General features: G+C 39.9%; 3 protein-coding genes across 3 annotated transcripts; 2 read left to right on the plus strand and 1 right to left on the minus strand.

The window, feature by feature from the left end:
• Window positions 1–22,228: 22,228 nt before the first annotated feature.
• Window positions 22,229–25,047, plus strand: GPHB5 (glycoprotein hormone subunit beta 5; the record flags this gene model as incomplete). The annotated part of the gene is made up of 2 exons (XM_080674321.1): window positions 22,229–22,432; window positions 24,859–25,047. 2 exons carry the CDS (start codon window positions 22,229–22,231, stop codon window positions 25,045–25,047), a joined length of 393 nt encoding a protein of 130 aa, XP_080530447.1.
• A 10,537-nt stretch (window positions 25,048–35,584) lies between these two features.
• Window positions 35,585–119,787, minus strand: RHOJ (ras homolog family member J). Its single transcript, XM_080659794.1, has 5 exons — window positions 119,165–119,787; window positions 59,121–59,179; window positions 50,403–50,567; window positions 48,858–48,953; window positions 35,585–38,513 (listed from the first exon to the last, which is right to left on the minus strand). Exons 1-5 carry the CDS (start codon window positions 119,403–119,405, stop codon window positions 38,370–38,372), a joined length of 705 nt encoding a protein of 234 aa, XP_080515920.1. The 5' UTR covers window positions 119,406–119,787; the 3' UTR covers window positions 35,585–38,369.
• Window positions 119,788–211,815: 92,028 nt separating this feature from the next.
• On the plus strand, window positions 211,816–477,862 carry KCNH5 (potassium voltage-gated channel subfamily H member 5). The gene is made up of 11 exons (XM_080646145.1): window positions 211,816–212,126; window positions 229,585–229,708; window positions 239,048–239,154; window positions 243,796–243,924; window positions 251,350–251,465; window positions 256,146–256,538; window positions 275,034–275,460; window positions 365,863–366,062; window positions 397,219–397,471; window positions 412,044–412,240; window positions 475,933–477,862. The coding sequence occupies exons 1-11, from the start codon at window positions 212,054–212,056 to the stop codon at window positions 476,878–476,880; spliced, it is 2,967 nt and encodes a 988-aa protein (XP_080502271.1). The 5' UTR covers window positions 211,816–212,053; the 3' UTR covers window positions 476,881–477,862.
• The last annotated feature ends 98,854 nt before the right edge of the window (window positions 477,863–576,716 follow it).

The raw sequence follows: 576,716 nt of genomic DNA on the forward strand, positions 1-576,716 counted from the left end.
TTCTTTATTCTACTCTCATGCTTGATTGAAAAGATGCCTGGGTATAGAATTTCCCAAGATGAAAATAATTTTAATTAGAATTTTGAAGGCATTGTTCCATATTCCTGTGAAGAAACTGTGGTGGAATACTACTATATGTTCACCAATGTATTTCGTCTTCTTGGGCCTGCAGGACAACCTCGTTCTTCAGCCTCATTTGCAGTTAGGTCAGGGTCGTCCAACTGAGTTATGGCCAGTGGATGTGGGTGGAAGGGATGTACCCACTTCAGACTTCCACAGTCCTCCAGGCTCTCTTTTACCCCTCCATGGCTGTCTTAACAGGCCATACCTTGGAGATGGTGGCACCACAAGATGAATTCTCTGTCCCTTAATGTTTGCAGAGCCCATCTCTCTGCTTTTTTTTTTTTAAATTTAATAAATCTTTATTGTTCAGATTATTACAATTGTTCCTCTTTTCCCCCCCCATAGCTCCCCTCCACCTGGTTCCCACCCCAACCTCTGCCCTTACCTCCCCCCCACTGTACTCATCCATAGGTGTATGCTTTTTGTCCAGTCTCTTCCCGCACCTCCCACACCCCTTTTCCCCTGAGAATTGTCAGTCCACTCCCTTTCTATGCACCTGATTCTGTTATATTCACCAGTTTATTCTGTTCACCAGACTTTTTATTCACTTGATTTTTAGATTCACTTGTTGATAGACATGTATTTGTTGTTCATAATTTTTATCTTTACCTTTTTCTTCTTCTTTCTCTTCTTAAAGAATACCTTTCAGCATTTCATATAATATTGGATTGGTGGTGGTGAACTCCTTTAGCTTTTTCTTATCTGTGAAGCTCTTTATCTGCCCTTCAATTCTGAATGATAACTTTGCTGGGTGGAGTAATCTTGGTTGTAGGTTCTTGCCATTCATCACTTTGAATATTTCTTGCCACTCCTGTCTGGCCTGCATAGTTTCTGTTGAGAAATCAGCTGGCAATTGTATGGGTGCTCCCTTGTAGGTAATTAACTGTTTTTCTCTTGCTGCTTTTAATATTCTCTCTTTGTCTTTTGCTCTTGGCATTTTAATGATGATGTGTCTTGGTGTGGTCCTCTTTGGATTCCTCTTGTTTGGGGTTCTGTGCACTTCCTGGACTGGTAAGTCTACTTCTTTCACCAGGCGGGGGAAGTTTTCGGTCATTATTTCTTCAAATAGGTTTTCAGTATCTTGCTCTCTCTCTTCTTCTGGCACCCCCATAATTCTGATGTTGGTACGCTTGAGGTTGTCCCAGAGGGTCCTTACACTATCTTCAAGCTTTTGGATTCTTTTTTCTTTTTGCTTTTCTGGCTGAGTGTTTTTTGTTTCTTTGTATTTCAACTCTTTGACTTGATTCTTGTGGTCCTCTAGTCTGCTGTTAGGTCTCTGTATAATATTTTTTATTTCAGTCAGTGTATGTTTAATTTCGAGTTGGTCCTTTTTCATATCCTTGAGGGTCTTGCTAAATTTATTGGCCTTTTCTAGGAAATTCTTGAGAAACCTTATAACCGTGGTTTTGACCTCTATATCCAGTCATTTGCTTTCCTCCATTTCTTTCATTTGTGATCTGTTTCTTTGTCTCTGCATTTTCACTGCTTCCCTGAGTTGGTAGAGTAGCTTTGTGTGGTAGGTGTCCTCTAGGGCACAGTGGATCAGCCTCCCCAGTTACCTGAGGTGAATACTCTTGGTGCACCCCTTTGTGGACTGTGTGCTCAGCCTTGTTGTAGTTAAATCTTAATTGTTGTTGGTGTCACTGGGAGGAATTGACCTCCAGGCCAATTGGCTGTGAGGATCAGCTGTGTCTATGCTGGGAGAACTTCTGTGCTGGAAACACTCTTATGAGACAAGACTTGCAAAATTGCAAAAGCCTCTGTGCTCAGCTTGGATGGAGTGGAGTTTCAGAGCGGAGCAGACAGCCTTGGCTTCCCATCAGCCCTGCCCTATGAGGCCCCTGGGTCTCAGTGTCCCTTGGTAATCGCTGCAGGCACCTCTGAGAGAAAGCTGTCCTTGAGTTTTGCCCGCTGCCAGACAGTCCAGTTTCTCCCCGAATGAGTCGGGGTTCCCAGAAACTTGCCCGGAACTGGAGTTCAGTGCAGTTGGGAGCTTTTGTCTCCCTCCTGCTTTAGAAAGCCAGCCGCGCTCTTAGCCGCCCGTGGACACAGCCGCCCGTCCTCTCCACGTGCGAGTCTCCATACCTCAGCCTTTTGCAGCTCCTCTGAGTCTCAATGTGCTTTCCTCTTTACTTCTAGTTGTAGAATTTCCACTCAGCCAGCTTTCCTGTGGTTCTGGATGGTGTCCGTTTTGTCTTTTAGTTGTAGTTTTGATATTGTTGTGCGAGGCAGCAGTATAGGTGTTTACCTATGCTGCCATCTTGGTTTCTCCTCATCTCTCTGCTTTTGCTGACTGTGACTGATTTTATTATCTTAAGTCATTGAGATTTGGGGGTTATTGTTAGCTGACCCTGATTCATAATCAAAACTTATGCCATTCTGATTCTAGGTCCCTTTTACATGACTTGTTTTCCATATGACCTGTTTTTCTCTTTGGAAGATGAATGAGAAAAACACAACAAAGATATGTTATTTGAGCACATTTCTGAAGGAAGTGTCTATTGAGCAGAAGGAACAGTATAAGCTAGGGTACAATGATATAATATAGTGTGTGTGAAGAACAGTGAAAATCTGCATAGGAATTCATTCATTCATTCATTCACTCACTATTTATTCAGTGTCTATTACTTGACAGGTACAATACTAGGGTATATAAGAAAAAAATGACCTTTATGAGTTAGAAATAGAAATGTAAGCAAACATTTATAAAATAATATTTAAACACTGTAAGAACAATATAACATATTGACTAAAGGCATGGGCTCTGGATATAGACTGCCTAATTCAAATTATGTCTCCACCAGTTTTAGATGTGTGACCTTGGGCAAATTACTTGCCTTTGGTTTCTCCATAGGTAAAATGGAGATAATAACATTTTAACAATATTCTTGTTGTAGAGTGCTTCACAGAGGAAGACTTTAAAAATATTACCTGTTATTATTATTCAGTATGTACTCTATAGGGTACATCTCAAACACTTTGACATAACAGATCCTTCCCAGCCAAGCATCAGCCTACACCTACATACTGAATAATAATAACAGGTAATATTTTAGACATTAGTATAGACATTAGCAATTCTTTCAACTCAGAGATAAAGGAGAAATCTATTTTTTAGTGCCTTGTCATTCTACTTCCTTCCAAAACTCAATTTTAAGGGAACAGCAATTTTCCTAAACTTTTATAAGCCTTTTACATGGCTACCCTCAATAGCATGCTTGGGGCATGTTCACAAGTTCTTATTTTTATTAAACTGACACTAGTTTCAGAGTTCATCATTCTTTCATCATATACTAGTTCGGCATGTAATAGTTTTGATTTCCCAAGGCCAATGTGAGTCAAATTTCTTCCTTCCATAAAATATCTGAGGCTACTGTGATTTGACTTACTGATTCGAGACATTTGAATGTCAGGGCTGGAAGGAGGCTTTGGAGATGCTCTCATCCAACCTCTTAGCTTTCCAGATAAAGAAACTGAGGGCCAAAGGGGTGATGGTGATAGATTTTCCTATAGTCAACAATGCTCCTGGGAGTAATTGTTAATGTTTGGGGGTGATAAGTAATCACGACCCTTTCCTTGCTCTGAGCTGCAAACTAATAAAAAATAAAATAAAAGTAAGAGCCCTAGCTGGTTTGGCTCAGTGGATAGAGTGTCGGCCTGAGGATCAAAGGGTCCCAGATTTGATTCCAGTCAAGGGCACATACCTCGGTTGCAGGCTCCTCCCTGGCCCGGGCCCTGGTCAGGGCACATGCAGGAGGCAACCAATTGATATGTTTCTCTCACATTGATGTTTCTCTCTGTCTTTCCCTCTCTCTAAAAATCAATGGAAAAATATCCTCAGGTGAGGATTAAAAAAACTCCGAAAAACACAGATATCTGACAGGAGGAGGTAAAAATATTGGCTTTCATACTGAATGAAGTTAAATTAGAGAGCACACTTCATATGTAGTCACATGACCTTTGCTCTGAATTGAACCAACACGTTTGACAGGCCCTGGTGGCTGTCTACTCTACAGATCTCCCTTGCCTTTTCCCATGATGGCAGAGCTGCTCTTCCACTGTAGAGGCTGTGAATGCTAGAGACCCCCATTGCAAGCCTTCCTTACAGCTGCGACATGGCCATGTGGCCTGATTCTGGCCAATGTGATGAAAGAGGAGTTGGCAGGAAACTCCTATAAGAGCTTTCCTCTCTTAAAAGATAAATGCTTGTGATAAGATACTTCTCTCTCTCTCTCTCTCTCTCTCTCTCTCTCTCTCTCTCTCGCTTTTGGGCACTGTTGCTGAAGGACATTAAGCTTGGAGCTGCGGCAGGTCACAAAGGGATGTCACAAAGGGATGCATGCCAACATGCTGACTATGGCAGACCAGAAAAGGGAAGCAGCAGGTCCCTGGTGGCATCTGCAGAGCCACACCGACAGTCTCTCCCCAGCTCTGGGCTTCCTGTTACTTAAGCCTAAGTACGTTCATGCCACCTGCAGTGGTTTGTACTTGTTATTTGCAGCCCAAACCATCGTAACTGACAAATCTCCCTGAACCCTAACCTTTCAAGGTGTGGAGTCACCATGTTTATTGACCAATCTCATCAATCAATCAATCAATCAATCAATCAGATAAGGATCTGGGTGAGAGTGTCTGTGGAGAGCGGCTACAGTATTTGGACAGGTTCAAGCCTTGGGCTAATGAGAGGGCACAGTCCTCTCATTGCCACATGCAAGTCCCAGCTTGGAGGGCAGGGCCCTCCCAGCACAATTATAGCCAACAGCTATAGTTGTAAGCTTGAACCTATGTCCGAACACGTGGCCCCACGTGCCTGAGTGATATAGGCTGCAAGTAAACAAAGCTTGATCAGGTGCATGTAGTTGAGTAGGATCGAAACCCACGAGAATGTTGTAAACATCTTGACCACACCCTTACTTTGCCTCATGGCATCTGGCTATAAAATAAAGACACAGCTTGTAGTCTGTGGCGCTATCTCTCCATCAGAGAAGCAGTGTCCCACCGAGACCCAGCTTGCATTCTCTTGTCTGTCTTTTCTCAATCCTTCACCGCCCCCTCTCAGGGTCACTGAACCTGGCTGAGCTGGCGTGGCACATAAGGTTCCCTGGGGCTGAGTATGCCATGGCTGTGCCAGCTCGCCACAGTGTGGAATAGAGAGATGGAGGCCTGAGTGTCCCATAAGACTTTTTTCTCTTGTCTGCTACAGAAAAATGAGAGTGGGAGATAAATACCCCCTCCCCACAACCAGCTCTGATCATAACAGTGGGAGGAAAAGATTAGACTGGTGTCTAAAAATGAAAGGATCCTGTATCTTGTAATTGTTTAAATTGAGAAATCAGACCCATAATTTTATGTGATGAACAGAGTTGATCTGTGCGTATGTGTATGTATGTGTATTCTGATAGTGCTTCTAAAGAGTCACGCCTTTGGCTCAGTCTGCTGTGGGCCTCATGGATCTTCAAGGCAGTTCAGAAAGCAGAGCATCAACCACAGTGTTAGGCTGGCCCGAAATACGTGTCTTATTTCCAGAGTCCTAGGCATGAACAATGCAAAAAGGATGAATCTAGTGATTACATCTTTGAGGCACAGTAATTTCATTATGAAGTTTCCTTCTTCACTTTTGAAGGGAACGGATTATTAAAATTATGTCATTACCTATTAGGCTGTCAGAAAAGGCCAACTCCTTTAGAGAGCTCTGGAATAACAGCAGTGATGGAAATGAATAGCTCTCTGCCAGTCAAATCTGATTTCCATACTCTCCACATTACTTTGAGGAGATATTTCAAGCTGCAAAGAGGGAAAATATTTCCCCCCTCTACAAGTAATTAACTTGGAGAGGGGGGAAATTAATCATAAAACCCAACCAGACCAATGTGCCAAGGAGCCGATGTGTGCCCTGTTCAAATTGGTGGGGGGTGGAAACCATGAGGTTTCCTGTCCTGTGATGGGCGAGAAAATAATGAGGAAGTGGACAGTGACCCTGCTCCCTGGGCCTAATGCTTCTAGGATTGCTTGCTGCCTGGGTCAGTCCACACCCCCACGTGTGGCCCCACATGGCACTAACTTGAAGCTTGAGGCATTTCATGACGGTGCCTGCGCGGACCCACTGAGTTTTCACTTAGATATGAGGAGGCAAGTCTTATTGAATGGACTATTTGCTCTTCTGGATATATTTGCTACACTTTAATGGAGACTGACAAAGTTCTGAGTTGGAGGAAAATGCAAATGTGATATTTGCTGTATTTAATTGTTTATTGCCTACCACATGTGGGCATTGGGGATGGAAGGGTGAACAGATGATCACAGTGCAGCTACTTGGAGCTAACATCTGGAAGCGGTTGGAGACAAGGGAACTGTTGATGAGGTTGCAATGTGAAAGGAGCTGTGACAGGGAGGCACTAGCCATGATGAAAGCACGTGACTTGGGCACCCACCTCCGACTTTGAAGATCAGAGGAGGCTTCCTGAAGGATGCAGTAGCTAAGCCAAGTCCTAAATGATGCATGGGGTGAAGCTGAGGTAGGGGTTAGGGAGGGGAAAGGGCAAGTGCAAAGACCTGATGGGAGAGAGAGTGGTGCTTGGCTCAATCTGTAAGTCCTGAGCTTGGAGTGAGCATGGGGAGAGGCAGGAGGAGAGGCGGCGGGGCTAAGCAGAGAGCTTTGGTGAGGAGTTTGTATTTTATCCTGCGTGCCATGGGGAGCAGGGCAGAGTTTCAACCAGATTATACAAATCAGGATTAGACTAACATTTACAAAAGACCTCTCCATCTACAGTGAACAGAGAGGAAGGAGTCAGAGGCATCAGTAAGAAGGGTCCTCAAGGATTCTGAATTAGGAAACTGAGTCACAATGTGTTTGGAGATAGAACTGACAGAATTGTGTGTGTAGGGGGGTGTAGGGTGCGGGAAGGGAGGTGCCTAGAATGAATCTCAGGGGTGTCATTTAGAGATGGGGAATGCCAGGTGAAGGCCAGGGAAGAGCCTGGAGAGAAAGATAATGAACTTTGTTTGGGACATAATAATGTTGGGGTGTTTCTGTGATATTTACATAAATAGGTCATGTAGATAGGAAGGAAATCCATTAGATATTTATATGGTAACATTCAGACTGTTTCAGCTTTGTGTTCTGGGCTTAATTGGCTTATTATACATGGCTTGTTAACTCAGAATCATGGTTTAGAGACTTTGACTATACTCAGCTCTGAGGTCCCAAACTACATCTCGAATCCTTGGCTAGCATTTTGCAAAGATGAGTCAGAGGTTCCAAGAGACAATGGGTTCCAAGAGATGCCCCGGCCCCAGAGGCCACAGCTAGAGAGAGAAATGGGCCTTAGGTCCGTCTACCCTTTATTATGAAATTCCTCCAGCTCCAGATTATATTAGCTTCCCTTCTCTCGATCTGATTACTCTCCTAGCTCCATTGTTCAGGAAATGTCAAGGCCATCTCTGCTTTGGAGAAATTTCTCCTCGTAATTTATTTTGGTGCAGGCCCTTCAGTGACACTAGGTAAGAAGCCGTGCTTAAGTCAGGCAAACAACACATTCCAGAAATCTAGACTCTCAGACAACGTCATTAGGCACAGCAGATCAGAAATCAGGTTCTGGATAAACAAGCAATTTGACAAATTCCCAAACAAAAATCTTTTGTGGGCTCTTGGCTGCTTTAAGCTTTGAAATTTCCCATGCATCAGCTGCACGGGCTCAGCTGGCGAGGACTCAGAGATATCAATAAGGTTGATCTAATAATCCCTTCCCCGTAGGCCATGGTTTCTCACTGCAGGAACATAACAAGTAGCCATGGCAGCCGAATACAGTAAAGATCAGTGGATTTGAATCCTAGCTCCACCATTGATTAGTCAATTTGTTTAACTTCTTGGGTCTCAGTTTCCTCATCACAAAGAGTAGGTAATAATACTTCATAGGATGTTGTTGTGAGAATTAACAGGCATGCCACATGAAATAGGGCTAGAAAGAGTTCAAATGATTACTCCTTTCCACTGGGTGGTAAATCTATGCATCTGGCCTGCACTGTAGCTCTTGAACACGTGAAGTGTGGCTGGTTTGAATTGAGATGTATTGTCAATTATACGTGTTATCAATACAAATCAGACCCAAAGACTTAATGTAGGAAAACTATGTAAAAAGAGTATAAAATATTTTATTAGTAACTAGAGGCCCGGTGCACAGATTCGTTCACCAGTGGGGTTTCTCATCCTGGCCTGTGGGGATTGGGCCGAAACCAGCTCTCTGACATTCCCTGAAGGGTCCCAGATTGCGAGAGGGTGCAGGCCAGGCTGAGGGACCCCACCAGTGCACGATTGGGCTGGGGAGGGACTGCAGGAGGGCTCCAGGGCGTGTCCAGCCCATCTCGCCCAGTCCCCATTGGCTGGACCCCAACAGCAAGCTCACCTACCGGTTGGAGCATCTGCCCCCTGGTGGTCAGTGCAAGTCATAGCTACTGGTCAAACGGTTGAACAAACGGTTGGACACTTAGCGTATTAGGCTTTTATTATATAGGATGTTTTAAATTGGTTACTTGTTAAGATATATTAAATAATATTAAGCTAAATATAATGTTTTATTTGTAGCACTTATCATACTGGAATTAATTATTAAAATTAATCTCACATGTTTTCTTCTACTTTAAAAAAATATATTTTTTTTATTGATTTCAGAGAGGATGGGAGAGGGAGAGAGAGATAGAAACATCAATGATATAGAGAATCATATCTATATGTTTCTGCACACCTCCCAAAGGGGATTGAGCCAGCAACCCAGACATGTGCCTTGACTGGGAATCAAACTGTGACCTCCTGGTTCATAGGTTGACGTTCAACTACTGAGCCACACCGGTCAGGCTTCTTCTACTTTATTAATGTGGCTACTAGAAAATTGGAAATTGCGTATGTGACTTGAATTTCATTTTTACTGGACACCCCTGTTTTGGACATAGGACTTTTTCTGAAGGGCTTCCAAGATCTGAGGTTGTGAGTAAAGTGCTCACCTGGATCACCACTGCAATCCCCCAGCTGGCATCTTTGCTCTAATCTGTCTCCTCACTATGCCCACAGGGTCTTTCTAAACACAAACTTGGTTCCCACTTTATGTTAAAATAAAGACAGAAACATTCATAGTACCTGTCTGACAGCCTACCTGCTGTTACTCCTCATCCCTGTCTCTCTTCCTGGACACACTCTGTTCTCAACCATGACGACTCCTGTAGCTTCCCAAACTCACCACAACCTCTTCCATGTCTTTAGTTATTCATTCAACAAAATGGTTTTTGATAATTAACTCTGAGCCAGGCAGTGTTCTAGGCATTGGGGGAAATAGAGGTAAACAAGACAATGCTTCTGCTCTGAATTCCAACAGTAGAGTCCACATGTGGATTCCTCTGCCTGGAATGAGTTCTCTCCCAACTCATGGAAGTCACCTCTGTAGGAAGTCTCTCCTGACAACACCCCATCACATACCCTCTCATAGCATCCTACCTCCATTTTATGAGAATACTTATCCATCTAGTGTTATATTGATTTATTTATTTTTAAGTTTCTAGTTGTTTTAATTCAGTTTCTTAACAGTAATGCTTAAAATAATCTTATTTATCTTAATACATAATAATAACTATATTATCTTTTAGAAATGGAGATATAACTGATATATCATATTGTACTAGTTTTAGGTGTACAAGTTTGTTTTTTCCTGTGTTGAGAACTTTTAAGATCTACTCTCTTAGCAACTTTCAAAGATACACTATGCAGTATTAATTGCAGCCACCCTGCTGAAGATTATGTCCCCTGGACTTATCCTATATAATAAAAGGCTAATATGGAAATCGAACAAATGGCGGAATGACCGGTCACTATGATGTGCACTGACCATGAGGGGGCAGATGCTCAATGCAGAAGCTGCCCCCTGGTGATCAGTGTGCTCCCACAGGGGGAGCGATGCTCAGCCAGAAGCCCGGCTCACGGCTGGTGAATGCAGTGGCAGTGGCAGGAGCCTCTCTAGCCTCTGTGGCAGCATTAAGGACCCCTCTGAAGACATCCCCTGAGGGGTCCCGGACTGTGAGAGGGTGCAGGCCAGGCTGAGGGACCCCTGCCCCCACACCCGCAGTGCATGAATGTCATGCACCAGGCCTCTAGTTTATCTTATAAGTCTGAACTTTTTTTTCCATTTCTTTTTTTAATACATCTTTATTGTTCAGATTATTACAGTTGTTCCTCATTCCCCCCCCCCCCCCATAGCTCCCCTCCACCTGGTTCCCACTCCACCCTCTGCCCTTACACCCCCCCCACTGTCTTGTCCTTGAGAGTCTCACTATATAAATTGGCCTTTTCTAGAAAATTCTTGAAAAACCTTATAACCGTGGTTTTGAACTCTATATCCAGTCATTTGCTTTCCTCCATTTCTTTCATTTGTGATCTGTTTCTTTGTCTCTGCATTTTGGTTGCTTCCCTGAGTTGATAGAGTGTGCTAGGTGTCCTATAGGGCCCAATGGCTCAGCCTCCCCAGTTACCTGAGGTGGACACTCTTGGTGCACCCCTTTGTGGGCTATGTGCACAGTCTTGTTGTAGTTAAGCCTTGATTGCTGTTGGTATCACTGGGAGGAATTGACCTCCAGGCCAGTTGGCTGTGAGGATCAGCTGTGTCTACGCTGGGAGAACTTCTGTGCTGGAGATACCCTTATGGGAGAAGACTTGCAAAAGCCTCTGTGCTCAGCTTGAATGGGGCGGAGTCTCAGGGCAGACCAGACAGCATTGGTTTCCCATCAGCCCTGCCTTAATAGGCCCCTGTGTCTCAGTGTCCCGTGGTAATAGCTGAAAGCACCTCTGAGAGAAAGCCGCCCTTGAGTTCCGCCTGCTGCTAGACCAGCCGTGGGCAAACTACAGCCCGTGGGCTGGATCCGGCCCGTTCGGCTGTTCTATCCGGCCCGCGGAGCCGAAAGAGCAGAGGGTTCTCTTGCTCTCCCCTACGCTCCTTTACTTTGAATTTATATTAGTTCACACAAACACTCCATCCATGCTTTTGTTCCGGCCCTCCGGTCCAGTTTAAGAACCCACTGTGGCCCTCGAGTCAAAAAGTTTGCCCACCCCTGTGCTAGACAGTCCAGTTTTTCCCCCAGTGAGTCTGGGTCCCCAGAATCTCACCCAGAACTGGAGTTCAGTTCAGTCAGGAGCTTTTGTCTCCCTCCTACTTGAGAAAGCCAGCCATGTACTCAGTTGCCCACCCTCTTCGTGTGCACGCCTCCATACCTCTTCCTTCTGCAGCTCCCCTGAGTCTCAGTGTGCTTTTCTCTTTCCTGATAGTCCAGTTTCACCCTGTATGAATCTGGGTCCCCAGAGTCTCACGCGGAACTGGAGTTCAGTTCAGTCGGGAGCTTTTGTCTCCCTCCCGCTTGAGAATGCCAGCCGCGCACTCAGTTGTCAGTCCTCTCTGCGCACACTCCTCCGTACCTCTGCCTTCTGCAGCTCCTCTGAATCTCAGTGTGCTTTTCTCTTTCCTTCTAGTTGTAGAATTTCCACTCAGCCAGCCTTCCTGTGGTTCTGGATGATGTCCGTTTTGTCTTTTAGTTGTAGTTTTGAAATTGTTGTGCGAGGCAGCAGTTTAGGTGTTTACCTATGCTTCCATCTTGGTTTCTCTCTCATGTGTGTGTATTTTACTTCCATGCAATTTTATGACATCTTTTGTTCATGTATTCATTACCACAGTCAAAAGAACATTTCCATCACCACAAAAAATCCTTCATGTTGCCGCTATATGACCACATCCACCTCCTTCCTACACAGGCAACCACTAGTCTCTTCTCCATTTCTATAATTTTGTCATTGCAAAAATTTATGTAAATGGATAATACAGAATGTAACTTTTTGGGATTGGCTTTTTTCACTCAGCACAATTCTATGGAGATTCATCCAAGTTGGTGTGTGCTTATTTCTTTTTACTGCCGAGTAGTATTCCACACTATGGATGTTCCACAGGTTTTGAACCATTCACCTCTTGAAGGTCACGTGAATTGCTTTAGTCCTATATAATAAAAGGCTAATATGTAAATCGACCGAATGGCGGAACGACTGGTCGCTATGATGTGAACTGACCATGAGGGGGTAGATGCGCAACACAGGAGCTGCCCCCTGGTAGTCAGTGTGCTCCCATAGGGGGAGCGCTGCTCAGCCAGAAGCAGGGCTCATGGCTGGTAAGTGCAGCAGCGGTGTGAATAAGGCTGTTATGAACATTTGTGTACAGGTTCTCGTATGAACGTACATTTCCATTTCCTAGGGATAGATGCCTGAGAGTGCAATTTCTGGGTCATATGCATGTTGGTATATTAATCTTCCACACTAGATTATTGACTTTTTGAGGGCAGGTCTTAGCTCTATTCACATTGGCATCATGTGTACTTGGCATGTATCTGACATATGGTAACACTCAATAAAACATGGAAGGACAAAAAGAAGAAAGAAGTGACAAAGAAAAGATAGAGAAGAAGGAAAGAAATCTATCATTATTGTCAATTGTTAGCTATTCTACCCCCAAGCCTCCCTATATCACCTTTTTTATTGTTTTTAAGTGAATCTAGTGACTCCAGTGCTAGACAGTGCCTGGCACACAACAGTTGCTTAATAAACATGTGTTAAATTATGTAATGAATACTCTGGGGAGTGGAACAGCTCTCATTGTCTCCTCTGTACCCTCCTACCACCTTGCTCCTTCACCCAAGCACAAGCACGGGCACACGCAGACACACACACGCACTCTGGGGCCATAATCCTAGGAACATGTTTCTGGAACAAGCCAATAACTAACAAATGAGGTGCTGTTGCTTCGTAGCTTAGCTAACGACAACCTTGGTCTTGTCTGTGAGACTGCCTGGGGAATTACAAATGAAGGATTTGGGGACCCAGCAGCTTTGTGGACTCATTCCAATGAGAATACAGGGTGCACTTGAAATAAAGAATGCCTCTTTGTGATTCATTAAGCTCTTCTCTGTTCCTCTCTATTAGGCATGTGTCTGCCATGCCCTGCAAAGCTATGACATTCAAAAGTGGAAGAGTCAGGCGGAAATAAAAACATTCCACTTCAGTGCCTAACTGTGTGCCCTTAATTTGAAATAAATCTGTGACAATTGACAGATACTTCTTTCAGACAGCTGTGGAGGAAGGCTTGACTTGTCCTAGTAAATCAGACACAGGCTTCATTATTTTTAGTATTGTTAAAAAAAAGTCACCATAGCAACTGTGCTATCATCTAGCAAATGCTATCTCTTTAAGTCAAAATGAGGAGCTGTCCCGCAAATACCCAGCGCTGCGAAAGGAAGAAATGACTTTTCAGTAAAATAATTTCTTCCAAGACTTCGCCATTCATCTTCATTTGTAATCCTAGAATTTCCCCCTCTGTCAATAAGGGATATTACAAGCAACATACAACTTTATAAAATCCAAGGCTAACCTTTCTTGTATCTGGTTTTGGAAAGTCATTAATTTTATTACTTCCTTGAGACACGTAGCTTCATTTGTGGCTTCTTAAATTCATGCACAGGAGGCATAATGCTGATGCATTTGACCCTTGGACAGAACATTGTGTATTCGGAGAGGACAATGGGGAAAAACATAGGGGAGCAAGCACATCTTTTCTCAACTCTCAGGAGAGCACTCATTGTAAGGGATGCAGCCAATGGCTTCGTTCTCTGGGTCCTCATGTTAGGGTCTGTGGACCAGAGAGGGTTCGCAGGGCGTGTTTATTGGCTCAGTTAGTTTGACTCCATTCTTGGTCAGAACTGAAATTGTTTGGAAGCAGTCATGAAGATTTATTCATATATTGAATTTTGCTACTATGGTAAACCCTACACCCCACAAAGTGTGATTTATAACTTAACAATTAAATCTAACACTTCAGCCTTTTTTTTCCTACTGCAAAACATGTTAATTTTAGTGTCTGATCAGAGCCCCACAGGCTGACTTTGTTTGGTGCCCAGTCTTCCAGTTTCAGAGCCCTGATGAGGTCTCATCGCCCCAAAGACTTTGCTTCCTCTATTCTCAGACACATTTTTCTACATTTAATACCTTTGATATCAGGAAATGCCTAATAGCTAGTGGTATGACTTATTTTGTTTATTATTGTTATTATTTTCAAGAAAAACAATTTTATTTTTATTATTTTTTATGTATATTTTTATTGATTTCAGAGAGGAAGGGAGAAGGAGAGAGAGATAGAAACATCAATGATGAGAGAGAGTCATTGATTGGCTGCCTCCTGCATACCCCCTACAGGGGATTGAGCTCGCAACCCAGGCATGTGCTCTTGACTGGAATCGAACCTGGGATCCTTCAGTCCGCAAGCTGATGTTCTATCCACTGAGCCAAACAGGCTAGGGCAAGAAAAAATATTTTAAATAAATAATGTTACACGCAATAAACATTAATATTTCAAGAAAAACGATTTTAAATATAATAATGTTACATGTAATAAAAACCAGTATTTCAAGAAAAAAATTTTAAATATAATAATACCCTGTTTCCCCAAAAATAAGACAGTGTCTTATATTAATTTTTGCCCTCGACACGCTAGGTCTTATTTTCAGGGGATGTGTTATTTTTCCATGAAGAAGAATACGGTACACATTTATTGTTAAATGAAAATAAAGGAAATTTATTACCTGTATACGGTATGGTAGTTTGGTAGTTGTCAACACAAACCAGACAAACTGTGAATCCTACAGTATCAAGAATTTACTCATTTATTCAATGACAATCATGTCATCATCTTCTGGAACATCATCATAACAATCCAATTCCTGAATTTCCTGGTGAATTTCTTGTGACTCCATTTCTTTCAGAATCAGTGGACCAAATCTCTCATGTTTAGCAATAGCACTGTCTTTAAATGAGTACTTCTTGTCAAGGCAGCCTGCTCGCAGTGCATTTGCAATGCAACTGTCAGTGATTTTCTCCCATGAATTCTTCACCCAAGTCACAACTTCTTGCAGTTTAGGTTTCACAAAGTTTCCACGCTGATTTCTCTCCATTCTATTTTCAATGTAGTCATTAATTTCCATGCACAAATTGTCTTTGAATGGCTTGTTTATTGCAATATCAAGAGTCTGGAGATAGGCCGTCATTCCTGCGGGAATCATTATCTGATCTATTTTCCTTTCGTGAAGAAATGTCTTCATGTCTTTAGCGCGGTGAGTGCTGGCTGCATCCCAGACTAGCAGACCTCTTTGGCTCCCTCGCATAACAAGCGGCAGCATTAAATCGACCCACTTCCTTATAACTGCTTGTGTGGCCCAGGCTTTTTCAGTTTCAAGAATAAAAACACCCAAAACACGTTCAATCTTTTCCTTCTTGCCCTTAGAAATGATTAAAGGTGGGATTTTAGTGCCATCCAGACGAATTGCCAAAATACAGGAAACACGTGCACTTTCATAAGCAGTGGAGGGAATGTACGCTAAGGAGGCACCCTGCTGTTCAATTGTTGTTTGAGATGATTGGCCCATAAACACTGCAGTTTCATCCATAGCAATCATGTTGGAAAGATTGTATTTAGAGAAGTCAGCATCATCAATAAAGGACTTGAATGCAAGTGCTCACTTAATAACTTGAGTATCTTCCAACCTAAACAATGTTGGTAGATCTTCTTAAAGACAGTTCACTTCGCTGAAGGAAATTATCCAGCCAGTGTTGTGATGCTTTGAAGTCTTCAGGGGCTATGTCAAACTGTGGTGCCATTGCAAGGGCAAATTCTTGAATCTGAGCCCTATTCACAACCAAAGCCTTTGCTCTCCTGTCAACAACCCATTCACAGATCAGGTCTTCCAGCTCGGAAAATAATGGTTGCCGACCTGATCCACACTTGCGCTTTTTAGCATTTCCCTTGTCCACTTGTTCAATGAGGTTACCATACCCTGCTCGCCATTTTCGGACCAATCGGATACTCAACATCTTCTCTTTGCAGAAAGCAGTAAGATTTTGGCCCCAAGAGTCTTCCACGATTCCTTTCTTGTACTCCATGGAGTAGCTTTTTCTTTTTGTGCTCATTTCTAGGGGTAAAAAAAAGGAATTGGGGTATCAAGGTGGGGGGAGGGGGATCACTCAAAATGACACAGGGGGGATCAGAGGGGGGAATCAAAATGGCACAGGAGAATCAGAGGGGGGATTACCATTTTAGTAACCCATTTTGATCCTCCTGTGTCATTTTGATTGCCCCCTCTGATCCTCCTGTGTCATTTTAAGTGATCCCCCCCCACCCCTGTGCCACTGAACACCTTCACCAGACACCCCCCTACCCCTTTATCAGACATTTCCCCCCTGGGGCCTGCCTGGGGACTGTCACTGGGCTTGCTGGGGCCTGGATCTGGGCTGGAGCAGGGTCTGCCATTGACTGAGAACCTTCAGTCATCATGAAGGCGACCGCGAGCATCAGGCAGTGTCACCAGAGACAGACCAGCACTCACCACCTTCGCCACGTCCCGTCCGCTCTAATCCTCCTGTTCTTCTACACGCATCTGCGAAAGTCTCCTCCTCTCACCCGCCCCGCGCTCACCGCTCACTCCGACCTCCGCTCTGCCTCCACACAGCAGTGACGTCAGGACTCCGTGTAACGTCACTGGTTGCTAGACGCCAGTCGGGGCGGCCCTAGCGACCAGTTTACGGTAAATTAATTTTCATTCTGAGACAGAGCCTGGGGCCTTATTTTCAGGGGATGCCTTATATTTCACTCAGAAGGAAACCTGTAAGTAGGTCTTATTTTCGGGGAAACACAGTACTAGTGGCTCGGTGCACAAAATTCGTGCACGGAGGGGTTCTCTCAGCCCAGCCTGCACCCTCTCCAATCAGGGACCCCTTGGGGGATGTTCAACTGCCGGTTTAGGCCCGATCCCTGTGGGCATCCTGGCTCCTAACCTCTCACCTGCCTGCCTGCCTGACCGCCCCTAACTGCCTCTTCCTGCCTGTCTGATTGCCCCTAACCCCTCTGCCTGCCTGCCTGATCACCCCTAACTGCCCTCCCCTGCTGGCCTGATCTTGCCCCCAACTGCCCTCCCCTGCTGATCTGGTTGCCCCCAACTGCCCTCTGCTGCCAGCCTGGTTGCCCCCAATGGTCCTCCCCTGCTGGCCTGATCTCACCTCAAACTGCCCTCCCCTACCAGCCTGGTTGCCCCCAACTGCCCTCCCCTGCTGGCCTGATCTCGCCCCCAATGGTCTTCCCCTGCTGGCCTGATCTCACCCCCAACTGCCCTCCCCTGCCGGCCTGGTTGTCCCCAACTGCCCTCCTCTGCTGGCCTGAACTCGCCCCCGACTGCCCTCCTCTGCCGGCCAATTTGGTTCTGATTGGCCAGTTTCTATGCCAGTCAGTGTCAAAAGCTCCACCACCTAGGCAGCTGTTGGCACCTCACACTTCACCCAGATTTGGTTCTGATTAGTTGGTTTCTATGCCAGCCAGTGTCTCTGGGTCTATCAACGGGGCCTGATCAGAAAGACAGGGCTGATCAGCAGCCCCAGTGGAGGCCTGGAGAGAAATGGAGGTGCGGCTGCTGGCCCACCCCGGAGAGAAAAAGAGAGGCAAGTGCTGATCAAAAGCTGCCACACAGGCTACGGATCAGACCCTGCTTCTCTCTTCAGGCCTCTCTCTGGGCCTGATTTGCAGCCCCCTCAGCAGTCAGTGCTGGGTCACCAGGCCTGCAGCCACAGCAGTCAGTGCTGGGTCACCATGGCAACCCAGCACTGACTGAAGGACTGACTTCCGGTTGGTCAAGACTCTGGTTGTGACGGACCCAGGGTTTTTATATATTAGGATTACCAAAACTAACATAGTAGTGTATAATGTCACAAAAATTGTTGGAAATATTAAAAATCTGAAAATAACAGGATTACTTCTATTATATTCTAAAATTTTTTCCCCCTCTGGCTCTATTTTGGTTCATCAGTTTATGTTGTTCATTATATTCCACAAATGAGTGAGATCATGTGATATTATTATTTTTTTAAAAAGAATATTTTAAAAATTGATTTCAGAGAAAGGAAGGGAGAGGAAAAGAGTGATAGAAACATAAATGATGAGAGAGAATAATTGATCAGCTGCCTCCTGCATGCCCCCTGCTGGGGATAGAGTCCAAAACCCGTGTGCCATGTGCCATGACTGGGAATTGTACTGGAGACATCCTGGTTCATTGGTTGACGCTCAACCACTGAACCACACTGGCCGGACATGACATTTTTTTATTGGAAGCTTTTTATTTCTTAGGGGTTCATACAATGGTGATAAGATAAGAAAGAGAAACTACATTTATTGCCTATTTATCACGTATCAAGAACTGAGATAAGCAATTTTTGGACATTATTTTGTAGAATCCTTCCATGAACCCTATGAAGGTGGCATTTTCAGTTTTGTGGGAGGCTTAGACTCAGAGGGTTACAAGACTTATCCCAAGATCACAAGTTGGCAAGTGTCAGAGTTGAGATTTGAACACAGATCAGGATGGCTTTATTGTAATATGAGCCTTTGGATTCTCCATCTGACTGTCCCTTAGCTTGTTATGGTCATAGAATAGTTTGCAAACCTTTAAATTCTGGTGCTAGGAAGGACCTTATGATCACAGGATCCAATTCATCATGTTACAGAGGAGGCAACTGAGGTCAAGAGACGTGAGTTTCTCCAGGCAGTCACAAAGGAAGTTGTGGCATTGAGAATCAGCATGGCCGATTGGACCAGCCTCGGTTGCCCATCATCTCTTTGAGGCACTAGCACTGAGCTCATTCCTCCCCTGTTGTCCTGCTCCTTCAGATCTTGGGAGAGTAGCTCACTCATGTCCTTTCTCTCCTCCCCTGACCCCTAGAGAACCTGTATCTTGTGACTCACCCTCCGAAGTGATAGTGAATGCTTATGAAGATGATAATGGAAGAAGATGAGAGAGGATTCTCTGGGGCCTGTGCCTGGAGACATCACCCACACCTTTGTTTCTTACCTCAAGAGAGTGACTTTAATGGTAGAAATGCCAGCAGAGATGGAAGGGAAAGTGGTGGATGTATGGTGGCGATGCTCTATAGGGATCAGAGCCTCAAGCACCTTTGTCTCACACAGCGGCCCCTCACTCTGCCGGTAGAGAGGCAGGTGACGGGCCTAGTGTAAGGATTGGTTTCCATGCACCGTTCCCCTTCTCTATACCCACGACGAGGCTGATGGGCCTCTGCCCTCCACTGGGAATGGGTTCAGAGGCCTTTTTAACAGGGTTCCAGACAGAACCTTTCAACTGACCCCAGTTGGTTATAGGGATGAAACACCTATCTGCCATCCCCAGTGTCATCGAAGGCAGATTACAAAATAGCTGAGCCTCCATTTCTCCCAATGGGTAAAGGAGAAAATAATCATGGATGCACAGAATTGTTGTAAGATTTAGAGAACATATGTAAGAGCACAGCAGATTTCACGGAGCCTGGTACTTAGTAGCTGCTCAGCGACTATAAATTGTCATTATTATCACATTAATGCTGGGGGCGGGGGGGAGGCGGGGGAGAGGCATGATGGTACAACTGCATTATAAGGAAGTTAGCGGTTGTAGAAGAAAGGTACTCGCGGCCTCCTTTTGTTATCTTTCTTTACCTTGTGACATTGCAGACACAAGTCCAGATGTTTCAGGTCAAATCTAAAAGGGTTGAACAGTTTTCTTGAGAAACCCAGTTCAGGATGACAGCTCACAGCCAATTGGCTGGCTCTAGACCCAGTAAGTTGGGAAGATCACACCAGGTAAGCAGTCTGTCCCCATCACACCCAAGTTCTGATCATGCTACTCACAGGCTGAAGGTTGAAGAAAGTCCCTTATTCCCAGCCTAGTTCAATTTTCTATGAAACCCATATAATAGTCTGACTCTAGAAATAGGTATATTGATACAGTGATGGATTCACTGAAGGTTGTTATATGTTTTGAAAAAAAAAAAAACCCCACACACTTAGTGAGTAGGATGTATGTTTAAAGAACACTTTTTATTTTGCAGAAATTGGGAATGCTTTAACTTATTTTGTTTAGTATCATTTATCCATTTAATGTGCATCCTAAATGTCTCTGGCTATGTCATTATTTTCAGTGATATGTACATTCTAAAGGGCAAAGATGATGTCTGCTTCATTTATTTTTTAGAGCATCCAGAACAATACCATGAACATGAGGTTTTCAATCCATTTGTATGCTGCTGTTGCAGATTTGAATACAAACTGTGTCCCATACTCATAAAGAACACTATTTCATTCTTAGTTTAGACTTTTAAGAACCAGAAATCATATCATTATATGTAGCACAAATGTAACTTATTGGTTTATTTTAATTTTTAAAGTATCACTATTCATTGACTTTCTATTACAAAAGTCTGCTCAATGTAGAAAATGTGAAAAAGGCCAAAAACCATGTAGAGGACATCCAATGTCATCATTAATTCCCATGCTGGAAGATAAATCGCTTTGAACATCTTGGTATTTTTTCCCCTAAATGATTCATTTTCAAGTGCTATTAATATTATCTAATCCTTAACTCATTTTAAGACTTTCAAAATGATTCTTCTCCCTGTGATTTCCATCCTTTCAGCTAGTGATCCAGTGTTCTTTCCAGGAAGAATTATTGCTTTGTTATTTCTCAATGTATTGAATTGTATTGTGAGTTAAGGGAAAGAGTTTGCCATGAGCTACTAGTGACTGACTCCTGTTTCGAAGGAAAGTTGTGGTTACCATGAAGGAAAGTTTAATCCATCTTGCCCCAGTGCATTTGTTGTCCCTAGAGCTAGGTGAACTACCTTTGACTGTTTCCCTAGGATTATGTCACCCACCGAGGTAACTTTCTGTTTCAGTAGGTGATGTTAAGAAACAAAACAACACCCTTTAAGTTGATCAGTTTTGGAAAATAGAGACCTGCTTTATATCCCAGGTCTTTGATGTGTTCAGTGGTTCCTGTAAGGATCTGCCTCTCTTTTGTGTTGATTGACAAGCCCTTTCCTATATATTTGAGCAGTCAAGCAGCCCAGTAACAGAGGGTAGAGACATTTACCCAGGGCGAGCTTCTACCACTCATCGTGACTTGCTGAGACTTTGGGCAAGTGTGAGCTCTAAGAGAAGAGTTGGCTCCAGCAAGAGCAGGTGAGTGCATCTCATCTCTGTCACTTCGTTCCTCACAAGGGGAAGTCCAAGGAGCCCTGCTCAGGTGACAGGTCAGAAGCAGGAGCTGGGAGATCAGGTTTGGAGATAAATAACTCTGCAACCTGTTTTAAGTGACAATGAATCGGGGGTATTCCATAAGTACAATGTCCACTCTCACTTTAACACCCAGGTATGGTCTGTCTAGTGGGCCGAGCGTGAAGGGAGAGACTCTGGCTCCCGAAAGAGCCAGGAAATGACCAAGATGCAAAGAGGACAGACTGACAGGAGACTGGGATTATGTTTTAGCACCTCCGAGCTTTCCATCATCTGGATTTAAATGGAATCACAACGAGGTGCCATTACAGCAGAGGCACAGGGCGGAGGCATCGGGCAGTGAAGGGGGACACACTGTTATGGATGGCCACCAAGCCAGGTGCCAGGTTTCATAACATCTGTGCATGTCCAGGCTTTGTGGAGGGTTGGGCTAGTAAAAATATAGAAGGGCGTACAGTTGTTATTTACCTACCTCCCCACCTTGATTCCACATCCATGACACTGAAAATATAATTTTAAGCCAACATGTAACATGGCACCAAATACAGTGGATCTGAAGAAAAATAATGTGTGTGTATCCATGTATTATGTTAGGATATGCATAATTTGGGGTGTGATTCATATTTTGTGTTCATTGGAACAGCTTTTTTAAACACCCAAGTCCAGTCCAGCAGTTGCGCCATGATAAGGAAAAGCCTGAGGATGCCCTTGGAGGGCTGGGTGTCCAGTGAGCACATGGGCCCATGGAATCCATACTGGAGTCAGTGAGAGGAAACTTAGGGCCCTGTGGTGGAGTTCGTGGGCATCTGCAATTTCTTGGCTTATTTCTTCTGAAATGCTAAGAGCCAGGTCCCTTTGGTATCAACCTCGTTGGCTGCCCCACGGAGGGCAGCTGGATCAGCTAACAGACTCTCTTTCCTCTCCCTCTCCCGGGGAGCAGCATGAAGCTGGCATACCTGTTCCTCGGCCCCATGGCCCTCCTCCTCCTGGCTGGCTGCTGCTGTGTCCTCAGCACCTCCAGCGGGAACCTGCGTACCTTTGTGGGCTGTGCCGTCAGGGAGTTTACTTTCCTGGCCAAGAAGCCGGGCTGCAGGGGCCTTCGGATCACCACCGATGCCTGCTGGGGCCGCTGTGAAACCTGGGAGGTGAGTCCAGTACGGGTCCACTGGCCTGATTTCTAAGCATCTGCTTTTTCCTGCAGATTTAAAAAAAATAACAATTATCTTCCTGGCTGGTGTGGCTCAGTGGTTGAGTGTTGACCCATGGACCTGAAGTCTAGGTTTGATTTCCTGTCAGGGCACATGCTCAGGTTTCCGGCTCGATCCCCAGTAGGGGGTGTGTAGGACTTAGCTGATCAGTGATTCTCATCATTGATATTTCTATCTCTCTCTCCCTTTCTTTTCTTCTCTCTGAAATCAATTAAAAAACTCACACAATTATTTGGCATGCTCCAAAAATCCTGAAAGAAACCCGATCTTGTCCCTCTGACAATGCATTGATAAAATTAATAATTTTACTTGCGTGTATCTGTGTATTTGGGAATCATCTCTGGGAGGTTAGGACGTGCTATTACTCTACCCACTTTACAGATGACGTGGAGGAATTTGAGGGCTAAGTAACTGCGGAGTCATGTTTATTCCTGTAGTGCAAAGGTGGGAATAAATTCTTGGTACAAGCATGTAACCAAAACGCTCACAGTGTTCTCCCTGCTGTGATGAAGCCAGCCAAGAGACAGCCCTGAGCTGTATAGCGGGCGAGGGTGGGTCTTCAGTCCCTCCTCAGTGCCTCTCCAAAGCGCTGCCCCCGCCCCACCCACCCACTCAGGATTATCACTGGCAGAGCCATTAAGTTCCTTTATATTGAATTATATTCAGCCTTTTCAGTGGCATTGCATTTAAAATGGGGATAAAAATCTCAAATTTAGAACCCTATAGGGCTGTGATGAGGATGTGTTTGCTGGGTGAGAAGAAAGAAGGCCATTCAGCACCCCATCAAATTACACGGAGTGACTGCTAACTCTTCCCCCTGAGCTCTGAATTGGTTATAATGAAGGACCAGCTCTGATCTTGTCACCATCTCAAAAATCATTAAGGACCACCCACTACTGCCAATTCAGTGCCCAACTTTCAAGGTCCTTAGCAATGTGACAGCCTGGCTGTTTCCCCAGCGGTTATCCATAGCCTGAGGCCTGGCCTTGTCAGATTGATTTTTAAAGGTTTTATTCAACACCCTTCATGAGATCTCACCTTTGGTTCTTTTTGTAGCCTTTCTCATTCCCACCTGTCATGATCAGACTTCTTCTTTGAGGCCCATCTCCAGAGCTGACTCCCTGGCCAGCCTATGACTCTACCCTGCCTTGCTTCTTACTTCCTTGCCCACAATACAACTCCAGATTTGAAGTTTTTTCAGGGCATAGGTAAATTCTTGCACCTTTTACAGCTCTTGTCAAAGTCATGGACGAACAAGGCATTCATAAATACCTGTTGAATTACATGGGATGGACTCTCCCTGGAGTTACGGTGTTTATCCTCTGGCTTAATCAACACCAGCTTAGAAGCCCTGAGCACCACGAGAAGACACACTGCCATTAGGAAAGCTGTTCAGGGACTAAGACAGCAATCTGCTGTCACTTAGATAAATGATGGCCCCACGACGGGGACTGGGTTATGGTGATGAAACCTCCGAATTAAATGAAACACGAAATGAAGTTTTATTTTTGCATCCTTTAGGGGCTTGAGACCGAGTAGCCAAATGAAAAGTAGTTGCTAAGGATACTGTGGCTGTGACTTGACATCACACATACTCAGGGAACTTTGACACCTTCTCATATTCAGGGTTTGGCCTGATGGTGACCCCTCTGCTCCAATTCCATTTGTGGGTTCTTTGGAGGTCTTTCTGGGCCCAAGTCTCAAACCACCATTTTCCTCAATTCTGTCTTCTCTTCTCCTTATTTATTGATGAATGTCTTTAATTGGATCATGGTCACCCAGAGGAGGTCCCAGGAGAAATGGAGGCAGCAAGGCCATTAGAGACAGGATTCTCCTTGATGCTAGGTAGCTTTTATTTATGCCTTTATGGTGCTGTGAAAAGGGAGGTTACTTATAGAAAATAAATAAAAGGATGAGATTTACTTTCCCAGCAATCTGAAAATTTCTGAGATAAAAAGCACTTATTTTTATCTGGGAGCACATCTGAAAATAGGATGTTCATGATGAGAAAGTGGCTGCATTTACTTTGAAGGTCGAACATTGCTGAAAATAGCCTTTGCTCATGGCCTAGGTTTAGGGTTTCCAGATTTAGCAAAAAATAAACCCAAAACAGAACAAAACCACAATGCATTAAACTTGGATGCCAGATAAAAACAACTTTTGGAGGGGGGGGGGGTAAAAGTCTGCCCCATACCGGATGGCTCTTGTTATCTTGGCTATTGTCATTCTTTTATTTGACCATAAGGGAAAAGAGGCCAGTGCCCTGACTAAATAGTCAGGTATTGCATGTTTAAAAATTCTTGCGGCACCTCGGTTGAATATCGCTGTTCTAATGGTTCCCTGTTTTCTACCTGTGGGGACAGAAGCCTATTCTGGAGCCCCCCTACATTGAAGCCCACCATCGAGTCTGTACCTACAACGAGACCAAACAAGTGACAGTCAAGCTGCCCAACTGTGCCCCGGGGGTTGACCCTTTCTACACCTACCCCGTGGCCGTCCGCTGTGACTGCGGGGCCTGCTCCACGGCCACCACTGAGTGCGAGACCATCTGACGCTGGCGTGGCCTGCAGCACGATGGCAGCCTTGAGCCTCGCAGACCCCCCGGCATGGGCAGCACCAGCAGCGATTACCCCTGGATTCGAGGACTGTTTAACTTGGACCACACCGCGGAGGAGGTTGCCTGTCTCCCTTGGGTCCAGCTCAGGCACCAGGCCCGGAGGCAGCACACAGCTAACGATGCAAAGCCATATTTGCGCCTTCACTAGAATAATTTCTCCGGGTCACACACCTGCAAATTAATTTTTCTCTACCGTGAAGCTCAGGACATAATTTGTATAGCACCATTGTGGGTTGATAACATGCCAATGGTTTAAGTGCAGTGGGGGGAATTAGGCAACGGGGCTAGAAAGTCTTTAAGTTCTCATGTCCTCCTTAATGACTGGCCTCCAATAGATTGATGACGAAAGGGCCAGAAATCAATAAAACCAATGCTTTAGTCCCCATGCCTCCACCCCAAATCCTACTGCACGCTTCCTTAGAGAAAGTACTCCCTCTCCTTTGAACTGAGCAATTATTAAAGAAGGTAGGGAAATGGTAGCTCAAAAGGAAAGGAATCTGGATTTGGGTGATTCATTTTTCAAGCAAAATTCCCTAAGTCCCCTCAAGATCCTTGCTAAAGAGGTTCCTTCTAAACAAAAGGTCTGAAATAATAGGGAACGGCAGCTATCATTTACACTTAAACACTTACAAAACGGAACTCATGTTTTTAGACTCATGGGATGCTCTCCCAAAGCTAAGCCCAAAATGATGAACCACAAATATTCTTTCCCATTTAGCCTATTTTAAATGGAAATTGTGATTTCTTTTTCAAACTCAGAAAAAATGTTTGTAAGGGGTAAGACTGCATTGCTGGCTCGGGGAACGTGATTGTGTAGCTTTTGCCCTCTCTGAAGCCTCTGGCAGCTGGTTCTCTGGGACTCTTAAAACTCTAGTGCTTTGCAAGTGTCTTTAATTCTGACATTTTGGGGGTTGACATTGACCTTGTTCCTTATCCACAATATGCCGTAAGAATCTTATTACTGCAAATAAAGCATGTCTTCTGTCTTGTGAATTGATGAGAACTTTCCAAAATAGTTTTTAATTCACCTGGGATAACAACAAACCCTCTTTAAAATGAACCAGGAGGTTACTTTTACATGAATGTCGGATGTCGTGTTTAGTAAGGAACACGGAGGCAGCTGGGTAGCATGAGTCCCTGAAGTGGCTCCGTCTGTGTTCCTGCCGCTGACGCATCACAGCTGGGAGCCAGGAGTCCTCTGTGAGTGGGGGAACAATGAGTCCCCACAAGAACAGTAAAGCACAAGTTGGGACTGATGGTCAGGGACTGGGATGCTGAAGTGGACATCCGGGAGCAAAATCCACCCCACTCTTTAGTGCAGGTCTGTTTGGGAGGCAAGAAAGTCAACCCTAGCATGACAAGTAGTTGAGTGCCTGGGGCCTCTGCAGGGGCGGTGGGCGGTGACAGGAGATAATTCGGGGTAACACCACGCAAATGTTCTCAACCCATCCCGGAGAACGTCCCTCGGGACTTTTTGAGAGAAAGGGCTGCTTCTTAAGGAAACTTAGGGTGAAGAGGCAGAGGTTATGGCTTGCCAGAATTTGAGAAATTCATCAGTAAGGGTCCTGGCAGTAAACAAATGATGCACTGCAGTGGGACATTGAGGACAGTTTGAGCAGAGTTAGGGAAACCAACAAGGGCTGTGAAACACTTCTAAACACTTGTTTAGAAGCAACAGGCAACCCTAGGCTAAAGGAACAAGAAGGGGGAAGTGACCATCAGACCCCAGAGAGAACTGTAGGAGAGGGATGCATAGGAAGATGCAGCCATCATCAAAGTGAGGCTTGGTGGGGAGGGAGGCTGGCACATCCCTCACCTCACTCTGCTCCCATGCCTGGATCTCCTGCTGAATCAAACGGGAAGGCAGAGAGTGAGGGAGCCCATGGATTCATTCCATAAATGCTGGCCTCCTGGGAATCAGGGCGCTACGTTCACCTGGCGGGTCCTGTGGACACGCCCTTCAATAAGGCAATATAAGGAATGCACAGGTGAGGGGCGCGTGCCTCACAGGAAAGCTGGATAGTGGCGGTCCTTTGTAGACTGGGGGTGATGGCAGGAGAAACTGCCCTGAGACTGAGCTTCTCGGTGTCAGGGGAAGGGAACGGGGTTCTGGAATAGCAGACCGGTGGTGACACGTGGCTGTAAGCGGCATGGTTGCTGTACCAGGCAGCAGAGCGCCTGGCAGCCAGGGCACTCCCATCTGCAGGGTCTCTGGGGCTGTTCCTAGTCCGTGGTGTTCAAACACTTCTATAGTAAATACACATTGTAATCACAAAAGTTATTAAAAGGAGACGATCTCTGTCAGTGCTAAACTCAAATCTTTTCAAATTTCTCTCTTCACCTTTCCTTTCTCCTTCTTTCACTCCTTCCACTTCCACAAATATTTATTAACTCTAGTTTTGTGCAAGGCACCGTGTTTGGGGAATAAAGCTATAAATATTACTGCATTTTATGGATTTCTGACCATAAGCAGGACCCTTTATATTAATTTTTTGTAATTCTTGTGTCAACCACACTCAGAGTTGTTGTTGTTACCCTTCTTCAGATGATGACACCGAAGCTCAGAAAGGTCAAGCACCTTGCCCCAGAGAGACAGCTGATAGACAGCACGCGCCAGGTTTCTCTGACCCAGAACCAAACTCTCCCTCCGGGAGCACGATGCCTTCTCGGAGAGCTCCTTCCGAGTCATTCCTGCCCGGAGAAGCCTTTACATTTATTGCTGTCAGCCTCTCTCCACACTGATGAGCAAGTTGCAGCTTCTGCTGGAGGTGCTTAATGCACACTGGGGTTGTTTTATAGAGGTTGCAGATTTTCTCTAGTTTCCTGTATAACCTCTAGGAAGACAACACTTTACTGTTGCTCAAATCACAGCTCACACCAGGAGAGACGGAGGGGGGAAAGGAGTAGGGCCTCTGAGGGGAATTCAGAGAGACTGCTGCCGAGAGGAAGGTGTGTGCTCGCAACTCGCTGCCCAGGTGATGCGAACACTGGGTGTAGGGGAATGATGGCCCCGTGCTTGTAGGGGAGCTCTGGATAAAACCAACTCTCAGCAGCTCCTTACTCTTGGAAATACGTTTATTTTGCAATTAACAAAAGGTAAGGGGAATTTCCCGGATTCCCCCTCTTGAGAGCATTTTTGAATGGAGAATATAGATTCTCACAGCTCATTCTACTTTTGGGTTTATTAGCTTCATTGATGGAAATGAATGTGATTGTTTGAAGGTCTAGGCTTAATGGTTGGTTGTAGCGATTCTGGAGCGAAGGGGCTGCTAAAGGCCTCTGGGGAGATGGTTTTTATTAAAGGAACAAGAAACAGGGAAAGGATGAGAGCAAGAGGAGCACATGAAAGCACTGTGATGGGAGGGTAAGGCAGAGACTTGTCTCCAATGGAGAAGAATCCGAGGGCTCATTCTAGTCTCTGTTCCAGGTCCTCATTAGGAGGCGTCCAGTAAACAGTTCCTAAGGTTTTGGCTTTATATTTGACTCTAAGTTCTTCCGGCTGTGCCACTTCTTTGGCATACTGGGTAACTGAGTTAACAAAAAAGACTTCCTGATACACAGAATCAATTACATGCTTTGTCCTTGATTGTTAAAAAGTTGGGGCTTTTGGCCCAGCCAGTGTGGCTCAGTACTTGAGCATTGACCTGTGAACCAGGAGGTCAGTCATAGTTTGATTCCCACTTGGGGCACATGCCCAGGTTGTGGGCTTGATCTCCAGTAGGGGATGTGCAAGAGGCAGCCGATCAATGTTTCTCTCTCATCATTGATGTTTCTCTCTCTCTCCCCCTCTCCTTCCCTCTCTCTGAAATCAATAAAAATAAATTAAAAAAAATTGGGGCTTCTGGAAAGTCATTCACACCTGCAATACAACCACCTCCCAAAAGTCAACCAACCAACCAGACAACATTCCCCGAAAGAGAAAAAAGCATTTTATTTCAACAAAGAATACCAATATTACCAAAATGAGAATGATAACTTTTTTTTTGGATGATGTTGAAGATAGGATTTCCAGCAAGGAACAGATGAAAATATCCCCAAGTTGCAAATAATATACAACTTAAAATCATTTGAAAGAGCATCTGTTCACCTAAAATATACTCTACCACAATAAAGGATGTGGGTGTATCGTAAATAGTCATTATCCTGAGAAAGTGTACATGCAGGATTACGCACTTAACATGGAAATTTAACCCTGCTTGTCTGCACGTTCTCTCTACAGGAAACGCATGAACAGATCATGCCTCACTGTGTTGGTTACGCAGATCCCTGAGGTGTCTACAACACGGTGAGGTGCAGCTTCAAAGGAAGGTGAGCTAAGCTTCGAGGCTCTTTTAAACCTCCAACTTCCATCTCCTCTTGGAATCTGCACATTGAAATGAAAATATTTTGGGGGACCAATGTTACTGTGTGGAATTAAGACATCCAGCCTTTTAAGATACGTGGGAAATTTTTTAAGTTGAAGATTTTGCTCAGCTTTGGGCTCCTGCTTGAGCAAGCTCAGAAGCTAATGCTGAAACGTCTCCCCCTTGAAACATAAGTACCAGGTAATGAGAACCGAGTCCAGCTGGAATCGGCTGCAGAGTCCAGCATTAACAAATCCCGAGCCAGCTTCAGGACACAGCCAAAGGAACCACTGCAGCACCCGTCCACTCACGCCAACCTCTGGAAGCTGCAGACAGGCGGAGCGACAGAAACCAGTGGGTCCTCTTCTGTAGCACTTAACTCTTTCTTTCTTTTTTAAAAATTTATTTCAGAGAGGAAGGGAGGGAGAGAGAGAGAGAGAGAGAGAGAGAGAGAAACATCAATGATGAGAGAGAATCATTGATGGGCTGCCTCCTGCACGCCCCTACTGGGGATCGAGCCCACAACCGGGGCATGTGCCCTTGACCGGAATGGAACCTGGAACCCTTCAGTCTATAGACCAACACTATATCCACTGAGCCAAACCAACTAGGGCTGCACTTAATTATTTCAATGTGCTTCATTCAGTAGAAACATTTTTTATTCAAATGAAGAGAGGCTCTCAGATATCTTGGACTGGGATTTCATGTTATTGTCATAGTAAAGGGACAGCGAATCAAACATTTAAAAATTACAGGTGAATAGATTCTTGAAGGGAGATTGATTATTGATGCCAGTTCTCTCGCCTTATTCATTTCTCTTGAAGGAGATAAAATAGACTTTACTGTATGGCCTGGGGAAGGAAGTGGATGTGTGGGTGTGCAGGGCTGTGGCAGGCTGCAGGAGGGCAGGCAGTCCCCGGTGTGAGACACTTTTGGCAGCTCGCACCAGTGGTTGTGAGCAAGAAATCAGGGGTGCATCTGCAATAATGAACATAATCCTTGATAAGACTCTGTTTTTGGATTTGATTAAACCCTTCCAAGAACGCCAGCCACATTGGGTAGCCAAGCTGCTCCCAGATATAAACACTTTCCCAGTTTACAAGCCTTCCAGTATAACAGCATCTTGAAGACAAGTGGGTTCCTGCAGCCTAGAGAGGGAAGGCAGACCTGTCGGCAGGGCCAAGGGAAGCTGCTGCAGGGAGCTGAAGCCGGTCCTGGGCAGAGGAGGTGACACCGTGTGGACTGGCTGTGCTCAGTGACATCAGGTGCTTATTCTGCCATTTCCAGGTGCAGAGGGAGGGGCAACCCTCGTGCTCTTTCTTCACTTGTTTGAAGGGAGGTATGATTTGCCTTCAGAACTTCTCCGGCAACAGTGGGACTTGAATTAGATGGCAGGCTTCAGTGTGTATGCGTGTGCGCGCGCACAAGGGTGTACTTTCTTAAAGGGCTCTTGTACACAAGGTGGGATGTGGGTGCGAGAACAAAGCTGGTCCCCTGTGATGGTTAGTAAAAACCTGTTGAATAGGTGACTACAACTCTGGTCTGCGCTCGGGGCCTGCAAACAGAAAGAACTCTGTTTAGAGGGCAAGCTGTTTGCAGTTCATTCTTATTCTGGCATCGAGAGTGCTGTGTCTTAATGACGTTTCACCAGAAACTTTATGCCTCAGAAATGTGTCTTATCTCCTTTTTCTAACTTCCTGTGATATGAATCTCTCTTATTTCTTCATGGAAAACCATTCTAGGGAGCATTTTTTAAAATTTCCCTTATAAACACCAGAGAGGCTTTCAGAATAGCAGTCCTTCAGAGTGAGCAGATCTTTCTCTTTTGATTCCAAAACTTGCCTTTTCCTTTTCTGCAGCTGGGCAGCACATGACAAAAAAAGAGAGGGCTTCCAAAAACCTTTTTATCCATCCAGTAAATGAACAACTCAAATATTAGCTTAAGGAACACCCAGAAGGGAGCATCTGAGAGGCAAGCAAAGCTGATGGTTTCTTCAGCAGGTAGTGATGTGTCTGGATGTAAAGGCGGTGACAAACTTGGCTGTCTCATAAATCAGCATTCTCAAATATTACTGTGCACATGAATCACCCAGGGTCTTAGTAAAATGCAAATTTGGGCCCAGCCGGCATGGTTCAGTGGTTGAGCGTCGACCTATAAACCAGGAGGTCAGGGTTAAATTCCCAGTCAGGGCACATGCTCAGGTTGCAGGGTTGATCTCCAGTGTGGGGTGTGCCTCCAGGAGGCAGCCAATCAATGATTCTTTCTCATCATTGATGTTTCTCCCTCTCCCTTCCTCTCTGAAATTAAAAAAAAAAATTAAAAATAATAAAATGAAATGCAGATTTGGATTCACTAAGTCTGGAGTGGGCCTGAGGTTCTATAGTCCTAACTAGCTCTCAGGAAATGCTCATGCTGTTGGTTCCTGGATGACACTTTGAGTGGCAAAGGGCTAGACAATATTCCCATTTTTACAGAGGCCTGGGAAGGCAGTTTCCTTAACTGGTTGCTGGAGACACCCTCAGACTATCCAGAAATGAAAATAGGAGAAAAGACTAATGACTTAAAAGTTAGAATATGGCACAAAACAAATTGCAAGGTTACAAAGGACATGAAATAATATTCCATTAATTATGATAAGTAGACATAGAAAAGTCATTACGTAAGAAGAAGATTGCAAGAAAGCCAACCATGAGCAGGTCAGCCATCCTTCCCTTGTCAGATAGTTTCCTCTGTCGAGATTACACGGGGAGAAACAGGGACTATTTCAACTGGGATAAAATTCTGCTGAGATGTCCTTACACAGCAATTACTGTTTACTCAGAACAAAAAACAATTTAAGTCAGGCGATGAGAAGAATGTAGAATTTTGAACCTTCTGGCCCAGGGCTCCTCTAGGGAGAAAAAATATCCAATTCCTTAAAAATAATTGATTTAGAAAGTGGTAGTGGGTGGTACTTTTAGGTGTGTATTTACAAAGCTGCCACAAACTTATCGCCTTGCCATGAAAGGGTTTTTATTATTTCTCCAAAGAATTAACATGAACTTAAAAGACTGACTCGTGCAGGGCCCCTGGGAGGCTAAGTGGGCTATGATGGCTTCTGGGCAGGAGTCAGTTCTGGGCCTTGGGGACCCTCTCCTCAAATTGCCCCAGACATCATATTCCTAAAACAGGGATCAGAACCTGTTCACCAATCAAGATAACTGCATATACTGGAAGGCTTGGAGGACGTGGCTGAAAATGCAACAAAATTACTTCAGCTAGAGAGTATCCTGAAATTTCTGAGTCACCACAGAACTCAGAACAAAATGCAATTACCAGGGTAGAACATGTTTAAAACACACACACACACACAATGACTCTGGATTGTGATATAATATTCCTTAAGGGGAAAAAATAGATTGTGACCAAGATTAATCATGCATCCCTTACTCTAATTTCCTGTGGTGGAAGTTGAAAGCCAAGAACTGTTGTTGGACTTGCATCCTGCAAATTCAGAGATGAGCCAAACCCTCCTTAACGCAGCCCAGAGAGCTCTCCGGAGAGATGAGGCAAACCCTCCTGCCCTAACCCAGAGAGCTCTCCGGAGAGATGAGGCAAACCCTCCTGCCCTAACCCAGAGAGCTCTCCGGAGAGCAGGGCCAAGCCTCTGCTGCCTGGAGTGCCTCTGTGTAGAGTGTGGCGCTTTACTCTCCTTTCTAATCTTTGTTGGCCATGGAAGCACCATCACTTGTTGCTTTGTCTCATATTTTTGTACTCCATTATTGCTGCTGTGCATTTTACATGCAATGTTTCCATTCAGATATATTTCACTAAAGGTGATTAAACATCATTCATACAAAGAACTGTCTTTACAGATATCCCAAAGTCATCCATTTCAGGTTTCGAGTCATGTCCATTCCCAAGGAAACTTTCAAAATGCTTTATTTATTCAGATTTCTCGGCGAGTTTCCATTGACTGCCTATTCTGTGTTAGCAGAGAAAGTGTGAGGGTTATGACTTGCCCTGCTGTTAAAGAGCCCCCTGCCCCTCAAAACCCCAAAGAGCATTGTCCAGCATTTTGTCCATTTTTAATGCATTGTGGGGTGGGGTTATCGAGAAGTATCACACAATTTACCCTGTTGGTTGACGCTGCTTAGATACTGAGAAATATGGAACGCTCTTCCCATTGACAGCTCTCCCTTTCTCCCTGTGCCTCCAGAGGCCAGGCAGAGAGGTGCAGTTCTCTGGGAGAATTGTCAGGTATGTGTTTGCACCTTGTGTTTGGTTTCACCTTTCTCTCCATTCTCTAGACATTTCCTTTAAAAAAGCACTTAACTTCCTTTGTAAGAAACTCAGTTTCCCCGACCTTCTCTTTTCCTCTGTGTTCCTAATGGTCCTGGAAATGAAAATACTTAGTTGAGTTTCCTGATTTGTACTTGTCAGCCTACACAATGGCTCTTAAGAGAATACCTGGTGACCGGTGGCATTCTCTGTTGAGAGAAAAATGCACATTTTGCATTCTGGCGTCTAAACATAGGGGTAGATTTAAAATCAAAGACATACATGGTTAGATAATCATCTCCAGTATGGTATCAAACAGTCCTTCAAAGCAAAACCTCAATCTCTAATCTTCCATCACTTTGGTGTCACGGAGAGTTTGCCTTTAGGAATGCAATGCTGCCTTGTTAAAGGCTTACCTCAAGTCAAGTATTTCTTCTTGAAGACCTTCCACTTTGCGAGATCATTGCTCACAAGAACTTAATGCTCTAAATAACGACATTTTGGGGCTTCAAATTTTGGGTTTAAATTTTTAAATTTTCTCCTTAAATTGTGAGCATGGTTGTGATTTATTCTTTAGTACTGTTTAAGTTGTATTTCCTTCGTGGTGGTTCTGTGAAAATAGTGTATGGTTATATCCACTTCATCTGGCACTTACAGACCAGGATTTTTCAAATGGTTCTTTGCATATCATGATCAGACATATTGTTATTAAAGTCTCATAGCTAAAACTCCCTTCTTTTCATATGTGTATGACTTATTTTTTGATTTCTCAGTTTAGTGCTTCCTGTTTGGGGTTGCTGTAGTTATTACAGTTATTGAGCAACTGTTCTTTTTTTAAAAATGTATTTTATTGATTTTTTTTACAGAGAGGAAGAGAGAGGAATAGAGAGTTAGAAACATTGATGAGAGAGAAACATCGATCAGCTGCCTCCTGCACACCTCCTACTGGGGATGTGCCCGCAACCACGGTACATGCCCTTGACCGGAATCGAACCTGGGACCTTTCAGTCCGCAGGCTGACGCTCTATCCACTGAGCCAAACCGGTTAGGGCAAGTAACTGTTCTTTAAGTATAACTTTTCTTGGCAGAAATCAGCCCAGATTTATTCCTTTGATATAGCTTTGACTTGTGTCTTAGTACTTTTATGTTTCTAAAATAGTTCAAATAGTCCATTAATTCTACCAAACAACCAATCATCTTATTGAAAAAAATACCTGTCAAACTAGTTATTTGAACCATTAGAGTTGGATTATATTACTGTATACTGTGCAATTAAAGTAGGATTATATTACATTGTATACTGTGGATTCCAGGCATATCATATGTTGATCAAATTCTTGTCTCTAGGTTTGATGGATTACCTTTGTATAGTGACCTAAGTCATGTGTTTGAAATGTGGCTGGGATCTATAGGAAAAACAAATGCATTCCAGTAATATACCTACAAACATCCAACTTATTATCTGTGATAATGATATAGTATGGAGTTGAAGGGCCCTGGGTGGGAAGTAGAAAAGCTGAGAGCTGTACCAGCTCTGTTACAAAATGTCTTCTTTAACCAGTCTAGGCTTAAGTTTCCTCATCTGTACAATGAGGGGATTGGACTATAGTTTCTGAGACCTCTTCTAGCTCTGAAAAGTTAATTTCTACCAGCAAATGGAGATGGGTTGTCCCTTCTTGACTTTGGAAAATGATATAGAATATGAAAGGACACCTCTTCAGATTTCTATGCCTCTTCTTATCATTGGTTTTAGGATATAACTGTATTCAATCTTCTGGCAGAAAATACTTTTTCATGAAATGAACTACATCTTGCCATGAAACGGGATAAATGGGTAATTGGTGTAATGATAATAACTCATTTAGATTGCTTTGTTCTTCATTATTTTATTCAATCATTAGCTCATAAGACCTCTAGGAGCCTATGTCTCACCCACACCTAACAGTCCCTCCAGGTTCTGGTTCCAGGAGAGAGCGAGTGTGATCTCCCCCCTATGGCCGAGGTAATCCCTGTTGCCCATGAGGGAGGGAATGGCCTGGGAACCATTTGCCTGTCAAGTGTACACATCTGGATAATTCTCCTTGGCTGCGCAAACATACTGCTCTCAATTTTTCATTCATATCGGTGAAAGGTGAGGAGAGGCCCTCTCATAAGATGTAACTATGCAATAATGTAACAAAACTGGCTAATGGCACTTCATTTATTACAGGGCTAAATGCTCATTATTGTTTGTAAAGGATGAATTTATAACTTCAGTAGAGTTAAGTTTATACATGGTTGATTTCTTACAAAGGTAGAAAGTCCTTGTGTTCTTGTCAAGAACACAAAACTTTCGTTTTCTTTTAGGTTGGGGTGTGTGTGTGTATTTAAGAGAATGTTGAGCAACTAGATGGGGGAGAAGGGATATAGAATTTGAAATGTGGAAGAAGGGAAAACACATTTCAGAAATTGTAAAAAAAACCCCAAAAAATCCAAAACACTGAGGGGGTGTCATGGGAGGGCTTAACAGAAAAGCCCCACACCATAAGCTCCTGTGTTTATGTGCTTCCTGTAGGGGCTAGAAAGACTGGATTTTCCTAATGGAAGGAGTGTCAATCTGGAAATTCTTAAACTAAAAGTGGTGTAATTTCATGCTGCAAAGAGGCACTTTGCTTATGCAATTGAAATAAAAAATAAAGTGCCTACCTGGGTGTTTCTAGGGTAATTGTAAGCAAATGAGACTAATTAGAAGCCTTTGCAGTCTGTAATTAAAAGCTAAGAAGTAACGAACTCTGTGATAAAAGATCCCTGGATGTTTGGGAGAGTCATACAGAAAGAACACTAATCCTTTTTGGGGGTTTTTACTTCCCCAAGGCCAAAGTCCCTGTTCTATGGACACATTATTTTGAAAAGCAGAGCTTGGTCCTCACAGATCTAGCCCCTAAATACACATTTGGGACAATGAGTGTAGGAAATAGGGAGAGGCAATATTTTAGTACCAGTTATACTTGGAAAATGACATTTAAATAGAATGGGAGCTTACAAGGGGCAAGCTGAGAAGTACAGTTGTCCCCCCTTATCTGTGAGGTACATGTTCCAAGACCCCGAGTGGATGCCTGAAACCAAATCCTATACATATGCTATGTTTTTTTCCTATACTAGTACACACATCCCTTTTCACTTAAAGGAAGCACTTTACAGCTTCTCTTTGGCATATTCAAATTGCCAACGTCACTACTCTTGCGCTTTGGGGCCATAATTAAGTAAAATAAGGATCACTTGAACACAAAAACTGCTCTGTCATGGTAGTTGATCTGATAACTGAGATGGGTACTAAGTGATAACTGAGATAGGTACGCTGGACAAAGGGATGATTCATGTTCTGAGTGGGACCGAGTGGATGGTTCGAGATTTTATCTCACTACTCAAAACAGCATGAAATTTTAAACTTATGAATTGTTTGTTTCTGGAATTTTTCATTTAATATTTTCAGATGGCAATTAACCATGGTAATTGAAATGGCAGAAAGGGAAAGCACAGATTGCGGGGTGGGGGAGGGGGGGAAGACCTGTACTTTCAGTTAAAACAATAGGAAAAATTAAGGCCCTTTGCTTAATTTTTGGGGACTTTTAACGCTTACTTTTTCACGCCCCATGGCCAGACCCTTCGTTTAGATCCGGTTATTATTGGGCATGGGAGAAAGTGTGAAAGCAAAGGAGGTAAAGGGAATGCAATGGGGAAGGGAGGGAGCAGGAAAGTCCACTTTGCTGAATAAAGAGTATTTCATGTGATAAGTCTGCCATATTCTCCCCCCAATCAATTTGATTGAAAAGCAAAAATACTACTTTGAAAAACACAGTTCATTCCTAATAAGGCTACCTATCAACATAAGCATTTCCAGGGTGAATCTTTGGAGAAAATAAGGCTACCTATCAACATAAGCATTTCCAGGGTGAATCTTTGGCAAAAATGTAACTGGCAACAATTCATTCAACCAGGCTCCAAAATCATGGCCCTGAAATTTCCAAAAGTTTTCACTCAGAAAGGTTTTCTTGTATCTTCGTATGGTCAGGCATTCAGAGGTCCAAGTTGGTTCTAATAGCTTTGGTAGAAACAGGCTGAAGATGGACATGAATACAAAATACTTTGTCTTTAGGCTAATTTGGTATGGATTTGTAAGGCCCGAGTACACTGGCAAATGAGTAAATTTCTTAAAATAATACCAATGACGGTAAGCTACACAGGTAGAATAGCCGATGCAGTAAAAGAGGTCAGTACTGCACTCCCATGTTTTGTAAAAGACATTGCGTAAGGCCACCAGGACAGGAACCAAGTGTCTCTTTGGGTTTTCCTGTGATGATTTCCCATCAGCTGCACGTTCACGGGAGGGGGAGATGCAAGACAGTCTTGGACTTTGCTTCCACGCTGTCAGCAGCAGCGGCGCTGGCTGAACCCGGCTCCGCATTCGCTACTGTGCGCAGTGTGGGCGCTGTGGCTGGCAGGGAGGACGTGGCAGTGGGCTGGCTAGTGGCTGTGCGTGGGAGGGCTCAGGGCGCAGAAGCCTGCGGGTGCAGGGACTTCCTCTCAGTCCGCCCTCCTCAGGGGCTTGAGCTTGGTCGCAGAGGCGGGCTGCCCTTCTGGCCCTTAAATAGGGTGGGGGTGGGTTACACCACCTCAGATAATCGAACAGCAGCGGTGACACCCGGAGCAGCGTTTCTTTTTCTTGGGGTGGAAAATGGTGAAGATGGCTTCATCGAACACTGCCTTGAGACCTTTCTGAGTCAGGGCCGAGCATTCCAAGTAGCACTGTGCTCCGATCTTAAACAAACAAGAGAGACAGGCATGAGAGGAGAAACAGAAAGGCACCGCGGGGTCAGCCCTCTGCCCAGCCAAGGGCTGCTGCAGCTGGTTCCTCTGCAGCGGGGGTTTGGATTTTTGTTTGTTTGTTAATCCTCACCCAAGGATATGTTTCCATTGATTTTTGGAGAGAGTGGGAGAGGGAGAGACAGAGAGAAACATCTACATGAGAGAGACACATCACATTGATTGGTTGCCTCCCACACACACACCAACTAGGGCCGGGAATTAAGCCTGCAACCCACATACATGCCCTTGAACATGCCCTTGACTGGAATCGAACCCTGAACCTTTCAGTCCGCCCATAGGCCAATGCTCCATCCACTGAGCCAATCAGCTAGGGCAGACTGTTTTGTTTTCTTTTGCATTTCACTTTGCCTCTGCTATCCTGATTTTTTGTATGTTTATATTTTTTACTTTCTACCATTAACAATACATGGTTATGAATCACTTTTGGTAAGCAATGCATTCTGAAAGTCATCCATAACCATTTATTCCTTATATAAAATTATGAAAATAGAGGATTGTATTATGGTCTCAGTATATTTTGTGAACAACAGGTGTGAACATACTCTCATTTGTACCCAGAATGTATAAATTTGGTACAAGTGAAATATATTTATCACCTTTTGTACATGGTAAGGCAAAGTGTCAACTTGATTGATAAAACATGAGAAGAGAGTGGGTCTGTGGTTTTACAGGTCATTCTTGAATACAATGCACTTCTGATAGGGTATCACTCAGCAAGGTAATATCTAATTGATATTATTATTATTTGGTTTTAAGATACTTTAAAAGGCATATTTTTAAGCAGTTAAAAAACCCAAAGCATGAAAAAATAAAAATCATAAAATGCACTTATTGACAGAGCCAACCTCCTTGTCAGTAGATAGTCTATGCATATTTATAGATAAAATAGTTTGTGCTTGCTTAGAGCTTTATTTCAAAGCTTTTAATGACTTCATACTATGGTATACTTGATAATCACAAAATCCCTATCTATATATATAAAAGCCTAAGTGACCGTTGGACCGCAATGACCACCAGACACTTAACACACAGGCATGGAAACATGGAACAGACTGATGAATCTCAGAGGGAAGGGGGGAGGCGCGAGGGTGGGAAGAGATTAACCAAAGATCTTATATGCATACTAGAGGTCTGGTGCACAGATGTGTGCACCAGTGGGGTCCCTCGGCATGGCCTGTGGGGATCGGGCTGAAACCAGCAGTCCAACATCCCCCGAGAGGTCCCGGATTGCAAGAGGGAGCAGGCCAGGCCAAGGGACCCCACTGATGCATGAATCCATGCACTGGGCCTCTTGTGAGAAATATAAAAACTCAGGCCAGAACTATAGATTGTCATTAGAAAAACTGTAGGGCAAAGCAGACCATGTTTTACAGTCAACTTCATGAGATAATTCATGAGAAGGTGACCCAGAGTTTTAAGTTCTCACAACCTCAGTATGAGCCAACAGTTTGATGAGGGCCTTTTAATATTAAGGACATATAGAGAAATGATTCTATTACATGCTTCACATTACAAGAATAACTGAAGAATTAAAGCAGGTTTAGAAGAGGGTGGCTGAATGGTGAGATCCTAGAAACCAGAGCAGATAAATGACTCAACCAGGGTAGCAAAACCACATGTCTATTAGGGCCAGTAGCTTATGCCAATGATAAAGCAGGGCTGGTGCCAGACGATAGGGAATGGTGGGGATTGTGGTGGGCTGTGAAGTGCACACCACCTCTAGAGTTGGCAGTATTACTCAACTTTAGGCAATGTTGCCATGCAGGAATGTTGGTTCACTGTTGCTCAGCTTTGTATTTTTCAAGAGGAGTTGGACATTTGGATTTTTAGTTAATGTTTACCAATTTTCAAAATGCTCTGTGGGTCAAGCAAAACGCTGATGTGGGATATCTTTGGCAGCAGCCAGCCAGTTTGTAATGCGTGGACCAAAGAAATTTATGGCTTAGCTTAGAACAGAGTGGGAACAGCTCCAGAAGGTAACATGAATTGTTTAAGGACACCCAAACAGAAAGCGAAAGAGCTAGACCCAGAATCTGGGTCTCTTTTCTGTGTGTTCTTTGCCTTGTTCCAGGACAGAAATTGTGACCCTTATCACTCAGCCAGAAGCTGGTCAAGTAGACAATCAAAGAAGTGAGGTTGTGCACTCACTCGAAAGCCCACAGATATAAAACTAAGCGTGAAATAAAATTGTTCTGATTGGGTTCAGATATTATCCACTTTGTGTGTGTGTGTGTAAAGAATGGTTACTGTCTGAGCCAAAGGAGAATACCCAAAGAAAAGTTATTGGATCTTGAAGATCGATTCTATGGCTTTCATTTGACCATGGCTTGACCTCTGAGTTAGAACAAAACTTTTGTTTTTTTAATAACGAAAAACAGTTTCAAGAGAGGGATAAAAGGTAGGGAAAATTTTCTTAACAGTGCCATGAAATGTCATTTGTCACATTTTGGGATTGTGTCCAGTGCTCGATATAAACACCTGTGAAAAGCACACTACCCTAGTGAACGTGTCAACCGAATGACTGCTTGAAGTGTGCTAGCTCTTGTCAGTCATCCTGAAAAAATGCCCAGAAGGTGCCGTGGGGCCATTCTCTCTGGAACACCTCCCCACTAATGATCATGAGCCTCAGCAGACTCTGGAAATTATAGGAGAGCTGGACTGAGCTCAGCCTACACATGGGGTTCTGGGCTGTCTGGTCCTACAAGATGGGCCAGGGCACTCTCTCCTTGTCCTCCCTGCACGGTGCTGCTGAGTGTGTCACAATTTGCCTTTTGATGGTGCTGGAGGAGCCCAAACTTGTCTTTTCCAATTCACACATTTCTGAAGATAATGAAATAGTAGATCAAGGAATTACTGTGTCACTGGGTTACTGTAACATTATTTTGTACTCATAGACCCAGGAAGAGTAGCAAGGAGATTAGGGGGGTGATTTGGGAACTGTGTGTGAGAAACAGAACCCAGTTATGAGGTGAGTACTGTTAACCACGTGTCAAGTGCTCTGAGGGTCAGAGGGAAGAATGCTTCCTGGTGCAGGGAAAAGGCAGAGCCAAGTTATAGGGATTGCTAACAAACAAAAAAACAAACACCCCCACCCCAACTAAAACAAAAGCACATCATTTGCACCCTCAGAGATGTGAAATGGAATACTGATACTGTCTCAAGGAAATATTGCTTTTCTTCTCAAAAAATATTTTTATTGATTTTCAGAGAGAAAAGAAGAAAGAGGGAGAAAGAGAAACATGGATGTGAGAATGAGACACCTGTCAGCTGCCTCCTGCATGACCCCTACTTGTGATGGAGCCCACAACCTGGGCATGTGCCCTGACTGGGAATCAAACCAGCAACCTTTTGGTGCACAGGACGATGCCCAACTAATGAGTCACACTGGTCAGGGCAAATATTGCTTCTCTACAGCTACGGCCTCTGCTTCTTGGAGCAACGTGACCTACACAGACAGGTATTTAGAACCAACCTATAAGAGCTCAGGATTTGCAGACCCTTGTTTAGATACACATCCTAGCAATCTGGAACATGCCTCACCAAGAGGATTTCTTTTCAAGAAAATAAAAGAGATTTAGGAATGTAAACTGAGCAAAAACTTTTCTAATAACTTTAAAATAGCTGAGATTCATTGTCTCAAAGCTGGGACATTTATCAGAGGTATGCAGAACTTAAAGTATCTGATAAGAAGAAATTGAAAAGAAATAAACAAACCCACAATGACTAATCAAACGGAAGAAAACAGTCCTCCTTCCAGGCTGTCCTTGCTGAGGTGCGACAGGGTACAGAATAAGGGTGTGACTGGAAGGAAAAGAGGCAAAGAGGTTTTCCCAGCTGTAGACATGTCTGAGAGGGAACACAGATTCAACAACACTTTGCTGAGCCAGACCTTGTGTTAAATTAGCTAATTTAATCGTCCACAAGAACCTCATGAAGTAAATCTATCACCATCCTCATTTGCAGCTCAGAAAACATGCCCAGAGAGGTTAGGGAACCTCCGTCAGGCCTCAAAACTGAGATAATGATGGAGGTTTGAGTTTGTTTGTCTCCAGAGCCAGAGTCTTAACCACTCTGCTGGGCTGTGTCTAGCCAACGTAAAGATGTGGCTGAAAGAGCACAAGTAATGAACAAATAGAGAAGGAAAGGAAAAGTAAGGCGTTTCCTATAAAAGGAGAGGAGAGGTTAGTGGAATAAACAGAGTAAGCTGTAATCTAAAGAAATGGCTAATAGCAGGGAGGTTCTTTATTTCTTATTTAAGAATTAGAAATGATACACAGAGAGGGCAACTTGAGCGCCAAGAAACAGAAAAAGAACCGAATGGCTTGTGTGAGAAAATCCATCTCCACAAATCAGCATTATAACCAAAATGCTGAAAGAGGAAAAGCGTTTGTAAGCTCAGTGAATCTGCTATTGATTTTTTTTTTTACACTATAGAGAAGAGATTGCCAACTCAAGGGTGGATAATGTGAGTGCATTGCTTGAGTGTAGGTAATATGCAGTGGTAGGGATTGTGGCAAACTGAAGACTCGCATCTTGTCTAAAACACTGTTTAAAACTTGTAGTTGATCTGGAAATGCTGGCTACTTTGGACAGACCTGATTTTTTTTAGAAGCCAGAAATGCGTATATTTATGTAAAGTTTTCAAATTGTTCAACGTTGGCCACTAAATGACATTAAAAATATCTGTGTGGACTGATCAAAAGATTTATAGGTGAAATTTGGCCCATCACTTGCCAATGTGCTCCTTAGGCTTTAAAGGATGCTTTTGCACGTACTGGTCCCCCTATTTGAAAATTTTCTCCTCAGTCTCCTATCTTTGTCCACCTGACAAATATCCTTATCCTTTAAGCCTGGCTCAGATACCAACTGCTCCAAAACTTTTTCTCTGAATTCTTCTCCCCTGAATGTGTCCGTTACTCCCTTTTCTCCGGTACATGTGTTGTATTTATTCAGTTGGCATGCTTTTGTTTGCCTGTCTCTCTGCTCTTCTGGCCTATGGGCCTTTTGAGGGCAGGGGCTATCTCTCTCATCTCTGTAATGCACAGCTCAGCGATGAAGTGACAGGCTTCAATGACAACAGGAGAAAGAGGACATGGTTGGTATACAAAACCAACCACGGAGGGTAGCAGTGACTTTTGCCATCAGGGGGAGAGTAGTAAAGCCTGCAGTTGATGATCGTGGCTGAACATCGATGACAGGATTTTTGCAGCAATTTTGCTGCTTTAACCATGCTCCCCTCCCCACCCAGTGCCTATTATAAACCCAGCAAGCAACAGTGCTGAAACAAAGAGAACAACAATATATAGGCACAAGGTGAAGAAAATTGCAGGAAAGGGGAAAAAGAGGCCAAAGACAGAAAAAGGAAAAGTGGTAAGTGTTTTAGTAAGAAATACCTTAGGACGACTGAGCTTAGAAAATCATGTTTAGGTTGTATCAGGTAGAATTGGGAAAAAGACGCACAGAGAATTATAATCTTAGAGCTAAAGTGTGGCAAAGCTCCTGGCACATATTGGATATTCAGTCAATTATTGTTGAATATATCTAGCAATGTGGGCATACACCAATGAGCAAAGAATGGGAAAAGTAGGCTGAAGATGAAAAAATGCAATGATGAAAAGAAGAAGGAGGATCGAACAAGTACAGGGATAACAATGAATATTTATTATAAATTGATAGAAAGTACTTATGTAAACGTGATTGACTTTGAAGTATAAAAATTTAGAAATATATATGATGCAAAGATGTCCTTTAAAAATAAAATGCTATTGAGAGCAATAAGAGATGGTAGATGAAAAATGCTTTGGAAAGTGAAAAATACTAAACAAAAGGAATAGGATATGAAAAATCTCAACTTGCAAAGTGTTTAGGTATGGGGAGAATATGCACATTAAAATACGGGCCTTAAGTCTGGCTGGTGTGGCTCAGTGGTTGAGCATTGACCCAGGAATCAAGAGATTGTGGTTTGATTCCTGGTCATGGCACATGCCCGGGTTGCAGGATCAATAATTGGAAGGGGGCATGCAGGCGGTAGCCAATCGATGATATTTCTCTCATCAATGTTTCTATCTCTCTATCCCTCTCCCTTACTCTCTCTAAAAAAAATAAATAAAAACATATTTTTAAAAAATATGGGCCTTTAGCATATAAAAAGAAGCTCTGAATCTAAGGATTTCTTTTCAGATTAGGGGAGGGGGCAAAGGAACGTTATGGTTAAAGCCCACTTTCATATCTCAACCCTGCCACCTTCCAGTGGTGTGGCTTTAACTACTCTGAGTCCCAGTTTTCTCTAGGAAAGTGGAGATAGTAATATACATACCTCAAGGGGTTGCTATGAGGATTAATGAAGACATGGCATGTAAAGTGTTGGCACCAGGCCTAGCACACTGCGCACACTCCGTAAATGCCAGATGTTATTATAAACTGCTTGACAGGAAAGTGAGGGAGCCGAGAGACTTAAAGCATCTCTATAATTACATGAATTGTGATGAAACCAGTTAAGCTCTTGTTTGGTTTTCTTCTAAATTGGATCTTGTAAGCTAAACATGATTCTCTCTGTATCTGGTAGCAGATTTGTATGGAACCACAAAATACCCCAAAGAGCCAAAGCAATTCTGAGAAAAAGGAACGAAGCTGGAGGTATCACACTACCTGACTCCAAATTATTCTACAGAGCTACGATAATTAAACAGCATGGTATTGGCAGAAAAACAGACACACAGACCAATGGAACAGAATTGAGAGCTCAGAAATAAAACCACACATATAGGAGAAAATAATTTTTGACAAAGGAGCCAAAAACACACAATGGAGAAAAGAAAGTCTCTTCAATAAAAGGTGCTGGGAAAATTGGAAAGCCAAATGCAAAAGAAAGAAACTATTACAGTTTGTCCCCAGGTACAAAAATTAATTCAAAATGGAACAAAGATCTAAATATAAGATCTGAAACAATAAATTACATAGAAGAAAACATAGGTACTAAACTTTGGACCTTGGTCATAGAGAACATTTTATGAATTTGACCCCAAAGACGGGGAAGTAAAGGCAAAAGTAAATGAATGGACTATATTAATCTAAAACGCTTCTGCAAAAGAAACCACCAGTAAAACAAAAAGGCAACCAACTGAATCAGAGAGGATATTTGCAAACAGCAGCTTCGACAAGGGGTTAATATCCAAAATATATAAAGAACTCATACAACTCAACACCAAACAAACAATCCAATTTTAAAAAAATGGGCAGAGGATATGAATAGACACTTCCCCCAAGAAGACATACAAATGGCCAACAGATATATTAAAAGGTGTTCAACTTCACTAGCTATTAGGGAAATGCAAATCAAAACTACAATGAGAACCTGCTAGAATGGCCATTATCAACAAGATAGGTAATAACAAGTGTTGGAGAGGTTGTGGAGAAAAAGGAACCCTCACTCACTGGTGGTGGGAATGTAGACTGGTACACCACTATGGAAAACAGTATGGCAGTTCCTAAAAAAATTAAGAATAGAGTTACCATATGACCAGCAATCCTGCTTCTGGGTATCTAACAAAAAAACCTCAAAAACAGTTATTTGCAAAGATATATGCATCCCTATGTCAACTGCAACATTATTCATGGTGGCCAAGACATGGAGAAAACCAAAGTGTTCTTTGATAGAGGATTAGATAAAGAAGATGTGGTATCTATAATAATAAAAGCATAATTTGCTAATTAGACCGGACATCCTTCTGGACGACCTTCCGGACAAAGCCGGGGCTTCGAGGGAAGCCCAGGTACCGGGTGCCAGAGGGAAGCTGGTGCTAGCAGCCAGGGGAAGGAAGGCCTACTCTTGCACAAACTTGGTGCATCAGGCCTCTAGTATATACATTATGGAGTACTACTCAGCCATAAGAAAAGATGGAATTCTGCCATTTGTGACAACATGGATAGACCTTGAGAATATTATGCTAAGTAAATGTCAGACAGAAAAAGCTAAGAACCATATGATTTCACTCATTGTGGGATATGAAACTCATAGACACACACAAGAGTATGGTGGTTACCAGGGGGAAAGGGGTGGAGGGTAGTAAAGGGTAAAGGGGGCCAATATATAAAAGGGAAAAGAAGCCCCAAACCTAAGGGTTTGTTTTCAGATTAGAGGAGGGGGCAGAGGAACTTAGTGGTGGTTAAAGCCCACTTTCATATCTCAGCTCTGCCACCTTCTAGTGGTGTGGCTTTAACTACTCTGAGTCCCAGTTTTCTCTAGGAAAGTGGAGATAATAATATACACACGTCAGGGGGTTGCTGTGAGGATTAATGAAGACAAGGCATGTAAAGCGTTGGCACCAGGCCTAGCACACTGCGCACACTCGGTGATGCCAGAGGTTATTATAAACTGCTTGACAGGAAAGTGAGGGAGCAGAGAAACTTAAAGCATCACTATAATTACATGAATTGTGATGAAACAAGTTAAACTCTTGCTTGATTTTCTTCTAAATTGGATTTTGTAAGCTAAACAGGATTCTCTCTATATCTGAGAGCAGTTGCTAGGAGAAGCTGGCAAAAGGCAATAAAGTGGTGAACTCAGCCATTGTTCCGAAAATAAGTATGAAATGAGATGGGAGGCTCTGGAACGACTTCTTTTCAGAGGAAAAAAAAACAACTTCCCAAATGAGAAGTCAGGCTAGGATGCTGATGATGGCGGGAGAGAGGCCTAAAGCAAGGGATACAGAAACTGCGCTCCTTGAAAAAAACCCGCTGGTGCTGAGCCTCGGGGACCTTGTTGTGAAAAATGTGTAGCTGGGAATCACATACAACTATTGGTGGAGGTATATATTTATGCACCTTCGTAAGGTCATTTAAGCTTAATGTTTGAGGAAAAGGTAGAAGAACCTATAGACGTATGTACCTATTTTACAGGAGGAAAAGTAAATGGTTGAAGGAGACAGTTTACACAATGGTCAGGTGTGCAGGTGTGACGTCCACAGAGCTGGAATAGAATTGTTGATGTTATTATCAGCTGTGTAAATCAAACATGTTTGTCTTCCTAAGACTCTGTTTCTTCATCTGTAAGATGGGACAAACCCTGTCTACTTGGAAGAGTTATCCTGAGGCTGACATGAGACAGCTTGTGAAGTGCAGAGTGTACTAAGAACTGCGAGAAAGGCTCACACGGGTAGTTCTGACATTACCATTCACAGAAGTAGGAAGCATTCAGCCTCTCAAGTATTTGTGAGATATTCTCTTGCATCACACCCATAAAAACATATTGTTATTGAACTGATTTCTACTCAAGTGTATCGTGATTAGTTTTGGTACCTCTAAGAAAGTTTTAGTAAGAGGACTGCATATGCCTTTGTTAATGAAGTATTTGTAGTTAATTCATCCTTCATCAGTTTAAAAGGGTGACTCCTCACTCTGCTTGGGGCATGCATTTGGCAGGGTTAGTTTCTTCAGAAAATAAAATAAATTTCTGAAACCGCTGGCCTGGGTTGATGGGTTTGTGGCTACATTAACGAAGGGTGGATTCAGGTTATGAAAAATGATTTATAATCCTTTTGCCTATTTTAGTGTCTGTTTTTGCACACATCTCAGTGGTTAATCGGGAGACAAAGATTTGGTGTCTGGCAAATACTTTTTAAAGTATTCCCCCCCGCCCTCAACTCCCCAAATCACTATTCATGTTAAGAGTGAAGAAAGGTCTGAGAAAACAATCCAGCTGTGAGCAAATTGCTATTATCTGCAGCTTGGACGCTCCAACTAGTTACCTTTTGGTCTCTTTTACTCCACTAGATGCTGTTTGTGACACAAGCCAGCCTCTCTAAGTGGCTGTGCATTATGTGGTGAGAAATACTGAACACACGTAACCCTGCCAGATGCTTTACCTAAGTTTCTCCCAAGAAAACCACAAAATGCTTTTTATGGGGTCATTTAAATGAGTTACACCGAGAATAAGCAGTGGGATTTACAAATACATATCTAATGACTTTCTTTATTCATACTAAATATGGCAAATGGATATTCTAGAGGTTGCTAAATCACATGCTAAGTGCCTCAGCTGTTTGAAATTCACCAAGTTTCTTTCCTTAATGAAAAACAGACAATGCTGGCTGACAAGAATGCCCACCAAATGGTCCCTTCTGGCCTGACTGGAACAGAGGGGAGAAGAGGAAGCCGAGAGGAGGTTCTGAACACAGTGCACTGTAAGCGCAAAAGCCTACGAAGCGCATGCCTTCCAAAGTGTACAGCAAACTCTTCTCGGCGTACATTTAAAACGAAATTCAAACCTGACCCTACCGCCTTTGCAAGCTTCACGCCGTGCTCGTAAGTGAGAGGTTTCTCTTTCATATACAGCAAACGGGCCAAGGTTTTGGGGTCATCCCGGAGATCAATCTGGCAAAAAACACACATGTGATAAACTCCTTCTTCTTCTCAGGCATGACCAGGTACTTTAAACTGCGACATCATAGATCCCTCCCCTCCCCCCTTGACATCTATGAAGTGGATACATTTTCTTTAAGGAAGCACACACACATGCCCATATTAGGTCTAAACATTACAGCAACTTCCTTGTCAATGTACGCACCAGGCTTTCCCTGTCCTCTCCCCTTCAAAGCAGTTACCCGGGGGCTGAGGACTTTCTCCGACGATTCGGTGGCTGTCTCAGATGTTTTTGAAATTTTCTATTTATTTCTAGAGCATTCTGATAGGACATACAAGATAATTTACAGTGATGCTTAGTTGATCCCACACTATATTATTCATTTTTAATAGTTTATTTCCTGGCAAAAGAGATATATGTTGGCTTTTTAAAACCAAATCTCCCCCCCCTCATAGGGATGAGGGTTTGCCCACTGGGAGGATATTCTAACAAATATGCTGCGGGCTCTGAAGGAAAGTCCTAAGGAGAAATTTCCAAAGGGTGTGTTTGCTCAAGGAATAAGCATTCATCTTTTCAAAGGCAAAACGACTCTGAAAGTAGCATGTATGTTTGGTTAGGTTTTATAATTTAATTAAATATTTTAGTTGCTATAAAATCTCACTGTGTATGAGAACCCATGCATACATGAATGGGTGTGAACGTGGGCCCATGCCCTTCAGCACTTTTCCTTTCTGTATCTTGGGGCTAGTACTTTGGTTTAACACAAAGAACAAAATCTATTTAAAACTATAAAAAGTTGGAACAATATTTAACACCTTTGTGCAATTACTGTTGGAAATCCAAGCAGAGGAACTCCATTACTTTCAAAACACTTTAAACGCGTTCACAGTCGCAGTTTTCTTTATCAGGAATATCTGTCTTCACTTTGTCCTAAGATCTGGAAGACCCAGGGGCTTACAGGTAAGAGGGAAGAGTGAACCTGTTGGCAGGAGTGTCACCAAGGCGTTCCTGTCGTAATATGACCGTTCTGATTGCTGGGGTTACTTTGATATTCACACCTATTTTGTGACTTTCAAACAATCATGGAATTTAGATATACAAAATATCAGCTGGTAAGTGTAATTGACATTTCCTCTTCAGTTTTCTGGCTCAGGGCAGGAGAAGGGTGCCAATTTCAAAAATTACTTGGTTATTTAAGAATAAAAAGCCAAGTGATTCATTTTTAAAGGTCACATTAAAACTTTCTGTTTCGAATTAAAGAGCTCTATTCTTTTCAACTATGGCTAAATAATTACGCAGACCGTAAGAACGGCTGGGCTGTTCTAGGATTGATCTCGCCGCGATCCTCTTCTACAGTGTTTGGTAGAAAAAGGATGTTCAAGAGATCCCCAAAGGGCCTTCCCTTTTTTGCCACCTCCCACCCGCCCAACCCGCCCTGCCATCGCCGCCTTTTATTTAACCTGGGTCCCGATGAGGACGTAAGGCACATGAGGCATGCAGTCCTTCAGCTCTGGGACCCATTCCTCTTGGACATTGTGGTAAGAGGCAGGATTTACAACTGAGAAGCAGATCAAAAACACATCCGTGTTGGGGTAGGAGAGAGGCCTCAGCTGGTTGTAGTCCTCCTGTGGGAAGAGCAGAGATGTTGTACAGCCTGGTGAGGTGGGTCCCGTTTGGTGCAGTGGAATCCTGACACAGGCAAGATTCCACAGACCCCGTTCTGTCCCCTGCCCCGGAATCTGGTGCTTCCTTATGTTACTAGAAATAAAGGAGCCATCAGTTAGGAAACACCTTTTTGTTGTGTATGGAAATGATAAATTGCTCCCTTTTAAGATGAACTTTAAAAAATATTTTTAACAGCTTAAGTGAGATAATTTACATACCATAAAGTTCACCCATTTAACGCGCATACTTCAATAAGGATTATTGCAATACTGTCACATTGGAACTGTGTTGTACTGAATATGTTTTAAAGTTAGTGGGCCATTGGCCAAGGCACAGAAACTCTCTCCTTATACACTTTTTAAAAGTTGCATTTAAATTTAACTTAGAAAAGCTAACTGAAATGCAAAACAAAGAGTTGAAGAATTATGCTGTGTGAAGGTTTAGAGCTCAGAATTTGGGATTTGTTTCTAAGTCTATCATAGGGTGGCCTAATAAATAAAATGCCAGTTTAGTTGTTTTCTCCCCAGAATATGCTCTGGTAAGAGGCCCACACACTAAGAATGCTCCTTCCAGGCCACAACTGACAACTGTTTATGAAACCACCTGCCCTTTTCACTTATTCCTCACACCCGGGGTGTCATAAATGGAGCAGGACCTTGTTGATTTTTTCCTCATGCCCCACTTGTGCTCTGTTCATGGCAAAAATTCCATAAATGCTGTTGACTGGTAAGATGACATTGGTCTTCAGTGACCTGCAAAGGAACACATGGCTTTTCCAGGGGTCCCTTACTGCCATAGAATCACCTGGGGAGTTTTAAGACCATCGTGATGCCCTGTTAGCAACTACCTGCCCTTACCCACTCTCCTACTCTGGGGCCAATTAAATCAGAATATCTGGCCCTAGCCGGTTTGGCTGACTGGATAGAGCGTCGGCCTGGGGACTGAAGGGTCCCAGGTTCGATTCCGGTCAAGGACATGTACCTTGGTTGCAGGCACATCTCCAGTAGGGGGTGTGCAGGAGGCAGATGATCAATGTTTCTCTCTCATCGATGTTTCTAACTCTCTATCCCTCTCCCTTCCTCTTTGTAAAAAAATCAATAAAATATTAAAAAAATCAGAATATCTGGCTTGCATATCTGGGCATTTGGACTTCCTTGGTCTGGAGTTGAGAACAGTTAATTACATCATCATCATCATCTTCACCATCAACCATATGTATATCAAGGACTCGTTCTTAAGGGCCAGGCATTGTTTCAAGCACTTACATGCATTATCCTGTCGAATCATCACCACTGGAAAGATCGTACCATCAATGTCCACATTTCATAGAAGAGGAAGTTAAGGTTGAGAGAAGTTCAGTAATCAACAAATGACACAGAACTATTAAATATCAGGATGGGATATTTAGCCTGAATCCAACTCTAGCTCTTAATCGTGACTACACTATTTCCTTCAGAATTTTAAGGGGCAGACTAAACATTTTCTTGAAAATTCAGTTACCCAGGAATCTTAATATAGACTCATGCTTTACCCAGGGAGCTAAGAAACGTAGAGACCACAGGGTATATATAGTTATCTACTTCATGGCCTGCATCTAACAGAAAATACCACCAGATGGCAGCAAACACTGTATGTTTAAAACCTCAAAGCCAAAAAACAAAACACAACTGGGAGGAATGTCACAGCTAGATGAGGTAGGAGCAAATAAAGGGTAGTCGGAAAGGATCATGTTTATTTAACTTTCTACCCAGAAGCTATCAAATGAGTCCCTCCAGCTGAGGGGCTTCTGACCGTGTCCTTCATTGGACCTTATCCTGCTCTGTATTCTGATCTCTCTTCTGTGGAAACGTTAGTCTTGCTGGGTTATTCCCTTTAAAAAGATGTATTAATTGCCTCCTGAACGTCTGTCACTGTTAAGGATGCTATATGAACTATAGAAAGTGAATAAGAATTGTCAATCCAGTTGGGGGAAAGAAAGGAAAATACGGGAAACAATTCAATTTATGTGGAAGTGAGACGGGTGAAGTATTTCTTTTTCTTTTCTTTTTTAAAAAAATTCTTTATTGATTAAGGTATCACATATTTGTCCTCATCCCCCCAGGGTGAAGTATTTCTTGTTCTTTGTTAGCTCTACGATCATAGAATAATGAGAATCTTGATTTGACAGAATGATCTGACCGTCAGAACCATGGCTCCCAAAAGCATGGTCCCCGACCAGCAGCATTGGCATCACTTGGGAGCGTGGTAGGCATGTCCACTCCAGGCCCCAGCCATCCCTGCCGGAGCTGAGGCTCTGGGGGAGCGGGTGCTGCACCCTGTGTGTCTCTGTGTGCCCTCCAGGTGACTCTGTGGCATCACGTTTCAGAAACACAGGTTACCATGCTTCCCTTTCCCCTCAGCCAATTTTGTAGTTTAAGAAACCCAAGCCTAGACAGAGCAAACATAGCTTTAAAGAAGCCTCACACCTGGGCCACCGGGGCTCTTTCAGCCCCCAATTGCCACTGGCCAGAGCTGTGAAATGTGGCAGGGGCTGGGGGTTAACAACAGGGAGCATCTCCTGGGACTGAGAGCAGGGCAGTGGGAGGTCGAGGGATTTGAATGTGTACCAGCTGATAACTGAAGTGATTTTTATTTTTATCTGTGATGGCGTACATTGTGAGCCTGGATTGGAGGTTGAGATGGTGTGAAGGGGCTGAGAGGAGTGGGTAAAGTCTAGCTGGTATTTGAAATTACTGGTAAGAGTGGAAGACCAGTGCTTGAGTGCTTCTTGAAGGGACAGTGTTTTAATCTAAAAGAACAACTCAGATGGGGCTTTGGAGGGTTAAAGTGAACAAAGAGGCTGGGGTGAGGGTAGGGGTGGGAAATTGGGGGAAAGGGATGTTAGGGAGAGATTTGGGGCAAGGTAGGCTTTGTACTTCCCACCTAACTTCACCCCAAAGGCAGGAGAGTGGTTTGAAGGCACGCCTGGTGTTCTGGGAGGACTATGGGTGAGTATTAGAAAAGTTCAGGGACCGCCTTAGCATCAAATGGTACAGGTGGTGAGTGAAGCCATTATACCAGCCCTCCCCAGACTTTATGTGCATTTGAATCCCCCGGGATCTTGTTAAAGTGCAGATTCTTATTCAGCAGCAGGTCTGGGATGAAACCCCAGAGTTTGCATTTCTAACCACTTTCTAGGTCACACTGACCCTGCTGGTCCAGGGCCCACACTGGGAGTGGCAAGGACAGTGCATCGCACATTCCTTCCACCTCTCTTATCCCCCAGTCAGTTGGAAGTAGGAGTCTGCTTCCAAGTCTTCTTGCGTTTAGTGACATTTATCCCAGATTTTCAGCACAAGTCTCATTTTCATATTATCCCATAAACACACTCATAGCTGTCAGGCTTGGCTTGCAAAATCTGGGCAACATACCTAGGGCGGGCGTGTAGCACAGCACTTAAGAGCATGGGCTAGGGAGGCACATTCTCTGGGTTCAAATCGCACCCTGCCGGTGACTACTGAGTAATCTTGGGTAAGTTCTCTCTGCCTCCGTTTCTTCATCTATAAAATGGTTGGCAATAGTGTTGGCCTCATAGGACTCTGATGGGTATAAAATGTGTTAATATTTGTAGACCACTTAGAACAGAGCCCTGAATGTAGTAAGCTCTTTAGTAGCCAAGAGTCCATCCTGCATCCCATGCCGATGATCGCTGCAGTGTCCTTATCCTCATTGGATAGCAGGACTGAATCTGAAATGAGCTTTTTCTAAACAGAGTAGTAACGAGACCCAAATGTTTACATGCTCTGGTCGAAACTCTGATTCAATGTCTCTACAGATTCATTTTCCAAAAATTGGGGGGAAGTAAGATCATGTCCTAAGGTTACTTGTCATGTGGGGAAACTTGCTATCTAACCCCCAATTTGCACACTTCTAAAACCACAGTAAGATGCGTGTGATCAAGAAAGGGTGAGTTACTCATTGAGGAAAAACAATTATTTTGAGGTTTTAGGCAAATTTTCCATGGAGGATTGGTGCCAGGTTCTGTTCTCCAGATGGCCCCACTGGGTGAGCCAACAGTGAAGGGGAAGACTGACGTCTTTCCAAGTAGACCCTGGGTTGCCATTAATGAACCCCAGCTGTACTTGCCCCCCAGCCTGTCCCATGTCTCTGCAGCCCATTGGGGAAAGGGGGCTTCAGAAATCAGGGCTGGTGCAGCCCTGGCTGAGGCGTGCAGCTGACGGCCTTCCTGCTCCCACGCGCCCGTGGTCACTGGTGACGGATAAGCTGCCGTGGGCTGCGTTTCTCAGTGACACACCCATTCTGTGCTTGCCCACATGCCGATCCTGCGGGGCTTGCATGAGAACCAGACTCCTGACACCAAAAGATTCTTGTTCCTCCCTGGCAGCGCCACTAACAGCCACTTTTGCAGATGTTGCCTTGAGATATGTCCATCCTGGAGTTTGGTCCGAGAGGCCTCAATGTGAGCAGCGCTTTGCCCATACGTAAGCCCGGGCCTACTCAGAGAAGGAGGCAAGATGTCTTAGTACCATGGCTGGCTCCACTCTGGGTGGTGGGAAGGGGGTGGGAGGACGCTGGGCGCAGAGCCATGACCTGGGAAAGACCCCTCTCCTGGCTTGGCATTCCTCAGCCTGTGAAGGGCCAGGCGTTGCTCCAGCGTCCCCACCCCAGCATCCTGCTCTCCATTGGTCTCTCACGATGCACTCTAAACAACTGGCCTGCAAGCACGTCATGGAAAAGTTGGCTCTCAGATTCTTTGAAGCTGAGCCAAAGACCTGAACTCTAAAGATCCCTTTCAGAGAGACGCTCAGAAATACACTCCTAAGGGGCATGTGCTGGACAGGATGAGGCGGCAAGACCTAGGGCAGTGGTCGGCAAACTGCAGCTCGCGAGCCACATGCGGCTCTTTGGCCCCTTGAGTGTGGCTCTTCCACAAAATACCACGGCCTGGGCGAGTCTATTTTGAAGAAGTGGCGTTAGAAGAAGTTTAAGTTTAAAAAATTTGGCTCTCCAAAGAAATTTCAATCATTGTACTGTTGATATTTGGCTCTGTTGACTAATGAGTTTGCCGACCACTGACCTAGAGGGATCTGGCTCTCAGGCCTGGCCTTATTGCCTCCCCAGTGTGAGCTGAGGGGCAACGTGCAGAGTCACCCTGAGAAACAGCCCTCATTTCATTGTCTAACCCAGTGATTTTCAACTGGTATGCCGCAAATATTTTTAAAACATGCAATACCTGACTAGTTAGTCAGGGGTACTGACATCCCTTAGATTGTCAAATAAAAAAGCGATAAAAGCCAACACAACAATAGCTGTCCAGTGTAGCTGAATCAAAATCACACCTATTTTTTGTCAGATCGGCAAAAAGTATAATATAGTCTTCGGTGTGCCGCAGAATTCTGGTAATTAGCTTATGAGATGAAAAGGGTTGAACATCCCTGGCCTAACCTAATATTTGGAATTCTAACAGACGAAGCAGAGTTCTGAAAACTGTTTGTAAAAGGCTCTACTCCAAGTCCAAATATTAGTTTGTTTCAGGCTTTGGGGAGAGAGCTAATGCCTAACAGCAGCTGCCATGTGCTGGCAGTGTATGTGTGTGACTTCATTATGAACTGTCTTTGTAAAGCAAATGCTTGGCTGGCTTGTCAGGGCTGGGTTAAGGTCTCAGTTGTGCCCAAGGCCAACGAAATGCGGCCAAGTGGTGGAAACCAGGTCAAAATATTTGTTCAGGGGTAACTTTGAGGGTAGAAATAATGAGTTCCTATCAATTTACCTTTCAGAACATGTGCTTTTTGAGGTTGGTTTCATTAATTCTGACCCAGAGTTAGCTCAAGCAAAGATGAGGGACGCTGCTCCTTGGTTTATTCATGAAATAAAATTATGCACAGCATGCCATCTTGCTGGGAACTCTATAGCCAGGCTCAGAGACATTTCCTTTTTGTGGTTCAAAAAGGAATCAAGTTTGAGATCACGGCTCTTTCTTACTAGCAACTCTGGCCAAATGAGTATTTTTGAGTTTGTTATAGATGTTCCTTAACCACATGACTGCAGCAACATTATTAGAATATAACTGAGGAGGGTGACTACTCTATCTGAGGCAGGGAGTGGAAATTTTGGGACAATGCTTCTAAATTAAATTTGTTATAAAGACTGATTGGCAGTGTCATAGAACCATGGGAATCAACTCAGGTAATATTTTTCACCACCTCTTCCTAACACTAGGGACCATGCCTCAACCACCAATGACTTCCAGAGGAGTGCTTCTCAAATTTTAGTGTGCACATGAATCACCTGGGGATATTTTCCATTGATTTTCAAAAGAGAGGAAGGGAGAGAGAGAAGGACATTAATTGGTTGCCTCTCGCACGCACCCCTGTTGGGATCACACCCACAGCCTAGGTCCTTGCAAATGCCCTGATTGGAAACAGATCCCACAGCCTTGTGATGCACAGGATGACGCCCAACCAACTGAACCACTCAGCCAGGGCTCTTGGAGTCATGTTTTAAAGTTCCTAACCATAGAATGTGAGGCCTAGAGGAAAATGTAAGACATGTTCTGATTCTTTTTCCTCGTGTTTTATGTTCCCCTATGAGCCTTGTCTACCTCCGAGCTTTCAAAGTAGCTGCTGGAAAACATTAAAGTGAAAGTTAAGTTGAAGAAATACCTAAAACCATTTGTTGTTATATTTTATCCGTGCTCATCACTTTCCCCTGTGTCAGAGGTTTAGGTCATTCTGCTTTCTTCAATTTGGTGTTTAAAGATATTTTTGTACTGCCTTAGAGCTTCAACTCCTATAGTAGTATTGTCTAAATTTTTTTTTTTCTAAAAAGGACAGAGCAGTGGGAGAGAAGAATTGAACTTCACACGAGCTTTTAAACCATTTTATTGAATTTGAAATTAAATAGAGGCCTGGGAAGGTTGTTCTGGGGACAATTAATGCACAGAAGCTAATAATTGCATGGACTGCTATACAAAAGGGAGGGCATGAGGGGCACAGAGAACTTTTCAGAAGGCACGGGAAACAGAGGTTTCAGAGTCAGGCAATAATTCTTGCTGTATAGAACTTTTCAAACTGGATTTATTATCTATAAAATCTGACTATAGGGGAGAAGGGTGTAAACTCCTCTTTCTTTAAGGCTGTGAGTCCCTGATGAAGGGGGACACCCCAATGATTATGTGATTGAGTTTGGCAACTCCAGACCAAAGAGCAGTGTACCCTTCTTGCTGGAATGCTTTCTGGTGGAGGAGTAGCCAAGTATGAGCTGCACTGAGGCCCCTGTACTTAGCTCAGAGGGGACGAACCGATTTTCCCATATTGGGCATCTGGGGGTATCCTGTCCTAGTTCTGTGTCTTGGTATTACTGTGAGTTCCCACTTCCTGAGAGTACATGGCCCAAATAGCCCTCTGCTGATGAGGGGAAACTGGATGCTCTTAGAAGCCTTGAGTCTAGAGCTAGATTTTCTAGGTCCCCCATTTCCTAGACCTGCCCAACATTAGCCTTTGACATTTATACAGTGGTCCTTGCAAATGCATACAGAAATCCCAAATATAATTCCATTTACTATTTTTTTTCTAGTAAAGAGCTTTCAAGTTGAGCAGAAAGACATATAACCAGATAACTGGGTGGGGGGGGGGAAGGCCTAGACAAATGTATAACTATAAATAACAATTACCAGGAAACTCACAGTGGGAAAGAGCATGGTCAGATGTTCACTCCAAAGGACTTAAGATGTAAAACTAAACAACCCACTGATTTTGACCTTAATAAATGGATCCAAGACATATGGTAACAAAAGCTCTATCAAAGAAATTGGCCCACAGCTATCAATTGCTTAACCCAGTGGTCAGCAAACTCGTTAGTCAACACAGCAGCAAACCGCGGCTCACGAGCCGCAGTTTGCCGACCATTGCTTTACGTTAACGGTTGGCCAGGTTTTCCAATTTGAAGAAACATATCTGACAGAGTGGGAATATTTCAAAAATCTTAGAGAATTGAGAGTCAACTTTCAGTTATTCAGTTATTCACTTTTGGCAAACATCTAGTTCTGGCTTTTCTTTCTCCCAGCACTTACTCTGTCTTCTTCCTACCCCTCACTCACTATCCCCTATCCGAACCTTTTCACAGCTCATTAGGCAATTCAAATAAAGGGTGGGAAAAGAATATAATGCAAAAATATAATGGGTGAAACTTAAACTTGAAATTGACTCAGTAATCCCAGATCTGGAATTGATACGGGTAGGAAGAACTTGAGAGTCTTGGCCAAATACATTATTTTGATTATTGTCAGTCATCAATCAATGAATGAATTATTATTTGCCTATTAACATCTTGAATCATGTAATGGCTTAGTTCTTCGTAATTATAAATATTTTTAAGATATTAAGAATATGCTTTGGTTGTTATTTAGGTAGGTAATAAATTTGCCCCCAATGATAAGAGGTAACATCTATTGAATGAACCAATATAATAAAAATAAATCAAGATAATAATAAATCAAGATAATAAAAATATACCTGTCCTGCCGTGTCATACAGTCCGAGCAAGTGTTGCTTGTCTCCCACGGTCACAGTAACTAGGGGAGAAGAGAAGAGGAGAGTCCATAAGCACAGCTTTAATTCGGAGCCTTCACATTTCTCCATGCCAACATCTCTTTGGGCAGTGAGGATAATCATATGCCTCATCCATGTATATTCTAAACCAAGATGACAGCATGATTTCCAAATGAAAGACATCCTTGGGCTGCAGTAAGAGTGAATGGGCTGAACCAAGTCCAAATTTTTCAAATGAGATTGTTATTGGGAGAAGCTGGGGTATCATTTTCCCACTGACTGCCAGGGTTGGGGTCCTTATGATATCTGGAGAAAAAGAATTTTCTGAGACTTGCATGTGAAGATGAGTGATGTTTATTTGCATGGAATTACATCCCTGGGTTTTAAGTCCCATTTCCCTTAATCCAGTCCTGGAAGAAGTATAATTGGGGTTTTAGTAGAGCAGAGTTTCCTTTCCATGTTGCAGCCGGGTCCAGTTCAGCATCAGGCTAGTTTCAGTCCATTAGTTCATTGTGTGTGGGGTCCCCATGGCCATGTGGGCAAATGCAGGTGAGCCAAGCGGGCCCCCCCCCCCGCCCCCTCCCCCTGCCGCAAGAGAGTCCCAAGAGAACAAAGAGAGAGAACTTCTTTGTTTAGGGGATAAAATATTCCAAATTTCTTGCCCTTGCAGTGGCCACACCCATTCTGGCCAATGACCTATTCCAGGTGTGACTGACAGGAAAGTACCCTCCTTATGTCACCCCAACTTTACTGGGCATTTGTCTATCTTCCCTTGCTGGACCCCTGGGGAGTGTAAAATTGTAGCTTCCTGGCAAAGCTGCCCAAATGACATGCCTATAATACTTGGCCTTCCCTTTGCTCTTTTCCTGTTATTAATAACTAGGTTAATTACAATGACATCAAGATGAATATTATTGGTGACACTAAGGCTCTCTGTAGACTTCTCATTGATTCTTATCAAGCCCTAGAATATCAAGCTCCTGAAGGAAAAAAATGCTGAACTTTTTATTGGTTAGGTTATTTTTTTCATTTTATTTTTTTGAGCCACCTTTCAGGACACAGAATTGTGTAAGCAATCTCTCTGTTAGACATCTCTGTTTTTATCTGTCTTTGAAATGTTAACAAAACCCCAAAACAAAGACTATTAACCCACCTGCATATTTTATAATCTATAAGGCAAAGCAAATAATGAAACAAGATGGACTTCATATTTATTTTAAAATGTTTCTTAAATTGAATATTCCTGTGCTTTAGCTCAACTGATTCAATACAATTTTGAACCTTAGTTGCAGGAGGACATGTTGTATGGGTTCAGTTTCACATACCTAAAGGGTGTATGTAGAGTGAAAAGTGGAGAGTTTGATTTACCCAGCAGGCTTACTGCTTTGCCAACCAATTGTATCCAAAAATGAGAAGTAAGAGAGGGATTCCATCCACTCTGTACATGTCTGGAAATGAAATAAAGTCTCAACTTGAAACTAAACTGAGATTGAACAGATTGAATGCATAATACACTTCTCTTGGTGAGTAGAAAGAGCAAACTTAGATTTCCAAAAAAAAAAAAATATATATATATTTCTCTTTGGAAAAAGTATATAATAAAGGGGAATGTGATTTTTCCTAGTTGATTAAAAACTGCAAATGCAATGTAAAGATGCCCCCTACCATTAGCTATGCAGGAAATGAAAGAGAAACTGAATTAGCCATCTTTTATTTTTTATTTTATTTTATTTTTTATTTTTTTATTAAGGTATTATATGTATACATATCTTACCATTGCCCCCCCCACCCCACTCCCATACATGCCCTCACCCCCCAATGTTTTGCATCCGTTGGTTACTCTTATATGCATGCATATAAGTCCTTCAGTTGATCTCTTATTTCCCCCTCTTTTATTTTTATTTATTGATTTTAGAGAGAGAGGGAGATAAAGCTAGAGAGAGATCTATTTGTTGTCCCACCTATTTATGCATTCATTGGTAGCTCGTTGTATGCACCCTGACTGGGGATCAAACCCACAACCTTGGCATATCGGGATGACACTCTAACGGTTACAATCTAACCAACTGAGCTACCCAGCCAGGGCTGAATTAGCAACCTTTTAACCAGTTAACTGCCACGATATTTTGAATTTAATTAAAAAAAGGCCCACCGCTTGCGTCTATAGACGGTTATGGCGTGCAAATGGTTAAAAACCTGTCTCCAACATATGCCAGCCAAATTCTCTAGTCTGCTGCTCAGTTGCTGATTTGGTATTGATTTTACTTCTATTTGTTTTCAGGTTGATGGGCTACATGTATGCAAAGTACTTCTTAAGTGGCTCATTCTTTGCAAAGCACTTGTTTAAAAGCTCTGCCTCCACAAACACTGGGAATTTATTTTAAATCTACACAGGTCAACATGTGTTAAGTTTGATAACATCGCTGTAGCCACTCAGCTTTTAAACGTGTACTTTAAAGTGGTGAACCCGGCTCCATCCAACCCTGGTGACAACACTGACAGAAGGGATTTTAAACATTTTTACTTCCTTTCAAATGCCAGGCTAGTGATGGAAGTGAAGGTGAGTCGGCATGGCCTGGAACTCTTTGCCCAGCTCTGTGTTTCTTTTCCTGAATGCTTTTGCTTAAGTCCAGCCATATGTTCCTGAAATCTGCCTAAATGCTTTCTTTCGTGGCCAATTCACTACCTAGTCATGGGTCAGGAACAAAGGGAAGAAATCCAGCCATTTCCAGGAATTTCCTACCTCTACCAAGCCATGCAGGTCAGGGGCAGCTGTTCCAGGACCCCCTCGGACCATGCCACGACCTACAGTCCCACAGCCTCCTGTGGCGCAAGCCCTAGAAGCCGAGTCACCCCCAGGCTCCACCGAGAACCGCAAATATGCCTGAGCAATGGCTCCGACCTTTGCCACTGGAGCCCTGAAGCTCCTGCTCGGGTTTTCTCCGAGAACCATTCCCTCCAGCCTGCTTGTCCTCAGGCCTCACCCTTTTCTCCCCTGGCAGCTTTGGTGCCAGCGCCAGCCCAGGAAGGGTGGGCTGCGGGCAGAGAGCCTTCTTTTCCCTCTGGCCTTCCCGCCCTCCAGGGGTTTTTGAGTTCCCGGTCCTCTCACCATTGGGAGTAGGAAGACTGTCCGAGCGTGGAGGGGGGGTACCAGCAAGGCGTGGGCACACTGCAACATAGAAACGCCATGCCAGGGCAGCGTGGAGAGGCGTGGGAGCTTGCAGGAGGGGTATCACTGTGCGTGCGCACGTGCGTGTACGTACATGTGCGTGTGCGTGCTGTGGGGCGTGGGAACACCAGAGGGGCACTGCTGGGTGTGCGCACGCGCACTGCTGAAGCTCGGTCAGAGAAGGCTTTCCAGAGGAGGTGTGTGAGCTCAGCCCCCAGGATGCCACAGGTTACCCAAGGTGCATTGGCAGAAGGGACGAGGGCGGTGCAGGAGCTACCAGGGTGTGCTGGGGGTGGGGCAAGGCGCGCTAGCTCCCTGGGGTGCATGGGGAGATGGGGCAGAAGAGGTGGGCATGCAGGGTGGGGCTAGGCTGATTCACTAATGTAGCCTTTATTCGGAAGGCTTTGTTTATCAATGGAAGCCCCCAATTCTCTCTCTCTCTCTCTCCCCCCCCCCCCCCCCCCCCCCCAAGAAACTGAAAGAGAAGGAATGAAAACAATTTCCTTGGGTTCTGGCAAATGGCGGGAAGATGGAGGGGGACATGTTAGGGTAGAAGTGGTGTGATTTTCAGCTCTGCTGTGTAGTGTCTGTCTCCTCTGTGTGCTTGGCCATCCCTGCTGGAGGAATCGAAAGGAAGGGAGCAGAGCTTGTGCCCCTGTCTCTGGAAATCACTTTTATCCTCTCTGCCCTTCATTTTCTTATTTTATCGGAAGGGAGATAAGTGGATCGCCTAGTTGATGCTAGAGAACATCTGGGGACAGCCAGAGACGGAGCCAAGCGTTAACCACAGATGTGGGTTATCCAAATGGCTTTGTGCGCCCTTATCTGGGACTAGCAGTGGAGGCCTTATTGTTGCCAACAGGCTGCAGGGTCCTCTGAGGCCCCTCAATTTGGAAGTGAGTCAGCCACAACAGCACAGAAGGCAGGTGTGCCCTAAAATGCTAACAGTAAACGTAGTGAGGTCGAAAGAGCAGGATCTTTTAAGTCAGGTGGCTCTCATTACAATCCTACCTTTGCTATTCGTTGTCTGTGTGACCTTGGGAAGTCACCTAACATCTCTGAGCCCCTGTTTCCTTATTTGTTAAAAATGGGGATAACATTGCCTACCAAGGTGAGGACTTGTGAGAAGGAAATTAAATGAGAAAATGCCCCGCACACAGCCTGGCCCATCCGTAGTGGGTGACGAACAACTGTTCTTTTCTCTCCTTCAGCAAATGCTTATTAAACCTCTTCTGAGGACAAGTATGTCTTGCTCTCCACTCTATACCCAGTGCACATTAACTGGCACATGGTAGGGTCTTAATGTTTGTGAATTACTGGTCACTTTCTACCTTAAACAGTAGCTATTTAGATCTTTGTCTTATATCTCCCACTGGACAGGAAGACCCCTGAGGACAGGATTCCCATACCCCATGTCCCACACAGCACGCAGCACAGATCCTGGCAAGTGTAGTAGATGCTGAACACAGAAATGGAGCACCAGGGGCAACTCAGGCAGAGGAGAGGCCTTCCAACTGCGCAGACCTGCAGCTTGCGGCTCCCGGCAAGGCCCTAACTGCTGGGAAGTGCCTGCGGCCAGCGAATCTGCCTGGCAGACAGTGGTCAGGCTGAAATCCCAGATCACCTTCTCTTCTCAGACTATTAGCCCTGTTTCCGAGTTTAGAGAGGTTTTAAAGAGAGTGGGTCATCTGACATGCTCAGACGGTTCTCTCCACCAAGTGGGAAAAGTTGTCAGTGACCCGTTGAGGATGTAAAATGAAGGCCTTCTTTGTAAACCTTCTGCTACCTTGTGTTTCTTCTTTGTGCAGATTGAAGTGGCCTCTGTGAGTTGGAGTGAACTCTAAGTCCTGGCTTTGATTTTTTTCACCCAGAGAGAACTTATTCCCCTCAGCATGTCGGCCACCTCACAAACTCCGTGTCATTTGCAGGATGAGGATGTGTTGGTCATTCCCTGTAAACCAGCCCAGCCCACCCGTCTAGCCCATCAGCAGCAATAGGAACCTGGTTCAAAGCCCCTTCCTTGCTGGCCCATTCAGCTGCCAAGAATGGGCTTTTGAAATCAATATTGTGAATATATGATGAATCCTGAAAACTCGAAGGCTGGAAATGTCAGGCCAATTAGGAGGAAGCCTCGAAGTGCCCTTCCATTCCCAGCATAGAGCCAGCTGACTGCATCACTCATCTCGAGTGTATTCTATTTGGCAGGTAGAATGAGGCAGGCCTGATGAGGTGTGTGGATGTAGTACCATAAAGGTGCTATTTTGGAGGAAGAAACACTAGATTACAGACATAGCAAGAAATAGAATTTTAAGAAAGTTAATAACAAGACTCTCATGGAAATATAGGATGAGGGTATGTCAAAGATTTATGAACTCAATAATGAGAGGACCAGTAAGATGATAAATCTTGTTCAAAGGGCATTTTGAGGAAGCAGGCATAGATAGGTACTTAAAAAGCAAAATGTTAGAATAAGATGGCTACATTCAATAAAAAACTGGTTATTGTCCTGTGGAAAAGATAGCCTTTTGTGTTTTCTTTTATACTAAACAGTAACTATTGGCATCTCTACCCAACAAGATTTACAAGTTAGCATGCAGCTCAGGAAGTCTAAGCTTTTAGTTAATAGTAGAATCAAATGAAGGCACACTGCCCTAGATTGTTACTTCTTGGGGGAGGGAGTTAAACACTGCTCCAGCATGACATTGGACATTGGAAGGACAATTGCATGCTCTTTGCCTTATATCCAAGTTTCAGATAATTTTTCTCCATGCCTGAATTCAGGTCCCTACTTTGCTACTCATTTGGGGAGATGTTGGGCAACTCTGTATGTCTCCCTCTCACCTGAAAAATGAACAAATCATGTTTACCCTAAAGGTACATAAAAACTCTTTATACGTTATTCAGAAGTCAGGGGGTAATCATCACAGCAGCTTGTCTGTGTCTAGGGGGTGGCAAGAAATGGGAGTTTAAATGGAAACCCACAATCCTGACCCTCATCATACTTGCTGATTGGCTCTCTTCAGCAGCATCCACTTACCTCCCCCCACCCCATTCCCCTCTGAACTGACCCTCATCTGCTGCTCCGCTTCCTTCCTAGAAGATCTTGTCTGGGACTGACTCACCTGGCAGCTTGTGTGTGTTTGTGACCTGGTTTAAATCTCCCAAATATGCATGCACATTTTATAAGGAACCATTTTATAAGAGGCCTCTGGGATGAGAGTCCCCTCAAGTTAAAATAAGTTAGGAACCAGTATGAAACTAGAAATAAACAATACATTTTCATAAACAGGAATGGTGGCTAATTCCTTCATGTTGAGGTCGTATCCATCGCACATACGTGGTCCTCTTAATGTGGCTTGAAACCCTTCTTACTCATCTGCATGGCTCACCTCAGCCTGCATTTTCCCCTTATTTGCCAAGAATGCTTCTTGTTTTCTGAGCAGCAGCCTGTGTGTGTGTGTGTGTGTGAAATAAAAGTTGCTCGTGGCTCAGGGAAATCTCTTGTTTGATAGGCTGACACGAGGTCCTGTTTCTGTAGGACAAAGAATGAGGCGAAAATCTCATAGGCTTCCTGAAAATCTGTTAGGACTCTGAGCTGAGGGCTTGCTTTTGTGAGGTCTGTGTATTCATCCTGCAGTAACGAGAGTCCATGTGAACAGGATAATGCATCTGCCATGCATCTCCCTCCCTGGTCATGTTTCTTTGATCTGTTAGGTATGCCTGTTGTGACAAGGCATTTGGTTTATAGTTATTCCAAGTTGTAACCACCAGGAATTTAAGACAGAAGAACTGGTTGGAGCCCTCAGCTTATTGTGAAATAACTCTGGGGCCTTGAGCAAGCCACAGCTTCCCTATGTCTCCATTTTTGTTTTTATTTATTTTTTATTTTTTTGTTTTTTTACTGGCAGAATGGAATTTACTGAGGAGCAGAGGAAATCATGAATATGAAAATTTTGTTCACCAAAGCTTACACAAATGTAAGGTGGCATACAGAGCACATGGCTTCTTAAATAACAACACTTGGGAACAGAGGTTGCTGGAATGAAGTTGCACTGGTTCTGGGTGTGGGAGGCTGTTCAGGAAAGATCTTTCTTTGCCGGTACTTGTTTGATGATGGAAGAGGAGGAGGGAGGGGCATGGGGAAAAGAGAAGGGGAGGTCTTGGAACTGACTGGGGATGGGGCCAAACCGAAGACAGAGCCATGATTCCATGACATCCACATCCTGGAATTTCAGAGGCTTGCTTGGCCTCACCCTTCCTCAACATTCACTTGGTCTCCATGCCCTGCCAATTCTGCTTGCTAAATATCTCCAGAACCTAACTCCTCTTTCCCATCTCTGTAGCTATTCACTGCAACCCCTTACCCCTATTACAGAGGGCTCCCGGTCCACATTCGTTCTCCAGACTACATCTTCTGTGCTGCTTTTCCCTCACTGCCACCAGTCCCACAGCTGTGGCTCTGTCGTCTCTAAGATCCAATTCAGATACCTTCAAGAGTGTACACAATCTTTGTAATCTGGCTTCTGGTTTACCTTTCCAGATCTCTCTTATTTTTTACTGTCCTACAATCCAGACTGATTGCAGTCTATCATACTCATGATGCCTTTGCTTAAGCTGTTCCATGTTCTTGGGAAAAGAAATTCTAGAATGCTTTCCCTATACTTGTAAGCATAGAAAACTCCCATGACCTGGAAAACTCACTTCCATAACTCCTCTTTGATGCCCGCCAAATACCTTAAGCCCCTTTTCCATGCTTACTTGCCCACTGGGCCATAAAGTGCTGTGCGTTATTTATTCTCATGTTCCAGCATCTAGAATGGACCCTGCACGTAGCTCCATAAATAGGGATTGAGAGACTGACAGTGCATTAAACTCCAACCAAACTGGAGGTTTTCTCTGAGGCATCTGTTTTCTCTAGATTAATCTTTGGCATTTCCTAAAGGAACACTCACCATGAGTGTTCCTGGACACTAAGGGGCAAGATGGAGTCACCAGTGATGACATCCTGCACTAATGCTGGCCTGCTTGTTGTGAGGGGATGCCATGGAAACGTGGCTGTCCTGAATGGCCTCTGTGCTTGGGGCACTTTCCCACTTTTCCAGGCAACTTTCACCAGCTACAGGGCTGCCGACTCCAGGCCAGTGAGGCAGGGCTGGGGCAGGGCTACTGCCACGGTGTCCTGTGGATCACTGTGACTGCAGTTATAGTAGTCAGACTTCCTGGCGACAGCCACAGAGCACAGTCTTTTCATTGAGACTTTGGGAAGAAGTGACTGCATTATAAATGAAGCCTGCATGTGGAGTCTTGTCTGCAAACCAGAGCATACTTTTTGCAAGATCCCCTGAATAAAGAAATCTTAAAAAAATGCAAGCTCCTTAAGTCACGTTCATATATGGCTAGGAACTCACAAGAATCCAGCTGCCATTGAGGGATGGTAGGATAAATACCTAAATTAGAGGCAGAAACTTTAGGTTTTAGTCTGCACTTTGACTTGGTGATCTAAATGCACCATGGCAGCCACCAGGGGAGCGAATTAAAAACACAGATTCCCTGATTGCACACCCTACCCCTAAGATTCAAAGGAAATAGGTGTGGGGTAGGGTCCAAGAGTCTGCATTTTTATCAGATTCTCCAGGCGAATGATTCAGATCTGAACCTCAGTTTCTTCATCATTAAAATAATGATGAAGACTAATAACTCAATTACTCTATAGTATTCCATCCACTTTAGACAGGTTTTGTGAATAATAGATGAAGTGACGTAAAGGAAAAAACTTAAAATTTATAAACTCCTACAGAGAGATTATCTTTCTGATTATATCTGTCTCACAGTACAGAAGTAGGCCGTCTGTTTGTAGCAACTCTCTCCCCTTCTTGTCTAGAAATAATCACAGAGGAAATTCAAATACCAGGTGTTGATAAAAGTGGAATAGTGTGTTCCTACCAAGAGTTTTTAAAGAATTATTAGGCTCATAAAAATTCTATCAGGTACCAGCTATAACTACTTAGAAAAAATGATGGAAAGTATTATTTTCACGACAACAACAAACGCTGTAATGTGTCTAGTAATGTGCAAGACCTTTATGAGAAACAGCACAGGAAGCACTTTGTTGAGATACATAAAGGAAGACAGATGGGGAAACAGCTCATGGTCTTGGGTGGGAAGCTCTGTGTTGTAAAGATGTTACACCTCCTCAATTAATAAGTTTAAAGTAATTCTGATAGGATTTTTGAGTTTGGGAACACGACATAGTGATTATATTTGATACATAAGCGTGCTTACTAGTCAATAAGGATAATAATTCAGAAGCAAATAAAGAATAAAGACAACTTATAAATAAAAAAAGGGCCAATAAATTCTGGAGTAAAAAAATTCAAATTAAACAAGAGGAAATCTTTGGCCTGTCAAATTGACAAAGACAATGAGTGATAACCAGTGTTAGTGAAGCGGCATTCACATACTGCTGCAGGAAATATAAACTGGTTCAAGTGTTCTGGCAAACTGTTTGGCAGGATAGATCTAAGGCCTAAACGTGGGTCTGTCTCTGACTCAGCAAGCCTATTCTGCAATGTACTCCCGGTAATAATCATATAAGCGCACAACAATATATATGTAAAGGCTGTTCATCAAGTGTTTATTATAGCTGACAGCTGGACACAACCTAGCTTTTCAAGAGTTGGTGATTGGTCCTCATCAGTTATGGGGAAACTTACTATGTAACTTTTTAAAAAATATATTTTTACTGATTTCAGAGAAGAAGGGAGAGGGAAAGAGAGATAGAAACATCAATGACAAGAGAGAATCATTGATTGGCTGCGTCCTGCACCCCCCCCACACTGGGGATTGAGCCTGCAACCCAAGCATGTGCCCTGCCCAGGAATCCAACCGTAACCTCCTGTTTCATAAGTTGACATTCAACCACTGAGCCATGCTGGCTGGGCTATGTAACTTTTTAAAGAAGATTGAGGAATGTGGTAAAGTATTGAGGATATAATGCTAGATGGTAGGAGATAAAATTCTACATTGTGTATGTAAATCAGAAAAAGGATATTTGGGTGCCCAACAATTGTGGTTATGTTGTTGTTATTACTGTTAAATACAGATATGATTAAGTGTCATCACATTTAAGTTAAAGTGTCTCCCATCACTTCTACCACTTATTCTTGGTTCTCTCTGACTTTGTCTTAGGCCTGTCTAGATTTACTTTAGCCTGTAGGGCCAACCTTGTGTTTTTATGAGTAGAACATGTGATGAATAGGTCTGCTGCAGTGCAGATTTATAAACCGTATATTGCAGAGCAGCTTATCTTTTTCAGAGAATTATGATGAACCACTAATGCTTTACCAGGTACCAAGGAAATATTGTGCATCTGAAGATGCTAGAATCTTCCAAAAACACATTCACTGCAAACTGAAAGAAGTATATGAGCTGTAAAGACAACAGCAGTAAATTGGTTTTAAATATAGCCCTTTATTGACAATGTCTAGTCCTAGCAAGATGAACTAGTCAAGTGAATATTTGGAGTGTGTGTTTTTTCTCTCAATAACTTCTTTTCCACAGTATTATAAGATTAATTTGGAGAATGTGATGAGATTGTTTCTAGTTGTGCGTGGTGATTATTCTAGATTATACTTACTTGTCTGCCTGATTGTTACTCAGGATCCTAGCATTTTATGTATTTGTGAGTTTTTTCTTTTTGTTTCACTTATTTTAGTCTAATATCCCTAACCAGAATAGGTGTTCTTTTCTGTAACTATATATTTTTTATTTTTTAATATTTGCTGGTTAATTATGATTCAAGAAGGATGTATGTATGACAGTTTGAGATAAAATAGTTCTTGGGTTCTTCCTGCAATGAATACTTGGGAGCCCATCTTGTAACTTTATTTATTTTCTCAAAGTTTATATAAGGTAACATCTACCACTTTTATGTCCTTGTTTACATATTTTCCCAACAATTGTTTTCCCCCCAAACATCTACAAATAAAAGTATAATTTTGAGATGCTTATCAGCAATGTAAGGTTCATGGCTAGCCAGTCCTATTAAGGAGAGCCAGTGAAGTGTTGGCTACCATTAGAACCTATGTTAAGTATTGTCATTCAAAGCTAGGAGGCCTCATGAAGTGCTTGGTACCTGGGGTCAACTGGGTCAATGAATTAGCAATATGAGGCTTTGAATTCTTATTCTTGGTTTTGCTGATGTTTTTTTTTTTCCTGTTAGGTTTTAGGTGAGGTACAATTAACCTAGTAGAGTTTCTGTGCATTTTCAAAGATTTAAAAAATATAATAGGTAAGTGGGAACCCATATGGTATGGTCTCAATATAGCTTCACATTCAAGGACACAACACTAACAACCCAGAGTCCTTAAAACCATTCTGACTTTAAGAGAAAGAGAAAGACACCAACGGGGGATTCAAACTTCTCAGTATTTTTCATAGACTAGTTCAGCCTTGACCCAGCACATCTTCTGTAAATATTTTAGTCTTCTTTCTGCCAAACTGAGAAAGACTAGGACTTGACTGGTGCTCTCCTTTTGGGCTTTGGAAGAGAGGGAAGCTGAGTAGCCAGACACTTTTTCTACGCATCAGAAGCGGGGAGGGTTTGTGGGAAGGGAAGGATTATAGGCATTTATAATTTAACTAGTGGCCTGGTGCACGGATTTGTGCACATTGAAAGGAAATTAACTAGAAGAAATATTTTAATATCGCTATTCACCCTTTCTCTATAATAGAAGTGTCAACCAAATTCACAATTGACAATGACAGATCGAAACACATGTGTGCTTTTGGCACCAGTGATACACACACACACACACACACACACACACACACACACACACACACTTGCTTAACACATTGCAGACGGATCATGAGAATTCTCGTGTTTTTAAGGCTTGTGGCCAATCACAAGGATTCTTTAAAAAGATATTAGCTTGTAATAACATGTAATAAATAACTTCAAATGCAATGGGTATTTAATTTTAAAGCATGCCTTTAACATTTATGTAAATTTTTTTTTGTACTTGTTCAATAGAAACTTACCTGGCCACTGAGTAAAGCTAGCAATAAAACTACTGGTTTGCAATGTATTAATTAGACCTGCTTTCTGATTTAGCTAAACTTTTTCCAGCCCAGTGAAGCACCCCAACTTCTCTTTTAGGTAACTGTCAGCAACACAGCAGTAAATATCAACACGAAGCAGATTATTATTGTAGATCATGCAGGGAGAACAAAGGGTAAAATATTTAACTGCAGCAGTGGTTGACTATATTCTGTGCAGTGAAAAAACCTGAAGCCATTTTCAAGGTCCACCATTTCTTACTGCTTTTCAGTCGGGTCAAGTTTCTAAGCTTTCTAAATCTCTGTTTTCCAGCTAATGAAAATAAAATAGGATTCCATTGAGTCTCCTATATACCTATTTCTGTGAGGATCAAATGAAATGAGGCATAGGAAAATGCTTCATAGACATTTGGTTGAACTGTAAAATGTTTGTACCTGGCTATAAAGCAAATCGTGTTCCTGGGCTGAAGAAACTCCCAAGGAGGCTAGTCGCTAAGGAGAGGAAGCCAGGTGTTGCTACATGACATCGTTACCTGGTGCCCACAGCCACCAATTCCGCCATGGGGTCTCGTCAGTGTTCACTGCGATTTGGTGGGGTGTCACTCCGGGGTCATGGCAGGGCCTGTGTCCCACTTGGGGGAAGCCGAGTGTTGTTTTGTCGGCACCAGTTCTGCAGTGCCGTTTCTCTGTAAATGGCCAGTACAAGTCATGGCAGCTCCTGTGTTGAGCGTCTGCCCCCCGGTGGTCAGTATGCATCATAGCGACCAGTCAGACGGTCGGACACTTAGCATATTAGCCTTTTATATGTATAGATACCCTTTCTTGTGTCTCCAACACATTTTTTTTTGCAGGCCAAGGGGTCGTTTGCCAAGCTCTCTTAGCATACTAGCATCATATCTTTTTCCTGGAACCTAAAGACACTCAGCAGTTTACACTACCACATTGTCAAGGACCCTCGGGTAGTTGGGACTGCAGTTCCTACTAGACCAAAGGTTCAAGGTTCAAGAGTAGGAAGGGAAATTTGAGATAAGATGATGGCCATCCTGAGTTATCACCAATTGGTCAGTAGAAGATTGAGATTGTACCAGTGGAAGCCATGTGGACATGGGATGGGGAGTGCATGTGTGGAGGTCTATAAAATCTTAACTTGAACAGCAGTGCCCTGTTAAGTTAGGCATTCAGGACCTCATGTGGCTGTGGAACTGTGGAGGAGGGGTATTCGGTGGCTTTGCCAGTAACTGCAGAGAAATTGTAATATCAAAGAGGAGAAATAGAAGTTGGATTTGCTGGAGACAAGGAGTGGTGGTGGAAGTGAGAAAGAAGATGCAGAAGAAAGAAAGGGGACTTGGGAGGGGTGGGTTACTGTAATTGGAACCAATCTTTGGAAGGCCCATTTCAGGGCAGATTCCAGGAGCTGGTTTAGTCTAGATATCTAGGTTGTTTGGGTCTAGCTCCGAACTTCCATGATATCTCTAGGGTTGCCCTAAACTGGCCTTCACCCAGATTGCTTTCTGACCTGTGGCCTCTCTGTACTTTTCTCATTCTTGACCTATCACTCTCCAAAGGGAAAACCCAAACCTGTTCAGAAGGAATATTAAAGTCTTGGTTTGAACTGGCTGTGGCAGGAAGAGTGATTGGGCCTGGACCTGGGCTTAGCTCTTTCATGAATAGCTGTCAGGGATGCCTGGGAATGGGTGATAAAGAGATGCTCATCATTTCTGTCTAGCTTATTCTTTTCTGCATGGAATTATATGCTCCTGAGCCCTGGCCTCCATTGAGGTCACTGGTAAAGGGAAAATGGTAGATGAAGGATGTTGCAGAAGACCTAAGTGTTGGCCTAGTAAGAAAGGATGCACCAACATGTCTATAACCTTCACTGTGTTCTGGTGACCCACCTTGTGATGCTGGTGCCTCTCCCTCCCCTTCCTGTCATGAATTTCTAATAAGGCTGTGATAGTTCATTTTATATGTCAACTTGATTGGGCCATGGTGTGTGTAGATATTTGGTCAAACATTATTTTGGGCATTTCTGTGAGGGTGTTTTGGGATGAGATTAAAATTTTAATCAGTAGAGTACAGCAGATGTCCCTCCATAATGTGGGTGGGCCTCATCCAATTATTTTAAGGCCTGAAACAGGAAGAAAAAAAAAGACTGACCCTCCTATGAGTAACAGGGGATTCTCCACCAGATTGCTTTGGGACTCCATTGGTACCATCAACTTTCCTGGGCTTTGAATCTGCTGACACAGCCACACTGCAGATTTGGACCCGCTAGTATCCATAATCATGTGAGCCAATTCCTTATAATAAAAGTCTCTTTCTATATATATTCACATCCTATTGATTCTGTTTCTCTGGAGAACCCTGACTAATACAAGGGCTGTGTGATAGGACTGCACAGTCTGACCTACAGGCTCTCAGCTAGAGGACAAATGTCTAGCACATTGTTTGGCCCACTATAGGGGTTTAACAAATAAAAGGATATGTTTAGTCACGGAGCTTTTTAGGTGAGAACTGATGCCAGTGCCAGTTGATGTATAGTGTGGTGGGTAAGGGACACAGGGATGAGCTGTGGAAGCATGAAGCTGATGAATGAGGTGTGAAGATGATTTTTAAATGCCTTGCTCAACAATGACACAGACCACCCTTCTATTAATGATAGAGGAGGCATCCTTAGTGAAACCAATGCAAGAGGCACTTCTTCAGCCACCGAGAAATGTGGCTCCAAGACAGACAGAAAAGATAGCACGTGGAGCAGTGGCCCTTCAACTGAGTGGGAGACAGGAGAAAGCAGGACTGGAGCTGTTTCATCCCCTGCTGCCATTAGAAGGTGCATTTGAACCATGAGGATGGTGGTTAGGGATGGGCGTTGGGGTTGGGTGGTGATGGTGGATCTTGTTGAAGTGCAGATGCTGATTCAGTTGGTCTGAGTGGGGCTTGAGAATCTACTAGTACATTTCTAATAAACTTCTGGGTGGTGCCCCAGTTTCTGATCTGCAGGCCACACGTAAGTGACCAGGCTCTCATCCTTTCTTTACATGTGGCTTTTTGAGCCCCTCTGGTGGTTGACAGATGTGATGTCTACTCCACTAAAGCAGTGCAGGAGGAACAGACTCTGAGCAGTAGCAGGTGTGCTTGCTCTCACCGGCCCACTCACTGGTCTTCAGAAATTAAGGGGTCCAAGCCCAAGGCATCTGCTCTCAGGGAAGCCTGCAGAGAGGGCTGCCGCTTCCCGCAGCGGAGATTTGAGGCTGGGGAGGGACTTGGGCCAAAAAAGAGGACTGTAAACGGACGAAATTATAAACAAGTAATCTTGAGGCCCGGAAAATGTTGCCTCACTCCCCTGGGTCATCACTGAGGGGAAATTGACCTCAAAATGTGAGAGCATGAGTAAAGGAGGGAGGCAAGCAATTTGGGCAAATGAGACCATAAAAAGGGCTGATTTTCTCGGTCATTTATTTCAATATTTCAGTAGGTTGTATTTCAATATTTCAGCAGCTTGGAGCATAATAAAAACTAATGTGTTTCCTTCTATATGGGGATTTCTGAGTATCTTTCTGGAGTTCTGTGACCTAATTTACAAAAGTGTGCTTCTGGACCTTAGGAAGCACCCACTGCTTGTCTGTCTGCCTCCTAAGGGCCTGGGTGGACATGGTGAAGTCAGACTAGTTTGTCTTCTTGGGCAAGCACCCTTTACCCCAATTTCTCCTCTCTGGCACTGTGATTAGTCTCCTTTCCTTTTTCTCCCTTATCAAAATCCATCTTCTTTGCAGTTCCCTACACACCAAGGTTCTACAAATGATTAACTGTGAACTCCTTACACGCATAGACAAACCTCTAAGGCCCAGCATCCTGTCTTGAAAATAATGCACATTCAATGGATACTTGTTGAATGAATGGATAGCTTTAGATGACCCCCACCCCCAAGGAGGATATTCATTTTAGAGGATCATGCCAAATTGCTACAGCTCTAACTGGGATCCCAGGAGCAGCTGGCAGGCTGGGGAGGGGAGGAGTGGGGAGGGGGAGGAATTTGTGGAGACTTGCAGCTTTCCTAGCACTCAGGAATAACAGCAGGAGGTCCTGGAGATACTTTCTGGCATGGATGCCAGGATACAATTGCAGAATTGAAAGTGATCAGTTCTAGAAAACAAAGAAAGCTATTGAGTCCATGGCTTGGTCACACTCTAAGACAGACAGTGATGGAGTCTGGCTAGTTCCCAGCACTGCCAGTTGAGATGACACTGATTCAGTCTTGAGGGACAAAAGCAGCCATTAAGGGTGCCAATTTCAGGGCCCGAGGGGAGCAGCCCAAGCCCTTGACCCTAACCTCTTCCAGGGACGGGCTCCATCATCACTCGAACTGCCATGCTGCTGGGAGGACTGTGGGGAATATTGTGAGAGCGGCAGACTCTGCTTCCAAATCTGACTTCCCAGCCAAGCAACAGAGAGAAAGATAGCAAAGCACAACTGCTAAATACGTTATAGTAAAAACAAAAATCAAAATTCGTGAGAATAAAGGAACACTAACCATACCTCTTCAGACAAATCTAGCTTTGCTTAAAAAAATAAATAAATAACGTCATCACATTGGCTGATCCTTGAGAAGTCAGCAAAAATTTTCTGTTTTAGACTTTGGTCTGAGGGTCAGGTCCTTTGGTTCGCCATGAGGTGCTGCATTTGTAACTAGTTGTCTTAGATATATGACCCCAGGAAGAGTGAGAAGAGAGTAGCCCATCAATAAGTGCTGACACACGTAAAAACAGAAATGGCTGGGGGGAAGCAGAGATAGGCGGGAAGGGGGCAGTGATCTGAACCAGTGAGAGAAAAGACTAAACAAATGATTTAAAATATCTAAAACCTACATGCTTTTGAAGTACAGCTGACCCTTGAACAATGGCAGGGTTAGGGGCCCTGATCCCCACACATTTGAAAATCTGCCTATAATTGTTGACTCTGTAGTTAAGTCTCTGCATCCAGGGATTTAACCAACTGCCAATCAAATGCAGTATTTTTGATCTGCGGTTGGGAATCCATACTTGGGAGTGCGAAGACACTGTTTTCCATCTGTGGTGAGTTGCATCTGTGAATATAAAAACCTTGGATTTGAAAAGCCACGTGTATTTATTGAAAAAAATCTGCATATATATGGACCTATGCAGTTCAAACCCCTGTTGTTCAAGGGTCAACTGTACTTAGGTGAGTGTACTTTTAGAAGATGTGGGAATTAAGAATTACAGGCAAGTGGCAGCTGAATGCTCCTGATCTATATATATAAAAGCCTAAGCGACCATCACAACTGAATGGACGACAGAACAGGCTGCGTGGGGCGACTAGGTTGGCAGGGGAGTTAGTGAGGGGTGACCAAATGACTGAGCAGCAGGCTGTGTGGGGCAACTAGGCTGGCAAGGGGGTTAGTGAGGGACAACCAAACGACCAAACAGCAGGCTGAATGGGGCAACCTGGCCCTCAGGGGGGGCACTTGGGGGTGACCAGGCCGGCAGGGCGTGGGCAGTGAGGTGCGACCAGGCCGGCAGAGGGGGGCAGTGAGGAGTGACCAGGCTGGTGGTGGTGGGGGGGTAGTTGGAGGTGACCAGGCCGGCATTGGGGGCAGTAAGGGGTGACCAGGCCAGCGGGGTGGCAGTTAGGGGTGACCAGGCCAGCAGGGGGGGCAGTTGGGGGCAACCAGGCTTGCAGGGGGGGCAGTAAGGGGCAACCAGGCCAGTGGGGGGGGCAGTTAGGGGTGACCAGGCTGGTTGGGGGGCAGTTGGGGGCAACCAGGCCAACAGGGGGGCAATAAGGGGTGACCAGGCCGGTGGGGGTGTAGTTAGGGGTGACCAGGCTGGCAGGGGGGCAACTAGGCTGGCAGTTGGGGGTGACCAGGCCAGCATGGGGGGCAGTTAGGAGTGATCAGGCAGGCAGGCAGGTGAGCAGTTAGGAGCCAGTGGTCCCGGATTTTAAGAGGGATGTCCGATGGCCGGTTTAGGCCCAATCCCCGGGATTGGGCCTAAACCAGCAGTCAGACATCCCCTGAGGGGTCCGGGATTGGAGAGGGTGGGCTGAGGGGACCCCTGACCCCCTGTGCACAAATTTCGTGCACTGGGCCTCTAGTTAATAATAAAAAAAGTTTTGTTATTTGCATGACACTATGCTGGATTCTGAAGGGCTTTCACCTTGAGAATTATAGAGGTCTTGACCTTTTGGTCAAAAGTAAGAAAAGGCAAGAAGAATAAACAATATGTATAAAAAAAAAATCTACAGCTAGCAGTAAGACTAGAAAAATTGTCTAAAAATCCAGCCAAATTCATCTTAAACAGTTTTGGGGAATTTCCTAATTTCTCTGTCAAATATTACCTCATCACCTTCCTGTTGTTAAGAGATGCTTCTCATCCCATCCTCATATCCCTGTTCAGGGGCTGCTGGAGTTCTGGGGATGGGAGTGGAGGTATGAAGGGAAAGGAGGAGAGAGAGAGAGAGAGAGAGAGAGAGAGAGAGAGAGAGAGAGCGCGCGCAGTGGGCAGGGAGGGTCTGGGGGATCATAGAGAGGGTGGTGAGTTCCAGGCAGGAGGATTAGCAAATAGCTTCTTTAATCAAAGCTGCATGCCAGAGGGCTATTGATTAGGAAGCAGTGACATTTTTCTTAGGGTTAAAATCAATTGTAGAAATATCCCTGGACTACTTTTCCAGGGTGAAAAAGTATTTTATATCATGTCTTTGGAATTCATGTTAGAATACATGAATTGGCTTGAATGGATGGTACTGGACTGGTAACAGTTCTTTGATAATGGTTTTAAACACATGCCTAATTCATACCTTGGCATTTCACAGGCACCTAATTACTTAGCGTGACAATGGTAGACAGAATAATCCATACTCACTCCCCCGCCCGCCCCCCAACAAAATAATTATCCACCTTCCAATTATCCCAAACTATGAATAGGTAACCTTATATAGTAAAGGAACTTTGCAGATATGATTAAGTTAAGGATTTTGAGTTGAAGAGATTATCTTTGATTACTTGGTGGTCAGAATGGAAGTAGGGGTAAGAGGGGTGTAAAGGAGACCAAGAATGAGGGCAGCCTTTAGAAGCTGGAAAAGGCAAGAAATAGGTTGTCCCCTAGAGCCTGTAGGAATGCAGCTCTGCGTACCCTTTGACTTTAGCCTAGTGAGATACGTTTCTGATCTCCAGAAATGTAAGATAACAAGATGTGGTGATCTGTTACAGCAGCAGTAGGAAATGAATACAGGGATGTTTATATGATAGAATATCTACCAGCTGAAATAAATGCTTTGAAGTGGATGATGTTTGAGGAAGAGGATATCCTTTCCCTTGGCTTAATGTTTGCATGTGAAGGGCATCACTTAATGTTAGCACTCGGACCTGCTTGCTCCCAGGAGAGTGGAGACGATGGAGAATGGTCTGCTTGGTAAATTTAGGAACAGTAACTGGGAAAACATCACTTTCCCTTTGAAATCTGTCTGCCCAGGGAAGTAAAAGCTCTGCTCTCTCTCGGTGGGTGCTTAGGCCTTTGTTTTCAATGCTTTTTGTGATGGATTAGAAAGCCTACTGTTACTCATGGTCCTAAGCCCATCTGGTCTTTTTCTGTTTGACTCTTTTTTCTCTCTCTCAAGCAGGGAAAAAAGTGTTATTTTTTTGACTCCCCTGAAACACATTTCATCACATAGATATTATCTCTTTTCCTTGAGTAACTTATTTGTCACTATTTCATTTATTTACTATGTCTTGCTTAGTTCTAGAGAGTAAGATGGCTTATAAGTACGTTATAATTAAAAATGAGCAGAGGGAAAACAAAGGAAGGATTTATTGGATGCAACTGGAGTGAGATTAGATGCAAAATACATATCGTGAGAGTGTTCTGGTGCTGGCACGGGTGAGCTTGGGGAGGGCCAACATTTGGCTCTGAGCTTCTTATCAGTCAAAGCAAAGAGGGACGCCTAATCGGGTAATGATTTGCAGAATCATAGAATCAAAATCAAATGATTTATGAAATATGGCAACAAAACACCAACTGGTTAATCAAGAGAAGCATAACTATTCCTAGAACTGATACTGTGAAAAACTCTCTCTTAAAGGTTTTTGTAAAGAGAACACTTATAGAATGTAGTTGTTTTGAGTAAATAGGGCTATCTTCTTCATAAGCTATTTCTGACAGTATTCCTCAGTGTAAGTAACTGCTACAATAAGGACATGTCCCCTATTGCATTGAGAATTTATTGAAAATCTACTCTGGGTTGGGGCAAAGGTTGGTGCTGGGGCATACATGGGTGAACAAAACAGAATCATCATTGTCTTCAGGGAGCTTATGGTTTAGAGGGGAGCCAGATACCCTACAAGTAACGCCACACGATGAAGGTATAAAATCAGGCACTAAGACAGTGTAAGACAGGGGACTCACTTTATTTTTTTTAAATATATTTTATTGATTTTTACAGAGAGGAAGGGAGAGGGATAGAGAGTTAGAAACACCAATGAGAGAGAAACATCGATCAGCTGCCTCCTGCATACCTCCTACTGGGGATGTGCCCCCAACCAAGGTACGTGCCCTTGACGGGTGTCGAACCTGAGACTCTTCAGTCCGCAGGTGGACGCTCTATCCACTGAGCCAAACCAGTTAGGGCAGGGGGACTCACTTTAGATTAAGGGTGAAGGACAATGTCTTTGAAGAAGTTACATATAAGTTGAGACCTTAGTAGTAAGTAAAGTGAGCAAGCAAAGAATGTTTGTGTGTGCAGTGAGAAGAGATCAGGTGGTAGTGTGTGTGTGTGTGTGTGTGTGTGTGTGTGTGTGTGTGTGTATATAATATTTTAGACAGAAGAAACAACACATCCAGAAGCAATGAGATGGAAAAGATGGAGGAAATGAAAGGTCAATGTAGCCAACATGTACTGAACAGGGTGGTGGGTGGGAGTGAGCAGACAGTGGCCTGGAGAGCTTGTGTATTTTGTAGCATAAGCAGTGGAAAGCCTTTGAAGGTTTTTGAGGAAGGATATGACATGTTATAATTTATATTTTAAGAAGCTCAACTCTGGCTGCTATATGACAGCAGGCAGGAGAGAATTGGGAGACTGTTGCAGGGGCCCAGGGAGAAGGTGATGGTGGCTTAGGCCAGGTGGTGGCAATGGAGATGGGATGTGCCTGTGGTGGCGGGGACAAAAGCATGCACAGATAGGTGCTTGCTGTTGATCCAGAGAACATTTCTTCCTATTGCTGAACTTGATTGAATCCTAAATCAATTTTAACTGTTTCTTAATGGATTATAGCATTTAAATTAGTTGCAATTGCAAATTGGGCATGTTTCCTAGGAGAGACATATCTGTATCTCTAACAAGGTTCTACTTAGAGCAAGGGCTCTCAACCTTGGCACACCCTGGACCAATGAAAACAGAATCTCTGGGGCTGAGACCTAGGCATAGATATATTCTAAAGCTCCCCAAGTGATTCCATTATGTGGCTAAGATGAAGACCCGCTGATTGAGAGCAGTAGATTGATGATGAGGTGTAACATGTGAGTTAAAATGAAATCCAACATTCAAGATGATAAACAAGCTGGAGAAGGAATATTACCACTAACATGAGCCAACTATTTACAGTTTTCTCTAGCCAGCTCTACACGGGAAAAATAAAATCGTAATTAGCTGAGGAAATGAACATCCTTGCAAACACTGTATTTCAGCATCTCCTGTCAAATTTATCTGAAACCTTGAACTTTATAAATAACTGTGAATTCTTAGGCACTGCATGAATCAACGTGCGGGCTAATTGGACTTGAAAGGTTTCATCTCTAAATCACCGCCAGAGGCCAGCAGTTCTGAGCATATGGTGGTTGCTCAGTGGCAGTTTTGAACAGAACAGTCGGCCTGCATCCTGTTGCTATGGAAAGATTCCCAGGGTTACAAACTTGTTAGCCTTCATGTATCACAACTGATTCATGCATGCACTGAGCTGGTGGGTTCCCATCATCCTGCCAATTCTTCAGAGGCTACCAGTTCTGTAAGGACAGGGAGTATAGTGTATGTGTCTTGTTCCTTCCAGCATCCATTTCACACCTTCCTCTGTTTTCTAAAAGTGCCCTGAGCTTCTCAGCATTATGCAGTGGGCTCTGACTGGTTGTAGCCATGAGCTGTGATTACTGTAGGTCTGTAACGTATATCCTGATCACATTAGTTGGCTGGGAGTTGGCTCATGACCCAAGTCAGACCAGTTGGAATCAACAAGACTCAATTCAAGGTCCTTTATTTGAGCTACAGGGGAATGGATCCTCTTTCTGGTTGGAAGTGAATGGGCAAAGAGGTAGGCCCAGGAGCTGCTGGTAGCCATTTAGGAACTGTGAAGAGAAATCTCCCTGAGAATGAGCCAGTCCTGAGAAGGCAGGGCTGAAAGATGTGCAAGTCATGTACAAAGCTCCATCCGAAGCTAGGACTACCCCTGTAACTTGCAATGATATAGGGACTGTGGCTCCAGCATGACAGCAAATGTTTGTTGAGTGAATGAATGGTAAACAGAGAAAAGAGAAGAATGTTAGGAAATAAAAAAAATCAGTGTTGAGTTTATGTAATTGCAGAAGAAAAGTCCATTATCTAAGAGGCCAAACTTTCATTGTTTTTCTGACTCTGAAATATACTTAAAATAGCAAAATATGGAATTTCCTTCTGACTACCTTCAATGACAAAGGGAGCTAACATGGGAAAGATCAGTAATAAGTAATAAATCTGGCTGTGGGATGGACAGGAAGGAGCAAATTCTTTTTCCATAACACTAGTATCAAGGGAAATCTGACTCAGATTTAGGCATGGAAGTCAGTGACTTCCCAAACTGCAGTATTTTATCATTTTCTCAGCTTTACAAATGATTCACTTCATTTAATCACCTTTACTTTGACTTAAATTATTAACACTTTGCCCATATTTGAATTTGTAGAATCACCGTATCATGAAAGAAAATATGTTCATGTGTTTCAATACACTTATCAAAAGATAAACATGTCTAGTCAATGAACTACATTATAACTTGTTATATCATAAGTTGTTGGGGGCTACAAAGATACTTTATATAAGAAATCTGTCTCATTTCACTCATAACATGTGGGTGAGAAAACAGCAAAAGAAAGATCTAGCACTGACTTCTCTGATGACTTTTACCCAAGGATGTATTCAAATATGAGAAAGAGACAATTCATTTTTATAAATGGGAAAAAAGATAGTTTGTATTTGCCAATTGAAGATTATATAGTCTCTTCCCAGACAATATACAATGAAAATATCATTTCATCCTTTCCTGATTTCTCTCTCTCTATTTTTAACCTACTCACTAGAACACACTAGATTCTAGGCCTGCAAGAAAGAGGGAAGCAGAAACAGAATGATAAAAAGTGGGTAGAGTCTGCAAAGAATAAAAATTTTAATTTCACATTTCATGCTTTGGAAGTCCAGATACATTTGGCGAGCAGGTAATCACCATTGGAGATGCTGCCTTAGAACTCTGTAGAACTGGCCCTTGTAAGTCCACTGCTTAGGAGACTTGTTGAGGGTCTAAGGGGACAATGTAATCCTGAGTGTCCGCACTGAGAGAACCTCAGTGTATTATTTCAACACAGTTACATAAACTTTTGCTTAGTCTTCGATGTGGTTACTCTATCTTCACTTCATCAAACTATACGGGCCAAGAGCCATATAGCTATTGGGAGCCTCCCTGATTATCTCTAATTCTTTCTGAGCCCAGCCTTGTTCTGCATCCCCTTCTAATTCTGTCTCCGGGCCTGTGACATGGACCTTGGGAGCAACCCAGAGGAAAAGTTAAAAGGAATTTATCACTCTATTTCCACAAGGGCTGACTCTAAATCTTCTCTTATAAACCTGTAAACAGATTGATCTGAATTTATCAAGCTGAATTTGCAACTTGGAATTTATTCCCCCTCATCCCTCAATGTTTAGGTTTCTAGACTAGTCCACAACAGAACATAATAAAGCTGAATTCTTATGAATGTATATAAAAGCAGTAGAAAGTTTTCTTTTTTAAAGAAAATTGAAGTTATTTGGGTGATATTGCTTAATAAAATCATATAGGTTTCAGATGTAAAGTTCTATAATATACCATCTGTATATTGTATTGTGTGTTCACCGCCCCAAGTCAAGTCTCCTTCCATCTCAATGTATCTCCCCTTTACCCTCTTCTACCTTCTTACTCTACATACTGTTATAGAAGGAAATTGTTAAAAATGTACCTTGAATCTTAGTGGCGAAAGAAAAGTGAGGTGCGGGAAATAGGAGGACGGTAACAGGATTAATACTAGTTAACATTCCCTAAATACTTGCTATGTAGGCACTGTGCTGAAGTGCTTTACCTGAATTATTTCATGTAACAGTTAAGGAAAAAGAGTGTCAGGTTATACAATTTTTCCAAGAGTCAGAGCTGGGAGTGGAATGTAGGTTGGTCTGATTTCAAAGCCCAGGCTTTATGTAGTATGTGGTTTCTGTAGAGATTCTGAAGAAAATTCTGGACACTTACCAGGCTCTTGATGTCATTGGCTTATTATTAAGTCCAATTTTCCTAAACACTTAAGACTTTTTTGATTTTTTTATTGCATGCTGTGCTTTTTTAAAGCTTATACATGAAATGTTAGAGGAGAGACTAAAAGAGAAATATTTTGAAGACCAAGATGAAAGATGGGGTAAGAGATGAGTGGTGAGAAGTAAGAACATGAGGAGAAGGCAGGAGGGGAAAGTGAGTATGTGAGAAGGTGATAGTAAACAGACATGGGGTTGGGCGCTTTCCCATAGCTCAGCCCAGTTCCTTTGGTTGTTGCCAGCAGAGAGCTGGGGGAGGGAGGAAGGAAGGGTAAGATTGTCCTAAACTGGGTCTTTGAAACATGGGGAATCCTTGTATTAACTATGGATCCTTGCACTAACTATGAGGCCTCCTTTGGGTTTATGAAATGGTTACATATCATCTGTGTATAGCTACACAGTGAATTGCTGATTAAACCAGGATTAGAATCCAGGTCTATACAAATTCAAAGGCTGGACTCAACCCACTTCCTTCTTTCGATGTCTCTGATGGTCTGAGCTACTGTGTGTGACTGTGGAGATCTGGATATCTTCTGTGACATCCCTCCCATTGGTGGATATGGATCTTACCTTTTCCAGACCCTCTGGCTTATAAGCATTTGCCCATGAAGAGATCATAGACCCGGATTTATACACTGGTCTATACTTAGGTCAGACTTGGACAGTTTAAAAAATACATTTTTCTCAATAATATATTCTGTATATTAATGTAGCCAATTGAGTCTTCTGCCTTTTTTTCCAATGAAGCAAAGCCATCTTGAACTTTTTCCCATTGTTGAGCTTACACCATGATGACTCAAAGGTAAGAAAAGTAATGTTGACAAGTGACAGCACTGAGAGAATATAGTTGCTTTAGTACCTTAATGCATATGAAGTTCTTTAGAACACGACGGAAGCCCTTTGGGTTTAGTGTTTCCATAGATGTGATTGAGGTGATGAAGAAATGTTTTGTTTTTAGTTAGTTATTCAGTGAGTTGATATTATGTTGTGCTGGATCAATTATTTATTAATAATTGATAAGTTGTTCAATTTTATTCTTTTTTTAAAATTTAATAAATCTTTATTGTTCAGATTATTACAATTATTCCTCTTTTTTCCCCATAGCTCCCTCCATCCGGTTCCCGCCCCACCCTCTGCCCTTACACCCCCCTCACTGTCCTCATCCATAGGTGTACGATTTTTGTCCAGTCTCTTCCCGCACCCCCCATACCCCTTTCCCCCCTAGAATTGTCAGTCCACTCCCTTTCTATGCCCCTGATTCTATTATATTCATCAGTTTATTCTGTTCATCAGATTTTTTATTCACTTGATTTTTAGATTCACTTGTTGATAGATATGTATTTGTTGTTCATAATTTTTATCTTTACCTTTTTCTTCTTCTTCCTCTTCTTAAAGAATACCTTTCAGCATTTCATATAATACTGGTTTGGTGGTGATGAACTCCTTTAGCTTTTTCTTGTCTGTGAAGCTCTTTATCTGCCCTTCAATTCTGAATGATAGCTTTGCTGGGTAGAGTAATCTTGGTTGTAGGTTCTTGCTATTCATCACTTTGAATATTTTTTGCCACTCCTGTCTGGCCTGCATAGTTTCTGTTGAGAAATCCGCTGACAGTCGTATTGGTGCTTCCTTGTAGGTAATTAACTGTTTTTCTCTTCCTGCTTTTAATATTCTCTCTTTGTCTTTTGCTCTTGGCATTTTAATTATGATGTGTCTTGGTGTGGTCCTCTTTGGATTCCTTTTGTTTGGGGTTCTCTGCACTTCCTGGACTTGTAAGTCTATTTCTTTCACCAGGTGGGGGAAGTTTTCAGTCATTATTTCTTCAAATAGGTTTCCAGTATGTTGTTCTCTCTCTTCTTCTCGCACCCGCATAATTCTGATGTTGGTACACTTGAAGTTGTCCCAGAGGCTCCTTACACTATCTTCATATTTTTGGATTCTTTTTTGTTTTTGCTTTTCCAGTTGAGTGTTTTTTGCTTCTTTGTATTTCAAATCTTTGACTTGATTCTTGTGATCCTCTAGTCTGCTGTTGGATCTCTGTATATTATTCTTTATTTCAGTCAGTGTATGCTTAATTTCTAGTTGGTCCTTTTTTATATCCTCGAGGGTCTCACTAAATTATTCGGCCTTTTCTAGAAAATTCTTGAAAAACCTTATAACCGTGGTTTTGAACTCTATATGCAGTAGTTTGCTTTCCTCCATTTCTTTCATTTGTGATCTGTTTCTTTGTCTCTGCATTTTGGCTGCTTCCCTGAGTTGATAGAGTGGCTTTGTGTGCTAGGTGTCCTATAGGGCCCAGTGGCTCAGCCTCCCCAGTTACCTGAGGTGGACACTCTTGGCGCACCCCTCTGTGGGCTGTGTGCACAGTTTTGTTGTAGTTAAGCCTTGATTGTTGTTGGTGTCACTGGGAGGAATTGACCTCCAGGCCAATTGGCTGTGAGGACCAGCTGTGTCTACGCTGGGAGAACTTCTGTGCTGGAGACACCCTTATGGGAGAAGACTTGCAAAAGCCTCTGTGCTCAGCTTGAATGGGGCAGAGTCTCAGGGCAAAGCAGACAGCATTGGTTTCCCTTTAGTCCTGCCCTAATAGGCCCCTGCATCTCAGTATCCTGTGGTAATCGCTGCAAGCACCTCTGATAGAAAGCCGCCCTCGAGTTCTGCCCGCTGCCAGACAGTCCAGTTTCTCCCCGAATGAGTCTGGGTCCCCAGAGTCTCGCCCGGAACTGGAGTTCAGCACAGTTGGGAGCTTTTGTCTCCCTCCCGCTTGAGAAAGCCAGCTGTGCACTCAGTTGCCAGTCCTCACCACGCGTGTCTCGGTTCCTCTGCTTCCTGCAGCTCCTCTGAGTCTCAGTGTGCTTTTCTCTTTCCTTCTAGTTGTAGCATTTCCACTCATCCAGCCTTCCTGTGGTTCTGGATGATGTCCGTTTTGTCTTTTAGTTTTAGTTTTGAAATTGTTGTGCGAGGCAACAGTTTAGGTGTTTACCTATGCCTCCATCTTGGTTTCTCTCAATTTTATTCTTTATATGTTCAATATTATACTTTTTCCAGAAAGGTCTAAAGGGGCTGGCCAAAACAAATACAAGATTTTTTCAAGTGAGGAAATCAGGTTAAAATAAAATTAATGAAGAAAAACTTAAGCAAAGGCAAACAAAATGTTATACAAAATGCACCATCTAAGATCCTGTACCCTGACTCATGAGTGGTAGACATAAATTTGGTCCTGCACTTTCCACAGTCAATGTGAAGAGGGGGGTCATAGATGACTCTCAAAGTTTGCATAGGTCTATTATGTAGTTAAGGACACGGATGTGCAAAGAGGGTCACATAGCTAGTAAGTGCTGGACATTGTATTTAAGTTTTTGTCTGTCTGACTCCAAGGCTCATGCTATTTTCAGTAAGCTGTGCTGCTTTTGTGTACACACAAATACCCATGTGTGAGTGGACTCAATCAGAGACAAGAATGACATCAAAGCTAAGGCTTTGCATGCCTGAAAAAGCCTTTATTTGTTGAAAATTAATTTTTATGTAGTTTTGTGACCTTGGGAAAATTAATTAATATATTTGAGTTTGTTTCCTTGTTTTTGGAATTGGGATCTAAATACCTTGTGCTACTGGTGTAAGGACTAGAGATAATGTGTATATGTATTGCTAATATAATGCTTGATTGAGATTTGACAGGTGTTCCAAAATGATAGCTGTTAGTAAGTTCCAAAGCTGTGCATTTTAAACCAGGCATTACCATGGTTTGATCACATCTCTAACAGTGTTACCAATGCCAAAAATAATAGTAATAATAGCTAAAATGTATTGTCTTCTTGTGCTAATAGCAAAGCATTTTTTTTCTGGGTGTGTTGTATCTCAGGTATTCCACCCAAAAGCCCATGAAGACAGAGCTCTACCATCCCCCTGTTAGAGGCAATGAGACTGAGGATGAGAAGTTAATAAAACCATCTGTTTTGGAAATGAATGTTGTATGTGTTCTGAACAGGAATAGGTGCTATTAATCGATTGATGCTATTCAGTTGTAGGAGTTCACCTATAAAACCTGCTTGTTATGATACTACCCTTTTTAGCATCACGTCAGTGGTAGCACCTTTTATACAGCTATGTAAATGATTATGTTGTCTTAGAAGAGTCTGTGACTCTCACAGCCCAATTCAAAAGATCACTACTCCAGAGTAGTTGCTGTTATTGTTGTGTTTCCCACGTCATGTTTTTTTTATTGTCTAAAGTTTTACATATGTCTTCTTTTTCCCCAATGGACCGCACCCCCCCCAGCCATTCCCACCCAGGCAAGCCCCCACCGCCCCAGTGTCTATGTGCATTGGTTACCGCATCATGTTTTAAGGAGTCATGCATTAAGCCTTCCTCAGTTGCTGGGGAGTTGCTTCATGGCAATATTTTTCAGGGTGTCCTTGCCATTTAGGCAAAAGATGATGTGGGTCATGGGAAGAATTCTTGGCTAGTGCATCAGAAATACCAAGTTTCATGCCACCATGTCATTCCAAAGGGCAGAGGAATGGGAGGAGCTAGCCTTGGTTCTCATTAGTGGGTCATTCCAATTGAGAAACCAGTTAATGATGCCATCTGAGTTACCTCAAGACATATAGGGAAGAAGTAATTTTCTTTTCTTAGCACTTGTTCAGATTGGCAGTAGGGAGAGACTGACAGTATATTTCATCACCTTTTTCTTTGGAAGTTATTTTTCAGATTACTTTAAGTTTAAATTTTAAAAAAATTCCAAGATACATGGAACAGACTGACACCTGTCAGAGGGGAGAGGGAAGGGGGGACTGGATGAAAGGAGATGAAGGGATTAGCCAAAGAACATGTATGCATAGCTCATGGACACAGACAACAGTGAGGTAATGGCCAGAGGGAAGGGGGTGGGGGCGGGGGCTGGGTGGAGGTGAGCAAAGGGTGGGGTAGAAATGGGGACATCTGTAGTCATGTCAAAAATAAAAATAAAGAAAAATTACAACAAAGTGCGATTACTATAGTTCTCCATTAGGCCACCCTGTCATTTTGAATATTTCTCTACCCTGGAATCCAGAGGGTTCTTTGTGTTTGGCGATATCGATAACATGGCATATGACCTCTATTGATTTGAACTGTAAAACTCAGTAGAAAATGAACCTTTATTTTTGTATTATTTGTCAGAGTTTTTCATTTATATAAAAATAATGTATATAGCAAATAATTGTGGCTATTTCATGTTGTATCTCTGAGTTATCTGTCTTATATAACCACAAACATAACTGCTTGCATGGGTCTGTTGACAGTTGTATTTTCTTCGGATAAGAGCTTATGGATTTTTCTCACAAAATGGGAGTGGGGAATGGCTTATTTACAGAGAACGATAGCGATTGCTTATGTATGCCTTTCTCTCAGGACCAGGCTTCTCAAACAGGCAGAACAGAGATACTTCTTCCTGCAGCATCAGCTCCCAATAAAGCAACCAAATAACACTTCATTTTCATATTAAAGCAAGAAGGCCATTATGGGGGAGAATATCAAATTCATATGGATATTAGAGATAAAACATGGAACTTCAGAAAAATCTTTTACTTGCCATTGCTGGGTATACTCTCCTACATTCCTCTCCTGCCCCCCCCCCCCCCAAAAAAAAAGACTACATTTGGTGGAAAATTTTGAGAGGTACTGGTGATTTTACTATGACCCTTTTATTCACTTGAGGGTAATGTGGTTTTTAAAAATAGTAAATAGTATCCTTATACCATTTATTCATTTAATACCATGGGATCTCCTGGTCTGAATATAAATGAGCTTGACATTTAGCTACTGAATCAACCAGTGCCTGCAGGGGATCTGTTCCTGCAGACCCCCTGCAGGCCTCAGGCTAACTTCCTAGTTCGCCCTGGATGCCAGCCTGCCCTTTTTTCCTCTTCAGCTCTTAACAGCATAACTAACTGCTCTGCAGAGTTAACTGGGCATTGATGTCCCTGCCAGCGACAAAGCTACAGAAAGCACATAAAGGCAGTTGATGTGAGTGTCTTTTGCTTGTACTTGCGTTTCTTTATATCAATAAATCCTAAACCTTCCCTTTGAAGTGACCCCAAACAATCGGCAAGTCATTCTTCTGAATGTGTGCCTAGAGACGGTGGTGGCGGGGGGGGGGGGGGGGTGCGCGGCAAGGATCTGTTTAAAAATTAAAAATAGACCAGCTGGTGTGGCTCAGTGGTTGAGCATCGACCTATGAGCCAGGAGGTCACGGTTCGATTCCTGGTCAGGCCACATGCCCAGGTTGCAGGCTGAATCCCCAGTGTGGGGCATGCAGGAGGCAGTCAATCAGTGATTCTCTCTCATCCTTGATGTTTCCATCTCTCTCTTCCTCTCTGAAATCAATAAAAATACCTTGAAAAAATTAAAAAATAAAGCTGACAAGTCATTGATGAGATTAGAAATTTCTTCTTTTCCCCCTCTTTCTCTTGAGTATTTCTGACTGTATCAAAGACCTGGGAGGATGCTAATGATTGTTGGTCCTTACTTTCTCAGAAGCTTAGAGGACAGAAGATCAGTACTGTTAGGATGGTATTGCATTTTGACTCCCAGTTTAAAACTCCACATTAAAAAAAAATAATGTCGATGGTCAATGACCGTGAAAAGAATGCACATGTGGCGTGGCCTCCCTGCGTGCTTGCCCGGCCCCTGAGCAGCAGTTTGTGAGCCACTGGAGAACTGGTAATAACTTCACGGAAACTTCCCTGTGCAGCCCGGGCTAGCTGGGATTTATATAGATGAGTCATTGTTTTTCATGAGCACCCTGGGAAGAAAGCAAGTGAAATATTGAGAGAGGACTTGCCATGGGTTGAATCAGAAATCAATAGCTTTTGGTACTTAGTTCACTGTTGAACACGCTCTTATCAAAATACAGTTTTTATCTCATGGAACCATTATGACAAATGGGAAAACAAATGCGGTGGAATCCTGTGACAAATGTCTTAGTTACAAGAACTGAATTGAATAATTTTCCTTGAACATGGTAATTCCATGGGGAATGTCCTGATATAACTTGATCTCATTATTTTTCACTTGTTCTGTAAAGCTAGTAGGTGTTTATGAAGTATCCTCTGTGAGGCTTAATAACAAGATTCTAAAGTGGTCCTCTAGTCTGTGGGCTTGTTTTCTTGACAGCTGCTGCTGCGTATTGATCATCTGCTCCCTCCCTCCCTGCTTCTGCCGCATGTCCCATGTAAATATTCCAGTATCTTTCATTTATTCACTATTTCTATTCTGTTGCCTGGAGCCCTCCATATCTCCAGTCACATCATTTCCCCCCTCTATGATCAATCAGCCAGCAAGTATTTATTTGTTATATTGTTGTTGTGGCAGGCTCTGCAGGAATTAAGCTCTAATTTCTAAAGGAATGGGGAAGACTTCAGTTCAAATTGCTTTGCATAGCACCAGTATAGTAATATTTCATGCCAAAAAGTACTCAATGGGCCCGGACGGTGTTGCTCAGTGGTTGAGCATCAACCTATGAACCAGGAGGTCAGGATTCAGTTCCTGGTCAGGGCACATGCCTGGGTTGTGGGCTCGGTCCCCAGTAGGGGGCGTGCAGGAGGCAGCCAATCAATGATTCTCTCTCATCATTGATGTTTCTATCTCTCTTTCACTCTCCCTTCCTCTCTGAAATCAATAAAAACATATTTAAAAAGTATTTAATGGTTTTGATGAAAATAATAAATACATACTGTAGAAAAGGATAGGATCTTTAATTTCTTTTAAACACAACCACATAAAGCCTATTCTAGAGAGTATATTATACTCTTAATATTAAAACATTTTATGACTTTTAAAAATTTCTTTATTGATTAAGGTATTACATATGTGTCCTCATCCCTTCATTACATTTTATGATTTTTTAAACCATGAGTAACATTTATTTCTTCCTACTAACCAAATTCAACTCCTTTATGGTTTTTTCAACGGCCCTATTTTCAATATTATAAATTATTCATTTTATCATTCTTCCATACTTTCATAGTACTTACTATACAGAAAAAATTCTATACACTTTATAAAGGAAATGCAAGTCAGGGCCATTATCCCTGAGGACTGGAAACAGTGACATTCAGATGGCCACAAGGTTTCTATTTTAGTTCTTCAGAATTTCACATCTGGTCTTTCAGCATAGAGCCAATTTGTTTGATACTCTCCCCTTTCTGCTGCTCTTAATTCCAGAAAATATAACACAGGTTGGCGAAGAACCTTCTCATTTCCTTCCCCTACTCATCTTGAGAGGTCTGTTTTCATGTCTCTTGTCCTGCAAGTAGTCAGCAGTGCCCATCTCAAAATTATAGCCACGGCACCCTGACCTGACTCCCTGCACCCCTGAAATAGAGAAAAGTCCTTGACAGATGCAGTGGGTCAGATTCTGACAACTAAATTAGTGGTTCTGGTCAAAGCAACTTTCAGAAACAACATTTAGCCATTTTAATTTCCCAAAGGAGTCAGTAAAAGTATTTGGACTGCTGACTTCTAATGTTCTTAGAATGATATGGGAACCACAGAAATTCTGTGAGGCTTGCCCAAAGTTTCTCTGGTAACATGGGTCAAATTTGTTGGATGAATTCTTCTTTCTATTTCTACTTTAAAATGATTTGTTATTCTTTGAATAAGTTATGGTCAGCAGTGTGCAATGACGTAGAAAGACCATGGGCTGAGTTTGGGTTCCCAGACCCCCAGCACGCAGCCTAGGCTGTGATAGGCAGTGTGGTTTTATGGTCTGAGCGTGGGATGGAATGTCAACTCTGCTGCTTGCTTATGTGTGATGTGACCAAGGACACATTCCTTAAGTGTGCTTTATTGTCCTCATCTCCAGAAATGGAAAAATCAGAGTTACCTCCCAGGATATGTATGAATGTCCCCATCACAGTTCCTGAAGCAGGAGCCGTGTTCCATAAACCCCAGGGTGATTGTATCATCATTCTAAGCATGACTGAAAGTACACAGCTTAAGACTTTCCCTGGCCTTGATTTCTCAAAAGCTCACGTTATATGATCTGATAATTACTGCAGCTTGAACAATGTCCACAGCTTCCTAAAGGTGGTCTGCTCTGAACTCTGTGATTTTCCTATGCCCCAGGAAAACAAAGAAACAGGTTGAGTAACCAAGCAAAATATTGGAATGGCCTTTAATAACACTTCTAAGATGGACTGGACTCAGCTTTCTAAATGTACCTGAACGCTGCAGTTTTCCCCCTCAGGTCTTACTTATGAGTTATCAAGAAAGAAGTTTTTCCTACATGAGAGATTTGTCATGCTAAGCTGGAATCTACTGCTGGTGGACACCAAGGCCAAGAGAGACCCATTAGAGTGGATCTAAATTGTGTGGAGCACAGTCTGGAGCTTGCCAACGCTTGGCAGCTATAGGACCAGCAGGACAAAGCAGGGTGGGGGGCCCAGCCAGGCTTACGTGGCAGGGAAAATTCCTTTCATACCTAAGTTGTACTTGCTAAAGACCGAGAAGCATGTGAAAAATCCCTTGACCTCACTGTGACGTGTAATAACAGGACCAGATGTGATGGAGATGGTTCGATGGTACGCATCAATTAATTCAGACTAACCTGCAAATTCAGTAGAAGGTCATAATAAAATCTGACTTACAAAATGTACATCTACATTTCATCAGCATTTCTGTCACATCTCTTGTTTCTACCATATTTGAATACAACTTTGGAGCTGAATTAACCTGAAGCTTAACAAGTGCATACTTGGAGGTTTTGATTAATTGATCGCTAATTGAATGCTATGTTACACAGCACTCTCTTGCTATTGGCCTACAAGGGAAACCAGGAAAATTTAAGAAATACTAATGACTCTCAAGAGCAGATCTGTTTTAATGTTTAAAATGAAAGTTTCCAGGAACTGGTAGTGATCAGACATTCATACTGTTTTAAGTGTTGGGTAGAAATGCTTTGGAAACTAAAGGAAATTATTCTTTTTAAGTTTTAAAGTTCTTTTTTCTCATGAGATAAACCGAACTGGTTAATGTTTTGGCAGATCATACTTTTGAGCTTATGTCATCTTGTTTCCTGTTAGCGCCAAGCTCTTTCTTAACAATAGAGAAACTCTGATTTTTTTTCCTCTTGCTCATATTTTCTCTCATTTCTATAGACAAACTATATCTCATGAAACACCCTCTTTTGTCTACCCAGTGTTTATTAAAATAAGGTTTCCCACTGTGTGTGTGTGTGTGTGTGTGTGTGTGTGTGTGTGTGTGTTTCAAAGTTCTTTCTCCAAAGAGAAAGTTCCAGACCCTTCACCGCTTTTTGGCCACCAGAAAACATTCCATGACACATACAGACTTGGGAAAGAATATCCCAAAAGGCATTCAGCTGGGTCATCTACCATCACAGCTGGTTCACGTAGCACGTTTCGTTGACAAGGCTTTTTTAGAGGCAAAGGAACTATGTCAAGTGCTTCATGAGACTTGCATCCTCTCAGGACCTGCAGCCTCTCTTGGAACTTGCTGGCCATTTAAGAGACTTTCTGGAGTCACAGGAGAAAGGACGTGGAAGTGGAGATTTGATATATGTAGAAAAATGTAGAAACAATTTAAACTCTTTGTGAGTGCTGTGTTTAGCTTTTAAAACATTGAAATAATGAAGAAATATGTTTATGAAGGGAAATTTCTTCTATGTGTCCCATAAGCAGACTTTTCTCTTGGGAAATTATTTAAGGAAAAAAAGATATTTTTAAAGAAAGTAATACATTTCCTTTCTGTGTAAAAATAATTCTAAGCTGAATGAAGTCTTTTGGTAGGTTCTAGAGTAGGATTAGGGAAATTAATAATCTGATTTAAACACAGGTCCAGATATAATAATCAGAAACAAGCCTCCTCTGTAGTGTCAACTTCAACAACACACTGATTTATGTCTAATCCCAAATGACCATCTTAATTTGAAAAAGTGTGTGTTGTGGCACAGGACACAATTATCATTAAAAAAATCAACACACAAAACTTCCTTTGAAAAGGACTTTATCTAAATGTTTTGTTTTGAAAAATTTGAAACATACTGAAAAGTTGAAAGAATGAACTCTATCACCCACCTAGATTCAACAGTGTTAACATTACATCCATATGCTTTATTTCTCTCTCTGCACACATCTCCTCCCCCCGCCCCCGAACCATTTGAAAGTGAATCGCAGACATGGTGACATTGCACCCATAAGTAGTTTAGCAGCATCTCCTAAAAATAAGGTCAGTCTCCAAATAACCACTGTTATTATATACTATAAAATTACCCACAAAACTGTTATCATATACTAGAAAATTAACATTAATTTTCTCATAGAATGGAAAGTAATTCATATTAAAAACTCCAAGTTTTTCTTTATAATCAGAACCCAGTCTGGTTAAAACATGGCATTTAATCTAGAGTGGTATTCACCTTTTTCCCTACCTATAATAGTGCTACTTTATTTTTTTTAAATAAGAGTCCAGGCCAGTTTTCCTATGGAAAATATCACATTGTGGAACTAGTAATAGTTTTGATATGCCTTTCAATAATTTAGAATCACAGAAGCAGCAGCCTAAGAACTTAGTTTAGTATATCAGTAAACAGTTACCAAAGTGGTAAATGCTTTCACAATATAGAAACCACAGGAGATTTATATAAAAAAGAATACATTTGGCAGGAAACATCATAGTATCTTGGGATCACAGTGTTGACAAGTTTCCTGGTTTTTAAATATTCTATAATCAAAAGAAAGGGAACTAATTTCTTTACCAGGCCATCTTCCCTCAGTGGATATGTTTAGCAAATGGCTAAGAATGCCAGTTTGAAGCCTGCAAGAAAAACTGGCTAAAGAAAACAGTTATTTGTACAGCAGATAGAGATCTGTGGGAACAGGAACCTTCACCTTCACCACATGTACAGGTTCACATACATTTTTTTAGAAGTGGCTCTAAGAAGTAGACTGTTTTTTTTTGTTGCCCACTTCCCAGGCACCCCAATGCAGCTTTCTGCCTTCTGCTTTCTCCCTTTGCTGTTGTCTGAATACTCCTTGAGATGATAATCTAGCAAAGTGTAGTTTGGGGGAAATAAGACAGCTTTTCCTATCCATCCTGAATTTAACTGTAATAAGCACTTTTGAAAATTAATCTTTTCAAGTATCAAAAAGGAAGAAAGTATGGCCAAATACCCAAGAATGTAAGAATTTACTTGAGGCAGGTAGTAATAATTCTCTAGTTGAAAATGATTTAATGAAACCTATAGTGTGGGAAGGCTTTACCAAGAAAAAGAAAGTGTAGGTTTTATCTAGAAGGGACCCCAGAAAGTCATTTCATATCATCCACTGCCTCAAGGCATGTCAGTGTTCTAACCACCCAAGTACTGTCATTTTCTGTTCTCTCTACAGAGAGATATTCATATACACACCCTCCATAAACTCCCATCCTCATTTCAGTGTCTCATGAACCAAACCAAGTTAACATTCATTCGATACTGGTTTAATATGTGGACATTTTGTGTTGTGTACTCTTCCCTGGATATTGGAAACTGACCAGAGTCAGGGAAAATGCAGCCTAGGAGATCAGATGTTACAGAAGAACACAGAAGTTGGATTAAGTACCTCTTCCGCATGAAAAACACACACAATAATAGCAAAGCCACTGATAGTTATTCAACACTGATGCCTATGTTGACACATTGGCTCACCTCATGTCCTTGAGGAATTAAGTCCTTATTATGTCCCCGTTTTACAAATGAAGAAACTGGCTTAAAGAATGTAAGTGAAGCCAAGACGAAGCTACCACTGAAAGACAGAGCCGAGTGTCTAATTTAGGTATATTTGATCCAGAGCACATCTTCTTGACTACAAGTGTGTGCATCCATTCCTACCATGGCTGTGCAACATAGTTATAGGATGAAATTTTATAAAAGCATGACTAGTTCTTTGCCCAAATAACCAGGAAAAACAGTAGTTCAAGTATGGCATGTTTTACGGGAAGTAATTTTGATTTGTTTGACTAGTTGTAATATCACCCAGCAAGATAGTTGGGTTCACTGAATTATGAAATTGTTTACATTTTCTGTGCTTATTCATAAGTATGCTCTAATATCTACTATAAAGACTCAAAAATCAGAGGGAAAAGGTAGATATTAATAAAAATTTAAGGAAAAACCAAGATATAAAAATAACTAGAAAGTGAAAACCCTTGTAAACTTTAATCATTCACTCAAAAGGTATTTATTGAGTACCAAGTATTCTTTTAAATGCCAGAGATATAGCCCTATCTTAATGGACAGATGGTAAAGAAATGTGCTGTGTGAGCGCATGCATATGTGTGTGTAATGTATTATGTGGTGATAAATTCTGCAAGGTAAGTGGAAGTAGTTCATTATTATATAGAGAGACTGGGGAAGACCTTGCTAATTAAGTGACATTTGAGTAGATCTCTGAAGGAAATGAGCAGGCCAGTTATATGGCTATTGGGGACAGAGTGCCAGGCAGTGGGAACAGCAAAAGCAAAATCTCTAAAAGAGAAACTTACTTACAAGGAACAGCAAAGAGACCAGAATGAGTGGAGGAGAGAGAGTAAACTTAAAAAAAAAATACCACTAATATTTTTCTTTTATCCAAGTGCATCATCTTGTAGCTCCCATAAGGTGTTAGATAAAAATGGTAATATGGGAATCCTTACCTTATTTTTGACTTCAGTGGAACTATTTCTAGCCTTTTCCAGTTAAGCATTGCCCTGGCTTTTGGACTGAGATAGACAGATAAGCAAAATACCCATGTGTAAGTAGTCTGTTGCTGTATGAGAAACCACACCAGAATTTAGTGACTTAAAACAATAATCATTATCTCATGTTTCTGTGGGTTGACTGGACTTGGCTGGACAGCCTTTCTGCTTTACAATATGTCTGTTTGGGCTCTAGTCTTTCTGGAGCTTGACCTGGTTGGAGCTTCCAAGACGGCCCACTTCTATGTGTGGTAATTGGCGTTGACTTGTCAGGGAGCTCAGCTGGCACTGTTGATCAGAGTGTTTTAGTTCTAATTTTTTTTTTTTTCATATGGCTTGGACTTCACAACATTGACAGTTGGGTTCTAAGAGAAAGGAAGTTCTGAGTTTTGATGTATCAGAAAATCAATTCCTCTTCATTCTCTTGGTCAAAACAGTCACAGGACCAGTCCAGATTCAAGGGTTGGGGAATGAACTTCACCTCTTGAGGGCGGATGACATAGTTATACAGGGAAGGGAGAAATTTGACAATGGTCATCTTTGGGGGCTATCATATCATCAATTCCCTATTTTGTTGTTATTTAAATAAAAGTGTAAGGATTAATTATTATAGTTCTTTTTCAATCCTCATGAAGATGATCATACTACTTTTCTCCTTAGGCCTATTAATTTTATTAACAGATTTTCTAACGTTGAAATATCCTTAAATACTTGCCAGAAACCTCTCTTGCATCTGCCTTTATCTGACTTTTCATGAAGTACTTAGCTTCTGTACTCTGAACCAGGTCTGTGGCGGCTTCTGACATCTTCAGGTTATTCTCTTTTCTGGACTCTTTTATGTACATGGGCTATAGATCTTTTCTCTTCTAGGTGTACCCCTCACTTTCTTCAAAAAGCATATTTTTTTGTTGGCAGTTTTTGAGACCTATCACTAATAGGATCTCGCTCAGCTTCTTACTACTCCCTTTGTTTCTTCTGAGAATTCTGTTGTTTTTGGCATCCTTTAAAAAATATTTTGGAATATATGTCCTGATTTTACTGAAAATACAGTTTGTATTTTTGTTTTCTATTTTTTTTTTCTTTTGGAGGTTTACAGGAAGAGGAAAAAACTAGATTTTTGCAATTATGTTTATATGAGAAGTCTCAATGAAATATTACTAATCTTACAGAAGTAAATATTAAAATATTAAATTGATTTTCACAAGCTCTGAATAAACATTTTAGAGTTGAAATTGCTTGAGAAGGGAAATATTTTTGGTATTTATGGAACTTAGGGATGAGGTTATTATAAGTTAATAATTTATCTTCTTTGTTAGCAAACAGCCCTCTTGTAAGCTAGAGTCAATTTATATTGCTCAAGGGAGAATTTATCTCCTGCCTCAACATCCAACTATAGCTTAAAAATGTACCAGTGATAGTTATTTAAATGAGAAGAGTTGTTTAAGTGATAGTTGGATGCAATTACCAAAAATGCTTTTTCTTGATGGGGTTCCGGGGTTGAGGAGGAACAAGGCTGGGAGTTAGTGAGAGTCCCCAGGTTGTGGGTGTGGGATAAGGGTGATCTTGAACTTCAGAAGTCGGAGAATGCTAGGGAAATCAGAAAAGAAGCAGACAAAATCTTCTAAACTACCAACTTCTGCATTGATCCCAGTAGGGACTAATTGCACTTATTAACTACTTAGAATTTGGTATAAAGTAGGCCTAGATTTTTCAGTAGGCAATAAATTGTTTGAGGTATATTACCAACAGTAAACAGTAAAATTACAATTATGTCTTTAGAATAGAGTGCTTTAATATCCAAATGTTCTTACTGTGTGTCTTTTTAAGGTAATAAAAATGGATTTACATGCTTGATTAGAAATGATTTTTTCTGGTATTGCAGCTGGATGGCTTGGGCTGTGGAGACCCTTACGCTCCCCTCCCACGTCTGCTGCTGAGATAACGCCAGCAATTCTGAGGCGTTTTCCACCCACAAAAGGAACAAGCAGTCTGTGTGCATGAGGTGCAGCACACGAAGCAGAGATCTCTGGTCCTGAGCCTGATTTCTGGCACTGGAGCATCCATGCTGCTTAGGCATGTGTAGAGGAACAAATAAGGATTGGTTGCATTCCTAGGGATGTGGTCCTGGGGAAAGAGGATGTTTGGTCTCATGCCTTTGCTGTACCTTGTGGCTAATTACTTCTTATGTCATTCTATACTTGAAGTGCATTTAATAAATAAAGTGATTTATTACAACTAAGAAAAAGTAGCATTTGATAGTGTTTTATAGCACACAAAATGCTTTCATGTGCATTATGTAATTTGTAATTTCTTAAGGATGTTTGGCTAATACAGATTAGTTGCCTGGGGAACCTTACAATATTGTTATCAAGAAGACAGGTTACTTCCTAGATAACTTGTTTTCAATACAAAATTTCATGTTAGAGAGAGTTATAGTGATAAATTTGCTCAACAAGGTATTTTTAGAGGTACTCAGGGTAGAGTAAAATTGAACTATAAAATGAGACGATAGAAGCTTTTAAAGAGTGTTTATGAATAATACCATCTTCTCTTAAAAACAAACAAAACATGTTGCAGTCAATTTGCAGGGATGAGATTGAACCCTAATCTGGAAAAGCAGAATTGTGTAAGGGCAATACCCGAGGAATATTAATATACTAGTATCCTGGTGCATGGATTTGTGCACATTAAAAGGAAATTAATTAGATGAAATATTTTAATATTGCTATTCGCCCTTTCTCTATAATAGAAGTGTCAACCAAATTCACGATCAACAATGACAGATCGAAACACACACGTGTGATTGGTGCATGCGCCAGTCAACTTAACCCTTTATATATATAGAATAAACTTGCTTAATTAGACCTGCTTTCTGATTTAGCTAAACTTTTTCCAGCCTAGTGAAGCACCCCAACTTCTCTTTTGGGTAATTGTCAGCAACACAGCAGTAAATATCAACATGAAGCAGATTATTATTGTAGATCATGCAGGGAGAACAAAGGGTAAAATATTTAACTGCAGCAGTGTTTGACTATATTCTGCACAGTGAGAAAACCTGAAGTCATTTTCAAGTTCCACCATTTCTTACTTCTTTTCAGTTGGGTCAAGTTTATAAACTTTCTAAATCTCTGTTAATTTGCTAATGAAAAGAAAATGGGATTCTACCGAGTCTCCTATGTACAGACTCCAGGACTTCTGTGAGAATCAAATGAGATGAGGCATGGGAAAATGCTTCACGAACATTTGGTTGAACTGCAAAATGTTTGCATCTGGCTATAAAGCAAGTCGTGTTCCTGGGCTGAAGAAACTCCAAGGAGGCTAGTCGCTAGGGAGAGGAAGCCAGCCATTTCTATGTGACGTCATTACCTGGCACCAACAGCGACCATTTCCAGGCTGGGCTGAGCTGGGCTGTGGGCCTCATTTTGCGCCACGGCAGCATCAGCTGCGATTTGGTGGGCTGTCACTCTGGGGTGGTGGCGGGGCCTGTGTCCCACTTGGGGGAAGCCGAGTGTCGGTTTGTCGGTGCCAGGTCTGTGGTGTCATTTATTTTTAAATGGCCAGTGCCCATCATGGCATCTTCTGTGTTGAGCATCTGCCCCCTGGTGGTCAGTGAGCATCATTGCTACTGGTCAGAGGGAAGGACGGACACTTAGCCTTTTATATATATAGAAAGATATATCTCCTTTCTTCTTTTTCCTACCAAGAGAGTTGGGATCTCTCTCTCTTTCCCTCTTTCTCTCTCTCTCTCCTTCCACCTCCCCCTCTCACACACACACACTAAGAACATCCAGTTTTCTCATGTTACATGCCTACACTGATCCAGTGGAACAGGACTCCAGGCAGATCCTGCTGTTAAACAGCACCTCTCTTGGGGAGTAAGGTGTTGTTACCTTGTTAGGGATTTCAGGGAGAAGGTTTTCCTCTATTAGTCTTCATCCCTAGAATATAAGGATCTTGTTGTTTCTGAGACTTGATATTAAAACAAGAAAAAAGCAGAAATTTGAGAAATAATAGAGAAGGATTATTGTCTGTACCCAAGAAAGGATTCTGATGGATCCTTGTGGAAAAAGTACAAGGATTTGAGCCTGAAAGAATGTTGTCCTTGAAAAAGCACAGAGACAATTAACATAATTTTCTCTTTCCATAGATTTGATAGACATCGCTCAGGGTGGACTTGCATTCTTCCTTCCGAATCACTGATTAATTCACCAAGGAAGAAACACTCAACTCTTCTTCATTCCTCTTCTATCACAATGTAATTTCTGTAACTGAATTTCTATGATTCTCACATATACCTTTAAAATACTTCTTACACTTTTCCCTTAATAAAGGATAACATTTAAATGGTATTAGCATGAAATCTGGCTAATCAGGAGCTGCTTGTCAAGTTAATACGGCACTGCCTTTCTTTTAGAAGAGGGGCCTCCCTTTCCTCAGAGGGGAAGCAAAGCTCATGTACATACCAAAGCAAGTTTAGGGTCCTTAAAAAAAGAAGTAGAAAAACATGAAAAGACTAAATATGAACCAAAACCATTTTAGTGTGGCTCTTTCTTGAATATGTCATATATCTTTCAATAGCAGATTATTGATTTTAAGAACCATGAAAAGAAAAAAAATGTGCATTAAGTCTTCCGAAGTCACCATTTTTGGTTACTTTGTTTAAAGGTCATTGGTGCCCTTTTACAAAGAAAGAGAAAAAATGTGAACAATTTTTAATGGGCCAAATGGGTCATTCTGTGGGCTGATTCATCTCAACCTGAAAATGCTTTACTTGGTGCTCCTTTTCTCTGGGCTTTGAGTTAATTGCAGGGTTTGTGACAGTAACCAGAAGTTGGCTGTGAAAGTGGAACTAAGTGTCTCCATCAATGGAATAGAAATTCTCTTCCTCGTTTCATAGGCAATGGGCTTCTTCACTGTTCACGACATGGTGACAGATGGGAGAGCTGAGCAGTGATTATTTCACATAGGAAAGCTACGAGGGATGTACTAGCACCTTGTTACAGTGAAAGCAAATAAAATGTGTTTTTTCAAATGATGTGTGGATCCTTTGAAAGCTATGCATCGATTAATCTATATTCTTGACCCCCTTCCACAGCTTCCCTACTACTGTAAGCGCTAACACTTGGATATCAGTTGAAATTTTGGAAATGACTACCCATATATATAAATAGGCACAATGTGAAATAACTTCTTTTACTGAGTACATCACTATGCTTCAGGCTAGTTTATAACATGGTAGGGTCCAAAATAACTTATGACCTCTTGTAGATACTTCAGGGTTTGTGTATAGGTTGGCATGAAGATTTCTTTTTGTATCCAGAAAAATCCATGGAGTTCTAGATGACCTTGGACTGAGTTCTAGATTACCATGGAACATTTGTTTTTGCAAAACTGGAATTCAATCTGTGGTTACTGGTGAAATTGCTAAATAGCATGTTTGGCTTATGTACACTACTCTTAAGAAGGTTTTACTATGTTAACGGGTAGGAAGTGAATGAAGCATAAAAGTCAGGATGATTTGTAATCTGCTGCATACTAAATCCCAGTAATACTAGCTTGTCTGTTACAATGTCAGCATGAGTATTCACTGCTATAAAACACAGTGATCTATGGTAACCACAGGGACCAAAATGTTTCCTGTAATACCAAAACATGTGTCAACCTAAGAACACATTATTTTCCTCAGAACAAGGGGAAAAGACGTAAGATAGTGGTGATCAAAAAGATTATTTAGTCTAGACTTCTATATCCTGTTAGGGCTGCACCTAACCTGTTGACAAGATACCCATTCCTGCCAAACAATTATAAAAGCTACTGTGCACTGACTATGGATTTGAAATACAAGTTGTTTATGATGGACTTGAAGTGAATTCTTGAAAGCTTCCCATTAAAAATGGGAAAAGAATGGGTCATATATTTAATGGGCGTTGGAAAGGTCTGGATGTATTTATTATCTCAGGATGACAAGGATGAAAATTTCCTTGATCTTCAAATACATTAAGACTCATTATTCTGTGCATGATAATGAGGATTTCACTATCCTTGCTGAACTTGCATGAGAGGAAGTGGCTTTGATCTGCCACCTGATTAGTTTCACCTAAAAGGGAGGCTGGCATAGAGAATTATTAGGAGGGTAAATGAATAAAAAGAATAGTGTAAAACCTCTACAGCAAAGTTTGTGCCTAATATTGACAATTAAGATTGAATATTTACTCTGTCTCTTTTGAAAATTTTGGTTAAAACCTGTTTATTATTGAATATTCTTAAAACTCTTATTTACCATCTTGAACTATTGCAAGTGCCATATGAAATTCATTTTAGTTGAGAAAAGAAGCATTTAGGGCTCATAGTACAAGCTAATCCAATATGATCAGAGGGGAGAGAGAGCCATTCTTCACCTAACAACTCTTACTTTGACAAGTATAAAGTGCCCCATTATTAATATATATGAATATGTTCATTGAATGTCTTGCTAGCATACCAGCTGAAAATTAGTACACTTTCTAGAGAATGAATGGCTGCAATTTATAAACATCACTTATAATTCTTAAGAGGTTCATATCTGATATACATTAAGGAGATTATTGACTTACTGTTTTTTCTCTTAATTTATCTCATTATTATAAAAAAAGTGGTACAGTACATACTTTAAGGATTTAAATTTTTCTTTTTTTGCCTGTAGTATATGACATCTGAAAAACAGATATTAAATAGAAATCTTTAATATAATTGGGAAAACAACTTTTTTGCCTAAATTATTCAGAATTCATAAGTTTGAAATTTGATTGGAAGCAAAATGTTTTGGAATTTTTTTCCTAAAAAAATAAAATTGTTTTATATGTTTTAAACAAAGGCAGTACAATATTTCAGAATGTATGTTCATGATGCTTAGGATATATCCTTTTAGGATGTGGGAGGGTTAAATTCAACATAGAAAATTATCCTGACACTTCACAAAGGCTTCTAACTTTAGTGTAGTGCAGTGGTTAAGTCTGTGAGATGCTTGGATGTCATTCATTCATTCAATTAATCAGTCATTTATTCAGTAGATATTGTGGGGTTGTAGCCTCATTCCCAGGCATTGGGGATATAAGAGTAAATGAGACAGAAAGAACCTTGCCTTCATGAAGCGTGCATTCTATGGGGAGATAAGCAATGGGCAATTAAACAAACAACATAATAACTATAGAGGGAATAAGCAGGTTTTGAAAGGGAGCCAACTTAATCAGGGTGGTCAGGCCTCACTGTGGAGGTGACATTTGAACTAGGTAGATAGGGATATCCATTCTGACACTTAGCCATGTGATGTTGGACAAGCTACTTCTCTGAGTTTAAGTTTTCTTGTCTATGAAATGAAGATACTTATTACCTGGAGATAATGTTAGGCTCAAGAAAGATAGCAGTGGTAACACAAGGCTTGACACATATTAAATAACTAGAGGCCCGGTGCATGAAATTCGTGCACGGGGGTAGGGGAGAGTTGTCCCTCAGCCCAGCCTGTACCCTCTCCAATCTGGGACCCCTCAAGGGATGTCCGACTGCCCGTTTAGGCCGGATCCCGGTAGGATCCGGCCTAAACGGGCAGTCGGACATCCCTCTCACAATCCAGGACTGCTGGCTCCCAACTGCTCACCTGCCTGCCTTCCTGATTGCCCCTAACCGCTTATGCCTGCCAGCCTGATCACCCCCTAACCACTCCCCTGTCAGCCTGATTGATGTTTAACTGCTCCCCTGCCAGCCTGTTTGCCCCCAACTTCCCTCCTCTGCTGGCTTGGTCACCCCTAACTGCCCTCCCCTGCAGGCTTGACCGCCCCCAACTGCCCTCCCTTGCAGGCCTGGTCCCTCCCAACTTCCCTCCCCTGCTGGCCATCTTGTGTCCACATGGGGGCAGGATCTTTGACCACATGGGGGCAGCCATCTTGTGTGTTGAAGTGATGGTCAATCTGCATATTACTCTTTTATTAGATAGGATAGAGGCCTGATGCATGGATGGGGGCCAGCTGGTTTGCCCTGAAGGGTGTCCCGGATCAGGGTGGGGGTTCCCTTGGGGCATGGGGCGGCCTGGGCAAGGGGCCTGTGGTGGTTTCCAGGCCGGCCACACCCCCCGGCGACCCACGCGGAGGCCCTGGTATCTGGGATTTATTTATCTCCTACAATTGAAGCTTTGTAGCCTGGAGTGGAGCCAAGCCTTCTGCTCGCTCTGTGGCAGCAGCCATCTCTGTTGGGATTTATTTATCTTCTGTAATTGAAACTTTGTATCCTTAAGTGGAGGCCTGGGCCGGCCAGGGTGTGCGGAAAGTTTGGCTTCCTCCATTGCCGGGGAAACCCAAGCCTCCCTCCTGCTCTCTCAGTGGCCGCAGCCATCTTGGTTGGGTTAATTTGCATACTCGCTCCTGATTGGCTGATGGGCGTGGCTTGTGGGTGTAGCGGAGTGGTGGTTAATTTGCATATTGCTCTTTTATTAGATAGGATTAGCTGATTACTATTTTATTAAGTAACTGTAAATATTGCTGCAAAAGGACCAGGAAGCAGTTTTGTTCCTTATGGTGCATTCTGCTTCAGCCGCACAGATCGTTGTTTCTGTGTTGTTGGCAAGTAGAATCACATTCTAAGTCTGATTTACTAATTTGCTTTAAAATAGCTGGAGAGGCTCCAAAGGAAGGCTTGGTTCCCCACTAGCAAGAGCGCTTATCAATTGGTTGTTGAGATAAGGTTGCCTGAGTCCCAGTTACGCAATTTCTGCCTCTTACATAATTTACACGCTGTCTCTTTCAGGAACCAGATTCTAGTCCAAGTTGAAACTTTTTGGACTCTGAGAAATTGAATTTTAGGCGACTTTCCATTTTTTTTCTCCTTTTCCCCAAATGTTAGGTCAAAGCATGAAGAACAGAAGGATTTGCAGAAGGGAAACAGATGTTTCTGTTCATTTCACAATAGTAGAGTTGGATGGATATGGAAGAACTATAACAGCGTCCAAGACAGAACCACCCCAAAACACCCCAAGGATTTCAGGCTCTTTCCTGTTTTTTAAGACTCCTTTGCTGCAGAGGGTAAGTGTTCTCTGATTTCCCTCAGTGACCCCTCTGAAGGCCTGACAGTCTTGCTGATTATTGTTTTACAGGCAGCAGGCTCAGCCAACAGCCATTCATACTTATAAAGCTTTGCTAATAAGGACTGAGGCCTTTCTCCCAGCAGCTCATGCTTGGTGCACCCAAGGTAGCCTGGTTAGTCTCCTTCCTGTGTGGTGTCCCCACATTAGCCTGGTTAATCTCCTTCCTGTGTGGTGCTCCCACGTTAGCCTGGTTAGTCTCCTTCCTGTGTGGTGCTCCCACGTTAGCCTGGTTAGTCTCCTTCCTGTGTGGTGCTCCCACGTTAGCCTGGTTAGTCTCCTTCCTGTGTGGTGTCCCCACATTAGCCTGGTTAATCTCCTTCCTGTGTGGTGCTCCCACGTTAGCCTGGTTAGTCTCCCTCCTCCTTGGTGCACCCAAGTTAGCCTGGTTAGTCTCCTTCCTGTGTGGTGCTCCCACGTTAGCCTGGTTAGTCTCCATCCTGTGTGGTGCTCCCACGTTAGCCTGGTTAATCTCCTTCCTGTGTGGTGCTCCCACATTAGCCTGGTTAGTCTCCATCCTGTGTGGTGCCCCACGTTAGCCTGGTTAATCTTCTTCCTGTGTGATGCCCCCACGTTAGCCTGGTTAGTCTCCCTCCTGCTTGGTGCCCCCAAAGTAGCCTGGTTAGTTTCCGTCCTGCCCTGATTTATAGTCCCCACTTATCTCTGTTCTGAGTCTCTGAGGCTTTCCCAGCCTTGCACCAGCCTTCTCCCAACACTTTCTAGTTCTCAGCCTTGTATGTTCTCTTTCGTTCTGGGTCTCTGTGGCCCAGCCATGGGTACAGATCTTTTTGGCAAGCCCTCTGGTTCCTCATTTAGGAATTTTCTAGCTGTTTTTGAGCAGCTCTGAAGGCCTCTTCTGGTTTTACACATTTTCTCCTGTTAGAAGCTATCAAGTCAAGAAATTATAGGTATAAATTATATAAATTATATATATATATATATATATATATTAGTAATTACATGTTATATTTATTTGTAGAAATAAATATAAAATTTGTTGTTTTATATATATATACATAATTGATATATAAAATTATATATGTATAATTTATATATTTTAAATTGCTTTTTTACTGATTGATGGTTGATTATAGAATTGTTCCTCTTAACTTGATTTATAGGCACCTTTATGGCATAAAGAAGGGTTTCCTGAACTTGCTAAATTACATTAGATCAAACTATGAACTTACAATCTCCAAATGGTTTTGAACTCTAACATGGGAGTTTCATAGGGTTCATCTGATCAGAAATGCCTAAGATGCTTGAGGAAGTTTGTATTTGCAGCTCTATTTCTTAGTGGGTCTGGTGTAGCAGCCTTGGATGTCCAAAGACTGCATGTTTAACAAGCAGGTTTTTCTGATGACCAGGCAAACTCAAGAAATACAGGCTTGTCATTTGTAGTTGAGTAAACATCTAACTAAATGTGATGCTTAGGGTAGTTTATATTGTTATGTGGGTCTAGTGTGTTTAATGTAAAATCTATTAAAACTGGTTTGCTCTTTCTTTGGGCCTATAGCTCACCTCTCTTACAATTAGGTGTGGCCGAGGGTCTAACTTCTCTGCAACGAAATGTGAACAGAACTGGTGTGTAAGCAGCTTGTGGACCTGGCCCATCCATTACTCCTTGCCTTCACTACTTTGTATTCTTTCATCTCTCACTCTAGATACAGAGCACTACAAAGTCCTAGGCAGCAGCAGAGTCACAAGATGGAAAGAAGTCTGTCTATGAATGACCACGTGGAACGAACCATCTCAGGTCTGTGATCTGAGCAAGAAATAGAATTCTAATAGTTTAAATCACTATATATTAGAGCCTATTTGTTATAGCATCCTATCTTGTGTGCTGCTCTCATTAAAAAAACAACAACAACACTTAAAAAGTGTTGGCTTAGCCATTAAGTGGCAGGTGATAAAAAACAAACAAACACAGAACAGGCTGGAAAGATAAAGATCTATGTCATTCTGTGGCAAAATATTTACAAGGCTGTTGTCTGTGAAACATGGAAGATAAACCTAGTTCCTACAGAGTCTATAGCACTCAAAGGAAAGGTTGGGAAGTGCCAGAATTCTTATTGTATTTAGCAAGGTGTTACAAGGAAGAAAAGAGCTGAATTTGTTGATTTTAAAGCAGAGATAAATAGAACACATATTAATGGCCTCATAGAATTGGAAAATTGATTATTTTAAAAAGATATTTATTTATTGTCCTGACTGGTGTGCTCAGAGTTAGAGCATCATCCCGAGTACCAAAGGGTTGAGGGTTTGATTCACGGTCAAGGGCACGTGCCTGGGTTCCGGGTTTCCTCCCCCTTCCCCTCCTCACAACCTTGGCATATTGGGATGATAATTTGGCCAACTGAGCTACCTGGCCAGGGCAAATTGAATATTTTAGATTCCACAAATAGGAGATACAATTAAAAAAGGGTTTGAGAAAAAAAAAAGATTTGAGCAACAATATTCATTTCTTTATTTAAATAGGAGAATCATCTCTGTGTCAAAGATAAGACCCAACAAGTATTGCCCTTCCATCTAAGCCTACTGCTTCATATGGCCTCCAGGTAGCCAAGGTTAATTTGAGAGCAAAAGGCATTGGTTAGAGGAAGCAGACAAATAAAGCATGTTTAAGAAATTATGTCTAGGAAAGACACTTCAGTCTTAGATGTGGTTGCTGACACATGGAACTTACCAGAAGCCTCAGTAAATTTTGGAGAGTTGTATTTCCAAAGAAATGTCAAGCTTGGATTAAATATGCTATGACTACAAAAAAACCACTTGAGCCCCCAAACTGCACAAGTAAGAAACAGGCTCTGAAGTTGTGCAGCCCCCAAGGAAAACATACCCTCTAAGGTCCAATTCAGATGTGAGTCCTACAGGATAATGGGTGAGTAAGAAACACCTCCTGGAGAGCCTCGCCAGGGAAAGTCAAGAAGAATGGATGAAGGAATTCCTCTCAGAGAACAGCATTAGGATCAATTCCCCCCACTTCCAGGGCAGGGTCTTCCCTGTGTTTGCCTTCAGGGGTCTGTTATTGCTATGTGTCACCCATTCTTCCCTTTTCTGAAAGGGGACTGGAATATTTTAGTTATCCCATCCCCATCTGTCATTGTCCAGGGGGTTACTGTGTATATAGGACAGATAATTAGTCTTCCATTGGACCACAGGAGCCACATCTCCATCAAATGGAAAGGACAGTGTGCCACCTGCAGATGCTGGACTTTGACCTGCTTCAGTGACAGAATGGGACGCTGGGTGGTTCCTCTTAGGAAAGGGGTGAGTTTGTTTTGCATGTGGGAAAAAGTGTGCAAGGATATCTGGTGACTGGAGAGTTTGATGCAGGCAGAGATGGCTAGTTTCCATCAGAATCCATTCTTCCCTCTTTTGGCCACATAGATGGGCTTCATTTCCCAGCCTCACTTAGAGTGAGGTGTGGCCTTGCCACTAAGTTATCCCCTCGGAGTGCTACTAGAAATGATGTCTGTCACTTCCAGACCTGGCCCATAAAACTTTCTATTCAAGTTTCTCCATGTTCTTTCTCATTAGGCTGCTTGGATGCAGATAACTGGAGATCCTAGGGGATGGCAGGGTCACAAGATACAAGGAGCCTAAGTCCCTAGATGACCACGTGGAAGAAAGCAGCCCCACTGACTTAAATGCCCGCCCAAGACCATAAAATTAGCAAGGAACAGCCTTAACTGCGGTGTTAATCCCTTACATGTTTGGGTCTGTTTGTTATAGCGGGCTAGCTAACATTGGATTTTTGATTAAAGTTATTAGCTTAAACCGATACACTGCTTACTTGTTTGTTTACTGTTTCATGGCCTTCCCTTCTTCCATTACAAGGTATCTGACCTTGGGCAAATTAGTAAATATCTTTGGGCCCTGATTTCCTCATTAGTAAAACTGGGAAAATAGTAGCACCTCATAGGGTCATTGTGAGGAGGCAACCATCAATGTATGAAAATACAAGTGTGACTGAAGGACTATAGGAGTGTACAGTTGTCGTTATTGCTATGAACACACATTCTTGTGGTGTTTGGGTTTCATGATTAATACTACCACATGCTGAGATTGGGAATGATGAACACCCTGAATAAAAGCTGTATTGTGAACCAAGACAAAATGCTGAGTGAATACACATGAATCAGCTCTTTTTGTTTCGTGAACATTGGGCAAATCCAAAAGTTCAGAGTATCAGGAATGATGCCAGGCTCTCCGTGACTCACGGACAGTCCCTACTGAATTCATGATGGGATTTATCCTGACCGCGCTACACCCAGAAAATTAACTGTTTGGATTCTGCTAACTTACCCAAGGGGTGGCGTGGATTTTTGTTTGTGGTAAAGTAACTTTTCTGCCTGATCAGAACCTGTATCCTCACACAGTGGGCAGGGCCTCCACAGACCTTTGTGATCACGTGCTCATGATCGGTAAGAGAGACAGTCTCTGTTTTCTTCCCTGTCCTTTCCCGAGAGGCCTTGTGTTGCCCACCTTTACCTACATTTGTAGAACAGGCCAACTGTGTCAAAAAACATAGACGCCCAGTGTACTAAGCCCAATTCGCTATTTGACTCACAAAAAGAGGAGAGATGGCAGATTTTGAGAAAGCTATCCCAGAGATAAAATACGGTTTACCTGAAGCTCAACCTCAACGGGCAGTTAAGTAGTAAAATTTATGAAGCATTTCCTAGCTGGTCAGCGAAGAAGCCAGGATCTGTGGAACTAGAAGCCACAGTTGCTGGGAGCCTGTCCACGGCAGCCTGAATTGGCCACAGTCCCTGGTTTGTGGGCGGCTAAGGCTGGGAGGCAGGTGGATTCTGCAGGTGCAGTTTCTAAACTTGGGAGCATGGCTTTTCCTGGGTCACTCTGGGCATAGATACTTAATTTTCTTTCTTCTTCTTTTTTTATGTTTACTCCTGAGAGAAGCAGTTCACAGCTGACCACCTCTGCACTATACCGTTGCTTTCTGAGTGTAATTCCTACCCCTGGAGCCTCTGATCAGGATGGGTCTCATAGGCATCGCGGTGTAGAATGAGGAAGGCACTAGCCATATATTCCTGTCACTGTGCCTTTGGTGTAGCCTCCAAGAGTCCAGAAAAAGCATTAGACACACATCACAGTGCCGCAAAAAAGAGATATTGGGGGTTGGATACCTACGAGACTGGGTTTTGAGCAATCATTACATTGAGATGGAATAGAGTGAATGATTCCACTTGCCCATTCTTGTCTCCCCTTTCACTAATTTCTTTTAGATTTGTGTCTAAAGTTAAAATCCCGGTGATTTATTTCAAAGTCCCATGGGAGTTGTTTTAGGTTTCCTTTTGGCTTACAAAACATAAGTCGGATCCATTCTCCAGAGACTCTCAGGTGTCTTCAGAAGGAACAAGAGAGAAACTACCGAGTAAATGTTCTCAGACGGGCAGAACTGTGTCACAGCCCTGTATAGGCCTGGAGCTTTTAAAAATTTCACTTTTTATTTTATGTTATTCCCCACCCCCAAATTGGACCCCACCCTCTGCTTTGGCCATTAATGTTTTGATTGAATCTACCTTGGACCCATCACCATTTAATTAGGTAGAAAAAGTTAGAATTGACTTTGCAGCTCTCTGTGAAAACTTCCTTTTACATATCACTCAGTTGATAGAGCAACTAGATTCCTCCCCTTTTCCATGAATTGTGTTAACTTCCTGCATAGGCAGCCTGGGTTTGCAAATAGTGGCTTAGAATGAGTTTCCAAACACAGGTGGTTTACGACAAGCTCTAGGAGGGATGGGTGATAGAAGAAAGAGCCACAGACAAAATGAATTCTGATTCTGAGAGTGATGGAAATGGTGAGGTACGTCTTTTCCAGATTTCAGCTGAATGGGCTTATTTCACACACCCACACACATAAACATACAAACCATGGTCACAGTCTGACTCAACATGCACTCTGACTAAACTCAAAATGGAAGTGCTATCCTTTTGTCATGTCATGTGAAATATTATTTGCTAGTACTTTCTCAGTGGCGGGTCTGCTACAAAACTCAAGATTAGACAGGCAGGATAAAAATAGGATTGGAGAAGAAATGTGGTTGTTCATGGTAAGATGTGAAAGCTTTAAAGGTTGTTAGGGCATCTTGAGCCATCCTGAGGGGAGTGGGGAGCAGGGCCCAGAGGTATTTCTTAGGTACACCTGTAAAAAGCATGAGTGACCTTTTCTACCATCATTCTACTGCCCCCAAATTTCAGTCCTAGCCCTTAGTTGAACTTGGGGCTACCCCGGAACATGCTCTTTATATAAGAACTTAAGTGTTTGAGTGTGCCATCCAAAATTTAGGCAGGTTTTTGGATATATGTAGGAATTTTAATACATCCCATTTGTTACCAGATGAAATTTACACATTTAGATGTACATATTTGCTAGATCTGATATTGGCTACTTAGGTTAAGTAAATTCAATGATGCATTATAATTCCAGCAGAGATGAAATGATTATTTAATATGTGAAAAACATAGTTCACATGTTATGTAACAAATGTATTAATTTTATATGTTCATTACTAAAGAGATACCTATGGGATCAGCAATTTGTTCATTTATTCATCAAAGCTTTAATGGACCAGGAATTATCTTGGCACTAAAGGGCCCAAAATGAGGAGGGAATACTAATTCATTTATTCAATGCTTATCTATTGAGGGCCTATGTTGGGCTCTATTTTAGAAGCTGAGGATAGAACAAGACAAAGTCCTTACCCTTATGGAGTATACATTTCAGTGTGGGATACAAATGGTAAGCAAATATAAGTATAATGCCAGGTAGTATTAAACATTATGAAGAAAGACATAGTAGGGTGAGAGATTAAAGAGTGACTCTGCAGCCCTAACTGGTTTGGCTCAGTGGATGGAGTATTGGCTGTGGACTGCAGGGTCCCGGGTTTGATTCCAGTGGAGGGCACATGCCCGGGGTTGTGGGCTTGATCCCCAGTGCAGGAGGCAGCCAATCAATGATTCTCTCTCATCATTGATGTTTCTATCTCTCCCTCCCCCATCCTCTCTGAAATCAATAAAAAAATTTGAAAAAAAGAGTGACTCTGCATGTGTATGAATGTGTTAACTAGCATAGTCAGTTGAAGTTGAGGAGGATCTGGAGAAATAGTGTCAGGCTGGATACTAGAGGAAGAGCAAATACAAAGTCTTCCAGGGAGAACAGAGTTGAGTGTGTTTGAAGAATATCAAGATGGCTGGCGTGGCTAGAGCAGAAACACTAAAGAGCAGAGTTGGGAGATGACGTTGGAGAGATAACAGGGACGAAGTCATGGAGTTCCTTATAGACTATGATAAATGATGGGGTCTGAGTGTGATGGAATTGGAGGATTTGGGGCTGTGGATAATCCTCCTGCCAGCCATGTGCAGAACTGACTATAGGGGACAAGATTAGAAGCAGGGAATCTGGAGGTGTTTACAGTAGTTTGGATGAGGAATGATGGTGGCTTGGATAAGAGTGAAGGCAATGGAAGTGGGGACAAGTAGTCAGGTTTGAGATATATTTTGAATGTTGAGCTATTGGCAGAGTTTAGATGGAGAGGGAGAAAGGCACGGTCAAAGGAAGAAAGAACTTAAGGAGAGTACCAGCTTTTTTGTTCTGAGCAACTGGGTTCATGTACTTCTATGGGGAAGCCTAGGGGAGAAGTAGATTGGGGGAAATAAAGAAGTTCTGTTTTGGCCAGGTTAAGTTTGAGATGCCTGTTAGATATCCAAGTGGACAGTTGGATATCTGAGTCTGGGTCTCAGGAGGTTATTGGGGGCGAAGTACATATTTGGGAGTCATCTGTGTCTAAGTAATATTTAAAGCAATGACACAATATAATCAACCAGGGCATGAGTGTAAACAAAGAGGGTCAAGGACTGAGCTTGGAGGTATGCCAGCACTAAGTGGCTGGGAAGAGATGGAGGAAGCAGCAGAGGAGATGGAGAGAGATCTGCCAGTGAGGGCAGTAAAGACCAGGAGAATGTGGTGCCTCTGAAACCAAGTAATGAAAGTGTTTCAAGAAAAATAGCAAACTATAAGAAAAGCCTCCGAGAGACCAAGTAAGGGGAGGACTGAGCACTGAACACTGATTTGGCAAGACATGACCCTTTCCCTCAAGAGCTCACAGCACAGTGAAATTGGGAACCTAAGGAAATGGATAAATTGTTATCCAATGGTGGAAGTTGTGTTCTAGAAATGTTAACATTTCTGGAAATGGGTTGAAGATGGAGCAAGGAGCTCCCCTTGGAGAGGCAAGGAAAGCGACGTGGAGAAGATGTACCTTCGGATTCTGGTACATGAGGAAAGGGGAAATTATTGAGATTCATAAAACTGAAAAAAAATTTTTCTACTTGGTTATTGATTTTTCTATAATCACTCATGCACAGCTGATATTTCCTCTCCCAAGTGAATATCCCACTATTATAACTCTGTGTGTACATATTTATCAATTATCAATACTCATGATAAGTATAAGGACAGTACACATACTTCATCACACCCTCCTCGATTTGGAGGCTACTCTTGGAATTATATTTTTTTCTTTGTATAGTCTTTATCTTTTAGTGATATTTTAATTCCCTTTTAAAGGTGTGTGTGTGAAGAGACCCTATTTTTAATTATAATAGCTATGATGCACCTAGCACCTACCATTGTAAGGCACTGTTGTAAGAACTACATGTATTAATTTATTCCCTCTCCCCACAAAAATCCTAATACCTCTGTTATCCCTTTTATTACATTTGTGATAATTGAGGCATCGAGAGGTTGAGTAACTTGCTCAAGGTCACATAATAATGGCAGAGCCAGTATAAGAACCAGGCTATCTGGCGTCAGAGCTTACCATTTTGAGCAGTATGCTGTACTTCCATCCTTCCTGTTTTATCTGTACCTTCCTGGGATGGCCATCTACTGGGGAAACATATTCAAGGGATAGGCTTTCTTTGACTTGAACTACAATTTTTGAAAGATTCAGTAAATCAGTTGCATCCAGGTTGACATTTCAGAATAGTCTGGTAGGACCCAGGGACTGGATACTGGTTACTCCACATGGAGAAGAGAGCATTAGTTTTGTTTTGTTTTAACAATTGGTTATAGGTTCTCATGTGTAAGAATTTATCTCATAGATTTAGAGGACAGTGTTAAATAGGGCTAGAGTCTTTGTGATGGAGCAGATCCCTTTATTGATGGAAAAGTTCACTTCATTACTATCCTAGATGTATTTGTAGTCTAGTTGAAAGCATATGAAAAGACTGCCTACTTAAAAAGCTACAAAGTGCCAGGACAGTACGGTTCAGTGGTTGAGCATTGACCTATAATCCAGGAGGTCATAGTTTGATTACTGGTCGGGGCACATGCCTGGGTTGCAGGCTCAATCCCCAATGAGGGGCATGTAGGAGGCAGTAAATCAATGATTCTCTCTCATCATTGATGTTTCTATCCCTCTCCCCTTCCTCACTGAAATAAAAAAATACATATTTTAAGAAAAGGTACAAAGTATAAATTGGAGCAACAATGTTTGGCAATGCCTACTATGTGCAAATGATTGCTTTGGGTATAGTGGCTGTGATTTCTTGAGAGCTAAAATCATTGAGTAGCCAAAATCTTTAAGATGCTTTGATGTTCAAATAACAATAAGTATATGCACAATCCTATATAATAAAAGCCTAGGTAGTGTCACGCTCTCGTGTGACATCATCACAAGATGGCCACCACAAGATGGCCATCACAAGATGGCTGCCACAAGATGGCTGGCAGGGGAGGACAGCTGTGGGTGATCAGGCCAGCAGGGGAGGGCAGTTGGGGGTGAACAGGCCAGCAGGGGAGGGCAGTTGGGGGTGATTGGGCCAGCAGGGGAGGGCAGTTGGGGGGACCAGGCCAGCAGGGGAGGGCAGTTGGGGGTGAGATCAGACCAGCAGGGGAGGGCAGTTGGGGGTGACCAGGCTGGCAGGGGAGGGCAGTTGGGGGCGAGATCAGGCCAGCAGGGGAGGGCAGTTGGGGGCGATCAGGCTGGCAGGGGAGGGCAGTTGGGGGCGATCATGTTGGAAGGGGAGGGCAGTTGGGAGCAATTGGGCCAGCAGGGGAGGGCAGTTGGGGGCTATCAGGCCGGTAGGGGAGCAGTTAGGCATCAATCAGGCTGGCAGGTGAGCAGTTAGCAGGTGATCAGGCTGGCAGACAGAAGCAGTTAGGGGCAATCAGGCAGGCAGGCAGGCGAGCAGTTAGGAGCCAGCAGTCCCGGATTGTAAGGGAATTGGGCCTAAACTGGAAGTTGGACATCCCCCAAGGGGTCCCAGATTGGAGAGGGTGCAGGCTGGGCTGAGGGACAACCCCCCCCCCATGCACAAATTTTGTGCACCAGGCCTCTAGTTGAAATATAAAATAAAATAATTTGACTCTAGTGGAATTTAGTGGTGGTTCAACCTTTGATCTCTAATGTTTTTGATTTTGTTCGTTTTTTATTGGCTGACTTTATCTGTAAAGATGGTCTTATTCTCTTCTTTCTGAGACTACACTGTAATTGCTTCACTCAAGGATGGGGATGGGATACATATGTTTCAAAAACACTTGAAACCTCTTCCTTTAGGAGATTTTGAGTTCCACCTTTGATCGAAACAGTTTTAAAATTAGGTACCAGCCAGTTTTCCTTTTCTGGCAGAAAGAGGGTGTGGAATAAGTAACCTTACAACAATCCTAGTAACTTTAAGTCACAGACCCCATAGTTTCATAATTTGTTCTTTCCCCTCAAGGTGAAAGCCTACCTGTTCTTCTCTTTATCTTATTCTCATTAAAATATTCTTCCCTGGGCATAGTCATTATCCTATATAATAAAAGGCTAATATGCAAATCAACTGAACGGCAGAACGACCACTCGCTATGACGTGCATTGACCACCAGGGGGCAGACACTCAATGCAGGAGCTGCCCCCTGGTGGTCAGTGTGCTCCCACAGGGGGAGTGCTGCTCAACCAGAAGCTGGGCTCACGGCTGGTGAGCACACTGGCAGTCAGACATCCCTCAAGGGCTCCAGGACTGCGAGAGGACGCAGGCTGGGCTGAGGGACCCCCTACCCCCCCGAGTACATGAATTTTATGCACCGGGCCTCTAGTATTTTCAGAAAAGCTTAAGGGAGCCACCATTCAAATTTGTACCAATTGTTCTCTTAATTTCTACAAACACAGGAAAACCAGCTGGGAAATGGACACTGCGGCTCTGTCCCTGTCTGCTCTGTAATATTGCCATAAGCCATGTAAGCTGAGGAGGGGCGGGAGACTTAGGTGATTGTTTAGCTCTGGAAAGAAGCTACTTCCTGCAGAAAGAGGCTTCCAAATGGCCACATAACAAAGCCAACACTCACACAGGGTTCCTGTGGGCCGCTTCCCCTCTGGGGAGTCTGACCAAAGCCAGGGGAAGGAAAGTCTCCTCTTACCACATCCCAAATCTCTGATAACGCACCAAACTGATCACTGTTTTAAAACGTTATAAAATCAAGGCTATTGTGAAGTTCTGAAGAATTTCATGAACTTGCTTTTAAGAAATTAAATAAGATTTGTTTTGGAAATTAAGAGAAAAAGAGTAAAGTGGAAACATTTAGATAAGATATCACATTGATAAGCAGTCACACTACGAACTTTAGAACGCTTAAAAATACACATACCTGGAAGAATTAAGTTGTGACTAAAGTATGTTAACTATCATGCTTTAAATTATTTTATCCCCAAACTTGTCCTTTTGGGACATACTTTAAAAAGTTTTAGATTTTATTTTTTTCTTTATTTTTTAAAACCTATCAATTAAAATATTTCTTTTTCTTCAAGATACAGATTGCGTAATAGATATTTAAACCCCTTTATTACTTTCCCCCCACCCATAACCCCAGGAAAATCAAAGTACAGTAGTACAGCACCAATTGTTATATCAGCATGAAAATTCTGATGCTTATTATCCTCAACATTTTCATTTCTGAATGGCCTGTGGTGAATATAGGAAAAGTGGTAAGAACACTTCTTTCACCAGTTGTGTGGTTAGTGGTAATTTTTTTAAAAAAAAATTGTGCTGCAATTACACTACATTTTAAAATATTCACAATAAAAAAAGTTGATGAATCTCAGGCACATTTCAGGGAATTTCCCCTGTATTATTCATTTGATTTAAGGAGGAGGGGGGAGTGTTACAATACAAATCGATGTACCAATTGTTCTCCTAATAATTCCAGCAAAGTCCTTGATTGTATGTTATGCTAAGTTACCTGGGTATTGCCAGGCCCGCACCCAATACTGACATTAGAAACCAGCCAGGCTCCTGGGATGTCGGGGTGTCGCCTCCCACCTCACTCACCCCGCAGGCAGGGACCAGTCTCCCACCTTCTCTTACCTGCATAGTGGTCAAACACGGTGGGCACGTACTCCTCTGGGAAGGCGTCGTTGGCGTAGCTCATCAGCAGGCAGGTTTTCCCCACAGCACCGTCCCCCACCACCACACATTTCAGCATCTTCTTCTCCTCGCTGCCCCCGCAGCCGCAGCTGCTGTCACTCTCCTTGCAGTTCATTCTCGCGGCTCCAGCTGCTGTGCCTGAGCTGCTGCTGTGGCTTCTCCCGCTTCTCCCAAAGCCCATGAAGCTGCGGGAAGTGATCTCAAGCACCAGGCTTGAGATCACTTTGCTTTACTTTGGGCAGTTGGGATCCTACAGACTTGTTGGAGGCAGCTGGCATATGCCCTCTGGCTTACCATACTGGTAAAGAAAGGTAACACACACTTGGGAGAATTACTGATCCCTTTTCCCTAGCAGTTTGAGTCCAGAAACCCTCATTTTCACTGAGTACTAGGGGCTTCCTGGCAGTCTGGAAATTTCAGCAGCCTGCGGGTTTCACTCTGCTCTCCCTGTCTCCAGCCTGGCTGCAGACACGGGATTTTGCTGAATCTTCCCCATTTTCCACTTCACAGCTAACATGGAGGAGAGCTGGGCTTTTTAATGGAGTTTCCCCCTTGCTTCCTCCAGCCTGCCGAGTGTCAGGAAATCATGGGTTTCCTGCTGCATTCCATATTAGGATCCGTGGGCTGGGGAAGGCTGCAACAATGGGAGCTCTGTGTGCGTGTGTTTGTACTTCTGGGGAACGCTGCCAGGACCTGGAGTGGGAAAACACTAGGGGTCCCACTGCAGACTCAAGCTGTCAGACTTCCTGTTCGTCCACTGCTGGGGAGGCTGTTTGCCTGTGGCTGGCTGGGAAGAGGCTGATGAAAGGATGGAAACTGGGGAGTACTGTCTGCCACAGAAACAGGGGAATGGCTTAAGTGAGCAGAGAGAACCACACCAGCCGTTCTAGGATAACATATGACATCATCCCTCTCTGAGTCACCAGTTGAAAGCTCTGTAAATTAAAAATGGACAGTTCTTCACATACTTAAATGAGAAATCTTAAGCAATTCCTTCCTGCAATAAAGAGAAAAAAACCCGTCCGGGGTTAGTTACAGTGTTTCAAAGGGAAAGGTGGACCATAGGTGTAACGCCTGTTCAGGATTATAAGTTGCCACAGTTGAGCACAACGTTCAAACAAATGTGTATTCCAGACACAAGCATTTTTATGGACGTAGCACATAAGAAATCAATCAGATGTGGGACATTTGCATCTTCTTATTAGTGAAGAAACACACATGCTCACCCTTACTCTTGGAAATGAGTGTGTGGGATGGCTGTACTGATTTGGGTTAGGCCCCCAAATGCTGCTTTTACTCGGAGGGTTCCCTTTTTGATTTAGCCCCATCCCCTTGGGTCAGCCTGGTTCCCTTCAATTACAAAGGAACCATTGGCAGCTAATTTATTTGTCTGTTGGATCACTCAGAATGAAGCCCCTTTGAAGCTCTGCGTTTGATTAATGTACTTGGTCTTAGAAAAGAAGTGGAACTCGGCAAATGATTTTGACAAATGAGTCAAGTCCTTTTTTGATGGAGTAACTGTGTTTCTTTGAGATTTTTGAGCACTGATTTTTAAGTATTCAGAATATCTAATTGATTTGAGGAGGTTTCTTTCTCTGTGTGTGTGCGTGTGTGTGTGTGTGTGTGTGTGTGTGTATGAGAGTGGGAAAGAAGTCTCTGTATATCCACATATACACTGAGTGGACAGATTATTATGATCTCTGAATGCATAATAATCTGGCCACTCAGTATATATATTAGAGGCCCAGTGCATGAATTCATGCATGGGTGGGGTCTGGCCAGCCTGGCCAGAGGGAGGGGACATGGGCAGTTGGCTGGCCTGCCTGCTGGTCGAACTCCTGGTCGAGGGGACAATTTGCATATTACCCTTTTATTATATAGGATATACACTGAGTGGCCAGATTATTATTATTATTATTTTTTTATATTTTATTGATATTTCACAGAGAGGAAGGGAGAGGGATAGAGAGCTAGAAACATCGATGAGAGAGAAACATCGATCAGCTGCCCCCTGCACACCTCCCACTGAGGATGTGCCCGCAACCAAGGTACATGCCCTTGACCGGAATCGAACCCGGGACCTTTCAGTCCGCAGGGAGTGGCCAGATTATTATGCGTTCAGAGATCATAATAATCTGGCAACTCAGTGTATATACTACTGTGTAATAGATACAGCCCAGATTTCTTCTACAGTTACATTTGCCATAGTGCATGATGTCCCAAAATCTTTCCTATAAAGGCCTGGTGTTTTAGTCAGGTTATGGTATATTTACTAGGTTATATTGCCATGATAAACAGCTCCCAATGCTCAATGATCCTATCTAATAAAGAGGGAATATGCTAATTGACCATCACTCCATCACAAAGATGGCTGCACCCACAGCTGAGGCCAAGTTCCCGTAAGGAGCCTTAACAAGCAATCAGCAGGGACCTGAGGCTACGCCCTCCCCCGCCCCTGTGGGGCTTGACAGGGGACCTCAGGCCATGCCCCCCACCCTGGCATCAGGCTGGGGGACCTCAGGCCACACCCCCCGCCCCAGTGCCAGGCCAGGGGACCTGAGGCTACACCCTCTCCCACCCCCATTGGGCTTGACGGGGACTTCAAGGTGCTCTTCCCATCTGGTGCTGGGCTAGGGGACCTCAGGCTGCTCCCCCTGCCCCAGTGCCAGGCAGGGGGACCTCAGGCTGTGCCCCCCACCAGGTGGGGCTTGACAGGGGACCTCAGGCTGCACCCCCACCCCCCGCCCAGCAGGGCTTGATGGGGGACCTGAGACTGTGCCCTCCTGCCAGTGGGGCTTGACGGGGGAACTCAGGCCATGCCCCCCATCCAGTGGGGCTTGAAAAGGGATCTCAGGCCGTGTTCCCCACCTGGTGGGGCTTGATGGAGGACTTCAAGGCATGCCCTCTGCCCCGGTCTGGGCTGGGGGACCTCAGGCCACACACCCCCATCCTGGCACCGGGCCAGGGGACCTGAGGCTATGCCCCCTGCCCGGCAGGGCTTGACAAGGGTGGGACTGGCTGTCTGGATCTAGCCCAATGGGCGGGGGGAGCAGCCGGGTCTGGGTCTCATGTGATTTTGAGGTGCATTGACTCTGGGCCCCATGGTGAGCCCCAGACTCTGACAGGAGGAAGGTTTTCATATACATTTTACTAATTTTCTTTCATCTCTGACACTTCTATTATAGAGAAAGGGCAAATAGCAATATTAAATTATTTCCTCTAATTAATCCCCTTTTAATGTGCACGAATTCTGTGCACCGGGCCACTAGTATAGAATAACAGGCATGTTTCTTGCTTACGCATCTGTAGTGTGTCTTTTTGTCACCTTCATTCTGGGATCTAGGCTGATGGAGCAGCCACACGGAGAACATGGACGATCATCTCCATGGCAGAGGAAGAAATCAATGTGGGATGTGGCATTGGCTTTTAAGGCTTCCTTCTGGAGGCCACACTCGGTTGTCTACTTGTCAAGTGCTGTGCCTATGGGTTTACCTGTGTGTAGACGACTGCCTTTTCCTAAGCTCGTGTTAAAAGGTCCTACACAGGCTGATAACCCAACCTGACCCCGTCTCAGGGCTTCAAACTGGGACCACCTCTCTCTCAGTTGCCGGGCTGGCAGCACCCAGGTCCAGGATGGCTCCATTCGGACTGCAAACCAGAGAGCATTTGTGGGACTCTTGTCCAGGGGTCACAGGTGGTTTAGAAAACCAGAGATCACTTAGTTGAGGTGGAGTCAGCAGTGTAAAAGTTGAATTGTTTATGCTTTGTGCCATTCTGAAGCATTTGAAAGCTCCCATTACTGCATGTGATCTATATACTTGTATTTTCATCCAGTCTACCTGAAACATCTGGAATATGGTGTAATGAAATTGCAATTTGAAAACTTATATTTTTCTTCTAGAAAATGGGCTCTAGTGTGGAAGTGGCAGCCTGATAAATCTGTGCAAGTGAAGGAGTGACTGACAGTGTTGAGAACTCCATCCTGAAGATGAACAAGACCACTTTGAGCACAATGTGATGATACGTGTTTGGCAGACCATTGAGGAGTTCTGCCTTTGACCTTGTCCCTGAGACCAGGCAGTGAATGTGGCCTGGGGTAAGTACACTGTTCATATACCATGTGCTCAAACTGGCTGCCCAGCCTGAATTCCTCCGTTACAAATAGGCCCCAACCCACTAAACACTTGGTCTGGAAAAAAATTGAGAAGTTGGATCGGGTAACATTTTGCTACATCCATATATAACCTAAACCTTGCGCCATCAGACACAGATATTTAAGTTCGTGTCCATTGCTATGTGAACTGCAACTTAAGAGACAATTAGGAGACTTGACACAACCAATTATGGGTCTTTTACCTCTGACTCAGAGGTTTGGTACATCTGCCAGATTGGATCGTATGCAAACATGGGCCAAGGCTGTTGGCTATATTTCTCAAACTTGTTTCATCATTCTTACTGGATCTCCCCCCCACCCCCACCCCATTGAATTTGTACAGGGAAAAATGTTTGAGACATTCATGTAAAAATGGCAGAAAAGTTAAAAATTTAATAATCTGCATATTATTATATAGACCAATTTGTCCATGTAAGAATAAATCTTTTTAAATATTAAAAGATATACCTGAAGCAGAGTAACAGAATTAAAAAAAAAAAGATAACTCATCATTGTCCTTACAGGTTCACGAGTTTAAAGAATTGTGATTTCTTGCCCCGGTAGAATGGTCAAGAATGTACTTTAATTCCAGAGATTTCTAGGTATGAATTTAGAAGTGCTATGAAGACCGTTTGCTAAAATGTTCTTTACCAGATGCCCGTCCTTCAGGATCCTGGCCATCTGAAATGATTGGGGAGTGGTTTCATAGCCATTAATTATGTGGTTTACCTCAAGCACCAAGTTTACACAAACTTACCAGCACATGGTGAAGTCTTGTTGGGCGGCATTTCCTGCTTTTTCTAAGAGGCCTTAATTCCTTGGCTCCCTCTTGTCCTCTGAGCTTTGGCGTCACATGAATTTTGCCAAATGCCAACAGAACATGTTTGTATATAATTCTGACTCCTCTGATTGCTCCAGTTTTGGTGTGACTTAAAAAAAAAAAAAAGAGCTCAGACTTCCTCCTCTATTTTTCTTTCTTTTGTATTTGAAATTCGAAGCTACGCAGGGAAATAATGCAATAGGATCAGATTGCTGGTTCTGGATTAGCCTCTGCCTAGGAGACTGCTTTAACTCTAATCTTAGGAATGTGCTGTGTTTCCTAGGATTCCGGATGCCCAGCCAGTCATCATGCGTCACTCCCATTCCAGTGTCAGGCCTCTACTGGTGGTGGGAATGATGTGAGGCAGGAGGGGCTGCTAGTTGTAGGAGTTCATTCCTGAATCTCCCACTGGGCCCAAATCTCAGGATCTGTTGGTCACTGTTAAAACTTAACATACTGTCCTAGGACTAGCCTGGACAGGAACCGCCCTCCTCAGGGGGACTGAGTCATTGCCAGCAGGGACACTCATTCCTGAACCTCAGAAAGCTGGAATGGATGCTGATGTAATATAGCTCCGCTCACAGTTATGTTAGAAAGATCAAATGAGCATTTTGAGAAGCAGAGGTTCTTCTGTGAGGCAGGAGGGCAAGCCATTAAATCCAGGATGTTCAGATGCCACCATTCTCCCCTCCATTACCAGGGTAAATGTCATCACGGCACACGTTCTACCTGGATCTGGACACGGCCACCAGAACTTCTCAAAGCTGTGCTCCAGGCATCTGTTGCAGACTCATCAGCATATAAAGTAAAATCCTTTTCTAACTCTGCTCAACCTTCACCAGCTACAGAAAGTAACTCTTCCTATTATAATCAAGGAGGAAGGAGAAAAGGCAGATGGATCTCCTAACATTTAATGAACAGCTATTATATGTTAGACACTGTGCTAAGAAAGTTTGCACACTTATTCCATTCAATCCTTTCAATAATCAGGGTGGCAGGTGTCACGATTTCCATTGTTCGTAAATGGGAACAGTCTCAGGCCTGAGTCACAGAGGTGGTAGGTTAAGTGATGAAGCAGGTGTTCAAGTCTAAGTCTGACTCTGAAGGCCATATCACACTTGCTCTTTAAGCCTTTTTATAGTCATTGTTAATAACCACTTGTTTTTATGATTTTAAATGTAGTGTATACGTTTGGGGAAATGGCTGAAAGTAGAGTTTACCATGGATTTATTAGTTTCTACAACAGATGTTCCTTGAGTACTTACCAAGTACTGTGAATATTGTGGTGAACAAATCAGATTTAAAAATTATTTTCCCATGGAACTTACATTCTAGTGGGAGAAAGTAAATAATAAATAATGTACAGAGTAATATGTAAATTATCTTCATAGTGCTATAAGAAAATAAGAAGACTGTAGCGAGATAAGGATAATTGGCTAGAGAAGAGGGCTGGGTTCTCAGAGACTCTAGATGTCTGATATGTGGGGGAAGAGTGTTAGACAGAGGGACTAGCTAGTTTAAAAAGCCCTAATGTGAGAGTATCCCTAAAATATTTGAGCTCCAGTGTGCCTCAAACAGAGTGAGCGAGGGATAAAGTGATGGGGGGAAGGGAAGGGGAGGGGGCGGGAAGCACAGTGCCAGACTGAGGATCCTTTTAGGTATGGACTTTGGCCAAGAGTGATGGGGAGCCACTGAAGGGTTGATATGAGCAGAGGAGTGATATGATATGATATGATTGGGTGTATTTTAAAAGGATCACTCTGGCTTCTGTGAAGATTGTAAACTGGGAGTGAGGGGAGGATGAAAGCAAGGAGCTCAGCTGTAATAATCCAAGTGAAATATGGTGGTGGCTTGGACCAGAGAGGAAGTGGAGAGAAGAGGTCATACTCTGGGTATACCAATGGTCTAAAGGATAGGATGTAGGTTATGAGAGAGTAAGAGGAGTCATGGATAAATCTGAAAGACTATTTTCCCCTGAGCAACTAGAAAGATGGAACTTCCATTAACTGAGGCTGTGAGTAGAGATTTTGGGGTAGGAAAGACCAAGACTTCAGTTTTGGGGATGGTGTGTCTATTAGACAAACAGGGACATATATGGGCCTGGATTTCAGAAGAGAGCTGGCCTGGAGATGTAGATCTGCTTCCCTGAAGAAAGGAGAAACCTCTTCAGGTAAGAGGAGCAAAGGAGATCGAGGAAGAGCAGGGAGAGTGCCTCCAGGAGGAACCCCAGAGAGTGTGGTGTCCAGGAGGCCAAGTAGGGAAGGTGTTTCCTAGAGGAGGTAGTGACCAACAGTGCCAAGTGCTGCTGATCAAGCGGGAGGAGGATTGACAAGTAACTATAATATGAAGGTAATTGGTGATCTTGACAGGAGTGGTTTTGATGGAGTGCGTGGGTACGGAAACCTGACTGGAGAGGTTTAAGAGGGGAATCAGAAAAATTGGAGATACTTTCTTTAAAAGTCCAGAATAAGAGCACAGTTTTGGGCTGATGGGAATCTACACTAATAAAAGAGTAAGATGCAAATTGATGCACCTTCGCGATGCCCACCAGCCGATCAGGAGTGAGTATGCAAATTAACCCAACAAAGATGGTGGTTTAATTTGCATATGCAGGCACTGAGCAGCTGGGGGCAGGGTGGGACGCAGGCATTCCGCACTGCCCCAGCTGCTCCGGGCCTCTGGGCAGTGTGGGAAGGTGGGAAGGTAGAAAGGTGGCTCCGGCTGGAGAGAAGGCAGTGCCGGCAGCCACGGGAAGGAAGGCCCATTCTTGCATGAATATTCATGCATCAGGCCTCTAATGTCTTAATAAAAGGAAAAAAATTGATGTTGGAGATAGGGAGAAAATTGTGGATGAGAGGAAAGGTGTTCACAAGATTTTGCAATGAGGGAAGAGATGGAAGATATTTCTTTATGATGATCTAATAATGACAGTTTTGTATCATTGAAACATTTTCAAGTGGCTTGCTCAAGTGGTATATTTTAGTGATATCAGAATCTCAAATAGCCTGATCCATTACTTGAAAGCTGGCATATCAAGATTTTTAATGTTAAGGATAAAATAATGGGATTTGTTATAAAGAGAATGATCTTCAGCAAAAAAGGCTTCATTGTTATGAGTTTAATTTTTCCCTCAGTCCATGATGATGTTCTTCACTCGTTTCAGCAAGAGAAAAAAGATTATGTGCTATTGGGGTATTTTGAAAATCATATCTAAGTGCTGTAGGAGAAACTGAAGAAATGCTGTCAGAATTGGATGCTGTAAGAGTGGACTGGGAATTGGTTCAAATTTCTAAACTTTCTTTCAGCCTTATGTGTGATATGTTCCTTGACTTAACATCTGACAGAGCTTTGAAAGCGATCTTTAGTGAAAAATCATGCCATAAGTTTTGGATCGTCTCCTTAATTCAGTTATGGGGTCTCTGAAAGATCCATTCTAGATGGCCATTCCTGATATCCACATTGTGGTTTAGGATTTTAAAGTTTATTGGAAAGAAAATATCATAAAATAAACCATCTATATGTGGATGGAAACTGATCTAAGTTGACATGGAATTGGGTGCCTTGGTGAAAAATTGTGAACAATATTCTACTTCTCAGTTATACATAACCATTATTGTTTTTATTTTTAAATTATGAATTTAATATATAATATTGGGATAAGCCTTTGTTTCTTTTCCTTTTTAAAAAAATATATTTTTTATTGATTTCAGAAAGGAAGGGAGAGGGAGAGAGAGAGAGAAACATCAATGATGAGAGAGAATCATTGATCAGCTGCCTCCTGCATGCCCCCCACTGGGGATCGAGCCTGCAACCCAGGCATGTGCCCTGATCGGGAATCGAACTGTGACCTCCTTGTTCATAAGTTGAAGCTCAACCACTGAGCCACACTGGCTGGGCTTTGTTTCTTTTCTTAACCTAAAATTCATAACACTGTGTCAACTGACTGCCCGTCATGAGGTCTTCAGGTGTCAAAAGTTGGGGAAACTCTAGGCTAGGCTAGGTCATGCATATAGCCTTTGAACAAAAATGTTTGGATTGTATTTAAGGGCCACGGGAAGCCACTGGAACATAGGGAATGACAAGCTTTTTTTAAAAAAATATATATTTTTATTGATTTCAGAGAGGAAGGGAGAGGGAGAGATAGAAACATCAGTGATGAGAGAGAATCATTGATTGGCTGCCTCCTGCACACCCCCAACTGGGGATCGGGCCCACAACCTGGGCATATGCCCTGACTGGGAATTGAACCAGTGACCTCTTGGTTCCTGGGTTGATGCTCACCTGCTGAGCTACACCTGGCTGGGCAGGAATGACAAGCTTTTGTTAGTGTTTTTTTTTTTTTTAAATCCTCACCTAAGGATATGTTTTTATTGATTTTAGAGAGAGGATGAGAGAGAGAGAGAGAGAGAGAGAGAGAGAGAAACATTGATGTGAGAGAAACATTAATGTCTTGCTTCTCATACATACCCTGACTAGGGATCAAACCAGCAACTTAGGTATGTGATCTGACTGGGAATAGAACCCACAATGTTTTGATATGTGGGACAATGCTCCAACCAACTGAGTCACTGGCCAGGGCCTTTGTTAGTGTTTTTAATAAAGATTCTCCAGTTGTTGTATTGGGGAGAGGTGCAAATGTGGAATTAGGGAGATTGATCAAAGGTTGGTTTGTCTACTTGAGAGATGATGGTTATTTGGACTGCTGTGATGGGAAGGTAGACAGTAATATTTATCAGTTATTGAGTACTTACTATAAGAATCCTATGAAATAGATACCATTGCTGGTCCCAATTTTATAGGCAAGGAAACTGAGGCACAATGAGGCAAAGTAACTTACCCAAGGTCCCATGGCAATGAGATAGATATTGAAATCCAAGTAATCTGGTTCCATAAATCATGACTTTAGTCACTAAACTTACTTGCCTCTCCTAGATGGAGATGAGAAAGGTAGATAAAGATATATTAGAAATAGGAACAAGAGGACTTAATATCTGTTTGGCTATGAGTGGCGAGGAAGGTGGATGATACTGAGATGACTCCTGGAATCAACTAGAAGGATTCAGTATTAATTGAAACAGAAGAAGACTGGAGGACACACAGAGTTGAAGGGGAGTTTGACACGTACAGGGTGATGCCTGTGAGACACCCAAGTGAAGACATATAGTAGGTCTTGGGCCATGTGGAATTCAGCTCAGGAGAGTTCTGGGCTAGAGATATCCATCTGGGAACTGGCAGTTTACTGGAAACTACACTAGAGCTTTGAGTTGGCCCACAAGTAGTGCAGTATTTGCTATAAAATGGGGCTCAGTGATATGCTGAAGGAATGGATTTGTAGAGAAGCCATGGAGCTTTGGATTTGTAGTGCACCGTATCTATATATATAAAAGCCTAAGGGACTGTTAGACAGTTCGACCGTTCAACCTCAAGACTGTTTGACTGACCGCTGGACCGTTTGACCGGTAGCTATGATGAACACTGACCACCAGGGGGCAGACGCTCAATGCACAGGCATGGAAACATGGAATAGACTGATGAATCTCAGAGGGAAGGGGGTGGGGAGAGGGTGGGAAGAGATTAACCAAAGATCTTATATACATCCTAGAGGCCCGGTGCATGTGCACCAGTGGGGTCCCTTGGCCTAGCCTGTGGGGATCGGGCCTAACCTGTGCACTGGGCTCTAACATCATCCAAGGGGTCCCGGATTGCAAGAGGGCGCAGACCAGGCCAAGGGACCCCACCGGTGCATGAACCGGGTCTCTAGTATTATAATATGGATATTAGGTGCTTAATAATGTGCACTCAAAATAGTTTCACTCCTCAGAACTTTCCAATGAAACAACTATGAAAGAAAAGCACCTGAAAAATATCCATTTCAAACATGAGCATTACTACTTAAAATGTTTAATGAATAGCTCTAATGATCTGTATTCTTATTTTACTAAGACATAAACATCATTTTTTTAAAGTTATAGACTTTACCAACATTATTAATCAATATGGTATTGAAAATAATAATTTCTAATTTTATATTCTAAAGTATTAATAACCTCATATTTTAAAAGAGTTATAATTAAGCATTTTAAAGTTTATTAAATTTAAAGAAGAGTTACAAGAATAGTACAAAGAACTCCTATAAATTCCTTATCCAGATTCACCAATTAGTAACATTTTGTCACATTTGTTTTATTATTCCTTGTCTCCTTATATATACACTAGAGGCTTGGTGTACAAAATTCATGCACAGGGGTGGGGGGGCGGTCCCTCAGCCTGCACCCTCTCGCAATCTGGAACCACTGGCTCCTAACTGCTTGCCTGCCTGCCTGCCTGCCTCATTGCCCCTAACCACTCGCCTACCTGCCTGATTGCTCATAACCACTCACCTGCCTGCCTGATCATCCCTAACTGCTCATACCCCTAACTGCTCACATGTCTGCCTGATCACCCCTAACCACTCGTCTGCCTGCCTGATTGCCCCTAACCACTCACCTGCCTGCCTGATTGCCCCTAACTGCTCATGCCCCTAACTGCTCACATGCTTGCCTGATTGCCCCTAACTGCTTTCCTGCCTGACTGATTGCCCCTAACCTCCTCTGCCTTGGCCCCTGCCGCCTGGGTTTGTCCGGAATGATGTCCAGAAGGTTGTTCGGCTGTCCAGTCTAATTAACATATTACCTTTTTATTATTATAGATAGCATTTCCTGAACCTGTGTTGCAGACATTATATATTCTTACTTCTAAATACTTAAGCGTGTCTTTCCTAAGGATGAGCTCATTTATCAAATTCAGGAAATATAACATCTTGATAATTTGCAGTCCATATTCAATTTTCTAAATAGCTGTAACTGAAAAATAACCTTAAAACCCACAATTTCTTCAGAGCAATTTCCCCTTCAATAGAGGATCCAACCTGAGAACCTGCTTTTCATCTATTTATCATGTCTTTTTAAACCTCTTTTAATTTGGACAGTTTCTCAGCCTTTGTCTTTCAAGATGTAACTTTTTAAGAATATAGACCAATGTTTTGTGGAATGCTCCTCGCTTTAGGTTTATGTGATGTTTCCTCAGTGTCGGATACGGGTTATGTGTTTTGGGTGGGACTATTGGAAAAGTGAGGTGTGTTCTTTAGTGGATCATGTCAGGAAGTGAAGATGCCAGCTTACCTGACTATTGATGATGTTAACTTTGGTCACTTGGTTAAAGTGGTATTTGCCAGATCTCCCTCATAATTCTATCTAATAAAGATGGAATATGCAAATTGACCGTAACTCCATGACAAAGATGGCGGTGCCCACAGCCAATAAGGAGGGGATATGCAAATTGATGCATCAAGGCAAGATGTGGAAGGCGGCTCCAGGCAGGAGTGAAGGCGGTGCTGGCAGCCAGGGGAAGGAAGGCCTATTCTTGCATGAATCTTTGTGCATCGGGCTTCTAGTAAAGTTATAATTTCTTCCTTTATAATATTAAATTATCTAAAAGAGTTAAATTTTAAAGTAAGACTTGCCCCCTAAAAGCTATATCTACAACTTGAGATCTGGTTTGTTAATTGCCACATCCCCAGGAGGAAGATGTGTTAGGAATCTAGCAGCTAGCTCACGGCATCTGGCATGCGGCCAATGTTAATTTGTTCAGCTTCTAATCTTGAGTTGGATCTCTCAATCACACCAGAGGGCTGAATGGAAGGGTGGTGGTCTGAGATCATCTTCACAATGTGGTTCCAGCCCGTTTGTAGGCAAAAGAGAGCATCTGGTCTTTGTACCACTCCTACTTTCCCTCACAACCCAGTTCTAAAGAGAGGTTGCTTGATTTTTATTCAATATGCATCCAGATTATTTAACATACATTTCCATTGCCTTATTTTCCCCCTTTACATGGATTTTAATATTCTTAATATCCTAAAATTGGGTATTGGCTTTTTTCCTTATCTCCCCCCCCCCTTTTTTTAAAGAATATATTATTGATTTTTAGAGAGAGAGAAAGGGAGAAGAGAGAAACATCAATGTGAGAGCATAACATCGATCAGCTGCCTCTTGCACGCTCCCTACCGGGGATGGAGCCTGCAACCCGGCATGTACTGTCACCTGGAATCAAACCAGCAACCTTTTCTGGTACATGGGTCGACGCCCAATCAACTAAGCCACACTGGTCAAGGCTTCCTTGTCTCTTATTCCTTACACTTAGCAATCTTAGAATGCCAAACAGACCTTAAAAACATCAAGAACCTACTCATCTATACTAATAAAAGGGTAATATGCTAATTAGACCGGGAGACCTTCCGGGAGACTTTCCGGACGTCCTTCCAGACAAAGCCATGGTGGCGGGGCCGAGGCAGAGGCGGTTAGGGGTGATCAGGCTGGCAGGGATAGTTGGGGGCGAGCAGGCTGGCATGGGGGGCAGTTGGGGGTGATCAGGCTGGCAAGGGGGGCAGTTGGGAGCAAGCAGGCCAGCAGGCAGAGTGGTTAGGGACAATCAGGCAGGCAGGTAGGTGAGTGGTTAGGAGCCAGCAGTCCCGGATTGCAAGAGGGATGTCCGACTGCTGGTTTAGGCCCCACAGGGATCGGGCTTAAACCGGCAGTTGGACATCCCCCAAGGGGTCCCAGATTGGAGAGGGTGCAGGCCAGGCCGAGGGACACCCTCCCATCCCAGTGCACGAATTTCATGCACTGGGCCACTAATATAAATATGAAGAAATATACAACTGAGCTTATTTTCATTTTATTCTTGAATTAAATGGTTATTCTCTCAGGCCTGTTAGCATCAATTTTAACACAAATTCTGCAGCAACCATTAAAAACATGAGAAAACAACATATTTGTGTAAAGCTTTATGCATATTTTATCCATTCTTATTTTATAAACTTCAATGAGTCATCCAGTATGAATTTTGGCAGACTAGTGTGAAATAGTACAGTTCCGTGTTTTTTCATTTGATAACATTGGGACACATTTTGCCTTGTTACACATCTGTTCAAAGCTTGCAATAAGTTTACCAAAATTCTTGCTGTATAAGGGCAGCTCTAAATGAAATTTCAGAGAGAATTCCTTTCAAACATAAATATTTAAATAAAGCATTTGTGCTTAATTCTCTTTCATAAAAATTGGCTTCCCAGTCCTGTGTTTCCAGTTATTTGACCCTCAAATGAACTCCACTGGGTCAAAAACAATAAGGGAAAATTTGTTCCATTTAATCATATTGTTTTCATGATTGATCCCCAATGCAATGGAATGAATGAACCACAGAATAGAAAGTATGTCTATGCTCTTAAGTAGTATATCAAATTTGCTAAAAATCAATTGCCTTATTTACTTTTAAGAAATTAAAAGTATTGACTATCCAAGTTGAAACAGGAACCTCACCTCATTCGGTCAAGAATTAAAATTGGAAACTTCAGACATATACATTGCTAATCTGAGCAACTAATCCTAGTCCAACAGTAGGTTGGATGCTTTGAGTGCTCTTAGAATCCTTTTCAACTAAAGTCACAATTGCACGAAATATTTTTTTCATAGCCTTGAACACATTGTATCTTATAATAAGTTACAAGAAATTTCCTTGCACAACATTGTTTTAGACTGTCTTATAGTATTCAACTGCAGCAAGATACTTTTTCTGTAGGGGATTATTGAAAGGCCATAATAATTTTATAATATTCCCATCATTTCCCCTTTATGAAAAGAATATAAATTAATTCCAAATTGACCTCAAGCATTATTTAAAACTAAGGCATAGAGGGTATATTAGTTAGATTAAGATTAAGATACCATAACAAAGAAACTGAATAACAATGTGACTTTGAGAATACAGAAGCATATTTGTCTCGTGTTGTAGTCTAGTGAGTCTAGGCTGGTGGGCAGGTTGGGTCCACATACTGATTCAAGGCACCATATTCTTTTCTTTTTGTTTCTGTACTATTGCCTAGGATATTGTCTATATTTGCTTGGGTGAGGGTAGGTTTGGGGCACATCCATGTTCCAGTCCTTTATAAAGGGAAGAGAGCATGAGGAATTGTATTTCCAATGACTTTAAGGTCCAGACCAAGAAATGGCACACATTTATCCTGATCACCTTCTTTAGTCACATGGTCACTAAGTGTAAGGGAGGCTGGGAAATGTAGTCTAGCCGGGCAGTTGTGTACCCAGTGGAAATTGTATTACCATGAAAGAAGGGGTGGACATCTAGCTCCACAGAGAGGATGGATAACTTGCCTAAGGTCACACAGCTAGTAAGTGGAAGAGTAAGTGGGATTTAAACGCAGGTTCTTGAAATACTGGGTTTAAATATTGTCTCAGTTTTTATTGTTGTATAACAATGATCTAAAAATGTAGTTATTTTTCGTGATTCTGTGGGTTGGCTGGGTGATTCTCCTGTTACCTGGAGTCACTCAGGTGGCTACATTCAGCTGGCAGGATTGGTTTAAGACTGGGCTCCACTGGAGTTGCAAGTGGGGTGCCTTGATGTTCTTCTTTTGGCTTCTTGACTAGCTTGGGTTTCTTACAGCGCTGTGTTCTCAAGGAAGCAGTCCAACCGGGAACGTCTAGGAGCATGAACACTATAAGTTCCCTGAAAGCCGGGCATTGGAGCCACACATCTTCACTTCTTCTGCATCCTTATAATAGAATCAAGTCAGAGAGCCAATGCAGATTTAAGGGGAGGCTCCAGAGCTTTATGAGAGTAGTGGAAAACTCGGACTGCAACAGGTATACGGGATGGAGCTACTGCTGTGACCCTCTTTCTAAACAATTTCTAACAAATACTAGGCAGTTCTACTTCTCAAAACCTAGGACTGTAGGAAAATTATAGCCCAAGAGATCCTCTGATTCAGGTCTGAAATTCATATAACAGATAGGATCTGTGGTCTTCCCTTTTCCATTCTGCCCTAAGGGAAGATCATGAGAGAAAGTGCAGAAGATTAGATTAAGAGACTGAAAAAGAATGTCTGGTTTTGAATGGGTGATACACACCACTGGCTTCCTGTGGCATAATGTTACATTTTGGGGTATATTCAAGGAACTAGGAGGCTTAATGAGTTGATATGTCTTAGAGGGCACTCGAGGTTGGGAATAACTTCATCTGGGGTATGACCAGGAGATGTTCCCTAAATAAAAATACCTGGATCTTAGGGCTAGGATGCCTCTGAATTCAGAGGCAGAGTCTGTGAGAAGCAGAGAATCTCTCTAGAGCAAAGTAGAGGGGCCAGAGTTGTTTCAAGTAGGAGTCTGGGATCTGGAAGGCAGTCAACAGTGGGAAGTAAAGTTCATTGGGGATACTGGGCAAGGGGATCATTTAGGGTTGGGAGCATGGAAGAGGAGGAGATTGAGAAGAGCTGAGACCTCAGATGGGAATCTGAGATAAGTTACTCCTGAAATTTTTAAGAGTAGTGAGTATGTCCCATTTATCCTTAGAGGCAAATGAGTGTTAAGCATTTGGTAGATATTCATAGATGTTTATTTAAGTAAAGTAATTTTATACTGAAGAAGTGAGAAAATTCCTAACTAATAAGTCTAGTAGTAGTGGGTGCTAACAAAAAGGCCAGGAGGCTAGTTGGTAGTGAATGGTCAGAATTTGTGATTTTGAAAATCAGGGGGTGCTTAAAAGAGCCCTGGTACCTCTCTGCTATGGTCTCTTATCTGATGGGAAATACAGCCTCTATGTGTCCATTCATGGGCTCTTGTAGGACTCTCAGGAAAAACCAAATTAATGTCATAGTGGGGCATTTTAAAAAGGTTTTACTAAATTGTATAGCTAAATTCCCAAATCTTGAAGGTGGACCATCCCAGTTGTATTGAATTACTGATTTTCAACAACTGGTTCCACATTTTTAAGTCTCTTTCGATATGGTGTGCATCAATTCTGTAGTTCTTTTTTTTGTCCTTAGTTTTACATGCATTATCAAATCTAACTTTTAAATTTCCTCCCTTTTTTGTCACTGTGGCTGATCAGTTTAGGCAAAGTAAAACTCATGTAGATTTCAGTGACAGCATTGCTAGCAGCTGTCAGTTGGCTCTTATGTATACTGTCTAGTGTTTAAGATTTGTTGATTATATTAGAAGGTTCTGTGTGGTTGAACCAAATTTGGACATATATACCAAAGAACAGTGATGTAGCCCTTGATTTTTTGTATAAATTGCCTTTGGAGTTTCTACATTGTAGGGGTATAGATGAGAATCAGGCTAGAAAAACCTTCTCCTTCTGGTTATGATATAGAAGAATAGGAAAGATATTTGCTCCTATGGTAACAAAGACAACTAAAAACCCAGATTAAATTAAAATTATTCTTGTATATAGGATAAATGATGAGGAGTGAACACAGGGTGCCTTGAAGAACTTTCTGGAAAAAAGTAAAAACAAAATAAATATCTTATATTCAGTCATTGTATTATATTCAGTGATATATTATATTAAATATACTATTATATTTAATGTCATAATGCAGATATATTATTAAATATCTGTATGTTTTATCAGTAAACCCTGCTTGTAATAACTCTCTTTTTTAAAAATATTTTATTGATTTTTTACAGAGAGGAAGGGAGAGGGATACTTAGAAACAGCGATGAGAGAGAAACATCAATCAGCTGCTTCCTGCACACTCCTACTGGGTATGTGCCTGCAACCAAGGTACATGCCTTTGACCGGAATTGAACTTGGGACCCTTGAGTCCACAGGCCGACACTCTATCCACTGAGCCAACCTGCTAGGTCAACTCTGCCTTTTTATTGCATAGTAATCTATGTTGTAGTGGAACAATTAGAAAGCCACAGATAAAGCCACAGGAATAATAAAAATGAAGCCCTGTGGCTATCTTATTACATAATTCTGGACATAATCATGTATATTAACCAACCATGTTGTAGTGTTCTGAAAATGGGTATACTACTCTATTTCCATGTCACTTAGTACTGTATATACTATGCTAGTATATATTACTTTAAAGGTTACACAGTGAACTGCTACACAAATATAATAATTCAATCCTGAGTCTTGAATAACTAGATTGTTTTCTACTCATCATTATAAACAAGTACACATCTTTGTGCTCATCCCTAATTATTTTTAGGATAGATTTTTGGAGCTTAAGTTCCTTTTGATATATATTCATTAATCTTCCCAGTGTCTGCACCAATATAATGAACTGTTGTAGTGTAACTTTTTCCTGTATAAAAATTACCTGGAAAAAATGATGGTCTTTCTATTGTTTTGTAGGCACATTCTGAACCGGGAAATGTGCTGTTTTGGATTTTAGAAAATTCAATCCAAGACAAAAGCATTGTTTGAAAAAAAGAAGAAAGGTTATGCTCCAGTGGAAAAGTCATGGCTCAGGTTGACCATCATGCTTCCTTCTTCCTGTTGACTGGGTTTTACTGGAATCATTACATGGTGTATTATGAGGGGAAAAAATGAGAAGGAGATAGTGGATAGTGGCTAATAGGATGAAGGGAATGCATGGAGCCAGAGTCTAGGAACAGGGCAAGGCAAATTGAATGAGTCTGCCGTGGAAGGAAGAATAATGGCCCCAAAGACGCCCACATCCTAATCTCCTGAACCTGCGAGTATGTTACTACACGTGGTAAAAGGGACTTTGCAGATGTGATTAAGGTATGGATTTTGAAATAGGGATGTGACCCTGGGTTATCTGGGTGGGCCCAGTGTAATCACAAAGGGCTTTATGAGTGAAAGAGGAAAACAGGAGAATGGGATTCAGAGACGGAGACAACAACAGAAGTGGAGGTCAGAGCCATGCCATTGCTGGCTGGAGAGGCAGCCTCTAGAGAAGGCAAGTAACTGAGTCTCCCCAAGAGCCTCCCGAAGGAACGCAGACCTGCCGACTTCGTGATTTTAGCCAGGAAGATCTAATTTGGGCTTCTTACCTCCAGAACTTTGAGACAATACATTTGCTTTGTTTTAAGCTACCAAGATGGTGGTAATTAATTATAGCTGAAGTAGGAAAGAAGTACGGATGCCAAATTTAGTGGGGGGAGGGCGTTAGGAAGGTATGTGATTTGGAAGAATGTAAGATGTTAGCAAAATGAGTTTGATGTTTGAATGGAGAGATAGTGATGAAGAAGATAAAGTATATGTGAAATGGCAGGGAGGGGGTAGAGCAAAAGAAGGTTGACTCCAAGATGCGGTCACGACCCCATTTTTTCAGCTCTGTGATTTTCCTTCAGAGCACTGCCTGAAGGTAAATATATGTTTATGTATTACTTATTTAATCTCATCTTTCCCTCTAGATTGCAAACTCTATGAGGGAAGAGAATTTTTTGATCATCATAATTCCCTGAGCAGAGCTGAAATAGAAAATAAAGAATAATAAAGACTGGAGTGAATGAGTGAATTGGGAGAAGAAACCAGTGGGTAAATAAGAAAGAATAGAAAATCTAATAAACAGGGAATACTGAAGTATGTTCCTAACATACTTAAATGTGCTACTTGTCAGATAAGTTGGGCTAACATACAGCAAAAGGCTGCATCCATCCGACCATCCATTTGTCCATCTATCCACCCAGTTCAGTGGTTAGGAACACAGTTATTGAGGCAAGGGTTCAGCCAATTACTGTGTGACCTGGGGCACGTTATTCAAATCTTATTTCTGATCTGTGAAAGAGGGACTTTGATAGGGTTGTTGTAAGAATTAGATATAAAGCAATTAGAATAATTTCTGACACATAATCATTGAAAATATTATCCATTATTATTTTAGTTGAATCAGATACATTTTGTTGTACAAAGAAGACCAGGCCCACCACTTTATCACTGAGTGTCTGTGGCAAGACTTCACTGTTCTGGTTAGGGGAAGGGATTGTTCTAAACCAGGGGTTCTCAGTCTTTAATGTGCATGTGAACAACCCAGAGGTCTTTTGAAAATGCAGATTCTGCATTTCTGAGAAGCTCCCAGCCGATGCTGATGCTTGTGGTTTGTGGACTGCACATTGAGTAGTTGGGTGCTAGACAACCTCTAAGGCCCCTAATAGCTTCAGGATCTCTGCTATTGATGTCACCCTGCTGTTTCCCAGGCTGTGCATACCTTGCAGTTTGCATCAACTTTTCCTTCCTTCTCTTTGCCTAAATCCAATCCTTTTTCACCGATTCTGTTTCCTCTATGAAAATGTCTCTTAAGTGTCCACTGAATCTAAATTATGTTACAATGATTTAGAAAATTGATAAAACTACTCAATGGTGGAGCCTTTAAAAACTGTAAAGAAGTGTATAAGTGTCTAACCACTATGCTGTACACCTAAAACTAATCTAAAATAGTATTGGATGTCACCTATAATTGAAAAATAAAATTAAAAAAAGAAGCATTAACATGATAAAACTTGTAAAATTTGTAACCCATGAATATGCCCTGGCCAGTGGGGTTTACTTGGTTGGGTGTAGTCATGTGCGCTGAAAGGTGGCTGGTTCATTTCTCAGTCAGGGTACATGCCCAGGTTTTGGGTTCGATCCAGTGGGGGGAGTTTAGGAGGTGGCTGATCTGTGTTCCGCTCCCATGTTGATGTTTCCCTCTCTCTCTCCCTCTCCTTTCCCCTCTCATATGATCTATACACACTTATATCATGTATGGTTATATCTAGAAAGGAACTCAACCCCCCCCCCCCATTTTATATACAGGGAAAAGAAGGGCAAGACGGAAATGCTCCACACAGGCTGAGTTTGGATGGAAGAAATACTGTTCTCTCTAGGTATTATTATTTTCTCTTTTCTTTTCTGTAGTTTCTTTAATGAGTATGTTTCATTTGGAAAATGAAAACATTACTTAAAACAAATTATGATACTGGAATTCTTCCAATTTAAAGGTGTTTCTGGGACCCTTGGGGACTGTTGCTCTCCTTTCTCTCCTAAATATGTATGCCTCTTTTTCATTCTTTATCTTCAGGCTTCACTGACACTAAAGTCCCTACTCTCCGAAAGGATTTTTCACTTCATCTCACCTGTGAACGGAGACTTATTCTCTCCCACCCGCCTCAGGTCTAGCCTGATGGAAGGAATTAACCTCTCCTAAGTGATAACATGGGTATGGAAGGCCAGTTCCCACACAGCCAGGTCTCACGTCCAGTGGCTACTGAGGCCTCGCCCCAACTCCTTTAGGGTTGGCCTCACGTAAAAGGAGAGGGGGAGGCAGTGGAAGGAAAAAGTCAGATGTCCAGAGACAGCTTATGCCAGAAGCAACTCGAGATGCAACTCCACAGCCGGGAAGCAAGCCAAGCAGCCAGCCACGTCCAGAGCCGCTGAGTCTCCAAGGGGAACAGAGCTGTAGAGCCAGATGTTACTTCCAGAAAAAATTGCTGCGTGAGACTTGGCCTCTGAATGGTGCATCTGTCCAACTTATCATCTCCTTGGTCATAGATAATGAAAACTCTGCTAGGAGGGCCTGGAAAAAAACAAAGCAGGAACATAACTCGACAATGAAGAGAAAGTCACGGTATATACGTTTTTGCCAAAGCATTTATTTTGGAGTTCCTCAGATTTCTCAGCTTGAATTCATATTGACATACCCTTTCTGGGAGGAAAAATGTCTGTTGATCAGCTTCGAATGCACCCTCTGCTTGATTCTACTTTTTATGTCCCGTAGGGTATAAGAAGGAGACTTGGTCATACCTCAGAGGAGAGAAGAAAAACCCTTCCCTTGCCCCAGATTCTAGACCTTTCCAGAATAAATCTTCTCTCACTGTTGTGCCACTGTACTTTCTAGGTCTGCTGGTTTTGGTGGATCGGGTTGTTTACTGTCTGATGAAAAAGGAGGAGGCTAGAATCTTGCCCGTGTTCCACACACGAGGCTGTGCCCTGCGCAAGTCTGTGTTCACCTGGAGTGGCATCTTTTTACAAATAATACAAAGATGCTGTTCACTTGCCAAGCGCTGTGCCCACAGGCTTACCTCTGTGTAGATGGATGCCTTTTCCTAAGTTTGTGTTATAAAGTGTTATACAGGCTGATAGCCTTTTCTTATTTTTCTGAGCTAAATTGTTAACTCAGACACATGCCTGGTACCTTGGTCCCTTTAGAGAGGGGGACCTGTCTCAGTCTGGTCATTGACCTACCAGGGGTTCAGCAGTGATCCTGTTCCCCAGCCTGGCTGGTGCTCCTACCTTTCTGCTTAGATCTCATCAAGTGACCCTCTCTAGGGCGAATCTCCTCCTTATTCTACTTGCCTGTCTGGATGCTTCTGTGATTTTGTGCCATGTTCTGGAAGTCAACAGCTGCCTGCACCACTTCATAACCCTGTTGCCTTAAATCCTCTGGGTACCATATTCTGTTTCATGGGCTGAACGAACTGTCCTTGAGGTCTGGCTCTCTCCATTGGTTCAATGTCTTTTCTTTCTGAGGCTGCCTCATCCTGCTGAGGGATGAGGGCACATACCTGGCCATCCTCTGAGAAGTAGCACTTAGCTCGGGGAGGGGATAACTTTATGTGAGCAAACAACTGCTTATACGTTATAATGAATGCACCTTCCTAAAAATACCTCTCTACCAGGTGTGCAGTTCTGAATTCTACCAAAGGTATTGCCCTCTCCAGGAGCCCTCTGCAAGGGTAAGGGACAGTGACCAGTGAGTCACAATACCTATGGCCATGAATTAGTAACACCATTGTGTGGAGAGTGGTTACAGCATTTGGACAGGTTCAAGCCTCGGACTAATGAGAGGGCACGGTCCTCTCGTGGCAAAACCATGTGCAGGTCCCAGCTTGGAGGGCAAAGCCCTTCCAGCACAATTATAGCCAAAGACTATGGTTGTAAGCTTGACCTTATGGTCCGAACCTGTGGTCCCAGGTAGCCAAGTGATGTAGACTGCAGGAGGTGCAGCAAGTGCTGCCAAAACAAAGCTTGATAGAGTTCTCAGGTGCATGTAATTAAGTAGATTAGAAACTCATGAGAATGTTGTAAACATTTTGACCACACCCTTGCTTTGCCTCATGGGATCTGACTATAAAATAAAGACTCGGCTTACAGGCTGTGTCATTGTCTCTCCATCCAAGAACGGTGTCCCACCTGTCCCAGCTATATTCTCTTGTCTGTTTTCTTTAATCCTTCACCACCCCTCCTCAGGTTCACCATTGTCTTTCCTAACTATAGGAATCCAGGGTAGCAGGCTGGCACAGGAGGTCTAGGAGAGCAGAACAGAAGAGACCTGTATAGGAACAACTAGAGGTAAGTGCTGAGGACAACTTTTCCCATTTTCCTACCTTTACCTGGCCTCAGCCTTGGGTTGGCAGCTCACATACCTTTAGGCTTTTGTGGTTTGGCACATCATGGGCATAGAAGATTGGAGAAAAACATTGTCCTTTAGGATCATTGGAAAAAGAAACAGAAACAGGATTTGGGTATTATTTGGAAGTGGGCAGAAAAGCTGAGGAATGAGCCACAACTGCACCAATTCAATAGATTATAGTGTAAAATAGGGACCCAAAACATGGCCATATCTGACATGAGTTAGGAATAAAGGTAGGGGAAGGATGCAGTGTCACAGGTAACTGCACTACCAATTAGTTTGCACGTCACTCACATTAAACTTGTAGGTCAGTGTTCACACTCAGACCTTCTGATGGCAGCTCACCTCTCCAGGACAGCCTAGAGCAGCAGTCGCCAACCTTTCAGACCTCACAGTGGTTCAAGGACCACTGGTTGGCAACCGCTGGCCTAGAGCACCTCACCTCCTCATGTTCATAGGGTGATACAGGCCGATGGGAAGAGCCTAATATCTGATAGGTTGCTAAATAGGAGTTGAAAACCATCAGGTGGTTTTCATCCTGGGAGGTGGTGACCCAGAGGGGCTGGAACCTGGCTTTGGTGTCAGCCAGGACTGGGTTCTTTCTGATCCTGGATCACCCTCTTACTAGTTGTATGTGCTTGAGTACTTGGCCTCAGCCTCACTTTCCTCATCTGTGAACTGGGTACTATGTCAGAGGGTATTGTGAGGATTGCATGGAATCATGTTATCACATGATAAGATACTGCAATGCTCCACATAGAATGTCCAGAAGAGGGTTTCTGAATGGTGCTTCTGTTTTGGAGGAATTACCTGTTTTCCCACAAAACAACTTGGTATTCCTGTCAGCAGTTTCTTGGATGTCCAAAGAGGTCAGAACACTTTAATTTTTGAATCTTCTGGCATACGAGGATGTGAAATACAAAAGTAGATAGATAGTTTGCATGATTACATTTAACACATCAATGCTGTTAAAACACACACACACACACAAACACACACACACACACAGCATCATCCAACATGAATGTGTTATTCATATGATCCTGTTGCCGTACAGGGTGGTCTGGAAGGGACCCAAGTTTAAAATTGGGTGGGGACTTTCAGTTCTGTTTGCATCTTTCTATAACTGAATGTTTAACCTTATTTGGAAATAAGGTGAAAAGTCTAAATTTGAGGCTTGGGCTATTGGCCCTCCTAGGTCCTCATGTGATGAACCCCAACTGTCAGAGAAATCTGGGCTGCAAAGACCACTGTTCCATTTCTGCTGGTAGAAAGCAGAGAGTGTCTGCTGTTTTCCTGCCAATATAACAGACACATGTGTTTTAGGCTGAACTCATCTTTGTTTCAGGAGAATCACGGTGTGTGGCACAAGCCCTAGTCTGGGAGTGGTACTGCTGAAGGTTTGAATCCATGGACCAGTGTTAGGAGACGTGGGGAGGTGCTTCTCTCCTCCAGGCTTCAGTGCCCTGTCATTCGAAAGAAAGGGCTAGGATTAGATCTTCCTCAGGTCTCCACTCGGTTACTGTGATCTCATTTGTGCATGGAGTTTGCAGTGTGCATGAGGCACACTTTAAGGTTGACATGATCTAGCAGAGTAAAAGATTTATCTCACCATTTTCAGACCAACTAAGTTAACTATAGAAGGTAATAAGTTGGTAGTTAATCACTAAGTTAATTATAACGACGCCTTGGAATAATCAGTTAATGGTTGCTTTAGGTCTATTGATATCTTCACAAGAACGAAAACATCAGGGAAAACAATGAATCTGGAAATTATAGGAGTAAGGAATCAAATATGAAAAGACCTATGGTTAGAAAGGGACAGATCTGGGGTAAAAACCAGCAACCCCCAGGTCTTCAGATACAACTCCAGACCGCATCAGATGTTTCTCCATTCAGTCCTTCATTTATTTTCTCAGTGGGTTTCCTTTTTAGCTTTATCTTCCCCTCCATCTATCTTTGACCATCCATTATTCCAATTTTATCTTTCTTTTTTGTTATGTTACTCCTCACCTGAGGATATTTTTTTTCCATTGCCTTTCAGAGAGTGGAAAGGATGGAGGGAGGGAGAGAGAAACATAGATATGAAAGAAACACATTGACTGGTTGCATCCTGCATGCACCCTGACCACGGGTGGTAATTGAACCCACAACCCACGTACATGCTCTTGACAAGGAATAGAGCCTGTGACCCTTCAGTGCATGGGCTGATGCTCTAACCATTGAGTGACACCAGCCAGGGCTTATCTTTCCATTTTTTTATAAGTTCATGGTATATATGGAATGACTTGACTTAAATATATTGTGTAATGATTACCACAATAGTTAATGCCCATCACCTCATATACTAGTAGATGCAGGGGAAAAGAAAAGTTTTCTCCCTTGTGATGATAACTCTTAGATCTACTCTCTTACATTTTAAAATTTATATAATATAAGGTTAAAGTGGCAGATATTGGAATATTCTTGCACAACAGGAAAATCATATTTATGAAACAGTTATGACTTAATTGTTTCTCTCTGCCAACAGTGATCAGTTGGAAAGTAGAAAGATATTTTCTAGTAAATAACTTACATACTTGGACGTGCTTAACTATTTAGATGAGGGAGGAGAAAAAAGTATATAACTTTATTTAAAGAGAAAATTAAAAATCTATATTTAAGGTGTTTTGTGAAAGTAATATATTAAAAATAGGAGAGATGTGTACTCGGGGAAAATCATTAGAAAGAAAACAAAAATTATGCTGTGATTTAGAAAGTTTGAGAGATAAAGAATATAACCAAGGGCATTTAATAGAGTTAATTTCTTTAGTTTAATTGAATAAAAATGTCTTTTAGCTGGAGGAACAGATTTTTTTATAAAATACTGTTCACATAAGTTTTTCAAAGATAGTGGGACATTTACTATGATTCCAGATCAAGACAGATCTTACAGTGGGTTATAGGTGTGTCAATCATGGCTCTCAGATTTCACCCTTAAGACTTTTATTCCTTTAGATTCCTGGAGGGTATGGTCCTTTATTTTTTATTCTTTACTAGAGGCCCAGTGCACTAAATTCATGCACTGGTAGGGTCCCTAGTGGCTGCTGGCTGCTGGCTGCCGGGGCGTCACTCCCTTCCCCTGGCCACCTCTGCCTCCTGGTCAAACTCCCAGACAACTCTTGGTCGAGGGGACAATTTTCATACTACACTTTTATTATATAGGATGCTTTTGAGGGCAAGGCAGGGACTGGAGGAGGAGACAAAGGGGCATAATCCCCTCTATTTCACCAATGTAGCTAGAGAGCTGTTAACAGGAGCTCTGTAGAAGGCTAAAGGCGGAGAGGCAGAACAATAACTTGTTAATTCAAATTCTGAGGGTTATCTTGATCAAAAGGGCAGGGAACTCATTCTTGGAGAGTGAATGCATAGATTCCAGGGAAAGGAGTAATGACCCGAAGTGCATGGAATACTTGGCATCACCATTCATAGAGATTTCCTTTGTTCAGAACTGAATCCAACCTACTGTCTAGGGGAAGTCACTGAGTGAATGTGGGGACCTAAAGATTCAGTTCATGCCTTTGCCTAGGGGGTCAGTGGGTATCTCTCTCCACCTAGTGGCCAGTGCCTCCCAACGACAAAACTAAAAGACAATTGGTTATTATGGCAAGGACACAAGGGAGGTTTTTTGTTTTGCGATATCAGGCTATCAGATCCTAGAATGAAGAGGATATTTAAGCATATGTTTGGTAAAACCAGTAGGCAGATTGATAATTAGTTTGGCTGGCATGGTTTCCATTGTTCAGTGACATGCTTTGCATTCTAGTGGAGCATGAGCAGTGAGGGATGGTTGCTGATTAAGTAATACTAATGGAATTTAAGCTTGTGGTCAATTTCATAATATCAGTTATTCATACTGTAAAACCCACCTTTTAAGGATAAAGATGAGAAGAGATTTAAAGAATCTTTAATTATTAATTTGACATGAATTTTTAACATGAATTTTGGATAATCAGTCTCAATTACTGAGCACACTAGAGGCCCAATGCATGAAATTCGTGCAAGGGGCTTGGCTCTCGCAGCCCCGGCTGCCTTGGCCAGCCCTCGCAGCCCTGGCTTCATCCAGGAGGTCATCTGGATGGTCGTTCTGCTGTTCAGTCTAATTATCATACGAGCTCTTTATTATATAGTATTGTAGGTGCTCAATAAAAGCACTTATTGAATTGAATTTGATAGATCCCACTGTGCCTCAATTTTTAAATTGCTCTTATTGTTTCTATTTCTCTCAACTAAAGTCATATTTCATTAAAAACAAATATATCTTTTTATAATATGCATGTAATGAGCATTTTTCAGTTGTTTTCATGCTGGTCTTGGCAGACTTTGACACCGCTGAATACTCCCTTCTAGAAACTTTCCTCTTCCCCTCTCCTCTGGTGGCCATGACACCACCCTCTCCTGCTTGTCTCCTACTTCCCTGGCAGGGTTATTTTTAGTGTGCTTTCCAGGGTCACCCTCCTTTCATGGCCTCTTAATACCACTGTGGCCTGAGGGCCTACTCTTAGCCTTCTTCTTTTCTCCATTCAACTTGTCTTCCTCCAAGATCACACATGAATATTTGAACTCTAATGCAGATACTGGTGGTTCCCAAGTCTTCATTTCCAGTTCTCACCCATTCTTTCCCTGAGTTCCAGACACAAACTCCTGTCTGTTACATAGCTCTACCACGACATCATGCAGGCACCTGGGACCCTGTGCAATCCTAACTAAGCCCGTTATTTTGTACCCTTCTGCTGCTTGCACCCTTGCCTGCATTTCCTATCTGATACGTGTCATTGTTCAGAATTCAGGACCCAAAGGACAATGGTGTTTGTTTTCTTACAGCACAACATAGTTTCTGATAACAAAATTAATATTAATAGGAGCTGTGCTTTATTAAGCAATTTTTTCCCATGCGTTGTACTTAGTATTTCACACATTGTACCAGATAATGTCGGAATCCACACCATTCTGCCAGCGTCAGCTTGATTTTAATGTAGCTGTAGTGAAAAGTTCCATTCTTGTTGCCACCATCTCACTTCAAGAACATACTCCAACTTTCCTGCCTCTGGGCTTCATCTGAAGCTGCGGAAGGTGGGTCAGCCAGTGAATGAGCCAGCTGCCAGGTTGTGAGGAGAAATTAAAGCTTCCAGGAGTGAACCTCCACAAATGAGGAGTGGGAGTTAATGGATCAGTGCCCCAAGCTTCTTGCAGAGGCAGAGTTTCGAGTGCTATTCTTTAAGGTACGTCAGAAGGCCCCCTGCTGGATTGAGCCCTGGTTGCCCAGGCAATAACGTATGGTTAGTGGGCTTGGTATTTCTCCCTGTTTCCTGGCAGCACCTCCTAAACAAGCTCCCTGAGCCTGAGTCCTGTCTCAGACGCTTGTTTTTTGGAGAACCCAAACTGAGGCGTACATGTGATCATCACAACAGGCCTTCCTTTGTGATAATATTATCTGTAGCCCCATTTTATAGATGAGAAAACTGAGGCACAGAGAAAGTGACTAAACTTACCCAGGGTTATTCATCCTACTAGTTGAAGAGCTGGGATTTGAGCATAGGTAGTCTGACTCTGGAACCTTCCATCTGCTGAAACAGATCGAAGGGGCAAGTGAGAGAATAGCTGGGCAAGTGTAACTGATTGGCTGTGATGTCCGTAGATCACTGTTCCTTCAATGTCAAGAAAGTCCCCCCCCAACTCAGCTTTTTCCAGTTTGGTGATAAGAATTCTCAGGAGATTTTTGGTTTTATCTAGTAGAATGGGAAGATTCACGATTTTAATGAACAGCGCTTCTGAAAAGAAAACAAAATAGATGGCGTATTTTGACAACTTTAAAGGATATTAATGTTGTACAAGGAAAATATGCATGATTTCTGAAACTTTTGATATATTGTACGCTTGAAGTTAATGCTTGGATGTTCTTATGAATCTCTCTGCTTTAAAGGCAGAGGCATCCAGAATGTTTCCATAAAATGAATAATCAGCTTCATTGTTAAAAGGCCTTTTTAAATGTAGATAAATTGTGATCATTTATACTAATGTGTGATAAGAACTTTAGAAACATGAGTGGTTCCTTACAAAATCTTACTATTTCATTCAAAGGGAGAAATAAAAAATGGGAATTCATTTTACTTTAAAGTAGCAGATGGGTTTTGAAATATTATTTGAAATTGGAAATAGAATTAAGAAACAGAACCGTGTGTTGCCCTAGGTGCTTCAGATACGTGATCTCCTTCCACTTTCTTAAACCCTGTAAATATTATTATAATTTTTCTCATTTTGTAAACGAGGAGTTAAGTTTAAGGATTGGACACACTCCCTTTTAGTCATACAGTTATTAAGTGGGACAGTTGGGATTTAAACCCAGTTGAGTGGCTATTTAAACAACACTCTCATTACATTGCCTGGGAAATAAAATATATGATCAGGAGGCAAGGATTTTGTAGATGCAAATTTATGGTGAGAAATCAAAATGTGGAAGTCTTTCCAGGTTGTATGATATGACACCTGAGGCAGAGGATGTGGTATAGAATATGCACAAGCACCATTTGGGTGGGCCTTGAATTAATGTAGACATTAATTCCCTTGGAATAGCTACCTTTAAATTTCCTCCAACATTCTTCCCAGCTTATAGCTGTTTTTAGAGCACAGCATCTGAGTTAAGTAGTGGTGACAGAGACCATATGGCTCTCAAAGCCCAAGATATTTACTCTCAGGTACTTTATAGAAAAAGTTTGTTGATCTTTGTTCTATACGATCTGGTGGCTGGGGGTGAGACTTAGAGCATTGGTTTCCTATGGCTTTGTTTGCTCAAAATCATTACAATGTTCAATGCAATTACAATGTACACTCAAATACTAATGTGCTTGTACATTTTTTTTGGTACAGGTTACATTTTCTTCTCCACTTTCAAGATCACACTATCTTGAAACTTCTATCTTTCAGAGTCAGCTCCAATAATAGAGACAGGGGTGTGAAAACAATTCATACCAGGGCTGAGTCATTCTTTGAAAGCAATTTGCCTGGTAGGAATCTTATTAACAGTGGTAATGATGTTGTTGTTTTAGGTATTAGTTTTTATTGATTTTCTGTTTTAATTCATTCACTTCTGCTTTGCCTTTGTTAATTCCTTCCTACTGCTTTTTGGGGGGTTTATTTTGTTATTCCCTTACAAACTTTTGAGCCCTATGCATTATTTATTTTCCTGTTTAAATGGTTAAGTATGTTGAAGTTAGGAGTTTCCTCCTATTCACTGCTTTAGTTGTAGCCTATAGGTTTTGATATGTAATTTATTTTGTTACGATTGCTTTCTAAAAGTTCTGTAATTTCTCTTCATATTACCTGTTTGTCTTATGAGATCAGGAATTTTTTTTCTGGGTAGAAGAGTTTTCATTTTCTGAATTTGTAATTAATTGCCAGTTTTCTTTCATCATTATTAGCTTATATTATCTATGTTCTGTTTATTCCTTGGGGATTTATTAAGATGTTCCTTGTAGACTAATATGTAATCAATTTTAGTGAATGTTCCATGGGCACTTGAAGATAAGATATATTTTCTATTTCCAGACAGAAAACTTGGTAACATATCAATCAGATCTACATTATTGATGATGTTGTTTAGGTATTCTATGTTCTCCATTTTGTTCAAGTTGATCTTAGACAAAGAGAGATAAATTTAAATCTCCTTTTGTTAGTACCTCATTATATCCTTCTGTAATTTCTGTTTTATGGAAAGTAGCTACTCTGCTTTTTTTTGTGTGTGTATGAATATTGAGGAAAGTAAGAGCAGATAATGGGGTGGAAAAGCAGCTCCTGATAGATTGCTGACAATTGGTATCTTGCCTGCCTCTTATACGTAGTTAGACAATGATGTTCCGCTTTTGAACACATATTTCACAGGGTGCCAACATCAGACCCATGTTGACCACGATAGGATTGAGTATGACCAAATAAGACCAGTCTGTAATCATATGTGAGCAAAGGCAAATGTAAGAACTTGTACAAATCAGAAAAATGACTACACATGTCTCCCCTCCCAGCTATCTTGAGTGACTGCTGCTTCATTGCTGTGTTTATTAGTCAGAGTTCTCCAGAGAAACAGAAACAGTAGGATCTACATAAATGTGCAGAAGAAGGTTTAGTATGAGATATTGGCTTACATGATTATGGAAGCTGAGAATCCTATGATCTGCCGTTAGTAAGGTGGAGGCCCAGGAAAGCCGGTGGTATAGTTCTGGTCCAAATCTGAATGTGAAGGCTGAAGAATGGGGCTGGGAGGGGGGCCAGGGGGAGTGGAGAGACGGTGCATGCCAGTGACATAGTCCTGGTCTGAGTCTGATGACCCAAGAACCAGGAGCACCAGTGTCAGGGGGCAGGAATGTATGTGTGCCAGCTCAAGCAGAGAGCAAGTCCACCCTCCTTCCACCTTTGTGTTCTATGCTGGCCCTCCACCTGCATGGTGAGAGTGCTCTTGACTCAGTTCACCAATTCAAATGCTAATCTCTTCTGGAAATACCCTCACTGATCCATGTACCCAGAAATAATGTTTACCAGCTATCTGGGCCCTCATTAGCCCAGTCAAGTCAAATAAAATTAACCATCACCATTACCAATGAAAGCTTTAGCCCCACTGTGTAGTCTCACTTCCTAGATAAACATCAGTAAGATACCTGGTCATAGAATTGTTCCTCCTTGCAGACACCATCCGTCCAGAGCTAAACCATACTTCCCTAAACCCTCCTCCTAATCACCCAGCAGGCATTAATCCTATAACAAGCCCCGAATAACTTGCCGGGACACTTGGGGTGTGGCCTTCCTTGTTTAAACAGTATCACTAAAACCAGCGTTGTTGTTATGTCTTCATTGTGAATTGTACCCAGTGGCAATATGGTCCCATTCATATTACAGTCACAACCTCTGCTTTTTTGGTATGTTTTTCTTTATTTTAATTGTTTAAAATTAGTTTCAGGCATGTCTTTTGTATATAGTACAGAACTGGATTCTGTTTTGGGAGACTATCTGAAAATCTTTTCCTTTTAATTGCTTACTTAAGCTTCTGTACATGTCTTGATAGAAAATGTGTGTTTTGTCTTAGTTCTGTAATTTCATATTATGTTTTCTGGTTTGTTTATAAAAGTTTTAAAAACTTTTACTATGTGTACCATTTTTCTTCTTCCTTTTCCGATTACACTCTTTTTCCTCCTTGATATTTAGGAAGTTTTAATTTTAAATCTGGGGACTGCCTTTACCTGATACCCTCATTCCACTTTTATTTAAAACAATAACTATCCCCACATGAGAAGCAATGAAACCAATCTCTGTTCCCTTGCCCAACCCCTCTATTCACCTCTAATTTTAATTAATCTAATTTACCTCTCAGTTTGCTGGAGTTTGCCCTCTATAGGTTTTGTAAAGAAACTTCCATATAACAGTATATGAATCTGCAAAACTATGGTCAGTTCTGCTTGTTTGCACATTATGTATTTGAGAGTTGCTTACTCGCTAAAATTTACTAGTAAACCAAAATCCATGCTCGTGGTGATTTTCGGTCCCTGGGGGATGTGTGCAGGGGTGAACATTTGTCACCTGGTGCACACGTCCCAGCCAAGGGCACACAGGGCAATGCTTCCCCTAATGGTTTGAGCTTTCATCATGCAGTCTACTTAGCACCATTTTATTTTTTACTTTTGTTGGTGAGTTCAGTGTTTAAAATGGCCCTTCAGCTGAATGATGAAGTGCTGTCTAGTGATTTTAAGTGCAAGAAAGCTGTGAAGTACCTTATAGAGAAATTACATGTGTTAAGCTTCATTCAAACATGAGTTATATGCTGTTTGCTATGAGCTCAATGGTCTAATATGACCTTTTAATACTGACTTAAAAAATAAATGCTTTTGTGTACTCCTTTTTCCCTCCCTCTACTTTATTTTGCATTTTTGGTTTTCTCATTTCAGTCTTCTATATCTCCTCTGTGCTTTTTATGGTGTCTAGTCTTCCTTTTATTCCATATCATTTAGTCTTCATTTCTGAAAAGGCTTTGTTTTTTTCTATTTCTTTTCTGATTTGAGTTGTGGTACTGCTCCGTTGTAGTCCCAATTGTGGCATAAAAGTTTAACATTCTCAGTTGGAATGTTAGGTTGTACTTTTTATCCACTTTGTGTCAGTATTTTTCTGGTCGTTTTCATTGTCTCTAAGAAGGCTTTCTTGCTCTTTTCATCTTTTTTACTTTCCTGGTAGTATCTTTGTGTGAATATGGAGAATGTCTCTTTGTCATTACTCATAGTTTAGTGAGGTAGTTTTGTGATGTTTAGCAGGAGCTGTTGTGGGAGCTGAGGCCAGGGTAGATTTCTAGGCTCACAGCTCAAGGGCCTCCTCTCTGCTGCCCTAGCAAACCATTTAAAGCAGGGCCTCTTGTGTGGTCCCCTCTTTCTGGCATCAGCCTTGGGCTCACCTAGAGATAATCAACAAGAGATAGAGCCTTCTAGGACGACCCATGCCTTTGTAATTTTTATATGTGCTGGCTCTTTCTGAGATGATTCCTCCTCAGGCCTTCTCTGCACCCTTTATCCCTCCCTCTGGTTCTGCTCCATCTTTGGGCAACACTTATTTGAAGTTTTATGATGTTTCTTTCTTCTAGGTTCATTGAAAATAAAATTTATGAGTTCAGTTTTCATTTTTCTTGCTGTTCTTTATGCTGGGAAGCTTCGGAACGAAGCCACAGTTGTGTGCTTACTGAACTCTCTGGGTTGATGGTTCACTTGAATTAGAATCAATATGATATAGTGCTTGTTTGTCCTCAGATTCATTTGGGTTCCAGTCTTGATTCCCGGTTTCCCAGACCTGCAAGCTTGTTCCAAGGCCATAGCATAGATGATGAATAACAGTTGTTTCGAAGAAATGTAGAGCTAACAATTGAGACGAAAACAGATTACTTTTGATTTTATATTTATTTCTTTTTTATGCTGAAGATGTTGCTTCCTAGTGACATTTCTTATTTATTGTACTTAAAAAGTAACACTGGCAGCATTTTCACTAAAAAGAATACCGCTAAATGCCGTTAGCGATTCCGTGGCCCTTCTTTCGTCTTTCATATACTCGCCCAGAGAATGATACACTCAAAATATGTTTTAGAGTCACTCGAAGTAATTTTTCTTCATATGTTCCTATTATCAATTTGGTAAACTATTAGGTACATTTGTTTCAGTGTATTTATGCAATGTATAATTTTTAACATCTACTTTTTAAAATTATGTAAAAACATCTACATGGTTCCAAAATCAAAACAATAAGCCAAGTACACCATAGGTAACACTTTATTCATTTTTGGTTTATTCATCAATTGTTGCTTTTTTGGTAAACACACATATTTGTATCTCTCCATGTTCATTCTTAGATAAAAGGTATCATATAATAAATACTGTTCTGTGATTTGGTTTTTCACTTGACAATATATGTTGTAGATCACACCACACCATAGCAGTATATAAAGTTTCCCTCCCCCTCTCTCTCTCCCTTGCTTTCTACCTTCTTTAAAATTTAGGTATAACAACAAATATATAGTAAAGTGCACAGATCCTAGGCGTTCAACTCATTTAATTTATTTCATATATGTATGCACCTATGTAATCACTACAAGATCAAGTTATAGAAATTTATCACCACCCCAAAAGGCTCCCCTTTGGTCTCTTCCCAGTCAATATTCCTAAAGAAAACCATTATTTTGATGTCTGTGATCATGGGTTAGTTTTACCTATTCTAGACATTCATAAAAATGAAATCATACAGTATATAGTCTGTTATACATGTAGGCTTCTAACACTATGTCTGTGACACTTTATATTTTTGAGTATTTAGTAATATGTTCTTTTTCAGTACTGTGTAATATTCAATTGTATGAATATACTACAGTTTATTTATCCATTCCATTGTTGATAGGGATTTAATTATATCTAATTTTTTTAGAGTATTTTATTCTCATGCACATGACCGATTGTTTAATAAACGATGGCTTCACTGAATTGCCTTAACATCTTTGTCAAAAGCCTGTATTCCCACGAGGCTGTTTCTGGAATCTTTATTACTTTGGTCTGTGTCTGTCCTTTCACCAGCACTTTATTGTCTGGATTACCAGAGCTTTATATTGTCTTCAAGTCAGGTAACAGGAGTTTTCTAGCTTTGCTCTTCTTTTTTAAAAATTGTTTTGACTGCTTTAGTTCCACTGCCTTTCATATAAATGTTTGAAGTAACTTGTATTCTACAAAAAAAAAAAAAAAAAAAGGCTAGGATTTTTACTGGGATTGTGTAGACTCTACAGATGAATTTCGAGAAAGTTGACAATTATTGTTTTCAAATCCATAAATAGTGTATATCTTTCCATTTATTTAGATCTTTTTAACCTAATTTTGATTTCTTTGATAGAGCTATGTAATTTTCAACCTAAAGTACCTGTACATATAATGTTAGATTTGTACCTGAGGTGCTGTTATAAATGGAACTGGTTTATTTTATTCTGTTTTTTATGCTTAAGGATTTATTTTTGTTGTTTTTTTTCAATATAAGTTAAAATTTTTAAAATTATAGTTGAAATACAATATTAAATTAGTTTCAGGTGTACAACACAGTGATTAGACATTTATATAATTTACAAAGTGATCACCCTAATATGACACCATACAGTTACTGCAATATTACTGACTATACTAGAGGCCCGGTGCAAGGGGGCCGGGGGGTCCCTGCACCCTCCCCAATCCGGGACCCCTCAGGGGATGTCCAACTGCCGGTTTAGGCCCGATCTTAGGGATTGGGCCTAAACCAGGAGTCGGACATCCCTCTCACAATCCAGGACCACTGGCTCCTAACTGCTAGATGATGTGGTAAAGCTTGACACCTGTACCTTCCTTCCTTTATGCACCAAAGCCCCTCAGACCCTGCCTGTACTCATTGCCTGCAGTTATTTTTAAATATTTGTCTAGGTTTTGTAATGTTTTCAGTGGTTAGAATGTCCCAAGCCGAACCCCAAAGTATGAATATGCTCACAAGATACCCAAGCACTCTAGGTTTTCCTGGAATCTGATAATATGAGTGCTTAATGTCAGTATTTTTATCTTTGCTCCTATAGTCTGGTCCAGTTATTTTGACAACATCCTAATCTTTTATTGCCCCAGGCAATGACTCAAAAGCACTATTGAGAAAGATTCTAACCAAAAAGTTGCTTATTCCTGTTTCTAGCTGAAATTTCTATTGCCAATCAAAATTTTTATCTTCAGCCTTGAGACTCTTGCCCTTTTTTACACAATGCCATAAACCTGCTTCCATTTGTCCAATTTTCCTGCTAGCCAAGTTTCTCCACGTTGCCATACAGGTTTACTGCTTTTCTGGCTTGCTTCACACCTTCCTTTGATGACTCTCAGTGCTTACATTCCCAATTTGATTTCAGACTAGTTTGTACCTGTCTCTTTCAAATTACAATTTAATCTCCCATGTTCTGGGCCCCATGTAGAGTGGACATTTCTTCGAGGAAAAGACTTTGTCATCTATATATTTTGTGCCTACCTCAGATCTTAACAGAATCTATTGGTTCAAAGCTACTCCATAAAAGTTCTCACCAGCTAAACCATAGCTTTATAGAATATCGCCTTTTAGTTGCTTTATGTGTAGTTTTCCAAGATTATTTTTTTCAGATGTCATTGGTGTTGAACCTAAAATGAACTCCTTCTGTCAACAGTCTGAAGCACTGAAGCTGCTGCTAGGGCACCATGAATAAGGTTGGTGTCAACTGCCCAGCTGGTACTATAGAACAGACTTTACTGACCTTTTCTCTTGACCTTTAACATCCGGGGTTTATAATTGCAAAAGTGAAATAGAATGCAAATTCTATTTCAGAAACTCATAATGCTGTTTTGGAAGCAGTTAGTAGTGCAGTATGTGTGTTGCAAGTTGTTGTAGAAGAGCTAGGCTCCTGGGTCATTTGGTGTCATGACTGAGGTGATGGTGATAGTCATTCTGCCATGCAAAGGAGCACTCCTTTGCGCTCCATTAATCTTTTGCCATTGGCCGTCTTGTGAGCAGATTAATTGTGGTAGAAAAGTGGGGATGCTTTATAATGAAACTCAATTTATTCTGGAAATGAAGACCATAAATGAATTTTTTTTTCTTGTAGTTCTGATAGGACTTCAATGTGAGAGACAGAAATAAATGTTAGGAATATCTAGAATTTGGTCCTAGAGATTGAAAATGATCACAAGCTCTTTGATTTACATTTCTGTTAACATTGAGGCCTGTTCCCTGTTCTCTCCACATTGAGGCTTCCCCTGTTGTCAGAGATTAATGTTCCCTCTTTATTCATGCAAAAAATTTAGGAGACATATAAATATGAAACATGTACTTTTCATTAATCAAAGTTTTAATTCATCTTCATCATAGACACTTCATCTAAGACATATATTGCTGGTGAGAATTAGAACTATCTGATACAGCTAATATGAAGTGGTAGGTAGCCTTATTTTATTTATATTTTTAAATTTTATTGTTTAAGGTATTACAAATAGTAGTACATATGTCTCCCCCCCCCACATTGACCTCCCCCCGGCCTCCCCTAACCCCAGCACTTGCCCTCGGCCCCCTGCCTCCAGTGTCTTGTGTCCATTGGTTGTGCTTATATGCATGCATATAAGTCCTTCGGTTGATCTCTTACCTGCCCCCTCAACCCTCCCCTACCTTCCCGCTGTAGTTTGACAGTCTGTTCGATGTTTCTTTGCCTCTGTCTATTTTTGTTCAACAGTTTGTAATGTTCTTTATTATCCATAAATGAGTGAGATCATGTGGTATTTATCTTTCACTTAGCATAATGCTCTCCAGATCCATCCATGCTGTTGCAAATGGTAAGAATTCCTTCTTTTTTTATTTTATTATTTTTTTTATTGTTTGAAGTATTACAAATAGTAGTACATATGTTTCCTTTTTTTTTCCCCCATTGATCTCCCCCCCGGCCTCCCCTACCCCCCAGTACATGCCTTTACCTGCCCCCCCCCAGTGTCTTGTATCCATTGGTTATGCTTATATGCTTTTTTACAGCAGCGTATTATTCCATTGTGTAGATTTACCACAGTTTTGTAATCCATTCATCTGCTGATAAGCATTTAGTCTGTTTCCAAATCCTAGCTATTGTAAATTGTGCTGCTATGAACATAGGGGTGCATATATCCTTTCTGATTGGTGTTTCTGTTTTCTTGGGATATATTTCTAGAAGTGGTATTACTGGGTCAAATGGCAGTTCCATTTTTAATTTTTTGAGGAAACGCCATACTGTTTTCCACAGTGGCTGCACCAGTCTGCAATCCCACCAGCAGTGAAGGAGGGTTCCTTTTTCTCCCCATCCTTTCCAGCACTTGTCATTTGTTGATTTGTTGATTATAGCCATCCTGACAGGTGTGAGATGGTACCTCATTGTTTAGATTTGCATCTCTCAGATGATTAGTGACTTTGAGCATGTTTTCATATGTCTCTTGGCTTTCTGAATGTCCTCTTTCAAAAAGTGTCTATTTAGGTCCTTTGCCCATTTTTTGATTGGATTGTTTATCTTCCTTTTGTTAAGTTGTATGAGTTGCTTGTAAATGTTGAAGATTAAACCCTTATCGGAGATAACATTGGAAAATATGTTCTCCCATGCAGTAGGCTTTCTTGTTGTTTTGTTGATGGTTTCTTTTGCTGTGCAGAAACTTTTTATTTTGATGTAGTCCCATTTGTTTATTTTCTCTTTAGTTTCCATTGCCCTAGGAGCTGTATCGGTAAAGATATTGCTACGACAAATGTCTGTTATTTTGTTGCCTTTGGCTTCTTCTAAGATTTTTATGGTTTCCCATCTTACGTTTAAATCCTTTATCCATTTTGAGTTTATTTTTGTGTATGGTGTAAGTTGGTGGCCTTGTTTCATTTTTTTTGCATGTATCTGTCCAATTTTCCCAACACCATTTATTGAAGAGACTGTGTTGACTCCATTGTATGCTCTTGCCTCCTTTGTCTAATATTAATTGAACATACTGGCTTGTGTCGATCTCTGGGTTCTCTGTTCTGTTCCACTGGTCTGTATGTCTGTTCTTGTGCCAGTACCAGGCAGTTTTGAGAACAGTGGCTTTGTAGTATAGCTTGATATCTGGTATTGTGATCCCTTCAACATTGTTCTTCTTTCTCAAGATTGCTGCAGCTATTCGGGGTCTTTTTTTATTCCAGATGAATTTTTGGAGAGTTTGTTCTAGGTCTTTGAAGTATGCCATTGGTATTTTAATAGGGATTGCGTTGAATTTATAGATTGCTTTGAGTAGTATGGACATTTTAATGATGTTGATTCTACCAATCCATGAACATGGTATATTCTTCCATTTGTTCATGTCTTCCTCTATCTCTTTTTTTAGCGTTCTGAAATTTTCTGAGTACAGGTCCTTTATCTCCTTGGTTAAGCTTATTCCTAGGTATCTTAATTTTTTTTTGTTGCAATGGTAAATGGGATTGCTTTTATAATTTCTCTTTCTGTGAGTTCATTATTGGTGTATATAAAAGCCATAGACTTCTGGGTGTTAATTTTGTATCCTTCTACATTGCCAAATTCATTTATTAAGCTAGTAATTTTTTGATGGAGTCTTTGGGGGTTTCTATGCACAATATCATGTAATCTGCAAATAACGACAGTTTTACTTCTTCTTTTCCTATTTGGATTCCATTTATTTCTTCTTCTTCTCTGATCACAATGGCTAGTATGTCCAGTACTATGTTGAAGAGGAGTGGTGAGAGTGGGCATCCCTGTCTTGTTCCTGTTCTTAGGGGAAATGGTTTTAGTTTTTGCCCATTGAGTATGATGTTGGCTGTGGGTTTGTCATATATGGCTTTTATTATGTTAAGGTATGATCCTTTTATTCCCACCTTGCTGAGAGTTTTTATTAAGAAAGGGTGTTGGATTTTATCAAATGCTTTTTCTGCATCAGTGGGTATGATTTAATGGTTTTTATCTCCCAGTTTGTTTATGTGGTATATCACATTTATTGGTTTGCAAATGTTGTACCATCCTTGCATCCCCGGAATAAATCCCACTTGGTCATGGTGTATGATCTTTCTAATGTAATGCTAGATGCAATTTGCTAGGATTTTGTTGAGGATTTTGGCGTCTATGTTCATGAGGGATATTGGCCTGTAATTCTCTTTCTTTGTATTGTCTTTATCTGGTTTTGGGATTAGGGTAATGCTGGCTTCGTAGAAAAAGCTTGGAAGTGCTCCTTCCTCTTGAATTTTTTTTAATAGTCTGAGGAAGATAGGTTTTATTTCTTCTTTGAATGTTTGATAAAACTCCCCTGTGAAGCCGTCTGGTCCAGGGCTTTTGTTTGTTGGAAGTCTTTTTTTATTACTACTTCAATTTCCTCCATAGTTATCAGCTTAATCAGATTTTTTTATTCCTCCTGGGTGAGTTTTGGAAGGTCGTATTTTTTTAGGAATATGTCCATTTCTTCTAGGTTGACCAGTTTGTTGGACTAGAGTTGCTCATAGTATTTTCTAATGATTCTTCATATTTCTGTGGTGTCTGTTTTTATTTCACCTCTTTCATTTCTGATTTTGTTTATTTGGGTCCTCTCTCTTTGGTTCTTGGTGAGCCTGGCTAGGGGTTCATCAATCTTGTTTGTCCTTTCAAAGAATCAGCTCTTGGTTTCATTAATCTTTTGTATTGTTTTTTTGGTCTCTATGTCATTTATTTCCACTCTGATCTTTATTATTTCCTTCCTTCTGCTCACACTTGGCTTTTCGTGTTGCTCTCTTTCTAATTCTTCAAGTTGCAGAGTTAGATGGTTTATTTTATTTATTTATTTATTTTTTGAGGTAGGCTTCTAATGCTATGAACGTCTCTCTCAGGACTGCTTTCACTGTGTCCCAAAGATTTTGGATTGTTGTGTTTTCATTGTTGTTTGTTTCCAGGATGTGTTTTATTTCTTCTTTGATCTCTTTGGTAACCCACTCATCGTTAAATAGTGTGCTATTCAGCCTCCAACTGTTTGAATTTTTGTGATTGTTTTTACTGTAGTTGATTTCTAATTTTATGCCATTGTGATGTGAGAAGATGCTTGATATGATTTCAATCTTCTTGAATTTGGAGAGACTTTGCCTGTGTCCCAATATGTGGTCTATCTTTGAAAATGTCCCATGTGCGCTTGAGAAGAATGTATATTCTGTACTTTTGGGGTGGAATGTTCTAAAGATGTCAATTAAGTCCATCTGATCTAGTGAGTTGTTTAAGATTGATGTTTCTTTGCTAATTTTTTTGTCTAGAGGATTTATCCAGTGATGTTAATGGGGTATTAAAGTCTCCTACTTTGATTATGTTGCTGTCAATCTCTCCCCTGATACCTTCCAGAAGTTTTTTTTTTTTTTTTAAATGTATTTGGGTGCTCCTGCATTGGGTGCATAAATGTTTACCAGAGTTATATCCTCTTGTTGTATCGATCCCTTTAGAATTATGAAGTGGCCTTTATTGTCTCTTGTTATGGTCTTCACTTTGAGGTCTATTTTGTCAGGTATAAGTATTGCTACCCCAGCTTTTTTTTCCTTTCCATTTGCCTGGTAGATATTTTTCCATCCTTTCACTTTCAGTCCATGTGAATCCCCTGTTCTGAGGAGGCTGTCCTGTAGACAGCATATATATGGGTCATGTTTTCTTATCCATTCACTCACTCGATGTCTTTTGATTGGAGCATTCAATCCATTTATGTTTAATGTTATTATTGATAGATACTTGTTTGTAGCCATTTCTGTACTTTATGCCAGTGTTCCTTCCTCCCTGTCTATTTCTTCTTTTTTACAGCATTCCCTTTAGCATTTCTTGCATTGCTGGCTTGGTGGTGATAAACTCCCTTAGCCTTTTTTTTTGGTTTGCAAAGCTCCTGATTTCCTTTTCAATTTTGATTATAGTCTTGCTAGATAGAGTATTCTTGGATTCAGTCCTTTGCTTTGCATCACTTTGTATACCTCCTTCCATTCCCTTCTAGCTTGATGTGTTTCTGTTGAGAAATCATTTGATAATCTGATGGGGGATCCTTTGTAGCTAACTCTCTGTCTCTCTCTTGTAGCCTTTAAGATTCTCTCTTTGTAGTTAACATTTGCCATTGTAATTATGATGTGTCCTGGTGTGGGTCTTTTGGGATTCATCTTGCTTGGGACTCTGTACTTCTGTATCTTGTTTCTTCCCCATATCCAGGAAGTTTTCTGTCATTATTTCTTCAAATAGATTTTCTAATCCTTGCTGCTCTTCTTGTCCTTCTGGAAGCCCTATTATACATATGTTACTTCGTTTTGTGTTGTCCCAAAGCTCCCTTAGCTCTCCTCCTGCTTTTTAATTTTTTCCTCCAGTTACTGTTTAGATTGAGCTTGCTTCTCTACCTTATCTTCTAACTCACAAATTTGGTCCTCTGCTTCTTCTAGTCTACTGTTGAAACCTTCCATGGTATTTTTGATTGCAGCTATATCACTTTTGATTTCTTCCTGATTTTTGCATAGGTTTTTGATTTTCTCATCCATCCGGTGTATGAACTGTACAACCATTACTGTGAATTCTTTTTCTGTCATGTTGCATGCTTCAATTTCACTTATTTCCTTTCTTGGTGGTGCTGTGGCCCTGGGCGAGGAGGGGGTGGTCTAGCAGTTCCTATGGTGCTGCAGCAAGCCTGCGGGGAAGGGGATGGGCTCTGTGATTCACAGAAATCTGTGCCAGGATGTCTGGATTCTTGGTGTCTGTGGGTCTGCAGCTGTGGTCGCAGGTCTCTGTCCCCAGTGGCTGCAGGGTCCCGTTTTGCATCTGAGACCAGACTGGGTGGTGCTGAAGCCAGGATCCTAGTCTCAAGCAGCTCTGTTTTTCAAGATGGCGTGGTCTCTGTGCCCGTGCTGGTCGCCCCCGGAGTGTCCGTGGTGGCAGCAGGGCTCCGCCATCTAAGACTCCCCAGTTTGGCAGCCCCTTGGAAGACCTGCAGGATCTAACTGTCCCTAGCTCATACACACACACCACACAAGTCTACACACTCCTGTATCGCTCCCTCAATCTTTCACACTCTCTCTCTCCCTACCTTCCTTCCAGTTGCCATCTTCAGAATCGTAGCCTTGTTTTAAATATGTGAACATTTTTATGGTAATCTTTATTTTCATGCTAAATGAGGAGTTGTGTGATGGGTGATGATACTTTCCCAATAAGAATCACTCTGTTGTTATTTTTAAATGTAAGCCTAATCTTTCCTTCTCTTTGTGGGAATTGTGGGATCTCTTAACACGTTGGGCGCCAGATGTGGGAACCCCTTTCACGTCCCGTGTGGTTCAGGGTTCCAGTTCAGGGTTCAGGTTCTGGAGAAGGCCGCACACAAATGAAGAGAGAGACTAGAAGAGTATTAATTTGGGAATATGGGGGGCCAGGCGGGAGCCCACCTCTAGTGGGAGGACTACCGCTAGGCTCTGGCCTTGCTATCCCTTTTATTGAGGCTATGGGATACACCCATTACCCTTAAGCAGCTTTGGGAAACACCCATAGCCCTTAAGCAGGTAATAAGCGGATTATCATATCAGTAAGGATTTACATGATTACAAGATGGGGAAGTTGCCTCAATTACCATTGTCTCAATTAGATAGGGAGTGGTTGGCTCTGACCTTTCAGAGCTTCAAGGTTGACCAGCCTTCCAAGGTTCCTTGTCCACACCTTTCTAATTAGTGAGACAATGATCGGTTTCCAGCAGGAATAACAAGAGTATTTTTATTGTTATTGTTGTTGTTTTTTTGTTAATCCTTAGCAGAGGATATTTTTCCACTGACTTCTTTTTTTTTTTTTTTTTTTTTAGAGAGAGTGGAAGGGAATGGGAGTGACACAGAGAGAGAAACATGGATGTGAGAGAGACACATTGATTGGTTGCCTCCTGCACATGCCCCAACTATGCCCCAACTGATAAAAGTGGAAATACAGGCAACACTAGTTCTAACACTGCTGAATTTTGCTGACTAGTGCCAGATGGTTTGGCATTGTAAATAGAGGCAAAGTGGTCAAAAGTTGGGGTGTCTGGTATTTAAAAAATCTGTGGAAATTACAGAAATGATATATGGTTGAAAACATTTAAATATCACCAAAGAAATCTCTTAGTCTACCCTCCCTTCTTTGCTCCATGGTACCCACTGGCATCAGATTAATGAGATTCCAGCTTTTTCTATGTGTACAAAAACAAAAGAGTTGGTATTTTATTTTGTTTTTATAAAAATGAAGCTTCATTATGCATACCTGATTTCCAACCCCCTTGCTCCCAACATTTTTTTCTTGGATTTCACTCCATATACGTACCCGGCTACGTAAGAGTCCATAGTAGTATTGTGACATTTCTGTGTTTAAGGGCATATCATTGCCTCTAATTTTTTTTTTTTTTTACTTACAAATAAATACTAGAATGAATATAGCATTTCCTTTTGCTAAATCTGTAGAGGTTGAGTTTTTTTGGCCAATGTATTTAGACATTTAAATTTTTCTAGATATAGTCAGTTCTTGGGGATTTGATAAACAGGTGAAAAACAAAGTAATGGGATAGATCTATGTAAAAGGCCCGAGTGTTCTGAGTACCAGAACATCTATAGGTAGAGAGAAGCTAAAATATTTGGCTTCTCTCCTTCTGCACCAGAGCCCTTCAAGACCAGACTCAGACTTGATGATTTGCTCGGAAGACAAAGAAGATTCAGAAAAGCTGTTACAATCAGCACAGGTAAAAGGCAATTAGTGTGAAGTCCTGGAGAAGTGAGCTTGAGGTTTGTCCTTTCCCAGTGGAGTCACCTGGACACCCTTAATTCTCCCAGTTATCTATGTGATAACATGTGCAAAGCATTGCCAACCAGGGGACTTACCTGAACTTTGGTGTCCAGGGTTTTTAGCTTTATGTTTCTGGTCAGTCTCATAGGAGTGCAGCACCCATCTGATTCACCTCAGTGACTCAGTTTCCAGTCCCTCTGAGGTCAAACTGGTACAGCATGACCCAGGACCTCAGGCATACACAAAAGGGCATTTACCATTAGTCACATTGTTAGCACAAACCAGCTGGTCAAATGGATGCAGCCTGGCCCAAGGCCTCAGGAACATAAAATCACTCTTATCTGGCAAGCTATTCTAAGGGCTCTGAGGTTGTCTCCTCGGACAAGGGCTGGTTGTCCTGTAGTCACGCCTTTCTTTGGAATGTGCAGGTGTCGGGCAACCAGACCTGAGTTAACCCTCTACTACAGAGGCTCCTTGTACTTTATTGGAGGGATTCTGTCATCATAGGTCCTTCAGATCATATTAAGGCTTGAAGAGGAATTATTAAGGCTACTTGGAGGATGTTTTAATTTTAGGACTGAGTAATTCCTACTGCTTCATAAAATGGAACTACATAGTGGGGCCAGTGTCTGACCAGGGCTGACATACTTGGTTTGAGTTCTAGTCTAAGCAAATCCTGAATTTGAGTCTGGAGAGACTCACCATTTCAATACAGATCAGGGATTTGCACATGGGAATAGAGTAAGACTTTTCAGGGCTGGAAGGAAGTGATATGAATCTAAGGGAAGATGTGCTTTTGGGGTATCGATCCTTGGTTTGGTGCAGAAGAAGTGATATTAACAAATGCTCAATATCCAACACTAGTTATTCAAAACCCACAAGCATTTGTTGTATACTTTCTCCCTGCAGATACCATGAAATCTAAGGGTTGACAGAAACAACAACTGGTGAAGGTGTTTAAGCTACCCAGTCTGTAACAACTTGTTACAACAGTCCCATCAAACTAGTGTACCTCCAGTACCTGCCTCTTAGGGCATTTCTGCACTGTCCTCTAACTCCAAGGTATGGACCTTTGTACCTTTTATCTTTACCTTATAATTTCCTATTCACCAGTCACTCCATAAAGTAAATGTATTTGAGTCAAAACAATAGGTCAATACAAAGTCATGTTAAGAAAATAATTGGATAGGTGGCATGTAAACTGTAGCCTAGGAGTCAGTGAAGAAGAAAAATAAAGAATACAATAAGTAGAACAATGTCCATTATGAAACCACAGAACGTTCAAGACTATTCAGTTTCAAGTAGGTCACTGGTTGGGATGATAAAAAAGGAGAGAGAGAACTGATTCTAACACCTTTGTCCAGGGGTAGTTTGTTTCTTCAATGAATAAATGACTAAAACAATCCTCCATTATATTAACACTACCTTACTGATAAGTTTTGACATGTAGTGATTTTATTTTTGTTACTGTCAATCTGAAATAATGTTTGTGATCAGTTTTCTGTCTTACAATATTTTATGCTTTATATAGTTGACATAAAGATTTATGGTAGTTTGTTTCTCTTGTCAACATAAACTCGTCTCTGTGCCATTTAAGTCTTTGTCTGTAATTGGTATGTGTCCCTGGCTTACTTTTGGTTTCTGTATACCTGACAACTATATTGTCATCCTCTTGTTTTTGGTGTGAAGTTCTCCCAGTTTGATTCCTGGTGTCTGGTAGGCATTCATGTGATGTGGTCCTGCCTCGCTGAGGCAGGATCTTATTGTGTTTTTACCACCTCTGATTCCATGAATCATTGTGATACATTAAAAATTGTAATCCCCAGCATCTGCTTCACGCAGAGCTGCTCTTCCTTTCTCTACTAACCTCCAAGGTTTTACACTCAGGACGATACCCCTCAGGATGAAATATGCTGCCCTCGTGCTCCTTTTCTCCAATTTCCTAGTTAATTGTTTCCTTGAAACTGCAGCCTCCGACGTGTGTGGAAAGCGATGTAGTACTGTTTGAGCCATCTGCAGAGTAGTTAATCTGCAGAGTGGTTTCATTTTTGCATTAATGAAATTTTTGACCCAAAGACAACAGTGGATATAGTGGACATTATTTTTGCCATCCCATTTGATTCTCTCTTTTTTTCTGGTATCAAATTCAATTTTTTTCTCTGAGAGAAATACTTCTCTATTCTCTGATCTGTGGTGGGAATAGGGAAACAATTATTTCACTAGAGCACATTTTCCCAAAATGATGCCTTCTCAGAAAATTAGATACATTGAGAAAGTGGCCAAGGTGTAGCTTTGCATATCCTTATCCTGCCTGTTGGTAGAACCTCGCAGTAAGTGATGCTGTTCCACTGTCCCTGTGCTTTCTAAGGAGTTCCTCCCCCCTGGTTCTAGGGAGGAGGCAGGTGGCCATGGCATGGCAGACTAGAGCATTGCATGCTCCCCTGGTCACAGTTACTCATTCAAAGATGGGATGTGACCAAGGCAGAGCCACTGAGACATAATGTTCCTAGGCTGAGAAAGAGATGGATGTTTTGTTCTGCACTTGAGCTCAAGAGAATAAGATCCTGGAACTACCAGGGGTCACCACATGGAGCCAGAGATCCTTTAGATTCAGCTAACACAAGAAAAACAGCCAAACATGAAGAGGACTTGAGTCTTAATGATATTACACAATCCTCTAGCTTAATCTTGGCCTGAAATTTTATGCTAATTTGAGTTGGATTTCTCTTGTTTGGAAACAAAGAAGCATTGGCTGCTATAGTGGCAGAGTGTCTCTGTACCTTGTTTTCCGTCTTGTGCTTATGCTTCTGGTAGCAAAGCGTGACCTATAAGTCACCAATTATTTCTCTTTCCTCCTCTAACAGCCTCACAGTTACTGAGATTCCTTCCAAATTCTTAGCATACATTATCAGTCAGCCCCGGGTTTCCCTTTCTGGTCCTTGTAAATATTTAGTGGGAGGTTAGTGAGAGTTAACGAAGGACTCTTGGATGCATTTTTAAACTGGAATGGTGATGCTGATGGTTGAGCTTTATCAAATTCTCATTTAACAAACTTTCCCAGTTATCTAATGCTGGTCCCTTATTAATTAGGCTTTTTTTTTGCGGGGGGGGGGGGGGCAGGGGGCGGTTTGGCCACATGTAACAGAAAAGCCAAGTGAGAACAACTTAATCTAATTTTCTCATGTAATATGGAGTTGAAGATAGGCAGTGTATGGAAGGCAGGGTGTCGTTAGGGACCTGTCTTTCTGCTCAGATATCTCAAGTGTGGATTCTCAGTCTTAAGGACGCAGGGCCTTGACAAAATTCCAGACAGAGAAGAATAAGACCAAGGAACAAATGTCATGTGTCAGCTGAATGAATCCTTTAGGAGAGCCTTCTTGGAAGCCCTACTGAATGACTTCCACTTATTTCTCATTGGCTTAAATTGTCACATGGCCATTCCTAGCTGCAGAGGCTGGAAAGTACATTTTCTTTTTTTCTTTCTTTCTTTCTTTCTTTCTTTCTTTCTTTCTTTCTTTCTTTCTTTCTTTCTTTCTTTCTTTCTTTCTTTCTTCCTTCCTTCCTTCCTTCCTTCCTTCCTTCCTTTCTTTCTGTTTCTTTTTTTAAAAAGTACTTTTATTGATTTCAGAGAGGAAGGAAGAGGGAGAGAGAGACAAACATAAACGATGAGAGCAAATCATTGATTGGCCACCTTCTGTTCACCCCCTACTGGGGAACGAGCCTGAAACCAGGAATGTGCCCTGATCAGGAATGGAACCATAACCTCCTGGTTCATAGGTTGACACTCAACCACTGAGCCACTGGCCGGGCGAAAGTACATTTTCTTAATTGGGTACACGGATGCTTTTAATAACGGTATTCTTTTAGTAAGAAGGAAGGGAGCTATGCAGCTGGCTATCTCATCTGTAAGGAGAATAAATATTGATTGAATAGGTAACCAGAAGTCTCATCTATGGAATCCTTAATGCAACAACCCTTTCTGACATATTAACTGCCCTGTATCTATTCTTGTATTTTTTGGTTGTTATAAATATTCTCTGAAATTTTTGTTGTTGCTTTTGGCCTTGTGTCTCTTTCCTTCAGTGCCCCCTTCCTTCTCCGAAGCCTCTAAAGCTCACACTTAAGTCACATGTTGAAGGACATCAGTGGGTTGCAAGTTACTCATGTTCAGGATGGTATTTTACATACTTAGGCTGGACCAGTGGTCTGGATGGAGCCAGCTCTACTATCCTCCGAGAGTTGGTTGTTGAATTGCTAAGGAATTTTGCAAGCTGGCTGTTAAAGCCATAATTAATAATAGATTATGTAAACTTACAATAAAGTGAATTACATTAAAAATATAGGGAAATATCAGAAACTCATCACTTCTTAATTATTTTACTCCATAATTATTATCTGTGTTCTTGATGTTATTTGTTTATTTTACCTGTATGGTGAAAATTAAATAATAGTGTGGTAATGTGCATTTCTTCCCAACTTTGGATTTAAAGACATCATGTTGGTAGGCACCATGGTGGGAATTTTTATATCATGGAAATCAATAAATCCTGAGTTAGTGTTTTGTTGATTGTCTACTGAGACCTAAAAAAGTGATGGAGAAAATGTTAATAATTCAGATAAAACTGAAGTGTGAGGTGTCTTTAGCTGTTTCATTGTGAATAGCACAGATAAACTGAGAAAATATTATTTCAGTGTTAGGAAATTGTCTGGTTCAGCAAAGTTGTTCACATAAATGACAAATGTGAAATTTCAATATCTTAATTGTTTCACATTTGTCCTACTCGCTAATAGTAACCAAAACATCAACTAAAATCCTTGTCAGAATTACACCAAGAGAACTAGTTGTTAAACATTAGACAGCACACTGTGGCTGCAACCTAAAGGGGAAGGGAGTCATGTTCTTGACTGCTAGAGTTGGTTTATGTTAGAAAGAAACATCAACGAGCCTGCCTTACTTGTGGTGCAGAAGTCAACACAACATCACTATACCTGGGCTTTACCTTCGACCTGCCTCTTATGCCCAAATTGAACCTGCCTTGCACCAGGCTCACTGAATCACTTCTCTAATATTCCTTACTTTGTGTGTGGCTTTCTTAAATCAAGTTATCCTTGTTTAATACTTTAAACAATATATAGTTGGTAGATCCTATGTGACCACTCAGGCAGTGTGCTTCTTGGACAATCACTAGTGTCCACACGCTCAGTATCTCCCAGCTCCTCTTACCTCTCACTACTCACTGAGAGGTTGGCATTTGCAGAACTTCTTCTCAGCTACATTTTCAGACACCCTGAAGAGCAAGCATGCAAGTTTGCATTGCATCCTTCATATTAATCTGTATCCTTATTACAGTGTACCTGGGTATACCAGCTTCTCAAAGAGTTGTTTCTCTAAGGCCGTGGTTGGCAAACTGCGGCTCGCGAGCCACATGCGGCTCTTTGGCCCCTTGAGTGTGGCCCTTCCACAAAATACCACAGCCTGGGCAAGTCTATTTTGAAGAAGTGGCATTAGAAGAAGTTTAAGTTTAAAAAAATTGGCTCTCAGAAGAAATTTCAATCGTACTGTTGATATTTGGCTCTGTTGACTAATGAGTTTGCCGACCACTGCTCTAAGGAAAACTAAGTTGAAGTTTGTAGTTAGCTATTCTGAAGATAAGAGATGCAGCGGGAATCTTTAGAATACTGGGTAGAGAAAATAGGACATGATCCACCAGCTCAGTAAAATGATTTTACTGAGTCACTTTTCTTGCCAGCTCATGATATTGTTGATTACTACACTGGTGGTGTTTTTCAAAAATTAATAGACGCAAATCTCATTCATTGTAGATGCCACTAATTTGAACAAAGGCTGGTTTGGAGTTTACCTGTGTGCCATTCCTAAAGAACAAAGATTACCAAATGAAGAGTCAAACAAGAAGAGTGAATCAAGAGTACAAAACATTTTCAACTAGCAGGATACTTGTAAGTATCATATATTATAAATTATAGCTTGTAGTCTGGAGAGACAGTGAGAGTTAAATCATGATGGGGCTTTCAGGGTCCCCTGAGGAGCCGAACTTCATCCTGTAGCTGTGGAAAAATTGTTAAGAAAGAAAATAACTTTGGAGGTCTGTTTTAGAAATATTGTCATAGTTGTAGGAGGGAGGATGAACTATAGGGGCAAGTTATACCACCAAAGGATTTACTACAAAATGATGAGGGTAGTTTGCAGGGAGCAGGGTAGAAAGGAGTAGGATTGAAAGAGATCTAGGTGTTGAAAGTGACAACATTGACAACTTTTTGATGTGTAGGTGAGGAAAAGAGAGGGTAGAACATGACTAACCAGGTTTCTGGCTTGGGTTCTTCATGGATGGGGAGATATTTCACGTGGGGAACAACTGAGAGAGAGCAAGTAGGGGGTGAGTGAGGAGATGCGAGGTGCTGGCTATAATTTTTAAAGGCGTGGATTTAGAGGTGCGTGTGGAATATTTAATTGGCAATCACCAGTGAGTGATTGCAAGTTCAAATCTGAAATGGGAGAGAAGTGCTGGGGATAGAAATTTCTGTTCATTAGCAAGTTGGTAGTCAAAACAAAATAAATAAAACATGTGAGGCAAAAAGTATAGAAAGCAGAGAGTGTAGTAAATCAACATTTAAGAAGCATGTAGAAGATGAGGCCACAAATAGATGGAGAAGGGATGTTAGGGAGAAGAGGAAAACCAAGAGTCATAGGACAATGACTGCCTGTCTCATTCCGTGAACACTACCTTCTGACCAGGTGTTACTTTCACCTGGAAGCTTAGTGCCTGCTCTTTCTTAATTAGAAAACTTTTAGAGATTCATATGGATGTGAAAAATACATGCTAGAGCTCAAATAAATACTCAAAAAAAAATTGGGGCCCAAGCAAATTGTTACCAAACACCCTTATCTTTGGTTATTGGTGTCTTGAATCTGGTCTATTTCTTTGCCTTGAGACTTGGGTTCCTGAAGATGGTCTTAGGCGACCCTGCTAGCGGTTCTCAACCTGTGGGTTGTGACCCACAGGTTGAAAACCGCTGCTGTAGAGCCTAAGACCATCGGAAAACACAGATATTTACATTACGATTCATAACAGTAGCAAAATTACAGTTATGAAGTAGCAACGAAAATAATTTTATGGTTGGGGGTCACCACAACATGAGGAACTGTATTAAAGGGTCACGGCATTAGAAAGGTTGAGAACCACTGGTTTAGACCTTGCTAGTTGGATCATCCATACTTGCAGCTAAAAGGATCATAATGGATCCCGTTGCTCTCTGGTATAAAGGTGATGATCCTCAAAACCCATTCATCCTTTGATACATTCAGTAAGCATTTATGAGCATTATGTGCTAAGCATTGCCTAGGTGTGGAGGATACAGTAGTGAAGGGCACAGGGATGGAGTTGACATCATGGGATGTTGTAAAAACAGAGAGAGGCTTAGTGTAGCCATAGCATAGTGAGTAAGGGGGAAGAACACTGTGGATGCAATCAGGGCAGGGGACATTCTAAGAGGAGGAGTTATGTGCAAAAGCACAGAAGCATAAGATGATATTGGTTTGGGGAACTAAAATTTAAAAAAGGAAATAACAGTAATAGAATATAATTAGAAAGGACAAATAATCTGCTTAATATTATACAATCAGTTCTTGAAAAATAACATGGTACACTGCTATCTAATCCACGTGGCTAGAAATATGTAAGGATTGCGCACATAGTTTGGGGTGGACGGAGGAGATTAATGCTTAGAAATAAGGCTGATTCTGGGGCAAGTATATGGTTAATCATGTATGCTGCATAAGGTATTTAGATTTTGTGCTGTAACTCAGTTTGCTTGAACCCATGTCAGAGGAAGCTTGGATACTGATGAGAGAAGGACTTTAGTTTAAATTCAACAAATAATTATTCAGAACCTATTATGTAAGCTCTGGGTAATAAAAAAATGAGGCCAGATTTGCTCTGACCTTGGAGATGATCATCTTGGTAGTGAACACGAGACATGCAAACTAATAACTACAGTACGAGGTGGAATGTGAAGCCAGAGGACTTTGAAGCCAGGAGATGTGGGACATGAGGATGTTCCAGGGAAGGTGGGTGCAGAACGAAAGGCACAGACAGAGTTTTTGTGAATATGTATTCGCGTGAGTTTATTGTCTATGAGATTGTCAGCGAGCGTGGGGTGGGGTCAGAAAGAGATGAAGACCGAATTTGTGAACAGATGAAAGTCACTCTAGGAAACTGAACAAATGAAGACCTAGATGTAAAACAGATACATTAGAGTAAAGGTAACGATGTCACCAAATAACATTTGGTTTTATGAAAGAATTCACCATAGAATAAGTAGGCAGTGCTCTCTTCAACGACCAGATAGAATGTTATTTAAGACCTTTTCTTTATACGACTCTACAGCTCTCACACAAAAAAGGCCTTCTGTCAGCTCCACACATATGACACTAGCATTTTCACTTCACAGGTGCACGTGGCTCTGCTGCGACATCTCATTTCCTAGCCTGTAACTGTCTGAAACCAAAGACCAGTAAGGGACCGCACCGAAGAGGATAAAAATGTAGGTAATGAAAAGAGATTAATAGCTTGAGCAGGTAGTTGAGTGGCTGCTTTAGGGGAAGCTGATCACTTTACTTCATAGGATAAAGATATTGTGATAATGTTGGTCAAAACCTGCCCCAGGGAAACCAACCGCTTTTATCTGTACTGCTGTTGGTTGGCAAACCATTAGACTGCTTTTTGTGTTTGTTTATTAATTCTCCATTAAATCTGGATAATACTATGAGCATAAAGCAGCAAGGTTAAAATTAGAAAAATTTTTGAATTTACTTTGAGATCTCATGGCACTATATCCTAAAGGAGAAGGAAAAAGCACAATTGAGTTTTGCCAAAACTTAGCTATTTTGCTAGAAAAAGTTGGGAGATCTCATAATGTAAAAGAGAGGCATTATATTTTTGATAGTCTGAAATTCAGAGCACCTGGGAGAAAAAAGGTCTAAAGCTCTTAATACCCACTTAATAACTAGTTCAAAGTGTCTAATTTTTACATGCAGAATTAAAAAGTGCGTTGGGAAGTGATACGGTTTTGGGGAATTCAGGTTTTGTTTCTCACCTGGCCCTTTTTCCCCAGGAGCTGTATAGATCGGAGGAACACTGCATCGTGTGTGTGTCTGTGTGTTTAAAGCTTCTGCTAAATTGGATTTTTCGTACAAATCTCGCAGAGGGATTTGTGGAATCCTTTCCAGATATGATATTCCATTATTGTAAAAGCTTTACTGCTCTTATCTTTGTGGGCAGAGGGTCAGAATGGACTGCATATGAGGATTAAAATCAGCCAGCCCAGGAGCAGAATGAGCTGGGATGGATTACACAAAACATTTTAACAAATGCTGGAGGTCCTGGCTTGCCTTTATCTTTTACCTCCGAGATTTGAGCAAACGTTCCAAGAACATCATTTGGAGGAAAGCAGATATCAGATACAACATTCCAGTAGCCATGAAGGCTGAACTTGCATAAAACATTGATCTTATTTTCAGGAACCACTTAACTTAAAAAAATAATAGTAGAAATATTTTTTAGCTCTTCCTGCATTGGAGAAATAGGGCACCCCAAGGCTCTGCCCTATACTCTACGCTTCCCCTCTCTGTCTCAAAGGAGCTCATTTCCCTTCCCCAGCTTCCTATGCAATCTGCAAGTGAGGATGTGGGCAGCTTCCAGCCACACCTCTGAGCCTGCCTCAGGTCCTGGGGCCATCCCACTGCCTGTGGTGCTCTGATAGAAAGTTCTAGAGCTGCCGCTCATCCCATGTGACTAAAACCTGGACCAGTCCCTTTGTTACTAAATTGTTACTGCTAAAGCTTTTGTGGGAAAGTATAACTCAGGATATTGATAGCATGGTCTGGGATTAATAGAATACTTTTTTTCTATGAAATGTTGCAACTTAAGAACTGTATTGGCCTGCCAGTGGCTCTGGAGAATTAGTAAGAACACCTCTTGCCACCTCCATTCAAAAAGACAGATGTTATCTGTGCAGTTAAAATATTGGTAAGTTATAAGTAATTAAGGTTTTAATAAGAGACAGTTTAAAACAAACAAACCAACCTCAAATTACAATGAGCAGCATCTGATGTTTGAAGTTGGAAGCATGATTCACAGAGGTGGGAGAAATAAACCTCTGCATGAGAGCTGATGGGGGAGAGGGAAGGAAAAGAGGAAAACGGACCCCTGTCCTCTGGGCACATAAATCGGGAACCTAGAGAAGGTGGTCCATTACTGAGCCAAGCCACAGGGAGCAGAGGGCTACCGTGTTTTGCAAACGAAAGAGGGGGGTTGGGTCTCCATAGGATTCCATGAAGAGGAGAGTTGGGGAGCAGAGAAGCATGAAGCCTTTAGGGAATATCTAACGCTTAGATTTTGTTTGCCCTGCAGTACATAGCACTCGGCCTTCATGGGTAGAAAACAAAGAAAAGGGGATTATGTTTTTTCTCTGACACAAGACAGGAAGGGCAGAGTAAGTTACTAGAAAAAACAAAGCGGCTTCTTCTACCACTTCTCGGCCCCTGTCCTGCCTCACTTTGGAGAATCCCTGGCAAGGATGGGCAAGGGAGCCCCCCCTTTCACTGCAGGGGAGGGTGTGTGTGTGGGGGGGGGGGGGCGGGGGCGGGCAGAAAGCATCTTCCTAAGCTCCGAGTGCATCTGAGTTACACTGGGCTGTAGATGCCTGCTTGTTAGCCATTTTCAGAGGGAATTCTAGAAATGGGAATGAAGACGATCCTTAGAGAAGAATCTTTGGAGCCCCCCTGACCTGGGCTTGAATCTTGGATCTGAAAATATAAAACTCCGTATGACTACGGTTACATTTTAAGAGTTTTTTAAAAAAAGTTTGACTTCTCACCTATGAATCAGGGATGATGATACTTTTCCAACAGTGTTGTACTGAATTCTGTAATATTTGTCAAGCAAGTGGCGCTGAGTCTGATACATGACAGGTATGCAGTATATGGGACCTTATATTAATGCCAGCAGGTTGGGTTTCTGTACTTAAATTCAGGAGTTGCTAGAGCTGAGGCAGGAGGAATCATGGGAGGTGGCTCACCTGTTTCTCTTCTCCTTTCTCTCCTCCTTTTTCATCTTTATGATCATCTGTATTCCCTGCCCTGGCACTGACATGGAGCAAGAAATGAAGTCGGGAGGTAGTTCCAGGTGGGGAAGGAAGAAAGGAAAGGGGTGCTTAGCAGCAGAGAGGAATTTCCTCGGTCTTCTTGTCAAGGCAGCACTTGCCTCATTTGACTGACAGAGAGGGATGCTCCCTCTACCTGACCCTACTCCAATCCACGTGTCCCCTCTGGCACCTCCATCTACCTTTGTCTCGGGCACTGTGCCTTTCTAACAGATGCCTGTTGGACGGAGGGGTGAGGAAGGACAAGCCATGCCAAGTTATTGGTTCCCCGGAGCTGCTACTGATTTAACACACACAGCGCGTCCATGGTGCCCACTTCTGCTCTTGGTGCCCGTTTCCTGCCGCTGCTGGGTCCCTGGTTCTATCTCCACGGAGGTTTCCCATGGTTTTTGGCCTTCTGAGTTCTGTTAACTTCTTCCTGGTGTTTGGGCATCTCCAAGGCTCAGTTCAAGGATGAGAAAGCCAACTCTCTGTGTTTGTCATCCTTTCCCCTAACTCCTTTGGGAAGTGTTCTTTTTTGCATCTCTGATTCTGTTCAGATGGTACTCAGCCGGTGAAAACATTTAATTTTGTAATCAGTCTTTTAAATTTGAATGAGTCTCAGTATTGTGGAACCGTGGCTACATTGATTAGGTTGGAACGGAGGGTGACTGATTTCAGATAAGGAGGAACTCCATTAGGTGCTCATTCTGTGTATTAGAGAGAGATTTTTTAACTCGTGAAAGGAATCATTTTTGAGAAATATTTGCACATTGTCCTGCAGTATAATTTGAGAAAATAGCCAAGTGTCAAGCTTATCACTGGCTCTATAGGATGGGCATTGTCCCAACCATAGAGGTGGAGACATTGTTTCTTCTTATTTTAAGATCACAATAAAGTATTCTAGATTCAGGAAAGAGTCAAACCCAACGGGAACCTCCATCACAACGTGGTGGCAGAGGAAGAATGTGGCAATTTGGCTGATTCTGTTTCCTCGCTCTAAGGGAGAATTCGATCACCGAAGGCACCATGTGAAGCAAAACATTGTAATTGCAAATCATGCTTTTATGAGAAACATGACAAACCTATTGAAATCGGCTTACTTGCTACATCAGCTTCTCTGTGCTCTGAGACTTAGAAATGTAATTACTGGGCAAAGCAAAGACAATGAATTAAAACAAAACAAAACAAAAAAGAGGCCAACCAAGCGAGAGAGCACACTTCCCAGGGTTTCCTTGGTCATGTGTAACCTGCACTGCTTCCGCAGAATAAATAATCCTGTGGGTTTTCTAAAGCTTTGTTACTATTACAGTAAATTAACTACCACTAGAGAGTGATTATTTTCCTTTAATGAGTAATAATACTTGTTCTGTGCTGGCCTCTCATGCTACTACTAGGGGCCTGGTGCATGAAATTCGTGCACGGCGGGGGGGGGGGGGGGTTGTCCCTCAGCCCAGCCTGCACCCTCTCCAATCTGGGACCCCTCGGGGGATGTCCGACTGCCCGTTTAGGCCCGATCCTGGTGGGATTGGGCCTAAACGGGCAGTCGGACATCCCTCTCACAATCCAGGACTGCTGGCTCCCAACTGCTCGCCTGCCTGCCTTCCTGATTGCCCCTAACTGCTTCTGCCTGCCAGCCTGATCACCCCCTAACCACTCCCCTGCCAGCCTGATTGATGTCTAACTGCTCCCCTGTCAGCCTGTTTGCCCCCAACTTCCCTCCTCTGCTGGCCTGGTCACCCCTAACTGCCCTCCCCTGCAGGCTTGATTGCCCCTAACTGCCCTCCCTTGCAGGCCTGGTCCCTCCCAACTGCCCTCCCCTGCTGGCCATCTTGTGGTGGCCATCTTGTGTCCACATGGGGGCAGGATCTTTGACCACATGGGGGCAGCCATCTTGTGTGTTGGAGTGATGGTCAATCTGCATATTACTCTTTTATTAGATAGGATAGAGGCCTGGTGCATGGGTGGGGGCCAGCTGGTTTGCCCTGAAGGGTGTCCCAGATCATGATGGGGGTTCCCTTGGGGCGTGGGGCAGCCTGGGTGAGGGGCCTGTGGTGGTTTGCAGGCTGGCCACGCCCCCCCAGCGACCCACGCGGAGGCCCTGGTATCTGGGATTTATTTATCTTCTACAATTGAAACTTTGTAGCCTGGAGTGGAGCCAAGCCTTCTGCTCGCTCCGTGGAGGCAGCTATTTCTGTTGGGATTTATTTATCTTCTATAATTGAAACTTTGTAGCCTTAAGCGGAGGCCTGGGCTGGCCAGAGTGTGTGGAAAGCTTGGCTTCCTCCATCGCCGGGGGAACCCAAGCCTCCCTCTTGCTTTCTCTGTGGCCGCAGCCATCTTGGTTGGGTTAATTTGCATACTTGCTCCTGATTGGCTGGTGGGCGTGGCTTGTGGGTGTAACGGAGTGATGGTTAATTTGAATATTACTCTTTCATTAGATAGGATTCTCAGAAGAACTGATGGTCTCTGTACTTCTGTTACACTTTGAGGATTTTATTTGTGATTTTAATTTTTATCATATGATAGTTTAAACGAGATAACTAAATATATCATATATATGCCATTCAAATGAATTTGTGAAACTAGAGAGCACACCATTAAATGCTAGCTGTGCCATTTACCAGCTGTGTTATCTTGGTCAGGTTAATTAACATCTTGTACATCCATTTCTTCATCTGTAAAATGGGACTAAATAACACTGAACATATGGCGTTTATAGGAGGTGTAAAACAGATTATGAATGGGAAAGTAGTTTTTAAAGCATGATGCCAAATACAGATATTTTAAAAATTATTCATAGTAAGAGAATAATTACTATTACTTGATAAATGTGTTCCTACCATTTACTGGATACTCTGGTTTTTAGAACATTTTTACCAGCACTTAATGGAATGTTGACGAAAACCCCCACACAGCGTTAAAAGTACTTGCTTCTAGTTTGAGCTTCCGCAGTAACTTCCTTTTTATAGTTCAGGGGTCTATCCCCCCAATGAAGGGTCTGAGGGAAGAGGAACTTTCACACTACTCCACATACCCTAGGCCCCATCCCTGGTATGTCAGCCCTTTTGTGTGTCTAGATTTGGGAAAACCTCTTTTTAATGAATGACCTTCATGCCAACAATTTGTTTACTTTTATGACATTGATCTAATTTATTTGACTTGATCTGTCATCAAGACTCCAGCTTGGGCTCCACACTTCACGTTCACCTTGAAAACTCATTTTACCACGTCAATGGGTTTCACCTTCAAGGTTTGTGTGGTCCCCCATGTAGTGTATTTGCCCTTATCTGTGATCACTGTTTAAAGAAAGTCCCCCAAAGGCTCAAGTCAGTCTGTCAAGAAGGTTAACCTTGGTTCACTCCTTGAATTTGTTTGCAGGACAACTGGCCTTTAAGGGATGACTATACCAGTACCAGTTGCTTTATTTAGTTCAGGCAATCTTCAAAAAGCTTGTTCTATGAATTTTGTGGCTATGATTTAGGATTGTGAACCACTAGAAGTTATAACAATGCTCTTTTTTTAAAAAAAAATCCTCACCTGAGGATATGTTTTACTGATTTTAGAGAGAGGGAAGGAGAGGAAGAGGGAGAGGGAGAGGAAGAGGAAGCGGGAGAGAGAGAAACATCAATTGTTTGCCTCCGGTATGCACCCCACTAGGGATTGAACCCACAACCCAGGTTTGTGCCCTGACCAGGAATCAAACTGGTAGTCTCTGGGTGCACGGGACGATGCTCCAACCCACTGAAGCACACTGGCTAGGTCATAACAGTGATAGAGGCCCCATCTATCTGCCATGGTTTAAGCCACTCCAGACCTGAGTGCAGCAAGATTCACAGTAGCCTAGAGACACTGCCTGGCCTAACAATGATATGATCCTCTAAATAATGTCATACTTAATTAGAAAATAAAACACATCACAGCACCATCATATTTTCCTCATAGTTTTCTTTTATGTTCTATATTCTGACTTTGTAGAATAGTGTCTCTCGTTGATCTATCTGTAAAAATATATTTATAGATAAATCCCATGTGTTCGTGTTGGAATTTAAGAGGTCAAATGCTATAAGTCTCAAGTTGATGAAATATGAGCTCTTCAAATCCGTGTCTTAAAATAAAATGTCTTAAAGAGATAAATTCCAAAGAAAGATGCACATTAAACTTCAACTTGTAATTTATTTTTTTGTAGGAAGACAGCCATGGGTTATTTCGACTTTAGATCATTTTAATCTGAATTTCCAAATATTCTCTGGTTTTCTAGGCACTTTGTTTTTGACTCCATATATTCTTCAGTATTTTTTTAACTATGAGTTGGTGGTCTACTTACTTTTGTGATGTCATACCTTTGTGAACGTAATAGTGTCTTTCATTCTTCTTACACAAAGGGGTCTTACATTCACTGAGTATTATATGCAAGGTACTGTGCTAGGGCCATTGCCTACATTATCTTATTAGTCCATAGGAAATGCATTCTTCTTCTTTTTATACAAATGAAGGAAAAAGGAAAAGAAAAGGAGGTTTAGCAACTTGTCCCAGCATAACTGTAAACAAATTAGTATATCACAGCACTTGGATTTGAATTTAGATGTTGGACTCTGACATTTATGACATTTATGAACTTTCTACTAGACCCAGTATGGTAAGAATGTTTTAAAGAAGTCATCAAGTTATAGCAGTGTTCATAAATCTGGTGTGTGTATTTCATTATAACCTGCCAACTTGCAATAAAGATTCGAGGCATCTCAGAGTCCTGGTGTGTCTTGAGACCACAGTTGCAAAACCTGAACATGGACATGGTCTGACATGTACCTGCACCGCTGCTTAGACAGCATGGACATGCTTCCTCTCACATGACTTGGAAGCAGATATTTCATCTTTAGGTGTTTTCCTCTGTTGACATCTAGTGCAGTGGTATCATTGCTAAAGAATGCAAACTGGAATTTAGAAAACTCTAGGTTACCATGAAATTCTGTCCTGGTGGTGTGACTTTTAATCACCATGGTGTTACCAGATAGGTCTGCCCGTGGGATGGCTGGTAGTGTGTAGGTTCTTGACTTTGTGTAGGAAAGATTTCACAACAAGAATCCAGGTGATTTTGAGAGTATGTTTATTAAAACTGGGGACAGTGAAACAAAGGAAGGGCTTAAGGTAGAAGAAGCAACAGGAGAGAGAATATCAGAGAAAAAGAGGGCCTTGGAGACAGGTTCAGGGGTGGGCCTGCCCACTGCTCCCCTTATTGTAAGTCTTATGGGGTCCCTTGGAGTTTAGGAGAAAGGGAGATGCAAGGCATGGGTATGCTATTTCTTTGAACTGCCAGAATCCTAGGGAAAGTCTATAGGGGAGGGTCTTAACACAACATTCATTAGCTTTTCAGGTGTGTCCTTCAATATGTTGATTCATCAAAATGTGCATCTTTAGGGGTTAGGGGTTATTTTCTGGTTAGTTTCTTGAGGAAGGACCAGGACCAAGGCTTGCCACCCCAGGATGCTTTGGAATGTGTAAACCATTTGCTCATAAGTGTCCTTGATTAGGGAAGATAAAACCTTGTGATTCATTAGTTGCTGTAAATTGCTCAAATTGTTTAGCTTTGTTTAATTATTTTTTCTCAGTTTCCCTTAGTCCACTTATCAAGGAATTTCCCAGGTTTCTTACTACCCTGCCTCGATGCGACTTAAAGTACATAAAGTACATCAGCATGCGATGACGCCAATGGTCTTGTTTTAGACAGTTTTAGAAGTCAGCCCTCAGGACCCACTTTTGGCAGTGGTCCACATCTCTCTTGGAAGCAATAGGAATCAGGAGTGTGGAACAATGGCAGGATTAGGCCTTTTCATGCTCACTCACATTTTACACAGAAGAAGATTTTAATTAAGGAGGATTTAGGAAATGGAGGCTTTTTTAGGAGCTCCAAATTAGTAAGGTGGTATATAGGTAAAATAACCTGGACAATACGTGGCTCTACAAAATTATTACAAATCTACCTTTGCCCGAATGAGGAGGAACTGATCACATAAAGTGTAGGAACTTCCTCTGCAGGGGAAATTATGCATGCATTTAGATGGGTAGAGAAGTAGATCTATCCATCCATTGATTTCATCAATCCATGTGTAACATGGAAAATTTAACAACTGCAATAGTAAAATGGAATAAGTAATACCAGGAACTGGATAAGAAATTAAATGACCTTGATACTTGCAGTGACTCCAATAAGGAATTATCCTTGCCTTAGTCTCTTTTGTGCTTTTAGTCCTTCATCAGTAGAACAGTGGTATTCCTGTTTTTATAACTCTCAAAGAGTCAGGAATCAGAAATTCTACTTTTATTCCTAAAACTTTTCCCACATGTAAACAAAAGGGTAAATCAGAGGATCACTAAGATCCCTGTAAATAGTACAGGATAAATGGAAAGAGCTAAGATTTAAAAATCTGACCTATGTTTGAATCCTGGTTTTATTCCTTTCTAGTTATGCAACTCCTCTGTGCCTTGGATTTTGTGTGTAAAATGAGAGTGTAATATTATTTCATATGGTTGATGGAAATAGTAAGTTAGACTAACAAAAATGGCTTAGTGCATTGTTGATGAACAAGGGATTTTTTTGGTGCCTTTTTTATGACTCTAAGGACTAATTGAAATACTAAACATTAGTATTATTATTGCTCTTGACTTTAATAGTTCAGATGAAACTGGTCAAAACATTTAATATCACATGGGCCTATGGACAAATGCATTGCGATAAGCCTTGGTTCAGAGAGAGATATCTCAATGGGCTGCTGTGGAAATTAAATAAGTAAAACATTTTAAAGTCATTTGTTGATTCCACCATTCAAAAAATATTTAGTGCTGGTACCATGCTGGGTACACACTGGTGTGTAAAACTGGACGAGGCTCCTGGTTCCAGGAAGCTTAGACTCTAGAGGGGGGGCATTTATTTTCAAAGTAGCACACTTCTCTAGCCCCTTGTCTTGGAACTTAATTAATTTGGAGAGTTAATCCACACTGGTTCCTAAGAGATACTGGGTATGGTAGGTTTCTGGTTACTCAGTGGTGCGTCAGGGGGAGTGCATGTGAAGTGAAGTTCTTTTGATTTAAGGAATCAGGAGGTTCACTGGAGATCCTGCTTACCCCAGTTTATCTTGAAGATATCTGTGAGCTGAAAAAGGAAAGCAGCCAAGAACTGAGGTCACCTTAGAGATTTGAGGACACCCTCTACCTCCTCATGACCTGCCATTATCTATCAGCTCATGGAGTCTTGTTTCTAGCTGTGGGTTTTTTGTCTCATAACATTAACTTCCCATGACCCACTATGACCCTAGCAAGACTCCATGGCTTTGTCCCAGCTTTTGCTCACATTAGCAGCCTCATTATCTTAATAATGCCTACTTAAAATTTCTGAGAGGCAACTTGGATCAACTCACCTTTTAGCTTCAAGTTACACCAAAGTCTCTGACCAACATGTGGAATGCTGCTCTCCAGTCACTGGCACATTTTTTATTCTCTCAGTTGTGGCCAGGGCTGCTAGACTCTCAGAGAAGCAGTGAGTAGGAAGACCCTGGGGTGTCTGCTGTGGTTTATCAGTCCTCAGCATAAAGCCTAGATATAATATTTCTCCAGACCATCTGCTTTGTATGCTCTGTTAACGTACGTCTGTTCAGGTACCTGACTTTGGAAACATGAGGCTGTGAATAAGTTACCTATGGAAAGGTTGCTGAAATGTAATGGTCACTTCATTGGAAAGTAGTCCATGGATATTTGATCAGTAGATTCTATCTCTTGTTGGTTAGTGGCCACCAACTGACTAGCGTTAGGTATAATGACAAAACTGAATGTGCAAAGTGGAGGATAAATACACTGGGATGGTAACCCCTCCGAGAACCAGGTTTGTTCTTGGGATCTTACTCTCCAACCTCTCCATATATGAGGATGTTCTCACTATTTCAGTTCAGACTTGAGAATTAATTTGTTGAGAATAATATTGGAAATCACTTCTTTATATAAAAGCAAATATGAAATGAACAAACAAAATATAGAAAATAAAAATAGCTCTAAATCTGCCACTGAGCAATAACCACTATTTAAATCTTTGTGTACATCCTTCAAAAAAGGGGGAAAGAATGTGTGCAAAACAGGTACTGCAACATTCATAAAATTGGATTATACTTTTCATACTTTTGTGTCCTGTTCACCTCACAATATTTCTGGAATTTTTTTCCATTTCTCTAAATGTTCTTCTATTATATCTTTAACTAGAGGCCTGTTGCACGAATTCGTGCACAGGTGGGGTCTGGCTGGCCAATCGAGGCCAGCCGGCTGGGGGGGAGGGGCCGCGGGAGGTTGGCCAGCCGGCCCCGCCCCCATTGGGCTGGTTGGTCGGCCGCAGTGCGCGTCATAGTGACTAGTTGTTCTAGTTGTTCCGTCGTTCTGGTTGCTTGGCTTTTATATATATAGATGGCTAATGGCATCCTGCTGTATGAATAAAACAAACACCTCCTAAACTGTTGGGAAATCAAGTGTAATTCTTGCTATCACAAACCATATTGTAATGAATGATTTTAGCTAAATAATTGCCAATCCCCATGAGAACTTTTTGGGGGTACCTAATAGTTTTGGTTTATGTGCTGCCCAAACTTCCTGTAATAAAGGAGTGCTTCCATGCCCCAGTGGCTGTGTTTTGGCTGCTAATGACTTACAACTACCCATTTTCACCAGCTAGATAACTGCTCTCAGCTAATAGGAACCTGCTTTCCAAAACGGTTACAACTCCAACCACTGGGGTAGCTGCAGTCAAAAACTGACCAATACAAGGGCACATAAAGACCTGCATTCTTCATTCCAGGTGGGGACGTGTCTATAGAGGCAATTTAGGCCCCAGAGCTAAACTTTATCCTGGCTTCACTCTTCCCTCTACCGGAACTGCAGTCCTCACTCCCTGAATACATTATACACACTAGAATCTGAGACTCTGGCTCTGTTTTCAGGGAACACGACCTAAGACAATGATGGAAACCTAGATGGTATGTATAAGGGCGTACGTGAAGAGCCATTGGTTTTATAAATTACATCTTTATTGATAATAAAATTTATATCCATACTATTCACCCCTTTTAAGGGACCACATCAAATGTTCTAGAATAGTCACAGAAATGTGTGAGCATCATCACAATTTTTGAACATTTTATCACCTCGAGAAGAAAATTCTTTTAACATTGTAGTTATTATCCTCTATCCAACCATCTTCCTCAGCCCTAAGAAAGCACTAGTCTACTTTTTGTCTTTACAGATTTGCCCAATTTGCATATCCTATATAATAAAAGCATAGTATGCAAATTGTCCCCTCTACTGGGAGTTGTCTGGGAGTTTGACCAGGAGGTAGGGCCAGCTGGGGAAGAGAAGGAGGTCCCGGCCAGCAGCTGGCAGCTGCTAGGGACCCTACCAGTGCATGAATTTCGTGCAATGGGCCTCGTTTCTTATAAATAGAATAATATGTAATAACTAGAGGCCCGGTGCATGAAATTCGTACACAGAGGGGTGTGTCCCTCAGCCCAGCCTGCACCCTCTCAAAGCTGGGACCGCTTGAGGGATGTCCGACTGCCTGTTTAGGCCTGATCCTGGTGGGACTAATTATATATCCTGGTGGGATCTGGCCTAAATGGGCAGTCAGACATCCCTCTCACAATCCAGGACTGCTGGCTCCCAACCGCTTGCCTGCCTGCCTGCCTGATTGCCCCTAACTGCTTCTGCCTGCCAGCCTGTTCACCCCCTAACCACTCCCCTGCCAGCCTGATTGACACCTAACTGCTCCCCTGCCAGCCCAGTCACCCCTATCTGGCCTCTCCTGCCAGCCTGGTCCCCCCAACTACCCTCCCCAGCTGGCCTGGTCCCTCCCAACTGCCCTCCCCTGCTGGCCTGGTCCCTTCCAACTGCCCTCCCCTGCTGGCCTGATCACCCACAACTGCCCTCCCCTGCTGGCCATCTTGTGGTGGCCATCTTGTGTCCACATGGGGGAAGCCATCTTTGACCACATGGGGGTGGCTATTTTGTGTGTTGGAGTAATGGCCAATTTGCATATTACCTCTTTATTATATAGGATTTATGACTGGCTTCTTTCACCTAGCATAATGTTGTCAAGATTCATCCATGTTCTTATTGAAATTTCATCAGTTGCCCAAGACTGATACTAATAAGTTTTCCTCATTCTAATCCAGATTCATGTAGTGCATTTACACATTTAGGATTGCTATGATTTCTTGATGAACTGATTTGTTTACCATTATGAAATGTTCCTCAAATATATATATTTAAAAGTTATTATTATATTATTATTGAGTTTGGAAACTATATATTCTGGTTACAAGTTTTTGTAAGAAATTTGTATTGCAAATATTTGTTTCTGGTATGTGGCTTTTCTTCATTTTTTTATAGTATCTTTTGATGAGAGGAAGTTTTCATTTTGATAAATTCTAATTGAATATTACTTTTACTTATGATTTTTCCTTTCTATATCCTAAGAAATCTTTGCTTATCTCCATGTATCAAATACATATTTTAAAATTTTGTTTAACAGCCTTTCTTCTGTCCCCTCCCCCTCCCTGCCCCAGGCCCCTTACCTTTAGCTTCCTCACTCCCAAGTTCCAAGGGCCCTTCCTTTACTTCTATAACTTGTTCCCTAAGCCTGTTTCTTCTAGGAATTACTGCTTCTACCTCTGTGATTTACCAAATCAGTGTTCTGTAAAAAAAAGTTTTTTTTGTTTAACAGCTTTATAGTTTTATCTTTATCTTCAAATTAATCCATCTCAAATTATTTTTGAATAAGGGGTTGAGGCTTAATTTTTTTTCATATGGATATTTACTTGTTTTCAGCACCATTTGATTTTAAAAAAAAACTTTTCTTTGCCTATTGGGTAGCTTTGGCACTCAAAACTTGGGTCTATTTCTGTGTTCATTGTTCTTTCTGTACAACTCTTGCTTTATTCTTATGCCAGTGCTATAGTCCTGATTATAACACTTCGTAGTATGTTTTAATTTCAAGGAGTTTTAGTTGCCCAACTTTATTCTTCCCTTTCAAGATAGCTTTGGATATTCTAGGTCCTTTGCTTTTTCATATATATTTTGGCAAGAGCTCACCAGTTTCTACAAAACATCAGCTGGGATTGTAATTAGAATTGTGTTGAATTGCTATATCAATTTGGTTATAGTTGACATCTTAATATTATTTCCAATCTTGAACATGATATATTGCTCCATTTTAGTTAGGTATTTTTAAATCCCAGCAGTAGTTCAAGTTTACATTGTATCATATATCTTTTGTTAAAGAGATTACTAATTATTTAATTTTTGATGCTATTGTAAATCATATTTAAAAATATTTTTGTCCCAGTGGTTTGCTGCTAGTATATTCACCTTATTTTTGTATGTTGACTTTCTACTCAGAGACTCACTAAATTTATTTATGATCATTAGGATTTTCTATGTAAGCAGTCATATAATCTGTGAATAGATTGTTTTACTTCTTTTTTCCCTAATCTTTCTGACTTGTTTTTATTATTTATGTTTCTTTGAAATATTGAATGTTCCTCCATATAGTGTTGAGTAGATGTGGTGAGAGTAGAAGTCTGTGTCTTGTTCTCGATCTTGGGGAGGAACATTCAATATTTCAGTTATATATAATGTTAAGGTATTAGATGCCCCTTATTAGGTTAGAAAAGTTCCCTTTTTTCTCATTTACGAGATACATAGCTATTGAATTCCATTAAATGCTTTTCTGCATTGATTTATACAATCATGTGTTTTTTTTCTCCTTTATTTTCTTTAACAATATGAACATCAGCAATTGATTTTTGAATGTTAAACCAGACATACATTTCTAGGGTGAACTCCACTTGGTCATGCAGTATTTTAATTTTTATGTTTTGATGGATTTCAGTTGCTAGTTGTTTTTAAAGAAGTTTTGTAACTATGTTCCTGAAGGATATTGTTCTTGATAAAGCTAAAGAAGACAAATTTGAGGCCCTTTTATAAGTTTGTAATGCCTACATCTAATAATTTGAAAAGCAGCCAGAAAGGTGTTGAAAATTTTGAAAATTTGTATGCATTTATACATAAAGAAGAAAAGGCCTACAAATCCCCTATTGCAAATTATCACATAGATTAAACTCACAAAGAATCAAATTAGAATTTGAGGGATTTTTATTTTCTTTTATGTAGCTAAATTATTCTGTGTTTTCTTGACTACTCTTACATTATTTTAAAAAAAGGATTACTTATTTTTTTTAAAGTTAAAATATTAATAGTTATGATTAGTTTTTAAAAAATATTGCATGTAACTATTTTTTTATCATTGGACTTATAACTTACGTTCTTATCTTTTCTGACAAGTTTTCTTGATTTTGCCTTTCCTACATTCAAACCCTACATTCATAATAATAAAATTATTAAGATGGCCTTTATGTCTAAATAATCTTTGAGTTTCCTGGAATGGCCATCAGGAAACACAAAGATTTTCTCCTAATTTATCCTTACAAAAGAGAGTGTATAGAAATAATTATGCTTGCTTGGCATTCTCAACATTTTAATGAATTAAAAACTATTGTGGGAGCTCTTCTGTTGATCAAACATTGCATAAAGGAGCAATACATGAAACCAACAAATCAAGAGAGAGTTTCAGCCTTCCTAGGTATTTACGAATGGATAAAATGTGTTAATATGAATAGATCTCAATGATTGCACATCTTCCATATGAAAGTAAACATTATCACGTTCATGTACAATATCTCCAGAAAGGCTTTGTTTCTAGGTTTTAATATTCTTGTAAATCAGGGACGATCATAATACAGTTTATGGGATAAATTAAAGGCCTTGGGGTTTGTCAATTTTCCCACTTTTCATAATATAATCTTTCTCCCAGCATAATCAGTGACTAAATCTTTATAAAATTGTGTTACAGCTCAGTAGAAGGTTGTATTCTCCTTCATTCTGGTGTTTTTAGTTATGATAAATTAACTAGAGCACTTGATTTTATCATTCACAGGGGTTTCTGCCCCTTCTTTACATTCACCTAAAGACCTTTGATGTAAGATTCAGATCTGGAATGTGTCTTCTGGAAGGAATACCAAGAAAATCTGAGTAAGGACTGTAACAGGTTCTCTCTCTTTCTCTGTGTCCCCTCCGCTCCCCTTTTTCTCTCTCTGTTTCCCTTTCTTCCTCTATCTTTCCCCCTCTCTCCCCCTCTCTGCCTCTCCAACTCTCTAGGCCTCTCAACCCTCCCTCACCTTCTCCCCGCCCCCCCCCCCCTCTCTGACCCTCTCAGGATGTTCACTTTTGGAAACATGTGACCATGTTGTGAGGAAAACAGGCCTCATATATCCAATATCTGGCCACTGTCTTCAGCTAAGTTCTCAATCCATGACCAGCATTAAACATTGGACAAGCGACTGTGCAAGCTTTAAAATTATTCCAGTCTCCTTCAGGTTGTCTCAACTGATGCCCAGTAAAGCCATGAGCTGTCTTTACCAAGCCGTGCTCAGATTATAGATCCAAGAGCAAATGGTGTTGTTTTGAACCATGAAGTGTTGGAATAATTTATTATGCTGTCATAATAACTGGAATTGATTTGAGTTCTGGAATATAGCAACGGGAGCAGATATAGGGAATACGTGTATAGGTATCACTGACATCACGATCCCCACAAGGTGCCTGAGTCAGGATGTCCAGAGTTATTTGGTTTCAGAAGCAGAGAGACAACATAAAGCAGGTTGCTTCCTTCCCAGATCGATGGCACATGACTTTCAGATTCCAAGAGCCACTGATTGCCAGGAGCTTCTGTGCATGTTTTTTATCCTCTTTTTTGCTGTTACACCTTTAGGAAAAAATACTAGTAGGCAGCACTGTTCTTTAATTACAGGATTCTCAAACTCTTTATCCTTGACAATGACCAGATATGTGACTAATTCTTTAAATACTAGAAAGTTGAACAACTCATACCTAATTGTTATCTAAGGAGGATCCAAATAAATTAAGGGAATATTTGGGATATGCTTCAAACTTTAATTATAATCTTTGACCCTGGAAGAAGTCTGCAAAAATGGCTTTGGTATATTGGAAAATTATAACCCAGGGTAAGTACCACAAGAAATCTGTGGAGGGCCATTTCTACATACTGGAATAAACATGGATTTTTCATAAACTAAACATAGCTTAGCCAATCTGATAAATACAAACAGGTATAAATATTGTTGAATTTGAATTTAGTTGATTACCCCCTTCCCCAACGACCCTCTCCTCTGCTCAAAGCCAGAGACTGGTCTGAGAACTAGAAATGGCTCCAGCCTTTGCCCTCCCTCTCTCCTTCCCTTTCTCCCTCCCTCCCTCCCTCCCCCTCCCTCCCTCCCTCCCTCCCTTTCTCCCTCCCTCCCTTTCTCCCTCCCTCCCTTCTTTCCTCCCTCCTTCCTTCCCTCTTTCCTTTCTTTCTTCCCTCCCTATCTTCCTTCTTTCCCTTCTTCCCTCCCTCCTTTTCTCTTTCTCTCCTTCCTTTTAGGTACCAAAATAGCTGCCTTAATTCTAGGCTTCATAATCTACCAACTAGGCGAGAGAAAGAAAACTTCTTCCCTGGAGTGTTCAGTCAAGTCTTTTCACATCTCTTTAATTGTAAGTAATGTGGTCATCTTTAAACCAACCATCATGGACAAAGTGGAAAGGGAATGCTGATTGACTAAAGCAAAATAGACTCCTCTCCTAGAATTGGTGGCATAGTGCAGTCCCTAGTACTGAGGTTGGGAGATGGATGCTGCCAAAGGAACTTAGGGTACAATTGAGAAAGGAGAGGTGGCTACAGGGGGATACGTTTTAGAGAAGGAACGAATAGATGCACACTATACATCTACTGAGTATTTACTCTGTATCTGGCACTGTGATGGAAAATGCTGCTACTTTTTTGGCAGCCCTGCTGGCTTTCTTCCTGTTTTACATGTAGAATCTTGGACAAAAGAGAATGCAGAGAGAGTAAGAAGAGGATTCCCCCGCTCCCCCCAAGTATGTTAAGGAGGACATGTTGCTAGCATTATCCTGAAGATTGCTGTGAGAGAGGGAACCTGCTTGTAATTTAGAACAGAGTCTTCCATTTGATTTTTGTTACCATGGACAGATAAGTTATGTTAGTTGTTTGTACTTTGGACAGCCACCGTTTTCTCCAATTAGACGGTGCTTTCTGTTCCCTTCCATATGGAATATAGTTTAAAGCAGAATGGATTTTGAGCATTCCTGAACAAAGCGAGTGGAATTTTTGAAACCGACATATGGAAAAATTATTTTAAATCTTGTAGGTGGTTTCAGCTTTTTAATCCCTGGTTTTATTTGAGCCTGATTCACCTTATCACACATAAGGCAAAGTGATTTAAGGAGTTATTAATAGATGATAAAGCTCTATTGTGTTAACCCATATAATCTCACTCTCTGGAAATTTCATTCCAAGTACCCCTTTCCAAGGTTCCATAGGTGCTAGAATGAAGATTTCTTCATTTTTTTAAAATTACATTTTGGTCAATCTTTCCATATTTTGAATATAAATCATAAATGTGTCATATAGTATCTGTTTTATAAGAAGATAAGAGTAGTTTTCTTTACGTTTATTTTATGATTATTAATTATTTTGTAAGGTATTTCTGAATATCTGGTTCAGATTTCACAAAATTTAAGAGACATCAATAGTAAATCATAAAATAAATAGGAATCTTACTACTGACAGTTTAATTTTGTGGATTCTTATTGTAGGCTGAATTGTGAGCCCTCAAAATTTATATGTTGAGCCCTAACTGGTTTGGCTCAGTGGATAGAGCATCATCCTGCGGACTGAAAGGTCCCAGGTTCGATTCCGGTCAAGGGCATGTACCTTGATTGCGGGCATATCTCCAGTAGGAGGTGTGCAGGAGGCAGCTGATCCATGTTTCTCTCTCATTGATGTTTCTAACTCTCTATCCCTCTCTTTCCTCTCTGTAAAAAATCAGTAAAATTAAAAAAAATTATATGTTGAAGTTAATAACATCCAGAACCTCAGAATTATGATTGTGGGCCCTAGTACAGTATGACTGGTGTCCTTATAAGAAGAGGAAATTTGGATGTGTGCACAGAGGAAAGACCATGTGAGGGCACGGTGAGAAGGTGGCCGTCTGTAAGCCAAGTAGAGAGGCTTCGGATGAAAACAAATCTGCCAGCCGACACCTTCATCTTGGACTGCCAGCCTCCAGAACTATGAGCAAATCAATTGTGGCATTTTGTTACGGCAGTCCTAGCAAAGTGACATAATCTTCTATAAGTGTATCCAAAACCAGGTTATTTCCTTGTGAGTTTAACTGAGGTCAGGGAATATGATGGATTCATCTGCGCTTCATCATCTAGGAGGAGTCTGGCCCAGGGTAGAAAATGTTTGTTGAATTGAATAAACACAAACTACGTTTTGATCACGGTGGCGGCAGAGCAGCTGGCCGCAGCCTGTCTCTTTTCGGCTTCCACCTGAAGTTTCCGAACTGTTGTTTGTCTGCTTCTTCCTAAATGAAAGTGGCTGTTTTCATTCTTTCTGATTATAGAGGCAGATGTAAAAACACATGCACATATATAAATGTGTGTTCCTAGTAAAAATAATCTGCTAATGCATTCAAGTGTGATTACTTAGTTCCTTGACTAAGTGAAACCCAGAAGCCCACCACTGAAAGTAACCGCCATTCAAATTTTGGTGTATATATCTCACAAGGTGGGTTTTTTTTTGGTCATATCAATATTGTTATTAATTTATCTCTCCCTAACAAGTAAGTGACATTTTATATAGCATTTGTTGTTGACATCACTTTGTGTTCTTCTTCCCCTTATCACTTCACTCCCACCTCACTTTCTTAGGGTTTCTTTAGCTTCCCAAATTTCCCCACCCGAGGCCTGATACCCGAGCTGTTCCTCTGTCAGGACTGCTCTTCCTTCTACTCCTTTCGGGCTTAGCTTCTTTCCCTCCCCTAATTTGCAGCTTAGATGTGACTTCTACAGAGGGACTTCTGAGCACTTTCTGTAAAATATGTGCTCCTTCTTTCTTTGAGCTCAGTCTCTTGTTTCTTTGTTTTTTCCTTTCTTAGAACTTCTTTGACTTGCAAATATTTTGCTTTTTAATTGTTTTCTTGTTTTGTTTTGTTTTTGTTAATTCTCACTCTGATATTTTTCCATTGATTTTTAGAGAGAGTGGAGGGGAGTGGGAGAGACAGGGAAAGAAACATCAATGTGAGAGAGACACATGGACTGGTTGCCTCCTGCACGTGCCTGACCGAGCCTGCAACTGAGGTATGCACCCTAAACTGGGAATCGAACCCCTGACCCTTCACTCCACAGGCCGACACTCTAACCCAGGGGTGGGCAAACTTTTTGACTTGAGGGCCACAATGGGTTCTTAAACTGGACCGGAGGGCCGGAACAAAAGCATGGATGGAGTGTTTGTGTGAACTAATATAAATTCAAAGTAAAGGAGCGGAGGGGAAAGCAAGCGAACCGGATAGAACAGCCGGATCCGGCCCGCGGGCCGTAGTTTGCCCACGGCTGCAACCACTGAGCAAAACTGGCTAGGGCTTGTTAATTGGTTTTCTTGCTTATTTTCTATGTCCTCTTTCTAGAAGCCATGGTTGGATGCCAGTGCTGAAGACCCTTAGCCTGTAGGTTTAACTCCACTCAGAGGCAGTCCCAGGACCCACGGAAACATGTCCCCACCAGATATGGTCTTACTGCCCTACAGCCAAGGTGCAGTGACTCTGGAATGCGTCCTAGGGGCTTGCAACATGTTGAATCATAATTTTCATCTCATCTCTTCTTCCCGAGCACCTATCCTATATAATAAAAGCCTAATATGCAAATCGACCGAACAGCAGAACGACTGGTGGAACGACCCGTTGCTATGATGAGCACTGACCATCCGAGGGCAGACACTCAACACAGGAGCTGCCCGCAGGCCCCAGGCCAGCCAAGGCTGGTGCCAGCGGGGCCCCCTGATCGCCCCACTGGTTGCCCCACAGATTGGCCCTGATCACCAGCCAGGCCTAGGGACCCTACCCTGAATGAATTTCATGCACGGGGTTTCTAGTTCCATATAATGAGGCCTCTACCTCCAGTTTGAGTCTGAATTTGAATTTCCAGCCAGCACTGATGGTTCCTTGACTATAGATAGCCATGCCACCCTCTGTCCCTGAGCCGTGGCTTGTTCCCAATCCCATCCCCAGCCATTGGCTGGGTGCTGCCTCTAATCAGACAGAGCCCTTCTCTACCTGTCCTTCTATCCCTCCCTGCCTGTTTGACCCACCTGACAAAATATATTGCCACTATCTAGAGCTTTCCATCCTTCACTCACAGGTACACGTGACACCTACACTGGAGCCAAGCTCTCCCTTTGGCTGTTGGGATTTGGACTGTTCGCTCTCCGGTTTCATTGGAGCCAACCTATGGAAAGAGGAGTTTGTAGCCAAACAGTTCTGAGTTTGAATTCTGGTTCTGATGCTTACTAGCTGTGTGACCGTAGGCAAATTATTGACTTCTCTGTGTCTGTTTCACCATCTGGAGTATGTGCTAAATGATATCTGTCTTGAGGAGTTGTGAGGATTAGGGATTACCTGTGACAAGCAGCTAATGCAGAGCCTAGTACTCAGGCCTCACGCTGCCAGCGGCAGCCCCTGTTCCTCGCCTCTTTCTCCCCTGCCATTGGCCTGGGATATGGATTCTGGCCCAGTTCACAGAGCTACCATGGGCTGTTCTTTCTCTCTTGATCTGAGCTGAGCTGACCTCTTTAACTTTCCGAGTTTCTGTTTTCTTCTTGGCCCATATTCTTTAAACAAAAACTATTTTTTAACCGCCTCTGGTGTACACATCTGAGCTACTTTGATCTATTCTTTCTAGCATAAGAGCCATTTGTTCACTTTTGAATGTAAGATGTATTCCATCGTGTTTTCAAAGAACGCTATAGACATTTCCAGAGAAGATGCTGGTCTAGTCTCCCAGAGATGCTGCACAGAGTGGATGGCATTCGTTACCGTCACACGCAAAAAAATGTTTTTAGAGTAGCGAACAGTTCTTGCCCAATTTTAAGGCTATTACAGTGTTTTATTCTGCAAACAGAATGTAACAGAATGGCCCTTTATGATAAGAATCTTTTTTTGGAATGACTTTTTAAATGCAGCATTTTTTTTTTTTCAATTAGAATTACATGACCATATGACTTCTCTGGAAGGCATAAAGCTGCTCTCTGGAGCCCAGCCCCCCTCAGACACCTTGGCATGAATAATTTGAAAAATGGCTGGGATCCCATATATTTCTTCATTCCGCCTAGACAGAGCTGACATTTGGGGATTTATTCTTAGAGTTTGCTTCTTTGAATATGTTTGGTTCAATTAGTCTACTGAAGCTGAGGTGGCATAAACTGTTTCTTAAAGAAGTGGTATCATCTTCAGAACAGGATGTATGAGACACAACAGATGGGCTTGTGATATGGCTAGATTACCATTTATCAAATTTAGAGTAAACCTAAGTGGATCCACAACATCTAACCCAGTTCATTAGAAAAGTAGATGCTCAAGCAATGCTAGTTAAAAGAAAAGGAATAATAAGCAGCTAATGGCTGGTACTCTATTGATGTTGTGGGGAAAGGAGAAAATTTAAATGAGTTGGAAACTATTTAATTTGATAATGTCAGATGTACTATAGAGTAAACTATTGCTAATTTTATTTCCTGAGATGAAAGGTCATAACTGCTTTGCTACCAATGATAAAGGCTACCATTTTTGAGTGTCTACTGTTACGGCTGTCTCTTGTTTTTATTTGTCCAGCATCTCTGTTCTTTTTGGGGAACTATGCCTGTCTCCATTGTCAGTGAGATTATAAAACATGGTTGTGCCCAGCACACGCTGCAGGCTGAATCAGGTCCTGTATTACATCCCCCCTCTGCAACTGTTCTCAGTGTGGCCATAGACATGTAGACGTGACACAGGTAGGTCTTCCTCTGGATTGATAGCTAGCTATTGAGAAGTTTCTCTTTGCACTGGATGGTCAAACCCAGAGTTGATGAATCTGGGAACTAGCATATATTTAAATGTTTAATGGCATGCATCGCATGCATCTATATATATAAAAACCTAAGTGACCTTTACCACCGAATGACTGGAACGACTGGTCGACCAGTTGCTATGATGCGCACTGACCAGCAGGGGGAAGACACTCAATGCAGGAGCTGCCCCCTAGTGGTCAGTGCACTCCCACAGCCAACCTCCCATGGCCCCTCCCCCCTGGCTGGCCAGCCCCCGATAGGCCTTGATCGCTGGCCAGGCCGAGGGACCCCACCCATACACGAATTCATGCACTGGGCCTCTAGTACACATATAAACATATTTAAATTTATTATAAATTCTGCTCATATAAAATATATGTAGCACTTAATTTTTAAGTAATATTAAACTATTCAGCATCCTTTATTGTAAATTCCACATAGGCCATTGATTCTCACAGTATACTTTCACTGATTTTTGCCTGACTCTTGAGTCTGTGGCCAACCTATAGTTATCATTGATGATAATGCAGTTCCAACATAAACATTGGTTGGTATTTTCATTTACTTTAATGATAAGAATGAAACAGTGAAGATGTGTGCTAGAATTTACACACCTGCCAATGATGTGAGTGACTTCTTTGTTGAATTGGATAATAGTTTTTGAAAACTGGTTGAATATTTCCTCAACTATTTTGTTGCTATTTACAATGTACTCACTATACACATGAATACTTTTAAGTTTAATCTGCATTATTTATAATCTGCATTTTCTCCATCACTTTCTTAAGTATAGATAATCAACAAAACAATGAATATAACTCTTTTTTGTAGCATTAGCTGATTGCCATGGCTGACTTCCTGTTTCCAATGTGACATCACTGAACATGGGGTTGGAAATTGGTATGCACTAGCACACACTACAGAGACTTTACCCCATACAGACATAATAGACGCAAAGAATCTCAAGAACATAGATAGTAGTAAAATGTGGTAACATAATTAGGAAGTGATAAGTTTTGAGTATTTATTGCCTTCATTTTTAATACAACTTATTTAATTGCCAAATAACATAATTTAATGCTTATTAGTGATTATGTTTAACAAGCTACTTACAAGATCTCTGAAAATCTAAAAGTTGGCTCTCACAAGCTGGTCCCAGTGCACCACTAAACATGGGTGGACACTGTTGTTGGGTGGACACTTCCCTCCCCCACAAATTGGAGAGGGCCTGTCTGCGAACAAAGGCTTCTCCCAGGGAAAGCACTGCTGAGAGAGACCAGCAGATGGGATCATGCCCAGGGATTATATCAGTTTTTCTTTTTGCTCTTGCTAGGTGGGCCACTGAATAGTCCTGAAATGTGGAGGGCTCTGTTTATAGTACTTACTTCCATGTCTTGAAGGTATTGTCTCCATTTTACAGGTGCAGTATTTTGTTTGTTAAATGCTGTCTCATTTAATCCTCAGAACAATTTATAAAATGTCTGGATACCTGTTTTTCTTTGTTCTAATTTTTCCGAGAAGCTGGGAGAAGTTAAGTGGCTTGCTCCAAGGTGGGATTCAAGTTCCGCTCTGTCTGACTGCAAGGCAACTTCCTCAGCCTGCGTTTTCGGCAAATGCAGGGTTACTCAGCAGTGAATAGATCAGCATCTATACAATGACTAAGCTTTAGGTCACAGCAAAATCTGCTCACTGGCTTCTGCTACCTCTCAGCTCCCTCTCCTGTCTGCCAGGATTCCTTGGTGCCCCTTTTCTGCATTTCTCAGGTACTTCACCATTTAATCTTTGTGTTCTCTCAAACCTAGAGATAAAAAGTGGCTCCTTCCCACTTAGGGAAATAAAAAGTGGCTCCTCCCCACTAAAAAGAGTCAGTGCTAACTTTCTTTCACAGATGAGCACACTGAGGCATAAAGTCTCAGGCCTCAGGCATGGAGGCACCTGGAGCCAGACTCATTGCCCTGCTTCCTAACTGATGCTCATTCCCTCTGGCTGACTACTGATAGAAAAAGTATTTAAAAATACCACTGTGTCTCCCCAGATGAATTCTTCAAATGCCAAAAGGAAGTTATGCTTTGGCCATTATTAATGCCCCATGACTCAAAGTTTAGGGGGCATGATAACCACCTGGAGAAAGGCGATTTTATCAACCATTCTGTCAATACCCACACAAACGTGCCTGAACTTTAAAGAATTATCCTGAGTGAAAGAAGGCAGAGAAATAGGAGTACACACTGCATTATTCCATTTATATACCATTTTAGAAAATGTACACTAATCTATAGTGACAGAAAGCAGATCAGTGGTTGCCTATGGGCCGAGAAGGAAGGGTGGATTGTAAAGGGGCGTAAGGAAGATTCTGGGGGTGATAGGTATGTTCACTACTTGACTGTGGTGACTTTTAACATTACAGATGTTAAAACTAGTCAAGTTCTACATTTTATTTTTTTAAAATTTATTTTAAAAATAATTTTCAAATTTTTAATTACTGTTGGGTTATAATATAAATTAATAAATAGTATATTAATTTCAGGTGTACAACATAGTGACTAGACATTTATATAACATATGAAGTGGCTACCCCGATAAATCTAGTACCCATCTGACTCTATACATAGTTATTAAATTATTATTGACTATATTCCCTATGCTCCAATTCTACATTTTAAATATGTGCAGTTACATATCTTTTTTTTTTTTTTTTTTTTAAAAAAAACACAAGTTGCTTTATATTTATTTCCTGGACGTTTTATGTGTGTATGTGTGTCTTTTTTCTGGCCAGACTTTTGATTTTTAAAGATCTATTTAAACAACTGACAGTGAATATTAAATAGAAACATTAATCAGTAGTAACATGAAATATTAGTAGATGAAAAGATAAAACCCCAATCCTGTAACTCACTAATGAGTCATAAAATCTATAGCCTTTCCCCATGCTTCTACTTACAAGTCAAAATATATAGTGTAGAAATCAATGAATATATATTTCCCATATATTTATGGGGAATTTTCCACTGACCTGTATTTTAAAGATCTTTTCTAAATTTCTACACAGTCCTTGAATTTATCAATTAAAAAATTATATTGCTAGGCATACATGCAATAAAAATACATTCATTTGCTTTGTGATCGACATGTACAAGAATGTTAGAGCAGTTTTATTCATAGTAGCCCCAAGCTGGAAACTTCCCCAAAGCCCATCAATAGTAGAATGGATAAATTGTGATATATTGACACAATGCAATACTATAGAGCAAAGAGAATAAATGAGCTATAACTACACTCAACAACATGGATGGTTTAAAAAATTTATTAAGTGTATTGGGGTGACATTGGTTAATAAAGGTATATAGGTTTCAAGTATACAATTCTATAATACATCATCTGTATATTGCGCTTACAATTAAAATAACATACCATGATCTAACTGTTCATTTATTCATATCTAAATATTTGGGTCATTTAGATTTACTAGTATTAATTCATAATTTAAGCCATTTTTGTAAATTTATTATTTTTTTCATTTGAATTATCCCCTGGCCCTATATCATTGATATTCCAATGTGATGTAGGGAAAGGACACTGGACAAGATGTCAGAAGCACTGAATTGGGCCTTGACTTTCCACTTACTGGCCGAGAACCTTCTAAAAATCACTTAAATGATCTGGGACATTTAAAAGATGTGAGCAATAGGAATAATTATACCTGTTCTAGTAATCTCACAAGATGCTATGAAAATAATGACGGATTTTCAATGATGATTACTATCCATCAATTCCTTTGGCCATGTGCTCATTAGGTTCTTTATAGATCTTATTTTGTATAGCTCTGTATTCATACCAAGTAGATTCTGAAGAAAGAATGTCTTCTGATCATATTATGAATGATTTTTTCTCATTCCTTCAAGTTCTTTATCTACATTATGCTTTTTGTATTGTGCAGGTGATATAGTTTTGATGTAATCGAACATGGTAGCCTTATTATTTATCATTTCCTATGCGCCAAAAATAATTTAGATACCAATTTTAAGTGTTTAACCTGGTAACTTATTTGGAATTTATTGTAGTGTATGATGTAAGGTGTGGGTAGAAATTAAAAATTTCAATTCAACACTAAACATTTCCCAACAGTATTGAATAATTAATAAGTCTATTTATTTTGTGGCCTGCATGTTCTGGGCACTGAATCAGGGCTAAACATATATGCAGAAGACACCATCTCTGACCTTAGGGAGTTCACAGCTGTAGATGTGATATAATTTCACTGGGTTTCACTTTCTCTGCTTCCTGGTGACCTCCGGGGCATGCAAGAGTCATTTTAGTATGTTCACATCCACATGCCCACCGAGTGGTGGAGACTTTCTCTATGCTAATTGACATCCCATCTCTGTGGCCACCCGACTCAGCCTTTTCTTCTCTACAGTCTTATTGTGTCCCTTGAGTTCTATCCAGGAGTTGGGACAGATGATCCTGTCTTGACCCTCATAAACCTATTGGGTTTATTTTGTTATTTTCTTTGGAAATCCAGGACGGTGCCCACCATAGCAGCAGAGACAGGACTTTCTTACTCCGCTTCCTCTCCAGCTTGTCTCCCTTCCCATAGCACTGCGAACTTTTTTCTCATTAAGGCTAAAAGTGGGAACATGTGAGATAGCTAGTTCTGATTAGTTTTTCCCCAAAACTTTTGGGAAATAGTATGATGCAGTAGTTTAACAGGATGATTAGGAATCTACGCTCTGAAGACAGAATACATAATCCTTGCTGCATCACATACCAGTTTTGTGACCCCATGCAAGTTTCTTCTGTGCTTCAATTTCATTTTGGTTCATTGGGAATAATTTAAACACATACTGTAGTGCCTGGCACATAAATGCTCAATAAATATTTGCTGAACTGAATGAAATTCAGTTTTACTCTATTAAAATTAAATGAGAAAAATGCATGTACTTAGAATAGTATGTAGCACCTGGTAGAGTATACATAGCCTTTATTATAACAACTAGAGGACCGGTGCATGAAATTCGTGCACGGATGGGGTCCCTAGGCCTGGCCAGCAATCAGGGCCAATCAGGTTCCCTGCCTCCCTGCCTCCCTGCCTCCCCACCTCCTCCTTCCCGCGCTGCCCACTCACCGCCACCATGTGGTTCCTTGCCTCCCAGCCTCCCCAGCTCCTCCTTCCCTTGCTGCCCGCATCCGCTGCCACCTACCTCTGGTTCCTCGTCCCAGCCCAGGGCCCAACCATGATCAGGCAATCGGGACCTGCAGCTGGGGGGAGGGACAGGGAGGTTGGCTGGCAGGCCCCTATAAGGAGATCAGGGCCTACTGGCCATGGGGAGGGGCCAACCGCCACTGTGGTGGGCAGGTGGAGGGCTGATCAGGGCCTGCTGGCCGGGGGAGGGATAGAGGGAGGGACCTGGGAGGTTGGCCTCTGGCCCCAAGGAGGGAGCCAGCCTTCAGCCCCTCTAGGAAAGGGGCAATGTCCACTGCCCCCACCCCCAGTTCCCCATCCCAGCCCAGGGGCCTGGCCCCTATCAGGCGATCGGGGCCTGCCAGCCACGGGGAGGAACCAGGAGGTTGGCTGGCAGGCCCCATTGGCGATTGGGGCTTGCAGGCTGGGGGCAGCTCCTGTGTTGAATGTTTGTCCCCTGATGGTCAGTGCGCGTCATAGCGACCGGTTGTTCTGGTCATTCCGTCTTAATGGTTGCTTAGGCTTTTATATATATAGATTTCCTTATTGTACTTCTGTTTTTCCAATGCTTAGATTTTGAAATTCAAAAGCCAGGAAGAGGTAAGCATGGCAGGGAGCAATGGTGCAATGATAGCAAAAAAGGAACAAAAAGTATGAGGGTAGGGGAGCATTTATTAATATTTCAAAAATATCATCACCTCATACACAGGGTTCTCTTACCTAGTTTATTTTCTCTCCCCAAAGCACCTTTTATTTTTTTTTCTTTAAAAGAAATTGAAGTGTAATTGACATATAACAATATCTTAGTTTCAGAACACAAGGAAATAATTGGATATTTGTATATATTGTAAAATGATCAGCACAATAAGTCCAGTTAATGTCTGTCATAATACATAGTTGCAATTTTGTTATGCGATGAGTTCCTAAAGTATCTTGTACACCAATTACACAGAGATTCCATCTTCTAAAATACCATGTCACTTATTTACTCTAAACATGTCTTTCATGGCTACAGAGAAGCCCAGACTCATTAAATTGGTCTCATGAATTCCTAATTGTGCCTTAAATTCTATCTCCCATTTCTCTTTGTTAAGTCCGAATTATCTACGTTCTGTCATATATCATAAGCTTTTCTGTTATTCTGATTTTCCTTTTTTCTAGTTCTCCCCTTAGAAAGCCTCCCTCCTTCTTCCCACCAAGGACACCCATCAAGGAGGCAAATAGAGGCTGAAATAAGTACATACTCATCTCACCCGCGGGTGTCCCTCCCTTGGCCCAGTGACTGTCCAAAGGAGACATCTCCCAATTCTCACAAAGATGCCAAAGTGGCTAGTGGCAGCTCTGGTGAGGTGACACCAAGGGTTTTAGTGGTATTTGTTATTTGTTTGTTTGTTTTTGTTAATCCTCACCCGGGGATAGGTTTCTATTGATTTTTAGGGAGAGTGGAAGGGAGAGGGAAAGACAGAGAGAAACATCGATATGAGAGAAACACATCAATTGGTTGCCTCCTACATAAGTCCTGACCAGGGCCAGGGCCAGGGCCAGGGAGGAGCCTGCAACCAAGGTAGTGCCCTTGACTGGAATCGAACCCGGAACCCTTTGGTCTGTAGGCCAATGCTCTAGCCACTGAAACAAACAGGCTAGGGCTATTTTTTAAATTTATAACACTGAAGGCAGTGCTGCAGGAGAGAAAGAATATGGTGACACTGGAAGAAGACACAGGAAGGGCTCTTTACTGAAAGTCTTGGAGAATCAAAGAAAGCCTTTTGGAGAAAATATCTAATCTGTGGTCTGAAGAATATGCTTGGTGATATAGAACATACGTGAAGGAAGAGAGAGAGAGAGCATGGTAAGCATAGTTGACCCTTGAACAATGAGAGGGTTAGGGGTACTGATACTTCCATGCAGTTGAAAATCCATGTATAACTTTTGAGACCCCCAAAACTTAACTAGTAGCCTACTGTTGTCCAGAAGCCTTACTGTCAATTAACACATATTTTGTATGTTATATATATTATGTACTGCATTCTTATAATAAAGTAAGCTAGAGAAAACAAAATGTTATTAAGGATCTTTTATCCTTTAGACAGCATGGATGGACCTGGAGAGCATTATGCTAAGCAAAATAAGCCAGCCAGAGAAAGATAAGTATCACATGATCTCACTCATATGGAATCCAGTGAACAAAATAAAACTGAAGAACAAAATAGATCCAGAGACATAGAAGCATGGAACAGACTGACCAATTTCAGAGGGAAGGTGGGGGTGGGAGATGAGTGGGGAGAGATTAACCGGGGAATTTATATGCATATATGCATAGCCCATGAACACAGACAATAGTGTGGTGAAGGCCTGGGAAGGGTGGTGTGGGGTGGAGGGGGCCAGTGAGAAAAAAAGGGGGACATCTGTAATACTTTCATCAACAATAAAGATAAATTAAAAAACAAAAAAAACCAAAAAAAATCTTAAGGAAGAGGAAATATATTTATAGTTTTTATCTAGAAAAATCACATAAAAGTGGACCCATGAAGTTCAAAACTGTGTTGTTCCAGGGTCAACTGCACAAGGAATAGAGAAGAGTGTAGGGAGCAAGAACATATGAGGATGTGGGGTTATAGTGGAAAATGAGAGTTGAGACTGAATAGATAAGCATGAGTCATACAGGAAAGGATAAAAAAACAAAAAAAAAAAAGAGTAGCTAAGGGTTTTAGACTTTCACCTCAGGCCAAAGAGAAACTTAGGAGGGTGACATAAATAGATTTTTGTTTTAAGAGCTTTAGTTATAGTGCAGGGTGAGGAATGAATTGGGGTGGAGCTTGGAGATAGAGATTGAGAGGAATATGGCAGGAAAATATAGGAAGCAGGGAGACAAATTGGAGGACTCTTGCAGTAATCCAAGTGAAAGATGAGATTCTGGCACTGTTTGTTACTGTGCCATAACCTAGTCTATCCTGACTGATACAGATTATGAACTTTCCTTATGTACAGGGAATTAGGGGAATAATAATTCTCAATCCTGACCGCGTAGGAGGGGCCTTGCCTTCGAGCAATGCCAACAGTGATAGTGAAAAGTAAACACTTTTAAGAGATATATGGGAGGTAGAATGTGCTGGATTGGAGCTGGGAGGATCTTTAAAGAAGCATTGAGGTTACTGACTTGTACAACTGGGTTGATGGAGATGGTGCTCCTGAGATAAGAATCACTGGATGGGGAGAAATTTGGATATGTTGAATTGCCACATAGAGAGAGCCAGTCAGCACCCAGATATGTATGTGTGTCTAGAGTTGGAGGAAAGAGACATATTTTGGAATTCAGAAATTTGTGGATTTCTGTATATTTTCATTTTCCCTAACAGGATTAGGGCCAGCAATCTGTTTTCAAACACATTACTATCTATGCAGCAAAATATATCAGTATTTGCAGCAAATGGGATAAAGAGGACAAATAGCTGCATAACAATTCCGGTAAGGCTTTTCTGATGAATAAGTTTGTGACAAATTTATGAAAAAAAGTTTAGGATTTCAGAGTTTTCAATTTCAGGAATGTAGGTATAAGAGTATCCACTTGCACTATCTCATTTAATTCTTATGTTGGCCGTTTGAGGTAGGCACCATCACTATTCTCTTTTTATAGACAAAGAAACTGAGGTCACATAATCAGTATTCTGATTAAAATGCTGAGGTCTCATAATCAGTATTCAATACCAGGCAGTCTAAGATAGGAGAATGTTTCAAGAAGAGAGGAGTGGTAACATGGTTACATGTCATAGGCAGGTACAGTAAAATTAAAAATGAAACTGCCTCACTGGATTTGGCAGTTCAAAAAATGGCCTTTGGGAAGACAGTTTCAGGAAAATAGTGGGGTGGAGGGCAGTTTCTGGTGGGTTAAGGAGTATGTAGGAGACAAGGGAAGGGAGACAGCTACTACAGATTACTCTTCTGAGATATTAACACAAAGGGGTGGAAGAGATGGAGCAAAAGCTAGAGCAAATTAAGAAAAAAATTATTTAAAAAATGTATATTTGTGTTGATTTCAGAGAGGAAGGGAGAGGAAGAGAGAAATAGAAACATCAACAATGAGAGAAAATCATTGATTGGCTGCCTCCTGCATGCCCCCACTGGGGATTGAGCCCACAACCTGGTCATATACCCTGATTGGGAATAGAACTGTGACCTCCTGCTTCATAGGTCAGTGCTCAACCACTGAACTATGCTGGTCTGGCAAGAAAGCATTCTTAAAGCTTACAAAATGTTGCAGAGAGAGGAGTCATGGGACAGCCAGTAAAGTGAGGTGCCTTCAGAGGTACAAGAGAATAGGATTCAGAGCACTGGTGAAGCAATGGTGAGGAAATTACTTCTTGCTCATCCAGAAGAAAAGGAAGAGAGAGCCAAGGCAAGAAGTTTAAGATCGACAACATGACCCGTTCTCTGTGAGTCGTCTTCTGAGACTGAGAGGTGAGAGGGTGACATCTGAGGTGTGGAGAGAAGAAGCTTTGAGAAAGCTACTGTAGAGCATGGAAGAGCCATTGAGTAGGGATGGGTAGAAGAATTAGGTTTCATTGAGAGGGGCAAGCTGAGTTTGGAGACCTTGAATTTATTGTGCATCAGTCTCAGAGGTTTTGCGATGCTTTCCTGAGATGCTTACCAACTGCAAGTATGGAGAAACTCACAAATGGATATATTAGGGTTGGGTCTTTGCTGAGTAGGTGTAATCTACCTGGGAGTTGAGACTCTTGGCACAGTATCTAAACCCCAGAGTGCAGCATTGCTCTAGAACAGAGATTTTTAACCAGTGTGTGCTGCAAGACTTTTTAAAACATCCAATACCTGATTATTTAGTCAGGGGCACTGACTTCTTTTCCCTTAGATTGTCAAATAAAAAATGACAACAACCAACACATTAGCCATCTGGTGTGAATGAATCAAAATTATACATACTTTTTTGTCAGACTGGCAAAATATATATATATATTTTTGGTGTGCCTCAGAATTTCAGTGATTAGTATAAGTGTGCCATGAGTTGAAAAAGGTTGAAAATTGCTGCTTTAGGACAGTGGTTCGCCACCTTGATGCACATTGAAATCACCTGGGGAACTTTAAAACTACTGATGTTGGAGTCACATGCTCAGAAATTCTGACTTACTTGGTCTGGGAGCTATGGCCTGGATGTGGGGATTTTTATAAGCTCCCGTGTGATTTTAATGTGCAGGCAGGGGATTATTATTCCCCTAACTTCCTATACCAAAAGCAAGTTCATAACTTATGTTAGTCAGCATAGACTAGGTTATGATACAGTAACAAATAGTGCCAGAATCTCGGTGTCTTAGCACAACAGACATGTATTTTCTGCCTATATAATGTCAATGGCAGGTCTAGGTAACTCTTCTGGGCAGCTGCTCTCCTTGTGTTGTTCAGCATTCCATAGTCACTGAGGAACTGAGTACTTGCTCTCATCTGCTTTCACACATTACCTCCATTCACATTTCATTGACCAGAACTAGTTTTTGGCCACAGCTCATTTCAAGGAGCTGCAAAAGGCAACTGGATATTGGTGAACATTATTCATGACCAACACCTCCAGCTTTTGTTGTAAATGAAAGTAGGTGATAAAAAGGCTTATTTACTTACAAACACATAGTGCTTGTTACATGCCAGGTATGACTGTAATGGCTTTCAAATAGGAACTCATTTAATTCTCGTAACAGCTCTATTAGATAGGTAATTTTATCCCCATTTTATAGAGGGGGAAGTTGAGGCTAAATAATTTGCCCTAGGCCATATAGTTAGTAAGTGGCAGATGCAAAATTAAGTTCTAGGCAGTATGGGTCCAGAGTCCAAGCACTGAACCTCTCTCGATACAATACTACATCTTTATCCTGCTTTCGCTCAATTTAGATTCAGGGAGGGGTGCAGAGACGGGGGAGGAAGAAGGTTATAAGTGTAGGTGTGGGTCTTTGCATGCAGAGGAATTGAGTAATGTCTGGATATTTCACTGTGAGAGCTCAGGTAGGGCTCTGGGGGGAGGTAGAGAGTGAGACTTGGGGAATGGGCTGGGGAGAAGGAAATGGTTTGAACTGATACTACTGCTAATGAGACCAACCCTGGAGGCCAGAATGGAGACCAACTTCTGGCACTTTCCTTTCTTCCTTCCTCTCTTTCCTCCCCTATCAGAGCCACCCATTTAGCATTCAAAGATTGTATGTACCTCATACCTTTCTGAGGCTAGCTCAGAAACAAAGCAGGGATGGGGACAAAAATCATTCCCCTGGAGAGTTGTGAGTAGGCCATTTTCACAGAAAGGATTAAACATCAGACTGTACCTATTTCTAATGCATTTCTAAGAGTTTACATATATTTACAGCAATTGACAAATAAACTATATTTAAAAATTCTCTAAGGAGGGGTGCTTGATAAAAGAATCCTTCAGCAAAGCAGCAGTAGTTAGAAACCATCACTGCTTAATATCGGAGCTTTCTAAGTCTTCACTTTTGTATTAGCTGCTGTTAAATTGGAACACACCTGCAGCTCAGCCAGCTTTCGTTCATTTCACGGCTGTGACCTAGGGGTCAGCGAACACCTCTGGGTACTGGAACTCTTGGTTCTCACAGACAACACCACTCTAATTGCAGTTTCTCAAGAGAGGAAGAAAGGACAAATGATTCTGTCTTAAAATGGAATGTTTGCCCTAAACAAACAAAAAGAAACCCTCTGTGTGACATTGAAGCTTTTAGATTCCTGTCTCTCACCTGTGAAGTCCTGCAGTTTGGTTATAACATATGGACTCTTGTCTGCAAAATGCTTTTGAAATGCTGTATTGGCACCTTGCTGCCATCTGCCAGCACATGGGCAGTAAGTCCATACTGTGCCGCTCCATTTTCTTAAATTCTATTTTGATTATGAGCTGTTGCAAGTTGTCAAGGGTTTCTCTTCCCTTTAGTGCTACAAAATGAATGATGACAATAGAGGTCACTGAATGTTGCTGGTTATTACCACATAAGCCAAAAATCAGATCATTTTTTATTATTTACAAGGAGCTCTGGCTACAGGGTCAGGAGACCCGATTCTAGTCTCATTGCAGCCTCTAAAGCACCATGTCATCTTGGGCTAGGCACTTCATCTCTGAGTCTGTTTCTTCCTCTGTGAAATGAAAATTTAAAACAGAAGATTAAGAAAAACGTGTAAACCAAGGATTTGATATTTATAATTACAATTTTTACAACAATTAAAAGAATCCAAAAGTTATAATGCTATGCAGTTATTAAGGACAAAGAAGAAAGGATAAATGTCATTTTAATTAAATCTGCAAATGGAAACGAACGGGAAGTTCTACCAGTAACTGTGTGACTGTGTCTTAATGGAGTCCAAAAGAGTTTCCTCTTTGGGAAGTGTGAGCTAATACACCCACAGAGGAGTGATTTAGAACAGGGATATTTATACTGGATGGGAAATGCTGGGAAGCCATTTTTATATCAATACCCAGAGGCAAGAGTGGGCAGCTGATGAGGTGCAAAACAACATATAGATTTGAAATATTTCCTTTTAATGTTGATGATGGATTTATCATATCACATTAGAAACCTAGGATAGCAATCTATAAGTTATATATGTATATATACATACTTTAAAAAGATTATCCTGCCTGTTCACCATCCCAGTCTGTGAATAGTTGATTAGTCTAGGATAGCAATTTTCAACCTTTTTCATCTCATGGCACACATAAACTAATCACTAAAATTCTGTGGCACACCAAATATATATATACTAGAGGCCTGGTGCATGATTTCGTGCACGGGTGGGTCCCTTGGCCTGACCTGCGATTGGGCTGGGCTGGTGGGGGTAGGGGGGAAGGGCCACGGAAGGTTGGCCCGCCCCTGGATCGGGCCGATCACGGGGGCTGGCTGTCTGGGGGAGGCGACATGGGAGGTTGGCCACTGCCCCCCCCCCCCCCCCAATCTGGGCCGATTGGGGCTGGCTGGCTGTGGGGAGGGACCGGGGGAGGTTGCCCAGCCACCGGAGGTTGGCTGTGGGAGCCAACTGACCACCAGGGGGCAGCTTCTGTGTTGAGTATCTGCCCCCTGGTGGTCAGTGCACATCATAGCAACCAGTCGTTCCGGTTGTTCGGTCATAATGGTCACTTAGGCTTTTATATAGATTTTTGCCAATTTGACAAGAAATAGGTATACTTTTGATTCATTCACACCAGATAGCTATTGCTGTGTTGGCTATTGTCCTTTTTTAATTTGACAATCTAAGGGAAAAGAGGTTAGTTCTCCTCACTAAATAGTTTGTGCCCCTCACTAAATTTAAAAATTCTTGTGGCACACAGGTTGAAAATTTCTGGTCTAGGACCATGATGTCTGTACACTAAGCTAGTGGCCATAAACACAAGTCATATAAACTTACCTGAGGTTTTTTTTTTTTTTTTTAAACATTTTTATTGATTTCAGAGAGGAAGGGAGAGGGAGAGAGACAGAAACATCAATGATGAGAGAGAATCATTGATTGGCTGCTTCCTGCACAACCCCCCATGGGGATTGAGCCCACAACCTGGGCATGTGCCCTGACAGGGAATCGAACTGTAACCTCATGGTTCATAGGTGGATATGCTCAACTACTGGGCCATGCAGTCGGGCAACGGAGGTTTTTGATTTGCATTTCTCTGGTGATTAGTGATGTTGAGCATCTTTTCATATATCTATTGGCTATTTGTATGTCCTCTTTGGAGGTTGGGTGGGGATGATAGAGGGATTGAGCAAAAAAGAAAATAAAAAAAGAGAACAAACTCATGGACATGAACAGCAGTGTGGTGATTGCTGACGGTGAGAGGGGGCAGGGAGAGGTGGAGGAGAGTATAGGGGGATAAATGATGATGGATGGAGACTTGACTTGCAGTGATGGACACATAATACAAGTGTACAGATGATGTGTTGTAGAATTGTGCATCTGAAACCAGTATAATTTTGTTAACTGGTGTCACCCCAATAAATTTAATAAAAAGGGGGAAAAAAACACCCAAAACTCACCCCAGGGGAAAATCCAACTGTTTAAGGACGCCTCTCCAGCTCCCCCCTGCTTACACACACCCTGTCAACTGCAGGGAAGGAGCTGTACCCTCAGCTACATCTTTGACTCCTGCAGGAGGCAGGCGAACCACAAGGACCCAGTTTGTGCCTCAGTCCCTTGTTATTCAACTGAAGACACCCTGGTGTATTGTGAAGGCATTCTAGCTGTAGGGAAGATACTGGCACAGTGCGCCACCAGCAGTGCTTGGGTAGAAAGCTAAAATAGCCTACTGTTATTCCACAGAATCTCTTGATTTTTTTGGTGGAAAGAATCCTAGCAGAGCAAACTGCTGTTTGCCTCCAGTCAACCTTCTGGGTTTGCTCAGCTGCCCTGCTCTGGGCAAACGGATGGACATTTGTGAGAGCAAAGGGAACAAATGACCCTCAGCTAAAGCCAGGATCCTGGTTATGCATATATGTCTCAGCCACAGGCGAGGGCCCTCACTCTGGGGTGCTCAGGAGACAGAGTGATGGTAACTGGAGCTCCGTGGCTGGTAATCTAGGGGGTTCCAAAGTCAGACACCGCCCCTCCCTTCTTTTCCTTCAGGCTGTGGTCTGGCACTGAGCAGGAGACATTTCCTTGGACCCCCGCCTGGGGATTCCCTGTGCTTCCGGGCAACGTAGCCTTGACCATTTCTAACAGGCATTACCTATCATATTCTGACCACAGGAAAGGGGACACCCTGCCCAACGATCCCTTTGCCTTCACTGTTTCATACTTTCCCCCGCCAGCAGCCTCTGACCCCGCCTCAGTGCACCTCCCCCCCCTCCCCCCTTCTTGACCCTGCTTATGCAATCGTCGGTTCTCAACAGGTCCAGGTGGAGAGGAAGCCTCCGGTCAGTGCTCCTCAGACTTGAGCACGCAATATTTACCTGGAAGGCTTATTGAAACAGATAGTTGGCCCTTGCCCCTAGTTCCTTCTCTGGGGTAGTAGATAGTGCCCCATAATTTGCATTTCTAACAAGTTCTTGGGAGGCGCTACCAGGTGGGACCACTTTGAGAACCACTGTCTTGGATAAAAGAAGATGCCGAGGCATGAGCTCCTTTTCTCTCCTCTCCCCGCTCCATTCTCACCTATGCCATTTCCCCCTCTCCGGCTTTTGGACTGTGTTTCTAACAGTTGCACTCCTGTCCCCGGGTACCGGCAGATAGAGGGTTGTTAGAGACGAATCTTGTGGGCACTCCCAGCCCTGCTCAGCTTTGCTCCCACCGCGGTCACTGGTTTCCACCGCACACGCTGCCCGCGCCCTCTCCGCGGTCGGTCGTGTGAATTATTCACCCTCTTTCCCTACTCCTAGCGTTAAGTGCAATCTTTTCAGCAACTTCGCAGCGGTGGCCGGGCTCGCCACGCGCTCCAGCGCTCCGCAGCCCTGGGAAGCTCCCCTGTGCGGCGGCAGCTCCCAGCGCCAGACCAGCCTGGGGCGCAGGGGCCATTTGCGTGCTGGCCCTGCTGGCTCCGCTCCGCTGCGGGGTCGGGCGGGCGCTGGAAGCTCCCGCGTTGAGCTCCGCGAGCCGGAGCCCCCAAAGGGGGGAGGGGTGTAGCAGCGTCAGGTGGCTGCTCTGCGTCCCCGCGCGCGCCGCCCAGTCAGTCCCTGCTCAGCGCTCAGCCTCTGCGGAGCACCTCCAACCCGGCAGACGCGTGTGGGGCTCGAGACCCCGGCGGGAGAAGCGAGATGTGATCCCTGCGATTGCCCATTGCCCTCCGTGGCTCCTGCCTGCTTCTCCCACTTCCTCTCCCACTCCGCGGCCCCTGGACGGCGAGTTTTTGCCTCGATCTCCAGGGAGAGAGGAGTGGACCCAAGGCGCGCAGCCTGGCCGAAGTTGGGCTCGGCGGGCAGCGTTGATCCAGCTGCGCGAGAGGGGTGGGCTGGGGCCAGGGGACAGGAAGGCGCAGTGAAGGGGTCTGGGTCTGGCTAAGGGAGACTGGAAGAGAGGCGCTTGAGTTGGCTCTTCCCGCTCCCCCGCCCCGGGGCGCGGGGCAGGGGGAGATGCTGAGCCCGCGCCCAGGCGACAGCCACCGCGGCAGCAGCCTCAGCAGCAGCTTGAGCATCAGCACCGGCGGGACAGCGACAGCGGGGGCGGCGCAGGCGCATTGTGCCCCACGGAGCCTGCAGTTCCCGAGCCCCGTGTGCGGCACCGCCACAGTCTGGGCAGCGGCGGCCGTGGGAGCGCTACTACCATGAACTGCCTGGTCCTCCTCCCCAGAGCTGCTCATCCGGGTCGGGCTGGAGACACAGTCTGGGGACCCCGTCGCCGCCGCCGCGCCCCCTCTTCTTTCGGCTCCATCTTCTCTTCCACCTTTTCCTCCTCTTCCTCCACCTTCTCTTCCTGCATCCCCCCCTCCCCCGCCGCGGATCCTGGCCGCCGCTCTCCAGACCCAGGATGCCGGGGGGCAAGAGAGGGCTGGTGGCACCGCAGAACACATTTTTGGAGAACATCGTCAGACGCTCCAGTGGTAAGAAGAGTTGCAGTTCAAAACACCCCACTGCTGTCCTGCCCACGCGCGCCCCCCATCCTCCCCATCCCATCCCTCTCCCAGAGGGGGTGGGGGATGCAGACAACCCTACCTGGTGGCTTCAGTTCCTAGCCGGACCTGATTTGGGGTGGGGGCCGGAATGAGGTGGTGGTGGAAAGTTAGTTGCATACCCTCCTCTCGACAGGCGCACCCCCCTCCCACCTGTCCAGAACCAGGAACCGGAGGGAGCTAAGGGGGAGCTCGTAGGGGGTCGACACATCTAGAGAAGAGAGTTGAGTTTCAGTTTGGTGAGGGATGTTTTCTTGTTCATCCTCTTTCCACACCACCCTCCCGCACCCAAGTAGGTTGCAGAGACTGAACGAATCCGTAGAGTTTAGTTAATCTCAGTGCAAGGGTTTCCCTCAAGTTGGGAATGACTGCGAAAGTGGCTACTTGGTAAGATTCAGTCTCTGGATTTTAGGCCCAGTGGGGACCGCTGAAAGGAACCTTGGACAAGGGAGAGTAACTGAAGTTGAACCTAATGAAGAGAGTACTTGAAAATGGGAAGACAGTTACCATGGTCACATTTATGTTGAAAGTTTCTTTTCTTTTTTTAAATTGTGCATTGACCTATAATGATTCATATGATATTTGATTTGACTTAAACAGGAGCAATGTAGAAGGGAAGCAATAGCGTCTGTGCTTTTTTATAATAACTGGAGAAATAATTTTAAAAATGCCATTTTATCTTGCTACTGATGTGACGGTTTTCTTACCTTATAGTGTCTTTAAAATACCACCATTTATGCATTTATTTCCTCCACGATGCTCTGAATGGTGATGCTTATATATTTCACATTTTAAGACCTTGTAAACTTTGCATTTTACTGAAATCTCTACATCTTCTACTTGTTTTTAATTCTTTTACATAATTTTCAAATTTTATAGGGAAGATATGCAAAGTATCCTTTAAAGTGTCCCCCCCACCCCCCTTTTAGAGGCCTGTATTTTATTTTGAGATCCCTTGCTTGGAGAATTATGAGAGAGACATTTCTGCATATTGATTAGTGTAGAGCTTAAACCAAAGCAATTGAAATACTCTCTGTATTTCCATAACTGTTTATTTATTCATTTGCTCATTCATTAAAACAATATATTTTGGGGTTCCTTATACAACAGACACTCTGTGGGTTCCTTTGGATAAAGAAATGATTAAGACACTTCAGTTCTCAAGAAGTTCCCTGCCTAGTGCGTAAGACCAAAGCACACTCAAATGACAATAAATCATTAACTATAATTATACTTTCCCTGAATTGGTAGAATATATTACATTAATTCTTATATTAGGATCCTTTCTGAAACTAGGCTGGCATGTATTTCCCCTCATTTTGGGACTATATATGTTTAAATGTCCCAAGCTATTTTTCATAAAGTTCTGAAGAGTGACTTTATTTCTTCCACTGTGGTCAGTACCTGGTACTATACACAAGTCTAGAGTAGACTTTCTGGGTTGAAAAAAAAAAAAAAAGCTAATCAGCATGATCTACTTTAAGAAACCTATAATATTTTTTAGCCATTCCAGTGTAATTTCAAATGTTGATGATGTAAAATATAAATTTACAATGGTAGGCAATGTCTATGTTTGTCTACTACCTTTTTGTATTCCTATTATTCAAGACCTCAAGTACAAGGTCTTTTACTGTTAAAACAACTAGTTTTGGAAATTTAAAGGTTATTAGAATCAGTTATTTAAGATACGTGAGTGTTGTTATTTCAGCTTTCTCATCCTCTTGAGTTATTTCAACTCCTTGTAGTTTGGTCTATGAAAGGACTTTTCAGAATAAAGAATAAAACCATGGGCTCTTGGCTGCTCTACAGGGTACCCAGAAGGTCACAGTTCTTTGCTGAAGTTTACTAATACAGCATCTTTGAAACTTCGTATACAGGCTGGAACTATGAGCGGGTTTTCAGATAACCTTTTGTTTCAGATACTCCATGAAATTGAGACTTACCTTGTGTGGCTTAGAAATGTCTGCTTCTGTTGCCTCCATTTTACTTCTTCCATCCAAATGAGTGACTGTTCTGTCTTTTCCACATGTCATGTTATAATGCTTCATTGGTTCGGTGGTTCTTGCCATGGAAAACACCTAGTGCAAATGAAAATTTATCTGTTTTGGCATTTTACATACCATCTCCAATTGCTTATGGATAACTTTAAATACCACGACTCAAAAGCTCTGAGCTTTGTTTGAAATGTGTTAGATACTTAGGTTAGTATATGCACATGAGTATGTAATAAGTACTGGAAAGTCTCAGTACCACTTATATAGGAAGAACCCTGGAAAATAAGAATCACAGTATTAAATTGGTCTACATATTCATGTGAGAGTATCCCATAGTTGCCATTTCTATATGATTTGGCAGAGAAATAAATTCATGCTGAGAAATTGTTTAACTGAGATTAATAGAGAAAATGCTCTTCAGAATTCTCACAGATCGAGTTTGTCACAGTGAAGATTTCACTATTCTCTAAATCAAGCATGTCAAACTCGCGGCCTGTGGGCCACGTGTGGCCCACACGAATATGTTTGCGGCCCAGCCAATATAACGGTGTGAGCAGTTATTTACAATTTGAAAGGAAATAAGTCTCCTGTCAGATCCAGAATTACTGACATTCACTTTGGGTCAGTTTTGAAAGTAATTACTGTGAACAAGACTTCCCCCGAAGTAGGAAAGATAGTAGCAGAGAAGAGATGCCAAGTGTCAGGAAGAAAACATTAATTTTATCATTGCTCTTTTTAAAAAAAAATATATATTGACTTTTTACAGAGAGGAAGGGAGAGGGATAGATAGTTAGAAACACCGATGAGAGAGAAACATCGATCAGCTGCCTCCTGCACATCCCCCACTGGGGATGTGCCTGCAACCAAGTTACATGCCCTTGACCGGAACTGAACCTGGGACCCTTCAGTCCGAGGGCCGACGCTCTATCCACTGAGCCAAACCGGTTAGGGCTATCATTACTCTTGTTCTTTTTTTTTTTTTTAATGCTATACTTTTCTTTCTTTTTTTTTTTTTTAAATATATATTTTATTGATTTTTTACAGAGAGGAAGGAAGAGGGATAGAGAGTTAGAAACATCCATGAGAGAGAAACATCGATCAGCTGCCTCCTGCACACCTCCTACTGGGGATGTGCCCGCAACCAAGTTACGTGCCCTTGACCGGAATCGAACCTGGGACCTTTCAGTCCGCAGGCCGACGCTCTATCCACTGAGCCAAACTGGTTTTGGCTATGCTATACTTTTCGAAATAAACCTACGTTTCTATGAAAATTGAAGCTTTTGTTCTTTTGCAGCCCACATAAACTTAAACCTTGTTTATTTGGCTCGTGTTAGCCTTTGAGTTTGACATGCTTGCTTTAAATTGACAACATTGAAAGTGAAGTGTTGGTAGAGTTTTAGTGGAAAAAGAAAGAAAAGGAGGCAGTACTCCCAACATATTTAAGAACTGGAGAGATAGCCTGGGATTGTCTGTTTACCTTTACCCCATGAAATGCTTCTCTTTCTGATACAACATCATTTCTTTCTTATGAAAAGATCAGGTCTTTTAGTGAGAGTCAGACGAAATAGAAACATATACATAGAGATGCACACATATAAACATATGGACCAGCATCCACCTAGATACAAAGATAGATGCAGAAGAAAACCCTCTCTTTCTCACACACCCAGAAATGCAGAAAGTAACAGAAATACAGAGGGAGGGTGGGAGGGAAGGAGGAAGGGGGAGAGAGGAAAGGAGGCGGGGAGGGAGGGACGGAGGAAGAGAGATTAGACATGAAAGGGAAACAGACACAAAGCAAAAACAAAACAAGCTTAGTTGTCCATGGATATCACTAATGAGCTGAAATCTCAGCCAATTAGAAATCCATCAGAGAACTTCTTGATGATGCAGAACCAAAGAGCAAGGAGCGTGGTATATTTGGGTATACTTTTTAAACGTGAGGAGTTCCTAGTAAAATTCCAAACTCCTCAGTTGCAATTTCCCAGAATAATGGTGCTATATTCTGTGCCCTAGACTAGAGTAGCACTGTAGCCTATTAGCTGTTATTTCACACCTGAAGTGGGGTTTTTTATTTTCCTTATTTAGTTAACTCAGTCTGTTATGGGAAGGCATTTCAAATTATTACTGGTGATTCAAAGTCTGTAAAATAAAATAATGAGGGCCATTGAGTAGGATGGATACACACACACACTTTATAGACAAATACCAAAATATTAGAAATATACTGAAACTCCTTTCAGTTTAAAGATAAAAGGCAAGATCATTTTAGACGAATAAAAGGAATTACACTAATTCTTGGCATGTGATTCCAGTAGGTATAGAGAGCACATTATTACTCCAAGAAGTTGTAAAGGTCAAAAGCATAAAAAGCAAGGTTTAGATACTTTTTTTTTTTTTGCTAGCAGGAATAAATTGGTAGGTAGGGAAAATTTGGGAACTATATGGTGAGTTCATAACACCATATAAAGTCTCCGGCCCAAAGTACTATTGACCAAATCTGTGTCAACAACATTAATGAAACTATCTTCCATTATTTTAATTTCAATTACTTATGCAAGCTATTCATCAACATCTATTAGGCTGTAAGGAGCAGTAAGCTCCTGGGTAAAGGGAAATATCACTGAAATAAAACAACAGTTTTCAGGACTATTAGGTGGGAATTTTAGATTAAAAAACAAAACAAAACATTTTCAAGGTCTTCAATTTGATTATATCTTTGGCAGCACATGCTATTCAGATGTTGTCTTTGATTCCTTGAGAAGTCAGCACAAGTGGTTATTTTGGGTGATGGTAAACTAGGTTGCCATTTCAAAAAATTATAATTTTGAAAATAATGTATTTTTATTTGAAATTAAGTATTACTCTTTAATATTTTAAACATTATGAAAAACTAGAAATGTTTTTCTCTTTAGAGAAAAAATGGGCTCAGGAAAGAAGGCAGAAGTGGTAGTATTTTATGAGCCACTTAACTTCCAAGAGAAGTTCAAGATACTCAATTTCGACCTTTCTAGAGGTACCCAGGTTGCACAGCCATTTCTTTACTCCGTGATTTCTTATAGGAATATCCACAATTATTTTTGTACTGTAATTAATATTTCTAAAGACTGAGATCTTAAAAGAGAACCTGTGGGAGAGGAAATAGAGAAACTAGTGATTTAAAACCAAAACAAAAAAGGAATAATAACTTTTCAAGCATTATACACTTTAAAGGAAATGGTGAAAAAAATGGGTATTTTGGGTATAAATTCCTTGATATTTTTTCTTGGAAGATTTTCTTTAACATCTAAACCACTATTTAGGAAATATTGATAAAACCATGCAGTGTCTTAGAAGCATTGGTATTATTACTCAGGTATTATAATGTACCTCTTCACTATGAAGATTTCATAGAGGTTGAAATTATACTGACAGCTTCCTAAATAATACATACAAATAAGCCAGAGGATTGTCTCTTGCTTTAGAGCCCATGCTGCATTATATAACAAATGCAGCACTTTCCTGACTAGAGAGCTGGTTATCCCAGGACACTGTTGTCTTCATTAGAATTGAAGACATTCACTGTTGTCTACCTTTTGCTTGATTTCAGAAGCAGGGCATGTACAAAATCGATGTACCAGCCATCTTTTAACTGCCCTACTAACAGAAACATAGACAATATTTTTTGATAGAAGGGAGCAACTATGAGTATTTTGACAGTGACTGGTTAGATTTCCCAAAAGAAATCCTTTAGTTTAGTCAATATTTATCTGACTTGCATTGTTAACAATAGCTGTTTGCTAGTATGGACAGACAATGCTTCCACATTCTCCAGTGTCTGGCCTAGGAAAAGGTCCTATGTATTACTCTCCAAAGCTCTGTAGTTAGGATTTACCACAAGAGGTCACTATAGGTTCTGTCACAGGTGAACCAAGTTCTTACTATTTATTTTCTTCTTCTGTTTTCTTTCTTTTTCCCCCCTTAAGTTTGATGGGAGGTTAAAATCAATGTTGTTAGTTGTTACTCTTGGAAGAAAATATTTAATATATAAGACATAGGAAACTAAAACAAAGAAAGGTATTTATTTCTTTTAATTATGACAATCTTATTTTAGTTGATGGTGACCAATGTTTTGTGACTAAATGAATGGGGATTAATAAAAACAATTTATATAAAGGAATAAATTTTAGACTAGCAAAAGATTTACTTTAGCAGATGGTGGTGATATATATAAAATATAAAGAAAATGCCACATAAATAATATTCATCCTGGAGAGATGAATATACATATAAAAAATCTTAATAAAATTTGTTCCCTAGCATATGTCTTGATACAATTTATATCACATTGGTGAAGGAATCAGTTCAGGACAGTACCTTGGTTTTATTGACAGATAGTTCACAGATTTATGGTTACTTGCCTAGGATATGATACTAGTATTTTGATATTATCCAAACTTTTAAAATAAAATATAGAGCTAAAACAAATATTCTCCAAATTTATTACCCCAAAAATATGATTGGAGGTAATCTTACTTTAAGAGGTGTTGTTTCCTATTAACAGCAAATCTCAATCTTGATTATAGGAATTTTTTTTTTTGGGAGGGTTAGAAACCACATATTGATATATGCTTTGAAATGTCCTAAACAAAATTAGTTTTAATGGGAAAATTAAAATATGCCATATAGTAACTTTATGAATAAAATAACTATTAGTGAAAACAAATAAACATAAATAACAAGTCACAGCCAAAAACCAGTGATAATTGTTGTGGAAACTGAGGTTAAAGGAAGTAGTCTTGATGCACTCTAGAAAATGGATATTTATAAAACATTTTCCTTTACCAATAGCAGAGTAGAATTATAAAAAATTCCATCTTATGTTCTTGTCATACATTTTTCATTCCAAAAGGAATGAAAATGATAACTATGGGAGGTACTGGATAAAATAATTAGTTTGATTGTGGTAATCATTTCACAATGTATACATACATCAAACCATCAAGTCATATACCTTAAATATATACAATTTTTATTTGTCAATTGTACCTTAATAAAGTTGAAAAAAAATCCTCATTATATTCCACCAAATACTCTGACTTAATAATGTATGGCATGACTCCTTTTCATCATTGAATAATGAATAAAAAGAATTATTTAAGTATCCTTATTTAATACAATGTAGAAGTTACTGTTGGAAAGGTTTAGTCTTGAAAATTATTTGATCAAATGAGGGCAATAGTAATAATATAGTCTCATAAATCAGTGTGTATTTTAGATGTTATTTTAGTATTTGGTTGTATATAATTACTCTTAAAATAAAGAGATATCTTTATATACATTCTTGATAGTAGTTTTGTGATATAAGTTTTCACATGGAAAAAGGTAGGAAAATTAAGTAAAGAGCAGAGTAATTTAGAAAAAGTGGTTGAAAAGCTATTTGAAATTTTGTTGTAAAGAATTTCTACCTTTCTTGGGGTCTAGTCCCATGAGAGAAATAAGTACTATGTACCAAGTCCTATTGATTTCACGAAATGTATGATTTGAGATCGGAGCTAAAGTACACAATCATAGCAGTTTCTAAAGGTAATGACAGAGAACTGGAAAGTCATGAAAATGTCCCTATATGAACTAAGCTCTGTAAGGATATGGGTCATACCTTACGCATTCTTTATATCCTCCACTGTGGGGAGCACATAGCACTTAGTACTAGCTGAATAAATGCTTTTTTATTATGTCTCCTACATTAAACAAGCCTATAATTGATTCCCCCAAAAAACAATGCTGATTAAATTTGTTAAGTAAGCTTGTATAATTAATTGCATACTTTAAAATACTTAATAAATGTGTACATTTGAAAATGGAAATCGCATTGTATAGGGCCAATCAGATGGATCTCATGAGAGCATGGGAGGTGAATGTGTAAGTGATCTCATGCTCATCTTTTATTCCAACTTGATATACAGCTGAAATAGTTTCCATCACTTTTGTTCACATCTCCAAGGGCTTAAAAGCTCAACTATTTTATGCAAGAAAGAACTGTTTAGAAGTTTGTATATTCCATTTAAATTATTTTTAAAACAACTTTGCAGTTAGGAGTTGCTTATAGCAAGTTTTATCATTGAGAATTGATTCTTACCAGGTAAGTATCTTCTGAGTGTTTTGCCTTGAGGAGTAGCTTACAGTCCTATTCTGTATTCAGTGCAAGAGGGAAAACGGATTGTGGCAATTTAGAGACTGCAGGGCCAGCCTCAGATCACCAAGTTTAACTTAAAAAAATCAAATAACTCAGTTGGATTGAGGGGGAAAGTTAATCTTTATCCTGATCTTCTCTAGAAGTCTTTTTTTTCTCTACTGACATATTTTTTTTTTGTGGGGCATGGGGGGCAAATTAAAGCACAATGAGTTTGTTTTCACATAGTTGTAGCATTGAGAAAATAGAGGAGTTTTTCAATGAAGCTTAAATAATCCCAGAGTGAAGTCCCTTAAAAACAACTCTCATCCTTTTGCTTGATCCTCATACACTTTCTAATTAATCATTCATTAATTCAACAAAAATAATACTGAGTGCCTACTGTGTGCTAAACACTGATCTAAGCACTGGGGGTGCATAATGAAAAATCATAATAATGATGTTTTTAAAAATGTGAGGGCAGTGTACACATTGGTTAAGAGCCATAGGTTCTGGAAGTTTGCACTAAAGTCCTGGCTCTGATGTTTACTAGCTCTGTGACTTACGTATCTGTACCTAGTTTTCTCCTCTGTAAAATACAAGTAATAATAGTACCTAGTTTATGGTGTTGGAGAGGTAATATGTGCAAAGTGCTAAGAACAGTATCTGGTATATAAGAAGCAGTATTAGTATCAGTGCTGTTAGTTATTGTCATCATTTAGATGTTTAAATCTTTGCACCATTTGTAATTGATGCCTTTACTTCTTGGTCACCAATTCCTTTTGTATCTGTTTTCAACTGATTTCTGTCTATACCGTAATGTTGAAACTTCGTAGAGGGTTACATACAAGTGAGCATTCTTGTGAATCTAAAGGCCTTTTATTTGTATTTTCCTGGCTTCATAGGATTTGAGACTGTGTTCCCGTACCCTCTCCATCTCCACGTTCACCTTTTGGATTTCATGTCTGCACTTCCTCCTGCCCTTTTCCCTGGGTTCTCTTTCTGTTCCCTTTTGCCTCTCCTCTTCTCCCCTCCATCCCTTCTCTTTCTCCTCTCCTCCCTTCTGAGAGTGAATAGTCATCCATCATCCGGGTTCAACCTTCAGCTGTCTTTCTTACATCTTCACCCTCCTCTTCAGAGCACATTTGTGCTCTGTGCTGTCTCTATCCTCTCTGTGTTCCAGTCCTGGGTTTCCAATGGCCTGTACAATTTCTCCTCTTATACTTCTCACAAGTCACCTACAACTCAAATGGCCAGAACTGAATTTATCATTGGTTTTGGCTTCAAACAGACTAAATTTCTTTGGTATTTCCCCATTTTTTCAAAGGTATTGTGATGTAATTACCTATCACCTGGGTATAAATTAATTCACCCACTCTGCACACAGCACTTATGGAGGGTACAAAAGAAATACATGGCACCTTCAAGGAAGTTCATTTGGTTAAGCATGTCATCTCAATATGCCAAGGTTGCAGGTTCAATCCCCAATCATTTATTACTTTTTAGGGAGAAAGGGGAAGGAGAGGGGAAGAGGAGAGGGAGAGAGGGAGGGAGAGGGAGAGGAAGAGAGAGAGGGAGAGAGATATATTTGTTGTTCCACTTATTTTGTTGCTTCTTATTGTGCCCTGACCAGGGATTGAACCTGCAATGTTGGCATATTGAGATGACACTCTTAACTAACTGAACTACTTGGATGGTGTCATGTACTTCTTTTGTACCCTCTGTAAGTGCTGTGTGCAGAGTGAGTGAATTTATGCCCATTCACTATACTGACTCATCTTAGGGCATTAAATACATCTGTAACTGACATCAAATGCAGATAGTATATATAAATATGATGGACCAAAGAAAGAATTAGAGGTGGAAAGACATTATCCTATTCATTCCTAAAGCAATCTCTCTCTACTTGAGCAACAATAGCCAAGGTAACTGGTAATCTTTCTGGAACTCTGTGGGAGCATTTCAAAGTTCAAAGAATAGTGTTCTCAACAGAACAAAGGCATTTCCATCTTGATGACACAGACTTCTGTCTGGGCTTGAGCCTTTACCTACAGTGAGACACTAAGACTCTCCAGGATTATAATAACTACCTTTCAAGGTTGCTGGAAAAACTCAGCAAAGCCACAAATGAGCAGATCTCGCCCTGTGCCTCATCATAATAAAGGCTTAATAAATATTCACCTTTTTCTGTTTTCTCTATGTAAGGTAAGTAAGGTTGGGTAGGGTTTCTTTTTCTTTTGTTTTCTTAACCTGAGGAAAGCAAAGAATTAAGAGCTGAGATTTCCATAAACTGGTGGATCTGAGCTTAAAAAGCATTTGGATTCACTTTATCAAGGTTGAAGAAAAAAACCCCAAAAAGCAAAAACAGACAGACAGACACCCCTTCTCTACGCAACACAAGTCTATTACTTAGAGCCAAAGAAACATCAGTTCTCCTCACCTCAGTAAGTGGCAGAGCTAGGAGAAGCTGAAGAAGGCAGAAATATCAGCCTCTTTTTGTAACTGGCCCAGTGAAGTCTAACCAAAGGAGAGAAATGAATTGGATTTGTGATCTGTAGCTCCTAGTGCATAGATAGTAGAAATTAAAAAAAAAAGGGGGACAAAGCTTCAGAAAATTAATTGGATCGTAAATGTATTTAGAAAAGTCTTGCTTGTTTTTCTACCAGATGTGCAGGTTAGACTAGTCTTTTAATTGAAATTTTTCAGTTATCTTGTCATTAGATTGCCTCAAAAGGTTAACTTCAAAGAAAATATATAATCCCTTCAGAACAGACACATTCATTTGTAAAAACAAGGTTTGTTTATTCGCAGGATTGAAAAATGATGCTGAATCATTAAATATGCAATACTTGTTCCCTTGATAAAAACATTATGACTGATTTAGCTTTTATCCAAGATTATATAATTAGTGAGTGTCTTATGGCTTTAGGTATTTTAGGAAATTTTATTGTAACAAAATCCAGTAAAAAAACCATCATTATCTGTATTTAGGTTAAAAGTTTTTTTTTGTTGTTGTATTTTGAGACTATGAGTCCTATAAGCCACTATTGCAGTCATATTTTCCTTCTAATGATTCTGACCAGTGTTTTTTTTAAAAACCCATTTTCTTATGCACAAAACACCAACTATTAAAAGTAGTAACTTCGAGTTGTTGAACATTTTTTTGGTGTGTTTTGAAATTTTTCTATAACAAAATTGCTATTATTCCTACCACTAGAATTTCAGAAATATGAAGTACCTCTGAACCACTTTGGCTTAGATGGAAAAATAATGCCATCAAAGAAACACAGAAACTTAAAATGTACCTTTGATCTTGAAGGAGATGAAACATGGAGGCATATTTTTAAATTTGATGACAGCTGAACACATTTGAATAAATTAACAGATTTTTTTTGTGTATTTCAAACTCCCACAGTGATGATCTGCCTAATGTTGCCAATATTATTATATAATAATTAGTCTCACTGTGGAAGGTACAAAGTTTATGTGTCGACACACACACACATTCACACACACTATCCTATATAATAGCCTAAAATGCTAAGTGTCCAACTGTTCATTGGACCCTTCGACCAGTCACTATGATGCGCATTGATCACCAGGGGGCAGACGCTTCGGCTGGTAGGTAAGCTTGCTGCTGGAGTCCAGCCGATTGGGACTGGGCGAGACGGGCTGGACACGCCCTGGACGAATCTGTGTACCAGGCCAGTTTCGGCCCAATCCCCGCAGGCCAGGCCGAGGGACCCCACCAGTGCACGAATCCATGCACTGGGCCTCTAGTTATATATATTTCCTTGTAGAACATTAGGATATAGGTGTATTGTAAGGACAGGAAAGATAGCAGCCTTTTATTCTGTTATTGATATAGTAGAAAGCAATGCACCTCCCAGAAATCAACATTGTGGATGTGGTCATGGCATATAAATTATTTATGCTTTTGTTTAGCCACATGTGCCAAGACTGTATTTAACCCAGGAATTATTTTGTTGTTACTGTTCTATGAAACTTAAATATATGTATAGATATAGCTCACCCAGAAGACAAGATTAAAAAAATAATATATACTTATGATTTAAATCCACAAGTTTCCAGAGTGCAGGGAAATCTGCTATTTTTGTATTTTATTTTATTTTTTGCAGAATTGTCAACTATTCAAAGAAAAATATCTAGCACACTCCTTATTTATATTCCTGACAATGTCTAGCATTGCTCTAATAATTATTCATTGCTATGTGACTTTAAATAGGAATCAGAATATTTATATTTGATTTGATTGTTTAACAAGTATTTGCAGGTATGCTGATATGTTCCCTGATCTCATGAAACTTGGAATCTAGTAGGAAGACAGGCATTCAAAAAATTGACATCAAATATATCATTACAAATTGTGTAAGCAATTTGAGGAAAGAGGGGAGGGTGCTGTTATTAAGTGTAATAGGGACTAATTTTGATTGGGAGATGGTGTCAGGGAAGGTCTTTCTAAGGAAGTTGTGCCAAATTGAGACCTAAAATAAGAGGTATCTAGATGGTAAGTAGGCAGAGGAGGATTTCAGGCAAGGAGAAAATGTGAACATGTTTATATTTGATTTGATCATTTCACAAGGAGAGAGAGAGAAAGTGACTGGTTAAGTTTGTGAAGCTTAAAGGCCGGTACAGTTGGATTGCAGTGGGCAAAAGAAGAGTAAGATGGGAGGCAAGGGTGTGGGTGTCAATTAGGGGCCTGGCACTTCAGGGCCAGGATTTTCCAATATAGTCCACGGCTGTGGTCAGATCTGACCACAAGGGTTACCTGTTGTGTAACCACAAGTTGGATTGGAGGGAAAAGGAGGGATGCTAGGGGACCAGCTAGGAGACTATGCCAATAGTCCAGGCAAGAGATGAGGGTGGCGTGGCCTGGGATGGTAGCAGTAGAGATGAAGAGAAGTAGATGCCTCTAACATGTTTTTGTTCTCTCTCTTTTAGAATTATTAGGGTTTAGTGAAATATTGGATGTCATGAATGAGGGAGTATAAGGATAACTTTCAGGGTTTTGACTCAAGCATTTGGGGATAGATAGATGGAGGTAGGGAAGATTTTCCTAAGATGGGGAGAACTGAAGACAGCCAGATTGGAGTGATGCTTGTAGAGATCACCTGCATCATCAATTTGTCATCTAGCTTCCTTTTCATTCCCTTGAAGTAAAAAAGAATGCAACCCGAGGGAGCTTAGTGTGACCATGTACAGAGGTGATTCTACTTATAGACATTCAGAAAAGAGTATCCCAGGCCAAGCAATTAGCTTAGTCCGTCTGTTCTTGTGGATTGGAAAAAGTAGCTTCAGATTTTAATAAGAGCTCCATTCAGACGAGAAACAAAGTAAACTGTTAAACAAAACCAAAATCCCAAACCAAAACCTGACTTTCTAATGAATATTTGACAGTCAGCGTTGTTGAAATACCCTCTTCCACCAATCTCTTGTAGAAAATGTTAGTGATTATTGCTCCGTGGATTTTATTGTGTTGCTTTTAAGCTTCAAATTTCTCTTCTTGATTTTTGGAATGTGCATTTTGTAGCTTTTTGAATCAGAGGACTGTGGAGGTTGAACAGCTGCCCTCAAGTCCCTCTTGGAGGAGCAGGGATCTGGGAGAGCAGCTTGAAATAGCCCCGAGCCAGGTTCCATTTCCCTCTGCTGAGGGGCTCCGTGCAGGGTTTTAGGGTTTTTAGAATAAGAGTGATGATTTCCCCAAAGTAGGACTAAGTGAGTACAGTCAGTGGGAAAATCCAGTTGACTTTCCTCAGAAGCCGCCCTAGACCTTGGGAAAACTGTAAATGAGCGAAAGTGTTTTAGTGTTTCGGTGTCTTTTTGTGAAGTTCTTTCCCTTCACCTCTACTCCATGTCTCTTTGTCAGCACTCTAGAATTCTTTTGTATGTCTTAGCATTTCTTAAAATATCTTAAAACTTCTCTGTGCTAGTGTTCTGCATTATATCCCCAGGGTCATTTGCATAACAAAGACGGGGTGGGAAAGGGAGGAGGAGAAAGATTTAACCTTCCTCCCCATTGTTAACGTGCATGAAATTTCTGGATCAGAACACACAGTTTTCATAAAAACAAAACAAAAATAAACCCACAAAACTATCCAAATCATGTCAGATACAGGTATTTTTGGAGCAGCTCAGTGGAAAACATTCTTTTATTGGAATTGCTGTAGACAGGAAAGAAACATTCACATACTTGCATATTATTTTCATTGACTGAATATAACTTCTCTTCTTCCAGAAATTTCTATCAGCTGGATTATTGACCGGTTTGCATATGATCTCCTTTAGGAATGGAATTAATATGCAGAGGTATTGAGTTGATGTAGTTATTTTCTTATTGTCTGAAGGAATAGCATCGTAAAAAGGAAGTGCTTCTTTTATATTATAGCAAAACAAAAGCTTAGACAGCAGTTCGGAAATATAGCGTGGTACAATACAAAGTCTTAGACAGTGAGGCCTGGTTCTGTGTGTTTCCCCCACCACACACCCTTTTCCCAAGTTCGCCGAGTCCTTCCTTTAACTTTCCTGGCCTTCTTTCCCATTTATAAAAAGGAAGGAAAGGATGCACAAGATGAGTTCATTCACGAGCTTGGGGTCACCTGGTGGTCTTGCTAAATTCAGGTGGGGGTGGGTCCCACATTCTGTATTGCTGATAAACTCTCAGGCGATACAGGTCCACACTTTGAGTAGCAAGGTACTAGATTAAAGTTTTCCAAAGCTGGCTGAGCATGAGGCTTTCCTCCGTGCCTGTATTTTTGTGTTCTACCCTGAGGGAGTCTGTTCAGCGTGCCTGCATTAGAATTTAGCAATCTGTATTTTTGACAATCATCCCAAGATTCTCTTGCGGCTGCCAGCATTTAGGAATTGCTGCGGTAGTAAATTGGTGCTTCTCCACTCTGGCTACACAGAAGAACCACCTGAGAAGATTTAAAAACAAATACTGATGCCTGGATCTTATTATTTCAGTTTCCAGTATCAACTTTTTCCTCTATTGCTTATTTCCCCCTTGATTGTTGTCACAGTTCTCTGGTTTTTAATTTTTATTTTTTGCAGGCCTAATAATTTTTAATTGTATACTGGCCATTGGGTTGACACATTGTAGAGATTTTTGATTTAATTATTTTTCCTCTGCAGAGGGGTGCATTTTATTTTAGCAGGTAGTTAAATTATTGGTGGGTCACCTTGATTATGATTTCAGCCTTGTGTGTGTGTGTGTGTGTGTGTGTGTGTGTGTGTGTGTGTGAGAGACAGAGAGAGAGAGAGAGAGAGAGAGAGAGAGAGAGAGAGAGGAGACTCACTTGTCTATATTTTTTATCGTACTTAGACCTTTATTCTGGGATTTCTTTCCTACTCCTAAGCATGGCCTTCTGTGGCTTAAATGGAAATCTTGAGGAATTTACCAAGCTTCTCTAGCTTGATAGGACTTGAGCTCTGAAATTTGTCTTGTAGCCTTGGGCAGGCTGTGAAATTTCTGCCTGCCTCTTGGCCTTGTAGTCATTTCTAGACTTGAGTTCCTTAGTAGTCTTATCCTGTGTATGAACAGATAAGAGTTTGAGGTAAATTCATGTATAGTTTTATGACTCTTTATGTCAAAGCATTCTCCATAACTTTAAGCTCCTCTGGAAGCCCCAAATTATGACCTTTGACTTTTCTGCTTGAAATCTCTCATTCATGAACTGTACAAATTGGGAAGTGCTCACAGGGGAATGGACAGTTAAATGAATATCACATTTAATGTATCTCCTTTTATTCAAGGATTTGTATTTTTCAGTTTCTGCCTACTTTTGTTTGGTTTTCAGTGCCTCGGACAGATTTCCCTTCATATTTTGTCCTATACTTCTTGATTTGCTAAATTGTAATTGGGTGTCATATAATTGTTTTACTGAATATGTAAGTGTTTTGAGAGTAAAGGGTATGGTGTGTTGATCTCCATTCTAGTCAATTATCTGACCCAGAATAGTGCCCTTTAGTTAGCAGCTACTTAGTAAATGTTGAATTGCACTGTGATTTTTATGAAGACCAACTGTGAATCAGAATTTAAACTTAAAGTTCTCTACTCATAAGTTAATTTATCTTTTTAGTACTCTACTCTGAATATAAGTTCAAAGGAGTTTATTTCAGGTAGATATTTTGAGTATTTTGAAGTGAAGTATTCCTTTCAAAAGTTGTAATCTTTTAAAATATTTACTTTAAAATATTTTTTTATTTTTATATCTTAATATTATTTTAATTTTAATTCATTTTAATGTTAACATATTTATCATGTTGTCTAAATATTGCTAAAGTTTTTGCCTAAGACTATTGGACTTTTAATCAAGATTGATATCAAAAGGTATTATTTTTGTATTAATTTTTATACACAAAGTAAACCACTTCTTTATGCAAAATAGACCAGAGATGGTTCTTTATTTAGACTAAAGAGAGTTTCCAAATTTTGTGTACCATATGGTTGAAAATAATATCTTTAAATAATTTTATTTAAAAAAGAACTCTTCAATGTTATTTTAAATTAGACTTCTTAAGATCAATCAAATTTATTCCATCATGTCCAAAATTATATTAATAGAATTTTTGGAGGAATCATCCAAGTTTGCTTCTGTTATCAAGTCCAATATTCCCAGTTTGTGGAGAAGTCACCATAGCCCCAATATTAATAAATTAACCTGTTTTTTAGGTATAATTATTATAGTCATTGACATTTTTAATATTAACCATACTTTGTTTTCATAGATTAGAGCAGTGATAGGCAAACTCATTAGTCAACAGAGCCAAATATCAACAGTACAATGATTGAAATTTCTTTTGAGAGCCAAATTTTTTAAACTTAAACTTCTTCTAATGCCACTTCTTCAAAATAGACTCGCTCAGGCCGTGGTATTTTGTGGAAGAGCCAGACTCAAGGGGCCAAAGAGCCGCATGTGGCTCGTGAACCGCAGTTTGCCGACCACTGGCTTAGAGTATACTTGAACAGAAAGAGGTATTATATAAACTGGCTTTTCTGTTCAGTGGAGTTTTTAGTTTGTATACAGATCGTGTACTTATTGCAGATCTCATTTGATGATCATGCTAAACTCATTATGTCAGTTTCAAGAATAGGTTTTATTATTTGTACCATAGAAAACCATAGTTGCATTTGTCTATCTTTATGAATTTGTTTTTTTGGTTACTTGAAAGAAGTACATTGCTCAATGAAGCTAAAAACTTACTTTTTTTCTTTCTTCTTTAGAATCGAGTTTCTTACTGGGAAATGCCCAGATTGTGGATTGGCCTGTAGTTTATAGTAATGACGGTTTTTGCAAACTCTCTGGGTATCATCGAGCTGACGTCATGCAGAAAAGCAGCACTTGCAGGTAGGTAATAAAACAGCTCAGGAGCATTTTCTGAAGTTTAATGTTGAATATGGCTAAAAGGATTAAACTGATTTAAACAGTGATATAGTGATTTATAATAAATATACATTCGGTCTTCAACCTAAGTCTTGGCACAAAGCTCCTAAAAGGCTTGGCATTAAGAACAATAAAGGTGCCTTTTGTTATGTTAATAAGGTGACTATTGGAAAGCCCTTAGATAATCTGAGGTTGAGGACTGGGTGCCAGGAGAACCAACCACATGACTAGAGGGAGGTAACTTTTAGTATCCCCCATCCCCATCATCTAAGAGAGGGGTTGGAGGTTAATCAAATGCCAGTGACCAATGATTTAATCAGTGGAGACTAAGTAATGAGGCCTCCATAAAAATTCAAAAGGACTAGGTTCGGAGAGCTTCTTGATAGGTGAATATCTGGAGGTGCTGGGAGAGTGGTGTGTTCCTCACTCTTTCTCCATACCTTGCCCCTTGCATCTCTTCCATCTGGCTATTCCTGAGTTATATCCTTTTAAATAAACCAGTAATCTAATAGGTAATGTTTCTCTGACCTCTGTGTGCTGCTCTAGCAAGTTAATCAAATCCAAGGAGGAGATTGTGGGAACCGCTGATTTATAGCATGTACTTAGAAGTACAGGTGACAGCCAGGGCTTGTGACTAGTGGCACCTGAAGTGTGTGTGTGGGGGGCTGTCTTTTAAGACTGAATCCCTAACCCATGGCATCTGATGCTAGCTATTTCCGGGTAGATAGTGTTGTGATTGAGTTGAATCATAGGACCCCCCAGCTGGTGTCCCAAGAATTGCTTGTTGTTGGTGTGGAGACCCTCCCACTTCTACCACACACACTGGAATTGGTACCAAAACCTATTTACTCACATGTAAAAACTATAGGGTAAAAATTATGTTAAAATATTAAGGAGACTAAATTGTCAGTAGAAATACACAGCTTAAGAGTCATTGGTGAAAACTTTGCAGAGAGAAGGATTTTTGCATATCTGGGAATGTATGAATTTATCCAGTAAATATTTTTTTGCCAACCTACTATGAGCCAGGAACTATCTGAAGAGCTGAGTGATCAAAGGAGCATCCTGCCTCAGGGAAGCCCTGATGGGTACTAAAACTGTCTTGAACAAAGTAGGGGAAACAATTCCCAATCAAGTAGGACATGGCTCATGAACACTTAAAGAACATCAAAATAAAGTTCTTATACCCTGTGTAAATCATACATACTTTGTAATGTTGGTACATTGTACCATTGCTATTTTGTTTGACTTACGTAAAACAGATTCTGGCATTTATATTTATAAGAATTCTTTCAAGATATGCCATATCTGTGAGTTTAAAGAGTGTATTGCAAAAAAGATCATAAAAAAGAAAAGGAAATTCTATATAAGGAACCAATTTAGAACTGACAACTTTTCACAATATTTCAATACTGAGATGGGATATTTTTCCCTTGAGCTAATTTTTCTTTAAAGATCTCACTTAACTAAGCACCAAAATTATGTTATTTTAGAACTGTGAGTGATCTGAATTATTTTCTATTCCAAATCTTTTGTTTTTCAGAGGGGAAAACCGAGGTGGAGTTTTATTATGGGATTTGTCCAGGGTCACTCACTCACAGTTGTGACATTCTTTTGAGTTAATAAAGCTATTATAATAACCATAACCTGCACGTCATTTTTCATACAAACATAAACCTACTTTTGCCTACTCCTGTTCATTCTGCATCTTCACAGAAGGCAAGGGTTCCTTTATACCATGAGTCTAAACCTGGCTGTACATAGGAATCTCTTAGGTTTTACAAAACACAGATTCTCATACCTCACCTTAAACCTACTGAACCAGAATCACCCTGGGTGGGTGTGTTGGGGACAGGGATGAGTACTTTTAACTGTCAGCTCAGATGGTTCTGATGCTTAGGTAGATTTGAGAAATAATCTGTTGAACCATCTTCTTTTTTTCTCTACTAAATCATTCTCACATTGAGTCTTCACTCTCTGGTCCGAAATTGGTAAACAGGCTGATGAAAAACTATGACCCCTTATTGAAAAACTCCCTTCGGTAGTATTGATGCCTTTTGTGCCTTTATATCTGTTGGATAGATATTAGCTACTGGGCTAGAACTTTTGTTAAGGTGTGTGTTGTAACTTCTGGGAGGTTAAGGTTTATATTGAACATCTCTCTCCCTTATGTCTTAGAAGGGTTTAGGGTAGAAAAAGGTTAGTTTTATGCTAGATCTTACCTGTGGAACAGGCTCCATAGAAAATTCTAGGGAATATAGATGCTCCCATACCCATTTCCTCTTCTTGGACTTTGGACATCCCATCATCACACCCATGCCTATTTCAGGTGCCATCATTTACTTGAAGGTATTTATGATGTTCTCAACAAGATGTGGTTTCCCTCCTATGACTCCCATTAGTTCATCATGTGGCATTATCATATGGCCTTAAACTAACTAGCTTTCCTTTCCCCTTGGGTTTTTATTGCTATTGCTTTTGTTGTCATTTTTGTTGTTGTAGGTGGATCTATTGTGAAGTCCATGCTTCCCATGTATCTATGCCTCCCCAGCCTGTTTTCTTGGGCAGGTGCAATTTTTCCTACAGAAAGTTCATTTAAAAAATGCTGGCATATTATACAGTATTAGCATATTCTATCCCCTAAAAGAGTTGTTTTTTCCTTCCTAGCACCAGTGCCAGATTATAAATGCGTCAAAAATAACGATTCCATCTTGCTCACTTTTGCATGCACTATAGGACACAGCTCAGTGTTTGGTGTCAGCATTTGTTGAATTAGATTGGCTTGTTTTGCAATAAACCCTAACCTAGATCTCACATGCCTCCATATAACATGCTTTTATTCACTGTATTTCATCCCAAGTGTTACGGTATTTAAGGTGGGCAAGGGAGCAGAGAGCTTTGGATTATGTTATGCTTTATCATTTTCATTGTGGGAAGATGTCTCCCCCCAAGCTCTGTTCACTATTTTCAGAGGCTATTTTCAAAATGATAATAATGTTTTTTAAAAAATATGTTTTTATTTATTTTCAGACAGAGAGAGAGAGGAAGGGAGAGGGAGAAAGAGAGATAGAAACATCAACATTGATCTGCTGCCTCCTGCATGCTCCCTACTGGGGATTGAGCCCGAAACCTGGGCATGTGTCCTGACCGGGAATCAAACCATGACCTCCTGGTTCATGGGTCGACACTCAACCACTGAGCAACACTGGAGCTTTTTATTTTTTATTCCCTGTGTAAATCTATGAAAGCCTTTTAATATGAGACAGAGGAAACAGGAGGAGGAAAGAAGAAAATTATATACACGTTTAGAACTACAGTGTTAATGGCTAAAAGTTATTGTAGAGTTTTGGAATGACTGAATTCTAATTGAATATAGAGATACATCATTTGACAATGAGGATAGCCTTGTAAATAATTCAAAGAATTTTATTGATTATCATTATCAATGATATAAGAATAGGAAACTACAAATCAGTGAGTGTCAGTTTGTGTGGAAAAAATGACACTTTGTATTCTGGAAAGAGAAGAATCCTCTCTATATACAACTTGCATTAGATTGATTAAAGTCAATAGGATTAAAGTAGTAACTGGGTAAAGATTCCTTGTTTTATTTTTTAATTGTTCAAATATGAATTGTTTCATGGGACAATAAAAATAGCAATTTGTAATTTTACAATAGGAAGAGGCTAATATGTATTATTTTTGTTTTCTTATATTTTTCCTTCCCAGCCCTCCCCCATTAGACCAGGTGCACAAAATCTAATTAAACATACTCTTCAGTTTTCTCAATATTATCATTATACTCTCTCTGTAAAGTTCTCTATTTTATTAAATTTTCTTTTATTTTTTCCCTTTTGATCATATCCCTTGTCCTCTTCTACAGTTATTCAAAGTGTGTTTATTGTATGTCTTTCTAATCTGTCTTCTATTTATTTATTAAATATGTGTATTCTTAAATGTTGTTGCTTTGTGCTTGTTTTTAAGACCCATGCAATTCATACTGTGTAATAAGATTTATAATTTCTTACTTTTTTCACTCAACATTATGTTTTTGTGTTTTTTTTTTATCCTCACTGGAAGAGTGAGGATATTTTTTCCACTGAGTTTTAGAGAGAGTAGAAGGAAGAGGGGTAAGGGAGCGAGAGAGAGAGAGAGAGAGGAAGAGAGCAAAATATTGATGTGAGAGAGATGTGCTCTTTACTGAGAATTGAACCTGAGATCCTCAGGTTTGCAGGCTGACACTCTAATCACTGAGCCACATTGGCAAGGGTGTTTTTGAGATTTTTTTTTATGTTGCCGTATATGATATCCTATTTCATTATGTTTGTTGTGTAGTGCTCTTGTGTCTTCATTGCCTTCATTTTATTTATCTATTTATTAGTCATGAAGTCCAACTTCTGACATTTTGCTACCTCAAACAACTTGGAGATAAACATCCTCATACACCACATCTTCTTGTGACTCCATGTGAGAAGTTGACTGTCTGTGTCCAGAGATAGGATCGCTGGATAGTAGATTATATACAGGATTTGTACATTAATTGCTCTCAGATTGCTGTCAAGTGGCCTTCTGTTTCCAAACTCACCAGCCATGAGTGAGGGTTCCAGTTTCCCTACATCTTTGTACTTCATAGTAGTATCTAAATTTCTATTTTAATAAATATGATGTATTCTATGTACTGTCTCATAACTAAATTAAAAAAAATTCTCATGACACTTCAGGATTCCTAGAATTTCAAGTCTAGCCCATTTTATTGTCTAATAATTGTACTTCAAGCCTTTGGATTATTTGGATGTTTATTGAAGGACACAAAACATATCGCAGGTATAATGGAGATTATAGGTTTTGTTGGAATGGATCTGAAGCAGATGATCTCACCTCATGACCCCTAGGAAACCCTGACATTCGAGACACACTATCGCAGATTAGGTAGAAACCACATCAGCATTTTAATCTTTTATTAACCTGAAACTTTTAAGGCCCATTCTGTTGTTGTTTTTAGGATAGAGGGGTGAGAAGAGCAATCATGTAGGTAGGGAGGATTGGAGTAGATAGATGCTTTCAAAATCATTTTTTTTCCCTCGAAGGGCCCATTAATAATCCTTTGTGCATCAAATTAGAGAAAGAAGCAGAGGTAGTAATAGACACTTTATTGGATGTATTTCACAAGTAGTTTTATTAACACAGGATTATCTCAGCCAATATGAGCACATTACACATGATGGATTTCAGTCAGTCTGGTTCCATTTGGCTGTGGGCTCTGCTTTGCACAGTGGCACTGAGGGGAAGCGTTGGAGAGCCAGGTGCCTCAGTGATGCTCATGCTCCAAGGTTAGAGATGTCCAGGGCTATCCCTAGCTTCCCTCAATTACATGTCACGGGCGACTCTTTATGACTATCTGAATCCTTCTGAACCCATATAACTTAATGGGCTCTGAAACATTTGGTTACAATCTATGATATAAAATAATGCTTTGGTTTATTCCAAAATTACCTCTGAGATTTTGAAAGCCGTGTTCTTATTTGTTCCCAAATTCTCCTTCTGCTCTCCCTCGCAGGCTTCTTTTTGACCCTTGGGCTATAGATCTCAGCCCATCCTCCCATTAGCTTGGTGATGATTTCACTGTTGTGGCTGGTTCCCAGCTGAGGACCACATTTGCCAGCTAACTGCATTAAGTCAATCTGTATGGTTTCTGTGATGAAGCATTTGCTAGCCTGTGAACTACACGCCGTAGATAATATTATTTTCTAGTGGTGACTGAATGTGGTATTTTAGTTCAGGAACATTGTTCAGTCATTAACAGATTGAGTTAGATGGCAGAACTCATGATTAGGTTGCACATTCTTTTTAGTTTGGAAGTTCCTTTGTCCCTTGAAAGTCTATTAACATTATAGCCATTCTTAGTGTGAGTTCTCATAATGAGGCTTGTTTGTGAGATTTTGATGGCAGAACAAGGGATCCAAGAATAATTAGTAAATCTTGCTGTAAACCAAAGTCACCTGTCCCCAGAAGTTTCCTAGGGCAGAATATACATAAAAGATATATTGCCAACTGCTTAGGCAAGCTGGATATGACTTAGGCCAGGCCGGTGGAAAATTTCTTCCTTACTTTCAAGACCAGATCTTACCACCACTTAGTTGTGTGGCAAGAGAAGTGGCCAGATAATCCAGGAACACGTCCTGGGTAAGTTTATGCTTCAGCCTCATGGGTTAGAAAAAAAAAAAAAAAAAAGAAAATACAAAATGATGTGCATCTCCTTTAAGACTCAGTGACCTTGCCCATTAGCAGGTGTGGCCCAACCCCATTCTAGAATTGTAGGGACACAAGGGTGTGGGGTTGGGGCTTGAGTGGCCTTCTAAGCCCACCCATTAGAAGCATCCCACTCAGCCACTGTACCACACATTCTAATTGGCAACTTCATGTGCTTTAAGCTTTTAGACCTAACTCTCTGGGTTATGTTAATGTCATCATTTTACTGATGAGGAAACAGAGTCAGAGGGGTTCTATCCCTTTCTTGTGAATCATAGTCCTCCAAGTGCAGTGGTTCTATTATATTACTACTGCTCAGTGTTTCAGCAGAGATAGATCGCTTCTGTGCATTGAATTTTCCCCTCCAATAAAATAAACAGTGCAGTTGTAGAAGTCATTTATAATATCAGTGGAACAATATAAGAGACAAAAGACTTTCAAAAAAAGTATTCAGATTGTAATAGTGTGGGATTGTTTTCTTAAAATGCCTTTGCATTCTTAGGGGAGGAGATTTTAGCATTGTGGGGGCTAAAATGATGAAGAATATATTATGGCATTTTCATAGTTTACTTGAAAAATTGCTGGTTTGCATTTTCTCTTCAGATTTTTAGCTGAATCAAATGTGTGTTGTAAGTGGTATTATTACATCAATTTTCAAAACAATCATTTTTTAAGTTGTAACTTAATTTTCAATCCTGTTAGAGTTTATTTTTCAAATTATTATCCTATTTGCTTATTATATTATAGATGCCTTTTCCCTCCACGTTTTTCTGATGGCCAGCTGTGAATATTGTGTTTTGGTTTATTGAACTATAGAACCCTGACATTTAGTAATAGGAGTAAAATGGTTTTCTTTTATGTTTCTTAAGTCCACAAACATTTAGTTAGCTTAATTACTCTTATCTTATTTTTGTTCTTAATGTCCTCTTTTTATTAAAGAGTTTTTAGATTAAAAATAGTTAATTATCATTATCATTATTTAAAAAAAACTGGTTGATTGCAAGGTTCACCTATCTGTAGAAATATTATTGACAGTGTTAAACTAATGTTTTATTTTTGGAGGGTGGGACTTTTTAACTGAGGTATTCTAATTTAATTATAATGCCTTCAGGAGATTTTCATAAGACTCACATGAGCTGAAACCCAGGCTTTAGACAGGAACAGTGGCTTTTCAATACCATCTGACAGGCAGGCACTGAAATTTCCTTTGTTAGTTCAGCTGTGAGATTAAGGAGATAGAGTCTGTAATTTTATTATGAGATTCTCATTTATTTTACTATCATAACAACACTAAAATATCTTTTTAAAATAAAAGATAGAAATATTATAATTGAAAATGCAGGATGAAAATTGCCAGGGCAATTTTTTGGTCTGCTACATCTACTTCCTTTCATTTCTTAGTTTCTAAAATTCTAGTTGTGTAGGTTAGTGTTACCATGAGATTGGCCTGAGTTACTCCTAATTTCTAGAGATATGGCATTGCTATTGAATCCTGCTAGTCTTTGATGGATCTTGCTAACAAATTGCTTTTCAAGTTGTAAATTTCCCAGATTGATATATTCAGGGGCAGTTTTCCCATGAGGATAATGAATCTTAAACTTCACGTGAGTGGGTGTCTTTTAAGGTTCTGTGCCTAATTTTGTTTTATAATTTTTTCCCTTTCCTTAAAGGAGGCCCTAAAATTGTGTAAGCTTCAGGCCTACCACACTTGGATTTGCCTCTGGCCAACAGGCTAAGTCATTGAAAACTGGAACAAAAACAATCATAAAGATAGATTTGAGTTTTCAAAAACATATTCAAGGTGTCTAATAGTAGCTCACAGATTCCTTCCTGTTGGAAGAAATGTTCTAGACAATTATGTTAACTGTGTACCTAAAACCAGATGAACAACTGATGATTGTGAAAGCACTGGGAACAGAGTTTTAGAGGTGTGTAGTCCTTGACTAAATTCTGTTTTGTAGATTATCAGACTTTTGGTGAATTTCTTTTAGAAAAATAGATAATTTTTAATATTAGGACAATTTTGTGGGATATAGAAGTTCACTCTTTAATCTGTTTTCTATATTTCTTTAACCATAGTAATAATATATGCCTCCTTCAGTTTTCCTCTAATTAGCCACAGTTGTATGTATTTAAAAAATCCTCATAAATGATGAAAATCCTTCCTTCCTTTCTCCCTTCCTTCCTTCCTCCCTCCCTCCCTTCCTCCCTCCCTTCTTTCCTTTCTTCCTTTTGCATGACTTTCTCTGGGAACCCTTGATCCTTTCATCCCAATCACTTTTGTGATTTATGTTGGTAAGTTCACCTTCACTCAGTTCCTCTGGCTGCATATCTAGAGTCTCTCAATGGCAGTAATGTCAACATCCCCATATTCATCTTTTTCTTCTCTAACCTTGTTTATGTTCGATTCAAATTCACTTTCAGCATTACGATTTTCACTTCTTGATGGACTTTAATCTTTGAAGGCTAATTCCTGCTTTCGATTTCCATTTTTGTAAAATGTCATGTGGATTTATCACTGAGAAACAAGGAGGCAACACATCTAACGGGCTCTGCTTCTGTGTGTAAATTGAATAACAGATGCACAGTGACCAATATCAACAGGTTTTGAAAAAGCGAGTTGATTGGTCAATGATTGTGATGTGTTATCTGTTATTCACCAGTGATTTGTAGACTGAAGAGCTAACAGTAAAGTCTAAACTTTATGTGATTATTCAGTTAATATTCCATAGTAACTGAAATATGAATGGTGCTATTGGGAAACTGATGTTCTTTACACCATAGTAATAAAAATCTGTACATGTATGAACTGTGTAAAGCGAGGATTGCTTTTTGCTCTCTTTCTATAAGTTTGAAATAACTTCTAATGCTAGCTTTTAGCAATAAGATTAACAATAATGACAAAAATATGGTATAAATATTTTAGTTCACTTTGTGGGAGCAGCATTATATTTTGTAATTAAATTTGATTACTTAATCAACAAAGACAATGATATGATTTTATGTAGCATTTTAAAAGCAACGCAAAACTGAAATGGATTGTTTCTCCCCCAGTTTTATGTATGGGGAATTGACTGACAAGAAGACCATTGAGAAAGTCAGGCAGACTTTTGACAACTACGAGTCAAACTGCTTTGAAGTTCTTCTGTACAAGAAAAACAGTAGGTATCTAAATTATCAAGAAGATGCGCCAACCCTTTATTAATGTTATGTTTTGGTAAGAAGTAGTTGAGCTATAGTGTAGAGAGAATATAAAACTTTGTTCCTTCTCTTGGCAAGTGAAATTAGATAGGAAAATTAGTAATTGATTCTGGCTATGAAAAGCAACCTGTTGAAGAATGGAAGAAAGCATGGTGCATTTTGTGTGTGTGTGTGTGTGTGTGTGTGTGTGTGTGTGTGTTGGCAAAATGCTTTGTAATTAATACTCATGGTAAAGATTTTATAGTTATGTGATAGCAATTTAAAATGACAGAAATTTGTTCATTTCTTCTTTAGGGTTAAAGAAAAAGGTGATTGGCATCATTGGACATGTGATTACCTTTCTATATAAACATAGATAACATGTGAATACAGGCTATCTACTTGAGGTGAATCTTTGCTAATATAGCCTTTTGCTGGACGCAGGCTCTTTTGTGTGTAACTAGTGGAAACAGTCATTATTTTATTTTTAAACTATTATTATTACTATTAAACCTTTAGAACAGTCCATTCACATCTGGTATATTTTGCGAGCTGTTCTCTAGGATGAGATTTGTGAGTGGTCAGTTATCCATTCTCTAATCACACAAGACATCATGGTCTGGACTCTCCACCAGAGTTTGGAGGAAGAAGCCAACCAAAAAAAACAAAAAACAAAAAACAAAAACAAAAACCGAGTAGGACATTCATCAGCCAAGACTCCCTTCTAATTCATTTTCTTTGAATAGTTATTTACTTTTTTTCCTTTTTGCTACTTTCGCAAATTGATTTTTCTGTTTTAAAATGAACAGTCACTTCATAAGATGGATCCATTTATTTAGTGTTAATAGTACATGATAGCAAAGCCAATTATTATCTTCAGTGGAAATGGATGCAGTTTGGGACCCATTCTAACTTCAACAGGAAATACTTGCTCCATGCTCAGTGTCTGTTGGATCTTGTGGAGCATAATTTATTCTCTCCATTTTACCTCAAACATTTGTTCTCTGTGGACTATTTGGAACTGAACTCAGGTTCTCTTTTTTAATTAACAGACCAGCATAGGGATAACCACAGCCATAGTTATTGCTTCACAGTAGTGCACTTGGTAATGGGAACATTAGTCGTTAGTGATTTTACCTAGGGAATGTCTTAACATCTTATATTTCATTTTAGAATCAAGGCTGAGAGGTATTTCTCTCTGAAGTCATACCCAAATGTCTGTTGGCTTGTAACCTAGAAAATAATCTATTGTGAATGACCAGCTCTGTCTTCTTCAAGAGAAATGTCAGGTGTTTTCTGTTCTTTTTTTTTTTTCCAACCAGATCCAAATACATATTGACAATTTGTAGTAGATTCTTATGCCCCATTTTCATTTTCATATAGTATTGTTATCCCTTAAATGACTTAGGTATGTCTCAAGTTTAGCAAATAATTTAAGAATATTTCATATTACTTCACTCTGACATTTAAGCAAAATAAACAAATCTTTGCCTGATTTTAAAACATCAGAGGCAAGTTCATAGTTTCTGAGTTTCTCAAAAATACCTCAGTGGAAATCCTGTTTGTTTATATCATTTAAACCATACGAGCAATGAATCGAATTTTGCATTTCCAAAAGTCTCCTTTTGAGGTGGTTTAGATAGTTTGCTTTACTTTAATGGCTTGAAATAATTATCTGACCTTTGTTCAGGCCTGTCTGGTTCTTTTCAGATAAGTATCTATGTATGTTTAGATTTCTGCTTAGAGCTAGTAGGAGACATAGCCCATAGCACTGTAGATTAAAGCTCCTCTCATCTGTGCAGCATATGCATTGAGTTTTTCCCCTTTAATATGAAGGAAACTTATTATCCATGTATTATAATGGAGTTCTACTATACTTAAAAGCAGCTTTAAAAATATTGTAAATAGTTAGCTGAAGCTTTAGAATATCAACTGAAAAGAGTATATTCCTGTGACTTTTAAAAATGTTAAAAGGAAAAGTCACATGTTTGTAGAAAACTGCTTTGGGAATGCCTGAATGCCAATGCCTCCCATTACTTTCATTAAATAATTAGGTTAAAGGCCATTTTGCCAGTGAGGAGATTGAGGTACCCTATTTAACATGTGTCACGATGGACATTTCAGTTTGCAACCTCTATTCTTTAGGCCCATGGCTCTGAGTAGCAGGGGGCTGTTTCTACTGTTGGAAAAGAAACAGTGGCTCTGAGATGATGACTGACAATGGCTCTTTCTGTCTACACAAAGGGCAGACCTGTGATATCTGGGTTCATTCCCAATAATCAATTCCAGGGCTCTGCCTTGACCTTCCAGCATCTATAGGCCTCTCTACTTGGCCCTCCCAGATACCCCCTCAAATTCAGAATATGGGTATTTCAACAGCCACTCAGCAAGTGCTCAGCCTGCTTGCAGAAGTATGACCTGTACTTCAACTTGAAAAAATCCACCATGATATCTGAAAGCAATTTAAAAAAATAGCTGACTCTGTATCACAATTTGAATTGTTGCTGTTTTCATAGATATGAGCTGTAACGTCATCTCTTTCTGTTCAGATTTCCAACAGACCTTGGAAAACAGCTTATGTTTAATGCCCCTTTCCCTCTGTTTATGACCCTGCTGCCTCAAGCTCACTATGTTGTAACAGCCATAGGCCATGTATCTCTGGCGTCTGGGGCTGGTGATTTGTAAAACTGCATGTCACTCACAGTTCCTGGACACATTGTGTAAAATCAGAATCAGAAAACAAAGAACAAGTCTCTCTGGAAGATGGTGTAATTGTTTCTGAGATCCCTGTCTCATCCTGTAGTCATTTTGGAAGGGACCATGTCCTTTCATTGGCCTCCTGGTGTTGCAAAGAACCTGGTTGTCTAAATTGAACATTCCCATAGAAATCTCCTCTCTTTAATTCTCTGACTTCTTTTTGTTTGTTTGTTAATCCTCACCCGAGGATATTTTTTTTCGCTGATTTTTAGAGAGAGTGGAAGAGAGGGGGAGAGACAGAGAAACAGGGTGTGAGACATATCGATTGCTTGCTTCCTTCCTGCAGGTGCTCCAACTGAGCCTGTAACTGAGGTATATGCCTGATGGCATTAAACCTGGGACTCTTCAGTCTGCAGGCCGACGCTTTAACCAGCTGGGGAGATTCTCTGACCTCTTGAACTTCTTGTCTAAATGGCAAACTCCCTTTTTTGGTGACATTATTATGTGGTTGATTCCTTCCTCCCTCCCTCCCTCCCTTCCTTCCTTCGCCATAGTATGGTGGTGCTTCTTATTTGGTTTTCATTGATAGCCACTAACAGGCTATCAAGTCTCACCTAGAGACTATTTATAGCTGCACAGTTCACCTGTACTTCACCTCACAGCTGACAAAGGCTTTCATGTTTTTAAAGTAGAATATTTGGGGAGGCTTTACTGCACTGTGGCTTAGAGCGAACATGATGGAAAATAAGTCTTTTTGATTCTGATGCAACATTCCTTCCGTGTTTTATTGTTTAATGGATAATTACTCCTTTGAAGTAATTTCTCTTGTCTTCAGATATTTATTTGACATAATGCCAGTTCTGATTTGTCCAGAACTTAAGCCATGAAACTGTCCTCTGTAGTCTGCAAGAGCCACTGTTTGAACAGTCCAGCCTCCTGCTTTGAGGGAGAGAGGTAGGAAACAGTGGCTCATAAAGACACCAGAGGTTCTCAAGGGCTGGGGACAATTTTTCCCCTTTAATGTTGTTTTAAAGGCGTCAGGTAGAGCTCTGCGTACACCAGCCTTAGTGTCTCTGATGTGGGGGTACAGTCGAAGCCATAGAGCTATCTTAGAAGTCTATCCCAGCATTTCAGATGTTCCTCCCAGAGGAATACTTACCAGAGCATCAGGTATGACTGTTGAAGTCAAGTGGAAGCACTTCTCAAAGTGACAAGGAGAAGCCCTTGGGAGTGGGCACCCTTGGTGAGACTCTCTAAAAAGGAAGCTGGTCAGAGCAGCAGCGGTGTAGGGAGCCAGGCCTAAAGGTGATGCTCGTGTCACTTCAGTAACGAGACTGCCTTTGTGCTCCCGCGTTGTGAAAAGACACCCGGAGCTTTGCTTTCAAGTTTTGATATTTTGTGTTGAAAAATACGTTTATAAATTTATTATTATTATTATTATTTTATTAATTTTTTTTTAGTGTTGACATTATTGCAGAAGTCCTCTTCTCCCCCTTTGCCCACCTCTACCCTCCCCTGCGTACCCCTACCTTGGCTTTTACCAAATTATTATCCGTGTCCATGGGCTATGCATGTATTCTTTTAAAATTATTTAATTTAATGTAATTATTTTTATTGTTGACAATATTACAGATGTCTCCCATTTTCTCCCCTTTTGCCCCCCCCTCCACCCAACTCCTGCCCCACCCCAGGCCTTCCCCATGCATATATGTTTTTTAGCTATTTCCTTCTGTTTATTAATTTTTGAGCAACTGGTAGTTGATACAAAATTAAAGTTTTCTTGAATCCTTTTTAGCAATTAAAATACTATTGTATTGGTGCTAATTCCTGGCATGGCAGTTGGCAGCTGACGGAAGGGGAAAGGCAGGAGACCAAGTCATTGCTGAGGCTTTGTCACACTCTGTTGTCCTTTCTTTCTCTTCCAGGAACTCCTGTTTGGTTTTATATGCAAATTGCACCAATAAGAAATGAACATGAAAAGGTGGTCTTGTTTCTATGCACTTTCAAGGATATTACATTGTTCAAACAGCCAATAGAGGATGATTCAACAAAAGGTAATTTTCAAAGGAATTACTACATTTAAGAATTAGGCTTTTAAATATATTATTGTTATTATTATCTTAACAAAATCTATTGGTTGAACTCAAAAACAAAATTGTACTCCATAACTCTTACACATTCATACTAGTCATTGTCCGGATCATTTTCCAATCATATTTTTGAATGGCAATAGCAAGTTGAGATAACAGTTACTTAAATTATAATAAGGGGGATTGAAAAAAGACATAAAGAAGAGATTTCTCAGAACATTATTAATTTAGGATTGATATAATGGGATTTTCAGCAACTTATAACATGGTGAGTTTTAGAAACAAAAATTATAACTTGTGGGATGGCTTGGGTGAAATCTTTTGGAACACAATTGATTAATTTTAGCTAAATTGATTGGAGTTTTATTAATTGACTTTTTCAGGTTACTTTTCACCTTTTATTTATTTATTTAAATATATTTTTATTGATTTCAGAGAGAAAGGGAGAAAGGGAGAGAGAGATAGAAATATCAACAATGAGAGAGAATCATTGATCAGCTGCCTCCTGCATGCCCCCTACTGGAGATCAAGCCTGCAACCCAGAAATGTGCCCTTGACAGGAATCGAACCCAGGACCCTTCAGTCCACAGGCCGACACTTTATCTACTGAGCCAAACTGGTTAGGGCTACTTTTCACCTTTTAAAAACTGGGTTGTTGTAGATTCTCTTGGGTAGATGTTGCTAGATTGTGTAAAGAACAATTTTGTTATCAAGAGAGTGGCTAGAAAATGAAAACATTCTTATTGGAGTCTTAATGACTACATCCAGAGAGACTGCTATAGAAAACAGTAGTCAGTGGTATGGGCTTTTACTCCCTTTTGCTCTCATTTTATTCTCTTCAATTATGTTTAAATTAGAAATTGGTGTCATAAATGAAGAACTTAAAAACCCTTAGGAAAAGTTTTTATGCAATATTTTTAATAATCTCTTAGAAGAAAAATTAAATGTCTTCCTTTTTGCATTTGGCAAACATTGCCTTTTCTTACATCTAAAAAAACTGGCATGAAAGCTTTAATCTTTTCAACTGTAGTCATAACTGTAGAGAAATTGCAGTACACTTATTTCCTGCAGATAAAATCACATGTATATTACTATAGCTGCTCAGTTTCTGGTTAGCATCAAATTGCAAGGAAAATTTTACAATGTGCAAATAATTTAAAGCATGATATAAGTCAATTCACTTTTGAATTTCTGAAAATGTGTATATTAAGTCATCTCCTGGAAGAATGAATAAAGCATTCACATTTGGACCTGTCCTACCTTTTCCTATGCTTTTACTCATATACCAAGTGTCTAGGAAGTTTAGGATAAATTTAAATATTATTTTTAATATAATAGTCTTCTAATGGAATAATTTTCTAATTAATGCTCATTTGTTTGTTTGAAAATTCAAAGTGCCCCATCCAATAGCAGCAGAATACCTGTTCTTCTCAAGTTTAAATGGAGTGTTCATTAGGTAGATCCCATTCTGGCCATAAAACATACCCTGATAAATTTAAAAGAATAGAAATCTTACAAAGTATATACTTAGGCAACAATGGAATTAAGCAAGAAATCAGTAACAGAAAGATAGCTAGAAAATTTCAAATGTTTGGAAATTAATACGTTTTTAAATAGACCATGGATCAAAGGAGAAGCCTTAAAATAAATCAGAGAAATATTTTGAACTAAAGGAAAATAAAACACAACTTATCAGATATGTGGGATGCAGCAAAAGTGGTGCTTAGAGGGAAATTTATAACATTATATGCAAATATTAGAAAAGTAAAAAGACATAAAATTAATGACCTAAGCTTCCACCTTGGGAAAGTAAGCCAAAGAAAAAGAACTTAAGTCAAAACAAGCTGAAGACAGTAAATAAATCTTAGAGCAGAAATCAGTGAAATAGAAAACAGAAAAACACTAGAGGAAATCACTACAATCCAAAGCTGATTCTTTAAAGAGGTTATTAAAGTTAATGAACATCTAGCTAGGCTAACCAAGAAAAATGGAGAAGGCACAAATGACTAATATCAGAAATTAAAGAAGGGCCATCCATGGACATTAAAGCATTTAAAAAAATGGGTGTCGGGGGGCAGCTAGGATGGGGAAGAACGGGGGCATATGTAATACTTACAGCAATAAAGATTAAAAAAATACTTTGAACAACTCTACAGCCACCACATTGATAATTTAGTTAAAATGGGACAATTCCTTGAAGATACAAACTACCAGAACTCACACTAGGGGAAATAACCTGAATTGTCCTATAGCTATTAAATAAATCAGTAAACTTCTAAAACAAGAAAACACCTGGTGCAGATGGTGTTACTGTCAAATTCATGGTCTCTTCCAGAAAAATAGAAGTAGCGAGAACTCTTCTCATTCTATGAGGCCAGCACTACCCTCACACCAAACTCGGAAAAAGATATTACAAGAAAGGAAAACTACAGACCAATATTTCTCTTGAATATAGATGCAAAAATCCTCAACAAAATAGAATGCAACAATGTATTAAAAATTACACACAAAGACCAAGTGGGGTTTAGTCCACATATGCAAAGCTGGTTCAACATTTAAAAATCAATCATTGTAATTCACTACATCAACAGGCTAAAGAAGAAACATAACATGATCATATCAGTTTGCATAGAAAAAGCATTTGACAAAACCCAGCACCCATTCCTGATAAAAACTCTTAGTGAAGTAGGAATGGAGAGGAACTTTGTCAACTTGAGAAGGGAATGTCTATGAAAAACCTACAACTAAGAGCTGATGATACCTATTGTTTTCTCTCATTTACACCAAGTGGTGTCATGGCACAGCTAATGTTGGCCAAAATGAGTATAATACTTTCTCACAGTTTTGATCTGCTGAACGTTAAAGGTGTTGTCAGTAACTTTGTAGCCTATCTATGGAAAATGAAAGTTGGCAGCATTTTCTGATGACATTGGGGAAAGGGTGTTAATGTTTTAAGGATTGAATTTTATTTTTCAAATTAATGCGTCTCCATTTTCCTGCCTCCACCTTCATCTCTGCATTTGCACATTGGGATTACAGAGTACTTTGTCAGGTACAATCTCTTAGAATGCATAATCCATTCTTACAAAAAAAATGAATAAACTCCAGACAACACAGATCACTTGATTTTGAACTAAGTGCTTGATAGACATGCAAATTAGATTCTATAGGAAAAATCTGACCCCATTGTGGAAAGGATTCAACTATCTCTTTCTAGTGCCAGAATTTGTAGAGGAAGAGCTTATTTTGAATAGATGGTTATTTTGAGACTCCTCCACACCTTTCAAATACATAACAGATTGCTGGAAAAAGTATTGCACAAGGTAACTATGAATGGTGTATATGAGTATCTTTCTATTATTCATGCGAGTTATAAATTTAATATGAAGGATTCAATAGAGATAAAATATTTATGCCATGAAGTAATCATCCTACCAATACTACAAAACTGGCAGTATACGAAAGCAAGTTTTGAAACGTAGGCAAAAATTTGTATCTTTCAACCTTTTCAATTGAGTAAAGGGGACCATGGAACTTTTGGGAAATGAGATTTTGTGATAAGACCATAATATCAAAATTACTTGGGGCTAAAGAATTGAAGTTGGAGACAAGATTTACTTTTCATTCAGCCTTGGGTTAAACAGAGTTACTTAACACATTGTGGACGGATCACAAGAATTCTTGTATTTTCTGATCTAAAGCTTGTGGCCAATCACGAGAATTCTTTAAAAAGATATTAGCTTGTAAGAACATGTAATAAATAACTTCAAAATGCAATGGGTATTTAATTTTAAAGCATGCCTTTAACATTTATGTAAAACATTTTTTGTACTTGTTCAATAGAAACTTATCTGGCCACTGGGTAATCTAGCAATAAAACTACTGGTCCGAAATGTGTTAACATGAGCTTTTTCATGACTCTTCTAGGACTATTTTATTTTCCTTGTTTATCTATTTTGTTCATTAAAAAAACCCAAAGTACAAGTCGAGCACACAGTATGGGGCAAGCACTATTCTAGGTCCTGGAAATACAGAGTTCCTTCCCTCATATCCTAATAGGTGGGACAGACAAACATATGTATAAAGTGGAAGTGTTCTTCTGATTGTATATTTCAGTAATGTAGGATTCATGATTATCAATTGAGAGTAAAGATGGGGAAGGAGGTGAGGAAGTGTTAAATGTGTGAAGAGAGAGGAGTAGGTATGAATAGTAATCTTTGAGTGTGGAGAAGAGAGTGGGCAAAGGCAATCTATCAGGTTTGCTGAGCAGCACTAATGTATACTTGAGGCCAGTGGTCATGAGTTTCATTAGTATCTGTGAACATAGTTATGTGTTTTACTCCACCCATGTTAGGTCAAAGGTGTATAGATATAGAAGTAGGTGAAGAGTTGGGTTTAACCAGAGTTAGAATTTGATCAGGTGAGTAAGATGAAAAGAATCAGTGAGCTCAAGGATCAGGGAGCAGGATCAAAAGGTCAGGGAATTGAGGATGCTTGCAAGAGAGTAGGTTGAGAGAGTTTGCCTAGGATATAGGAAACAGTGTTTTGGGATGCAGAAAGACAAGTGAATCCACATGTTGGCAAACCAGAATGCAATTTTTAATCCCAGAGCAAGGACATTTTACCTTCTTATTGTGAAAAGGTGCCAGTGATTGGAACAAGGGCCCAAGTCTGTTGAGGTTTTGCCAAAATTGATTGGATTGACATCAATCTCCTACTTCTGGTATTTTTACCAAGAAACGTATGGTTGAAAGACTTGAGTACACTGGCTAAATCTGAATTTTATTTCTAAATAGTATCTGTGATAGTAACTATAAACTGTCAGCAGCCAACTAATTTGAGTGTAGCTCTTCTTCAAAATGAATTTTATGATCACCAAAACTTCATGCTTGGTTGATTTTTGCCTTTAAAATGAATGGCACTGAGTGATGTCAGCAATACATTTGATTTATACTGTGATGGTTGGTAGCAAAAACCATTGGAGGGGAAGGAAAGCAGTTTGGATGAAGTAGTTAATATGTAGCAGGAACTTTATAGTTTTTATCATGCATTTCTATAATTCTGGAAACTACTGTTCTTATCTCATTTTACTGTTGAAGGTCCTGACACCCAAAGTCTGACTGATTTCCAATCCCATGTCATCTATATGGCACGGTGCTGACTCATTCTTTCCAGTGGAAACTTATTGTTTGAGTTTAAAGATGTCCATTTTTCCCTACAAATTTTTCACCTTAGTGGTATTCCCCCCCTGCTCTTCTTTTTAACAAACAAAACAAAACAAAACAACAACAAAAAACACACAACCCAAACAAAAAAACAACAAAAAAAACCCAACAAAAAAACCCCACAAGTTGAGAATACATTGGTTCTGACAGAATTGTACTGTTTTGAATCAACAGAATTTACTGAAAATAATACAAGGGGGCAAAGTGTTTTTGTTATCTTTTGTTCCTGGTTTTGAGGTCTTGGAACTGTTGCTCAGGTAATCAGTCAGTGGTACTCAATACATCATTTATAATAATACAAAGGGGAAAAATTACAGCCAAGCAATCCATTCTATTGATTAGCCATATGTGTTCTAAAAGAGATGGCTCAAATCTCTGCCCATTTATACTGTATAGTATTTTCAAACAGATTCCAAAATTGCCAAAACACTTACAGTGTGAAATGTCCTGTGCCAAATAGTTATGGCATCTTTGTGCCAATAAAGCCAATAATTGAGACAAAAAATTTTGTGTAGGATGAAAATAAGGGAAAAAATAGCAACCTTCCCCTGTGGGAAGCCAATGATTTTCTTTAGAGAGGAAACAACAGATGAAATATGAGTAATTATACCATGTAGTCTCTTTGGCCAAGAGTATAATTGTTTACCTAAGCTTTTTTCTTATGGATTAGAATCTTGTGTTGCAGTCTAGTAGATTGATTTAACTGCCTCTGCGACTTCCTTTTATTTTTAAGATTAAGCAGTCCATGACATAGAGGTTAATTGCAACCCAATAGAGCTAAACTAATGTTTTATTAAGAAGGAGTTGGCATCCTGAGCTTTTAGGAGAACAAATGTTCTCATAATACCATGAACAACTTACAGAGCAACTATTAGGCTCTTCATATTCATCTGTCTGTTCACATTATCCTGTATCGACCACGTCTAAGTAACATCAGCGAACTATGCTGAATAATCAGTCACACAGTTAGGTCTCTGTAAAGGTGAGATCAGTAAATGTATCTCTGGGAGAAGTTAGAACTGCTGATGTGTTTTTTTTCCTCTGACCTAGACAGTGTGGCTGCTCAACTTTTTCAAAGTTTGTATTATGGGGGTTGGTGACAGATCAAATGAACTAATTTAGCTAATAACATAGGCGGTTCTAGACATGTCCAAGAGCACAGAAGGATAGGCCTAAGGAAATTCACAGAGACATTGTTTGTGATAGTGAAAAATCTAGAAACCACTGATATGTACATGTATAGAACATATGAATGATCAGGAACGGGCAAATGCCTAATTTTCTGAGATGATAAAGTTTAGGCAAGAATCAGTGTTATGTGGGTGGGTGTAGAGGTGGAGGGATGGAAGGGAACTGGAACACTGTCATGTTTCTTATAGCTTTTGTTTCTTACTTGATGAGATAATCTGCTGAAAGTGAGGCGAGGCAGCTGGTAAAGGGGTCTCGAGAAAAATGATGACTATTTAGGAATGAGGATTACAAAAAAAGCCCTAAACCTAGGAAATGGGGGAACACATACCATTTGATAATTTGTATTCTTCCATGTGTCATTGAACTTATTCCTTCAGTATATCCTCAATGTTTTTTCCAAAATATTTTCTGGGTAAACATTATACACAGGGTATGAAAATAGGCTGGTCTTTTAATCCAATACTCAGATGTACCAAGGGGTATAACATCACCTGACTTAGAAATATGAAAGTTCAATAAGTATAAGATTGACTTGGAAGTTTCTAAAAATATTCAGTGCAAGTATAGTATTCAGTTGGTGTAAAAAAGAGAAGTGACCACAAGGAAATATTTGAATACATATTTTGCCAACATATAGTTACTATTATCTAAAGACATTCTTGTCACTTGCCCAACAAGGCAAAACCAACCCTATACAATGCAATGGGAGTACAGAATTTTATGGACAGATAGCCATGTTGGCTACTGGGACTGTATTATAGATATGAGCAAAACACAAAAGTCACACATAAAAATTACTTATTACTTTACAGCCAGAACTTGAAATATATGATGAGTCTATATAGAAATAAAATACTTTTGGTTGATACTTGTCATTAGTTCTGGATGTTATGCTATTTCTGAGATCATTTGAATATTATCAAGAATGTTGATTATGTGTGAAAAACTGAGACTTTCTCTTCTTATTTTTAAGGTTGGACCAAATTTGCCCGATTGACACGGGCTTTGACAAATAGTCGAAGTGTTTTGCAGCAGCTCACGCCAATGAATAAAACAGAGGTGGTCCACAAGCATTCAAGATTAGCTGAAGTAAGTGTGAGACTAACTTTGCTTTCCAAGGTGGTGGTGGTGGTACATTACCCCCCTCCCAAATGATTCAGTATTGATATTTTTGGCTATTACTTTACAAATGCTTATCTGATAATTTATTTTTCCCTTACAGAGTTACAGAAATTTCAGATATTTCTCTTTATTTTCTCCTACTTTTGAATTTGGAAAGCAGTTCATGTCATCCCAGGTGATGTCTGTGGAGTGTGAGGTGTCCTTTGAGTAAATGAGATAGGGAGTTCATGCATCCATCCATTTATGGATGCAGCACACACATATTGAGGGTTTGCTCTGTACTTGGTATTCTGCAAAGGATGCAGGTATGAAATAAGCAATGGGCTCTATCATCAAGGAGCTAAAAACCTAATAGAGGAATCTAGTAATAGGATGTGAGAAGTATTATGACAGGTGCAGTGGGAGCACATGCGGGGCTCTGGAGAGGGCTACCTGAGTGAGATGATACCGGGGTTGAGTGAATCTTGAAGGAAAAATATAAGAGGCAGATAAAGAAGGTTATTTCTGCCAGAGAGGCCAGCATATGCAAAGGCTCAAAATGGGATAGTATGATGACTTTGAGAGTGACTTCAGTGTGGGGTGAAGTTAGGTGGGGAAGGAAAGGTTAAGGTGGCATATAGTGAAACAGTGGTGGTTTGTGTCCCATATGCCAGGGAAGTGACATGATTGCATTCATGCTTCACAGAAATCTCTTAATGGGCGATTGGTCCCAATGGTTTCCTTTGTAATCCCATATTTTTATTGCATTTATTTAAAAAAGTTATTCTAAGAAGAGGTCCATAGATTTCACCAGATTGCCAAAGAGATCTATGGCACAAAAATGTTTAAGAACCCCTGCTTGACCTAGTAGCTCTGTGATGAATGAGTAGATAGGGAAACCAGTTAAGAGTTTCTAGTGGACATTCAGCTGGAATGACCATGACTTTAATCAAGGGAAACAGAAGCAGAAGTGGGCAGATTGCAGGCACATCAAGATCAGAGTCAACATGTTTGATGATAGGTTAGAATTGAATGTGAAATAAGGGGATGAGTCCAGGTCAACTCTGTGTTTTTAGTGTGGACAACTAGGTAGATAGTGAGTGCTGTTGGTTAATAGAATGGTAAATATAAGAGGAGGAAGAGAAGGTTTGGAGGTAATGATAATGAGTTCAGTTTTGAACATATTGAGCTTGAAGCGCCTGACAGGAAATCTGAGTGGAGACTTATGGATCAGGTCCCAGAGGGATATTTGGGTTTGCATTGAAGGCCTCAGTGTCATCTTCACAGATATGGCTGTTAATGCCAAGGATTAGACCATGTTATCCAGTCAATGTATTGAAACCAGAGAGAAAAGGAATGAGCACAGAACTCCGAGGCAGCTCAAAGCTTTATTGTTCACGTGTCTTCTGTAATCTTCTGATATGAATGATGCCAAAAAGCTGATCAAGGTACCAAAACTATGCTGAGCACTTACTGGGGATTCACAAAATATTCTGAGATAACTGAGAAAAGAGAAATTAAATGCATGTGTTCATCAGTTTGTTCTGCTGGAGAAAGGCGAGTCGAAGTGCACAGGAGTAACTTTCTTCACTAGCTGAAGATATTTGGTTTGGAGAGGATTAGGAATTAAGTATGTTCCTTGAATTTGAAGGGTTCTGCTCTTGTTCTCGGACCATAGCTAACAGAGAGACTTGTATTGTTTTATGCTCTAAATAGACCTGTTAGGTTTGGGAGAGAGTCATACTTTTATGAGTGGACATGTTTATAAAAGCCCAAATAAGACTTAGCACTAAGTATTAACTAATAATAATCATCACAATATTTTTAAAAAGATGATATGCAATTGGTACAAGATTTAAAGTAGATAACTAGATATAACTTTCTTTTCAATAATGCTTGTTACTAAGAACTACTTGTTTTTGAAGCAACTTTCTTTTTTTTTTTTTTGCCTTGTGTTGTCTGTTTCTTTTCTACAAATCAAGCTGAAGTGCAGGAGCTTGTTTCCGTGACTGCTGACTTTTATAGTCGTGATTCTTTCTGGGTCTTAACTACATCCTATTTAGAGCTTTCCTCTTTTTTTTTGTTTTTTTGTTTTTTTTGTTAACACATTGGGCAAGAACAAGAGGAAAGGGACCATGAAGAGGAAAATTTTCTACATTAACACCCGAATCACTCATGATTGTTTTTTTCCCCCCTCTCTACATCAAGTGGAAAGTTTCTCTTCCGTTGACAGTTCATCATTTTTACTTTTATTTTTGAGGAACTCTCATTCCGGTTTCTTCTTATCTGATTTTTTTTCTTTGCTTTTTTTGATTATTGTTAGTTTCTTTATCAGTCATCCCTAATTCACAAACCTGATTCAGATACAAAACTACTTTCTGTCAGGACTTAGCCTTGGTTTCAGAGAACATACAAGAAAAACAAGGTTCTCAATATATTTAGTCAGATCTCTAAAGACTGACCCAGAACAAGCACCAAGTTAGCACAAGGATATTGCTTTCCAGGTGTTCTCAGGATCTTATAATTTGCTCAACCAGAGTATTTGTTTGGACATGATGTTGAGTTTCAGTAGCTGTTTTACTTTCCCCAAGACATTTAAATTTTGTCTTAACTCCACTGGGACCTCTAAATTTGGAGCTGTTCTCCAGTTTCAGGGATCCTGGTCTCCATGTAGGCAATGCACCAATTTTCTACATCCTGCTGATGGCTTCAGCTTCTCCCTTTTATACCAGGTAGAGGCAAACATACCACTGTCCATGGTCCTGACTCAATAAGAGTCAACACTCAGATATTCAGAGAGAAAGAATGTATCTGTATTGGTACAAAAATACACCAGAAAACTTTATTTTATATACCCTCCACCTAAGGCTTATTGCTTAGGAAAGTACAAATGAAAATAAAGAGTTGTTACTGAACTGGTTTATAAAAAAGTAAGGGAGTTAAGATTAAAGTAGTGCTCTGTACGTGAAAAAGATCAAAGCTTAAGCACATACCCCTTTAGTTGTTGCTGTTCTCTTTTTCCTCTTCCTCTTCTTTTTTCTCCTCTTCCCTCTCTTCATAGCATTTTGGAATCACTTTATATATGCAAGTCACTGTCTCAAGAATGGGGTTCTGAATGTCTAAAGAAATAGAAGATAATGGTTTACTTTGGATTGTAAATTATAATCACCTGGAAAAATGCTGAAAACCCACACAAGATTAACAATTATTTTCTGGGGTGGGGTCTAGGTATGAGTATACTGTGCTTTTAAATTTCTTCAGATGATTATAGTTTGTAACCAGATTTAAGGAATACTGAACTTAGGAGTGATCCCATTCCATCTCTTGAGGAGACATCCTACACTATTCCTGGGTACCGAGTGGGGTGGATATGTCTGTCTGTTAGCAAATCATGTAGGGCCCACAACACTGTTAGAGCTCTATGGGATGTTTGAATTTCTATTAATAGTAGAAGGAAGAAATGCGCTTCAACTCCTTTTCACAATTTCCAAATTCCAGGTTCTGGAAAGCAATGCTAAATCCTGTTACCATGCCCAAGGCTGCCCAGACCTCCACTCTTGGTCTGTCCTTTGCTTTTTTGTGTGTGTCTTTAATTAGACCTAATCAAAGTAAGTCAAGGCCCATATAACCTTGCACTGAAAAATTTTCCATTTGTCAAAAAGGTATGGAGAAGCAAACTTGAATATTTAGCTTTTTTTTCCCTAAAGGGAATTTATATCTGGATAGGAAACACAGTATTCCTTTAGGTCCTAATTGAAGGGAGAAAAGGAAAATATAGGCTATAACATTTTTAACCCCGATATTGCTGTGCCAGTCATTAGGGCTCTTGCTGAGTCCCACTCAACAACATCACCAACATAGGGTTCAGCAAGGCGCTTAAGATGTGCGAAGAATGGATAACAGTGAATCACCCAAATAACTGTTGGACAGTCAGTGAGACACATGTGATTCCAGGCATGCTTGCCAAGTGAGTGTACAGAAGGCACTCTCAGAAGTGGATGTCAGCAGTGCTGTGGGTCAGTGTTGGTGTTGGAGGAGGCCATTGAGAGGAAGTGATCGCTGTTTGACCCTTGAGCTGGACCTGGGCAATTGGTTCCCTTCCCCTGTCCTTGGAATGTATCTCTTGTCCACCCTTCCCACAGTGGGAGCCATTTTCAAGGACATAGGCTTGAGAGAGCTCTGTGTTAAGACCATCAGTACAGCGTGCATGACTGAGCCCAGGGCAGGTCTACATTAAACTTTAAAGATTTTGGTAGGTAGGTGTAGAGATCTACTCATCTGAAGTTACCCAAGATGAGCCTTGTGTAGAAGTTCCCTTGCTTATTAAAACTGTCACCTACCATATGGAGTGGTCTGCCTCTTTATTCGGTCTCCTACCCTCTGTATATGGTGCCCAAATTTGTGCATCAATAGTTGGCCACTGGAGAAAAAGCCAGGTGGAACAGCAGTCAGATCAACTTTGGTAGAAGGATTGGACTTGGAATGACTTCCTTTGAACAAACTTTGGTAAAACTCAGGAGAAGAAGGAGATGGAATTATAGGGTGTGACTGGCCTTGAAACCAGAAGTCATGATAATGGGCTGTGGTTTGACTGCCAGTAAGTTTGAATTCATAACTGACTGTGCAAAGATGTCCACATTATTTATCTGTGCATTTTCTCTCTTTTAGGTTCTTCAGCTGGGATCAGATATCCTTCCTCAGTATAAGCAAGAAGCGCCAAAGACGCCACCACACATTATTTTACACTATTGTGCTTTTAAAACTACTTGGGATTGGGTGATTTTAATTCTTACCTTCTACACCGCCATTATGGTTCCTTATAATGTTTCCTTCAAAACGAAGCAGAACAACATAGCCTGGTTGGTGCTGGACAGTGTGGTGGACGTTATTTTTTTGGTTGATATTGTTTTAAATTTTCACACGACCTTTGTGGGACCTGGTGGAGAGGTCATTTCTGACCCCAAGCTGATAAGGATGAACTACTTAAAAACTTGGTTTGTGATCGATCTGTTGTCTTGTTTACCTTATGACATCATCAATGCCTTTGAAAATGTGGATGAGGTAAGTTTCTCTCTCTCCCCCCCCCCTCTCGAGCACTGTGGATCATGTTTTGAGAAAATTAGGATAAAAGGAACTTGTAGATAATAAAAACTTCTTTTTAGCTACCAATTAGTTTTTACCTGCTTTTCCCACCTGATTTCTGGTTGAAAAGACTAACTAGGAAAATGGCTGAGGTTGGAAGTTGTGGTTGGGAGAATTGGAGGCTGTGGTTAGAAGAGGTGGAGCAGAAGAAAAACAGTAACATTGGAGTCAAATACAGTTCATGAACTAGATAATTGATTGAAAGTTAATTAAATACATGTATTTACTTGAAAAAAAAACTGTAGCATTTTAAAACTCCATACATCCATAGCTCTTTTGTTACCAGATATACTAGATATATGTAGGAGCCGTGGTTGGATTAACATAAGAAGAAAACTTTTGTGGCAAAGCCGTTCTTGAATTTTTGCCTTTTTGGTTTCTATATAGCTGTTGCTGTGAATGAATCTAAGTTTATTTTTAGTGAGAGACTGTATTAGATGTTTTCTGATATCTTTCTTATTGAAGATTCTGCTAATTCAGTCTTATCTGCACAACAAAAATAATTAAAACATGTATAGTTTAAAACAATTTCATCCAGAGTTTCTTAGCCTCTAATTTAATAGTGGATAATTTCAACTTGCTACGCCAAGCTAATGCAATGCAACCAGTCATCTCAACTAATAATATATCAATTATCCAATATAGAATATATCTGTGATTAAAAAGAGTTCATAATGATATCACAAACTTAATTTCCCTGAAGATTCTATTCTGTCCTTAAAGACTGTCAAATGGAAAATTCTCCATTATGTTGTTGTTTTTTTAAAAAATATATTTTTATTGATTTCAGAGAGGAAGGAAGAGGGAGAGAGAGATAGAAACATCCATGATGAGAGAGAATCATGGATCAGCTGCCTCCTGCAAGTCCCCCACTGGGGATCGAGCCCACAACCCAGGCATGTGCCCTTGACTGGAATCGAACCTGGGACCTTTCAGTTCACAGCCCAACACTCTATCTACTGAGCCAAACCGGCTAGGGCCCCACTACGTTGTTGTTGCTGTTGTTATTCTAGGTGTGTTGGGAGGTAGATATAAACTTTTCTTCAGTGACTTTCCTCCCCATAAAATCTTCTATTTCAATCAACTTTAAGTATATTTAAAAACCTATTTTGCCTGAATGTTACATATAGACATTATATTTTGATACTATAACATGTAATTGTTAATTTAAAAATTATGGTGAAAAAGGAATCATAGAAATTGATTTCCTAATTAGGGATTTTACCTACATCGAGCAATTAAAGGTACATTTATTTCTTTCCTATTTGCCTTCTGGAAAGGGTTGAGAGGAATTGGTTTTAAAATGTTAATCATGTGATAAGGAGATAATAAGCAGAATTTATATTAAACTCACTAAATGGATTAATACATTAAAATTAATACATTCAGATTTCAGTTATTTAGAACATAGACATAAAGATTTCAATAAAATAATCAAAGGATTGATTCAATTCATAGGAAAGAAAATACATTACATAATAAATGCATTTGAAGGTCCTCAGCCTCATTCATATGAAGGAAAATACAAAGTAAAACGACAAATGCCACTGACATACTATTTTTAGTAATCACATTGTTGAGATCGAATGGCTGCTAACACAGGAGGGTGGTGAGTACTGTGCCTAAGGAGGTGACTGCTCAGATTGCCCTGCAGGAAAACTGCTGTGTGGAGCACAGCTAGTGTCCTGCTGGCTCCGGCTCTGGTTTGGGAAAGCCAATTGTTAGCAGCTTTCAAACTCAGCATTCAGTGAGTCATCACACTGGCACACTGGTGGCTTGAAACTGCCCAGAGTGGAGTATTTACACCCAGAAAGCTGCAAATGCTACAAATACAGAACTTTTTTTTAACTTGCTGTAGAACCGGTTGTTCATCATTTACCAACACACCACTGAACTCAGTTGAGGACAGCTGCTGCAGCTACATTTCCCCAAGGCTAGGAATTTCCCCAGTGACTAAGGATGGGGGTAATGTTATAACTCATCTATTCCTGATCATTGTAGAACTCGCTATTGAGCAGTTTTTGCTCTGGAATTCCCCTTTACGGGTACTGTAGTGTGAGGCTGCTGCTACCCAATCATTCCTTCCCTTCTTACAGGTGTCAGAACTGCACTGTGGTTCTCCCTCCTCCCTTTATCCTTCCCAGGCATTTATTTCAGTAAAATTTGTGCACATCTAATCCTGACTTGGCTTCACTCCCAGGGGACCTGAATTGATAAAGTGATGGTGCGGGCATGCCCATACATTGCTCCAGGGAGTATAAATTGGTAGAACCTCCATGAAGAATAATTGGCAATATTTGGTTTTATAAAAGAGCAGAAGCTAGAGGAAGCCACTTTAAATTGTTTGGAGGATTCTTTTATAATTTGCTTCCATGTCACCAAACAGTAAGATTATGTACCTACATCTTGGCTTTTCAGTTTTAGGTCTTGTCTTCGACTTCCCACTATGGAATTTGAGGTTTTAAACTCCTCTCCACACCACCCCCCGCCTCTGCCGCCGTCCTCACTATATACATGTACTATTTCCATCACCCCCTTCTCACAATATAGATTTATCCTTTTGGTTCAATAAATATTAGGTGTTTATATCATTAAAACTACAAATATGCTACTTATAGCTAAATTGCAGCTGTAATGCTCTGGTTACTTTTTCTTTTTTGTACTTTCCATTTTCCTGAGAGTTGCTAACTATCCGTTTTTATCATTTGCTTGTCACTAATCTCTCTATCAATTGTCTAAATCTATCCTTATTATAATAATGAAAACAATATTCTATCAACATCATTTTCTTGAGCAAATATCTCTTCTTTCTACCCTCCCATCATATTGACACTTTGGCTAGCTATAATGTTCCAGGCTAGAGATCATTTCTCTTAAGAATTTTGAAAGTCATAATGCCACTGCAGTCTACCTCCTAATAATTCTGTTAAGCAACTCAAAGCCATTGTGATTTCTGGTCCTTTACACATGACCTGTTTTCTGTTTCTAAAAGTTTGGTGTATCTTTTCTGTCCCAGAGTTCTGTAACTTACTCATGAAATGCCTTAGTGTGGGTCCATGTTCATTACTTTTCCTGAGCACTGACTGGGCGGCCTTTTCAAGCTGGAAAGAGCATGTCTTGATTTTTTCTTATGTTCTTCACCTTCTCCCCCTTTTTCTCAGGTTTATTTTTTTTCTTCCAGCAATCCTTTTATTTGGATATTGTACCTACTGGACTGCTAGTCCTCTAATTTCCTTGGTTTTGCTCCCCTTTCCTATTTCTCAATATTTTATCTTTTTGCTATATGTTTTGGGAGGTATCCTCAATATTATTTTCTAAGTTTCTTTGTACCTAATAATGTTTTTTTCCCTTTTCTTTTTTTGCTTAAGGTCTATTGGTTGATACTATTAAAGCTAAATTCAATTTGGTATATTTCTATCCTTTAACTTTTTATCATTCTGGATTATTACACTGTAGCTGTATTTTTCATAAACAGTCTATAGATTTTTAACATCTTCCTAATTGGCAAATTTTATCTATGTAAATTTACTGAGATGAATTACATTTTAATTTACTTATAGGGTATATTATTTTCCATTTTAACCTGCTTTTACTTTGCTTTTCTCTGTGTTTTTGATTGTAGTTTTCTTCTATCTTTTGGGTTGATTCAAGTTTTCTTTAATCTCCTGGGTCTCACTACTGGTTTGGAAGTTTTTCTAATTGATTACTCTTAACATCAGGATCAGTATTTTCACATCAATATTTGACTTTTTGTTGTCTTTTCTCTTCTCCTCAATAATCCAAAGACCTCTGTTCATTTTCTCATCTTTCAAATTATTATTGTTTTGTCCTTTGGTTCCTCATTGTTTTTAACTTTCTCTTTTTAGTTATTATATTATTGTCTTATTTAATTACAGCATTTATTTAGTGTTATCCACATGTCTACCAGTTTCTTTGCTGATATAATTTTATGTATTTTTGGCCTTCTATTTTTAGTTCAGTTCCTGTAGGCTGCCTCTTCATTATCTATCATATAATATCCAATTTTCTGGAACATACTTCTTACAGGAAGCCTTCTTACATTATTCGCAAGCAACTCTAATGAATATCTTCACCATATGTTATCTTTACTCGTGTACATGTACATTCATATTTTAAAATTACTTTTGTTTTGTTGCTTTATGTGTGTTCATGAGCACTGTAACAGTTGTCTGGTGATCTGGGTTTATGCCTTCTCTAGGACATAGTTGTTGTGAATGGTTTCTCTGGCTGTCAGTCCTAACTGTAAAAAAAAGAGAAGGAATGCCCGCCTGACTTATATCACAAGGTAATTATAAGGAATAAATGGGAAAAGAGACATGAATGAATTTTGCTTGTAGAATTCTTTCTGTCTGAGGAGTATTATTATTTCATTTCTATATGTTTTTTTCTTCAGCTTGATTATAAGCCCCTGATGGTGCAGAATGTGGTCCATCTCCTTGGTGATCCTTTCTTTGCTCTGAGTGCTTAGTGGTGACTCACTGACTTAAAGCAATTAAGTGTCAGCAAGGTTTAGGAAATTGTACAATGACATAAAACAAACTAGAACTTAGCAGTGAGGAAGTGAGCTAATGGTGGCTTGGGAAAAGGCGAGTGAGTCTGAAAATCACAGTTTGATCCTTTAACATGATGCAGGTCCACAGTGACTTAGAGGCCTTAATAACACTCTTTATTTTCAAGACTGTCTCAATTGCTGTGCTCGCTGAAGGTAATTTGATTTACCAGGAATTCATGAACTGGATATGTGATTTTTAAAAAAAGAGAACTGGGAGGCAGGGAAGACAGCATCCATTAAAGAAAAGCATTCTGTTTGAAAAGAAGTAATGCAGATTTCCTCGAAACCATAATAGGGTAAAAGATGTTGTTACTATGCATCCAAGCCATAGAAACAAGCTGCCTCGTGGCGTGCATTTGAAGACAGCTCAGGGAAGTCCAGAAAGCGTGATTTCTGGGAGAGGAGGGAAAGCCGGATTAGAGAACATCAGAAAAAGATGGGAAGCTGTAGGTAACACGCTGTTTGGTAGCATAATTGAACTTAGGAAACATACTATGGGGAATTCAGAGGACAATGAGTGGTATCTGTAAGTGGTAAACATGACAAACTAGGTCAGTACAAGTGGCAACTGGGAAAAACATAACTTAGGCATTGTTTCAGGAGGCAAAATAAATGGGTCAGTGACTGCAGAGTGGAAATATATAAAAATATTTCTAATTTTCAGAAAAGTTTATGGGAAGTAATTTTCTTTTTAAAAATAATTTACACTATTACAGATGTGCCCATCCTCCTCACCCCTCTTTGCCCATCTACACTCAGCCCTTGCTTTCTCTTCCCTCTGACCAATACCACGCTATTGTCTGTGATCTATGGGTTATGCATATATAGGGTATCCCCCCAAAAATGTATAAACACTTTAACAGCTGATAGTTCAGTTTTGAAAATGAAATGTATTTTAATAAACATTGCCCTTATAATTATTCAAAGTGTGTTTATACATTTTTGGGGAACATCTTATATGTTCTCTGGCTAATCCCTCACCTTCTTTCATCCAGTCCCCACTTCCACCTCCCCTCTAACAGCTGTTGGTCTGTTCCATATGTCCATGCCTCTGTTTCTATTATGTTTGTCAGTTTTTTTGTTCATTAGATTCCACATATAAGTAAGATCATGTGGTATTTGTGTTTCTCTGACTGGCTTATTAATAATTTAAAAAATTTTAAATGAATTATTTTGGTCAAGTGTTTACCTGCATCACTTCATTTTAGCATATGTTTAGATTGTACATTTTTATTTCTTATCTAATAATCAAAATAAGAATTGGAACTCAAAGAAGATAATTATGCTTGTAGATTTTAATGACTTTTGTCAGCCTAGAATCTCTTTTTGTCCCTTTTATTGAATCTTAGACCCTCTTCCAAAATAGCATGTTAGAAATTGCCATTCAATACAATTTGATTGCTATTTTTTCCATTAAAGCCTATGGATAAATAAAAATAATTTTGAAGTGGTATAGGTAGGAATTATGTATTTTTTTTTTTTTTAGTTTTTCTAGTTTTAATCTTATTAAATCCATAGAAACACTACCCAGTCCACCTTGGAATTAATTGATTTTTCTTATCAGTGTGTTTGCCTAGCTGGTAAGAATATTTAAGGGCAGTTTTAGGTTCACAGCAAAATTAAGATCAAAGTATAGAGACTTCCCATATAGAGATTGCCCCCATACATGTGTAACCTCCCTCATTATCAACATCCTCCACCACATTGGTACATTTATTACAATTGAACCTACATTGGCACATCATTATCATCCAAAGTACATAGTTTACATTGGTGTTGTACATTCTTTGGGTTTTGACAAGTGCATAATGATATGTATCCAGCATTATAGTAATGTACAGAGTACTTTCATTGCCCTAAAAATCATCTGTGTTCTACCTCTTGATTCTTTGTCCCCCAAACCCCTAGAACCACCTGATCCTTTTACTGTCTCCATAGTTCTTCCTTTTCCAGAATGTCATATAGTTGGAATCAAACAGTATGTAACCTTTTCAGATTGGCTTCTTCACTTAGTAATATGCATTTAAGGTTCTTCCATGTCTTTTCATGGTTATGAACTCATTAAAAAGAAAAACTACTGAATAATATTTCATTGTCTGGATGTACCATAATTTGTTCAGTTTGTTCATCCTATTACCTACTGAAGGATATCTTAATTGCTTTCAAGTTTTAGTAGCTATGAATAAGTTGCTATAAACATCTGTGTGCAGATTTTTGTGTGGGCATAAGTTATCAATTCATTTGGGTAAATATCAGAAAGCACATTTGCTGGATCATATGGTAAGCATATGTTCAGAAACTGCCAAAGTATCTTTCAAAATGGGTGTGCCATTTTGTATTCCATAAGCAATGAGTGAGAGTTCCTATTGGCCCATATCCTCACCAGTATTTGATGTTGCCAGTGTCTGGATTTTGGCCATTGTAATAGATGTGTAGTGATATCTCACTGCTGTTTTAATTTGTAATTCCCTAATGATATATAAAGTTGGACATATTTTCATATGTTTATTTACCATGAATATCGTCTATGGTCATGTGTCTGTTAGACCTTTTGGTCATTTTGTAATTATGTTGTTAATTTTCTTATTGTCAAGTTTTAGCTCTTTGTATATTTTGTATAATAGCCCTTTATCAGATGTATCTTTTGCAAATATATTCTCCCAGTCTTGGCTTGTCTTCTCATTTTCTTTTTTAAATATATTTTTATTGCTTTTAGAGAGGAAGAGAGAAATAGAAATGTCAATCATGAGAGAGAATCATTGATTGGCTGCCTCCTGCACACCCCACACTGGGGATCAAGCCCACAACCTGGCCACGTGCCCTGACTGGGAATCGAACTGTGACCTCCTGGTTCATAGCTTGACACTCAACCACGCTGGACAAGCTCATTTTCTTGACAGTGTCTTTCACAAAACAGGGTTTTAAATTTTAATGAAGGCCAGTTTATTACTTTTTTCTTTTATGGATTGTGCCTTTGTTGTTATATCTGAGATATAATCGCCATACCGAAGGTCACCTAGATTTTCTCCAATGTTATCTTCTAAATGTTTTATAGTTTTTTTGTTGTTTTACATTTAGGTTTATGATCCATATTGAGTTAATTTTCATGAAGGGTGTAAAGTCTATGACTATATTATTATTAATTTTTTTTTGCATTTGGTTGTCTAATTATTCCAGCACCTTTTGCTGAAAGACTTTCTTTGCTCCATTGTATTGCATTTACTCCTGTGTCAAAGATTAGTTGACTATATTTATATGGGTCTATTTCTGGGCTCTCTATTCTGTTCCACTGATCTATTTGTCTATTCTTTCACTGATATCTTACTGTCTTCATCACTGTAGCTTTATAACAAGTGTTGAAGTCAGATACTGTCTATCCTCTGACTTTTTTTCGCCTTCAGTATTGTGTTGGCTACTCAGCACAATTTTTGCCTCTCCATATAAACTCTGGAATTAGTTTATCACTATACACAAAATAACTTGCTGAAATTTTGATTTGGATTATATTGTAGCTATATATCAAGTTGAGAAGAACTGACATTTTGCTAAATTGAGTATTTCTGTCTATGAACATGAGACATCACTCCATTTATTTAGTTCTTTGATTTCTCTCATTAGAGTTTTGTAGTTTGCCTCACATACATCTTGTACATATTTTGTTAGATTTTTATCTAAGTGTTTCCTTCTTGTAGACAATAGGGCATTATCCTTTGGCCATCATGTTCACCTCTCTTTTCATTAGTTCCTTTCCATAATATTCTTATTCTCTAATATATTTATTCTTTCTGTGTGTTTAGGGATTGCCTCAGGGTTTATTTAGGTCCCCACGCTGGGATCTCCCATTGGAAGTGTAAAGCATTGTGGACAAATGAATACAAAGACAAAGGCACAATCACTAAACTCAAATGTACTTACTTTCTAGTTTGAGAAAAAAATTTGCTCACAAACTATTCAAGGTTGTGAATAAAAGAGATTGTAAGTGAAAGAGGAGTCAGTATGAGGGAAGAGATGGGGAAAGAATTGGAGAATGGGTAAGAGTCAGCCACACGTTTCAAATTGGAACACGGTGGCAATGGTCTGAGATGTTAAAGTTATATTACACGTGGGGATGGATGGTATAGAATGTTATCAAGGATGGGTAATAGACATCTTTCTTATATTTGAAAAATTTGGTTATATTTCAGGAATATATTCTTTTGCATGAATTTTCCACAGAGACAAAGCAGTCTGTCTAACTGAGGGAATTAGCTCTGGGAGGGTAGGAAGTAACAAGCAACGAATACAGCAATGAGATTCCTTTATTTGATTTTTTTCTATATATGAATAGAGATTTTTATACTGACCTTCATGCATGATGAATGCTTTCTACTGTTAAGCATTAGGTAATGATTTTGATGTAGAGGCAAAGGAGGTGGAAATATATTGCAATCTGTTATTATAAGTATTATTTATTTATTTTTCCCTTAACTAACTATGGGTACTCCATAGAAATTGCTCTTTATTGTTTTGTACATCGTCATTATAACTATGCTTGAGAATATATCATTTCCTCACTCTTCTTTGAAGGGATTTCTGAACTTCCATTTCTACTCCATTTGGTCTTTTTATGACTTTATTTTATTCCATGATTTCATGTATGCTTTCACATAACAAATACTAACTGACAAGAAACATGATTATCTTTATATTGGAATTCTTCATCTTGAAGAAATCTGTTTTTTAGGCATTGTGGATAAAGGGTTAACAAAACCATTTCTCTGTCTGCATGAGAATTTTACCTTTGGTCAACTGTCTTCCTCCCCCACCCCCCCCCAGGCAACTAATGAAGGAAATATGTTATCTATGCTTCTAGGCAGTATTAGACATACTTTCAAAATACCCCTGATCAGTAAATTGCATATGGGCTGGGAAGAACTTTTAATGAACTATAAATAACCTGATGAAAGCATCATAGTGTAAGAATTCCTGAATAATTCAAGTCTGAACATATTCTTGTGGACTCTGAAAGCTCTGCCTGTGTTATTATTACAGGTATTGGATTAGGTGGAGCATAAGGCATCAAAACCTAGATCCCCAAACATTACCAAAACAACCTGTTGATAAGACAAAGCTGAGCCGAGTTTATTGTTGGCCATTACAAGGGAGAACGCTATCTTGCAAATATTTGGCAGTTTCTCAGAATAGAAAAAGAGAGACTTTACTGGGAACTGGAAGTTTGATTTATGATGGGTCTTTCAAAGGGAAGGGCTGGGTTTTATTAGGATTGGGTAAGGATTAAGACTCATGAAATAATAGTCCAGGATTGGTGGAACAGCAAGGCAAAGATTTTGAGGCATCAGATTCAAAGAGTCTTTAGGTGTAAACTGTCTGTTGATACTTTCTACTTAAGAGTTATGGGGGGATAAAGACACATATGTAACACCTTAATCAATAAAGAAATTTAAAAAAGAGTTAATCAGTAATTGGGAAGCTCCTATAATGAGAAACCAAACCATTTTTCTGGGCATGGTCATGGAGTCCTGGAAAAGTAAGCCACGCGAAGGACAACAGAGGCCTAGCACAAAGTCATGTTAACATGGTAAGTTATGGTTTCAGTTCCAAGTGGACAAGCTGAGTGTGAAGTTAGACAGTTTTAGTTTTAAGGCCTTTCAGTCTAGATGGTTTCAGTATCTGCCAACTGAGTCTCATTTTTAAACTTCTGAGCTGTCCCCTGGAGGAAAGAGCACAAGCGGCACAGCTCTGTGCACTTCTGCACAGACAGTTATGAGGCCAAAGCCTGTGGAAGCAGATGCCTGATGCAGCCCCTCTGATAAACAGTGATTTCTGCCCTGTGCCCTCTGAGTCTACTGAGAACAAGTACGGTCTATAACAGTCTTGTGAGTCTGAATGTTCACTTGGTCAGCATTGCAGACTCAAATATGGACTCTGTAATTAAATGCCTGGTGTGTATTTTTCAAGAAGATGTTAGTTTTCATGGTGATTTGTTTGTGTTTAGGTCATTGTGTCAGTAAAAATCAGCATTTTCAGGATGAGGTATAAATCGCCATACTCAAAAGTTGTTGTCTGAGCATTTGCAGATATTGCAGTTGCTTTGGCCACAGTGAATGAAGAAGCGTAGATGACAGGAGCTTGTGCGACAGTAATTTTATCATAATTACATATAAACTAGCAGAAATTTTTACCCAAATAGAATCCTGCTAGAACTTTAAAACCAGTTGTATTTCTTGTGTTCAATATTGACATCTACCAATTAAGTTTAATAATAGCATATCTACTTAAAGACAGTGTCACCTATATTGGTAAAGAAAGTAATCATAATTAGGAAATACAATCTCCATGTACTGAAGTCTGTCAGTGAATAAGATAAAGTTATATCACGAGGACTGTTCATTTCTGCTCTTCGTGTATGTTAAGCATACATTAAAACTTTAAAACATATATACATAATTTCAGATAGTAATATGCTTACAAATAATAATACAAGGCATTAGAGAATAGATAATGACTGGGGTGATCAGCATTGAGCGATGTAGGAAAGCTTGTAGTGAGGGCTAACTGCAGCTGTTAGGTTAGGAATTTATTTTAGTTGCAAAGAAAAGAGACTCAAGTGACCTCAGATGGTGGGAGATTTAATATAAGGATGGATTTTTTTGGAACACTGGAAAAGAAACAATGGGACCTTAGGAACTAGTATATGGTCCTGGACCATGGCAGCTCTGGGAATCTCGGCACAGCTAAGTTGTAATATTAGGGAAATGAGCCCGAAAGTGGGCAGTAAGCTGAAGGGCTGGGAAAAGAGGGAAAAATACCTACAAAAATAGAGCTGCTCTTTGACCACTTTCTTCACATGTCTCACACACTTGCTTTGCCAGTTTTAAAAATTATATCCTTAACAGTGTCATCGTCACATATTATCATAAAAATGGTTGGAAAAGAGTCACTTTTAGAAAATAATTTTGGAAGATATGACCATTCACTCTGTTCTGTAAGATGTCCCAAAAATGTATACATACACTTTGAATAATTATAAAGGCAGTTTTCATTAAAATATATTTCATTTTCAAAATTGAGTTATCAGCTGTGAAAGTGTGTATATATATATATTTTGGACGTCCTATATTTTTGCAGAGTTTGTAGGTCTTCACTTGAGTGTCCCCCTATTAATGTGATTCATTTAGTCCTGTCAATATACTTATCTATTTTCTCTTTAACGACTGCATTCTTACCTTCTCTTCTTTTTTTATCTCGGGGCTCCCATTCCTGAATCTTTATAACTTTCACTATATCATGGCCACGTCAGCCTTTCTCTAACTTAACCCTCATTGCCTTCTGCATAATTTCCTCAGCATTTCTTGGACCAGTTATTCATATTATAAAACAAGGGTCTTAACCTATTTAAGGATGGAGATAGTTAGGGGAATTGTCTGAGGAGGTGACATTTAAATCCAGACCTGCAAGATCAATAGGAATTAGATGCATACACAAAAAAAGGAGTGGTTGGTGGATTAGGGAGAGTGTTTTAAACATTATGTTTGGAGACCCCCAGGTGAGAGAATATGAACGTTTTGAAGAAAGGAAAGAAATTTTCTTTGACTGGAGTACAGAGAACAAAGACAGAGAAGTATAAGATGACACTGTAGAGGCAGGCAGGTTGTGGTAAGGAGTTTTGATTATTGTAAAAGCAGCAACAAGTTATTGAAGGATTTAGAGCATCCATCAACATAGTTTGCTTGTACTTTATCATAATGTTTAGGTGATATACTTCTTTTTAGGGTGCAAGTTTTGATCATGGTTTATATTTGCTGTAGACCCAATGGATATTAAAGAGAAAGTCTTTTCCACAAGAAGAATGCATTATGGATATGGTTGAACATAAATGTCTGTTCTTTATCTATCTATCTATCTATCTATCTATCTATCATCTATCTATCATCTATCTATCATCTATCTATCTGCTGATGCCACAATGTTTTGATAAGAATATAGACTGGCTAACATAAATTATTTAAATTGAAGTCCTCTACTGAAGCATGTTAACTAATGCATGGAGTAATGAGGATTATTTATTCCCTTATGGATCTTTTGGTAGCATAAATTGGAGAAGTGAATTCTGAATAGGAAGAAGGCAATATAATTTGTTATCTGGGTTAGAAGTTCAGGTAACAAATGTAGTTTGCAATTTTCTTTTAGTCTTTAAATTGTGCAGTACAAAAGGAAATAGAAATGGACTATGTAGTCATCCATGTATAAAATATATTTAGAATAAGAACCCAATGGTTATGAAATGGAGTTTATTATTGTTTGATAGTTTCCATCTAGTTGCCTGATATGGTACTACCTGTGAAGATGAAGTAACTATTAATTATTACTTATAACATTAGTGCCAGAGGAGTAAGAAGTTACTATGAGAGATTAATGTATTCATTTTTTTCAATAAATATTTGGTGCCTACTACATGCCAAAGAGTGCTAGGGAGCGTTCAAAAGAATGTTCAAAGGAATGAGCATGATATGAGCACACAATCACAAACAGACAAATGTCAAGAAGGGAATGTATGTGGTCCTTTGAGATTATATAATGAAATGACCTGACCTAGACTGGAGAGGAAAGTTTCTCTGAGAAAGCAGTGACCAAGCTGAGATCTGACATATGAATAGAGCAAACTAGGCTAAGGACAGTTGTAAAACACTCCACTTAGAAATAATAGCAAGTGCATGGACTTCATGTTTGAGGCATAGCATATTTGAAGAACTGAAAGTTGAATGGAGAGTGAGCTTAAGTGTGTTGAAAGATGAAGTTAGAGTGCTGAGCAGGGGCCAGATCATACAAGTCCATGGAAACCAAAACAGATTCTAAACAATGGAAAGATAGGGGATGATTTGTGTATTTTTTTTGTTCACAATGCTAGATCCCCAATATTTAGAATAAACTCAATAGACATTTGGTGGGTGGATGAATGAAATCATGTATGGCAACTTTTTTTGTTTGCAGTTAAAGAATGAGTTAGAGAAAAATAAATAAGTCCTTCTTGGGCCATTCTTTTATATTTCTGAATGTACTACCACATTTCAAAAGTCCACCTAAGTACACAGCTTATTGTCCATCCTTACATTAAACATCCATCCTTATATTAAATCTCTCATCACTTGAAGTCACTTGAATATTTTTTCTTTGCAATTAAAAAAAATCCTAACCTAACAGCTGCATTTAGCTCAGTACATGCTTTCCTACATCCCAGTCATTATCTCTTCCCTATTGCCTTGTATTATTTTTATTTGTAGAGCATATTACTATCTGAAATTATGTATGTATGTTATAAAGTTTTTAATGTATGTTTAGAATACATGAAGAGTAGAAATGATGAGTCCTAGTGCAGGTACTAATGTGCTTTGTTAAATTATACATTATGCTCTAGTTACAGTGAGTGTGGTCAGACAGTGACGTGTGAGGAGCAAGGAGTCTGAAGCAAGACTGCCTGTAGTTGAATCTTGGCTCCTCTTACTAGCTGCATGAACTTAGTCAAATTACTTACCCTATCTGGGCTATGTTTTAATGATACCTTTCACGTAGGGTTGTTTTGAAGATTACATTTTAAAAATACACATAAAGCTCTTAGAACAGTACCTGGCATGTGAAAGCATTCAGTATTATTATCACCATGTCTGTCTTCCAAGTAGCAGTGAATGATCTTATTTTCCGTTTGGTTTACTGTGTGGAAGGGAGTATATGGTACAGGATTGTTGCAATCTTTATTGCATCCTTCTATCCCTATAGGTCCAACTGTAATTCTGCCCCAGGCTCCTTCCTTCCCCGCCCCCATTTTCTTCCACATAGCCTAATAGTGTATACTTTTTAGTTTGCTTTTCCTGACAGTCCCTTTCTAACTATGTTTTATGTATCTCCTATAGCTGTGGTCTGGTCAGTAGAGAAATTAAAGAGAATTTCTTGTTCATACTTGACGCCATACCTTTATATATGCAACTCAAAGCTACATTGTCTGCTTTGTTGTCCATATTTTATTGTTAAATTACATTTAGTTTATTACCGACTAAAACCCCTAAATTCACCTCATCCACATTTGCTTGTGTTGCATTTTTTCCCCTTCATGTATAACATATGGCTTAACATATTATCATACGTTATGATTTGTAATGGACACTAGATACATTCTTCAAGGGGTTTAGAATTTCCTGGAAAGCTAGGCATGCAAACAGAGACTTGTAATAAAGTGTTATTGTGACAATTGTTATAATAAAGATGTGCAAAGGTGAATGGTAATACAGAGGAAGGACACCTAACTCCCATAGTTAGAGAGAGGGTGAGGGTATGATGATGCATATGGTGGTGGTAAGGTGGTTGGGAAGAAGTCAGAGGAAGGCACATGGAGGAGAGAATGTTTGTCATAAGCTGTACGTAAGACCCTAGCCACCAAGAGTGTGGGAGGGTGGGAGGGACAAACTTTTTCAGAAGGGGGTACGACTTGTAATGTAAAATGAACCAGAATGGACACTTTAGGAGCTACACGTTGGTGAGGGTGATAGAGCATAGACAGCACACGGAGGAGTTGGTGGGGGAGATGCTGATTAGGCAAACAGGTACCAGGTCCTGAATGGCTTTCCATGTCATAGTAGAAAGTGAATCCTTAATCCTGTAGCATTAAAGATTTTAGATTAGGGAAGGACATGATTAGATTGATGTGATTTTAAAGAACACCAGGCTGCTCACCTGTATAGTGTGATCTGTGAATTAAAGGAAGTGAGACTAGAGGTACGATGACCAATGGAGAGGCTATTCCTTGTCACACAAGTAAGAAAAAACATGAAGTTCTGACTAAGGCATGGCCTTAGAAATGGGAGAGAAAGGAAGTTTTTGAGAGATTTAAAAGGTAGATATGGCCTGGCCAGTGTTGCTCAGTGGTTGAGTATCGACCCATGAACCAAGAGGTCCTTGGTCAGGGCATATGCCAGGGCTGCAGGCTCGATCCCCAGTAGGGGGCATGCAGGAGCAGCTGATCGCTGTCTCTCTCAGAGATTCTTCTATCTATCTACCCCTCTCCCTTCCTCTCTCTCTAAAATAAATAAAAACATTTTTAAAAAGATAGATATGTATTGAGCACTTGGGCACTTTGATGGTAAGATCCTCTGGACTTGATAATCACCTGTATGTGGCAGGGAACAGAGGAGCTGAGGCTCAGCCCCAGGTCTGAGGGACTGAGTAGATAATGATGTCATTAAGAAGAGTAGGAAATGGAGAATTGATTCGGGAGAGGAGAAGGCTTCCCTTTGAGACCTATCACCTTTGAGCACCCATGGGACATATAAATGGAATGCAACTGTAGGCAATTGGCTTCTGTATCAGGAACACATTACAGTGTTATAATTATAATCAGGAATATAATTTTGTGCTAGAAGTGAACCTGTGAATCTTCCATCTATAGAAGTCAGTTGAAACATTGATATGCATTAAATCAACCAAGAAAGGGCTGAGGGTAAATCATAAGGAGATCCTAACATAATAGTAGCATGGAGAAGGGTAACCCTAGAAAATGATTTTGAAAGAAATGACAATTGGGGATTTGGTTAAGACCCAGGAGAAAGTGGTGGCATAAGCACTATGTCAGAGAGTTTACAAAATATTTTGTAATATTAAGTGGTGTTGGACATGGCTATAGAAAATGTGCTTTTCTATTAAGTGGAGTCCAGAGCAGGTGCCCCTCTAGGTGGACTGCCTCCTTTTGGAAAAAGCTGCCTACATCAGAGATCAGGAGAGAGTTTCCTTCGATCTTTGAGGCCTAGTTTTAGTAGGCCCTCATATTTCACATTCCTGTTGAGAGTTGTGACTGTTTTTTAGTTTGAATAGGGATAAAAATTCTTTCTTTTTAGAGAAAAGAACTTAGGTAGAAATGACTTTTCTTTGCAGTATTTAAACAGAGGTACCATGTTTTCTTTTAAGAATTTTAGTTAACTAGAGAACAACAGCAACACTGTTTTTATTTTTCCATTTAACCCTGAGTTTTCCATGCATTTTGGCTATGGGTTTTATTAGAGCAGAAGCAAAGCATGTTTATCTTAATGTCCCCAGGGCCCAACCCGGACTCTTGGCTTATAGAAGGTATCAACAAATACTTATTTTTGCCTTTCTTGTTTATGGTTACATAATTTCAATTTTTAGGGCTTCCAGATTCTTTTGAATCTTCTACCTATCAACATCTCATGTCATTGAATTATGCCAGTTCATCTTCTGAGTTTTATTAATGCTACTTTTTTGATCTGCCTAAAGTTTAATATCTTTTTTCTCTCCCCAAGTGTTCAAGTGAGAACTTATCTTAAGGCTTTATTTTTGCCACAGCATCAGAGAGTGGAAGTTGAAATAGAGCCAAGCTTAAGGACATCCGAGTTGAAACAAAAAAACTGCCAGGATACTTCTGCTGCTCTTTCACCTCCATAAGGGCTTCTATTTTCACTTCTCTTCGTTTTCTTTCTCTTTCTTTCAAGTCTTTATTTTGAAAAATTTCAGTTATATAGAGTATAGTATAACCAAATGCATTTTTAACCTTTTTACCTTAACTGTCAAGAACGTTACGATGCCATAATTTAGAGTCTTATTAATGTAACATTGGTTCTACTACCCTAATCAATTCCTTTGTGTTGGTCAGAAATAAGCTCAGAGTAAGTTTTCGTAGATTCCTTGCATCCCTTCTGGGAGACAGAATTAGCACTAATGATGTCATGGGACTTGGAGGTGGTCAGATGAGAGGCTTCCTGGGTCACTGCTCTATCTTCCATTCTCTTATCAGGAATGCATTTATCCTATCTTCCCAGGTGGTTTATTATATGCTTCCAAAAAAACCCCCAAACACACCAAAACCCCCAACTATGGGACCTATTGAATGAAGAAAGCCTATGCTATATTTCCATTCAGATAATGTTATATTTGGAATTTTAAGCTTCTCAACAAAATATGATTTTGCTGCTGTTCCCTTTTGATAATCTTTTCTATGACTATTGCTAGAGGATGATAAGATTTGGTAGGTTATGTACCTATTCAAGGTTAACTCTTCACTTTCTCAGAAGTTTACAAATTTAGTGCTTATTATGACTGTGGTGGGAAGTAGTGGAACCAACAATGACATTTGCCTGTTCTCCCCATATGCACACAAGTATTTCCTGTGTGCAGGATTCTTTTTTTCAGCCATTTTGCTGTTCATAGCTATTATAAAGTGAGAAATAAAAAGAAATCTTCTAGAGCAGTGGTCGGCAAACTCATTAGTCCACACAGCCAAATATCAACAGTACAACGATTGAAATTTCTTTTGAGAGCCAAATTTTTTAAACTTAAACTTCTTCTAATGCCACTTCTTCAAAATAGACTCGCCCAGGCCGTGGTATTTTGTGGAAGAGCCACACTCAAGGGGCCAAAGAGTTGCATGTGGCTCGTGAGCTGCAGTTTGCCGACCACTGTTCTAGAGGAAAAGTTTTATAAGAGAAGAAATAAAATGTCTGAACTCATCACCCTATTTCTATACTCTGTGTATATTGCATTTGAACATTATTCTCCTTTGTTTTATTTTTTCTGTGCTATTTAAACTGTACTTATGAAAATAAGTTGGGTCTTTCTTAGCTAATGAAATGATTTGTTTAATAATTGACAAATACCTTATTTTTGAGTAGGAAGGAATCAACATTTGAAAACTGTCTTTATAATTTCAGCTTTTTTGTTGACATAAAGTCAGAGCTATATTATGATTATGTTCTTAGTATATAAGTGATTGATGATCAAGGTCATGAAGGTGAGCCATTGTACTGTTTCATTTTCTGAAAGTGTGTGTCATTTCTTTTCAGGGAATCAGCAGTCTCTTCAGTTCTTTAAAAGTGGTGCGTCTCTTGCGACTGGGCCGGGTTGCTAGAAAATTGGACCATTACCTGGAGTACGGAGCAGCAGTCCTTGTGCTCCTGGTATGTGTGTTTGGACTGGTTGCCCACTGGCTGGCCTGCATATGGTACAGCATTGGGGACTACGAGGTCATCGATGAAGTCACGAACACCATCCAAATAGACAGTTGGCTCTACCAGCTGGCCTTGAGCATTGGGACTCCATATCGATACAATAGCAGTGCAGGGATATGGGAAGGAGGACCCAGCAAGGATTCACTGTACGTGTCCTCTCTCTACTTTACCATGACAAGCCTTACAACCATAGGATTTGGAAACATAGCTCCTACCACAGATGTGGAGAAGATGTTTTCAGTGGCCATGATGATGGTTGGCTGTAAGTATCTTGCTTTCTTTAAAACATTTTTCTTTACAAACAATTGTTGTTGACAGTTTTCCAGGCTCTAAGTTCTGTCAGGATTAAAATGAAACTGCTTTGTTCTCAGAAATGTGTTTAATCCATATTATTTGCATTCGTTTACTTTTTATTCATCTTTAGAAAATAAAAAAATGCAAAATAATATATCTTACTTTTTAGAATATATTAACACATTTAAAACAGTATGGATAGAGTGATACAAACATTGACATGGAAACTGTGATTTTATTCTGTTCACAGTAGCAGAGCTCATTCCAACGGAGACCAGCATCTAGACAGGCAGCATCTGGTGCATCCCACAGGTTTGGTTGGCGATGCATTAAATTCCAGAAAAGCAGACAGGAGCTGTTGTGGGGTACACAGTTTAGAAAAACATTTTACCTAGTAATAGAATTACTGAGTTAAAGTTGATTTCCGGATATAGGTTTATGCAGGTTTTACAATTAAGACTAGAAAGTAAGGTTTATAAACCTAATTTCCATTACAAACACTCTAGTTGGATATATGCCTATTTAAGAGAATGTAAGGATTAGTAAATATAAACCTATTCAGCAATGACAAGAGTAGCTAGGATTTAGCATGCATACCTGAGTACTAAATGCATTGAGAGTGTTCTTGTGAGTGAAATGTTCTCTGAAGGAGCCAAAGACCGTGTATTCTATATGCAGAGAGACCAGATGATGACAGAAGACCAGATCACTAAGGAAATACATACCCAAGAAGCTGTTGTAAAAGAAGATCTTAGGGAGTAGTCACCACTATTCACACCTTCAACTTGACTTAGGTGATTTGTCCAAATCTATTTCTGATACCGAAAGTATTCTTAAGATCATTGTACTGGAGTTTTGATTAGTGTTATTAGAAGCAGTTAAGCCTTTGGATCCTGGTCATTGGTTTTTGGTCTAAGGCACCCTTTTTCAGGTTTCACATTGCAGAGTTTTACATTTTGACTCTGATGGGAAAGATGTTAGAATCCAAGAGTGTCAGCTGGCCCGTGAAGGCTCAATATCTTGGGTTTAAGCAAAGTAGTTTTCAGAGTTCCAAACATCTGAGAGCTATTGGAGCATCTAGGCTAGTAGCTGTTTATTTTCTGTCCCTCTACCTCCTTTGTACAGGTATAGAAACATGAACTCATGGGTTCTATTTGCTGGTTAAAGGTAACAGAGGGAGAGTGAGAATTCCAAGTGTTGTTTGCTCCAGAGGCTTTTAGGAGAAAAAAAAATGTTCTTACATACAAAGAAATCCTGATGATTAATTAAACTGTTGCCTACATACCAAAATGGTAAGATGTATTGGCAAAAAGGTGCTTTATAAATTCAGAAGACAACATTTTGTCAAATGTAGAATTTATTGCTATACTACTTTTAATATTTAATTAATTTTGCCTTACACATGAGCATAATTTGATTTTTATTTCTTCTTTGATCTCTCTGGTAACCAAGTCATTGTTTAATAGCATGCTGTTTAGTCTCCATGTGTTTGATTTCTTTGGGTTGTTTTTATTGTAGTTAATTTCCAGTTTTATGCCACTGTGATCTGAGAAGATGCTTGATATGATTTCTATCTTCTTGAATTTGAAGAGACTTTTCCTGTGACCCAATATATGGTCTGTCTTTGAAAATGACCCATGTGCACTTGAGAAGAATGTATATTCTGTGGCTTTGGGGTGAAATGTTCTGAAGATGTCAATTAATTCCATCTGGTATAGTGAGTCATTTAGGATTGATCTTTCTTTGCTGATTTTTTGTTTAGAGGATTTGTCCAATGGTGATAGTGGGGTATTAAAGTCTCCTAATATGGTTGTATTGCTGTCAGTCTCTCCCTTGATATCCTCCAGGAGATTTTTTATGTATTTGGGTGCTCCTGTATTGGGTGCGTATATGTTTACCAGAGTTATTTCTTCTTGTTGGATTGCTCCCTTTAGTATTATGAAGTGGCCTTCCTTATCTCTTTTTATGTCCTTCACTTTGAGATCTAATTTGTCAAATATAAGTATTGCTACCCCAGCTTTTTTTCATTTCCATTCGCTTGGAAGACCTTTTTCCATCCCTTCACCCTCTGTGTGTCTTTTTTTCTGAGGTGAGTTTCTTGTAGACAGCAGATATATGGGTCTTGTTTTCTTATCCAATCTGTTACCCTATGTCTTTTGATTGGGGCATTTAATCCATTTACATTTAAGTTATTATTGATAGGTACTTACTTGTCGCCATTTTTATTCCTTACCCCTGTGTTCCTTCTTTGCTTCCTATTTCTTTTATTTTTACAGCAGACCCTTTAGCATTTCTTGAACTGCTGGCTTGGTGGTAATAAACTCCCTTAGTCCTTTTTTGTCTCTGAAGCTCCTGATTTCACCTTCAATTTTGATTGATAGCCTTGCTGGGTACAGTATTCTTGGATTCAGACCCTTCTTTTGCATGATTTTGTATATTTCATTCCATTCCCTTCTGGCCTGATGAGTTTCTGTTGAGAAATCAGTTGGTAGTCTGCTGGGGGTTCCTTTGTAGGTAACTTTCTGTCTCTCTTTGGCCACTTTTAAGATTCTTACTTTGTTGTTGGTGTTTGCCAATTTAATTATCATGTGCCTTGGCGTCGGTCTTTTGGGGTTCATTTTGCTTGGGACTCTGTGAGCTTCTTGGATTTGTGTGGGTTTTTTCTTCCCTATATCAGGGAAGTTTTCTGTCATTATTTCTTCAAACAGGTTTTCTATTCCTTGATCAGTTTCCTCTCCTTCTGGAACCCCTATTATGCGGATGTTGTTTTGTTTCGTGTTGTCTCAAAGTTCCCTTAGGCCCATGGTTGGCAAACTGCAGCTTGTGAGCCACATGCGGCTCTTTGGCCCCTTGAGTGTGGCTCTTCCACAAAATACCACGGCCTGGGTGAGTCTATTTTGAAGAAGTGGTGTTAGAAGAAGTTTAAGTTTAAAAAATTTGACTCTCAAAAGAAATTTCAATTGTTGTACTGTTGATATTTGGCTCTGTTGACTAGTGAGTTTGCCGACCACTGCCTTAGGCTCTCCTCCTGCTTTTTAATTTTTTTTTCTTCTAGAAGCTGCTCTACTTGGGTATTTTTTTCTACCTTGTCTTCTAGCTCACTGATGCAGTCCTATGCTTCTTCTAGTCTACTCTTGATGCTTTCTATTGAGTTCTTTACAGCAGCAATGCCATTTTTAATTTCTTCTTGGTTCTTCTTCATTTACTCTTGGTTCTTACACATATTGTCAAATTTGTCTTCCATTCTTTTCAGCCACCTTATGACCCTTTCTCTGAATTCTTTCTCTGACAGTTTGCTTGCCTCCATTTTGTTTACTTCCTTTTCTGATGATGCCTGCTTTTCTTTTATATGCAGGCTGTTTCTTTGTCTCCCCATGGTCTCTCTTCTCTGGGTGTCTGGTTATGTAGTTCTCTCTCTCCTGCGTTGACTTAAAGGCACAAAATACAACACAACCAGGTACAATGCACGAGGCACTGAACAGAAATGTATTCACGATATTAATAACCCTAAATAAAGGTGACCACCAGAGAAAGGCGAATTAGAGGATAGGAGAGAAAGAAGGAAAAAAAAAAGGCATGCAAAAATGAAATTGGGAAAAGGAAAAAAAAAGTAAGAGAGAAAAGAAAGAGAATAAGAAAGAAGAGGGGAACAAACTATATATAGGGAGAAAACCCCAATAGAACAGCCACTAATTCCAACAAATGCCAGCAACAAGTACCTGGAGATGAATGCAAACTATAAACAACAACTAATACCAAGCAAGGCGAGTAAAAACAGAAGCAAAAAACAAAACAAACAAAGAAAAAAGAATAAACAAAACAATCTCACAAACAAGCATAAAAAATTGATATAATCAACAATCAAGGAAACAACAACAAATGGACAGAGAGAAAAAAGTTTTTGGATAGTGAAGAAAGAGAAGAGAGAGGTGTGTATGGACTTGGAGCAGGGGATTGGAAATTAGCTATATAACTAGGGTGAAATTTTAACAAGGGGTAAAAAAAGGAATAGGGAAAATCTAAAGCAGGAATAGGGTAAGAGAAACAGGACAACAAAAGGGGAAAAGTTAGGAAGAGAGTGATGGCATAAAGGTAAAGTTGAGATAGAGTAAAATGATGCTAAAGGAAAGTTGAAAATAGAATGTAGAACACTAATCCCAAAGTAAAATAAAGAGAAAATAAAATGACACTTTTTTTTAAAAAAAAAAAGGTAAAATAGTAGTAGTAATAATATTGATTGAAAATAAAAATGTAATAATTAAAAAGGTAAAATCAAGTGAGGAAAAAAGAAAAAAAATTAGTTTCTTAAGTAAAAGATTAAAAAAATAAAAATAAAAATGTGCAGTAGTGAAGATTATTTATTTCCTCTACTGTTCTGTTTGGCTTGGCTGTTTCCTAGTCAGGACAATATTGACGTTCCCTGAGTTCCACTGCTCCTCAGTGTTGTAAGCCAGTCCTGATTTTTAAGCAGGCAGTGCGTCTTAATTTCTTGTATTCCTTTATTTGTGTTTTCACAAGAGTCAATTTGTGATTCAACCACTGAATGGCAGTGTTTCTGGATTGACCTGAGGGTCTATAGGTTTTCTCTAGCCAGTGCTTAGATCCTGCTTTCCCTGTGGCACTCAATACCGGTTTGTGGGAGTGGGTTGCCCCAGAGATGGTTCTCTGATGGTTATTCCCTGCTCTGATCCCCAGGTTCCAGAAAAACAACTTTCCGCTGCAGTCTCTTAAGGTGTCCCCAATTGGGTGATCCTATGTATTGGGCTTAGTAATCAGAAGCAAGGATTTAAAGAGGAAAAAGAAAAAAGGAAAAAAAAAAAAAAAAGGGAGCCAGTGTAAGTGTGCGAACTCCGGGTCTGCGTGCAAGTCTGTGCAGTCTTTTTTTTCCCCTTGTGTCTAAGCAGCCGGCACACTTTTAAAATTTTTAGGCTGTCCTTTTGCGCCAGATCAAAATGGGTTGCTTTTTAGAGTTCCCTTCTGTTAGCAGCTCTGTGGACCTCCTTCCACATTCATGGATCACGCCAGCCCCAACAGCCACGGATTTTTCTAGGCTCAGACTTCCCCCAGTCCTCCAGCTCCTGCGTGCGCATTTCTCTCTCCTGCCTGGACCAGAGACTTCACCTTATCCCAGGCGAAATCTGACCTTTCCGTGGTGGAGTGTAGAGCTCCTCTGAGTCCGTGTGCTTGCGTCAATTGGGGACCGGTGTTCTCAGGTTCGCAGCTATTCGGTGGGTGCCGTAGTTGTAGATTTTCAGGCTTCCAATAACATCCACTTTCCCCTTCAAGATGGCGTGGTCTCCGCGTCTGAGCTGGTCACTCTGGGAGGGAACCCAGCAGCAGTGGGGGCTGCCTGGTCAGGGTAGCCCTGTCCAGCAGTCCCCACAGTCTCCTTGAGTATAGCTGTCCCTCAACTCACCAACAAACACTCCCCGTGTGACCACACACTCTCCCTTTGTTTTCTTACTCACACACCATCTTGCAGTCTGCCTTCCCGTTGGCAGCCATCTTCTGTTCTCCCATAATTTGATTTTTAAAACATTTATTTCAAGTAATTATATATTCATTGGAAGTTACAAAGACAGTACAGAGAGGGCTTTTGTGTTCTCTACCTGGTTTCCTCCAGTAGTTACACCTTATCAATCTCTAGTACAAGACTCATACTGACATTGGTGCAACGTGTGTGTATAGTTCTGTGGTGATCTATCACGTGGGTAAATTCCTGCCACTACCACGGAAATCAAGATACAGAATAGTTCCATAACCACAAATATGTCCCTCATGTAACTGATCTATAGTCACACCCATCCCTTCCCCTAAGCATCCCTAACCCTTGGTAACTATTGATCTGTATTTCATCTCTATACTTTTTTTTTTTTTAAATTTTGGGAATGTTATATACATGGAATCATACAAAATGTGACCCTTTGAAATTGCCCTTTCCCACTTAGCATAATCTCCTGGAGATCCATCTAAGTTGTTGAGTATATCAATAGTTTGTTCCTTGATATTTCTGAGTAGTATTTCTTGGTTTGGATATAGTGCTATTTAACTGTTCATCTACTTAGGGGCATTTTGATTGTTTACAGTTTGGGGCTATTATAAATAAAGCTGCTATGAACATTCATGTACAGCTTTCTTTCTTATTTTATTTTATTTTATTTTATTTTATTTTATTTCCTTTATATATATTTTTATTAAGGTATTATATGTATACATATCTGTTTAGACGTAAGTTCTCAGTTCTCTGGGATAAATACCCAGGAATGTGATTGCTGGGACATATGGTAAGTGTATATTTAGTGTTTCTTTTAAGAAATTGGCAAACTGTTTCGCAGAGTGGATATACTAGCATAGTTACATTTTTCACAAAAGAATAATAGGAAAATAAAATCTATGGAGACTTGAAGGGTGCCATTATCATTTTGTTTCTCAGGCCCCGAACCTGGAAATTATCCTAGATATCTGTTTTTATCATGTGTTTCATCTAATCATAACAAGCTCTGCTGGCTTTACCTTGAGAATACATTTGAATCTTTCTATTTCTAAACCTGCTGCCCAAGACCAAGTCACCACCACCACTGGCCTGTACGTTTGCAGTAATCTCCTGTGTGTTCCTTCTGTTTCTACTGTTGTCCCACATCTCTACCCACAGTGGCCCCTTTAAGTAAGTGAGATCACTCCATTCCTCTGCTCAAATCCCTCCTGTGTTTTTTCATGCACATGAAGTAAAATTCAGATTTTCTATTCCTGCTATCAAAGCCTTAATGGTCTGACCCCTTGCCTGCCTCACCCACTTCACTTTCTCCCATTCCCACCCTTGTTTATTCCACTCCCTCCATGCGAGCCATCTTGATGTCTCTACATAGCAAGCGGGGTCCTGTCTCAGGGTCTTTGTATTTGTTTTCCCCACTGCTTATAACACCCCTGCCCTGTATTATGTCCTGCATTCATGCAGATCTATACTCAGATTTCCTCTTCAGAAATTCCTCCCAATGCTGCCCTACTAGAAAAACCACCCCAATGCCAACCACCTTTGTTCTCTGACCTTTTACCTTTTCCTTCTTCATTGTATGGACCAAGTCCTGAAACCACATTGATTCTGTTTTCCTTTTCCATCAGTACGTAAGCTCCATGACAGTAGTTGTTTAGCCCCAACTTAAAAACAGTTTTTAATATCATGCTCAGTCTATACTTGTTGTATAAATGAATGAAATTGAAGATGTCCCTGATGGTCATAGTGAGGTTCTCCTGTCCTTAAGTCCACTCCAGTTAGGTCTCTGAGAAGATACATGCCAGAAAAATGCAGTTTTTAAATTTTGGCCCCGATTCCTTTGTGGATGCCCCGATTCCCGATGCCTTGGTGAGCTCATCTGTATTGTCTGCCTCTGGGAGTGCAGTGGTCCCTTTAGCTGGATTTTGACCCACCCTAAGTCTCTCGGTAGGCCTAGTCAGTAGGAGCTGTTCAGTAGAAGCACCAACAATTCCTTCACTGCTTTTTACTATTTACCTCTAGAATCTACCTACATTGGAAATTTTCACATAGATTCAGTCGAGTTTTCAAAATTTCATTTGATTCAGAATTGGTCCCATTCCTTCTCAACTTCATGTGTGGCCAATTATATTGCTATATGTACATTTTCTTATTCTCTTTTCCTTCAGTTCCTATCTTGATTTTATGATGAAGACCTGGTCTTAAAGTTGCGCCTTTTCCTGAATTTTCCCTATATCCTTTCAACATCTGAGTTGTTTTCTGTTTAGAAACCAATTTCTGACATCTTTTGCCTGTTGATTTAGGTTTTCTTTTTATGTCTCTGAATAAATTTCAATCTCTATAAGCCAGAGTGTTCCTAGGAGATGCCTTTTAATTTCCTCCTTTGACCTGGGTCGTTAGTAATTTTATGGCATGTTTCCTTTGCAACAACCTAAGAAGATAATAGAAAACTGTCAAGACCCATGAAGTGTTATAGTAACTTCCCACAATTCCAAAATTTATTAGATACACACGCACGAAACATCAACCAAATTGGCAGTTGTAGCTGTTTGCAATCTTAGTTTAATTTTTTCCCTACAATAACACCAAGGAAAACAGACAAAACAAACCACCAGTGTTCCCAGAACCACCCAGAATCAGTATGTGTTATCAGCCATAGACATAGCCAGGGATTTTATGGTAGTAGTGTGTTGTGTGTGCGTGTGCGTGTGCGTGTGCGTGTGCGTGTGTGTGTGTGTGTGTGTGTGTGTGTGCATGTGTGGGAGAGAGAGAGAGAGAGAGAGAGAGAGGGAAAGAGAGATTGGGAAGGAGGGAAAGTGAAGAAGGAGAAAGAAAACAGAAAGGCTGATGCTTTTGGTTGTGCTAGGATTCTAGTCAATTCATGCTGGCTGTTTGAGAAGCATCACTTGTATCTTTATAATTGAGAAAAATGTTTTACCAGAAGATTGTTGGAGCTAAAAATCACTTTTATTCTGTTGAGGAAAATAATCACTACTTATAAATGATAGCCTCTTTTTCTGAAGAAAGTCACCTGAAAGTTTCGTGCCTTCCAGCAATATTTAGAAATTTCAACAACAGCACTTTCAGTTCCTAGGTCCTTTCTGACAAATCTTCAAGTAAAATTTATGACCGTGGCCTCCCTTCCATTCTGGTCTCCTGGTGTTTCCTTTTGATCCCTTCTGTGTCAGCAAGATCGCAGCACATTTCCTTTCCCTGCTATTGAGGACTTGTTTAGGCTAAATCCTTTGTTCCCACATTTGCCCAAGGTGGAGAATCCTCCTGCTCAGATTCCAGAACTGGAAGGTGGTTTGGATCTTCTCAAAATATGTTTACCACCATGGATTTTCTACCTCAAATTTATCTTTTTTCGGTTTTAGCATGCTTTGTGCCTTGGCTGTACTGCACGCTCTGATTGCCATTCCTGGATAGTCACCTCCCCCATTTCTCTGTATCTGCTCATTCATGAATGAACCTGACTACTCTGCTGATGGTCACGAAATTCACTACCAAAGGGCTTTTCTGAAAGAGGATATTTTTGCAGTTTGTTCTGCAGCACTTGTGGAAAATAGCATTTTTTTTTAGATCAAGATGTGGGTAATCTCTTTGCTAATTTGCTCAGTAAATACTTAATGATGCCTTTCTGAAATGTTTTTAAATCAATTTCATTTATATAATCTCATTATTGAGTCCCTAATAATTTTCTTTTTTTCTAAAGATTAACACACTGACTGACTTTACTTCTGTTCAGAAAGCACCTTACTGTTCTGATGATGTGTTTGGTGTCTATGAAAGAAAGGAATGGGAGTGTGGAACTTTTTGATATGATTATCCTTTTGTCTTAATGTATTTGATGAATCCTCTTCTAAAGATTTATCAAGAAAATAATGCTTACTTAGTTTCTTCTTCATAACTAAATAATCACATAATTGTATTTTAGTTTAATTCAACCATTATAAAAAACTATATTTTTGCATCTTTTATTACAGTTTAATAAAAAGAAACATAAAATAAAAATGGAAGTTATGAATAACTTTTGGCCATAATAATTTGTGTTCAACCATAAATTTTTCTCTCTAAATATACATGTATTTCCCCCTTCTATATATAATTTATTTGCTTTATTTTACACACTATTAAATAAAGTAATAAACATGTAAACAGCATATTTCAAAAGACTAGGATAGACTTTGGTTATTTATAGGGTAGGGGAAAAGTAGGTTTACACGTTGTTTGTATGGAAAGTACTACAATAAGTAAGAAATAATAATACAAGAACAAACTCTGTTTCATGTATTCACAACTGTAAACCTACTTCTGTCCCACTCTGTGTTTTACTTAAAAGCATGTTTACTCTTTAACATTTGTTGCCTGCTTAGTTGTTAACTTTAGACAGCCTGACTAACATGGTACTTGATAATCAGAACCTGTCCTGCTAGGATGCCATTCAAGCTAAGTCTTTAAAAGTAAAGCGAAGCAAAACCAGAAGCTATAAATACAAAAATTGCTGAGGTTAAATTGGTACACAGTACACCCAGTCATAATATTGCTAATCTGCAGTTTTAAAATTGGATGTAATTGATGATAGCTTAGGCAGTGTGAGAACTTTCTCTAAATGACTGGTACAGTGTATAATGCAGAAGCAAATGTTTAGTACATTTAGAAGTATAGCAGGGCCATCTGCCAGTGGGATATGTATGTATGAAGGGAAATTTGAATTTCCATGTAGGTGGTTAAGTGCTGCTGGGGAGCACTTAGTTACACGCTGGTCACTCAGCATCATGTGGAGGAGACTCATGCCACGCATCATATTCTCCAGTTGGTGAACTCATTTAGCATCCTCTGTGGAGTTCAGATGAAAGCCAAGCTGAGATGATGGGCATTTCCCTTACCCCTCTCTATGGGAGTAAATAAAGAGAATCTGGTGAGACCCAGAGAGTGGGAGAATCTATATATATAAAAGGCTAGGTCAGTGGTCAGCAAACTGTGGCTTGCGAGCCATATGTGGCTCTTTGGCCCCTTGAGTGTGGCTCTTCCACAAAATACCACGGCCTGGGCGAGTCTATTTTGAAGAAGTGGTGTTAGAAGAAGTTTAAGTGTAAAAAATTTGGCTCTCAAAAGAAATTTCAATCGTTGTACTGTTGATATTTGGCTCTGTTGACTCATGAGTTTGCCGACCACTGGGCTAGGTGACTGACCGTATGTCCATCTGACCGACTGACAGGCTGGTATACATGATGTGCACTGGCAATTAAAAATAAATGTTGACTGGCACATGTGCAATACATATAAAGCTTTCTCTGGCGCCAGTCGCATGTGACGGACCGGCCGGTACATATGACATGCACTGGCAATTGATCAAAACCTCTTGATAGCAGTTTTAATTTAGGAATGGATATTACTGAAATCCCTCATGAAATGATTTGTAACAGATCTATTATTGAAGCTACCTTTGGAAATAGTATATCTATAGATAATATTAAAAATATATCTGAATGTGCTATTCTTTGTCCTAAAAATGAGCACATTCATAAATTGAAGAAATTTTGGATATACTCGATGGAAATTTTCACACCTGTTTGAGTGATGATTCCATCGATTCAATGGTTGATGCTGAAAAGGAAAATTTTCCCATTGAATTTCTAAATAGTATTACTCCTTCGGCAATGCCATGTCATAAATTAAAATTGGATCATCATGCTACTGAAAAATCTTAATAGTAAATGGGGTCTTTGTAATGGTACTAGATTTATTATCAAAAGATTGTGACCTAACATAATTGAAGCTGAAGTATTAACAGGATCTGCGGAAGGAGAGGTTGTTCTGATTCCAGGAATTGATTTGTTCCCATCTGACACTGGCCTCCCATTTCAATTAATTTGAAGACAGTTTCCCATGATGCCAGCATTTGTGATGACTATTAATAAATCACAAGGACAAACTCTAGAAAGAGGAGGAATAGTCCTACCTGAACCCGTTTTCAAACATGATTAGTTATATGTTGCTTTCTCTCACATTAGAAGAACGTGTGACATTAAAGTTAAAGTTGTAAATACTTCATCACAAGGGAAATTAGTCAAGCACTCTGAAAGTGTTTTTCCTCTTAATGTGGTGTACAGGGAGATATTAGAATAAGTTTAATCAATTTATCAATGATTGTTTTTATCAATGTTGTTTTTATATCATGTCTTTATTGTTTTTATATCATGTTGTTATTGTTTATTTATTAATCAATTTCTATATTATTTTTATATACATTTTACTATTTTTTTTTTCATCTCTGACACTTCTATTATAGAAAAAGGTTGAATAGCTATATTATAATATTTGGTATTTTAATTTTATAATACTACTGGTATATTATATATACTATTTTGACATGTAATTTTTTTGCAGTAACATAATTACTGCATGAATCTTTCTTCTAATTAATTTCCTTTCAATGTGCATGAATTCATGCACCGGGCCACTAGTATAAAATAAGTGGAGGACAAAGGCCTGTGTGACCTTGGAGAGTCTTTGAATCTCTCGAGGTTTTATTTTTTTCAATTGTGAAATATAGGAGTTGAAATAAATGACTTTTAAGGCCCCTTTCAGTGTTAACAGTCTACATATCTAAGATTCTGTTAGTGAACTTGTGCCACTGTCCTTAGAGTTGGGCTGGTGGTGTTGGAGATGAGGTTATTGTAGAAAAGAAGTATGTGTCATTTAAAGGTTTTAGGGCTTTTCACATGGATTGCATACCTTGTTTTATGAAGAATAAGGTGTCTTGTATGGAATATGTTCAGTCAAGAGTTAAGAAGGGAGACTGTCAGGGGATATAATAGAGAAAAAATAAGGTTTTGAAAAGATAAGTGTTTTTTCATATAGAAATTAGGAAGCATTTGCCTACAGGGCAGAAAAATGGGGCTGGGGAGAAGTGGGTACACCATGCCAGTGGGGACTGTGAAAGCTGTTTGTCCCAGATGGATATCCAGGTGGGTTTAAAAGTGAGTTGTTACCCTTTTCCAATTCTAAAATAATTCCTCTGCAGATTTTAATATGAGACTTCAGGTGATTCAGATACAATATTAAGTTACATGTTAACTTTTCCTTGCCCTTGCTATTGTGGTGTAGGTAGGAAATGGAGTGTGAACATGCTGATTTTCATTGCTGGTTTTAGTTTTAGCCAGATGGAGAGTGCTTTAAACTTAATGTTTATTTTGGAAACTGGGTCAATTCGTTGTGCCTACTTTATCCCTGCTTGTAAAAAAGATTTTCCCTTTTTTTTCTCCTTGTTTTTTAAGGAGCTGAGTATCCTGTGAGGAAAACATTTTGTGGAGCCCAAAGTTCAGGGCTATATATACCTTTTTCATGGTTTAGTAGTTTCAGGTATATAGTCCAATAGTTAAAATTAGACCAAGTGATGTGCATTTTAGCTCCTGTTTCTTATTCAAAGCAGTACTTGTATCTTTTTCAGAAATATTCGTTTGTACTCATGTTTCTTTTTATGCCTGGTCAATTTTTTACAAAGGCATCTCAGATTCTGTTAAGGTTGAGTTTTCCCAAAAAAACAACAAGAAATTTTCTCAGTGGCCTATTAAGTAGCTTGACCTCTTTGCTTGGTCTCTGGAACTACCTGTGTCTCTGTATCACTCAAAACTATTTAATTCATTCAGCATTGTCCCAAGTGTTCTGCTAGGTATTGGTATTAGGGAAACAAACTAGATAGTTCCTGGCCCTCAATAAGTTAGTGGTATGGTGAGTATCCGACAAGGAAATCACGGAATCATCTCTTTTTCTCCCATTCTCTCCATCCCCATCCCATCTCTCTTGATATAGTAAACTAAGAGCTAAGACTATGAACAGGCGAATAGAGAAGCTGGGCTAAACTGTAAGGCTGGTGTTTGCCCTTTTTTTAAAATAGAATTTTTATCTTAATGTGTGGTTGTTTTATTTTATTAAATATATTCTTATTGATTTCAGAGAGGAAGGGAGAGGGAGAGAGAGATAGAAACATTAATGATGAGAAAGGATCATTGATTGGCTGCTTCCTGCACACCCCACACTAGGAATCGAGCTTGCAACCCAGGCATGTGCCCTGACCAGGAATCGAACTGGTGGCCTCTTGGTTCCTGGCTCGACGCTCAAGCTGAGCTATACTGGCCGGGCTCCTGTTCATTGTATATTTAGCACAAAGCATTGTGCCTAATTGATAAGTTATGTTCATTAAACATATATAGAATGAATGAATGAATAAATGAATGAGTGGAAGTTCACCTAGCTCAACCTGAGGAATATAGGAAGATTGTAAGAAGAAGTGACTTAACCTCAGACGACAAACAAAAGAGGTAAATGATGCAGAACTTAGGTACTTTCCAGGTAAAGAGATACATGTAAAGGAACAAAAATGAAATGGTTTGGCCTTTTTGTGGGACACTGTGTATTTCACTTTGGCTTGAGGGGAATGCAGAGGTGGATGGGGAGGAAGGAAGAAAGCAGGATGTTAAAGGCCTTCATGGCTAGATAAAGAGTTTGTCTTTTATCCTAAAGGTTATGGGATAAATAAGAATTTTATTCCACAGTGCGAAAAATGTATCAGAGGAGATAAAGGCTCTGGGCCATTAAATCAGTTAGAAGGCAGTAATCCAAGAAAACATAAACTAAAATGGTAGGAATATGGAAAAAGGTGTAGTTTTAGAATTGGCAATATTTTATTTTTCTCCTAAAGGTCAGATATGAACTCTCTTAGGTTTTGTGGGCCCTAAGGTCTCCATTACAACTACTCACCTCTGCTGTGATTGTGCTAAAGCAGCCATAGACATAAATGAATGAGCATGGTGTATTCCAATAAAACTTTAAACAGGGGCTAGCTAGTTTTGGCAGATTGGCCATAGTTTACCACCATTCAGCATAGACAACATGGTTTGTGAAAGGACAATGTATTTTAAAGTCAGACAAACCTAGGTTCATTTTTTTTTGCAATACTTATTAAGAATTTACATTTATTATCTAAACCATCATCTAGAAAATGAAGGTAATAATCCCTACATTTCAGAATTATTTGGAATACTCAAAAAGATATTGCATGGAAAGTTCCTAAAACAATTTTTACATTGTTATTGGTGAATGGATGAAGGTGTTAGGTATGGTAGAAGGAAGAGTTCAAAGGACTTTTAGATTTCTGGCTAATTCAGCTGAGTGAATAACAAAATTCTTTTTTTGAGATAGAAAAGAAGGAACAGATATTAATGGGGGGAAAGGGTAGTTCTTTTTTGGACATGTTGAGTGTGAGGGCCTGTTCATTATATTCCACAAATGAGTGAGATAATGTGATATTTATCTTTTTCTGACTGGCTTATTTCGCTTAGCATAATGCTGTCCAGATCCATCCATGCATTTGGTTGGAGATCTCCATATGTTTGGCATTTACATGTGTGGTTGTGGTTCCAGAGATGTGAGCCATGGAGAGATCTCTTTAGGAGTCACAGTATAGAGAAAGTTACTGATGTCAAAAGAGTACAGGATAGAGTCAGAATGAAGCTGGCCAACTGTGGACACTTGGGGAAGGAGAGACACAAAGAGGTTAAGAAGAGAACCCAGAGAGGAAAAAGAAAGCATGCTGACAATGGATGAGAGAACTTCAAGAAGGAAGAGGAAACAGCAAGACCAATTGGACAGTGAGTCAGGAGAGATCTGGCTGGCATTGGGTGGTCGTTGGTGACCTTCAATGAGTAGTTTCATTGGATAGTTGAAGGGGATTTGTCTTTATGGAATCTAAAACTTTTTTTTCTATGTGAAGGAAAATAATTTTATCAGTAACCATTAATCTAGTGTAGGTAGATTTTGTCTATACAGTTTTTTTTTTTTACTGCAAATTTGCTTTTATTCTGAATCAACTTTCAAGTTCAATAAGATATATTTACATTAGATTAAATCTCACTTTCTTTTTAAAAAATATATATTTAATTCTTTATTGTTTAAAGTATTACATTAAGTCTCCTTTTTCCCCCATTGACCTCTCCCTGGCCACCCCCACCCCCCAGCACATGCTCTCACCCCCCTACTTTGTTCATTGGTTATGCTCATATGCATGCATACAAGTCCTTTGATTGATCTCTTACCCCCCTCACCCCCCCACCTTCCCTAATAGGTTGGACAGTTTGTTAGATGATTCTATGACTCTGGTTCTATTTTTGTTTCTCAGTTTGTTGTTCATTATATTCCACCAATGAGTGAGATCATGTGATATTTTCCAACTGGCTTATTTCGCTTAGCATAATGCTGTCCAGATCCATCCATGCTGTTGCAAATAGTAAGAATTTATATAAAATATGTTTTATTGACTTCAGAGAGGAATGGAGAGGGAGAGCGAGAGATAGAAATGTCAATGATGAGAAAGATTCATTGATTAGCTGTCTCCTGCATGCCTGAGCCTACAACCTGGGCATGGGCCCTGACTGGAAGTTGAACCATGACCTCCTGGTTCAGAAGTCCACACTCAACCACTAAGCCACACCAGGTGGGCTGAAATCTTACTTTCTAAAAGCAGGTATTTTACTCAGGAGGATTTTCTTACTGATTGCTACAAAATTATTTGGTGAGCTTCCAATAAATTTAGTATTGATTCCTATGAATGTGTATATTGCCTGGGATAGGTTATTGTTACCTGGCAGGTGAAGTGGTGTTCTGCTGGACAAAAACATTGGGGGAGGTCTTACAGAATCCTTATGTATGTCGTATTGAGGATCAATTGACATATGATTTTAATTTTGGTTAAAATAAAATTCTTAAAAAATTTTTTCACAGGGTGAAAGTCTAACAAATCCATAGATGAATTATTTAGAACATGTTAAAATAAATGTTATACCCAAAGGCCTCTATGCAGTGATTTGAGAATTGCTTTGGTATGCTCAGAGAGTGGAATTTTTTTAGAGTAATTTCTAAGCCAGTTCCCAAGTGATTGCTTCTTTCTTACTTATATAATATTTACATAAATTGTGATGACTGACTTAAGTCTCCTTGGGAGTTTAGGTGCCGGCCACATGGTCCTGGTACTGGGCTCTGTGTAAGTGAGATTTCTATAGGATGGCACTGCATCCAAGTTGATTCTTTGGAAATACTGGAGGCTTAAAAAAATTCTCACTGAAGCTAACTCTGGAACTACCTTTTTGATCCTATCTTCTTTAAAATTTCATTTATGTTTAACAACTCCCAAAAGTCTTAATCTGTGAAGATCTAACTTCAGAGCCTTATGGATTTAAAATAAATGTAAGGGAGAGAAACTTACACTCATGCCTCTTGTTAGACTTCAGCAAAAAAGACAAGTTGACTCTTCTAATGAGACTTTGGGGTGGAAGCCATGGACTTTAGGAAATTTTCTCACTACCTATGAGTTTGCCTGTTAGATTCTTTAGAAAAGGCCTCAAAGAATCCCCATAGTAGGTGTGATTCCCCAACTCCTTGCCTTTAGGAAGGCCTACCTAGAGAATAACATAATTTGTTCTGGCCCCATACATACTCTAACACTCTAGATTCCATCATCCCTTGTCCTTTTGCTGAACCATGCCCCCAAAATTTCAGATCTGGATATACTGCCTCTTTTGCTACTGTTCCAAGATCACAGAGCACTATCTGGAGTAAATTACACAGTCGTGTGAACAGGTGCCGCTAAAATGCATGGTCCACAGTCTCATCACTCGCCACTTATTTTAAGCTCATCTCCCTCTCACATTTGTTGAGCAGCTATTCTTATTTAACTCTCACATGTTTCCTTCCCACTTCACCTACACCCAGGACCACCCTTCTTCATCCCAGCAGATGGCCTTCCTTTTATTTCTTTGAGAAAGAAAGGGTAGCTGTAGTGGACACACATTCCTTTCATTCCTGGCCTTCCTCTGACAAAAGAAGGCTGGGGTGGGAGGGCAAGGGGACAGCCAAACCACACAAACATCTGGGCCAAAGTAGTGGCTTTTCTTTTAAGTCACTTGGGAAGACTTTGGAAGGTTTTGGGTCCAAGAGTGGCATGTTTTGCCTTATGTTTTATAAGGATCAATCTGGCTGCTGTGTGGAATTGAGACAGTAACTGGTCAAGGATGGAAGAGGGTAGACAGGTTAATAGTCAAGGTGAGAGATGATGGCAGTGGTGGTCAGAATTGGTTAGATTCTGGACAAATGGTTAGGACCAACAAAATATTAGAGTATACTAGTAAGAGAAAATGAGGATCAGGATTTTGTGATAAGTTGGGGATGGCCATTTGTCATGTCAAGTGGGCAGTTAACATATCTGAGTCTAGAGTTCTATGGAGTGGTCCAGGGTAAGGACATAGATATGCCCTTCTCTCTTCTGTATTGTCCATTTCTCTCTCTACTGGTTCTTTCTTATCAGCTCATAAACATGCTAATATCTCTTCAATATTAAAAAATACATATATATGAATAAAACACTCAACTCTGCACTCTTTTTACCTACTTATCTATCTACCAGTTCTTCCTCTTTCAAGTGCTTCATAAAACATGTGTCTTTACTTTCTCATCTCCACTATTGTAAGTGGGTGTCTTCTGCTATGCCACCTCTCAAAGTACATTTGCTAAATTTCACAGACACGTTCCATTCATGTAGAAACATCTCTCTTAGCTACTTTGATGTTTATCTCTCCCCGGTTCCCCTCCCATTGCTCTGGCTGTTCTCTGCTAGCTTTGCAGGATCATTATACTCTGTCTCTTGAATATTGATAACTGTGATATTGGGAACAAATTATTGTCAGCCTCTCAAGAGGCTGTGTCTTTCTTTTTTTTAAACTATTAACATGTTAGTTTATTTTGTTCCTAGTTGTTTTTGTGCAAACATATTTTTAAAATAAATTTAAATTCCTTATTGTTAAAAGTATTACATAAGTCTCCTTTTTCCCCTGTTGACCTCTTCCTGGCCGCTCCCACCCCCCCCCAGCACATGCCCTCACCCTGCTACTGTCTGTGTCCATTGGTTATGCTCATATGCATGCATACAAGTCCTTTGGTTGATCTCTTACCCCCTCACCCCGCTCCTTCCCTCATAGGTTGGACAGTCTATTCGATGTTTCTATGTCTCTGGTTCTATTTGAGCAGTGTCTTTCTATAGGAGCGGCTTAAGGGGAGCCAGCCAACTCCCAGGTATCTCCCTAACCACTTGGCGCAAAGATCCCTGCCTTGTGTGTTTGTTCTTCCCTTCCAGAGGCCCCTGTGCAACTGACATTTGAGTCTCTGAAATGCGTAATTCTCTAGCCCCTGTCAGCATACTGGCACAGACTGAGTTTCAAACTAACTCAGTGTCACAACGAAGAGAAAAGAGATGCTGAGATTTCAGAGGAGGATGGAGAAAACGTTCAGAGCATGAGGTACTTGTTGGCAAGCAGGGGTGGGAAGGAGCTATGATGCCTGCCAGAAGGGAGGAGACTCTTCAAGGACTCTTCTTTTTCTTCTTAGCTCTATGGTGGGAAAAATAACCAGGGATTGATAATTCATGCCCCTTTTCTCTACTTTCCTGCCATGAGAACTTTCTTTCTCCAGTCTACTTAACGATTCCCCATCCTCTAAATATCATTATCCCTTTATCATGGTCTATAATTATACTTTTTAATTTTTTCTTTATGTACTTACTGTTTGTCTCTCCAACTAAAATGGGAGCCAAAAGGCAGGGAGCTTGTCTGTCTGGTTCAACTCTGTATCCCTGGGGTAATAGGAGCATAGTAGGTGCTCGCTCCATAAATTCTTTTTGAAAGAATGAATCGATTTTGATACTCCATATTTGAAAATTTCTAAATTCAGAGCAAAGCAAAGGCACACTAGTTTTCCAGACATAAGTATTTTAGTGGTGGCTTTAAATAGCTACACAATGAAACTTAGATATACGAATATGTGGCTGGCTTTGTTTTTCTCTAACAGAGCTCACTTCGTTTGTGACTTCCCCCTCTATTCTTTTGCAACTTTCAACCTGTCCTTTGATGCTGCATCTGCCCTATGATTGTACAGTCACTGTGCCTGTCGTGTCCCAGAGTTGTGGCTAGGAACTTCTCTGTGGCTTTTAGATTTCCCATCAACTTGTTTCAGGTTTCTTTTTTTCACCTTATATTTCCTTCGATTCTGTCCACCCTCCACCCCTTCACCACCTGCTATGTTTTCTGGCAAAAGAGCTAAATTTTTAACTGTAAAACAAAGCAATGAGCACATCAATAACAACAAAAGCCATTTGCTGTCTCAAGGGCATGGCACTTTGAAAGGCAATCTATACTTTGAAGATTATTGTTTTGGCTATGCGTTTAAAAAAAAGTCTAATTTGAAACTCAAAGCTATGTTGCTTTCTTTCCCCCCTCCTCTCACTTAAAAAAAATTATTTTATTGTTGAAAGTATTATAGATGTCCCCCATTTTCCCACTTTGTCCTCCTCTACCCTTTCTTTGTTCTTAGCTGTATGGACACTCCCCTAGTAAAAAGTGACGGCCACTATTTCAGTGGCAAGACAGCAGAGGGGCCATTAGAACTAGGATTTATGGAGACTGGAATAGTGTGTGTGTGTGTGTGTGTGTGTGTGTGTGTGTGTGTGTGTGTGTATATGTGTGTGGGCATGTGAGCATGTGTGCTTTTATTTTCCTCATTCTCAATCACGAGTGAGTCCTGGCCTAAATGAATGAATTTGATAAACTCCCAATCTCTTTTTGTTCATTGGCTATATATAGAAGGGAAAACCCTGGGAAATTAAATAGTTTGGAAACAACTGTCCGTACCATAGAATTTGATGATGAAAGCTTGTATATTCTATTCTCTAGAGGCAACATAAGGTTAGGAGTGTTTCAGTTTAGATCAGAAATAGAAGTATACTTTTTTTGTTATCTGCTAAAGAAATAAAATCATATAAGTGTGTTTTAGAGAAATATGCATTTGAAACAAGAATGTCCCTGCACTCAAAGGGACATTTCAGTGGCCTCTGATGTTTGATGAGAGCCTTCCTATAGCTATGTGACTTTAACTGCTAACTTAGTCTTTAGAGAGAAAGTTCCAGAGGAGAAAAGGTGATTGTGGTGGGATTTGGTTAATATGACAACACTAGAGAAGACAGCTGAGATAAATGGGAAGAGACCCAGGGTCCACAGAGGAAGGGAAGGAAATCCCAAATATTTTCTGAATTTCTGGTTTTCCTGGTTTCTTTTTAATTTAATCTGTGTGATAATCCAGGTTATCTGCCTGTTTTTTTTTTTTTAATGTAATGTTTAGACCAAAGTAATACATACACCTAGTTTAAAGAGCAAAACAATGCTAAAAGATTTATTTAAAAAATGATTCACAGTTTTCCATGTCTTTTTCCATTTATCAGAAACTACTTTAAAATATTTTCACCTTTTTGGTGATATTTATCTTTTTTTTAACCTAAATAAAATGAGTATTGAAAGGATTTTTAGTTTTTGTCATTATCTATCTTTTATCTTTGGAAGATGAAAATATAGTTCTCTTTCCTGTCCCCTCCCTGTCCCTTAACTACCACTATATGCACATATCTGCATTTGCCAATTTTCTATCTTCTCAATATAGTTAGATCATAATCTTGATGATCAATACTCTGTTTTCATTATCAGGACTATGCAGACACTATTTGTACATGAGTTACCTGTATACTATCATTATTTTTCTGAGCAACATTTGGTTTTCCCTAGGATAATTATTGTGATTAAAATTTTCTTCTTAGTTTTACACATACTTCTCTTTATTTTATTTCAACCTCTTTTCTATTGTATAACTCTCATAGAAAATTGTTCATATTAGGTAGTGATCAACTTCTCATCTTTTTTTATAATTTATTTTTAAACAAACTATATTTTTATAGATTTCAGAGAGGAAGGGAGAGGGAGAGAGAGACAGAAACATCAATGATGAGAGAATCATTGATCACCTGCCTCCTGCATGCCCCTACTTGGGATCGAGCCTGCCATCCAGGCATATGCCTTGACCGGGAATTGAACTGTTGATCTGACTCATCGGTCAACACTCAACCACTGAGCCACGTCTGTTTGGCATGTTCTCAACTTTGGAGGCATTTTCTTGGAGGCTTCTGACTATCTGGATTAATCACTCTAAGCCTGACCCACAGTTCTCAGCCTAACTCCCTTCATTCATGATCTTCAGGAATCCCTTTGCTTTTCTCCTGTTTCCTATGTCTGTGTTGAAGAAACAATCCTTACAGTAGCCTCCAGAGAAAGGATGCATAATATAATTTTTTTGAGATTGCACATTCTTTAAATGTCTTTCATTTATCCTTAAACTTAATTGATAGTTGATTTGAGCAGAGATTTAAGTTAGAAGTGATCTTATGACAGAATTTGAGGCATTCTTCCTTTGTTTTTGAGTTTTGAATGGAATTATTCTTGTATTTTTAAAATCTAAAAACATTTACTTTTTAAAATGAAATATAATAGACATATAACATTACATTAGTTTCATGTATATAGCATAACGATTTGATATTTGTATACATTGCAGAATGGTCACTACAACAAATCTAGTCAACATCCATAAAAAATAGTTGCAAAAATTTTTTTTTTGGTTGATGAGAACTTTTAAGATCTACATACTTTCAAATATACAGTACACTATTGTTAACTATAGCTACCATGCTATAAGTAACATTCCCATGACATTTATTTTATAACTGGAAATTTATACCATTTGACCCCCATCACCCATTTCCCATCCCCCACTCCCACCTCTGGCCCCACCAATTTGTTCTCTGTACCAATGAGCTTGTTTTTTTTTTTGTTGTTGTTTGTTTGTAATATTTTAAAATTTCACACATAGGTAAGATCATATTTTTCTTCCTCTGTCTTATTAGTTTCATCTGTGTTGTCACAAGTGGCAAAATTTTATTCTTTTTTTATGGTTGAATAATACTCTATTGTATAAATATACCATATTTTCTTAATTCATCTGTGAATAGTCACTTAGGTTGTTTCTATATTTTGGCTATTGTAAATAATGCTGCAATGAATATGAGGGTGTATATATCTTTTCAAGGTAGTGTTTTTCTTTTCTTCAGCTAAATACTCAGAAGTGGAATTGCTGGATTATATGGTATTTATATTTTTAATTTTTTGAGGATGCTTCATAATGTTTTTCTCTAGTGGCTGAATCAGTTTCATTCCCACCAACACTGCACAAGGGTTCCCTTTCTCCACATCCTCACCAACACTTGCTTGTTGATATATTGATAACAGCAGTCTAACAGGTGTGAGATGATACCTCATTGTGGTATTGATTTGTGTTTTCCTGATGGTTAATGAAGGTGAGCACCTTTTAATGTATCTGTTGGCCATCTATAATGTCTTCTTTGGAAAGATTTCTATTCAGATCTTCTGCCTATTTCTTAATTGGATTGTTTTTTTTGTGGGTTTTTTTTTTTTTTTTTTTTTGCTTTTGAGTTGTATGAGTTCATTATATATTTTGGGTGTTATGTCTTATCAGATATATGAATTGCAAATATTTTCTTACATTCAGTAGGTTGCCTTTTAATTTGGTTAATGGTTTCCTTTGGTGTGCAGAAGCTTTTTTTAATTTGATGTAGTCCCACATGTTTAATTTTGCTTTTATTGCTTTTGCTTTAGTCAAATATATTCAAGTCTTGATTCTTGAAAATAATAGGTTTTTCTCTCTCCTTCCTTTTTGGAAACCTTTAGAATTGTCTGTTGGTAAGCAGTGTTATGAAATACTATGGGTGATGTCTTTTTTCTATGGGTCTGTTTTCACCCACTTTTCAGATTCTCAAAGGGCGTATCTCATCACTTGGAAATACCTATTCTTCACTCCTGGGAAATTTTCTTGAGTTATTTATTGATACATTTCTCCTTTTCTTTTCTTTATTGAAACTTCTATTATTTGGAAGTTGTATCTCTTGGCTCAGTTTTCTTATCCCTGTTTTACAATGTCCTATGATTTTTTCTTTTTTTCACTCTGTAGTCTGGAAGTTTTCCTTAAGCTCAGTTTCTAATCCCTCTTTGAGTTTTTATTTTTCTTACCCTACATCAATTTCCAAGAGCTTTAGAGGTTTTCTTTTGTGTTCCTTCTTATAACATTCTGGTTTTTTCTTCATGAGTTCAAACTCTATGTTCTCTCTGAAAACGTACACTAGTTTATGTCCAGTTTTCATATCCCCACATAGTCTCTGTTTCCTTTAAATTGATTTTTGTTTTGTTTTGTTGGTTTTGGTCTCTGTTTCTCATGTTGAGAGCTTTATGAAGTTGTATGAGAATCCTGGCTATCTTTTTATAGTTGGACTTGTGACTATGGCTTTAATGTAGGGAGATCTGATTGGGTTATTTTGTGGGCAATATTCAGCATCACAACTTTTATGTCATTTCTTTGGGGCTGCCAGTTTCCCCAGAGAGAAATGTTTCCGTATTTCAGACTAGAGAATATAAGCCTTGCTTCCAGCTTCCTGGGAGCTGAATGGGGAAATAGAACTGAAGGTTTGGCATTCATTATGTAAACTTTCATATATTACCCCTGATTTCAGTATGATACCCCTACTTTCTGCTGCTCCTTCAGTCCAGAAGCGCTCTCCAGTCTTCTGCTGAGGCGTGAAAAGGGAAATTGCCTGGCTCCATGGAATTCAGAGGGCATCTGAGAGATGGATATCTATCTGCTTCTTAAATAGACTTTCAACCAATCTTATAGTTTCAGCTCCACCTTTGCTCCTACCCTTCCAGATGTACCTGGTGGTAGCAATTCCTGTGATTTTTAGAGGTTCCGTAGTGCAGAGCAGGTTGATTCTTGGCTTTCCCTCTGCTGGTTTAAGTTAGTTACTATTTGTCCTATGCTTTTCAGCTTTCACAAATTTGTTTTATGTTTTCCTATTCTCTTGTCCTTGTGGCTCTATGGTTTTAAAAAATCTATTTACTGTTATTTTGTGGAGTTTTGAGAGGAAGCAGAGGCAAATGCATGTGGTCAACCTTCCATCTTTGGCTGAGCCTCTCTGCCTCTTTGCCTGGTTCTGTCACTTCTGCTGGCTCTTACTTCTCTTTCCTTCATTTATTATACAGATTTATAGAGCCCTTGATATAAAAATTCCTACTACTGTTTACCATTTTCTCTTGCTTAGTGGGGAGTATCCTATCCTTGCTACACCCATTAGTGGTCCATTGCTATACTGTCTGTCTACTGCACCTGTAAGTAAGTCTACTCCTCTGTTTGTATGGCCTCTCAGCTATGCTGTGTGGTCCCTGCTCTTTGGAAGTCCTGTGCTGCTATAAAACCTATGCTCCATCATTCTCTCTGGCATTCTTCCTCTCTGTATTCATTAGAGCCAAGCTTTCTTTTCTACTATGTCACTCCTCAAACCCATCTCCAGCAGAACATCTTACCCAATTCCCTTCCTATATAGACTAATACTGTAAAAATGGTCACACACGCTGTCAGTAGCTAAATTGAGTCAGGGTGGTCTAACATTTTTACGTAGGTTTATACTTTGGAGTTAAAGGATGTTTTGAAATTTACCAACATTATGATTGAAGCTGGACGTAAATATCTTCAATTTCTTAAAGTTAGGATTCCGTTATACTCTTAAGGCTAGATATGGTCCACAATAAAAGAGTGAGAGGAAAACCACACTAAGTATTGTGGGCTAAATTTAAAGCAATCAGGGCTAAAATGCCTCTTCTGCCTTAATAAACAGCATTTGATAGCCCACAGTGAATTCAGCACAGTGATGCTTGGGTTGTGTTGATAAACCTGTTATGGGTGTTTTCCAGTTTGTGTTTGGCTGAAATACTGGCAGCTGGAACACTTCGCTGAGGCACTCTGTGTAGGATGGGAACACATGTGCCTTTGGTGAAAGCTGCTTTGCAGCGAAAATCACTGGGATTCCTGTGAAGCTGTAGCTTGTGAACATTGTCATGAAACCACTGCCTTTGAAATCTTTGGCTGGAGTCTCAAGTAACTAGATTTATAGAGTAAGGGCCTACTGGGTGAGCATGTCTCACTATTATGGTGTGAGGAATTTTTCTGTTGTCAGATAGAACTTCACCTACATAAGTTTAAAGCAGGGGAAGACTGACTAATAAAGGTCATCATAATTAGTGGTAAAAAGTAAGCTTGAAAAGGATCGTGATTAAAGGCTGTGTCCCTATTAGAAGTTGAGTAACCAGAGTTTCTGGAGTAGAGTGAAAAAGGAAAAAATGATGAGTTCAGAAAATAATAGGACCTGGTCATTCAGGGCCTGGAGACCATGTTATTCTGTGGATGGGACCTGTAGAGGGTTCTGAGGAGAAAATGATGGGACCTGGCATGTCAACAGGGTCACTCTGGGCAACATGTTGAAAATAAACTAGGATGACAAGGGAGAGAAGAGATAATTCAGGGAAGGTCTTGAATAATCTTAGCAAAAAATGTTGATGTCTTGGACCAAAGCAGTAGCAACGCAGATCATGGACACTGGTGAGGTTCTAGTTATAGTTTGAAGATAGAACAAACATTATTTACTGACATATCATATGTGGGGCATTAAAGGAATAGAGAAATTATGGATGATTGCAAGTTATTTATTTATTTTTGGCTTATGCATCCTAGGGATAGAGATGATTGTAGGGAAAGAAGAGGGTTTCTTGGGAGGGGGAGGATGTGGGTAGAATTAGGAGTTACATTTTGATAAATTATGTTAAGTTTGAGATGCTTGTTAGACATATAAGTGCAAATGTCTAATAGGCAATTGGACAGAGAAGTCTGGATTTTAGGGGAGAGATTCTGCTGAAAACATTAATTTGAGAATTGTTGGTATATAGCTGATATTTAAAGTATAGTTGAGAAGGTGAGGGTGGGTGAGTGGGGAGAGATTAACCAAAGAATTTATATGCAGATATGCATAACCCATGGAGACAGACAAGAGTATGGTGAAGGCCTGGGACAGGGGGATAGGGGTAGTAAGGAGGGGGCCAATGGGGGAAAAAGGGGACATCTGTAATACTTTCAACAATAAAATACATTAAAAAATAAACAAGATACATTAAAAAAAGTCTGGTTGCGATTGGTTGAACCCTCAGGATTGGGTGTAGGTGAGGAAGAGGTCTAAGAACTAAGCCCTGGGACATTCCCATGTTTAGTAGTCAGTTAGACAAGGTGAAACCAGCAGAGATTGAGAAGGAGCACTTAGTGAGATAGAAAGAAACCTAGGAGTGCAGTGTCTTGTGGGCCAGGTGAGGAAAGTGTTACAAGGAGGGATAAGTGAGCAGCTGTGACAAGTGCCATAGGTCAAGCAGGATGAAACCTGGGGATCAGTATTGGATTTTTCAGTCTGGGGATCACTGATGGCCTTGAGTAGACTTGATGGAATCATGGGGACAAAAGTGGTTACCTCTTTAAACCTCAATTTTTCATCTCTAAAATGGGGTATTATTACCATGTCATAGGGTTGTTGTGAGAACTAAACTAATTGATTCATGTAAAGGACTCAGAACTGTGCCTATCATGTTGTAAATGGTAAATATTTTTATTTCTTTTAGATACCTCTATTCAGCTGGGAATTAATTGCCAGACATGGTCCTTTGGGAAGGTCATGCAAATTAATTAAGAATCCACCTAACTGAATCAGTGTCTGTTGCAAACACTCCCTTCCAGGCTATCATTGAAGACCTTGCCCAGTATCTCACTGAAGTGTGGGTAACTCCACACAGTGTGGTAACTCTATCAAACAAGAAATGACATGACTTCTTTCTTAAGGTCACATACTAGATCTTAAAGATCATTCCTCTTGTTTCTAGATGCTTATCATTCTAAATCTTATCCAAAGAAAATGCCTAAGTTTACCAGTTTCCTATTGGAATTCACCAATTTTGTTATTCTTACTTGAAAATTACAATTGGGTTTGCCTCATTAACTGATATTTTGCCAACTCTATCCTCCTTAAACATAGGTGTCAGGGACACAATTATTTCTTTGGCAGGTCCTCCAGTGACTTGGGATGAAATCTGATGGAATCAGAACACACAAACTCTTTTAGAGCTATTAATGTTTTATTTTTTCTAAATCAGTTTGTCTCCTGTTGGGTTTACGTCCTCTCTCAGCAATGCTCATTATAATCTAGTCTGAATGTCATTCGGCTTGAAGTAGAGGGCAGGCTGAGCAGGAGTTGAGGACTTATGTATTCCGCGTGTCTTCCATCAACACAGACACAAAACCCAAGAAGCAGGTGCTGTGGAATGAATTGTGTCTCCCCAAATACACATGTTCAAGCCCTAACTTCCATGCAGCTATGATGGAGAAAGGGCGTGTAAGGAGATGATTAAGGTTAAATGAAGTCATTAGAGTGGAGCCCTGATCGGATAGAATTGTTGCCCTTTTAGAAGTGGAAGTGACAGGGTTCTCTCTCTACCATGGGAGGACAGCAAGAAGGTGATCTTCCACCATTAGATTCCTGGTCAGGGCACATGTCCTGTTGGGGGCTTGGCCCCCAGAAGGGTACATGCAAGAGGCAGCACATCAGTGATTCTTATCATTGCTGTTTCTCCTCTCTGAAATCAATAATAATAATACAAAAATATATAAAAGAAGGTGACCTCTGCAAGCCAGGAAGAAGGCTCTCACCAAAATCCAATCATGCTGGAACCCCACTTCCAGCCTCCAGAACTGAGAGAAAATAAACTGTTGTCGTTTGAGCCACCCAGCCTATGGTATATGGTTATGGCAACCCAGAATAGTAAGTCAGCAGGGCTCTGCTTTTTTATTTTATTTTTTACTATATGTTGTCTTTAACATTTCTTTAAAACATTAGTGGTTTTTTTTGGAGGGAGGGGGGCAGAGGACTTTAAATCACCCAACAAGGTAGTTAACCATCTGCACTAAAATAAAAAATCATCCTTTGGCTATGAAATACTGTCAACTTCTTTAATTGCATCCAACATAGTACTTACCACCTGTAAGTTTTATAAATTGATCAGAACACCTATGAAGATGCACTCCTAGTTTATCAAGCTCCTTAGCATTGAATTCTTTTCATGTCCTAGAATTAAAAGGTAGGGCAGCTGATGCAAGCCTATCCTTCTTGCCGTCCTTGCATCCTTTTCTTCCTCCTCTCCCCCTTGTCTTTATTCTGTCCTAACAACTAGCATTATTTCCTGCCTGAAACATTTTGAAATGTTTACTGTATGGTATTTCAGGACACATTCAGGAAACATTCATCCAGTATTGATCAGTATGTAGTCTTTGTAATTTTAAAGCTTGTGCAAGCCTATGGAGGCAAGAAGAAAGCTTGTCCATTTCTCTGGCCTGTGCATTAACAACAACAAAAATGCCAGTACCTGTGAAGTCTTTTCTCTCATTGTACCAGATTTTGTTTTCTAAGGTGGGCATTTCTTTCTTCTCTAATATTGTGTCAGAAAGCACTAAGATAGTAAGTTATTATTTGTAGTCTCTGGAAATCCATAATTGGAAATCTAATTTCAGATTCCAGAATTATGTCTACACGGGTTGACTTGAGGCTGCATTGTGGCCACATGTTCCAAACTGTGGACTGACCATCCCTGTCCTACAGGCACAAAAGAGAATGGCTACTCATTGGGAATTCAGTGGTTTAAAGACAACAGAGGTATCTGTCAGGAGCAGTGGAAGGGGCTTGCTTAATACTTTAATTTCTCTAACTTGTACCTGTGAAATGCAGACTGAATACACATCTATCTTATTTATATCTATACCTATATCTCTATATAACATTACCCAGCTTATTATATATAAATATATATTTTAGGCTGACACAAATCTGTTGAAGAGTATTCATATGGTACTCAAGGGGAAAAAATAAAACAGTGTACTGTTGGAGAATTTTCAAAGAGGAGGAGGAAACATTTAGAAGAACAGTTAAATATGCATGCTACAGTTTATAACAGAAAGCCCATATGGTTTAATGCCATACATTAGTTTGTTTTAAAATTTTTGTGGTTCATTTTCAACTTAAAATGAATATGAGCTTTAATTAGTTTTGAAGTGAGCTAGGGAGGCATATGTCTTTTGGTAAACATAGAATAATTTGGTAAACAGCCAGTGGGATGGGCAGCGGGGGTGGAGGGGCTGTTTCAGTGTGAATATGGTATTCTCTCCCATATTCTTGGTGATAGGTCTAAATTTCAGTTAACCAACAACTTGGGGTCCTCAGAGACCCAGGCCAGCCAATCCTTAATGTGTTGAGAATGTGGTTTGTTTGTTTTTCTTATTATATTTTGCTTACCTGAAAAGAAAGAATTTTTAGGCTTTCATTAATCTATTAGTCAATCAGTCAAACACTTATTCAACATATTTCATATTGATGTATATTTACTATGAAATACAAATGCATGTGTGTCTTCAGTGCCTGGATATATCTCTGCCTGGCTATCTATCAACATAGGTATGGATATAAATAGAGATATCTAGGCCTAAGGATACAAAATCAAGTAAAATCCTTTTTCCTCTCTCTATACCTCAGGGATATCAATTTCCTTACATAGTTGAATTTGGAAGAAGTATAACTTGGATACCTCAATGTACTTACATAAGGTGGAAACCAGAATGTTTATCTTCTGCATCATTGTATCCTGGAAAAGCCAGAAAAAGAGCCCTGGCTATAGATATAATCATATATTCCTATCACAGAGTTGATATCCTATCTAATAAAAGAGTAATATGCAAATTGACCATCACTCCAACACAAGATGGCCGCCCCCATGTGGTCAAAGATGGCTGCCCCCATATGGACACCAGATGGCCACCACAAGATGGCCAGCAGGGGAGGGCAGTTGGGGGTGACCAGGCCTGCAGGGGAGGGCAGTTGATGGTGACCAGGCCTGCAGGGGAGGCAGCTGGGGGAAACCAGGCCTGCAGGGGAGGGCAGTTGGTGATGACCAGGCTGGCAAGGGAGGGCAGTTAGGGGTGACAAGGCTGGCAAGGGAGGGCAGCTAGGGGTGACCGGGCCAGCAGGGGAGGGCAGTTAGGGGCAATCGGGCTGGTAGGGGAGCAGTTAGGCATCGATCAGGCTGGCAGGGGAGTGCTTAGGGGGTGATCAGGCTGGCAGGCAGAAGCGGTTAGGGGCAATCAGGCAGCCAGGCAGGCGAGCGGTTGGGAGCCAGCAGTCCTGGATTGTGAGATTGGGCCTAAACCGGCAGTCGAACATCCCTTGAGGGGTCCCAGATTGCAGAAGGTACAGGCTGGGCTGAGGGACACCTCCCCGCCCCCATGCATGAATTTCGTGCACTGGGCCTCTAGTGAGGTCAAATAAAAGAACACATGATGAGCATATTTGAAGCTTTTAAGTACAAAAAATGATTGTTGTTATTCTTAGAATACTCAAAATCCAGCTTCTATGTGTCTGTCCCTGTTAAAATGGGGACATTTAATATATATTCTATTTATCATATGTGGGTCTAGAATGTTGGTAAGTGAAGGCCTGTCCTTGTCCATTCTGAAATCAGGTGATAACCAGTCTGATAAATACAGACAGGTCAGCCCAACTCATTCAAGGCCTTGAGAACAGCCATTGGGATGGGCAGAGGGCTGTTTCAGTGTGGTTCTCTGGCATTTGGCTTTCCCCAGGATGGTTCTCTGCTCTCCATGTGTCCAGAGATGTACACTTCAAGGACATGAGAAGTTGTGCTGCTTAGTTGAGATTGTCCCAAATGATGATGACTCAAAACTTGATCAGACCAGGCTGGGTCATCTCCAAATCTTTGTCGGTCACACTCAATTTCCAAGCATTTTCTTCTTGTTACCATCAGACACTGTACATTCAGTTAGGGTTCTGAGAATCTATTCACAAAGTCGTGACAACACAATCATAGTTTCCTATATTTTAAAGAACAAGTTTAACTTATCTTTCATTTCTTTTGTGAAGGGATAGCTTTTGAAACCCCCATTTTTGATTTGCTTTGGATTAATTATTTTTGTTCGCAAGAGAATGAATGCGAAGCCCTCTGTCCCTGCAACCATGTTTAATTACGGGACACACTGGGCCACATTTCACCACTTTCTGTTTCTGAACCAATGTTAACTTCTCTAGTCTACTGTGGAAGATGGTTTGCAGCTCCACAGCAAAGGATAAAAGTAAAATAAATGTTTGGGAAAGTGCTTTGAGATAGCTAAAGATAGGGAGCCACACAAAAGCACACAGGCAGAGGTAGGAATGACAAATTAATTAATGCACTTAATTGCTTTATGGAAATAAACAGCTCTTTTGCAGTTTGCACAATTTTTGTGTGTGTAATGAGAATGTTTCATAAATTTATAAATGAATGCATAACCTCTGTTTTTGCTTTTTTTGTGTGTATATATATTTGTTTTTTTTGTGGTTATAGTTTGGGTAGTTTATTTTTTTAAATTTCTTTATTGATTAAGGTATTACATATTTGTCCTCATCCCCCCATTACCTTCCCAACCCCCCCCCCCCCACTCATTGCCCCCACCCCCCTGTTGTCTGTGACCACTGGTTAGGCTTATATGCATGCATACAAGTCCTTTGGTTGATCTCGCCCCCTTACCCCCACCCTCCCCTACCTTCCCTTTCAGGGCATAACCTCTGTTTTAGGGTGCTTGGCTAATGTATCTTTTTCTATATTTTTAAATTTTATTTTCAGACAGTATTTTTCTTTCTTATTGTGTAAATCCTGAACCGAGTTCCTAATGAGATAAGTTATTATAAGTAGTTAGGAGAGAGAAAGAAAACAAATTATTTTAAAAACAGTTAACAGCTTTGAACAACTTATTGCTATTTCAGATTTTATGATTTAATGAATCTTGTTTTCAAGATTGTAATTTTTATTTCTTGCTGGAAACATACCCTGAATAAGTTTTTTTTTTTTTTTTGAAGATTGTCTAAGAAACACAGAACAATAAGTTCAGAGGTTTAATAGTTTTTCTGGAGGCTTGAAGATTTCTGAGGGGTCATTTCAGACCTGGGGTCACCTTATTAGATAGGTGAGCACACAGGCACCACCTTGTAAGCTACATGAGAGTTCCTGCACCTCATTGTATGGCTATCACTTGGCATACTGGTCCGTTGGAATAAATGAATGAACAAATTAACCCCCATCCCTCCATCCCTGCTTTAACTTGTGAGGTTCTGTTTTTCCTTTTCTAGTCAGAGTTCACTAGAGGGGGCTTCTGACCTGTTGCTGCTTCCCACACACATCAGTATCCTGGCTCGTCCTCTGCCTATAATCTGCCTTCTCTTCCCCAGTCCTCTCCACCATTCCTCCCAGGTCTCCAGCTCCCCTGTATCTTTATCCAAGTGGGAGTCAGTGTCCTAAAATGATGGTCAAGGACCAGTCTTCAATTGCCCACGGAATTGGAACAGGGATCAGAAACATTGCCAACTCTTTTATGGAAATGGGCGAGCTCTCTGAAAATTGTCATGCACTGTATAAGTAATAGTTTTATATAGTAGTTTATTGATTTGTCAAAGTAATTGATATCACCTTGCCAACTTGGACAACCTCAGATCTCCTGGGACTCTGGCTGGTATGCCTTCCTAAGCCTTTGTTGACCTCTCTCTGTGTCCTTGGTTTGGAGATGCTATATTTAAATTCAATCATGTTCAATACACTATTTGACCCTTTGTATTCTGAGACAGAGAAAATGACTTGTCTTCTCACAGTGCCCTTAGGTGTCATGTGATGAGCAGGTAGATGATAACAATAGTAAAGGAGTATTTACTTCTGTGATGGGCAGGGATAATTCTATACAGTATCTCATTTTACAATGAACAGCTGATATTTTTTCTAGGATGTCAGGTGTGAAGCTAAGTGCCTTCCATAATTTGACTTATTTCATCCTCATAATAACCTTATGAGTTAAGTTATATAATTACCCTCATTTTACAAAGGAGAGGAAATTGAGCACAGAGAGGTTAAGTAACTTGCTATTAAGACCAGGAGTCATTATTCCCAGCTAGTAAGACATGAAACTTGGTTAGGCAGTCTCACAGCAGTCTAAAATGTCCTTTTATGTTCTTTCTTTTATCCCTGTAGATCCCAGAATGCTTTTCTAACTTTATGAAACATAAAAGTAGCCTAGAGCAGTTATATTATTATTAAAATATCATCTCTAGGGGAGTAGCTATAATATTTGTTTTCTAATAAAAAATAGCTTTATTTTTTTCTGATTATAAAAATAATTTAACTTATTTAGAAAAATGAGACAATACAGAAAATACAAATTAGAAGTTACACTCACCTGAAACTCCATTACTTAGTGGTATTTGGGTGAATATGCTTTCTGACATTTCTCTGTGTATATGCATGCATGTATGTGTGTATGTATATATGTATATGTGCATGTATATGTGTGTGTAAATATGTGCCTGTATATGCATGTATAAGACTATACTATGCATGTTTTCTCTAACCTATTCCTATGCTCACAATGTCTTTTGGGGATGTATTTTCTGTGGCAGTGACTGTAAGAATATACCTTGCTTTTGAATGGCTATATGGTGCTGCCTTATGTGGCTATACCTTACTTTATTTAAGTGATCCCATATTAATAGACATTTAAATTGCTTCCAATATTTACAGTATAAACAATATCATGATAAACATGATTTGCACAAATCTTTCTGTGGGTGGACAGTTGCTATTTGGGAGCAAATTCCTGGAAGTGGGATTTTTGACAGAAAGGACATTCACATTTCTTGTTTAGGTGTACAGAGCCAAATCGGAGAGGTAGTAACAACCTAGCACTCCACTAATGTATTTTGAGTGTGCCCATTTCTTTCATCTCTTGCCAATGTTGATTTTGTTAATTTTAAACAATCATTGCCTGTTGGATAGTTGAATTTTTTTTGTTTTTATTTCTAATGCTCAATGATTAGTGGGGTTATTATGTTTATTGACCATTTGTGTATGTTTTGCAAATTACCTATTAATGTCTACCCATTGTTTTTATTAGTTTGTGGATTCTGTTTTCATAGATTTTTATCTTTTTCAATGTATTTTTTCCAAATAGTGGTTAGTTTTTCAGCCTTGTTTTAGTAGTTTATTGACTAATTTATCTATTATTTGCTATACAGGAATTTTAAATTTTTATGTGGTCAAACATCACTTTCTTATGGATTCTTCTGGCTTTTGAACTTTTTTTTTTGTTAATCCTCAATGGAGGATATTTTTCCTATGATTTTTAGGGAGAGTGGGAGAGAGAGGGAAAGACAGAGAGCAACATCAATGTGAGAGAAACCCATCAATTGGTTGCCTTCTGTACACGCCCTGACCAGGCCCCAGGCAGGGAAGGAGCCTGCAGCTGAGGTATATGCCCTGGACTGGAATAGAACCACGGACCCTTTGGTCCGCAGGCCAATGCTCTATCCACTGAGCCAAACTGGCTAGAGCTGAGCCATTTTTAATAGAACCTTCTTTACCCTGACATCGTAGAAATGCCTTCTTCTTAATAGGACACAGAACCAGGCCGTGTAACTGTACCTATGTGTCAATCACTTTAAAGTACACTAATCTTTCATGAACACATACTCATTTAATTTTGTTCACAATTTCACATTATTAATAACTAGAGGCCTGGTGCGCGAGATTTGTGCACGGGGTGGGGTGGGGTGGTGGTGGTGTCCCCTCAGCCCAGCCTGCACCCTCTCCAATCCGGGACCCCTTGGGGGATGTCTAACTGCCGGTTAAGGCCTGATCGTGGGGATTGTGCCTAAATAGGTAGTTGGACATCCCTCTTACAATCCTAGACTGCTGGCTCCTAATTGCTCACCTGCCTGCTTGCCTGGCCGCCCCTAACTGCCCCCCTCTGCTGGCCTGATCGCCCCTCACTGCCTCTGTGTGCCGGCCAGATCACCCCCAACTGCCCCCCTCCCTGCTGTCCTGGTTGCTCCCAACTGCAACCCCCCATTGGCCTGGTTACTTCTGCTCCTCCTGCCGGAGAATTTCAGTGGAAAAGCAATTACATGTTAAAAGAAAAGAGACATAGGAATGTGCAGGTATTAAGAATAATGTAGGGTATGCTTTGGGTTTTACAAATTAAGAGGATGATGTCCAAGTAGTTAAATGAATTTGTGAAAATGGGTCAATGAGAGAGCACCGCATCAGAATGCTTTGTCCATTTTCAGGCAGTCACACTGAGCAGATTCTTCCCTCATCTCATTTCCAGTAAGTAGTCAGAGCAAGTATTAAGCAGGATTTTACATGTACAATTAGAAAGGATTTTATGCCTGGTATTATACTGGATTTTGATGCAGATGAAGTATTCACAGAATACTTTCAGTCCTTAGATCAGAATTCACTGTTAGAATAAAGGAGTATGTGATTTCAGTTGATATCACATCACTAATTGTAAGCACTTGTGTGAATAAACTGATATTTTTGGCAAACACTATATTTGAGACAATGTGAAAAGTAAGTTTTTTCCCCTTTTGTCCCCCTCTAAGGATAAATTTGAGTCAGGAGGGTGTGATTCCTGGTTTTGCAAGGAGATGCAGAGCTCAGTGTCAAGCTAGCCAGAGAAAGACAAATACCATATGATCTCACTTATATGTGGAATCCAATGAACAAAATAAACCAATGAACAAAACAGAAACAGAGGCATGGATACATGGAACAGACTGACAATTGTCTGCCAGAGGGGGGTTGAGGGGAGACTGGATGAAAGAAGGTGAAGGGAGTAGCCCAAAAACATATATGCGTAACCCACAGATACAGACAACAGTGTGGTGATGGCCAGAGGGAAGGCGGTGCTTGATGGAGGTGGACAAAGGAGGGGAAAATGGGGACATCTGTAATAGTGCCAACAATAAAAATAAATTTTAAAAAAGACAGAAATATTTGGAAATTCAATGCAGAACAACAACAAAAAAAGCTATAAAACATTGTAAAGCTATGTAATGGGAGTGAAGCAGATCTTCTCCTATGGTGAAACATAGAGTCATTGTTCTCTAATCTATCCTCTCATGGCAGTTAAACATTTTAAACTGTAGTGCAAGCTCAAATTTTTGTTAGTTTGTATTCCTATTTTGTTGCTGCAAATCCTCAAACCCAAATTTCTTGCATTTCTAGAAAATGAACTATGTTACCGCCAACACGAATTGCTTCTAGATCTTCCAGGACTCTTTCTGAGTGATTGAGTTGAAAGAAAATTGCCTCCCTGTACCATGTGGGCTCTGCTATTTTTACCTTTGTCTGGACCTTTTCCCTTACAGTTGCAGTAAATCAATCACTCGCTCGGATGGAGAGCCATAAAGGCTGAGAAGACTGTTATTTGGGAGTCTCAGCATTTATTTGGCCCACGACACAAGGACAGGATATTGGCATGACCCTCTGTTGAGTCCTGGTTCTCTCATCTCTAATCATACCCTTCAGTTCCAGAGCTTCTTTGTGTTCTCAAATCCCATTAGAAGTATTTTCTAGCCTGTAGGTTTCCAGAACAGAATCCAGGGTTTATAAGGCAACGGAAAAATAGTATTTTTCTCATCAAAAAGAAAGACCAGGCACCTCAGTGGTACAACAAACTTAATTCTTTTGGTATTCTAATAAAAAACTTTCCCCTGAAGTTAATTACTCTCACATCAGGGTTGTTCTTTCTAATAAAATAAAGCAGTGACCCTGACGAGGCGGATTTTTTTTGACGTGTTATAAGGAATAACATGAAGGACTTTGGATACTCAAGAAATTTTTTGACCTTCTTGTTAGTTGTGTTCTCCTTTCAGTAATATTCCCCCAATGTGGGAACCCCTTTCACATCCCGCGTGGTTCAGGGTTCCAGTTCAGGGTTCAGGTTCTGGAGAAGGCTGCACACAAATAAAAAGAGACTAGAAAAGCATTAATTTGGGAATATTGGGGGTCAGGCGGGAGCCCACCTCTAGGGGGAGGACTACGCCTTGCTTTGGCCTTGCCATCCCTTTTATTCAGGTTTGGGATACACCCATTGCCCTTAGGCAGGTAATTCCAGTAACAGGCAGATTATCTTATCAGTAAGGATTTACATGATTATTTGGTGGGGAAGTTGCCTCAGTTACCATTGTCTCAATTAGATAGGAAGTGGTTGGCTCTGACCTTTCAGAGCTTCAAGGTTGACCAGCCTTCCAGGTTCCTTGTCCACATCTTTGTATTAGTGAGACAATGATTGGTTTCCGGCACCCCAACTAACCAATTATTCTAGGTATGGTTGTTAAGAATATGAACATCAGGCACACTTGGATTCAAATCCTGGCTTTGCTACTTACTATGTGGGTGGCTTTGGGAAAATTGCTTATTTTTAAACCACAGTTTTCTCATTTATCAAGTGGGAGTTATGATACCTTTCTCTCATTAAAGTCACATTTAAGATTAACTGATGTAATGAACATAAAATGCTTTCATTGTACCTGAGATCAAATAAGTGTTCAATGAAAAAGGAATCTAGTACTATTACTAGGCACTAATTGTTATAAATCTGTTGATACTTTCATAAACAGCTAACCTTTATGGGTGATTTTTGGAATAACATTTCCCCCCCATTTACTGATACTTCAACATAAATTGAGGGCCTGCTATGTGTTCAATGTAGGGATACAAAGAAGAATAACATATGGCTCTTGAGAACTTAGGAGATCAGGAAATAATTTTACCTTTACTTTTACTTCCTTCACCTATTTATTATCATGTGTGATTTTCATGGTATTTATAACGCTTTAAAAGCCTACCAGGTAGTATGTGTATACTCATACTACCTATAATAATTCCATTTCTTGCTTTGGTGTTTATTCACCAGATTTCTTCTACAAATGACAGTAATTTTGGAAACTTACTCTATTTAGTGTGGTGTATACTTACACATATAGTTTCTACTTTCAAGAAATAGGGAAAGAAGGATTTAGAAGATTATGCAAATTTATGTAGTGATTTGATGGCATTAATTTAGTTCAGAGAAAATAGAGAACCCCATTAGTTATATCGAAGTAATTTGTAGGAACAAGACTTTGGGCCAGTTAACAAAGTCACAGAGCCAATTAGGTAAAAAGATTGTTATGCTTCATATATTGCTAAATTGGAGCAGGGAGATCTCTGGTTGAGACCTGAGGCATATTGATCTGATTCCATAAACATTTATTGAATGTTTCTTCTGAGTCAGGCACTGGGTCAGCTCTGAAAATATAAAGGTGAACATGAGAAAGACCTTGTCTTCAAGGAATATCAAATCCAAAATCTAATGCGTTTTGCCTGATAATTTATGCTTAAACATTCACTTTTTATCTATTTTCACTGCTCAAATGGCAAGGTACACACTTTGAAATGTGAATATTCTCCTGAGTATTTTATCAAATGTGTTCACTCTTTGTAACATCTCATATAGCAATTTGGCATAGAGTCAATTGCCAGGTTATGAGGGTTACTATGTATTTCTACATATAACTACTATATATTTTAATCCTCACTGGAGGATATTTTTTAGAGAGAATGGAAGGGAAGGTTGGAGGGGGAAAGAGAGAAACATCAACATGAGAAAGACACATTGATTGGCTACCTCCTGCTCATGCCCAGACCAGGGCCAGGGATCAAACCTGTAACCAAGGTATGTGCTTTTAGCAGAGACTGTGACCATTCAGTTCACAGGCCAATGCTCTAACCACTGAAAAAAACAAAAAACAAAAAACCAGTCAGGGCTAGAAGTAGGTGAGTCTTTAAATATAATTTCAAATTCTTCCTAATTCTTCAAGTAGTAAGAGAAGGGAACAAAAAGAAAATATTTTAAAAAACCCAGCTTCACAATAATTTCTAATACATACTTTTTTTTTCAGTGTGATAATACTTCATACTTAAGCCAAAAAATGACACACAGAAAGAAAGGTTGGGTAAATTCATGGTACTGATCATTTTAGACTGTCTAACATTAAAAGTGTTATTTTATTAATTTAAAGTCAGTTTCTAGCTAGTACCCACAGACTGGAATAAGAAGTGATTTTTCTTAAAAGACTTAAGGGAACTAGGTCTGGGTAGGTTCTTATTATGACAGATAGGTTCCTTTTCTACATAACTTTCCTAAGTATGGTGGTGCTGAGAAATGGGCTATTCATTTGCACTACTGTTCTTCCTCTTTATCGCTTATTTTCTGAAAATTAGAACTACTGATAATGGGTAATGTTTATAACTTGTTCCTTCTTCTTCCTTTTTCTCCTATGTTTACTGAGCACTTATTGAACACAAGACTTAGTACTAGTGGGGAAAATGAGGCATGCATAGAACTAATGTTACTCGTAAGGTCAAAGTAGTGGGTATTATAATGTAGGTGCCCTAGTACTATGTGGTAATAATTCTGATTCCTTGCTTCCTGGTTGTGTCACCTTGGATCAGTTCTTGATCTTTCTAAGGTTTTGTTTCTTATCTAATGGGTTGTTGTGAGGCTTAAAGACATATACTCATTAGTCCATTCAGCAAATGTTTGTTGAGCACCTACTATGTGCCAGATACTGTTACAGGCTCTTGAAATACAATAGTGAACTAAAAGGGATTCCTGCTCTTATGGACCTTGCATTCTAAAAAAGGGAGGCAGGCAATAAATAACAGACACAGTGAATAAGGAAATGAATAGTATATTAGCAGATGATAATAATGAACAGATGGAAAAAGGATAAATAGAGCGGGATCTGAGCATTTGGGGGTGCAGGGGTTAGGGAGAGAGCCAGGTTATGTTCATTGAGAAGGTGGTGATTGAGGAAAGACTTGAAGGCAATGAGAGTTACCTTGTGCATATCCTATGGAGGTGCATTCCAGACAGAGGGCACAGCTAGTGCAAAGCCCCGTGGTGGGATTGTTCCTGTCCTGTTACATCTGAGGAATGACGAGGAGGAGGCCACTGTGGCTACAAAAGTGTAAGGCACATGCCCTACAAGTGTGTGAGCAATAATAGACACGATTGCATTATATCACGAAAGCAGCAGAGGCTGAATGAGCTGAGGCAGGCATTATCGTTTTGTGTGGAACTGGTGGTACCTAAGATGTACCTTAAGGGACAGACAGGATGTAGACAGTGCCTGCGAATTATCCTAAATTTTGTTATTTAGTCCTTGCACTAGGACTTTACCCCAAACTGTGTTGCCATCACAGTAACGTGATCTAACCAAACCTCTTGTTTTATTGCTAAAGGTTGGGCATTGTAAGATCACTCTCCCACCTATATCCCACATGTCCCTTATGTATCTTCAAAGACACTTGTCAGGTAATATAATATGTGTCAATGTGAGAAGAGGGAGAGAAATTAAGAGGTTTCCTTCTCTTCCAATGAAATGAACAATTCTGGCCATCTGTATTATAAAGCTACAGTGTAACCTCCTGTTTTTATAAAGTTTTATATAAAATCATAATTTTAGTAGTCTGTTTTTAGCTGTCTCTCTGATAGAGGTAAGTTTTACTTAATGTATTCAGTGATTGGAGTTCTATGGTGATACAGAATTCCTGTAGCATTCTCTATTTCTATCCTACTCCCATACTGTTTCTCTCTCTCTCTCATGTCCATCTCTCTCATCTTTTCAATTTAAAGGGGTGGTTTGGGGGCCTCCAGAAATTAGGCCAATGTGAATGATGACTCACCATGACTAACTCAATAGAGATGGAGTTCTATTTTTGTAAAAGGAATATGGTTAATATCTCAAGCTCTTTATATATCATTAGCAAATTTAATTTTTTATAATAACCTTTGATATATTTTTCTATTTTAAAAAAACACATTAGAGTGGTGTTTATCTACTCTGAAAAATTCTTTCTGTTTGTATCCATTAGCAGGATTTTTTGTGAATGTGTTTTTCTGTTGTTGATACTTTCCCAGACTTAAGGATGAGGTGAGAATTAATTCTTGATTTTCATACACAAAGTGAGGGATTTTAGTTGGGGAGGTTTCAGGCTAAAATTGTTGCTCTTCTCTCTAAGATTCTATGAGCATATTATTGGAAGAAAGCCAAGAGCATTTTTTTTTAAAACCTCAGGGATGTATTATAGCTCTACATTTACTTGAAAGATGAAAAAAAATTCTTTGACAAACTATGTTATTTTAGGTAATGATTATGAATCATTAAGAAACCAAAGCTTCTTCCAGTATGCATTAAAAACCATTTTGCCTTCAATTTTATAATGTTTTTACTCTTTAAGTTCTCCTGAGAACTGTAATTATTCTAGGTGGTTATATAAATTGAATTTAGAGAGTTCCTATTAATTAGACAAGCCATTGCTTTATTACCTACATTTCTGAATCAGCTGCCCACCACTACTCCCCAAACATACAAAATTTCAAATTTGCTTTGACGTGTGGTCTATTCTTGATTTATGTCATTATTGATTATTCCTGGCTCATTTTATCTCCTAGGCCAAGAAGATGCATAAGATTTATCCCGAAGCTTCATTTGTCCAGACAAATCACTGTCCCAGCCACTCCCCTCATGTATTTTTACTCCTTAGGAAGAAAGTATGTAACTGAGTAGCAATTTAGAAATCATTTTCAGATAGAGGTTATTAGAAATATAGATACATTTTTAAAAGTAATCTCACAATTTAAGGGAAGAAAAATTTACCACATTTAGCAATTTATATTTTTAGCAGATTTCCAGCAGGGTTGTAGTCTTAAATAGACAGATATACCAATTGGTGAACTTAAAGGGAAAGATACCTTCATATGTATAAATTACTTTAACTTTTAAAAAAAAGTAGTTGAAGCTTTCTATTCCCTCTCACTTTTCTGCTCAAAATGGCTTATAAAATGATTAATCTTATATTTAACTGTGTTGTATTTGGGAATGAAGTTTTCTTTTGAGGCAATTATTAAAATAAATCAAGTTATAAGAGAAACTAAAAAATAATAGAGCAAGGTAAGAGAATGGAGTACTGGGTTCTGATTTAATTCAGCAAACATTCTAAGGAAGATAAGACAAAGAAGAAGAATATTTGATTGTTGTCATCAATCAAATTTTAATTTATTCTAAAATTTAAAAATAATTATTAATACTAAATTTACTGAGTGTTTATTATGTTAGGGACATTTTAATATATTTTATTGTTTTTGTTTTAGCTTTTTTTTTGTTTACATGTACCATCTCATTAAATACAACAACCCTAAGAGATAACCAGGCTTAGGTAAAAATAATTTTCAGTAAATCTTTTCCCTAAAGCTGTATTGAGATATAATTGACATATAATATTGTGTAAGTTTAAGGTATACAATGTTGATGAATTGAAATATGTATATATTGTGAAATAAACAAAGGAGTGTGTAAAGCATAGTATGTTCCCTGAGTTTTAAAAAAATTAACTAGATAAAAGCCTTTATCTACTAACCTAAAATGCTTATTTTTCTCATATACAAAATTTTCACATGTAATGAGCCAACTTCTCAATTTTTTATTCTATCTTATTGATTAAGATGTCTATTTCTGAACTAATGCTATGTTATTTATTTATACATCTTTGTAGTATATTTTGATATTTGGTAGGACACAATTCCAGGTTTTGGTTATTCCTGAATGTTAACCCTTCTATATGAATTTCAGAATTATCTTGTCAAATTCAATGAAAACATTCTATTGGACTCTTTTTTTCATATTTATTGATTTGCAATTATTGTACCAGCCTTGCATCCCTGGAATAAACCCCACTTGATCATGTTGTATGATCATTTTAATATATTGCTGGATCCGATTTGCTAATATTTTGTTGAGGATTTTAACATCTGTGTTCATCAGGGATATTGGCCTGCAATTTTCTTTCTTTGGAGTGTCTTTATCTGGTTTTGGAATTAGGATAATGTTGGCTTCATAAAAAGAGCTTGGAAGTGTTCTTTTTTCTTGAATTTTTTGGAATAGTTTGAGGAGGATAGTTCTTTGAATGGTTGGTAAAATTTATCTATAAATCCATCCGGTCCAGGATTTTATTTGCTGGAAGTTTTTAATTGCTGCTTCAATTTAATCCATTGTTATTGGCCTACTCAAGTTTTCTTTTATTTTTTTAAAAATATATTTTATTGATTTTTTACAGAGAGGAAGGGAGAGGGAGAGAGAGTCAGAAACATTGATGAGAGAGAAACATCAATCACCTGCCTCCTGCACACCCCCTACTGGGGATGTGCCCGCAACCAAGGTACATGCCCTTGACTGGAATAGAACCTGGGACCCTTGAGTCCCAGCCGACGCTCTATCCACTGAGCCAAACCGGTTAGGGCAGCCTACTCAAGTTTTCTGATTCTTCCTGATTGAGTTTGGGAAGATTGTATGTTTCTAGGAATTTATCCATTTCACCCAGGTTGTCCAGTTTGTTGGCCTATAGTTGTTCATAATATTTGCTTACAATCCTTTGTATTTCCGTAGTGTCTGGTGTTATATTGCCTCTTTTATTTCTGATTTTATTTATTTGGGTCCTCTCTCTTTGTTTCTTGATGAGTCTGGCTAGGGGTTCATCAATCTTATTTATCTTTTTATAGAACCAGCTCTTGGATTTGTTGATCCTTTGTACTGTGTTTGTTTGTTTTGTTTTTTAGTCTCCGTGTAATTTATTTTTGCTCTGATCTTTATTATTTCCTCTCTTCTACTTCCTCTGAGCTTTTCTTGTTGTTCTATTTCTAATTCATTTAGTTGTAGGGTTAGATAGTTTATTAGTCCTTTTTCTTTTTTCTTGAGGTAGGCCTGTAAGTGTTGTGAACTTCCTTCTCAGGACTGCTTTTGCCATGTCCCATGGGTAAGTTTGCTGAAAACTTCCTCTGAGCATCTCTCACTGGTTTTAATATTAGTGCTCTTTTACTGTTACATTTCCTGTTTCCAATTTGTCTTTTATTTATACACTAGAGGCCCAGTGCATGAATTTGTGCATGGGTGGGGTCTGGCCAGCCTGACCAGATTGGGGCCAATTGGGGCCAGTCTGGCCAGGGGAAGGGGACACCAGAGGTTGGCCAGCCAGCACCACTCCTGATCAGGGCCCTATTGGGGCCGGCTGGCGGGGGTGGGATGGGGCCGGCCAGGGGGAGGAGTCGTGGGAGGTTGGCCAGCTGGCTCTGCCCCCAATTGGGCCAGTTGGCTGGCCACAGTGCACGTCATAGCGACCTGTCATTCTCGTTATTCTGTTCATTCTGGTCACTTGGCTTTTATATATATGAGTTATTTTTTTAAATTAAATTTTATTGGGGTGACAGTCATCATGAACACTTAGGTTTCATGTGTGGATTACTAATTTACAAAATCTGTATACAGGGCCATGTGCCCACCACCCAAAGTCAAATCTTCTCCTGTCACCTCATATTAGGACCCCTTTCTTATCCCACCCCCCTCCCTGTGGCACATGAGTTATTAAAAATCACTGTATTTCCTAGTTTAAAAATTTGCATTGCTTTTTAATGTTATTTTAGTTGTTAATTTTATTTCATCCTGCCTAATGAATGTGTCTTTAATGAAATAAGCTCTTTTGGAATATGATGTATTCCCCTACTATATGGTCAGTTTTCAAGGCTACCTCTATAATGTTTGAACACAATGTCTATCTATCTATCTATCATCTATCTATCTGCCTATCTATCTAATCTATCTATCATCTATCTATACATTCATACATACATATATACAAACAAAACTTATATATATGTAAACTTATTAATTAAATCTTCAATATCATTAAATATTTTGATCTATTAGCTAGAAAGGTACATTGCAAACATAAAATGTTTGCAGATTTATCAGTTTCTCTTTGTATTTGAATTACATTTTTCTTACCAATTATGTTGCTTGCTTCATCAAGGTTTTCCCTGTTGATTGTTACTTTTATCAACATGAAATAATCTTTTTGGTTCTTGTTCTTGCTTTTCATATTGCTGCTGCTGTTTCTCCTTTTCTTCTGCACATCACCATTGCATAGCTTCTTTTTATTAACTTTTTGGGTATCTCCTTTTCTACCTTTAATTTGTACATTCATCTGAAATTTTGCTTTAGATATATTTTTGATTTCCTTTCAGCAGAATTTGGAAAACCTTGTATTTTAAATGTTGAATTAATATAGTTATATTTAATTTGAATTTTACTTTATAGGAATTATTTTGTTTGTCATGCTTTTTACTCTCCCTCCCATGTCCCAAAATTCGCTGAATTGAGTGTTTTGTTGTGTTTGTTGTAGTTGTTTTATTTATTTCCCCTTTAATTACTTGAAAGTTAAACATTTCTCTAAAAATTTAGCATTCTAAATTTTTAATGCACATACTTGCCCTCCTTTTTTTCAGTTTTATTGAGTAACAATTGACACACATTGCTATATAAGTTTAAGATATACAACTTGATTTATAAAATTGAAAAATGATTATCACAACAGATTTAGTTAACATTTACCATCTTATATAGCTATAATAAGAATGAGAAATCTTAGGATCTACTCTCTTACCCACTTTCTTGTATACAACACAGCAGTGTTAACTATAGTCATCACGCTGCACATTACATCCCTAGTACTTCTTTATCTTATAACTAAAAGTTTATATCTTGTGATTGCCTTCCTTTAATCCTCCTTTCTCCACCCCCCACCTCTGGTAACCACAAATCTGATATCTTTTTCTATGGGTTTTATGTTTGTCATTTTTTTTTTACTGTTATAGATTCCACATGTAAGTGAGATCATACAGTATTTGTCTTTCTCTGACTGACTTATTCACTAAGTGTAATGCCTCAAGGTACATCCATGTTGTCACAAATGGTAGAATTTATTTTTTTTAATGGGTGAATAATATCCCATTGTATTTATACCAAAACCTTTTATCCATTCATCCATTAATGGATACTTAGATTGTTTCTGTGTCTTGGCCATTGTAAATAATGCTGCAATGAACATGGGGATGCAGGTATCTTTTTGAGTATATATTGTTTTATATATTCCAAGAATAAAATTGCTGGATCATATGGTAATTCTATTTTTAATTTTTTGAAGAACCTCTGTACCATTTTCCCTAGTGTTTGCACCAATTTATAATCACACCAACAATGCACAAGTTTCCTTTTCTTTGTATCTGTACTAGCATTTGTTATCCTTATGATGATGGCCATTCTAATAAACTACATGTGTTTGATAGGTAAGATTTTACATTTTGATATGTATTTTAAATATATAGGTTTGATTTACAGACAGTCCTCGGGTTACATCAGACTCGACATACATCGTTTTGTGGTTACGTTGCCATCTTTCATTTATTTATAAAAAAAAAAAGTTCCGTTATTTCGACGTATGTACATATGTGCTTTATGTTTTTTATTATTTATTTTCCACAAGTACAGGTCAGGAATTGTTATCTTTCTTTTAAATTTTTTTTTACTGTTTCACTTCATTACTGCTGTGTATGTGCTCCATGTGAGTGACGTAGGTGCTATGTAGGTGGGTTCCGACTTACGGCAAAAATCGTATTATGTCGCACTGTAGGAACAGATTTCCCATGTAAACCAAGGACCTACTGTATGTATAAATACATATTTAGAATACATATTTGATTTATGTGAAGATATATTTTTAGTGTGGCTCAGGATTGGTTATATACTATTCCACCAAGAACTCTAGCATTCTTTCCATTTCCACCCTCTTTTACTTACCTTTTGTCAACTACCATGTTGCCATCATGTAGAATTTATTCCACATTGTTGTCATTATTAACAGTCACTTCTTATTTACAGCTGAATGTTGGAGCTTTGTTTACATGCTGTCTCCCATTGTGCAGGGGTCATAATAGTGTCCCTGAACCTGAGGTTTCCTGAGGGTTCCTTGTGTTAGTTTTAATAATTTCTTTTGTAACTTATAGGAATTTGGGGTGGAGAAGAGAGACCATAGTATGTTCTAAGGCTGCCCAAAACTCATGAGGTATGTTTGTGAACAGAGGGCAGGCAGGTGTTTGGAAGGCAGACTTATCTGTCATATCTTTGGTAGTCTCTGCTCCCCTGATTACTGAGTAGTCGACTTCATTGAGCTTCAGTATTTTAAGCTGCAAAATGGACACCATAGCAGGCTTGTAATGATGGAAAGAATTGAAGGTTGACAAACAGCCTGTATTACTTCATATTTGATGCTTAATAAAAACTGGTTTCTTTCTTATTTTTAGGTCAAATAAAATGAAATGGGTTACTTTTATATAAATAGGTTGTAAATATATGGAATCTATTACCCCCAAGAGTTTATTTGTATACATAACTAAGCTTGAAAATCAATTATATAAGAACTTGGATGATAGATTCATAATGAATTATTGAGGATACCCCTGGGACACCTGGGAATATATTCTCAATAGTATGCCTTAGTGATAGATAACCTTCATGTTGCAAAATGCCCTCATGTGACTCTAACAGCAGGAGAACGTTGGCTATTAGTTGATCATGGTGTTACTTATGATGTTGTTATGTAGGGTAGAGTTCAGAACAAGTGTCAGATGCTGATATGCTTTGTGCCAATCACTTGCCACCCCAACCAGACAACCCAAATTTGGGAACTGCTGCCTGCTTTATAGAAAATATATGAATGAGTAGGGAATTACAAAAAGGTGACTTAGTATCAAGATCCTACCTGCTTTTTTTTCCCAATATTTGTTACTCCTTGTCTAGGTTTAGACTCTCAGTTTCCTGACCCTGTAGGCATTCCTGGATAGCAGTTACTTGGTTTCCTGTCCTGGATACTGATCTCCTTGGATTTCAAGCTCCTTGTTATACACTAACCTTGGCAGTTGCTCTTTCCTTTAAGACACATGATATTGTCAATATGACCATCATGTGGGAAAAAATAAAAATGCGTGATAGCCTGGCTGATGTTGCTCAGTGGTTGAGCGTTGACCAATGAATCAGGAGGTCATGGTTTGATTCCTGGTCAGGGCACATTCTGGGTTGTGGGCTTGATCCCCAGTAGGGGACATATAGGAGGCAGTCAATTAATGATTCTCTCTCATCATTGATGTTTCTATCCCTCTGTACCTCTCCCTTCCTTTCTCTAAAATCAATAAAAACATATTTTAAAAAGATGCATGATAACATAGGAAACAGTCAGTGTGGTACTTTGAAGACAAATCATGGCAGACTTACTTCATTTTCTTCTTTGATAGATTGACAGGCCTCATAAACAATGGGGAGTAATGGATAAGATCTATGTTGCTTCCTTGTAATCACTCCTGAAATGTTCAGGTGTGACTGGGCCATATTTTATGTTTCCATATAGAGAAGAAACACAGAGTCACTGTCACTGGGCCTGATTAATAGCCCTGTTTCCCTGAGATTCTGCATCCAAGCCAGCCTGCTAGATAAGTGGTGCTAACAAAAATAAGGGCAGTGGAATGAAATAAAGAATCAGAGTGAACTCTGTCTATGTAGACAAACCAGGAGAGATTTCTTACATGAAGGAAATTGTAGTCAGAATTGTAGGAAGGAGTTGGGATTATAAGGTTAGAAAAAAAATTGGGGCTTGAATATACATACCATATCTTAACAAAAAGTCAGGAAAAACTGAGATGGTGTTGTAAATTGTGCAGTGAAGGACACAATTTTTATTTTTGAGACACTTGAGGTAAGGTGTTTGAGAATGCTTTGAAGTGGGTTGGAGTCTAATTCTCTCTTAAGTTCAGCAAAATGTCTTTACAAATATGTACTTTTATGGGGAATATGGAATGAGAAAGGATATTAATTTCACCAGAAAATGAGACAAGAAAAAAAGTCTTACTATTAAAGGGAAAACAAACTTTCTAACTTTTATCCTACATATGGTGGAGGAGTAACATGTGAAGGGTGGTCCATTCATTTAATCTTTATGAGTTTAACAAATTCAGTTGGAAAGCAAAGGGGAAAAGCCCCTGTGTTCTGTTTATTGTTAAACACAGAGATGAATGGGTTTTATATTTTCAGTTTCTGACCATCCTAATATATAAAAACCCAAGGTCTGTAACGGCTGATGGAAGGCTCGACTGAACATCGGAAGTCAGTCCTGCAGTCAGTGCTGGGTCGCCGTGGTGACCCAGCACTGACTGCTGCCGGGTGCAGGTGCAGCGACCCAGTACTGACTGCTGAAGGGGCTGCAGATCAGGCCCAGAGAGAGGCCCAGAGAGAAAGGCAGGGTCTGATCCACAGCCTCCCTGGCAGCTGTTGATCAGCTGTTGCCTCTCTCTTTCTCTTTGGGTTTCACCAGCAGCTGTGCCTCTGTTTCTCTCTGGGCCTCCGGGGGCTGCTGATCAGCCTTGCCTCTCTGATCAGGCCTGGAGATAGGCCTGGAGATGCTGACTGGCATAGATACCGACCAATCAGAACCAAATCTGGGTGAACTGTGAGGAGCCAATGGCTGCCTAGGAGGCAGAGCTTTTAACTCTGACTGGCATAGAAATCGACCAATCAGAACCAAATTGGCTGGCAGGGGAGGGCAGTTGGGAGTGAGATCAGGCTGGCAGGGGAGGGCAGTTAGGGGTGATCAGGCAGTCAGAGGCAGTTGGGGGTGAGATCAGGCTGGCAGGGGAAAGCACTTGGAGGCAGATCAGGCCAGCAGGGAGGGTAGTTTGGGGCAATCAGGCAGGAAGACAGAGGCAGTTAGGGGTGATCAGGCAGGCAGGCAGAGAGGTTAGGGGCAATTAGGCAGGCAGGCAGGCAGGCAGAGGCAGTTAAGGGCAATCAGGCAAGCAGGCAGGTGAGCGGTTAGGAGCCAATGGTCCCAGATTGCGAGTTGGACATCCCCCAAGGGGTCCCCGATTGGAGAGCATGCAGGCTGGGCTGAGGGAACACCCCTTCCATGCACGAATTTCGTGCACCAGGCCACTAGTTATTTTGTAAAAGGAAGATGGATTATTCTCATTCTTTCTGGAAATGATGAACAGTGTTGACCCAAGTGAAATATAGATTTGTGTAACAAAGAAAGTGGTTTTTTTTATATAATGAGCTCCTATGCTTCCTCTACAACTCAGCTCAATCACTGTTTCATTAGAGGAATCTTCTTTCACCTGTGAGGCTAGATCAGCTCAGCCTTTTATAAACTCACACCACCATGGACATGTGTCCATCTGTGTGTAACACTTGTCTTCATACAAAGGTTATATTTGTGATTTCTTGATTTATTTAGATAGGCTGAAAGCTTCACTGAACACAGGAAGTGTGCAAGTTCTGTCTCACCATTTTCTAACCAAAATCTAGTAAAATATCTGACACCTATTAGATTTTCAATAAATGAATGAGACAATGAATGAATGGATGTAGTCAAGATATTAAAATATGGAAAAAGAAACTGAAAACAACCTCCCCCCCTCCAAATATTAGGTTGAATAAGACTGTAGTCATTGCCATGAAAGGAGTTTTCATGTAGAAAACTACAGCAGGTGTGTTACCTTTCTGAGTAAGGGAAGCAGCTTTCCAAGTATAAGGAAGAGGCACAGGGGTGGAGAGTAGGCAATGCTGGCACATTCGGAGTGGGTGGCAGATGGATACGAAGTGGGCCTGGTTCCAGCTTCAGTCTCGGCTCAATTTCAGTAACTGTTCCTGAACATGTTTCTCTTTTATCATCCCATTGAAGGCCTATTTAAAAGCACTCTGTGGGTCCTTTTGATACAGCAAGTGAGAGTGATCAAAGCCCTGAGAACTAGGCATCATTGGCACATGGTGGAAGCTGGTTGCAGTAGTACTTCTTCACTCCTCTGCTGACAGTGGGGTTATTGAGCAGGAAGTGAGGATTCATTTACTGGAGAGCAGAAACAGGAACAGGGATTTCACAGCAATTAAACACATTTAGCAGAACTATTTTCTGACCTTTGGCAACTTCACAATTTGGTGGCTTCCTTTTTGTTGGGAATGTCTAGGACTGTTATCTAACATCTGTCATCTTTTTTGTTGTTGTTCCCCCAAAGTAAAAGAGAAGGAAGGAAAAGTGATCTTAGCAAGGAAGGGAAAAATAAGATGAAAAGAATCCAAGTGTTCATCTTGCAGTCATTATGAAACCAAGTCCAGGTGATGGTGGCTTTCACAGGAGACATGCGTGAGTTTCACCTTCTATGACCTCATTCTCTGTGCCCCATTATTTCCCATATTCATTAATAATTTTGTTATTGGGGTTAGTATGCAGATGTTACCAAGTATTTTCCCTTTTGTCTGAAGCTCAAACAAAACAAAAGAGGTTTCATTGTGTTCCAAAAGGATCTGATGAACTGGCGAGGTTTTGAGATTTGGAGATAGGATAAGAAGGGACATATGGCTACTCATTTGTACTTCATTAGAAAGGAGATATATATATTTCTTCTTAGCCTATATTGGTACAGTTCCATCTGAACCTGGATGATTGGCTTGATAGCTTTTCAATGACTTCTCCAGCTATTTGATTCTGTGAATGATGCTAACGAAATAAACTGATACTCAGAAATGCATCTAGATCAGTGGTTGGTAAATTTTCAACTTTATAAATAAATGTTCTTTACATTGTGATCTAAGTTACTATAGTTCTATTTTTTTAAACCTTTTTTTCCTCCTGAAAAGCAAAGCTTGAACATGTAAAGCTAATGATTACTGTTGGTTTGCAAAAGCCAGACATAATCAAATTTCAGATGTAAGATCTCCATTTGGCTTGTGGTAAGGAGGAAATGAATTGAGAAAATTAGGAATTCAGCACTTTTTCTTTTATCAAAGTCTGGAGTATGATTATCATTAGCAGGCACTTACGCCACACTGTTTCATCTGTGAAATATATGAGAAATGTTTTTCTACCTGATATGAGGGCTTAATTTCTGTGGAGCTTATATGTGCATGTGTGCGCACACATGTGTGTGTGTGCATGTGTGTGTGAGGTGACTCACAGTGGCCTCTCCAGATCAGGGGAAGTGTGACTAATGAGGATACCACAGGGGAGCTGGGTGGGGTGTGTACTCTTTGTGTGTGTGTGTGTGTGTGTGTGTGTGTGTGTGTGTGTGTGTGTGAGAGAGAGAGATTTTGCGGCAGATGAGAGGATCTCTGTGGTTGGGTGGGAAGTATCAAACATAACGCACCCCACAGTCTAATTAACTATGCTGTTTCTACCTAGCTTTCATTTCCTTTTGCTTCTGAAATGATAGCATGAAAGTGAGATAATATGGCTGAATTCAGTGTGGAGACCTGTCACTTGTGTAAAACATCAGATTCATGCCAAGAAGGGGAAAATACAGTGATTATGAGTAAATATTCTGATAGCTTCATTTATGATGGTTAGAGTTTACTTAGACCGATATTATTTATCTGTCAGTATGGAAACAATTACTTCTTGACCTCCTGGAATTCTTAATGAAGATGATGTGCATTTCTGAGGGAGTTGTATTTCTGACAAATTCATCAGGGAGTAGTCTTGGAGTATTTTTATAGGACTGCCACCATTTTTGACATATTTGAAAACCATACTCTCAGTGGTAAATAAATGTTGTAATTCTTTAAGAAACTGATGTAAGAATGATATTTTTTTCATTTAAGAAAATAGCCTATGATCTCCTCACTATTTTCTGAATAATAAACAAACATGATGTAATGAAACCATTTACATGTGACATCAAATCAACTGTTTAGTATGAAACTATTTCTAATATCATTAGTAACCTTACATTCTGTATAACTCTGATAAGCCCCAAGAACAGAGCCAACCACCCAGTCATCTATCCATTCATTATTTTTCTAGCTACCGCCTCAGGCTATATGAATGATGCAGTCTAGTTTCATCTTTGTCATTGTAGCACAATCTTTTTATTTATTTACCACATACCCCTGGCTCATTAGCTGCTGCTCCCAGATTATGTTTTCTGAGCTCACAGTGACTCAGCATTCTACATAGGCTAATAGAGTGCGAGAATTGAAGAGGAGAGTACATGTTGTCTGAGTAAACTTCTTTATGAACATGAAGTTCAGAGATACAAAGTGCTAAGATGATGATACCCAGACTCTCTATACTCACTTGACCTGTCTGCCTTTCCAGCCCTCATTGTTCCTTTCCAATCTCAGAAGAGAGTGCCTGTTTTTGCACTTTGTATAAATGGATTCATATACTATATGCATTCTTCTGTGACTTGCTTATTTTTCCCATCTGTATATGTTTTACATTCATTCTTGATGCTGTTTGAGACAGTTGATCCTCTCCCCTCACCCCACTGATGAATAGTGTTCTTTTGTATGACTGCTACAACTATTTTTTACCTGTATGATGTATGGTACATATTATAATTATCTCTGGTTTTATTTTTGTGTCCAAACAATGCTTTTATAAACATTTTGTACACATCTCTTCTTGCTCATGTGCAAGAAGTGTGTGTATGTGTGTGTGTGTGTGTGTGTGTGTGTGTGTGTGTGTGTGTATAGAATGGCCATGTCATGTCTGTGCTCTTGGCCAACTTTACAAGATGATGTGAAATGTTATTTCATACTGTTTCACCAGTGGTAAATGTGAGGTCTCCATCCACATCACCACCTGATAGATGACAAATGAGGTCATTGTGTTTTCAGGTTGCATTTCCCTGATTACTAATAGGAATTTTTAAAAGATGAGAATAATTTTATGTTTCCTATTCTGTAATCAACCTTTTCAAGTTAATTTTTATTCGATTGTTTGTTTTTTTAATTGGTTCATAAGAGGTTTTTTTTTTTTTCTATATTCTGGATATATCCTTTGTTGATTATAGGTGCTGCAAATATCTTCTACTGTGTTGCTTATCTTTTCATTATTTTACTAGAGGCCCAGTGCACAAAATTTGTGCATGGAGGGGAGATTCCCTCAGCCCAGCCTGCACCCTCTCCAATTGGGGATCCCTTGGGGGATGTCTGAATGCTGGCTTAGGCCCGATCCCATAGGGCCTAAACCAGCAGTTGGACATCCCTCTCACAATCTGGGACCGCTGGCTCCTAACTGCCTCTGTCTACCTGCCTGATCGCCCCTAACTGCCCTCCCCTGCTGGCCTGGTGGCCCTTAACTGCCTCTGCCTGCCTGCCTGATCACCCCTAACTGCCCTCACCTGTTGGCCTAGTTGCCCCCAACTGCCCTCCCCTGCTGGCCTGATCTTGCCCCCAACTACCCTCCCCTGCTGGCCTAATCTCACCCCCAACTGCCCTCCTCTGCTGGCCAATTTGGTTCTGATTGGCTGGTTTCTATGCCAGTCAGCATCAAAAGCTCTGCCTGCTATGCAGCCATTGGCTCCCCACAGCACCCAGATTTGGTTCTGATTGGTCAGTTTCTATGCTGGTCAGTGTCAAAAGCTCTGCCTCCTAGGCAGCCATTGGCTCCCCACAGCACCTAGATTTGGTTCTGATTGGTCAGTTTCTATGCCAGTCAGTGTAAGAAGCTCTGCTTCCTAGGCAGCCATTGGCTTCCCACAGCACCCAGATTTGGTTCTGATTGGTCAGTGTCTATGTCAGTCAGCATCAGAAGCTCCGCCTCCTAGACAGCCATTGGTTCTTCACAGAACCCACATTTGGTTCTGATTGGTCAGTTCCTATGCCAGTCAGCGTCTCTGGGCCTATGCCAGTCAGCGTCTCTGGGCCTATCAATGGGGCCTGATCAGAAAGGCAGGGCTGATCAGCAGCCCTGGTGGAGGCCTGGAGAGAAATGGAGGCATGGCTGCTGGCCAGACTGGGAGAGAAAGAGAGAGGCAAGTGCTGATCAAAAGCTGCCACAGAGGCAACAGATCAGTCCCTGCTTCTCTCTTCAGGACTCTCTCTGGCCCTGATTCGCACCCCCCTCAGCAGTCAGTCCTGCAGCCACGGCAACCCAGCACTGACTGCAGGACTGACTTCCGGTTGGTTGAGCCTCAGTCATTAATGGTCCTTATGACCCAGGGTTTTTATATATTAGGATAGTATGTTATGAATCATCTTTATTTAATGTGGTCAAACCAATTGTTCACAGTTTATGCTTTTGCATCTTGTTTGAGCTCATAGAAATATTCTACTATATTTTCTTCTAAATGTTTTTAAGCATTTTCACTTTTATTTAAGTCATAGATAGATCTGGAAATGTATTTTTATTCAGATGTGAGGTAGGGGTTTATTTTCATTTTCCATATCTGGATAGTCAATTATTTCAGTACCATTTTTTGAATTGTTCATTTCCCCCCACTGATCTATAGGGTTACCTGCGTCATTGCTCAAGATACATGGATTTACCTGTTTTTCCATGTATCTATACCACACTGTTATTTATCAAATATCTATATAGTGCTTAATGTGTGCCAGACACTGTTTCAAGAGCTTTAGAAAGGTTAACTCATTTGATATTTACAGGGAAGGTAGTCTTACTATTTTCACTTTATAGATGTGGCAACTGAGGCACAAAGGGATAAGTTAACTTATCCAAGGTCACTCTTTCAGAAAGTGGCAGACCCAGGGTCACATACAGGCAGTCTGGCTTGAACATTATGCTACTCTTCAGTACTAACTTGTCTCTTAGTACTAGAGGTTTATGATTAATACTAGAGGCCTGTGGAGTCCCTCGACCTGGCCTGCATCCTCTTGCAATCCTGGACCCCTCGGGGGATGTCAGACTGCCAGTTTTGGCTTGGTCCCCGCAGGCCAGGCCAAGGGACCCCACAGGTGCACGAATCTGTATGTTGGGCCTCTAGTATGCATATAAGATCTTTGGTTAATCTCTTCCCATCCTTCCTCCTCCCCACTTCCCTCTGAGATTAATCAGTCTGTTTCCATGCCTGTGCATTGAGCATATGCCCCCTGGTGGTCAGTGCACGTCATAGCTACCAGTTGAACAGTCCAATGGTCCAATGATCACTTAGGCTTTTTATATATATAGATTAACAAAAACCACCCAGTGCTGCTGCTTTCAGTGTGCTATGACACTTTGTGTGTATGTTCTCTTTTATGTAAGACATAGATCAGCAAATACATTTATATATACACACAGGAATAGCAACAAACTTAGTAATTTAATTTTATGCTGAAACTGTTAATAAATTAATAGAGAATTGGCACCTTATGATATTGAGTGTGGTATGTCTTTCCATGTGTTTGTAATTTTCTTCATAAAGGTCTTACATGTTTATTGTTAAGTTTATTTTAAACATACACACATATATGTGTTTTTACATATATTATGATATATATATATATAATACTTTATAATATATACATATTATACTTTATGATATATATTTGTTGTGAGTGTCACAAGGGCAAACATTTACATTTGTCTCTACCAGTGATTTTGAGATGGAGGTCTATTTTGTCTATTATTAATACCAGATTTATTTAATTGGTATTTGTCTAGCATATAATTTTTAGCTTTTAATCTTCAGCCTTTCAATGTTCTATGCTCTTTTGAAGCTCATAGTTGTATTTTTAAAAAATTCATTTTGACAACCTTGTTTTTATATTTTTATTTTTTAAAAAGATTTTGTGCTGGTTTTAGAGAGAGAGGAAAGAAGGGGGAGAGAGAAAGAGAAAAATCAATGTGAGAGTGAAAAATTACTTCTGGGCATGTGTCCTGACCAGGAATTGAACCAGCAACCTTTCTGTGCACAGACAATGCCCAGCCAACTGAATAACACTGGCTAGAGCAACAATCTTGTTTTCAACCAAAGATTTCAGTTCATTTGCATTAATTTTAATTACCAATACTTTAAAATTTGTGTCTATACTCTTTGTGCTTTCAATTTCTAATTTTTTTTTTCTTTTTCTTTTTGTCGGGTTTACCTTGGATTGAGTTTTCCCCCTCTCTTGTTTTGGGAGTTACCTCCATGTTTATTTTTGTAGTGATTTCCTTAGATATTTTAATGTATATGTTTAGCAAAATCTACTGTAAATTAGTATCTTTACTTCCTTCAGTGAAATATTATGGATTTACAATCATACCCACTTATTTCCTTCTGAACTTTTTACCAATGTTCTAGTCTTTTAGTTCTATTTAGTTTTTAATGCCAGAAATTATATAGTGACTAAAGCATACATCAAACTGAATATTTTTCTCTTGTTTTCTAAAATGTAATCTTAGAATTTAACCTTTTATTATATAATACTAGAGGCCCGGTGCACGAAATTCGTGCACAGGCGGGGGAGGGGTGTCCCTCAGCCCAGCCTGCACCCTCTCCAATCCAGGACTGCTGGCTCCCAACTGCTCGCCTTCCTGCCTTCCTGATTGCCCCTAACTGCTTCTGCCTGCCAGCCTGATCACCCCCTAACCACTCCCCTGCCAGCCTGATTGATGCCTAACTGCTCCCCTGCCAGCCTGTTTTCCCCTAACTGCCCTCCCCTTGCAGGCCTGGTCACCCCTAACTGCCCTCCCCTGCAGGCTTGATCACCCCCAACTGCCCTCCCTTGCAGGCCTGGTCCCTCCCAACTGCCCTCCCTTGCTGGCCACCTTGTGGTGGACCCTCTTGTGTCCACATGGGGGCAGGATCTTTGACCACATGGGGACAGCCATCTTGTGTGTTGGAGTGATGGTCAATCTGCATATTACTCTTTTATTAGATAGGATAGAGGCCTGGTGCATGGGTGGGGGCCAGCTGGTTTGCCCTGAAGGCTGTCCCGGATCAGGGTGGGGATTCCGTTGGGGCGTGGGGCGGCCTGGGTGAGGGGCCTGTGGTGGTTTGCAGGCTGGCCACGCCCCCTGGTGACCCAAGCGGAGGCCCTGGTATCTGGGGTTTATTTATCTTCTACAATTGAAACTTTGTAGTCTGGAGCGGAGCCAAGCTTTCTGCTTGCTCCGTGGTGGCAGCCATTTCTGTTGGGATTTACGTATCTTGTATAATTGAAACTTTGTAGCCTTAAGCGGAGGCCTGGGCTGGCCAGGGTGTGCGGAAAGCTTGGCTTCCTCCATCGCCGTGGGCAACCCTAGCCTCCTGCTCTTTCCAGCTCCCTGGCTGCCGCCATTTCTGTTTGGACTTATGTATCTTCTATCATTGAAACTTTGTAGCCTTGAGTGGAGGCCTAGGCTGGCAAGGGCAAGTGGAAAGCTTGGCTTCCTTCATCGCCGGGGAAACCCAAGCCTCCCTCCTGCTCTCTGTGGCTGTAGCCATCTTGGTTGGGTTTATTTGCATATTTGCTCCTGATTGGCTTGTGGGCTTGGCTTGTGGGCGTAGCAGAGTGATGGTTAATTTGCATATTACTCTTTTATTAGATAGGATGATATATACATTATATTCTCAAGTCTGTGTCACAAACATATTCTAAGCTTTTTAAGACTTAAATATATTTTTTCTGTTGTAGTTAGTGTTGGTTTTTCATACTCGATTTCCACAGGACTAATTCAAATGAAAGTTTCAATTACTAGGTCAAGTTGACCTGAGAAATAGTGGGTAAGAAGAGAGATAAAAAGAAACAATGGGGAACACAGAAAGTTTTACTGCATTCTGTGACTGAAAAAGAGGAAAACTAATATGGCTTCATCTTTCATTTGCTACTCTTCTACCTTAGTCTTTACTTTTCTACTTACTGACATCTGTAAGTCCTCATAATATTCCATGCTGTAGATGAGGCAGTGATCCATTTTATTCCTTGGCCTTGTTCTGGGTCAAACAATGCCATGATAGATCCAAGACAAAATTCATACCTCTTTTCTTTTTTCATCCATGCTGCTCTTTTCTAGTATTCCAGTGTCTTTCAGATAAACAGCTTCAGTCTTATCTTTTCCACTTGGTTCATCTAGAAAAACATTTCTTTCCCACTAATAAAAATACTTGCCTTGCCTTACAATATGTGATTGAAGAATAGGTTAAAAATAAACCCAAATATTACTTAAGATAATGTAATAAAGGACTCCAGATCAGACATCTGTTACTCATTCTTTATAACCTCTGGCTAGAAGCCATGCTAATCAAGATTTATTGCTATTTATTTCCCAGACTGCTTGCTCAGAGGACTCCTGCATTATCTTCAGTCATTTTCACTTTGCTTGTGATGTCAATAAAGCATAAGTAAAATTTGAAAGACTGGTTGCTATTGGGAATGGGGGACCACTACCATAAAGCAATTTAGTGATCAAAATGTGTCAATTATTTAAGTCTTTGCCATTATTTTAGTTGCCCTTCAGTTGCTGAAGAATAATTTGGAATTCTTACCTTTCTATAATTGTTTTCTTCTAAAGAGAGGCAGGGTGCTTTTTTTTAAAATCTATATTCCTCCTATGTGGCTGTGTGATATTATTTATATAATTTTCAACAATTTTAAAAATCTTGCATTGATATTATTTATTGTGTTGTTACCAAGATGATGGCTTTCTATGACTTCATGTAGATCTTTGTTTTGAAAAAAATCATTTAATTCTGAACAGAATGCCTATAAAGAAAAGGGAATTCACTTCATAGTCTGTAAGTCAAGTAGCAGGTTATTGTGTAAATTTTGTTGATGACTGGGCAACATGAGCCATGTGGACCATAAAACTGAACTCTGAATCTACCTCACACAGACTTTTGAAAATGTGGCTAGATCTACTTTTCACTTTTCCTTTAAGGATACTCCCCATGGTAAGAGGAAGGTGGAGGGAAACTTCTCTCATCACCTCCAGTATCCACTGGCAATGTAAAATGAAGAATTGAAGCACCTATACCAATAGTAGGCCACCTTCTTGGACTCTTCCCTCACCCCCCCCCCCCAAGCATATTTACCTCAATTATCTGTGATTTGACATCAAAAGTGAATCAAGATGTTTCACTATATTAATATAGAGTTTTTAATGTGGTCAAACAATGTAATTTTGTTTAGTACATAGCTTATAGCTGTAGTGACCTATTGCCATTGTAAATAGAATGAAGGATTTGCTTGGTACTACTGATGACTGTTACTAGTACTTCTTCTCATTTTAATTTGGTCTGAGTATTGCCATCAGGGAGAGCAATATTCCTCGGCCTGTTGCTGTAGGTTCCCTGTTTCTGAACATATCTGCGGACTATTGGATTGAAGACTCAGCCAAGGTTTCCATAGTTTCTGCTCACTGGAAAAGCTTATAGTGTGAAGGTTATTTCTTTCTTCTATGCCCCCAAACTTGGGCACTGTTTTTTCTACTATAAGAGTAAATTAAGCCTTTGCCTAAATGGGGTTAAGTGTTATACCTGTTATAGGAATTTATAGAAAGAGGGTTCAATGTAGGCTGTTCATGCAAGCTAAAAAGAAGTGTTCCTTAGTAATGCTGATGAACCTTTATAAGGCAACTCTTTGGAGTATAAGTTCTATCACCAGATTCTTATGAAAAAAAAGTGTTAAGTCTTCTGGTTGTCTTAAATTTCAATGTCTTCTTGTCATATCTCTGAACTAAGAAAACTGTGACTGTTGATGATGCATATGATACATTTCGATTTGTTTTATGACCCTTTTCTGACCCAGGAAATGCTTTGCTTTATTCAAATCCTGATGCTGAGTGAGTTATTGTTAACCAATGAATTCCTTAATTTGTATTGATAGTACAAGGATTAACTTTGTAGGGTACTATGTAATCAGAATTTTTCTATAATTTCCTAGGATCTGGAAGAAAATAAAACAACAAAGGATATTTATAGTTAATGTCAATACTCCAAAATATCTCAAAATAGTTATAGGAAAGAACCCTCCTATCTTACATGTCTGAAGTGTCAATGCTTATTTAAAACTAGTACCTCAGTACACCAATTTGTGCACATTGAAAGGAAATTAATTAGAAGGTGGCCAGTGGGGTGAGACTGGGCAAGACATGCCCTGGAGCCTACCTCCCTTGGACCCTCCCTGCTGGCTGCACCTGGGGTGGTGCCATGGCTCGAAGGGCATCTGCAGAGTGAGTGGGGTCCCTCTGGTAGGTGGGGTCCCTCGGCCTGGCCTGTGGGGATCAGGCCGAAACTGGCTCTCTGACATCCCCCAAGGGATGTGATAAGTGGATGCCACTGAGATCCACTGGCACTTATCCACTGGATTGTGAGAGGGTGGTTCTCGGGTGATGCACCCTGGAATCCGGCTCCCTCCTCTCTGGTTCCAGGATGCATCACCCAAGAACTGCCGCTGCCAAGTCACTGTAGCTCAGCAGCTCCTGCATTGAGTATCTGCCCCCTGGTGGTCAGTGCACATCATACCTACTGGCCACTGGGATGGTCGCTTAGCTTTCTATATATATAGATGTTATTGAGCTCATGGGAACTATATGTTTGTAATTTTATCAACTGAGTCTAAAACTGAAGAAAAGCTGAATGTCAAGTTTCCATCCATTATTAACTTCTGTATTATGAATTTAAGCTTTTTTGCTTTATTCATGAGTTATCATTAGATTATAGGCTTGGTTATCTATAGATTTAAAACAGTAGAAGTCAGGGAAATGTATTCACTAAGAGTGTTAGAAATTAAATTAAGAGGAGTTATCTTTTGAAATATCTGAAAAGTTTATTGAGCTTTGGTTAATTTAATTTTAGTGCAATTAATGAAAATCAAAGGTGGATTCATTTAGTTAAGGGCATCAGATGAAAGAAACTGTTCATTCTGTATAAAGACCTAAAGTGAGAATGGAGAATGACTTATAATTAACATTTAGCTTCTAGTTTAGCAAATGGTCAGGCAGAAGCTATCTGAATGTTAACTGATGTTAGATAACTTTTGTTTTAATAGAGTGGAAATAATTACCTTGACTTCTAGGTATTCTAAGGATGCAGTTTGAATATTCAGATAAAAATAAAGATAGAATAATGTGATGCAATAAGAAAATTATTAGTGGTGCTGTTTCTAGTGATGGAGGAAATCTATTTGAAGTGGTTGGGCAAAAGCATTTATAATATAAATAAACAAGAATGAAGGGAAACACTTGTATCCCTTAGTTGACAGCTTTTATTACTTACCAGTCTGAACTTTTTTCTTCCCACTCCCATACCTCCCAGGATGTATACTTCTTCTCTTTAATCTGTAGATTCTGGTAAATGTACAGGGTGGGGCAAAAGTAGGTTTACAGTTGTGAGTACATGAAACAGAGTTTATTTTATTGCTATTGATTATTGTATTATTTTCCATATGAACAACTGTAAGCCTAGTCTTGGCCCCATCCTGTATGTTTTATGGTGTGTGTGTGTGTGTGTGTGTGTGTGTGTGTGTGTGTTCAGAGTGCAAGGTATTAGGGGTGTAATGTGTAGTTTCAAGTCTTAAGACTCCTATTGATTTGATGACTGGTTGATCCATAACATTTTTATGACCTTTAACTACCAATTTTTTCTGCTAACCTTCTAATGCCTTTCTGAACAACTGTCAATACTCATGGATGATTAGCTTATCTCCCATGTACTTATATATGCCACTGAGATCCACTGGCACTAGGCAGGGTAATTTATTATCATACAGAATTATTATTGTGCAGAATTTAGTACTTAATGAGCCAATTTTGTCTCATATCCAGAACATTGTAGGTGCTGAAATAGTCTGTGTCATAATCTGCCCTGGCCTCATGCCTTGTGGAGATTTCTTCTGAAAAATCAGAGAGGCAGAGCAGTGGGACCTGGGCCAGCACTAAAAACCCAGCCCTGCCCTGTCAGTTAATGTGATCATTGGCTGCTAGACTACTGCATCATCTTCCCCCTGCTTCCGGATATGTGACTCTTAGTTCTAGACTTTCCCTTTGTTTCCTGTCACTTGGCTGTACTATTCCTGTATTCTGCTCCCTGACAATTGAGCTTTTTTCGGTGCAGTCTCTAGACATTTCCAGGCTGGGCCACCAGCCACCACGTGTGTTCTGGTAGAATGTAAGCTCTACAAGGGGAGGATATGCATTTATTTTGTTCAATGCTATTCCCTCAGGGCCTAGAACAGTGCTTGGTGGGTATCAGGTTCTCAGTAAACATGTGTCGAATGAAATTTATTGACCTTTATCTCTATTGTTTGCTTTCCTCTAACTCTCTGACTTATGCATTTTCATGAGTAGCCTTTGTCATCAGGTGTCTGACTTGTGTAACCTAAGGGCGATACAGGAGCTCCAGACAAAACCCCCTCTGTCTCTGAGCTCAGGCACATCTAGCCACGCCTAGCCCATGGCAGTCTATTGCATAATATGCCCAAGGACATTAATGGTACAAGGTATTATCACTCATTAGAGTGCATTGCAGCTGGTACTGAAGGATAAATTAAAGTCTGCAAGTAGCTTTGTCTTCTAAAGTAGATGTTTTCAAAACTAAGAGATTCTTAGGTTTTGTTAAGAGCAACTTCAGAAAATTCTTAGAGAAGTGGGCTTATTTCTGTATGCTGTCTAATTGAGTTGGGGTCAGTGATCTTCTGTGTGATGTGAAAAATAACCTTTGGGAAGATCCAAATGGATTATGCAAATGGGTGACAGCCATTCTGCAATCTTAGGACATCTACAGTAATAATGATGCTATTATCTAAGTCAAGATGTACATAAACACTTGCTAATAATATCTAATGATGCTATTTATGCCACTGAGAATCTAATACAGTTTTCTGAGGGAACCTCAAAATTATATAAGTCTGAGTCTTATAGGACTGTATATAAAATTACATTCCAACTTAAAACCACAGAAATACAGATCTTAGAGCTGAAAGACACCCTAAGATATCAGCTATCTCACATGCCTGCCTACAGGAGGATTATTTGAATTTCATGCAAAGCATCCATATGAGACCCATAGAGGTTGAATGACTTTCCTGCCAAGGGTGACATAGCAAGCTTTGGAAGAAAACAAATTTCATCTATTGTTATAATTTAAAGGGAATATATATTTCCATAATTTCTGTTTGAGTTTTTCTTTCATAGAAAGCTTCAATACAATCTGCAATGTCACAAGCACATCTTTTTATGATATGCACAGATGTTATAGCTTCAACAGAGTGGGATTGGGTGCTGAGGATAAAATTGAACATTTTTCCATTCTTCCAGGCAGAGGGCTTATGCCCTTGGTAAGACAAAGCACAATAAACACAGGGTGAGGCAGAAATAGGTTTACAGTTGTGAGTATGCAAAGTGCAGCGTTTTTTGTTTGTTTGTTGGTATTATTATAATTATTGTATTGTTTTCCATATGAACAACTGTAAACCTACTTTTGCCCAACCCTGTATTTTGTCCTGCTTGTTTCTTATACTTCTGTGCTTTGTCTTCCTATTCTGGAAATACCTTATAATGTCCAAACACTGACCTTGAATTTCATGAGCCACACAACTTCTGATAGGAAGTTTTGAGCAGTCCTTTTTCACAGTCTGTTGCAGAAGCAGAACATCTATCTAATGCTATTTTGCTTCTTTCACAACCAAAAGCTGATTTGGTTTGTATTACTTTCCTGCCATTGCCGAAAAGACCACACAAGCTGAGTTGTATAGTTCCGAAGTCCATCTGAAGTCTAGCGTGGCAGATAAAATTGATTAGACTGTGTTTTCTCAAATCTACACAGTGATACTAATAAAATAAACATATCATTTAAATAAGATAGCATAATAACGTATGTAAGGAAATTAGGAGCAAGGTGGCTAATTATGTAATGCCCCTTAAAATGTCCTTTCTGCCATTATCAGAGGTAGAGGGTTAGGTAAACCAAAAGTGGCCTTTTGTTTTGTACTTTTTTATGTCTAGAAATATTATTTTAACAATTTTGAAAAGTACAACTTCCCATATCATCATACTGTCAATTCCACTCATCTCTATAAATGTTCTATTATTCAACTATCTCATTTAATAGTCTTAACTGTTCTGGTATTAGCTCCTTGCCTTGTTTTTTTTTTTTTTTTTTTTTTTTTTAATGTATTTTATTGTTATTTTACAGAGAGGAAGGGAGAGGGATAGAGAGTTAGAAACATCGATGAGAGAGAAACATCAATCAGCTGCCTCCTGCACACCTCCTACTGGGGATGTGCCAGCAACCAAGGTACGTGCCCTTGACCTGAATCGAACCTGGAACCTTTCAGTCCGCAGGCTGACGCTCTATCCATTGAGCCAAACCGGTTTCAGCTTGCCTTGTTTTTTTTTTTAATGATATATTTTTATTGATTTCAGAGAAGAAGGGAGAGGAAAAGAGGGATAGAAACATCAATGATGAGAGAGAATCATTGATCGGCTGCCTCCTGCATGTCCCCCACCGGGACCAAGCCTGCAACCTGGCCATGTGCCCTGACCATGAATCTAACCGTGACCTACTGGTTCATAGGTTGATGTTCAACCACTGAGCCACACCTGCCAGGCAGTTTAAAAAATACAGAAATATAGTAATTTACACGTTTTGTGCCTTTTAAAAAATTCTTATTCTATTGTGTACTCTGAAAGGAAGTGAGTATGTTAGCATAATGCTTATGTTGACAGGAACCATATTTTTTCTCAAAAGCATGATTGATGAAGCCAGTTTTGCAAAGAGCTCATGACCAATTTCTTTCAAGGTTCAGTTCAAATTTGACAGCATGAAGAATTTCATGTAGCAAATGGGAAATGTTCTTTTACATTTTCAAGTGGTATGATACTCCTTTGGGGCTTCCAAGCACATCCGTACCCATCCTGGTTAAAGATAGGGGAGGCCCCACTGTGTGTGCCAGAGCTCTGGTGCAGCACAGCCATTGAAGAGAGCACGTGTCTGGTTGTGTTTTCAAGACCATGCACCTGCAGGATTCTGTTTGTTTGTCAGTTTTATGTGCAGACCACAAGGCATAATAACAACAATCAAAGCATAATTTGTATATGCTATGAGTATTGCAGTTTTTGACCAAACTGCTTCATGCTTGGCTGTTATCTTTTGGGTTGATGGGTTTCCAGAGAAAACCAGCTGTGCAGGCAGGGAGGATTGGGGCGGGGGTCAGAGATCAACTGAAGGACTTGTATGCATGCATATAAGCATAACCAATGGACATAGACACTGGGGGGTGGTGGTGAGGGCATGTGCTGGGGGGTAGGGAGGCCAGGGGGAGGTCAGTGGGAGAAAAAGGAGACATATGTACTACTATTTGTAATACTTTAAAGAATAATAATAATAATAAAAAGAAATAAAAATAACAACAACAAATAACCCACAGCTGTGCAATTTGAGATGTTTCAGTACATCTGTACCAAAGTTGCAGCCTGAAGATGCCCAGAATAGTGATATTTGATGTGTGTGTGTGTGTGTGTGTGTGTGTGTTTTCTCTGCAGATGCTAGGGAGAGAAATGTTCAGCTTGAGCAAACATGACTAATAATTGTTAGATGTTTGTTTGCAAACAGACAAGTGTTGGCAGCACAGAATCCAGAGCAGAAATTATGGGACTTGGGGCTTCATATTTTCCTCAGGGCCTAACCCTTTCTTCTAACATTCTTTTTGGAATTTTAAACATTTTATTTATTTGTAAAAGAATACACTTTACCTAACTTTGTATTTAAATGTGCTTCTCCCATGTGATGATAAATAATCATTCTGAAACACAAATGGATACTTGTGTAATGATCCTCACCATCCTGTCAGCAAACGTCTCTCTTTATTCCCATAACATTTTAAAGTACTTACTTGTTCAACTCCCCTGAAGGCCAGACCATGTTATTTTGTCATTGTCTCCCTACTGTCTGCTGTTATGTGTTTGGAAAATGTATAATGAATGAGTTAATATTATTTTTAATATTTATTAAATTTGTTTTTGTACTTTAAATATTTAAAAATTTTGTCTTCAAGTGTGCTATATAGGATAATTCTCCATTAGTCAGTTCTCTCTTTAACTAATCATGTGAAAAATGTTTTCCTAAATCATTTGATAAAATCCTGCACCCATTTATGTTAAAAACTCCCAGCAAAATGGGGACAGAGGGAATATACCTCAACATAATAAGGACCTATATGACAAACCTATAGTTAATATTATATTCAAAGGACAAAAACTAAAAGCATTTCCCTTAATATCAGAAACAAGACAGGGATGTCTGCTTTCACCACTTTTATTTAACACTAGGGGCCCACTGCATGAATTCGTGCACCTTGCAAGGAACTGTGGGCCATGAGGCTGCAGTGGGCACAGGGGCGGGTCTCGGCCCATCCTCTGCACCCCTGCCCAGGCCCTCCCACCGCAGCCCCCGGTCCTCTGTCTGCTGGCAGCACCGCTCCCACCAGCGCTGCTCCCATGTGCTGACAGCTCCAGCCGCACTTGCACCTGCTGACGGCATGTAGCAATTGGGGCCAGCGCCAGCAGCAGGTGCTGGTGGGGCCGGTGCCGTCCGTGGGTGCAAGGGGCGGCTGCTGCCCTGTTCGCCCCTCAGGAACAGGGAGAGGTGGAGAAGCCCTCAGGGGCAATTGGGGCTGGCAGCCGCCCCTTGCACCCGCTGATGGCGCTGAACAATTAAAATGTCCATACTACCCAAACAATCTATAGATTCAACACAATTCCTATCAAGATACCAGTGGTATATTTCACAGAGCTAGAACAAATTTTCCAAGAAATTTATGTGGAACCACAAAAGATCCTGAATAGCCACAGCAATCTTGAGAAAGAACAAAGTTGGAGGAATCATGCTACCTGATATCAAACTATATATAAGGCCACAGAAATCAAAACATCATGGTACTGGCATAAAAATAACATATAGATCAATGGAACAGAATAAAGAGCACAGAAATAAGCTCATATCTTTATGGTCAATTAATATTTGACAACAGGGGCAAGAAATATAATGGGATAAAGAAAGTCTCTTCAATATATGGTGTTGGGAAAATTGGACAAAAACATGCAAAGAAATGAGACTAGATCACCTTATTAAACCATACACAAGGATAGACTCAAAATGGATTAAAGATTTAAATGTAAAGCTTAAAACCATAAAAATTCTAGGAGAAAACATAGGCAGTAAAATCTTGGACATTTCTTAGGCAATAGTTTTTCTTATATATCTCCTCGGGCAAGGGAAACAAAATAAAAATTAAACAAATGCTACTTATATGTGGAATCTAATGAATAAAATTTATAAAAACAAAATAGGAACAGACTCATAGATACAGAGAACAGACTGACAACTGTCAGAGGGGAGAGGGGTTAGGGGACTGAGTGAGAAGTTGAAGTGATTAAGCCAATAAAACCAAACAAATACCCCAACCAAACTAATAGACACAGACAACAAACAGTATGGTGATTACCTGAGGTTGGGGGAGGTAGAAGAGGGTCAAAGGGGGTATAAACGGTGATGGAAGGAGACTTGACTTTGAGTGTTGAACATACAGTACAATATATAAATGATGTATTATAGAAGTATACACTTGAAACCTATATAATTTTATTAACCAGTATCACCCCAATAAATTCAATGAAAATTTAAAAAATGTGTTTTACTATAAGAATGTTTTTAACTATAATTCTTTAATGATTATTTATGAACCTGGCCAATAATGAAAACTGATCATCTTAGTTATAAGCCTTTACCTTTTTATCATTTTCCTGGAAAATACTCTTTTTTTTCTTTATATATTCTTACTAGAGGCCTGGTGCATGACATTTGTGCACTGCGGGGGGGTGGGGTTCCTCAGCCGGGCCTGCACCCTCTTGCAGTCCAGAACCCCTTGGGGGATGTCCGCCTCCTAGCTGAGGCCTGCTCCCCCCAGGGATCGGGCCTAAGCCGGCAGTCAGGCATCCCTCTCGCAGTCTGGGGCTCTTGCAGTCCAGGGAGAGGCTCCCACCACTGCCACTGTGCTCGCCAACTGTGAGCCCGGCTTCTGGCTGAGCAGCGCTCCCCCTATGGGAGCGTACTGACCACCAGAGGGCAGCTCCTGCATTGAGCGTCTGCCCCCTGGTGGTCAGTGCGTGTCATAGTGATGGTCATTCTGATGTTAGGTCGATTCGTATATTAGCTTTTTATTATATAGGATAAGATCATATCTGTACTATATTCTCAGAATATGAGATATAATAATAATTATAATTAACATAGTTATCTTTGAACTATAAAGAACTTTATATATCATGCAATCCAAAGGAAAGAAAATTAAGGTTCAAGGAGATGACAGAACTTCTCTAAAACTATATTGGTTGGTTTTAGTTTTAACTGTGGGATGTTTGGTTATATACTTTTTAAAAATGTGGTGGTATTTTAGGAGTCTTCTTCTGAGCATTATGATAAAGCATTGAAATATAATTACTATTATTATCCAATTCATCCTTCAAGAATTGGTCTTTATTTTCTTTCCTTAAAATAGAATACTTTTTTTTTTAGGGATTTGAGATCATCTTTGTTTTTTTATATTGGCATCCTATAAAGTTATACAAATAATTCATATATTAATTATTTGTCTTTTTTCAATGAGTTTTTAAAATAAAAGCATCTAATTTATATCTAAATTCAATTATTTTATACTGATGATATAATTTTGTGTTGCAGAACTCAAATGAAAATTTCTGTACTTTGAACCTGCATTTAGTCAAACTTACATTTTAGTATCTTCACCATCAATTTTTTCACTTACTTCCTTATTATCTAGTCTTCTATGCCTTTGTGTTTGTTTTTTGCCTTTTTAAAAATAGCTAGCATATTTATAGAATATTTATAGCCCCTACATTTACATACTTCAGTGTTGGTTAAATGGCAAGGCTAAAATGATCATTTTCATTTCTAAGTCAATTGTTTGGAATGCAAATCACAGAGCAGGGAAATTAGATTTTAACTGTGGGCTATATACACACTGACTGCTACTACTATTATATTATCAGTACATTACAGGCTTATTAGGATTTTGTGAGTTATTATTCAGTTTTATTATAATTTCAATCTGAATTTTTAAAAATTTCAACACAGAAAATATGCCTTTTCTGCAGTGTTGATGGTTCTCTAAGAGGCAAAAAGAGCTGAGGCTGTCAGGTTAGACCAGTGGTCGGCAAACTCATTAGTCAACAGAGCCAGATATCAACAGTACAATGATTGAAATTTCTTTTGAGAGCCGAAAACCGACTTCTGCGCATGGGCCACGAAAATTCAATCGCACTGTATATGCGCACCCACATGTGGTACTTTGTGGAAGAGCCACACTCAAGGGGCCAAAAAGCCGCATGTGGCTCGCGAGCCGCAGTTTGCCGACCACTGGGTTAGATGCTTTAGGGACTAGAAAGTTTTAAATTTCTGTGTCTGAATAAGAGAAAGCACCTGGCTATGATTCTATATCCAGATATTCTAAATTGGGAGCAAAGGACATTTGCCCCCATTGCTTAAATATTCTTAACTCACACTCCTCCAGCTTTACTCTTATGAGCCATTTATCATGGTGGTGGTGATGGTGATTTGATGATGATGGTGATTGCTATAATACATGTCCATGGTGGAAAAAAGAACAGCGGAGTCTGACATGATAAGTTTCCCTCCACCCTCAGTACCCCATCATTGTACAGATGTATTTAATATTATTAATAGCTTCTTGTGCATTCTAACAGAAGTTGTATCTATCTACAAGTATATATTTCATTTAGCCTATCTCAATCTCATTTTTCTCTCTGGATATGTCACCTATAGGTCAAGTCTTAATGAACACTGGATTGCCAGCATCCCAGTTTTAAAGTGTCCTAGAATTTGCATATAAATATTTACATTCCACGAGTAGCAGTAGCAGCAGGCACCTAAGGGGCTAACTCATTTACTAGCCTTCTAAATAGGGCAGCTCAATTTTCTTAGACACAGCCTAGGCCAGTGGTCAGCAAACTCATTTGTCAACAGAGCGGCAAACCGCGGCTTGCGAGCCGCATGTGGCTCGCGAGCCGGTTTGCCGACCACTGGCCTATGCAATTGAATTCTCCTGAAATTTGAAAAATGTCCAATTCTTACTCAAAATGTTGTCCTGATTGGATCAAGTAGTTAAATGGACAACGAGGAGTGGGGAGTGAACCACACCTCAGAGAGCAGAATGAAAAGCATCTGCTGCTTATCTCCCAGATTGATGAGTGCAGCTATTTTGGAAGAGTGAGTACTAATTAACCCATTAAACAGTTCCCACTGTGATTCCTCAATGTAATTTCGGGCTAAGCTGATGTTCGGAGACTTAAAACCTAACCACAGAAACTTATCATTGTAAGCTAACATCCCTGTAAGAGAAGATTTTCAGGGGTGTTAGAAAAATTTCTTAGGACATGTAGTAGAAAGGAAGTAATAGAAAGTGAAAGGCTCTTTTTCTGCAGAAGGTTCTTTTAAAAAATTAGCTTAGTTTCCCAAGTGCTGATGAAGTTGACCAAATAGAGCTAAAGTTGTATGTTTTATTAATAAGAGCCTTGATTGGTTGTGTATTTGTATCTGTGTCTAATTCTGGAGAGTTATGCTGCTCAATTAAAATCCACCCAGGCAGCATGTTCAGCGTGTACAGTGTTCTAATGATAAAACAGATTTAGTAAGCTGCATTAAAAAAGAAAAGGCAAGAAATGAACATTCCAAACTCTGTTGTGAAGCAACAATTGGGGGCATGAGAATGGTGGCATTACTATTCCAGAGAGCATATTACACTATAGGTTAGAACCAGGAGGGCATGTGGTCCCACTTTATAGTCCACTATACACATGTCAGCATGTGGACACTGTCAAGTTATGTGTTACATAATTAATCATAAATCTGATTGGCAAGGAGCACATCCAGAACTTATTTTTCACTATCTTCTAAAAATATATCCATGTTTCTGAGATGTTTTCAAATGAACAAATACTACACTAAATTTATACAGACTGTTCATTATTGAAAAAATAAAAATTGGGCACAATGAGAAAGTTGCCACTAAGATGATGAAATTCTTCATAATCCTCTCATCTTTGCTTGCCTACAACCCACTGGCTTTTATCTCTTGCTCTTGTCCATCTACATATCATCATTCTAAAAATTTATGATCATATGTAGTTTCTGGATTATAGTTGGTACTCAATAATTTATTTATTTTTAATCTTTATTGTCGAGATTATTACAGATGTCCCCTTTTTCCCCCCATCGCCCCCTTCTACCGGGTTCCCACCCCACCCCAGGCCTTTGCCACCTTATTGTCTGTGTCCATAGGTAATGCATATTTGCATATAAGATCTTTGGTTAATCTCTTCCTACCTCCTCCCACCCCCTTCCCTCTGTGAATCATCAGTCTATTCCATTTCCATGCCCCTGATTCTATTTTATTCACTAGTTTATTCTGTTTATTAGATTTCTTATTCATTTATTTTGATTTTTAGATTCAATTGTTGATAGGTATGTATTTGTTGCCATTGTTGTGTTGTTGTTGTTGTTCTTCTTCTTCAATACCCTTCAATATTTCATATAACACTGGTTTGGTAGTGATGAACTCCTCTAGCCTTTTCTTATTTGTGAAGCTCTTTATCTTACCTTCAGTTCTAAATGATTGCTTTTCTGGGTAGAGTAATCTTGGTTGTAGGTCCTTGCTTTTCATCACTGAATATTTCTTGAGTAACCTTATATCTGTGGTTTTAAACTCTATATCCAGTAGTTTGCTTTTTTCCATTTCTTTCATTTGTGACATGTTTCTTTGTCTCCACATTTTGGCTGCTGCCCTGTGATTTTTTCTATGTATTGGGTGGAGCTGCTATATCTCCTTGAGTTGATAGAGTGGCCTTGTGTAGTAGATGTCCTATAGGGCCCAGTGGCTCAGCCTCCCCAGTCACCTGAGCTGGGAACTCTAGGTGCACCCCTTTGTGGGCTGTGTGCACAGTCTTGTTATTAGTTGCGACTTAATTGCTGTTGGTGTCACTGGAAGAAATTGACCTCCAGGCCAACTGGCTGTGAGGACTAGCTGCGACTACAGAGGGAGAGCTGCTGTGTAGGAGACACCTTATGGAGCAGGACTTGCTTCAGTGGGGCTTTGGTGCTCATTGAGTCTGCCCCTGAGTGTGTTGCTTATGGATGTGAGAGTTGTAATCTGGTATGGTCTGATACTGACCACTGGGTACACTGGCTCTTGGGTCTCCAGGAAGGTGCAAAGTCAGCCACTGCCTGGGGCCACCCAGCAGGAGCTACAGAGAGATCTGCAGATTTCTCCTATTTGTATCAGGTTTGGGAGTGCCAAAACAAGGCCCGCTGTGAAGCAAGGCAGGCTGGTGCTGGTGCTGGTGTTGGGTCTTGGGCCTTTTATTGGTAGATTTGGGGCTCCTGGGTCCAGCTGCATCTTGTTTGAGAGATTTTAGCCTGAGCAAGGACAGGCCATTCAAATGCAAAAGCCGCTGCAGGCAGCTTGGGTGGGGTTGTAAATTGGATGAGGTGGGGTCTCAGGGAATTACCAGGGCAGAGCAAACAGAAATGGCTGCCAGTCATCCCTGGGACCAGGAGATCCCAGCATAAGAACAATGACCCTTGTGAGCACTTCTGTGTGGGAGAAAACCGCCCTGAGTTCTTGCCCCAATGCCAGACAATCTAGTTCCTCATCATGTGTGTCTGTGTCCCCCAGAGCCTCACCCTGATGCTGGAGCTCAGAGGAAGCAGGACCTTGTAAGTTTAGTTCGCGTGCTGGCCCCTTAAGAAGAACAGTTGGGTCTCCAGCAGTCTCTGTGTTACTGAGCCCCAATCCACACTGGTTTTAACAGCCTGTAGTTATGGGGACTTTTTTTCCCAGCTCTGGGACCCTGGGCTGGGAGTCTAGTGTGGGCCTGGGACACCTTGCTCCTCGCAGGCGGCCTCCACAGAGACAATCTTTCTCCCCATTAAAAAAATGGCACACATGGGTATCTGGGTGTTGGACCAGCCTGTTCTGGGCCTCCACACCTTTTACCAGTCTCAGTGTGCTTTCTTCATTACTTCTCTAGTTGTAGGACTTCCATTCAGCCAGCTCTATGGCGGTTCTAGATAATGGTTGTTCTGTATTTTAGTTGTAATTTTGATGTGGTTGTAGGAGGTGGTGAGTATAGGCATTTACCTATCCCACCATCTTTGGAAACAACCAATAATTTATTTTTTGAGTGAGGATCTTTCTGGCTGTAGAATGCCACAATATCCTAACTGGTGTGTCCATTGAGATGAGTTTCACATTCTGCCAGCATTGAAAATAAGATCTTCCTTTTTACTTTTTTACATTCTGAAAGGACCTTTAAAATTCAGTACAGGGTTTTCTATTTGGAAAAAAAATTTCATAATTTCTTTTGAGATGTTTTTCCCTTTAATTTTTGGAATTTGGAGTGGTATGTATAAGTGCATGAGTGTGCCAGTACGTGCATATTTTAAAAAGATAGAATTCATAGCTGTAATATTTAATTGTAACCACTAACAAACTATTTTTTAAGTGCCATAGTCTTTTCCATAGAAAATACATTTACATGTAAAATTAGTTTCTAATAAAGAAGCTGTTAGTATGCCCTTGATTATGAAAGCATGAGTAGGAATTGAGATAAAATGTTTAGTTGTTCAGTGTCTCTCACATATTATCACTACCAAAAAGTTCTCTGAATATAAATCTAGATCAATAAATTTCTGATAGAATTTTTTTTAAATGCAGCTTGTTGTGGAGCAGATATGTAATAAACATTGCTTAGTGTACCTGATTAAATACTCTTTAATAAAACTGTTCTCATGCAGCAGAAAGTGGACACAAAGTCCTGGCCTGGCTCTGTGTATTTAAAATTGTTATATGGGCTATATTATGACTACTAGTAAAAGACATGGATGACATTTGCTTTTAAATAGTACTAAAAGCAGAACTATAAAAGTAGGTTTTAAAAATATATAAAGAAGAGACAAATTATATGGAAAAAGATCAACAACTCTGATAATGAACAAAAATACAAGCTAAAAAAATAAATAAATTCCAAATTAAATTGCCAAAGACGTAGTAATTTTAATGCCTATCCTGGGTAGAGAGCAGAATGAGATAACTGTATCACACTATAGGTAGGTGTACAAATTGCAAGAAGGTATTTAATTTCAAATTTCATGTCTTTAATAGGTTTTTAATTTTTCTGTATTTTTATGGCTGCTTGATCAATTGTGTAATTTCAGGAATTTATCCATTCTACCTAAGTGATTGGTTATTGACATATTCCCATAAACAATATACAGAGAGCTGACAAAATTTCACTATTTTTTTCTATAGAATTATAGCTTAATTTCTTGAGTGTTTTGTATGTTGTAGCCTTTGTGCTCAACATTTTATATGCATCATATCATTAAGTTCTTCCAAAAAGGTTTTCTGTTATCATCATTATTATGTTTATTATTTTTTGTTAATCCTCACCTGAGGATGTTTTTTCCATTGATTTTTTTAGAGAGAGTGGAAGGGAGGGGGAGAGATACAGAGAGAGACACATCGATTGGTTGCCTCCTGCATGGGCCCCAATGGGGCCTGGGGACCAAGCCTGCAACCAGGTACGTGCCCTTGACCAGAATCAAATCTGCAAACCCTTTCGTCCACAGTCTGGTGCTGTAACCACTGAGCAAAACCAGCTAGGGCTATTATCATTATTATTTTTGGCTGAGGAAACAGAAACTTGGAAAGAATAAATAACATTTCCAAGCTTACAAACTATTGTGTGGTGCTTTTGAGATCCAGAAATCCCAAACTCTTAATCTTAACAGCCGTTTTAGAGAAAAGAAACACATCTATACACAAGGTGTTCTTGCTTTTATTATGAGCTTTTTTGTGAAGTTCAATTCTTCTATGGTAATAAACACACAAGCAAAGTCTTCAGCAAAACCTCACTTCTTCAGGAATGAAGTTCTTAGAGGCAAACTTTATTCTTCTATGGGGAGGATTTTTTTAGTTTAAAACAATGTTTTTGTTTTTCTTTATTATTAGCCTCAGGAGTTTCCGGGCCTTAGGCATTTTGCAAGCTTAAGAGTCATGGGTATTGAGCCTCCTCAAACACCTTGTTATGCTAGAAGCCTGGGTTCATCATTAACAGTAGAAACCTACAACCAGCTCAGCCCCTGGAGCATGAACCACCCTGGAGCATGAACCATTGGTAGACCTACGCATATGCAGAAATCACTTTGTGCTGTAAGCAACAGACTTGTGGTTTGTGGAGTCTAAGAGCTGCTCTCATTTAGTTACTTCTACACTCATCCCCTAAATCCTTTTATTTGGGGAAAAGTATTGAGGAGGACTTTGAGCATTTATGGTAAATGGATATGAAATTTTATTACTTTCTTATACTCCAAGTCTTCTCAGAAGAGCAAAAATGAGTAAGAGTTTGATTTCTTTAAGTGCCTCAAAAAACAATAGTTAATGAAATTCAAAGAGCATTGAATTATTAAACAATCATACTTCCCAAAAATAGTATTTGTGGTTCAGCCAATTGGCCAAGTCATTTTTACCGAGTGCCCAAGGATTATAACATACTGATATATGCTTGCATCTTTGATTTGTGTATAGTTCTCATTTTCAGATAAATCATACGAATTTACCGTGATAATTACAAAAGGGATTTATTTCATGCAGCAAGAGCCCCATTTTAGGCCTATAAATTGGTAAAACGTGAAGAATTATCTAACCCACATCCACCCTGTAGTTATATTATTAAGCAACTGAGTTTTCCATTTCTTTTGTCCTCCCCAGAAAAGCCTAATATTACTCAGTTGTTACAGTTGGCAATGATCATTGGCAAAGAGGGCAGTAAGGAGGCTGCTGAAGTAACTCAGCTGAGAGACGATGAGTGCCTAAACCTGGGCAGAGGAAATATGGATGGGGAGTAGAGACAGATTTCTCACCCATCAGTGGAGACTAAGGCAAACCCATGTTTGTCAAAAGGATTAAATGCGAATGTGAAAGCACCTATAAATTGTGAAAGCTGGGGAATCTTAGGTGGCATCTTTCTTCTTGATAGTGTTAATGACAGCTGTCGGCCTCAGTCACCCAACCTCTTCATGTAAATATTCAGTTTTAACTTACTGCCGGCGTTAGGGACTACCTGCCAGGAGCCCTGAAGATCTTTTTCATCACATGCTTATTGTAGTTGACATTTCTGCCACAGTGATGTGCCTAGTGGAATGAACTTGGTATGGCTTTATTCCATGCATGTCAGACCTTGACAGTAATGATTTATTGAAAAGGTGAACATTTGGTACCAAGTGTTATCAGGAAAGAATGAAGCCTGGTAATGTGGGAGATAGAGAACTTAGTAATACATCACGTAGTGTTTCATGGGATATACAGTGTTTCATGGGGTACACAGTCTTGCAAATTAGAAAGATGAGGATAGTTTTCTCAAATAAAAAATTGAAACCTTTTAAATCAATGCCATTTCTGTTGATCTAACAGGTTGGTGTTGCTCCTTTCAATATAGGCAGTGAACTAAGTTTTCCTTTCTAGCTAACTCCTAATGAATAGTTTTAGGGTGGTAAGTTTCTGTAGCCAGCATACTCAAAGTTTCTACGAATCATAGTTCTCAGAAACCATAAGTGGAATAATATATTCTGCTCTTTAATCTCTAGATGATGGATTTTTTTCATCATATATCATCCAAAGGGTTTGTTCCTCTAATCTATATATATATATATAAAAGCCCAGTGACTGGAACAGTGGAACAACCAGAACGACTGGAATGACTGGTGGCTATGATACGTACTGCGGCAGCCAACCAGCCTGATCTGGGCCCCGATCAGCCACCCTCCCCATGGCTGGCCCGGCCCCCGATCAGCTCCCAACACCCCGATTGGGGGCGGGGCCAGACAACCGCCCATGGCTCCTCCCCCCAGCTGGCCCCACCCCTGATCAGGCCCCATGGGGGCGGGCTGGCCAGACCCCACCTGTGCACAAATTCGTGCACCAGGACTCTAGTTTGATAATAATGTGATTGTCTTATACATGATACTCTCTTGGTGATTACTCGTTCTAAGATTCAATTATGTTTTAACACAGGATGGGATATTATCTTTAAAAGAAGTCAGTGAAGTACCCTTTTATATGTAAATCCATGCTAATAGTGCATGTTATCTACAGTTAATTTATTGCTGCAAGCAATGCACAAGTTCTCCTAGAAAATGCACAGTTCATGGAAAATACACTATCTTGTCTACAATAAATTTACAGTTTATGTAAAGAAGTAAAGGTATACAACTATGAATTGATTTACAAAAATAATTGGGAAGGTACAGCTCAACACAACAGAAGATAGTACAGACTGAATATGCTGAATGCCAAGATATGGCCAGCCCTTACCAGGCCCTCCAAAACTCCAAGAATATGTGTTAGGGTTCAAGTACTCTGTCTTGCTGATTCTTCCTCAGGTCTTTTGGTTAATCTGCCAGCCACTGGTCTATTTCTGATCCTTATCATTTCCCTCTTCACAGAGATGGTGACCAACCTGGTAGTTTATTTGCCCGGTTTTAGTCTCTTTTTCACTCCAGGACAACTTTTCTAAAACCACAGAGTAAGCTTTTACAAATAGCATTTTATCCCTTATTCAACAAACACTGACATCAGAGTCATAAGACCCACAAATCCTAGTGGCAGGGGAATGCATGAATGCATGGAGTCTGTGCCCCAAAATCCAATAATCCTTGGCTAGAGAAAGTGCTGATCCATGCCAACTCATGTATTGTCCTTCACCTTGCTCTCTGCCACTACCTATATCAGTGATTTTCAACCTTTTTTATCTCATAGTACACATAAACTAATTACTAAAATTTTCTGCACACCAAAAATGTATCTTTTGCCGATTTGACAAAAAAATGGGTATACTTATCATTCATCCACACCAGATGGCTATGTATTGGCTGTTTTCATTTTTTTTTTTAATTTGACAATCTAATGGAAAATAGGCCAGTGCCCTGACTAAATAGTCATATATTGCATGTTTTAAAAATTATTGTGACAAATCTGTTGAGATCAAATTCAAGTTTGGCTTCATCACCTGTCACTCTTACTCTTGTTCTTTCTTCAAGGAGACATTTCATGACTAGTTTCTCCTGTACCTCTACTCAATGACACTGGTTGATGTAGCTCTACTAGTTTCTAGATTTGAGAAAATGGGTTTCTCAGCTGCTGGCCTGCATTAGCATCCTGGGATTGTGGCAACAGTCCCCAGTATGTCCTGATGTCTGTACCTCCTCCCTCCTGCCTGCTGCAGTGATTGTAAAATGGTTTTCTATGGAGATAAGTTCATACTTAAGAAGTTTTGGTCAGACCAATGACAAATAAGCAACTAATATTGGCTACAACAGGTCTTCTATGAGATGGAATGATTGTTATTTACTATATTAACTTTAAAGCTCATACAGATGTTAGGTCATGTAACTGTTGAGACTAAATTCTGGTCTTATTTGTTTCCTTATATTTATAACTAGATGCCCAGTGCATGACTTCGTGCACCTTGAAAGGAACTGTGGGCCGCGAGGCTCCTGTGGGCACAGGGGGAGGTCTTGGCCCATCCTCCGCACCCCTGCGCAGCCCCTCCTGCTGTGGGCCCCAGTTCCCTGTCTGCTGGCAGCCCCTCTCCCACTGCTGCCGCTCCCACACACTGACGGCGCTGGCCCCGCTCGCACCCGCTGACAGCGTGGAGTGATCGGGGCTGGCGCCAGCACTGAGTGTGAGTGGCAGCTCTGACGCCGACAGCAGAGGTGAGTGGGGCCATTGCTGGTAGTGGGTAGGAAAGGCAGGTACTGGCCCAATCACCCCTCAGGCACAGGGGCAAGTGGAGAAGCCCTGAGGGCGATCGAGACCAGCAGCCGCCGCTTGCTCCCGCTGATGGCTCTGAGCGATTGGGGCCAGCGCCGGGCACTGGCAGCAGGTGCGAGCACTGGGCAGGACCATGTTGTGCAGGAGCAAAGAATTTTCAGTAACCAGCAGAGGCTCGTCCTGATGACAGCCACCGGCGCCCCGCCTTGGTCTGGCACCCCCACTCACCTGCTCTACCATCCTGCCGTGGCCAATGCCCGCCAAGTTCCATGCTCTGCCTCCTGCTTCTGACACCTGCCATGTTCCATGTGCGCCCCCTAGTGGTCAGCACATGTCATAGTGGCCGGTTATTCGGTTGTTCCACCATTTGGTCTATTTGCATATTAGGGTTTTATATATATAGATTAGGTTAAAATAGTAACTCCTTATGAAAGCTTATAAATCTACCTTTCTGAAAAATGCAAATAACCTTTTCTTTTTCTAAAAATGGTGCATGCTTATTACAAAAAAATCAAATATTGCAGAAAATTTAAAGAACATAAAAATCACCACAGATACTATTGCCCAAAGAGTGGAGTTAAGTAACATGTTTTTTTCTTTTTTCCTAACAAAAACACACCATTAATCTTTGCTAATATATGCCCAGAAGCCCCATCATCATCTTAATAGTTTCAGTTGTATTTTTGTGCCATAATTTGTATCACACAATCTTCATTTTTGAACATTTTACTTTTTTTCTCATTATAAAAACATTTCAGTGAACATTTTATTGCACTCATTTTATAATGCTACCATATAACTTCCAAGAAATGGAATAACTGGGCTAAATGGTACAATTTAAATTTTTGATCCATACTTGGTACAGGCAAATCTTCTTGATTATTTTCTGATAAAACCTTTTTCTACAATAATACAATATTATTTATATTACTTTTATAAACTGTTCAGTTTCAACAATGGATATACCCAGATTGTAATATTCTTGGAATTGATTAGCAAGTAATTTTTGCTGTAGCCATAGCCTTTGCAATTTTGCACATCTTAACAGAAAGTTTCCCCTCCATCTCTTCAAACTGTCAGGTCAGAATACTTTGACAATATTCTTAGTCAGATTAGACCTGGGACAGTTTTTAGGTACTTGTTGTCTACTTTGCTACATAAGGAGAATCTTTTAAATTTAATTCAACTTCTGTTTTTATGTGTTCTTTAGTTTTATGTTCAGAATTATGCTGTCAATGTATAGATTTTAACAACTTTAAAAGGCACTTTCTTTTAAGAACTTCATTATATTTGTAGCAAAATATGTTAACATATATAAAGGAATTTAAATATACAAAGCAAGGCATATCATTACTATTTTAAGGAGTGAAATATTGATAGGTTCTGTCTGAGAACAGGAGAAGTTCCTTGACCTGTAATAATCAGAGGAGGCTTTATGAAGGAGATAATAAGCCCTGAGAGTGGCTGGGATTTAGGAAAGGAGGGCCTGCATAGGGGAGAGATCAGTTATCTACTGCTGTGTAAGAAATGACTCCATAACATCGTGAAGTAATACCGCCATGGTTTACTGTTTCTCATGGCCCTACTCGTCGAATGGGTTCTTCTGCTCCTCTTGCTTGGGCTCCCTCTGGCAGCTGCATTTAGTTGGCACCTCCGCTGGGGGCTTGGTTCCACTGGCACCACAAGGATGACAAGACCTTTCTATTCTTGCTGTCTTGCTCAGTACAACCCAGGCTTTTTCAGGAATGGTGGTCTCAAGGCAGCGTTACGAAAGAGTACAAGTCAAATATGAAAGTTCTCTTAAGGCCTAGCTTTGGAAGTGCATAATATCATCTCTGCCACATTCTATTGGGAGAAATGAAGTCAAAGCCAGCACAGATGAAAATAAATAGATTTTGGTGGAAGAAGCCGCGAAGTCTCCTTACAAAGAGATGTACATATCAAGATAGGAATAATTTGTGGCCATATTTTGAGATTCACCACAAGGGAACTGCATGAACAAATATTTGGATGCAAGAATAAATTATATTGAGACTCAACAAGAAGATAGGTTATGACACTATTTCTCAGAGGATACGAGAAGCTCTTGGCTATTCTACAGGTATTGTTCTTAGGATCACCAACTGTTTATTTAGGTTGTTAGCAGTGGATAAGTATTATATGTGGTTTGGCACAAAGGTTTTTCAATATTATGTCACGTTGTTATATTTAGTGCTTCCATATTAATGTAGGCATAACTGTAACACCTACTATGTAGAAATGTAGAAAGAGTAATATTATTACTCTATTGCTTCTTTTCATATTCTAATGCTAAAGATTAGAGAAATGATTGAGAGTATTATTACTGAAAAGTAAGTATTCCTGAAAAGTAATTAAAATATATATCTAGTACAAAATAAACAGAGAACAACCATAAATTTTAAAAATTCTATTTTTCACCATAGTGAAACTGCTGGATTCACTGTACATTCTCATTATTTTTCTGTAGCTGATAAAGCTAGACTTACAACTGGGCAGAGCAGGTAGATCTATGCATCTTATAATTTGAAGGACATAGGATTATCTCTGCATCAAATCATTGGGTTGCTACGGTATCTAAATCTCACCATTGTAGTTTCCTTATTTTGTATTTAAAAATTTTTAAAATAAAGAGATACAATATAAGAACTTATAAATATCCTGAAAGTACCACATATGTCATTATCATCTATTCATCAGATCATATTATAATTGAGGTCTGGGTGTGTGTGTGCACACATGTATGAATGGAGATGATAGGTAGAAAATGTGCCTTCTCCTAACTTAAGAGAGGAAACATATTAGGAACAAAGTTGAAGCACCAAAAACATAACCTACATACATACCTTGTGAAATTTTATACTTTCAGTTGTTTCTTGAAACTATAAAAATACCAAATTTTAAACATAGAAAATTAAAACAAAATCTCCTTAATTGAAAATAAAAAAAGGGTCCATCATGCTATCTCTTCCAAGTTGGAGTACTGTTCCTTGTGTTTGTGCTGACCCTTGCCCATTTTTATGTTATCTGACACAGAGATATCTTCTTTGTGTCATTTATTTTCAGCTTAAGTTTTAGTCTTTTTTTTGTAACTATGATTTAAAAAATAATGTCAAAATAAAAGTATCTTCTTTTCCTTCTGGCATGTCTGAGTGACTCTATCACTGGCAATCTCTGTCTATGTGCCTGTTTATTTCCCAACCCCTCATGTTGATTCTTCCTCTGCTTCTTTCTAACTTGGTTTTAGAATTCCTGAGAAACATGAAAGAGTGACCAGTGTCCCAAGGTTGGCATATCTAGGAGTACCCTCATTTAAAATTGTGTTCAGTACCTAAGACAGCCCTCCAAAGATGTGTGTGTGTGTGTGTGTGTGTGTGTGTGTGTGTGTGTGTGTGTGTGTGACTGAGGTAGTCTTTGTATCAACTGCTGGGTTCATCTAAAGATAATATACAATTTTAATCTTTGGTTGCCTCTGGTTGCCTGACAGTTGATATATTTTGGGACTTTTTGTTTGACTCATAATAAATGATTCTGAAATGATGAGATCAGTATTCATTGACATATATTATTATTGTTCCTCCTATTTATAAGGCTTTGCTCTATCCTGCCCAGTTCATCTTTATCAGAGTTACAAAAACTTCTAAAGCTATTTAAGCAATGTGAGTGTACTAGTTTTATTAGAATCAAATGAATTGTGCTAGATTATAGAGAATAAAGAAAATTGATTTACTTACATAAAGATAGAGTAACTATCATAGAAGGATAAAGTGGAGATAAAGCTATATTGATCCTTTAATTCTTTGTTTTTACTAATTATTAATTTCTCGGAAAAGTTCTTTTGAAAAAACAACCTTTAAACATCTTTCCATTTATCCCCCTTTCTCCCTTTCTAATATCTTTGATCTTATATTAGTAATTGATGAATATAGGTTCATGATTAATTTTCTAAATTGACTCTTTAGGATATATAGGAAATATCAATAAGCATTGAGACTATTTTAATGGAGTCAGTTGTATGGTAATCACGGGGTCATCCATAAACTGGTGCAATCTGTCCAATTTATGCAATAATTTGTTAAGTTCTAGAATGTGTCCCTTCTGTGCCCCAACTTATCTACTAGCTGACAGTTAAAAATGATTCAATCAACTTGCATTACCTGGAATCCCCCCTTCAAAATTCCAGCATCCCTGATAGGGATAATGTATTTGTTTTTGATAATTAACACAACATAAAGAAATTAATGATATTAGTTCTAACAGGATAATCGACCTACTTCAGGTACTGATGGGGCATAGGGTAAGTGAAGACTGGGAAAGAAGATGTGTCTGGCTCAATAGTGGATGCCCAGAGGGTGCCTACATATATGGATCATTACAGAGGAGCATCCAGGAGATCAGCAGCCACTATAAAAGAGCAGGAAGGAGAGTAAGACTCTGTAACGGGAAGTTTTGAAGATCAGCTTCTTTACTTGTTCTAAAGCCAACTGGAGTTATTTCAAATGTCTTAAGATGCTGTGTGCTACACATGCAATCACAGATGAGTAGAACATTTTCCTTTCACACCTTAAATATCATTATTAAATGTGGACTTTAGAATATAAATAAAAAGGGCAATAAGGTTGGACCACCTATGTGGCTTTAAAGGTTACCAGAAATGCATTCTCATATTAATATTTGAAATTCCTCAGTCTAGGGCCAATGATTACTTGCCAAGGTTTATAAAAGAAAGATAATTAGGAAAAGTAAATGTCAGATGTCATCACAAAAAGTCTAAAAATACAAATTATTAATAAGGAGATGAATGGATGTAATTTGACCTCAGGAACAAACAAAATGAAGTGACTGGAGAGCATCCTTTCTTCAGAGATCTGTGTATCAACATCTTGTCTGTTAGCATGCGCAATCATAGGAGTGGAGGCTGAGTTACAATTAATTAGCTGAACATAGATTTTTGTTGATTCTGCAAATTGTTTAACCATGAGAAATAAACTATAGTTTATATACTTGGAATGGTTATAAGTTTATTTGTGGATTTTTGTAAACTATGAAAAGGAAAAGATTATTAGCCTTCTTTCAAAGATTGTGATTTGAAAGAATTAAAGACTAATAATAGTTTTCTGTAGAAACTAGTGGATACTACTGGAGAGCAGGGGTTATGTCTGTCTTTTTTATCATTGTATCACTGGTGGCTAGTGTAGTGGCTGGCATATAATAGGTATTCAATAAATATCTACTGAATGCAAAAATGCTTGAATGAATAATGAAATCTATGATTTGTGTTACTGCATCATTCAATCTTTCTACCTATGTATCTCTTTGAAAACATTAAACATTAGTTCATGACTTTAATGCTAATATTATAAAAACAACAGGCAATTGTTAGTTTAAAATATAAAATACATTAAAATTTTAGAAAGCACTTTTCAAAAGGTACTGTTGGGCTCTGATGTACATGATAAGAAGCTCACTATCCTCCTCTCCCAGGTTTCCTACAAGGTTAAGAACAAATCTGTCTTTATTAGGGTTTATTATTATGGTTGCATAACTAATCAAACTCAGTGGCTTGAAACAAGAACAGCTATTTGTTTTACTCATGAATCTGCAATTTGTGCAAGGCTAGTAGGCCATGTGGTGTCAGCAGGGTCGGTTTGAATGAGTCTGAAAAATTCACTTCTTAATGGCTCAGCAAGCTGAGCTTACATGGCTGCTAAGCTGATGTTGTCAAGCTACTTGCTGCACATGCAATCATAGGTTGATGGAACAATTTCCTTCATAGCTTACCTATATTATTAAATATGAATATAAGTAGAAAGAGAAGTGATGGTTGAACCTATTTCGCCTCAGTGTTACTTTAGTGTCTTCTCATATCAATATTTTAAATTGCTCAGTTTAAGGCCAGTGCTTAGCTGGAAGCTCACCCAGGGGCCCTGATTCCTCTCCAGGTGTACCTCTCTAGAAGAAGGCTTGGGCTTCCTCACAACATAAGAACCAAACTCCAAGAGCAGGTGTTCTAATAGTGTGGAATTGTGAGATTCTAGTTTCTTTTTTAAAAGAAATACATTTTTATTGATTTCAGAGAGGAAGGGAGAGGGAGAGAGAGCTAGAAACATCAATGATGAGAGAGAATCATTGACTGGCTGCTTTCTGCACACCCCACACTGGGGGTCGAGCCTGCAATCCAGGCATGTGCCCTGACTGGGAATCAAACCATGACCTCCTGGTTCATAGGTCAACGCTCAACCATTAAACCACACCTGCTGGACAAGATTCTAGTTTCTTTAAGCATAGGCCTAGATATTGGCATATGATCATATTACCATATTCTATTGTTAAAAAGTCATGGAGTACCCCTAGATTCAAGGGGAAGGGATATACACCCTGCTTCTCAATGGAAAAGGTGTCAGGGAATTTGCAGCCATTTTTATTCTGTCATAATTATCTTCTAAATAATCCCTTTGTGGTGAATAATATATAAGGCTTTTAAATAAGTCATTTATTGGTGTGTATGCCAGAATTACTGACACCCTAAATATGGTAAGCTTGTAACATTAGCTTGTTTTAAGTTGCCTTAAGCCCAAAAGGTTGCAGGATGGCATATAACAAGAGGCTTATCAAATTTTAACAAATTAGGCTAATTATCATTATTAGAGTATGTGAATTGACTATATAGCATCCCTTTCAAAGGGTAAAATTATATACCAGGACTCTACAAAACTGGCCAGGCCAAGCATGGGCATTCATATTTGATGAATGACAATAGGTCTTCCCAATTTATTTATTATCTTCATATATTCAGGACCTGTATCATCTTGACTTCTAAATATTTTATTCTCCTATCTGCATTAATAATGTTTTTGTATCACCAGAGATTTTGACTGGAAAAGAGAATGTGTCTGAAAAACTATTTTCTAGGTTTTTGGTGTATGAATTTACTGGAAAAAAATTTTAATACCTACTGTGTTTCAGGAACTGGTCTGTGTTCTGGAAATACAGCAGTTAGCAAAAAGGGCAAGGGCGGTACTTGCACTCATGGAATTTGCATTTCTAATGGAGAAGGTAGATAATAAACGGACACTAAATTAATATGCAGTGTAAATTAAAGTAGTGATAAACAAGATTAAGAACATAGGCATAGTAAGGGGATGGAGAGTGATACTGGAGGAAGAGGATGTTTAGACAGGAGGTCTGGAAAGGGTTCTGTGCTGAGTTGGTTTTTGAGCAGAGATCTGAATGAGGAGAGGATACAGACCAGGTAAAGATCTCACAAAGGGTGTTTTAGCAGAGAGAACAGCTAGTGAAAGTATTCTCTGAAGAGTTAATGTGTTCAGAATGTTTGAGTAACACCAAGAAGGCTAGCATGATTGGAGCAAAGGGAGTGAGAGATGACTGGTAGAAATTATGATCAGCGAGGGAGGCAGTGCTCTGATTATCTTGGACTAGGTTGAAATTAGTTCTATGTGTGATCATATATATATATATATATATATATATATATATATATATGTGTGTGTGTGTGTGTGTGTATACATATATATACATGTATATATATATATGTATATATATATATATATAAAATTCTGCTGCATGAAAAATTAATTATTTGGAAGCTATTTCCATGATGATGATGATGATGATACATAACAATTCATAGATACTCACTATTAGACTTTATTTTTTAACTTGTTTTGTATGAGTTACCTCATTTAATGCAACCTCTTTGTGAAGATTCTAGTGCAATTTTAAAGTGATAAATGATATCATAGAAGTCTAGAGAGATTTAGTAACTGGCCCCAAAACACAAATCTAGTAAGTGGAAAGGCACATACTATTAAAGACTATGCAAGGGTGCTGATAGAGGTGGAGAAGTGATTGAATTGAGGCTATATTTTGAAGGTAGAGTCAAGAGGAATTGTTGATGGATTAGATGTAGGAGATGAATCAAAGAGTGAATTGAAGGATAACTTAGTAGTTTTTGGTCTGAGCAACTAGGTGTGGCTTTGCAATATACTGAGGTTAAATTGTGTATTTGGTTGTTGGAAAAAGGTGTTGTAAATTAAGAGTTCTTTTTTGGACATGGTTGACTTGATTTTCTATCAGGCATCCAAGAAGATGTGCGTGTCTATAATTCAGGGCAGAGGTATATTATCATTGAGAGAAGCTGCATGTGGATACATGCAAATTTTCTGCATTCTTTTTGCAACTTATTATAAGTAAAAATATTTTTTAAGTATATATACACATATACTTGAATCTCTTACCTTAAATTATGACCTTGTTTAGTCCTCTCCAGTATAGGACACCATACTCACATGAAAATGGGAGTCAGAAGTGGATATCTTTGTAAATATGCCAAACTTATTGAGATGTTGATTACATTCTTCATTTATTAATGCTGCAAACTTTTAATATATTGGCAGTTTTCTTTATATTTTAGTACTTAAACTTTTCATTTGAGCAGAATGTACGCATATTTAATGTACCCACAAAGATGAAATGTGTGGTAATTTGTTACACTAAAAAGCAGTAGTAAGACACTTTGGCAAATAGAATATATTGCAAGCATTTAGGGAGCCAAACAAGTTAAATATGTCAAATAATAGGTAGTTCTGTGATATTTAGTGACAACTTAAAATAGCTAGGCATTAAAACACATGATTGTAGCATTATTTCATTAATCCTTAAAATGCTTATTATTTTCTTTTATATTTTTATTGATTTCAGAGAGGAAGGGAGAGGGAGTGAGAGCTAGAAACATCAATGATGAGAGAGAATCAGTGATCAGCTGCCTCTTGCATGCCCCACACTGGGGATTGAGCCCACAACCTGGGCATGTGCCCTGACCAGGAATCAAACCGATTCATAGGTCAATGCTCAACCCCTGAGCCACACCAGCAGGGCAAATGCTCATTATTTGAAAAACATAAATTCTCCTTGCTTCTCTTTTCAAAAATGTAAAATAATGCTCATTATTTGAAAAACATAAATTCTCCTCTTTTCTGAAAATGTGAAATTCCATATTTTTACATGTTTTTTTCTATCATTATTTTACATATTATTTCTGTGTTTGACTTTCTTAATACCACAATGGTGGAATAGAGATGTTAAGTCTGTGATTACCTCTGTTTTTTAAATACAAATATTCAAAGGTTTAAAGACCCAGTTGAGAAATGTCAGCACTATATTGTTCTTACTCAGTTTTAACAAAACATCATTTATCTTGAAAATTACCTGCACTCTCATCAAAATTCCTAAGTAACAGTAAAAACAACAACAAGAATAACAGCAACAACTGACTAAATACTGATAAAATTACAGCTTCCTGATGTGAAATTGTAATTTGTTGTACTCAGAGAACAATTGTTCTTAAAAAACCCCACATGATTTTCTGAAAATATGTTAAGGATGTTAAGTTGCATCACTAGCTTGATTTTATATCACCTCCACCAAAAGGAATTTTGGTTGATGAAATGGCAAAATGAAATAGCCCATACTTTGTTTAGAGGAGTCATTTAAAAAAAATGCTTGGAGGATGTAGAATGGAAGTGATCATTGTCTGATAGTCCACCTATTTGTCAAATGCTTATGGAATATATGTGGTTACTAAACATTGTGTTTACTGAATACTAAGGTGAATAAAGTACTGCTTGCTTTCAAAAGAGCTTAGTGTTAACCAAGGGAAGGGATAGAGTGGGGGTTGTGTGCAGTTGGGGGCATGGTCAGTTTGGGCTGAACTCAGCTGCTTTTCAGAGCTTTTACAAGATCAGGTAAACATTAGTAGCCTGACCAGATGTGGAGAGAGTAGGGTTGGTAGATTATGGGTTGAGGAAGGGGATTGTAGTCAGGGACATTACAAAACCCTCTCCCATCGTAGGCTCCTGTAGATAAATAGCACTGGTCTGCAAGCTGGCTTTACTCTTAATTAAAATGATGAAATAAAACAAATTTACAATACTGGTATACTGACATGAGTTTAATAACTTGAATTTTCAGGCACTCTCAAAGTTTCCTTTTAGCTGTTAATTCCAACTGCGTTTCTCTTCAGAACCTTCTAAAAATGAACACTTTAATTTGTCTTCAGTCCCTATATTTCTTATGTTATGTCAACAATATTTATAAGTAGGGAAGTGTTCCAAAAGCTGGAAGAAGCAAGCAATGAGAAAGAAGATACATTTCTAAACTGGATCATCAATCCCTGGAAAATTCAAATCGATCATTCAGGAGCACAAGGCTGGAGGATGACTTTAGATGTGAGGCTAGAATTTCCTAGGCAAATTATAATTTTGGAGCATTTAATTCTTCACGAAATCTGTTAGCCACTCTCATGTTTTGCCACATTGACCAGAGTGTTGTGCGCATGTTTGTTCTACTGTAGGTAACATTTACTAAATTAATACCAAATTCCAGGCACTTTTCTCAGGGGTGAACATGTATTAGCTCCTAAAGTTTATAAAGACATCTCTGTCACACTATTCATTGATTGGGCCAATTTTCACATTTTCTTTTCACTTGGGATATTTGTTTCATTTTCATCATTTCTTCTCTTTCAGCTCTTCTTTATGCAACTATTTTTGGAAATGTTACCACAATTTTCCAGCAAATGTATGCCAACACCAACCGATACCATGAGATGCTGAATAATGTACGGGACTTTCTGAAACTTTATCAGGTCCCCAAAGGCCTTAGTGAACGAGTCATGGATTATATTGTCTCAACCTGGTCCATGTCAAAAGGCATCGACACAGAGAAGGTAGGGGTTATCATTATTGTTGTTATTTATTTTCTGTTTCAATAGGATTCTCAGATGCCTGTAGTTTTCTCACTCACATATTGCTTGTATAATTGCTTTATAAATGTTACTCTATTTCATAAGTAAAATATCAATCAATCATATTATTGCTTAGAAGGTGCAAAGCACTCAACCATTAATCATCAATTAGTACTAGTCATCACACTCAATTTAGAAATTGTGGGTCCTGAAAACAGCTAATTACTGCATTTCCATAAAACACTCATTACCACTCAGAGTAATTTGCTACATTCCTCTAAAACTCTAACAGTGCTGCTATTTCTCCTGGTAGATTTTATTCTTGATTTTTTTCTTTGACCTTTTTGCCCATTTAAAATTTAGAAAACAACTTCCTTGCTTATAAACTAAAAAAATATGTTTGCTATCCTCCCCTAAAATCTCTCCCCTTTCACATGTTTATAAAGCAACTTACAATTCTTTGTTTTTCCCACACAAATCTATAAAATGGATACTATCCTCCCCATTCATTTGATATCTTTAATTTCTTGCTTATATTTTCATGAAATCTTTTTTTAATGTTTCCCATCTATCTCATATTAGGGGCAAAGAAAGAACTGAAGGCCTCCTCACAATAAACAAAACCAAATTTAAAAAAAATTCTCACTTCCTACATCCAGCTGATTCAGGTCAAATATAGAGGATGACAGATAGGGCTCGCACACAGCAGTTCTAGAGAAAACTGAATGTGAGCTATTTTACTTTATAAGCATCAGTGGAGACTTTCATTTTTAGGTACTGATTTTTGACAAATGATAATGAAACAGCACATTACCTTCCTTGCCATTTCCCACAAACTTGATTTGTTCTCTTAATCATATGAGGTTGACTTGTGGTTTTTTCTATAAGACCTGCTTAACAAGTACCTTTCAAAGTCAAAGGGAAAGAGCAAACGAGCAAAGTAGATGTTTAGTTAGGGGAATTTCATGAAACAACCAGCAGATAGTTTTTTAAGCCAGAGCAGGCATTGTTAGGAGCAGGTGGTTGAGTGGATGTGTAGGGAATGAACATGGAATGTGAAAATTGAGGGAGAGAAACCTGCTGATATACTCAAGGGCAATTATATGAAAGAATTGTGAAAGAGAGTGACATGTGCTCCTCTTAAACATTTTACAAGATAAATTTTCTACTTAAATGGCCACTTAAAGTGGAAAATGTGACCAAAGAGGAGAAAAGGACAAATTACATTTCCATGGAATTTGATTAATGTATAAATGAGCCACTATGTGGTTAGTTGGGAGGGTATCCAAAGAAGCAAAAGAATCCTCCCCTGCTAGCCTGGTCCCCCCAACTGCCCTCCCCTGCTGGTCTGATCACCCACAACTACCCTCCCCTGCCGGCCATCTTGTGGTGGCCATTCTTGACCACATGGGGGCAGCCATCTTGTGCGAGGGTGTGAGGGTCAATTTGCATATTACCTCTTTATTATATAGGATAATAATCAAGAATAAAAATGAGCCGAATACATAGAAGAAAAGAATACAAATTACTAATAAAGGTGTGAGTCGGTGTTTAAGACATCAAATGCAGGAGGTCCTTCGAGATCCACATTCAGTGAAACTGAGGTCATGAGGGAACTATCTACCTTGTCCATCACCATCTCAAGTAGAAGCTTTTATTCCAGAAAATTCAGTGAGGTCACATGGTAGATAATAGGAACACCAGTAAAATGATGGAATAATGGCCTTTTACATTAGAAAAGAGCCCGACCCATAGCCTGTGCTTCTCCTAGAGGACCTGTTCAACTGCCTGCTTTATGCCATTGGTAGAGGCTAACACATTGGCATTGGTTGTTGGCATAGTACATGTTATGTATGATTTATGACATTGTTATGACTGGCATGGGGTGTTGGCATGGAACATGCCATGTAGCAGGAGGTGATTTCTGGGTTCCTATTATTTACCATATTTTTTGGTTCATAATTTGTGGTCATGGAAATGTACTTCTGATTAGAGTATCCACTGGAATAAAAATAGATGGAGAGGCTAATATTAAAAGTGAAATAAAATTTTATTTCAAAGGAAAAGATTTTTAAAGAAATAAGTATACATATTAAAATGAATTAGCTTTTGGGTAAGAAAAAAAAATCATGGTTGTGCCTCCTAACTGAATGGGGAATCTTTGGATAGTTTATGTCTAAGAGAAAAAGCAAATTTAAATAACTGGTAAATATGTAAGTTTTGCTGTGTATTTTTTAAACATATCTAAATTTATTTTAATGTAGCAGCAAACTCTCCAGGCCTTTATTATTTCTCCCAGCCTATTAAGAAAATCCCCACCCAGATGCATAAGAACTAACTGTAACAGCACTGTAAATAAGGAGACATATGCCAAAGTCTTGGCTTCAAAAGGGGGATAGGAGATTTCCGCTAATTTCATAGGCAATGGGGGTGAATTTAAAAAATGTATCCATAGACTACCCACTATATGCTATACCAAACAAGAAGAAAACAAAATTGACATCCAGATCTCTAGGTTAGTAGTGAACCTAAAAACCAGGGGGAAGACCCACATGCCTGTTGGGCATTTAGTTATTTGACGAATAAATAACCTAACACATAACTTTAAAATACTATAATAAAGTACTGAAATATAGACCCAAGAATTAGTAGCCAAAACAAAGAGGGAGTCAACATCTCAGAACTAGACTTTACTATGGATAAGAACCGTTTATAACTTCAAGGACCATAGTAAAGATGGAATTGACATATTATTTAAACCTATATAATAAAAGGCTAATATGCAAATCGACCAAACTGTGGAATGACCAGTCTCTGTGACACGCACTGACCACCAGGGGGCAGATGCTCAAGGCAGGAGCTGCCCCATGGTGGTCAGTGTGCTCCCACAGGGGGAGTGCTGCTCAGCCAGAAGCCGGGCTCATGGCTGGCGAGTGTAGCAGCAGTGGCAGGAGCCTCTCCCACCTGCCTCCAAGGGAGCCTCTCCTGCTTCCATGGCAGCACTAAGGATGTCTGACTGATGTCTCATGGGGAGTGGGCCAAAGCTGTCAGCTGGACATCCCCAGAGGGCTCCCAGACTGTGAGAGGGCACAGGCTGGGCTGAGGGACCCCCTCCCCTGGAGTGTACAAATTTTGTGCACTGGGCCTCTAGTATAATTATAAAATGAGCTAAAAATCTAATAAAATATTTAATGAGAGTCTTTCCACATGACCTAACATAAATAGCAGAAAGACTGAGAGTTAAATGTAAAAAAATAAGAAACCATAAACGATTAGAAGAAAATATGTAAATAATTTATTTGTGTATGTATTAAAGTGATGTAATACATAACAAAGTAAATAATAAATAGATTTGGCTAGAAAATGTAAAACTTCTCATACCAAAAACTATGAAGATGAAAATGAGAGCATGTGCAATAAATACCATAAGTGAAAGGTTAATTATCTTTATATGTAAAGGTGATTTTATAAATCAACTAGAGGCCCGGTGCACAAAATTCATACGCTGAGGGGGGGGGTGTCCCTAAGCCCAGCCTGCACCCTCTCCAATTTGGGACCCCTCAAGGGATGTCTGACTGCCCATTTAGGCCCGATCCCTGTGATCGGGCCTAAATGGGCAGTCAGACATCCCTCTCACAATCCGGGACTGCTGGCTCCCAACCGCTCACTTGCCTGCGAGCCTGATCACCCCCTAACCACTCCCATGCCAGCCTGATCGATGCCTAACTGCTCCCCTGCCGGCCTGATTGCCTCCAACTGTCCTCCCCTGCTGGCCTGGTTGCCCCTAACTGCCCTCTCCTGCCACCCTGGTTATCCCTAACTGCCCTCCCCTGCAGGCCTGGTTGCCCCCAACTGCCCTCCCCTGCTAGCCTGGTCCCCCCAACTGCCCTCCCCTGCTGGCCTGATCACCCACAACTACCCTCCCCTGCCGGCCATCTTGTGGTGGCCATTCTTGACCACATGGGGGCAGCCATCTTGTGTGAGGGTCAATTTGCATATTACCTCTTTATTATATAGGATAATAATCAAGAATAAAAATGAGCCGAATACATAGAAGAAAAGAATACAAATTACTAATCTATGTATATAAAAGCCTAAGCGACTGTTCAAACATTTGACTGTTCAACAGGTAGCTATGATGCCCTGTGCCCTCTCACAATCCAGGACCCCTCAGGGGATGTCAGAGAGCGAGTTTCAGCCCGATCCCTGCAGGCCCAATCCAGACAGGAAGGAGCCCGATTCCGGGATGCATCACCTGGGAACCGCCCTCTTGCAATTAGGACCCCTCAGGGGATGTCGGAGAGCCTGTTTTGGCCCAATCCCTGCAGGCTCGGTCCAGACAGGAGGGGGCCCAATCCAGACAGGAGGGGGCCTGATCCCCACAGGCCCAATCCAGACAGGAGGGAGCCCGATTCCAGGGTGCGTCACCTGAGAACCACCCTCTTGCAATCCGGGACCCCTCGGGGGATGTCGGAGAGCGGGTTTCGGCCTGATCCCCACAGGCCTGATAAGTCCGGGCTGAGGGATCCAACCAGTGCATAAATCTGTGCACCAGGCCTCTAGTAAGCATATAAGAACATCTTATTTTCACTTGTAATGAATTAATATTGAAACAGCAAGAGACCATTTTTTTTTTAATTTAATAAATTTTTATTGTTCAGATTATTACAATTGTTCCTCTTTTCTCCCCCCATAGCTTCCCTCCACCCGGTTCCCACCCCACCCTCCGCTCTTACCTCCCCGCCACTGTCCTCATCCATAGGTGTATGCTTTTTGTCTAGTCTCTTCCCGCACCTCCCACACCCCTTTCCTCCTGAGAATGGTCAGTCCACTCCTTTTCTATGCCCCTGATTCTATTATATTCACCAGTTTATTCTGTTCATCAGATTTTTAATTCACTTGATTTTTAGGTTCACTTGTTGATAGACATGTATTTGTTGTTCATAATTTTTATCTTTACCTTTTTCTTCTTCTTCCTCTTCTTAAAGAATACCTTTCAGCATTTCATATAATACTGGTTTGGCGGTGATGAACTCCTTTAGCTTTTTCTTATCTGTGAAACTCTTTATCTGCCCTTAAATTCTGAATGATAGCTTTGCTGGGTAGAGTAATCTTGGTTGTAGGTTCTTGCTATTCATCACTTTGAAAATTTCTTGCCACTCCCATCTGGCCTGCATAGTTTCTGTTGAGAAATCCGCTGACAGTCGTATTGGTGCTTCCTTGTAGGTAATTAACTGTTTTTGTCTTGCTGCTTTTAATATTCTCTCTTTGTCTTTTGTTCTTGGCATTTTAATTATGATGTGTCTTGGTGTGGTCCTCTTTGGATTCCTTTTGTTTGGGGTTCTGTGCGCTTCCTGGACTTGTAAGTCTATTTCTTTCACCAGGTGGGGGAAGTTTTCAGTCATTATTTCTTCAAATAGGTTTGCAGTATGTTGCTCTCTCTCTTCTTCTGGAACCCCCATAATTTGGATGTTGGTATTCTTGAGGTTGTCCCACAGGTCCTTACACTATCTTCAAATTTTTGGATTCTTTTTTCTTTTTGCTTTGCTTTTCCAGCTGAGTGTTTTCTGCTTCTTTGTATTTCAACTCTTTGACTTGATTCTTGTGGTCCTCTAGTCTGCTATTAGGTCTCTGTATAATATTTTTTATTTCAGTCAGTGTATGTTTAATTTCTAGCTGGTCCTTTTTCATATCCTCGAGGGTCTCGTTAAATTTATCAGCCTTTTCTAGGAAATTCTTGAAAAACCTTATAACCGTGGTTTTGAACTCTATATCCAGTCGTTTCTTTTCCTCCATTTCTTTCATTTGGGATCTGTTTCTTTGTCTCCACATTTTAACTGCTTCCCTGAGTTGGTAGAGTAGCTTTGTGTGGTAGGTGTCCTCTAGGGCACAGTGGCTCAGCCTCCCCAGTTACCTGAGGTGGACACTCTTGGTGCACCCCTTTGTGGACTGTGTGCTCAGCCTTGTTGTAGTTAAGTCTTGATTGTTGTTGGTATCACAGGGAGGAATTGACCTCCAGGCCAATTGGCTGTGAGGATTAGCTGTGTCTACGCTGGGAACACTTCTGTGCTGGAGACACTCTTATGAGACTAGACTTGCAAAACTGCAAAAGCCTCTGTGCTCAGCTTGGATGGGGCGGACTTTCAGGGTGAAGCAGACAGCCTTGGTTTCCTGTCAGCCCTGCCCTATGAGGCCCCTGGGTCTCAGTGTCCCTGGGTAATTGCTGCAAGCACCTCTGAGAGAAAGCCACCCTCGAGTTTCACCCGCTGCCAGACAGTCCAGTTTCTCCCCTAATGAGTCGGGGTTCCCAGAAACTTGCCCGGAACTGGAGTTCAATGCAGTAAGAAGCTTCTGTCTCCCTTCTGCTTTAGAAAGCCAGCCACACACTCAGCCTCCTGTGCATTCAGCAGTCAGTCCGCTCTGCACGCGCACGCGCCTCCAGACCTCTGCCTTCAGCAGCTCCAGAGTCTCAGTGTGCTTTCTTTTTCCTGACAGTCCAGACTCCCCCCGAATGAGTCTGGTTTCCCAGCGTCTCACCTGGGACTGGAGTTCAGTGCAGTTGGGAGTTTCCTTCTCCCTCCCAATTTAGAAAGCCAGCCGCGCACTCAGCCGCCTGTGCACACTGCCGCCCTTCCTCTCCGCGTGCGAGCCTCAGTACCTCAGCCTTTTGTAGCTCCTCTGAGTCTCAATGTGCTTTCCTCTTTTCTTCTAGTTGTAGAATTTCCACTCAGCCAACTTTCCTGTGGTTCTGGATGGTGTCCGTTTTGTCTTTTGGTTGTAGTTTTGATATTATTGTGCAAGGCAGCAGTTTAGGTGTTTACCTATGTGGCCATCTTGGTTTCTCCAAGAGACCAATTTTAATATGTCAAATGGACAAAGTTAATGGCTAATCTTAGCAAAGGCTGTCATGCCTGACACTGTCATATAGTTTTGGTCTATGTGTAATTTGGTAGGGCATTGCTTGAAAGCAGTTTGACCAAGATAATACCCTAAATTTGGGATATTCTAGAGCTCAGTCCTGTGCCTCTTCTTTTTTGACTATATTCTTTTCTTCAATGATATCCAATCAAACTATTTTTAAAAATTAATGCTAACACCACCAAAATATACATACTCACCTTGGACCTGTTCCCTGAACTGTAGACTTTCCAGTCCAATTGCCCACTCATGTTCAGTGAAATTATTCAGAAGTGAACTAAACATCTCCCATAAACATACTCCACTGCAGCTAATGGCAACTCCACCCCTCAGGTACTTACAATGAGTCGGGGTTCCCAGAAACTTGCCCAGAACTGGAGTTCTATGCAGTCAGAAGCTTCTGCCTCGTCCCACCCAACTGCCCTTCCCTGCAGGCCTGGTTGCCCCCAACTTTCCTCCTCTGCTGGCCTGGTCACCCCTAACTGCCCTCCTCTGCAGGCTTGATTGCCCCCAACTGCCCTCCTTTGCAGGCCTGGTCCCTCCCAACTGCCCTCCCCTGCTGGCCTGATTGCCCACAACTGCCCTCCCTTGCAGGGCTGGTCCCTCCAACTGCCCTTCCCTGCTGGCCATCTTGTGGTGGCCATCTTGTGTCCATATGGGGGCAGCCATCTTTGACCACACGGGGGCACCCATTTTGTGTGTTGGAGTGATAGTCAATTTGCATATTACTCTTTTATTAGATAGAATTCTGGCCTGGTGCATAGGTGGGGGCCAGCTGGTTTGCCCTGAAGGGTGTCCTGGATCAGGGTGGGGTTCCCTTGGGGAATGGGGCGGCCTGGGCAAGGGGCCTGTGGTGGTTTGCAGGCCAGCCACTCCCCCTGGCGACTCAAGCGGAGGCCCTGGTATCTGGGGTTTATTTATCTTTTATAATTGAAACTTTGTAGCCTGGAGCGGAGCTAAACCTCCTGCTCACACCGTGTCCACAGCCATTTTTGTTGGGATTTATGTATCTTCTATAATTTAAACTTTGTAGCCTTGAGTGTAGGCCTGGGCCAGCCAGGGTGGCAGGGAAGCTTGGCTTCCTCCATTGCTGGGGAAGTCCAAGACTCCTGCTTGCTGCAGCTCTGTGGCCACAGCCATCTTGGTTGGTTTAATTTGCATACTCGCTCCTGATTGGCTGGTGGGTGTGGCTTGTGGGTGTAGCAGAGGTACAGTCAATTTGCATATTACTCTTTTATTAGATAGGATATCTTTACTCTAGGATTTTTTGATAATAAGAATGAAATTGATTGAGCTTATTAAAAATATAAGAGTGGGATAAAGAAAATGAATGGCTGATGACAGTAATGACAAATTCTGTAATTGTAGTAAGAAAATATTAGATATATGAATATACTTGATGATGTAACTTTAGTAAATAGCTTCTCAATTTTAACAAATATCCCCTATTTGATGTGAGAGACCTTCGTTAGATTTTTTATTCCTCAATAGTCAAATACTAGTCTTACTATATTTCTTATCTCACATTTTGTTGATTGCTTCTTTCAAATATTTTATTAATGATTGTTGTTACCATTTTTAAGTATGAGTATATAATGAAAAAGATTGGAATATAATGTATTGAAGCTAAATGTCTTTGTTCTGATGCTTCTCTTATTAGTTCAAAAGAGATATATTTTTTAGTTGCTAGTACAATAGAATTTAATGATGCATTGCAGCTAATTATAGAAAAACCTTCACCCTGATTACTGAGATTTCCTTCTATCATTTCTACATTGTTTTATAGATTTTTAAAAAAAATTCAGCTTTAACCCACAAGCAAATTAATCACTGTGATTTAATTCAGTCTTAACTTGCCTTATGTGAATAATGTTTTTTCTAATTCAAATTGTGGCATTAAAGTCAGTACTGATGTGGAGATTGTAGCATTTTTATCATAAAAGGTTGCCTTAGGCAATGCTTTTTTATATATACATACAGAACAATATCTAGATTAATTTTATTTGGTTGAAAGTATTTTATTGAGTACTAATTACAATAGTTGCTTTAGATTCTTTTAAAATTTAATATCCAAATCCATCCCCTGGGCTTTGCTACTTGCTCTCATTCTGTGCACCTAGAAGACAAAAGAAAGGGGTGCAATGAATGAGAATTTAGAAGGGAAGAGGTTATCATAGGAAAAAATAAAAAGCATGATGGTTAAAGCTCAATAAATGTATCCTACACTTTGAAATTATTTTACTGGGAAATAATTCAAGTGAAGTAGATGGTTAGGGACTTCATTTTCAGCTTTGGGGATTGTATGGTAAAATGTAGAACTTGTATAATGTATAGACCACATATTTCTCATCATACTGGATTTTTTTCAGTTTGTTTTGTGGAATGAAGCTTAAAATTAATGGTATTATTTTCTAATTTTCCAATATCTTACTTTTTTTCTAATATGTCGTTTGGAAAAATCAGTAGAAAACGTTCTTCAGTCTTCATTTCTTGTTTCATAATAAGCATAAAATATCAGTTGGAAGATCTTGTTTTATGAAAAGTTCTATCAGAATTATTCAAAATATTCAGGCAAAATTATGCCTATAGAATTAAAGAAATTTATATTTTGAATATTTTAAATTCTTGGGTTATTTTTAAACCTAATCTATCGCAAAAGCACTCTACTTCTTCCAAATACAGTAGGCAATATATTATTTCTACAAGTAGAAGTAACTTCCTTTTAATCAGTTTATTTTAATATATATATTTTTTAATTTAGAAAAACATGTCTAAATATTTCTTTGTATTTTTAAATGTGAAAAACAGGGATGACATTCTTATACATACATGGCATCTTTTTCTTTTTTTAAAAAAATATTTTTATTGATTTCAGAGAGGAAGGGAAGAGGGAGAGGGAGATAGAAACATCAATGATGAAAGAGAATCATTGATCGGCTGCCTCCTGCACACCCCCTACTGGGGATTGAGCCCACAACCTGGGCATGTGTCCTGACCGGAATCGAACCATGACCTCTTGGTTCATGGGTTGATGCTCAGCCACTGAGCAACACTGGTCAGACTGGCGTCATTTTCTTGATTCAATATTTAAATACTCAAGAGGTTGCTATAACAATGTACAGCTGAAATCAAAAATGAAGGCAGCAGCCTTCCAAGAAGAACTCCACAGACAAATGTGCTGGGTTCAGTGTACTATATAAATATATACATGTGAATATAGTAAAAGGAAGCTTAATTGGTCTTAAGATGCATTAAAACACTTTTATCTTCAGATCAAGAGTGGTAATAATCATCCCAATACAGTCGATGTTAATCAGATTATAGATAAAATATTGTGTTCAGCTTCCAGCTGGATATTTTAAAAGAAATATTATCAAGTGGCCACACACTTACCAGAATGGAAGGTATAAAGTTCTGGGAATCTTGTTATAAGTCAAATAAGTTAAAGGAAATATGAATATTAAGTTTGGCCAATTGGAGACGGGGAGAGTTATGACATGTTACTTAAAATATTTGCAACAACACAGATGGGCCTTTAGAATATTATGCTAAACAAAGTAAGTCAGTCAGAAAAAGCTCAGAACCATATGATTTCACTCATATGTGGAATATAAAACTGAAATTCATAGACACAGACAACAGTATGGTGGATACCAGAGGGAAAGAGTGGGGAGGCAAATAGATGGTGATGGAAGATAATTAGATTTCGGTGGTGGGCACACAATGCAATATATAGGAGATATATCATAGACTTGTACACTTGAAATCTATATAATCTTATTAACCAATGTGACCCAATACATTTAGTTAATTTAAAAAACTAAAATTTAAACAATATTCGAAGTATTAAAAATGCAATGATCTATCTCCTTCAGGAGGAAATGAACTACCTGCCAGTAAGGATGCAGGCAGAATGTAGTACAGGTCCCCACACAGATTGCATGGTAATTGTGTCTGAGTGCTTTTGAGTACTATTACATACCAGATGTTGTTTGTAATTCAAACACATATATTCACAGGGTCCTGTATAAGAAAATATAGGAAGGAGACTTGACTTTGGATGGTGAACACACAATAAAATATACAGATGATGTGTTATAGAATTTTACACCTGAAACCTATATAATTTTATTAAGCCAATAAATTCAATAAAAATTAAAAAATATAGCCACAATTCTGTAATAATTCAATAATTATTTGCCCTGATTTTAAAAATTAGTACATCTAAATACTATAGTTTTGCAAATAAAACTAACTGTTTTTTCCTAGGTGATAGAATAAAGACCATCTTAAAAATATTATGAGGACCCAGAATCCGTGATAGGGCCAAGCCAGGCCAGGCCTATGGGACAGCTGGCCTGTTTTTCCTGTAGTCTTTAAATAGACAACTAGTTGAGCCTGAGAGACTAAGCCTAGTCTAGCATTACAAGAACTATATTCCTCAGTCTGTAGTGTGAAAGCATCATGCCCCAAGTATCTGAGAGCCGTGACATTTTTCTCTCTACCTAAACATATTAAGGGAATTTAACTATTGTCATGTCCACACACGCTTTTCAGTTGTTACTTACTGAAATATTACAGAGTAAGTGTTCAGAGTTACTTTTGACATTTATCTTTTCTAGTTGACCTTCAGACCTTATCTGAAAAGGTAGACATTATCTGAAACCTCAATTTTATTTTTCCTTTCATGTATCAGGTGTGAAATAAACTAAGGCTCAAGTGTTTATTAGATACATTACAAGTAAATGAGAACTTTAATATTTGCTGTGATAGGAATTTGGAACATGCAAATATATATATATATATATTTTAGAGGCCTGATGTGCGAAATTCATGCAAGGGGCTCGGCCCTTGTAGCTGGAGTGGCTTGCCTCAGTCCTTGCAGCACCAGCTTCATCTGGAAGGTCATCTGGAAGGATGACTGGAAGGTTGTTTGGCTGTCTGGTCTAATTAGCATATTAGGCTTTTATTATTATAGATACTAGAGGCCCGGTGCATGAAATTTGTGCATGGGGTGTTGTGTCCCTCAGCCCAGCCTGCACCCTCTCCAATCTGGGACCCTACAGGGATGTCTGACTGACTGTTTAGGCCCGATCCCAGGAGGATCGGGCCTAAATGGGCAGTTGACATCCCTCTCACAATCCAGGATTGCTGGCTCCCAACTGCTCACCTGCCTGCCTTCCTGATTGCCCCTAACTGCTTCTTCCTGCCAGCCTGATCATCCCCTAACCACTCCCTGGCCAGCCTGATTGATGCCTAACTGCTCCACTGCCAGCCTGATTGCCCCTAACTGCCCTCCCCTGCCAGCCTGGTCACCCCTTACTGCCCTCCCCTGCAGACCTTGTCCCCCCCAACTGCCCTCCCCTGCAGGCCTGGGTCCCCCAAAGCCTGCCCTCTCCTGCAGACCTGGTCCCCCCCAACTGCCCTCCCCTGCAGGCCTGGTCACCCCTAACTGCCCTTCCCTGCAGGCCCGGTCACCCCCAACTTCCCTCCTCTGCCAGCCTGGTCACCCCTAACTGCCCTCCCCTGCAGACTTGATTGCCCCCAACTGCCCTTCCTTGCAGGCCTGGTACCCCCAACTGCCCTCCCTTGCAGGCCTGGTCCCCCCCAACTGCCCTTCCCTGCAGGCCCAGTCACCCCCAACTTCCCTCCTCTGCTGGCCTGGTCACCCCTAACTGCCCTCCCCTGCCGGCTTGATCACCCCCAACTGCCCTCCCTTGCAGGCCTGGTCCCTCCCAACTGCCCTCCCCTGCTGGCCATCTTGTGGCAGCCATCTTGTGTCCACACGGGGCAGCCATCTTTGACCACATGGGGGCAGCCATCTTGTGTGTTGGAGTGACAGTCAATTTGCATATTACTCTTTTATTAGATAGGATAGTTTGTTATGACTTTTGGCATAGTTTATGAGTGCTGCAGTTCAAGCTTTACATTATTGTTAGCTAATATAATTATTTGTAAACTTTTTGTGTGTCAAGTAATAGACAGCATTAGTTTTCTCTTGTAAGGGTAGGGAGATGTTATATAACTATGTTAAATACTGAATGACTCAAACCTCTCTCTAGGAATTATATTAAGTGCATTCTTTTTATGTACCATGTTGAAATTATTTTAGTGTAGTCATTATATAACATCACTTTGCCACTAGCCTCTGAGGAAGGGACAAATGAATCATTTGGTAGTTATAGTCCAGGAGTAAGAAGTAGGCGTTGTCCATATGGGGCCATGGATGACTTGTTCAGTAGCCTGGCTTTACCATGAGGAGTGCGTTCCATGGTTCTGTGTCCACAGCTATGATGGAGATACCACCACCCACCTTACTTACTTAGCTGGGGGATGAAAAGTACCCACATAGCACCTGCATAAGATAAGCAATAATAAGTGTTAGCAAATAATGTAGACAATAGTGGTTATAACAGATTTCTTTCTTTACCTGTTATAAACTGCAAGAAATAGGTCATGCCAGGCACCATTTCTAATCTTAGTGTTTTCCTACCATTTGGTACGTACTGTTGTCTTTAAATATAGATGAAAATGGAAACACAGTTCGAGAGTAATTTAGGTGAATAAAATATTTCTATATACATACACACTGAAGGCAAAGACACAAATATAATGTGGACTTTGGGGAAAATGTAAGCCATGAATGAATCCACATGCTGCAGACTATGTCATAGTATGAGGAGGTGTTTGTATTTAACCTGCTATTTTGTTCTGAGCTGCCTTGATTGATTCATTATCAAACTCTCCCTAGAATAAACGTACAGAAATGGCTATTGAAACACTTACTTTTGAATGAAATTCTAGTGCTTCCCACACAGTTTTTGCAGTTTACTAGAAAAAGATAGGATTATGCAGATGGTTGGATTTTACAAACTGAACTTTTAAAAAATAATATTTTTATTTGTATAATTTCTGTTGTTATTATTTGACTATGTTTGTTATATTTTATGTTTCTTCCAGGGCTTTGTGGTTTTTCTACTCCCCACCCAGTCTCCCATCTATTTTATGGTTTTTATGATAATGCCTAAGAGGTGCCTGTCCTTTGGCTTGGGAAGATTGCTTTTGATTTTAGATTCATTTATAGTCTAGGACAGTGGTCGGCAAACCGCAGCTCTGTTGACTAATGAGTTTGCTGACCACTGGTCTAGAAAGTACTGAAAAGTCTCTTTTAGCTCCTTTACTAGTAGTGCCAAATAACCATAGGCATCCCTGTTAGACAGAGCAGAAGGCAGCAGGAAGGTGGAAAAAATAGAGCAAAATAGATAAAAATAAATATAAATATAGTTATGTTAGAAAAAGATCCTGTGTTTCGTGCACAGGTAGGGCCCGTAGGCCTGGCCGGTGATCAGGGCTGATCAGGGTCTTCCAGCTGCCAGCTGGGGCCTGCCTTCATTTCGCGCTGCCCCCTGGTGGTCAGCGCACGTCATAGTGAGTGATTGAACTCCCTGTCTCCCTATCGAACTCCTGAGGGGATACTTTATATTTTAGCCTTTTATATATGTAGATAAGTACTATAATAATCCCTAATTTACTATTATGGAAATTGGGCTCTAAGAGATTAACTGACTTGCCTTAGGTCACACACAGCAAAGCTTGGATTTGGACCAGGTCTGCATTACAGAGACAATGATCTTTATTAGCTACTATGCTCCTTGTTGCATATCATTATGTGGTGGACAGGTATCTCCTTATCACACCTGAATTATTCCTGTTTTTTTTCACATGTTTATATTTTTTTAAAATAAAGTTTCTTTAACCCTTCCCAATCATCATCTTCCTAAACATTGAAAATAAATCCCATTAGTTTTTTACTGGAATTGCACTATCATAATCTCAGAGTTAAATATACAGCAAAGGCCATCAGAAAACTTATACAGGTTGGCTGCTCAGATGAAATATGGCAGGCTCGTGTGAAGGAATTCTAAACCTTGGGCATAACTCTTCTAATACAGAGTTAGAGGTTCCACTCCTAGAACCCAATGTGAAGATCAGAGGATTCCATACCTTGGGTAAAAACTGGAGGTAATATAGGTGAGGTATGATGGACAAAATGCTAGATCAACAGTAAGGAGACAAGTTCTAATCTCCCAGTCTAGTTGCCATATTCAATCACTTAAACTCAGTCTCAGAATTTATATTCTTTCATGATCTTTACATTTCTAAGATTAAAATTTAAATGTATATTTGGGAAGATTTTGTGAGAAATATTAATAGTACCCAGGAGGAGTCAGAAGATGGAGTCTGAATTAATAGTTTAATATTATAACCTTGTATCAAACTTTATCTTGATAATAAATGAGAAATTAATGGAAAGCAGCCTTTCCAGGGGAACCTGTCATTGTTAGAAGAGAAGCAACCCAGCACAGCCCCCAACTTACACCTGGTTGTTTCAGTTAAGATCCCTCTTGTCTAATGGCACAATTTAACATTCCAGTACCTTCAAAGAGACTTACATGTTTAATCTGAAAGTTATTACTTGGCTTTAGAGTGCCTTCTAAAGTAGAAAAATCAGTGGTCTCATAATTTTCACATGTTTTTAATGACTCATACATTTCAGTAAATTACAGAGCACAGTACAATTAGAAGTAATTCATTCATTCAACCATTCTCAAGATAATTGAGAACCATTTTTTCATATGATAAGGAAGCAAATAAAACTAGAATCCCAAGCCAACATCCTCTTTACTGTAAATGGTAATACTTTATTATCATGTAATTCTTCTGTTAGAAGAGTTTTGATTTAATAATGGCTTATTAACTTCATAATAAATATTGTGTGGTTAAAGGAAAATGAAAAATTATTTTTAAAAGGAGGTAAAATTCTCTATGTTGAGAGCTGAGGCCTGACAGGAAGTTTGGTCATGAATTCGTAAGTATTTAGATAGCCATTGATGCACAGGTTAGAATTTAAAGATCTGTGTCTTGTTCCAGTATTTAATAATAAATGTTGATTAAGTCCTTACTTACACTCGACAATGTTCCAGGCTCTGGGATGACAATGACGAATCAGACAATTTCTGTCACACAGGACTTGCAATCTAGCAAGATTGATGACGTCAAATTCTGCTTCCTTTTGACCTACTGATACTGTTTTACCTACATTATATACTTTTTGTAAAAATTAATTTTCATTTTCTATTTCTTTCAAAATCTGAATGAATTCAGCCTAAGAAAAAAAAATACTGAAATTCCTGTTGAGCTGTATTTGAACCTTAAGAAAAGGAAATGTGTTTGCTATTCCACTGCAATACTAGATACCTAGTACTGTGATTTCACAAATAGGCATAAAGGTGCTGACAATCCTAGGAAAGGTATACTTTAAGTCACTCAGGTATTTGGCCTTTTCCAATATGTTGCTCAGATCTCATTGATAAAATACTATAGTTTATTGTCGTTAAAATATCTTACTCGTCCAATAGACTAGAGACTTCTGAAGGTAGTGGCTGTGTATGTGTGTGTGTGTGTCTATATCCAAAAGACAGCATATTTCTGGCATTCATAGGTGATCAATGAATCAATGAACCAATCAAATAGTAAGCAATGGTAGAACTGTTTGAGAGCACTTTGCAAACCTCTGTGAACTTAAGGAAGGAGTTATTGCCTTTTCTTTGATACTGCTGCCTCAGTTTGTTAGATTAGATAGAATTTACAAACCTAATATAAATAAAGGATTTTAAAAAGGGACAACAATAGTATAGTTTATTTGGTTAAAAAGCATCACCAAGGGCCAACTCTTTGTCTAAATGAAAATTTCAATACAGTTTTATAGTGTGTTGGGCATTTAAGATAAAGCTGGAATAGTTTATAGAGAACTCTGTTATAAATTACAAGGTTGCACATTGATTCCCCAGAGCAGAGTTTTTGGCTTTGTGCTAGAGGCTAATGCCTCAGGTCAGAGGTTTGGCTTTCAGTCTTCTTGGGAGCAGAAGGACAAACCACAGTTGTCCCTGGTGAGATTCAGCTAATCTTCCTGTCAAGCTGGCACATGTAAATCCAAGGCACACAGTTCTGCTATTGAGAGGCTTTCTCAAGGGTTTTTTGCTTTATGTAAAGTAACACAACGAAAGGGTGTTAATGGCACCAAATGCAGTATCCTGTTGTTACTTGATGTTCTGGGGGGTTTGGTTATTTGGAGGGCTATTATCCCTCTCAAAGGGAGGGACAAAACTTCTAGCTTTTGCTAATGCAAATTTTAGTTTTTTTTAAAAATTATTTTGAGATAATTGTACATTCACATGCAGTACTAAGAACTAATACAGAGAGACTCTATATACCTTTCACCCAATTTCTCTCAGCTAGGAACTTGACATCGATAGGAAATATCAACCTTATTCAGATTTCACCAGTTTTACATGTACACATTTCTCTTCTCTTTCTCTCTCTCTCTCTCTCTCTCTCTCTCTCTCTCTCTCTCTCTCTCTCTCTCTCACCACCACTCAAGTTATTATAGAACATTTCCATCACCAGGATCTCCTGTGTCACTATCTACTGCCAAAACCACTGCCCTTTTCACCCACCTTCCTAAATCCTGGCAACCACTAATCTCTCCTCAATCTCTTTGATTTTGTCATTTCAAAAACGTTATATAAATATAATCATGCAAAATTTTGAGATTAGCTTTTTTCATTGAGTGTAATTTCCTAGAGTTTCACCCACATTATTGCCTGTAATAAGTTTGTTCCTTTTTATTGCTGAGTAGTATGCCATGACATAGATGTACTACAGTTTGTTCAACCATTTACCTGCCAAAGGAAATGTATGTTGTTTCCATTTTGGGGCTATTACTAATAGAGCAGCTGTAAACATTCAGGTGTAGGTTTCTATGTGAACATAAATTTTCATTTCTCTGGGATAAATGCCCAAGAGCACAATTGCTGGGTCATCTGGGAAGCACAGAGTTTTGCAAGGAACTATCATACTCCTTTTCCAGAGTGCATGTACAATTTATATATGTAGTATATGAGCAATCTAATTTCTCTACATCCTCACATCATTTAGGGTTATCACTATTTTTTATTTTAGGTGGGCAGTGATCTCATTGTGGGTTTAATTTGTAAGGGTTAATGATGTTAACATATTTTTTTGTGTGCTTATTTTTCACCTTGTATATTATTTTCAGTGAAACATCCTTCCATGTCTTTTGCCCATTTTCTGAATGGATAATTTTAATGTGGAGTTTTAAGAGCTCTTATATATTTTAGATCTTTGTCTTTTGTTGGATATGTGATTTGCAAGTCTTTTTTTCAGTTTGTAGTTTACCTTTTCATTCTCTTCAAGTTTTATATACTTACATTTTACATTTAAATCCATGATGCATTTAAAAATATATTTTTATTGATTTTAGAGAGAGGAAGGTAGAGGAAGGTAGATTTTAGAGAGAGATATAGAAACATCAATGATGAGAATCATTGATAGGCTTCCTCCTGCACGCCCCCTACTAGGGATTGAACCTGCAACCTAGGCATGTGCCATGACCAGGAATTGAACCAGGATCTCCTGGTTCATAGGTTGACAGGCAGCCGCTGAGCCATACCAGCTGGGCAAATCCATGATGCATTTTGAGTTAATTTTTGTATAAGGTGTGAGGTTTAGGTTGAAGTTGTGTGTTTTTTTCAATGTATGTCCAATTTCTCCAGCACCCTTTGTTGAAAAGGCTATATTTCCCCAACAATACTATACAGTCTTTATTATTATAGCTACATAGTATGTCATAAGATTGGGTAGGGTGATTCCTACTAGTACTTTGTTTCTTTATCAATGGTCTTAGCTACTCTAGATCTTATACCTTTTAATATAAATTTTAGGATAAGCTTTTTGTCTATGTCTATAGCAAAAATTGCTGGGATTTTGATAGAAATTGCATTAAACTCATACATCAATTTGGTGAAAATTGACATATTTACTATGGTGGTTCTTGTAATTCATTAAAGTGATATATTTCTCTATTCAGTTAGGTGTTGTTTGATTACTTTCATCAGTATTTAGTAATTTTTAAGATACAGATCCTATCTATGTTCTGTTAGATTTATGCCCAAGTATTTCATTTTGTGAATTTAAATGGCATTATGTTTTAAATTTTCATTTCCATATGTTCATCATTACATTTCAGGTTTTTGAATATTTCTTTGGCAGTAGGCTCTCATCTATTGCTTTTCCTTAGAGTTAGAACTCTCACTTCCAGCAAAATTTTTATCAACCTTCTGTCTTTGATTCGCCATGGGCAGAAACCAGGTCATATTTGCAGGATTCGGGACTCTGGTAAGGTTGCCTGCAGCATTAAGTGACATCTGAGAGTGTCTGTTAACGTGAAAATTTTACATGCTCTGTGCCAGTCTTTTCTCCTATTCACAGGCATTATTACTTACTCTGTTACTTATGGCTATTTTCTGGATGATAAGAATTGCGATGGTTTGATTTATGACTAGTGTTACTGACATGTTTAATTTCTCAGTTATGCTGACAGTGGTGACAAATATTAATGTAGGTAATACACAAACCAAAATTATTTATGGCTAATTTCTCCCAAATGCTTTAAATAATGTTAACAGAGTATGCTATATCAAAAAGTTGATGGTTTGGTTTCTAGGATATTTAAGCATACTAATGACCTTTAAAGGTATTTCTTAAATATATATATATATTAAAAGGCCTGTGGCCGTAAAGCCATAATAACCTAACTACTGGTTGCTATGATGCCCACTGGGGCCAGCGAACTCAGCCTGATTTGGGGGGTGGGGACAGCTGGCCAACCCCCCTGTGGCCCCTTGCCCAGACCACCCCACCCCCAGCGGGGACCTCTACTGGGATCGGGGCCCCCATCAGGGCAGGCCCCCACCTGTGCACCAGGACTCTATAGAAATATAAAATCCTACCCTGCCACCACTCCAAGCCAACCCGCCAGAAGTTCCTGAAACCACAAAATTAGATCACTGATTCAGGCTAGCAGTTTAAAGTGTAAAGCCTCATTCATGCCTAAGGAATTCACACCTTTCTCCTTCCCCTTGGACTCCGTGTCTCAGAAGAGGCATGCACGGTATGGACATGCAAATGAAAGCTCAGAAAAGTCACTCTTCTGGGGTCCTTTGGCACACACAGGCAGAGACAAACTGATCACCAAAAGTCAAGCACAAGATTCTGTCCCCTCCTCATCCCACAGCCTCAGCTCCAGATAGGCACTCCCTGTAGCAGAATACAAGGAGAGCCCGTCTCATATCTTTGCAGAGTCCGGAATGCTCAGGAGGCCAAGATAATAGAAACCTAAGGACCCAAATACTGGGGCCCATTCCCCAGGGCCTGCTCAGCACAAGGCCAAGGGGAGCTCGGACCAAGTTCTGGTCCAATTCCTAACCCGGTTGGAATCTGCCATTCTGCGGCCACAGCGTGCGCTGGAGTGTGTAATTGCGGGGGGCGCTCTGGAGGCGGAGGGCTCACCCCAACCCCTGGGTCCCAGGGGCTCTCTGCCTGCATGTCCTTCAGCCAGGCGCTCAGCCCAAGCTGTGCCAGTGAAGCCCCTTTGCTGGGGCAGGATCACAGGGGGAAGGCTCGGGGAGCGATGGCCGGCCCATGGCCTCCACGGGGGCTGTTTGGACACATGTAATTAGCTCTAATTATCCAGGGCTTCCAGTTCACCAATACCCCGGGCCTGGGAGATGCGCCCAGGGTGAACGGGCCCACAGAGCCACTGCGCCACTGAATGAGCCCTTTGAACCCTCTCACCAGGCCGGGAAGCTCTATCCCAGTCCACAGCACCCTGGGTCATGTGTCTGTCTTGCCTTGTGCATCTCTCTCCCTGTTCCTTGCTCTCTGATCCTGTTTACTCATTCTCCATGTCTCGCTGGGCCTTTTGTCTCTGTCTCTCATCGGATCTCTGCCAATGGAGAACACCCCTGCCACCCCACCAAAGGAACACACCAGAGAATCCGCCTTGTCAATAAAAAACGACAAGTGGGAAATAGAGTGAAATGAAAAGCATTAACTTAAAAACAATCCATGTGTCTGCAAATGCATTCCAAATGGCAGCACTTTGGCAGGGTGGCAGGGGCAGGGCGTGTTGGCCACATGTTCTGGAGTCTCAGACACAAAGTGTAGGGGGCTCAGCACCTCGCTGTGGACCCCTCCCACTAGCCACCTGGGATGGCAGGGTCTGGGGAAGGGACTTAGTCTATACTCACACTCGTGGACCCCCACCTGATTCCGTAGACCCTATCCCCTATTTGGCATCTGCTGGTCCCTCTTACTCCCCCAGTACCTTCAAACCTTCCTATGCTGACCTCAATTCTCCTTCTGCACCAGCCCACCCCCTCCCCGCCACAGACAGATTTCACCCTCTCCCTCCCCCACCCCCAGTCTTCTACCCCATACTTCTTTCTGCCCTGCCCTGCCCACCTCCATTCCGCCCTCCTGCCCCACACCACCCAGCAGCCCTGTTTCCAGGATAAATGGTTAGAACAAAGCTTTCCTTGGCTGGAAGAGACTCTCCAGGGAGCTGCATGCAGAAAGGTGCTCCCAGTCCTGTACCTGCAACTGCTCTGTCCTGCCAGATGCCAAGCAGAAATTGTGTCTCTGGAGACAGAGGGTAGCAGAAGTAGGCTGCTGTCCTTTGAAGCCCCTCATCATGAGGAAACTCTCCGCCTCCCCCCCCCCCCCAAAAAAAAAAAAAGAGTTCACCTTGCTGCCTCCCTTATCACTTTCAGCAACCCTCCTTTCCCCCTTTCCCTGGAAGTGGAAGGATTGGAGCATATCTATGTATATAAAAGAGTAATATACAAATCAACGGAACGGCGGAACAATCAGAACAACTGCTCAACCAGTTGCTATGAGGTGCACTCGGTTCCTCCCCCTGGCCAGCAGGCTCCAATCCCTCAATGGCTAATGGGGAACCGGGGGTGGGTGGCAGCGGCTGCCGGCAGCCGGGGAAGATGGCCCTGATCACAGGCCAGGCCTAGGGACCGTACCCATGAAGAATTTCATGTGCTGGGCCTCTAATGTGTGTGTGTGTGTGTGTGTGTGTGTGTGTGTGTGTGTGTGTGTATTCTCTGCTACTTAGGGCTCATGCAAATAAGAAAAGTGAGCTTATTTTTGGTCTTAAAAATGTTGAAACATTTTAATCACCATCACAGCATATATACGATTAAGTAAGCAATTAAATAGCAATATTCACTGTTCTGTTTTGGGGGTCTTATAAACAGCATAGATACAAACTTAAGATAGTAGACTCATTTTTTAAAAAGTTGTCTACCTTTTTTCTTACTGATTTGTAGGTGTTTTTTCTATATCTTGGATATGAGTCATTTGTAGGATATGTATTATAATTATCTTCTTTAAATATAAGGCTTTCCTTTTCATTTTCTTAACTTTAGGAATTACATTTATTTTGCATGTTACATTTTTATTTTATTTGTTATAGTCTATATGTTGTTTCTTATATTTTACTTATGCATGAGTTACTGCCATAGAAAACTCTAGGAAGCACGTTTGTGCATATAAGTATTCAAATAACTATACCCTTGTCTATTCCTGTGGTCCCACAGAGCTAAACTCCTGAGGCACTTTGCTAATAGTGAAGGGTTTAATTTACCAGAAAGCTCAGTCTAATATTACTGTCCTATTTCAACTATAAGTAATAACAGAACAGGCTTTACTCATAAGAACTTATTGATTGGGGTCTAGTCTGATAAATGGCAGCATATTGGGAGAGTGGAAGAGCATGGTGCTCTTTGAAAGGTTTCTGATTTTATAGTGCATTTTACATACATACACATGAATATGTATATACACATACTGTATCTGTAATCTATAGATGAGTGTTAGGGTTGTGAAAAAGTGTTTCAGTATGATCTCAATTGATCAAATGTTGGTATTTCATTTTATTTCATTTAGTTTTTTCACTTTCTAATTTTTCAAAATGATTGAACTTTCTAGTTATTTTCTATATGATTTTTATCTCTATATATGCACATATACTGTATAGTACTTATACATATATACATATACATACACACATACACACAAATATATTATGCTATATATATGTGTATATATATATATATATATATATATATATATATACTTTTTTATAATCAAATCTCAAATTATTTTTGGAATTAGTGTAATATAAATAAACGTAACCAATGCACATATCCTTGGCTTTAGTTCACCCAGATTTGGTTCTGATTGGTCAGTTTCTATGCCAGTCAGCATCTCTGGGCCTATCTCTGGGCCTGACCCACAGCCGCCATGGCAGCTTTGGATCAAGCCCTGCCTCTCTCTCCAGACCTATCTCTGGGCCTGATCCACAGCCTCTGCAGCAGCTGTGGATCAGACCTTGCCTCTGTCTCTCTCCGGGCCTCACCAGGAGCCATGGCAGCTGCGGATAAGGCCCTGCCTCTCTCTCTGGACCTCTGGGCCTGATTCACAGCTGCCGTGCAGCAGCAAGGTCGTTAGGCCTCCGGCCTGGCCCTAGGCCGGAGGCTAATGACCCCACCGTGCCTGCCCACTGGCTGTCAGCGTGGCTGTGATAGGAGCCTGTGGGCTGCGAGGGAGGGACCGAGAGATGCTCCATGCACTTCCTGGTGACTGGTTGTCCATCTGGTCAATTAGGTCATGACGGCCCCTGGCCTTTTATAATGTAGATTATATACTAGAGGCCTGGTCATGAATTTGTGCATGTGTGGGGTCCCTCAGCCTGACTGGTGACTGAGGCCTATGCGGGGGGGGGGAGGGTGCCAAGGTAGGGGGTTGCGGGGAGGGACCACTGGAGGTTGACCAGCCAGGGGTGGGACCCTGGGAGGTTGGCTGGCTGGGGGGAGTGGCCGGCCAGGGGGAGAGGCCATAGGAGGTTGGCTGTGGGAGCTCACTGACCACCAGGGGGCAGCTCCTGCATTGAGCGTCTGGCCCCTGGTGGTCAGTGCGTGTCATAGCAACTGGTTGACCAGTTGTTCTGGTCATTCTGGTCGTTCAGTCATAATGGTCGCTTAGGCTTTTATGTATATAGATATATTTCACTTTTGTCAATATAGCCAAGTTATTGAAGTACCAATTCACTTCCACCCACAGTGTATGTGAAGAACTCATTCTTTTAAAGGAGCTGGGAACCTCATTTTTCTTAGGTGACTGTAAAAAGATCATGGCCGGTTATTTCCAATATTATTTCCACTCTGGATAATCAAATATATTTTAAGTTATATTTCTAATTTTAGAAAATACTTTCTATTCATTGAAAAGTATTTTTATTTAGTCAAATATATGCATATTAAAAAGCACAGGCATAAGATTAAGAATCGAGAACAATAGAAAGTCTAAATGTCATCAGAGCCCTCACTTTGGAAAGTTAGTGGCCCCAAACACCTGCAGCTTTACTTAACAAGTTAAAAAATGGTAACAATTTTTTTTCATTAGTCACACTACTGCAAAACCAGGACCATGAAAAACTTGATAGAATTGGTTCTCTATAATTTTAAACAAAAAACTTAAGCCTCACTTTTGTACATGAAGTCTTTTCACAGGAAATTTATCTCTAAAGTGAAACACATGAATTTTAATCTATAATCTCTCACTGGTCTAAATATGACCTTTCAGTTTTAAATAAAGGATGTTAATGTGCTTTGGTTTTATTTCATTACATTGTTCCTGAGTTAATTCCTTGGAGGTTTTGATAACCCCAGAAGTTGGCAAACTTATATCCAGACAGCTGGCTCTCTCTTGATGCACATGGCTGCGGGGTTAAGGCTTTTTTATTTTTTATTTTTTTATTTTTTAAATAAGGTGAGCTTTCTTTTCTTCCCATAAAATGAATGAGAATTGAATGCCTGTAGAGAACTTTACTTCCTTTGTTGGTAGCCTTTGAGTACTTCATTCAATCCAGGAAGGATTGTAAAAATGTTTGATGTTTAAATGTCACTTGCCTCACTCTCCCCATGGATTTTCACTAACTTAATACTAACTCATTGGATTGGTGAGGAGAGATTAACCAGCAGTGCATAACTTAATTGCATCAAAGGAAGCAATAATTTTGAAGAATGTCAGTGGTAGTTGCATTGCCTAGCAAAATGTTGTTAATGCATATACTCCTTTGTCCTAAGAAAGAAAACAGGGGAATCTTCCTCACGTATTATCAATTACTAAAAATAGCTGACACTTTATTATTCCTGATTATATATAATCAATACAATAATTTACTTTAGAGCAATAATGGACCTCAAGAGGGAGCCTTGTTTAGGTGACTACTTTCAGGCACTTAAAGTAAAATTATCCCTATCAGCCCCATTTTCACATTAGGAATTGGTTATAGGTTGATTAAAACTGACCAATCTGTGGTCATTGAACTAGGGCACAGTGGTAGGAGACTACCTCCAGTAAGACTAAAGCTCTCCAGCCCTCTATGTCATTACACTATATAAATCTACGTCTCTTTCACATAAAATTGCCTTTTCTCCTTCAAATGCAAAAGGGAAATTTTGTGAGGATTATTAAAAATACTAAGATACTTTCATATACTACTGGTATGAGTGTAATTTGGTATACCTGCTCTGAAAGGCAATTTGTCAAGAGATTTTAAATGATTTTATATTTTACCCATTAATTTTACTTCTAAAAAATCTATCCTTAAACAATTAGTTATCAGTATAGGGCAGTGGTTGGCAAACTCATTAGTCAACAGAGCCAAATATCAACAGTACAACGATTGAAATTTCTTTTGAGAGCCAAATTTTTTAAACTTAAACTTCTTCTAATGCCACTTCTTCAAAATAGACTTGCCCAGGCCGTGGTATTTTGTGGAAGAGCCACACTCAAGGGGCCAAAGAGCTGCATGTGGCTCACAAGGCGCAGTTTGCCGACCACGGGTATAGGGTATTTATTACAACTTGATTTATGAAAGGGAAAACTAAAAATCTTAATATCCAATTATAAATGCAGTGGTGAAAGGAATTGTGTTCAATTATATAATGGACTATTATGCAGTGATTCTAATTATATTTTTAAGTCACTAGTTCATGTCATGGGAAATGATTTAATATGATACTGGGTGACTATGGCAGGAAATCAATCTTTAGAGATTCAAATTTTATGAAAACAGTATATAAATATGTATAAAAATGGAGTAATTTTATTTTCTTCTTTATGTTTTTTTATTTCCTGTATAGAGTATAATAATTGTTAAAATACATTCTTAAGTATATTTAAAGAATGAGTAAGAGAGGGGAAAGCCTTCTTCTTTTGACTTTCTCCAGACAAACAATTTCTAGAGGATCTTGATTAAACTCTTTGGCCTCTAATTAAAGTAATTATGCTCAGTCTTCTTCTAAGCTTTTTCTAAATTACTAATATCATAATGGATGAAAGTGATGGGGAAGGGAGTTAAGGAGATTGAGATTCACCAAATGTTCACTCTATACTATATAGCTTAGGGCCTTTTCATAAATATACTAAAACTCATCTACACTAATAAAAGAGAAACACGCAAATTGACCATCACTCCGCTATGCCGACCAGCCCATCAGGAGGGAATATACAAATTAGAAGGACAAAGATGGCGGCCGCCCAACTGCTCCAGGCACAGAGTGGCCGGGCGGGGCAGGATGCCTACTATGAGAGGGAGGGCGGGGGTGGGGGGAAGGGATCTACAGGAGTGGCACTTGGGCTGCAGCGAAGACGAAGACTGCAGACTCTGAAGACTGCAGACTCCGCAGTCTGCAGTGAAGACGAAGATGGCAGACTCCTGCTGGAGTCTGCAGCAAAGGCGACAGACTCTGGCTGGAGCAAAGGCCTGGGTCCCGGGTGCAGGAGGAAAACTGGTGCTGGAAGCCAAGGGAAGGAAGGCCTATTGCATGAATCTCTTGGTGCAACAGGCCTCTAGTATTTCTAATAAGATGACTCCCTTTTGGCAAATAGTAATGGCATAAATAAATAATTTATCAATTAATATTTATGTCTTTACTGACACTCTAAAACATAATACATTTATTGGAGCTAAAATTAAAGTGTTTAGGAATGAAAACAAATTTGCAAAGAAATCTAGGCAGTTCTGTGGTGGTGGTGACATTAGTGATTTCCTAATAAGTAAACTTACTTTGATTAATTAGACTCTAAATTATTTTCAAAAATCACCATTTATATTTTTGTACTATTTAAAGAACCAGAAAACATCAGAAAGTGCCAAATGTTCTATTTTATTCCTGGTTGAGCTTCATTGAGGAGCATGGCTTAAGAGTGAGAAGTCAAGAGTTTTGGGTTTTGCTGGAAATTTATTGAGAGGCCTCGAGCAAATCTCATAACCTTTATGCTATACATTTGCTTCATTTGTAAAATGGGCCATTAGACTAGGAACAGTAATTTTTTTAAAGCTTTTCCTGATTGGAAGCTCCTGCAAGGCAGGCACTATGAAGTTTTTGTTCTTGGGTCTGGGTGGCCTGCATACTAGCCAGCATATAACTAACACATGACTAGCATTTGATAGCTATGAGTTAAATGAATGACTGAATATGCCCCTGTGGAGCCTTGCCGGGGAGTCTACCTTCCTATCAGAGCTTCACCCAGCATAATTCTGCTTGTATCAGCTTTATCTTTTGGGCATAAAGAATATTTCATTATAAAAACCAAAGAATGACTTTACTGCTGAAAGTAAAAATTTGAAATCCTTAGGCTGAAATCCTTTCAACTCTGATAATTCAATGTTACTATTGTGTGCTATTATTTAAAAAAAATGCAGATCACAACACTCTTACTCTCATTTTCCCTTTCTATGCATTACCAAATTCTGTGATAGAGCTGTTTATAAATTGAACTTATGGCAAAGAGAGGGATGGTCTGTGCTTTGTGGATGAATCAGAGGTGACTAGGCAGAGAAGGGGATGATGGGATATTACAGGCAGAAGGAACAGCATGTAGGAAGGTAGTCATGAGAGAGTATGGCAGGTTCAGAGAGCGAGAAATACTCTGTGACTGAATGCAGGGTTGGAACAGGGTAGTAAGAGATGTGGCTGAAGGAGGCTCGCATCATAAAGAGCCTTACATGCGTGGTTAAGACTTCAGCTTTACCTGGGGAAGCAGGCCATTGGATGTTTTAAGAGAGCAAGGTAAAATGATCATGTTGTGTTGTACTAAGTGTTCTCTAGTTGCAGTGTTGAGGTTAGATCTTTGGAGCCAGAAGGATGTCTGTTAAGATACCTCTTGATCTTAGGTTTAATGGGACTGGTATCATAAATAATTTCAAAAGAGTTTTCTTTTCCTGACCATGTCATTCTCTCCCCCCAACCCCCAGGAATTTATTTATGGAACTCTAAAAATGATTCCTTATATGCATGCAGCCATAGCTCTCCCAAAGAGAAAACTTATTGTCTTAATTAAGAATCAACTTTAATTTATAAGTATCTTGATACGAAGAGGGAATAAAAAAATCAACACTAGAGACAAATAAAAGTCACTTTAACTTAAATATTTTCTATTGAAATGTAATTTCATTTGTTTATAACTGTGAGATACCCATTAGGTAACTTACAAGAGATTGGATATGACATTCAAGGCCGAGTGCATTGAATTGGGATTAATGGGCCAGGTCTTAGTGTCATCTTGAATGATAATTTTATCACTTAAAACTAAATTTTTACTACCTAAGACATTTAGTAGTGCCTTCATTTATTGAAAATATAATACTATACTCATATTTGGATGGCAGACACACCATGTAAGGTACATATGATATCTAGGTATGGAGACAGAGCTGGGTGTGGCTCTGGTCTATTTTAACACGAAGTTTTAACTTGTCGGTTTATGACATCTGGATTTTAGTATATACCACCAATCAAAATGATAAATCAGTGTCATAAATGAAGTAAAACATAAAGGAAAAATCCACTTAAATTAATAAAAATCCTCTTCTGGTATGCCACTAAACAGAGAATGTTGCTAACATTGGAAGATTTCATTTGCAGCATGAATCCTGAAAGATTAAAATAACATAAAATGACTATTACCAAAATGAATCTAAGACAATGAAAATTCTGCAAAGTAAATGGAGTGGAAGAACAATTCATTTTTCCATTAAGCTATTCAGTGTAATGTTAATGAGTGTGTACTTTAAAATTATTTTTACTTTTTTGCTTTCCTAGCATTCATTCTATTTTCAACATGAGAAAAATATTAACATTAGCTAGTGCTTGAAATAACTTTAGATTCATGCTGAAATATTTTCTTAATTGTGCCTAAATCTCATCAGTCAAGATACATAGTTTAGAGAGGGGTAGAAAAGGAAAAATAGCAAATTGCTTTTGTAGGGAGCTAAAGTGACAATAAACTTTGTAGGAATACTCATTTTCAATAAGGTTAATAAAAAATACCATTTCTTTAGCCCTTGCCATGTGCAAGGCTAAACTAGGCTAAGCTTAAGCCCTTCCATTTAATTCCTGTAATGAGTCTATGAAATAAACACTACCAACCCATTTCACAGATGAAGTTTAGAGAGATTAAATACCTTAGGTTACAGAGGTGATAAGTGATAGATTTGCATCCAGACCTATCCTCTGGAGCCCAATCTTTTATACTACCTCTAAGTCATAAGTAATGACTCCTAAGCAGCACATGTCCCATGTCACCTAAACATGCCCTGTCATTTTGTCTTATTGTGTTATAATTGTCTCTTTACATACCTAACTCCCCCTACTACATGGTTAACTACTCCAAGGCAAATACAGTGTCATATTCATCCTTCTAGTTCCAGGGACTTAATGCAGTGGTGTACCCCATAGTATCCATTGAATGAATAATGCTGTCATAAGTCACTAAACATTAATATATTAAATAAAATATTACATTATTCTGAAAAGCAACTGATGTGGAAAGGAAGTGTCAATTGCTTCTGAAGCTCTGTTAGGCATTCCTTTCCCTAAAGATGAGATTTCTTCAGAAAGCTGGGTGGGCTGAATTGCTGTTACCTATAGGAATTTAAGGGAGTATGAAAAAACCCACAGATACACTATATATGTAAAATGATATATAGAGTTTTAGGAATGGTTAAGGGAAGGGATACTGAAAGCATAATTTAATTAAAGTCTTGGCATTTATGATGGGCTTTTCTACACAGGGAAGTAACCAACTTTTCATGGATATTGAGCTCCAAATAAAAGGAAAAATCAGGGGATTATTTTAACCTTTAGGTAATTTTTAAAGGTTAAAATGCAATTAGCGTAGGGAAGAAAACTATTTTATATTAAAACATTACTCAGTGTAACTTAATAGGGGTGGGTGGGAATCAGCTTAAACTTCAGCTTGAGGGATTGAAAGCCTTGCAAAGAAAATAATTTCTGATGATAAAGAATGGTTTTCCAAGGGGACTGGGGGAAGGGTCTAAGCGAGCTTCACATGTGTCTTTAAATTGGGTAGTACTGACTTCTGTAACCACATCTTGCTGGATGATGCCCTGATTAAATATGATGATAATGTCTATTTCAGTCTGGGTCTTTAATTGCCCTGTCTGAAAGCTGTCGGCAATAAAAGCTCCCTAGCCCTGGCTCTTCTAAGGGATGCCTAGAGCTTGAGTTCTGCTGCTGTCCTCAGCAGTCTTTAGGAGTCAAAGGCCAGAATGCAAGGGCTGCCAGCAAGATGATGTGCCCACTTTGCCGGCATTGACATTTGCAATTGCCCAAGCCCTACAGAAGGCTGGTGGATACACTTTTCACTCCCTGGGCATAAATTCATCTGCAAAATAAAAAATGTTAGTGGAAAAATACACATTAAAAGTGGAGTTATAGCAGCCAGTGACAGCATGTGAAGTCACAAGGCTGCTTTTGTTGATTTTGTTTTCTTACAACCGGTTTCTATAAATCCACCTCTGATGTAGAATAAAGTACATTATCCTGAATTTTAAGTTAGTTATAAAAAAATTCTAAAATGTAGACTAGACTAAAATGAATGTTAACACCCTATTTTAGTTGGCTCTTGGGTGAAGTTATATTATGTTTTTTTCTGAGACTCTTCCTGACCACCTCCAGACTTCTTTCTATGCTTCACTACGTGGTACTGTATTGAAAGAGTCCGTTGCTCATCAGCCCATCTCACTGGATTATTATTTGGTCCTTGAGAGCAGAGCTGTGTCTTTGAACTCTTCCCAGTATCAAGTACAGTGTGTCACAGACTTTGTCATAGCCCATAAATATTTGTTGGATGATATTTCTGAAATAGCCCCTTTCTCACTTCTTCTCACTTATTCCTCTTTCACTTTCTTCAGGTTCTCTCCATCTGCCCGAAGGACATGAGAGCTGATATCTGTGTTCACCTAAACCGGAAGGTTTTTAATGAACACCCTGCCTTTCGGTTGGCCAGCGACGGGTGCCTGCGCGCCTTGGCGGTGGAATTCCAGACGATTCACTGCGCGCCCGGGGACCTCATCTACCACGCTGGGGAAAGCGTGGATGCCCTCTGCTTTGTGGTCTCAGGATCCCTGGAAGTCATCCAGGATGATGAGGTGGTGGCTATTTTAGGTACTGTGAACTTTCTTAATGCAGTAGCAAATGCGTAACAGTTTTAGAGATTTTGCTTCTCAGGTTTCTTAAGAGAAATTGCCTTTGCTTGCTGACTTTGGAAACTGGGTCACTGATCAAATGATAACTCTTTGTGAAAACTAGTAATTAATGCTGCTTCAGCAAGGAACGTTAGTATTGGTCGCAGCCTAATGGGCTGCATGAGGGTTGGACTACACTTTCTTTAGCAACAATAGGGCAGTGCCTTTTAGACTAGAGCTAAAGTAGCAACCGTTGGATAGTACCTTTTAGACCACAGCCTAACGTGGCTGTACCTCCACGGTGGTAAGTGTGAAAATGGCTTGTGGAATGATTGTCAGGTTAGTAATCTAGAATGTTCGTCTCAGAGGGGCAATAGAACCTTTCTAATTCCACATTTTCCTTTAGAGATGAGCAAAGTGCGGCCCAAAAATGTTTGGTGACGGGCCCAGCTAGTACATGAGTGAGGGCTCCAGTACAGATCATCTTACTCTAAATCTTTTTACCTCATCACAGCGGACCTAAGTAGTGAGCTGAAAGTGGTGAGGAAATAAACGAATTTGACCCACTCTATTGGAGTAATCACAGTGCAAGTAGATTTAAGCTTTTAAAACTGGTTCTGTCCATTCACAAACCAGGAAAATTATGTGGCTAATAATAAAGTCATTCAAAAATTCAGAGTGCTAGTAATTAGTTGTTCTAACAAAAAAGGCAGTGGCAGTACATGTAAATGACAAAACATTTTTTAAAATTACATGTTTGGGGACAGTGTAATATATGTATTGGTAGAACAAATGCTAAATGATATTTTAGATTATTTTTTTGCTCCAATATCAGCAGCAAGTTCATGAAGCCCACATAGCTATAAAAGGAAGCAATAATAAAGTCAGAGGAGAATCATTTCTGGCTTTTTCCTCAAGTAAAATAAGTTAGAATTGCAGGATGTCAACTCCATTTTGATCACATTTTTCCTGGCTTGTGTCTCATGAAAAATGAGCTCAATTTTAAACTATTGGATTTTTTTAGCTTCCGAGGTCAACCTACCATAGCTTGAAAGCCACTTATTCTCGTTAATACAAGATTGACTGATGTATTTTAGCAACTGCAAAAGCAAAATCCAGCACAGAAATGAGGAACTGATCTCAAAAAGCCCAATTACCTGGCAGAGACGGAACTGAGCACTGAGGCACAAACAGCATCCCCTCCCAGGAAAACAGGTCCTGGTAACTGTCAGGGTTAGAGGCAATGGTGCAGAGTTGCAAACGACTGAACACTGTTGTTTGTAAACATTTTTCTTAACTGTTTAGTCAGCACTGTGCGTGTTTAATGCTACTAAGTGCTTGTTTTGTTCTGTTTCCTGGAGTATAAAGGAGTTGTATGCAATCTTTCATAGCCAGTGCACATTTTGTCAGAACGATTCTTTGTGGTAAAATGAAACGTATTCATACTACAGCCATTCTTGTTTGCTTAGAGAAGAGGCTAAGACACAAGCCCCAAACAGCTGTATTTTCTTTTCCTGCACGTTCCTGTCAATGGCGGGTGGGAGAACAGACATCCAATATATTGTACTGAGAACCGTTGCGATAAATGGCCTCAGCTGTGTGCTCATGCCGTTTGCGTTGCCTATATTCTTCATTGGTAACTTTTTTCTAAAAGGAGGCATGGAGAAAGCCCTGAGTTCAGTGCTAGGTCTGCTAAGCTGCAATCATTTGCTCAGTGAGATAGACAGAATGCATTTTCTTTTCATTTTAAAATAAAATGGTAGCTGGTTTTGCCTAGTGACACAGTCAAAATGAACAAGGGCCTCTGGGTATATCTCATCATATATCTGTCACATTTTATTTCCTTGAGTGTGTGCTTTTGGTTTATCCTCCTCAAAAGTCTTGGGATTCAGAGACTTTCATCTCTGGGCTTAATGAGTAAAATTATATGTACACATCTTTGGCAACCTTTCATTTGCTTTTTCATTGGGCCTCTAACAAGGATTAGTTCAGCCAAAAAGCAGTCAGAAGGTTTTTGTTTAAAAAAAAATGTTTTGAGTCAGAAGTGATCTTCCCAAGGCAGAAGTAAGCAGGAGAGGTAGGGAGGCGAGATGCTGACAGAGGTGCAGAGGGGCCGGTGGGGTTGCATAGGTCCGAGACCCAGGAAGACCCTGTCCTCTCTTTCAGTCTGTGATTTGGATAATCTATGGAGAGACAGATGTGGAGACAGGCTTAGGGAGCTCCTCTCCGTGTGGGGCCTTCCTCCAGTCTAGGTTTAGAGGAGGGGTGACCTGAGGGGATTGTATGCTAGGATTATGGACCCCTGGTGACTTTCTGCAGGAAAGGGGGGTGTGATGCTGCAAGACAGAGATGATTGCACTACATCCCTCAAAGAGTGAGTCTACCGTGAGCCAGACCTACCCTTGTGTTCACACAGTCTGCAGGCTCCACCTTTCAGGCAGCCATAGCTGGGTACACACTGCTGCCTGTGCTTCGCTGGAAGGGCCTGGAACCTGCTAGAAGGGCCTTCTCTAACTCAGCCAGCTTCTAGACTTGCAGATCATCACACTGGCTCCATTTCATGATATCTCAGTGTGGTTTCATTGAGAATGCATGTTTTGTTTGTATTGATTTCAGAGAGAGGAAGGGAGAGGGAGAGAGATAAAAACATCTATGATCAGAGAGAATCATTGATCAGCTCCCTCCTGCACACCCCCTACTGGGGATTGAGCCTACAGCCTGGGCATGTGCCCTGTGCAGGAATTGAATCATGACCTCCTGGTTCATGGGTCCACACTCAACCACTGAGCAATATTGCATGTTTTCAGACTTTTCTAAATTAAAAAATACTTTGTCTTACTATTAAAAATGAGGGAAGGGGTTTCTTTAATGGTCATGATTGCTTAATGTTTTAAGAAAGAAAGGAAAATAGTTACTCCTGACATTTTGATGACCATCCCTTTCCAGCTCCTCCTGTTTTTTCTTCTCTTTCTCCTTCCTACTTCTCTCCTCCCCTTCCTCTGTCCTTTGCCTCCTTCTTCTCCTTCTTCTTCTAATATTTTGGTTGCTTATTTTTGGAATAATTGCAAACTTAATGAAAAGTTCCAGAAATTATCAGGGTTCAAAGTTTGAGAAATATCTTTAGGTTTTCTACCTTATTAAGTAAGTTGGTTAGGTCTTCTATACATTTACTTTTTTTCCTATTCTTGATTTATCCTTGATCGGGGAGTGGCATGCTAAAGTATCTTATTGTTAATGTGCCTTATCTATGTCTCCTTGCACCTCCTGTAGTTTGTGCTTTGTAGTGATTGTTGCTGTGTTATTTGGTACACAGATATTCATAACTTTTTCATTGAAAATTGTGGGTTTGAACATTGAAATATGTCCTTTTTCATCTTGTCTAATGATTTTTTTTTGTCTTGTAAGGATTAAATAGAAATACATTTGAGTACACTTGGAAAAATGAGAATTTGTGTAAGTTGGTCTGATAGGAGAAATGTGCACACCTTGCTCTCCCTTAACACTGAAGGAAGAGAAGGAAGGTCATTTTAAAACAAATTAAAATCTCTGGATCCAAAAAACAGGTGCAGTTTTATTCTTTTGGATCCTTGCCTCTAAACAGTCTTTTGGTAGGTGCATAATTCTTTAGTGTGTCAAAAGTCCTATGGTGTTTAATGAATGAGTTCTGAAGCATAACTAATTAATGGAAAGATTAAAAATGTAGTCAACAAATACCTTCTTTTTTTTTAACACTGAAGGATGGCTTCAAAATGTTTTTCTAAATAGGGCTTATGAAGATAATTGCAGTTCATGTCTTTTTTCAACTTGAAGTTCTTTCAGTTCCTACACCTCCACTTTTTCTTGACCTTCCCACTTTTTATGAAACACAAAGAATTCTAAATTCAGTTCATGATGCATGCATAATATTTTATATTCTTTCATATCTTCTTGCTTGTTAGTTCCAACCCTATAATTACCTAATGTGAACAGATTTACGGGTATGGCTAAAATAGCCGGGTTCCTTCTAAGTGATTCAATGAGGTGTATTGTACCTTCTAGAGACTATAAAAATGTCATTTCCCCATTAACAATAGACCCAGCTTCTAAGATATTTGTTTTGCTGCATTCACAGTTTGTCTTTTCTGTGTTTACTGATTATTAGAACCATATGCTTGGAATCATTAATCTAAGACAGTCTATATCTAAGTATTTTAATTGTAACTTCAAGTTCCTAAGAAAACTATGCTTGTTTATGTACCGTTTGGATGGAAGGATTAGATATTGTTATGTGGTTGAGGGGAAGGGAATAGCAGAGGAAGGAAAAGACAGGATGAAATGAACTTAATAGTGTAAAAAGGTAATTTCTAGTACCTGGGTTAAGATTTCATTTTAATTAGAATCAGTCCATATCTTATAAATATTTGTGCATTATCAAGGAAAATTTATAAATTATGGTTCTCAGAATTAAATGTCTGCTTCTTATTTTTATTCCAAAAAGAAGAACATCTGAGATGTGAATGAATAATATTTTGCTATTTTGAGAACCTGTGAAAATGTGACTTTTATTCTGTGCCTAAGATTTCTTTCTGTATACTTGCTGTTAGAAGTCAAGTGCTTCACACTTTAAATCCTTAAAAGGGCTTTTCCCAAGCCCTAGAAAATTATTTTTGCATCAACATTTCTATGTTTTGAGATGCTGAACTATGAACCGGGTAGGTTTGCTCTACATATTATGATGATGACCTTAGTTAAGTCAGACATTTTTATAAAGGGCAAACTAGTATTTGGTTTTAAATATGTATGCTTGTCTTACTTTAAACTTTCCAAATTGTGCTTATAACATCATTTATCCATGGCTCAAATTGTACACTCTAAAGATCCTCAGCCTGCTGATTTCTGGATATAATACAAGTCTTTACAATCTGGTAGTTTAGATTCAACATCAAATTTAAACTTACCATCCTTCAAAACGAAGTCTGTGTATTCCATTTCCTTGGTATCTCTTTATCCTATCTTTATATCCCTTCCCATGACCACTGCTCCTAAAATTTTGGTTCTGGGCTGTGGCTGCATCTGAAAGGTCTGCCTGCTTGCAATATGTCATCATCTCCAACCTCCAGTTTTACGTTCTGCTGCCACTACAAGAATCTTTCTAAAATATAAATTTATCATGTCAGTTTCCTCAGTTGAATCGGCTTTTTAGCAACTTGAGTATAAAATGTAACTGCTAGCATGCTTAAGTAAAATTTAAAGTTCATAAATACATTTTGATTTTTAATATTTCCTATCAAAACTTTTAAAGTATATTTATGAAAAATGCACTTCATGCCCCTTTGAAAGTCTGTCTGATTTGGATAACAATAATTATTGAGTACTCATTATTTTATATGCATTATTACATCAAATCCTTTAATTCTGTGAAGAACACACTTAATATAGTTATCTTATGGATGAAGAAACCAAAGCTCTACAGTATCAGATGATTCACCTCAGGTTACAGCTAAAAAAATAAGTGGTGAGCATAGGATTTGAACCCAGATATGTCTAACTCTATGCCCATTCTCTTAACCATCACATTACAGACATGATGCTTTCTTTAACAGGACTTTTTAAGTACAATTTTGAATTTATACAACTATTTTGCTTAATCTTGACAGAAAATAGAGGGCCTAGATTTTTACCAATTTTTTCCTTTTATTTAAAAAAGGTTCTAACAACACTATTAAGTACCATTCCAGTATATATTATAAAAATTCTTTACCAAACATTACTTGAGTATAAGACCATTAATTAGCTACAAAGTACATAAAAATATGGTCCTCTCCCTAGTGACTGGTTTACTACCAGGCAAGTGTGTAGGACTGGGGAGACCTGACTTAGAGTGTGAATTCCATGACCCCTCAGAACACAAGATGAGGATCCTAAGTTCCGTGAATGGGTTTTTCATCTGGTTCCTGGAAGAGTTCATATTTCATCTAGTTGGTAGGGATTAAAGTGGAAATGAAACTCTCAGGAACGCTCCAGGATTGCAAGAATGCCACAAACCTTTGCAGCTCTTCCTATGAGGAGGTGGAGCCTCCTTCTCCACCCCTTGAGTCTGTCCTGGTCTTGTGACTTGTCTCAGTTCTCATGCTGAATCCTCCACTCTTTCCTTAAGCGCTGATGTTCTGTGGTTAGGGCGGGGCAGCTTGGCCTGCTTTTTTCAGTGCTCTTTTGTTTACCTAAGGCCCTGACATCCACTTAAGAAAGCTTCATCTGCATTTTCCCAGCCATACTGGTTCTAGTCGCCTCTCACCCACCATTATTTTTAATAGTTATGCTATATGTAATCATTGTCAGAGCATATAGCCATACACACTATACTTTTGACCTTTATTTAGTCTTAGTCCTACAAATAAACATTAGTTATTGCTACCACTAGTCTTGGTGTCAATGTCCCTTTAGGTATTTTGATTGTCTGAAACATTTTCACTAATAAATTCCTTAGGAAAGATCTATGGGAACAATAATGAGTTCTTTTATGTTGGTGATAATGGTTTGTGTCCTTTATACTTGAAAGTCAGTTTTGCTGGATATGAAATTCTTGATTCACATTACTTTCCTAGGGTATCTTAAATAGATCACTCCTACTTCACTCAAATCAATAGGCATATTTTAGAGCTTTTCTTTACTACCATCATATTTGTTGTATCTTCTTCTCTTTACCCTTGTTGTCACTGCCTTCACTGTTGGTGAGGTGGTTGTGGAGATAAGGTGAAATTATATGTATGTAATCTGTGAAATACAATATTATTGTTTCACAGTGAGGTAAATAGCCTTCCAACAGTGCTCCCTTTTCCACTCTTCACCCTGTCCTTAGTTCTGTTCTCAAAGTACTGGACAGCTCATGACTCTCTTTAACTCAAAAACTTTTAGTGGTTTCCACTTTAAAACAGGATTAAGCAGAATCTGTTGCATGGCATTCAGAGTTCTCACTATTGGGTCCCACTTTTTCCTTCTAGACTTGGCTCTATCGCTATGTCCTGTAGGTTTCTTGGATAGTGACCTAATGTATTTCATCACTCCCTGGGCAGATCGGGCTCATACTATTTGTCAACCACAAATACTGCCCTTCCCCTTGAGGCTCAACTATGATTAAACTCAAACATGATATTATTTGTGAGTTCTTTCCTGAATCCCCTCAAGTCCAAAACAGTTTGTGTTTGTGTGCTTTGCCTATCCTGGTCCTATAGAACTCATCACCCTCCTGTTTTGTAAAATTTTCTGGCATGTCTCTTTTACTTAGAAAATTAAAGACTATTAAGAGCAGGATTTTTATTTCTTGCATGTCTCTATCACACAGCACAAAGCCCATGTTCCAGTTTAAGGTTAGCATTAGGACACTGGTTGCATGAATTAAATGGGGTGAATAGGACAGCCATAATTTCTCCCATATGTGAAAGTTATAAGACTTTTTATATAATATGAACATTATTATAGGCATCAACTCCAAATCCTTTCTTAGGAAAAGAAAACAGAAGAGTTTCAAGATGTAACTGTTTTTCAATTTAGTCTTTTTCTTGGACTTTTAAATAATATGCAATAACTTTCTTGATTTGGGCACATTTTGGGGTTTATATATCCTATCTAATAAAAGAGTAATATGCAAATTAACCATCACTCTGCTACACCCTCAAGCTACGCCCATTAGCCACGCCCACTAGCCAATCAGGAGTGAGTATGCAAATTGACCCCAACCAAGATGGCTGTGGCCACAGAGAGAGCAGGAGGGAGGCTTGGGTTTCCCCGGTGATGGAGGAAGCCAAGCTTTCCACACACCCTGGCCGGCCCAGGCCTCCGCTTAAGGCTACAAAGTTTCAATGATAGAAGATAAATAAATTCCAACAAAAATGATGGCAGCCATGGAGCTGGAGAGAGCAGGAGGCTAGGGTTGCCCACGGCGATGGAGGAAGCCAAGCTTTCCACACACCCTGGCCAGCCCAGGCCTCCACTTAAGGCTACAAAGTTTCAATTATAGAAGATACATAAATCCCAACAGAAATGGCTGCCACCATGGAGCGAGCAGAAGGCTTGGCTCCACTCCAGGCTACAAAGTTTCAATTGTAGAAGATAAATAAATCCCAGATCTCAGGGCCTCTGCTTGGGTCACTGGGGGGCGTGGCCAGCCTGCAAACAACCACAGGCCCCTTGCCCAGGCCGCCCCACGCTCCAAGGGAACCCCCACCCTGATCCGGGACACCCTTCAGGGCAAACCAGCTGGCCCCCACCCATGCACCAGGCCTCTATCCTATCTAATAAAAGAGTAATATGCAGATAGACCATCACTCCAACACACAAGGTGGCTGCCCCCATGTGGTCAAAGATGGATGCCCCCATGTGGACACAAGATGGCCACCACAACATGGCCAGCAGGGGAGGGCAGTTGGGAGGGACCAGGCTGGCAGAGGAGGGAAGTTGGGGGCAAACAGACTGGCAGGGGAGCAGTTAGACATCAATCAGGCTGGCAAGGGAGTGGTTAGGGGGTGATCAGGCTGGCAGGCAGAAGTGGTTAGGGGCAATCAGGAAGGCAGGCAGGTGAGCAGTTGGGAGCCAGCAGTCCTGGATTGTGAGAGGGATGTCCGACTGCCCGTTTAGGCCCGATCCCAGTGGGATCGGGCCTAAACGGGCAGTCGGACATTCCTCGAGGGGTCCCAGTTTGGAGAGGGTGCAGGCTGGGCTGAGGGACACCCCCCCCCCCCCGTGCACAAATTTTGTGTACCGGGCCTCTAGTGTGTATGTATGTGTGTATATGTGTGTGTGTGTGTGTGTGTGTGTGTGTGTGTGTGTGTGTGTGTGTGTATATATATATATATATATATATATATATATATATATAACTAATTTGTTCTTAACACTAATAGGTGCCAAATTTAGGATTACCAGCCTGTGTGTTACCATATAATCTAACTTCTTAAAGGTGGTTACCATCATCCCATACGTTTAAGGATACTCTCAATTTTTACAACTACTTAATAAGAGCTAGTTGGCTCATTCTTTGTGTGTGAGAATTAAAATCTATAATCTTCACTAGTTTTTTTTTAGTAGATAAGAATTTTTTTACGTATCTAAAAGTGCCTAAAAGTTTACATTCAATATAATTTTTCAACAGAATGACTTTGGACTTTAATCATTGAGGATTGCCAGGCATCAATTATAAATGTTTTAAAAGATTCTGTTCTAACTAGAGGCCCGGTGCACAGGATTCGTGCACTGGTGGGGGTGTGTGGCCTGCGGGGATCATCCCTGGTCAGCCAAATGGCTGTGGACCCGCCCTCTGAGCGGCTGCTCCTGCTGTGGGAGCACCACTCATCCTGGTCAGCTGAGCAGCGCTCCCACTGTGGGAGTGCACTGACCACCAGGGGCAGCTCCTGTGTTGAGCATCTGCCCCCTGGTGGACAGTGCGCATCGTAGCAACTGGTCAACCAGTCGTTCTGGTCATTCCACCATTCGGTCGCTGGGCTTTTATTATATAGGCTACATCTATATAGTTTTGAAATTTTAATACTCATCATCTTATTTTTATTATTTTCCTTGAAAATATTACTTTATGACACTTGCTGTTTGTAAATACTCAAAGTTCTTAAAATTGTATAATTTAAAAACTCATACTGTTGTTTATTTATAAATGACTATATTTTTTGCATATGTATTTATAATATACTTTATGAGCCTACTGCAATAATCAATTAAAGTGAAGGGTTGCCTAATAAATGAAATGGATTAAGTTCATTCTAGAGAAGAATCATCAAAATAGAGCTATCACTCTACCCCCTCACTTCCCCCCCCACACACACTCACTAAGTAAACTTCAAATGCTATATTTTTAGGGATTTGTTGGCTATATTAGAAAGTTGTATCCACTGATGACTAACAGATAATTTGTATGCATTTCTTTTATCCATGTCACTAACTCACCAAATGATGTGTTTTATATTTTAAAAAATACTCTGGCTGTAAAATCAGCACCTCAGGAGACCATAATCCTGAAGCATACCATGATCTGTATTAGTCCTTTAACTATTTTATAACTCTGACTCTATTTTGTCTTTAAATTTTTCAGTTTCCCACTCTATGAATGTTTCACATTTGCTTCTATTTTACAGTCCTGTGTTTTCTGTGGTTTAGAAGTTAACTACTTCATTATACTTAATGCAAAGAACTGAGAAAATATAAATAGACCAAACAACAACTTTCATGTTGTGTGTGAGCTTTTCTACTAATTTTAGGGCTTTGAGGGAAGGTTCATTTTCTCAATCTCTAAAATGTTTATAGCTAAGGCTGCTTACATTAAGTGGGAGCTGACCTAAAAACTAGCATCAGATATTCTGCACTCATCAAGATGAACAGTAGTTCCCAGCCCTGGAAATGTGCAAAATCTTTGTAATGAAGAGATGGGTACTTCTCTATTGGATATTCTGTACATAATCTCATATCTTCACAACCTGTGGCTTCTACAGATCACTCAGTGTAAATGTGCATAATATTTCTTGAATAACTGTGAATTGAGTGACTATTAGGTGATAGAAATAACTGGATAAGCACATTTTGAAATGGTTAATTTCCAATTGATATATTGTGTATGATAATGGAAATTCTCTGTTATAAAACAATTAGTATTTCTTACTATGTAATGCCAGTTCTGATGTTGGGAGCAGCATTATCCACATTTATTAATTTTGCTATTTCCCTATGAACTTTTGAGTGGAGAACAGGAAGTAAGTTTTACTATTGAGTCAGTTAACTTTTCTGTTTCTTTTCAACCTTGTAATGGGATTTGGAATTGAGGTCATAGATTTTAAAGTTTTTTTTTTTTTCTTTTTGTGTGTGTGTGTGTGTGTGTGTGTGTGTTGACAATGAGACACTGACAAAATATTATCTTGAAAATATAATTTGATGATTTTGAGTTGACTTACTATAGAATGATAGATGTAGAGAAACTTTAAGCGTTATTCTTTGTCTATCCGGTTCCCTTTATAGTCAAAGGAACAGATGATGATCCAGGTTCAGTAACCTGATGTAAGCCACACTTAGTGGCAGAGCCTCAATTCTACCTCTAATCCTGCATTTCCCAGTTTTTTTCTCCCCTTCTCTCCTTTTCTAATGTGTATTTTTTCTTTAATAAATATTTGTTGAGCTCTTGAACTGTTCTATGCATTGAGGTTAATGACAGTGGTCAAAATAGAGGAAATTCCCTGCCCTCATGAGTTTATAGTCTAGTTTAATTCTGTTCATTCCACATCATAGGCTTTTTATTTCTCTAAGATACTAAAAATATAAATTATTCAAATTTAAAATTTTTGATAGAAATATGGTAAGGATTTTCATTTCATTAGTTAGGTAAAATAAAATATGTAACAGACTTTTGAATGCTTCCATAATTAAAAATAGCAAGGGGAAATTTATTTATATGAGTATATTTTACCTATTGATGTACTTATATCATCAGTGAATATTTATTTATTATTTCATAGGTTTATGTACATATTTTATTAATTTAGTTTTATTTAAAAGTGTAAGGAAAAGCATCTGTGAAAATAGTTTGCTATTTTTAAATTAAGCACATTTATTAAAGAACATTTTGCCAAAACCGGTTTGGCTCAGTGGATAGAGCGTCTGCCTGCGGACTGAAGGGTCCCGGGTTCGATTCCGGTCAAGGGCATGTACCTTGGTTGCGGGCACATCCCCAGTGGGAGGTGTGCAGGAGGCAGCTGATCGATGTTTCTCTCTCATCGATGTTTCTAACTCTCTCTCCATCTCAATTCCTCTCTGTAAAAAAATCAATAAAATATATTTAAAAAAAAAAAAAGAACATTTTGGAAAACATAAAGTAGAAAGAAAAAAATTACATCATTTGAAACCGATTGCTGTAATTATTTAAATACATTATCTTTTAGCCTTTTATCCCTTTTGATTTTTAACACAATTTGTCAATTGACAAATTAATAGCAACATAATATACTATACAGAACAACATAGAATAATAAAATGCAATATACTCTGGTTTTATCAAGATTATTTTTTTAAGAAATTAAGAGGTAGATAATTCATTCACAATTCATTTAGTCTTGGAGTTTCACTTTAATTTTTATGTACTTTATAATAGCTGTGATCATAATCATATATTTCTTTTTATCTTTTTAAAATTTTATCATTAGAAGATAAGCATTTTTTTGCATTTATTTCAAAAACTAGTTTTAATTCTGTATGAATTGATGATAGGTAGTTAGACAAATTTCCATTGTTATTGGACATTTATTTATTTACTTATGCCAATCTGGGATTGTGCTTAATAATACTACAGTGAATATTACATGTGTTGGTTCTCAATCTCTTGATTTATTCCCAGAGTGAAATTAGTAATAAGTCAAAGGCATTGATTATTATTATGGTTACTATACATAAAAATAAAATAGTTGAAAACTAATGAGCACTTATAAATGGGTGAGAGATTGTATTATGAGTGATCATTTGAGAACTGGTAACAGAAATGAAACATAAAGAAATATAACCCTTTTCTATCTCTTCAAACACCCCTAGTCCCCCATATAGAAAGAGTAACAATGATGATAGAGGAAAAGAAATAAGAGGTAAATCAAAGCAGCCCTTTAAAAGCCCTGTTATTTTCATAGCACCAGGGACTCCGATAATATAACAGCTGTCAATCTCTTCTGTTAAAAAAATAATACATATCAATTATAAGATTAAATAAAATCTACCCATTATCCCATTATGCAGAGAGAATCTACCATTTTAATGTATTTGCTTTATGCATGTGCGTGTTTCTGGCAGGTGGGATAAATGTATAAAATGAGGTCATACTATGTGTATGACTTAATATCCTGCTTTTATTATTTTATATAATGTGAAAACCTCTCTGTTGCCTTTTTTCAATTTATTTAGTGGCTGCATAATATTCCATAATTTATTTATTCATTTACATTTGTCTTATTTCTACCTTTTTTGGATATAGTAAATATTAATTTAGTGAACATTTTTAAGTAAATTGGTAGTTCTAATAATGTAATTAGAATAAATACATATAATTAGAATTACTAATTTAAAGAGAATGCCATTTCTGAAATTTATCTGTGTAAGTGGAGGTAAGGTTTATCTTTTAAATTTTTGTACCTAGTCTCCTTAGGTTATTACAATGCTCTGTAGCCTTTGACACATTATTTGGGTCTCAGATCTATAATTATTCTTTTTTTTTTTTGGACAAATTTATGGCTATCAGACAGTAGTTGAGTTGTCAGTGTTACTAACTAAAAGGAATTTTTGAGGGTTCAGAAACAAATGAAATTCTCAATATTAAATAAATATCCATTATGCTTATTTTGTGCTGACCATGTGATTACATGGTGATTTTAATTACCTCCTCAATAATATATGTTTTCTTTTTTTATCTGAGAATGCTTTAGTGCCTTGTAATTCTCTAAGGATTTCCAAACTGCATGTGTGAGCAAAGAATCTATAATCTCTCTCTCTCTCTCTCTCTCTCTCTCTCTCTCTCTCTCTCACACACACACACACACACACACACACACACACACACTTTTCTATGGTTACATGTTATTTTTTTCTTGCTGTTGGTCTGGCTGGTCTAACTTTAACCTTCGGGATGAGAACAAATATTTGCAGAAAGAGTAAGTCTTTGGCAGACTACCTGTAAGATTTTCCCACCTGCCTATGCTGGGGGCTCTTACAGAGCTGCCTCAACAGGAAGGGCAACTAAGTACTCTCAATTTGGGATGATGAATTGAGTTGAGGTCATCAATTAGAATGAACTCTGAAGTGAATAGTAGATTTGTATGTGATTGCTAGAATTTTAAAAAGACATCTGCATTTGACTACAGTAGGGCAGTCTTCATGGAACTGTTCATGGCATAACACATCTGGGTCTCCACGTTTTACCCAACTCAGTTCCTTAGGCTCTGTAATTGTGTGTGGGAGCTCTCGGGCTGTGCCCTGAAGACTTGTACAGTATAAGTTTGGCTTGGTGGAGGGAGAAGAGCATCCTCGGAGAATAAGTCGTGGTAAGTTTTAGTGTGCCCGGAGCACAAAGAGTAGTTGCTGAATAATGTATGTTTAATATATGTTGAATCAGTTCCAGATTTATAAAGGCTGTAACAGTAGATCTTATATATTGTATTTTAGTGTCATCTGTACCAGAAGGGACAGAAGAAGGGATGAAACTAAAAAAAAAAATCTCCCTTGCTCCTTTTGGTCAGAATGGGATAAGTGAAGGTGGCAGAAGATAATGAAACTTTGTTAAAATGAGGTTTTGGGTTTCTCCATCTGATCTCAGTTATTCATATCACTCCAGATTTCCATCAAGAACTGAATTCAGGGTGAATGCTTCATATATTCTGTAAAAGTGTTGTAAATTGTTATACTAATATGTGTACAGATGGGCTCCCACATCAGGCTTGAAATTATCCTAGGACATCAATACCATATATGAAATGGAATAAAAATAGTAGTTAGGATAGGAACTAGTGTAGATGCTTGAATACATATCTTATACTATTTTTCAGGGAAAGGTGATGTATTTGGAGACATCTTCTGGAAGGAAACCACCCTCGCTCACGCGTGTGCCAATGTCCGGGCGCTGACATACTGTGACCTCCACATCATCAAGCGAGAAGCCTTGCTCAAAGTCCTGGACTTTTACACGGCCTTTGCAAACTCATTCTCAAGGAATCTCACTCTTACTTGCAATCTAAGGAAACGGGTATGTTATCTGGATCCACTTCCCCTTTTATTATCCAGAGGGTTACTATGTCATGCTTTATTAGTGGAGGGTTGGAAAGTTATTTAATTTTCAGGAGTACATTCCCAGCAATGTGAAGTAACATCATTTTCTTTCCCTTTATTTATCTTTTGTTTACTTTTTAAGGGGGAAATAGCACCTGAATATATGGATAAAGATTTGAATCATTGCAATTTAAGATGCAAAATGAAAAACAGGCTTGAGGAAACGCAACCTGCTATACTATAATTAGTTCTCGGGGTTTATAACACTGCTAAAAATTACTATTAGTGTCTCTTTCTCTATTACGTGGATTTTTTTAAAGCTCATAAAATTAATCAAACTGGTTGTGTATTATATACTCCTGATACATTTAAATTTGTTTTATCGATGAGAGAGAGAGAGAGAGAGAGTGAGAGAGAGAGAGAGAGAGAACATTCATTGGTTGCTTCTTATATGTGCCCTGACTGGAGATTGAACCTGCAAACTTGGCATTACTGGGACAACACTCTCACCAACTGAGCTACCTGGCCAGGGCCCGATTCACTCTAAAACTTCCTTCTCCATTAATTCTTATTCCCCATTAATTCTTTCAAGCATACTATCTCAAAAAATAATTAACCACACACCTGTCCTACAAATAGGTATAGGGATTTTTTACTTTGCACTGCTGATGCAAATATAATCTTCATTGCCATTTTATTTTTTTATTGATGGTGTGACACAGATTTAATTTGCATAAAGAAATCTCCTAGCTCTGATTTGTAGGTCTTTGGACATTAGATAGCGCTCTTTTATTGCCAAGGATGATATACACATTTGGATAACTGCATGGAAGGAATTTCATATAAAATGATTGCCTGTCTACTGTGGTGAAATATTTTGAAATAACAAGCCTTCCCTTCTACCCCATTAAACTGAACCTTCCCTGTAGTTAACATGGAGGAAAAAAGTCAATCCAAGAGACAAATTAACTTCTCTACCATAGAAACAGAAATGACAATAAGCAAATCAATGTAATTCCCTACTCCGGGTTCTAAAGGAGGATAAGGCTGCAGCAGTCATATTCGTACTAGCTTGTCACAATATTTTGTTCTGTTCTTGAATAGCATTTTTGGTCTCTATTTTTGTTAACAATAGTTATTGAGCGTCCACAGCCTGCAAGACAAAATGTAAAGAGCGTTCGGCAGCACAAAGACTAAATACAGAGTCTTTACGTCAAGGAGCCTACAGTCAATTGTGAATATGTGAAACACAATTATTGGGAAACGTATATTTGTGCAAGTAATTGAAAGTTAAGGTAGTGATGAATGCGGAAGAGGGGTGCCATATATAAACTAAGGGTTGCTTATTTGTTAGGAAGCTCTGAGTCCCTTTAAGTATTAAGCAAAGCTATGTCTCCTTTGGTGTATGCTCTACCTTCTCCAATGACAGATTCCTTCTCTACAAGGCAGTCTGTTTAGATATTTGAAGCTCTTACATTTTAAGTCTCTTACAATCTAAATTTTGCCAGTTTTGGAATCTTTTCACTTACTGCAAGGATATCAAAACTCCTGTCTATGTTGTTCCAGTCCTTGTTACGGTGATCTTATTTGTCACTGTCCTCCTTAAAGCATGTTGTTTACCCAGAATCTCATCTGATGTTTATAATATTCCTGTGGGGGGAAAAAGGGCCGTTATTTTCTCTTCAAAACACACAAGGAAGGAAACAGCCTCAAAGGGATTAATATCTAATCACCAATTGATATGTTTGCAATTCAAGGTCTCATAGACAGATAAGTAAGAACTCACCAAGAGAAAATAAATTTTGGTTCTTCAAAATGAATTCATCACAAAGCTTTATTGCCCCTTTTCTCTTTCATACTTCTGAGCACGTGCATATCACACACACACACGCACGTGCAACACACACTCGCACACACGTGTGTACACACACACACAGGTTGTAAGAGTTGAGTGCACATACCAGCATGGTTGCCTCTGATAGGAAGAGAAGCTAGAGACAAAATCAAGTGGTTTTCGTAAGGAGATCTGAGAAAATATACTCCAGTGATTCCTGAGAATAGCTACCATTTTGAGAGCTTATTTTATAGCCAGGTACTTCACATATTTTAGATATAATAACTAACCTTATTAAGTGTCAACTACCCACAGACAACAAAACCCTGTATAATCTATTTTGTTGATGAGGAAGTTGACACATTCTCAGCAATTTACGGTTTCTCATTCGCTCAATCATTCCCAAATGAGCTACTAATAAAAATATTTTATTCATACTGCTGCTATTGTAAGGATTCTTGCAATTAACATTTGCTGTGAATTGTATAATTAAACTATGTCTTTAGTGTGCTACTGACATCTCAGAGCTGTCTTAACCATACTTAAAGGTGTGTTCCTAGTAGATTGGGGGATCCAATTTTGAGAGCCCTGATTTAGAGCCATCAATTGGGTACAGTTTTGGTCACATGAGCAGATCCAGTGGCTGAGTGAGAGGCTTGTATGGTGCGCAATTCTCCGTGGCTGCCATAGGGAGGCTTGCCACAGTGCTTTAGCAGCGTGCCTTTATCCCCATTAAGGAAAAATAATATTTTTGTTTTGCAAATATAGCTCTCACTAAACATCCTTAAACCCCTTTATATAAAACTGGTAATTTCACCCAACAACCAGAGCAGGAGTCGGCAACTTTTTCTGTCAAAGACCAGAAAGTTGATGTTTTAGGATTTGAGGGCCATTTGGTCTCTGTCTCACTACTCACTGTTGCCACTGCGGAGTGACAGCAGCTGCCTTAGGGTGGGCAGCCATCACAAAGTACCACAGACTGTGTGTGGGGCTTGAACAGCAGGAATTTAGGAATTTATTTCGCACAGCTTGACCCAGGTAAGCTACCTGTCTCTGGAAGGCCCAAAACGGTGTTTATTAACTTGAGGACCAGCCCTTCTGTATGGGTCTGAGAAGGCAAGCGGCGCACCCAGTACAGGTGATATCTAAATGTTAAAGGATTCTAATCGGACTTTTAAAGCAGTTTTTGCACTTCTGCTCACTCCGCCTAGTGGTTATACAGTGCCTTTTACCATTTATGTAAACAGAGTTAACACAGCAGGGGTGACTGCTGTACTTTGAAAGATGTGCTTGTGCCCTGGGCTCTTGGCTGGCATCTGGAAACTTGAATTTCAAGAGGGTTCCCAACACTGAGAAGAGTGGCTCACTGTGGCCACACTATTTATTCAAACAGTGTGGTTTATGCTAAACATTTATTTCCAGGAGTCTGGATTTGGTGTGTGCCAGGCACGTGACCAGCTTCCAATAATAATGCTGGGCACCATGTTCCTAGTGAGCCTCCCCAGTGGCAACTTTCCCAAGTGTTGTCAGGACTTGTTGCTGAAGGAATTAGAAAGAGGACCTTTGGAAACTTGTGCTTAGCGGCCCCTGGACTTCACCCACCCACTGTTTCCCTTTGCTAGCTTGCTTTGTATCCGTATGCTGTAGGAAGTCAAAGCCGTGACTATATACTAAATTCTGTGAGTCTTCTTAGCACATCATCTGACCTGGGTGTGGTCTTAAGGACCACCAATGCACCATTTATAAAGGTTGATGAGAAATCTGTATTCTCATCAAATCTGCAGATATCTTGGTAATTTCACTATAACCTTTACCCCATAAAAGATGCCGACACCTACTGACAGTATGCTTTATGAGTGTAGAAGAAAAAAGTATTTTAAAATTGGTGGGTATACTTGTCCACGAGGCTGTCAGGAATATTCCATTTCTTTGAAACCTAAAATAAATGCTACATTAGCACTTCTAACAACATTAAATGTGGCTGGGAATTTTTATTATTTCTAAGTATTTTCTTTACTTTCAAAATAGCCAGAACATATTTTCCTCCAGATTGACTGTTTAAATAGGATGAGTGAAGAGTTTTATTTGTTATTTTCTGTACCTCTTCTGGTGAGACACTTTGATAAAGTGTGGCACAGAGAGTATTGGCTGGCTCAGTATATATTCAGTATACAACCATCACGCTCCTACTGCGTAACTATAGGGTAAGGGAGGTAAAAGGCCAAGTGCCTGCTCTTCAGGAGCCTGCAATCTAGTGAGGGAGTCAGGTGAATACATCATACTAGAGTCAGATAAGTGCTATGAGAAGGCTACCCTCAGGGCACCAAGAGGGGGCATAGAGGAGATTAATCTAATTTATCCCAGGAAATAGGCAGATGATGATGCAATGCTGGAGTTAGAATTTTATTTCAAACAGAGAAATCTTGTAGAGCAAGGAAGGATCTTGTAGATTGTCTAGGTCCAATCTATTTTCTTTAAAGATGAGAAAACTGAGACCCAGAGAATTGCATGATTTGCTCAAGTTCACTTAGGTAATTAGCGGCAGAGGTGGGACTGGAATCCCCACTGGTGCACAGATTCATGCTGGCTGTGTTTCTGCTGTTCAGCCCAGATTAGAAGCCTTATGTAGAAAATTATGAGTAAAATGCAATACTGAATTGTGTTCATTTTTAATAGGGAAGAAGGACGGTATATGGTATGAGTTTGTATGAGATTAATAGTTTGATTTTAGTGTTTTTCACACTGCTTCAGAATAAAACTAATAGTGGAGCCAAAAAAGAAAGCTATACGTAGTGTTCAGAGTGCTGACTCCCAGGCTCAGCATAAGCCATTGTATATGGTATGGCCACAGCAGGTATGTCACTTGCGTTGTGAAGGGTCTTGTTTTAGTAAAAGTATGTAACTTACATATAGTATTGTTCAAGTGATGTTGCTGAATATGGAAAATCTGTCTTTGCTGATATTACTGTGTTCTGATGTACTCCTTGCTAATAGTTTTAAGAACTATTCTGGCTGCTGCACCACCTAATATAAGCATCTATAAAAAGAAATTTTCTCACATTAAACAAGACCACTACTTTTTCATCTTTGTACTTTGTTATTTTTTAAGAGGTTAGCACTTTCACATTAGAAATTATGAAAAAAAATATTGGCCAGTTTACCGCCAAATGTGGCAATTATGAATACTAAAATTTTATTAAGTTTTTTAAAAGGGAAAAATAAAGGAAGGAAGAAAGAAAAGAAAAACAAGTATTTTCATGTAGAGTTGGAAAAATCTGAAACCTGGTTGATAACAGGAAAAGGCATGGAATGAGCTGGTGCTGAGAACAATTCTTTGTTAGAAATGAGAATTATGATTACTATATGGCCACTTCTAAAAACTCAAATAAATATATTGATAACTGAAATTTGAAAAATAATAAAGATTGAACATGTCAGTATAGGCTAAAATCCTATATAATAAAAGCCTAATATGCTAAGTGTCTGGTTGACTGGCCAGCCGTTCAACCAATCAAAGCATAATATGCTAAGGCTGCTCAACTGCTCGCTATGATGTGCAGTGACAACCAGGGGGCAGACAGTGGACCAGTTGACCAGTCGCTATGACAGCCACTGACCACCAGGAGGCAGACACTCCTACTGGAAGGTTAGCTTGCTACTGGAGTCTGGCCGATCGGGACTGAGCAAGATGGGCTGGACATGCCCTGGAGCCCTCCCGCAGTCCCTTTCTGGCTGGCCAACCTCCCGTGTTTCTCCCCAGCCCCAATCATGCACTGGTGGGGTCCCTCAGCCTGGCCTGCATCCTCTCGCAATCAGGGAACCCCTTGGGGGAGGATGTCGGAGAGCCGGTTTCGGCCCAATCCCACAGGCCAGGCTGAGGGATGCCACTGGTGCACAAATTCATGCACTGGGCCTCTAGTTGTATAATAAAACAGGTTTCCCTTTGGAAGGCCATATCCATTGTGTTAGTGAGTGTAAACCTCTCTTGTGGTCATGGCCTGACCATGATTGAACATGGTCTTCATTCCATGGTTTCCCTGAATTTGTTGCTGATGTAATCAAAATTTTATAGTCAAATAGCTCCAGAGAACATGTTTTTAGTACATCTACTATTGTCATGGAGTGGAGCCCACTGGACCTTGATCAAAAGTGATCCCAAACTGACACTTGCCCTTTAGTTGTGGTCTCAAAGAAAGGCCTCCATTGTTGCCTCAAAGACCCATCTTGCTTCTGGTTTATACTCATTTTTATTGATCATCTCTATATCCCTTAGTTCAAAACAGGCTAATCTGGGATCTTTCAACAATATTAATTTAATCCTTGTATTAGTCTGCTCAGACTTATATAAGAAAATAACACAGACTGGGTGGTTAAACAGAAATTTATTTTTCTCACAATCTGAAAGGTGCAAGTCCAAAATCAAGGTGTAGGCAGGGTTGATATCTGGTGAAGACTCTCTTTGTGTTGCAGATGATTGATTGCCTTCTCACTGGGAGCTCACTTGGCCTGTTCTCTGTGTGTGCACATAGAGAAAGAGAATGAACTTCCTGGTATTTCTTCCTTTAAGGACACTAATCTTATTGGACCAAGGTCCTACTCTTTTGACTTTATTTAACCTTATTGTCTTCCTTAAAGGCCCTATCTCCAAATACACTTACACTGGGGGGGCTTAGGGTTTCAACATATGGATTTGGTGGGGAGGACAAAAACATTCAGTCAATAACAACCCCATTTGTTATTTGTTTTAAAATTTAAAATCAAGACAGCTGAAATGGGTCTGCTTTATTGGGGATGTACAGTAGCATCAGCATTCAGTATTGATTTTTGTAACTTCTGGGCAATGCTTAATTATTAAGACTAGCAAAATGTTCTTACACTCCTACAGTGATTTAAGAAAAGATTCTCATTTTAAACTTAAAAAAAAATTCCCCAGAATAATTAATACAAATTGAAAATGGGTAACACAGAACAGAGAGGTACTTGCAGCATCTCTTTTAACCCCTAAAACCAGAGTCCTTTCCCACAGATGACACTGTTCTTAAGTAGAGAGCAGTTGAACCCAGCTGGCAATTTTATAGCTAAGTATAGCACCAATCCTGTATTCCAATGTTCCAGGAGTAAGAAATAGTAGTTCAGCCCTAACTGGTTTGGCTCAGTGGATAGAGTGTCAGCCTGCAGACTGACAGGCCCTAGGTTCGATTCCAGTCAAGGGCATGTATCTTGGTTGCAGGCACATCCCCAATAGGAGGTGTGCAAGAGGCAGCTGATCGATGTTTCTCTCTCATTGATGTTTCTAGCTCTCTATCCATCTCCCTTCCTCTCTGTAAAAAAACAATAAAATATATTTTAAAAAAAAGAAATATTGGTTCAGACTCACTCTTGCATTAGAACAAGCTAGCACTCAGTAACTGTTTTTCTTTCCAGAAAGCATTTTTATCATGGGGAATCTAGCAGCACAAAATACCTTTTTTTTTTTGTTCTGTGAGCAGTGAGGCATCTCTATTGCAATTACCTTTTGTGGATGGAAAACACATGGAATTGAATATGAAACAGGCCTAGAGGACTTGTTAGATGTACATGTGTTGCAGTCAGCATGTATCTCAGTACTGGCATCTTGAAAGAAATGATCTAGGAATGTAATAATGGGTGTTCTGACTTCACTAATTTCCTTTCTTCCCCCCGATGCCCACACTGGTATATCAGTTAAGAAAAAAAGGGAGTATACTCCTTCCAGAAATCCATGATTTTTTAATCCCATGAAAAAGAAATCACTTATTAAAACATTATCCAAGTTTGGACAAATGATAGTATGGTTTCCGTAAAACTCCAGAGTCCACGGTATCTCTGCTTACTTCTCTCATAGCATTGATTGTGGTGCCATGGTTTCCTATTTTTCACCTAAACAAAGAGCTCCATAAAGTAGGAATTTTCTGTAATCCTGTTATTGCAATAAGCAGAAGTGCTTGCTATAATTGAGTGAATATGTCAGTGAATGAATGAAATGTGAACAGACATGCCACCCAGCCCAGCTTTTATCAATACTGACTAGAATAATCACTATCCAGAAAAACAAACGATATCCTTAACAACTTTGGCAAAGAACCTTATGAAATAGGATTATGAAAATGACCATTACTAATTCGTGTTAAATCACAATTGGAGTTAACTTGTAGCTGCAGTTTCTCACCTGCAGATTCTGCCCCAAGGTAGCAGCTTGTCATGTGCTTTCAGAATAGTACAGCAGTTTGGACATGAGCATTGAGTGAATTAAACTCACATGGTGCCAGGGGCCCAGCTTTCCAGAATAGTACCCTAATCTCATTCTAAAGGACTTACCACACTGGACTCTGAGCAGATACTAGTTTTAACTCTCATGACATCAACTGATGATCAGGATTGCAAATTCACTGTGCACTACTGGGCCTGTTAGCAGTAGCTCTGCTCACGTGTTATGGCGTGTAGAACTTTGAACCCTCTGAGCTGTATCCACACTGATGTAGCTCACTGCCTGGCAGTTTACACAACACGGAGAGTGAGCTAAGAGAGATGAGGTGACTTGCTCTTGGCTACACAGCTGATAGCTGCTCTGAGGTTCCAACCTCAGTTTCTCAGCTCTGAGCTGGCGCTCATTCCACTGATGGTGGTAGGAGGCTGACTTTCAGCAATTCCAGGAGTTTGTCTTGGGCATTTAAATGAAGCAGAGACCTATTTATGCAGTCTTTGAGCCCTTCAGCTGCTTCTATTTAGGGCTCGCTGTTGGTCTGCTTCCAGATGGAATAGCGACGTTTCCACATTTAGTTACCAGGACATAGGTTCACAGAACTCTCACTCTTCTATGATGCCTTCAGTTCTTTAAGAACAGTTTCCCAAGTTTCAGAGTGAGGACTGGATTCAATAATTTACCAACATACCCGACAGTAAATTATATTATCTGTTGTTCGACAGTGCCTCTCTTTAAAACTAGAGTTTATTCTGAGCACAAGAAAATATGTATTTTAGCAGTAAACAAGAAGGAGGTGCATGATCATTTAGTAGACAGAAGAGTACTCATCTAACGTAACATAAGGGGTAGATATTTTATAAGTTCTTTTTCCTGGGAACCCTCAACATAGCAACAGCCCATTTTCAGGTGCAGTGCCTCAAGCATTTGTTTTATTTTAGTGCTGAATTGTGCCTTACAGCAGTGCCTTTCTAGGGGCATCATAGCTGATGCCAGACTGTTCATTTGCAATATGTCTACCACATCTTAATTCTGAACACTTACTGTTTGACCAGGGACCACTGAAACCATGGTGCTATATCACACCATCTTTATTTAAAGGAAATACTCCTTTTGAATGAAAAAGCAAGGATTCTTATGAAGAATGAAAGGCATGTATTGTTTTTCTCCCCTAGTGCCTTTTGGTATTGTTTTAAGTTTGGAATACATGCACTGTTAAAATATACGACTTATCTCCTTATGTCTCTTTTTACTTCTCTCTTCTGGAAAGTGAAGTCAGTGGATGTTATCTGTGCTTGAAAAAATAATATTAAACTTGTATCTGTTTATGGACTTGTATTTTAATATATTTTTAGGCTGAGTTCTTGGGGGAGGGTCCTTCCTCCCCAAACCCCAACATAACGTCTAAATTTGATCATATAGTTTGTCATTGTAGTCAGTTTTTCCCTTCACTTTTTGAGCTGAATCCACTGACTCATCTTTTTCTGTTCCCTGAGGTACCTGAAAAAATCTACAGCTCAATAGACACACATTATAAAAGCTTCCATGCTGCTTTTGAGGGGTAGCTTTGCAACACTTTACAACCAGAAAATATTTTGAGAAGCATTTGGTTACTCGGAGGAGGAGTTTCAAGATTTTTACAGTGAATTCGGTATTACTGTGAATTCAGACTGTTGATGAAAAAAGTAAAATAAATGTTGTAATAACACATGTCAATTTATATAGAATAGAAAGCATTTTAAACATTACATGCACTTTGCAAATGAGAAAGTAGAGACTGTTCTGTGGTTGGATTGTGTTCTGAATAGTTGACTCTTATGACCAAAATGGCATCTCCCTTCCTGGAATGTCCATGTTTCCCCCTCTGCTGGGAGGTGCATTTCATAGATTTTGATATTCCAATCAAGTGATCTTTTCCCAAAGGAATCAAATCTAGTCATTCTATTAAATAGCCAGGGACCCTCAGGTGACCCAGCAGGGCTACAGTAATTTCTTCCAGAGAAAGTCCTTCATTCGTGCCTCTTCTTTCTGAATCAGGTTACACCTGGTTCATCCAACATTCTTAGAGGTTAGCACTTGACTTCGCTGGAGATTGTTCTATGTCCACTGTTTCATCCTCTGGAGAGTGATTTCATTGGTAGAGCTTCAGTCCCTTAGGAAATGAACACTCACAATGGGAATTGCAGAATGAGAACTCTTAACTGCTAATTTTGCACATAAGAAGCAGCCAAGTTTCCCTAATGGCAGCACCCGAAGGTAATGTGGGGCGTTGGACCCTGGCCAGGAATTTGCTTCCCTCTTTTAATAGGTGCATTAGCAACTGCTTTAGATATGGTTGTGGAGTGCATCGTAGTTCCAGCACATTCAATGGGTAATATGTCACACAGGTCCTTTGAAAGTTAGTTTTCCAGGACAGAAAGATACATACCCCATCTTGAGTGAGAAAACAATGTTTCCTTCTGCTCAGGAATTCAGAAACCAGGATGTAGAATGACCTGCTGAGCCATTGTGGAGGGTGCTGTTTCTAAGGAAGGGTCTGCTGTGCCCGCAGAAAGCAAGCCCCAGAGATCAGCTCCAGCCTGAGGGATGTATGACTCCATCAGATGAAGCTGGCTGCCTGCTTGTTAGCATTAACATTCCGCACCTGGTAGTCACGGGGTGGCTTGTTACTGAATGAAATCACAGGCCAGGAGGACATTCTCTGGGCTGTTGGGATGGAGGAGGGAAGTGGGGAGCAAAGAGAGTGACTGACAGGCCTGATCCCCTTTATTCTAACACAGCTGACTTCTCCACAGTATTTGCAAAGTAGATCCTAAAGCGGATGTTTGCTCTCCCGAGAAGAATATGAAAGTAGATTTGGATTTGGTAACTTTGCCATGATAAAAAATCTCTGTTGTTGGGTTCCTGTGGCATTCTACGTAACACATTTCTTTAGAGAGGTGTTTTTAATTGTTAACCACCAATTCTGTGGAGCTTGGCAACATTAATGAAGCTCAAGCAATGCTGAGAGAGAGAGAAAGAGAGAGAGCTTTAAAAATTTTAAATCAATCACAATGAGTCTGTCAGCAGAAGACTTACAACAAATATAATTATATGAAAATGTATCTGATGCTTGATGGGTAAGCCAGCTTTACTATACCAAACAGAATAATAGACTTGAATTTCCAGCTTTTGAGCAAACTTTATAAAACAAACTTATCCATTCTTTTCTGGATGCTTAGGTACCTCTGTATTTTCCATGGTTAAATATCTAAATCCCAGGAATAAAATCATAATTAATGCCATATAATTTAAAATTAACCAAGTGTTTTCACATTGTTCAGAAAAACCTAACCAATTTCTAAACCTGCTACTTTATTCTCTATTTCAGGCAGTGGAGGTGTTTAGTATTCAGGTGTTTTCTGGTTTGTCAAACATGAAGCTGATTAATTTTGGTTAAAGAAGATTAGAGATGCATTTGACATCTCACCAAAATGAAGTCAAACTAATAAAAGTGACTAGGGCAGTAATAAAGTCAAAGTATAGCCACTAATACAGCAACAGAAGTTATTTTAAATGGAAAGATGGGGCAATGGTATTTCTTTATTTAGTTATAAAAATACTTTTCCTCTAAAAACTAAAAATTTGAGATCACAAATTTGAGTGAAATATCAAGATAGAAAATGGAAGTGAACTTGGAAAATATATTACAAGGAAAATGATATGAGTCATTTGAATTGCTATTATATAAAAAACTAGAGGCCTGGTGCATGAATTCGTGCATGGGTGGGGTCTGGCCGGCCCCGCCCCCAATTGGGGTGGGGGAGCTATTGAGGGCAGGGCTGGCCAAGGGGGAGGGGCCACGAGTGGTTGGCTGGCCGGCCCCACCCCCTGGTCGAACTCCTGGTCGAGAGGACAATTTGCGTATTAGCCTTTTATTATATAGGATACTGGTCTCCTTATCCTGTGACTTCAGCCCCTTCTCACTTGGCCAACCCTCTCCATTCCCCTCCCCATGTGCCAGTTCCACATGATCTCTCCTTTCTTAATACTTCTGTAGCATCCACCACTGTATTATTTATTTGATAGTTACTATATATTACTTTGCAGGGTTATGTGTATTGAATAGATGCCCTGTCCACATATGCTGACTGTTAAGTTCTTAGCGATAGAGAAATGTCTATTCTCTCATTCATTCAACTGCTCTTTGCACTCCAGCACTCTGCAGACATCTGTTGATTGAATGGCTGAGTGATAATGTTGCAGAGTTAATTAACTTAAAGCAAAGCTTTCTGATAGTACATCTGGATACCCCTGGGGGAATAGGTATTTCAAGGAAAGAAGCAGGAAATAACAAAAAAAGAGATTTCTGATTTATTCACTTTTTTAATTCTGAAAATCGCTGGGCTAATTTTAGAATTACTATTTTTTAAAATCTTTATTGTTTAAAGTATTACATGAGTCTCCTTTTTTCTGCCATTGACCTCTCCCATGCCACCCCATCCCCCAAGCACAATAATTACTCTTTTTTTAAAAAATTTTATTTTATTGCTTAAAGTATTACAAAGAGTAGTACATATGTCTCCTTTGTTTCCCCATTGACATTTCCACGGTCTTCCCTACCCCCCAGTATCTTCGTCCATTGGTTATGCTTATGTGCATGCATACAAGTCCTTTAGCTGATTTCTTACCTCTCCCCACCCAGACCCTCCCCAGCCTTCCTGCGGTAGTTTGATAGTCTGTTCGATGCTGCTCTGCCTCTGTATCTATTTTTTTGTTCATTGGGTTATAATGTTCTTTATTATCCATAAATGAGTGATATCATGTGGTATTTTTCTTTCATTGACTGGCTTATTTCACTTAGCATAATGCTCTCCAGTTCCATCCATGCTGCTGCAAATGGTAAGAATTCCTTCTTTTTTACAGCAGTGTAGTATTCCATTGTGTAGATGTACCACAGTTTTGCAATCCATTCATCTGCTGATGGGCATTTAGGTTGTTTCCAAATCTTAGCTGTGGTAAATTGTGCTGCTATGAACATAGGGGTGCATATATCCTTTCTGATTGGTGTTTCTGGTTTCTTGGGATATATTCCTAGAAATGGGATTACTAGGTCAAATGGGAGTTCCATTTTTAGTTTTTTGAGGAAACTCCATACTGTTTTCCACAGTGGCTGCACCACTCTGCATTCCCACTAGCAGTTCAGGAGGGTTCCTTTTTCTGTGCGTCCTCTCCAGCACTTGTCGTTTGTTGATTTGTTGATGATAGCCATTCTGACAGGTGTGAGATGGTACCTCATTGTTGTTTTGATTTGCATCTCTCAAATGATTAGTGACTTTGAGCATGTTTTCATATGTCTCTTGGCTTTCTGAATGTCCTCTTTTGAAAAGTGTCTATTTAGGTCCTTTGCCCATTTTTTTTATTGGATTGTTTATCTTCCTTTTGTAAAGTTGTATGAGTTCCCTGTAAATGTTGGAGATTAAACCCTTATCGGAGATAACATTGGCAAATATGTTTTCCCATGCCGTGGGCTTTCTTGTTTTGTTGATGGTTTCTTTTGCTGTGCAGAAGCTTTTTATTTTGATGTAGTCCCATTTGTTTATTTTCTCTTTAGTTTCCATTGCCCTAGGAGCTGTAACGGTAAAGATATTGCTACGACAAATGTCTCCTATTTTGCTACCTATGGCTTCTTCTAAGATATTTATGGTTTCCCATCTTACATTTAAGTCTTTATCCATTTTGAGTTTATTTTTGTGTATGGTGTAAGTTGGTGGTCTAGTTTCATTTTTTTGCAAGTATCTGTCCAGTTTTCCCAACACCATTTATAGAAGAGACTGTCTTGTCTCCATTATATGCTCTTGTCTCCTTTGTCAAATATTAATTGAGCATAATGGCTTGTGTCAATTTCTGGGTTCTCTGTTCTGTTCCATTGATCTATATGTCTGTTCTTGCGCCAGTGCCAGGCAGTTTTGAGAACAGTGGCTCTGTAGTATAGCTTGATATCTGGTATTGTGATCCCTCCTACATTGTTCTTCTTTCTCCAGATTGCTGCAACTATTCGGGGTCTTTTTTTATTCCAGATGAATTTTTGGAGAGTTTGTTCTAGGTCAGGGGTGGGCAAACTTTTTGACTCAAGGGCCACAATGGGTTCTTAAACTGGACCGGAGGGCCGGAACAAAAGCATGGATGGAGTGTCTGTGTGAACTAATATAAATTCAAAGTAAAGGAGCGGAGGGGAGAGCAAGAGAACCCTTCGCTCTTTCGGCTCCGCGGGTCGGATAGAACAGCCGAACGGGCCGGATCCGGCCTGCGGGCCGTAGTTTGCCCATGGCTGTTCTAGGTCTTTGAAGTATGCCATTGGTATTTCAATGGGGATTGTGTTGAATTTATAGATTGCTTTGGGTAGTATGGACATTTTAATGATGTTGATTCTACCAATCCATGAACATGGTATATTCTTCCATTTGTTCATGTCTTCCTCTATCTCTTTTTTCAATGTCCTGTAGTTTTCCGAGTACAGGTCTTTTACCTCCTTAGTTAAGTTTATTCCTAGGTATCTTAAATTTTTTGGTTCAGTGGTAAATGGGATTGTTTTTTTCACTTCTCTTTCTGTGAGTTCATTATTAGTGTATAAAAAGGCCATAGATTTCTGGGTGTTAATTTTTTATCCTGCTACTTTGCCAAATTCACTTATTAGGTCCAGTAGTTTTTTTAATGGAGTCTTTGGGGTTTTCTATGTGTAGTATCATATCATCTGCAAATAAGGACAGTTTTACTTCTTTTCCAATTTGGATGCCTTTTATTTCTTCTTCTTGTCTGATCGCTATGGCTAGCACTTCCAGTACTATCTCAAACAGGAGTGGTGAAAGTGGGCATCTCTAACTTGTTCCCGTTCTTAGGGGAAATGAGTTTAGTTTTTGCCCATTGAGTATGATGTTGGTTTGTCATATAAGGCTTTTATTATGTTGAGGTATGATCCCTCTAGTCCCACTTTGCTGAGAGTTTTTATCAAGAAAGGGTGTTGGATTTTGGCAAATGCTTTTTCTGCATTGATTGATATGATTATGTGATTTTTGTCTCTCAATTTGTTTATGTGATGTATCATGTTAATTGATTTGCGGATATTGTACCATCCTTGCATCCCCGGAATAAATCCCACTTGGTCATGGTGTATAATCTTTCTAATGTAATGCTGAATTTGATTTGCCAGAATTTTGTTGAGGATTTTAGCATCTATGTTCATCAAGGATATTGGCCTGTAGTTCTCTCTCTCTCTCTCTTTTTTTTTTTTTTTTTTTTTGTGGTGTCTTTATCTGGTTTTGGAATTAGGGTAATGCTAGCTTCATAGAAAGAGCTTGGAAGAGTGCCTTTCTCTTGAATTTTTTGAAATAGTCTGAGGAGGATAGGTTTTAGTTATTCTTTGAATGCTTGGTAGAACTTCCCTGTAAAGCTGTCCAGACGAGAGCTTTTGTTTGCTAGAAGATTTTTGATTGCTGCTTCAATTTCTTTGGTAGTTATTGGCCTATTCAGGTTTTTTGATTCTTCTTGACTGAGTTTTGGGAGCTTGTATTTTTCTAAAAATATGTCTGTTTCATCTAGGTTGTCATTTTGTTGGAATAGAGTTGTTCATAGTATTTTTTTCATAATCGTTTGTATTTCTGCAGTATCGGTTGTTACTTCAACTTTCTCATTTCTGATTTTGTTTATTTGGGTCCTCTCTCTTTGCTTCTTGGTGAGCCTGACTAGAGGTTCATCAGTCTTGTTTATCATTTCAAAGAACCAGCTATTGGTTTTGTTGATCTTTTGTATTGTTTTTTTTGTTTTTGTTCTCTATGTCATTTATCTCCACTCTGATCTTTATTATTACCTTCCTTCTGCTTATGCTAGGCTTTTCTTGTTGCTCTCTTTCTAACTCTTTGTGTTGTAGGGTTAGATAATTTATTACTATCTTTTCTTGTTTGTTTGTGTTTTTTTTTTTTTTTTGAGATAGGCCTGCAGAGCTACGAACTTCCCCCCACCCCAAGACTGCTTTCACTGTGTCCCATAGATTGTGGATTGTTGTGTTTTCATTGTCATTTGTTGCTATGATGCTTTTTATTTCTTCTTTGATCTCTTTCATAATGCAATCATTGTTTAAAAGCATGCTATTTAGCCACCAGGTCTCTCTCTGGAGCCTTTAAAATTCTTACTTTGTCGTTGGTATTTGCCAATTTAATTATAATGTGTCTTGGTGTCAGTCTTTTGGGGTTCATCTTGTTTGGGACTCTGTGAGCTTCTTGAACTTGTGTGAGTTTTTCTTCCCGATATCAGGGAAATTTTCTGTCATTTTTTCTTCAAACAGGTTTTCTATTCCTTGCTCAGTTTCCTCTCCTTCTGGTACCCCTGTTATGTGGATGTTGTTTCATTTCGTGTTGTCCCAAAGTTCCCTTAGGCTCTCCTCCTGTTTTTTAAGTTTTTTTTTTCCTAGATGCTGCTCTGCTTGGGTATTTTTTCCTATCTTGTCTTCTAGCTCACTGATGTTCCTCTGCTTCTTCTAGTCTACTCTTGATGCTTTCTATTGAGTTCTATTTTGCAGCGATGTCATTTTTCATTTCTTCTTTGTTCTTCTTCATTTCCTCTTGGTTCTTACACATATTGTTGAATTTGTCTTCCATCCTTTTCAGTGACCTTATGACCATTGCTCTGAATTCTTTCTTTGTCATATTGCTTGCCTCCATTTCATTTACTTCCTTTTCTGGTGATTTCCTCCTTTTCTTTTGTATGTGGGCTGTTTCTTTGTCTCCCCATGATCGCTCCTCTCAGGGTTTCTGGTTATGTAGCTCTCTCTCTCCTGTGTTGACTTTCTCTAGGCAATATCTGACCTTTCCATCCGTGGATTGCCAGCTGTGTTTAATTCGCCAGTGTCGGGTTGGTGCTCTTTGATTCAGCTGTTCCTTCTGCTCTGTGAGAAGGCACAGGGCCCGTCTGCGAATTCGTGCATTTGTCTCCCCCTGGGGTTCCAATCACAGTCAGTCTCTGATCACAGCCATCTCCCCTTCAAGATGGTGGAGCCTCTGTGGCAGAGCTGGCTGCTCCAGGAGAGATTTCAGCTGCAGTAGAGGCTGCCTGGTCCCCGGGGGCCAGTCTGCCAGTCCCCAACAGTCCTTTGGAGTATTGCTGTCCCTCACTCACAGATACTGACACTTCCTGCACGTCCACACACTCTCCTTTCTTTCTCTCACTCTCACACTATCTAGCAGCTAGCAGCCATCTTGGATCTTCCACAAGAATTATTCTTAATAAAACTTTACAAAGGTTACATTTTTGAGGAATTAGAAAATTCTTTGGGAAATTAAAGATAAAAAAATAGACTTGCCATTGGATTATTATGAATAAATAACATTTTAATAGGTTAAAATTTGCTCCAAAATAATGAGAAATTGTAATATTGAGATTCTCCAGAAGGCACCTGAATTATTTATTTTCAAACAGCATTAGGAATTCAATTTAGATGAATGTCTACTTGTTTTGGTAAAGGGGAAAAGAGGAAACTTATCCCAAACACATAGCTCTTTCTCCCTTAAACAACTGTAGGTAGGAGAAGTAGACCATTGCTTCCACCCAATTCAGAAATATGCAGCAGTCCTTGACCTACAAGGGTCAAGAAACATCTCTACTCTTTCCTAGGGAATGTTCCAAGATCTCGCTTCATAAGGAATAGAGGTACAGTCTGGGTTCAAGTGTATGATCTTGGACACAGGAATTGACTCACTATGCCTTAGTTCATACACCTGTAAAATGGAATGATAATAGTCAATAAATGTATATGGGAGTGCCTCTCAATGCCAAGTGCTTTTCTAAATACAGAATGCCTATGAGTGAAAAAAATGGATGTGTCCCTGTCGTCATGGGGCTTAGGGTCTAGACTCTAGTACCTATCTCATAGATATGTTGTGAGTATTAAGTGCATAGAAACTACTCCATGTGAGGTCTTAGTAAAGGTTAGCAGTGATGATAATGATGGTGATGAAAATGGTGACAGAGATGTGTTTCATAAGTGACAGTATCAGACTGGTGCTCAAGAGTCTGTCCCAAAATTCTAGCGGAAAGAGAAGGTTAGGCTGGAGTCTGTCATTCACTGGTGATCATAAAGTAAGGAAAATGTTAATGAGGCACCCAAATCTGGTCTCTTTTGAAGCTAGAATCCCTCTCTTATAAGCCAAAGGCCAAATGTAGTGGCAAAGGTTCTATATGCAGTCATGGAATGTGCTGAGAATTGTGGAAATGAACACTTCTACACTTGCCCATAATGATGTTGAGTTTTCCCAAAGGAAATGGCTACTTTCTTTTGTTCACACAAAGCAATATCTACCACCACCTCTTTCTAAACTTCACACATTCAATATAACCTCTATTGTGGTAAAAGCTCGAGTGTGGTCCCTAACATTTGGTAGAATGATTTGGCTAATGATACTTATTAAGAGAACAGGCAGGGGTCATGATATCAAATCCAGTTCTTAGCACCTTTAATGCATGGATTGCATGTCTCTAAACTAGGTTAATGAGCAAACTTCCATGTTCTGTTTTGCTGTGTGTGTAAGATTAGCAGTTAGCCAATTTAACTTAATCTAAACTGTGCATTTTATCTATAGGTTCTAAACTCATCCTACATTATATCTATCAAGGTTGGCTATCTGAACACTCTACTATCTATTGGAGTGCTGTCCTCTTAACCATGCCCCCATGGTTATTAAAACAGAGTTATTATGTAAATGTGTTCCTCTTAATGGGAGACACCCAGGGGAAGCATTGGGAAAAATGGAAAAGAGCTTTTCCAATCTGTGTTCGGTATTAACCCAGTAGTTTTGTAAAACAAGAGCTAAATTTACTCCTTTATTTAGAACCTCAAGCTAAATTCAAATTGCACTTTTAGAATTAAAAAGCAACTGCATTTTGTTTTCATAAAAATTTAATTCCACATGCCCTCAACATTATGACATTTTTGAAGGACTTAATTTTTTAAAATGCTATTTGCATCTATTCATTTACTCGTGAAAGAACATAATAAAGACAGGCCACTAGTAAGGGAAGAAAGAAATATTGCTTGGACAAGCTCATTCTATTAGTCAAATTTGTCAAAGAAAATGTGAACTAATATCTTTCCTTTTTATAATATTCCCTATAAGAAAAAGTCACTCATTTTACTCATGTTTGACATTTTGTAGTAAAGGTAAAATTCATTTTTAATGAAAAATATTCCACAGGGTTATTAATTAAAAGAAATTCAGAAAGAGAAAACTGTCATTTAAAAAGAGCAACTCATGAATTAGAGAAAGTTTTTAGTAAAAAATACAGCTCAGTAAAGTTCTCTTGGGATTGAGGGTTGGCTGGGTGTGGGAATGACTTGCTCCCTGCATCCAGTATTCTGGATGCAGAGGACCTATGTCATCTGGGTCTGAGATGCTTTTGCATCAAAGCTTAGGTAAACTGCCCTGGCAAGTGTGGCTCAGTTGCTTGAGCATCATCCCACGTGGCAAGTTTGATTTTCGGTCAGGGCACATATCCAGGTTTCAAGTTCGATCCCTTGTCAGGTGTGTACAAGAGGCAGTTGGTTGATGTTTCTCCCTCACAATGATTCTCTCTCTCTCTCTCTCTCTCTCTCTCTCTCTCCCTCTCTATCTCTCCCCCTCTCTCTCTCTCCTCCTTTTCCCTCTCTCTAAAGTCACTAAAAATGTATTTTTAAAAAGCTTTGGTAAACTTAGAGATGTAGCTCCTTGAGTTTATTGCTTAAATAATTTATTATACTTCTTATTTTTGGTTCATAGTTCTCACAAAATTTAAACTACTTGATGTCAAAGATTGTGAATAATGTAACCATAGCACCTAAAGTAGTACTTTGTACTGTAATGTTAAAAAAGAGCTGGCAAGTGAGTGAATCAATATTTTAGTATCTCCTGTTTGGAAGAAGACTAAATATAGTTATTATTACATGGATTTATATTCCCCTAACATAAATAATATCTCGCAGAAAAGATTAAAATAGCTAAATTATTTAACTTGTTGAAGAGGAGCTAATGCTATAAAAATCAGTAGAGCCAGGTCATGAGGAAATGGTAATGTAAATTTTCCCTTTGATGGTTTCATACTTTCCTCCCACCTCCTAGATCTTCTAGTCTTGCTTCAATCCCTCCTACCTATACGTTATTTTCCACTAAGCTTTTGGTACCCACTCTTTTGTTGCCCCGGACATCTATCTTTTGGGGCATGGTAGAGGTTTGAGGGACCCAAGATATATAATCCCTATGTCTATTCCATATTTGGAATCAATTGAGAGATCAAAATATGACTATCATTACTGATAAAGATGATTGGAGATAATGGCCGTTGGGCTTTATCAAGTGAATTTTCTAGTACTTAACTCTGAATCAGGCAGTTTTACCATTCAGGCACTGGTCTGGCTGGGTAATCACAGCTCTCCCACACAAGGGCAGAGTCTGCTCACATAGCTCATTCCACAGTAGATAGGCCCAAATGCTTCGTCTCTGCAGGAAGGATGGCTTCCAAAGGGGAGAGAAAGTGGCTAACCTCTGCTTCTTCCAACCTCACCAACCAGAGAGGACACCCCTTTTCTGGGGAAAAGAAAGTAAATGAAAGGTGGAGGAAGATGTTAGGAATATTAATTAGTCTTATAGAAGTCTCTCCATTTGCATACATAATGAGGGGAGAGTAAGTATCTCTCTAAATGGAATCACAGTACTTATGATTTATAACATATAGGTATTACATCATATGCATACAATACAGGGTGTCCCAAAAATGTATACACACTTTAACAGTTGGTAGCTCAATTTTGAAAATGAAATGTATTTTTATAGACACTGCCTTTATAATTATTCAAAGTGTGTATACATTTTTGGGACACTCTCTCTATAAAATTTACAAGGTTTATAACATATACATTTATAACATGTATTATATTTATAGAATACTTCTATAGATAAAAGTAGAACACACATATACTAGTACACATGTGAAGATCACACACATGTATTTATACTTTAAGAAATTGCCCGATATCCACCAGTGGAATTCCAGGCAAAATGACCTGAAGAATTGCAGGTAATCTGAAGGAGATGCCATGGGGCCGTGAACATTTTGGAGGATGGTTTGGATCACACCATAGGGAAGAGTGAGGATCATGGACTAAGTACATCAGAACCACTTGGGTGCTTTTTCAAGTTACAGATTCTCGGGCCCCACTTCAGGTATTGGACCATAGTTACCAGGTATAAAAGGGTAAGGGCTCACTCCAGGTGATTCACATACACACCATGGTTGGAAAGCCATTGGCAAAGCAACAACTTCCTGACCTTAAGGTAGTGCAGAGGACTGAGACCAGCTTTTGTAATCCCCTATTTCCCACTGAAAGGAGACAGAGAAAATGGCTAAGCTACAAGGTGAGTTATTTAGATTATGAATGAAGATCCTTCTGACCGTAAGGGTGAACAAGGGAATAGCTGCTCTGATCGAGAATTCTGAATAGTTTTATGTGTTCAGCATGTCTTACTCAGAAGTTCCTGGCACTGAACCCATATGAGGACATATGGTCTATGTGGGAGTCAGGGCACCTACTATTATCTAGTCAGTCTTCTTGTGGGCTTCCATGATGAATACCTTAGCCCTTTACCCACTCTCAACCCCCATTCAGCCTTTATCCTTAGAATCTTGCTGGCCCCTTGCCTCTAAACAAAGCCACTTTTCCAAGAATTGTTAAGTAAAAGTGAATAAAATTGATTGGTTCGCTGAAGGTTTTAAATCATGTATCATACAGGTATTAAATTTATACTTGCTTAGAGAGTAGATGAACTTGGCTTTTGAACATTCCATACAATGTTAGAGATTCTGATAAAATATTGCTTTTGATGGAAAGTCAAACTCAACATTGATTTTAAAGTTGTCTTTTCTACTCGATAACCTCTTAAAGTGTGAGGACAGTTGGTTACTCTTGAGAAGTAGCATTGTGCTGCCCTACCTGGGACAACACAGGCTTGAAGATGAGGTAACTAATGTCTTGTTGAGACTTTCCACCTCATGGACTTGTGATCCACATAGAAAAACTGAGTAACCAGCCACTAAACGGATTTGCCACACTAGATAACTTTTTGTATATTAAAAACCTAGAGATTTGACCTTTACTCTTATTGAAAACTTGCATAATGTGGTGTCCCACAGGGAATCAAGTAGTAAAGAACTTCCTCTGCTAAACTCCAGGTCAGAACAAAAGCTACATTGCATAAATCTGCTGATGTTTCCTTGGAAGGACGTACCCTTTACATTCTCCTCAGTTATTTACTTAATTTCCTCCTTTTTCCCTTCATTACATCTTCTGCCCAACAGTCTTTTGAAAGTGTTCTGAAAGATTAGAAGGTGTTCTGAAAGCTATGATGATTTATTTAAAATCTTTTCAAGAAGTCTGATTTGGTAGGCCTATGGTGTGGAAAGAAAGTCCCTGCTATCTTAGTCATTTCAAATTGGAGGGGGTTTTCTCAAAGGCTTTGAAAGATGAGTTTGATAAGTGATCCATCGTAGTTTCTGACCATAGCCTGAAGTTTGATTCCGGTTGCTAAGGGACTCTTGTTTTCATTTAGTTTTTTTCTGCTTGTTATTCCAGAATATATAAGCTCATGTGATTTTACCTTCCTTTCCTGAAGATATGGTCAAGATATGAAAAGCTCTTTTTGTCAATGTTTAATATCCCAGACCATAATAAGTTCTCTCTCTCTCTCTCTCTCTCTCTCTCTCTCTCTCTTTACTTGATTTGATCTTAGAATGTGCATTGGCTAGTATCTAGGATTACTTGTGATAATATGGAAAAAAACATACTGACAAGGAATTTAAACATCTATATTTTAACCATGGTAATATGTTTAACTCTTCTTGGGTGACCACCTTAACCTCTTGTGCCTCAATTTGATCATCTTTAAAATTGGAATACATATACCATCTGACTTTTCCATAGCTCTTACAGTTTAGAAATCTATTTAAAATGCAGTATCTTATGTGTTCTTCAGGGAACACATAATTGTCTTCATTTTATAATTGAGAAAACCAAGTCCTATATAAGCAAAGTAACCTGCCAAGATCCCTCAGTATTAAATGGCAAATAACACTTCTGGAAACAAAACAGGTCTTCAGAAAGTTTACTAAATTTTTCCTTCTATAAATATATCCTCCAGAGCTTAAGGAATTATTGGAAGGAATAAGTGAGGTAGTAGCAGGAGGATTTTAAAGCAATCAATAGTTATAAGTTAATATTTAATAAAGCAGGACTATTTTTTATTAATGAAACCCTTCAGTGTTCTTATTTTTCTTTTTAGTTCCCTGAATTTAGAAAAGTTCAAAGCTGATATTGGAAAAATAAATAAATATAGAGGCTGACCTTTGGATGATAGTTGAAAAACTCAACTTGATTCTTTATTTCTTGTTTTCACTAGCCATTCAACCACGCTAAGGCTGTTTCTCGGCTTTTGTGTTGGGTAAAGACTGCCCTGCCAGCTCCTAACCACACGTGGGAACTCTGCAACCAGCTTTCTCTTCTTTGCTAAAAGAGCTTTCTTTTCAGAACCTGTGTCATTCGATGACTTTCTAGTGACTTCCAAGGCCACGCTTAGGTGGAACATTAGCCATTGTTCAAATTAATAAATGCCTGTTATTGCTCTCACCAAAGCCACTTAGAATTGTCCATGTGAGGAGACAGGTTCTTTGCAGATCAAACCCTGCCATTCAAAGCACCTGCCCTTGTGGGTTTTGATTTTGGCCTCATGTTTGGAGTTCTCTGTTTTCTCTGACTACAGTGTTTTAATACATAAGCCTGTTCTTCATGTGTAGCAATCACAGGGGCTTTCATTGCATCTTAGCTACTCTGGAGAGTGACTGCTTAGCTTTCCATTGTGCTCCCCAATATGTGAATTTCATGTGTACCTTATAGCACGTATATGACTCAAATGTGCCCTCCCAATTTGGTGAAATCAGTCTATTTTTCATGATGTGGTGGTAGACAGATATATTAATTTTATGTAGATTTTAAAAAGAAACCTGTCAACAAGTTTGCAAGTTGTAAGTTCACCTTAGGTTGTGCAATGCTACGGCTACCATTGTGGCTTCATATTGGAACTAGAGGCCTGGTGCATGAAATTTGTGCACGGGGGGGGGGGGGATCCCCTCAGCCCAGCCTGCACCCTCCCCAATCTGGGACCCCTCGGGAGATGTCCGGCAGTTGGACATCCCTCTCACAATCTTGGACCACTGGCTCCTAATTGCTCACCTGCCTGCCTGCCTAGTCGTCCCTAACTGCCCGCCCCTGCCAGTCTGGTTGCCTCTAACTGCCCCCGCTGCCGGCCAGATTGCCCCCAACTGCCCCCTCCCTGCCAGCCTGGTCGCTCCTACTGCCCCCCCCCCCCCGCCGGCCTGGTCACCCCTTACTGCCTCCTTGCCAGCCTGGTTGTCCCCAACTGCCCCCCCCACTGGCCTAGTCACCCCTCACTGCCCCCCCTGCCAGCCTAATTGCCCCAAACTCCCCCCCCCCCTGCTGGCCTGCTCACCCCTCATGGCCCCTCCCCACTCCTCCCCCACCCCCCCCGTCGGCCGGGTCGCCCCACACAGCCTGCTTGTTCAGTCGTTTGGTTGTCCCTCACTAACCCCCCTGCCAGCCTGGTCATCCCATGCAGCCTGCTTGTTCAGTCATTTGGTCGTCCCTCACTAACCCCCCTTCCGGCCTGGTTACCCCATACCCCATGTAGCCTGCTTGTTCAGTCGTTTGGTCATCCCTCACTAACCCCCCTGCCAGCCTGGTTGTAGGCAGCCATCTTCTGAGGGTGTGATGGTCAATTTGCTTATTACCTCTTTATTATATAGGATATAGAACTTTCTACTTTTAGTCTTTTATTTTATTTTATTTTTAATTAAATCTTTATTGTTGCAAGTATTACTTATGTTCCTCTTTCCCCTGCACTGACCTCTTCTAGTCCCCGCACCCTCACCCCAGGCCTTCACCACCCTATTATCCAAGTCTATGGGTTATGCATAAATGCATACAAGTTCTTTGGTTGGTCTCTTCCCACCCACCCACCCACTCATCTCTGCCTTCACTGTGAGACTACCTTTAGTCTTTTAAAGACAAAGAGACTGCTATAGATGGAAATTTTGCATCCCCCCATAATTCATATTTTGAAATTCAAGCCCCCAAGATGATGGTATTAAGCCTTTGGAAGTTAATTCAGTTGTAAGAGCAGAGCCCTCATGAAAATTATCAGTGCCCTTATCAGAGAGGCCCAGAGAGTTCCCTCACACCCTTCTACCATGTGAGGTCAGAGAGAGAAGGTGATAGGTCAGGACAGAAAATGTGTTCTTACCCAACGCAGAATCTATGGATACCTTGATCTTGGACTCCTCAGCTTCCAGGACTGTAAGAATAAATTTCTCTTGTGTATAACACTGCCATTTTATTATTTGTGTGTGTGTGTGTGTGTGTGTGTGTGTGTTAGTGTGTGTGTTATAACAGCAGGGACAAACTAAGACAGAGATCCGTATCCAATCAACAAGTATTTATTGAGTGGCTAATATGTGACCAAAAGAGTTGCAGCAGAATAAAAAAATAATGAAGTGGAAAACCTTCTTTTGAGCATCAGTTTTATTCTCAAGATTAAATTGCTCGATTGGGGGTGGAGTTGAGTGGGAACACATTCAAAGATCTGTTTTCGCATGGCTATGGGAACATCATGCACACGCTGCTGAAGGACCATTCTAGCCCAGCAGTGAGGCCCCGCTGCCAGTGTGCACAGAAAGGCGAGTTTCTGTCTGGATACAGCTGAAGCAGGGCGTCCAAGAGCAGTGATTTTCACCCAGGCTGAACTTTTGAATCATTCTGAGAACTTTGGACAAAAGTATGATGCTGGGCCTGACCCCTAGACATTCTCGTTTAAATTGGTTTGGGACAAAGATAGATACCTTTCCACCCACCCCTCACATCCTCCTGTTGAATGATTATATGTTCCCCAAGTGATTATAATGTACAGCCAGAGTTGAAAACCAGTGTATTAGGTCAGCAACTCTATAACTGTGCACAAGAGTCACCTGGGAGGTATGGGTTAAAATTCAATTCTGTGGGGTCTGCCTTCAAAGATTCAGATTTGATTGTTCTGAATTGGGACCCAGGAATCTACCCTAAATGATTATAATTTGTGTGCTTCTTGGAAAACACTGAGAAACACCCTTGTGAGCTTCAAGTGTTTGTAACCTGATTGGCTGTCTGTGGGAACCAGACGAGAGATTTTAGTTCACTAAAAATGAGTGTCTAACTCAACATTCCCAGATAGCTGAGGGAAAAGAATGTAGCCGTTTCTTCCTTTTATTTTTAAAAATATCTTGCCCTTCCCCCTCACCTATGAAATTATGTTTGCTGTGCAAGAGCTTATCACCTTTTGGACAGAGACTCAGTCTATTTAGTCTTTAGGAGTTTCTGCTTTTGGTTTTGTGAAAATTTAATTGAATTATTTTTATTCACTTTATTTAGGATTTTACTTATTAAATAGAATTATGATAACTTATCTAGATTGAAGTCTGATAATAAAACCTATAAGACATGAAGATGTTTCAAAAATATAAAGTGAGTTGAATCACATATTCTAGGGAACCTTGTACTCTTTTGGCACTTATGGCATTAGCTATCCTAAAACTTCTAAAATAGGTTGTATGCTTTTTCTGCCACCAGTTTCTCGGTGTTATTTTATTTAATTCTAACAGGCCCTTGAGGAAGATATTACTGTTCCAGTTTGTTATCCTGAACACTGAGATCCACAGAGGCTAAGACTAAGTGCATCCCAAAGGCTGTAACCATAATAAGCAGCAAAGATGGCATTTAAACCCCATGGTCGTACTTTGAGGTTTATTCTTATTCTAAACTCTCTTTAGCTACAGAAAAGTCACAGATGATTTTGGCAGAACAATTTACAGCGCATTTAAAGCTTTTAATTTTAAAAAATGCTGCTTTTTTTCTTTGCACGGATATGTATTAAAACAAAAATATAGAGGCTATTGTAAAATAAAAGCAGAAAACAAAACTGTATTACTGCATATTGCGGGAAAGAAGGATTAGAAGAGTAATGACATTTATAGAAAACTAGGGGCCCAGTGCACAAATTCGTGCACCTTGACAGGAACTGTGGCCAGGACCCTCCTGCCACAGCGCTGGTCCCCTTTCTGCCAGCAGGCCTGCTTCCACCACCACAGCTCCCATATGCTGATGGTGCCAGCCCCACTCACACCCGCGGAGTGATTGGGGCCAGTGACAGCAGCAGGTGTGATTGGGGCCGGTGCCATCAGCGGGTGCAAGCGGTGGCTGCTGCCCCGATTGCCCCTCAGGAACAGGGGGAGGTGGAGAAGCCCTCAGGGTCAATCAGAGCCAGCAGCTGCCGCTTGCACTCACTGATGGTGCCTAGCGATTAAGACTGGCGCTGGGCACCAGCAGCGGGTGTGAGCGGCGGCTCTGGCACCAGCAGTGGGTTTGAATGGGGCCATCACTGGCAGCAGATGAGAGTGCTGGGCAGGACTGTGGTGCACGGGAGCAATGAATTTTTAGTAACCACCAGAGGCTCACCTGCTCCACCATCCCACTGTGGCCGACACCTGCCATGTTCCACGCTCTGCCGCCTGGTGCCAAGGCCGCCTGGTTCCATGTGCGCCCCTTTGTGGTCAGCACACGTCATAGCAACCGGTTGTTTGGTTGTTTTTGCCATTTGGTCTATTTGCATATTAGGGTTTTTTATATATAGATAATATCAAATTTTATTAGCTGAAAGTTTCTTTTTTTCCCCCTCTCTCTCTCTGTTGATAAATTTTTAAAAATTTAAGGAAACTGCAACCTTCACTCTGTGGGTTGATCCTCCTCTCCATGCCTTCCATTGTAATTGGGTGGTAGGAGGGGACTAAAGGTCAGGTCCTACAAGATGCCAGAAGAGATGCAAAAGCTTTTACAAACTAAAATCTGGGAAACTCCGTCTTAACTTCAACTGAAAATTGGCTTCCGCTCCTTAAAAGAATGAGCCATGGCATATTAGGTCACTATCTACAGCCTGTATTACAAAGTTAGAAGGGCACTCCATCTGCCCTGTCATGAGTTGTCCATGAAAGCTTTACTCCCTTTGTAATCTAGCCTGTGGATAGAGCAGGTTCTTGTATTGTCAATCATCCTCCCCTCTGAAAACACAAACATTCCTTTTCTCTCCTACGTCTGAAAAATTCTTAAGGAATAGTGCAAACCACTTAATCTGTCACTACACCTGCTTTGCTAAGAACATTCCATTATAAATCTTCTTCACGTAGCAATCAAACCAGTTTAAGATTATAATGTTTGCCCTAAAAATGTGAGAGGGATGTTGTTTAGATTAATATGCATTTTCCGGTTTTTCATACTCAAAGAAATCAAAACATATGTTGAAGTGACTTCTACTGAAAAATAAAATATGTCTGGAAATAAGCAGATTAAGTTTAGATAAGTAAGTAATGGAAGCCAGTAATGAGACTATTAAAAGCTTCCCGTGAGTTCTTTGTTTTAAATTGCTAAACTGAGCTCATCAGTCTGTATTTACTCTAAAGAGACAAGGGGAAGGCTTTACCTGTTAGTGGATATTAATTTCATTTTTACTATTATCCAGAAGAGATTCCTTGACACTAAACAATCAGCTGTATAATGTAGAATTAGCCACACTTCACTTCTACCTCCATATTAAGTATCTTTTATTTTATGCATTGCTTGTCAAAATATATGAATGGCAAGATAAGCTTAATAAAAATAAACAAGGAAGGAAATCAGAATGAGGTTGAAAAATAGGGATATTATCCTTTTGGGGTTACATCTCTTGAATATCATGTTCTTCGCTGAATTATATTTGCAGCCCAGGAAAGCTTTTTCAGGGTGAGGTTGGAAGCAAAGGATGGACTTAAGAAACAGTGGGGCAACAAATAAGGAAATGATGAACAAGGGGAGAGCAGTAGATTAAATAGTAACTAGAACATGTAGACTGACCAACTAGGCAAGAGATATTATTGACACACACACACACACACACACACACACACACACACACACACACACACACACACACCAAGGGTGGGCAATGGACATATGGAGCATAATGACAAGAAGTGTGTCTTTTTGCAGTCAAACACATCCTGACAAATACGCTGGTCCCCTGTCTGCAAGCAGGCCCGCTCCCACCACCATGGCTCCCATATGCTGATGGCGCCAGCCCCGCTAGCACCTATGGAGTGATTGGGGCCGGTGCCAACAGTGGGTGCCTTCTGTATATTGTGGCCAGTGGTTGTTAAAACAATACATTGATACCTTAGTCCATGTAATGATTCTATCACAGACTAACTCCTACTTGATCTTTCTTCTTTGGTTTAACCAGACCTCATACTTGTTTCACTTGTTTAAATGTGTGATCTTTAGGAATGGGAAGTAGCTTAACTATTTATATGATCTGTTTTCAAGAGAAAGAATTCTTGCTGATTCAGAGGTTAAAACATTACCACCCCACCCTTCCAAAACACCATCTTTCTTTGCTAAAAGGTTTACATTTGATTATGTTTTATGTTTATGGCCTACCTATAAAATACCATTAAATTGCTGTTGTAAATCAAAGGTAATGTTCTACTGGCAATCTTTGAACTAAGCAGCAAACTTTTCGTTCAGTAAGGTCCCTGCAGGTTTATATGACAAAGAGCAAACTCTCAAATCCCATGCCCTGGTCTTTTTCCACTTGTACTGTTTGCACAGAACACTCTCATAGAATTATTTCAATCTGCATAATAGTGTGTGACTGAAGACAGCAAGCCTTTGGGACTTATAGTTTCAATGGGTCACAGAACTCCCTGTCAAAAATTTTCCATTAGGATAGCAAATAATGACATTCAGTAGACAATAATTTAGATATTCTGTAACACATTGACAGATAATTTCTTGGGTTTTTTTTTTTTCAAGTAATTTAAGTGTTACTTTAGTACTGCTTTCAAAACTTTGCTTCTAAGAACTCCTGTATGCCTTGGCCAAAACCAAACCAAACCCTCCAAACAAATAGTTTTGTCATTTTGACTAGAGGACCTAAGCCTGAGGTTCAAATGCAAGCTTCAATGAAATAAGACCAAAATTTTCCATGTCCTGGATAATGTATATTCTTGAGAGAGGTTTTATACGTTTTATCAAAAAAAAAAAAAGTGACCCCCTCCCCCCAAGAAATTGAAGACTTCTTTCAATACATCACTGTCTTTGACTGTGGTGCCATAGTATAATTTGTATTGGAGGGAATGTTTACTATTGATATTATTAATTCCAACAGATTAAGGATGACCCCTTAATATATACATTGCCCCTTTAAACCTGCTTACAGTTAGAGTTACCACACATCCATGTAAATTCTTCTTGGACCTTTTTATTGCTCCTGTCAAGTTGCTTCTTCTGCCTCGCATGCCCTTACACCCTCCCTACTTCTCTTCCTGTTGAAGTCCTTTGTTACCCAACTAAAATAGCACCAACTCTTACAATTCTTCCAGAGCCCCTCAGCCAGTTTCCCTCTTTGACAATGCACTTGGAGAATTCCTTTATTAGAGAGCCCTTACAGTTTCATTTGTATGGAAGTCCTATATGGCTTGTAAACTACTATAAGAGAGCGATCACATTTTATTTATTGCTGCTCCCTCTATCAGGCACAGTGCTTCACCCTCAATAGATACTAAAGAAATGCTTCCTGTTTAACTGTTGGGTGAATATGAACCTGATACCAGATCTCTTAAGGGAGAGGAATACAAAGTATACATTGTCTATGTAATACTTATTTGGCAGGAGTAAATCATAGTGCACAAGGTAAATTAAAGAAACCGCAGTATGATGTAGTAAGTCCCCACTTGTCAATAGGTTCTGTGACTTTAACAGAACAACATACATAGTTAATTTCCTATGGCTTCTCATCAACGTTCTAATGAATTGATGTTGAGTGAACCAATGCTATTTGAGGACCTGCTGTATTTAAAAAATATTTTCTCTTTTCTTTTTTTATGAAGTGATGCACTTTCTGGCTATAGTGCTATCTCATTCAGTCATAATGAGCTCTCTGTGGCACCAAGAAAGCTTAAATGTCCTGCATTCTTAAGTAGTTTGCTATATATGCAAGTGTGTTCAGTAAATCTTGGCAAGTAATAGCTGTTAATAATGCACGCCTTGTTTCACAGCTCCCACTTTTAAAAATGATTTCAGTGGTGCTCAACAGGGGCTCCTTTTACTGTCTCTTTTTGAGAACCTATTTCCAGGAAGCCTGACATCTTAACAATTAAGAATGTCATCTTTTATTACTTACCTCTTAACATACAGAACCACTTTCACTCTATAAAAATAAATAGATTCATTTTAATAATAGCTCATATTTATATAATACTGTACAAATTGTAGAGGTACTTTTATATGCAGCATCCAAGTTGACCCTTAGAACAGCACTGTGAAGGAGATGGAATGGATTTCATTGTCTTCATTTTCATAGATGGGTAAACAGACCCGAGGCTGCTGAGTGATTCGGTGAGATATAAAGCCCAGGCATTCTAACGTCAATGGCAGTCAATATTCATTCTACTACTTTGTGCTACCTTTAAATACTAGAGATAATGTACTTATGCACTTAACGGATCCACCTCATGCATTTTTCATGTGCCAGAATCTGTATGTTCTAGGCACTCAGTGTACATCAGCGAACAAAGCAAACATCAAATCATTGTTGAAATTAAATTAATGTTGGAAAGCCAACAAATAAGGTGATGACCATAGTGGAGGAAGAAGAAGCAGGGAAAGGAATTGGAGCATTTTTAGATGGTTGCAATTATATATAGGATAATTTAAGCCTCATCAAAAAAGTGATGGTTGAAAAAGACCTAAAAAAGATGAAAGAGTAAGGCTTATGGGTATCCAGAGGGGGTGTAAGTAGAGGAAACAGCAAGTGCAAAGGCCCTGAAACAGGAATTTTTCTTAACATGTTTGAGGGACAAAGAGGAGGCCACTGAGGCTAGACTGTGGTGAGCAAAGGAAGAATAGTGGGAGATAAGAATAAAGGAGTAGAGTCATAGAGTTTAAGGACTTTGATTTCTACTCTGAATAAGATGGGAAGCCATTGGAGAGTCTTGAATAGGAAAGTAGTAGGGCATGAAGCTCATTTTAAAGGCTTCACTCTTGCTTCCATCTTATATATTGAGAATAGATTATGGGGGTGGGGGAAAGCATAGAAATACAGAATAAGAGAGACCAGTGAGGAGGCTCTTATGACATCCCAAGCATTGGTGGTTGCATTAGTTTTCTAGGGCTGTCTTAAAGCACCAAAAACTGGGTGGCTTATAGTAGAAATTGACTACAGATCTGAGGGCCCAGTGTCTGAAATCAGGGTGTCAGCAGGGTCATACGGTCTCAGATAGTTCTAGGGGAGAATCCTTTTTAGCTTCTTCCAACTTCTGTTGTTTGCTTGCAATCTTTGTCATTCCTTGGTTTATAGGTGCATCACTTCAGTCACATAGCCATCTTCTCCCTGTGACCGTTCACATCATCCCACTGTACATGTCTGCATTTGTCTAAAATGTTTTTTTATGAGGACACCAGCCGTATTGGATTAGGGTCTATCCTAATGACTTCATTTTAACACGGTTACTTCTGTAAATACTTTGCTTCTAAATGAAGTCACATTCTGAGGCATTAGGAGTTAGGACTTCAACATATCTTTTTTGAAGGACACAATTCAACCCCTAACAGTTGCTTAGACCAGAGTGGTATCAGTTAGAAATACTAAGCAACAACATTACTGACTACATGGAGAAATATAGTATGTATAGCATAGTTACTAATATAAGTACTAATTAGCAGTTATAATTATTTCTGTTATTAAAATTGTTATCATGGTCAGATGGTCACAGTAGTCACAGGACTTACTTGTGTGAAGGATAACAAGTCCATATTTCCTTAGGTGATGCATGAGGAAAATGGTAACAGTGAAATTGAGGAGCCTCAGGCATCAAATCCCTCTCTTTAGTTCCAAGCATCTCTAGGGTAACTCATGCTCCTGACTAGTCTTGCCTCAATATACTCTACCACCTGCTCTGCCCTGTAGCCAGGATCACTTTTACTCCTGAGCCCATCCAAGTCACTTCCTACAACTCCAGCGTACTTGTCAGCTCTTTATGTCACCAACATTGATTTGATTATATCAACTTTTGCTTTGGACCCTACAAGTTCTTGAGCTACAAAATCCTTCTCCCTCTTTTCAAACTGAACATCATTAAACTTTATTTCCTAAAGGACCTCAAATGGGGTCTCAGGTATAGGATTGGATTATAGCTCTAAACCTGTTGACATGATATCTTCCTCAACCTGAAGGCATATAAAACAAGCCTGGTCTTCCCCTCAGGACTTGTCTGCACTTTTCTTGATTTCAAGTGAATGCATATTATAGGACCTTACTCTGGTGTTTGGCTGCTGCATATAATATATCAGTTCTGGTTGGAAAACTGTCCTATAATACGTATATCAAAATACTAATTTTTTCATGTATATTCAAAATGTTTTTTCTAAGTAATGACATTGAGGTTAAGTTGTAACAAGAGGCTTATTATTAATACTGACTTTTAAGTATAAAAATTTATGATAAATATTTGTTTTAATTTAGGTTACTGTGCTCTGCAGTTGTTAAAAGATGGCCAAGTCATGCTTCCTGCCTTAGAGTACTTCTAAATTTAATAAGGTAGAGATGCTAACAGATCATTTTAATATACTATCTGAAATTCTCTGAGAGATTTTAAAGTGTTCTGGGAGCCCAAGTGTGGATACTTATAAGCAGGAAGACAGTGCAGAAGGTATAATGCCAGTAGAAGAAGGGGGTGGGGTAAATAGGGGCAAGAGAAGGGGCTCCCCAGAAAAGAATGCTGTTTAGGCTAAAACTCTAAGGGCACTATCAAACAACATGGTCAACAGCATTTGGGAAAAACAAACAGACTTAAGAAGTCACAGAGGCATAAAATATTATGACTTGAACTAGAAACTATAAGCAATTTGATATTAATAACACACAGAGCACAATACATGATAGTTCCCCTGCTGAGGATATAGGTGATGGTCAGGACAGGAAGAAAACACCTGCGTGCCTTGAAAGATTCAAATTACAGCCTCTGAAGGGTTTTCAGCTGTGGAATGATGTGGTCAGGTTTTCATTGAAGAAATTTCTCTCTGGTGGAAGTAAATGATAATTTTAATGAATCATGACTGGGGAGTGGGGAAGAGAGAGGAGTCTGAGATGACTCAGACTTCTGATTGAATAAATGAAATCATTATCCTAGAGGAAAATAGATGTAGGAGCAATTATGAGTATAAGCACGTAGTATAAGGATAATGATTTTAGTATTAAGTGTCATTGGAATATACAGATAGTTGTTTCTAATATGTGGATAGCTAGGTTTAGATCATGTTTCACTTAGGAAAAGCATATAATGTTAAAAGAGCATTGGATCAAAGACTGAACTATGGGGAGCACCAGTGTTTGAATGGATAATAGTAAGAAGAACCTGTGAATGAGATATAAAGGGTATCTTGGGTGCTAAGGAAGTAGATCTACTAGAAGAATAGAGTGATCACAGTGTAAAATGCAGGAAAAAGTAGTCCAGCCTTAACTGGTTTGGCTCAGTGAATAGAGCGTCGGCCTGCGGACTGAAAGGTCCCAAGTTCGATTCTGGTGAAGGGCATGTACCTTGGTTGCAGGCACATCCCCAATAGGAGGTGTGCAGGAGGCAGCTGATCGATGTTTCTCTCCCATCGATGTTTCTGACTCTCTATCCCTCTCCCTTCCTCTCTGTAAAAAATCAATAAAATATTTTTTTTAAAAAAAAAGTCCAGTAAAGTATGGACTGGAGAATAACCACTGTATTTGTCTATGGGGATCAATAATAATGACTAGAGAGAAAGAAAATTGTTTTGTATAGGGATGGTGGGACAAAAGCTAAGTTGCTTGGGTTGATGACTGAGTAGGAAGTGTGCAAGTAGTGTCTATATCAGTGGTTGGCAAACTGCGGCTTGCGAGCCACACGCAGCTCACGAGCCCCGGTTTGCTGCTCTGTTGACTAATGAGTTTGCCGACCACTGACCTAGACTCTCGATTCCATTAATTATAGGCTGTTGTTGTTCCTTGTGATTAAGCCCCTATCCCAGTGGTCGGCAAACTCATTAGTCAAGGGAGCCGCAGTTTGCCGACCACTGGTCTATATAAACTATTATTTCAAGAAAATTGTATCAGACTTGAACCCAGCAGCAGAAAAATAGCAGACTCTGATTGGATAATTTAAGGAAGACTAAATAAAATGCTTATGTATAAAGTGTTGGGCAACCCTGTGGTTTCTCTGCATAAGGGATAGGGCTACCCATGGGCTAGTTACAGCACACCATTACCATCCATTGGCCTAAACAGATAAGAGAAAGGAAAGAGAGAATGATAAGAAGGAGAGGAAAAAAGAGAGGGGCTGGGGAGAAAGATAGAGAAACCGTGTCAAAAAGGCTGCCCGACACAGCTATGGCCTTTAGTCAATGAATTAAAGCAGCCCATGGTGACACCACAGAGAGAAGCTGAGATAATAAGGACCCTCATCCTCTCTTCTTTCTCTCTTATCTCCTCTAGTGTTTCCACTGGCCTAACCCAACTGGAAGCAAGGCAGCAAGTAAACCTATTAATGTAGACATGCAGGCCAGTATCTCAGGCAACAGAGCAGAGTAGAAAAGGGTGGGGAGTGGATCTGGAGAGGTAAATGAAATATGTTTAGTGTAAAATTAGTTTGAGTAGTTTGAGTAGAGAAGTAAGAAGATATTAAAGTAACTGAAAAGTCAAAGGGAGGGTTGAATTTTGTGAATTTTATTTCACCTCCACCAGGATAGACAAATGAGCTAAAAGCTGAGGTGAAGGATTAGCAGAAAAGTTAAAGCTATTGGAGTATATAAAGGTAATTGATGGAGAAAAGTCCTAGAATATTCAGGTGCTCAGATAAAGAGTCAAAATGTTTACAGAAGGAAGAACATTTCGTTTTCGCAGATTGGAAAGGAAAGGCAGAGGTATAATAGTATTGAATGTCTAGATGATGAGGGGGACAGAGGCAGGAGTCAAGAAATTGAGTGAGCTGACCACCTTGCCCCAATTTTCTCAAGGAAGAAGGCATGATCATCTGCTGAAAGTGAGAAGGTGAGATCTGGGTGGGTTTTGAGGAAGGTTATATTTCTTTGAGTCACTTGCGGAATAAGGCATGATCATCTGCTGAGAGTGAGAATGTGGGATCTGGGTGGGTTTTGAGGAAGGTTATATTTCTTTGAAAGAGTCACTTGGAATTGGAGAGAGGGTAGAAGAAATTGACCAAGAACAAGATATATCCATAGAAAACCCAGATAATGTTGGAGATCTGAGCTAACACTTGTACCCTGTATGTATGATGTGTTTTCTCATTTACTGGTGTGCACTATGTAAGTCATGATGGCCAGTTGAAGGGATGATTCAGGATCCTGGTTTTATCAGATTAGTTCAGTAGTGGGGCAGAATCACAGAAAATGAGGCCATTGGTGATCATCCTTCAAAATCCATCTTATACCACTGAGATCCTTTTATTTTATTTCTCTTCTTATGGGTGCTATTTTTTTAAAAAGTATATTTGCAACATACTTAAACCCTTGATAATGGTGTTCTTAGAATATTTCATAACATTTAGATAAAATGTCCCATAAGTATTATAATTAGCATGTTCATGCTCAGTACAACATATTTATTCTGAAGGTTAAAACAAGGCATATAAATACAATTAAGGTTTGAATTTTAATAAAAATTGCACTATATTTATATATCCACATTCCATGTGCAAACCATCAATGCTGTCTGCTAAATCCATGTAGCTTATAACTAAAAAATAAATACTGTATTTCAAAAGGAAGGCAACTATATTGAATTATTGCAGTGACATTTTCTCTTTTGTTTTTCCAAAAATATAATTAGTTTTGGTCAGTAATTATATTTTCAAAATTCCAAAGAATTCATTTTTTACAAATAGAGTAAGTGAAAAAAATGACATTTTTAGAAGAGTGTCACATACTATAGCCATCTCCCAACTCCCACCAATCTATACTTATTGTTTGGAATATAGTTAAATGTCACCCATTTGGAAATTGTGCCTTTGTAATTTTACTCTACCTGCTATTTACCAAGGAAACTACATATGGGTGTCCTTGAGTCAGGGATGAAATATGTCTACCAATAAAGACATATTTTTATTATACATTAATGTCATCCCAGTAGAAATGAAGATTTCTGTGAGTCTATTTTATTGTCAGATTCATTTAACAAATAAACACTCCCATATTGTTGTTCTTGATTAGATGTGAAAAGAGGTTTCTTGATTCCGTCAATATTAAACAAGATAAGACAATTTGGAGAGTTTTCTTTCCATATAGTGAAGAGTAATAAAAGAAAAAGAAAGAGAAGGGATATGAGTCATGTAATTTGGTTACGTGCGGCATTGAATGTAGTAATTGATCCATGGTGGATATTACTGCTGTAAAGTTATTGATCTTGCTGTCTTGTAACCATTTCCCCATAACTATCAAAGGTGATAAGCTAATCTTATCTACAGGAATCACTGCTTCTTGGGAAATGCATAAAATTAAATAACTATACTTTAGCAGCTACTTTATTTTGGCTTTAGTAAAAGAAAGATCAGAAGATAATACTTTATCCTCATGTCTCTTCTTCCATACAATCTATTAAGTCCAAAACTATATTTTCATTTAAAATGATAAAAGTAAATGCCTAGGAAAACAAAATATTCTTGCAATGTCTAGAAAGAAAGAAAAAAAAAACACACCTGATTTTCATGCAGAGTGTAGATTATTTTAATTTACTCTTTGATTTCAATTCGATAAAATAATATTTATATGACACTAAGAGTAAATAAAACTGGAAATTCGCAGAGAGTCCTTCAGTTTCTTTGTAAAGGAACTGCCAGCTACTGAAATCAATAACCCCTAAATTTTAGTATCTTTTTTTAAAACTTTTTATTAAATCTTTATTGTTTAGATTATTACAGTTGTTCCTCTTTTTTCCCCCCATAGCTCCCCTCCGCCTGGTTCCCACCCCACCCTATGCCCTTACCCTCCCCCCCCACTGTCCTCATCCATAGGTATATGATTTTTGTCCAGTCTCTTCCCGCACCCCCCACACCCCTTTCCCCCTGAGGATTGTCAGTCCACTCCCTTTCTATGCCCCTGATTCTATTATATTCACCAGATTATTCTGTTCATCACATTTTTTATTCACTTGATTTTTAGATTCACTTGTTGATAGAAATGTATTTGTTGTTCATAATTTTTATCTTTACCTTTTTCTTCTTCTTCCTCTTCTTAAAGAATACCTTTCAGCATTTCATATAATACTGGTTTGGCGGTGCTGAACTCCTTTAGCTTTTTCTGATCTGTGAATCTCTTTATCTGCCCTTCAATTCTGAATGATAGCTTTGCTGGGTAGAGTAATCTTGGTTGTAGGTTCTTGCTATTCATCACTTTGAAAATTTCTTGCCACTCCCATCTGGCCTGCATAGTTTCTGTTGAGAAATCAGCTGACAGTTGTAGGGGTGCTCCCTTGTAGGTAACTAACTGTTTTTCTCTTCCTGCTTTTAATATTCTCTTTGTCTTTTGCTCTTGGCATTTTAATTATGATGTGTCTTGGTGTGGTCCTCTTTGGATTCCTTTTGTTTGGGGTTCTGTGCGCTTCCTGGACTTGTAAGTCTATTTCTTTCACCAGGTGGGGGAAGTTTTCTGTCATTATTTCTTCAAATAGGTTTTCAGTATCTTGCTCTCTCTTCTTCTTCTGGCACCCCCATAATTCGGATGTTGGTACGATTGAAGTTGTCCCAGAGGCTCCTTACACTATCTTCATATTTTTGGATTCTTTTTACTTTTTGCTTTTCCAGTTGAGTGTTTTTTGCTTCTTTGTATTTCAAACCTTTGACTTGATTCTTGCGATCCTCTAGTTTGCTGTTGGATCTCTGTATATTATTCTTTATTTCAGTCAGTGTATGCTTAATTTCTAGTTGGTCCTTTTTCATATCCTCGAGGGTCTCACTAAATTTGTCGGCCTTTTCTAGAAAATTCTTGAAAAACTTTATAACCGTGGTTTTGAACTCTATAATATCCAGTAGTTTGCTTTCCTCCATTTCTTTCATTTGTGACCTGTTTCTTTGTCTCCGCATTTTGGCTGTTTCCCTGTGTTGACAGAGTGGCTTTGTGTGCTAGGTGTCCTATAGGGCCCAGTGGCTCAGCCTCCCCAGTTACCTGAGGTGGACACTCTTGGTGCACCCCTTTGTGGGCTGTGTGCACAGTCTTGTTGTAGTTAAGCCTTGATTGTTGTTGGTATCACTGGGAGGAATTGACCTCCAGGCCACTTGGCTGTGAGGATCAGCTGTGTCTACGATGGGAGAACTTCTGTGCTGGAGACACCCTTATGAGGCAAGACTTGCTTCAGTGGGGTTTTGGTGCTCACTGAGTCTGCCCCCTGAGTGTGTCCCTTATGGATCTGAGGAGTTGTAATCTGGATGGTCCCACTCTGACCCCTGGGTACACTGGCTCTTGGATCTCCAGGAGGTGCTAATTTAGCCTCTGCCTGAGGCCACTCAGCAGGAGCTATGGAGAGATCTGCAGATTCCTCTTCTTTGTTTGGGTTTTGGAGGTGCACAGATGGGGCCTCAGCTCTGAAGCAATGCAAGCTGCTGTGGGGCCTTGGGCCTTCTTTTGGATGTTCTGGGTCTCCCTGACGCAGCTTCAGTTTGCTAGGCAAGTTTAGATTTCAAAGGACCAGGCCATTCATATGCAAAAGCCTCTTCAAACAGCTAGGGTGGGGCGGAGACTCAGGGTGGAGCAAACAGCAATGGCTTCCCGTCAGCTCTGCCCTAAGAGGCCCCTGGGTCTCAGTGTCCCTTGGTAATTGCTGCAAGCACCTCTGAGAGAAGGCCACCCTCTAGTTCCACTCGCTGCCAGATAGTCCAGTTTCTCCCCGCATGAATCTGGGTCCCCAGAGTCTTGCCCGGAACTGCAGTTCAGAGCAGTCAGGAGCTTGTGTCTCCCTTCGGATTGAAAAAGACAGCCGCATACTCAGTTGCCAGCCCTCTCCGCACGCTCGCCTCCATACCTCTGTATTTTACTTCCACAGCTCCTCTGAGTCTTAGTGTGCTTTTCTCTTCCCTTCTAGTTGTAGAATTTCCACTTAGCCAGCCTTCCTGTGGTTCTGGATGATGTCCATTTTGTCTTTTAGTTGTAGTTTTGAAGTGGTTGTGTGTGGCAGCAATTTCAGGTGTTTACCTATGCCGCCATCTTGGTTTCTCTCCAAATTTTAGTATCTTAACACAAAATTTAAATTCTCATTTATATATCAACCCAAAGCAAGTGTTTGGTGGGAATTCTTCCACTGAGTGATTCAGATACCCAGGATCCTTCCAGTTTTTAAATGCATCTTTGCTTAAATACACTGGTCCTTCCTTTCCTGCTGACAATGAAAGAGTTGATCCTGCAGGGAAATTGTATTATCCCTGGATACGATGCACATCATTTTTGCTCACAATTCCTTGACTAGAGCTCAGTCATATGACAACTGCTATCTCTAAAGGGGGCTAAGGAAGTGTCATCTAGTCTTGTGTAAGGGAAGCAGAGGAAACAGTTGTGATAAATTGGTAATCTGCCATAGAGATCAACTATGTGTCTTACCCTTCTTTCCACACCTAGAACACAGCGTAGACAATAGCAAGTCTCATCTAGGCATTGTTTCCAGCTCAAAGTTCGGGATCTACAGGCAATGTGCAATCCTCTTCTGGAGGTCTGACAGGCAGGAGTTTTTTTTGGGACATGCTAAGGCTGAGATGCCTATTGGCTATTGTAAGTGACAATGTTGAGTAAGTAATTGGATCTATGTGGTGTCCAGATGTCCCATTTTAGCCAGGACAGTTGTCTTGGAATCATTATTAATAACACCTCTACCTCTAAAATGTGTTCAGTGTAGATGATACCTTATATGGATATATGAATCTGAATTTTAGGGAACAGATTATGACTGCATAAAAAATTTTGTATTCTTGGGATATACCTGCTACTTAAAATGCTGTAACCTTAGATACTCTGACATTTAGAAGTTGGGGAGAGGAAGAGGATACAGATAAGGTGACTCAGGCTGGTCATTGACTAGTGATGAAGTGAACCAGGAGAGTATAGAGGTTACATCATCTGGACAAAAAGAAGAAATGATGACTGCTCTCATGGAACTCACAGGTTTTTTTGGAAGAGGAATGGATGTTTTAAAAATTAAATTAAAAATTACCTTTTTAGATTTACCTTCTATCTCCTGGTAACAGAGACCTTAGACTGCAATAAATTAGAACAGCACAAGGTTCTTTAGATGCATCATGCTCTTAGTTTTCTATGCCTCTTTGCTGCTGTGTTTCTGCTCACAGCTCCTTACATCCTTTATACCTTTGGTGAATTCCTACTCATGATTCAAGATCCTGCTCAAAGGTTTCTGAGCTTTCCGCAAATCTCTACACCAGCAAAGTTATTGCCTTCACTTAATTGCTATTGTTAATCACTTCTTCCTCTAAGAGCCTTTCCATTTTCCTATATCTTTAGTATTATAGCCTCTCTTATTTGATGTGATAAGAACCAGAAATATTCCTAACACCAATAAAAAGAATGCAAATGATGTGCCGGCACTCTTCAAAATTCCTTATATATAGCAATGTACTAACAACATCTATATAAAAAAAGTATCCTATATAATAAAGAGGGAATATGCTAATTGACTATCACTCCGTCACAAAGATGGCTGCACCAACAGCTGAGGCCAAGATCCCATAAGGAGCCTTAACGAGCAATCATCAGGGACCTGAGGCTACACCCTCCCCCTCCCCCGTGGGGCTTGACAGGGGACCTCAGGCTGCATCCCCCACCCAGTAGGGCTTGACAGGGGACCTCAAGGTGCGCTTCCTGTCCTGGTGCTGGACTAGGGGACCTCAGGCTGCTCCCCCTGCCCCAGTGCCAGGCCGGGGGACCTTAGGCCATGCCCCTCACCCAGCAGGGATTGACAGAGGACCTCAGGCCGTACCCCCGACCCGGCAGGGCTTGACAGGGGACCTCAAGGTGCACTTCCTGTCCTGGTGCTGGACTAGGGGACCTCAGGCTGCTCCCCCTGCCCCAACGCCAGGCCATGGGACCTCAGGCTGTGTCCCCCACCAGGTGGAGCTTGACAGGGGACATCAGGCCACGCCCCCCACCCAGCAGAGCTTAATGGGGGACCTGAGGCTGCGCCCCCCTGCTGGTGGGGCTTTACGGGGGACCTGAGGCTGCACCCCCCTCCCGGTGCTGGGCCAGGGGACCTGAGGATGTGCTCCACTGCCTGGCGGGGCTTGACGAGAACCTCAGGCCATGCCCCCCACCCAGCGGGGCTTGACAGAGGACCTCAAGGCACGCCCCCCACCTCGGTCTGGGCTGGGGTACCTCAGGCCATGCTCCTTGTCCTGGCACTGGGCCAGGGGACCTGAAGCTATGCCCCCTGCCCAGCAGGGCTTAACAAGGGTGGGACTGGCCTGGTGGGGGTCCAGCCGGGTCTGGGTCTCATGCGATTTTGAGGTGCATGTGGGTGGCAGGGACTTAACTCTGGGTCCCGTGGTGAGCCCCAGACTCTGACAGGAGGAAGGTTTTCATATACATTTTACAAATTTTCTTTCATCTCTGACACTTCTATTATAGAGAAAGGGCAAATAGCAATATTAAATTATTTCTTCTCATTAATCCCCTTTTAATGTGCATGAATTTTGTGCACCAGGTCACTAGCTATTACTATATTTATAAATGAAGAAAAAGACCTACAAAAGGTTAAATAACTCACCCAGAATCATATAGCTAATGAACATATGAACCACAATTTGAACCAAGCCATATGGCACCAGAGCTCATATTCTTTTTTTTGTTTTGTTTTGTTTTTAAAATATATTTTATTGATATTTTACAGAGAGGAAGGGAGAGGGATAGAGAGCTAGAAACATCGATGAGAGAGAAACATCGATCAGCTGCCTCCTGCACACCTCCCACTGGGGATGTGCCTGCAACCAAGGTACATGCCCTTGACTGGAATCAAACCTGGGACCCTTCAGTCCGCAGGCCAATGCTCTATCCACTGAGCCAAACCAGTTTCGGCCAGAGCTCATATTCTTATTAAACATTTCATGTAGTTTAAAATTAGTAGTTTAATAAAAATGTTGTTTAGATGTTTTATTTCAACTTAAGACCTTAAAAATGTACATTCAATCACTAATGTTTTTAGGCATTAATAATCTTTTGTTATAGAAAACATACCATAATATAGCCTCTGAAATTTCCAATTTTGGTTTGTTTTAGTGGAACAAGAGACTCTACTGATAAACATATATATAACTAAATATTTAAAAGCATGCAATTCAACTGATGGAAGTAGAGGTTCACAGGTTAACCGTCTAGAGTTTCTGATGCTGTGAGCATCAATCAGTGTGTTTTACAAAAAGAATGGGAGATGTCGGTCAAGCTAATTGTGTTGATTATGTGAAGGTCAATTAAAAATACACTGGTCTGTTTAGTAGCATGCAGTACAAATAACCAATAGAGAACTCATATCTAGAATATATAAAGAATTGTTACAGATCCTCAAGAACAAAGACAGATATATGCATTTGCATATTGTATTGAAAGTTATCTGTTGATATACCTTGATTCTTTACCAGACTGTAAGCAGCAAACTTAACTTATCCATCATTGTATCCTCAGTATCTGCAAGCCTGTAGGAAGCAGCTCCCATAAATCTCTGATGAATTATAATACACTGAATTACCCCATTGCATTGTAGTAACATACTAATGAAAGGGTCTACTCCTGCTACATCCTTGAGGGTGGGACAAGGTCTTATTTATTAAGTAAAATTTGATTGAAATAAAGCTCATATATAGAAAAGTATATAAGCCATAGTGTACTGCTTAATGGAGTTTTATAAATGGAACCCATCCATGTAACCTAGCTTGAGAACAGTACAGGGAACATGTAAGCCCATTCCCTCCAATCCCCAAGATTTAACTACTGTTCTGCCTTTTAACACTTTAGTTTTGCCTCTTTTTATTTTTAGAATTAAATAAGTTGAATTATACATTATATACTCATTTGTATCTTCTTTCACTTAATATTACTTTTGTAGGAATCACTCATGTTATCTGTAGTTATAGTTCATTAATATTCATTGTAATGGTTTCTGTTGAGTGAATATACTTCAACATATCCATTCTACTCTTGATAGACATTTGGGTTTCCATTTGAGGCTATTATGAACAGTGTTACTACAACATCCAGATGTCTTTTTATTTCAATATGTACAAATTTTTTTTTTGGAGGGGGCGGTTATATACCCTCGAGTGAAATTCTTTTCTTTTTTTTAAAAAAAATATATTTTATTGATTTTTTACAGAGAGGAAGGGAGAGGGATAGAGAGTTAGAAATATCAATGAGAGAGAAACATCGATCAGCTGCTTCCTGCACACCCCCTACTGGGGATGTGCCTGCAACCAAAGTACATGCCCTTGATCGGAATCGAACCTGGGACCCTTTAGTCCGCAGGCTGATGCTCTATCCACTGAGCCAAACCGGTCAGGGCTCGAGTGAAATTCTTGAGTCTTGTTTATCCTTAGCTTTATTAGGTGCTCACAAAACAGTTTTCCAAATGGTTGAATAAATTCGAACACTGACCAGCATCTTATGAGTATTCAGTTTTTCTGCATTCTCATTAATACTTGTGGTTTTCTTTTCCATTTTAGTTATTTTAGTGAGTGTTAAGGGTAACACATTGTGGTTTTAAATTACAATCCCTTGACAGCTACTTAAGATGACCACTGCTCCATATATGTAATAGCTATATATATTATTTTTTAAAATAAAATGTTCGTTTTTCTATTGAACTTGTCTCTTTGTTCTTAAGTATTTGTAATAATCCTTTATATATTTTGGATATGAGTCCTCTAATGGGTATTTGTATTGCATTTATCTCCTTTCACTCTAACTTGTCTTTGGTTCTCTTCAAAGAATAAAAAGACTTAATTTTAATGTAGTTTCACTTACTCCTTTTTCTCCTGTATGATTATCCTTTTTGTTTGCAGTTTAAGAAATATTTTCTTACTCCACAGTATTGAAGATTTTTCTCTTGTACTTTCTTTTAATAGGTTTATGTTTCTTACCTTCCATAATTGGATCTACAATCTGTTTAGGGTTGATTTTTGTGTATAGTGTGAAATACATACAGGACACCAGATATGCCAGTGCCTTGATCTTGGACTTGCCAACTTCCATAACTTGGAGAAATAAATTTCTGTTGTTCATGAGCCACCAAGTTTATAATATTCAGTTATAGAAGCCTGAGTGGATTAAGACATTTGCTAATACTATACTATCTTAATTACTATAATTTTTAAGAATAAAATATGGACAGTATAAGTCAGTTTTTTTGTTCTTAATTAGTATTGCTTTAGCTGTTGTGCTCATTTTGCATTTTTATATAAATTGTAGAATTACTTTGTTAAGGTCTTTAAAAGATTCTACTAGGATTTAGATTTGTTATAATCAATCAATTAATCAATTAGGAAATCATTTCTTCCATCTTAACGTTAGTCTTCTAAACCATAAACATGGTATAGCCCTGCATGTATTTAAGTCATTTATTTTTGTGTTCTCTCTGCCTCGTATGTACCTGGAACTCAGTTGACCTTCAAAAATATGAACTCTCACATTCCCTCTTCTTCCACTCTTATGTCCTCAATCAACTATGAACTCTCATATTTCCTCCTTTTATATAATGTGATCCTCAACTGAAAATAGTCAGTTCTGTCCTCAGAGATTATCTTTCCCTCAGAGCAAAAACTCTCTGAAGTATCAACTGGGCTAATGTAATTTATACTTTCTAAGAAACATGGCAAAAACTCTTCTCAAATTACCTATATTATATTATTTATGTTAGTAGAATGTCTTCTACTAACAGTGCCTCCAATCATGGTAATATATGGAGTATGAGGTTCTTCCATCCAACACTAACAAAACCAGTTAATAATAAATAGAATATGACTGTGGGAGATCTGTCTTGACTATATAAAAATGTTTCCAAATAGAATAAATCACAGATAAGTTGTTTTAATTAACAAATGTTAGATTTGGTGCCAACTACATGGTTACATTTATATTAGAGGCTTGTTATACAAAATTCATGCACTGGGGGGAGGGGGGTGGTCCCTCAGCCCAACCTGCGCCCTCTCACAGTCTGGGAGCCCTTGGGGGAAGTGCAACTGATGGCTTAGGCCTGCTCCTAAGCCAGCCATGGGCAAATTATGGCTCGCGGGCCAGATCCGGCCTGTTCGGCTGTTCTATCCGGCCCGCGGAGCCGAAAGAGCGGAGGGTTCTCTTGCTCTCCCCTCCGCTCCTTTACTTTGAATTTATATTAGTTCACACAAACACTCCATCCATGCTTTTGTTCCGACCCTCCAGTCCAGTTTAAGAACCCATTGTGGCCCTCGAGTCAAAAAGTTTGCCCACCCCTTTTAAGCCATCAGTTGGACATCCTTAGCGCTGCTGCAGATGTGGGAGAGGCTGATGCCACTGCCACTGTGCTCGCCGGCCATAAGCTCGGCTGGCTCAGCGCTTCTGTCTGAGGAGCACTGACCACAAGGGGGCAGCTCCTGCATTGAGCATCTGCCCCCTGGTGGTCAGTGCACATCATAGCGACCAGTTGTTCTGCTGTTCGGTCAATTTGCATATTAGCCTTTTATTATATAGGACTAGAGGCCCAGTGCACGAAATTTGTGCACAGGGGGGTGTGTCCCTCAGCCCAGCCTGCACCCTCTCCAATCTGGGAACCCTCGAGGGATGTCCCACTGCCCATGGGATCGGGGCCTAAACGGGCAGTCAGACATCCCTCTTACAATTCAGGACTGCTGGCTCCCATCGGCTCACCTGCCTGCCTTCCTGATTGCCCCTAATTGCTTCTGCCTGCCAGCCTGATCACCCTCTAACCATTCCCCTGCCAGCCTGATTGATGCCTAACTGCTCCCCTGCAGGCCTGGTCACCCCTAACTGCCCTCCCCTGCAGGCCTGGGTCCCCCCAACTGCCCTTCCCTGCAGGCTCGGTGACCGCCAACTTCCCTCCTCTGCTGGCCTGGTCACCCCTAACTGCCCTCTCCTGCAGGCCTGATCACCCCCAACTGCCCTCCCTGCAGGCCTGGTCCCTCCCAACTTCCCTCCCCTGCTGGCCATCTTGTGGCGGCCATCTTGTGTGTTGGAGTAATGGTCAATTTGCACAATACTCTTTTATTAGATAGGATAGAGGCCTGCTGCATGGGTGGCGACCAGCTGGTTTGCCCTGAAGGGTGCCCTGGATCAGGGTGAGGGTTCCCTTGGGGCATGGGGCAGCCTGGGCGAGGGGCCTGTGGTGTTTTGCAGGCTGGCCACGCCCCCCGGTGACCTAAGCAGAGGCCCTGGTATCTGGGATTTATTTATCTTCTATAATTGAAACTTTGTAGCCTTGAGTAGAGCCAAGCCTCCTGCTTGCTCTGTGGCCACAGCCATTTTTGTTGGGATTTATTTATCTTCTATAATTGAAACTTTGTAGCCTTGAGTGGAGGCCTGGGCCTTCCAGGGTGTGTAGAAAGCTTGGCTTCCTCCATTTCCGGGGAAACCCAAGCCTCCTGCTCGCTCTGTGGCTGCAGCCATCTTGGTTGGGTTAATTTGCATACTCGCTCCTGATTGGCTGGTGGGCATGGCGTGTGGTTGTGGCAGAGTGATGGTTAATTTGCATATTACTCTTTCATTAGATCAGATAGAAAGTTTCAAGTGAAGTATTCATGTATAATTTTTTCACAGTCTGTGCTCCAATACTGTGCAGAGGTGAGATCTCTTTAATCAGACTTCCCAGCGATGTCTGCTGAGGTTGACTTCTGCGGCCTCTGCTGGCTTTGCTGTGTGCATTTGCATATGCACATTTGTGGGCAGGTGTACCAGCTATCCCAGTCATTTAAACAGCTCCACTCTTTTTTCTTTATTTTTAATTGTAGGATCCATCTCTTGGCAATTGCTACACTAAAGAAACAGCCACAGAGATTCTCATACTCTACTTTGACTAGAATAACTAATTGCAGTTCAGCACTGTAGGGACAGAGTTATTAGCTACTTCTTAACTCTAGACACTACAGTTCAATTTCTGGCCGGCAATGTTTGGAAGCAGAAACCTTGGTAATTAGCAGCACATTTCCATTATCTCTCAGCACAGCATGTAAAGCAGTTGCCTCCAGTAGAAGCAAAATCAAAACACCTGTATCCTAGATCTATACTTGTTACTGAGGGTCATAAAAGCCTCAGTAGGGTTTGATGCAAGCAATTCTTGACACCTGTAAAATGAGGCAAGTGTGTTATCATCTGGCAAGAAGTTATGTTAGGAATGAGTTAAAGGGCATGAAATAGATTGTCTTATTTCAAGGTGTTGTTTTTTGTTTTTAGCTTCGGGTACTGACCTTTTACTTAATATATTTGAAGTATGTTAATGCTGAAAAGAAAACGTAAGTCTAACACCATCATCATTACCTAAGTCTAACATCATCATCATTATTTAAAAGAACTAAAGTAAAAAATATTATGGAACTTGCATACAAAGTAACATAACTGATTAGAGCCCTGGCTATGACTGGGATTCCAGTCTCTACCTGACCCCTCATTGCTCTTTCTGTTAGGTACTCTAAATCTCAAGTCTAGAGGATCCTGCAAAGGAAGTTTTCGCGTTGGAAGGGGCACTCGTCACCAATTCTGTTCCTAGTAGCCTTTTACTAAATTAAACATCGAGTAGTGTATATGATACACTACTTTTCATTATCTAAATGTATTGAACACGTTCTTCATTTGGAGTAGAGTAGAGATGGTTCAAACAGGGAAAGGTCACTTGCATGGCTAATTTTGCTTCTATGGAAAGTTCAAAAATCCAAGTGGTGAATGAAAGAGAGATTTCTGCACCAGGTGAACATATGCTGTCCTTATGCCACTTGTTAGATGTAACTATTGATGTCTGTTTTACATGGAGTAGCTCTGTCATCCTGTTAAAATAGAGAATGGTTTAAATAGATCTTTAAGCACACCTGATGTGAAGACAGGCTACTTGGATTTGCCAAGTTTATCCAGGTGGCCTGTGTCAGAGATAGTATTAAAATCCTTGCCTCCTAATGGACACCCCAAGACTTTACAAAAACATTTCACTGCACATTTTTTTAAAATATATTTTTATTGATTTCAGAGAGGAAAGGAGAGGGAGAAAGCAATAGAAACATCAATGATGAGAGAGAACCACTGATCAGCTGCCTCCTGCACGCCCCCTACTGGGAATCGAGCCTGCAACCCTGGGCATGTGCCCTGACCGGGAATCGAACTGTGACCTCCTAGTTCATAGGTCGACGCTCAACCACTGAGCAACACTGGCCGGGCTTACTGCACATTTTGATCTAGAATTAAGAGCTATGTCATGAGGGAACTGGAGAATGGATTTAGAAACGAGGAAAAGAAGGTCTAGGTCTAGCTGTGAATGACTGGTTGTATATCCAAGGGCCTAATCACTTCAACTCTTCTGAGTTTCAGCTATCAAATTTCACAAAATGAAGAAATACCCAAGAGTTATGCCCTTTTATATAAATTTGATTCCAACTGTAAAAGATTGAAAAAATAATCTATTATATAGACTAGCCACACATTTCTAAATCTGTCTAAAAGATAATACTCCAATAGAAAAAACTACTTCTCAGCAGTGAAGAAATTGTATGTGATCTCGAGTAACAGCTGCATTATTTTTTAGATATCAAACACAAAAAGTAACACATTTTTAAATAAATATGTCAGAGGTGGTTTTGCAAACAAAAGCTGCAGAAATTGTTTTTATTATGAAAACAATCCTTAAAAGGATTATAACTGCCCTACCTGAGTAATTGTTCTCCTTGAGGCCCAACAATTATCTTACAAGGAGAAAGCTAAGGCCACATGTTAGCTGTGTACCTGGGGACAAAGGAATAGTGTCACATGAGATCTAATAGGTAATATAGTTGAACGTGCATTGTAAACTACAAAACAAAATTACACATAGCATTCAGAGTGCTGCCATGGAATAGCAGAAGGAACATTGGAATGGCCATTATGAAATAGATTTCAGTCCCAGCGTGGCCATTTGCTGGCTAAGTGAGCTTAGGCAAGCCACATAACTTCTCTGACCCTCATTGGTCAAATAGGAATTATCATAATGGCCCTGCCTGATTTATAGAGTTGTGGGGAGAAAATGAGATATCTATGGGTTGTAAAATGGATCGATTTTGCCAAATGTTAAATAATGTTATTTTCTACTTGCATACTGGAGTCCCATTACATATATATATATATATATATATATATATATATATATATATATATATATATATGTTAAACTTCCAGCCTAGAGTCAGGACTTTTGGCTTATTCCATGATTAAAGTGATTCAACCTCCTTTTTCATTTCATGTCCTTCTCCAAAGCCTTTGATCCTTTAGATACTTTGCATTTCTCTTGAATTTAGATCAGGAATCAGTTTTTCAGTCCAGTAGACCCAGGTTGGAAACCCTGCTTTGTTATTCATTGGCTGTATAGACTGAGGGGAGGTTTTTAAAATTTCTTTAAGCCTTGGTTTTTTCATCTATAAAATGGATCATCGTGCAAATTAAATGAGCAAATAATCCATGGGAAATATTTAATGCAATTACCCTAATTCTGGTATTTTTATTGCAATGATTCTAATATGGAAGCAATAGCTACTCTGACCAGAATAATTAAGTTCTCAAGGACAGTGTAGTCTAATGGTCATTTATGGGACTGGGGCTGTATTCTTACATATCCAACAAAGCAAAATGATGATGCTTTTCTCTATCAGTTTTGTTCCTTTGAACTTGAGTGTGCTAAAATTCTATGCTGAGAATTTAGGAAAAAAAAGAATATTCTAAATGTGCAAATGCTAATAAGTTGGTGGCAATTGCAATGCTACTAGATATTAGCTTAAATAGCAAGAGTGGGGCTCTGACACCATTTATTCTAAAATGTGAGGTACTGACTTAGTAAGAGTCAAATAAGTAAGGAAGTTGATATTTCAGACCTGGAAGGGTGGAGACAAGTAATTTTCAGTGACAAACCATTTGGTAAAATTGCTACCTGTGTTGGCCTTCTAATGCCATGGCTCTTTTGAAAGATGTTGGAAAGCAGAATATCACTAATGAGTGGTGTTTGGGACTGGTTACATTTAGTAAGCCATGAGAAGATGACCTCAGGCAAGGGTTGGCTGGCTTATAAGAAAATATGGAAAATAATCAAGAATGGGAGGGCGTGGGGGTGTGAAATAAGATTGAAAAGTCCTTGCACAGAAAAGTCCTTTAAGACAGTGGTCGCCAACCTTTCGGATCTCACAGACCCTACCAGCAGTCCGTGAACCACCGGTTGGCGACTGCTGCTTTAAGAGTCAGTTTTGTAGCAAAGATCAGCTAATAAAAGTGATCTTCCACCAAGCCTGTTGGCATCAATGTAGCTGCCAGTATGGAGAGAGATGGAGACAGAGACATGAGGCCAAGAAAGCAAAGGATTAAATCAGGCTTGAGAATTATGTCTAGGAAAGAACTTTTTGTGAGGTTGCAGTGTATGGAATTCACTGTAAATAGATCAGAACCTGACTAAAATTCCTGAGAGCATTATATTGCTACAGAAACCACAAGTGTGCTTTTAAGAAATTGTTTCACTATGCGAGCCCAAAACCAAACCTTAGGCTCCCAAATTTGCACAGACAGGAAGTAACTGAAATAGGACAAACTCTTCAATACCTGTATCAGGTCTGACGATAGAATAATATGGACAAAAAAGATGCTCTAAAAAAATGGAATCAGGAGCCACAGAGAACAGTGGATGAGAGAGCTAATCCCGGATAGCAGACTGAGAGACTAATAAAGGAATTTACCCTACTGCCTGTAAGGGGGCCCTTCAAGGCCTGGCTGGAAAATTTCATCACTGCTCTAGACCAGTAATTGCTGAGCCTCTCAGCCATTGATCCCTGCCCGCTTTGATGGGAGTGTTTCATCAGTTATCCTATGCCTGCTCCACTGTTGTATATTGTGCCTGGGGGTATATACCTGTGTGTATCTAGTGGGGGTGGATAACTTGTCTTTCTAGTTTGTGTATTACCATTCCGTGCTTCCCCATCTCAGAAGTTGGCACTATTATTTATCCTTTTGCTTATTAGACTAAAGATAGACGTCTTCAAAAGTTTTCTCTTCTTCTCTCAAATTGTTCATGTAGCCCATCAGCAAACCTTGTCAATTTTACTGGCAAAATAAATCCAGAATCTGACCACGTGTTACCTCCATTTCTCCCTCCCTGGTCTAAGTCACCATTATGTCTTACACAAACTATGCAAAAAAGCCCCAGATGGGTTACTCTGCCTCTATCTATCCTTCCCACCTTACAGCTTATTTCCCCAGAGCAGCCTGAGCGATCCTTTCCCTCATGTTAAAATCCAGAGTCTGGCCTCTGCCCAACTCCTCTCCCATCCCTCCCTCTGTGTTTCCTAGCACCCACTTTGTCCTCCTTACTGTTTCTCTGATATAGGAAGCATTCTCTCACCTGAGGGACCCCACTCCCCATGCTGTCTGCATGACCTGCTTCTTCATTCCATGACTATCTGTGCTCAGATATCACTTCCTCATAGAGACCTCACCCCTCAGCCATTCTCTATGGCCCTTACACACTTTATTTTTCTTTGGAGCTCACATCACCTTCTGACATTATATTACTGGGGATTAAGCCCGAAACCCGGGCATGTGACCTAACCAGGAATCAAACCGTGACCTCCTGGTTCATAGATCAACCCTCAACCACTGAGCAACACCAGCTGTGCCCTGCTTGGTTTTTATTGAGATACTAGAGGCCCGGTGCATGAAATTCGTATACTGGGGGGGGGGGGGGGGGGGAGTGTCCCTCAGCCCAGCCTGCACCCTCTCCAATCTGAAACCCCTTGAGGGATGTCTGCCTGCCTGTTTAGGCCCGATCCCACCAGGATCGGGCCTAAAAAGGCAGTCGGACATCCCTCTCACAATCCAGGACTGCTGGCTCCCAACTGCTTGCCTGCCTGCCTTCCTGATTGCCACTAACCGCTTCTGCCAGCCAGCCTGATCACCCCCTAACCACTCCCCTGCCAGCCTGATTGATGCCTAACTGCTCCCCTGCCAGCCTGTTTACCCCTAACTGCCCTCCCCTGCAGGCCTGGTCACCCCTAATTGCTCTCCCCTGCAGGCCTGGGTTCCTCCCAACTGCCCTTCCCTGCAGGCCTGGTCGCCCACAACTTCCCTCCTCTGCTGGCTTGGTCACCCCTAACTGCCCTTCCCTGCAGGCTTGATTGCCCCCAACTGCCCTCCCTTGCAGGCCTGGACCCTCCCAACTGCCCTCCCCTGCTGGCCTGATCGCCCACAACTGCCCTCCCTTGCAGGCCTGGCCCCTCCCAACTGCCCTTCCCTGCTGGCCCTCTTGTGGTGGCCATCTTGTGTCCACATGGGGGCAGCCATCTTGTGTGTTGGAGTGATGGTCAATCTGCATATTACTCTTTTATTAGATAGGATAGAGGCCTGGTACATGGGTGGGGGCTGGCTGGTTTGCCCTGAAGGGTGTCCCAAATCAGGGTGGGGGTTCCCTTGGGGCGTGGGGCGGCCTGGGTGAGGGGCCTGTGGTGGTTTGCAGGCCGGCCATGCCCCCTGGCGACCCAAGCGGAGGCCCTGGTATCTGGGGTTTATTTTTCTTCTACAATTGAAACTTTGTAGCCTGGAGTGGAGCCAAGCCTTCTGCTTGCTCTGTGGTGGCAGCCATTTTTGTTGGGATTTATGTATCTTCTATAATTGAAACTTTGTAGCCTTAAGCGGAGGCCTGGGCTGGCCAGGTTGTGCGGAAAGCTTGGCTTCCTCCATCACCGGGGCAACCCTAGCCTCCTGCTCTTCCCAGCTCCGTGGCTGCCGCCATTTCTGTTTGGGTTTATGTATCTTCTATCATTGAAACTTTGTAGCCTTGAGTGGAGGCCTAGGCCGGCAAGGGCAGGCGGAAAGCTTGGCTTCCTCCATTGCCGGGGAAACCCAAGCCTCCCTCCTGCTCTCTGTGGCCCTAGCCATCTTGGTTGGGTTTATTTGCATATTTGCTCCTGATTGGCTGGTGGGCATGGCTTGTGGGTGTAGCACAGTGATGGTTAATTTGCATATTACTCTTTTATTAGATAGGATAATTCACTCGCCAATTTACCATTTTAAAGTATAAAATTCATTGTTTCTTTGTATAGTCACAAAGTTGTGCAACTATCATCGTTATCTAATTCCATAACATTCTCCCCAAAGAAATCCCATACCCATTAATAATCATTCACCATTTTCTACTATCCCCTCCACTCCATCCCTGGAAACTATTCATATACTTTCTAACTAGATTTGCCTATTCTGGACATTTCACATAAGTGAAACCATACAATATGTGACCTTTTGTGTCAGGTTTCTTTCACTTAACATAATGTTTTCAAGGTTTATCCACGTTGTAGCCTGTATCAGAGCTTCATTCCTTTTAATGTCTGAATAATATTTCATTGTATGGATATGTCACATTTGATTCATCAGTTAATGGATATTTGGGTTGTTTTTATTTTTTGGCTATCATGAATAATTCTGCTGTGAACATTTATATACAAGTTTTTATGTGTCTGTATGTTTTCATTTCTCTTTAATACATACCTAGGAATGGAATTGCTGGGTCATTTGGTTACTTTATGTTTAACTTTTTGAGAAATTGCTGAGCTGTTTTCTACACGAGACTGGACCATTTTATATTCCTTCCAGCAATATGTGAGGGTTCCAACTTTTCTACACCATGCCAACATTTGTTAGTTTCTGTTTAAATAACACTTGGTATTTTTTGACTATTGCTGACTTTGTCTTCCTTCTTTTATTATTTTTTAAATGAAAAACTTCTAGTAATGGAAACATAAAATGATCGACTCTATTCCAGTTATGCTTAAATCAGTACTGGAGTTTGTAATCTATGTTTCATTTCTTATGAAAAATATATTTTCATATTTGTGATAGCCTGGAGAATTCATATTAATGAACTTTTATATGGTAAAGGAAAATGGGGTCTAGAACATTGCATTAGTAAATTCAGGAATTGTATCAGTAATTCTACAATGTTCTGTGTTTGTATCTTACTAACCACCTTTATCCACATTAGCAAAGTTAAAAAGTATTACTTCTCTCCCTTTCTTCTTTTCTTCCTTCTGTGAGGGAAGAAAATAATTTTCCCTTTACCCTTCTTGGCTAAAAATAAATGACATATTAACAGGAGAAAAATAAAAGTCTAATAACAAGTATACCTCCTGTATACATGTATACCTCCTTAAATAACATTTCCAGCTAACAACAAAAGAAAATGTTGGGGAAGTGGGGAGGCCAGTTACTGCTGGGGGGGCGGGGTGCCTAGAAAAGCACAATAAACAAGGGTAAGTTGTTATTTAGATTTAGATCAATGCCTCTCCATTGACAAAGAGTTTCTAGAGATTTAGAATCATCTTTCTCTTCCCCCTACAAAGAGGGAGACACTCTTACAAGAAGAGATTTCACTTATAAATGCAAATGTCTCTTATAAAAGGATCACTTCTCCATTTTCAGAGCTTCTCCTGTGCCTGCAGTTTCTTAAAACAACCAGCTCAAGATAGTCCTTATGCCAAAAAGACATATTTTGGGGTGATACATTTTGTTCCTTCTTTCCTTCCTTCTCTCCTTCTCCCTCCCTCCCTCCCTCCCTCCCTCCCTCCCTCCCTCCCTCCCTCCCTCCCTCCCTCCCTCTCTCTCTCCCTTCCTTCCTTCCTTCTGGGTGATACATTTTGTTCCTTCTTTCCTTACTTCCATCCTTCCTTTTTCTTTCCTTCTTCCCTCCCTCCCTCCCTCCCTCCCTCCCTCCCTCCCTCCCTCCCTCCCTTTTTCCTTCCTTCCTTCCTTCCTTCCTTCCTTCCTTCCTTCCTTCCTTCCTTCCTTCCTTCCTTCCTCCCTTTTTCCCCTCTCCTGCTCTACTCACCTCCCTTTCTTCCTTTTTCACATTAATCAATCAATTAATTCCTCAAATTTTATTTGGGACCTAAAAAGCTGAACTAGACATTAACACATCATTTTTGTTACCGAACAGAAAGAGTTCATCTACCTGATGTTACCAGGATCAAACACTAAACATCAAAATTTTCAGTGGAGAAATGAATAACTTTATTCGCAGAGCACTAAGCAAGGAGAACAGGAAAGCTATGGCTTTAAACCTGAACTGTTTCCTGGGTTCTGGGCATTTTTTAAGGAATTAGGAGGAACAGGTATGTGGAAACACTGGCTGGGCAAGTTTTCATTGGAGGACCTTGGAGCTTGTCCATTTATGGGAAGGGGCTCCAGCACCAAGAGATTCCTGAACAGTGGACCCTTTGCTTCTAAAAGGGTTCTATGTTCACGGTCTGGTTATGTCCCAGTCCTTTGGTTCTGTGGGAACAGCGTCCAGAGCTTCCATTCCATGTTATAGCTGGTTGTAGTGTAGTGTTTAGTCCAGGTTTAGTCCATGAATCCACTGTGGGAGTCCCATATGGCTGTGTGTGAGGTGTGCACAAGGGAGAGCAGCCCCCTGCGACATGAGTCCCAAGAGGGCGCAGCGCCTGAAAGAGAGAGGGGGGGGTGGGGAGAGAGAGAGGGCGCACAAACTTCTTTGCTTGCAGTGGCCACGCCCATTCTGGCCACTAATTTGTTCCCAGGTATGACTGGCAGACAGGTAGACACCTTCCCATGTCACTCAGACCTTACTAAACTGCCTTTGCCCAGTCCCTTTCCCCATCAATCAGCAGGGAACGGACTTGGAGAGTGTTTAATGCACTTTTTGGTAAAGCTGTAGACATGGCATGTCCATACTCTTTGGTCTTCCCTTGCTCCTTTCCTGTTTAGCTGGTTTTGCAGTTACACTTGCCCTTGGAGAGCTTAAAGATGTATGGGTGGCCTAAGTAAAGCAAGGCCACCATATTTCAAAACAGTTTGATGAGTCATCCTTACTCTTCCTTCACACATCTGAATTTGTTGAATGGCCATCAGCCACGGCTCCATCACTGCGGCCTTTGTTAGGAAGAGCTTATAGCCTCTGATCTGGATATGACAGTGTGTTTAATAAATATAAGTCTTTGTCATATTAATTTAGGTTGGAATGGAGTGAAAGGACTAGAGTTAGGATTAGTGATTAAGTTTATAGAAATAGTAGAAAGAAACAAAGAACCAAACCAACTAGACCCCATGAGTCAGATGAACAGGAGCAGCTGCTTGATCACATGCACCTATAATTCATAGTCAATTCCCCAGACTAACAGATCCAGAAAGCGATGGGCCATTTGAGAGAAAACACCGCTGCTATCCTCCTTCAAATTATAAACCACTGAATCTATGTCATTAAACAAATTATTCTAACCTTTTTTTTTTTCCTGGCCTTTATGGGATTTCAAAGTTCAGTACACATTCAATTTACTCCATTTTGATATCACTTTTATAATCAAATGTCCTACTTTTGAAATGGAAAGCTCAGTTGGCCATGTTCCCTGTTAAGTTTTAGAAGCTTTTATCATTTAAATAAATTAAACCTTCCAGCATGGGCTTCACAGAACATAATGAAGCACAGAGAAGAAAAGCTTAAATGAAATAAACCTCTCTGATCATAGGAATAGTACATGCTATTGTGCGTTCTACCAATAGATGTGTGACAGGAATCAGCCTGATTCATGATTTTTCTTTTTAAATTTTGCCCTCAATTTTTTGTCGTGTTCATCAGCTATTTAATTAGCCTTTGGTGGGGGGAGGGGGGAAGACAGAGTACATCAAGTGCAAGGGCTCTGAGAAAAACCCCCAAAATTGGATATTTTTAAAATTTAAATTCTTGATTGTTGAAAGTATTAGATATGTCTCCTTTTTTCCCCATTGACCCCTCCCCAGCCACTCCTACCCCCTAGCACATGCCCTCACCCCCCTACTGTCTGTGTCCATTGGTTATGCTTATATGCATGCATTTAAGTCCTTTGGTTGATCTCAAAATTAGATTTTTAAAGGCTGATTTCTTTCAACACCACATTGATAATCATGTATATACATTTTTTTCTTTTACATGGTTTAATTCATTTACGTTGCTTTGCTATAAACTTCATTCAGATCTTTTAACATTTTTAAAAACTATTTTTTGGGGGGTGGGTTGTTTTTGTTTTCTAGAAATAAATCATCATCATTTCCATGTAATAATTGTGTAAAATTTATATAGTTAATGTATTGAATTAACAGGGAACATTTTACTTCTGTATGACACCTTGCCCATATAAGAATCAATTGGATTATGAAAACTCTTAATAAGTTCACAGATTCTTTCAATTGCCAAAGAGTAGCATGCAGATTTTTAAAAAATCCAAATAGGAATATGCTATTTTTTAGGGGTTTAACTAAATAAAATGTATCAATCTTCCATTTGGTTACTAAGTTGAACCATTTTATTACATGCATGATTAAATAGTTAAAAGTAAAAGGCACCTCTTAAATGGAAAGATTCTGCAGAATATATTTGAGAATGCTCGTAATGGTAATGTAGAATAATTGCCATGCTATTTTTATGATGAAATGTAGCTCCTTAGTAATAAAAATACATTGTTATTCAAATTTAGAGTTAAGGGTCATAAAGTTATCTTCAAAACTATGAGGATTTATAGAGAGGGCCTATTACTTTTAATGTTTTTGAAATACAGTGAATTACTTTAGGCATCCCTGCTGTTTTATTTTCTTATTTGTGACATAATGCATTCTTTGTAACAAGACAGAACACAAAGCTATTATACTTTACAGACAAGACATGGATCAAGAGGTGGTGGCAACCCAGTAGATTATTAGTCTTTAAGCCTTGTAAACACGATAAAATCATCTTTTTATCTGTTTCTTTGTTTTTAATTTTAGTGCTTATATTCTCTTACTTCACATTAAGAAAGTGTTGTATTGCCATCAGCTGGAAAATAAGTTCTTAATGGGTGTTATTACATCCTTACAATGAAACTGTTCTGACTCAGGTTCTTTAAAGACTGATTGGTGGGTTGAAGCTCTGGACCTGGCTTACAAATGAGGAAATAGGGGTGGGCAGGCATTATGATCAATTACAGGGGCGGGGAACCTTTTCTCTGCCAAGGGCCATTTGGATATTTATAACATCACTCATGGGCCATACAAAATTATCAACTTAAAAATTAACTGTTATATTTGGTCAAACATTTAATTAACTCGCCCTTAATGCCTTGGCAGGGCCAGACCAAATGATTTCCTGGGCCTTATACTGCCAGTGGGCTGGATGTTCCCCACTCCTGAATACATATAGCATTGATATATTGTCCAGTCTAAGAGTGCAAAATAATAAAAGAAATATAAAACAATCTTCCTGTTTGTAATATTTTTGATTTGTAGACTGATCACAAACACGTATTTGCTGAGTGTATGAAAACGTTATTGATTTGATAAATAACATTTATTTATTGAGGTCTTTTAAGGTAACAGACACTGTTGTAGGCATTAGAGATATAGCAGTTAACAAAACAAAGGTCCCTGTCCCCATAAACAAATGAATCTAGGTATTAGTGTTATCTGCGTCCCCACCTGTTACTCGTGGAAGTGGAGTTCCTGCGATGCTGCAAGGAAAGGAATTTCCTGAGACTTGCATGGAGGACGAGTGAACTTTATTCCTGTGGAATTAACCCCCTGGCTTTCCAATATCCTATTTCCCTCCATCTGCCATGGAAAAAGTCCAGTCTTGTCTTTAGCAGGGCTAGCATTAAGGCCCAGAGTCTCCGCTCCACATTAAAGTCCAGTTTAGTCCAGCATCTGGCTAGTTTAGCTTGTGTGCCAGCTGCAGTCCATTGTATGTGGGGTTCACATGGCCATGGGCTGTGCTGCTGCTTAAGAGCACATGGTGGGTGCAGGTCATGGTGCAAGAGGGTGCAATAGGGAACAAGAAGCAAGAGATAGAGGGATCTCCTTTGTCTGGGGATTATGACCAGGGCTTGACCGGTTAACCCTTCACGATTTCACACCCTTGCAGTGGCTCTATCCCCCTAGCCAAGGATCTTCTTCAAAGATTAGATGGACAGACAAGAACCTTCTCTATTTCATTCCTACTTCACTGCACATGCACCCATCTCCTGCTTTGTTGGACCCCTTCCCCGAGTGATCTGCAGGGAATGGATTGGTGGTTCCGTGGGGAGTGTGAAGCTGCCCAGATGACCATGATTATAATGTCTGGCCTTTCCTTTGCTCTCTTTCTGTTATTAATATTATTAACGAGCCAATAATATTATCAATAATGTTAATATTAGTGGGATCAAAGATGTATAGGGAAAACCACATGCTTTGACCCTCTCTACTCCCCGCCTTTCATAAATGTAATACATTTAATATGTGTAGAAGCAAGTTAAAAGAAAATATGAGGCCTTCCTCGAAGGGAACCAGAAGCTACAAATGGTGGCATGTATTTTGACTGCTGGGAGAGTAAGCAAGCCTACCGCCTTTGCCTCGGGGAGTGAGGAGAGTTTAGCAATCGTCTCCTTTAAGCCTCTCTTCAGCTTTTTTTGTCAAGGATATCAGTTACTCAGCAAGCACAGGGATGGTTCTCCAGGGCAAATGCTTTGTGATGCATCACCTGTTGGGTGTGAAACTCCCTATTTCATCCACTTAACTATCTGGGTTTTCACAAGGTCCAGAAGGAAGTGTCAACGTTACCTAAGGGATGCAGTAAAGAGTAAACTGTTTGGAATCGGACTCCTTGGATTTGTATCCTGGTCACTTACTAGTTGTGTGACTACAGGAAAACCACTCAAACTTTCTGTGCCTTAGTTTTGTCTTCTGTAACATGAGAATAATAGGACTTATTGCACAGAGTAGTTACAACAGTTAAATTAGAAAATAAATGTGTAGACAATCTCTTTGTTATATGTAAACTTCTTATAACTATTTCTCAATTAGTCACAATTTCTCTTCTGCAGTCAAAATATACAAGATAAATTCAGTCTCCTTTAACAAACTCCATCTAATCCAATAATGTTTTTTAAAGTTAATTTTGTTTTGAAAGCCTGGTAAGGTAAATAGTTGATCTAATCTAAGTGTTAATTGTTTTCAGTGAGGCTGCAGTTCAAATTCTGTAGCTTGGGTAAGACATTACATTTAGCAAATAAAATAAAGAATTACCCAGTGAAATTTAAGTTTCAAGTAAACAATGAATAGTTTTTAAAGTACAAATATGTCCAAATAAATAATGTACACATTTTTCAGTATTAGTATGTCCTAAATATTGCAAGAATATCCTGCATTTTATTTGGCATCCCTATGTCAGGCACCTACCCTGCTCCACTGAGAGTTTGAAATAGATCCTTTTTCCCAAATGGGAAGGCTATTGTCACTTCCCAAATGGGAAGACTAGTGCATCAAGGCTACATCTATCCAAGGCTAAGTAACAACCTTTAAAACAAATAAACAAAAAAAAAAGTAGGTATTGAGTATGAAGGAGGATGAGGCCAGTTACATGCATCAGTCTCCTCATGTCAGTTCATAGACCCAAAGTGAGTACATTTTCAGTGATAGGGCATGAAACAGGAATAAAGTATCTATGTTTCCATGTTTGGATCTGTCTGGTCCCAATGAGTTTTAATATCTTAAAGTCCTAGAACAAGCTTTGTTTACTTAGGAAGTGAAAGAAACATGTCAGCCCTTTGAAAGACCTCTAAGTACACGGTTGGAGCTTTGATATCAGACTTGGAGATTAGTATTGCATCTTTTTTAAAAAGTGCCTCTAGAATGGTAAAAAAATATGTTGGTCTTTGCAGACAGTTATTAAATTTAGAAAATATTTATTTTAAATTTCAAATTATTAGTACATGATAAGCTGCTTTTAGTGCATCAATCTCAGTTTTTAAAATGTTCTCTTAGAGAAGTGCTATCTCCCAGACTTTTGTGTTAACAGTGACCATCATTAGTATTGGCTTCTGCTATAAAATCAATGATTATGTGTTACTCCTGGAAACTGCTGAATCTTCAAGAGGTGATGAAGATGGTTTCAAATACAAAGTGTTTTATGAGAGTTCAAGGGAGAGAACCAACATATTTTTGAGTGTCTTTCATATGCCTGGGACTCTGTACTTCTCATATATTTCTAATCTAACCAACAACTTAATCAGAGGGGGTGGTGGAGGTAAGTTATTTTGCTATTATCATAAAATTGTCTGATTCTGAAAGCCCTTCATTACACTTCCTTTTGAATTTTCCTTACAGCCTTCTCCTGCAGCTATTTTGTTCTTCAGAAAAAATCTTACACTATTAAATTCACTTCTAACTCTGATAATATAAGTGGTAATGTCCTATATAGTTTACTATTTTTTATTTTTCTTGAAAGTATACATTCCCAGTATTATTTTTAAAATAGGTGTTTTTTTTTTTCATGAAAGTTTGCTTATTTATTTATGGATACTCATCTAACATCACATGTACTATGTATTTAGTTTTATGTTTAAAATGTAAAAAAATATTGGAATTTGAAGATTCCAACCTCCCACTCAGTGAAAGTCTCACCTGGACAAAGTCCTTACTTCTGTTTGCATATTTTAGTGGTGTGAGGATCACGAGTTTTCAAATTATTCAATTTATAGATAGTAGCTTGAAATTAAGTGTATATATTCAGGTGATATTTACTTTCCAGAAACTCTTTTTTTATAGATCCAAGTTCTGCCCTCTGGAGCCATATGAATACATTTAATCCTTCCTCATGCCCAACCCAGGTCCTTTGTTGATAACCTGTCTAACTAACTCCTCAGTACTTTTAAACCCTGGAAATCTTACTATTTAACCCTTAAACAGGGGATGGTATTAAAGTAGTTTTGAATCATATATATATATATATATATATATATATATATATATGGAAAACATACAAAAACAGTGACATATTACAAGTAATTTTAAGAGATAAATATATATTTCTTTACTCATATATGTATATACACATATGCATATACTAACATATTTAGTATAACGTATACTAATATATTTTCCATTAAATAGGAACATGAACTAGAAAGGCAGTATCTCTATTTAGTTGTTTCTTCGCTACATTCACCCTAGAATTAAGTAAGCTAAGTAATCTTAGTCAATCACCTTATGTTGAGTCTTAAGTACACTGCATGTGTTAAATAGTATGGGAATATTTTTTCCCTTCAGAAATGACCTTGCCCTATGTTTGAGGGTTTCCTCTGTAAAACCAAGCACATCTGCATGCTGTCACACAATTATAAATTCATCTGTTTTTATCGTGTTTTCAATATCTCTGCCCCACCACAGATCATTTTCCGTAAAATCAGTGATGTGAAGAAGGAGGAGGAGGAGCGCCTCAGGCAGAAGAATGAAGTCACGCTCAGCATCCCCGTGGATCACCCGGTCAGAAAGCTCTTCCAGAAGTTCAAGCAGCAGAAGGAGCTGCGGAATCAGGGCTCCTTGCAGAGCGACCCCGAGCGGAACCAGCTCCAGGTAGAGAGCCGCACCTTACAGAATGGAGCCTCCATCACCGGCACCAGTGTGGTCACGGTGTCACAGATCACACCCATTCAGACATCTCTGGCCTTCGTGAGAACAAGCGAGTCCCTCAAGCAGAACAACCGTGATGCCATGGAGCTCAAGCCCAATGGCGGTGCTGACCCCAAATGTCTCAAAGTCAACAGCCCCATAAGAATGAAGAATGGAAATGGGAAAGGGTGGCTCCGACTCAAGAATAATATGGGAGTCCATGAGGAGAAAAAGGAAGACTGGAATAATGTCACTAAAGCCGAGTCTATGGGGCTATTGTCAGAGGACCCCAAGGGCAGCGACTCAGAGAACAGTGTGACCAAAAATCCATTAAGGAAGACAGATTCTTGTGACAGTGGGATTACAAAAAGTGACCTTCGTTTGGATAAGGCTGGTGAGGTGCGAAGTCCGCTGGAGCACAGCCCCATTCAGGCTGATGCCAAGCACCCCTTTTATCCCATCCCCGAGCAAGCCTTACAGACCACACTGCAGGAAGTCAAACACGAACTCAAGGAGGACATTCAGCTGCTGAGTTGCAGAATGACTGCCCTGGAGAAGCAGGTGGCAGAAATTTTAAAAATACTCTCAGAAAAAAGTGTGCCCCAGACCTCTTCTCCAGAATCCCAAACGCCACTCCAAGTACCTCCCCAAATACCATGTCAGGATATTTTTAGTGTTTCCAGGCCTGAGTCACCTGAATCTGATAAAGGTGAAATCCACTTTTAATATATATTATACATATATATTTGTTAATATCTTAAAGACAGTATATACATCTATATACAGAATGTGTATATACAGTATACACATATATATTTTCACTTGCTTTCAATATGATGAACACAATATGGATTTTGATATGTAAATATTGCATGTCCAGCTGGATTCTGGCCTGCCAAAGATGATTATTAAAAACATAGATATTGCTTGTACATTATGCAGTTGACTGCATGCACACTTTACTTTTATTTATAATCTCTATTCTGTAATTTTAAAAAAGTATGATTTTTGTTAATCAAGGCAATGTAATATTTGAAGAATCAGGGTCCAACCTGCCAATGTTGCCATGACAAATTTGATCTCAGGCTGAGTAGACTGCACTGTCATTTCCTCGCTGTTCTGTTGAGTTAAAATTATGGATTAATGCCAAGGAAGAGTTCAACTTTGTAAACTGTTAATACCATTTCATGATCTCTTTCCTTAGGATATTTTTCTGTAACTGAGTGTTAGGTTATTTTTCCCCAAAAGGCAATGTTTTCTCCATTTAAAGGACTCTTTTGTTGCCTGAGTCAGATAGCAGTGTGGAGTATTGAAAATTTATTGCTATGGGTTTTGTGCATGAATTGCATTTTTGCTCAACTATACCTCTTCTTTTTCAACATTATACTTAGATAGTAATCATTAACTTCTATGTAAGGAAATCCCTATCCCCTCCGTCTTGGAGAACAGCTGCCATCTTGTAAGCTGATTTTATCAACCCCATAAACACGAAACTCCTAATATAGTGTATACTATTATAGAAATACTGCACCACAGGGTAAAAGGGCCTTTTAACCATGCCTGTTAGAGATGCTGATCTTCCGAAGGTGATGAATGCTCTAAAGTTATGTTTCTAAAACTTGTTCAAGAGTGAAGTTAAAAGGCTCTTAACAAAGAAAGAAACAAAAAACATTTAATAATTATATCAAAATTTTAACTATAATGACATAAATAAAAAAGAATGTAAAACAGACAAGTTTTGTAGCTTATCTATCACCTAGGAGGAATGAAACACAGGTACAGACTTGCTCACACATGATTCTTACTGTGTGTAGCAATAACACATGAAATGTGGTTTAAAAACCCAGAAACAAAAAGTAGATGCTAAATTGCTCAACTCAGATAACTGCTTTTCTATAATTTTATTCTGGTTACAGTTTTCTAGAGCTTTTTTGCACACAGTTCTACTGCTTGACTTCTGCTGAGTTCATAGACTTCTGTGGCTCAGGCAGACCACTTAGGAAAGGGGAGTACTAGAGACTGAATTTCAGAGTCTTTTGGGTTACAAATCCTCTTAGAAAGTGCCTATTATCAACTAAAAAAAGTCACAAAGAGTTGTGTATAGCTAATCCTTTAAATGATATGTATTGGGAATCAAATACACATTCATTTCTAAGAACACAGAAGAATTTATTTCTTTTGACTAAAGGGTATTTTGTAAAGTTGATTAGAGAGACATACTTTTGAATTGGTGCATGCTTGACATTTAACAGTAGGAGCAGGGCAGTTAATGTTTGCATCAAGTTGAAAATATATACCAATTGAATTTTTACATTATCGGGCCATCTGTCCCCAAGATGATAGCAAAATCAAAGGAGATATTTTGATCAATTGTACCCATTTTTATGAGCTTTTCTACCTATCTCACAGCATCCATAATAAAACCGCCAGAACCAAAAGATATCACAGTTAGACGGGAGAAGTGCAAAACAACATAATTTATTAAAAAGCTGATATTTTAGAATTTGTAATAGAACTTCTTCACATGCCCACAAGATGTGCCTCTTTCATTCAGGAGTCTCAGAACAGATGTTCTGTGCCATGGGTTCCATTTTCCTCCCTTTGTGCCCATAACTTCCATGACCCACAATGGAAGTTTTCAGGGGACGATGTCTCCATGCTATGCTACAATATCTACCTACCATAGGCACATGAAAATGAGGTAATCATGCTATAAAACAGGGGTGGGGAAACATCTAGCTCATGGGCTGTATAAGGCCCACAAAATCATTTAGTCTGGTGCTGCCAAGGTATTAGGGGTGAGTTAATTAAATGTTTGACCAAACATAGCAGGCTAATTTTTAAGTTGATAAATTTGTATGGCCCATGAATGATGTTATAAATATCTAAGTGGCCTTTGGCAGAAAAAAAAGCTTCCCCACCCCTGCTGTGAGGAATCAGTCCTGAAATTAGGATTTTGTTGCTTTCATGGTGAGGATGGTACCTTTTTCTTGACCTCTGATATTTATTGAATTTCAGGGTACTTTTCTATTTAACTAAGTGTGAGACAAGCTTGGCTAAGCTTTTTAAAAGTGGATGAGTGGTAAAAATAATCTGAGTACAGGAAATGGTCAGTTTAACTTTAGCCATGTGTTTCAACAAAAACCAGTTGCTATAAAGCTGTAAGAGAATGACTGTGAAACAGACGGCCAGTGTAAAGCTGCAATCCATGCCTTTGCATATTAGTGGTGCATATACTTGCTGTGTTCTGGCGTTGACTCAAAGTTTCATCAAATTGACCTATAATATTATTGTTCACATGTATGGGAAAGAAACGTATGGTTTTTGAACTACTACAAGTGTCACAAAGGGGAGAAATGTATCAATTGCTTATTTCTGGTACTGTTATGACTGTATTTTTACAGCCACCTCTGTTCCAGTTTGCATGACATGATGAGCTGCCGAATGCACTCTGCTGTTTCAGCAGGAATGCACCTGTTGAGCAAACACTGTACATAGAGTAGTCTTTTAGGTTCCCTCATTCCTTAGTTCTTACCAGTTGAACTTACTCAGATTTGAATGAAGGGTGAGCACCTGCTTGAATATGTGCTATAATGATACAATCATGTTCTGTGTTGCCTCAACCAGCATAGACTGTAGATTCCCTTTGGGGGGACCAGATGACTGCATGTTTTATTCTTACACTGTATAGATGCTCTTGGTGCATCCAGAATAAAATTTTTACTATTATATTTCTGAACAATGCACTAATAGGAATAAATAGAAATGTATTTAAAATCTAAACATTTTCCAAAGCAACTTACACACCTTCATTATTTTTCTATGGTAATATATAAGATCAGATGCTGTAACCTGGACAGGTGGGTGTAACACAATAGTGAAAGTCAAACAAAGAAGGAAATGTGAGCTGTGCATCATAATGGCAAGTTTTATCAGTCTGTTTTAGGTTATTATTGCACTAAATGTGATCTGGTAGATAGAGGAGCTTATAATAAAAGACAAATAGGCACACGAAAGGCAGATGACAAAGTTGCTAGTGTCCCACATTGACATAAGTAGAATTTAGGATGGTTTTGGCATAGATGTTGAAAAGAGACACATACTTCATTGTTAAAATAAAAAAAACTTTTATTATTGACACTAGTTTCATCTCACATTAAATATAGAAATACAAATGTCCCAAGAATTTCATCAAGAAATGTATGTAGATCAGAGAATTAGAAAATTTGGGGTTTTAAATTGCTCCTAAGAACATGAATGTACTCCTGGAGTACCCAGCACTTTAATAGGAATATGAATTATGACCACTAACTCAAGTGCCATTTTGAAATTTAATCTTATTGGAGCCCAAATGCAAATCACAGCTTCCCTTAAATTTAAGAAGATTTTGTTCACCTGTGAGATCTGGCCCGTATGTTGTTCTATTTTAAATAAATAAATTCTTTCAGAAAACATTTTTTTAAATTAGTCTTTAGAGCAATGACTGTTTTTGAAGTGTGCACTGGCTGGTACTGGTGAAATTATTTGTCATTCTTAATGAATTGTACTATCTTGTATAATTTTTATCTTCTAAGCTATTTTATCTATCTCTTTTCCAAAATTTTATGTTGCTAATGAGAACATTTCTCTAGGATGTACATACATACATGGACAACTTTAAAATATGAATATTTTTAATGTTGTGTTTTAATACTTTGTTATGTATAAGAGTATTTCTCTCGTGGTCTTGATGGAAAGGAATAGAGGAAAGTTCAATCTTTTGGAAAACAATTTGCGGTTCTGAATCTAGCTTTGCCATAAATGCAATGTATCTTTGGGCAAGATACTGTTGTTTTTGTTTTGTTCTTGATATGTTCTGGGCTTCAATTTCCCTACTAATAAATAATAAAATGAAGAGCTGCTCCCTTCTTATATCAAGATAATGTTAGGTGATGAAAATCATCTTCCTCTCAAATGAAAATCACATTAAGACAAATTATCATTTTTTAATTTTTTTCATAGATCAGCCAAGATGTGCTTTCCAAATATTTTAGGTTTTAGAAGAGATTTCTTTGGTCAGAAGTTGGTGGGGAAAGGCATGGGGGGGCTAAATAATCATTAGGAAGTGGCATGTGAAAATTACCTGGGTATTTGGAACTCCTAATCAAATAAACATACAAAGAATGAAAGTCTTTTGAGGGAAAAGAGAAAAAGATATATGTAAATATGACTTTTTTCTTACTCTACTGAGTCATAGTGCTCAGCTGAAATTTTCAATTTTGTGAGAAAAGTAAACAAATTGGTGAATATTCAAAGTATAGGGCACTTCACCCTTCAGCTTTTTGTATAAAAATAATCATGACTTACTCAAGATATACTGTTTTACAACAGCAGTTGTTCTTATAATAAAATTCTTAATATTTAAAGAATTCTTTTCAATGACCAGTTTTCCAGTGTGTACCTTCAATTGAAGAAAGTTAAGAAAAAGGTTAAAAAACACACACACATATTTAAATTGCATTTTAAAACCACCCATGTTATTGTGTCCTTAGAGGGTTTGAATTTTAAAAATTATATGATTAGTAATATTGGAAGCCACTTTAGCATGTGAACATTTTATTTTAAAATATGTTTTTTATTGATTTCAGAGAGAGGAAAAGAGGAGGAGAGAGAGAGAGCTAGAAACATCAATGATGAGAGATAATTGTCATTGCATGCCCCTTACTGGGGACCCAGCCCACAACCTGGGTATGTGCCCTGACCGGGAATTGAACCTGACTTCCTTTCGTGGGTTGGACACTCAACCACTGAGCAACACCAGCCAAGCAACATTTTATTTTGTTAAATGAGATTTATTTTGCTAATTTTTGCTCATTCTATAAAGAGTCTTGTATATTAAGGGATACACTCAAACCTGTAGTCACTTAATTTGCCATGACCCTTTGGGTAAGGAAAGAAGAGCACATAGAAACAAATGAGAAAATTTTATGCACTTGAGGAGCTATTTAGTTCTCTTTGGGGTTTTGTAATCTTCCCATCAAGTCAGAATTTAAAAACTGTTATACAATTAGGAGATAGATGTTATTTTGAAAGTGGACACCATTTCTCAAGTTAAAGAAGAATTAGTTAGAAATGCCTGATATATTTGAGAATATTAAAGGAGGGTTAAGGGGATTGGTCATTCTTGACCATGACTTTTTACTATCCATTATAATCCTTTTGATTTATTTGCAAAATGGTCAGTGACATTTATATTTGTATCCACTGTGATAGGCCTATGGCATTTCAACTCACAGTTGCATTACATATGTATTCTACACATATGTAAATAAATATTTTCAATCAACTTGCTGTCAGTGTAAACTTTGTACTTACATCTCACATGTTATTAGCAGCTTAGATAATAAAATCTCTTACAACTGTGGCATGACATTTAATTTTTTTAGAGGGTTGATATAGATCAATTTGACATGATAGGAAATATTCATCTTGGTCTAGGAAAACCAGTCAAGAGGAGATGTATGTGGGGCTACACAGAACAAAAACAGGTTTGAAATAGGTTCTGGTGCCAGGCTAACATGAGCTCACAGGACTCCAAATCAAGATTTGCATTTCCAATTTGCAACAGATATAAAATGAGGATCATAAAGGAGGTGGCCATTTAGACTCATAGGGGTGTAAGCATGGTCATTGATAATGCTAATGGGTGAAATCAAATAAACTCTGGTGAGTTTATACAGAATATTTTTTTCATTGTTTTACCTTAGTTTTACTGGTATGCATTGCTTTAGATTATTTTTATTTTACACACTAGAGGCCCGATGCACGAAATTCGTGCAAAGGACTTGGCCCTTGCAGCCACGGCAGCTTGCCTCGGCCCTCATAGCCCTGGCTTCGTCCGGAAGGTCATCCAGAAGGACGTCCAGAAGGACATCTGGGAGGTCGTTTAGCTGTCTGGTCTAATTAGCATATTATGCTTTTGTTATTATAGATACTTTATTGTGTAAGTATGTGCAGACTTCTCAGTGAGAAAGATTGGCTAAGCTTGGATCTTCCATTAGTCATAAAAAACAACAACACACACACATAAAAACATGGTGAATGGGCAACAATAAGGACGTTCCAACAGAAGCAAAACTATAACATCACATTTCTGTAGTTATAACATTTTCTGACATATCACCAGGCAAAACCAAAGGGCAAATTCAGATGAATTCCCATGTCAGAGTCTTTAAACATTAAATAATGTGAATTACTAAATGCAATCTTAGGACTTGAGCAAGTAATATGTTCAAACATTCAAATGTTGCATACATTCCCTAGTATCAGTTTTTCTCATTGTTAAGTAAAAGAGTGCTTACCTGAGATGTTTCTAGTACCCATTAAATGAATTATGAAATGTGGTTTTAACAATATAGCTACAGAATCATCCTCATTAAAAGAGACATGTTCAGGTTTGCCATACCTCTCTTCTGTGGAATTTAGATGGTCAATAAATTATATTTCTTAAAGTTTATTTATTTGCACAAAACAATTACCCACATGCTTAATATTTATTGATATTTGTGTTCTTTCTTTGAAGCATTTGCCATTTACCTCTTTTCCCTCTGGAAAGGTATTTATTCCACAAATCTACAGGTCTTTTATCTTCTGGATTTTACCCACCTCTTCTTATTTAGAATATTTTTAGAATAGAGATTTAGATGCTAAAAATAATGACCTTATTAGCAATTCTGTTCCTGGAACTGTGAGTTATTTAGTATGTTTAACATTTAAAAATCAATAGATTTATATTAGGATAAAATGCTTACTCTGAATTTCAGTGGTTTTATCTGCCAAAATTTTTAAAACTTTCTTTGACCCTGGTGAAAATTTCTTCACTTTGTTTTTAAATAAAGGAATTTAATTTTTGATTATCATAATTTTGAAAATAAGTGGTAATGATTCCAAATGCTATAGTAAAAATCTGTTAGGGGCCATAAATTATGTGAAGATGAGAAGTGCTAAAAAAAATCTTTATTAATGAAGTAATTAATAGAATTATGATACCTAATTATATCAAACATCAATTTGTTAAATAGTGCCAATGTTAATTATTAATAAGCTTAATCTTCAAAGCATTTTATGTCAAATAATTAGTTCTCAGCTATCCAGTGAGGGCAAATAGTATCATTTATCCAAGTCTAAAGACCACTAAAATACTTTGGAGTTCTGTCTTTATTGTTCTTCTCTACCTCTCAAAACACTTGGGGGGTATACACAAACACACAAAACCAAACAAATCATCTTCAGTGTAGAGGAAGGCAGTTAACTTTTTTGTTCTTTGGAGAGTACTTAAATTCATAAAATGGCATGATAGAGTTTGGGAATGTTTAATTGAGAAATTAAGAGAAAATAAGTAAACATTTATGTTGGCATACTGGTTCTTGTTTAGGTGGTACTAGAATTTGTAGTTGGTCCTACATTCTAGTTAATTCTGAGTCATATTATGCAGGGAAGGTGGATGGATACAAGCTAGAATTTTTTAATGCCTATTATGGGCCAGATGTTTTAAGAATATTGGTTTGTATTCTAACTTGAGATTTTCTACCTTTTGATTTTTTTATGATGAGACCAATGTTTTTACATGCTTTATGAGGGTCAGGACCATTGAGGATTTGGACTGGGAACCAGGAAGATGATGAAGGCTGAGTGGAATCTATCAGCTGCTTTACCTTCAGGCTTAGAAGTTAAGTAAGTTAATTAAGCTTATATTTATTGAGTGCTCACTCTCTATTTACACTATGCTAACCACTTTATTTAGGTTATAAATTTAATTATTGCAACAACCCTGTGAAAGAACAGATTAAGGAACTTGACAGGATAGCATAGCTATTAAGTGGTTGAGATTCTAGTAACAGTCAGGCAAACCCTAGGGAGACAACTTCATCTTTCAGAGTACTGACATTGCAAAGACTATCTAGTTTAAATGCAGATTCCAAGTCTTTCAAGACATGCACTTTTAAAAGTTCCTGAATTGAAAACAAATTTTAAAAATTTACTTTATAATGTTAATGTATATGTTTGCTTTGACCATAGTAGGTTAGAGTAAATGACAGAGGTTGAACTCGTAAGTTGCCCCATCCAATAGTGGAATTTTCCATCACTTCTCCCCACAGTTGAAAGGCATTGGTGCAGGCCAATTGCCAAATGTAATTATTAGTAAGAGGCAATTCATAGTCACTGGTATTAGCATTTCCTTTTCCAATTCAATTTTAACCTAAAAAAAGTAATGCATGGTAGTCAAGGAAAGCGAGAGATATTTGAGATTTTTCCCCTATATATTTTTTCCACTTTTAATATTGGGATTTAGATGAGACTCCAGAAATATTTTATTTTTAAAATTTGTTTTTTGACCCTCTGAGTTTTAAGTAGATTAACACCGTCTTGGCCAAACCACTGTTAAATGCATTATCCAAATGAACTATGTCTATTTTGAATGGCAATCTGTGTTATTTCCAAATTTAACGAGCCTGTGAATATTTACTTCAGAGAATTTAAAGAATTTTCTCTAATGAAAAAAAATGTTAATTTTATGAATGTGATTTATTTGTTCTACTCTTTTGAGAATTTTTTAAGCTAACGTCTGTAGATAAGGAGAAAAATAAGGTGTTATGATCTTATATTCTGGAATCTTCAGCCCAAGTCATCTTGTTTTCACTTTTATGATAACATAGCCAGAGGTAACTATGGGAAAGACCATTCTACTTTTTCCATAACCACCGTGCAGGACCTCAGTGATATCATACAAAGCTTTCTAAAGTTAGCTCATTTTCATCACTGGGTTTTATATTATTACTGCATTATTATTTAAATGAAGTCTTGCACTATATCTAAATGCACTTGGTCAAAGAACAATTGACCAAAAAGTACAGTTTTTGACTAAAGTTCTAACTGACAAAAAGGAAAGAAAGAGTTAGGAATAACAGTTGCTTTTTATTTTGTGAAAAATTACAGTTTACTTTAAATATTATTGTGTATTGGTTTCAGGTATACAGCATAGTGGTTAATTAGATACTTTACAAAGTGTTCCCCCCAGATATTTCCAGTACCCACCTGGCACGGTACATAGTTATTGCAATATTATTGACTGTACTCCCTATGCTGTACTTTACATCCCCATGACTATTGTAATGTGTGTTTTTTTGTGTGTATGTGATGCTTTTTAATAGTTTTTATTTATTTATTTGGAGATAACACATTGTCATAACTCCTGTTAGATTTTAATGCATTTAACAAGAAAATGGAAGCATTTTGAAAGCTTGTCAAATATTGGGGCTTTAATGTATATATTAAATATATTGTTCTTCTACCCACCAAGTTTATAACCTCTACTTCTGATTACCTAGAAGCACAGGCTCTAAGCACTTAGCTGATTGTACTGTATCTTCATGGAGTAAAGTCAAAAGATTTGACCAGTCTCTCCTCATGCAGAAACACTGACTATTGAATGACAAGTCCACACAAGGCTAAAATACCCATACTGATACCTGAATAAAGCAGATTGAGTATTCATAGTAACTAATTTAATTAATTCATTGTCAGATATTTTACCTCCTCTGTAAATCATCTTTGATAGCATAAAATTTAACCTTTTCCTTCTATGGTCACATTCTGTTGAATTAAGGAAATTGGACTTTGTAATTAAAGCAACATAAAGGTTGTTGGTCAGAGAGGGGTTGGTGTCATGGATCCCTCATTTGTTCCTCAACTTTTTCCAACCAAAGTATGATGGGAAAGATTACAGATGAGGTTGAGATAGAGTAAACAGGAAGAATAGCTAGCAAACTACGCAAAACCACAATGAAGATTTATTTTGAATTCCATGTCAAAGAAGGTTTGATAGACTTGAGTCTTTGATACTGGTATATCATGTCACACCCATGAATTATTAGTTTATACAAAAGCCAAATGTACTTTTTTTTAAAAAAATATATTTTTATTGATTTCAGAGAGGAAGGAAGAGGGAGAGAGAAACATCAATGATGAGAGAGAATCATTGATTGGCCTCCTCCTGCACGCCCCACACTGGGGATCGAGCCCGCAACCTGGTCATGTGTCTTGACAGGAATTGAACCTGCCACCCCTCAGTCCGCAGGCTGATGCTCTATCCACTGAGCCAAAGCAGCTAGGGCCAAATGTACGTCCATTTAAAATCAAGATTAAGGTTATGTAACATATTCCATATTTAGAAAATAGTGGTGAGGCTTGCTTTTTTTTTTTTTTTTTTTTTTTTTTATCTCTGCTTGAATGTTTTCATGTTGTGATTCTTGAGATTATTCTTCAGAGACGGTGTAAGTGTAATGTTCGTGCGCTTCTCGTTTTGGTTGGCAGTAATGGCATTTTCCACCAAGTGGTCATCATGCACCTCAGAACCCATTCACAGTTAAAGTGAGACAGAATACACATTTCATCCTGGGGACAATATGATTGTTACCAATATGATTGAAATTGGAAAACAATTTAGAACCATTTCCACCCTGAAACATCCATTGTAGTTTATTAAAAAAGCAATGAGTCCTAAAAGTGCTTGGTACTCAGACAATACAAATTAAATGTGCATATTTATATATATTGAAGACTATACATTTCTATTTATTCTACATTCTGATGACTTTGGATACACTAGTTAATGGCATTCTGAATAGTATAATGAAATTTCTGACTATCACACTAATGCTACTGTGGGAATTAATTTTGGCAAACACTTACGTGTGGGAACTGAGTTTATTAAAGATACCTCTACTATGATAGTGAATTCACTGGAGATAATTAATTCATGCATTGGAAGCAATGCAAAAACTTCATGTGATGTTTTTTAATATTATTCTGCTAAGCTGTACTTCTTGTTTTCTCTTTTCAAACTCTAACTCATGCTTAGCAGATCACTTTTTCTACTTAAAGGTATTGCAATGTGTAACATAGACATTTTGTATGTACTGTTGAACAATTACCCAATTGCTGAGAAAATGTGTGAAAATATTTTAACTTTATGAATTAGGGTCAATTCTGGAATATTTGTGATCAAAATTTGATTAGTTCTGGGAAGTTTGTGGTGACTATTACTTTATTTAAAATTGTCCTCCAGAAATAGTCATTTTAAAAAGTGAATTGATTGGCAGGAGGAAGTTTTTAATTGAAAGAATTCTGGGTTTCAGCACAATAAACTCTATTTCATTAGGGAGGATTAGCTTTGTTTTGTTTTTTTTTTCACACTTTACTTAAATGTGAATATTTTTTCATGATACAGAATAAAATGTGCATTTTATGGAACTTGTTTGAATTGAGTCTTTGTTGAAAATTATTGTTTTGATTCTAGTTTATTAAATGAAAAGCTTCCCATGACAAAAACATGAAGCAGTGAGTTCAGAGAACTCTGTCTTCTGATATATTAGCTCTGATAATGTTATTTTAAATTCTTATTATACTTTATCTTTGATAAATTCTATTGTGACAGTATAAGTAATAAAATTAAAGAAGTGCCTGAGCAGAAGTTAAAATTTTAAACCCTAGAGGTAACTACGTTTGAATTAGAAGATTTCTGTCTCTCATGAAAGATAATGATAAAGTTTACATAGAATTTTGGAGAAATTTTCATTTTACAGTGGGGTTTATTTTAATGTTTTTTAATTCTATCAACCTATCAAAAATGTTATTATTTTCCTACTATTACGGGTTTACCCCAGTTTGTGAAATTTAGAAGCATAAGGGCAGGATATACATGAAATAATAGAATAATTTCATTTTTTAAGAAAAAAATCACAAATGATTTTGCCACTAAGCCTTGAGGTACTGAAAGGCAAGAGCTGAATAAATATGTAATATAGGGTGACTGTTATATGAGAACTGCATATTTTTTCTAATTAAAGAAACACTAGCTTAAGGAATGCATTTTGGACATTACTGAAGAATTTTTCATATCTACTACTTTTCTATGCAATAGAACATTGCAGTTGGAGAACAACTAAATAACGCTTTGTCTTTGTTATAGGTATATTATGTATATTTACACAAGGTAGGAATTCTAGAGTCAGCTCTCATTTGTACAGGAGTCAAGTATATGATGATACACATAACTAAATGGATCATCAACGCGGTGGCATCCTTTTTACATAAATGTTCAGTAATTAACACTTCATTCTTCATTCTTTTCTTTCCTTACATACATGTGCACGCACACACACACACATACACACACACACTAAACAATAAATTACATTCTTCCCTTGTAAATTTTACGATGATACATCAGTTGAGAAAGATACCAATTTTCAAAACACAATAAAGCATGTGATTGGTTTGTATGAGCAAATACTCAAGTGCCAAATACCATTAAGAGAAGATGGAACAGGAATTCCTTCCTATTGTTGTAGTGTAACTCCAATCTTACAAAGGACACCTCAAAAAAAGGTCGAATTATGGAGTCATTTATTAAAAGCCGGCGGCATACGAGGGAGCAAAAGCGCTCCAGACCTCGCAGCCCTGAACAGCTTGCCACTTCTGGCTTATATGCAGAATATCACAAAAGTATCAATTACATCTTTGGGTCTGGAATGAGGAACCTGTTTCGCGAAAAAGCATTTTTACAGAAGCAGAATTTGAGCAACTTAGTTATCTAAAGTATCTACGAATCACTGAATCAAGAGAAACGCATTATCTGGGACCACCTGGACAATTTAGAATAATTGTGCTGTCCAGATTCGGGACCACTGAGTTAACCGAAATTCAGTTATCTGTAGCTACTGAGACAATTTAGGATCACTATCTGTCCTGAGTCCCAGAGGAATGTGCTTCGATGACCAGTGAGATCACAATCAATGGGATATTCAAACTGCCATCAAGGGAGTATTCAATCATACATAAGTTCAGAAAATCAAAATAACTTTTAAATGAGTACAGAACCCAAAACAGCAAGGTTAAAATATTAAACAACAATTTTTACCCAAGTATGGTTGCTACCATACTTCACTAGGGAATATTTTCTCCTGTGTGTGATGAAGGATAGAACATGCTTAAACCTTCTACTCCTCAATCTTTTTGTGTCAGTATGATGTTATTCCCAACCAGCAAGGAGGGCCTTGCTTTCTGTAAGATTGTTGAAATCAGTTATACATAGTTTACTATATCATGTCAGATCAATTTTATTTAATCTAGACAAATAAGCATAATGTGCTTTAACTGTATTAAATGAAGATGTGCCAAATATGAACAACCTGGAACAGACATTTTACAGCTGGAAGGGACTCTGGAAATGAATTAGCACCACACCTAACTTTGACAAATGAAGAAACCAAAAATTGGAGAGTAAGCAATTCTCCGAAGTAAAATGTATAGTTAGTGGAAGAGTTGGGATTAAAATTCAGTTGTCTTGATTCCAAGTCCCATGTTTTTTCCACTGTATCACATAGCTGTTTGCGTTTTCCACAGTGTAACACCATGTGATCACGCACGGGTGCCCACGCACACGTAGACGCGTTCTGGCAAATGCTGCTGAAAGCGTTGCTAGCCTCATTTCTAATTGTTGCTGAAAGGACCGTTGTGTGTATAACTATGCTACTTACATAAAGATATGTGTCCTTCATTTTCTTTTTCTTTTTTCTTAAATATATTTTATTGATTTCAGAGAGGAGGGAGAGGGAGAGAGAAATAGAAACATCAATGATGGGAATCATTGATTGGCTGCTTCCTGCACGCCCACCACTGGGGATCAAGCCCACAACCCAGGCATATGCCCTTGACTGGAATCGAACCTGGCACCCTTCAGTCTGCAGGCTGAATGCTCTATCCACTAAGCCAAACTGGCCAGGGCTTATTTTTCTTAAATTAAAAAATGCTATCTTAGAAAAGGTGTACTCTCCCTTTGATATTAAGATTGTTTAGAATCCTATAGTCATGATACCTAACAGTTTTAGAAACAGAATTAAATAGACAATCTATTTGTTGTATCTGGCTAAGGTGACCCAATTGGGAAATAATTTAAAAAGACTAGGAAAAGATTGGCTGGATACCGACCACCCCAGATCACTCTGTGAAGAGCAGAGGCTGGAACTTCTGCCACTCTTTTCTCCTGTGGGCCCATGTGGGTGCATCAAACACTACTTCCCATCTTGCCTTATTCTACTGTTTTCTTGGGCCCAAACTTGAGTCTTTAACTGTGTGTGTGTGTGTGTGTGTGTGTGTGTGTGTGTGTGTTTGTGTGTGTTTAGGGAGGCCATTCTTTTGTTTCTTAAAATTCATTGGAACTATTCCTATGAAAAGGGAAAATAAATGTCTGTGACCATGGTTTATAAATAACAGTGTTCAATATAGTCAGTGGCTAGTATAGAAGTGTTAGCATCTTGTCACCTGGAGTCATTCAGCTCAGCAACAAATATTGCTTCCATGTATGCTATGGTGACCATACTGATCAAATTCATTTGCGCCCAAATTGTGGACATCAGGGTTGTGAATATCCTGTTCTAAGACCAACAAGATTCTGTTGACATTCTGTATGCTAATGACTTTTGAGCTACATAGTTTATGGATTGGTGGGCGTGAGTCCCAGGAACAATAACCAGGTTTAGAGAGAGAGAAAGAAATTTCAGCTATCTCATGCCTTCTTTAAATTTCCTTGCTCTCCACTCTTAACACCTTTCCCTCAAATCTCAACAACTCAGGCAAGGAGAGAAGGGAGCAGATTTTCAGGATCCTGGTTCTTTTACTGCTACATATGCATGCACCATCTTCTGTTCCCTGTAGTTTTCCACAGGGCTTGAAACAGGAGAAGAGAAGAAACACTCTGAGCTAGTGGCTGTGTAGCTCCCTGCCTGTCTAAGGAAACAAAGGAAGACTAAAGCAAGACATCCCACAATCCCCCATTAAACCCTCTGAAAGGTAGAATGCGGGTGTCCACCCCACGTCCCGCGTGGTTCAGGGTTCAGGTTCAGGGTTCGGGTTCTGGAGGAGGCTGTACACAAATGAAAGAGACTAGACAAGAAAGTATAAATTTGGGAATATTGGGGGCCAGGCGGGAGCCCAACTCAAGGGGAAGGACTCCACCCCACTCTGGCCTTGCTATCCCTTTTATTCAGATTGTGGGATTCACCCATAGCTCTTAGGCAGGCAATTCCAATAATAGCCAATCAGCAAGGATTTACATAAAACTAAAAGGTGGAAGTTGCTTCAGCTCCCTTTTGTCTCAACTAGACAGTGGGTGGTTGGCTCTGACCTTTCAGAGCTTCAAGGTTGACCAGCCTTCCGGGTTCCTTGTCCACACCTCTCTGCTAGTGAAGGCAATGGGCGGCTTCCAACAGGAGAATCTGAGAGGAGAGAGAGCAAGGAGGGGCTGTGTCTTTCAGCACATCAGCAGCAAACAGGACAGGTCTGTGCTGGTGGAGTTGTCAGGAGCCTCTCTCCTCTTTCCTCTGCTAGTGGGTATTTTACTCTTTGTGTAGCTAACTTAGAGAGAAAACATCAGAGGAAGTTTTCCCACCCAGATCTCTGACTCCAAATCAAGTTTTTATTTGCCTCAAAGTGACTCTTGGACATGCATTAGATATATGGTTTTCATATTAGACCTTATAGAAATGAAACAAATGTTAAAATTATTTTGAGGAGGACTTTTTAGTGGTCCAGTGTCTTTATAGAAAGTTATGATCTAATTTTTCAGGGTTTGGCCTTGTTCTGATTCTAAAACAGGGAAAAAACACAACTAAAGCTTACCTTCACATGATGGTCTGCCTAGTCATATATATGGAATATTGCAAGGTCATGGCATCACCTTAGCTTCTCTTCTGCACATTTACCTATGTAGAAAAGCTCCACAGGAGCACTGAGATTAGTACAGGATGCTCTGATGATATAGACATGAGCTACTTAAAGGAAAGGACTATGTTTTCTTCTTCCTTTATAGTTCCCTGCAGTGCTTAGAAGTATGCACTGTATCCAGGATAGTTACTACAATTAAAAGTATTGAAAGAATTCTTGGAGTAGTTTCAGATCTATTATTTTACACTAACCTCTGTTTTGAAAAGCTTTAACACAGCTAACTCATGCAGGAAAGATATAGCTACCACTTATTTCCTCTTTGCATCTAAGATAAGTGAACTAACATAAATCACTCCTAATTGTCTGAGCATATGAATTATAAGGTTGAAAATTCCATATGCTGCCTTAATATCTCTGTGCCTCCCAGGGACCCAACATCTATCTGTGAATTCCCCCAACCCTGCCAAATGGGCAAACCCTACCCGCATTGTCTCTAAGCAAGAAAAGCTCTCACCTGACTAGTTTGTTAGCCAGGATAGGTGCATTCCACCTGGTCCTCAGCCTAACAAGGATTTCACTTTCCTGCAGCCCATGAGTTTTTTTCAAACAAGCCAATCACATCCCCACGTGATAACCAAAGGTCATTTTACCCTATGGTTACTAACAAGCCTCCCCACCCCTCCCCAGTCCCTGCTTTCTGTTCCTGAATGCAATTCCAGTGTGATTCTACATGGTATGCAATGTCCTCCATCTCCCCCAACTGTGAGTATGGGTAACTAGTAAATTCCTGTCTGTTTCATTTGTCCAGTGTTTGGTGTTGTGCATTTGATCATCTTGTACTCTTTAAATGGGGCATCCCTCCCTTTCAACAAGGTAATAGAATGTAATTAGAACAGAATGTTAATTCAGTTTATTGAACATAAGGTCTATAAACTAACAATGCTCATCAAAAGTAAGCACTTTATGTCTCTTCTTACTTCAGTGGTTTAATTAAGTGACAATCTTTGTATACAGTGGAGCTTTATACTCAAATGCGGTGATTAAATTTGATTGGGCACAAATTTTGGATATTGTTTTTTGACATTCAAATATTTCATCATAAAGGCAATTTGTTTAGCATAGAGGTCAGCCTTGTAGTAAAAATCAGTCCCCTTTTATTCAATTTGACTGCATAAAAGAAACATGCTTCTCTCATTCACTGTTTTTGCTGCTGGAATTTGATGATTCAATAAAACTGTAATGATACTTTTCTTCCTGCAAATATCTTCACTTTCCAAGACACTTACTTGGCATTTTCTAGGTATTAACAGATTTATAGTTACCTGGACAACTCAATGGTGAGAAAAATTATACTTTTTCAAAGTTCTTATATGATCTGCTCTAAAGTTTTGGACTGATTGTTTAGACCATTAGTTCTCAACTGGAGGCAATTTTGCTCCCGAGGGAAATTTGTCAATTTTTCTGGGGATATTTTTGGTTGTTTAACAGGGGCAGGAGTGTTATGGGTATTTATTCTGTAGAGACCAGGGATGCTGCTAAACATCCTACATTGCATAAGATTAACACCCCATCCCAAATAAGGAATTATCTAGCCCAATTTATCCATAGTGCTGAGGTTGTGTGATATTGTGAATCGTAACAAAAAAATATGTATGTGGTCTTCATTCCCATTTCTGACACAGAGCTTCCAAAACTCTTGGAATTTCCTAAGTGATGATAGTGATAAAGGTGTCTTTTCTTATGTCAATGAGGTGACTTTTGGACCACATCTAAGGATGGTAGGTGTTGCCATTGGAACCACCAATTTGACTAGTGGGTTGGAACTTTCAGTCCCACCACTGACCTCAGGGGAGGGGGGGGGAGTGCAGAGGGGCTAGAGATTGAGTTTAGTTAACAACGGCTAATGATTAAATGATTGCATTAATTATGCCTAGAAAATGAAGTCCATATAAAACCCAGAGGACTGGGTTTCAATACCTTCCAGGTTGGTGAACACTTGAAGATTTGGGGTGAGTGTTGTGCCCGGGGAAGGCATAGAAGCTCTGTGACCTTTCCCCATACCTTGCCTGATGTCTGTCTTCCATCGGGCTATTCTGGAGTTATATCCTTTTATAATAAACAGGCAATATAATAAATAAAATATTTCTCTGAGTTCTGTAAGCAGCTCTAGCAAATTAATTGAACCCAGGGAGGGGGCTGTGGAAACCTCTGATCTATAGCCAGTTATAAAAACTATACTGTGAATAATTTGACCCAAAATAGTGTCAGACATTGGCTCATTCAGAAAGCAGCCTTTGAGAACATTCCTAAAAATAGTCTTGGGGCTAAGGGATGGCTGATCCAAGATTTTTAACCTTCCAATCTGTATATAAGCTCTACACCCAACAATCCCTCCCCACCTGTCTGAACAGAGCAGAATCATATTCTGTCAGGATGGAATGGCAATTCTCAGTCCAGAGCTATAGCTTTCAGCTCAGTAGATCCGTTACAGAATATTTGTATCTTTCATTTAATTTTTAAGTTTTCACATATTTATAACAGCTTCTTTCAGTTGAAATTTATAAAGTAAAGTAAAGCTTTATGAATTCCTAACTATTTTGGAAGAATTTCTCACCCTTTAAATGACTCTTAAGTAGCTCTCAAATTCTAAGTTAGCCTTTGTTTTTAATAGTACCCAGGACATTATAGCTAAAATCATAGGGGGTAGGATAAATGTTGATCAAAATGTCTTCTCCGGACTCACTAAGATCATTGTAAAAGAAAGGTACTATGTCTTAATTATGTTGGAATTCCCCACCTTTCTCTCCCTCTTGACCTTCTAAATTGTACTCAGTTTTGAGGGACTCTTTAAACATTCGAACCACATGTATACATCACATACAAGTGAGTGGAAGAAGCTTAATAAATAATCTTACCTGAATAGACACCACTTTCATTTCTGTGTGAATGAGATGATTCCTAGAATTATTTCTTAGCCCTGCTAGTGATTCACAGTTTGTTTGCAAATTAATTTTGTCTGCCATTAGAACATTGCTGCAGATTTATTGGCGAACCTGTCATTAGAGAAGCTTTATTGCCTTTTTACAAACAGTTTTTTTGGAAATGCAATTTAAATAGCATAAAATTTGCTCATTATAAGTTATAATTCAATGATTTTAGTAAATTTTTAAAAATATATTTTATTAATTTCAGAGAGGAAGAGAAAGAGAGATAGAAACATCACTGATGAGACAGAATCATTGATCAGCTGTCTCCTGTACTTCCCACACTGGGGATCGAGCCCACAACCCGGGCATATACCCTGACCAGGAATCAAACTGTGACCTCCTAGTTCATAGGTCGATGCTCAACCATACATATAATATGTATGTTTTTGTGTCTGAATTATTTTTCTGACAAATGTTTTAGAGGTTAACCCATGTTGTTGCATGTGTCATTACTTTTTTTTTATTGCTGAATAGTATTTCAATGCAGTTATAGCCCATTTGTTTGCCCATTCACGAGTTTACAAACATTTGCATTATTTTCAGTTTTTGGTTATTGTGAATAATGTTTCTCTAAACATTCATACAAGTCTTTGTAAGGACATAACATTTTTTTTTATTGTGAGCAGATGCCTAGGAGTGGAATTGCTGGTTTGTATATTTAAATTTTAAAGAAAATACCAAACTGTTTTTTAAAGTTACTATGTCATTTTACATCCTCACCGGAAATGTATATGATGGCGTCAGTTTCTCTACATCCTTGCCAACACTTAGAATCATTGGTCTTTTTGATTATAGCTATTCTAATAATTCTATAATGGTATCTCTTTGTGGTTTAAATGTGCATTTCTCTAATGACTAATGAAATTAAGCACCTTTTATGTGGCCTTCCTTTTTTTCTTTTGGTGAAATATCTATTTGAATATACTGAATTAAGAAAACATTCAAATCTTCCCTTTGCCTCTTGGCACCACTAATCCCAGCTCTATGGGATGACAATTGATTTATGGGCTATAAGAGTGTATCCTTTTCAGATATCTGAGTGACTTGATATAGGAAAGACATGGAGGTAAAAGACACTAGTACTTCTGGGAGATATTAACTTGAAGTTTCAAAGCTACCTTAAGGCTTAATATGCGTGAATATACCAAGGAACCTACTTAGGCTATTTCTTAAATGCAGCTAGTAGGTGCTGAAAAACAATTCTGGTGCTAAAGATTTTAGTCTCAAGAGATCTTCTTTATCTTAAAAAGCTTATTTTGAAAGGTAATTCAGGAGGAATTTATATGAATGAACTTTAGATTAAACTATAAGAAAGCTTAAAGATAAAGCAAGGTAAAAATTTGGAGATGGAATGGTTCAGACAATGGAATATCATCTCATCCAGACAATGGAATGTTATGCAGCACTAAAAAGAAATGAACTATCAAGCCTTGAAAAGTCATGGATGAAACTCAGATGCATATTGCTAAGTGAAAGAAGGCAGTCTGAAAAGGCTAACTACTGGTATGATTTTAACTATGTGACATTCTGCAACAGGCAAAATGATGTAGATGGTAAAAAGATCAGTAGCTGCCAGGGGTTGGGTGGAAGAAGGGATGAACAGGTGAAGCAGAGAGAATTTCTAGGGCAATAAAACTACTGTATATCCCAGTGGTCAGCAAACTCATTAGTCAACAGAGCCAAATATCAACAGTACAACGATTGAACTTTCTTTTGAGAGTCGAAAACCGACTTCTGCACATGGGCCACGAAGTTTCAATCACACTGTACGTGCACACCCGCACATGTTATTTTGTGGAAGAGCCACACTCAAGGGGTCAAAGAGCCGCATGTGGCTCGCAAGCTGCGGTTTGCCGACCACTGGTATATCCTATATAATAAAGAGCTAATTTGCTAATTAGACCGGACGGCAGAATGACCTTCTGGAATGACCTTCCAGAACAACCAGTGGGTGGGGGTGGGGCCACGGGGCTGCAAGGCAGCTAGGACTGCGAAGGCCGAGCCCCTTGCATGAGTTTCATGCATCGGGCTTCTAGTAATACTATACTGCTGGATGTGTGTCATTATACATGTCTCTAAACCCACATGTGTACAACACCAAGAGTGAACTCTAATTTAAACTATGGACTTTGGGTGGTGGTGATGTATCAATGTAGGTTCATCAATAGAAATAAATGTACCTCACTCGTGGGGAATGCTGATAACCGGGGAGGTTATGCAAGTGTGTGGACAGAGGGTATATGGAAAATCTCTGTACCTTCTGCTTAGTTTTGCTATGAATCTAAAAATGCTCTAAAAATAAAATCTATTAAAAATTAAAGTGGTTTAAGTAAAAGGTGTTCCTTGCAATCCAAGCAACTTAGTGTCTGAACCAACTCCCATTTAGTTTTCACACTCTCTGTCAAGTCTTTTATTTTGTGAAAAAGTAACTTTGCTGGTTCTGTCCACTAATTTCTTCAGCAGCCTGTAATCTTTTTAGAGGTGCCTGCCACTAACCACCCCACTTGCTACTCACTGTTTATACCACCTTTAAAGTTGCAAAATTCATGTTTGGAAGCGTATACTTTTTATAGGTGTGTTTTTGATTGTTTATTTGTTTTTCAGATAAGCTGAAATAAAAAGATTCTTCTTTCTCTGTAAATCAGGTGACATAGCTATAGAACGATGCTATATAACAATGTTCTGTTTAGAACATTCATAGTTTGGTTCACAATTTTAAGAAATGCAATGATAAGGGATTTACTAATATCCCTTTGATGGTGTGTATTGCAAATTCACTCCTGGAATATTATGAGGAAAGGATTTTTTCCTTTTGCCTTGTCAGCTGTGGTTTATTTTCCCAGAATAACACAAAGAGAAAGGGTTTGAACTGTTCAGAGCAGCATAGACGGGCTTGCAGTTAGAGGGATGTAGTGTTGCTCCAAACCAAGTCTTTGGGCCCCCTTTCCCCTGCCACATCTCGAGCCACAGTGCAGCTTTGAAAGACACCCATTGAAAAGCACTTCACCATCCTGGAACCCCAGACTGTGCTGCTTCTCAATATATTTGTTCTGCGCTCATACCGTGTGGACCAGGCTCCTACTAATTTACAAAATGAATTCCGTTCCCAGGGGACAGTCTGTGGCCTGATTCAGTGAGGGCTGAGACCACATCTCCTGGACATTTGTTTCTCCAGGACCTGAAGGAGAGCCATGCATATGAAATATATTCAGTAATTATTTGTTGACTAAACAAACATTGAATGCTATCTTAACATTGTTAAATGTTAACATTATGAAATGCTGAGTGATATATCTGAGTACCTCACTGGCTCACTCCCAGAGAGACTACCTTCTAGCTCACTATTTTCAGGTTTCTTTAAATTGGTTCCTTTTGGTGCAATATGGTTAAAATGAAGACACTGACATCATATGTTCTGGTATGGTGCTAAATAACATTATAAATATGCATAATCATCAATACATAGCTGTGCCATTTTAATTCTTCTGTAATTATTCAAGTGGGTTTTATTTTACAAAAATGCACTTGATTTGTTCTGTGTAAAATTACTATGCCTAGAGCCTGGCTGGCATGACTCAGTGGTTGAGCATTGACCTATAAACCAGGAGGTCACAGTTCGATTTCCATCCTGGGTTGTGACTTGATCCCCAGTAAGGGGCAGGGGGTGCAGGAGGCAGCCAATCAATGATTCTCTCTCATCATTGATGTTTCTATCTCTCTCTACCTCTCCATTCCTCTCTGAAATGAATAAAAATATATTTTAAAAAACTACTATGCCTAGAAAGGAAGAGTTACAGAGGTAAATCAGAGAGCAAGAGATTGCCTTCAGGGGAACTTAGAACTCAGGGTAGGAAGCAGAGAGGTAAATACATAATACAAGGTACTGAGTACAAGGGGAAGGGATGGGGTAGGAAGCAGAAAAAAAGCTGATTGTGGGAAGAACCTTCCTGAATGATTCAAATGGGGACAGCAGGGATAGGGCCCAGTTTGTACTCCCAGGAATGTAGAGCTGTGAGCAGGGAAGCAGGTGGCAGAAAGTACTGCTCCTGAGTCCCAGTGGTGTGGTTAATGGACAGAGTGCACCCTGTCCCAGTTCAAGGCAGCTGAAGGATGTTAGAATGATATATACACTCCCAAGATCTGTTGCATAGGTGTATTAATTTACTGTATTACCTAAGTTTTTTTCCAGAGTCTACTTTTAAAAAAAATATTTTTTTATTGATTTTGGAAAGAAAGGGAAAGGGAGAGAGAGATAGAAACATCGGTGATGAGAGAGAATCATTGATCTGCTGCCTCCTGCAAGTCCCACACTGGGGATGGAGTCTGCAACCCAGGCATGTGCCCTGATCAGGAGGCAAACCATGACCTCCTGGTTCATAGGTTGACACTCAACCACTGAGCCATGCTGGCTGTGCTCCAGCATCTATTAATAGTTGGTTTAAGATGAAGTGTATGCAAGCCATATTATTTTAGTGGATAGAAATTAGATTGAAAATGTGTGGCATCCTATCTAATAAAAGGGTAATATGCAAATTAACCATCACTCTGTCACAATGATGGCGGCGCCCATAGCCACAAGATGGCTGCGCCCAGTCCTCTCAGGTCAGCCACTGAGAGCAGGCAGTGTAAGTGGTCTGGAGGAATGCTTGCTTTGTCACCATGGCGACGAGGCAAGCATTCCACCCTGGCCGTGGAGGGCCTCTGGGCAGCAGGCATGGAGCGGTGGGGGGTTGGGGGGGAGACACTTGCATTGTTGCCCCGATGATAAGGCAAGCATTCTGTGCCCAGCTGTGGATGGGCCTCTGGGCCACAGAGAGCCTCTGGGCAGCGGGCGCGGAGCGGCCAGGACTCCCAGAGAGCTGCTGGTGCACAGATTCGTGCACAGGGCTACTAGTATAGAAATAAAGATGTACCATGTTTTTTTTCTGACTTTTGGGAGTGTTACACTATTCCAGAGTTTCACAATGACTGTAGATGACACCCTGCACCCCATCTTCATTGTCCTTTAGTGAATGAAATTCACCAACATTTAGTAGGAATCTTTCAAGAATAGAGCTGCAAAGGCTGTTGACTCCTTTTCAATTCAAACTGCACATTAAATTCTTAATGCGTTCCAACACTTATTATTTAATCTTTATAAAATTAAGTTATAATTTAATAGATTTTTAATTAAACTTTTTATTTTGAAATAAATTAAAGATCCTCAGGCAATTGTTATGTAGTACAGAGAGGTTCTGTGTATCCCTCACCCAGTTTTCTCCAATGATTATGTCTTACCTAATTATAGTGTAATATTAAAACTAGGAATTTGACATTGTCACAATCTAATTATAGTTCCAAGCCATCTTATCTTGTGAGTAGTTTCATGTAACCACCACTACAATCAAAATACAGAACTATTTTATCACCACAAAGAGCCCCCTTGTGCTGCTACCTTACAGTCAGTCATACTCTCCTCCCTGCCATCCTAGCCTAGCCCCATTCCCTGGCAGAATCTAATTTGCTTTCCATTCCTATAATTTTGTCATTGCAAAATGTTTTGTGAATAAAATCCTACAGCATGGAGCCTTATAAGACTGGCATTTTTCATTCAGCATAATGCTCTAGAGATCCAGCCAAGTTGTTGTGTATATTAATAGCTTATCCCTTTTTATTTTTTGCACTAGAGGCCCCTTGCATGAAATTTGTGCACTGGGGGTGGGAGGAGGTCCCTTAGCCCAGCCTGTGCCCTCTCACAGCCTGGGACTCCTCGGCGGACACCACTCTTGCAGTCCAGGACCCCTCACTCCTTACCGCCTGCCTGTTTGCTACTCCTTACCTCTCGGCTTGCTGCTCCTTAGTACTGCCATGGAGGTGGGAGAGGCTCCTGCCACCACCGCCGTGCTCACCAGCCGTGAGCCTGGCTTCTGGCTGAGCAGTGCTCCCGCTATGGGAGCGCACTGACTACCAGGGGGCAGCTCCTTCATTGAGCGTCTGCCCCCTGGTGGTCAGTGCGCATCATAGAGACCAGTTGTTCTGGTCGCTCCGCCATAATGGTCGCTTAGGCTTTTATTATATAGACTAGAGGCCCGGTGCACAAAATTCATGCATGGGTAGGGTCTCTAGGCCTGGCTGGCGATCAGGGCTGATTGGGGCCTTCCGGCTGCTGGCCAGGGCCTTCCTTCATTCCGCACCACCCCCTGGTGATCAGCACATGGCATCGTGAGTGGTGAAACTCCCTAGGGGACAATTTGCATATTAGACTTTTATTATAGGATAGTATTCCGTAGTATGAGTGTACCATCATTTGTTTCATCATTGAGGGGCATTTTAGTTGCTCCCAGTTTTAGGCTATTATACAAATCAGGCTTCTATGAACAACTATGTAGAGACTTTTGTGGGAACATTATTAGTTGCATTGTGTCTGAGATAAATGTTCAGGAGTACAAATTGTTGAGTCATATGGTAAGTGTACATTTTCACTTGAGCTCTTCTATTAGGTGTATAATGATACTTCCTGGCCTAAATTTGCATTTCCCTAATTTCTAGTGATGTTGAACATCTTTTCATGTGTTTATTTGTCATCAATATATGAGCAGGCTCAGGGAAATGTCTTTTCATGTATTTGTCATTTTTTAAATTGAGTTGTTTTTCTCATGTTGAGTTCTGAGAATTAATTGCATGTTCTAATTATGAGTCCTTTGTTGGATGTATGGTTTGCAAATATTTTCCCTTAGTCTCTAATGTGTCTTTCAATCTGTTAACACACGCTTTTGTAAAGCAAAGGTATTTAATTGTGATTAAGTTCAATTTATAGATGCTTTAAAAGAATAAACACTTTAATTACAGGAGCTAAGATCGGAGGAATAGACTTTATTTTTTTTTTATAATGCTGTGGAAGCATGTCTAAGAACTCTTCAGAAAGTTCTAAACCCTGAAGATTTTCTGTATTTTACATTTAAGTCTATGGTTCTATGAGTTAGTTTTTATAGAAGATGTGGATTTAGGTCGAGATTTACTTTTTTGCCTATAGTTATCCAATTATTCCAACTATTTGTGGACAAGTTTATCTTTCTCCATCAAACTGTACTTACATCTTTGTAAAAAATCATTTGGCCACACTAATCTATCCCATTTATTTATGTGTCTATTGGTCTACTAATAACACATGATCTTGATTACTGGAGCTATATAAGAAGTCTTAAAATTGGGTAGGGTAATTTCTTCCAATTTATTCTTATTTTTCAAAATTATTCTTAGCTATACGAGTTCCTTTGCTTTCACATATAAATTTTGGAATAATCTTGTCTATATCTATAAAAAGTCTTATTGATATTTTGATAGAAATTGCATTAAATTTGTATATAAATTTTGGGGGGAATTAACATCTTTATCATATTGAGCCTCCCAATCCATGACTATAGTTATATATGTTCATTTATTTAGAGATTTTTTGATATCTTAGCATTTTGCCATTTTCAGCTCACATCTTATATAAATTTTGTTGGCGATATGTATATCCAATAAATTTATTTATTTATATATTTAGTGATTATAAATGGTATTATATTCTTAATTTGATTTCTAAAAATTTACTGACATTATATAAAACTATATATGTTTTTTGTTATGTTTACCTTATATTTTGAGGCCTTTCTGAACTTATTAGTTCTAGGAGTGAGTTTATAACATTCTTAGAATTTTCTGTATAGACTATCATATCATCTGCAAATGGGGACAGTTTTACTTCTTTCTTTATTCCTTTTCTTGCCTTATTGCACTCACTAAAACATTTGATGAGGAATGAAAAGAAGATACTGGGTGGTTAATGCCATCTTCAGGGAACAATGAGAAGTTTAACTTGGCAGAAACAAAGGGTACAGCTAGGTTGTCAAACTCTTGTATTAAACTCCTGATAAAAGTGAAGGAAGAGAATGGAGAGATGTTTTATAATCACAATGCAAAAGACCCCGAGTCACAGAATAAATGCTAGATTCATATTTAAAAGAAAATTAAAGAAAGTAATATGACACATTAGATGCAAAAGCTACAAACCAAAGTTTTTCATAGTTTCTTTTTTTTTTTACCTTTTCCTAAAATTGGAAGGTATCAGCCATGTTTCTCATTTTGAAATTTATTAGAATTTTATTCTCATTTTGGCGTTTATATTCTAAAATGTTTTGAGTCAGCAGAAAGTTTTCTTTTTTTTAGTAATGGATTTGAAGTTTTTGTTTTTTAAAGCAAAAAACAAGTATACTTTGTTATTGTAAAATTATTTTTACCTTTTCACTTTTTATTTTCTCATCTTTGTTCAATAATACATTTATACATTCTTATAAATTCTCCTTGTCCAACCCTGGCCAGGTAGCTCAGTTGGTTAGAGCATCATCCAGATATGCCAAGGTTGAGGGTTCATTCTCTGGTCAAGGGCACATACAAGAGTCAACCAATGAATGCATAAATAAATGGAATAACAAATTGATGTTTCTCTCTCTCTCTCTCTCTCTCTCTCTCTCTCTCTCGTCTCTTTCTCTCTCTCGACTCTGTCTCTAAAAGAAATTTTAAAGTATTTAATAAATAAATTATATTTTCCCAGAGTTATCAAAATTTTTCTATATAGAAAAAATATTTTAGAGGATGTTTAAAGGAGATTCTTCAGACCAAATCAAGGATAAGTGACCAAGTAAAATATTTCTTAATAACTTATAAATATTGCCAACATCTAGTAACTTAATCTTTAATCATTATAAATAACAGTTGTTACAAGAGAGCCAAAAATAAGGGTTAATTTCATCATATTTACTAAAGAGCTATGTAGGTTGAAATTTTTGTTAAATGGTAAAAAATTTTAGCAAACAATAGAGAAGCTGAAACATGAGGTTGTAATGAGTGGTTAAAGCATTGTCTTATTAAATAATGTCATAAATAATTCCTTCACATGCAGACTTGCCTCATTTCTTAGGGGATTTTGTTGTCATGGCAACAAGTTTTACAAGAGCATTTTCAGCTTCCATAGTTAGAATTACACAAAAAGAGTTTGATACAATGAACATAGGTGAGCTTTAGTTATTATATTGGCATAAAAGCCCCTGCTTTATCACAGTCATATCCTTAAAAATATTAAAAATGTAACACTTCTTTCCTTTTCAAAGGTAGGTCATTTTACTATAATGTGTGTATTTTTTAATCTTGAGAAAATAAATTTAAGAGGTTCTAAATTTTTCTCAGTTTAGATACAAGTAGATTGAAAGGTTATTTATGATGAGTAAGACATGATGAAATCTAATACATGAAAGAACTTTGAAGTTACAGTCTACTTCTTGTAGAGATGAATTTTAAAGAGTACTAGCAAGCCAAATATAGTTAAAAGCATAGTTTGAACATAAAAATACTGTTAGAAATGTGATGGTGAGCTGCATTAGGCATATTTTATCTTATGTGAAAATCTCATTAATATGAAAAATACCTCTAGTTTTCCTGTTTGCCTTTTGCAGATAGCTTCAAGATAAATGAAAACTCTCTCTTCATGTTAAATAAAAATATATACTGCTATATTATTGTTTTGTAGCTATGTGTTTATTATCATCTTTAATCAACACAAAATCTTGGAATAGTCAATATCATCATTTCTAAATAGAGACATAAGAGGTGACAAATCAATATTTTGTGCTTTAAAAATATTTCTTTAGTAGTCAAACTTCTTGAATAATTTCAAATTGTTGTTTTATCATAGTAGCTTAACTGGACCCAAATTTTAGTGCTTCCCTACCCATCTCCATGTCAATTTAAGAATGCTTTTTCTGACCCCTGATATAAGACTTCATTTTACCTTACTAAAAATGCTAATATTCTGAGAAGACTTATATTTTGCATGATCATCATAACCTATCAATTAGAATATCATGTACAACATATAATAAATTGCAGCTACAACTTCAGGACATTGCATAGCATAGTGGCTAAGAAAGAACCCTCCCCCTGGGCTAAGCTTGCTAGGTTCTAGCAATAGCTCTATTACTTAATAGAATATAACCGTAGGCATGTTTTTTTTCACCTCTATGCATCTTGTTTCTTCTTATCCAAAATAGGACTGATATGACTATTCTAGAGCCTTCAGGGAATCATGTTCCTTTCAGTTTTCTGATTTATCATTTCAAGGTAGAACGCTAATTCTCATTGTCAAAGGTGGATACTGGAGCCCCATTCATTTAATCTGCATTGGAAGAAGCAGATCCAGGGCAGAGAATGGAGAAGAAGGGTGCCCCGACCTTTTAAGGAGACTCCATAGAAATACTACACAACACTTCTGAACTTCTCATTGACCGTGACCTAGTTCCAGTTCCTACTTAGCTGCAAGAATAACTGTAACATGTTGAGTTTTAGCAGGGTGGCCAGAAGCTTGTGGTAAGTAATTTGTGTTATTATTATAATGATCATCATCATTATTTGTTAGTTATTCTCATAGTGATTATAGGGGACAGGAAGAAAATGATGAGCTGGCAAAGAAGACAGAGGAAAAAGGACAACTGAGAGAATACAATGGCCAGAGTCCACAGGCAGAGTTCCAAAACAGCAACTGGGGGTCTAGCGTCATAACCTTCCTAGAGAAAGAAGGCAGAGGAAATGCCAATAGATTTGGAAAGCACAGCTGAGATAGCATATCTGGTAAAGGAATGATAGCAGAACCCAGACTACAAAGGGTAAAGAAGTAAGGTGAAAGTGAGAAAGTGGAATCAATACCATTTATCCTCCGTATTTAAAAATTGGTACTGAAGGGAAGGAAAAGAATTAAGTTCAGTAGCCTAAGTTGATAGCAGAAGGGAAAGAAACATATTTAAGATTGGTTTGGTTGTTTTTGTGTTAGGAAAAGATGAACATGTTGTTGAGAGGTTATTTTATCCAGAGAGCCTTTTCAAGACTTTCTAGGAAAGCATTTTACCTGAGTATACACACACATTTGGGTTTGTTTGTTTAATGATTCATAGCTATAACATCATTTAGATGAAAGGCACCACTATTGTTTACAAATGGAAACTTGTGGTAATCTTTTGAAGTTTTTATATTGTAAGTTAAACCTTTATTTTCAGTAAAATGTAGATGATAACCTAGCAGTGTTCTGTGTTTCAGTGTTCAGTGTTTTCAGCATTTTTCACTCATCAACCAATAAACACTTATTGGTTCTTTCTCTGTGTAGTCATTGCGGGGTGCAGTGGGAGACACAAAGAAATAAAGGATTTCTCTTTCATTGTGTTCATGAGACAGGTGGAATCTGGGTAAACACACTTCCTGAAACCCTGGAGAAATATACCTATGGCTTTTGAAAAAAAACATAATTTGTGTTGCTATCTATTTATTCATTTTGGTAGAAAGTTCATATAGTTTGCTTAAATACTTTAAATTATTTCTGTGATATTTTATATTTTCCACTAATTAATTAATTAATTTTTAAAATGTATCTTTATTGTTGAAAGTATTATAGATGTCCCATCCCCCCACCATTGACCTCCTCCACACTGCACCCCTCCACCCCCAGGCCTTCACAGCACTATTGTCTGTGTCCGTGGGTTATGCATACCTGGTATATGCACATAAATTCTTTGATTATTCTCTTCCTGCCCTCCCCTTCCCTCTTCCCTCTGAGATTTGTCAGTCTGTTGCATGCTTTTATGTCTCTGGATCTACTTTGTTCATTTGTTTATTTTGTTCATTAGATTCCACATATGATCCCCTGATTAATTTATTCAAAAATATTTAAGAATGCTACAAATAGATACACATATACACACACTTCAGTAATGTGACTCATTTGGGAAATGTCCCCTCAGAATTATAGAACTATCTTAAGAATTATATTTTTTTATTTTCAAATATTATCTTGAGTGGAATTCACTGATGAAAACACTTATAGGTAGATAACACATTAAACTCTGTTTTTTAAATATGACTTCATAATTCTTACTAGTGACCCGGTGCATGGATTCGTGTATATTGAAAGGAATGACCTGGAGCCAACCTTCCGTGGTCCCTCCACAGCCTGCTGCACCTGGAGCAGGGCCACAGCTCGAAGGGTATCTGTGGAGTGAGTGGGGTCCCTCTGGCAGGTGGGGTCCCTCAGCCTGGCCTGTGGGGATCAGGCAGAAACCTGCTCTCTGACATCCCCAGAGGGGTCCTGGAATGCGAGAGGGCACTTTGCAAAGTTCTGCTGCTGCCAAGTCATGGCAGCTCGGCAGCTCCTGCATTGAGCATCTGCCCCCTGGTGGTCAGTGTGCGTCATAGGTACCAGCCAGTTGGCCGGTCACTTAGCTTTTTATATATATAGATTATTTACCTACAAACAGTTTAAGGCTGAATTACAGAGCTACACATACGGGATTATCCTCATTGCCAATGTTTTGATACATGTTGACAAGCAGAAGAGAAGTGTTGTGGTCCTTTCTTTGCAGGTGTGACTGATAGTGATTACCATCTGTGTGTGAGGCTGTGGCTCAGAGGATCAATACTCAGTGGTAGGGCTCACCATACTATACCCATGTGCCATTGATCTTGGATTTGTGGTTGAAACCATTGCCCACTATAATCTACTTCAGAATCTGTATTCTCAATATTTATGCTGAAGAAATCAGGTTGTAACCAAAACAGTCTGTTGCTAAATATTCCTTACATCTTAATGAATAATGAGGTCAGCAGAAAGCCTGGGGATGCAGGCTTTATTGACAACATATTTGCTCACCATCACAATTCTTACAGGTTTCCTGGAGGCCAAAAAGTAAGGTCATGCATCACCTCTGTCAGCTCAGTTGGCTGCCTGTACAACCTCTTGACCAGACCTAAACTCAAAAACAACTGTTAGGTACAGAAAGTATGTCTTTAGTTCTCCCAGGCACTCCTCCTCTTCATATCGCCTCTTGCCTTCTGTCCTAAGCCAAAGGCATAAGTAGTCATTTCTCCTTTGCTATCTATCAACCGAGTGCCTCTGAGAAAGTGAGACTCACCTTGTTTCAAACAGTATTTGTATGTATGCCTGGTGCTATTCTAAGAGTTTTACAAATATTAACTCATTTAATGCTTATAACCCTATTATTCTACTTTTCAAGATGATAAAACTGAGCCATAGAGATAACTCACTTGTCCAAGGTTGCCTAGTTAGTGCAATGATAGTCTTAATTTGATCCAGGCAGTCTAACCTCAGTACCTTATACAACCTTTCCAATTAAGATTAATTACTGTCTCCTCTTCATGGATATTTGTAAATATTCAACAAGTTGTACATAAGGTGGCAAGAATAGTCTGGGTTCACTTCTTACTTTAAAGAAACTTTCCATTTTCCATTTTGAGTATAAGTGTTATTTAGACAGGTTTATTTTCTCTGTTTTAATAGAGATGAAATATTTTTTGGATATCAGTTATATTAGTACTTTTGCATCCAATCTTGGCGAGTTATTATTAAATCTACCTGGAATAATGAGCCTTCAAGAAGAAGATAATAGAGTTAAGAATATTAGAGGCAGCTGTGAAATACCAGGGGTCCTTGAAAGTAGGCACCTCATTTTATGTGAATATATTATAAAACAGGCAGAAGATATTTGAGGTCAAAGACCAGGAGATGCAATAGGTGAAGAGAGATATGGAGGAGCCAAGTGAAGGATCATTTCAGGATGCTCAAAGGAAAGCACTAGATCGTAAACTATGAACTCTGCAGGCGCCCTTCTGGCACGAGAATGCCACTACTATGAATTGGACACTAGCGCTGTATAAGGGATTATATGTAATTTAGTAGGATACAGCTCCTATTGAGTTGGCTTAATGGCAAGAGGAAGAAATGAAAATAATATAAGAAAATACAAAAGGAAAAAACATTTCTAAGGGAAACATTTTTTTAATAGCCGCCAATTTTCTCTCATAATATTTATTCTTGTGATTAAATATGACAAGGCTAAAACCAGAACAAAGTTTTAGTTAAATTATCTACATATGGTCTCAATGCAGATTAATATGTGAAGCTTCTTCCATTGTCACTAAGACACATTACTCTAAAAATAGCCATAATTAAAAAATGTGCTATACTGGGGGTGGAAAGTGTTATTCTTGCTGTGTTTTTAATATTGGTAAATATGTTCTCCAGGGCATATTATTCACCAGGACTATGCTATTTCACCTTTGGTGAAGTTCTTCTTTACCTCCTATTGAGTTGTTTGATTAGTTAAAAAATTAGGGTTAAGGATGGTATTTGCTATAAATATTAAGTCAATAACAAAGACTTGAGACCCTTTCTAAATCTTGAATGGGAATTAAGAAAGATTCTTTAATGATAACTTTTATGGAGCCTAGAAATGTAGAAGGTGAAAGAAGGGGGACAAAGAAATGAAAATTTTGCTCTACTCACCTATGGCCATGACTTCCATTTCAACATTTTTTCCCCTGGGGTATCACACACTTCTACACATGAATGCACATGTAAAATATAAAATGAAATGCTTTTGGGTTATCCTAGTAACCAATCTTGTCTATAACCCAACCAACAGTGGTTGTATTTACAGATTCCCTATCATTAAAGAAGGCAACAACAGAAACAAAGAACTCCTGAATCCTGCACTTTATTTGTATGGAAGAAGAAATCTAAAACAATTATTATTTCTGATTTCTTTGTGTAGCAGGTGTGCCCAACATTTTTATAATCTTTTTGTAATATATTTTTATTGATTTCAGAGAGGAAGGAAGAGGGAGAGAGAGACAGAAACATCCATGATGAGAGAGAATCATGAATCGCCTGCCTCCTGCAAGTCCCCCACTGGGGATCAAGCCCACAACCTGGGCATGTACCCTTGACCGGAATTGAACCTGGGACCCTTCAGTTTGCAGGCCGATGCTCTGTCCACTGAGCCAAACTGGCTAGGGCCATTTTTATAATCTTAATCAAGGCTGATAATTAATTTTTAGCAAAAAAGCAGTTGTTTTTCAAACATTAGTTCTTATTAGTTATTGAGTACATATTCTGCTACCAGAAAAAAATTAAAAGACATAAGCTGAGATGGAGATAAAAGAGATGGAGATAAAAATCACAGATATCATAAATCATTTGGATCCCTAGGTACCATTCATTTAGCATTCAAACAAGGGTAGGAACAAGCTGGCAGCTCTTCACCTCTTCCTCCTGGCTTCACAGTATATTTGAACCGCACTGGATGGTCTTCACAATGCTGCCATGCAAATAGCCCTCAATCCAGAAAGCTGGCCATTAGCATGGAGAAATTTCACAAAAAAGAAAATAACAAAAACTCATGGACACAGACAACAGTATGTTGATTGCTGGGGTGGGATGGGGGAAGGTGGAGGAGGGTAAATGGGGGATAAATGGTGATGAATGGAGACTTGACTTGGGGTGGTGAACATCCAGTACAGTGTACAGATGATGTGCTGTGCAATTGTGCACCTGAAACCTGTATAATTTTGTTAACTAGTGTTACCCCAATAAATTCAATAAAATACGTAAAAAAAAAAAAAGAAATGCAATAAGCGAATATTTTTTTCTTCAAGTAATCTTGGCTCTTCCCTATATAAAAAAACAAAAACAAATTTTTGATCAGTTGGGACAGGCAACTGTTAAAAGTGATAACTTACTCATGGCATGTGCAGAACTGATCACATCTGTGCCTCTGAGGGCCCCTCCCACACTGGCTCAGTTCCATTACCCTGGAGTGAGTGCCTGGCACATGGTGCAAACCACAGTCTCAGAACATGTCTTATTTTAGGCAGTGGTATGAGTAGGGACTTTGATCCCTGGAACAGATCCTTTTTTAATTTCTTCTTTCTCTGTAGGACAAAAATGTTTTTGGTAATAAGAATGTAATAATCAGAAATAATAATCATTTTTAGACTTTTTTCATTTTATAACAAACAATGAACAATTAAAGTGAAAAACAAAATTTAAAGAAATTATTCAAATTCAGTAAAATTTCCCTATGAAATAAAAGTTGCAATTACCAAAGAAAAATATTATATCCTATTGTTCACACTTGCACTGTTTTAAATTGTAAACACAAGTAAAAACATTATATACGTAAATTAATATGAATATTTAATTACATAATATGTATTAATATATGTCATTAAAATGCAATAGTAATTGCAGGAATTGTTTAGAACTTAGATGAACACTTTTTTTTGAGAGGAGTATTTAACACTGATTTAGTTAATTAAGGACTGCCAACTAATGATGCTGATAAATGTAGATTCACTCTTAGTTGGTTTCATTATTCTTTTTTAATTATGTAGAATCAAAGCATCCCCTTAACACCTTATTGCTGCCTGGGGACAGACCTCTCCCACCAGGGGCCTTGGTGTCACTCTGCTTGTAGAGGATTCCTAGTAGCTCATATTAGCACCTCCTATGCCCCTCCATGTAATTGAAAGTATTTTAGCTCAAATGAGTGCTTTTTGGTGTATAGCAGCCAGTTGTTCTGCGCTCCCCCTACGTCCTCCATGCACTTACGCATAGCGTATCTCTTTCAAATGGCAGTATGTGATCTTCCTGAGATCAGAAATTTTACTATAAATGTGAGTGGTATTTTTCCCCCCAGAAACTCCCTGTGAGAACTAGAGTTCTGTTTGATCTAACAGTTAGCATGAGGGATAATGGATAATATTGACCCTGATGTGATTTCTCCCCAATTTCCCTCTGGAAATCAGCTTAGATCAATTCTCTATACATCAAATTTCAAGATCAAGACACCTAGAATTTTTTCTGTGCTCCCAGCTCAACCAGAAGACAGGTTTTCTTTGTCTACATTAAATGCATTGAAATTATGCAGAGATGAAAGTGTAATGGTCTAATATTAATCTTAAAGCTGTTATCTCCGGTGAAAGGGGACAGAAAATAGACTATCAAAAGAAAGGAGCATGCATGAATATCATGTGAATAGCTTTCTTGCTGTTTAGGACCCAGTGAGCAAATAAAAGTAAGGGTAATAATTCAGAAAGACAGAGGATATTGAAGTGAATCCTTACCAAAACGTGGCCTAAGCCAATATTGCTGAAGTAGACTCCTTTGCGAATTTATCATGTCTTGGCAGTGGGAGTTTTTATTTGCTGAGTCTCGAAGATCTGTATTTACAGAAATTGTTATTGCTAAGCAAGGGATCTAATAATCCAAAGAGCCAGAAAGCTGTCATTACTGCATGTTTTTTCTTTATTTCCACACTGGCTATAAATAGCATGTAGCTGCCTGAGAGTCGTCTTGGACTTCTTTCAAAAGACATACATAAACATGGGGTGTGTGTGTGTGGGGGGGAGTGGCAACAGGATACACATCTGTAATCTCATTAGCTTTGATATCCCATTGTGTGAATTCCAGAAGTATTAGGACCTCAAAGCCAAATTTAATCAATTTGCTTGTTTATATACAGGTTTATGGCAAAAAATATGAATATTCAACTGGCAAAGCACAACCTAATGTGGGATAATGGATCTCTATAACTACATCATACTCATATAAATAATGTCTATGATATTATTTTACCCCAGTATAAGTAGTTTAGGAAAAACAAATAGTCTTTGAATTTAGGAACTTCAATTAATCATAGAACCCTTATACTCAACTCTACTAAAGATAGGGTGTCCCAAAAAATTTACAAGTATTTTAACAGCTGATAACTCACTTAATTTTCACTCCTTTCCAGGTTTAACTGATTTGAAATAGTGAGTGAAGCCAGACTAAGCTTTGAACAAAGCAAATGTATCCTAAAGTGCCACTATACTTTTTTTATGGCCATACATAAAAGATAAAATTTATGGCACAAAACTGGCAACAGTCGACGAATTGAAGGTGCACAAATACCGAACCAAATGGTTCTTGATGTTTGCCATTCCATTGCTTCGCATTATCAGCAGTGCCTGGACCAGAATGTTCAACAGTTTAAAAACAGGCATTGACAAAAAAAATATTCATTTATGTAGATTCTTTTAAATTTTGAAAGTGAACTGTATATTGATAATCACTGACTTTATAATCATTCAAAGTGTGTATACATTTTTTGGGACACCTTGTGTAATGGTCATGAAAATGAGATCAACATAGCTTCTTCATACGTATAGAGAGTATATATGATCTCTCTCCCTTACTTATCTAGTACATCATACACAGTAAGTCCTTTCTTAATCTCAGTACATTCTGCAACTTTAGCAAAATTACATATAACAAACATAGTTTAACCATAGGCTAATTGATATAAACAAGAGTTAAGTTTCTATGGCATCTCATCAACCTAAATGATGTTGAACAAAATGATGTTATTCGAGAGCACCTGCTTTAAACAAATATTACATATGTGAATCGTGTATCTAAAAAACACAGGTAAGTCACTTAATCACCATCCATTTTGAGGTTTAGGATTTATTTATAGTTTATACACACATTCATATGCAGTTTGTTTTTCAAGTCTATGGTTTTGTCACCTCTCCTTGTTCCCTGTTTTTTTTGTTTGTTTGTTTGTTTGTTTTGTTTTTGTTTTTTCCTAGCTGCAGGAATCATTTAATCAGTGTACACACTGATCATTAGTGACTAATGGGACTAACCCTGACTTCCAGCAAGAGGGACCAGAATTTCAAGGAAAATGTTTTATAGTTCAACATTGAGTCAGTGTGACTTGCCTCTAATCTGGTTTTGAGCTTCAGTACTCATGACTGGCTGGATCTTCATCTTTCTCATACCTAAATCTCAACATCACTCATGGGCTCAGCTCCTGCTCCCTGGAGAATGGTTCTTGGTTCAACCAAACAGCCCCGACCTCGAGGCATAAAGGACCATTTCCTAAACATTTCTCCTGTGTCTTCAGTGCCCAAATCTGGTCCTCAGCTGTTGGTTTGTTTTCCCCCTTTGCTCTGTCATTTGAATTACATTGTATCCAAGTTTCCAAAATTTTAGACCTGCCTTGATTGACCTCTGAACCTGGTGCTTTCTGGTTTTTTCTTGCTAATTACTTGCCCCAGCCTTAACTCTTCCTCTATGCTTGTAAGGGTTTTGCCTTCCTGGAAAATCTTACTAAGAATCTGGTACTCTCGTATTGGGAATCTATTTCTAGATTCTTAATTTTATCTTGTTCATCTGCTTCTTAGGTCTGCCCTAGTCTAATTGATCTATTTCCTTCTGTCTTATCATTCTAGCCTGGCTCTTTGCTCTGAATTATTTACCTTGTCACTAACATCCCTAACGTTGATATTTAATGTATTTTGATTAGGGAGAAAAAGCCTTCATCAAGCTATGTGACACTGAGTATACCATAAAGTTTGAATTTGGTGCCATAGGAACTCATTGGGAACGTCACATAAATTGTTTATTCCAATTTATTTAAAATGACGTTTTGTGAGTTTTTTTAATTGTTGACACTATTACAGATGCCCTACCCCTTTTGCCCACCTCCATCCAGTCCCCTGTGTACATGGGATATGCATATATAGTCTTTGGCTAATCTCTTCACCTTCTTTTATCCAGTCCCTCCCATTCCCCACCCCTCTGACAGCTGTCAGTCTGTTCCATGTATCCATGCCTCTAGTTCTATTTTGTTAATCAGTTTATTTTGTTTATTAGGTTTTACAAATTAGTGAGATCATATGGTATTTGTCTTTCTCTGACTGGCTTATTTTGCTTAGCACAATAATCTCCAGGTCTACCTATGCTACCCCAAAGGATAAGAGTTCCTTCTTTTTTTTACAGCCATGTAGTAGTCCATTGTGAAAACATACCACGGCATTTTTATTCACCCATGTCCTGATGGGCACTTGGGCTGTTTCCAGATCTTGGCTATTGTAAATAATGCTGCTATGAACATAGGAGTGCACACATTGTTTTTGACTGGTGTTTCAGGATTCTTAGGATATATTCTCAGAAAGGATCACTAGGTCAAACTGCAGTTCCATTTTTAATTTTTGAGGAAACTCAGTTGAAGAAAGTTTTAGCAATTCACCCATCACAGGGCCTGGCATACCTGCTGTGCTGCTCAGAATTTGATCAGAGGCACAAAACTATCAGGAATGAGATGAAATAATGGATTTATTAGATGGACTTGACATTGTGTAAATGTAAGCATTGGTGAAACAAACTATGTCTGGTTTTGCTTTTTCATCTGTTTCTGGGCCTGAGATGAGCAGAGAGAAGAGATGGTGTGAAGTGGAGGAGAGCAAGGACAAACTGGAACCCAGGAGGGTCATCTGGAACCCGCCAGAACAAGCTGGAAATTGAGCTGATCTGTCACCACCTCCAATCCTGTAATGCTGGTGAGGCAGGTAACCTGCAGGAGAAGCTGACTCATTCAGAATCCTAAAAACGCACCTGGCCCCTGGAGCTGGAGAAACGCAGGGAGGAGATTAGATGGACGCTAACAAGGTAAACCAGCTTCTGTGCAATATAACATGCATGAGCTGCACTAGCTGTGGGCCCTACATTGACTGCTAAGCTACACAGCACGGCCGATTTACTTCTGGATTCCATTTCCCCCACTAATTTCTGCTGTGGTCATCTCTAGTCCATACTCGTACAGAGAAGATAATTCTGGGAACATGCTGCAAGCTTAGCTAAGCTGACGTAGTACATAGACGCTAGACCCCTTTTTGTCTTTTCACCTGAGCTTCAAGAATACAGCTAAAAAGGTGTATTGAAAAATTATATAGACATTATTTAGGTCATGTTTAAATGACCTAATTGAATTGGCCATCTCCGATTTAATCAGCAGGATCAGTTTATTTCATTTGTCAGGAAATTAGACATCTGGTCAACTTTATTTTAGTCTTTGTGCTTTAAGCTGGATCAAGATTTCAATTCTCTTTGCCACAGTTATTGCGTGTCTAGGGTTAAGACTACCTTTGAGCCTCTAGCTACAGCAATTTTGTACTTCTTTCAAGCAAGATGGAAAAATTATTGGTTTATGACATAGGAAGCCCTTTTAAGCTTCGTGGGTAAGTATAGGGGGATCACGCCACCAAACTTCATAAAATTGTTCATTTAATTGTTTTACTCATCCAGGTCCACTGCTGGTAATCCTGATATGAACACCATGTGTGTTCTTCCAAGGGCAGGGTTATTTTAGTTGTAGAAAGGTTTCCAAAGCTTTTTAAATCTGTTTGAGCTCTTGAAGGTCTGCAAGAGCGATGCAATTTTTTTTTTTTTTTTTACCACATTAAATAATACATTCAAGTGTAAGTGGTTCAAAGTGAGAAACTAGAGAAAAGGGCACTGGATGAAGCAGCTCGTGCTGTGTCTCCAAGGTGACTGTTTGTCACATAGCAATAGGCCTGCCCCTGACAAGGCTGGTAATGGTGGCCTTGGTGGAGAGGGATGGTGTAATCAATAGAGCCCCCTTTAGTGCTGTCACTCACAGACTAGATCTGACTAAATTCCTAAAAAAATTGAGTTCAGGTTTTGGGAGAAATAATTTGTTTCTGTGGTAGAAAAGGAAATAGCACACTCCCTGTATCAACTTCCACATTTAAAAATCAAAGATGACCTGTTAATTTATTGAGAATGAATCTCTTAAGAACTCGGATTTGCAACACTTGCAAATGCATAGAGGGAGAAGGATATGGGACACACATTCTGATCAACCTCAAAACAAAAGGAGGATAGAATATTTAATCCTACTTCAGCCACTTAATACCCATTTCCCCCGAACAAATTCAGCATTTATTGCAATATTTTAGAATGCCTAATTAAAGAATTTATCTCTCAGTTCTATGAATACTGAATCTGAGTTTAAGTGCCACATGGAAATGATCCCAGTTGAATCATTTTATTTCCAGTTTCTATTAATTTCATTTTATTTATTGTACTACATTTTATTTCATTTCTAGTTTCTGCTAATTTTATTTCTAGTTCCTGTTTCAAATTGATTTCAGAGAGAGGAAGGTAGAGGGAGAGAGATAGAAACATCAATGATGAGAGAGAATCATGGATTCGGCTGCCTGCTGCACACCTCTTACTGGGAATTGAGCCTCGCATGTACCATGACAAGGAATCAAACCTTAACCTCCTGGTTTATGGGTCTATGCTCAACTACCTTGTCACACCAGCTGGGCTATTTCTAATTTCTACAATTTCTAGCAAAAAGTTTATAATGTGCCATCTAATCACTTATTAAAGATAGAATACTATATTAGCAATTAATGATGCTCAAACACAAGCCTGATTAAGACCTTTAGTCATAGTCTAAGGAGAAATGAGAGAACCTGAAGTGTGACAGTGGGACCAGAGAGGAGGGGATGGCATTGAAATTTCCTGACTTTGGTGGTTGAGGAATACAGAGAAAAAGCCAATTTGGGTGTTTCTAGCTTGGACCATTGAGTAGCTGATAATGCAATGATCTGAGAAACGCAAATGGAGGAGAAGAAGCAGGTGGGAGATGAAAAGATCAGTTTGTAACTAGTATCTGGAACTAACTGCCACATCACTGGATACATTTGTGGAAGTTCTTCGTGGCTTTTCCTTCAGTAGCCATTCTTTTGAGCACTCTTAACTTCTCACCATCTGCATTGAGTGAGGGGGTTCGCAGCTGCTTTCTGTGTCTCCACAGCTGGAAAACCCTGTGATGTTGTCAGCATTTCAGTGGTTGGTTGGCAATAGTTCAATTTGTGGGTGGATTTTATTGTTGATAATAATAGTGGAGTTGGCTGTTTTCGGGGCTAGTGATTTTCCAGTGCTTGGCATATGAAGTAAAATTGAAAGAGTATCTGAAGAGCATCTTAAAATCTTGTCCTTTTAAAATGTTAACTAATGAACTTCAGTTTGATGCTTTACCATAGCCTGTGGGATTATGGGTAATAAAAACAGGAAATGTGAGGTTGATGTACTGGAAGCAATGATAAAATTTGCTTTTTATGCACCTTTAGGAAATGCATAAATGTTCCAGGTCAGGCAGCACAGTAGCTGTCATAACGTGTTGGCATCTTGTCACTCTTGCACTTTATCCTCTGTGTGGGTTTGTTCAGACTCTGCATTGCATTAGGCTGCTCCTTATTAGAACAAAATATGCTCAATTCCCTCAATACTGAACTAAATTCACTTAGGTATTTTTTAAAAATAGATTTTTATTGCTTTCAGAAAGGAAGGGAGAGGGAGAGAGAGAGAGAAACATCAATGATGAGAGAATCATTGGTCAGCTGCCTCCTGCACATGCCCCACCTGGGGACCAAGCCCGCAGCCTTGGCATGTGCCCTGACCAGGAATCAAATCATGACCTCCTGGTTCATAGGTCAATGCATAACCACTGATCCACATCAGATGGGCTCACTTAGGTATTTTAATGCTAGTTTTTAGTCCAAACTCTTGCTTTTTATGCCCAAACTTAGTAAACTCAGATCCATCAATGCATTGACAATTGAGATGTCCTTTACATTATTGTGTAATGAGTAGAAAATGGAGTTTCATGAATACTGACTTATTGTGTGGACATGTTATAATGTACATTAAAAATTTTTTTTCTGTCTACAGAGTACACTATAACATGTAGTAGACTAGCCCTGTCTTTGCACACTTAGTTTTGTATTATTCAGAATACCTGCCTACATATAGTATTCATTCAGAATATGTTATTCTGGTGGTCAGTGCATGTCATAATGAGCGGTTGAGCAGCCTTAGCATATCATTAGCATACTATGCTTTGCTTGGTTGACCGGCTGACCAGAGGACCGGACACTTAGCATATTAGGCTTTTATTATATAGGACTAGAGGCCCGGTGCATGAAATTCGTGCATGGTGGTGTGTGTCCCTCAGCCCAGCCTGCACCCTCTCCAATCTGGGACCCCTCGAGGGATGTCCCACTGCCTGTTTAGGCCTGATCCTGGTAGGCCCGATCCTGGAGTCCTCTCACAATCCAGGACTGCTGGCTCCCAACTGCTTGCCTGCCTGCCTTCCTGATTGCCTTTAACCGCTTCTGCCTGCCAGCCTGATCACCCCCCTAACCACTCCTCTGCCAGCCTGATTGATGTCTAACTGCTCCCCTGCCAGCCTGTTTGCCCCTAACTGCCCTCCCCTGCAGGCCTGGTCACCCCTAACTGCCCTCCCCTGCTGGCCTGATCACCCACAACTGCCCTCCCTTGCAGGCCTGGTCCCTCCCAACTGCCCTTCCCTGCTGGCCTGATTACCCACAACTGCCCTCCCTTGCAGGCCTGGTCCCTCCCAACTTCCCTCCCCTGCTGGCCATCTTGTGGTGGCCATCTTGTGTCCACATGGGGGCAGCCATCTTTGACCACATGGGGGCAGCAATCTTGTGTGTTGGAGTGATGGTCAATTTGCATATTACTCTTTTATTAGATAGGATAGCCATTCTAATGGTGTGAGGTAGTATCTCATTGTAGTTTTGACTTGCATTTCCCTAATAGCTAGTGAAGTTGAGCATCTATTCAAATATCTGTGCGTTTTTTGAATCATGTCTTCATGGAAGAAGTGTCTGTTCAGGTCTTCTGCCCATTTTCTTTTTAACTGGATTTATTGGTTGGTGTTGAGTTGTATGAGTTCTTCATATATTTTGGATATTAACCCATTGCTAGAGCTATTGTTTGAAAATATCATCTCCCATTCAGTTGGTTGCCTTTTTGTTTTGTTAGTGGTTTCTTTTGCTGTTCAGAAGCTTTTTAGTTTGATATAGTCCTATTCATTTGTCTTTATTTCCCTTGTCTTTGGGATCAAATTCATAAAATCTTCTCTAAGACCAAGGTCCATAAGTTTAGTACCTTGTTTTCTTCTGTGTAAGTTATTGTTTCAGATCTTATACTTAGGGCTTTGATCCATTTTGAATTAATTTTTGTACATGGGGACAAACTGTAATCTAGTTGAATTCTTTTGCATATGGCTTTTCAATTTTTCCAGCACCACTTATTGAAGAGGCTTTCTTTTTTCCATTGTGTTTTTGGCTCCTTTATCATAAACTATTTGCCCATATACATGTGATTTTTTTTTCTGGGCTCTCAATTCTGTTCCATTGATCTGTGTATCTGTTTTTCTGTGAATAACGTGCTATTTTGATTATTGTTGTTCTGTAGTATAATTTGAATTCAGGTAGTGTGATACCTCTGTCTTTGTTCTTTTGTCTCAGGATTGTTTTGGCTATATGGAATCTTTTGTCATTCCATACAATCTGATGATTTTTTGGTTCTATTTCTTTAAGAAATGCCATTGGGTTTGTATGGGGATTGCATTAAAACTGCACATTGCTTTGGGTTAATATAGGCATTTTGAATATGTTGATTCTTCTAATCCATGAACACATAATATCAACTTTCAAAATCATTGTCTTTTTCAATATCTATTAATAATGCTTTATAGATCACAGCATATAGATCCTTCACATTCTTTGTTAAGTTTATTACTATGTATTTTATTCCTTTTGTTGCAATTGCAAAAGGAATTATTTTTAAATTTCTTTTTCTGAAAATTTATTGTTACTATATAGGAATGCAGTGGACTTCTGTACATTGAGTTTGTATTCTGCAACTCTACTGTATTTGTTTATTGTTTCTAAATTTTTTTTGGTGGAGTATTTACGGTTTTCCACATAAGGAATCATGTCATCTGCACAAAGTGACACTTGTACTTCTTCATATCCAATTTTGATGCCTTTTATATCTTTTTTTTTTTTTTGTCTTATTGGTCTGGCTAGGACTTCCAACACTATCCTATCTAATAAAGAGGGAATATGCTAATTGACTCTCACACCATCACAAAGATGGTGGCATCCACAGCCAATAAGGAGGGAATATGCTAATTGACTGCCCCGCCCTCAAAGATGGCGGCACCCACAGCCACAAGATGGCGGCGTCCAGTCCCCTCAGCCCCGCTGAGGCAACAGGTGCACGGCAAGGCTGGGCCTGCCCCAAGTGGGTCGGGCCGCTCCTCGCACCTGCCTCCGGAGTCTCCCAGTCCCCTCAGTCCCCCAGCCGCTCAGGGCCGGCCCGAGGTGCAGGCAAGCCTCAGATGTTTGCTGCCCAGCTGCCCAGGGCTGTCCCAGACTCAGGTAATCAGGGCCGGCCGAGGCTTGCGCTGCCGGCAGTGGCAGCAGCAGAGGTGTGATGGGGCATTGCCTTCCCCTGATCACCAGGTCACCTCCCACCCCTGAGGGCTCCCGGACTGTGAGAGGGGGCAGGTTGGGCTGAATTTTCATGCACTGGGCCTGTAGTATTGAATAAAAGTGGCACAAGTGGACATCCTCGTCTTGTTCCTGATTTTAGAGGAAAAGCTTTCAGTTTTTCACCATTGAGTATGATATTAGCTGACAATTTGTCATATATGGCTTTTATTATGTTGAGGTACTTCCCTTCTATATCAATGTTATTGAGTGTTTTAATCATAAATGGATGCAGTATCTTATCAAATGCTTTTTCTGCATCTACTGATAAGATCAGATACATTTTATCCTTTGTCTTATTAATGTGGTGTATTACACTGATTTACTTGTGTATGTTGAACCATCCTGTGCCCCTGGAATGAACTCCCAGTGCTGTCCCGTGAAGCCAGACGCCTCTGGCAGTACAGCCTCGATGTGTGCAGCTGGCTGGGGTGAGCTGGGGAACTCGGCTGCCTCCTTTGTTGCTTTGCCCTCCCAGCAATGGCAACCAGAGGACTTCTGTGGCATCCCCCGGCAGCCCCCCATCCCCCATTCCCTCTCTTCCCGCCATTGAGGCACCTCCACCCAACCCTTTTTCTCTCAGGGAAAAAGTGCTTCTATGGCATCAGTTCCCGGGTTGCAGGTAATGTGCTCTGCAACCCAAACACGAAGGTTGAGGGAGGCGAGCTATGGGAGGTTAAGGAAAGGTGTCCAGGCTCCATGGCTTTGTTTCTCTGTCTGGAATGCCCAGTGCTGCCAGACAACTGTGGCCGCACCTCTGTGCTTCATCACTGCCCAGGTCACTGGGCTCAACTGCGGCCCCTGCCCCTCCTGCAGGAATGCTCACTAAACTCTGCTCCTCCCAGCTGAAGGGAGTGCCATCCACACCTGAGTCCTCCCCTCTCCAGGCTGAGCCCTGCATTAAGCTCCACGCTGGAGAGCTGCTTCCAAAGCTCTTTTGAGCTCTTCTTCTCCCTTCTTGCCTTTCTGGTTCGCTCCCACTTGCTCACCTTTAGATGTTTCAATGCAGGGATCTCTCAGATGTTTTTGTTTGTTGAGCAGGGGAAACTGTTGAAACTTCAAGGGGAGAGACTAAGGGAATCTCTCACACTCTCATTCCACTGATGTCACTCTCCTAAAATAAGCTTTTGGCAGCACTGCTTACCTGCTTTTAATTGCCATTGACACCTGAATGAATCCTGCAATGGTCAGGAGGCACGAACCTAATTCAAACATCTATCTTGACCTCCATATTTATAACTATATCTACATCTGTATCTATGTTCACATGTATATTTGTATCTATGTTAACATCTCTATCTGTATCTGCATATATCTGTGCCTATGAATATATTTCTATATCATATCAAAATGTTTATATCTATCTATATACTGGAAAGGGGTTCACAATCAAAAGATTTGTTAACAAACTCAACCCATGTTACGGAATGAGAAGAATTCACATTCTGCTATTCATTTGGCACAGGCATACTTAGATATTAAAATTGTATCTTTTCCACATTAGGTTTCTCATATTAGTTTGCTTTCTCATTAAGGAATCAGGCTCTATCCCCAATTAAGGAATTAGTGCAAACCTTTAACCAAGAGTCTACTCTGCTTCTGGCATTGTCTAGCTTCCTCTCTTCTTATGTTATGCAAATTACAGAGATCCTTTCTGAGTGTTCTGTGCTGCATTTGTTCCACATAAATCTATTCTGGGATGCTCAGAAAATTTATCACTGCCCTTGCTAGGTGTCCTCAACTGATAGATCAGTAAATATTTCAAGTTCAATTTACACCCTTAATCAACCATAATACTAAGGAAGCTTCAGGTTCCTGTAAGATGCTCTGCAAAAAGCCTGGCAGTGAACACATGACAGCTCTGAGTACCCTGGGAATGACTGCTCTACATGCATCTCACCAGTTGTTTGAACTCTATCAGGTCTTTGGCCAGTTGCTTTTTTGTTCTACCCTTCCATTCTCTGTAACTGCATTTTCTTTTCTAATTGGCAGATAAGAGCTTCTTCTTTAAGTTAGACAAATAACTTCCTGATTAGACTCAACTGACGATAGTTCTCCCCATTTTCTGGAAGGTAGAAATATGGACATCATGACTGTTTCAGCTCAGAGCATTCCTGTTAACACACTGATATGTACACTTTTGTTAGGGAAACATTTTGGATGGTATTATATCCCCAACTCCTTCTCAGGCAGCAAGAATATTTTATGCTTCAATCTGAAGAATATTTCTGGGTACCTACCACATGCCAGTTATTTTATTAGATGCTGGATCGTTTGGGTTTGCAGAAGGCACTTTCCCTTTTTATGATGGCCTTACAGACAATGAAAAGAAATCAGTTTAATATGGTATCTATCAGACCATTTTTCTTAAATTTGTCTTCATCCCACCATCCTGTGTGACTACTGTTCCTAAGGTCTGCCAGCTCTCTGATCATTCCTCCTTTGTTCCCATCGCAGGCTCCTCTCTTTCTGTCAGTTTCTTACAAGGAGGTGTGCTCCAACACACTATAGTTTGTCTTATTCTCTCGTTATTCTACATATTCTCCCAGAGTCACCTCCTGTACTTCATCCTGGTGATTGATATAGATACTTCTAATTAAAATATATCTCCAGCTTTCCAAACCTGTATTTTCCAATTTACTGGATGTCCTTTCTTTTGGGGTGGGGGTGTGAGGGCATGTGCCGGGGGGTAGGGAAAGATCAATGGGGGAAAAAAGGAGACATATGTACTAGTATTTGTAATACTTAAAACAATAAAATAAAATTAAAAAATATAAAGTCTTTTTTTCTGCTTAAATTTGACCCCTCACATATTTGTACCTCTACTGTGCTGTGTACATAATTTCATAAAGCACCCAAGCTACACTACTGAATTGTCTGTTTGCACATATATCTTTTTCTACTATAATATAAATTGATTGAGGACAAGAATAGAGTTAAATTCACCTGTGAGTTCCTAGTACCTAACAGAGCACCCATTCTATAGAAAACACTAACTACATCTTTATTGGCAGATGAAATGGAAGAATGATGGAAAACTCATGTTTATTTAATGTTGTTCAGCTACATATTTGTGTGTCTATAAACTATTTCTTTGTGGGCATAAATATCTGATTCTCTAAAGAATCTGTACTAATTAAATTGTAGAGAGTGCCTGGGAAGACACATGGGCATTCTTTAATTATTGTCAGCTGAACCCAGTGGCATTGGCAAAGACACACCCTGGGAACACACTTTGCCAAAAAGGCAAGAGTGTTATCAGCTTGACCTTCATTTCAGCCCAGGTGTCGGGGAGTGTGTTTTGATATGTAAATCCAGTCAAGCACCAGGAATGCTTGGGCCTACTCAAGAATGCAAATAATTTCCTTTGTCTTGACTTTTGATGAAACTTCCTGGTATGTGGGGTATAAAATAAACACGCTGCATCAGCTATGGGTCACTGTCTCTCCAGCAGAAGAGTGCAGAGGTCCCACCCGGTTCCCAGCTTTTTCCTTCCATTTTGTGTCTTGTCTCTTTCTTTCTTTTATTTCTCAATCCCCAGCTCCTCTACTCAGGAACCTCGCTCTAGCCGTGCTGGGTGCGGAAAAGAGAGAAATATTTTTACATCCTTTGGTGCCCAACGTGGGGCTGCTGAGTACAGAGGCAAGAAGTGAGGGGGTCGCTCCAAGAAGTGTGCGCACCACAGATTAAAGAAGTAAGATAAGGAGCGGATTGTTGCAAGTTGTATTAGCTGGGTGTAAAATATGGATAATTCTCAAATGCTTAAAACTATGCTCAAAGCTCAAGGATGCTCTGTTAAGCATAGTCAGATTCTTGATTTCTTAAGTTTTGTTGATGAAACGTAGGAAAAGGTCGGAAAGCAGTTGCGTGACCGACACACAGCAGAAGGTCCAGAGAAGATTCCTATTCCTACTTTAATTCGCGATGGCCTTGATCCAGCACAGGAGAGTTTAAGAATGTCTAAGTGGGATGTGGCCACGGCCTTACAGCCTACAGTGGAGGGGTGCAAATCTCTAAGAATACCACCTCCCCTCTTTGTGCCTCCTCTGCCTCCACGTGTTGCTCCTGCAACCGCAGTCAAAAGCCCACCTGATAAAGATTTATCTCGTAATTATGAGCAGGAGCTAGAGTTTGAGGCAGAGCGGGACAAGCATCACTGTGAGTGGGATAAGGAAGGTTTTGCTTGCAGCTGCCCAGCCTTTATGGCTGGATGCAGGCACTTGGCTGAAAGTGACTTCATATTTCATTTTGTTGGAGGCTCAAACTACTTGTATTAGGCTGAACCAAGTAGAAAGGATTAAAGGAATTTCTCAGCAACTGCCAATGATTCTTTATCTTAAAAAATCTTTTTCTTACCTTAAAAAATAAAAATAAAAATAAATAAAAATTGAAATAATAATGAAAATAAAAACAGTAGAGGCCAGACCATCACTGAATTTTCCCCCAAAGCAAGAAGGAGGTGGGGGAAGGCAGACACATGGTGATACAATATGGATGCCTGCTCCCTGAGAAAGCCATTTTAAAAGGTCTCATCTCCATGCTTAAAGATGGCAGAATTGGCCCAGGAAAATATACAGGCTGGCTTCCTAAGGCAATCTCAAAAAAAAAAAAAAAAATGTGGCTCTTTTATATTGAAATGATATAATACTGAAATGTTGATCTGAGTATGCCTGGCATGAAGTCTAGAGGATAGAATTTAATCTATTAATTGAATATGCCTTGTATTTTATTTGAAATTTATCTTTAAAAATGTAAAAGTATTATTGATTGAGAAATGCTAAGTATTTAATTTGCTACCTAAAATTTGAAGCTCTGAAAGTTTAAGGTTCAGATTGAATTGGGAGAAATTATATAATTGTGGTAAGTAAATGCCTAGAGTATAGCAATGTATTTTTGAGAAAATAATTTTTGTGTTTTCTCTGATAATTAGGAATTCAAAATATGTTACATATTGGTCTAATTAAAAAAGACAATTAATTCTGTGATCCCAACCAAATTTTTTAATACAAAATCCAGTTTAAATGTAATTGATATTCTTTAAGATAATTTAAGTATATAATCTTTAAATCATATATATATAAATGTGTGTGTGTGTGTATATATATATATATATATATATATATATATATATATATATATAATCTTTCCAAGTTTGTTTCAAGACTTTGAGAATAACTTCTGGACATTTCATGGGCCCTGAAATGATTTTAAGAGTCTGTTCTCTCTTAAAAGAAATATTTTTTAATTAAACCGATTGATACTTGAAATCGCATGGAAAGCTTTATCAAATAAAAATTAATCAATATATTTTACTTATATACATATATTAAATGTTATAAAGGTTTTGGCCTCTACGGAGGGCAAAATATTTCTTAAAATCCAACAGCAAAATTTTTTTTTTTTTTTTAAATATTTTATTGATTTTTTACAGAGAGGAAGGGAGAGGGAGAGAGAGTTAGAAACATCGATGAGAGAGAAACATCAGTCAGCTGCCTCCTGCACACCCCCTGCTGGGGATGTGCCTGCAACCAAGGTACATGCCCTTGACCGGAATCGAACCTGGGACCCTTGAGTCCGCAGGCTGACGCTCTATCCATTGAGCCAAACCGGCTAGGGCCCAACAGCAAAATTTTACGACAGAATTTAAAGTAACGAAAAGCCCATAGCCACCTGCATTTTAAATAGGTTGTTTGTGGGGCAGCGTTTGTGCTTTGTGAATCAGACCTATAAGTTTAGTAAATTTGCTTGCTTTGCCTTTTTAATAAAAATACTTACTTAAATTACTTTATAAATTAGCTTTTTAAAATATAATCAAGGTCTCCTATAAATTAAGTTACATGAGAAGCCAATGTTTTTATAAGTAATTGAATCCAAGTAAAATCTAAGAACAGATTAGAAGACTCCATGAGGACTGCCTGGCTTGGCAGCCACCATGTTGGCCTCATGGCTTGCCGCTCCCATGGGGGCCACCATCTTGAAACAGCAAAGGCCAACCCCTTCCTTTGAATAAGCCAATGTCTTTGTAAGCAATTTGATTAAGTCTTCTAAGAAAGTTACTGAGACCTTTCATGATCCTTCTGTGTATGCAAATAAGCCAAAGGGGATACTCTTTAAGAATATAATTATAAATTTAACAAAAAGGAGAAATTTAAAAATTTTGAAATCTCTTTTACTGATATTTACAGTGTAAATTAAGATTCTTGTTAAAGTATTAAGTCTGACAGTAAATTAGTAGTCAACTTTAATGTAAAAGTGCTTGTGATATGGCTACTCGGACGTATGAACCAGTACTTATTATTGGTGTAAAGAAAGACAAAGATTCTTAAGTGAAACTCTCTGTAGCCTGAAAATTATTCTGGAAGGAAATAAAGAGATTTCCTTCAAATGTCATAAGGATTGTAATTGAAAATCAATATATTTGGCCTCATAAACTGAAGTAAGTAATTTGTGTTTTTGCCTCCCTGATAAAGTTTATGTTAAAGTAATTTAAAGACTAATTGTAGAAGTTTACAAGTGAAGTTAAAATATAAACCTTATTTCAAATTATTTAAAATTGGCTACTTGAAATAAGTGAATATTCAAGAAAACTTAATTGTACTGGACAAAAACCTATTTCTGAAGTATTAACTAAACTTTTATTGATAGTTCATCTAATAGTAAAATTGCTAAACATGCTATGAATCCAAAGCAATCATATTTCTGTGCAAAAAATAAAAGGTTATCAAGACTGCATTAAAAATTTTTACAAAAGCCTCATAATAATAAAATAAAAAAGGGGGAGATGGAAGTTATGTGTCACCTCAAAACAAACTCAGTCATGCTCTTTATACTTTAAATTTTTTTGAATTGCGATGCACAGGGTCATACAGCAGCTGAAAGCCATCAGGTCTCCTGTTCAATAGACTCCACTGAGTTAGCTAGATGGAAGGAAGCACAAACCAGACAAGAGTTTTATCAGATTCAGTAATAATGTGGGGAAGAGGTTGTGTTTTGTATTTTTCCAGAAGGAGCAGTGCAGCCAATTTGGGTGACAGAGTGTTGCGTCCATCACCACAATGGACACAGAGAAGCTCCTTGTCTCTTCACTCAAAAGGACTCAGAGCTGCCCTGCTGACAGCAAAGTGGAAGAAGAAGAAGAAAACTGAAAGCTACGCAAGGGACCGAGGTGCCAATATGGGGTCATCTGAAGAAGTTAACGACTGAAGCCCAGCTGATAAGTAAAAAAGCAAGAAGTGGAAGCTACTTCTTCAACCATGTCTCTGCCTATGCTAGCTGCCAGTTTTCTGTAAAGTCTTGCACAGTCAAGTCCGAGGACTCTGAGTAAATATACACCAGCAGCAAAAGAAACTTTCTTTCATCTAGTAGCTAAAAATGTTAACATGCCTGTAGTTTTGATTTCTCTCTTATTGCTGTGTTGCATTGGCATTGTTTTGTTATTATTTTAATAGCCAGAGTTTTGCTCTTGACGTTCAAGTTTTAAAATGATAACATTTAAGTAGTTTGGTTTTTGCATTGGCATTGTTTGCAATTGTTTTAATATTAGAGCTTTGTTCTTGATGTTTAAATTTTACTTTTATTATAGTAGCTTAAAAACAAAAAAGGGTGAGATGTAGAGAGCGCCTGGGAAGGCACATGGGCATTCTTTAATTATTGTCAGCTGAACCCAGTGGTATTGGCAAAGCCACACCCTGGGAACACACTTTGCCAAAAAGGCAAGAGTGTTATCAGCTTGACCTTCATTTCAGCCCAGGTGTCAGGGAGTGTGTTTTGATATGTAAATCCAGTCAAGCACCAGGAATGCCAGGGCCTACATCAAGAATGCAAATAATTTCCTTTGTCTTGACTTTTGATGAAACTTCCTGGTATGTGGGGTATACACGCTGCATCGGCTATGGGTCACTGTCTCTCCAGCAGAAGAGTGCAGAGGTCCCACCCGGTTCCCAGCTTTTTCCTTCCATTTTGTGTCTTGTCTCTTTCTTTCTATTATTTCTCAATCCCCAGCTCCTCTACTCAGGAACTGGACCTGCTCTCTAGCCGCACTGGACGTAGAAAAGAGAGAAATATTTTTACATAACTAAACCTCCTTAAAGTTATTACTATTGTGATATGGATTTAGTAGTTAATTTTACTCCTTTAGATGTGGTACACCTCATATTAAACATTAGTTATTTTGAGCCAAAAGGCTCTGAAGAAAACATAAGTCAAACTTCTTGTTAGGCCTTGTTTGTGGACACAAGGATTTTTTGATTGCCCATCATCTGAATCCCCTTCCTATGTTTTTAAATTTTATTTTTCAACTGCAATTTATATTCAATACTAGAGGCCCGGTGCATGAAATTCATACACCGGGGGGGGGGGGTCCCTCAGTCCAGCCTACACCATCTCCAATCTGGGACCCCTCGAGGGATGCCCGACTGTCGGGCATCCTTCTCACAATCCAGGACTGCTGACTTCCAACCGCTTGCCTGCCTGCCTGCCTGATTGCCCCCTAACCACTCCCCTGCCAGCCTAATTGATGCCTAACTGCTCCCCTGCTGGCTCGATTGCCCCTAACTGCCCTCCCCTGCTGGCCTGGTCACCCCTAACTGCCCATACTTGCCAACCTGGTCACCCCTAACTGCCCTCCCCTGCAAGTCTGGTCCCCTCCAACTACCCCCCCTGCAGGCCTTGTTGCTCCCAACTGCCCTCCCCTGCAGTCCTGGTCTCCCCCAACTGCCCTCACCTGTAGGCCTGGTCCCCCCCAACTGCCCTCCCCTGCAGGCCAGGTCATCCCTAACTGGCCTCCCCTGCAGGCCTGGTCTCCCCCAACTGCCCTCCCCTGCAGGCCTGGTCCCCCCAACTTCCCTCCCCTGCAGGCCTGATTGCCCCCAACTGCACTCCCCTGCAGCCTGGTTGCCCCCAACTGCCCTCTCTGCTGGCCTGGTCCCCCCAACTGCCCTCCCCTGCAGGCCTGGTACCCCCCAACTGCCCTCCCCTGCAGGCCTGGTCCACTCCAACTGCCCTCCCCTGCAGGTCTGGTCCCCCCCAATTGCCCTCCCCTGCAGGCCTGATTGCCCCCAACTGCACTCCCCTGCAGCCTTGTTGCCCCCAACTGCCCTTTCCTGCTGGCCTGGTCCCCCCCCCCCAACTGCCCTCCCCTGCAGGCCTGGTCACCCTCAACTGTCCTCCCCTGCAGGCCTGGTCCCTCCCAAATGCCCTCCCCTGCTAGCCATCTTGTGGCGGCCATCTTGTGTCCACATGGGGGCTGCCATCTTGTGTGTTGGAGTGATGGTCAATTTGCATATTACCCTTTTATTAGATAGGATTGTTTGTATTTGTATTAGTTTTAGGTGTATATCCTAGTGGTTAGACAATCATATGCTTTACAAAGTGATCCCCTCAATGTTTCAAATACCCACGTACCACATGTAGTTATTATAATACTTTTGACTATTTTCCCTATGTTGTACTTCATGTCACTGAGACTATTTTGTAATTACCAAGCTATACTTCTTAATCCCTTCACCATTTTCATCCAACCTTCGAAATCCTCTCCCCTTTGGCAATTATCAGTGTGTTATCTGTATCTATGAGTCTGTTCCAAATTTGTTTGTTCAATTATTTTGTCCTTGAGATTCCACATACAAGTGAAATAATGTGGTATTTGTCTTTCTCTATCTGATTTCACTTGGCATTATACCCTCTAGGTCCATCCATGATGTCTTAAATGGTGAGCTTCTGTTCTTTTCGTATGGCCAAGTAATGCTGTACATCTTTGTGGGAGACAGGGGTTGAATTCTACTAAAGTTCCAGAAAATCCAGTAAATTCAGATTCCGGCTTCTCCCATTCATGAGATCTAGCCTGGGCCAATAAAATAAAAATTGTACTGCTATTTAAAATTCAAAGGAGTGGCACAAAAATCAGAGTCTTCATTCATTTATGCAGCAACCACACCCATTTCCCCCGATTGGTAGCAACAGCCAAGTTCATTTTATCTCCAGTGGCAGAGTAAACAGTAACTTCACATAACAGTTCCCATGGTCCTGGCACCTACCAGGTCTTTCCTTCTTCCTGCTCATTTCCCAAGCCTCATGCTCTAGCCTTCTGAGGCGTTTCCCAAGTTACACTGATCTTTTTGATAAAATCCTTCAGTTTCTATCTTTCTGCTAACAAAATTGACTAATAACTATTGATGAAGTTTACTTATGCAAAATTGTTTCAGTGGAAGGCTATGTGAAAGTATGCCTCTAATGTAAAAATGGATGTATTTAATTCACTAAATACATTGGGCATAGCTCTCCCAGGCAATGAATTAAAAGCAAAATGTTCTTCTAACACATCACCAGCGAGCAGACTCCATGGGTAAATGACATGAGTAATTTATGGACAGTAACCATTGCTTTGCATTCAGATATTTCTTTATCTCTTTTGCATGCCTTTCCCCAGGTGCCATCTGAAAGGGGAATAGTAGGCGGCTAATGAAGGTGTTCTCTATGGAATTATAGGCAGCCCAAGAATAAGGAATAGAGCAATTGTCTGCAATCATAACCAGATGTTGCAAGGCTCTATAAGTCTTAATGGCTGTTGTTTCAATACAGCTTTTTAGGAGGAAAAAAATCAATAACACTAAAATAAATTATCTATGGGAAGCATTTACTGGCCATTTTTCATGAAAAAGTTACTGTACAGAGACTTAATTGTGCTCTTTGGATATAGTTTGAAAGTTAAAACACTAAAGGATTGTTTACACTTGCATGTTTGGCATTTGTGAGAAGTTTTATGAATTATCATTGGGATATCTATAGAGCTTTTACTATTGAAAACTATGCCTGCTGTTGGACTTTATGCAACTTAAATATATGAAAGAAAAATTACATCCTGTTCAGCTGAAAACAGGATCTAAATGGAACAGATGTGGGGCCTCAAGATTTGAATGTGTCAAAACTATAGATCCTTTCCTCTTTTTTAAATTGGACCTCTGGTGGGCACAATAGTGAGCAATCTGTTCATAAAGCCATCCAGATATTTTTCCTCTAACTCAGATACCAGAGTCCTGGACAGGCCAAGCTTTAATTAACTAGGACACAGACACCAGACATCTTAGCCATATTTTGTATGTGAAACCTGGTAGTTTCTGCCAGAGTTTCCCAAAGAATGGCCCTTGGACCACATATATCAGAATAGCTAGGGCTGCTTATTAAAAGTGCAAATTCCTTGGTCTCATTCCATTCACTCTGTAGGTGTGGTCTGTACATCTGTATATGATACTTCCTAGCTGATCAATACACTCTCTAAATATCAATCATTGATAATGTCTCTCTCCTCTTAAATATCCATCTTAGGACCAGAGTTAATTCTGATCAAAATATGAACAAGTACAGATTTATATTTAGAGCCTTAATTCTCTCCCCCCAAATACCTCCCTTTCCAATTCACTTAGCAGGCATCTTTTAACCACTCCCCTACCCTATTCTACACAATCCATTATCTGGTGCTTTCTCCCAATGCCTTTGGCTTTCTGTGATCTCAGATACTCAGAATTTGGCCATCATATTTCTTTTTTCTTCTGTATTGATTAAGGTATTACATATGCATTCTTATTCCCCCATAGCCCCGCCACCTTCGCACTCATACCCTCACCCCCCTGGTGTCTATGTCCATTGGTTAGGCTTATATGCATGCATACATGTCCTTTGGTTGATCTCTCCTCTTTACCCCCACCCACCCCTACCTTCCCTCTGAGGTATGACGGTTTGATCGATGCTTCTCTGTCTCTGGATCTGTTTTTGTTTATCAGTTTATGTTGTTCATTATATTCCACAAATGAGTGACATCATGTGATATTTATCTTTTTCTGACTGACTTATTTCACTTAGCATAATGCTCTCCAGTTCCATTCCCGCTGTTGCAAATGGTAAGAATTCCATCTTTTTTACCGCAGCGTAGTATTCCATTGTGTAGATGTACCACAGTTTCCTAATCCACTCATCTGCTGATGGGCACTTAGGCTGTTTCCAAATCTTAGCTATGGTAAATTGTTCTGCTATGCACATAGGGTTGCATACATCCTTTCTGATTGGTGTTTCTGTTTTCTTGGGATATATTCCCAGAAGTGGTATTACTGGGTCAAATGGAGGTTTCATTTTTAATTTTTTGAGGAAACACCATACTGTTTTCCACAATAGCTGCACCAGTCTACATGTCCACTAGCAGTGCAAGAGGGTTCCTTTTCTCTGCATCCACTCTAGCACTTGTCGTTTGTTGATTTGTTGGTGATAGCCATTCTGACAGGTGTGAGATGGTACCTCATTGTTGCTTTGATTTGCATCTCTCTGATGATTAGTAACTTTGAGCATGTTTTCATGTCTCTTGGCTTTCTGAATGTCCTCTTTTGAAAAGTGACTATTTAGGTCCTTTGCCATTTTTTTTTTTTATTGAATTGTTTATCTTCCTTTTGTTAAGTTGTATGAGTTCCCTGTAAATGTTGGAGATTGAACCCTTATCGGAGATAACATTGGCAAATATGTTCTCCCATGCGGTGGGCTTTCTTGTTGTTTTGTTGATAGTTTCTTTTGCTGTGCAGAAGCTTTTTATTTTGATGTAGTCCCATTTGTTTATTTTCTCCTTATTTTCCATTTTTCTAAGAGCTGTATCAGTAAAGACATTGCTATGACAAATGTTTGCTATTTTGGTGCCTATTGCTTCTTCTAAGATTTTTATGGTTTTCCAATGTTATGTTTAAGTCCTTTATCCATTCTGAGTTTGTTTTTGTGTATGGTGTAAGTTGGTAGTCTAGTTTCATTTTTTTTTGCATGTATCTGACCATATTTCCAGCACCATTTATTGAAGAGACTGTCTTGACTCCATTGTATGCTCTTGCCTTCTTTGTCAAATATTAATTAATCATAATGGCTTGGGTCTATTTCTGGGTTCTCTGTTCTGTTCCATTGGTCTATCTGTCTGTTCTTGTGCCAGTACCAAGCAGTTTTGAGAACAGTGGCTTTATAATATAGCTTCATATCTGGTATTGTGATTCTTCCAACTTTGTTCTTCTTTCTCAGGATTGCTGTGGCTATTTGGGGTCTTTTTATATTCCAGATGAATTTTTGGAAAGTTTGTTCTAGGTCTGTGAAATATGCTGTTGGTATTTTAATGGGGATTGCATTGAATCTATAGATTGCTTTGGGTAGTATGGACATTTTAATGATGTTGTTTCTACCAATCCATGAACACGGTATATTCTTCTATTTGTTAATGTCTTCCTCCATCTCTTTTTTCAATGTCCTGTAATTTTCTGAGTACAGGTCTTTTACTTCTTAGTTAAGTTTATTCCCAGATATCTTAATGTTTTTGTTGCAATGGTAAATGGGATTGTTTTTTTTAGTTTCTTTTTCTGTGAGTTCAATATATATAATAATGAAAGCGTAATACAGGAAGTCCTTGAGTTACGTCAGAGATCTGTTCCTATGGCATGAAGTAACTTGATTTTTGCAATAAATTGGAATCCACCTACATAAGCACCTATGTCGTCACTCACATGGAGCACATACACAGCAGTAATGAAGTGAAACAGCGAAAAAAAAATTAAAAGAAAAATAACAATTCCTGACCTTTACTTGTGGTAAATAAATAATAGAAAACATAAAGCACATATGTACATATGTCAAAATGATGGAACTTTTTTTAAAAATAAATACTGTAAATGGGAGATGGCAACGTAATCACAAAACGATGTAAGTGGAGTCCCATGTAACCCGAAGACTGCCTGTATGCTAATTAGACTGGATATCCTTCTTTCCAAACAAAGCCCCACAGTGGGTGTGGACCACGGCAGAGGCCCCTGGCCATGGCAGCGGTGGGCGGGGGCCGGGGCCAAGGCCCTTGCACAAATTTCATGCATCGGGCCTTTAGTTGGTGTATAAAGGCCATAGATTTCTGGGTGTTAATTTTGTATCCTGCTATTTTGCAGAATTTATTTAAGTGTAGTATGTTTTTGATGGAGTCTTTAGGGTTTTCTATATACAATATCATGTCATCTGCAAATAATGACAGTTTTACTTCTTCCTTTCCAATTTGGATGCTTTTTATTTCTTCTTCTTGTCTTATCGCTATGCCTAATACTTCTAGTACTATGTTGAACAGGAGTGGTGAAAGTGGGCATCCCTGTCTTGTTCCTGTTCTTAGGGGAAATGTTTTTAGTTTTTGCCCATTGAGTAAGATGTTGGCTGTAGGTTTATCATATAAGGCTTTTATTATGTTGAGGTATGTTCCCTCTATTCTTATTATTGCTGAGAGTTTTTATCAAGGAAGAGTGTTGGATTTTGTCAAATGTTTTTGTTTTTTTTTTGCATCGAATAATATAATTATGTGATTTTTTGTCTCTCAATTTATTTATGTGATGTATCACACTTATTGATTTGTGGATATTGTACCATCCTTGCATTCCTGGAATAAATCCCACTTGGTCATGGTGTATGATCTCTCTAATGTAATGCTGGATCTGATTTGCTATAATTTTGTTGAAGATTTTAGCATCTATATTCATCAGGGAATTGGCCTATAGTTCCCTTTCTTTGTGGTGTCTTTATCTGGTTTTGGAATTAGGGTAATGCTGGCTTCATAGAAAGGGCTTGGAAGTGTACTTTCCTCTTGAATTTTTTGAAATTGTCTAAGGAGGTTAGGTTTTTAATTCTTTGAATGTTTGGTAGAACTCCTCTGTAAAGCTGTCTGGACCAGGGCTTTTGTTTGCTGTAAGATTTTTGATTACTGCTTCAATTTCTTCATTAGTTATCAGCCTATTCAGATATTTTTATTCTTCCTGATTGAGTTTTAGAAGCTTGTATTTTTCTAAGAATATGTCTATTTCATCTTGGTTGTCCAGTTTGTAGGAGTAGGGTTGTTTGTAGTATATTTTAAAAATCCTTTGTATTTCTGTGGGGTCTGTTGTTACTTTACCTCTTTCATTTCTGATTTTGTTTATTTGGGTCCTCTCTCTTTGTTTCTTGATAAGCCTGGCTAGAGGTTCATCAATCTTGTTTATCCTTTCAAAGAACCAGCTCTTGACTTTATTGATCTTTTGTATTTTTTTTTTTTTTGTCTCTGTGTTGTTTATTTCTGCTCTGATCATTTTTACTTCCTTCCTTCTGCTTACTCTGGGCTTTTCTTGTTTCTTTCTATTTCTTTAAGTTGTAGGGTTAGATAATGTATTACCCATTTTTTCTTGTTTTTTTTTTTTGAGGTAGGCCTGTAGAGCTATGAACTTTCCTCTCAGGACAGCTTTCACGGTGTCCCATAGATTTTGGATTGCTGTGTTTTCATTGTCATTTGTTACCAGGATGCTTTTTATATTTTCTTTGGTATCTTTGGTAATCCAATCATTGTTTAATTGCATGATATTCAGCCTACAAGTGTTTCATTTTTTAAATTGTTTTTATTGTAGTTGATTTCTAATTTTATGTCATTGTGATCTGAGAAGATGCTTGGTATATAATTTGTATCTTCTTGAATTTGAAGAGACTTTGCCTGTGTATTAATATGTGGTCTATCTTCGAAAATGCCCCATGTGCACTTGAGAAGAATGTATATTCTGTAGCTTTGGGGTGAAATGTTCTGAAGATGTCAATTAATTCCATCTGATCTAGTGCATCATTTGTGATTGAAGTTTCTTTGCTGATTTTTTGTTTAGAGGATTTATCCAGTGGTGTCAATGGGACATTAAAGTTCCCAACTATGACTGTATTGTTGTTGATATCTTCCAGAAGTGTTTTAATGTATTTGGGTGCTCCTGCATTGGGTGCATATACCATGTTTCCCCAAAAATAATACATCCTCCGAAAATAAGACTTACTTACAGGTTTCCTTCTGAGTGAAATATAAGGCATCCCCCGAAAATAAGGCTCCCAGGCTCTGTCTCAGAATGAAAATTAATTTACCGTAAACTGGTCGCAAGGGCCGCCCCGACTGGTGTCTAGCAACCAGTGACCTTACGCGGAGTCCTGACGTCACTGCTGTGTGGAGGCGGAGCGGAGGTCGGAGTGAGCAGTGAGCGTGGGGCAGGAGAGAGGAGGAGACTTTCGCAGATGCCTGTAGAAGAACAGGAGGATTAGAGCGGAGGGGACGCGGCGAAGGTGGTGAGTGCTGGTCTGTCTCTGGTGACACTACCTGATGCTCACGGCCGCCTTCATGATGACTGAAGGTTCTCAGTCAGTGGCAGACCCTGCTCCAGCCCAGATCCAGGCCCCAGCAAGCCCAGTGACAGTCCCCAGGCAGGCCCCAGGGGGTAAATGTCTGATAAAGGGGTAGGGGGGATGTCTGGTGAAGGTGTTCAGTGGCACAGGGGTGGGGAGAGGGGGATCACTTAAAATGACACAGGAGGATCAGAGGGGACAATCAAAATGACACAGGAGGATCAGAGGGGACAATCAAAATGACACAGGAGGATCAAAAGGGGTTACTAAAATGGTAATCCCCCCTCTGATTCTCCTGTGCCATTTTGATTTCCCCCTCTGGTCCCCCCTGTGTCATTTTGAGTGATCCCCCTCCCCCCACCTTGATATCCCAATTCCTTTTTTTTAACCCCTAGAAATGAGCGCAAAAAGAAAAAGCTACTCTGTGGAGTACAAGAAAGGAATTGTGGAAGACTCTTGGGGCCAAAATCTTACTGCTTTCTGCAAAGAGAAGATGTTGAGTATCCGATTGGTCCGAAAATGGCGAGCAGAGTATGGTAACCTCATTGAACAAGTGGACAAGGGAAATGCTAAAAAGCGCAAGTGTGGATCAGGTCGGCAACCATTATTTTCCGAGCTGGAAGACCTGATCTGTGAATGGGTTGTTGACAGGAGAGCAAAGGCTTTGGTTGTGAATAGGGCTCAGATTCAAGAATTTGCCCTTGCAATGGCACCACAGTTTGACATAGTCCCCGAAGACTTCAAAGCATCACAACACTGGCTGGATAATTTCCTTCAGCGAAGTGAACTGTTTTTAAGAAGATCTACAACATTGTTTAGGTTGGAAGATACTCAAGTTATTAAGCGAGCACTTGCATTCAAGTCCTTTATTGATGATGCTGACTTCTCTAAATACAATCTTTCCAACATGATTGCTATGGATGAAACTGCAGTGTTTATGGGCCAATCATCACAAACAACAATTGAACAGCAGGGTGCCTCCTTAGCGTACATTCCCTCCACTGCTTACGAAAGTGCATGTGTTTCCTGTATTTTGGCAATTCGTCTGGATGGCACTAAAATCCCACCTTTAATCATTTCTAAGGGCAAGAAGGAAAAGATTGAACATGTTTTGGGCGTTTTTATTCTTAAAACTGAAAAAGCCTGGGCCACACAAGCAGTTATAAGGAAGTGGGTTGATTTAATGCTGCCGCTTGTTATGCGAGGGAGCCAAAGAGGTCTGCTAGTCTGGGATGCAGCCAGCACTCACCACGCTAAAGACATGAAGACATTTCTTCACGGAAGAAAAATAGATCAGATAATGATTCCCACAGGAATGACGGCCTATCTCCAGACTCTTGATATTGCAATAAACAAGCCATTCAAAGACAATTTTCGCATGGAAATTAATGACTACATTGAAAATAGAATGGAGAGAAATCAGCGTGGAAACTTTGTGAAACCTAAACTGCAAGAAGTTGTGACTTGGATGAAGAATTCATGGGAGAAAATCACTGACAGTTGCATTGCAAATGCACTGCGAGCAGGCTACCTTGACAAGAAGTACTCATTTAAAGACAGTGCTATTGCTAAACATGAAAGATTTGGTCCACTGATTCTGAAAGAAATGGAGTCACAAGAAATTCACCAGGAAATTCAGGAATTGGATTGTTATGATGATGTTCCAGAAGATGATGACATGATTGTCATTGAATAAATGAGTAAATTCTTGATACTGTAGGATTCACAGTTTGTCTGGTTTGTGTTGACAACTACCATACTACCGTACCGTATACAGGCAATAAATTTCCTTTATTTTCATTTAAAAATAAATGTGTACTGTATTCTTCTTCATGGAAAAATAAGACATCCCCTGAAAATAAGACCTAGTGTGTCTTTGGGAGCAACAATTAATATAAGACACTGTCTTATTTTCGGAGAAACACAGTATGAGTCTGTTCTATTTTGCTTGTTTGTTTATTTTGCTCATTAGATTTCACATATAAATAAAATCATATGGTATTTGTCTTCCCCTAACTGGCTTATTTCACTTAGCATAATACTCTCAATTTCCATCCATGCTGTCACAAAAGGTAAGAATTCCTTATTTTGTATGGCCAAGTAGTATTCCATTGTATAAATGTACCACATCTTTTTTATCCACTCACCTACTGATGGGTACTGGAGCTGCTTCCAAAATTTGGCTATTGTAAATAACAATGCAATGAAATAGGGGTGCATATATTTTTTCCAACTAGTGCTTCAGGTATAGGATAGCCCATGTTAAAAATTAGCCATTTTGTGTCAAAAGTCTCTGAAAAACACCTAATTCAAATTTCATGTTAGATCTTACCACTAAGTGTAGTGGACACAGGACTTTTTTGCCTGTCTAGCATCTCAGTCAAGGTCTGTATCCTTTTGCCAGCTCTTCTCACTATGTATTCAGTGCCACATAAAGAAATACATTTTACTCTAAAATGAAGAAAAGATTGTTACTGAAGTGCGCATATTTTTGGTCCTAAATTGAATATGAAATAAGAAATTTGATTTTTGTGTCCCTATAACACAATTAACTATGTCTTATAAACTTAGTAAGAACACACAGTAAAAAAGAGATAGCAAAAATCTACATAGATTGCAGACACTTGTAATCTTCAAGGTCTTCACAAAAGTGATCTAGGTCATGTTAGTGACATTTCTTAATTCTTGTTTCAGTTAAAGTGAATTTCCTCCAAAGGGGAAAGAACCTATCAAATAATTAAATGGTGGTATTATTTGTTTCCATTTCTATAAGATTTTTGTACTATCAAAGTGTTTTTTGTGATTTTAAACTTATTTAATCTTCACAGCACAGAAACTAGGGAAGGCAGGGCAGATATTATTTTCCTTTGATGCATGTTAAAATTGAGCTGGTAAATGACTAGGCTTAGGTCTGACAGCTAGCAAATCCTCGTGGTCTTCCAACTTCAAGGGGCAGTGTGCCAAAAATGTAAATGAAGTAAAAGTTCTCTCCATTTTTGTATAGGAACAGAATAAGGCTATCACTGATGTAAAAAAAGGTACAAGTATATTTCATCAATGGATCTTTTTAATATATTCTAACTTTTATGAAATAACTTGTAAGATAATAAATAGTTTTTTAAATAGAAAATACAACTTAAATAGTAAAACAATAATGCTACACAATTTTTTGAAAAAACTTCATCACAAAACACCTTGCAAATTTAGAAACTGGAAATTAGATAAAAGCTTAATGACTATAAGGTGCAGAGTGAATTAATATTAAGGAGTTGAGCAGTAAATTGTAATAGGGTAGATAAATTTAATTATTCTTAAATGGAAAAAAGTAAGATAAATAAAAAATAAAACACTTATTTTAATACCATATGTTTTATTTATTTATTTTTCAATAGTAAATACTATTTAATACTATAAATACTATAAAATATTATTTTCAACTCATAATTATCAACCATTTAGACTCTGATGAGGTTCTGCAGATGATATTTCTATATAAGTCTATCTGGTTAGCAAAGGCTATCTTAATTTTTCACAGAATTTAATCATGACAACATCAAGAATTAGAACTCCATTTCTAACAGACTAAATACATGAGAAAGGGCAAAGCTAATTATGTGGCATGGATTCCTAGCATTTAGAACAAGTTGAAATATGAGAAAATTAGAAATTTTTCAAAAGGATGGGTGTGGCCTTGGCCTGTGTGGCTAAGTGGATTGAATGTCAACCCGTACACCAAAAGGTTACAGGTTCAATTCCGTTCTGGGCACATGCCCAGGTTTTGAGTTTGATTTTCTGTTAGGTGTGTACAGGAGGCAACTGATTGATGTTTCACTCTCACATCATGTTTCTCTCTCTCCCTCTCCCTTCCTCTCTTTATAAAATCAATTTCTTAAAAAAGGATGAGTGTGATTGTCCCATGACACTTGGCATAGTAGGGATATTTTTCAATTGGAAAAACGTTGGATAGCATTTAGTAACATGGGCAAACATGATACACTGCCATGTGGGATGTTAGAGTTAATAGGTTGACAACACACCAGAGCATGGTAGGGCAGTCTAATCTGAGTCCATGGGCCACTATGTCCACATCTCTGCTGTGTCCACCTTTGACAGACAGGAATGTGTTTCTGTGTGTTATTTATCTGCCTTTCTCTTTACTACTCTTCTCAATACCATTTGCTCTTTTCTAATAATTATTTTGAGGCCAACCAATTGCTTGAGTTAAAGGGTTAGGAATCTTAGACTATTATCTGGGAGAAACCTCAGTAACAAAATGTAGTGTCTGAGAAGCATGATAAAGAAAATGAATCTTTACTAATTATCATTTCAGTCCCAGGAGAGCCTGCTAAGCATTAAAAATATTACTCAAAATTAATCAAAAGACAAGCAAACACTGCAGTTAGTATTTAAAAACTTCATTATAATTTTTTTAAATTTAAGTTAACAACAATTTAAAATTTCAATCATTTTAAATACCCTAAAGATAAGTCAGCCTGAAGCCAGCAATTCATGGAAAGCCTGAACAAAATCCTTCATATTTCTAAATTATGATATATTTTAGTACTTCTTAGTTGAAGCAGGAAAAATTATCACCATGATAGATGACTTGCCTAAAGGCACTTGTATCTTTTCATTGGAGCTTTTGAGCTTTTAAATCAAAAGAATGAATAGAAACTATGGATTGAAAATATGCTAGTATTTTATGAGAACACTAGCAGGAAAAGATCAGCAGTTGATATGAGATTTCATGAAGCCTCCATTCAAAAAGTTTCATAATCAGATCAAAAACTCCAAAGCACCATCTATTAATATAAAAGCCCAGCGACCCTTATAGCAGAATGACCAGTTGCTATGACACACACTGACCACCAAGAGGCAGACACTCAATGCAGGAGCTGCCCCCTGGTGGTCAGTGCGCTCCCACAGCAGGAGCAGTGCTCAGCCACAAGCCAGGCTCATGGCTGGTGAGCGCAGCAGCGGTAGTGGGAGCCTCTCCTGCCTTTGCGGCAGTGCTAACGAGCAGTGAGCCCAGTGGTAAGGAGCGAGCAGACAGGCAGTTAAGAGCAGGGGTCCAGTTGGACCTAAACTGGCAGTCAGACATCCCCAGAGGGGTCCCAGATTGCGAGAGGGTGCAGGCTAGGCTGAGGGACCCCCGCCCTCACCGCATGAATTTTGTGTATTGGGCCTCGAGTGTTAATATAAGAAAGCACATACTTGCATCAATCAAAAAGTATACAGCATGATTTTGGTATCAACTTCTGATTCTTTCTATCTAAGGATACTTCAGTGTGTTTAGAAGTATGTCTCCAAATTTCATGAGTTATCTCTCTTTCATGTTTCTAATTTTGAATTTCAGTGTTCCAGATTTACCTTCATAGCAGTTTGCCTTTGATATTGGAAGGAGGCTTGGTTCCATGATGCCCAGCCCCTGCAGATACAAAAATCTGTGGGTGCTTAAGTCCCTTATATAAAATGATGCAGTATTTGAATATAATTTATGCATATTTTCTCATATACTTTAAATCATTTCTAGGTTATCTATATATATAAAAAGCCAGCAACCTTAACACCATCACAACCAGAATGACCAGAGACCAGAACACTGTGGCCCCTCGCCCAGGCTGGCCTCGCCCCCCAGCGGGGACCGCCACCCCGATTGGGGGCGTGGCCAGACTGCAAACCGCCGGTGGCCCCTCGCCTAGGCCGGCCTTGCCCCCCGGTGGGGAACCTCGCCCAGGCCAGCTTCGCCCCCCAGTGGGGACCCCAAACCTGATGGGGGCATGGCTGGCCTGCAAACCACCCATGGCCCCTCACCCAGGCCGGCCTCGCCCCCCAGCAGGGACCCCCACCCTGATCGGGGGTGTGGCTGGCCTGAAGACTGCCGGCTCCCCTTGCCCAGGCTGGCCTTGCCCCTCATCAGGGACCCCCCACCCAGATCTGGGGCCCCCACCAGGGCAGGCCAGCCGGTCCCCACATGTACACCAGGCCTCTATTCCTATATAATAAAAGGGTAATATGCAAATTGACCCTAATGGCAGAACAACCAGAACAACCACTGGACCAGTCACTATTGAGGTGCACTGACCACCTCTCAGTCCCTTTCCCCGGAGGGCAGGCTCTGATCGCCTGATGGCAAATGGGGAACAGGGGTGGGTGGCGGGGGATGTGAGTGGCGCCAGGCCAAGGCCCCCGTCCCACCAGTCACCCCACACACAGAGGGTGACTCACAGTGGGGGTGGGGTCTGCGAGCGGGCGGGAACACCCGAGCTCTCAGTCCCTTCAAGTATATATAGATTGTCCTGCCTTTCATGAAAAGAACCTGTTTAACCTCATGCCCCTCATCCCACCATAGGGCAAGAATCACAGACACCTCATTACCGCATGCTGCACTCTATACACTCGTGCTGGCAGGATCAGCCTTGGGTGCACCCTGAATTGATTCCTATGCCATGAATGTGCTCTCTGTCCCTCGTGAAGAGCACCTTCCCATCATCTCTTGATAATTAATTCGTACCAAGATGTTAGGAAAAGTGTTATCCTCCTTTAAGCAAGATATTGCTTAGTCTAAAGAAGTGAAAAATAAAACTTGAGGCTTTGTGGTATGTGGAGAAGAAGATATTTATGAACAAAAAAACAAAAACATTGCTCCATGTGTGTAACTATCCATTCTTTCTCCAAATATCATCTTTAGAAAATCTTCCTGCTGTCCATGACTTGACCTACTGTGAAGAGGGATATGGTAGTCATTGGTCTCTTCCAAACTTTCATGTTCTTTTCTTTCTAGACACAAAACAAAATTAAACTTTCTCATTTCCTTTAAGTTAGGAGGGGTCATGTGACTTGCTTTGGCCCATAAACTACGAGCAGGAGAGTTCTGAGTCATTTTCAAGCAGCACCTCAGTCACCATGCTCCCTTTTCTCTACCTTTGCCACCACGGGAGCACAGAGACAGACCCGCTTAGCCTGGCCTCCGAGTGGGGATGAAACAGAGCAAGGCTCCCTCCCCAGTGATTCACTATAAACAAGTAGCATGAGCAAGAAATATGCCTTTGTTGTTGTTATTTTTTAAATAATATGTTTTAATTTATTTCAGAGAGGAAGGGAGAGAGAGAAATAGAAACATCAATGATGAGAGAGAATAATTGATCGGCTGACTCCAGCATGCCCCCGCCCCCCTCCCGGACATGTGCCCTGACCAGGAATCAAACCCTGACCTCCTGGTTCATAGGTTGATGCTCAGCCACTGAGTCACGCCAGCAGGCTGCCTTTATTGTTTTACTTTTTTTAAATTTTTTTATTTCTTTTTCTTTTTTTTTAATAAATCTTTATTGTTCAGATTATTACAGGTGTTCCTCTTTTTTTTCCCCCAGAGCTTCCCTCCACCTGATTCCCCACCCCACCCCATGCCCTTACCCCCCGCCACTGTCTTCATCCATAGGTGTAAGCTTTTTGTCCAGTCTCTTCCCGCACCCCTCACACCTCCTCCCCCCTGAGAATTGTCAGTCCACTCCCTTTCTATGCCCCTGATTCTATTATATTCACCAGTCCATTCTGTTCTTCAGATTTTTTATTCACTTGATGTTTAGATTCACTTGTTGGTAGGTATGTATTTGATGTCACTTTGTTGTTCATAATTTTTATCTTTACCTTTTTCTTCTTCTTCCTCTTCTTAAAGAACACCCTTCAGCATTTCATGTAATCCTGGTTTGGTGATGATGAACTCCTTTAGCTTTTTCTTATGTGTGAAGCTCTTTATCTGACCTTCAACTCTGAATGATAGCTTTGCTGGGTAGAGTAATCTTGGTTGTAGGTTCTTGCTGTTCATCACTTTGAATATTTCTTGCCACTCCCTTCTGGCCTGCATAGTTTCTGCCGAGAAATCAGCTGACAGTCGTATGGGTGCTCCCTTGTAGGTAACTAACTGTTTTTCTCTTGCTGCTTTCAAGATTCTCTCTTTGTCTTTTGCCCTTGGCATTTTAATTATGATGTGTCTTGGTGTGGTCCTCTTTGGATTCCTCTTGTATGGGGTTCTGTGCGCTTCCTGAACTTGTAAGTCTATTTCTTTCACCAGGTAGGGAAAGTTTTCTGTCATTATTTCTTCTAATAGGTTTTCAATATTTTGCTCTCTCTCATCTTCTGGCACCCCAAAAATTTGGATGTTGGTACGCTTAAAGTTGTCCCAGAGGCTTCTTACACTATCTTCATATTTTTGGATTTTTTCTTTTTGTTTTTCTGGTTGGGTGTTTTTTGTTTCCTCATATTTCAGATCTTTGGTTTGATTCTTGGGGTACGTTGATCTACAGTTGAGTTTCTGTATATTCTTTATTTTAGACAGTGTATGCTTAATTTCTGACTGGTCCTTTTCCATTTTTTTGGTATTCTCATTAAGATCCTTAAAGGTCTCACTAAGTTCCTCAGCGGTTTTTAGAAGATTCTTGAGTAACCTTATAAATGTGGTTCAGAACTCTGTCGTCCAGTAGTTTGCTTTCCTCCATTTCTCTCATTCGTGACATGTTTCTTGGTCTCCGCATTTTGCTGCTTCCTTGTGTTGATGGAGTGGCTTTGAGTGGTAGGTGACCTATAGGGGCCAGTAGCTCAGCCTCCCCAATCACCTGAGGTGGACGCCTTTGGTACACCCCTTTGTGGGCTGAGTGCAAAGTCTTGGTGTAGTTAAGCCTTGATTGCTGTTGGTACACTGGGAGGAATTGACCTCCAGGCCAATTGGCTGTGAGGACCCGCTGTGTCTATAATGGAAGAACTGCTGTGCTGGAGACACGCTTATGGTGCAGGACTTGTCTCAGTGGGGCTTTGGTGCTCACTGAGTCTGCCTCTTGAATGTGTCACTTATGGATGTGAGGAGTTGAAATCTGGTGTCTCACACTGACCACTAGGTACGCTGGCTTCTGGATCTCCAATGGGGTGCAGGTCAGCTACTGTCTGAGGCCACCCAGCAGGCGCTACAGCGAGAACTACAGTTTTCTCCTCTTTGCTTGGGGTTTGGAGGTTTTGGAGCTGTCTGACCCGGGCTGCAAGTTTGCTAGGTTAAGCTGCGATAGGGCAGACCATTCATATGCTAAAGCCGCTGCTTGGAGCTTGGGTGGGTTTGTAGGTTGTGCGGGGTGGGGTCTCAGGGCGTCACTAGGCTAGGGCGTGGCAAACAGCGATGGCTGCCAGTAAGCCGGCTCTGCGGCTCTGTGTCTCCAACCGTGTCCCCGCGTCCCCCGCCTCAGCACAATAAACAATTGTTCCTGCGCGCAGCCCTGCAAGCAAGCCTCCCTCACTTTCCGCCCCGATGGCAGACAGTCCAGCTTCTCCCTGTAGGAGTTTGGGTCCCCCGCGCCTCCCCAGAAACTGGAGTTCGGAGTAATCTGGAGCTTGTCTCCCTTCGGGTTGAAGACAGCAGCGCTCCCAGTCACCCATCGCCAGCCCCATTCGCACGTCTCCGTACCTCAGCTTTTCAGCGCTTGTGCACCCCTCAATGCTGTTTGCTCTTTCCTTCTAGTTGTAGAACTTCCACTCAGCCAGCTTTCCTGTGGTTCTGGGTGATAGACGTTTTGTCTTTTAGTTGTAGTTTTGAAATTGTTGTGCGAGGCAGCAGTTTAGGTGTTTACCTACGCCGCCATCTTGGATCCTCCTTCCTTTATTGTTTTAAAACAGCAATTTTCAACCTTTTTCATCTCATGGCACACATAAACTAATTACTAAAATTCTGTGGCACACCAAAAAATATATTTTTTACCAACCTGACAAAAAATAGGTAAATTTTGATTCATTAACACCAACAGCTATTGTTGTGTTGGCTGTTATTTTTTTATTTGACAATCTAAGGGAAAAGAGGTCAGTTCCCCTGACTATATAGTCAGGTAGGGCATGCTTTAAAAATTCTAGTGGCATACTGGTGAAAAATCGCTGTTTTAAGCCAATGATATTCTGGAGTGTTTTTTCATAACAAAAGCTATCCTATCCTAACTGGTGTAAGAATTACGTTGAATAAAATTTTTTCAGACAGTTTAAAACTCATATAAATATAAACTCTTGGTTCCATGTGAGAAGCCTCTTGTCATTCATAAGACAGATTCTAAATTTATTTGGTTCATTGTAAGCAAGTTGAGTTGTTAAGTTCAGGCTTTATATTTGTACTTTATAAATCAACAAGGTTTTTGCTAGTATATATGTTGATGAACAGAGGATTCTGGAAGCAGCTTAGGTAGCTAGCTTCCTTTCAGGGTAGACATGTTATCACAGAGAAGCAGGGCCAGCCATTTGGTGGGCTGAAGTAGTTATAGGACAAGGGATCATTCTGATTTTCCATGCTGGGGGTGGAGGGAGGGAGTCATGAATATTCATTAATGGAGTAAGAAGTTGCAGACAGCTTTGCTGGCTGTCCCAGGAACGCAAGGTAATTTAGCCCTCGTATGTTTTGTATCCCATCTCATTGCTTTCAGGTTTTTTTAAAAATATATTTTTATTTATTTCAGAGAGGAAGGGAGAGGAAGAGAGAGATAGAAACATCAATGATGAGAGGGAATCATTGACTGGCTACCTCCTGCATGTTGGAACAAGCTCACAACCCAGGTATGTGCTCTTGACCGGAATCGAACCTGGGACCCTGGGACCCTTCGATCCGCAAGCCAATGCTCTATCCACTGTCCCAAACTGGCTAGGGCTGCTTTTAGGTTTTTTGCTTGGTTACCCAATGCGGATCCTGATTAGGTTGCACAGAGTCTAATGTGAAAAGCAGTTTCAGTGGATGGTAGGACTGTAGTTCTAAGGTATATTTCAAGCCAGAGATAAAAGCTATTTGGAGGCCTAGAATAGGTAGGAGTTATAACTTAAAATAATAATTGAGGATATAATGATTTTTTAAAAAAAACACCTAAAATACATTTGAAAAGGATAAAAGACCATAATATGTTTTTTTCCATTATGTGCTTCTGAAAGGCTAGTATTTTCTCGTTTCTTCTCCCTTCATTATAGTTCCATGTAATTGAATTCCACCTTCTGCTCCATTAACCTTAAAAGAAGCTATGTAACAGGTGCCCTGCTCAGGTAATGTCAGTGCCCTATGAAGATGCATTAACAATTAACCATTCATCAATGCATTCAACATTTTTTGAAAGGACTGTCAGTAATTAATGTTGTTAATGTTCAATGTATGAGGAAAGTAATAGCTGTAACTCTTACTGACACCTTGAAAATAGGCAACATATTTATTGATCTGACCTTACAAAGTGAACATCTAATCTAGTTAGAGCAACAATTTAGAATCTATTTATAATGTATTCCCACCATTACTTAAGACTTTAAGCTACGGGACTTCTTATATCCTAATGTTAAATGGTACCTAAACCATAAGTAGACTTTTTTTTTTTTCTAAAAGTAATCCCTAATATATAGATGTTTTAATTCCTGCAGTAGCTCATGTGGGTAGACTACAGAATCAGGACAGTCTTCACATTCTGGTCAGAAGAGCTGCCACTGTTTTTCCTTAAAAAAATAAAAATAAATAATACTTTGTATACTCTGCTGTATTTGCAAAAAAGGCATTCAGTTTAATATTTTTTTTTCTCCAAAGGAGATTAGCAGAGCACATGTGATGTAGAGTGCCCTATTTCAGGGCTTTTTAAGGACAGTATTCTGATCTCTTAGGCTTAACAAGCAGCTATTTTTTTTAAGCTTGAGCAAGCAATAAAAGCACTCCTTTACAGGGTGAGTCTGAAGAGATCAGTCGTCTTCACCTCAGAGGCATTCTGCTCAACTTGAAGTAAAACACAGAATCCAGAAAATAAACCTACTGGGCTGAATTATGGGCAACATACACATCAGATGCTCAGCTAGTAAAATCAGTATAAGAAAATATTTACACATTTTAATATGCATAGTATTTTATTTTTGTTTCTCTCAGTGCCACTGTGGGTGTGGAAGATAAACTGTGCAAACATGATCATCTGCTTGGAAATTTTATTTAAAAATATATATATCTCCTATATAATAAAGAGCTAATATGCTAATGGTTGTACGCCCTCATGCTGTAACGACCTCAGCCGGAAGCTGCCTGCACGGTGGGGTGGAGCCACCTATTGTTCCGGAGACGGGGTGGAAGCAGGGAGGTGCCCGGAGGAGGTGGGACCATCCCGTGGCAGGGAGGGTTGGGGTGAGAGCCTGTAGCGCCCCCCTCACCAGTCCTTTGCCACCCACTGCTCACACTCAGCAGCCTGCCGCCCACCCACCAGGGGAAGGAGCGCAGTGCGTGTGCCGCAGGAAGCGGCACTCGAAACTCTGCAGCAGACAGGAGGCTTCCATGTTCTCCTCCGGTGCCATGACGGGGCAGAGCCACTGCATTGCTCCAGAGACAGGGCAGAAGCAGGGAGGCACCGGAGGAGGCGGGACCAGCCTGAGGTGACTCGCAGGACCAAGGGTGGGTCTTGAAGCAGCCAGAGAAGGCCAGAGGAGTCAGGGGTGGAGCCAGGCGTGCTCGAGCTCTGGGTGGAGAGGTTAGGGTGTCAAGGCAGGGCAGCGGGCAGGTGGGCGGGTGCACATGGATGGGTGGGGCTTCACAATTTTATGCACCGGGTCACTAGTATATATATAATCAACATAGACACACACACGCACGCATGCACGCACGCACGCACGCACATTCACACACATGCTTAGGAAAACTAGTGTAATTTTATATTCTCTTGTAAGTTTAAATTCCTAAACTTTTCTGATCCAACAAGCTGATAGTTTTTGACTCTAAACTTCCAGTTGACTGCCCTTCCTGAGATATCTTTTGTGATCCTTTAATCTTTAAGCAGCTTGCATTTTGCTTAGCTAGTCAGCCCAGTTTTTTTCTTTTCTCCATTTTGCTGAACAAAAAATTGGGATGTGGCCAATCTCCATGATTCAGGGGACTCAGGAGAGATAGTCTCCACATAAAATAGTCATTCTACTTCTTCCAAGAAACCACTGGTGGTTCCTTTTAGTGTGTGTCCAGGTTGGTATTGTCTTGCTGTCAAATTTCAAAATTGTCTGTATTTTGAGATGGAAAAGCCTCTGAGTTGGGTACACAGACAACTGACTTAGCTAAGAAAGGAAAGTGAAGTACACCACCACAGCAGAAGCATAAGAACATCATGAGGAAGGAATTACAATGATCTCCTCAAAGTATTCAAGCCAAAGAAGTGGCAGCTATTGACAAGTCTCATCACAGATCATTGGTGATATTGCCAATTCACTGATTTCCTCCCTGAAAATGCTGTTTTCCTACTCCAATAGTGAGCATTTTGTAAGCTTTAAACAGTCAAGTATCAAGGTGAATAATCATGTTTCAAATAGGTTAACTAAATTGAAAACAAAAGGCCAAGTCATTTTATAATACCAAATTACAAATACAACCTAAATGCCATCTCAAACAGGATGTAAGATTTATTTTTATTGGCTGTTGACATAGTAAGCAAATATGAGAAACATGTCAGTTTAAGTGCATTATTTGATTCCAGTGATTAAGTATCTTCTGTGTGAAGACAATATGCAAGCTACTGTATGCACCATTATATGTGTAAATGAAAACCCATAGAAACAATATAGATGTTAGATAAGTTTACCAGGGCCTTCATAACCAGCATTGATTCAATAATAGTATTAACTTGAATGAACAATCAAAATTTACTTTTAAAATAATTCTTGAAAGCAGAACCAGAAATGTTCTTTAAAGGGAAGATAAGAGCCTTGGCCGATGTGGTTCAGTTGGTTGAAGCGTCATCTGGAATACCGAAAGGTTGCAGGTTCCATCCATGGTCGGACCAAGTACAGAAGGCAACTGATCGATGTCCTCTCTTGCATCAATGTTTCTCTTTCCTTTCTCCTCTTTCTAGAATCAATGAGCATATCCTGGGGTGAGGATTAAAATAAATAGAGAGAATAGAAACTCTTTAAAATAAAGCTACAAAAGTTAATTTAACACATTGGTTCAGAAAAATGCTGTTGATCATGATTGAATTTAGTCACAACTTATAAATACTGTACAAACAATAGATAGTATAAACACCTGTTATTTACATTGATGGATAATTATTGTTACCTTATACATAACTTACCCTCTGAGCCTAATTTTCCTAGTGTGTGAAGTGTGGAAGGTGATAATCGCCCCATTTTATAGAATTAATGGGAGGACTGACTGAAGTAATGTACATAACACAGTAAGCCAAATGTCCTGGACATAGAGAGTTCTTTCAAAATATAGAATCCAGCCTGGCCAGAGTGGCTTTTGTTTCCTTCCACCTTCCGCTTCCTGTTTCTGTGGCTGCCTCCATCCTCTTTTCTATTAACTCTTTCTTGACGCTCAACCTGATCATCTGGAGAAAAAGGTGAAGTTAAGTTCCAAGTTAACAAAAGAAACACGTATCTATTTGTTCAGTACACCTTTCAGTAAGACCTTCCAAATATCAGCCTACATGTCTCTCTGCATGCCAACTAGCAGTAAAGCAGCCAATTTCTATTTTTAAAAAATCACATCTCTCTTTCTCCCAAGCCCTGAATGTAATCTATTCCTCTCACTCTGCCAGAATTATGCCTTCCCATCCCCGTTGGGGTCCATACTGCCAACCAGAATGGCCTTTCTGAGCCCTTGTTCTGTATGACCCCTGTGTAGTACTTGGTACTGTGGGCCACATAGTCATTTGGAATATTTCTCTCTGAATAGAGCAGTTGCTCTCAACTGGACTGAGGTGGGGAAGAGCAATTTTGTACCCAGGGGACATTTAGCAGTGTCCACAGACATTTTGATTGACTCAACAAGGGAGTGCTACTGCCTCAAGTGGTTGGAGGCTAAGGATACTGCTAAATATCCCTACAATACACAGCTAGCTACCTGCCTCACCAACAAAGAATTATCCAGCCCAAATGCTAATAGTGCCAAGATTGAAAAACCTTTAGACAGGGCCAAATGGAAGAGAATTATTGAAATTTCTTGTGGATCAAACTCCAAATAGGTCTATGTGGTTTAAATTGCCATAATTGGGTTACAGAAATGTTCATTCCACCTCTATTTTTCACATCAGCATCTGGAACCCAGGAGTTTGACACAATGGTATAAGCAGCAGAGAGAGCACATGGTGACCAGGCTCTGGGTGTGTGTCAGAATATAACATTAGGTGCTATCTACCAGCTACAAATTTTTATGAGGTTTTCAGTCTGGATGCTTTTCAAAATGCTTTTCACCTGCTTGCCATGATGTTCGGATTGCCAGTGGTATTTTTATTAGCAGTGCTCAAAATCCAGTTTCACAAATCTAATGATAGGGAATTTCCCACAAAGAGACTTGTGTTCCCATTTCTCCCCATGTCTGGCTTGGTTTGTAAGAATCGAATTCAGTTTCCTGGTCATCACTAGTCAGGCATAGGGGATTTTTAGAAGGAGTCAGTTGTAGACTTACGAAAACAAAATTTATTAAATGTGGAATATCTGAAAAAATACTCAGTAAAGTACAGGAAACTTAATTCTTGATACAAAAATTGCACATGTCCTATTCAAATATTTTTGAATAAGATATAATCTTTCCATTTTAATTCCAGAAATTGACATCAACAAATCTCTACTCTGAACTCCATAGTCCTTCTCAATTCCAGTACCTTTTCCAATAGAAAAGGTCCCTATCTACCTTCAAGTTGCATTTCACACTAATTTTGTTTAGGAATCCCTGTTTTATTCAAATCTGTATAACTATAGTTTTAAAAATATTTAGTCTATTCCCAAGAGTCTCTCTGAAGTACAAGACTTGCACAAGAGGAAAACTACTAAAAATGTAAATTCTGTGCAAAAAGTCCCAATAATTTTAATTACTTTACATAGGCAGTACTATAGTGTTAACTTTTACTAGTAGTGCCTATAATAAAAATTATCCTTTGTGCAAAGTGGAAAAAATGAGTTTCATTCAAGGAAAAAAAATATATGTTAACAGGCTCTTATACATGGATCTGATGCACCATGACATTCAGCCTTTTAGTCAAGTAGGGAAAGCTTGCCAAAAATGTCAAATTATGTTAACAACACTTTTCTTCGCCTACTTCATGGCCTTCTGACAAATCCTGTAGTACACAGAGCATTTAACAATCTCCATTTTTATTACAGCTTCACTAACAATTAGAATCAATTCTACAAAGTTGACTTATGTGTAATCATATTTAATACTAAAGGAGCTTCATCAAGATCCCCTACTTCCACAAATGTCCTGAGGACATCAATTTCTTTTTTGTCCTGTGTTGTAGAAACGCCTTATTCTCCCAAAATCTTACTGTTCTACCCAATTTATCATTTCTTAACTCCCTATTGCTGTTGTTTCCTTTTTTCATCTCCCTCCCATGAAATTCATTTTACCCCAGCTGTGGTATACCACAGGAATTAAGAGCCTAAAGCTTTGGAATCAGACATTTTTGGATCTTAGTCCATAATTTGATATTTACTTCTTGGTACTTGATTCAGGGAAGATGGTTGTTTCTTCTTAAAGCATTGCATGCATGTTTCAAGCTAAAAGAAAAGAAAAGACCAAAAGTTAAAGTCCTTCTAGCCAGGCATTATCTCAGATAGATGCTTTCTTCAGGGACCTTTGCTTATACATTGGCTAGAACAGTACCAACTCTAGATTAAGGAAGGGCTTGGAATTGGTTTATTTTGTTCCCCCTATTCATATTAGAGGAAACAGAGGGAGAAAGAAGGAGTTTGTAAGAATTCTCACTGAGTATTCCTTCACTCTTTGCCATAGGAGGTATAGGAGGTGTGTGGGAGTTATACCAATGCAGAAGGCTTGATATGGGACCTTTATTCATTTGTCAACTTTCAGTATACTCTTATGTATTTAAACTTATGTACTCCTGGTTAGGTGTATTTATGCCTTATCTTAACTTATTATAATAGAATGAAAACTTACATAAAAGACATCCCAAAAGTGATTCTTGCAAGGAAACCATGATATGAAGATACTAGAAATAATTAAGAAAACACAAGCTACAAGAGAAGGTTATTATCACACACATTCTGTGATTAAAATGATCAGGTTACAAACAAATCATACTAGAAGTCAGGCAAAACATAGTGCAATTATCCAAAAGATTTAAGAATGAATCTTAACTGTATATGGGATCTTGAAATACCTAGCATGACACCAATGTGATTTGACTGAAAATACTCAGAATTTAAAACATATAATAAGCACCATGAACACAGGACATAAAAAGAAAACTTTTCAACTTTTTTTTTTAGCAATGTTTAATTTATGGGATTTTTTATTTTTTTATTTTTTTTTTCCAAATTTTTATTAAGGTATTATATGTGTACATATCTTATCATTGCCCCCGACCCCCACCCCACTCCCATATATGCCCTCACCCCCCAATGTTTTGCATCCGTTGGTTACTCTTATATACATGCATATAAGTCCTTCAGTTGATCTCTTATTTCCCCCACCTCTCCCTAACCTTACCACTGTAATTTGACAGTCTGTTTGATGCTTTACTGCCTCTGTAACTATCTTTTTGTTCATCAGTTTATAATGTTTTTCATTATCCCCAAATGAGTGGGATCATGTGGTATTTTTCTTTCATTGACTGGCTTATTTCACTTAGCATAATGTTCTCTAATTCCATCCAAGTGCCTACATATGGTAGTAATTCCTTCTTTTTTACGGCAGCATAGTATTCCATTGTGTAGATGTACCATAGTTTTCTGATCCAGTCATCTGCTGATGGGCATTTAGGCTGTTTCCAAATCTTAGCTATTGTAAATTGTGCTGCTATGAACATAGGGGTGCATATATCCTTTCTGATTGGTGTTTCTGGTTTCTTAGGATATATTCCTAGGAGTGGGATTACTGGGTCAAATGGGAGTTCCATTTTCAGTTTTTTGAGGAAACTCCATACTGTTCTCCACAGTGGCTGCACCAGTCTGCATTCCCACCAGCAGTGCACGAGGGTTCCTTTTTCTCCGCATCCTCGCCAACACTTGTCGTTTGTTGATTTGTTGATGATAGCCATTCTGACAGGTGTGAGATGGTATCGCATTGTTGTTTTGATTTGCATCTCTCGGATAATTAATGACTTTGAGCATGTTTTCATGTGTCTCTTGGCCTTCCTTCTGTCTTCTTTCGAAAAGCTTCTATTTAGGTCCGTTGCCCATTTTTTTATTGGATCATTTATCTTCCTTTTATTAAGTTGTATAAGCTGCCTGTAGATGTTGGAAATTAAACCTTTATCAGTGATACCATTTGCAAATATGTTCTCCCATACAGTGGGGTTTCTTGTTGTTTTGTTGATGGTTTCTTTTGCTGTGCAAAAGCTTTTTATTTTGATGTAGTCCCATTTGTTTATTTTCTGTTTGGCTTCCATTACCCTAGGGGCAGTATCACTGAAAAAGTTCTTTTGGCATATGTCTGAGATTTTGCTGCCTGTGGATTCCTCTAGTATTTTTATGGTTTCCCGTCTTATATTTAAGTCCTGTACCCATTTTGAGTTTATTTTTGTGTATGGTGTAAGTTGGTGATCTAGTTTCATTTTTTTGCATGTATCTGTCCAATTTTCCCAACACCATTTATTAAAGAGACTGTCTTGACTCCATTGTATGCTCATGCCTCCTTTGTCAAATATTAAATGCGCATATTGGTTTGGGTCGATATCTGGATTCTCTATTCTGTTCCATTGATCTATATGTCTGTTCTTGTGCCAGTACCAGGCTGTTTTGATGACAGTGGCTTTGTAATACAGCTTGAAATCTGGTATTGAGATCCCTCCTACTTTATTCTTCTTTCTCAGGATTGCTGTGGCTATTCGGGGTCTTTTTTTATTCCAGATGAATTTTTGGAGCATTCTTTCTAGGTCTGTGAAATACGCCGTTGGTATTTTAATGGGGAGTGCATTGAATCTATAGATTGCTTTGGGTAGTATGGACATTTTAATGATGTTGATTCTACCAATCCATGAACATGGTATGTTCTTCCATCTGTTTACATCTTCCTCTATCTCTTTTTTCAGTGTCCTGTAGTTTTCCGCATATAGGTCTTTTACCTCCTTGGTTAGGTTTATTCCTAAGTATCTTAATTTTTTTGGTGCGATGGAAAATGGGATTGCTTTTTTAGTCTCTCTTTCTGTAAGTTCATTGTTGGTGTATAGAAATGCCATAGATTTCTTGGTGTTAATTTTGTATCCTGCTACATTGCCGAATTCATTTATTAAGTCTGTTAGTTTTTTGATGGAGTCTTTCGGGTTTTTTATGTACAATATCATGTCATCTGCAAATAAGGACAGCTTTACTTCTTCTTTTCCAATTTGGATGCCTTTTATTTCTTCTTCTTGTCTAATTGCAGTGGCTAATACTTCCAGTACTATGTCAAACAGGAGTGGTGAGAGTGGGCATCCCTGTCTTGTTCCTGTTCTTAGGGGAAATGGTTTTAGTTTTTGCCCATTGAGTATGATGTTAGCTGTGGGTTTATCATATATAGCTTTTATGATGTTGAGGTATGATCCTTCTATTCCCACCTTGTTGAGAGTTTTTATCAAGAAAGGGTGTTGGATTTTGTCAAATGCTTTTTCTGCATCAATTGATATGACTATGTGATTTTTATCTCTCAATTTGTTTATGTGATGTATCACATTTATTGATTTGCGGATATTGAACCATCCTTGCATTCCTGGGATAAATCCTACTTGGTCATGGTGTATGATCTTTCTGATGTACTGCTGGATCCTATTTGCTAGAATTTTATTGAGGATTTTGGCATCTACATTCATGAGGGATATTGGCCTGTAATTCTCCTTCATTGTGTTGTCTTTATCTGGTTTTTGTATTAGGGTGATGCTGGCTTCATAGAAGGAGCTGGGAAGTGTTCCTTCCTCTTGAATTTTTTGGAATAGTCTGAGGAGGATAGGTTTTAGTTCTTCCTTGAATGTTTGGTAGAACTCTCCTGTGAAGCCGTCTGGCCCCGGGCTTTTGTTTGCCGGAAGCTCTTTGATGACTGCTTCAATTTCTTCCATAGTTACTGGCATGTTGAGCTGTTTAGATTCTTCCTGATTGAGTTTTGGAAGGTTATATTTTTCTAGGAATATGTCCATTTCCTCCAGGTTGTCCAGTTTGTTGGAATAGAGTTGTTCGTAGTATTTTTTAACAATCCTTTGTATTTCGGCGGGATCTGTTGTTATTTCACCTCTTTCATTTCTGATCTTGTTTATTTGGGTCCTCTCCCTTTGCTTCTTGGTGAGCCTGGCTAGAGGTTCATCAATCTTGTTTATCCTTTCAAAGAACCAGCTCTTGGTTTTGTTGATCTTTTGTATTGTTTCTTTGGTCTCTATGTCGTTTATCTGTGCTCTGATCTTTATTATTTCCTTCCTTCTGCTTACACTGGGCTTTTCTTGTTGCTCTTTTTCTAACTCTTTGAGTTGTTGGGTTAGGTAATTTATTACCCCTGTTTCTTGTTTTTTGCAGTAGGCTTGTAGTGCTATGAACTTCCCTCTCAAGACTGCTTTCGCTGTGTCCCATAGATTTTGGATTGTAGTGTTTTCATTGTCATTTGTTGTCATGATGTTTTTTATTTCTTCTTTGATCTCTCTGGTAACCCAGTCATGGTTTAATAGCATGCTGTTTAGTCTCCATGTGTTTGATTTCTTTGGGTTGTTTTTATTGTAGTTGATTTCCAGTTTTATGCCACTGTGGTCTGAGAAGATGCTTGATATGATTTCTATCTTCTTGAATTTGAAGAGACTTTGCCTATGTCCCAACATATGGTCTATCTTTGAAAATGACCCATGTGCACTTGAGAAGAATGTATATTCTGTGGCTTTGGGGTGAAATGTTCTGAAGATGTCAATTAATTCCATCTGGTCTAGTGAGTCATTTAGGATTGATGTTTCTTTGCTGATGTTTTGTTTAGAGGATTTGTCCAATGGTGATAGTGGGGTATTAAAGTCTCCTACTATGATTGTATTGCTGTCAATGTCTCCCTTAATATCCTCCAGGAGTTTTTTAATGTATTTGGGTGCTCCTGTATTGGGTGCATATATGTTTACCAGAGTTATTTCTTCTTGTTGGATTGCTCCCTTTAGTATTATGAAATGGCCTTCCTTATCTCTTGTTATGTCCTTCAGTTTGAGATCTAATTTGTCAGAAATAAGTATTGCTACCCCAGCTTTTTTTTCAGTTCCATTTGCCTGGAAAACCTTTTTCCATCCCTTCACCCTCAGTCTGTGTGCGTCTTTTTTTCTGAGGTGGGTTTCTTGTAGACAGCAGATATATGGGTCGTGTTTTCTTATCCAATCTGTTACCCTATGTCTTTTGATTGGGGCATTTAATCCATTTACATTTAAAGTTATTATTGATAGGTACTTATTTGTCGCCATTCCTATTCTTTACCCCTGTGTTACTTCTTCGCTTCCTGTTTCTTTCTTTCTTTTTTTTTTTTTTTACAGTAGACCCTTTAGCATTTCTTGCATTGCTGGTTTGGTGGTAATAAATTCCCTTAGTCCTTTTTTGTCTGTGAAGCTCCTGATTTCACCTTCAATTTTGATTGACAGCCTTGCTGGGTACAGTATTCTTGGATTCAGCCCCTTCCTTTGCATGACTTTGTATATTTCATTCCATTCCCTTCTGGCCTGATGAGTTTCTGTTGAGAAATCAGTTGCTAGTCTGATGGGGGTTCCTTTGTATGTAACTTTCTGTCTCTCTCTTGCTGCTTTTAAGATTCTTACTTTGTCGTTGGTGTTTGCCAATTTAATTATAATGTGCCTTGGCGTCGGTCTTTTGGGGTTCATTTTGCTTGGGACTCTGTGAGCTTCTTGGATTTGTGTGGGTTTTTTCTTCCCTATATCTGGGAAATTTTCTGTCATTATTTCTTCAAAGAGGTTTTCTATTCCTTGCTCAGCTTCCTTTCCTTCTGGAACCCCTATTATGCGGATGTTGTTTTGTTTCGTGTTGTCCCAAAGTTCCCTTAGACTCTCCTCCTGCCTTTTAATTTTTTTTTCTAGAAGTTGCTTTTCTTGGGTATTTTTTTCCATCTTGTCTTCTAGCTCACTGATGCGGTCCTCTGCTTCTTCTAGTCTACTCTTGATGCTTTCTATTGAGTTCTTTACAGCAGCGATGTCATTTTTCATTTCTTCTTGGTTCTTCTTCATTTCCTCTTGGTTCTTGCTCATATTGTCGAATTTGTCTTCCATTCTTTTCAGCCACCTTATGACCATTTCTCTGAATTCTTTTTCTGGAAGGTTGCTTGCCTCCATTTCGTTTACTTCCTTTTCTGGTGATGCCTGCTTTTCTTTCATATGCGGGCTGCTTCTTTGTCTCCCCATGGTCTCTCTTCTCTGGGTGTCTGGTTATGTAGTTCTCTCTCTCCTGGGTTGATTTAAAGGCACAAAATACAGCACTACCAGGTACAACTCACAAGGCACTGAACAGGAATGTATTCACGATATTAATAACCTCCAATAAAGGTGACCACCAGAGAAAGGCAAATTAGGTGATAGGAGAGAAAGAAGAAGAGGAAAAAAGAAAGAAAGAAAGAAAAAAAGAAAAAGGAGTGTGAAAATGAAATTGGGAAAAGGGAAAGTAAAGAGAAAAAAAAAGTAAGAGAGACAAGAAAGTGACTAAGAGAGAAAGGGGAACAGACTATATATATTGGGGATAAAACTCCAATAGAACAATCACTAATCCCAGCAAATGCCAGCAACAAGTGCCTGGGGATTAATACAAACTACAACACCAACTAATATGGATTGAGGCAAGGGAAAGCTGAAGCACAAAACAAACAAAAAAATAAACAAAAGAAGAATAAGCAAAACAATCTCACAAAAACAGCATAAAAATTGGATATAATCTACATTCAAGCAAACAACAACAAAAGGACAGAGAGAAGGACAAGTTTATGGATAGCTCAGACAGCGAAGGGAGAGGTGTATGTGGACTTGGAGCAGGGGATTAGAGATTAGATATGTAAGTAGGGTGAAATTTTAACAAGGGGTAAACAGAAAGAATAGGGAAAATCTAAAGCAGTAAAAGGGTAAGACAAACAGGACACTGAAAAGGGGGAGGTTGGGAAGAGAGTGATGGCCTAAAGGTAGAGTTGAGATAGAGTAAAACGATGCTAAAGGAAAGATAAAAAATAGAATGTAGAACCCTAATCCCAAAATAAAATGAAGAGAAAATAAAATGACACTTTAAAAAAAAAAAGATAAAATAGCAGTAGTAATAATACGGATTGAAAATAAAAATGTAATCATTAAAAAGGTAAAATCAAGTGATGAAAAAAGAAAAAAAAGTTTCTTGATTAAAAGATGCAAAAAATGAAAATAAAAAAAAATAAAAAAATAAAAAAATAAAAGGTAAAAATAAAATGTGTAGTGAAGGTCATTCACTTCCTCTGTTTTTCTGTTTGGCACGCCTGTTTCTCAGTCCAGACAGTATTGCAGTTCCCTGCGATCCACTGCTCTTCGGTGTTGTAAGCCAGTCCTGATTTTAAGCAGGCGGTGTGTCTTAATTTCTCGTATTCCTTTATTTTTGATTACGCAAGAGTCAATTTGTGATTCAGCCCCTGGGTGGCAGTGTTTCTGGATTGACTTCTGGGTCTATCTATGGCCTCTCTAGGCAGTGTTAGAGCCTTCTTTCCCTGTGGCACTGCCACCGGCCTGTGGGCGTGGTCTGCCTCAGAGCTGACTCTCTGATGGTCACTCCCCGCTCCGATCCCCAGGTTCCAGAAAAACAACTTTCCCCTGCAGTCTCCCAGGGTGTCCCCAACTGGGTGGTCCTATGTATTGGGCTTAGTAATCAGAAGCAAGGATTTGAAGAGGAAAAAGCCCAAGTGTGCGAACTCCAGGACTGCGAGTAAACCCAGGCACAAAGGGAGCGCACGGGCTGCGCGTAAGTCTGGACAGCCTGAAATTCTTAGGGTGTCCCTGCACTTCAGATCAAAATGGGTTGCTTTTTAGAGTGCCCTTCTCTTAGCAGCTCTGAGGACCCCTTTCCACAATCACAGATCACGCCAGCCCCTACAGCCACGGACTTTTCTAGGCACAGACTTCCCTGGTCCTCCAGCTCCCGCAAAACGCGCGTTCCTCTCTCCCGCCGGGACCAGAGACCTCACCTTATCCCAGGCAAAATCTGACCTTTCCGTGGTGGAGTGTAGAGCTCCTCTGAACCCGTGTGCTTGCGCCAGTTGGGGAGCGTTGTTCTGGGGCTCGCAGCTGTTCCTGGGGTGCGGCAGTTGTGGATTCTCAGGCTTCAGATAAGCTCCGCTTTCCGGATCAAGATGGCGCAGACTCCGCGTCCAAGCCCGCAGCCTTAATTCTCTTTGTTGTCACAAGTTCTAGTCTTAATACTTCTGCAAAACATTATTTCCCAAAACACAGCCAAAGCAAACAAGTCCTTTTGATTCCCTCGCAGACAAGCAGACCCAGTCTCTGCCTGACAGAAGCATCACTGATGTTCTAAGTCAACTGTAAAATGTAGGCAAGATGTATTTAAGGGGGTGGGAACAGCCCTAGCCGGTTTGGCTCAGTGGATAGAGCGTCGGCCTGTGGACTGAAGGGTCCTAGGTTCAATTCCATCAAGTATGGGATTTTTTTTTTGTCTATTAAATTTTTCAATGAATTTTATAAACATTTAGAATTTCCTTTTGAAGTTTTCTTACCTAATAGAAAAAGTCAAAGAGACAGCAATAGAGAAACACTTATTCCTTTTCCACAGCAATGTTGGCTGAAATGATATATGGAAAATAATATGGTGATAAACTAAAGTGCATTTCTCTGTCAGCAGGTACTATTAAAAAACTCATGAGGGAAAACATTGCTGCTGCAGAGTTGGATAAGATAGTATTTGGATAAATTATCCAGTGTGGGAGAATGGCTACAGAGTTGGGTAAAAGTTAAAATGTTTTAATATCTCTCAGCTTAAGACTTTTTTTCAGAGTCTTTTTCAATAATGATTACACAAATAACTGCATCTTTGTGAACCACTAAAGGAATTAACTCAAAATTACAATGGCTTAATATATCAAAAGTTTATTTCATGCTCACACTAGGTTTTCAATAGATCTAATGGTTTCTTCCCAAGGGAGCTATCTCCCAAGCAATGACCCAGAGATCTAATGTGCTTTCACTCCTGTGCTCAATTTTCTCAGCACAGGTTGCCAGGTCACTATAGTGTGGTGATTTTCAACCTTTTTCATCATTGTGCACATAAACTAATTACTACAATTCTGTGGCACACCAAATAATACATATCCTAATATATAAAGAGCCAGGGTCTGTCATGTCCTAAATGTCTGGACATACGACTGAACACCAGGCTAGGGTCCCAGCCGGCACGGCAGGAGTCAGTCCTGAGACCTGGTGACCTGCGGTGGGAGTCAGTCCTGGGTCCTGGTGGCCCATGGCAGGAGTCAGTTCTGGGTCCTGGTGGCCCATGGCGGGAGTCAGTCCTGGGTCCTGGTGGCCCATGGCAGGAGTCAGTTCTGGGTCCTGGCAGCCCGTGGCGGGAGTCAGTCCTGGGTCCTGGTGGCCTGCGGCGGGAGTCAGTCCTGGGTCCTGGTGTCCCATGGCAGGAGTCAGTCCTGGGACCCGGCGGCCCATGGCGGGAGTTAGTTCTGGATCCCGGCTGCCTGCGGCGCAGCAGCCGGAGGGAGCTGTGGGCCCTGGTTGCCTGCTGCGTGGCCGTGGGAGGGAGCTGTGGGAACGGAGCCATGCTGCCATTGGACTGGCCTCTGGGTCCCTCCCCCTGCCCACAGGATCTGGGGAGCGGGAGGCATGCTGCCATCGGACTGGCCTCTGGGTCCCTCCCCGCCCAGCCTGCAGGCCCGGGGAACCAGAGCCATACTGCGATCTGGGAATCTTGGTCCCTCCCCCTGCCCACAGGATCTGGGGAGCGGGAGGCATGCTGCCATCGGACTGGCCTCTGGGTCCCTCCCCACCCAGCCTGCAGGCCCGGGGAACCAGAGCCATGCTGCCATCGGACTGGCCTCTGGGTCCCTCCCCACCCAGCCTGCAGGCCCGGGGAACCAGAGCCATGCTGCGACGGGACTGGACCCTACCCGAGGGGTCCCCAATTGTGAGAGCGTGCAGGCTGAGCTGAGAGACCACCCCCCACCCCGAGTGCATGAATTTTTGTGCACCGGGCCTCTAGTGTATATATATTTGCCAATCTGTCACACACACTAAAAGATAGATTTTTTTTTTTTAAATATGACAGTCTAAGGGAAAAGAGGTCAGTGCCCTTGACTAAATAAATAGTCAGGTATTGCATGTTTTAAAAATTCTTGTGGCACACCAGTTGAAAATCACTACTGTAGTAGGAAAAGACAGGGAGGGGTTTTCATGCAGGGGCTTCTTACAGCCTTGGGCAGGAAATGACTCAGGTCACCTCCACTTACCTTAGATTGGCTGGAATGACTTGATGGCTTTATTAATGACAAGATGGTGGGAAGCATAGTTTCCTGTGTGCCCAGGATATAGGAGAGAAATGAATACCAATGATCACTAGTAATATTTTTGACATTTAAGCAACATAAATTTTAAAGAAAGGAATGTGTAACAGTAAACATTATGGAACAGTTTCTTTGATAAAACAAGAAAAAGGTTTCAGAGCAAGATTACGAGATAATACTATGTGTGAAATTCATTTTCTGCATATTTCACAGGCAATAAATTTTAGCAATGAGGTTGAAGCCAGACCATCACTGGTGAAGTTAATTTTAAAATACAAATCATTCTTTGTTAAAATGATTATGTTCCCCATTGAATTATCCCAGCACCTTTATGGAATATCAATTGACCATATTTGTGTGGGTTTCTTTATGGACTGCATTATGCCATTGATTCATGTGTTGACCTTTGCAGCAGTATCTGATGATTTCAACAAGAAAGGTAAGCAAACCATGGAAGCAGGGGGAACCATATAAAATATTTCAGTAGTCCAGGCAAGAAATGATGATGTCTTGAAATAAGTGGTAGCATCAAAATTGAAAATAATTATTCAGATTTTGAAAATACTTTTAAAAAAAGCACACAAGATTTGCTTAAAGATGCAATATAGAGTGTGAGTGAATGTGGAAGTAAAAGAGCAAAGTCAAGAATTTAAACCTAAATAATTAGAAGAAAGCTCTTTCTTTTCTAATACTGGAAACATTAGAGGAGAGGCAGGTTTGAGATTAAAAAAAAAAAGACATGTTCAGTTGAGGGGACATTAAGTGTCATAGTCCTCATAGAGTGGAGTGGAGATGTCAAGTAGTCAGATTTTTTGTGTGAGTGTTTTTTGAGACCAAAGTTCAGGGTAGAAATTGTTGCTGAAAATATATATTTAGGAATCCTTACTGAAGTGATACTATTAAAATTCATGGGGCTGAAAGAAGTAACCTGAAATATCTATACAAAAAAGATGTGTGAGACTAAGACCTGGGCACACAAATGTTTAGAGGTCTGGGAGCTGGGTATTTAGAAAGGTGTCTAACAAATCATAGGAAGTTATATGGAAAAGCAAAGAGAATGGTATTCTGAAGACCAAATAAAGAGTCAGCCATTAATGGGCTATTAAGTTGTTTCCATTCTGATCTTATTGAAAAGGTTTCATTTCCTTTGGGTGGGGAATTGCTAAATCATATGGTAGATCTATTTTTAATTTTGGGGGAATCTCCATCTTGTTTTCCATAGTGGTTGGACTAATTTATATTCCTACCAACAGTGTATGAGTTTCCATCAATGGATGAATGGATAAAAAAGATATGGCATATATATATATACAATGGATTATTATTCATCCATGAAAAAGGATGGTATTCTGTAATTTGGGACAACATGGATGGACCTTGAGCACATTATACTAAGTGAGATAAGTCAGACAAAGACAAGTATTATATGATATCATGTATATGTGAAATCTAAAAAAAGTCAAACTCATAAACAAACAAAAAAAGCAGAGAGTAAAATGGTGGTTACCTGAGGAGGGGCTTGGGGGATAAAATTGATGGTATTTAATGGTACAAACTTGCAACAAGTACTAAAAAAAGCCATAAAGATTTAATATACAGTATGTTGAATATAAAAATAATAGTATACTAAAAATATACAATGTGATAAATATCCTTATAATGCAGCCATATCACAATATATAAATTTGTCAAAGTAACATGCTGTACATGTTAAATTTACACAATGTTACATATCAAATTTATCCAATTAAAGTAGAGTCAGCCACTGTATCTATTAATGATTGCTGATAGGCTGAAGAAGATGAGGTCTTCGAAGCCACTGAAATTGATATAAAGTCTTTTGGGGGTTGTTGGTGGTGATAATAGCCTGTTTAGGGTTGATTCAAGAAATAATGGGAGGAGACATGGTTGAGATAGTAACTTCAGAGTTTTGCTGTAATAGGAATCACAGAAATGTGTATTTGCTGGGGAAGAATGTGGAGTCAAGACAGATTTTTTATTGATCTGGAATAGGTTAGAGTGTTTTTGTACAACTTAGGGAATGATCTAGCACAAAGGTAAACATTGGTGATGCAGGTGAAAAGTGACAATTGCAAGAGAATATGATATTGAACGCTCAGGTGGAGGTGTTGACAATAAGCCTCATCTATACTAGGGTAATATTCTAATTAGACCAGATAGACCACATGTCTTCCAGACATCCTTCTGGACATCCTTCCGGACAAAGCCATGGTGGCAGGGGCTGAGGCAGAGGCAGTTAGGGGAGATCAGGCTGGCAGGGGAGAGCAGTTAGGGGTGATCAGGCATGCAGGGGAGAGCAGTTAGGGGTGATCAGGCAGGCAGGCAGGTGAGCAGTTAAGAGCCAGCAGCATTTGGACATCCCCCGAGGGGTCTCAGATTGTAGGGGGTGCAGGCCAGGCTTAGGGACCCCTCCTGTGCACGAATTTCATGCATTGGGCCTCTAGTAGAAAAATAAAAGGCATAGTGTTTGTGAGTGGGCTGATTTAACAGTGGTAGCATGCTGACATTCTCTTCTGGTTGCTTTTATTTTCTCAGTGAAATAGGAAATTTATACCAACTGAACTTCAAATAGGGAGCAAAGGTGTTAAAAGTCCAGGAAAAAGGAGAAAATGTGACATCACCTATTAGGAGATTAAATGAATGAATTGACAAAGGAGTTTGGGAAGATTCCTGGGTGTCTCTAGAGGCTTAGTGGACCACTTAGCTTGGTTGTGCGATTGCTCTCATCGTGCTCACCTACTCAAGTGCAGGTGTGGAATAAGGGAAGAATTGGATTTAACCAACTATGACAGCTATGATGGCAAGAGGAGCAACAGAGTGGAGAGGGATGCCAGGGATGACTAGAAAGATATATCCCATTATATAACTGGGAAAAGAGCAAAGTGACTTGATGAATAAAAATGTAATAGGACTTATAAAGATGTATTTGAAAAATATTTGAAAAATATTTCATTATAGGATTATGAAGACAGTTTAGTGGGTCATAGTCAGCATTTTAAAATTAGAATGGGACTGAATGGATTACAAAACACCAGATAGAAATATCATACCCTATCTAATAAAAGAGAAACATGCAAATTGATCATACCTCCACTATGCCCACCAGCCAATCAGAGCGAGTATGCAAATTAACCCAACAAAGATGGTGGCAGCCACAGAGCTGAAGCAAGCAGGAGGCTTGGGTTGCCCCTGGTGATGGAGGAAGCCAAGCTTCCTGCCCACCCTGGCTGGCCCTGGCCTCCACTCAAGGCTACAAAGTTTCAATAATAGAAGATAAATAAATCCCAGATACCTGCTTTCAGCTGCCTCCGCTCAAGGAGGTCCTGAAAAAAAAGAAAAGAAAAAAAGGAGGGGCTGGGAGCTTGGGTCGCCGGGGACTGTGGCCAGCCTGCAAACAGCCATCAACCCTCACCCAGGCTGGCCAGGCACCCCAGCGGGGACCCCCACCCTGAAGGGGATGTGGCCTGCCTGAAAACAGCCCTCAGCCCCTCACCCAGGCTGGCCACACCCCCATGGGGTGAGGGTCCCCACTGGGGGGCTTGGCCAGCCTGCAAACAGCCATAAGCCCCTCACCCAGGCTGGCTAGGCACCCCAGCGGGACCCCCACCCTGATCTGGGACACCCTTCAGGGTAAACCAGCCGGCCCCCACCCATGCACCAGGCCTCTATCTATACTAATAAAAGGGTAATATGCTAATTAGACTGGGAGACCTTCCGGACATTTTTCTGGACAAAGCCATGGTAGCAGGGCTGAGGTAGAGGCAGTAAGAGGCCAAGAGGGGAGGGCAGTTGTGGGTGATCAGGCCAGGATGGGACAGCAGTTGTGGGTGATCAGGCTGGTAGGGGGCGGGGCCATTGGGAGTAAGCAGACCAGCAGGGGGGCCAGTGGGAGTGAGAAGGCCGTCAATGGGGTCAGTTGGAGGTGATCAGGACAGTGGGGGGGGGCAGTTTGGAGGGAGCAGGTCAGCAGGGGGGCAGTTGGGGGTGAGCAGGCCAGTGGGGAGGGAAGGTGGGGGTGAGAAGGCCAGCAGGGGGGCAGTTGGGGGTGAGTAGGCTGGCAGGGAAGGCATTTGGGGGCTGGCATGGGAAGCAGTTGGGGGTGATCAGGCTGGTGGGGGGGGGCAGTTGGGGGCGAGCAGGCCAGCAGGCAGAGTGGTTAGGGGCAATCAGGCAGGCAGACAGGTAGGTGAGTAGTTAGGAGCCAGCAGTCCCAGACTGTGAGAGGGATGTCCGACTGCTGGTTTAGGCCCCATCCCCGTAAACAGGCAGTAGGACATCCTTCAAGGGGTCCCAGATTGGAGAGGGTGCAGGCCGGGCTGAGGCGCACCCCCCCCCCAGCACAAATTTTGTGCACCGGGCCACTAGTCCTATTTAATAAAAGAGTAATATGCAAATTAACCATCATTCTACTACACCCACAAGCCACACCCACCAGCCAATCAGGAGCGAGTATGCAAATTAACCCAACCAAGATGGCTGTGGCCATGGAGAGAGCAGGAGCAGGAGGCTTGGGTTTCCCCGGCAATGGAGGAAGCCAAGCTTTCCACACTCCCTGGCGGGCCCAGGCCTCCACTCAAGGCTACAAAGTTTCAATTGTAGAAGATAAATAAATCCCAGATACCAGGGCCTCCGCTTGGGTCGCCGGGGGCATGGCCAGCCTGCAAACCACCACAGGCCCTCACCCAGGCAGCCCCACACCCCAAGGGAACCCCCACCCTGATCTGGGATACCCTTCAGGCCAACCCAGCTGGCCCCCACCCATGCACCAGGCCTCTATCCTATCTAATAAAAGAATAATATGCAAATTGACCATCAATCCAACATGGAAGATGGCTGCCCTCATGTGGTCAAAGATGGCTGCCCCCATGTGGACACAAGATGGCTGCCACAAGATGGCCAGCAGGGGAAGGCAGTTGGGAGGGACCAGGCCTACAAGGGAGGGCAGTTGGGGGCGATCAAGCCTGTAAGGGAGGGCAGTTGGGGTGACCAGGCTGGCAGAGGACGGAAGTTGGAGGTGACTGGGCCTGCAAGGGAAGGGCAGTTGGGGGGGACCCAGGCCTGCAGGGGAGAGCAGTTGGGGGGACCAGGCCTGCAGTTAGGGGCAAACAGGCTTGCAGGGGAGCAGTTAGGCATCAATCAGGCTGGCAGGGGAGTGGTTAGGGGGTGATCAGGCTGGCAGGCAGAAGTGGTTAGGGGCAATCAGGAAGGCAGGCAGGCGAGCAGTTGGGAGCCAGCAGTCCTGGATTGTGAGAGGGCTGTCCCACTGCCCGTTTAGGCCCGATCCTACAGGATCGGGCCTAAACGGGCAGTGGGACATCCCTCGAGGGGTCCCAGATTGGAGAGAGTGCAGGCTGGGCTGAGGGACACACACCCCCGTGCACGAATTTTGTGCACTGGGCCTGTAGTAGGATAATAAAAGGCTAATATGCAAATAGACTGAAGGGCAGAACAACCAAACTGGTCGCTATGATGTGCACTGACCACCAGGGGGCGTGTGCAGAACATTGTGGTCATTGGCCATGGCGGGATGCGGGAGCATGTGAGCAGGGGCGCCAGACCAAAGCAGTGTGCTGGTCACTGTCATCGGGGTGGTTACTGAAAATTCTTTGCTCTCGTGCACTGCGCTCCCGCCTGGTGCTTGCACCTGCTGCTGGCTCCAGCCCCACTCGCACCTGAGGGCTTCTTCACTTCCCGCTGCTCCTGAGGGGCGATTGGGGCAGCAGCCACCGCTCGCACCTGCTGATGGTGCCAGCCCCCATTGCTCCACGCCGTCAGCAGCAGGTCTGGCACTGTCAGCAGACAGGGGACCGAGACCCCTTGCAGGAGGGGCCAGGCAGGGGCACCAAGAATGGGCTGAGACTCGCCCCTGTGCCCACCACAGCCTCGCAGCTCACAGTTCCTTTCAAGGTGCACGAATTTGTGCACTGGGCCCCTAGTAGGTAATAGATGTATATGCATGATGGATTGCAATATAAAATTCATTTTTTAATGTGGATCCCAGTCAAAACTCTTTGTAATCTCCCCATTTTAGGGAGGTTTTTGGTAAAAGTCTGGGTCATTAGGCTCATCTGTTACTACAGGCAGCTTCATTGCTCTAATTTATAACTCTCCTGTTTGGGAAACAAAAGCAGGCAACTTTTCAACTCTATTAAGCTCCAAATTATGAAACTCTAATCCAATTTAGATTCCAGGCAGGACAGAAAACATCTTTTTTTTTTTATTGATGTTTTTACAGAGAGGAAGGGAGAGGGAGAGTGAGTTAGAAACATCAGTGAGAGAGATACATTGATCAGCCACCTCCTGCACACCCCCCACTGGGGATGTGCCCACAACCAAGGTACATGCCCCTGACGGGAATCGAACCTGGGACCCTTCAGTCCGCAGGCCAATGCTCTATCCACTGAGCCAAACCAGTTAGGGCCAGAGAACATCTTTTTAGCAGTGCCATAATCCTTTCTAGCTTAGCTTTCTGGCTGGTGAGGTCCAGTTTAAGCTCATACTATTATTTCTCTATCAAGACATTCTTGCAGAAAGCATCAGGAAATAACCAGCACACACCAAAAAAATCTAGATCTCCTGCCATTTCCCCGAACACTGCAGCTTTAATGGGAACATGTTTTGTGTTTCAAGGTACAGCAGGTGAAAAATTGGCCCATTGTTTCACCACCACATAACAAAGGTCACCAGTTCTCTGATCTGCAGTGTGTGTGTCCTCCCTCCCAAGGCCCAGCTAAGTTAATTCCATATTGTAGCATCCTACTTCCCCTTACCAAATTCTGTTTCAGGCAAGGATAGTAATTAGCCACATGTAGCAGAGAATACAAATAATAGTTATTTAAACAAATAGGATTTTTTTTTTTTTTTTTTTTTTTTACTTTTCATGAAACAGAATAGCCCAGGGCTGTTAAAACAACTCCTCAATGCCACCAACATCCAGAACCTATCTTTCCACCCAGCCATTTTTAGTTATCTGTTTTCTACCAGTTTATTCTTCTCTACTCAGCTCTGAACTACTGGGCCCGGGGATTCTGCAGACTATTTCCCAGCTCTTTTGGAAGCCGGTTTCTTGTTAAATTCTGATGGGGGATTTTGAAGTGGAAGGAAGGAAGAACAATTCTGATTCTGGCTCTGAAAGCATCAGCAGTTACCCTGGTAGCTGGTGGTTGTAAGAGTAGTGACCAGATGGTTGTGCATTCCCTCCAGGAGGCCTGCTCTTCCTGGATCCCGGCTCTGGCAGGCTAGCTCTCTGTGGAAATTCTAACCCCTGCATACCAGACTGTGAATGCAAATGGGCTCCATTATAGAGATGATGGCAGTTTTTTTTTTTTTTTTTTTTTTTTTTTTTTTTCAGGATGACATAGTTTCTTCCTTCTGCTCCTGCAGTCCTTTCCACATGTTTTAACTGTTTTTATATTGAATACCCTCTGCTTGAAATACCTCATTTTGATTTCCTGTGTACATCCTGATTGCTATTGGTACCCATGGGAGTATCTTGGGAAAATATTATAAAAAATAAGAATATGAATGAATAAAATGGTGAACTCATTATTAGTGGAAAATATGATGTTGATAGCCCATGGTGTGGCTAATGTTCACAACTGCTGTAAGTATAATCTGTTGAAACCTGGGAAAGAATGCCTATAGAAGACAGGGGGTGGGAAATCAAGTGGACACTGAATCAGACTACCAGAGTGGTGATGATGGCAGAGGCTGTTGAGATACTTGGCTGGTTCTACATCAGAGAGCTTACACAAAGAAAATAACAAGCTCAAGGCTTACAATTTTCAGCATCCATAAGACTGAGGAGCTGAAATTCTGAAATATACTCAGAATTTGTTTTTATAGTTTGCAAAATACAACAGAAGTCTCTCATGTGAAAGTTGAGTCCTTAGTTGGGATGGAGGGAGACCCTTAGAATTGAAATGGAGCACTTGGCCCGGCCGGTGTGGCTCAGGGGTTGAGCATTGACTTATGAACCAGGAGGTCACAGGTTGGATTCCCAGTCAGGGCACATGCCCAGGTTGCAGGCTCAATCCCCAGTAGGGGGAGGGCAGAAGGCAGCCGATCCATGGTTCTCTCTTATCATGAATATTTCTATCTCTTCCTCTCCCTTCCTCTCTGAAATCAATAAAAAAATATTTAAAAAAATGAAATAGAGCACTTGGATAAAACCCAAGAACCAGGAACTCACCAATTTGCTGAGCATTCCTTGCCAGTAGAAGAAATTCTTCCTCCTCTATTAATGCCAGTTGAAGCAGGTAACTTGCAAGAAGATGCTCATGCTCCCCGGGTCCACTCCACTAGCCCTAATTACTTCTAGACCCATAACTAGAGCCAAGGTAGAGAAAGCTCTAGAGGAAAACTTAACTTTAACTAGGATAGAGTTGAGTTTAAACTAAACAGAAAAATATTAATTTAAAATAATGGAAACTTGAAAAATGTGTGTTGAAATGGATTCTACCATTTCTTGTTGAGCATGCACTCCTCAATGCCACCTCTCTTGTTGAGGTTTTATAGAGATCAGCTGTTAAATGGGGACCTAATGGATCTAATCATTTAGTGGGTATTCCTCAGTTCCTAAATACAGAATTGAAATAAACACACCCATGAAATAGCAAAACTATCCCATTGTTCAGGAACTTCCCCCTCTTTGTCAGCATGCAAACCAGAGTCTAGGCTTTATGTATGGTGACACAAGAGAGAGTAATGCCTTCATCAAAGACTTGAGCATTTAAAGGTGATGACTCCTATCACATTCTCACTTAACTACCCTGTTTGGCAAGTGGATTATAGAGAATAACAATGGAGTATCATAGATCCAATTAGGCAGTGATTTCATTTCACAGCTGCTGCTCCAGATGTGGCATGTTTATTGAAGAAAATTAACACAGCCCTTGACAGCTGGTATGCATACTGATCAGATAAGTGCTTTTTTCTCCTTATTAACATCAAGGACCACCAGAAGCTATTTCACCAGAGAGCGAGAAGGCCTTACCAACATTCCTCCTCTCAGTTACAACAGAGTGTCAAGAACCTAGATCTACCTGACATCCCAATTATTCACTATGTTGACTCACCCTGAGGAGATTTTGTGAGAAGTCTCCTAGAAGCATAAATAAGACTAGATGGCTTAAAAAAGTTCCAGACTGTGGGAAATGAACACCATGAAAACTCAGACATCTGTCTCTTAAGAAAAGTTTTCTAAGAGTTCAAGTGCCTGGGGTTTGTTGGAATGCCCCTTCCAAAGTGAAGGACAAGTTTCCTACCAACCATCATTTGAATTTTGGAAACAATATGTATTAATATGAGTGTGATGCTCTCTCTAATTTGCTGAGAACTGACAGTTGGGTGAGACTGGGAGCAAAAGAAGGTCTCCACAAGGACCAGGTACTGCAAACTACTCACTTAGGCATTTGACCTGGCTGATATAATGATGCTGAAATTCGTGCAAACAGGGATGCTGTGTAGACCCCTAAAGCCTGCTTGCTACTGGGCCCAGATAAAGACTTACTGACTGACCATGGGATACCAGATAGTCACAGAAGCTGAGCTACCCATCATGAACTGAATGATATCTAATTCAACAAACTATATGAAGTCTGGGGAGATCAACACTCTGTTATTAAGTGGAAGGGTATATACATTCTGAACCAATGGCTAAAGTATGGGACTTTTTACTCTGATAGCCAAAATACTACCATTTCAGGAATCAAAGAATGGACTGGAAGAGGTTCTTCTGATTATTGCTTTTTATAACCTGCTTCCCAAATGGTTGGTCCCTGTCCCTTAAAATTTGAACTCTACTGATTCAGAAATCTTAGTTTCTAAGAGAATGTATGCCAGTTTGTATTAAATGCTTGGACCTGAACCTACATTCTTCTGCTTTCAAAGCCTATACTCATGTCTATTAAGTAAATTTAGACTCAAAGATAACTGCAAAATGTTGCAACTCAATGTTCTCAAAACAACAACACTGAACACTCATCCTCAACACAATGGAAACTATGTCATGTGGACAACAAGCCCATTTGTTCTAGTTCCTGTTGCTGTGTAATAGCCACCCCCAAAGCAATGAAAGCTTTTAATTTATTCATGAATCTGCAGTTGGGGAAGGGATCAGTGAAAATAGCTCTGCTTCACTAATGTCAGCTTGAAGACTGAAGGCTAGAATCATCTGAAGGCTTGTTCACTCACATGTCTGGCAGTTGATTCTGACTATATGAGCTTCAACCACAGCTGGGGCCATAGACTAGAACACTGTTGGATGGCCTCTCCATGGGACTGGGCTACCTGACCACATGACGACTTGTTACCAAAGGGTAAGCATAATAAAGCAGAGCAAGGCAGGTGCAAGTCATATGGCCTTTGATGACACAACCTCAGAAACCATATAGAGTTGCTTCTGCTGCATTTCATTTGTTCCACAAAGGCTGGTCTAGTTTCAAGAGGAAGGGAAATAGACTCTACCTCTTGGTGGGAGAGTAGAATGTTTTTAGAAGAGCACAAGAAGCCAGAAATATTGCCAGTGACTACTTTTAAAAAATGTAATATGCCATACCATTATCAAGGCTAACTAAATAGTAGAACTAAAACTTATTGGTATATATTCATACTCAGTCATGGTTAATTCAGAAATTATGGTGATCTTATGTCTATAACTGGGATCCATGGTGAATTCAGCTACAGGAAGTGGAGAAGATGAATGCAATGCTTATAACCTAGATAGGGGAGTTATTGTTTATTAAAAATAAAAATTCCTTTCTGTCTCATACCCATTCTCCCAATCACCATTTAAAAAAAAAAAAGAGCCCACTCTACCCAATTTATCATATCTATTGAGTATAGGGCCCAGGAGTTTTTAAATGCAGTAATGATCTTTACTGCCTTCTTTGAGTAGGATAATACCAAATGTCACAAGGATAATTTTTATGAGAATGTAGCAGCACCTTGTTCCCACTCTATCATAATTTTTAAAATAGTCATTATTAACTACCAAGCCATTTTATAAAGGCACTAAAGTTAAGAAAATATGAGGAAGTCATGTTATACAGAGAGGGTAAAAATCAATCTTGCCATCATCCTTATTTCATTCCAGAAGTTGAAGATGAGATGCAGTAGTTTGATGCATGACATGCCACATGCACACTGACACACTGAACAAGGAATAGGGATGAAACAACATCAAAATTGGTGAATGGTACTCAGTATTTACCTGAGTAATTCCTAGACCCCGTAAATCAAAGTATCCCTGGGTCATACTACCTCATTGGCTCTTGGCAACCTGCCCCACACAACAACTTAACCCCTCCCAGTTCCATAACTACCTTAAGTGTCATGGGTGGTCCCTAGGAATGAGGGTTGGAGGGGAGGATACTTCATGTATTTATAGATGGTTCTCTTATGGTCTACCTCCTTCCCGTGAGAACTCTCATTTCCATACCAACATCGTTATCTCCACATGTTCCCCAAACAGCAAGACCCCTCACATAGCCTGTGCCATGTGATATGTAAAACATGGGCAGGCGGGGGAGGCCTCTGCTAACCACCCTGTTACATGCAGCCACTCTACCTCTCAGCAGAATTTCATAAAACCAGTTTATTCTGTTTTCTCCTCCATTAACCTTGCACACATCCAAAAATTTGGACTAGAAATTGATGGCAGAGACCAATGTTTCTGGATTATTTGTTCCTTTGGGAATTCCACAGCTATCACCCACATTTTTGATAGGGGGAGTACTTATAATCTATAGATAGAGCACCTGAATTAATCTGAAAAGTAATCATATTATTTTAAATCTTAGAACACATATACTTATGTGAATAGGGGAGTTAAGTTTCTTATATGTGAACTAGAGGCCAGATGTATGAAATTCATGCAAGAGTAGGCCTTCCTTCCCCCCCGGCTGCTGGCACTGGGTTCCCTCTGGCACCCGGGACCCTGGCTTCCCTTGCAGCTCCAGCTTTGTCCGGAAGGATGTTCAGTGTAATTAGTATATTACGCTTTTATTATTATATATAAGGGGTTAAGTTTTTTCTTAAGTTTCCTTTTTGAGGCCTGTGTGAAGCAATTGAGGAGGTGACTCAATTGTGAATTCAGCAAGCAAAAC

Source organism: Plecotus auritus (assembly GCF_963455305.1).
Source record: "Plecotus auritus genome assembly, chromosome: 1".
NCBI classification, from domain to species: Eukaryota; Metazoa; Chordata; class Mammalia; order Chiroptera; family Vespertilionidae; genus Plecotus; species Plecotus auritus.

Coding starts and splice junctions, on each gene's coding strand:
- KCNH5 (XM_080646145.1), top strand. CDS start 212,054: ATGCCGGGGGGCAAGAGAGGGCTGGTGGCACCGCAGAACACATTTTTG. Junction 239,155..243,795: donor TCTTCTGTACAAGAAAAACA/GTAGGTATCTAA, acceptor TTTCTCTTCCAG/GAACTCCTGTTTGGTTTTAT. Junction 243,925..251,349: donor AGAGGATGATTCAACAAAAG/GTAATTTTCAAA, acceptor CTTATTTTTAAG/GTTGGACCAAATTTGCCCGA.
- RHOJ (XM_080659794.1), bottom strand. CDS start 119,405: ATGGGCTTTGGGAGAAGCGGGAGAAGCCACAGCAGCAGCTCAGGCACA. Junction 50,568..59,120: donor TGTATGACACGGCAGGACAG/GTATATTTTTAT, acceptor CTCTTCCCACAG/GAGGACTACAACCAGCTGAG. Junction 48,954..50,402: donor ACGTCCTCATCGGGACCCAG/GTTAAATAAAAG, acceptor GTTTTTTGCCAG/ATTGATCTCCGGGATGACCC.